The following is a 576716-nucleotide window of genomic DNA, read 5'->3' as shown; positions in this document are numbered from 1 at the left end:
CACCTGTGCAAATGTTGTGCTACAATAGAAGTTGCATTGGTATGAACACTTAGAATAGCGTGGATATGTTGGACTGGCTTCCCATTTACCCAGCCCCAATTTCTTGCCCCTGAGGAACTGAGAAGTGGAAATAAAAATGGCCTCCACATAATGAAGCTCTAGGAATTTCCCCTCTATGGTAAAGGAGGTGGGTAGGGGTGAGTAGGAACTGGTCTGCCCAGCTTACAGTATTCCAGAAGAGGTGAGACACAGAATCTCTGAACCCATGTTTCACCTCCAACTTGCCTATATATTATGGAGAGTGAGAGCAGGAGAAAATATACTGCTCCTCTATGAACTGTACTTGGCTCACCTAGCACTAGCCCTGAGCAATAAACCTATAGGACAATTCCCCTAACAAATCTGACTGCTGGATTTCATAGCTAGATAGGCAGGAAACTATTTCATTCAGCTCCAGAGATCTGCAGTCTTGGACAACAGGGAGAGAGGAAATTCTCCATCCCCTTCCTCTGCAATTCCTTGTGGATGACCAGGGCTTTTTTTCTGGGAAAAAAGGTGGTGGAACTCAGGGCCAAGCTACACATGACGAATGACACTTGAATGGCAAGTGTATTTCTCCCTGTTCACTTGCCCTCCACTCAATCCACTTGCCGTTCAAGTGTCATTCGTCATGTGTAGCTTGGCCCTCAGTGGGTTGCCCTCAGAGAAAATGGTCACATGGCTGGTCGCTCCGCCCCCTGATCTCCAGACAGAGGGGAGTTGAGATTGCCCTCTGCGCCACTCAGCGGCGCAGAGGGCAATCTGAACTCCCCTCTGTCTGGAGATCAGGGGTAGAGGCCACCAGCCATGTGACCATTTTCAAGAGGTTCCGGAACTCCATTCCCCCTGAAAAAAAGCCCTGTGGGTGACCTACTTGTAGATTCAAGCTGTGGTGCCCAAGTTATGAAGACCCACCCACTTCCCAGAAGAGCGGCAGAAGCAACACCTATCCCTGGATAGGTTCACAGTTCACAGGTGCCAAGTATGGGGAGATCCACACAGCCTCTTTATTCAAGACAAGTCCTTTGTGGAGCTGAATAGCATGGAGAGCAAAAAGGGGGGATTTTTCTTCCTTGTCCTGTTCCCCTTCTTTCCTCCACTTTGATAGTCTCAAGTGGGTAAGCCATGTTGGTCTGCCATAGAAAAGCAAGATTCAAGTTGAGTAGCACCTTAAAGATCAACAAAATCTTACGGTGTATAAGTTTTTGAGAGTCAAAGATCTCTTCATCAGATACTGGCTCATTAGATACCTGATGAAGGGAGCTTTGACTCTCAAAAGCTTAAACCTAATAAGCTCATGGCAGTAGTGGGATTAGAACCAGTACAGTGCTGATTCACAGCCGAAACACTTAGTCATTCCTGACAGCTCCTCCACTGACTGATTTTTTCCATGTTTTCTCCCAGCCTTCCTCCCTCACGGCATCACTTTACATTCACAGCTGGCATTGGGGAAAGTCTTGTTCTCTGCTTGAGACCTTGGATGGACCGATGGTTTGATACAACATGAAGCTACTTTAGATGTTTATATGAAAGCCTGGCAACAGTGCAAACGGCAAGGCCGATCGCTGGCCTATTTTTCTGCTGTTAAACAGACTAGAGGACTGTTTCCCAACAAGGGCCTATTTCACACTCAGGTTTAAAACCGATGGATTTCAGCATTCGCGCCTATGGCCATGGCAGCGGCTTTGCATCCCCCCGTTTTACACTCTCTGCTCTCAGTTCGATTCTGCATTCTTTTTTGCATTTTATACTAGATATTTGGCACCAAATTTGCCTTGGGCCTTGTGGGCTTCTCAACACGTCATGGGGTTTTTTTTTTAATCTTGAGTTTGTGCATGCATGGTAACAAAGTGCTGTTGTGAAGTAGCCTCTTTGTTAGACTAAGAAATCCTGCCCTCTCTGTTCAGCCACCCAAACTTATCACCTTTGAAAGTAGCGATGAGTGGTGTTGAGAACTGATTACAGCATGAGCCTTTTTACTTGCAAGGAGGATGGTACAAGAGCACCTACAGTGAAATTAACATCAACCCATGCTTTTCCCCCTCGACTGCCAACTTTTTATTACTATTGTCTGCAATCGGAGAAGACAATAAAAGCAGGCAGAGTTCCGCTCAGCTAAGGAGGGGGGAGGGGCGGGGGGGAACCACTCCGTTTGTGGTGGGAAAGCTCTGGTCCCAAGGAAGCCGCTGTTCTGCTTGTTCTGTGCACTTGCTCAACCAGGCATCACAATAACTGTTAAATGCTCACGCTTCCATTTTAATGTGCTTAATTTTTTTTTCACATAAATTCACCATGCTGCAACTGTTGCTGCTCTTCAGAAATACAAAAAAATGAGGAAAATCAGACAGAGAGCTGAGGAGGAAGGGGGGAATAGTCCATCCCAGCTCAGCACACCCGGGAAGGAAGTGAAGGAGGCGAGCAACGAACACAGCTGTGCTGCCGCTTACTGCTGCCCAAACCAGCTCCTCTCGTCGGGCGCCATGTGCAGTGCATAGACGGAGCCTAGGAAAGGAAGAGGGGGGTTGAGAAAGGCATGCATTTTACACTTACAAACACTGCACCAAGCCCAAGTTGGCAGCTGAGGCCAAAAAAATCGCCATATTTCCGCAGCCAGATACCGCGGGGAAAATCTAACATAGCCCGGAGCTGCATCACATGACTAGCTCGAAAGTGTAAAAGGCAGACAAACATGGAATGCGAAACAGATAATGAACACGCTGTAAAGACTGAGTGTGAAAGGGGCCAAGGAGTGCTGCTGCCTTTATTAACGCCGCCTCTACCCTGTCTAGATTTAACTCTTGTGTATTAACTTGCAAAGCACTTTGAGAGGTCTGCTATATAACCCTATTGTGCCTGGTTGCATTTGGGAGACAGGCAGGGAGAGGAATCTGGTGACATAGTCCTACAACAACCTGCAACCATCAACAAGATTTACTTGCCACTATTATCCCTTTTTTTTAAATGCTGGTTTTATTAAAACCATTGATCCAGTGCAGAGACGGCAGAATTGTGGAGGGAACTTTTGATCTTTCTGTGCTGAGCATGAGCAAGCCACAGATAACTTGTGGGCCATCCAAATGCATCAGGATGCTGGGGTTGAGGTTGAGTTCAGACAACATATACATACTACAAACCACAAGCATTTCATAGATGAAAACCAAAAATGTGTTCAGTCTATGGCTGTCAGGTCACCCGCTAGAGCAGGAGAGCAGACCCCCCCCAACCCCAAATGCAGGGGAAATTGACAGCATAATGTGACTTGCAGTGCAGACCCAGAAGTGACATCATCACATTGGGGTGGCACTCTAGGATTCCACTGAAAGTCTATGGTTTGCAATTTGCCTTGCCTAGCCGCCTGCCAGTTGCCAGTGCTCAGGTGGCAACCCCAGTTGGATCCTCCCTGTTCTTGTAGCAAGCATTATTGCCCACGTTCTCTCTCCCGATTAGATATTGCTGAAGGCAGTGTTATATTGCCTAGCTACTGTACTCATTTTCTCAGCAATAGATTATCCTCCTCTGCAAGTAAAAAAGTGTTTGAGTTTTTTTCCTCAAGGCTACTTGAATCACAACTGGATCACAGATTGCGAGCAGCACCCTGAACACACACATGAAGCTGCCTTATACTGAATCAGACCATTGGTCCATCAAGATAAGTATTGTCTACCCAAACTGGCAGCGGTTCAGGCAGAGGTCTTTCATAACACCTACTCCCGTGTTCTCTTAACTGGAGATGCTCGGAATTGAACCTGGGACCTTCTGCATGCAAAGCAGAGCCTCTTCCAGCACCCTGGACTTCCAAAAAAAGCTTGCTTTTATTGAACACTTAAAATTGTTCGAAACAATATTACAATTGGATCCCCCCCCCCAAGGGTACATTCTTGCAGTACTTTCCTACAGTTGTCCCTCTCTACCTCCTGCCCAATCCATCCATTTTCTCAGTTCTGCTGGAGTGGAAGAGAAGAAACTATGTATAGCAAAGAAATTGAAAACCTAACTTTGCACAAGAGCAAATGAAAGGGAGTCCTGAGAGTTTGTTTGTTTTACAGGTTGAAGTCTTTGGAAAAGTTTCCTATTCATCACCAGTCTCTCCAGCAGGAGGGCTGGGGAGGACTTTCTGCTTCAGAACCTGGAGAGCTTCTGCTGACAGTAAAAAGCATCAGCCCTGAGCAAGAGAGGCCAAGGGTCAGGTTCAGTCTAAGGTAGCTTCATACGGATGTCCATCAGAACTCCTTTATCCCCTTCTCGGCTGTTTACATGGAATTTCCAAAGAGGAAGATGCATTGAGGTTCGGCTCAAGCGCTTGACCAAGAATCATTGATTCTGGATGTTAGACAGGATACGTTTTTGCTTCCTTAATGGTTAGGAAGAGGTTCATCGGTGGATAGTGGCAAGTGCAACCCTCCGCTTCTCTGGCTTGTTTTTCAGCGTAATAAGGTATGGGCATAAATCACCGATCTGATACCGGGGAGCACATGGGCTTGACACATACATTTTTTATGAAGAACATTTGCTATGATTTATAATGCACGGGGCTTTGAATTAGTCTAGCTTGAAAACTGAATCAAATCTTTCCATCAAATCTCCCCCCCCCGCCCCCGCCCCAGCTTTGCCTTATGAATGGTTGAGCAGGGTCATAATGGAATGCCAATCAGCCATTGCTCTCGCCAATAGGCAATTCTACGGAGATCAGCTTGGAACATAGACTCCGTGATTAACTGAAATGAACTGTAAAACTGTATTTTGCTTAAACTGTTTTCTGCGCCTGCCGAGTCCTGGCTTGATACATGCTCGAAAGCATCCCCGCAGCCCCTACGAAGCAAGGAGGCCGGTGCAGGCAAGCCTCTCTCTCAAAAAACGTTCACTGGGACTGGGAGGAACATCTCCCATTATTTTCAGCCACACTGCTGATGATCTTACTTTCTCTGATCCAAGCAATTGTTGTGAGCAGGGCTTTTTTTCTGGGAAAAGAGGAGGTGGAATTCAGGACCACACAACGATGTCACTTTGGGTCAGCTGGAACAAGGACGGAGTTTTTTAAAGTTTAAATCGCCCTTAGCGAAAATGGTCACAAGGCCGGTGGCCCCGCCCCCTGATCTCCAGACAGAGGGGAGTTTAGATTGTCCTCCGCACCAGGCGTGGTCGTTGTGCGGTCCTGAGTTCCTCCACCTCTTTTCCCAGAAAAAAGCTCTGCTCACAACAATTGCTTGGATCAGAGAAAGTAAGATCATCAGCACTGTGGCTGAAAATAATGGGACCATTTTCAAGAGGTGCCGGAACTCCGTTCCACCGCGTTCCAGCTGAAAAAAAAGCCCTGGTTGTGAGAGTCCAAATGCTGATTTGCTGTTTGTTCAGAATAGGAGGGCCAGATCTCTCACTTTGGCAGGAGACCTCTCACTGGCAGCCTGATGCCCACTGCCACTTACGATGGCAGCAGGGGGGAAATGGGTACAAAACCTCAGAATTTCAGGTGCATTCTAGAGCATCACCTTGACACATTGACATCAATTCCAGTTCTCGCCTTTCTACAAAACTGTAACCAAGACAGCTTGCAACACATTAAAACAGCAAGAACCAATTAGTAGTGCAACCCAAGGCACTTCCTAGACCTATTGATTTCAATTCCCTTATAAGGGTTTAACTCTGCTTAGGATTTCCCTGCTAATTTTCTAAAACACTAACTCCAGTGCTCAGCCTGGTAACCCTATGTAGGAGGAAGCTGGTCAGTTTGGAAGTATATAACAGTGTGCATATATATACCACCCTTCTGGACAGATTACTGCCCCACTCAGAGCAATGAACAAAGTCAGCGTTATTATTATCCCCACAATATAGTTGGAGAGCCAAGGTGGAGAGGAGTGGCTTACCCAAGGCCACTTGCAAAGCACGTGGCCATAGTGGGAGTCAAACTAGCAGAGTGCTCATTTGCAGCCCAACCACGTAAGGGCGAAGTTGAAGCAGGGGGATCAAGCGGGGGAAGAAATGGCTCAGAGAGTGGGAGCCACCCTAGACATGCCTTCTGACTCCTTTTACGGGTAATTCCCTGAAAGGTAAATTCAAGCTAACCACAAACCCTCCCTGTTGTATATAATTTTTAAAAAATGAAGTTCTCAGCATGCATCTCAGCTATCTTGCTATGCATCTTTATGAAAGGCCGTGGACTTGACATCCTGCTACTGCCAAAGGTCGTCACATTAGGACTTAATTCTGTTGTCTAGACAGTTTGTAAGATGCTGAGAGGCATTCCAAATAGCCTTTGTTCTTGTTAATCACGTGAGTTGCATTTCTCAGGCCTGCTGAGAGATGGATGATTGCTACCATATGCTTTCTGTCCCTAAACAGTCCTCTTCTGCCATTCTGAGGGAAGGTCCCCTTTTCCGTCTGCAGATCCAGGGCCAAGACCCGAGTGGCCCACCCATCTGTTCCACCGACGGCAGTAAGTTCAGCGCATTGATGCCATACGATTCATTACATTTGTCAGTTTTGGGGGCGAGCAGCATGAACCTGATTTGTGGCGGAGTGCAGAGATTGCTTCGCGTAAGGGTGCCTCTCAAAGGAGACTACAGGAATCAGGATCCCAGCCAGCTGGAGGTGCAGTAGAGACCTCTGTTCCTATGTGCAAGAAGCATTTTACGGCAGGACTGAGCAGCAGGCCGCCAAAAGGCAGTTTCTTAAGCTTTTATCACAGCAGGGCAATATCGACAACCAATGAACTCTCCTTTTTCTCAGCAGTAAGAAATGGATTAGTATCAAAATCCTTCCTTCCACGGCCTCCCCCGCCCTTTCACTAGGCTTCCCATAAATTGCCATCCATGCCAAGCACAGCTTAGAGAGAGATCTAAATGGAAGCCCAAGAAACTGCTTAAAATGGAACAGTGTGGCAAAGAATGCCTCTCTGTTGTTAGCACGGCTCTTGTACTATCACTGAATAAACATGGAAGATTCTTTTAACTCACAGACACTTACCCAACTGTGCATGAAACCACACAGGATTAGGTCTTTTCACAGTGGATAGGTAGGGTTTCTAGTTCTGGGCTGGGAGATTCCCGAGGTCTGCATGAAGTGGGTGGAGATGGGGATGGCAGCTTTGGGGGCCAGATTTCATTTTGGGGTAGCCAGTGTGCCCTGATCTGGATAGCCCAGGCAAGACTGATCTCTTCAGATCTTGGAAGCTAAGCAGGGCCTTGGTTAGCAATTGGATGGGAGACTTCCAACAAAGACCAGCACTGCAGAGACAGACAATGGCAAACCACCTCTATTAGTCTCTTGCCAAGAAAACCACACCAGGGCCGTTTCCAGACGGCTTACCTTCTGCCGCTCCATGCCGCAACGTCGCGGCTCGTGCTGGAGAAAACGCAAAATAGCGCATTTTCTCACGCAAGTTTTGCGCAATATAGTGCAAAACTCGCGTGAGAAAACACGATATTTCGCGTTCGCCCCAGCATGAATCGTGGCGTTGCGGCATGGAGCAGCAGAAGCCGTCTGGAAACAGCTCAGGGATCGCCATAAGTCAGTTATGACTTTGACAGCACTTTCTACCAGCAGTGTGATGAGTGCTACAGCTTTTAAAAGGTCCCAGTTGCCACACTATGTAAAAGGAACTCTGTTATTATAACATTCTTCTGGCAACCCAGGTCCATCAGAGTGGGCGCTGACATTTATTTCTTTTCCACTTCTTTATGTTTGGTAAGTTCTAGTAGCTGTCTGTGTCATCACAGTTGGTTGGCAACCCACAGCAAACAAGCTGAAGTGGATTTCAAGAACTATGGGACACTGGAATTTTGTTATTTGCATTAACAACTTGGTAGAGTGTGAAGTCTATTTAAAGAGCAATTTATACTTGCTGTTCTTTGTCAGGGGAAGATTCGTATTTGTTATTTTGAAAATGTTAATTTTTTTTTCATTCTTTTTCAATCATTTGCACAAAAATCCTAATCTTGTGTGCTCTTGCAATAAAATAATTTAAGAAGACTTGCTTTTTCTTTGCAGAAGGAGAGCCAGCACATCATAGTGGTTAAAGTGTTGGATTGGGACCAGGGAGACCTAGTTCAAGTCTCCACTCTGCCACAGAAGGTCACTGGGTGAGTTCGTGCAAGTCACCGTCTCTCAGCCTAACCTACCTCTCAGGGTAGTTGTCGTGAGGATAAAATGGAGGAGGCTGAGCAATGCTGTAAGCTGCTTTTGGGGAGAGAAAAGCAAAGTATAAATGTTTAAATAACAACTGTAGGTCCAACCATGCAAGTTTTCCTCTCTTGATTTGCTCATTGCTCAGGAAATGGTGGAGAAGCTCAGAGCAATTTTGTTCTGGGCCGTTTCCAGACGGCTTACCTGCCCCCAGAACGTCGCGCCACGTTGCGGGGAAAACACGAAATATCGCGTTTTCTCGCTCGAGTTTTGCGCAATGTCGCGTCGCGATATTTCGCGTTTTCCCTGCAACGTGGCATGACGTTCTGGGGGCAGGTAAGCCGTCTGGAAACGGCCCTGGTGTGTGTTATGCAGTCAATTAAAGAAATACCACCACCACCCATCTCCCTCCTCCATCAGGCCTCTGGAAGAAAGCAAAGGGGAGAGGAGCAGGGCAGTAGCCAACCAAAAAATGTCCCAGTAATTCAATGACCCATCCATCCCTGAATGTGCAACAGGAATCACATCAGTGGGTAACACGGCATCCATTGGGGCCATAGAATCATAGAATCATACGGTTGGAAGGGACCTCCAGGGTCATCTAGTCCAACCCCCTGCACAATGTAGGAAATTCACAACTACCTCCCCTTCCCCCAAACACACCCAGTGACCCCTGCTCCATGCCCAGAAGATGGCAATCAGGATTCCTAGCTGAACTGGCCTGGGGAAAATTGCTTCCGGACCCCACAGTGGCGATTGGCATTACCCTGAGCATGTAAGAAGGGGCCACAAGAACTAAGCACTGATGTAACCCTTCCTGCCCTCCCTCTCATGCTCTGCCGAGGTTCACAGAATCAGCATTGCTGTTAAATGGCCATCTAGCCTCTGCTTCGAAATCTCCAAAGAAGGAGAGCCCACCACCTCCCGAGGAAGCATGTTTCACTGATGGACTGCTCTGTCAAGGAGTTCTTCCCAATGTTTTGCCATGTTAGGGATTACTGAACTATACAATCACCTTGTTGAAGAACAGGAATTTTGAGATGTATTGCAATTTCCCAGATCTTTGAGACCAACAGAGGGCTTATTAGATGCTCCTCAATGTCATTAAGTCAATCGGAGCCGAATTGTGGATGTTGTGGGAGGTGTTGGGAGTAGACAGGAAAGTGGCGTAGTGACCTTAGCAGAGAGTAGCGTGGAGCAGACAGAATGCTGATGAGGCTGTTAGAGAGAGAGGCACAGGGACTATGATTGCTGCAGCCTGCGGGAGTCCCAATTTTTGCAAGTTGAGTGTTAATAATTGAAAACTACTGCCTACTGTTCTGTCTAAGGAAACATTCACTGACTTGACCTTTTCCACCGCTCCAGTTTATAATATTAGTGAGACTTATAGACAGGGAAGTAATGTGTTACTTCACATGAGAGAGTGCCTTCTTCCTCTCAGGTAATTTCCAACCTAGGACTCTTCACCCTTGACATATAATCCAAAAATGGTTTGGCACTACAGAAGCTACCCCCAAAGACAAAAGAACAAGGATGGTATTAAAGAAAACAGCTGTCTGTGGAACCTTCTCCTTGAAAACCTTGTCCTGGTCCTGACTCCTGGGATTAGGAAGGTTCGTGCCAGTCTGCCTTCTGAGTAGAAATCCCTACCCAGGGCTTTTTTTCAGCTGGAACACGGCGGGACGGAGTTCTGGCACCTCTTGAAAATGGTCACATGGCTGGTGGCCCCGCCCCCTGATCTCCAGACAGAGGGGAGTTTAGATTGTGCTGAAGCGGTGTGGCGGGCAATCTAAACTCCCCTCTGTCTGGAGATCAGGGGGCGGGGCCACCAGCCATGTGACCATTTTCGCAGAGGGCAATTTAAACTTTAAAAAATTCCCCCCTTTTTCCAGCTGACCCAAAGTGACATCATTGTGCGGTCCTGAGCTCCACCATTGAATTCCACCACCTCTTTTCCCAGAAAAAAAGCCCTACCCCTACCCCAAATCTCACCCCCCCCCAGTGTTTGTAGGTCAATAGGATAATAACATTCTACACATGTTGAAAGGCACTCATTTCTTAAATGCTGACAAAACAGCACTCCAAGGCTCTTTAGAACACTCAGATTTCTGAAGTAACCACTTGCTTGTGAAAGCGCAAGCCATAATAAGCTCGTTCCCTGTTCTTTGAGCTAAGGTGCCTCTATTTTGAGGTGCAAAGCTCCTATTAAACCTTGCTGAATAGCATGGATTAAGCTGGTCACCAGTTGGGACCGAGAAGGAATTTTCACACTTTCACAGTTTTGAAAATACCAAGGACCAACCTCTAGGTTTTAAGCCTATTGATGCCAAATTGAACAGACTGGGTGATCAACTAAATATCTGATTCTCACAATCTAACACGGTTAAGTTTAGCTGTTCAACATGTTCACAGTAGAATTTGTGATGTCCCTTGATGTATCTAAAAGTGCACATCCATATTTGGAAGGTATCTTACGTTCACTATAGAGATTATTTACACTTAGTAGTAGAGCATTGCACAAGGAAAATGAAACTATCCAAAGGTACTTCAGACAGACTCTTGCACAAGGGGAAGTAGAAGAACTGCTGTAGGCTGATTACATCACCATGTAACCTCATTGGCAAGTATTTGAGGAATGAGGCTAGCAACTGTTTTTCTTCCACGGATGGTTCTCTGAATATGACCATTTATTATTAGCATTTTTTAAGGTAGCAGCAATTACCTAGGCAATTGTCTGCCCTTCCATCAACATTCTTGATGTGAGTGTTAATAATTGCTTGTACACCATCACGGTTAGAGAAAAATGAAGTGTAACACAGGCCTATCACAAACTTACAGTGAAATCCTAAGAAGAGTTACTCCAGTCTAAGTCCATTGATCTCAATAGGCTTAGAATGGAGTAACTCTTCTTAGAATTTCACAGTTCATCTCATTCACACAGCCAACAGAGAAGAAGCCAGAGCAATGGGAAGGAGAGATGCTACCAGATTTTTTTTATTACTCTGGATAGCTTCCTCAAATTAGGAAAAGTAAGTATAAATATTTTAATAAAGAAATATATATAGCAAATGTAAAAAACTGCGATAAAAATGAACTAAATGAGAAAACAGGCAAAGAAAATAGGTAGGACAAAAACATGTTGAATATGTATGAATTCTAAAAGAGAGCCAGTGCGGTGTGTCTCTTAGAATATCAGAACGAGTAGAACTGGGGAAACCCAGGTTAAAATTCCCACTCTGCCATGAAGCTCACTGGATGACCTTCCCATCACTCTTTCTCATCCTTACATACCTCACAGGGATGTTGTGGTGCATAGAAAAAGTATATGTGCCGGCCTGAATCTCTTGGAAGATGGGCAAGATAAAATAAATGTCATCGAGAAGAAATAAAATGGTATATTTGTACATCTCTCGGGAAAAGACAATGAAAACCTTTTTGTTGCTTACAACAATTGAGTACGAGGAACCATAACAGAGGTGATGGTTGTTGTGGGTTTTCCGGGCTGTATTGCCGTGGTCTTGGCATTGTAGTTCCTGACGTTTCGCCAGCAGCTGTGGCTGGCATCTTCAGAGGTGTAGCACCAAAAGACAGAGATCTCTCAGTGTCACAGTCTCTCTGTCTTTCGGTGCTACACCTCTGAAGATGCCAGCCACAGCTGCTGGCGAAACGTCAGGAACTACAATGCCAAGACCACGGCAATACAGCCCGGAAAACCCACAACAACCATCGCTCTCCGGCCATGAAAGCCTTCGACAATATATCATAACAGAGGTGCTATTTGCAGTCAAGGCTAAAGATCGCTTAAGAGAGGTCTTTCCCTTGCTGTTAGCCATGGCAGCTGAAACACACAGGGTCAATATTCCTCTGATTAGCAGAGGCACTTAAGAGCTTCCCTATGGGTTGTGTGATTGATCTCTGGAGTGGTGGAATGGTGGCCATGGGACAAATCTTTGATCTGATCAAGCATAGTAGTTCTTGAATTCTTAAGAAAATGGAAGAATAGACTACATTGCTAAGTCAAGTGCTACAGCTCTCTACCTCTCCCTGTCTGCAATATGGAGAAAACGTTTCACAAAGCCTCTTTTAAGGATAGGATAGTTTTTTCCAGTTTACGTACATGGTTTTTTAGATATTAGTTATAGCCTGGGTTGATCATGGCGCTAGTTGTTTTAATGTTTTATTGGGTTTATTTTAAGCTGCTTGGTATTGCAGTGCTCTGGCTAGGTTTTTAATTCAGATTTATCATTAATAACGGTTGATGTTCTATGTTTATGCTTTATTTTGTCAGCTGGCTTGGGCAGGTACCCTGGGGGACGGGGGCATAAAATTCTCCAAACAAATACATTTTGCTAAGACACTGAAAAGCAGTTGCCATTTCCTACTTTGCATTTTGGTTGTATTTTTTTACTGGCCTTGTTTTATGGATTTTTATGCTGATTTTGTTGCTTTGAGGGGGTTAGTTCTTTGCTTGATCTTTTTACTACTTCTGCTATTGCTTCATTTAGGCTGGTTTCAAGTTATTTTGTGATTTGGCACCATTGTTCTGGATATAGTCAAGTATATATTGATTCTTTTTGTTGTATGAAACACAATGTAAGCTGCCTCAAGCAGTCCTCTAGACAGGCAGCCAAGAAACCATTTAAGAAAATAAGTAACTTAAGTGTTGAAAATCAGAGTTTGCAAACAGTTTGCCTTACATAGGCTTCTGAAGCAGATGTATACTACTCAAAACTGTTTCCTTTTATTATTTTTTTAAGGGAACGTTTAATAGACTGTTTTAATCTCACAGTGCAGACAGTTGTTCTAACAACAGCATTGCTGTAACACATTTAACAACACAAACATCTTGATAGGCAGTTTACACAGGAGAGGAGGATGCAGCCTTTTGTGTTGAGACATCCAAAAAAGAATGAATGTAGCAGCAATTTGGATCTGTTCCATTATTTGCAATTAAAAGCAAAAAAGGGGTGTTAGAGCAGACAAACATAATGCTCCTGTAATATGGTATCCAATTTAACCATTTACCATTAACCCTGCCATCTGCAGTATATAGAAACGGCAGATTGCACACTAAGTGGTGTCATAACATTCAGGTGTGCACATTATTTTATTTATTTACAATATTATATTCCACTTTTCTGCCCTATTGAGGCCTCCATGCATGGTGCAAGAGGCATATGGCCCCAGCTCTTTGGTTTAATTTCTAAAGCTTTAGAGGAGAAAGCTCGGGCTAGGTTCAAATGTGGTGCTTGCAGGTAAGGTCATCTCACCTGTGTGGTTTTTTTAGTTCACCCAACAACTTGTTAAAATTGGACTGCCTACCATTAGCATGTGGCCTGACCTGGATAGCCCAGGTGAGCCTGACCTTATTAGATCTCAGAAGCTAAGCAGGGATGGTCTTGGTTAGTAATTGGATTGGAGACCTCCAACAAAGATCGGGGTTGCAGAGGCAGGCAATGGCAAAATTAATTGTACAAACCACCTCTGTTTGTCACTTGTCATGGAAGCCCCACCAGGGGTCACCATAAGTCAGCTATGACTTGAGGGCACTCTCCACCACCACTATTAGCATGCAAGAAATTCACAGTCCCATAGATGCTGTGCTGTATGCTAATGTTGCATGCACAGCAGTGCAAATTAAAAGAAGTGCAGTGTGTGCAAAAATCTCATGGGCTAGATCTTCCACCAGGCCTAACATCCCCCTTATGAGGGGATGCCCTTCAGAACTATTAATGGCAGTGTGCATGCCATTAATAGTTCTGAAGGGCATCCCCTCATAAGGCAGTTTACTAGGGATTAGAAAATAGGAATTTTCCAGGAAAAAAGATGGACAGTTGAATATTCACTGTTTATGGATACCCCACATTTCTCCCCAATGAGGACCCACAAAAGCTTATAACATCATTCTCTCCTCTATTTTATCCTCACAACAACCCTGTGAGGTAGGTTAGAGTGAGAATGATCGGTCCAAGGTCACCCAGCAAGCTTTCATGACAAAGTGGGAATTCAAACCTGGGTCTCCCCGATCCTAGTCTAATATTCTAACCACTACACCATGCTGATGCTCTCATATGAGACACAGGTTACAGAAATGTGTGAAGAAGCCATTTCCTAAGTCAAAATTGTAACAAGAAAAGTAAGCATCTAGCTACAGGTCAAGCATGGATATGCTCATCCATTCTCACATCTGTGCTATATCCAAGTTGGACAGTGAGTTTCTCTCTACACAAGATGCCTCAGCGAGACGCCTCAGTGTTCGTTAAGTGTAAGGAGACTCAAATGTTAGCCGGGAAGCATAGTTTAAAAAGACAGAGCCGGTGGAGATCACTCCTCAGAGGGTTTATTAATTTCATCTTTGCCTCCCTGAAGGCTCTGTCAATTTCACCTCTCCAGTCTAAAACTGGGTGGGATCCTAACCAGAGGGCAGCAAGGAATGGAAATGGGCTGGAGCTGCCTTCCAGAGCTGGACTTGGACCTGGAGAGGTTATAGGCCCTTTCCGCATGGCTTACCTCAACCCAGAATGCTGTGCAACATGCCGAAAAAAACACGGAAGATCGTGTTTTCTCGCGCGAGTTTTGCACGATGTTGCGCAACATCGTGAAAAACTCGTGTGAGAAAACGCGATCTTCCATGTTGTTTTCGGCATATTGCGCAGCGTTCTGGGTTGAGGTTAGCCATATGGAAATGGCCATAATGCCATAATGAGCCATAATGAGCTGAAGTTTCCCTTCTGGCATTTCACAGCCCCTTCACACAGTTCCAGTGTATAGCAAAGCCTTTGCCCCGTCTTTTTAAACTACCCTTTCCAGCTAACATTGCTCCTCCCAATACCTGTTCTTGACGTGTCGGATGTCTCATGTAGCGAGACTCAGTGTGCGCAGTCATAAGCAGGTCTACTCAGGAACATACTCAAGTTTGCTCAGTGCGGTTTATTCACAGGAAAACATTCTTAGGGAGGAACTACAAGTGACAAAAGGCACAGATTGGACACTTGTCAGCTTCCCTCAAGTTTTGATGGGAAATGTGACAGTTGAAAAGGCTATTGGACAGCAGTTGGAGAGCCAAGCTGCAAGACCAGGATGCCTACATTTCCCATCAAAACTTGAGGGAAGCTGACAAGTGTCCAACCTGTGCCTTTTGTCACTTGTGGTTCCGCTCTTAGGATTGCACTGAGAATTGTATGCTTCATATTCTCCATATTTCTGTGGATTTTACAAATGGCTGTGATTTGCAGGAATATACTCAGGAATGGAAATCTAGAATAGGAAGCAAAGCCTAAGAAATTCACTTTTTCTTGGAAAATTTCCGCCAAGGAATACATTTGCACATCTTGTTTTATCCCCCACCCCATGCAAGATGACATTTTGCTGTCATTTCACAGCAGATAATTAGACAGCCTTATTATTGTGTTGTCAGCACAAATTGAGACACCTTTGTGCTTTACTAGTTACTGATGATTTACAACAGCAATCTGGAAAATCCAGGGCAAAACCTGGATTGCTGCAATCAGTAACAAAGCACTTATCATATTCTGCTTAGCTCCTCCTGTGGCCCGTAGAAGGAGGGACAAAAACAGCAGCTAGTTACGCTTGAAAGTAATAGGTAGGTTGTTGGATGAGAGTGTGTAAAAACTGTGGTGAAGCTGCCATCATAACAAAACACTGTTGAGATTAATAAGAAACACTGAACTTGTGAATGGGTGCGATGGCAGCACATGCATGACAGCAATGACAGCACATGCACAGTGAACTCAGGTTTTATAGATACAGGGAAGAGGAACAACCAGCCCCATGTTGAATACATTCGTAAGACTGGGATGTCAATCACAAAGTGGCTGCCCAAAGCCACCTGGCAGGGAAATAGCTGTGATGTAATTGGGCAGTGCAATCCTAAGCCCCATCTTCCCGCCATCATGCAGGTACCTGCGGAAACCTGACGTCTCTCAGTCTCTCTCAAAGGATTTTTCAGGGCATGCAGTGCTGGTGTGGCAAAGCTGGCCAGGTATGGACAAGTGTGGCAAGGAGAGAATGTGGCAACCCCAGCCACAGCCATCGGCTGCTATGGCTGGGTGCCGTCTTTTGCCTGCCTGGAAGGAGAAGAGGCAGGTTCTCCTTCCTTGGCATCCAGGCATTGTGAGAGGGGGCATAGCCAGATACCTTATTAGGTGGCTCCGCCCCCCTCAGTACTATCAGTCTGTGCCTCGTGCTCGGCCTGAGCAGAGTTCATCTCAAGCTCTCTCAGCTGGCCCAAGCCATCCCTCATGGATGGCTCACACCCGGGGCAGTGGGTCTTGCCCAGACAGATTCAAGGAGGAGGTTCCAGTGCGACCAGTGGCTTGATCTGTATCACTAGTTAGGCACCCTTTGCTGCGTTAACTGTTTATGTTGTTGCTTTAATAAAGTGGCCCTTTAGTACCCAAGCCTTGTGTCTGCTTCTTCATTCTGACTAGGGTGGCAATGCTCTGTAATCTCTCCAACAATGCCAGCCAAATCCACCAGTTGCAGGATGGCTGCAGTTGAGTGGCAGGGAAAGACATAGCCACTTGGCAGACTGGGGCACAATTGCCGTCACCAGCTGCAAATACTATTCCTCTGCCTTACAGTGAGTGAGTGCATGGGGCAGAAAGACCCCCATAATCAGTCTCGCTGCACCCCAACAGAGGTGCCTGCCCAAGAGGAACCCTGTCCTGTAGGAGGAGGGGGCATCACACTGAAGGTGGAAACAGGGCACCCACCCACCCACTGAAGGTGCAAACAGGGCACCCGCCCACCCACTCGCCCAACTCCCATTTCCAACAAGGGACAGGTTGTCAGCTGAAGCACCACTTGTTCACAGACTCCGCCACCCCAGCCACCACTCTGAGAAACACGCACCCTTTCATAGATGCCTGTCTGCATATCTGCCATGAATGTATTCTGTGTTCTGCACTGGTCCTCTGAGGGCATGAGAAGTTTCTTATTGATGTTAAAGCAGTAGGTTATCTCACAAGTATTTACTTTCTCTTTGCCCACTCTCCAGAAGTGTCCTCGAAGACTGGCTGCGGCCAGCTCAAAATGTATCCTTCTTGAGAACTGTGATGATTTCATTCTTTGTTCTGTTTAGCCTAAATCTAGCTTCTCCCTTTCACCCCCCCCAAACTTGGCTCTTTCGTGCCCAGAACTTTAACAGTCCTTATCCTGATGGCAGGAACATTCTCTATAACTAACTTCACCAACTCCATTTACGTCATTTCTGCCAATTCACTTGTCTGAACACCTTGAACTTGATGAATCTCTAATCCCTGCGTGTTTGCTGTGGAGAACTTGGGGATTCTACCTGCCAAAGACACACCCCTTCCCAGAAAAGTAAGACCAGAAAGGCAGTGGGACTCAGCAAGTGTTGCACCCGCATCCCCTGGCACTCAGGATCAGCCCCCCACGTCTCAGAGAGGCAGCACTTTAGAGACAAGCACTTTAAAGTCCTCCTGAAAGCACTTCAGAGAGGCAGCACTTTAAAGTCCTCCTGAAACAAATGACACGAATGCCTATTCAAAACAATACCCAACAGCAGTACTTTGAATTATACCCAGAAACAGATTGGGAACCAGTATAGATGGGCCACGAGTCCAACAATATGAATTATGTATGTACATTTTAAGGGTTTTCGTTATGATTAGCCAAATCCTGCCCCGACCATATTCCAGCTTTTCATAATTCTGGCAAAATAATAATTGAAGGTTCCTAACATGGGGTCACTTGTCATGTGACTCAACACTCATGATTCTCCTCTATCGCGCCTAGATCCAGCATTGTCGAATTGTGAACTGTGTTGATTACAGAGATAGCACATGGCTGCCAATCAACCCTCTATTATGTCTGGAATTGGCTGTAGCCGCCAGCTCTCTTCCTCTTGCTTCCAGCTGCCAGATATCGCTCTATCATGCCTAGGTCCAACTTCAGCTGAAGACCAGCTTCCTCCAGCCAGTTTGCTGCTGAAACCCTCAGAGGTCTGGGAGGCAGCAGCCAGCCACCCTCGAATATCCCCGGACTCAACTCCATTCATGAAAAATACTTATATTTCCTGCTATGTGTCGTTCGCAGTCACAGACAATCTCTCGCCAGTGAAATGATTGGAACTCCACTATGTTCACGCCGGAGCTTTTCAAGCCAGAACAGATTGCTGCGTTTGAGCACCTTCCTCCTATTCCTTGACTGTTTTGTTCATTCAAACATATGCTTTGAATTTACATACAAGCATGTTTGGGGCAATAATATTTTATGGATTTTCCTGAGAGGCACTTTTAAGAAAAATAAACAAGCCAAGAATATTATACCCATAAATAACTTACCAGCTTCATAAAAGAAGAAAGGAATATCTCGGCTTTTATCTTAAAACCTCTGAGGTTTATAAAGAGCTTGTAAGATTTCAGTCTCTTAAACTATCTGATAGTGACTGCAGGAATATTGAATTAATGGTTTCTCTGGTTCTTATAACTGGTAAGAGTTTGGCATGTGTTAAGGTTAATGGGTGGCATTCCCATGTCATAATTATTCAGTCATCAAAGTTCTTAACATTCCAAGTTAGATCTCAATCGGCCTTGTGGTAGAAAACCTTCTGGGAAGCTTCTCCATTGTGTTCTGTGGGCAACAAAGTACGAGGCATGGCAGGTGAATATATATCTTCTGTCCCCTTGATGAGCCTGTGAGTATGTTTGGAATTCAGAGAACATTGAGGGGGAACCACCACAAAATGGCTGCCACGAAAGTCACAGCCAACCACAAAATGGCTGCCACAAGCTCTGGGGCCAATCATACAATGTTAGGTGGTTTGAAGCCATATGTCCTCAAGGAAGGGAAGGCAACTGTTTCTCAACAGGTTCCCCCTGCAGTCATAAAAGTAAAGCCTCCTGGACTCTTCTCCAATGAACTGAAGGAATGCCAGGATTGTCTGTTTGGTTTGAGGAAGATGCAAATGGGCACCAGGAAGAACACTGTTGGGTCCACAGCACTCACAGGCACCACGTTGGTGATCACTGATATAATAATCTAAGCAGTGGTAACTACCGTTGGCCTGTTGCCCCTCAAGGAGCTAAGGAAATTGGCAGGATATCTGAACTGGATATAGCTATGGGCGTAACATAAAGATGCCAGGTGGGAAAGGATCAGTCCCATTTTCTCTTCATTTCAAAGCAGAGGTTTCTATTTGCACGCACTGATATAGCATGCCTTCATTCTGAATATCTCATCCTGAAGCTTAAGGTTGACTGATGTGGCTCTTCTCCAAAATAAAGATATGTTTTTGCCAAACACTAAAGTTATAGATCTATTCTATGGTGCCCATGGGGACCCCCCAGTGCACTCTGGGAAGATCATTTAGTTTGAGCTAGATTTTTAAAATACACTTCTGACTCGAGAATAAAATGAATCTTTGTTGTTGTTGTTGAAATACAAGAAGCTGATTTGCGTTCCTTGTGTCACATGACACAACTATGATTTCTGAAAGCAACCACAGTTTGTCTTTGTGTTTACAATTGTCATTTTTTCCCCAATGAAACAAGGCAATCGGTAATAAATTAGTCCATTGTTACGCTTTTAGCCTCAAACTGCTCCTCACTTTCTTCTTTATTTTCTACCCATCGCTCTGAGATGAACTTCATGGGAAAATATAAATGAAACGTATTATAATGGCCAGGCATGTGTGATAGCAAGGAGAGCTGTGAGTCTGAACATTTGAATGGAATGATAAATCCTGTCACTTAAATTGTATAATGAATTTCCCCAAAGATTTGTCTCAGTCTGAAGGAGGGGGGAAGGTATGACATTTCTCTAGCGTAGTTACTGATGCTTTGAAGTGAATGCTGTATGGTATGCTCTAGACACATTACAGCAGCACAGCGAGAGTAGCTTCCCTTATGGGTTTGTCCAACTGAACTTTCACGCAGGGGTCATCCCAGGACAGGGTTGGCAGGTCCCCTTACGCTCCTGGTGGAAGATGCAGGACCTAGAACTCACTCTCTTTTTCCTCTTTGTGCACACATGCTCCTGGGGGGGGGGGGTGGCATGATGATATCACTTCCAGGAAGTGATTTGATCACAAGGGCTGTAAGTAGAGATGGGCACAAGCAGCAATACAAACTTTAAAAAGCCACAAACAGCCCAATCAGCTGTTTGCGAACAAGCTGTTCATGAGGCCCCATTCTAAATGAACAGGTGGCCGTTGCAAGCCTTGTTCATTGCTGTTCATCAAGCCAGACAATCTGGCACCTGCAATCAATTCCCTTGGCAACCGGAGGCAGGGACTGCCTGAACTCTGTCTGAACTCCTGTTGTTGCCCTGGAAACCCCAATCTAAGCCCAATTTAGCTTGATAGGCAGGTCTTCCTTTCAAGTGTGGAGCTCCAAATTTGTTACAAGGAAGCAAAGAGCAGGGGGGAGGGGGGCTCCCAGCTCTGGTTTTGCAGACAGTGGTGGAGAGACAGTTGCTGTTGGCATTTTAAGAGAGAGACAGGGAGCGTGCATTGGAGCTTGAATTTTCTTTGTGTGTGGTGGGATAGGGATCTACCTTTTCAAGTTCCAGGGCTGCTGCCAGGCTCTGAGCCAAGCTCTTATTTATTCCTGGTACCTTGCCTGCTGCCTGCTCAGGTAAGGTTTCTGGGAGTGGTGTGGAAGGATCTACCCCTTTAGGTTCCAGGGCTGCTGCCAGGCTCTGGGGCCAAGCTATTATTTCTTATTGGTACATTTCTTGCTGCCTGCTCAGGTACGATTTCTGGGAGTGGTGTGGTAGGGATCTTGATGGCTGGAAGAAAGCCTGCTGGGCCCCATGAACAATGAACAACGAACATGTCTGTGAACAGGCCATGTTCATCAATGTTCGTTGTTCGTGCATGGCAACAAACCATGAACCCCATGTTCATTTTTTTTTTCTGTTCGTGCCCATGTCTAGCTGTGAGTACTCCTATGCTTTACAGCTGGCTGATTTGGGCCCAAAATGGTCCCAGGAGTGATGTTGTTGCACCACCCTGGAGGCACACCCCAGAGGCCTATTCCCCTGCCTCCCCCTCCCCCTGCCGGCCAGGGGAGTGGTAGCAGGGAATGAGGGGTAGGAATGGGGGATTCCCCTGCCCCCACCAGGAGGCCTGGAATCCCTTTCCCAGGGGAAAAACGGGATGAGAAACTTTTCCAATTTTATTTATATTATTATCAGCTATTCTGGATTTCCTCTTTTCAGCATGAGTTGTGCCAATTAATTTATATTGCACCTTTCTCATAAGTAATGTATATGGTATTTAAACATACAATGTGCATAATTTATATATACGCTATACATAAAATGCTGACATTAATATAAAAAGAACATTGAATAATCAGTACGTCTCATAGGGAAAACTGAGTGTAAGAAAACTGAACATGGCCCCAAAGTAGAGAATCGTAGTTTAAATTAACATCATGGAGAAACAAAACAGAAACAGGGATCTGGAGGTTGAAACAATAGGAATATGAATTTTGAAATCACCATAGAGCATCAGTGGCTGACTGGCACAAAAGCTGCTTGGCGTGCAGAAGATGCCAAGTTCAATCCTTGGTATCTTCAGTTTAAAAGTATCAGGTAGTAGATGATGTGAAAGACCCTAGAGAGCTGCTGCCAGTCAGAGTAGACAATAGATTAAGATGCTAGTCTCTCTGTAGCAGTAAAAATGAGCAAGAGTCTGGTAGCATCTATAAGCCTAAGAAAATTTGTGGTAGAGTATGAGCTTTCATGAATCACAGATATCTGAAGAAGTGAGCTGTGAGTGTCTCCTGAAAGCTCACACCCTACCACAAATTTTGTTAGGTGCTCCTGGATTCTTGCTCTAGAGTAGACAATAGTGAGCTTGATGGGCTAGTGATCTGTTTCAGTATAAGGTAACTTCATGTGTCCTTCACTTTGATTTCATTTTGTGTTGTTATGACGCAGCCAATTTTGACTGGCTCCATAGCACTGTTGTGATCCCTGAATGGGTGGATTGTGTAGTCAGCAAGAAGATGGTCAGAGGTGTGGGAAAGGAAGAAGGATTGATTTTTTAAGGGTGAGATCTTTCACAGAACATTTTGGGATCCCTGCATAAAGTTCTATCCCTCACCCCCTCTTTGGAAATAATACTCTTTCACCCAAACAAATGAGACTCCGAACTGCATATTGGGAACTGCAGTGGAACTTCTCTTCTTGTCTGGGTACAACCAGACAAAACATTGGAGATACATAAGTGACAGGCATCTTAAACCAGACTTTTTTAAAAAGACCAAAAAAAACACCATGTTTAAAGCAAATGTCATAAAAGGGTCACCCAAACTTTTTGAATTTTTGGAAAGAGGGTAGTATGAAGTAAAGCCTCGAACACTGAAAAAAATCCCCAACAGGGCATAATATTTACAGATTTGTGCATCCTTAGTTTAGGCTGGAGTTCTGCATCAAGATACTCGCTAATGCAACTAGTGTACACAGGTGCTTGGGAAAATTAAATATTAGCCTTAATGAAGGATAGCTGACCTGGCCTGGCCTGCATTTTCATGTGGAAGAGGTAACCAAAAAGACCATTAGTATGCAAGCCAAAGGACTTTGAAACATTATATGGTTCACTATTTTTTGGACTCGCTAACGAAGGCAATCCATTTCCCCTGCACTCTGGAGGCATCTGACCTTTTGTTACTGGAGTTTCTTAAAATTTTATCACAAAAATCAATGAAGAAATTGGAATTCCACATCTCATTTTATGGACAAAGACAGAAAATTGCAAGGAGAAAATGATTACCATGGTGGGGAGGGGGAAAACCCAAGCGAGGCTTGTAAATTCTTTAACAATTTAATTACTGAGCATTTTGTGGTAGAGTTTGAAAGCGTCAGATGATTTTTGTTCTTTTTTATTTCTTGGGGTTTATAGAGCAGCATTCCTTCTTCAGTTGATCTTCCCAGAGAAAGAAATTATTCTCCATCCAATTAATCTAATTAGAATGTAATCAAGTTGTAGAGATCTGTGCAGCAGTGTGAGTGATTAGGAAAAATTACCTCCCCGTGAAGAGTTTAAATTTAATTTTGGTTCTATAATCTAAAGACCAAATAAAGGGGTGGGTAATTTGTGCTGCAGGTTCTCCTTGGTGCAGGACAATGTATTTCCGTGGAGAGGGTAACAATCCTAATGTTGCCAACAATGAGAAAATAGGATGATGCACCAGAATTATTTGCATATGGTATTTGCATACTCAGAATGTTATCGTTCGTGATAAAGTAATAAGAGTTCTTCTAATTCAGACTGCTCCATCTGGTCCAGTATCCTGGTTTGAATGCAGCCGGTCTTTTCTCTCACTCTCCCACAATTCCCCTTACTACAGCTTCCACCCCACCTGACTTTTGTACATGCAAGTTCCATGATCACCAGTAGACATGGGCACGAACCGCATTACAAACCCAAAAAACCCATGAACCACCTGATTGTCTGTTCGCGAACTGGCGGTTCATGAGGGTCCATGGCCAATGAACCAGTGTTCATTGGAAGCCCAGTTCGTTGCGTTCGCCCGTGGTTCGTGAAGCCAGACAGTCAGGCACTATCAATCAATTCCCTTGGTAACGGAGCTGGGGAATGCCAGAACTCTGTCTGCGCTCCTTCTGTCGCCCTGGAAACCCGAATCGAAGCCCAGCTTACCTTGATCAGCAGGTCTTCCTTCCAACCATGGAGCCACAAATTGGTTACAATTGGTTACATGGGAGAAGACATCCGGGGGGAGGGAGGGGGAAGGGGGGGTGTTCTGTAGCCATGGGAACTCCAATCTCATCCCTGCAAACCCTGATAGGCAGTTCTGACAGCCAACCCCTTGTACACTGGATCAACGTCAACTGGTGGCTCTAATTGTATCAAATGGGAGTTTCCTGGGGGCCTTGGATTGGAGAGGGTATAATTCCAAGATCCCTATTGCAATCTTGACCAAACTTGGATGCTGGCTGGAAGAGAGCCTGCTAAACACTCCCTGTGAATATGGGCTCTCTAAGTCCAATGGGGGCCATTCCATCATCCACAAACCACGAACCTCGAACTGGTTTGTCAGCGGGAAATGTTCATTGCGGTTCACTGGTTCAGGTTCATCATCAGCACCGAACCACAAACCGCTGGTTCGTTAAATTTTTTTGGTTCGTGCCCATGTCTATTCACCAGCATAACTCTTTGGAGTGGTCAATTTGGACATCTCCTACATTTGTTAGCAGTGAACCCCCGGTTGGTTCCAAGCCACTGCTTCTTCAAACTTCACCCTCCTGCCTCCCTCCCCAAGGTATCTATGAGACACTACCTCTGAACATGGAAGTTCCATTTAGCCATCATAGCTATTAGCTATTGAGCCAGTTTGGTGTAGTGGTTAAGAGCATGGGACTCTAATCTGGAGAACCGGGTTTGATTCCTCATTCCTCCACTTGAAGCCAGCTGGGTGACCTTAGGTTAATCACAGCTTCTAGGAGCTTTCTCAGCCCCACCCACCTTTATTATTGTGGGAATAATAATGACATACTTTGTAAACCACTCTGAGTGGGTGTTAAGTCATCCTGAAGGGCAGTATATAAAACGAACATTATTATTGTTGTTGTTGTTGTTATTGATTGACCTGTTCATTGTGAATATATCTCATCCTCTTTTGTCTAACTTTTTTAAAGCCCTTCCTAATCAAGGGCCAGCCTATCTGGAGAACCATCTCCCTACATGTTCCCATGTGGCAGCTTCATCCTTCTCTACAAAGTCTATTTGTTTATCTAGAGAATCCCAGCAATGTCTCCGTTCTCTAATGCATGTTCTGCAATGATCCAGATGTGTGATTTTTCAGTGGTTGGCCCATTTAGAACAGTTTCCCAGAATACTTCAGGATGGCTTCTAGTCTCCTGTTTTTTCTGGCAGGGCTGTAAAACAGAGGTATTCCTGAGAATTCTACAGGCAGTTTGAGAAAAGAGGGAATATCCTCCTAGTGGGGCTTGCCTGTTTTCCAGGGCTTTTGAAGGGGTTTGAATAGCAAGCTCCTTTTAAGAGGGAATGGGAGGGAGATTTAGGGAGTTATTTTATTTTAGTTTGAGCTGAGAATGTGTTTAACTTATTATTGTAAGCCAACTTTAACTGCAAGGAATGCGGTGGGGGAGGAGGTAAGAATGTTTTAGTAAAATAAATGAATAATTTATTCATAAAATAAGTAGTTTTAATGCATTCTGCTGTGTTTTAATCTTTATTTTTATGTAGTTGTTTTAATATTGTTACCACCGATCCTGGGTCCTGAGAAGCCTGGAAATAGGGTAGCCAACACTGGGTTGGGAATTTCCTGGAGATTTGGGGGTGGAGCCTGAGAAGAGTGGGGTTTGGGGAGGGGAGGGACCTCAATAGGGTATGATGCCACTAGTCCACCCTCCAAAGCTGCCATTTCTTCCAGGGGACTGATCTCTGTTATCTGGAGTTCAGTTGTAATTCCAAGGAGAACAGCAGGCATATAGATATTTTAAAGAAAGAAAGAAGGCTGCATTCCCAAGTCATAGATCCAGAGGAGTTAGCCATGTTAGTCTGTAGTAGCAAAATAATAAAGAATACAGTAGTAAGACCAACCAAATGTATTGTAGCATAAGCTTGCAAGAGCTGCCAAGTTGCAACTGATGAAGAGAACTGTGGCTCTCGAAAGCTTATGCTACAATAAAGTTGGTTGGTCTTCAAGGTGCACCTGGACTCTACTATTTTGCATTCCTAAGAACACTTTCCTGGGAGTAAGCCCTGTTGACGAAAATGAGACTTACTTCAGAGTAGACCTGCTTAAGATTGCTCTCTAAATAACCAAACCTTGTTTCAGGTTGTGTCCCTCGTGCTGTGCTGGTCTGAGAGCCAAGCTCCAAGTGACGCCTTACACAGGTTGGACACTTGTCAGCTTACCTCAAGTTTTGATGGGAAATGTAGGCGTCCTGGTTTTACAGCTTGGCTCTCCATTACAGCTGCAAGACCAGGATGCCTACATTTCCCATCAAAACTTGAGGGAAGCTGACAAGTGTCCAACCTGTGTCAGGTGTCACTTGTAGCTTAGCTGCCAGCAGTCCCTCATAAAGAGGCGGTTGCTAGCTCTGTCAAATTAGATGAAACACTGGGAGACTTACAGATGGATTTTGAGCCACTTTTCAATCTGTAAATAGTACCAATGGGAGGTAATATCTAGATTTCTCCCACAGGAGTGAACAGCAGCCATCTGTCTCTAGGACATGATTGGTATGAGAGTGGATATTCCCCTCTCCCTACACCAGATAACACTAGAGTTGGGGGCAGTGCCTTTTCAACAGTTGTCCCAAATTGATTCAATTGACTTTTGTCCACCAGTTCAGCCCAGTTTGTTGCTTGTTACATGCTTGGGGTTTGGTTTGGCCCAGAAAATCAGGAGTGGCCACTTTGGTAAGAACAGAAAACTTTCGTTTTGGTCACCGGCCTACCTTCTCACCGCTTCTCTCCCCAGACTTGCCTCACCCCACAAAATGCACATAGCCACCCTCGCCTCGCCCTCATTCCTTTCTTTCTAATTCGAGTGTGTACAAAGGCTCAAAGCACAGCACCTTCAGGAAACTGGAATTTTCAGATACAGTTTGGTAAGCACTGACAACACTCGAGATTCGTGATGACACTGTGTCACCAGCTCTTTTTGGATATAGCATGCAGCTACTCATCTGTGATCCATGTGTCACACTTAGACACATCAGGTCCACATTAATACTGAGAGAGAATTGACAGTCTGCAATTACTGTCTGCAGAGGTTTAAAACCTATCCGCAATGAAAAATATATATATTAATACTTGACCTTCAGTATTCCAACATGGGTCAATTAAGGGACCGCATGGGACGAGATACATTACAGCAATTTTCTGGCCAGAGTTATTCCATTCCTGGATGAGGTTATAAGGCCACTAAGGGGGAAAAATGCACCTACCCTCTACCCAGCGAAGAAGCAAATGGTGCTGATCTGGAGCTGCATTTAAGATCATCACCGCTAAATGATACACTGTCTTATGTGCTTTCTTTTGACTTTCAACCATTCATTTTGCTGGAGGGGGGAACATTGTGGCAGATTTACAGCCTGCTAGCTCAATGGCTTTGCACAGCATAGGGAGGGTTCCTTTTGAACGTTAAGTAAGTGCTGGCCTCTGAAATATGAAAAAGAAAGGATTTAGATAAAGCAAGGTATGCCACCAGGAAGACATAATCCACAGGAATAACGACAGTAGTCTAACTAATCTAAAACAAGCGCTTAATTTAATCGCTATGGAGCTATTAAAAGGATTAGCCCTCATGTTGTATGTGGTTACGGAAAAAGCAATATACTTTGCGCCCAATTTAAAATCCCAAAGGAATCAGGAATAATTTATACCTGAGAAGTTAGCGTCCTTTTTGGACTTCTGAGGATATTGGAGCAGGGGAGATATAATGGTTATGGGCATTCCATATACAAATATAAATAGATAAGGTTTGGGGCCAGTAATTCATCCCACAAATGAGTTTTTGGTGTTTTGCAGGGTTGATTCCAAGACTTTTTTCTCAATGCACTAACAGCCCAGACAGCACGCCCCCCTTCCCCCAATCCATGAATGCATTCTCACCAACAAGATAATTGCAAGTGGGTAGCTGTGTTGGTCTGCAGACGAAGAGCAAGATTCAAGTCCAGTAGCACCTTAAAGATCAACAAGATTTCTAGGGTATAAGATTTCAAGAGTTAGTGCTCTCTTCATCAGATACAAGGGAGATCCCCGGGTCCTTATATCTCATTCAGAAAGTAGGAGGGGTGTTGCAAAGAAGGGAGTTGCAAAGAAGGAAGTCAGAATCTCCATTCCTACTTTGATCTGATAAGCTTTAACTCTCAAAAGATTATACCCTGGAAATCTTTTTGGTCATTAAGGTGCAACTGGATTTCACCGACCAGTTAGGGTTGCTGAATGCAACTGTATCATCTTTGCTCCTGTTCAAGAAAGATATCAAAGCATTTTTATTAATTCCTGTAGTGAGGGGAGGGGGGCTCTGATCTGTGTTTACGGGTGTTTTAGTTTTTAGATTGCTATTTGATACTGCAATCTTGTACTTTTTTAAAAATTGGAAACTGCTTGGAGCTGACAGGTGAGATGGTCTAAAGATATGTTTAAATAAACGAATCCATCCTTATCTTTTTTTTAAATCTCTCCATTAAAAAAAACCTCTATCCCCTTATTAAATTCCATATGCCACTTTGTAAAAATTTTAAAAAATAAATAAACCCATAAGCCCAACTATGCAAGCAAGCTGAGTTCCCCGTTTCCCCCTACACACTGCCTAAAATATGTCCAGCTGCACATTAGAATAAACTCAGCTTCCATGTTGCATTTCCTCATATCGCCAGGTGCTTCTGAAAATGTTAAAAGACTGGAAAGATTATTTGTTTATGTAGCTTTCCCTGCCTGGGTACATGCACTGGATTGTGGGAAGGCTGTATCTATACGCTTTCAAAATAAATAAACAAGAGATAAAGTAAACTTTCCCCAAAGAGGAGAGCGGAGTGTGATATTGTGACCAAGGGCACTTGTAAACATGCAACAGATTAAACTGGGTCTAAGGAATCTGCTTTTTTCCAAACCCCAAACTTCTTTCTGAACTTAAAAAGGCAATGCCTGCACATTAACTACACTGTCATCACATAAAGGAGCACATCTGTGCCTTTCTTGTTTCTCCTTTCTCATTGAATGCTTACATTTGCAATATCATATTCAAGACTAGAGGAATCCATAATGGATTTACAGTAGATGCTTATATCTCTCTCTGCAACTGTTCCTATGGCTAGGAAAACTTCAGAAGATAAGTACCTATGTGCTAGGGTGGCCGCTAAGGATGATGTTGCTTACCTTCCTTGCCCATTCTTATTTGTTTTCGATGCAGCATGTGGTTTGGCTCACTCACTTGAGTCATCTGCAGGAACTCATTGAGTCCACATCTAATAACACACAACAAACATAAAGAGTGTTTTGTGCATTTTTTCCTGGATGCCTTACTTTTGGTTATCATTTCAGTCTACAATAGCCTGCAAGTCTGTGTTTCATGGGAAGCATAACCCTCTTCCATTTTAGACAGCAGTTGTCAATGCCTGAAGTCACTGACTGAGGCCTAATTCTGCATGGCCCCAGAAACCAAAGCAAAGAACTGGAGAATGATTAGGTTTGGCCAGCTAAGGGTTAACAAAATGTGATGCTGGGAGTTCCATGAACTGCGCAGAAAGAGTGCTGTAGCACTCATAGAACATGGAATACAACTTTCCTTCAAGTGATTCCGAGTTCTCTGAGAGCAAAAACAAATGAGACGTCTGATGCCACCATTCTCCCCTTGCTCCCCTAAATGCGCTCGGCAGCCAAAGGGAGCCAAGCATGCTGGGGGCAGCGAGAGGGACAAGGAGCCAATCACTGCTGCCAGCTTCCTCTGACCACCGCTGGTGCAATTGGCTCACTCGCCGCCACCAGTGTACTCAGCTGTCAGCTCCCTCTGGCTGCAGAGTGTTTTAAGGGGGCAAGGGGAGCTGGTGGCGGCAAGAGGGAGCTGAGAGGACTAGATGAGACGCCTACAGAAAGAACCTCTGCCAGGGAGAAGAGGGATTCTCTCCCTCTTCTCCCGGCAGAGATTCTTTCTCACTACACTTCCCATGGAACCTTGCAGGAAACCGATGTGTGTCCTCCACGTGTCAGGTGTCTCGTCTGTTTTGGCTCTCAGTGGAGCATGGCCAACCCTTGTGACACAAGCCATCCATCTGGCTATTTTGTAGTTTTAAAAAATCTCTATCCTGCCGCTCAGCTCAAAAGCATTCACGGAGACTCTTAACAAGTTATATACAAAAATAAAATACAAGACATACTGTGCATTACTGGATTGCCCTGTATGGATAAGACTGTGAAGTTGCAAATGATAGCTGTTTCACAACAATAATGAGATATTCAGTGATGTGAGAAAGCAACGCTAACTGCACACGTATTTTTATTATTGATTTAAACCATTTCTGATCTGCCTTCTAATAACGTTGTTCTCAATGCACGGGGCTGAGAACCCTCTTTGGGCTCTTAATAGGAACTGCAGCATAAGATTCTTTAATAGTTACATGGTACGAGATATGAAGATTAACCAAACACAGGACTTTTTTTCTGGAGAAAGAGGTGGTGGAACTCAGTGGGTTGCCCTCGGAGAAAATGGTCACATGGCTGGTGGCCCCGCCCCCTGATCTCCAGACAGAGGGGAGTTTAGGTTGCCCTACGCAATCTCAACTCCCCTCTGTCTGGAGATGAGGGGGCAGGGCCACCAGCCATGTGACCATTTTCAAGAGGTTCCGGAACTCCGTTCCACCACGTTCCTGCTGAAAAAAAGCCCTGACCAAACCAATATTTTTATCAAGGTTATGAGATTCCTTCTCTCTCTCTCTTTCTCTCTCTCATTCCCCTGCTCAGCTTTTCTTTATATTGACAGGTGTGTTATTTCTGCCAATATTAACATTATTTTTGTCACCCTCCCAGTACATGCCACAAGATAGTTGTGAGAGTGAACACAGCCAAACTGGAAAACACTGCAGACAAAAGGTGGCATATAATTTATTAGCAATAATAACTATTAATAGTGAGAGCAGACACTTTCAGCTCAAATAAATTTAACAGTTTACAATTTTAAAATGTGTGAAATCAATTTCATTTCCAAGAAACTCGAGACCCTGTAATGTTTGTATTGAAAATGAGATTTTATTACTTGCTGCAGAAATGAAAGTATTTTGGTCTTGTGCTACATTCACAGTTCCTTTGAGATGTCAAAACACAGTTCATATCACACATGTACTTATGAACTAAATGTGTATACAGAGAATACTGTGAAACAGTTTGTAGTTATAATTAACTCCTAGGTTTTTTGTGTGTCAGTTCTAACTTATTGTGTATGTTTAACACAGGCTAGAAGAGGAGGTCATATTTTCTGCCCCTTTTAAGCCTTCCTCAGAATGCATGTCTTCTTCACTGAAGTTCCTGATCCAGTTCAGTTTGTACAGCATTTGCACAGTTTTAAGATCAGGTCTGCCTCAATCATAGAATCATAGAGTCATAGTGTTGGAAGGACCTCATTATATAGTCCAACTCCCTGCACAATGCAGGAAATGCACAGTTACGCCCCCCCCCCCAACACACACAGTGACCATTGCTCCATGCCCAGAAGATGGCAAAACACCATCAGGATCCCTAGCCAAACCGGTCTGGGGAAAATTGCTTCCTGACCCCAAAGTGGTGATTGGCATTACCCTGGGCATGCAAGAAGGGGCCACAAAACCAAGCACTGATGTAACCCTTCCTGTCCTCCCTCTCGTGATCTGCCTGGTTTCACAGAATCAGCATTGCTGTCAGATGGCCCTCTAGCCTCTCTGCTTGAAAACCTCCAAAGAAGGAGAGCCCACCGCCTCCCGAGGAAGCCTGACCTTCTGGGGCAGCAGAAAACAACTCTGTGCCATCCTCTATATGACAGCCATTCAAGTACTTGATGATGGTTATCATGTCAGCTCCCAGTCATCTCCTTTCCAAGCCTTTCCAATACTCATCTTCATGGAGCAATGGAGCTTCAGAACAAATTTGTGGAAGATGAGAAAGGTCTAATTTGTTAATTAGGGAGTGGCTGGCAAGTGTGGAGTGCCTTACAAGTAGGGATCTCAGGTCCCCTGGTGGGAGCAGGGGATTCCCCACTTCCACCCTCCACCCCTCGTCACCACTTACTTGGCCGGCAGGGGTAAAGGTGTGGAAACGGGCTTCCCGCGCATGCTCCTGGGGCAGCGTGACAATGTCACTTCCCAGAAGTGCTGTTGTCATGCCACCCCCAGGAGCGCTCCCATCCCATGCTTCACAACAGGCTGATTTGGGCCCCAAACAGGCCAAATTGGGTCTGTTTGGGACCCCAATCAGCCTGCTGTGAAGCATATGTGTACCTCCACATCTGCACAACATCACTTCCTGGAAATGACATCATTGTGCAGGGGTGCACATGCACTTTATGCATGTGCAAGAAGGACTCCTAGGATGGTGCAAAGGTGAGTGCCAGATCCCCCCTCCCACCGAGAGAGTAAGGGGACCTGGAAACCCTACTTACAAGTCTTAGAATGAAGACCACCCTGTGTCTCTCTGGCTACCTGTGGATCACTGGCTAACTCCTCACAGGCTCTCTCTTTAATCAATATGCTTTTTTCTATCTCACAGGTTATCAGGAGGACAAAGGCTGATATGATCCATCTCAGCCAGTTCCAGAACTCCCAACTGCACTGCTACATTTCCAGTGCTTCTGGCAGGGGAGGAAACCTTGCTTCAGTATGTGCTTCCAATACTGGTCAAGTATCATAAAGTGCCATTTTGTTGGCCCTCACCTTTTTACCTGCTTGGGACTCCTTTTAGGTAATTCTGATCTGCAACGGCAGTCCCCACTCCACTGGGCATGTTGGTAGCATGTCAGTTCCAGCTAGGCCTCCCAATATGAGGGAAGGCCTCTCACTGCTAAACCCCATTGCCCACCACTGTGCTGAATGGCAGTGTGAAAAGAAATGAAATTTTAAAAAGTGACATCACTGACATCACTGATAGTTGGTAGCTCTAGGAATTACTGGAAATTCTGTGGTTTTGCCACATGCATATATCGTTCTCCCTGCCCCAGCCTTTCCGCCAGTTGCCAGGCTTGGCATCCCAGCTGTATCTATATCTAGCTGGGCTGAAGGAGATGAAAGACTAACACTGCCCAGCACCCTCAGGGCCCCATCCTGCCCACAAGGGTATTTGAGAGAAATATAACTCATTAGAGCAAGCATTAGAAATGAATACTCAACAGTCAAAGACAATTTGTTCATTCTACATATCTCCCACTTTCTTCCATCATGACACTCAGGCATGGGGGCAAATGACGTGTTCAGTATTGTAAGGATATGAAATTCAAAACAGAACGTAAATCCTCCTGACCTTCCACACATCCACGTGGTGGGTATAGTACCAAACCAGACACCAGGCAGCTTTTTGCAAGAAAGAGAGAGAATCCACAATTAGATTCTCCACCAGGGAGAACGGGGGGGGGGGGGGGGTGGAGGAGAGATTCTCTCTTTCTTGCAAAAAGCCACCCTGGATTTCCTGCCTCTTGTTATGCTACCCCCCAAGCTCCCAGAGGAAAACCCGAACCTAGGCATTTTGAAAGAGAGAGAGACAGAATCCCTCCCATCACTCTTCCCTTAGCGGAGAATCGCATCGAGCGGCTGTTCTTTGTAAGACTACACTACCCAGGGAACCTTGCGGGACCTGACATGTGAAGAACACGGGTCTGGCATCTCGTGTAGTTTGGTTCTTAGTAAAAACTCCCTGTTCACATCAGCACTTCCTCTCATAGACAAAGCTCAATGATGTTCCACAGTTAACAAGATGTCCTTTAATCATACTAATAACATCTTCTCTGTTCTACCACCTGGTTTGATCACCTCTTGAGCTCATAAACTCCTTTCAACTTTATTTCTTCCATCAAACTACTAATACCTCATAAACAAGATATATGCTCAGGGTTTCCCCCCCCCCCACTGCTAATTAAGCTGCAATATTTTTTTTATTCCAGATAAAATGTTTATAAAATGAACCTTTGAGGGAGGAAGTTAAATGCAGAGACCAGGAAGGAAGGAAGGGCATAAGCATAAGTGAAGAACATAGGTGCAGTTGTATTGGATCAGGCCAATGGCCTATCTAGTCCAGCATCATGTTTCAAAAGACCTACAAGCAGAGCAGTTGCCAAAGCCTCCCAACAGTGTCACCCCTGCCAGCTCTGGCATTCAGGGAGGTAACAGGAAGGTCTCATTTCACCCTTATGGCTAACAATCATTGATGAAGATATCTCCTATAAATTTATCTAATCCTCTTTTAAGAACCAACTATGTCCGCATGTGCCATCAAGTTGCAAATGACTTATGATGACCCCGGCAAAGAGCTTTTAATGCAAGTGAGAAGCAGAGGTGGTTTGCTATTGCCTTCCTCTGCAGAGTCTTCATTGGTGGTCTCCCATTTTGAATTTATATTTATTATGGTCCTAAGACCTGCATACAGATTCATCAGAAAGAAAATACAGTTTAAAAGAAGAGTTCGATTTTAACAACTTCTGAAATGCAAATCCTGTAGTTTAAGAATTAGCACACAGAATTGAGCCACTTGACAGGTAATCATAACATTTTTATCAGATAAAAACCAGTGAAGCCTTGCTTTATTGGTAGTTATATGACCAGGGATCATATCAAATAAATCTAAGACAAGCCTTCCTATAAAATGGACAGGTAAAAAACATATGCTCTACAGACCTGACCTCTCCTAGGGGGCATGAACACAACCTTTCTAGGTCCCCCATTCAAGTACTGACCCCACATAGCTTCCAAGATCTGACAAGATCATGCTATACCATATCATTCCTCATTAACAGCCAACTATGAGAACATAAAGAAGGAAGGGGGGAAGTGGGAAATGTAAATCTTGTAAAGTTGTACAAATGCTCCAGGGCACGAGATCCACGCTTAGTAATACCAGCATCCAAAACCATTAAAATGACAACATCATCTAGCCGTACAAAAGATGAGTGGAATTTCATACAGTACTGCACTACAACCAAACTAATTCATTACCATTTCTGTTATTATGGAAAAATGCCATAAGATTTATAATAATGATTAAGTGAGCACTTACTGCAAAGCCTGACCCGCATTTTTCAGTCTTTTTTGTATATAACAAAAAGCCAGTGCAATAACAAAGCTACATTCAGTTGCAAGTAAATAAAAAGGTTGCATGAAAAAGGAAATAAAATGATTTAACTGGCATATAAAAGATGCTTGAATTGTTAATGCTATTTGGTAATGAATGTGAATAAAGTGACAGAAAGTGAAAGTTATTGTGTTGATTCAATGTTAACCCTATCATCGCCATGTACGAATGGAAAAATTGCTATTTTGGGACTGATTTTTCAGTTTACAAAAAGAGAGCTTAGTCATCAACAAGAAGTAGCGATGGGTGAAATCTCCTCTGCTCAGTTTAGAATTGGCTTGGTATTGATAAGCTTTCTGGGCAAACATTCGAGGCAAGATGCTCTTTGGTTTCCAAGATTCCTTTCCATACTAGTAATATTATTGACGCACGTAAGCAGAGGGTGCCATGCAGCTGTGCCTTATCTCATTGCCCCCTGTGAGTTGTAGTTCCCTTCCCTGCTTTGACAGAGAACATCTTGGAAATCCACCTACTTCCCCTCACCATGCCAAAACAAACATACCAAGGAACAAGAAAGAGCTTTACATCTAGATGTACATGGTTGGATCCCACCAACTTTTCTTCTGGTGAAAAGGGGAGCTGCAGGTGCTCTTTGATAACCCAAAAAGACTATGTTTGGCATCATGGGATCTGCATGTATTAAAACCATGTTGGATGAGGCTCTAAGTAAGGAGGAGAATAAAATGGAGTGAAAAAGCTAGTTGGATCCAACCACAATATCAACTAGAACATACATTGGCCGAGAACTCATCTAAATGGAAAGAAGATAGAGATGGGCACGAACCGGGAAAATTTCGAGCCTGTGCAGTTCGTGGTTCATCGAAATGATCAACCCTGAACCACTGGTTCATGATGAACTTCAATTCGTATTTCGATTCGTGCCTGCCTCTAAAAGAAGATGCTCAAAAAAACCCTACTTGGTACGTGGTTTACAATGCAATCCTAAGTAGGATGACACCCTTTGTAGACCGTTCTTAGAAAGATATAACTCAGCAGCTGAAACGCTATTTCTCTGAGTGCAGTGTAAATTTATAATATGGGTTCCCCTCCCCAAGTCTCATCCCATATATATAGGGTTGCCAGTACCACCTTGGCAAATGTTGGGAGATTTTGAAGGAGGTGCCTGGGGAGGGTGGAGCTTAACAAGGATGTGACATTATGTCCAGGTGACATTCCAGGAATTCCCCTTAATCTCTATCATCTTTAAATGGGGAGATTGGACATGTAGAAATTCCTAGAGCATCATTCTGAAGACCGTTTTCCAGCCATTTTTTCTGCTGCTCCTCAGTTTCTCAAAGGCAGGGGATTGAGGATCAGGGTAGAGTTTTACCTGTCATAAGCGAGCAAATGGCAAGTCTACACCTACAGCCTGATAAGTCATGAAAAAAGTCTAACTTATTTCTGAAATGTCACAAATAGACCATACTGTGACAACAGACCCAAGGTTTAGGCCAGTACCCTCTCCACTGTAAAAGCTCATCAGGTAGCAGGAATAACAAAAATAAAAACACAATCAGCAGTGAACAAAATCAAACCAACAATTGATTCATTTACAATATTGTCAGCCCCAATAAATCTCATTGTAGCACATTCCCCTCACAATGAAACAACACTATGAAACAGAAAGTGATCCAAGTTATATTACTAAAAGAAAAGTTATATTACTTACAGTGCAATCCTAAACAAAGTTACTACTGTCTAAGCCCATTGAAATCAAAATGCAAAAATTAAATGCAAAATTAAAAAATGCAAAATTAAAAAAATGCAGACAATTAGGGGTGGATCAAACGAGCTTTTCCATTGCAGAAAAAAGGGAACACCCAAAAGGCTATGCTGGGGAACATGAGACTTTTGTGGACAAAAGGCATGTGTGATGGGGACGAGAGTAAGGTGGGGGTAAATGCCCTGATAAAAAATAGGAAATATGTGGTTATGCCATTGATCTGGGTGCTCATCTACATGCAGAATTCATTCTCCTTTCTCCTGCACTGACAGACTTTCCCTGTGTGAAATATGCAGTGTGCGAAGTAGCCCACTGTCATTCTGATTAGTCATGCCACCACAGTGCCCAATGTGTCCTTGATTGCAGGGGAGGGGGAGCTTTTAGGAATTCCAAAAAAAGAAGAAGCCGGGAGATTCCCATAAACAACTCTATTTTATTATATCTTCATGTCACCAGGAAAGTAAGCAACTATTAATTTGTAAAGAGCCTTTGAGAATTTTTATTAGCATTATTTAAAAAGCTGACTTCATTTGTTTTCCTTAGTTTGAAAGAACATTAATGGCCTCGATGCCTCTGAGCACTGGACGAGCCCCACACTGCTTTGGTGACACTCCATATTAAGTACCCAACGATAATGGAGAAACTTGCTGTATAGCATGCGCCAAGTGTGGATTCATTGGCTCATCTGGACATGACTTTTATTGGAATTCCTGTAATTTACGTACTTTTATAACTGAATTCCAGCCAGAGAACAACTGTAGGTCCATTCTTCTCTTCTGGGTAACTTATTACTAGCTGATTGGGAGAAACAGACTCAAGGGACTCACACAATACTGTGCAAATATAGTAACTTTGGTTTGGGATTGTGAGTCGCACCTATCTGCAACTTCTGTGTATTTAGGAAATGCCTGCATTAAGCTGAAAGAGAGAGGGGTTCACATGGAGGAAGATGTTCTGAGAAGAGATTGTACTTATGGGGTTTCTTGCCCCATGATTAGGTAATATTACCCAGTTCGAATTCCACAGACAATCTAAAACTTCTAAAATTTATCTCTGATGTTCTTAATATAATGAATACCATGAGCCAGTTTGGTGTAATGGTTAAGAGCAGTGGGATTCTAATCTAGAGAGCTGGGTTTGATTCTCCTCCCACCCACCCTCCCGCTTGAAGCCAGCTGGGTGACTGTGGGTCAGTCACAGCTCTCTCAGAGCTCTCTCAGCCCCACCCACCTCACACGGTGATTGTTGTGTGGATAATAATAACATACTTTGTAAACCGCTCTGAGTGGGTGTTAAGTTGTCCTGAAGGGCGGTATATAAATTAAATGTTGTTATGTGTTATGTGGGGGCAAAGAGAAATATAAAGGTATATATGTATATCTTACTTTTGGAATAGTGCCTCATGGCGCAGAGTGCTAAGCTGCAATACTGCAGCGCAAGCTCTGCTCACAACTAGACATGGGCACGAACAGCATTATGAACAGAAAAAACCCACGAACAGCCTAATCTGCTGTTCTCAAACAAGCTGTTCGTGAGGCCCCATCCTAAACGAACAGGTGGTCATTGCAAGCCTCATTCGTTGCCTTCAGCAGCCGCTCCGCAAGCCAGACAGTCTGGCACCTGCTGCAATCAATCCCCTTGGCAACCAGAGGCAGGGAGGGACCGAACTCTGTCTGAACTCCTTCTAGCTTTCCTTCTGGCTTTAACCCTTCAAAGTACTTCCAGCAGAGAGTCCCGTTTTTGCCACTGTGAAGAGAAAATGACAGCCAACAGGGAGACCTGTGGATCATGCCTCTCCCGGGGTGCAATCTCTCTGAAACTTGGGGGGTCTTCAGAGGACAGTGAGGACTATGTCCCCTGCAAATTTGGTGGGTATTGGACATTGGGAAGGTCAGTTTGTGGGGTGTTTAAAGGGCCCTGCCCTTGCAAGTGGCAAGAAAGGGCCCTTTAAACTATCAGCTGGCAGGGGGGAATCCCTCCCTGCTGCCTGCCAGCTGATAGTTTAAAGGGATATTTAAAGGGCCAGGTAAGTGAGTTTGAAGGGGGCTAAGTGGGGAGGTTGAGGTGGGAGGTTCTGCCCCCCACAAACAACGAACAACGAACATGTCCGGGGACAGTTCATGTTCATCCATGTTCATTGTTCGTTGTTCATGGATGGCACCGAACAATGAACAGGGTGTTCGGGGGGGGGGGGGTCCTTTTGTGCCCATGTCTACTCACGACCTGAGTTCAATCCTGGTCGCAGCTGGGTTCAGGTTGACTCAGCCTTCCATCATTCTGAGGTCAGTAAAATGAGTACCCAGTTTCCTGGGAGTAAAGTGTAGATGACTGAGGAAGGCAATGGCAAATGACCCTGTAACAAAAAGTCTGTCAAGAAAACGTCGTGATACAACGTCCCCCATGGGTCAGTAATGATTCAGTGCTTGCACAGGGGACTACCTTTACCTTATCTACTTTTGGAATATCAGAGATCATAAGGATTAGCACAAGCTCTGATTAGCTTGGGTGTGTTGAATGCACTGAAACAAAGCCCTGACATATGAGACAGAGACCATTTCCTAGTTATGCTAAGTTATGACATACTTCTAATGTGTGGGGTCCCAAGTTTTCATTAAAATAATTTTCACTTTTAACAAGACAAAAATCCCAAGTCCTGGTTCAAGCATTAAATCTCTTAACAACAACAACAACAACATTTGATTTATAGACTGCCCTTCAAGATGACTTAAAACCCACTCAGAACGGTGGGAGGTGTTTCCAAAGCCATTTTATGTCTCCAGGACTTCCATTCTAAATTTTGTACCATGTCAGTCTGTGCACTGCTGTGAAATCCTGCTAGGGAGGCAGGAGCGTCTAGAGCTAACCCAGGAAAGAAAAAATGAGGGGTGAGAGGCAAAAATTTGAAGCATTCATGCTTGTGTGTGTTTTGCAATCAGTTAAAGCAAATGCCAAGAAAGCAAACATCTCCACTCATTCAGGGCTCTTGAAGGGCAAAGATAAAAGAGGGAAAGTAAGCCCCCCCCCTCTAACAATCTACCAGGAATTGTCCCAGTAAGTTCAAAGGCTAATCCACCTCTGGTAGGTGGATTGCTATGCCTGCAGCTGGCAATTCTGAAAGCTTTTAGGGCAGGGCATGGGGACAGGGAGCAACATACGAAGCTTTAGACATTCCACCAATCTCTATGGTAAAGACCATAAAGACTGGGGAAATTCCTAGTGGCTCAACACATTGCTGTTGTTCCCTCCCCTACTTTTCATCTACTGCTCTACTGAGCTATGGCAATGGTGAAAAATACACATCACATTTTTTGTGATTTTGGAAAAGTGCCTCCCTTTTTAAAATATTCGATTTCTTAGCTCTTTTTGCAAACACTATCATGTACACACTGGCATACAACCCCCTCCCCCCAAATCCTGGTTGCCACAGCCAATCAGATTTAAATGAAAATGTGGACAAAAAACACCAAGAACTGTCGACAGGAATTGAAACGCAGTTAAAGGTGTCCTGCGCCACCCTTGGAGAGCTCAGAAAATCAGGGAGAATCCATCCAGGTTCGGTGAGGGGCCGTCTCTAATCAGCAGAGCATCTGCTTTGCATGCAGAAGGACTCAAATTCAATCCCCAGCATCTCCAATTGAAAGGACTAGGTAGGAGGTGATGGGAAAGACTTCTGCTGGAGACATGGGGGAGCAGCTGCCAGTCAGAGCTGACAATATCAAAGGCCTGATTCAGTATAAGGCCACTTCATGATGGGGAGAGTTCAGGGTGGGGAACTTCCAAAGGAATCTTCATTCCCATAATTCCTCTCATACCCGCAATTCTCTCGACCCTTTTTGAAATAAATATCAAAATTAGAGGGTGGGGGGTGGAATTGCAGTAGAGTCCTTCCAAAAATTGATGGACTGCTATTGCAAAATAGCTACTTGCCTTGGAAAGTATCCTGGAAACCTCCACAGGAAAGCAGCCGCTCTTACCTTTCAACTGCTGCTAGCTCCCCTGCATCAGTAACGATAACGATAATGCCACTTCTCTAAATTCACGCTTCGTTGTACAGCCCTGGTGCCACCATGGGTGTCGGAGTCCCAGCAGAATCCCCTCTGGGTGATTTTTAAACAGCAGGTGTTGAGGAAACTTGTTAAGGAAAGCAATCTCTCCCTCTATGCTAAACTTTGCTGATGCTTTGCCCATAATCCACAGAGCTCCTTCGCTTGTGTTAAATTAGCAATTCTGTATTCACCGCAGGGGGGTTGTACAGGAGGTGTCCACAAAGGACAATGAAGTCAAAATATCAGTCTAGCATGAAACTATTTGTTCCTGCTTTTTAATTAAGATTTCAAGCTTCATTTGTCCTGAGAAAACCACAAGAGGTGCGGACAGCTAGCAGGATGCAAAATGGAACCCAGGCTACTGAAAGTCATACTTGGTATATATGTTATTTATCTGGGGCCAGAGGCAGGGGGCATTTGTGAGCTTTAAAAGGTACCATATGCCCAGAAAAGGAGTTCTTTTCTTTGTAACTCAGCTGCAAGTGTGAATATGTTAGGGATATAGGAGGGAAATTAAAGCATTTAAAAGATTTGGGGACACGAACTGGAGGAATATATATATAGTTTTATGTGCAGTTTTGCTCTTGTGCGCATGTCGCCCTTCCATAGATTCTGTCTTGCATAGGTGGAGGGAATGTTCCAGCCATGCAAGCCATGGCTGGAGGAAAGTATTAGCCTGGCCTTTTCATATTCAGCTGCTTAATATGGTTGCCAACCTGAAGGTGAGGCCTGGGGTTCGCCCAGAATTACAACTATTAGGTCTAGATTACTTCTTTTTATGCTTTGGCTGATTGATTATTGCAGCTAATAAAGTGGTAGAATTACAACTGAACTCCAAGTCATAGAGATCAGTACTCCCAGAGGAAATGGCGTCTTTGGAGGGTGGAGTCATATCACCACTGAGCTCTTTCCACTCCCTGTGCTTTGCCCTTTCCAGGCACTGCACCCAAATCTCCAGAAATTTCCCAAGCTGGAGTCGATAACTCTAAGCTTGCCTTTGGAAGAGTCCTTCAGATGAACTAAGACCAACTTGATTCTGATTATTTTTTGTAAAGGCCATATGTCTGACCTTTTTCAGAGGGTCTCTGGAACCATTGCCTTGACCTGGGCGGTCCAGGCAAGCCCGATCTCATCAACTCTTGGACGCTAAGCACAGTCGGCTCTGGTTCATACTAGGATGGGAGTCCAAGGTTGCCACAGAGATGCAGCAATGGCAAACCACCCCTGTCTGTCCTTTGCCTTGAAAACCCCATGGGGGAGTCATCATATGTCAGCTGTGGCTTGATCGCACTTTCCACCACCATCTGGGATCAGTTGGTTGATTGTGTGACAATTTGCTAGAAATCTGGGAGAAAGGGTCTGTAAACGATTATGGATGATCGTACCTGCTGGCTATTTTAACTGTTCGATGTGTTTATATTCTGTTATTTTTAATGGTTTTATTTTGTTACCATCCTCGAGTCCCGTATCCTCTCTCCAGATACAAGCCCAGGTGGCAGCTGTAGGGTTGCCAACTCTCACTTGGGAAATTCCTGGAGATTTGGGGATGGTACTTGAGGAAAGCGGAACTCAGGGAGGAAAGGTAATCTGATTTCTGAAGTCTGGGAGTCAGTTATAACATCAAATGAACTCCAGTCCCCACCTGGAGGTTGGCAACCTCAGGCAGCTGTGTTCAACACAATCGCTTCTACTGGTAATTCTGACTACCACTAGAGTCATGATTTCCTGGTAGTAAGGTGGACCTATAAATATTTAAAATAACATTACCCTCAGAAAAGGAGGGGCCCAATTTACTTCTCTTCCTCTGCCTTCCCCTCAGCCTTTCAGAACTAAAAATAGCACAGGGTGAGGTAGCCTATAACCCTTTAAAAGGGGAGGGCAGACCAATGTATCTCTTTACTTTCAGCAACGGAATGTTTTGAAGGATTTCTTGCATTTCCCTATGAAGCAATTAGAGAATGATAAAACTGGTGGATAAGTTATTAAAAATCTGTCCCGGAGAAAAGAAGTAATTTGTTGCCCTATGTATGTATATAAAATATTAATTGGGGGAAGGGGTAGAAAAAGGGAGGAAAAAGCAATGAAGACATCTATAGTTAAATACGCTCATGTTCAAGCCAAGGTCTAGCCATTGCTGGCCCCTGACAAATGGCCAGTGAAACAGCAGTTTCTTTTAAGAATAATTAACTCCTAAGGCCAGTATTAATGGTTCTGGCAGGCATCCTACTCCATCTCCACTCCATTTGAAAAGCTTTAGTTAGCAGCAAGAGCAGTCTTTTGGCTTGGTGAATTCTCCTTTTGGTCTGCTGGCAATAAAGAACATGCTGGACGAGATTTTCTAATGTCCAATTCGGTGAACACGTATTAAGATTTAAGTTCCGTTCCACAGGTCTTGCTCCCAGTTTAGATCCAAAGGTGGCGGAACTTCTAGGATGAAATAGTCCCAATATTGATGGATCAGGATTTTGAGATGTTGTACTCTTATCTTAGATTATCTAGAACATCAATGTTTGTTAGCCACTTTGACTCCTACGTTTCAGGAGAAATTTGGCATGTAACTATTCTGAATAAATAAACATGTCTGCAAAGGTAAATTTCAATATAGGATGCTCCAGTTCAGACAGAGCATTGTGGTTCCTGGGAAGAGGGTGCTTCACCCATTGAACTCAGCCTTAGCTGCAGTCTGGATATCCGCTTCCAGCAGCAGAAAAACTGCAGCCTGATATGGTAGGAGGTCCCAGCTAAGACTGGCACTGCATACTGTGAAGTTGGTAACACAAGGGCCTTGCAGTATTAATGCTACCCTTATGCCACACTGTCCCTTGAGCTGCTACTAACTCTGGAAGGGTAGAAAGCCAAACAATGTCTTCTTTTCCCCCATGCCCTTGAATGTACAACTGCCCATTCTTAGTCTACCATACTAACCCGCTATAGGATTGCCAAGCAGTGCCTGGCAATCAGAGGAAGGGTTCGGGTTATAATATGGGGGGGGGGTGCAATGCCTGCTGTGGCATCATGCCACTTCTGGCAAAAATGGAAAATGGAATCTCTATGGTAAAACCATAGAGATTTCGGTGATTCCTAGAGCTACCCCCTGTCATTTACTTTTTTTTTACAAAAATGATGTGACACTGCACAAAGTGCTGTGGATTTTTTTTTAAAAAAAAAATCCCTCTTCTGGCAATGGAAGCGAGGAGCAGGGATATCCTGCCCCCACTGGCATTGTGCAGGGAACTGGACTAGATGATCCTTGCATCCATTCCTGCTCTATGTTTCTATGAATGAGACCCCTACTGCACTAGCTCTAAACCAGAACATTATATGGAGAAGCTAAACAATAACTATTAATTGATTCTGAATGGTATCATTACTTGTTGTACAACATAGATTGAACAATCAACAGGAAAATAGAAGTTTCTAAAGATACAAAAGGAGAGCACAGAACGTCTGGTGATATTCAGGAAGAGTTAATGTAATATCTCAACAGCCTAGGTTTACCAGGTCCCCTTAGCCCTTTCCCTGCGGGAAACAGGGGACTTAGCACTTACCTTTCTTCCAAGCCCATGATCCTTCTTGAGTGCGTGCAAAGTGCATGCACTTCCGCATCAGTGTGATGACATCCGGGAAGTGATGTCATTGCACAGGGTTGCACACAAGCTTTGCAACGGGCCGATTTTGGCCTCAAACGGGCCAAAACACGTCCATTGGGGGCCAAGTTCGGCCTGCTGCAAAGCGCAGAAGTCCCGTTCCCATCCCTTCCTCCGCCACCAGCCAGGTAAGTGGAGGAAGGGGGTGGAGGGTGAAAGCAGAAGATCCCTCGCCCCCCCCCACCAGGGAATGGGATCCTTAACAGCATCCGGTACCAAAGTAGTTCAGAACTTTATTGAACATAGGCAAGTCCTGGTCTTGGTCCTGCTAGGCCATAACTAGCCACAGCCAGCAACCAACTTAACAAGTGAAAAGTGAAACGAAAACAAAGTTTTTCTCCTTAGGCGATAGTGTAATAATAACTGTACAATAAAGGGGCATCACCAGATTCACAGCTCCCCACAATATAACAGTTAAAATCTAGGTTATCTTTAAACCCACACACATTCTCAGTGCTACTTCAAGTAAACTTACTATCCCTTTCCAATAAACTTTTAAAAATAAAATAAAAATAAAAAGTAACCTTATTATCCCCAAACATTTGTCTGCAATCTTCTTACTATCCTCTTGCTATGTTTGTAGAACGGGAAAAGGTATTAAGATTGATTCCCATTCCTTACCAGACCGGTGGTCGACTAACTAATGAGACCCCTTCCAAATAATGGTTTGCAGAAAAAAAGAAGTGGGGAATGTCTTTTATCTTCCCTATCCTCCCACACTTTCTTTTGAGCCGTGATCTTTAGCCTCCCACATGCATGTCACATGGTACAACCACATCACAAAACTGAGGGTGCTAAATCACTGCCAGTGTTTAAAAGTAGCCTCCTAAATCTTGCCATGATTTACTAATGTGGCAATAAACTCTTCAAAACACAATCAATGGGCGCTAACAAAGCACCAGAGAGGCCAGAACTCAGGAGGATGTGAAACATAATCCATGAATCATTCTGGAGTTGTTTTACTAGGCAAGATGCTCTGTCCTCCCTTCCTGGCCCATAAATAGAGCAGAGAAAGGTGGTGAATGTTTAATGACACCATGAATAGCTCAGACTGTGTAATTTTTAGGTCTAAGGGAATGAGACTTAACTTGCCACCAAATTTCACTAAAAATACTGTGGTTTCAGCGCTCCTTTTCTTATAGGTGGCATTCATCTTAAACGTGTTGTTAACAGGAGGAGATTACAGTCGCATTCACAGAGCAAAAGTCTATCAACAGCTGAAAGAAATCATTTGAACTCAGGTCTCCCCCATCATAAATATCACAGTGCCAAACAAAAGGATGTATAAAAGGAAAAAGGCACCTTTATCCCCCTCTATCTTGACTGGTTGAATAGCAAGGTGTAACCACACCCTTCCCCCCCCCCACCTACTTTTCTTCCTCCACCACTCTTGGCTCTTAGTTTTTCTTTTTTTAAAAAAATGTCTTCATTGTATATTACATGTTTTCAGGGCATGCTAACAATCAAGAGGCAGTAAGAAGTAAATCTTCTCCTCACTAACAAAAGCTGTTTAGGATGACATTTTGTACAAGAGCCTCTGTGTTTCCTGTACTTTTTTAGTACAGTATTTTTCCTGATTTTTAATTTTTTTAAAAACAACAACACTGCAATGTTGCGGGGGGGGGAGATGGGGGAAAGATCAATTAGAATTAACTGAATCAAAGATATTATCATTGCTTTGAAACTCTCGTTGTTCACTGTGTATTCAAAGTAGAATTTCTAGCAGAGATGGGCATGAACCACAAAAAAAACGAACTATGAGGTTCGTGGTTTGTGGGTTTTCACAAACCAGGAACCACGAACTGGCATGAACTGGGGCCAGTTTACGAACCAGTTCATGGTTCATGGTTCATGGAGTTTAAATGCCCCTTTCCAGCCGCTTAGCAGAGGCAGGGAAAGGGGCATTTGACAGTTTAAAGGGCCTTTTACTGCCTTGCAAGCGGCAGGTCCCTTTAAACTATCAGCTGGCAGGCGGCGAGGAGGGAAACCCTCCTGCTGCCTGCCAGCTGATAGTTTAAAGGGACCTGTTGCTTGCAAGTGGCAGGGCCCTTTAAACTGCCCAAACCCCAGCCCCCAGCCCCACCAACCCCACCCACCCCCAGGCCCAGCCCAGCCCCAGCCCCACACTTACCTTGCCCTGCGGGCCCACGGCATCCTCCATCTCCTCCCGCAAGGGGTGGGAGGGCCATTTTTGGCCTCTTCCGCTGCTGCATGAGCCCGCACAGTGGCGGAAGAGGCAAAAACCGGCCTTCCCGCCCCTTGGGGGAGGAGGGGGAGAATCCTGTCACCTGCCAACTGATAGTTTAAAGGGGTCTGCCACTTGCAAGCCACAGGAAAAGTTTATTTAAACTGGCCCTTTACAGCCCAAACGAACCAGTAGACCAGTTTGTGAAAGTTCGTGGAAATGAGCTTCCACGAACCACTGGTTTGCAAACCACGAACCAGCCTGGTCCGTGTGTTTTTTTGGGTCGTAATTCAATTCGTGCCCATCTCTAATCTCTAGCCTCCAAAACAACAGAACATTGCAATGGCTACTAGAAAAATTCTGCAGAGATCCCTGAATCTCACTGGATATTTTGAAGTTTCCCTCCAGAATGCCCCAGCTAATCAACGCACAGAAATTTTCTTAAACTTGGTGCTCATATAATACCATCCAATCACTGGCGGACCAATTCAGGTGGCATAGAAGTTAACCATAACCCCCAATAATGTCCAAATGTTACAACAGTGTATGTGCAAAAAAACCAAAGACAAAAAGCCATACTGACAAAACTGCTGGCATTGTCTTCATCCACCCAGAAAGCCTGGAGCAGAAATGGGGCATTTTTTTCTACATGCTGAAATAAATATCAGACACCACTTGGGTTTGACTCAGTCAAGCGCGGAATTACAGAAGCCCAAAGAGCATCCGATCCTTGTGGGCAGCATACCCAGAAAATTCACTGTAAGTTGAGCATGCAGGAAAGCACATAGCCTCCCAGAGCTGGTATTTAGAGGATTACTGCCTCTGGACATGGAGGTTCTATTTAGCCATTAATCTCAAAATCATTGATGGATCATGAACAAAAGCCACATATCATCTACTAAGGCCAATTTTTTTATTAAGCTCCATGCAGCTACCTGCAACTTCTTCAGTCCTGCATTAATTTGTCTCATCCTAATTTTACAGCTGAGGGCCAAACTAAATGATACAGTATCCCTAAGTCCATCCTGAGGACACGCTGCCATTGTGTAGGAGTGAGTTCCCATAGGGGAGCTCCTTTTAACAGTGCCACATGGGGCCTGTTGGGACCACCATGGCACATGGGGGAGGGATTTCTGCCCTTCTGCTATGCTTTTTTTTAACCCAAAATGGCCCTGGGAAGCATGTTAGCAGATGACAGCCCCCACTGCCATTTCAGGTCTGAAAAACGGCACAAGGGGGAGGGAGGGCATCGTCCTCCCCTTCTACTATGGTGGTTTTGACCAGAATTGGGCCCACACAGCACTGTTAAGAAGAACGCCTTGGTGAGAACTCACTCCTACAAAATGGAGGTGCATTCCTGGGGTGGATTTGAGGAAATTCTGTCATCTAGTTTGGTCCTAAGCTACTAGCCATCAGGATAAAGAGTTCTACAAGCTAATTATGCATTGTGTAGGAAAACGCAGCCTTTGGGAAGTATTTCCGTTCCTGTCCCTTTATCGTCACAAGGCTTATCTCTGCAGTGCATGCTATTACTTCTGAATTTTGTTTTAGCGAGACAAATTTCCAAAATAATTCCCAGAACTGGCACTTTTGCAGTTTATTGCAGCTTTCAGTGTGCATATGTATATCTGTGAACACTCATACATCTAGTTTATTTTTGTACAGTGTTTTACTGAAGCACATGTGTGCAAAAAAATTTTATGATGATAATAATAACAATCGATTTATATACCGCCATTCAGGACAACTTAACTCCCACTCAGAGCAGTTTACAAAGTATGTCATTATTATCCCCACTAAACCAAACAACAAGGGATACCTCCGAACCTGCATTTAAATAGTGTATATTGAGTCGTGATCTCTGCTACATTTTGTTTGTGTAAAGTTGTTAATACAGTTCGATTAAGGGCCGTTAAAGTGTTTTACATGATTGTTTTTCATTGTTGAAGTAATTGAGGGTACTTTAAAGACTTCAGCTACTATACGATTGCTAAATTGCCTACCGGGGTTTCCCCCTCCTTTTTACATTATTATCCCCACAACAATAATCACCCTGTGAGGTGGGTTGGCTGAGAGAGCTCTGAGAGAGCTGTGACTGACCCAAGGTCATCCAGCTGGCTTCAAGTGGAGGAGTAGGGAATCAAACCCGGCTCTCCAGATTAGAGTCGTGCTGCTCTTAACCACTACGCCAAACTGGATCTCTTGAAACAACAGTATGTACAATGCACATGAGGGGGCCCCGTTCCCAGCTGCCACTTCACAGGCTGAAGGAGAGAACATAAAGGGAGCTCACTGGCCTCACACCATTGCCAACATCACTTGTGGCACAAAACAAGAAGTGCCATCATCACATCAGGGCAATGCTCTAGGATTCTCCGAAAGTCCACCCTGATGTGATGATGTCACTTCCTTTTTTACACTGGAAATGACATTGCACATCAGAGTGATGTCAGAGAGCCTGTCCCGGCCCCCAGATTTCTCCCTCACATTAGTAATGTGCAGTCAGTGGGTAGAGGGGAGACAGGTGAATGGAAAGAGCTGGAAGTTCCAACAGAGGAGAGCTCTATACAAACATGTAGAAACAAAATCCAGAATATAATACTGGTGAGCCTAATTTCAGAAGTAGCATGAACTTAAATTTTTAAGCAATTATTTCCAAGCCATTATCTTGTTTGCTTTCTGAGCATCCAGTTCTCTGATATTTTCGATCCTCTGCCACCGCAGTATGATTTGCATCAGCTTAATCCCTAGAGGATTTGATATGTCCCTTCTGTCCTCAAATACTCCCCCCTCCCCCCGCAAATGTCCTTGTGCTATATGAGTTATCAACAATCCCACAGTTTCTAGAGTTAGAATGGAAAAGATATGCAAACTGCTAAATTAACATCTTGACTGTAGGAGCAGAGACAAGCTCCTACTCACAACCCTAAGAGACTGGATAGGTGCAAATGAGCCACACGCTAAGGACAAAGTAACCAACTGTGTTTCTATCTACAGTCCTTGTCAGCATATTTGTCGTTTCCTGCTCAAACAGCTTTGAAAAGCATCATTTGAAATTTATTTTCCGTTTGGAAGTGAATTCCTGTTTCCTTGTCCCCTGCTTGCCTGAGGCTGGACTAGAGTAATGACATTCTAGCACAGCAGAAATGTTTTCCCTCAGGAAGTTATTATTCTATATTTAACACAAGAAAATGCTCCACAGAGGTGCCAGGTACCAGTTTCTTGGCCAGGCCTCAATCACCTCAGAGCTACTCCATCTAGAAACACAGGGGCATTTAGGGTTGCCAGGCACTGCCTGGCAACCAAGCTGAGGGCTGTGGGTGAAGGGCTGCAGTGTCACATAACTTCTGGTTCAAAAAAACAAAACAGAAGTGACATAGGTAGCTCTAGGAATTGTCAGAAACCATTGAGTAAAACCATAGAGTTTCCAGGGATTCCTGGGGTTTTTTTTAGAAGAAGTGATGAGATGCCACACGCAGTGCTGCAGGGTTTTTAATTTTTTCTCCTGCCAGCACTGAGAGTGCCACACAAAGGAGGATGTTGCTGCGCAGACAGATACCGAGCAAGCGAATGCGGCAGTGGCAGCCTGAGGAGGCCTGATGGATATTCTGGCCAGAAAATAATAGTCAAAATCTTGTGAGGAGCCCTTGGAGGGAACCCGACGGTCGAGTGATTGATGTTTAAGTTGCATGTAATGAAGAAATGTGAACTACATCAGTCTAATGTCCATCTTTGATAAAGAGCCAGAAACGAGACCTTTTCAGTGAACCAGTCAGCCCATTAGATGGTCGACTCTACTCTGCATAGATGCACCTATACCATGACCTGTTGAACTTATTGGACTAAACCATATAACTGGTTCAAGTGACTCATTGTGCAATATATGTATTGGGAATTATCATCTATTATATGTATGTATCTTTAGCACTTCATGTATAGTTTCGGATATAAGGTCTGCATATAATTACATTAATTGAAGAATTATGTTGTAAAGTAATAAGAGCATTGTGATTGCAACTGTTGGCTAAACTATGAAATAATTGAGAAATTGATTGTAGTGAGTTGGTTATTATTGACTTTATTAGGATTCATCATGATAATTGTCTTTGATTGTAACACTCAAAGTGCCAACAGGCAACAGGAGCAGGGGGTGGAGATCCTGTGTTGCCACCAGGGCAGTAGATCCCCTATGGATATTAAATGAGGGGGTATTCTGAAGGGAGAGCATTCCTTCACCGTGATACGATTTAATAGGGCACCAATCCATAAACCAGCCAATTCTTTGAGCGGGGCATACATACTGCTGTACAAAGCTAGTTTCGTTCCCCAGATGTGTATGCTTTCCATGGGCAACATGGATTTAATGTGGTTTGCTTCCAACCCCTTATCTCAATGCTGTTCAGTCTCATCATAGAACTAGTTATGGGCCGTTTCCCCACATCTTAAAAACAGCGCGCCGCTCACTGAACACTGGTGGCTTCTTCGCACGATTTCTGACATCACCCTGATACAGGCAGTGATGATTCTGTTTTCACTTGCCATGACACCCACGACAGCAGGAGGCCTTGCAACCATACTTCCAACCATGATGTCACCATCTTTCGTCCACTAAAGGTCTCTGTGAATCAGGAAGACGTTTTCTTTTTTAATAAAAGCATTTCAAATGAATTCTTCTTCTGCATACAGCTCAATCGCAAGCCCTTTAAAGTTCCTCCTCTCATTGAAATGAATCATTAGAGCGCTACGAAATGATGCTCAAGCCTTTGATTAATATTACTGGGGAGTGACAGGGAATGATTAGTGGGCAATAACACAAAGGAAAAGAAAGGGGGCTTTCTGCTGCTATAAGTGCCATTCCATCTCTGGACTGAGAGCTGCATCCATCCTCTTGTCGAATGCCAACGAAGGCCTCTCTGGTTGTAAACGTGTCCGATTAGAGTGCTGCTTCCTTGCCTGGCTTTACTTTGCAAAGATTTGAGATCTTAACCAGCCTAGTCAGGGGGGAAAATACTATCAGCACACACAAACACACTTATTGTTGTTTAGGAGTGGATCGGAGAGGAACTGATAGTCTTATTGCATCAACAACATACGTGTGTATGACAGTAATATTCAAAGATGATGGGGGAAAGCTTACAGCTGGAAGGGTTTTCACAATGCATTAATGCTGGTTCGTCAGATTGATTCACACCTGCAAACAGCATAAGGACTGTGCTAATCTGGTCCAAATGGATTAGTCCAAATGGAGGATTAGGAGGGTCAACAGAAGGGAGCAATCCAAATGAAAGATTGCTAGAGAATTGTTGCATAGAAACCCTGCCCAAATATTTATTTATTTATTTATGTCACTTATAGTACACCTTTCTCACTGAGACTCAAGGCAGATTACATAGTATGAGATTAGTACAATCAGTATCAAGCACATTTCAATACAGTATCAAGGACATTTCCATAAACAATGCCACAGGGTAAATAGATACAAATTTACAAAGACAAAGCATTAGCAAGGATCCAATATGGAGTTGAAGAAATGCTGAAACAGAACATAAGCAATTCTAGGACTGACATTAGACAACATGAAGCACAGGTAGCTCATAGGAGCACATACCTAAGGCAACAGTTAGTACGTAAGGCAACATGGTGGTGAAGTCTATGGTCCCTAACTCATTAGTGAAGCATCTGAGACCCCTGCCCTACAATACTTTCCTCCTATCTGAGTAAAAAGCCTTTTTGAATAATTCGGGTTTAGATCGTTTGTGCTAAATCGATTTTTTATTGAATGGGTTAACCTATATCCATAATACATAATACAGCTACATTTACCCTTTAAATCAGTATATATGCCCCCATCCCTGCCCCCTCCCCCTTTTCCGTTTTTGACTCCCAAAAGCACTATAACCCCTTTATTTCTCATTATTATCTCTATTCAAATACTTACATCATTTGTGGAAAGCCAGTAGAGCGAGGGCTCTCCTGACCTCCTCAGGCAGGCCGTTCCACAGGATAGGGTCCACCTCAGAGAAAACCTGTGTAAGGGCTGCTGTTGATTAAAATGATTAACAGGATTACAAAACAATTAAAAAACAATTAAAACCATTAAAAACAAGCTGTTAGACATAAGCAGCATAAAAACTAAACTTAACACAGAAGCAGAGCATTAAAAAGCTGATAAGGTAACCCCTCCCCACTAATTACAAGCTTGGCTAAAAAGACATTTGTTGACAAAAGCCCACCTGGTTTTTAGGCACAGGAAAGTCTTGCTCACCTGTTGCCTGAGGCCCATCAACAGGAGATGCCAAGAACTGCACCTGGGACCTTCTGTAGGCAAAGCCTATGTTCTGCAACTGAGCCAGGTCTTTGCACATCAGATTCCCTGTAGAGGTAGCATTCTCTATCACGCCACAGTAGCTGAGAGCGGGACCACAAGTGACACCTGACACAGGTTGAACACTAGTCAGCTTCCCTCAAGTTTTGATGGGAAATGTAGGCATCCTGGTCTTGCAGCTTGACTCTCTGACTGCTGTCCAATGGACTTTTCAACTGTCACTTGTCCAACATTCCGCCAAGCTGCCTACATTTCCCATCAAAACTTGAGGGAAGCTGACAAGTGTCCAACCTGTGTCAGGCGTCACTTGTGGTCCCACTCTAAGATAGCAGCGATTCTGGTCATCACCACAGTACATGAAAGCAGCCCATACTAATCACTGCAACCCCATATGACCATTTCCAAAGGGCACCATCTCTACATGACCACAGATGGGTGGCTGAAGATGATCACAAATAAACCCAATAGGTCAACATGGAGGGAGTTCAGTACTATCATGGGAACTCAATGCAAGGAAACCTATTCCAGTTGTTGGATTCCAGCAAAATTAAATGCCACATTTCATGGATTCTACCAGGATTGCAGCTATACAGAGTCCTTGAGTCTTTGCTTATGGCGTCTGGTGCAATTTATTTCATTACGAAACTGTTGCTTAAATGCTTTCCAATGGCCCAAGCACTGAGATTTACACCAAGCTTGCTTGTATTCCCTTCCTCCTGTCCATAAAAAGAGCCTTGAACACAGAGATTTGTTTAATTATCCTTACGCCTACCCATACCCCGCCAAAAAAAAAAGCAGCAGCCGAGAAACTGTTTTAATTTACTGCAGTTCTCAGAGCACACTACGTTCAAACCTTCAACATACCAGAGTGTCCATGCTGGAGGAAGAGCATGGCCTGGTACAACGTATCAGAGATTATGGACCCCATAAATATTGGATGAAGAATCTATGATAACATCTATTACAGCTTTATGAAACATTGATAGCGGCTGAATACATATTGCTTCCTGAATAGCTCGTTCCGGAGAGCTTTAATGAAAGACATCTGTCGCTTTAACTGGAATCTACTTACAGAATATATAAGCTCATCTCATACCCCCAAACCACAACCGTAGAGTTGGGAAAAGCAGAACAGATTGGCACTGAACCATGTCCTCATTGCTTTCTAGAGGGCAGGGTGGGTTAAGAAAGAAGAATAACATCTCAGCATCTATTGAGTCTTTCAGCAAGTTTTGGAAATAGAGTTCACTTTGTGATGCACCACGATCACTCTTAGCACAAAGAGCTCGCTTCTTTGACTGGGGCCCATAAAAGCAACAATGGATTATAAATAATAACATTACGGATTGCAAACGCACCGCACAGAAAAGTAGTAGCTGGATTAAAACAGAAACATCCATCTAGGCCTACATTTTTCCATCCCTCAACTCTCCACACAACTCAACATAGAAAATGATATACAATCTAAAAATATAGCAAGGGCATATGGCAGGAAGCATATGGAGCAAGTGTCATCTGTCTCAGTGTCTATACTTAACTGGCCGAGGTGAGCAAATGTTCCCTCTTTCTTTTTATGTTTGGACTAGAAACAACGCCCGTTGTGTGAAAAAATACAATGGGCTCTAGAAAACTGATTCTGTGGGGCCCCTCCTGGTAGTGGGAGGGCACTGAGGGGAGGCATGAGGAGGAGTGCTTTGGCCGTCGATTCAGCGGGCCGCTCCCAGTGGCAAGCAGACACTTTGCAGCAGCCTCAAGGCCTGAGTCATTGGCAATGCGCCTGCACAAGGATAAAAAGTGAGTTGTTGCCAATACGGCTTGCCTTTTTATATAGTAGGATATATTTGTTATACAACCAGAGAAACTTTGTCCTTGGCTTCTCTGGATGACAATCGCCCTAAAGCGCTTGAGGCAAGAGTACTCGAAGGACTATATCCTAGTGTCTTGTCCAGTCCACCACTTGTAATCCTCTTCCCAAGCTCTGCTGTATGTGGCCTAGAGGGAGGCAACAGGGAACAGGGCTTTTTCAGTGGTGGCACCTCATGTCTGGAAGAATTTTCCCTGTGAGCCTCTCCAGGCACTGTTCTTATTTTCTTTTAGGCATCAGTCAACAAGGTTTCTTTTCACCCAGACTGAACAGCAGGATGAGTTCAGTGGCACCTTAGCGACTGTCACAGAAATATGGATTAGAGCACATTTTATTTAGTGATACACATATATTCTTGTAAACTTTATATGAACTCTGTATGAAATTTACTGTCGATTTTTTCTAGCGTGTTGTATAACTACATGGGTGTTATTTCATCTTTGACAACTAATTAAAAATAGTGGACAGTATCATAGAATTATAGAATCATAGAGTTGGAAGGAGCCTCTAGGCTCATGTAGTCCAACCCCCTGCATAATGCGGGAAATTCACAACTACCTCCCCGCCCCCACACGCACACACCCATTTCTCTTCATGAGAAATCTCTTGAAGATCTAGGTGAGAAACTTCCCTTTGTAATGTGTGCTATGGGAATCTTAACAATGACAATGACAATAATAACAATAGTATTTGATTTATATATCACCCTTCAGGACAACAAAACCCACTCAGAAAGGTTTACAAAGTATGTTATTATTACCTCCTGAACAATCAATCTGTCAGGTTGGGGGGACTGAGAGAGCTCTGGGAGAGCTGTAACTAACCCAAGGTCACCCAGCTGGTTTGAAATAGGGAATCAAACCTGGTTCTCCAGATAAGAGTCCTGCAGCTCTTAACCACTACACAAATTAATGCATTTCATAGTGAATCTGATTGATTTAAACTTAGAGTTAATTAAGAAATGTTCAGAAACTTACTTCTTGTGGCCTTTATTTGTTCCATCTTTGTAGGTTTTATTTTAAGAAGCTTTTATATTTTGATATCTTGTTTCATTAAAAAGATTAGAGTTTATTTTAATGAAATAAATCATTAAACTCTTAAGAGGAGTCTCTGTATCTTGGTGGGTAGAGGATTGCAAGAAGAACCCTATAAATTATTTTGTACTGACAAACAGCTTCTCCAAAGCAGTGAAAACTGTTTTTTAGATCTCAATTCAAGGTCTGAACACAGCTCAGGGTTTAAGATAAAATCTTTAGTCTGAGTAGGTAGGCATGGATAAACATTCCATTACAAGACTAGCAAGATTTTCAGAGTGTAAGCTTTTGAGAGTCATAGCTCCCTTCTTTAGATCTTATTGAAGGGCCCGTATCCTGCTCTTCTACTGCAGACCAACCCTACTACCCATCTAAGTTTCACCCAGACAGAAACTGGAGTTGCTGTGAGTTGAACCTAGTACCTTCTGCACACAAAGCAGATGCTCTGCCACTGACTGATGGCATCTTCCTGGAATGCCAGATGGTAATAGATATGAGCCTGAGTATGAGTGCCTGCATTTGTGTGGGATACCAGTGCCCAGTATGGTTCATAGGGCAGAAATGCCAGATCCCAATATATGGCTTTGCATAGATCTACCCAATTAATTTAATCCAGTTACAGCTAAAAATTGAGTGGGCAGCTGAAAATGAACTGTGGTTTCCATAGAAACATATTGTTTTGATCCAAGTGCAATTATAGCAGAGGGGAAGATGCCTTCTATTCGGTTCAGCCTCCTGTCTCCTTTATGAAAATCATCAAAGAACAGTATCGAGATATTTCAGAGGCTGTCTTAAACAGGGATTGCTACACAAACCATAGGGTGTCAAGATTCGGGTCCAGTAGCTCCTTAAAGAGCCAAGCTACAAGAGATGAATTACACGAGGAGGAGCACGTGAAGGGAGTCGCAATGTTAGCCAGGAAGCTGAGTTTTAAAAGAGATCTGAAGGCTCTATTAATTTCCCCTCTCTACAGATGGCTACTCAGAAGATTTGTTTATTTCCTCTTCACCTCTTAGAAGAGGAGGTGAAACTGACAAAGCCTTCAGGAGGCAAAGAGGAAATTAATAAACCCTCTGAGCAGTGATCTCCAGGGCTCTGCAGAGAGGGGAAATTGACAAAGCCTTCCGATCTCTTTTAAAACTCAGCTTCCCAGCTCACATTGTGACTCCCTTCTCATGCTCCTCCTCATGTAATTCGTCTCTTGTAGCTTGGCTCAAAGACCTATTAGATTTCCACGGTATGAGCTTTTGAGAGTCAAAGCTCTCCCTGTCAGAGCTTTGACTTTCAAAAGCTCGTAGCCTGGAAATCTAGTGGGGTTTTTAAGGTGAACCTGGAAATAAATCTTGCTCTTCTACTACAGACCAACCCAGGTACCCACCAGAAACTATCTTCACAGAATGTCAGTAAGCACTGGAGATACAGTCATTTCACTACCACATTTTTCTCCTGGGGAACTATTTTCCTAAAATCACTCACAGAAAGGACCACTGAAGATACAAAGTCTTTGCAAAGTGCTTTCTCCAGTAGTCACGTGTACAGGATGCTTTATTTCAAAGTATGTTTTTTGAAGGCCAAAGAGATAGATTTCTAGATCTTATTCTGATGTCCAGGTATAAAGTCACAGTTTACACAAAACAAGGTAGTAGAAAAAACAGCTTTTCGGATGTTATAACCACTACATACAGTGAGAGCCTGTGGTGTATAACATTAAAAAAAACAAAAACTAAAAACTTGCAAGAGCTGAAGTTACAAAAGGGTGCCTAGAGGTTTAACAGAAACTACAAAGAGAAATGAAAGAGAAATTCTTTTGAAAGAAAAAGAGGAATCAATGGTTATATCCACAAAAAGAGCATTCTGGACAAAGGAATTCCACTCCTCATAACAATGCTAGTCAAACATTCTAAGTACGTCCGTCAAACACGTTCACTGAGAAATTTGTGACATCTCTAGAGAAAATGGGCATTATGGACAGTGCAAGTTTGAATTTCAACACATTTTTTGTGAAGTTCGCAGTGTTACTACTAACAATCCATACTCTACAAGCAACTTGTTTAAATGCCTGTTGATTTCCAGAACCTAAGCCAAGTGTTTTGGAGGATGTGTTTGGAAAAGTATTGCTTTAGTGCAATACATGAAAAATAATAACGTTCTGCCTGGCACGGCAGCATCATGTTACGTTCAGTTAATAGTGGCTTTGCTTGTTTATGGCTTCCTTGGCATCATTCCTGGATTTAATGTATCTGTTTTTACCTTCTCCTGCTGCTTGGGCTATGCATTTTGGTGTAGGGCTGACCTCATTTTAGCTATGAGAATTCCATGCATGCAAGGGAGGTGGAATTTACCACTGGGGGACCCAATGCACAGCCATTACTTGAAGCAATCACATCATAAATACATTACTATAAAGCTGCAGAATCTCTTTCCTTTCCTCTGATATTTTGCCACCAACCCCATTCCATAATTTGTGTTGGAGCACACCTTTACAAGAAATGTAGTTGTTTCCATTTTCCAAAGTTCAACACCAAGCAATTTCTGAGAATGTTTCTTTGGACTCCATCATTTGTCAGTGTAACACTGTAAGGAGTACGTTTATAAAAAAAAAAAATGGCCTGCTGTTCTGATGGAATAGTAGAGGCAGCATTAGAGGAGCAGAGAAACCCTGGAATTACTTGGACCTTACCACACAAATACCCTATACTTTCTGGAAGATGCAACCTTATCCTAGATCCCCTTTATGATGTGGAACATTTTATAAGTGCATCTTCAAAGGTAAAGCATGTTTTGATGGGGTCGAATAAATTTTGATTAGCTTTCAGATCTCTGTTTATTGTCAAGAAGTAATTTCTTGTCACAAAAATACCATTAGCAGATGCTGGAGGTGAATGGTAATCAACTTCTCTGTCTTCTCCAGCAAGCCAGCAGCCCATATCCAAAAGTGGGTAAGCCTGCTATTAAATTTCATGACTGCTTTGGTTTGATTCACAAGTTCAGGTTACTTGTGTGGTTTCTTCACTAGGGATAGTTTTAGGTGGGTACTGTGCTGGTCAGCAGGAAAAGAGCAGGATTTGGGTCCAGTGGCACTTTACAGGCCAACAAGACCCTGAAGATCTTGATCTCTAAGGGCCACTGGACTCAAATCGTGGGCAGTTTCCACACAGCTTACCTGCTTGCGTTATGTCCCAGCAGATCGCACAAAAAACGTGGAAGATCACATTTTTTCGCGCGAGATTCGCACAAAAAACCGCGATCTTCCGCATTTTTTGCGCAATCTGCTGGGACATAACGCAAGCAGGTAAGCCGTGTGGAAACGGCCCTGCTGTTCCTAAAATACCTTATCGATATTTTCAGGTTTATTCCGGTATCCAAAGCGGTATTCAGGATTCTCAGGAATACTGGGATCCAGGCCCTATATATTTCCAGAAATACTCAGGAATATCTAAGTCCGGCATTTTAAGAATTCCACAGCTGTTTCTCTCTCTTTAATAGGTATCCCAGGTGACAGGAATGTGGCTCACAACTGGCACAACATGGGAAAGGTGGCTTCCAGTTGGATCAAGTCTTGCTTGGCCCCGAGGCTCTAGATCCTGACCAACATGAGTCTCATCTGGCTCAAGGATGGTGGCTCACAGCCTGAGCAAGTCTCACCTCGCCTAATGATTGTGGCTCCCAGTCAGCGTGAGCCAGGCACAGAGCCTGGTAGAATTGGAGGTCTGGCTGGCTCCTTCTCCTTCCCTCCCTCCTTTTCAGATGCAGGGCCCCTTTCCAGGGCCATTTCCACTCAGTCCATACCCCTGAAAGTAGGATGGCTTGGTTGGGGCATTTTGTTCGGAGGCCCCTAGCATGAGACCACTTGGTTTCATTCACTTGAAACTTGCAGGGGTAGGGTGTGTGTGGTCTTTAATGGACAGGCAGCGCTCTTCCCCCACAATTTTGGTGTCATTTGGTTGAAAAACAGCCATCCAGCCCCCATGAAAAATATCCCATATAGGGAATAATGGGAAAAGCCTCTTTCATGGTGCAAGTTGATCTGCCAAGGTTCTCTACAGCCTGGTTCTTACAATCTTCTCTGGTTGGCAGTGGGCTTTTGGCTAGACTCTAGTCCTTGCCAAGCCCAATCAGGCCCACCATGAGGATGGATCCAGACAATAGATTGGATCCTAAGGAAAGGATTTCCATCAGCAGGATAGGAATTTTTTGCCTCCCATATCTCTGCAGCCGAAAGAGTATCTCAATGTGTTGATCTGAAGCAACAGAACAGCATGAGGGGTGACTCTGCAATGGAAAGAAGAATTCAGCAGCAACAACAACAAAACCCCTCTGCTTTTATAGGGGAAATCCATTGCAGGATCTGACCCACTGACTGGCCCAGAGTCACCCAGAAACTTCTTGCCATAGCAAGTATTTCAACCTCCAACCTCCATATTACCCTTGGGTGAATCCAGCACTCAGCAACTGAAAATCCAGTTTGCATTAGATTGTACTTGTACTCCTGATCTTTTTTGTCCCTTGAGTAGAAGAATGCAATGCTTTGAATTCATTCTCCTGAGTGAATCCACAAGTTTACAAATTAGGCACTCGTTTTCCATTAATGGGCTTGCGGCAGACCCTTTTTTTAGAAGCCATTTCTTGCCACTGCCAGTCAAATACGTTTGCTTAAATATTCGTATAAAGTGAATATCAATTGGTGTGGTGTCAAGCCAAGAAAATACAGTTTTGTATTCAGGCAGTATCCTCCCAACTGATGCTGTTGCTCGAGATGTACATATATATATCCCTAGTTAATGCTACCCAACCTGATCTAAGTTTCAGTGAATCCATAGAGACACCCATTGACTTTCCTATGTTTGGACAAGGTCCATAAACCTGCTATTTACACTGCATATCTAGCTGCAGTTTCCATAGAGCTAAAGGCCAGGAGAATGGAGGGGAGGGGTGGATACAGAATTCAAGGCAGTCTTTCCAACTTATGACTCCTGGAACCTGAAGGGAATTGACTGGGGTGTATTTTCAGGATGCGTTTATTTTAAATGAGGCACTGGCACAGTGAGATGGTAAACAATTTCCATACCTCTTTAAATCAACCATCGGGGTTCCAGCGCTTCGACCTGCGTGATGTCATCAATTGTGCTGAAAAACTTTTTGGGGTCTGGCTGTCAGTCATTTGGAGCAAACGGGTCTGGAGAGGGGGACAAAAACAGTCACGGAGTTTTATGTCGTCACTGATGGCAGGGAAAGATTGTTTTGGGGAACCCAGGATTCAGCTGTCATGTCTCTTTCTCAAGGCTGGAGATGTATTACTGGGTGCTCACCCCTTAGGAATTGTAACAGTTGTTAACACTGGGTTAGATCCAGATGAAATTTTTGGCTTATGGAAGACACTTCTGTCAGAGAAAAAAAACCTCCCACCCCATTCCATTAGTCCATTGTTCTCCCTGAAATTTTCCTCTTGAGGCATTGGAGACCCTTATGAATGGCATGAGAGGCAAATCAGGGGTCTGCTTCATGAAGAGGGAATTAGCAGAATTACACCTTCCCTTCTGTGAGTGGAAAATTTAGTCAGGATCCAACCCATAACTTTATGTGGAGTTAGTGGCCAGTGTAACTGGCAGTCTGGGCAGGAAATTCTACAGTGGTAGGGCAGCAGGATTTGAGTCCAGTGGCACCTTAGAGACCAACAAGATCAACCATTATTTTTACCTATAGTTATACCCAGGAAAGTTTAATCAAGCCTTTTTACTGTTGTGAATGATCTACTAGTTTGAGTGTCAATCTAGAATCTGGGAGGCAGTGGTGGAGAGTGTCCTCAAGTCAGAGTTGACTTATGGCGAGCCCTGGTGGGGTTTTCATGACAAGAGGCTAACAGAGTTGGTTTGCCATTGCCTGCCTCTGCAACCCTGGTCTTCGTTGGAGGTCTCCTATCCAATTACTAACCAAGGCCAATCCTGCTTAGCTTCTGAGATCTGATGAGATCAGGCTCACCTGGGCTATTCATATCAGGGCAGAAACTGGGAGACCCAGGTTGAAATCGCTACTGCCATGAAACCTTCTGGGTAATCTGTCAGTCACTCTCTTTCACCTTAACCAACCTCACATGGCTGTTGTAAGGCTAGAACAGAGGATGGGAGAATGAAGTACACTAACCCTAAACTTCTTGAAGGAAAGGTAGGATTTAAGTACTAATATGTTACCTGGATGGGACTCCTTGCGAGTAGGAGGAATTAGCAGCAAGGAAAAAGGCTGTACGAGAGGGGTAACAATGGGATCTCCACCAGTTTTTACAAGGTCCCCTCCCCAAGGAAGTAAACAAGGCTTATGGTCTTGAATAAAACATTACTTTTTATTTAAAGGAGAGGAAAACACACACACACACAAGAGATTGTTCACAAACACACAGGATGCATAGGAAAAGCAGTGGTGAAAGTGGAATAGATCTGAGGGATTTTCAGGTGATAATTACCTATCTGGAGAGTAGAGCAGTCCCCAAAGGAAGAGGGCTTCAAATGTCTAGCATTCTCGACCAGGAGAGAGTCTTAGGGAAAGCGACCCTAAGGGTACAGTGCTCAGATCCAGGAAAGCATGCACGATTTGAATGGGGCAAGAGCCCTGGTTCTTACAGGGCAAAATGTGTCCTGAGGCTGGGGATCCCCCTCAGCCGTTGGGACAAAGACCGTAAAGGTCATCTCCTGGGAATGACAAAGGTCCGAATATCTTTGATTAGTGCTGCTGGGGTGTGATAAAAGAATTGCATATTTTCTCCTGGTACTTCACAAAGAAGCAGTTTGCTAATGAACATTCCCGGAGCTAAATTGATGAATTTGGATCTTGGTTACATGTTCCCAGAGAGAAATTAGAAACTTATCAGAGCAGATTGATAGCTCTCAATCACAGGGCGGGGATTCAATAATGGAAGGAGGGGATATCAGAATGTGCTAAATGGGGGTGACTCAGTGAGAACCTTTCTTGTCATGTCTGCACATCCGTGGCTGGAGAAGCTGTAAACCAATCATGCCTGGTCCTCGGTATTTGCATGAACATTTCATTCATGATTACTCTACTGGGCGGGACTCGGCAATACTTTGCTCAGCTGGCTGGAATTTCCCTGATGCAAATCAAACAGCATTAATTCAGGGGCTCTGTGATTTTTATATCACAGGCTGTATTAAACATGTCTGAGGCCATGGTTGACTGCTCACAAATAAGGAGGATTAAAAAATGTACCAAAATAAATAGCGGATGAAAATCTCCAGTTTAAGAGGTAGTATACCTTTGAACAGTAGTTTTCCAAAGATAACCATTAGAGGATGACTGTTCCCTTCATACCTGGCATGAGGACTCCTTGTAAGCTGTTCACTGTTAGATGCTGAACTAGATGGTTCTTTGGTCTGATCCGAATGTGGAATGTTTCTATTCTTATGTTTTCCATCTCCATCCATGTATCCCATCTTTTCTGTGTCCCGTTGGCGCCGTCTGCTCATTCTCCCTCACCCCTCTGTTTTTTCACACAACCTCCAATTTGACAATCATTCCCTATTCTCCTCCATCTGCTCTCAATCTACTTCGAATGCCAATCAGCATCACTTTCAAGAGGAGCTCTCATTTTTAAAACAGTTAATTTCTAATTTACACATTGCCCGTGTCTATTCCCCTCATTGTGATACACCAAGATGCAACAAATGGCAAATTACACTTTAATGATTTTCATCTGCCCAAATTTTCTATTTTTTAAAGGTTCCGCTTATCAGTCTTTCCCTTTCTTATCATATATAGAGAGCTATAAAAAAACATTATCTCCTCTTTGTTTTATACATTTTTTAAAAAGTCATATCTTATCATCTAGCAAGCAGCTCAGGAGAATCAGATGACAGGAAACTTTATAACACTTCTGACCTTCTTATTTCCCCCTGGATATTTACTGTTTCATACATTACAGAGCATACAGATCCCTGTCTTGTGTCAAGATATAACAGTCAGACATGAGTTGTGGGTTATCTTCAATTCGTGCATGTGTGGTACCTGATTCAGAACTGGGTCTCTTGTGGAGCCTAGCCGTCCCTCTTATATGCCATTTCCCTGCCCTGCAACTGGAAAAACCCACATGTATCTGTTGGAAAAACCCACATGTATGGGTTTCTTGTGGAGCCTAGCCAACCCTCTTATATGCCATTTCCCTGCCCTGCAACTGGAAAAACCCACATGTATCTGTTGGAAAAACCCACATGTATGGGTCTCTTGTGGAGCCTAGCCATCCCTCTTATATGCCATTTTCCTGCCCTGCAACTGTCCCAGGGGCGGATATTTTTCTCCTGTTGGAAAAACCCACATGTATCCTAGGTATCAAGTGGATTTCTCCAAATAGTCCCCCTCCCTGACACACTGTTTCAGGTTGGGCACTTGGAAAGTTTGAAACTCCTTCTCCACACACATTGTGGTTCTGATCCCCACTGGGCACTGCATATGAGGGAATTGACAAGAACCCACAACTCACATACGCCTGTTACAATTGACATAGGGTAAAGAACATACTCCCAGACTGTAATGTGTGAATCAACTGCAAGCCAATGGGTGAGAGTCAGTCTGGTGTGCTGGTTAGAAGGACAAATTAGGAGTGTGAGAATTTGGGATCATTGGTTAACCTTGGGTTAGTCACAGGGCTTTTTTTCAGCAGGAACGTGGTGGAATGGAGTTCTGGAACCTCTTGAAAATGGTCACATGTCTGGTGGCTCCGCCCTCTGATCTCCAGACAGAGGGGAGTTTAGCTCAGCGGCACAGAGGGCAATCTAAACTCCCCTCTGTCTGGAGATCAGGGGGTGGGGCCACCGGCCATGTAACCATTTTCTCCGAGGGCAACCCACTGAGTTCCACCACCTCTTTTCCCAGAAAAAAAGCCCTGGTTAGTCACCATCTCTTTGCCTAGCCTATCACATGGGGTTAAAAGGATAAAAAGTTCTAGCACATATGGATCCTTGAGGTCCTTGTGGAAGAAGTGTGGAATTGAAACAAAGCCGACAAACTGCACTTACCTCCATCTTTATTACATAGTGTCAGGTGTGCAGTACAGCCTGCTAATTTCCCACCAGTTTAGTGTTTCTTCTATGACTGTGATTGTTTTTCTTTCTGGCTAGGTCTCATACCTCCCCCCTATAATAGTCAATAGGGACTCTTGATCCCTACACTGTACAGCCAATGTAGTTGGTTTAAAATAGGCACAAAAATGCATTCCTGTCAGCTAGCCCCTGATCATTCTGGGTCAGCTGCTGTGCTCTGAACCAGTTGTCGTTCACACAGAGTTTGGAGCCAGATCTTCCACTTCCCTGCCTCGCACTCTCACCACAATACAACATTGATGCTCTGCCTTTAAACATTTAAGAGATGGTGACCAGTCAGTGCAGGTGCTCAAGTCACAGAATGCCTTCCTCAAACAGATTAGAGAGGCTCCAAATGTTATATTCTTTTAGGCTCCTGGAGAAAACTTTCAAGAAAATAAATCCCAGGGATTTTCATGATTCATTTGCTATTGCTTCTGATTTTATTGGGCTGACTTTAGCCTGATTTTATAAGAGATTTAGAGTGATCTATTGTAATTTTATCATCTACCTTTATCATAATTTCGAACTTTTTCATTCTTATTTGTAAAATGCCTGGGAACTCTTACGTGGGTGTGTAAATAAATGATATTTATGGAATTACAGTATTCTTTCCCCAGAGAGATTCATCTATCCCCCTTGATCACTGATTTCCACCAGGGGAAATAAGGAGCACATGTTTTAACATGCATGCTCCTCCACCATCACCCCACAGATCTAAAATGCACCAGCTTCCCCCATGCAATTTCTAATCAATTGTTAGGAAGCCCGTTGTGTAAATGTAAATCTTCACAGATACTCAGAAGGGGTTGTTGTTGTTGTTTTTTAAAAAAAAGTAGTATGTAAATTTAGTTGACCTAGAAACCTGAGTCTGAAATTTGTTGGCAAAAGTGCATGTTTCTGAATCTTTCTAATGCATGTTTGCCTTTAAGCGCGTCCTTTCAAGCCGCCTGTTTGAGCGTTGTTGCCTCTGCTGAACTGCTCTGTGGTTGCTGCCGGCAATTTGTAACGCATTCCCCCCTGGATGCAGACTTTTCTATTTGTGTGTACTCATATGCTTTGTTCCTAAAAGCAAATGTTCCACTTGGGGATGCTGTATCTTTAGCTTGAACTTTAACAACAGGGAAAGAGATGATGGCTGCTGCTACAGCATGAGGCAGATCCTGTGGGAATACTTGAGAATGCACAGAATATGCAGAGTGAGCCCCAAATCCCCACACTACAAGCATCAGCTTCCTTTCTACGGAAGCAGATAGGGCCAACTACATAAACTAAAAAGAGGCTTCCAATTTTCTCTGCAACAAATATCATTACAAAGTTTTCTCTTACTCTATGTTTATCCTTGCCAATTTTGTTCATGTGAGTTGTCAGAGTTAACAATAACAACAACAACAACAACAACAACAACATTTGATTTATATACCGTCCTTAAGGACAACTTAACACCCACTCAGAGCAGTTTACAATGCGTGTTATTATTATCCTCGTGACAATCATCATGTGAGGTGGGTGAGGCTGAGAGAGCTCCAAGAAATTGCTGTGACTGACCCAAGGTCACTCAGCTGGCTTCAAGTGGAGGAGTGGGGAATCTAACCTGGCTTCCCAGATTAGAGTCCTGCCGCTTTTAACCACTACACCAAACTGGCTCTCAGTTCTACTCGTTCAGGACCCATCTTCCCCACAGTCTGTAGAAATTCAATTTCTGTGTCAGGATGTGGTAGGAGCGTCAACTCCAGATATGTGCATGCAAATCCTCACACATGGACATTAATGTGCCATGTGGCTCGCAGCCCCCAATTTTTCACACTGCTGAGGCTTACTTGGAACATCTGACAGCAGCTTGAATGACAACTTGTGGAACTCACTGCCATGCCATAACAGCAATGGCCAGTAGTTTAGAAGAAGAGTTCAAAGTATTTGTTTGTTCTCAATAAAATCATCCATAAAACACAACATCTTGTTGGACTTAGGTAGGGCTCAATACAAGCATGAGCATAAAAACATGGCTCAAAATCAAAAGGTTCCCATGATCCAAAAGATTAAACTAGTAAATGTTTAACCGTTAGCTAAAATATCAATATGCCTTCTATAAGAGTTAGATCAAGGTCCTCATAACTCCATCAGTCAAGATGGTTTCAGGACATGGTCATGGTGTTTTAGTGCCCAAGAGACAATTTTTTCCACTGTTTCCGTAATCCTCCTGTTAGACCCCGAAAAAAAGATTTAACAGATGGTCATCCATAAAGTGGGCTGGAAAAGTAGCTATAAGCAAAGATAGTATGGCCATTTCCACACACGTTGAATAATGCACTTTCAATGCACTTTTGCAATCCTTTTGAAGTGGATTTTTTGTTCCACACATGGAAAATCAGTTTCAAATGTTCACTAAAGAGTATTGAAAGTGGATTATCCAACATGTGTGGAAGCAGCCTATGTTAGCTGTTTTCTTAGCATACATCTTACAGGAAAACAGAAAATGTTTATCAGACTACACTTCCAGGGATCTTTTTGTCTGCGTGTTACTAAAAGGGGAGTTGACAAATTCAGAAAGGATGGGACCATCAGCGGCTACTAGCTACGATGACTAAATGGAGCCTCCATGTTCAGAGGCAATAATCTTTGCAATATCGATGCCGGGGCTAACAACAGGATGGGGGGGGGCTTCTATGCCCTACTTGTTAAGCTTCTGAGGATATTTGGCTGGCCACTGTGTGAAACAGGACGCAGGACTCGATGGACCACTGGTCTAACCCAATAGAACTCTTCTTATGTAAGAATGTTTTTCCTAGTATATCTTTCACATAAAGAACAAAAACATCTTGCTTTTAAAACCAGGCAGACTCTTGCAGACTCAATGAACACAGCATAGATCAGATGCTGTAGCCCCTCCAGCAATGCGCAACGGTATGAGAATGTTACAAGCATGCCCCTGTTTTCAAAGCTCTGCCCAATGTCGGAAGGCACAGCATTTGTCTTAATGCCACAGGTTCTTTCTCCAGCTGCGGACTAGCCCAGTGAGGGCAATCAGCAATTACTTCTCAGGTAAATTCCCCTTTCCTTTTCATTCTGCCTGCAAGGCAAGCCTAGCTCTTGCCAGTGGGGGCCAAAACTTTTTTTTTTGAAGCATTTGCCTTCAGCCTGTTCAACAGTTAATTTGCCATTGCCAGTTGAATCTGATTAATTGCAGCTCTAAGAAGCTGGGATGCTTTTCTGTTAACAGCTCATCTTATAGATCCAAGTGGAGGCAACATCGGCGGAGGGCACAGGACACCCTGCTTGGCACTTGGCTTGTTCTGTCAGCATCAGAAACATCCACTAGCAACTACGGTTGTCAGAAGAACAGGCGCCAGGCATGGAGACAGTCCGTTTAATTAATGATACATTATAGATTTTTTTCCACCCACCCATCCTGACCTTTCCCTCCATGTGGGTTTTTTTTCAGTTTCAATGAACTTCATCCGTAGTTTGAAACACCTACAATCACGACTGTTCTAAAAGTGTTAACTTGCTGCCCATCTGCATCTTTTGCTGACCTCTGATTTCTCCTGTTGCTAATGCTGTCAGTCGTCTGTCCACCTCCACCACCACCCACACAGCTCTCCCACTTCCTCTTCTGTTCCTCATCCATTGTGCCCTGTTAATAATACACTGGTTAGAAGCCTTACAAAATTGGTGCATTTCAGGGCTTTTTTTCTGGGGAAAGAGGTGGTGGAACTCAGGACCGCAGAATGACATCACTTTGGGTCAGCTGGAACAAGGGGGAAGTTTTTTAAAGTTTAAATCGCCCTCGGCGAAAATGGTCACATGGCCGGTGGCCCCGCCCCCTGATTTCCAGACAGAGGGGAGTTTAGATTGCCCTCCTCACCACACGGTACAGAGGGCAATCTAAACTCCCCTCTGTCTAGAGATCAGGGGGCGGGGCCACCAGCCATGTGACCATTTTCAAGAGGTGCCAGAACTCCGTTCCATCACATTCCTGCTGAAAAGAAGCCCTGGTGCATTTATTGATGAAACGATGGGCTGTGAATCTGGGGATTTTCGTGGGGTGGATCTTTTTAAGAGAACTATGTTTCTAGTTCTTACCATTTCCGAGGAAAGCCTAGAAGTGGGATTTGTAGATATAATGATTTGATTTAATTTAATTTAATTGATATTTTTACCTGCTCTCCCCATGAGTGGGTCAGGGCTGGTTACAACACTATAATAACAATAAAACACTATAATGACAATAAAACAATTTAAAACACAATACATGGGAATAAAAACCATCATATTATCCAGTTAAAACCAGGTTACCCAAGATGGCTATCAGTGTTCACCATATACACCATCACTCAATGGGGTAGGGCAGGCAGATGATATATGATACCAATAATTGAGTGTACCACTGATTTTGCTGTTTCTCTTTCACACACAGCCACACACATGCATAGAAATGTACATACCAAATTTCACCTACTGTGTCACGTTATCATTTCTTTTTTTATTTCTCCCTCTCTCTCTGACTCGTTCTGACAGCATGTCAGGAAGCAATTAGAAGAATGCATGGCAAAGTTACAATGGATAAGATTTATTTATTTATGCGATTTATACCCTGCCTCCCCTTATATGTGCTCAAAATTACGTAGAAGATACAAATAAATCAGTAGGTAGCTGCCATTCCCTAAAGTGCTTCCTGACTATAAATGCTCCCTGTCTACCGATACAGTACTTCCTGACAATAGCTATCTGATTCAAAAGAACCCTAGGGGTTAAGATAGAGCAGCAGGGAGATGTGTGAATGGAAATGGGGGTGGGGGGAGGAAGTGATCCCCTGCAGGAAAAAATGGTTAAACCTGCTCTCCCTCCATGTCACATCCATGATCTGAATCCTGCCCTGCAATTCAGCTTACTTTTGAAAGCTCTTTGACAGTTCTTCCAGAGCCCTTTGAAGAAACAGAAAAAATATATACAAATTGTATTTGGGGTGTATTCACTACATATGTATATACATGCTGTCAAGTGACAACCAACTTATGGCAACACCAGCAAAGTGCTTTCAAGGCAAGTGAGAAGCCATTGCCTTCCTCTTCAGAGTCTTCCTTGAGTGTCCCCCATCCAGGTACTGGCCCTGCTTAGCTTCTGAGATCTGATGAGATTGGGCTATACCATATCTCCTTCCCTATTGTGTCTTCTCTACCCCAAGCCAAATTCCAGTGTTTCTTGAGGTGGTGAAACATCACCCCAAGATTGTTTGCAGTGGCAAAACTCAGTGCGCTTCAAAACACCGAGAGCCTTGAGACACATTTTGACATGAAATGGAATCTTTCTTTTGCTTAGATTTTGCCCCTCCTTTTGCATATTAAGGTACTTGCATCAGTTCCATTCCTTTATAAAGCTGCTATTTTCCAGCAGAGGCTGCTGAGCCATACGTAGATTTCCTGCCCTGAGCAGGTGATTAGCCTACAAGGTCCTCAGCATTCCGAGAACGCCAAAAACCCAATAACATTGATATAACCATGGCTACGATTTCTTCAAGATTTGTTTCAATTATGTGTACACACCCTCCTTCACAAGGGGAAAACCATCACTCCCAAAGAACCTTGATGTAATCATATGTACACTCACATCATATTTCTTTTACGTGAGTTTAATCAGTGCACATATGCACATTGGTAATAATGATAATAATTGTGTGCCATCAGGTTGCAACCAACTCATGGCAACCTCTCATGGGGTTTTCAAGGCAAGAGATGAGCAGAGGTGGTTTGCCATTGCCTTCACCTGCATAGCAATCTCAGTCTTCCATGGTGGTCTCCCATCCAAGTACTAGAGATGGGCATGAACAGCAATACGAACTAAAAAAAACCCATGGACAGCCCAATCTGCTGTTCGCGAACAAGCTGTTCATGAGGCCCCATTCTAAACGAACAGGTGGTCATTGCAAGCCTCATTTGTTGCTGTTCGTTGCTGTTCATCAAGCCAGACAGTCTGGCACCTGCGATCAATTCCCTTGGCATCTTAGGCAGGGATTGTCTGAACTCTGTCTGAACTCCTACTGTTGCCCTGGAAACCCCAATCTAAACCCAATTTAGCTTAATAGGCATGTCTTCCTTCCAAGTGTGGACTGGAGCTCCAAATTTGTTACAAGAGGAAAAGACCAGGGGGGAGGGGGGCTCCCAGCTCTGGCTTTCAGGGAGAGACAGCTGCTGTTAGAGAGACAGAGTGAGTGCATTGGAGCTTGAATTTTCTTTGTGTGTGGTGGGATAGGGAATGGATCTACCCCTTCAGGTTCCAGGGCTGCTGCCAGGCTCTGGGGCCAAGCTATTATTTATTATTGGTACTTTTCCTGCTGCTTGCTCAGGTAGGGTTTCTGGGAGTGGTGCAGTAGGGATCTTGATGGCTGGAGGAGAGCCTGCTGGCCCCCACGAACAACGAACATGTTCGTGAACAGGATCGTGTTCATCAATGTTTGTTGTTTGTGGATGGCAACAAACACTGAACACTATGTTCATTTTTTCCCTGTACTACCAAGTACTAAGAGTAGCCAACCCTACTTAGCTTCCAGGCTCTGCCACGATCAGTCTGGTCAGGGCTATTCAGGCTGTTACTTTGGTAATACAGAGGGAAATAAAAACTACAGAAAAGCTATGGTGAACTGAGCATGCATGAAGCTCTGTACAACATTTGGGAAAGGAACACAAAATGATGGAGGCTTTCCAAGGATGAAGTTCAACAGGCTTAGAGGCTGCAACTATAAGAGTAGCTCTCTTAAGATGTAAGAATCCATGTGTTAGGGAAAACTTTTATTACCTCTGTTTGCCAGTTACGAGATTCCCCTTCTCTCCTTGTCTGAATAATAAATCAAGACTTCAGACTTGGTGATCTTAGAAGCAGAAAAGGTTTATTATGAGAAGTTCTCAAATAAGCCTGATACACACACTACTACAGCAGGATGAATGCCAACAACAGCACCTACATTTATACCATCACACAGGCATGATGCAAGTAAACAACAATTGCTTACGGTACAGAGGATTATTACAAGAATATATAAACAATCAAGTGAATGTCTCATGATGTTCGGAACGTGATAGATTGACAGGTCGAGATTATGTTTCCTTTCAAGTCACGTATCAGAAAGTCTCTATGGTTATTTCTACATTGCTAAGGAAGAACATACCCAAGGCTGAGAACAGGGCAGAAAGGAAACGTATAATTTGTTCTCAGAGTTCAAAACTGTGTACAGCAAGAGCTTCATTTTATTACAAAATGGAATGAGGGCTGATAAGCACACAGGGAGAAGAGCTCTTTAGTTAATTTAGACCACACATATAGAAAACAATAGAGCACCCTAAAAATTCCCTAACACTATGCATAGCAGGAGGCCACATAGACCCTTCCATTATGTGCAGTCACTATATTGTCTAAAATGAGCAATGCATGGATTTTCAGCGTCAGAATGTACATACCAGAACCCTGAAAAGTCAGGGCGTTGTTTACTATGCAAAGAAGTAAACATACGTGCAAAGTGCAAACACATGAACCTGACTTAGACTGAATCAGATCATTGGTCCATCAAGGTCAGAGCTGTCTACTTAAACCAGCAGCAGCTCTCAAGGGTCTCAGGTGGAGACCCCCTGCTACCTGATCTTTTTTAATGGGAGATGTCAGGGATTGAACCTGGGACCTTCTGCATGCCGAGCAGATGTTCTACCACTGAGCCGCAGCCCTTTCCATCTCAGGGAGCATGGCAACTGCACATATTAGGAAGATCATTAGAAGTACACACTTCTGATTTGTGCAATGATAACATCTGAAAAGGGCTCAGGCCATAATGTGGGGAGAAATTATGATGAGGAGAATTTCCAAAGTATCCTTGGAAGCCAATGATGTGCTAAGTTGGCTGGCTGGGCTGCTTCAGAAGGGAAGCTTTCCAAGGGGAAATGAGCCAGGCAAGTATCACATGAAAGTTAATGCTAGTTCAAACATACCATCCTTATTTATTGCGGCTGTCTCCGCTGGTATTCGAATGACTTAGAGCCGTCAGTGCATTTAGGTAGAAAGATCGCTCGTAATGTGTAGCTACACGAAATGGAGAGATATAATGATGGGACTTTCGTTTGGCAATCAGGATGTTTACAGCCGTCAGGTAAGTGACAATTTGCATCTCTTGCCAAGAACATTTGATAAGCCAAATGATTTTTCTCCTTTCCCTGGAACGATAGGACCTATGATCCATGGTCCAAAGTACACCTGCTTTTAAAAAAGGTTCCAGTGAAATTAATTAGACTAATTACTTCCACGTCAATGTGCTTTCCAAGGGAGTTGCCAGGAACATCAGTTTCAAAGAGTTGTTTTAAAAACAGATGAAAGGCGCTTAGGTGTCCAATTCCAAGAAAAAAAGATAAGTCAAAGGGTTTCTGTTCTATCCTTTTATGAATAAAGACTACATATAAACATGCAGCACAAAAGCAGGGTGCTGCTTTCAGAAGACAATTCAAGGAGCTAATGCTGCTTATTGATTGCTCGGAGGGCACAAACAATTTCACTTGCTCTTCCCGTCACTGATAATGACATTATCAATAATAGCCCTTGCTCTGGAAAATGAATTTGAGACCTCTTTTGTCAAGACTTTCCATTCATTCACCTTTATAGCCTGTGCGTGGCACAAACCAGAAAGCTACTGGAAAGAAATGAGTTTCATTTACTCCAACCGTTTGTCTGCCCTCAGGATCCCGCCCCTTCCTGCCACAGGTATTAATGGAAAGTAAACACTAAATGTGTCTGACCACCTAACCACTCCGGTTCCCTCTTGCTGGCTCTCTGACATTTCCGTCTCCAGCCCCTTGCTGCCTAATGCATTCCGTTTTAATTTTAGCCAGTGCCTTCTTTACAAGGGGAGACGTTTGTCATTTGTTTTCATTCGCATCTGCCTCAGCATTCCAATATTTCACACAGGGATTCGGCACAGTTATCAGCTCCTCAAACTAGTAGACAGGCAGCATGAGGGTTTTTTAAATGATTTCTTCCTGCTGGGATCAGCATTTCTCGTCCCTTCCTGAGGCAACTTCCTCACCTTCCACCCCCATGTTGAGGGTTTGCACAGGACCTATATGTTTCTCGGCTTTAAGTCTTGGTAGGCCTTGTGATCACTCCAGGATTGCAGGAAGCATTCTGCATTAGAGGGGGCTGTAACCATTCAGAATGAGGCTAGACCAGTGACCCTCAAAGGGGTGATGGCCGGCACTATGGTACCCACTGATGGAGTTTCCAATGCCTATGTTATTTGCCTCCAAAGCATTTCTCCTCTCAAGAAATAGCCCATCTTCACTTTCCGCCACTTCACTGGAGAAGAAGGATGCTTCAAAAGAGCCCAGAAGGCATCATGTCAGTGCAGGTAACACCCATTCAGGGGAAAAAGCCTCCTTCATCATAGGAGGCTGCTTGGCTTCCAGCGTCCACCATTTTGTGATTGGGCTGCCATGGTAGCCATTTTGTGATGGCACTCTTTCCCCATTCTCAAACCCCACAAAGTTCTAACAGACTTAACATGATTGGAAACCCCTGGGCTGAGCAGTCTGCCAGTTGTTCAGCTCTCATGATGGCAACACACAAACACAACATGAGCTGAACTGGCAGTGGTTCAAGTGTCCAAAGTCCAACTGCAGCATCGCACTGCCTCAACATTATCTTCATGTTGCAGAGGAGTGGCTTGCTCATGGCCACTGATTGCGCATGGGCCAGGGGTAGGGATTTGCAGCTCCCAAAACGGGCCCATTCTGCCATGGATCAGGCCCATTTTGAGGTGCTGCAGAGCACAGGAATGCTCCTGCACTCCACAACACCTCAAAAACGGGCCCGATCCACAGCAGAATGGCCCATTTCAGGAGCTGTAGAGTGCAGAAGCGCTCCGCAGTGCCCGAAAATGGGCCTGCCCAGGGGCCACGCAATGACATCACTCCTGAAGTGGTCATCATTCCTGTGGGGGGGCGCATGCACACTCCGCACACGCTCACCCCCCTCTCCCTAAAGGTAAGTGCCAGGCCCCTGTCCCCCACTGGGAGGTTGAGGGGGCCTGGCAACTCTAATCAGAGGGGATGAGAGCTCTTATTTATGCACTGCTTTTCACCACAACGCAGACTCAAAGTAGCTTACAGTGTCATTCTTCCCTCACCCATTTTAATCCTCACAACAACCCTGTGAGGTAGAATAGACAGAGTGACTGGTCCAAGGTCACTCAGGGAATGCTCAATAGAAGATTCAAACTTAGTTCTCTAAGAATTTACTTCAGTTGCTACATTGCACTGGCTGTCATGCACCACAGGAGTCTGGATAGATCTCAGCTCTGCTTTCCCTCCTTCCTCTGGCCTGCCTTTCTTTCCCTCTCTTTGTGCCTCTATCTTTATCTTCTCTCTTTATCCTCTTAACAACAGATCTAAATGCATTTTGCACCCTCCTCTCTAGCTTCAGAAAAAGATGCAGCATAATGAGCAAGAAAATCCTCCTCCAAATTTGTATAAATAGAGCCTGGATTAAAGTGGCCTTAAGGGTGGCACGGCTTTGTGGGTGGCAGTGTTCTAGAAGGAAACATTCCCTCTTCTCTCCATGCTACAATCCACCAGGAATGCTCTGTTCCTGGACATTTGCTTGAGCCAAACTGCACAAGCAGAAGGAAGGATGAAAGTTGCCCAGTTGAGCTTGGCAGCAATAGTGAGTTGGGCCTGCTGCCAGAGACGATACACAAAGATCCCTACAGCTCACATTCAAGTCCACGCCACATGAATTGTTGGAGGCTGCAAATCATCAGCATGCAGGGCTTTTTTTCAGCTGGAACGTAGTGGAACAGAGTTCCGGAACCTCTTGAAAATGGTCATGTGGCTGATGGTCCTGCCCCCTTATCTCCAGACAGAGGGGAGTTTAGATTGCCCTCCATGCCACAATCTGACCTCCCCTCTGTCTGGAGTTCAGGGGGCGGAGCCACCAGCCACGTGACCATTTTCTCCGAGGGCAGCCCACTGAGTTCCACCACCTCTTTTCCCAGAAATAAAAGCCCTGTCCGCATGTGTTTAAGGCCTTCCTTATTCTTCTCAATAGAGTTAATTGCAACTGAACACCAGACAGGTCTTTCAGGCAACCACCGGGAGGTGTGGAAGTGGTACTCACCTGGACTTCTCACTCACGAATGCAAAATGTGTGCACACTCCCAGCCCCGTACATGATGACGTCACTTCCAGAAGTGGAGTGCAGGAGTGCACATAACATTTTGAGATTATTCTTAAAGAATTTGCCCTGGCATGAAGCTTGTGCACAATTCCATGCTCCAGAAGTGACATCATTGCACACAGGACCAATGGATTTAGAATTAAGAAGCTCTACTTCGACTGTCCTTGTGAGCACCTCCCCCCTACTTCTCATCCAATGCTTTAATTAAGAATTATTTTAAATTTCCACATATTTTGAAATATCTTTCAATTCTATATATCTCTTACGTGAATTGGGCCTGGTATTCTTTATTTCCACATAATTTTCCATTTCCCTCACAAAACATACACATTTCTTAATGTTAATTAGCATCCTGCATGATAATTAACACATAGACTGTACCAATAAATTCCATATCTACAATCTCAGCAGGCCAAAGCAGAGATCCAAAACTGTTACAAAAATATCACAAGAAGCCTGAGATTTGAAAACAGTTCTTATCAGGGTGGATTTGATTTAAACCGAATCAATTTAAATCACGATTTAAATCACTAGTCAGTAAGACTAGATTTAAATCATGGTTTTCTACATAAAGGCCGATTCCGCACGGCTTACCTGAAGTCGGGACGTTGCAGAACATGCCAGAAAAAATGCAGAAGATCGCGTTTTCTTGTGCGAGTTTTACGTGATATCGCGTAAAACTCGCGTGAGAAAACACAATCTTCCGCGTTTTTTCTGGCATGTTCCGCAACGTCCCGGCTTCACGTAAGCTGTGCAGAATCGGCCAAAGACTCGTTCTTTTCTGCATAAAGACTCCTCACACTTAGTTTCTTGTGCAGATCTATTCCCAACAATCTTCTATTCATTGGATTTTTTTGAAACTTAGCACTTAAGAGATAAGGGGTTGGTTCTGGGTACAAAGATTTGCAAAGGAACGATGGGATTAAGGTCTTTGTCTCAACTGTGTATGTTTATTTTATTACCATTTTGCTGTGAAGAAGAGACGTGATCTCTGCAGACACAAATTCACAGTTTTGAGAACTGTAAAACCAAACATCTGTGACAATATCTTCTAGATAGAAAAATTGCGCAATAATCTTACAGAAACCTCTGGAAGAGCATGACACTGTGAATGGATTAATAGAATCCATTTACCAAAAAATTTAAACATTGCATGAATATACAGCCTCATGCTACATAATTAAAAACTAATCCTTATTTCATGACGATAACCTTTGGACTATAATGTATCTTAAATAGAAAACTATTTGCTCAGGGAAGTGGAGCAGACTCTTCTTTACATTCTACAAGTTTAGCACTAAACATTGCCACAAGTAAAATGAAATATGTGTCCAGTTCTAAAATGGTGCCAAAGTTGTTACAAATCATATTCAAGCAAGAGACATGGCGTTTGAGTAGCCAAATTAGCACATCTGCAGGCTGTAATTCAAAATAAGATACAACTTCAGCAGATGGGGTGCCTGAAGGGTCCCATCTCCCACTTGTCTTTATTTGTATTTCAGTTTAGTTCTCTGCTTTTCACTTTTGGTTCTGTAGTCATTTGTAATGTATATACCTGTTGAACGGGACCGCCTCTCCCTTTACGTGCCTCAGAGGACACTCTGATCAGGTGACAAACAACTATTGGTGATCCCTGGCCCCAGGGAGACCCGCCTAGCCTCCACCAGAGTCAGGGCCTTTTTGGTCCTGGCTCCAACCTGGTGGAATGCTGTCCAGTGAGACAGGGCCTGGGCCGTTTCCAGATGGCTTACCTGCACCTAGAACGTTGCGCCACGTTGCAGGGAAAACGCGAAATATCACGTTTTCTCACGCGAGTTTTGCGCGACGTTGCACAAAACTCGTGCGAGAAAACATGATATTTTGCATTTTCCCCGCAACGTGGCGCAACATTCCGGGTGCAGGTAAGCCATCTGGAAATGGCCCTGGCAGGATTTGTTATCCTTCCACCGGGCCTGTAAGACAAAGCTGTTCCACCAGGCGTATGGTTGAGGCTGAGCTGGGCCCCCACTGGCCAAATAGAGGTGAATGGGTCCCTCCCTACTAGAGGCATCCACCATCCAACTTTTTAACAAATTTTGCAAGTAACTTTCAATATTGTGGATTAAGTGGCAAATTGATGGATTGACTGTGTTGCTTTCTTGTACCTTTTAAAAAATATTTATATTGTACTGTTTTATATTGTTGTTTTAAAATCGTAAAATCTAAGTTTTTAGTGTAATTTCTACAGAATGTAATCCGCCCTGAGCCTAGGGTTACCAGCCTCCAGGTAGTGACTGGAGATCTCCTGGAATTACAACTGGTCTCCAGGCCACAGAGATCAGTTCACCTGGAGAAAATGGCTACTTTTGGGGGTGGACTGTATGGAATTATGCCATGCCAAGGTCCTTTCCCTCCTCAAACTCCACTTTCTCCAGATTTCTCCAGGTTTCACACACACACACCCCAGATCTCCAGGAATTTCCCAAGTTCAAGCTGGCAACCCTACCTGAGCCTGCCCGTTCGGGGAGGGTGGAATAGAAATTGAAAGTAAATAAATAAATAAATAAAAATGCATCTACTGAGTCAGATCATGGCTCTATCAAGGTCAGTATTGCCTGCTCTGACTGGCAGCAGCTCCCCAGGATCTCAGACAGAGGCCCTTCATATCACATGCTCCATGATCTTTAACTGGAAATGCAGGGCCTTCAACCTGGATGGGACCTTCCGTATGTAGAGCACTCTATGACTAAGCCACAGTCTCTCAGCAAAAGAAGTATGGAATACATGAAGGTGCCATATCCAGAGTAAGACCAATGGTCAATCAAAGCAGGGGTGCCAGACCCCCGGTGGGGGCAGGGGTTCCCACGCTGCCCCACATCCCGCCCCCACTTACCTGGCCAGCTGGGGGCGTGCACCCTCTGTGTGTGCTCCCCTACAGAGCTGCATGCTCCCATGGATCGGGCCTGTTTTGGGACGCTGCGGCATGCAGGAGCACTCCTGCGCTCCACAGCGGCTCAAGACAGGCCCAATCCAGGCCAAAACGGGCTCGTTTTGAGGCGCTGCGGAGCGCAGGAATGCTCCTGGGCTCCGCAGCGCCTCAAAATGGGCCCGATCCACGAGCGTGTTTTGGACTGCTGTGGAGTGCAGGAGCATTCCTGCGCTCCACAGCAGCCCCCAACACGAGCGGAGCATGGGTGCTCAGGGGGGGGGGTGCTGTGTGATGATGTCACTTCCCAGAAGTGACATCATCGGGCTTTGCGGAAGCCAGGCCCCGATCCCCTGCTGGGAGATTGAGGGGGCCTGGCAACCCGAAATCAAAGTCAGTCTTGTCTACTCTGACAGGCAGTAAGTCTCTGGGATCTCAGGTAAAGAACCTTCCTATTGTCTACTGCTGTTTCTTTTTAAGTAGAGATGTTAGGGTCGGAACCTGATACCTTGGACATGCAAAGCAGATGTTCTTCTACTAAGCCACGGCTGCTTGCTTGATTATATACCCAATTTAGGTAATATATAACACACACAATTTACATAATGTCTAATATGCGAACAATGCTGATAGAATTGGACAAAAAAATGCACAGGGAAAATTCAATACAGAGAAACAGAAAATGGTGTGAAAATGAAAGTGTCGTGGTTTTAATTTGCACAAGGCAGAAGTGAAACCAAATTGGGCATTTAGGGGTCAGAACAGCAGGGATGAGCAATTCACATTCTGAGTACAGGAGAAAATGAGGAGGGGCAGAAATACCAAATCTTTAGCTACACTCTTTTTCAATCCATCCCTTTGCAATTCATTCAACATTACATTAGTCACTCCAGTTATTCACAATCTGAAACATTCCCAAGGGTTTTAGGGTCAAAAGACCTCTTTTCAAGAGAACCCTTCTTTAAAAAAGAAGAAACATGTTCTCCTTGATTTAGAGTAGATTGTTTCCTTCTGCATAAACCAGAACTAAGAGTAAAAGGATGCAGGGCTTTTTTTCTGGGAGAAGAGGTGGCGGAACTCAGTGGGTTGCCCTTGGAGAAAATGGTCACATTGGCTGGTGGCCCCACCCCCTGATCTCCAGACAGAGGGGAGTTGAGATTGCGGCGTGGAGGGCAATCTAAACTCCCCTCTGTCTGAAGATCAGGGGGCGGGGCCACCAGCCAATGTGACCATTTTCAAGAGGTTCCGGAACTCTGTTCGGCCACGTTCCAGCTGAAAAAAAGCCCTGGGAGGATGCAATCCCTTAAGAACATTTCCACTTGGGGCGGAGGGTGGATTCTCTTCATTCAAAACACTTTGGAAACATTCTTTAAAAAAAAAAAGTTGTGACTAGCTGGAATGCACCCAAATACAGAATGAAGGCAGTTTGGTAGTTTTATCACCTCTTGGTAGTTTTACCACATCTGTGACTGATTTAAACATATGCATCCTTGGCTTGCTTCATGTGGAAACACTTAGGTGTAATACCACAGGCTGTGCATTCATACAGTTTGCAGATGTCCTTTTGCAATCTCTTCTCCCACTTATCCATTGCAATTCATGTCCCAATAAATCCCTCCTTCCCAGCAAATCTTGTTTTGAAAAAAGGCTGGTACTGGTATGTAGTCTGTAATATTTTGACAGGAGTAATGTGATAGTTTGCCCCTGGTCCTTAGACTGCAGGCCACCCTTACCTCTTCCCAAGTGCCCCTGGGTGAACTCACAGAGTCCCTTTTGTGGGTAGGCCTACTGGTGGGGAATTGCCAGTCCCAATTTCCTGCCCTTGAAGAACTGAGGAGAAAAAATAGGAGAAAAAAATGGCCTCCACTGAAGGTCTCTCTAAATGTGCAATGGAGAGACCAAATGGCCTCAGAATGCCTCCACAGGGAGGGAGGGGCTCCTCCCCCCCAAGCCTTTTCCCCATGTCAAAATATCATGAAGGAGTTTTTCCCACCTGTTTTTACTGTTCCACATGCACAAAATACTCCATATGAGGCAGAAAAACAGGGGAAAATCCTCCCTCCTGTGCTATTTTGACTGGAACTTGAGGGGGGAGGGGAAGCCCGTCTTCCCCCTGTGGAGGCAGTCCATGGTTGTATAGGCTCACCTTTATGATTTAACAGCAATTCCCCAAAGCTGCTGTGGACCTGCAGGGAAACCTGCACGTCTAGAGAGACCCTTAGTGCAGAGAAATTGGAAGCAAAAATGGCCTCCGCTTAGTGACGCTTTAAGAATTTCCCCTAGTCCCTTTAGCAAAGTCTACAGAAGGCAACCTACAGCATTATCCATTACATCACATCCTCCCCAGACTCTGCACTCCCCAGGCACCATCCCCTAAATCTCCTGGCATTTGCTGATGCAGTGTTGGAAATCCTATTTGTGGGATAAAGGCGGGGCTCAAAACATCTTACTACATTATAGGGTCAGCATGTTCCAGATGACTCACCTCTATCCCAGTGCGCAGGTGCGCTCATGCACCCCTAGCAAAGATAAGAGGTGAGTTCTCGTGGCTGGTTGGCACAGGAGAGTGTCATCCTGCCTGCTCCCTTACCCCTGCTGTGCTCCCTGCACCTCCAACTGCCCCATTCAGCTGGAAAGGGGCCAAACCGGGCGGCCGGCAGACACACAGGAGACCATCAGACTGCCTGCTTCACTTACCCTGATGTGTTCCCCACACCTCCAGCCGCCCAGTTCAGCCCAAAAGGGATCAAACTGGGCAGCTGGCAGGTGCAGGAGAGCGTCAGCCTGCCTGCTCCCCTCCCCCCGCCACGCTCCCTGCGCCTCCCCAGCTACCCGGTTCAGCTCAAACAGGGCTGAACTGGGCGACTGGTGGGCAGAGGAGTGAGTCAGGCTGCCTGCTCCCTTCCCCTCCACTGCACTCCCTGCTGTGCCAGCCACCAGGTCTGGCCCAAATGGGGTCGAACTGGCCAGCTGACAAGTGCGGGAGAATGCCAGGGCACCTGCCCCCTCCATTGGGGCACTGGGGAGGGGGCAATGCCAGGCCCGGCTGCCTTGCCCTCCCCACCACCAGATTGGGGTGGCAGAGGTGGCAATGCCTGGCCCACCTGCCCTGCCCTTTCTAGAGCCCATTGTATTTTTCCCCCACAATGGGCTTTGTTACTGGTTTTAAAATAAAAATAAATCAACATGTGCGTACAAAACAATGAGTGTAAATGGAAGTGGGAATGAATGTACTGGCCTCACCTAGGGTTGCGAGACTGCCCCTGCAACATCCCCCTATGTGCATTTCCCATAAGACAGGTGCACGCAAATGGCAGCTGCTTCCTTCATGGTCCAGTCATTTCCACTTATACCAGTAAGGCTGAAAGGTGCATGAAGGGCTGGTACCTGTTCCCTCCAGCGCTCTTTCCAGCACAAAAAAAAGAGATTGCCTCAGGCAGCAACGGACAAGAAAAGATTGTTGTGCAGTATCACAGGGATGTCTGAGGCAATCTCCCATTTCCGATGGAGGCCAAAGCGCCACCAGGTCTCTCCAGCTGCTGGCCGGGTTTCTGTTTGCAGCTTTAGCAGATGCTCCGTCATCCTGACCCTTGGCTCCTCATCTGGAGAAGGAGGGTACAGCACAAACCAGGGACTGCTGAGCTGTCATTGTCCCTTTCATATATTCACAACATCTTCTCTGCCTCCCCACCTCCCTTTGCTATTAAGATTAGTCTTGCCTTCCCTGACTTGCTGATGTACCTCTCCGACAGCTGCCTCTGCGATACCAGACTCACCTGCTTTATTAATCCCTGGGATGAGCACTCTTACCCTTCCCAGGCAGCTCTTAAAAACTGATCTGCTGAAGCATCTATTGATTTGAGGCTTTATTAACACTAATCACTCTCTGTGCTCGTAGAGGTTATGGAACGGGGCGTCCTTTGATAGAGTCTCCTCCATGCAAGTGCTGCTACACGAGGTAGGTCCCTTTGGCCTTGTCCCCCACAAGCAATTTTACATGAATTATAATATCACTGGCACATCTCCTTCAATATTAGATCCTGCATGGAGCACTCCCATAGCCCAGTGCCACCAAAATCTTAACAGATGTGGTGCGCAGAAAAGAGTTACCCTGTTCAAAGGCAGACAGATTTTAAAGGAAGGCCTTCACTGGGGAGATGGGTGGAGTTGGATGCTTGCATTAGATGTAGAGGCTTAGAGGGTAAAGCTGCAGTAGGGTTGCCAAACTCCAGGTGGGCCTTGGAGTTCTCGCAAAATTTCAAATGACCTCCAGGTAATCAGTTCCCCTGAAGAAAATGGTGGCTTCAGAGGGTGGACTCTGTGCCATAAATAACCTTGTGCTTATATACCACTTTTCTGGACAAATTAGTGCCACACTCAGAGCGGTTTACAAAGTCAATATTATGGTTATCCCCACAGACACCCTGTGAGGTAGGTGGGGCTGAGGGAGCTCTAACAGAGCTGTGACTGACCCAAGATCACACAGCTGGTTTCATATGGAGAGTGGGAAATCAAATCCGGTTCTCCAGATTAGAGTCCTGCCGCTCTTAAAAACCACCAAATTGGCTTATCACATGAACTCCTTTCCCCTTTCCCTTCCCAGGCTTTGCACACAAATTTCCAGGAATTTCCCAACCTGTAGCTGGCAACCTAAGCCTCAGCCCTGGGGTAAATCCTGTGTTGCTGGTCCTCTGAAGGGGCCATGGAATCCTGCACTCCTGTTTCTTAAGAAAAGTTTAAAAATTGCTGTTGGGTCAATGGCTCTCTAGGAATCACTGAAAACTCTGTGTTAAACCAGCTGTGGCCACTGAGAGGCAGGGCAGGCAAGAGAAGCAGTTCTGCCTGCTTTCAGCTTCTCATGATGGCTGCTTTCTCTTGTATGAGTCAGGCAGTCCTAACTGGGTAAGTGTGCCTTTAAGGCCTCCCTCACAAAAGGCTCTTGCACAGACAGGAAGGAGGAGGGAAGGCTTGGCTCCCAAGTCAGAGTGTGAGTGAGTGAGTGTGAGTGAGTGAGAGTGAGTGTGAGTGAGTCTTGATGAACAGACTAATCCTCCTCACCTTTCCCTATACTTGGAGGTCCTACAAAAATGGAGTGCTGAAAAATGCACTGGCACAGGCTCCGGAAGCTGAGGCTCAAGACTAGAGGTGTGCGCTTCAGATTTCCTATTCGGATTATTAACCCGAATAGGACCTGATTTGTATAGATTCGGGGGTTCCCAAATCGGCCCCAGCATTGCTGATTAGGGAAGCCCGATTAGGGAAGCCCGAAGCAAAGCTTTCCGAAGCATTCGTAACACTTTGGAAAGCTTTGTGTAGAGAAGCAGCAGCACTTACCTTGCCCTTTGCAAATGTAAGAAAAGTGCTGCTGCTGCTTTCAAAGCTCCCCACATCGTTTTCACCTGATGGGAGAGGGGAAGAGGGAGTTCCCTCTTCCTCCCTCCCATTGGATGAACAAGCCAGCCTGAGAGTTTTAAAAGCTTGAAGCTGCCCTTTTCAGGGCTGCTTTGAGTTTCAAAACTCCAAGCAGGCTTTTTCATCCAATGGGAGGAGGGAAGAGGGAACTCACTCTTCCCCCCTCCCATCCAATGAAAAAGCCTACTTTGATCTTCGGTGTGCTCAGAATATTTACGGAGCATTCCGAAGCAGCTTAAATACCCAAACCCGAAGCAGCTTGCCGCTTCAGGTTTAGGGTTATTCCGGATTTTTTTCCTGCTTTGGGTAAACCCAAAGCAGGAAACCCGGATTTTTTCCCAGTGCACACCCTTACTCAAGACCCTCACACTTTGGCTGCTATTGCTTTTATAGAGGGGGTGATTTTCAGCAGAGAATCAGGGGAATATTGTAGTAGTGACGTGGCTGATATACCAATAGGGTTGCCAGGCAGGGCCTGGCCTGGCAACCAACAGGAGACCAGGGACAGGGACATGGGGGGGGGGATAAGCAATAGCATGACATCACTTCCAGGGTTTTACCATACAGTTTACAGCAATTCATAGAGAGGCATGACCTCACTTCTTTTTTTCCCCAGAAGTGATGTGATGCCCTTGTTGACAGCTGCTCCCGTGTCTCCCTAGTCTCCTGCGGGTATGCCAGCCATATTTATTTGTAAGTGAGGGCAGGGAATGGTGCCAGTCACTGGAGTGGGACCTGTGGTCTCTTCCCCCTCCCCCAGCCTACCAATAATTTAAGTAGCATTAAAGCAACCCCCATACACAAGACTTGAGCACATTTGCTTGCATGTCACTAGAGATGCTTGTCACACCTCCATTTGGTGGCCCCTCCCAGACTTCTGCCCATTCAGTTTGCACACTGCTTATCCATAGACACCTGAACTTGCATTAGGGGTGCTTCCCAATTTCACAGTATCCCCCACCATCCTGTTTCAACACAAAAATCCCTTTTTCGTTTTTGCTGTCTTGTTATGCAAATCAAACCTATGAGTTTTCCTTTTTCTACCATTTACCCCACACCAGTTTTTCCCTCATAAATGGATACAATTTTTAACTTTATTTTTATGTCCATTTGTGTATCAAGGTTTACAAAAAGCATTTGACTTCACTATGGTGTTAAAAAAAACCCTTTAAATAGCATCATTGTGTTAAAATGCTGTTAAAAGAAATAAATGGTTCTGGAAAGCCAGCAGTGAAGATGGGCAAAACAAAAAGGCCCAGAAAGACAATATATGAAAAGACAAAAGAACAAATTCATACATTCCTAGTTTGCATAGGTTTTTATGTCAACAACTGATACCGTTGATAAATAAAGAATCCTGCACAAAGGATCTCATGTGCACATCAGTCCCGTCACTCATTTCAGCATCAATGTATATATGTGCCTTAATCTTTAGATTCCGGAGAGTTCCCGGCCCTATACTAAGAATTTATGCTTCTGCAAATACTACTATTACATGTAGCTGAAAACTCTGCTGAGTAAAAAGTAGTCACATTGTTAAAACAGTGGCAATTTTCGGAAAGGCTTAAAATATATTTTTTTTAAAAGTAAATACGAAAAATTTTAAATCCCAATAAAGCCGACTGCTAAATCTTCTCTGTGGTTAGCTAATAGGATTAGACTAGGACTTTCTTCTTCAAATAAAACAGATTTGCACACCATCCTACAGAACTAGATAGGCTACTGTACAACTAACAGAAGAGTTCAGTGGGGTCAGTGAGATGGCAGACACTCAAATTCTTTCACAAGTTCTGTTAAGAAGCAAATGAACAACGGTTAGGGATGGGGTTAGGGTCAGAATGAATGTCTGATATGTTCAGTGATTTCCCTGCTTCATTTGCAACTGAGGTTCTTAAAAAGCACATTGCTACAAGCTGAGGGCAAGCTGAAGCGAGCTGCCTGCCACTTCATTCGCAAAGAGTGGAGCGTCTAATCCACAGCAAGAGCAATAAATGTACCCCACTGCTTTTTCCAGTGGTTGGAATGTATGCAAAGTATTATTGTGATGAATCATTGGAAAAGCACTGTCTCCCTTGTGAATAGAGATGGACATGAACCAAAATACAAACCAAAGTTCATGACGAACCAGGCCAGTTCATGGTTCGTGAACCAGCGGTTCGTCAGAGCCCATTTCTGACGAACCACCACAAACTTTAGGCTGGTTCATTTGGTTCATTTTTTGGTTCGTCACTGCAGACAGCCTGGTACCGATCAATCAGTTTCCTAAGCAACGGGATAGACTTCCTGCAGACCTATTGCTGACCTGGAATTGGCCTTCTGCTGGCCCGGAAGTGATGATTTGCTGACCTGGATGTGACTTTTTCATGAACCAAATGAACCGGTTCACAGACTGGGGCAGGTTTGTGAAAGTTTGTGGTTCGTTGTTCATGAAATGTGATGACCCATGAACCGCATGTTTCGGTTTTTTCCCGGTTCATGCCCATCTTTACTTGTGAGTGTATGTGTGTGTATAAACTTCCATCAAGCCACAGCCAACTTAGGGCAACCCCACTGGGTTTTCAAAGCAATTGATAATCAGAGATGGTTTGACATAGCCTGCTGCAGCGTGGATATGCTGGACTTCCTTGGAGGTCTCCCACTGAAATATGAACCAGGGTCAACCCTGCTTAGCTTTCGAGATCTGTTGGGATGGGACTAGCCTGGGCCATCCAGGTCAGGTATTTGTGAACCTACCCAGACATTAAGGTATGTCAAATGTACCAACAATTACAAAAGTGGGGGAAACTGACATTTGAGCTACTTCTGGTGTACCATCTTTCTCACTATTTTTTATCATTTATGGATTCGCAATTTCTTTTCAAAGCCATTTTGTGTGTGTGTGCACAAGTGCACACGTGCACACATGTGTGCATGTGTACAAACAGACAGACAGACCCAACACATTATATGCACAATTGTAAATATGCTATTGTCATTCCTAGAAATTAAAATTATGATGGATTGGTGCCTTCAGGGCCTTTCCAATTGAATGTGAACCATCTCTACCAAGCAAATATTTCTTCCCAGCTGTTCCCACAATGGAAACAATCACTCCTGAATTAAGGTGCGTTAAATCTATTTAGATTACAGGGAGGAAGTTATCAGGCCTTTAACTATCACTTGAGAATGGTTTAAACTTGTTAACTTTTATAACCTGACACAAAAGAGTGGAGAGACTTACACAGATAATTTAAGAGCTCTGTTAATTGGTAAAGGGGAAGAAATGGTTCTTCTTCCTCTTCTTTCTCACTCTTCCTTCTGTTATTTTTTGGCTGTACCAGACCGGGCCAGGGGCAGCTTTTGGGAGACCAGGGGCAAGAGTAGTATAATGTATCTGCAACAAGACTGATATGTTATTCCAACAAAAGGAAAAAGTATGATTGTTAGTGCTCTTTCCAAAACAGTCTCTATGCTCCAGGCGCTGAACAAAACATAACCTCTAAAGTTTAGGGGGTGACCTTTTGTGTACCATGTACGTGCTCATTCACTGTGCTCAGGGAAAGGGACACATACATTGTATACAAAAGATGCCATGTTCAATCCCTGACACCTCCATCTAATTGACAAGTAAGCTCTTTAAGGACAGTAATATATTTGGAAAAACTGCTGTCAGCCACTCTGAGCCTGAGGGATATACATCAGAATAAAGGATTTCGAGCAACACATGTTGGGAAAGACCCTTTTCTTCATAAATCCCTGGAAAGCTTCTGCCAATCAGAGCAAACAATTCTGAGCTAGCTTGGCCAATGGGCTAAGTCAAGAGAAAGCACCTTCTGCATAAAAAGAAGGGTCAGCAGGAAAGAAAATGCCTTTCACCAAGGTTGACCCACAAGTCTCTCCAGTTAAAGGGCCCAAGTAGCCAGATGTTAAGGAACACCTTTCTCTGCTAGGAGAGCAGCTGCTTGTCAGGGTCCTCCTGAGCTAGAGGGACCAGCAATCTGATCTGATCTTAGATCACCATGCCAAGTACATTTGGACTTGTGGGTACGGATCTATGCCATGCACAGCAGTCTTCAAATTGATGAAAGGAAGGTCACTTTGTTGACTTCTCTGAACATATAGAGTAGCCGTTTTAGAGGTGATGAGAACGAAGCTTTCTTTCTTTCTTCTTGCTTGCTTTCTTGCTTCCTCTCCCTGTCCTTTAACCATGCCAGCTGCCTGCAGGTGGCTAGGCGGGGCAGCTGCCAGGGCTCGTGGCTTCTGGTGGGTCCCACTGCTGCTGACTCCCTAGTCATGCATCTTCTCTGATGCCTGCGTTCACTCCCATCCACTTCCTGCATGTGTGCTTTGTTGCCTCTGCTCCCGCTTTCCTAGTGCTGTTGGAGAAGGGCACATGGGCGGTGCACAAAGTATCAGCCTTCCCGGTGGCCATGGCAGCGGCACTCTGAGCTGTGCTCCCTATCCAGCACCATCGGGGAAAGGTCATGCAGGCAGTGTGGGCAGCTGTGTCTGCAGGTAGTGGAGCTTGGGAGTGGGCAAAGGAAGCTGGGGGCATGTGGGTGGGAGGGCAAGATGGGGAGCCTAGTTATGGGGGGCACGGGGGGCAGGCTGAGCACTCTCCACTAGGGCCCCCCAAAACCTGGAACCAACCCTGGCTGCAGGTTTGGGCTCTGTTTTGTTTTGCTATGCAAGCTGTGCAAGAAACAGCAAGCTCTTCTCATCGCCAAGGCAATCAACTTCTTTTGCTTAATACTGGCTGGAAGGCAGGACATGCCTTAATCTATTACATTGTCCTTAGGAAAGAAAATGTTTGTCCCCACAGGGCTTCAGATGGCTCTTTTAAATGATAGTAGACATGTGGGTCTAATTACTGCCTCTCTCCCCAGGATTTCTTTTTCCTTGGTCCAAAACTGGCTTATGTTCACTGCTTGAAAAAGGTTGCAAAGGCGATTGCTCTGAAGTGAAGCCAGATTCCTGGACTTGGCACCTAGCAGTTTTCTGTTTGATCAAAGCACCAGCCCCAGCAGCCCCACCTGTGCCACCTCAGCATTGGAGAGAATAGCGGGAGCTTTGTTCATTCATTTTCTACTGCAAAGAAATGACGCTGTAACAGCTACGTTTTCCCAGTCGCTATGTATGATCCTGCCTGTTAGCTAAGGTCTCATACAACAGCCCTGTTCTGCCTGCCTCTCTGCTTTAAGGGATCAGGTAAGTGGTTACCAGTACAGGACATTTTCTGCAGTGGCACCTCTATTTCGCGACTCCCTCCACACAACAATTCACCGGTACCTAGCTTATAAATGGGTGTGTCACTTCTGATTTATGGCAGACCTATGAATGAATGCTCTCTTGTCCTATTATTGACAGCCTTGCTCAGATCTTGCAAACTGAAAGCCTTTATTGAGTCAGTCCATCTCATATTGTGTCTTCCTCTTTTCCTACTGCCTACAACTTTTCTTGCGCTGATATGGATAGATCTCAAAAGTCTGATCTTTTCAGATCTCAGGAGCTAAACAGGGCCTGCCTTGGTTAATACTTGGATCGGATACCTCCAAGAAAGACCAGGGTTGCAGAGGCAGCAAATGGCAAACCACCTCTAATAGACTCTTGCCTAAAAAAACCCACTAGGGGTTGCCATAAGTCAGCTATGGCTAGGGGTGTGCAAGCCAAAAATTTTCGGCTATAGCCGAAAGTAGAAAGCCAAAAGAAGATTCTCTATCGTTAAAGCCGAAAGCCGAAACAAGAATCTCTTTCGGCTTTCGGCTTTCGGGATTCTTTCGGCATTATTTTGGCATTCTTTCGGCTTTTTTCTAAGGGAAAATGCCTCCGTCTTCCAGGACGCCTGGAGGAGGCATTTTCCCACCGAATAAGCCCAAAATTGGTGGGGACCTTCCTCTAACCCTTCTCTAACAACCACCCAAGTTTCAGACAGATTGAACTTTGGGGGGCCATGTTACGGCCCCCCAAAGCAGGTCCCCCTATCCTCCCATAAGAAAGCGAAGGAGCAGCATATAGTTAGCATGCTGCTGCTCATCTTCCTTCATTATTTCCTATGGGGAAAAAATGAAGAGGCAGGCTTCCTTTGCCAGGGGTGGCATTTTGCATGCAAAATGCCCCCCAGCCCTCAGGGGCCCTTCTCCCACCCCTCCTCCCACCCCCACCAAGGCTCAGCCTGCTCCCACTTGGGGGGGCATTTCATGGCCTCCCCAAGTAGGTGCTCTAATCTCTACCACTGACAGCTGGGGGAGGCTTATGTTGCCAGGGGTGGCATTTTGCATGCAAAATGCCCCCCAACCGTCTGGGGCCCTTCTCCCACCCCTCCTCCCACCCCCCACCAAGGCTCAGCCTGCTCCCACTTGGGGGGGGCATTTCAGGGCCTCCCCAAGTAGGTGCTCTGCTCTCATCTCTACCACTGACAGCTGGGAGAGGCTTGTCTTGCCAGGGGTGGCATTTTGCATGCAAAATGCCCCCCAGCCCTCTGGGGCCCTTCTCCCACCCTTCCTCCCACCCCCCACCAAGGCTCAGACTGCTCCTACTTGGGGGGGCCATTTCATGGCCTCCCCAAGTAGGTCCTCTCAGCCCCTAAAGTCCACCCCTTACAGCCCCACACAAACCCAATTCCCCCCCAGCTGCCACACACAGACCCAAATCCCCACATTAGCCCCTCACAGACCCAAATCCACCCCCACCTGCCCCACACCCATAACCCCAGGAACAGGCTGGCAAAGGCCAGCCCTCTCCCTTTGTTCCCTATGCTGGGAACTTCTAAACTCTCTTTCCCTGGGCAATTCTGCACAGCCCAGGGGTGCCACAATGGTGGGCATACTTCTGAGTGCCAGCTGGTCCCTGTGAAAGAGCACCTGAACCACAGACACCCTCCCTCAAATTCCCCCACCACCTACAGAGATGGCTGGCCAGCCAGCCCCATTGTTCCCTATGATGGGAACCAACTGCACAACAAAGAATAAAACAAGAACAACACAAAATAAAGTTTTTAAAAAATTATTTTCTCCCTTCCAAAGTACAAGTAGGCAAAGCATTATGACACATTACACCAGCAGTCCCCCACACAGAAAAATTAAAACACAACTCACTTAACATCAGAGAATCACAAAAGCACAATTCCTGTCAAAAACACTATTTCTTGAACAGCTTTAGGCTACACAGCAGGGGGGGGGACACCAAAGGGCATGGAAGCAGTATCTTACACAAAAATAACACAACTCACTTCACATTAAAGAATCACCCCAAAAAATTGCTGTCAAAAGCACTTTATTTCTGTAACTGCTTTAGGTTACACAGTAGGAAGGCACCACAGAGCAGGAAAGCAGTGTACTACACAAAAATAACACAACTCACTTCACATCAGAAAATCACACAAACACAATTGCTGTCAAAAACGGTGAAGTGGGTTGTATCATTTTTTGTAGTACATTGCTATCATGCCCTGTTGTGCCCTCCTACTGTGTAACCTAAAGCTGTTCAAGAAATAAAGTGTTTTTGCCAGGAATTGTGTTTTTGTGATTCTCTGATGTTAAGTGAGTTGTGTTATTTTTGTGTAAGATAGTGCTGCCATGCCCTTTGGTGTTCCCCCCTGCTGTGTAACCTAAAGCTGTTCAAGAAATAAAGTGTTTTTGACAGGAATTGTGTTTTTGTGATTCTCTGATGTTAAGTGAGTTGTGTTATTTTTGTGTAAGATAGTGCTGCCATGCCCTTTGGTGTTCCCCCCTGCTGTGTAACCTAAAGCTGTTCAAGAAATAAAGTGTTTTTGACAGGAATCATGCTTTGTGATTCTCTGATGTTAAGTGAGTTGTGTTATTTTTCTGTATGGGGGACTGCTGGTGTAATGTGTCATAATGCTTTGCCTACTTGTACTTTGGAAGGGAGAAAATAATTTTTTTAAAAACTTTATTTTGTGTTGTTCTTGTTTTATTCTTTGTTGTGCAGTTGGTTCCCATCATAGGGAACAATGGGGCTGGCTGGCCAGCCATCTCTGTAGGTGGTGGGGGAATTTGAGGGAGGGTGTCTGTGGTTCAGGTGCTCTTTCACAGGGACCAGCTGGCACTCAGAAGTGTGCCCACCATTGTGGCACCCCTGGGCTGTGCAGAATTGCCCAGGGAAAGAGAGTTTAGAAGTTCCCAGCATAGGGAACAAAGGGAGAGGGCTGGCCTTTGCCAGCCTGTTCCGGGGGTTATGGGTGTGGGGCAGGTGGGGGTGGATTTGGGTCTGTGAGGGGCTAATGTGGGGATTTGGGTCTGTGTGTGGCAGCTGGGGGGAATTGGGTTTGTGTGGGGCTGTAAGGGGTGGACTTTAGGGGCTGAGAGGACCTACTTGGGGAGGCCATGAAATGCCCCCCCAAGTAGGAGCAGTCTGAGCCTTGGTGGGGGGTGGGAGGAAGGGTGAGAGAAGGGCCCCAGAGGGCTGGGGGGCATTTTGCATGCAAAATGCCACCCCTGGCAAGACAAGCCTTCCCCAGCTGTCAGTGGTAGAGAAAAGAGCACCTACTTGGGGAGGCCATGAAATGGCCCCCCCAAGTGGGAGCAGTCTGAGCCTGGGTGGGGGGTGGGGGGAAGGGTGGGAGAAGGGCCCCTGAGGGCTTGGGGGCATTTTGCATGCAAAATGCCACCCCTGGCAACACAAGCCTCCCCCAGCTGTCAGTGGTAGAGATTAGAGCACCTACTTGGGGAGGCCATGAAATGGCCCCCCCAAGTGGGAGCAGGCTGAGCCTTGGTGGGGGTGGGAGGAGGGGTGGGAGAAGGGCCCCTGAGGGTGAGGGGGCATTTTGCATGCAAAATGCCACCCCTGGCAAAGGAAGCCTGCTTCTTCATTTTTTCCCCATAGGAAATAATGAAGAAGATTAGCAGCAGCATGCTAACAATATGCTGCTCCTTCGCTTTCTTATGGGAGGATGGGGGGACCTGCTTTGGGGGGCCATAACATGGCCCCCCAAAGTCCAATCTGTCTGAAACCTGGGTGGTTGTTAGAGAAGGGTTAGAGGAAGGTCCCCACCAATTTTGGGCTTATTCGGTGGGAAAATGCCTCCCCCAGACGTCCGGGAAGACGGAGGCATTTTCCCATTGAAAAGCCGAAAGAAAGCCGAAAGAATCCCGAAACGTTTCGGCTTTTTTCTTTCGGCTACCCGAAACGTTTCGGCATTCCCCGAAACGTTTCGGCATTCCCCGAAAGAAGCCGAAACACTTTTGTTTCGGCATTCTTTCGGCATTCTGAATGCCGAAACGCACATCCCTAGCTATGGCTGGAAGGCACTCTCCACCACCAACACTACCACGTTTCCTAGTATTATTATCTTTTCCAGTGAGTCTTGTCTTCCTGTGATGTAACCAAAGTACAATAGCTTCAGTTTCATCATTCTAGTTTCTAGGCAGAATTCAGGCTTGATCTAGAACCCATGGTATCCATAAAACTCTCCTCCAACACCACATTTTGAATGACTCCATTTTCTTCCATCATTGTCCAACTTTCATATCCATGCATAGTCATAGGGAATACCATAGTATGGTATTATCTTCATCTTGGTCCCCCGTGACACATCCTTATCCTTAAGGCTCTCTTCTAGTTCCTTCATGGCTCTCTTCTAGTTCCTTCATGGCTGCCCTTTCAAGTCTCAGGGCCAAGCTACAAGTGACGCCTGACACAGGTTGGACACTTGTCAGCTTCCCCCAAGTTTTGATGGGAAATGTAAGCATCCTGGTCTTGTAGCTTGGCTCTCCGACTGCTGTCCAATGGACTTTTCAACTGTCACTTGTCTAACATTCCGCCAAGCTGCCTACATTTCCCATCAAAACTTGAGGGAAGCTGACAAGTGTCCAACCTGTGTCATTTGTCACTTGTAGTTTGGCCCTGAGTCTCATCCTGGGTGATTTGGGGCTGGCCCCTCTCTGACCTAACCAGGGTTGTAGTGAGGATGAAAGTGGGGAGACTATGGAAGCTGCTCTGAGCTTCTCGGAGAAAGATATAAATAAAAATACATTTGTTTACCCAGGATTTTGGTTGACGTTTGAGAATCATATGGGAATGTTTACTTTCCTCCCTTTTGGAATACTTTTATATTTATATCGACTGCTTCACTCTGTTGATTATGGCCTCTTATTGATGGTGCTTGCTGTTGTTTAAACATTGACAACTATTAATGAACCTTTTTAATGATGGTTTTTATTGGCTTGATCGAAGCCTCCGTGGAAGCCATTTTGCTGAGAGCTTTGTGCAGGATGGATTCTAAATAAATGTTTCACATATGTTGTTTCTCAGCTAGAAGTTCCAAGATGGAAAAAAGGCACACAAATTTTGATCTCACTTATACTTTTCTAGTTGTCTCTTGTATTTTAAGTTCTGGATGGGAGAAAGAAGAGCCATTGTCCAATAGCAATGGCCACCGGTGGCTCCTACCTCTCCAATGCTGCTGATCCACTCCATTCTAAAGTCTTCTGCCTTCCATTCCATCTAGTGCTTACATCCAGCATCCTTGTAGGAATTTGCCAGTCCCCAAAGAATGCTGTACCAGGGTCCTGCGATGAATGTACAGGAACAGGACTGGTGAACAGGATGTGAGATGAACTGCTATATGTTCAAACATCCCTATTAATTATTGCCTGATGCTGAGCAAGACTCGGCTTCTCGGCTTCTCTCTGGAATGGCTATTTTCCCCCATCAAGGTGAACAGGTTAGGTGCAGCTCTATTCCTTCTGCTGGGTCTCTGCATTTTGTGATGCTTAACCTCCTGTGATGCACGGAAAGGAGCCATGAGACATAAGTATGGAGGACATCAACATGGATAAGGGAAAGAAATATGAACCAAAATGAAAGCTTTTTGGCAACTATCTGTCCATCACAATCAGGACTGTCTACTCTGACCAGTAGCAATTCTTCACAGTCTCCAGCAGAGACAGAGACCTTTCTCAACATGTTTTTACTTACTTACTTATCTGTTTATTTTTATTTATTTACATTATTTATAGTCTACCTGCCTCACTGAGACTTAAGGCAGATTACACAGAGTAAATCAATACAATCAACAGGATGGGATATCCAGCAGACCATGCGATAGGATTTGGATTGCAGGAATCTGGAACCAACCAGAGATATAAACAGAACTGAAATAAGTATTAACATGACATGTCAAATGATGCAAAAATTACATGACAGGATACTACTTACAACAACAGACAGTGTGAATTATATACTGTAGGATGAGCCACAGTTTTTAATCGAAGATGCCAGGGATAAAGCCTAGGCTAATAGCCCTGATGACTATAGGAAAACCTAGTATTCTGCAAGCCTAGTATTCAGTAAGCCATACCAGTGTCAGGAGAAAGCATAAGAGGAAAGCCTTGGTTTCTATGCTCTCCCACCAGAGCAATCAGTTGTCAGCTATGTGGAACAGAACGGTGCATTTCTTAAGGCTTGCTACCCATTTGTGCAAGTTGATGTGTGGTTCTTGCTTTTAAGGCCCTAAACAGCTTAGGGCCAGGGTATCTGAAGGACTGCCTTCTCCCATACTGTCCAGCCAACCAGTTAAGGTCTGTCTCTCAAGCCCTGCTCTCTGTGCCCCCATCTTTGAAGGGGAGGTGGGTGGCAACTAGCTACAGGGCATTTTCTATGGTGGCACCTCACCTTTGGAATGTATGCTCTAGAAATGGGCATGAACTGGAAAAATGGCAGTTCATTGCGGTTCATGGTTCATCAAGTTTCATGAGCCACGAATGACGAACCGGCATGAAATTGTCAAGTTTGCGAACCAATTCATTTGGTTTGTGAATGTCACTTCTGGGGCAGCAGAAGATCTGCAGAAAGCCCATCCCCCCTGTCACCTGGAAACTGATTGATTGGTGCCAGGCTGTCTGCAGTGATGAACTGAAAAACAAACCAAATGAACCGGCCTAGAAATCATTGTGGTTCATCAGAAATGCCCTCCGATGAACCTCCAGTTCACAAACCGAAAAACAGCCCGGTTCATGATGAACTTTGGTTCGTATTTTGGTTTGTGTCCACCTGGGCTTACTTGCCAGTGACACTACTGTCTCTTAGGTGCTTATCTTTTTAACCAGGCTTTTAATTATAGGTTTTATATTTTCAGTAGTTTTATGGTATGCCTGTGATCTAAGGCCTGACTTATGGATAGCTTTATGCTGTTTTTATGTCCCAGGGCTTGTTTTAATAGCTTGTTGCTTTTATGTTGATTTTTAAAATTATTTTAATCATAAGCCACCTTGAGCAGAGCCTTCAGCATGCAAAATGCATGGTTTGTCACCAAACCTCATCCCTCACTGAGGCATGCTACGTAAGCAAGATACTTCACAGTGCAATCCTAAACTAAAGGGCTTAGACTGGAGTAACTCTGTTTAGGATTGCATTGCCAGAGTACCTGCTTGCATACCCCAATGGATGCAATCAGAAAACATAATGCAATTTTGCACCTGTAGTCTCTTGACGTTCCTTCTTTAAACGACACAGTTCAATGAAGTGCTCTACGATAATGAACTCAACGGAGGCAGCAACGTTTCGAACAAGCGTACTTCTGATTGCATTTCTTTTTCAGAAGGCGGTGAGGGCAAGTGCACTGTGAAACTCCACATGGGAAAGCCAATTAGAAATCTTTAAAAAAAAAACCTCTTGCTTATTACTGCTGACTTTTTTTTGTTCTTATTTGCGCATTTCCGTAACAGTGGCAAATGGAAGTTAATGATCTTACCTGACAGTGGCAGCTTCTCAACACACTTCACCGTGAGAGACACTTCACACTGAGCGCTCTACTAAATGCAGAAAGAATTTGAAGTCAAACAAGATTTTTGTTAGTGTTTTCCCTAGACGTTTCCTCCTGCTGTTGGTGGCCATCTTGTTGGAAGGGGAAGTCACAGCTTCTGACAAGGATGCTCAGAGGAAGTGTCATGTGTCCTGCCGTAATAGCTGTTCTGAGAGTGGGAGGACGGCTGAGCATTTAATGCTTTGAAGTTAGGTGTTTAATCTTTCTCTCTCTCTTTCTCTCTCTCGCTCAGCAAAGTAGCTTTTTTTTTATAGTTAAGACTGCAGGGAACCCAAGTAGCCATTGGCAGCCAGCTGTGAAAAGAAACCTCTGAACTAGATAGCCTCAGGCATTCTTATAAAAACACAAAAGATCTTTGGGAGGTTCACACAGATTGCGCCATGAGGGGTGAAACTGAAGCTTACATGTGTATAATCTCTTATAACTAACTCTTTCATCCAGACTGTGTGCGTGTGTGTGTGAATATACCAGCTAGAATTTCCTAGATAGGACATCATGAGAAAAAAGTGGGTATGAACATTTGAAGGTTCTTCCGAATGGGTCAGACCGTCTAGTCTGTCAAGCTCAGCACTGTCTACTTTGCCTGGCAATAGCTCCATATAAGGCAGTTTCGTGTGTTCTAATACATAGTCCTGTGGCTCAGAGCGGGACCACAAGTGATGCCTGACACAGGTTGGACACTTGCCAGCTTCCCTCAAGTTTTGATGGGAAATGTAGGCAGCTTGGCGGAATGTTGGACAAGTGACAGTTGAAAAGTTCATTGGACAGCAGTCGGAGAGCCAAGCTGCAAGACCAGGATGCCTACATTTCCCATCAAAACTTGAGAGAAGCTGACTAGTGTCCAACCTGTGTCAGGCGTCACTTGTGGTCCCGCTCTCAGTGGCAGAGCAACTGCTTTGCATGCAGAAGGTCCCAAGTTCTATTCCTGGCATCTCCAACTAAGTAGCAGGTGATGTGAAATACCTCTAGCCTGAGACCCCAGAGATCCGCAGCCTGTTTAAGCAGACACTATTGATACTTGTTGGTCCAATTCAGTATAAGGAGCTTCATATGTTTGGGGCATGCTATTAGGCACCCCTGCTTTGGCATTAGGGCACAAGATGTCAATCTTTTTCCAAACTACTGAGCTCATTAGAAACTAGCTTCCCTCTTCCTCCCATATGCATGAAAAATGTAGGTGTTCCTTTCCCCCAATGATCCCACATGGCTCTGTCTTTGAAAACTATAGTTCCCAGATAAAATTGCATCACCCATCTCATTTAACTTGTCCCTGATTAGTGACTAGTAAAAAGATTTTTAAAACCCATGAATTCACTCTCACAGTGAGCAATGAGGACTAGCAACTTAAATGGTTCTTAAAAGGGGTTATATAAATTCACAAATGGAGAGATCCGTGGTTAGCTATGAAGATTAAAAGGAATCTCCATTGCATCATGACATCAGCGTAAATGGATCCTGGGTCACAGCAGTAGACCTGCACAGTTGCAGTATCCACCTATTTTGCTCTTTCACCATTCATTGTCTGGCTTGGGCAAGATGCACTGTGTGTGGTTTTGAACACCACGATCAGAGGCAGAATGCATCTGAATACCAGTTAGTGGGTAAACGGTGGAGACCCTCTGTGCTATGCTTGCAAACCTTCCAATGGGATGAGGCTGGCCACTGAGAGTAACAGATCACTCGGTTACAAGAATCATTTGACTGATCCAATATGGCTGCTACTATGCTCACATATTTTAAAAATGCACACTGCCCAACATGACCATATTTAGCTTTACATATTTAAATCGGAATCCTGCAATCTGCTGTTAAAGGCCATCAGCAGATCTCTAAAGGACCTGCCTGTCTTGAAGAATCATCACCATTGTGTGATGCAATTCTGAGAATCTATGTTACATCACACATTTATTCCTACTGGCAGCTGCTGATTCCTAAGGGTGATCCTACAGGATATCTCTTTCCTCTCCTATTTTTGCAGGGGATTTGTCTTCCTGAACATTTCCCAAGTACTGATAATTAATTCCTGATTTCAAGGAATATATTCCCAGTTGAGTAATTAGATTTAATCAAGTCACCTTTCCACTTGGTTGTAACATGCCCTGAACCATCTTCATGCTTGTGTGAACCGCTGACAGATTATATAGCCTCAAAGCCATCAAAACCCATCATGCAGTGAAACTGCAGAAGAAAAGAAACCAAACACACACAAAAACCACCCTGAGCCTTTAGCCAAAATAATCCATTGACAATATTTGAAGGCCCAGCAGTTCAAGAGTGCTGGCAAACATTTAAGAAGGCAGATGGATTTTCTGAAAAACTTTGCCACTCAAGAACAGGAAAACAATCTTGAAAATGGAATTCTGTCTGTGGGTTTTGCACGCACTCAGCTGTGTGTACATAGGAATTGGTTTTGAAGAAATCTGGCTCTGAGAAGATTGAAACCTAATCCAAATTTTGTCTGTTGAAAACCAGAACATGTATCTTTGGTTTGTTTCTGAGGCACGATGCAAGCAAATTGAGAGGCAAGCCGAAGAATGTTCCTAATGCAACAGAAGTTTGTCTAGCACAAAAATTCATGGATGCTGGCAGCATGCTCAGCAGGCATCTTGTAGGTCGGGCTTTGTTTCACGTACTGTAGGGAGCTGGAGGGTGAGCCCTGCAATCCACTCACTCCTCCCGCTGCATTCTCATTTCTCTCCAGGATCTGAAACTTCTCAGCGGAGATCAGAGGTTTGGAGACACCAACCCAGTAGCTGAATCAAACCTGCAAATTTGCAGTCTAATCTCTGGCACTGCGGACTCATCCCAGCTGGCTCCAAAGCACATGTACACATCGGGATGAAAATGTGTCCTGATCAGAGCACAAGAGGCGGCAGCAGCAGGGACTTGGGACACCCTGCCGAGATGTCACATCTGCAGCAAAGTGCTTGCTGCTTTGATATAAACTTGGCAAGTCATTTCTTACCCTAGAATGTCAGAGTTGAACAGGAGCCCAAAACCACATGCTCAGTGCCCGTACTGGAAGGACCTTTAAGACTAACCAACTTATTTGTAGCATAAGCTTTTGAGAACCATAGCTCTCTTCATCAGATGCATGTGATGAAGAGTGCTGTGGTTCTCAAAAGTTTATGCTACAATAAAGTTGGTTAGACTTAAAAATGCTACTGGACTCTTTACTATTTTTGCAACTACAGACTAACATGGCTAACTCCTCTGGCTCTATGTACTGGAAGGAACCTTATATGTTGTTAATCAGTCTGAGCCCATATGTGAGGAGAGCAGGCTACAAATTAAATAAATAAATAAATAAATACATTTCCACCCAGCCAGCATTCAAAATCCATATTGAGCTTGCCAGCAGTATCACCCTCAGCATCAAGTTCATTCCTACAAAGCAAACTGGAGTGTGCTGGAAGATGCAATTCTTTTTTAAAAAAAAAAAATCTCTCCTGCCATTAAAGGGAACATTCAAAGGAGGCTTCCAGCCAATTTAAAAACCAATTAATGAAGAAATTCTATCCTATCCACCCATGTTAATCTTTCCCTTCCTCCCAGAAGGTCAGGGCAGTGTGTATGATTTCTCCCATTTTGTTTTCACAGCAACTGCATGAGCGAGTCTAGATTGGGAGAAAGTGAGCTTAAGTGGACAGAGTTGTGTTTTTGAACCTGAATCTCTGAGTTCCTTTGTTAGCGGTCAAACCCTCCCCTCACGCTAATAGGGAAGTTTATGAAAAAGGCAATATCATAAACCCCTTCTTCTCATGTGCCCTGAGCACAAGACAAGCTGCCTGGCCAGGCAAAATGGATCCGAACCCAGCTGGAGTTGGAACAATTACTGGAATGTGAGTCATAGGCAAGACTGACTAACTGCCCCATGCTCCAGAAAAGCGCTTAAGTAAGACAAAAGAGGTCTTCCAGGAGCTCTTATGTTAATCTTCCACACAATCTTCCATTCTTCCCCCTTCCTCTTTCCTAACTAAAGTTAATCAGAGACCTGATAACTCTTCCCTTCCGCCGATTGTAGGTCATCAATCACCTTTTTTACTTACAGCTTTGACTAGATATGCTCAATCAAGCCTTTCCTAGTTTATTGCTTCACCTCTGGAGACAGCCATTCAGTTATTGTTTTAGGGGCAGATGTAATTCTGCCCCAGGATGCATTTCACGCTATAATAGGGCTGCTCTCAGCCATAGCTGTGTGTGTTCTGGACCCTTCCACCCACCCTCAGACTATGTCTGAGCCCTCTTCGCCCCCCTCCATGAGGCACTGGCCATCCTCGCTGCTGCTTCCATGGACCTTCTTCTCTCCCAGGACTGGTAAATATCACCCTTCCCCTGAAGCTGCTTTCCCTTCTCCTCACTGCCTTCCTAGTTAGCTCTGTGTGCATGCTGTGTGTGTTCTCTGTGTCTTCCTTGTTATTTCTCTTTAATTAAAAAAAACTGTTGAACACTCACCTGTTTATTAGAGAGCTCTCTAAGGGAATGATCCTGGTATACATTGGCGGCGCTCCTGTTAGTTACCGTCTCTCACTGTGTCTCCTTGAATGCTAATTCCACCAGCTCACAAGGAGACTCTCCTATTTGGGTAACACCTAGACTGACATGCTGACCACTCTCTAATGTTAACACCACCCTGGCATGCAGGTTGGCAAGCACAGTAAATAACACAAAAGAGACCCACAAAATGCCAACTAAATGTCATCATGAAGTCGTTAATGAATACCACATAAAGTCAATGGGATAAAGATGTTGCAAGATAAGCAACAATTCATGCTAGATTAACTCCAGTTTAAGACCATTGATTTCAATGGAGTAACTCTGCTTAGGATTGCACTGTAAGAACATAAGAAAGGCTCTGCTGGATCAGACCAGTGGTAGTGGCCAACAAGCTGGGGAGGAGCCATGACTTACTGGGCGGGCATTTGCTTGGCATGCAGAAGGTCCCAGGCTCAATCCCTGGAATTTCCAGTTAAGATGATCAGGGAGTAGGCAATGTGAACAACGTGCAACTGACAACCTGGAGAGTTGCTGCCAATCAGAATAGGCAATGCTGACTTGGATAGACCAGTGGTCTGGCTCAGATCCCTGTGTCCATATGCGCAATGCAGGGCCAACAAACAGGGTGCAGAGACCAAAGATTCCCCCATGATGTTGCCTCCAAGCAGTGGTTAGTGGCCTCTAAATATGGAGGTTCTCTTTAGACACCGCCCTGACCTGGATAGCCCAGGTGAGCCTGATCTCATCAGATATCCGAAGCTAAGCAGGGTCTGTCTTGGTAAGTAATTGGATGGGAGACTTCCAGCAAAGACCAGGGTTGCAGAGGCAGGCAATGGCAAACCACCTCCATTAGTCTCTGTTAGTCCCACCAGGGGTTGCCATAAATCAGCTATCACTTGAGGGCACTCTCCACCACTTTAGACACCATAGCTAGCAACCCCTGATGGACTTCTCCTCTATGATTTTGTCCAACTGTTCATTAAAGCCATTTATGTTAAGCAGCCATTACTTTGCTCACTGGCAATGAATTCTACAATTCAATTGCTTGTTGAGTGAAATACTTCCATAACTTAGCTGCCAGGTGTAAACAAGAAATAAGGTAGAGGGAGACATGGGTTGTTACCCTATTGACATAAAACCACAACAAAGCATCAGCCAAATCTAAAGGAGGAGGTTGTGAATATTACTAGGTTAAGTGAAACATATTTTCTGTCGGTCTTTCAAAGCCACCACTACTGTCTTTCCTTTCTGTGCCCTCTTTGTTGATGTCGCTTCAAATGTCTTTTTGTGGTTGTTTTTGTTATGAGAATAAGTCTGTCTCTCCCTTCCTTTCTTCATTTTGCTTGTCTTTGCCTGTATGGGAACATTTCATCTGCCTTTTTTTTGGAATTTTTCCCAAGTAATCCTACTATAAAGATGGCATATGCTGAACTAATAAATAATTATGTGACATTTGGAGAAAAGAGAAGCCATCCAGATGTTATGAGCAACAGTTCATCAGAAAAGCAATGAACTCACTGGGAAATAAACAAACAAATAAACAAAAAAGATGAACGGAAGGAGGGAACGAAGGCAATGCCCCTTCAATATTCGCTTTTTATCATTTCCAGCCAGCCGGCAGGTGAAAAGGAAATGGTCAATAGACACAGTGACATTTCTCAAAGCCAACAGAAATAGCGTTCAGGGCTACAGGGAATAAAAGGAGAAGGTGCCAGGAGGGAAATATATTGCAGGTGCCCGATGGAATCATTTTTAATCAGAGCTTCCTCATTCTGCCAGGTTCTTAAAGGGATTTTTCCCCCTTGCTCATGCGTTTCCTCTTTTGCCATCTAAATCCAAAGGACACAGAGCTGACATTTTAATTTTCCTGACTGCACCATATGCCAAATATACCCTGACTCACCAGATACACAGGTGGGTTGTCAATGAATTTGGCTACCCCAGTGGTAAAGCAAGCACACAGCTCTGTTCACTCAAGCTGATGGGTATCCATAAGAGAATCAGCAGCAGGAAGTGTGGGCAGGAGAATCCAAGCATCTTCATTTTCTCCACCCTGCTCTGAGACATGGAATCTGGCATTGCGTACAAATCTGAAACCAGTTAAGAATCCGTTTAAGCAAAGAAGTAACATTCTAGTCCATATAGTGATGGTTTTATTTATTGATTGATTGATTTGATTTGATTTATACCCCGCCCTCCTTTAATGTTTTAACAACATTAAAAATACATTAAAATCACGAAAACATAAAATCAACAATAATTTTTAAAAAATCATTAAAATAGTCCAGGAGCACGCTATTTAGACAAATATTGGGAGTCCATATACGGGCATAGCAGATGGCCAAGGGCAGCCCCAGAAGGTGGACTTAGACGGAAGAAGGAGGACACCCGCTGGCACTCAGCCAAAGGCCCAGTGGAACATCTCTATTTTACAGGCCCTGCGAAACTGTAACACGGCCCACAGGGCCCAGATCTCCAGTGGGAGAGTGTTCCACCAGGCCGGGGCCAGGGCAGAAAAGGTCCTGGCCCTGGTTGAGGCCAGATGGATGTCCTTCAGGCTGGGGACCACCAGGAGTTGCTTGTCGGCAGAGCGCAACACCCTGCAGGGGACGTAATGGAAGAGGCGGTCCCACAGGTATGCAGGTCCCAGTCCGTGAAGGGCTTTTCGGTGGGTAGCCATGTTAGTCTGTACTAGTAGAACAAAATCTGAGTCCGGTAGCATCTTAAAGACCAACATAATTTTCCAGCGTATAAACTTTCATGAGTCAAAGCTCACTTCATCAGATAATGACAAAGTGAGCTTTGATTCATGAAAACTTATACCACGGAAAATGTTGTAAGTCTTTAAAGTGCCACTGGATTCGAATTTAGTCCATATGGTGCTTCTTTACTGAATGCAGTTATATACCACCAGCCATTAAGACATCCAAGGCAGTCTACAGTTTAAAAAAAACAAAACAGTAATGATTGTCTCAGGCCAATTGTCTTCTAAGAAGCTAATGATATGAACTCCCTAACCTAGATATCTCTGTTGCCTTTCCCTCGTGGCACATATGTGACCCCAGAGTCGTGAGGGCCAAATTCAATTTCTAGAGATATGTTAAAATTCAAAATGTAAATCTTTATTTAAATATATCAGAACACAACTGTGAAAATGTTGCCAAAGTTATCAATACTGGTTCACTAACCAGTGACCCCAGAGCAGAGTCCTACTCACAATCCACTTGGTAGAAGGCACACAGTTTTGTGTATTTGGCCACAGGCTATGCCTGGAACAGCACCCCAGATATCCAGAAGGCCTTGCAAGTTGCAACAGCAGGGCTCTTTTTATGAAGCTGTATGAATCCTGGAGCTTGCTTGTTGCCCCAGGAGCAGTTCCCCTTCCCTCCTGGCAAAACGAAGTAGGGCAGCTCTGTACTAGGGTGTTGGTCTCAGGCAGTCAATGAAGAGTTCAGCTATCAGCAATTTCTGCTCTTTGCTCTTCGTTTCTTCAGCTCTTCCCACCTACTGCTGTTCTCCCAGGGAGAAGGGCTCAGTTCTTCCCAGCTAGCAGTTTCAGCCCTATGACCTTCTTAGAACCAAAGCTTGAAAACAAGCTTTGCCTTCCAAAGAGCAGTAGCTTCAGCGCTTCTCTATCTCCCAGTCTTTTCAGCTAGCCTTGTCCTGCATTATACCACCTCTCCTAGTCATGGTGGCCTTTTCTAACACATGCCCCATGAGCCTTTGCTAAACATGCAAATTAATACAAACCTAGGAACACATCAGTTATCTGCTAATCTGGTCTACTAGTCTGGTCTATCTAAGTACCTGCAGTCTATTAATCAGACCTAAGTCCTAGGCCCCAACCCCATTTTCAGTACAGGCTTACATTTGTCTTGACATAGATCCAAAGAAGTTGGGAAAAGAACAGTTTCATAAACTGGTTTTATCAACATCTCTGGTTTCATCATCTGGTTTCTCTCAGGCCCTTAGTGGTTCGTTCAGGAGCTGATAGCATTAACTTACTGGCCTAGATATGACTGTGACCCACAAAACAAGAATCCTCAATTACACTGAGCCTGTGAGCAATTTTGGAATCTTGAGAAAGAGTAGTGTCACTGACATAAAATGGCTGGCAAGGAAGATGAGATGAATCACAAAATGGTTGCCATGGGAGATGGAACCAATCACAACATGGTGACCATTGAAGGGCAATTACATACGTAATGTTGGGAGATTTTCAGTCAAGCGTCCTCCTATGATAGGGACAGTTTTTTCCAAATGCATACTTCCTGCAGAACCAAAGGTGATGCGTCCTACACTGTTCTGTGGCACATCCTGCCCCAGTGAGGTTAGAGAAAAGCCAGGGTTGGAACTATGGTGCCCATGGGCACGACATTGGAGATCACTGCTGCAAAGATACAAATAAAATTGTATCCACATTTATCGCCAATTATAAACGAGGCAGAAAAAAACGTACCTGAGTTTCTGTTTTGAGATTGCCAGTCTCCAGTGGTGCTTGGAGTTGTCATGGAGAAAATGCAACTGAAGAGGGCGAACACTATAGTATACCATAAAATCTAAGTGAAATCCCTCCCCAAATTTCCAGGAATTTCCCAGGCCACAGTTGGCAACTCTCTGTTTATAAATTTGAAGTCCAAAGGAACTCTGTATAAACCAGACTGTTTTGTAGCTAATCTGTTATATTAAAGCACAAAATAAGCAAGATGAGGAGTTGGACGTAATGTTTGTCATTAATGGAAGAAGACAATGCACTTTTTACGAGCACCCTGGGGAATTTCTTCTTCTGAATTGCAGCCTCTTCATTGTCTGCAATCAATTTTTGTGGTCACCCACTTCCCTCCCGATTGTCATTCCACTCATGTTACTTTGTGATGCCACCGGAATGGGTTCTCTGGGGATTCCTTGTAGCTAATATAAATGATATGAGAGAATTACTGTCATTCCTTCCATAGACCCCTTCAGATCATATTCTCCCCCTCCAAAAGACTCACTAGATCCGAGCTGTTGTGGAATTGGCACTTAAATCCATAAGTGTGTTTGCACAGAGCACCATACGTTTATGAAAATGAAAAACAATCAGTTTTAATACCAGAGACATACCTTCTTTTAAAAAGTCTCCCAAGACAAACCTTGGTAGATGCAAATTAGCACCGGCAGGTCTTTTTTTCTTCCAGAACATGCCGGAATGGTGTTCCGGCAGCTCTGCAAAGTACTCACATGTTGTGGTGGCCCTGACCAGCTTGTGAAGGAAAGGAGTTCTTAACCCCCACTCTTCAGCTGGTCAGGGGAAGTTCCCCCTCCCCACTAGCTGAAGAGCGGGGGTTAAAAAAGAGCTTCTTTCTGCTTGGCAAGCTGCAGGAAAGGAGCTCTTTAATCCCTGCTCTTCAGCTGGTCAGGGGAAGTCCCAAATGGGCTTTAAACTTCAGCTGAGAGGAGAGGGATTTCCCCTACCAGCTGAAGCCTTCCTTCCTCCCTCCCTTCTTTTCTCTTTCCATGTCTTTCCATGTCTTTCTTTCCCTCCCTCCATCCCTTCCTTTCTCTTTCCTTCTTTCTATGTCTTTCTTTCTTTTTTCCCTTCCTTTCTCTTTCTTTCTCCCGGGGGGCGGGGTGGTATCGGCATGTGCAATGTAGTGACAGGGGCACCACCTCCTGCCGGAAGTTGTCCCGGGTGAGAGTTCCCCCACCTCTTTCCCCAGAAAAAAAGCCCTGAGCACTGGCAATCCAGCAGTCCCTGGGCTGATCAGACCCAGGAGCTGGGCTTCAGATTTTGTGGGTTCAAATCCAGCAGTGAACAGACAATGATTCCCAGGCAAGAATCCTTTTAAATGAAATAAAGCTTTATTGAAAACACTTAAGCATCCTAGGCTTAGCCACACACACACTCACCATATGTTCAGGTTGATCACGCCTGCTTGTGCAAGTTGACTGCTCAAGCAAGAAAGCCCCGATGAAGATAGAAGCTACACAGGCTGCTCAAGTAGAAGCACTCCGCTGATGATGCTGGAAAGAAGAACTCTGCCTGTTCCATCTCTGCCCCCCTCCCCAACCATTGTAGGGCCGGTTTTGTCACCGAGCCATAGACTCATCCCTGCTGTTTCTTCACCTCTTTCGTCCTTCCCCCTTAGCCTCTAAAATGCAGGTGAGACCAATTCTTGCACGGTTTTTGTTGACAGCTCCATGGTTCAAAGTCACAGCAGATTCAGGGACACTTCCCTTATCTTGCAGTACCAGTTGGGGAAGGGTGAAGGAAGAGGCCAACTGCATGGAGACAATCAATTAGCAGCAGGAGGAAAATAAAAATTTAAAAATGACTGTCAGCTAACAGTGTGATGTTACTTTTAGGCAGGGCTCATTTTGAGGGGGAACGCACAGGAACGCAGTTCCAGCAGTTCCCCAAAGAGGTCACATGTCAGGTGGCCCCACCCACCTGACTCTCGGCCATTTTGGGCCCATTTCAGCCTGGATTGGGGCCGAAACAGCCCGGATCAGGCCTCTGACAGGTGGTAGATCACTCTCCCACTTAGCAGCGGCCCAATCCTGACGATTTTGGGCCCCTTTTCAGCCATTTTCAGCCCCTTTTTGCCATTTTGTGCCCAATTTTGGCCCTGAATGGCCAGGATTGGGTCCAAATCAGCCAGGATAGGTGATGTCAGGGGGCGTGGCATATACAAATCAGTTATGCTAATGACACTTCTGGTGATGTCAAGGGGCATGGCATATGCCAATGAATTATGCTAATGAGTTCCTCCAGCTCTTTTTCTACGAAATGACCCCTGCTTTTAGGAAAACACAGAAGTTATGACAGTCACTTAAGATTGTGCTGTTAAGAGTTCTCTGTCTCTTCTTGCCATCATGACAAAATTTAGGATTAACAAACCACTTCGGAGTGTTGGCTTTATTATTATTTTTAATTATCTTTATATTAAGGCACTCCTATCCTTCCTCTTCCTGAAGCCCCAAACTGCCTTACAACGTTTTAAAGATTGCAGCCACAGTGCACAATAAAAATGTTAAAAAGCAAAACGTGAACAAGTCTAGGATAATTAAAATCAGATAATTAAAAACAAGAGCAATTAAAAGAGCAATTAAAATCAACAGCAATTCAAGTCGAAAAGCCAGTTGAGGATAATGAAAATCCAAGGAGCAATTGCAGTTAAACACAAAAACAAAAAACCATAAACCAAATGGTCTCAAAAATTGTATTGTCTTCAGGTATAATTTGAAGGGCAACACAAAAGAGCTCTTCCTAGGGAGAGTGCTTCCTAATTTAGAAGCCAATATCAAAGGCCCTATTTAGTGCGGTTAAAGTGTGAAACTACGGCTGGGGGGGGGGTCCCAACTCAAATTCTTTAATCTTAACCTATCTCAGAGAATAGTTGTGAGGATAAAATATAGGGGGGGGGGACCATTCATGAACTCCTTAGATGGAAAAGAAGGCGTACTCCTACTATCTATTTCCATTTATGTTATTTATTTAAAATATTTCTATGTTGCTTTTCCACCCACCTTAGAGTCCCCAAGGCCCCAATCAGAAACACTAAAGCAAGCAGTAATGTATAAACCAGCAACCAGCAGGAGGGGGGTGGGGACATGATGTCAACTACACCACTACATCACTTCTGAGTTTTCTCCAGCAGTAATGTGGCATCACAGCCAACGGAGCTCCCCCCCCCACCCCCATACCCTCTTGGAATGGCGACGGGAAACTAAGGTTGCCAGCAAGAAGTCTCCCATTCATAGAAGGAGTTCTGGCAGCCCTGGCCAAGTTGCTGTTCCTCCACCTTGCTAAGGACACAGGAGCAGCTCAGCCTGAATACCCACAGAAACCAAGAGGGGTTAGCTGTGTTAGTCTGTAATAGCAAAATAGTAAAGAGTCCAGTAGCACCTTTAAGACTAACTAACCAACTTTACTGTAACATAAGCTTTCGAGAAACACAGTTCTCTTCATCAGATGCATGGAGGGTATGGAGAAACTGGCCAGAGATATATAGGTGGTGAGGGGAGGGGGGAGTAGATGTAAATCAGTTGCAAAAGTCATAAAAGAGGTGGAGTGCACAATCCAGGCTGGGCATGACCCCTGCCATCCATAGCTGAATCCGAATAGAATGTCTGAAAGGCAGTTACTTCTGATAATGAGATAACCATTCATAGTCTCTATTCAATCCAAGTCTGACTGAGTCAAATTTACAGACAAATTCCAAAAGAAACCAAAGAAACCAATGCAGTGTTTTGTTGTGGACTGCACAATTTTGTCCCGCATCATCCAGATGTTTCTTGCAAATAAATACCTCCTTGCTATTCACAGATACGGCTCTGTTTGTATTTGTTCCCTATAATACAAATTCTAGCAATGAGGTTACTTTTACTTGCCAAATCATGAAAGAAATCTTTGACATTGGTCATGGATTAACTCAGCTTTTCATTCCATTCCGCTCTCTTCAATTGCGTCCCATTCTCCCCCCCCCACTCCCATGAAGAATACTCGCTGTCGCAAATTGCCACAGACCTTTTATGATAAGTTTAAAAACAGTCTCTTAACCTTGCAAACTCTTCTTTTTTTTTGCTACCCCCTAAAGCATCTCAGAGAGGAAGAGAAAGATGAAAAGGTCTCCTAATTCAGACATTTCTTTGGGCAATAGTTGGAGAGACATAGCGGGAGAAGGCTTAGTTTGAAACGATTTGGAATTACGCAGCCTTGCCATTTCAATAGGACCCCCCCCACACACACACACACCCCTTGTGTCAGGTTTATTTCTTCCTTATAAGAATGACACCTATGATTATTTTTCATGTTATTTTCCTTGTGCTCATTTTTTCTTACAGAATGTGCACTTTTAAATGTTGGCTCAGATCCAGTCTAAAATTTATGTGCGTGGTGGCTAGAAGATTATCACTGATTTCTCTCTTTCACATCAGATCTCTGACTTCCATCCCAAGCTATTCTTGCATGGTCACCTGGAACAATGTTCCAGGAAACATTTTGGGCTGTAGCAGGACAGGGGAAGCGGGGACATCACACCCAATGGACGGAAATCCTACCATCTGTGGAAATTATGCCCCATGCATGCTGTGGGGTAGGGCTGTGGCTCAGTGTCAGAGCATCTGCTTGGCATGCAGAAGGTCCCAGGTTCGATCCTCAGCATCTCCAGTTAAAAGCAATGGGTAGCAGATGATGTGAAAGGCCTCTAGCTGAGATTCAGAGCTGCTGCCAGTCAGAGCAGGCAATGCTGACCTTGATAGATCAAGGGTCTGACTCAGTAGAAAGCAGCTTCCTTCATGTGTTCAATACAGAATCAGGCAACAACTTTATTAAATTTAACTGTCTACAGGAAAACTTTTGTTTAACTGAGTTTAACTCCCTGGAAGATGCCAAAGATTGCACCTGGGATGTTCTTCATTTAATAATGGGAGGAGAGTATGTGATTTGTGTTTTAAAAGATTGGGATTTTGAACCTGGATCTCTGAGGTCATGGCTGGATACTCTGACCATTGCACCACACTGGCTGTCGGGTTAGATAACAATATTGCTTGACTGTTGATAGATTCTGTGTAGGCATGCTGTTTTGTAAATCATAAAATACATCAGAGGACCCATGGTGATTCCAGATTTTTGAAAAAAAGAATCACGCAAGAAGAGTTCACCCTCTGTTCTTTAATGTTTGCTTTTTTAATACGAGTTGTTCACACTCCATGAAAGCCAATCAATACAATACTGTTTACCCAGGATACCTGAGCTTGTGTACTCTTTTAGCAAGAGGTGATTCGCTCTGCTAACGGGTCTGGCACATATGCAGCCTCAAACTTACACATTAGGGTTTTCTTCTGTGATCATCTTAAAAGGCCTTTTTTGTCTCTTCCAAATGCAGCCCTGGGACAGCTTTTGCGAGGAGAGGGGAGGGGGCTTTTTAAAGAAAATCCTGCTGGTTTTCTACTGGAAAAACTATCCCTATGTAGCTTGTATCCCTGCTGGGAGGAAATGCAGGAACCTGTATATTTCATGTGGAATTATCCCAAATGGGTGTAAAAGTGGTTTAGGGGTGGCTTTTTTCAGCATGAGAACAGCAGGGGAGAAAAGAATTAGAGAGCTCCTCTCCCCCTTAAAGAGGCATCCCCAGTGGCTGATTATTCTTTTCCTTTTTTTAAAGTATTTTAAAGTGATCACAGAAGAAACTATAATGTGTACTTTAAGCCTGGGCTACATAGGACAAAGAACAGAATTTAAAGCCTTGCATTCAAGGTCTGGGAGCTTCTCATCTTGGACCAAGTTTTAAAAAACTATCTATCTATCTATCTATCTATCTATCTATCTATCTATCTATCTATCTAACTAAAGTGGCTTATTATATTGTTCTCCTCTGTTTTATCCCCCTCTGTTTTATCCTCTCAACAACTTTCCTTGGATATAAGTTAGCTGAGATTATGACAATGAACCAAGGTTATTCAGCAAGCTTCCATGGTAGAGTGGGGATTCGAACCTGGGTCTCCTGGTTTCTCATCCCAAAATCCTAACTATTACACCACTTTGGCTCTCCCGTTAGCAGGACCTTCCCTGCAACTCATCTAGTAAACGTTGTTGCTTCAGACCCAACAAGGATCTCAAATCTACTTTGCAGTATTCCTCCCCACTTTTATTACCACTAGACTAAAATGTAGGTCAATTACAGAATACTTCATTTGCAGTTTTGCATTAGCGTTTATTTGCAATTTAGGCCTTTGCTATTTGTTGAACTCCCTGACGGGCTATTGTACATTAAAAAGTAAAGAAAACGAGAGGATGTGTTGTGGTTTAAAATGATTCAGAAATGGTAGTCTTCGGTCTGCTTTAAGGTAGTCCATGAGACCAAGGACTCAACATCACCTTTACTCAAATGCTACTGTACTGAGCAAGCATCCGTCGAGGGGACTGGCACACCCATTTTGCTATCCCACAAACTGGCTGCAGTGCAGTAGGAGGAAAGCACTAAGCTCTCGCTGAAAGTCCAAGCCAAGCATCCCTTGACTGAAGCCAGCTGAGTGGTGTCAAGCCAGCAGCCTTCTGCTCTTCCCCCCCACCCCCACCCCCCGCCATCCATTAGGGGGCAGGTCCCGTAGAAGGCCAGCTGGGTGAGAATGCCCTGGCCTCTAGCATCGATATTGATCATCTTGTGCCTCTAGGTGGCAGTGTTGGGCCAGTGCCACTACCCAGGGCTACCACTTGCAATGGATGATATGGATCCAGCCAGGACTTGAACTGAGCCTCTTCTCCACCCGCCCCCACCCCGTCCTACCATCCTAGACAATCACCTAGTTCCACCAATGCCTCCACTTCTCTCATCCCTGCAACATTCAGTGGGAAGACAGAATTTGTCTTGGTGGATAACAGCTTCCGCCCCCAGTAACACACTGCAGGGGGTGACGTCTACAGCTACCTTCTCAATCCACCCCTGCAACGTTCATTAGGAAGTTAGTTGGTAGGTTTGAGGGGTAAGCATAGATAGAATCCTTCTTTTCACAGGGGACCAAAATTCAGAAAAGTCTGAATGTCCTTGCCATTGATGCCACTCCCTAGAGCTGTCAACTGTCTTGTCCCTAAATCAGAACCTTGCTGTGAGAAAGGGACAGCTGAAGCTCCTTATGGCATGGAGGCAAAGAGCATCATCTAGGAAATAACCAATAACCACCCTAGCAGTGCTCCCAGGCTCCACAGTGGCCCAATTTGGCCCAAATCAGGCCCATTTGGGACCAAATCAGGCCGCTGCAGAGCTCAGGAGCACTCCAATGCCCGTTGCACCGCCCCGGCAGCGATCCCCCACTCTGCAGCAGCCTATTTGCCACAGAGGTGGTGAAGAGGCCCGTCATGGCGGCGCAGCCCTCCCAAGGCCCCGCAACGGGTGCCTGTCAAATCTGTTTTCTAGAGCCCGTTGTATTTTCCCACACAATGGGCTCTGTTGCTAGTAATAATATAAAGGGGAGGGAGACTTCCAGGTGACAATTAAAGTATTTTAAAATGCATGTGTGAGTTCAGTCTCAAACTGTTTTTAACCATAGCAGGCCTGGCTACATAAAAACAAGAAGAACATAAGGTTCTGAACAGAAGGTGGCAAAGTTCTTTCTCATGTTAATTAACTTTAAATAGAGGAAGATGTTTAACAGAAGCAAGGTAAAAATCCACAGCTGGCAGCTGCTGTTTAAGAAAGGGAAAGGGAAAGAGTCTTAATGTTCTAAGTAATCATGCAGGGGGTTGCCAAGAAACCAAGGTCAGCTGGGATTTGGGAGACAGTTGAAAGAAAATAAGGGCATAATGACTTTATTTTTTTTTTATCCCTGCAATCAAGAGCCTGAAAACCCCCATTTTGATTTTGCTCCCCCTTCAAACAAATTGAACCCACGTTTATCAGTTTTTACATCACTTCTGTTTTTTGGAATCAGACTTTTTCTCTAAATTATGCTCATGTTTTTTAACATTACTTGGGCATGAATAAGACAGCATCACGCACAACACATATATGTATAAGTGACATCCGCTACATGTATAAATACCACACACATTGCATATGTCTGTGTTTGTGCATGCGGCCACTCAAGTGCATGCATGTGTGTGCGTGTGTACTGATTCTATAATGAAGTCTACCTTCAGGTGTTGGATTTTAGGAAGGCAGAAACATCCCCTCCCATCAGATTCCAGCCTTCTATTCTCAGCCATCTAGCTATCCACCTTCCTTCCCGGTTGCACCACTAGGGGAGGGTAGTTGGATATTACTGACCCAATAAGATGCCAAATAGAGACGGGCATGAACCGAAATACAAACCAAAGTTTGTCCCAAACTGGGCTAGTTCGTGGTTCGCAAAAGAGCGGTTCATCGGAATGCATTTCTGATGAATCGCGATGAACTGCTATGATTTTTAGGGCGGTCCGTTTGGTTTGGTATTTGGTTTTTCACTGCAGATAGCCTGGAGCTGATCAATCTATTCCCTAGGCAATGGGGGAGATGGACTTCTGCAGACCTTCTGCAGCCCTGGGAACACCAATGTCAGCCCTCCAAAGCTTGATTGGCAGCTCTGGCTGCCAACCAGAGAGCTCCCATTCTGCTCTACGAGAGCAGGAGTATAACCCCCAACTTTCAGGTGAGTGGTTTCAGTTTCCAGGAGGCAGTTAGACTGGGAGGAACTACTGTTGGATTTTCAGTCACAGATTGGGAGCTATTTGAAGCTTATGCTTGATATTCTGGTGCATCTACTTCTGTTCCACAGCCAGGCTCAGGGGCTAAGCCCAGTGGGTTACTCATCTGAGGAGTCTTTTATTATTATTTTGAGCACCTCTCTCCCGATGCCAGCCTCAGGGGCCAAGTCTAGTGGGCCTTGACATCCCATCTGCTTGCTGATGCAGCCACCCACATTATCCCTCACACACCGTCCCCTATTTACAGGGCCAGTGCACCCACTGAGGCCAGGTAAGTGGTCGCCTCAGGGCACGGGGTGCTGGAGGGGGCACCAGAGGAGGCACTGGGGGTGGGACCACGTGCCATGGAGCTGCAGCCTCCCAGCCCTCCCACCCCACTCTGCCACCGCTGCCAGCACATGCCCCCAGCTGGGAGCAGCAGCCGCAGGCAGGCGTCTGGGGCAGCACAGGGCAACCGAGTGGAAGAGCCGGGAGGCCACCGCTGTCCCAGCCGCCTGCCACAGCAATCTGGCCGCTTGCTCATGCGCCTGTGATGACATCACATGTGACATCATCATGCAGGCTGGTGCATGTGTGTGCATGCACGCGCGCCCAGCCCGCCGACCGGCCGCAAGCACCAAAAACCCTGGTGCCGCTCCTGCCTATTTAACTTCCTCCTCATGAGTCCCGTCAAGAATTCACCCACCCTGTTGCGGAGATAGATTCTGCTGGCGGAAGGCTTCCCTCTCAGCCACCTCATTGGGGAGATAGACTCTGGTCACGACAGCTCTCACTCCGGACTCTCTTTCCATCTCTTCCAAGAACTTTCTTTCCTCGCAAAGAAGATTTTGTCTTTTCTTTCTGTCCTTTCAAAGAACATTTCTCCTCAAAGATTACGTCTTTTCCCCCAGTAAGAGTTTTGTTCCCCCAAGGTCTCCTTCCCCCAGGATTGACCTTCCCTCATGGACCATCTCTGTCCTTTCCTGTACCAGAATATTCCTGTCTCGCCACAGAACATCTACTCCTTCCCCCCAAGATTAACCTCTCTCATAGATTGTCTCTGTCCTCCTGTCCTTTAAAAGAATATTCCTGTCTCCCTAAGAATATCTCCTTGACTGTCCCCTCAAAGAGTACTTCTGTCCCCGTTCCAGCCCCAAAGCAGTTTTTCTGCTCCCAGATTCAGTGGCGTTAGCCATGTTAGTCTGTAGTTGCAAAATAGTGAAGAGTCCAGTAGCACCTCCAAAACCAACCAACTTTATTGTAGCATAAGCTTTCAAGAACTACAGTTCTCTTCGTCAGATGCATGGTTCTAGGAGCATGTTCCGCTCCCAGGAACCATCATTCCACTCTGGGAGCCATCAATCCATTCTCAGAGGAAGATTCTCTAACTCCATCCCACATTTTCATTGCAACTTTTTGCTGCAGCAATATATTTCAATAGAACCAATGCAAGTCAATTGGCATTTGTGGCTCCCATTATATCTAATGGAACTTTCCTGGGGCACCCATTTGGGGGTCCATAACACCGACATCCAAAATTCAATCTTCACTAAACTTGGAGGGTGTCTGTAGGAGAGCCTGCTGAAGGATCCTTGTGAGTTTGGAACCTCTGACTTTCAAGGGGGGCATTCTATGGCCTCCAGAAGTGACATGATGAACTAAACGCAAACCGGCAAGTTCGTGTTAGGTTCATGGTTCGTGGTTCATGAAACATGAGAAACCACAAACCGCCAGGAACCACCATTTTCCTGGTTTGTGCTCATCTCTAATATCCAATATTTAGGGTATCAGGTCAGCAATATCTGACACCACTGCTGATATGACTCCCACATCTGATATTATTCCCAGTAACACAGAGAGGCAGCAAGGAACAACTCCTATCTCAGAGCTGGGCCTTGGCCATTTACATTTTAAAGGGCCTTTATTTTCCATGGGGGTTAACCTGGCCCTTCCCAGTCCCTAGGTGTGCCCTCATAGAAAAGAATGCTCCTTTAAAATTTAAAAAGGCCTAACTCTCAGCTGTAAGGCACGCATTTCCCCTTATTCTCCCTCTCTCTCACCCATTTTTATTCCATAGGGGGAAGTAAAAGAGGGCATGCTTGTCTTTTTATTAACTATCAGAGTATTGTTCCAATATTTTCCAGAATGGTTTTCTGATACAGTAACCATTTTCCCAATATTTAACAAGAACAATAAGCATGTCTTCTAGGTTACCATTCCCTTGGTGGGGGCAGGGAATCCGCCACTCCCTGCCTCCACCCCACCACTTCTCACCTTGCCAGTAGGGGGAAATGCACACTAAGGGTCCAAAAACCTCCAGGAGCACTCTCCCATATATTCCGGAATGTTTCCGCATCATGCCGGGAATGATGTCATTCCTAACAGGACATGGAAACATGGGGTCGTGCCAGGGGCTGATCTGATAAAAAATCAGCACCGAATGCTAGATTGGGGCCTGATTTTTACCAAATTGCCCCCCTGGCACAACCTGTCGCTTCCATGTCGCTCTGGGAATAACATCATTCCCATTGTGACTTGGAAGTATTCCACAGCATGCGCTCACTGTGCATGTGCACAAGGTAGGTATCCCTGTCCCACACACACACACAATCTCCCAATGCCCTGCTTTGAGCCCAAAGGGACCTGGCAAATCTAAGCCTTCCTGAATTCACACTACAAAATTATAATGATTTTTTTTTTGCCTGTGCAATCTTGCCTCCACCCAGGAGACAGAGGATATATCATCTTCCTTGCTTCCTTGTCCCCCCAGGCCTATTTGAAAACAGCATGGCAAGCCAGTTCCCAAACTCTCATGAAATTCCTTTATTTCACAAGAGTTCAGCTGCCATTTTGAGTTGCCTGTTGTCAGGACAACCCAAATGGTGGCTGGATCCTCAAAAGGAGAAGCAATGTCACCACAGTTTGGAAAGCCCTATACAGCATGTGTAGATTTTTTTGTGTGGACTTATTGAGGAAAGCTTGGGAAAGAGCGAAGTAAGGAGACTTATCTGTTCTGGTTCCTGGGTGGGGAGCAGTGGAAGGGGGTGGTTACAGATGTCATAGTCAGCAAAATATCTTGAGTTGCCCCTGCCCAAATGGACCTCACAGTATGGCTGCCAAGACCCCATGGAGGGTTGGGGATCCCCCCACCCCAAGATCTTGTTGCCTACAAGAGGCATTTTTTAAATTATTTTTTAATGGTCCTGGTGCCTGAATGATGGATGACATCTCTTCTGAGGAAAATCCAGAAAAGACAGAGGGTAGCTCTAGAACTACTCACTGCCACTTCCAGGTTTTCCTCAGAAGTGACATCACATTGACAACGATGCCCCGCACCATGTTCCGCCCCAACCCTCCCACCACTTGTCCTAGCAATCCTACCTCACAGTCAGGCTTTGCCCTACCGATCCTGCCATCTCCGGGTCTCTCAGTTTTCTCCTTGTTCTGTCAGCTTTACAGAAATTCATTGTCCTGTGCCACATCAATCTACACATCTTGATTAATTCTTTTTCAAAGTCTTGCCCTCATCAAATAAATTCACTAACTGACATATACATCCTTCCAGATGATTAAGTATGAGGCACTGGGTGAAAGAAACAGATCATGAACTGAGAAAGTGGTGTTTGACTCACTTTCAGTCATTGGCACTTTTACGCTCCAAACCACAGCAAGTGGGAAACTGGGCCTGTCTAAAAAGCTTGACCTTCAATAGAGTGGCAAACTAATTAATCTTGACCAGCTGCAATGACCTGAGGAAACTACAGAACAAATGCAACATCAGGAGTGGAGGAGAAAATGTTATTCTTAGCTTTCGATGGTGCGAGTGACAGCTGATCTAGAGTCAGAAGGTTGGAAGATACTTGTATATTACCTGGCTACACATTATGATTACTCACATGGGAAGCTGCTGGTGTGGTATGGTGTGGACTGTTCTGTATCCTGAAGGTTTCAAATGTGTCTTGGGAACAGCTAACACAATGGCTCGATTCCCACCTAACTTTTCCAATGATGGACGGGGGCAGAGGGGCACCTTTTATCATAGAGTTTCTGGCAGTTCCTAGAGAGGTCTGATGCCATGTACAAGTTTCCTCAAGAAGTGACCATTGCTCTGTTTGGGAATCCCATCAGAGGGCTGGCATCTCTGGGTTGCATGCATCATCCTGCGTTAGAGTTCCAAAGATGCCCATAGGCTCAAAAAAGTTGGGGGCCTCTGATATACACCTTCCCTGTTTTCTGTTCTTTCTTGCAGGCTTTGGTTCTGACTATGCTAATTTTAAATGACCACATTGTTCCATGTGCATGCAGGTAAACTGTGTGGCCCATTTGGTTGGATGACTATCATTCATGCTGTTCCATAGTCTGGGATGATAGCCTGGGATGATTTAGTCTGGGATATTTTATCCCTGGGATAAGATTTAGTCTGGGATATCTTATCGCTGTTATTTCAAAACAAATGTTACTGTTAGGTTTTGCCTTCCTTTTATGCAAATCAAATCCTTGTTTCTTTATTTTTATGCGAGATCTCATATCCTCAAATTAACGTGCTCCTCTAAAAGATATGTTTTTTAAAAATGTTTGTGCATCAATAAATTAGCATTGTATATCACAAACTATGAACAATATCAAAGGCTGCTTGCATTTGAGCTGCAAAAAAACATATTAGTACCAGCAGCTTCTAGCCAACTCTAGGCTTTCCACCCTGTGCAAAGGAATTTAATAATCTGTTAATAACAGAATTTTTATGATACTTTTCATATACCTGAAATCATGTTATTTATCTCTGAACAGTTCTATGCAACTTTTTAAATAATTGGTGAGATTAGCTGAGGGCAAATAAAGTACTCTGAATAATGTCTATAAATTACAGATCTCTGTGATGTAACAAAGAAGAAAGATACAAGTTTGGAAATTAACTGAATTCTATAAGGGAGACATTGATAGATCTATGTCTATCCAGTGTGGTCAAATATTTAGAGAGTTGGACTAAGCTCTGAAAGACCACCTGGTCACAAAAATCTCTTGGAGATTTTGGACCAGTCACTCTTTTAGCTTAACCTGCCTCATAGGATTGTTGTGAGTGGGGAAGGAAAAGCCTTGCATGATCCCAGGGCTGGTGCCACCATTGAGGCAGTGAGGCAGGCGCCGCGGGCACTGGGGCACCAGAGTGGGTGCCGGAGGGGGTGCTGGGGGCAGAGGGGGTGCACACCACCCTAGCCACCCACCGGCCAATGGGCCCAGCTTTGCTGCATGATGACATCACCATGTGGTGACATCATCGTGCAGTTCGGGGACATGGGAGCGCACTGTATGCGCACGCACTTGGGGGTGGCTGCAGGCGCCAGAAATCCTGGCGCTGGTGGTGCATGTTCCTCTGAGTTCCTTGGAAGAAGGGCTGGATTAAAATATATTAGATAGATTTGTGGCATCCAGTCTCCTTGTTTATAGAGTCTAAGAGAAGGGGTAGTGGGTACCCCTGCAAAATGGATGTAGGGCCAGTCTCAAAATGTCTGCCATGGGGGTGGGCAGAATCATGGGGCCAAGCTAAACATGACGAATGACACTTGAACGGCAAGTGGATTGATTGGAGGGCAAGTGAACAGGGAGAAATACACTTGCTGTTCAAGTGTCATTCGTCATGTGTAGCTTGGCCCATGATTTACTGGGATGTTCCAAGACATCCTTCTATGATGGCAACAGGAATGGAAGACACGAAAGACCCCTCCTGGGGTCTTCTGAAGCACCTTCTGCTCCGATGAGGCAGCGAGGGGACTGAGATTGGCTCTTTGCTTTGGAGAAGAAGCAAGCAAGCCCCAGGAAACAGATTGATGGGCGCCCTAGTATCCATGGGTGCCTCACTGGCGACCACTTCTCTAATGAGTCCAGATAGGACAGATCCCATAGAGAGATAAATGTACTAGTAATACCTAACGCAACCCCAGATTTACCGTAAGATTGCAAAACTAGAAAGGCATCTCCAGCAAAAAGGAATCAGGAGAAATGGCTGCCACTATTGTGATGGCAATAGCAAAACTGAAGGACAAGGGTGCAGTCCTGTATAAGAGACAGAGATAAATTAAGAAATAAATGAATACAGTATATAACTTTCCAATGTAACACACAAGCTACATAAAACAAAAGTGATACTCATGTATTTGTGGACGTTTGAGCTCCCTGGATCTACATTACCTATTTTTGTCTTATGTTCATTTTCCCAGTGTTGCAGTCAAATCTTGACATTGGCCTGTTTCATATAACTTTTATTCCTGGGAAATTTCAGAATGGAGAAGCAATATCCGCAAGGCCCAGTTAAACATGAATGAAAATCAGAAATGTCTTCCGTATGTGTGAGAAACTTCAGGCAATTCCCTGTTGCTCCAGCGATATAAAATGGACTCTCCTTAACATTCAAATAAATAAATAAATACCTTGCAGATAAATAAGGCACCTGATCGTAAAACAGATGCCATTTTGGCAAGGAAAGCCATAAAATCACACAGGATGCCTATTAACTTAAAACAATCAATCATCCCAATAAAAACTTCATATCAAAGGCATGGAAACGGTAGATAATCATCCTTTAATTCTGAGTCCCTCTAGATGTGCACTCTGTGAAAAAGTTAATTTCATAAAGATTTATATAGTTACCCATGTCACTGTATTACTTCTCTCCATAAAGAGGAAAAACGAGAAGTCTAGTGACACCGTTAAAACTAACCACATTTTATTCCAGAAAATGCTTTTGTGGTCCAGAAAACACTCCCTCCAATTTTACAGAAAGTCTCTGGCTCAGTCCCTGACATTGCTGGTTAGGAGCGGAGAAAGAACCATTGCCTCAATGCCACGAAATTTGCATTGCCATACAATTCGTGTTTCGTTCAATTTCGCATTGAACATTTTCAGCAATACAACCTATAGAGTTTGCATGTGACGATCGGATGTCCCCTGATAATCCAGGTTGTTCAACTGACCTCAGACTACTCAAATGCCAGCTCAACAGGCTTGTTTCTGTTTCTTTTTCCATCAATCAAGTTTATTCAATCAAACTGTTAGTTTTCCAAAACTGCACACATGAGAAGTGTGACCAATCCTTGCTGATCTTAGTCCTAAAGACTACTTAGATGAATAATGGATTGGTCCCACCCACCCCACAAAACCCAAAGCATTTATATAGTTGATATAGTTTAGATATAGTTTAGTACTGATGTAACTATCTATAACTGAATCCACAGAACAATCTACCTTTCTACCTGCATGTTCCCCTGTTGAGCTACCATAGGCGTTTTTTGGCATTTCACAGAATTGATCATTGGTATTTTATCCTATTGAGAACTAACATTCTCTCTGTTAACATGATCTCAGAAGTCCCAGATTTCTTTATTCCCCTCCCCGCAAGTATCAGGCTCTTTTCCTTGCTCAGATAGCAGGGGAAAGGTACAGGCCTTTTGCACAGGGATCTAGAGTTGATGATAACAGCCCCCACCCACCCCCCCACACACACACTGGATCCAGTGAAAACTACTTCTCATGAACAAACTAGAGACCATGTCCCTGACTCCACCAAGGATTTCCACCAAGGACAGAGCCTGGATTTTTACTTTTCAAGACACTATGGGGCCCTGATCCTGTGGAGACCACAGCACAGGGGAATGAAGGACCCCTTTCTCACTTCACACTGATGTCCAACAGGTCTGAGCCCCCGCAACATTTTGAAAGTCAAAATATCACCTAGGTTGGCACTCAGCAGATTCCTTAAGGAAACCAGTGCTCTGCTCAGGTCTGTCCTTGGCCCCTGTTATTCCACTGTGTTTAATGTAAAACATTTAAAAGCCTCATTTTGCAAGTAGCAGGTTGTCTTAATTTTGTACCAAAGCTCAAAATCTAAAATCAGTATTCCAGTTTTTCACACTTCATAGCATGTGGGCCCAGAGAGACCTTCTAATGCTAGTTTTCCAGTTTGACTTATGAAATTCAATTCTTTAGTGAACATTATGCTTTGCCCCCATAAAACAAATTATATTTGCATATTATCAAATCAAACACATTCCTACTAGGACAATTAGTTTTAAAAACACTTAAAATTATACTCCTTTCTTTCCGAGCATTTAAATATATTTTAGATGGAAATGCCTGTGGGCAACAAACACAATCATGATGTCTGAAATATCCACAGAAAATTGGGCAATCTGTAATATTATAGTTAACAAAAACACAAAGGAACCAACACAGCCGTAACATTTCTGATTGTACCTAAACTAAGAATTGGTCCTAGCACAGTCTGCTATGGTACCTATATACACTAATATTGTTAGGTTCCTGCAATTTTTTTTATGTAGGTCTATTTTTGAAGACTGTCAAGAAGTCATAGGAGGTGATCAACCCTCATGCTGGTACCTGGCCACTAGGTACCTAGCATGCTAAGTAATTTATCAGTACACAGGGCTCTTTTGCCCTTCTGAGTCCTTGACTGGGCAATGGATTCCATAAGAATCTATTGTCTGTCCCACCAATGCTTTTAACAATTTAGAGGGCTCCTCCAACACTGCTTTTTCATAGACAAGGGTGACCCTCTACTCACAGGCAGCACTCCCCTCCTCTCTCCCATAGCTTTAATATACATTAAAATGCTGCTCATGTGAGTCTTTGCAGGGAAGGAGTTTACTGATTCTACATAGATAAGACTAAGACCTAGTCCAGTGGTCTTCAACCCAAGGGTTGGAATGCTCAGCTGGGTCATGGAGCTCCACCTGTTGAGTCACAGCCCTAACTGGAGCAAGAAAAAACTTGTTTCTAGTGACACCAGAGGTACCATGCCTCCTGCCCCTCTTCATACACACAATGAGAGGATGTCAAGACACTTAGCAGAGGAGACATTTCCTTTTTCCATCAGCAGGTCTAGAGATTCTGGTTCCTTTTCCTGCTGCCATGTAATGGTGATGTCATATGACTTTCTGTTCAGTGGATCCCACAAGGATTAAGGTTGGATCCTGGATTCACAAAAGTTGAACACTACTGGCCTATACTAGGGTTGCCCGCACTGGCTCAGTAAATGACAGGAGATTTTGAGGGCAGTACCTGGGGAAGGTGGGTGTTTGGAGAGGATGTGACATTGCTTCTGAGTGATGCTCTAGGAATTTCCCATAATCTCTATGGTAAAGACCATAGAGACATGTGTAAATTCTTAGCCCGTAACTATAGAGACCATTTTCCAGCCATTTTTCTCCCCTTTTTGCCATTTTGGTCCCAATTTCGGCTCTGAATGGCCAGGATTGGGTCCAAAACAGCCAGAATAGGTGATGTCAGGGAATGTGGCATATGCAAATCAGTTATACTAATGACACACTTCCAGTGATGGCAAGAGGTGTGGCATATGCTAATGAGTTATGCTAATGAGTTCCTCCAGCTTTTTTTCTACGAAATGACCCGTGAGGGAGTTATTATGAACATGGAGGTGCAATTCTAAAATAGCATCATCAACTGCCTGTCTAAAATGGTGCAGTTCATTCTACTGTATCAGGACTGAAGTTTTGCCCTGGATATTCTAGATAATCTTGAAAAATAAACAGCACAGAGACATTTTAGATGGTGTCTACTATTCCCATCATTACAGCTACAATCCAAAGCAGATTCTCTTGAGAACAAACCTCATTGAAACAGCTGGGATTTCTTTCCAAACAAACATCGATAGGATTGGGCTTGTGCTCGATTTTAAGATCACTCTCTCCGAGTGAAATTTCAAACTGCTTAATCCATTTGTATGTTATATCTCAGCTAAAATCTTGCTTGATAAATGGCAGAATGCTTTATCTTCACTTTAACCACCCTAGCAACCTCAACTTAAAGCTAACTGCATAATTTGCTGTAAATTAAACATAATGGGACTTGAATAATTATGTTGACTTTTGGAAGTACTTATGGATAAATACATGATTAGATATTTTGTATACGGCAAAGGAATATTTATTTTGAAATAAAAACTTCTCCCTGTTGAGGGTTTAGACAGAACGTTCCTGATGGGGCATTAGCCATTAAAACAGGCACTTGAAGAAAATTGCTGGGTTACGCTTTGTTGGAAGAAGATTTGAAATTTTCACAGACTGTATTTTATGCACCTGCTGGAGAAGCTTAAGATTTATGAAGCTGCCGTATACTGAGAGCAGAACCACAAGTGACAAAAGGCACAGATTGGACACTTGTCAGCTTCCCTCAAGTTTTGATGGGAAATGTAGGCATCCTGGTCTCGCAGCTTGGCTCTCTGACTGCTGTCCAATGGACTTTTCAACTGTCACTTGTCCAACATTCCGCCAAGCTGCCTACATTTCCCATCAAAACTTGAGGGAAGCAGACAAGTGTCCAATCTGTGCCTTTTGTCACTTGTGGTTCTGCTCTCAGATCATTGGGTTATCAAGGTCACTCTTGTTTGCTCTGACTGGCAGCTGCTTTCCAGGGTTTGGGGCAGAGGGTGTTTCTCATCACGTGCTACCTGCGCTGTTTTCACACACACGAGTAACCTTCCAGAAAATCGCACAAAACTCACAGCATGAAGCGTCTTCCTTGCGCGATTTCCCAGCACGATCCCCTTTAATGGTGCGATGACGTCAGAAAACGCACCATTAAACGGGATCATGCTGGGAAATCAAAGGAGACACAAGGGGTTTTGTGTCTGCCAACTGGTGCCCATTAAGCTTCCTCTTTGGAACCCACAAGAGACCCAAGTTGTTTCAGAGGTTGCAGATCCTTTCCAGATCCTCATCAGCAAATTGGGATGAGCAAAACAATCTCTGTTTTGTTTCCTTCAATATTCAATGGCTTAGTTTCTTTGTGGTTGGTTTGGCAAATTCATTTGCAGTGTGTGCATATTGTGTGGTTTCAGACTCCATTTAGAAGATATTTATGTGGACAGCCTGCATCATTTATATGTATATGTAAAATGCATAATCCTGATTTATTGACAACTGATAATGCTGAAAAAGTATATATTTCACGAGAAAGATTTGCTGTAAGGAAAGAGTGGGATAGAAAAGATCACAGGTTTGATTCATGCAAGGGAGATTTGTGCAATTGAGGTTTTTATTTACTAAATATTTGTACCCTGCTTTTCTCTGACTCAGAGGGTATCTTTAGGAATCATCAGAAGCTCTATGATGAAACCATAACATTTCTGGCAATTCCTAGAGTTACCCATGTCACTTCCTTCTTTTTTACTGGAAGTGACATTACTTTATAGGCAGCATTGCTGTGCCCCCATATCCACATCCACAGCCCTGCCAACAGTTGCTACACACTGCCTAGTAACTCTGTGGTGGGGCCTCTTGAGACCATGCAACCTAAAGATCTGCCAGATACTGCTTACCTTGATTCCCATTCTGCCCTTGTGGTTCATCTCCCCATCAGGTCCACTGTTGGGTTGCAGTTCTGGCTTGGGAAATTCCTGGGGATTTGGTGGCAGTGCTTGGTAGAGAGTGCTCTGCAGGGATGTTACTGCTGGAGTATAGCAGTGTCTTGGGTACAAAGAAGAAGAGAGGAAGACCTTGGAGGAGGCAGCAAGCTCTAGTTAAACAAAATGGAGGAGTACCTGTTTTCTAATAAGGCGTTTTCTCCTTGTCTGTCTGCAGAGCGCTACTCTTAGAACTCTTTCAACTATCAAGGTAGCTAGGTTTATTTCTTCTCTTTCCTTTCTAGTTTGTTAGTTCTATTAATAAAGCTTTGCTTACACCTAATCAGTTCAGTGTTCTGAGTGCTGCAGAGGCGCTCTGCCAACAGTCCAAAGCTGCCATTTCCTCCTGAGGAACTGAATGCTCTTTGTAGTCTGAAGGTCAGTTGTAATAAGGGTTGCCAACTCCAGGTTGGGAAATTCCTGCAGATTTGGGGGTGGAGCCTGGGAGGTTGCAGAAAGGAGGGACCTCAGCAGGGTATAATGCTATAGAGTTCAACTCCAAAACAGCCATTTTCTCCATGGGAACTCATCTGGAGATCAGTTGTAGTTCCAGAAAATCTCCATGCCCCATCTAGAGGCTGGTAACCCTAGTTCATCAAGGAATTAGATGTCTGTCACTACCACAATATTCCTCTGACATCCATTGTTCCTTCAAACAATATCCATCAGGGTCAATTCCTCCCTATGTTAATCACCTTAGTTAAGTAAATAATATTTTTAGGATTAGCCAGGAAGCACTGGTCATCTCCAGGGGGAATCCAAGCTGACTGTATGTCTGTCATAGGCCTGGCTTGAATGACATGAGGGTCAGGAATGACTCTGGAAGGCTCAGCCACAGCCTAGCAGGTAAGTCAAGGTGTCATGCAAACGACCGGCCCGACAAAGCTAACAGAGAGATAATGAGCTCATGACATGATCTGCAGACAGGCTTTGGCCTAGTAGATAAATCCTCTGTATTAAATAGGGCACTTGAACTAATTGAATCGAGCTGCTTCTTTGGTAATGAATTCATCTGCCTTGTTTTATCTTTCTTTTTTCCCCGTCTCTCTTTCCCTTGCAATTTGGGACATGATTTTAAGACCCCAACGGTCCAAAATGAAATCTTTTTTTCAGCAGGATAAAATAGGACGAGAGGCCTCTGGAAGCCACTTGGTAGGACTTGTAGATAATTGGGGAGCGGAAAGGTCATTAGAATGAAGGGTTGCCCCTCAGGATCTCAGGAGGCAACGGGCAAGCGTGCTTGTGCGGAAGTGGAGGAGCAGTGGGCAGATTAGCAACATAGATATTAGTGAGTTTCCATGCCAGCAATTGCGTGGGTAGGAAAATAGGAGCGGGAATGGCTATATGGCCTCGTTCGCAATGAAATGGTAAATTAGGTCATTGCATTTCAGGTGTTCGCTCACAACACTCTTCCCATACAAAAATAAAAACCATGCACATAGCAAGCTAGCATATCAGCAAATTCTTGCCTAGGCTATGCCCTAATATCCCAGTTTTCTATATGCAGGGAGTTTACATTTAGTGATGTGACACCTCCTCCTTGCATCTGAAGTGTTACAGGCCACAAAGGTTTCCCGTCTTAGTCAGAGGCACTCTTAGCAGGTGACCTGGACACTGGCTTCAGCCACTTCCTATAGGGATGACACTTCCAAGTTTTCTCAGATGCCATGCCATTATTTTATTTTATTTTTCTCCTGCCACTGCTCTGAGCCACCTGAAGCTGAGGGGGCACTGGCAAACCTATCTGAAGGTGAAGGGCTGTGGTGGTTTGTAGGGAGAGAGAGTGTATGCATACCTGGTAAAAACAAGGGAATGGGTTTGAGCGGCAGCTGAATTCTCCCTAACCCATGCCATATGATGTACAGCTCAGGGAAACCGGCAGCCAATGGAACTGTCCATATCTGAGCCCAGCAATGCAAGCTGCCTTTGGGATGGCTGTCTTCTAAATAAAAGGGTAGGAATAACTGAGCAAGTGGGACTAAATTTCCTTTCCAACACCCACAGCAATGGTGGATTTACAATGTTGGGGTTGCTCTACTGCAGCTGGACATGGAGACATTCAACAGGAAAATCTTGCCCAGGTCTTTAGCCCTGTACCATAAAATGTGCCACCTGCTAAAGGGTCTTTCTGGCAGACTGTTGTTAAAAGTACAAGAGTGAGTGGACTATAAAAAGTTGCCATGCCTGTGCACCAGGCAGCAATTCAAGGACTGCTGGAGTTCCTGATTTGTGTACGCAACAATGGAGACAGCTGTACCTGTTGGACTGCTACCTGTCTTTATCTAAGATCTTTCCATCTCACCTTTCCGTAAGTCTAATTCAGTTTAACTGTAGATGTTAAAGGAATGGAGCCTCTGTCTCTTTATAGCAGCTTTATAGAAGGGGGTATCTACAAATCTCACCTTTTTGGAATATTTTACCTGGAATACATTCTCAGTGGAGGGATGCCAAACTTATTAGCACAATGAAATAACCAAGAGTATTATTACTTATTGAACATTATACCTCTGTTACCAAGGAATGAGCCTTCATTGGATGAATTACGCTCTGGAATTCTAGAAGCAAACTTGTGAGTGAGACAGAACTCTTCTTGAAAGGGGAAAAGCCCCTCAAACTTGCAGGATTACGCAGAATGTTTATCTGACCTACTGATTTGCTTTTCAGTACAAAATAGCAAGCAATGAGTACCATAATGTGTTCGGCTAAGTACATCGTGGCGATTATGAATAAAGGCCCTTTCCTTCGCATTGGATTAATCAGTGCTAGATGGCTTCTGGCTTCTGAACAGATGCAGAAGGCTAATTAAAAAGCTGCCTAACAATGCAATGTTGTCCTGATTTCCTTATTTGTGAATCCAACCACAGATATTGATACTTCAAAAGCTCTGCACACCAAAAGAAGCTTTGGATCACCACCTATCATACACCCCCACAGTCAGGGGACTCTGCTCTACAAGGGGACCTATGCTGTCCCCTAGTCCAATGCCTAGTTTGGGCACTAACTGCTTCAAAGTGGGATGCCACTAGGAGTAATGCAGATTAAGGAACTGGGGGAAATTGTACCCCTGAATAAGTTTAGGAATGCCTCAAATCACACATCCCCAGACTGTGAAGACCTACCCCTACAAGAAGATGTGCATTGGTGCCTAATCCAAACACTGTCTCTAGCACCAAAGGAGTCTCAGACAGCTGGCAATCAGCTGTGGGAGCTCCACTCCATCCACTGCAACCAGTGATTTTGGGGTCCCATCGTTGGTTTTTGCCCAGCCCGCAATCATTAAGACCACCCCTGATGTCAGTGAGAACAAGGCCTGTATGATGCTTCTGTGAATGTTGGAAGTTTCTGTGTGTAAATGAAAAAAGGTACATGAATATAGAGACCTAATGAAACTAGGGATGGGCACGAACCGCAAAACAAATGAATCATGAGATTCATGGTTTGTTGTGTTTCACGAACCATGAACCAAGAACCTTTACGAACCTGCCCCAGTTAGTGAACAGGTTCATTTGGTTCATGAAAACATCACTTCCAGGTCAGCAAATCGTCACTTCTGGGTGAACCAGGCTAAAGTTCATGGCAGTTCATCAGAAATGGGCTCTGACGAACCGCCAGTTCGTGGCCCAGTTCGTGCCAAACTTTGGTTCGTATTTCAATTCATGCACATCTCTAAATGAGACCAAGGTGTGGAGAGAGGGCTTGTGGTGCTGAATTTAGGCTTGCTATTCTCACAGTGAGGGCAAGAGATCCCCGCCCTCAGTCTCTTCCCCCCACCCCTCTTACCTGGCCAGCAGGGGGAGGAACAGTGCAAGAATGCTGTGCTAGGGGTGAAGCATGCTCCCATGTGCAATGAAGTAATCTTGCACATGCCCATGTCGTGCCAGGAATGATGTCATTCCTGGTGCAACACTGGGCACTCTGGAGGTAAGTTCCCCCCAGTATGACTCCCTCATGCCCCCCCCCACCCTGTGAGAAGAATTTCATGGCTGTGCACACAAGTTGTTTCCATTATGGCCGTGGAGCTCCTCATGGGGCAGGTCTTCTCAGAATCAAAGGATACAAGAAGAACTGTTTGTGATTCAAAGAGACAAAGTTGAGACAACATGTGCCTCCATCGCCACCAAAGTATCATTCTTCTTTCCACTCCATACTCTGTTCCTTATATTGCCAATGCTTGCAATTACTTGGTTCATAATATAAATTTGTATAGTTTAAGGAACTGTTTCCTGACAGTTCTCCAAGAGAGTTTGTAAAAATTGAGACAATTCTGAGCCGAGCAGTTTGTCTATTGCTATGTGCACCCCTCTCCCTCAGCCCATGCAGACTAAGAGGGATCTTTCTACGCATTTTTCCCACCTCTCTTTGGGTGAAAATAAACATTACTAAGTATCTAGGGACACTCAAGTGAACCTCATTTCACGCGTCCTCCCTCCCAGTGTATCTGGACGAGTGCAGCCCTTGTGTTTTCCTCTCTACCTTTTCTTTGCTGGAACACTGAGAGCCATGCTACAAGCGACACCTGACACAGGTTGGACACTTGTCAGCTTCCCTCAAGTCTTGATGGGAAATGTAGGCATCCTGGTCTCGCAGTTTGGCTCTCCGACTGCTGTCCAATGGACTTTTCAACTGTCACTTGTCCAACATTCCGCCAAGCTGCCTACATTTCCCATCACAGGCCGTACTGGCAACCTACTGTGCCTTCCTGCGCCCACCATTGGTTAGGCAAGAGTGTCCCTATTGGAGTTGCAGATCTATTTTCTAGGCTTAGGTGCAAAGCCCAGCTGTGTGGCTCAGCGTTAACAAATGAACCATCTGGCTTCCCCCCCCCCCCCGGACTCCTAGCAAATCTCCAGTTAAATAATTACTTACTTCAATGGCTTCTAAAAGCAAAAAGAGAGTTAGACTCATCGCACAGGTGAGTCTCTGATAAGTTGCAGCTGTTTACTGTGTCGTTACAAAGGAGAGAAACAAATACAATCTTGCCTTCCTGATATCAGCAGGAATGTCATTTTTTCCGCTCATTGTTGGTCTCTAGCACCTCTTGCTGATTAATGAGCTACAGCTGAAATATTACCTGGCAAGAATGTTGACATGTCCGTCCCTTCTGGGACAGGCCATGTGCAATGCTAAAAGAGGATCTCGCCTTCTTTGGCGGGGGGGGGGGGGGAAGCCTTCTAATTCCTCCCAGAATGCCACTTAGAGTTGCCAGCTAGAGGGGAAACACCAGTCTGACTTGCCTTCATGCCTGTAATAAATTAATGTTGTTACCCTTAGAGACAGTCTGGATAATCCAGTTGGTTCAGAATGTGGCAACCTTGCCTACCTAAGGAAAACTTATCACACCTATTTTGAAACAACTACATCGGCTCTGAGTCTGTTTCAGAGTGCAGTTCAAGGTGCCGGTTATGATCTGTAAAGGCCTTCATGGTCTGGGACCCACATAGGGTTGCCAGCCTCCAGGTAGTGGCTGGAGATCTCCCGAAATTACAACTGGTCTCCAGGCCACAGAGATCAGTTCCCCTGGAGAAAATGGCTACTTTTGGGTGTGGGCTCTATGGAATTATGCTATGCCAAGGTCCTTTCCCTCCTCAAACTCCACTTTCTCCAGGTTTCACACCCCAGATCTCCAGGAATTTCACAACTTGGAGCTGGCAACCCTAGACCCACATATCTAAAGGGCTGTCTCTTCCCATCTGTTCTTGTGTGCCCCTTGCGGTTTTCATGTTGCCACTTGCAAGTTCTGCCGTCCCCCACCCCAGTACTTAGGGTAATCTGCCTGGTGTCAGCTAAAGCTGACTGCTGAGTAGGCATAGCACGAGACTGCGAAGGTCTAAGGCTTATTATTTGTTTGTCTGTTTACTTCATTTATATCCCTCTGTTCTCCCCAGTGTGGACCCAAAGCAGCTTACATAATTCTCACCTCCTGCATTTTATCCTCACAATAAACACTCTGGTGGGTTAGGTTGGACTGAGAGCATGTGACTGGCCCAAGGTCACCCAGCAAGCTTCCATGGCTAAGCGGAGATTTGAACCTGGTTCTCCAGCATCTTGCAATGGAAGGCAGCCCAATTTTGTCAGATCTCGGAAGCTGAGCAGGGTTCAGAACTTGAATGGGCAACCACCAAGTAAGACTCTGCAGAGGAAGGCAATGGCAAACCACCTCTGCTTCTCACGTGCCTTGAAAGCCCATTGGTGGGGTCACCATAAGTTGGTTGCGACTTGACGGCACATACGTCCACGTGCTTCGGCATCCTAGTTGACACTGTAACCACTGCACACACTGTCCCTCTTATGAACTGCTCCCTACACAAACAGTGCCTTAGAACCCTCACCTGGGCAGCTCTGCTGTAACTCTCCCACCCTGCAAAATACGTTCCCTGAGGCAGTGAAAGGGGCACCCTCTAGTAATATCTAGCAGGTGCTGAAGGCTTCTATATTTTCCAGGGCTTTTAACGGGGTGCAGACTGCAGACATTTTTAGGGGGCTATCTAGGATCCACTTGTATTTTGTATTTTTTTAAATCTGAAAGCCATCTTGAGCTTTGAAAAAGGTGGTTTATAACTACTTTAATAAAATAAATAAATACATTTGATCCCTCCTTGTCTTGGTGGACATCCTATATGAATTGAGCTTTGTCATCTGCCCCTTTCTTTTGTGTGTGTGTAAATTTCCTTTTAAAGGCTGGCTCTCTTATTGTTTAATATTTTAAAAGTTTTATATAGCTCTGATATGGTTTAAACCACGGAGTGATGGATAGGCATTTTAATAATTTATTTCCACTTTTACTGGCATATAATAGCTCTTGCATTCATTCATTTGCCGGATGACAGAGAGAAAGCCCAGGCTAGCCACCACGGACATGTCCCTTGATAGTCTTTAAACGCTTTGAATGACACTCCACTTCTTGCTACAGTGCAGCAGCAAACAGAATTATTTTCTGTGGTGTAAAAGACTTGCATAAATATGATTGACATTGATCCTGTCTGACTAGAACTTCACTTTAAAGAGATGTATGCGTTGCTGGGGGGGGGGCAAAACATCCCTTTGATATATCAAAATGGATTTGATCACAGGAAGGATTCATTAGCTGTTGAACTGACACTTGTAGCCATTTCATGGCATAGCTGAAGGCAGAGTGGTGCGCTGGGGAAAATATGAAGCAGGAATCAGTATTAGTCTAAGGGTTGGATCCATTCCAAGCGAAATTGGCCATTTCCACAGATTCTCCTTTACCGATGCAGACACACACACGCATTTCATTCCTCAGGATTGCCTATCCCAAGGGTTGCCAACTGATCACCAGAATACCGAGATCAATTCCCCGGGGGGAAATGGCTGTTTTGGAGGGTGGTTTCTTTGGTGTTATACCTCGCCAAGCTCCAGCCTCTACCTAAACTCCACCGTCCTCAGACTCCATCCCTAAAATCTCCTGGTGTTTCTCAACCTGAAACTGGCAACCCTACAACAATAGCATTTCATGTAACAACAGCAGCAGCAGCAGCAACAACAACATTCAATTTATATACCACCCTTCAGGACAACTTAACGCCCACTCAGAGCGGTTTACAAAGTATGTCATTATTATCCCCACAACAAAACACCCTTTGAGGTGGGTGGGGCTGAGAGAGCTCTGAAAGAGCTGTGACTGACTCAAGGTCACCCAGCTGGCTTCAAGCGGAGGAGTGGGGAATCAAACCTGATAGAACAATGGGATGAAGCGGCGGGGGGGTGGGGGAGAAAACTTCTATTCTACTGAAGAAAATTTAGTTTGGATCTAACCCTAAAGTGTCGGTCCTGTGCACATTTTCCTCTAGAAGTAAGTGCTGTTGTGGTCAGTGGAGTTTCCTTGGGGCTGTTGGGCCTCAGGGTTTGAGCTGAAATTTCAGGGTTTTAGCCTCAGTTAGGGTGAAGGGCCAGAAGAAAGACATCTCGTTAATTTGTCTGGTTTGCAAGCATAGGCAACTGGTCGTGACAGCCACTCCCCTCCGAACCGCTGGGTGCTCCCCATTAGCTCTCATACTCTGACTCCTAAGTCTCAGGGTGTGTAATCCTCAGGAGACATGACAATTCTAAACTTACGTCTGAGTAGCCATAGCATGAGGCTGTGATCATCTGAGGCTTAAAAGCTGTTCCCCATACAAGCAGTGCCTTAGCGTCCATCAGCCCATGGCAAAGGCCTCATATTTGGTGGGGAACAACAGAAGGACATTATATCAGATGTGTGACGGGAGTATTCTGCCTGCCACACACACACACTTTTCTGTTTGCAATTGCAACCCAAGAGGTCAAGGAAAAGCAGCTTTTCCTTTCTGCTGTTTTCATGACTGTAGACTGTCCATTGCGGGGTTGGGACAGGGAAGTTGCTCTGGTGTGACATCACTTCCAGGGGAAATCCAGAAGTGTTATTGGGTAGCTCTAGGAATCACAAAAAACATAAGAGTTTCCTGCGATTCCTAGAGCTACCCACCATCATTTTCTGGCTTTCCCTGAAAATGATGTTGTTATGCTGGTGCAGGCACAGCTCCCCCCCCCCCTACTATTGCTTGGAGCAGCAGCTAGCACTGAGAGCTTGGGGTGGGGGGATTCCCTGTCCACCAGGGGCTTGGTAGTCCTAGTTATTGGCTCATTTCTGAAACTTACACATAGCAACATAAATAACATGATTTTAACAGTGGCTGCAAACAGTGGTTTACAAATGCGAAAACAGCCGAGGTAGAAACGTCTTCTCTCTGCCTGTTTCATTCACAAGCAAAAAAAGTCCCTGTAGGTGGGATGGGGGGGGGAGTAGAAAACTCCCATCTCACATCAGATGCAAAGTCCTCAATAAGGACTTTGTGACATGTCGATCGGCCCTTAGAATGCTCCCCCGGAGGCCTCTGCTGTAATGCTGTAGGCTGGGCTAGTGTTGACTAAACCAGTGAGCAAGTTCTGTTCATCTTCATGGGATCTGCGCTTGTAATCTTCATCTGTTTCATTTTGCCCGCTTAAAAGGATTCAAACTGACCTTCCCATCGGCAATTACTTCTTCCAGCTGCAGGTGAGGCTTAAAATACCTGCAGGAGTGGCTGGTGAACTACTTCTTGTGAAAAAAAAACATACAAATGAAATTGGGAATCGAAGGGAGCTGAATAAAATGAAGCGGGGGGGATCATAACTTAAAAGCAGTCTTCAAATATAGGGAAGGATATAAAAGTAAGTCTTGAAGGTGCCGAAGTTTGTAATGGTTTGTTATGTGCAATTGTCCAGCTTAGAATGCTCAGCCATAGAACGAATTAAGCATGATTTTCTCCCAGATTTTTTTCCTCCTGTTCAGAAGATTCAATAAGATTCTTTGCATACATGGTCAGCATCTTGCAGACGGCGGCATCAAATTCAATGTGGGAGTGGGGGAAGCTAACCCACATCACCCCGTGTCCAATTCAAATTGTGCACATAATTCAGCCAAATGCTGCCAGCAGTCAATCACAAAACAACATTCATATTTTCGGCCACTTCGGTATAATCAGATTACAGTTCCCAGTAGGACAACATGATAACCCCCATGCATGCAGTATCAATATTACAAGTCAGAAGAGAATTTCCAGGGGAACAAGACACTTTAAAGACTAACAGGGTTTCCAGGGTATAAACTCTCAAGATACAAGCCCTTATATCCCAGTCAGAAGGTGAGAAGGGTATTGCAAAGAAGGTAGTCGGGATGCAAAGGGACAACTGCAAAATGTAACCAGCTTGATGAGAGCAGGGGATAAATGCAGAATATTTTGCAACACCCCTCCCACCTGCTGACTGGGATATGAGAGCTCGGGGATCTCGTCTCCTGCTTGTATCTGATGAAGGGAGCGTGAAGCTTGAAAACTTATACCATGGAAATTTTGTTGGCCTTTTAAGGTGCCACTTGACTAAAATCTTACTCTTCTACTGCAGACCAGCACAGCTACCCACCTGAAGCTATCTTCAGGGGAACAAAATCAAGCTTTCCCGAAATGATTCTCCTTTCTGACCCAGTTCTGAATTGAGTTGACAAGCGCAGTCATGACTGATGAAAAACTGCCAGTCCTTTGCACTCTCTTTTCCACTGTGATTGCACTATCTCCCAAAAGATAGGTATTCCAATGGTTAAAATGCCTCTAATCCTAACACAGGCTATAGATTTAGAAGGAGAAGGAAGACTTCTGTTACTCTGAAACTGGCTTTCTACTGCCTTGACATGCCCAGGCAAACTGCTTTGCTTGCTGTCTGTATTAGGTATTACACCTTCCAGTTCCATTTTTTAAAAGAAAAAGACCCACTGGTTGGATATTTGAATAGCAAGAGTGACCAATATTCTTTCAAGTGAAAATCTCCAACATTACACAGTTCTCATAGGATGACGGCCGCTGAATCTATTGCACTGAAAAAAACCATGTGCCTGATTTGCAAGCAATAATTTTAACAGGTGAGCACCAGATCCATATCTGTGTTGCACATGGGGAACTAAAAATGGGTTACAGTTTAGCCTTGGGGTTATCCTCATGCTATTATAACAGATCTGGTCTAAAGAATGCAAGTATAATCCTGGTATCAGAAATAGAGATGGGCACAAAGTGGGAAAATTCCGAACCGTGCAGTTCTTGGTTCATCACATTTCATGAACCACCAACCACGAACTTTCATGTATTTGTCCCGGTTCGCGAACCAGTTCTTCGGTTAGTGAAAACGTCACTTCCAGGTCAGCAGAATGTCTGCAGAGAGCCCATCCCCCCAGTTGCCTAGGAAACTGATTGATTGGTGCTAGACTGTCTGCAGTGACAAACTGAAATACAAACCAAACAAACTGGGCTAAAATTCATCATGGTTCATGAGAAATGAGCTCCCACGAACCTCCAATGCACACGAACCACAAACCAGCCCAGTTCATGATGAACTTCGGTTCGTATTTTGATTGCGCCCACCTCTAACCAGGAACAAAGAAAGTTTCAAGGGAGCAAGAGAGTGGAATGGAGCTCCATGTGTTTAGGAGATTCCAGTTTTCAAGTATATTTTATCGATTCTGTACAACTTGAAATAAGGTTTATATTAGTCCTACAAGACAGAAGAGTCCCAAACTAGATAATTCCAAAAGTTGTTGCAGAGTTTCAGGACTGCACAGAAGAGGAACTTACAGAATTATACCTACTGTGTACATGTAAAGACCGTCTAAGGGTCTGGCTATTTAAATAACTGCCTCAAATTTTCTTTTATATAAGCTTCTGGGAGTACACTAAAAAGGGGGCACATTACAAGAAGTTAACAACAAAATTCTGATATAAGCCATAAAGGAGGTGGGTGAGTTGCTGGATTTTGTAGGTCTAGTAGAGAAGGACTCTGTGGACATGTAGATTGGAATCTGATCTGAGATAGGTCTGGATTTCTGATGTGTCTTGTGGCATGTTCCAGTGTTATATTAGTAAATGCATAAAGCCAGGCCTGCCAAGCCTCTGCCGATGGCACAGGATTCTTGCTGCTCAGCTGCTGGTGGTGAGGGGATGATGGGAAACAAGGAGGATGTTGGCAGTGCCCCATGCACCTGGAAGTAATATCAGCCTGTTGTCAGGGGATACCAGAGACATACTGTTATTTGGACAACACTTTAATGCACTGATGTCCCTTCTGGATTCACAGTAAATGATGACAGTCTGTCACCAGTGATGTAATGAAGTTGCCAGCAAGTCCCCCCACACTTGGTAAGCCCCTCACCACCAGCCCCTTGGTTGCCAAGGAGGACCTGGCAACCCTAAGTTAAGCACAATAATTAGAGCTAGGGCTCCCAGAAACATGTAGGCCTTGGCACCTAGTGATGATGTCATAGGCCACAGACTCCTGCCCAGACACACCTTTGTGTCCCTCTACAGTTTCATCTAGAATAGCTATTGGAGTTTGTGGCAAGTAAACTTATTTATGTTCGCTTCTTTGTCATCCTACTTACAGTAAAAGGCAGAAGTTGCTGTTTATTATCGCTATGCATATTAAAACATTTGAGTGATCTTATACTTTCTTGTTTTGGCAGCTAAAGAGAGGCACTCTGTGTATCAGGGCAACCTGCCCGTCAGAATCATGTACAATTGAAGCTTCACAGTGTGGTACCTGAGAGACTGAGGTACAAAGCAAGTCCCTGGACCTGCCTCAGGAACTCATGAGGTGACCATATGCAAGCCTCTTCTTCACATCTGCAATAGGGATTGACAGTATTGACCTGTGTTACAGGGCTTTTTGCAAAGAAGACAAACTGTGTAAAAGAGATCAGTATTACTATCTCATCTTAGGATATGAGGGTGGATGTGTGGGTGATATGAGCACATCTGTATTTTATTTTCTATTATATTTGTTTATATTTCTGCCAACAGTTTCGGTTCACAAATTTTTACTATTGGCTTTACAGATTCACTTGTATGTTGGAACTGTTTTTTAACTTACAGCCATTTGTACTTATAAGTTTATATGCAGAATATATATATTATGTACATATTTTCTGTATTTAGTTTAACTTGTTTATGAAATTCTTGATTTTATTGTGAGGCAAAATCAAAACTGAAACAGAGTCAGAACAGCAAGTATGAGAAACTCAAAATCAACCATAATGAGTAATGCTAAAAGGCAGGAATTTGCAAGATAGTGAGTGGTCTTTGACTATTCAACAGCACTGATTAAATGCTAATAATAATCATAGGGTACTAGGTTGGGGGATTCCTGGTGATTTGGGGGATGGGGCCTGGGGAGGGCAGAGTTTGCAGAGGGGAGGGACCTCAAGAGGGCATAATGCCATAGAGTCCACCTTCTAAAGCATCCATTTTTTCCGGGGGAACTGATCTCTGTTGCCTGGAAACCAGTTGTAATTCTGGAACATCTCCAGGCCCCACTTGGAGGCTGGCAACTCTACCAGAGTGTGGCTCAAAAACCTACGCAATCAGAATATGTACAGATAGAAAAGATGGTTCCACAGACCTGGGGCTACCCCAATTTCCAAAAAAATCCCTTATATTAAAAAAAAGAACAAAAAAGCAGTAAAATGCCAAGATCTCAAAAGACTACCTCATGAGATCTTAGCAGCCATTTTGGATTGTCTAAGCAACCCATATTGTCAGTGGTTGCCTAGGTAATCCAAAATGATTGCTGCAGTTTCCTTTAGAAATTTAAGGTGAACAGGGGGAGAAGAAGTGGGTAGGCAGGAAAGGCAATAAGATCCAGAAGGGAGCAAAAGTCGTGTAAGGGGACTGAGAGAAGGAAGAAATTAAAACGAGCAAAAGGTGGAAGAGATGGGAACTGGAGGAAAGGGAAGAGGCTGTGGGGCTGCCAAGGGGATGGGAACCATGGGAGATAGCAGGGAAGGAGATGAGGAAGAAAACAGGAAAGGGGAAAAATTGTGGAGGCTGCTGGCAGGAGAGAAGGATGGGAAGTGGGGAGTGTGGTGATTAGTAGAAGGAAGGTATGATCTACCCCCCCCCCAAAAATACAGATTGCTCTCCTTTAATCCTTCTAATTATTATTTTATTAACATCTAGAGTGCCCATCACAGGGAGAGATGAAAGACAGGCAGCTGTGTATTTTGGTTCTCTTTACAAATGAAGACAGAGCTCTGATTATCCATCAAATGTGAAAGGGAGCGAACAGAAAGCATTTTTCATCTGCCGATGCCAACACCTGTGGGCATCTTACTCCACAATGGATATGACTATAGGGCAGAACAATAGCACCTCTTCCAAACGCTCGCTCACACTCACTCATAAAAGGGACACTGTATAATTACATTCCACTATAAACAGAGCTCTTGAGTTTAATTTGCATTATTCCCTTTTTATTATTTATTGGCAACATTTAATTACCACATCCTTCAGAAACTATAATTAAAGATTCAAAACAGGCTTGACGACTCAATTAGGGCCTTTTAAAAGTTTTATTTTGGTGCGCGCCTCCATTAAATTAAGGCTCAACTTTTACTGGAAGTCTTTAATATCGCAAGGCATTAAACCCAAAGGCTGCTTTGCTGGAAATAAATCACTCCCAGACAAAAACTGGCAAAAGCTCTTACTTAGATGTCCGTAGTCACAATATAATTTTGTTTTCCAGTCAGGAGAAGCATTAAAGAGTCCATGTTTTCTTTGAGCTAGTATCTCAGCATCAGGTAATTTGCCCATTCTCTCTCTAGATCAAGGTTCATATACTGATATGTGAACCTTAATGAGGCCTGAGGGGAGAAGTCAGAAGTAGACATGGGCACGAACCAAAAAAATTTAACAAATCAGTGGTTCATGGTTTGGTGCCGACGACGATCCTGAAGTCGCAAACCGCAACAAACGTTTTTCGTTGCCGAACCGGTTCACGGTTCGCAGAACGGCCCCCGTGGCACTTAGAGAGTGTTTTGCAGGCTCTCCTACAGCCATCACCCAAGTTTGGACAAGATTGCAAAAGGGATCTTGGAGTTATACCCTCTCCAGTCCAAGGCCCCCAGGAAACTCCCATAAAAATCCAAGCTGAATTATACTTTCAGTCTCTGTCCCCAAAGGCTAGCAAGTGGCAAGCAAGAACTCTGTTCCACTCCACTGCTCGCTGAAAGTGAAACCCAGCCTGGAAGCCCACAGTTATTTATAAGCACAGGTCCCATTGAGCAATGCAGGAGGTCTGTGTTTGGCCGTCAGAGCTGCCTATCAGGGTTTGCAGGGATGACATTGGAGTGCCTGTGGCTACAGGACACCCCCCTTCCCTCTCCCTCCCCTGGGTGTCTTCTCCCAACTTGTAACCACTTTGCAGCTCCATGGTTGGAAGGAAGACCTGCCGATCAAGGTAAGCTGGGCTTCCATTCGGGTTTCCAGGGCAACAGAAGGAGTGCAGACAGAGTTCAGGCATTCTCCCAGCTCCGTTGCCAGGGGAATTGATTGCTGGCGCCTGAGTGTCTGGCTTCCCAAACCATGGCTGAACGCACCGAACCAGGCCTCTCCCGAACGCTGATTCATTGGCCGTGGACAATCACGAACCACCGGATCGCGATCGCACAATCGCCAATGTCGTGGGTTTTTGAAGTTCATAATGCGGTTAGTGCCCATCTCTAGTCAGAAGTCCTAACAAGCTGGGAGGGAGGAAACCACTAGAGTTGCCAGCTCCAGGTTGGGAAATTCCTGGAGATTTTGGCAAAGAACCTGAGGAGGGCAGGGTTTGGGGAGAGGGAAGGGATTTCAGCAAGGTATAATGCCATCGACTCCATCCTCCAAAGCAGCCATTTTCACCAGGGGACCTGATCTCTATGACCTGGAGTTTAGCTATCATTCCAGGAGATCTCCAGCCGCCACCTGGACATTGGCAAGCGACACTGCAAACAGAAACCCACCAGGGAAAGCTATTCTGTTTGTAATAAACAGTTATTAAAGTAAGACAAATGGTGTCAGAAGTCAGAACCACTCCCTAGAGACACTGGTGTGAAGGGTCCTTTTGAACTGTCAATCAAAGTAAAACAAAAGAAACGAAAACCGAAGCTTGGCATGGCAAAGTTTTTCACACCAGAGGCCTTTGACTTCAGGATGGCCTGACTGGAAACAGCGTTTGTCCAGATATGAGATTGCTACAAAACTGAATGCAGAAGAGGGGGACATCCAGATATGTTCCCTAATTAATGCCATGGGTCCACAAGCAGTACAGATATTCAACTCTTCTGTACTTGCTACTACTACATGGGATAAGAATAAATATCTGCCAATTCTGGGGAAATCTGATGAATATTTTGTGCCTTTGAAGAACCTTATCCACGAAAGGGCCGGCTTTCACCAATGAATCCAGACACCAGGGGATCTGCTGAGGCCTACCTAAGATGGCTACATGAGAAAGCAGATGGCTGTGAGTTTGGAGACACAAAAATGAAACTATTAGGGACAGACTTGTAGTGGGAATTTTAGACAAAGATTTATCCCAGAAATTGCAGGTGGAAAATCAGCTTACCCAGGAAGGGGCAGTACAGATTATAAGAAATTCAGAACTGATAAAAGCTCAAGTCTGTGGCGGGGTGGGGTGAGGGCTTAAAAGGTAGCATAAAAAGCCATCATTCTCTAAACCATCCCAAAGGATGAAGAGGTGGTTACAAACCGCTCAGAGACACCACATCCAACCACAAAATTAATCACTCTGTCCCCTAGGGTTGCCAGATCCTCAGGGTCCAAACTGGGGGACAAGGGGGGTTATGGGGGAGAATGGGAGGGGCACTTACTGTGCATGCACAAAATGTGGATGCGATCCAGAATTTTCATTGTTTTGCTGGTAATAACTTCGTTCCTAGCACAACAAAGAAGGCACGGTAGCACTAGGGAGCTCGCTCCAGAGCTCCCAGGCCCATTCCCTGCACCTCCTCCCCCCAGCTGGTAAGAGGTGGCAAGGGGGCAGAGGCTGTGAGCGGGGAATCCCCTGCCGCCCTGGAGAACTGGGAACTCTACAGTACCCAAAAGCAGAGCAATAGAAGTATGCACTGTGGAAAAGGGCATGCACAGAGGGCAGGATGTCCAGCAAAGTCTGCAGAGTGCCACGAATGTAAGTGGACAGGGCATTTTGTAGCAGTCTGTCACAAGCGAAGGGTGCAAGAGGTGGTAAAACAAGATGAAGTCCATGACCAATTTTTCCTGGAACCAGTTAGGCATTTCAACAATTCTGCTGACCCATGGGAAGTTCTGCTGCTGATTAATGGCCTCCCTGTGAAATTCAAAATTGACACGAGTTGGTGTCAGAAAAATCTCCAGATGCTATCCGAGGTGATTGACAGTCTACTTAACACCCGAAGTTAGGTTGTTGATTGAAATGTTAGTAAAATTTTAGCAGTAAAACTGTTCTCCACTATGAAAAACTCAAAGGAGGGGAAATGTACTGATATGTGAGCCCCAACTAGGCTAAGGAAGAGGGGAGGAGTCAGAAGTCCTAACAAGCTGGGAGGGAGGAAACAGAAATCACACTGCAGACAGGAACCCAGCAGGGAAAGATGTTCTGTATATGCGTTTGTAATAAATACTTATTAAAAGAAGACACAGAGTCTTTGGCATTAATACAACAGGTCCCTGCCTTTTGTAAACCTATGAGCCCTTTTGGAAAGCTGACACGGTGTGATGGACACAGACGCAAAATGGCTGCCGCAGGAGGTGGGACCTGTCACAAAATGGCTGCCACCCCTTTCCTTCAATCGCACAGTGACTGTGGTGGCAGCTTCTGCCAAAGCAACATTTTTTTAAAATCTACACAGCCACTCAAGATTCCAATGGCCAATCAGAAGCCTTGCTGTGCAAAACCCCTTGTGCCCGCCAAATGTTTTAGAAAGTGGGTGGGGGGGTGAGGTTTTAAAACTCACTTAGAATATCCATTGCGAGACACAAAAATCTAGAGCAGGGGTACCCAGTATGGTACCCATGGGCATCACAGTGCCTGCTGACACCTTTCCTTGTGCACGCCAAATGTTTTAGAAAGTGGGTGGCGGGCACAAGGAAAGGTGTCGGCAGGCACTGTGATGCCCATGGGTACCATACTGGGGACCCCTGCTCTAGATTTTTGTGTCTTGCAATGGATATTCTAAGTGAGTTTTAAAACCTCATCAGCACATGTGAAACCCTCAGAGGTGTAGATGGCCCCCTTGGCCATTTCAGGTCAGAAAATGATGTGGGTGGGGGAAACTTTTGTACCATCTCCCTACATGCCACAGTCCTAATCCTTATTGAGCTTCTGTGTGCCTGAAAACTGAGTTCTCCATGGAAAACTCCCAGGGTATGCCTGATTGAAGGTCCTCGTGGCCAACCCAAACATAACGCAATGACTGTATAATGCGTAGCTAGACCCTGTCAGTCTCCCAGACCTTCCATTCAAAGTACTATCACAGGATCTGGAAACTTTACAAGATGTCCAGACAATGCTGTTTTCTGGACTGGTGGGGAAAAAATCCCAGGCCACCATGAATTTCAAGCATCGATTTTTTTTTTTTTTGTAATTGATTTCTTGTAGCATAGTGGTTAAATGGTTGGGCTGCCAATCAGCATTCTGCTGGTTCGAAGCCCACTACTGCCTTGAGTTTAGCAGGTGGCTATTTACAGGGAGGTAACTTGAAAAAAAATTAACAACCACTAACAGAATTCTACAATTGACATTAGATCCCCCTTTTCTCTGGTGTAGTCATTCTGGTTCCGTGCCCAACTGGCCCTTTATGTAGCCCAAACACTCTGGCATCACAGATAGCTAAGGTCGAGACCTTGAAATATTCTTCCTGCTGTAGGAATAGACAACCCCTTCTGGCCATTTGTTTATAATTTCTGCAAAGGCTTCTGCACATGTCTGCAATTTTAAACAATTTTTAAAAAATGGCAAAGGTTTTCTCCATTTTAAAGTGTTTTATTTTATTGGTTTTTAATCTGACTTTTATTAAAAAGGGAAAAAAGCACCACTGAATTTGTAATACTGATAAACATTTTTCATATTAATAACAGCATATATACACATAGGCCTATATATACATATGTCTATAAACAGGACTTTTCTGGTTTTATGGCAGATGAATATCTCTGAGGGAGCTGAAAAGTAGTTACCTTTTATAGCACTTGGGTTTTGTTTTTTAAAATATTTGCCCTTGCTCTGAGAGAGAGAGAGAGAGAGAGAGAGAGAGTAAAAATTAAACATCTAGCAAGACTGAGCTCTCCAAAAATAACTGATATCTGGCCTCTGCATTTTCCCCCTCAAAGCTGAAAGAGCATTGTGTTTTTGTATCTTTTTAAAAAATGGTTTTTGCATATCTTTTGGGTGACAGTTTACCTGTGAGCTTCTGAATAAATCAGCAAAAAAACAACTCTGCAGATTTTCCCTTTTCCACCCAGTTAGAATGATTTGGCAGCCACTGATTTGTCCCCCCCCCCCCCAAAAGGCATAGGAGATGTACTGAGTGGGCCCTCTTTAGGAAATGCAATTTGTCTGAGAGATGAGAAGAGACATCTGGTTCATAGGAAATGCAGACATTTGATGTTAATTTCCCCAAATGAAAACCAGGTAAGAATTTTATTAATCCCAGCATCTTTCAAAATCCTTAGCTTCTCTTGTGCAAGTCCCAAGGCAATCAAACTAGACTATCAGCCAATAAATCAACTGACCCCTCCCTTCCCTCCAGCTGACCCATGATACTTCTAGCTCCATTTTCTTTGTAGCTATGGCAATCATAAATATAACCAATGCAATAACACTGTGTAATTGTGGATTAGTCACCCTATCCTTTCCAGAAGTATTGACATTTACAGAGATGCGCCAGTCAGAAGAAGGGGCAGTTCATAATTTAAGTCAGCCTTACGTTGTGGGCACTGATCTTAACCTAGGACAGTAGTAGATTATAACTTAGATCCAATGGGAAGGTTTCTGGTGGCAGAAACTTTCCACTCAGAGAGCATGATTTTCTCACTCGCTCTACTCCCACTATACCTCCAAAGAGCCCCCAAAGAGCATCTCTTTGGGGAGGGGGCATTCCAAGTTGCAGCAGGAATGGGGAAGGTGAGGAAGTTACACTGTGGGTGGAAATCTTCCCACCACTGGAAACACACATTTTGAATCCTTTGTTTTCTGGTCATAGATCCAGAGAAGTTAGGCGTGTTAAGTCTGTAGTTGCAAAATAGTAAAGAGTCCAGTAGCAGGTTTAAGACTAACCAACTTTATTGTAGCACAAGCTTTCGAGAACCACAGCTCTCAACTTATGCTACAATAAAGTTGGTTAGTCTTAAAGCTGCTTCTGGACTCTTTACTATTTTGTTTTCTGGAGGTCTGATCTCTGTGATAAATGTGTACGATCCCTCCCTGACCCCCCCCCCCGAACATTTATGGCCATGCAATACCTTCCCTGTTCACTTTCACTACAGACTTGGAAGGACTCTGATTTATCATTTGGGGAAAAGAGAGTTAAGACAGTGTTTGCTTATGCTATATGACAGTTGCTTATGATCCAGGTTTGGACTGGGAGGTATTCAACAGGATCAATAATCGGAGGCACGTGGTGGTACTGGTTGCACTGGATATGGTTGTTATCCTCGGCCAGTTGATCCTTGAAGAACTTCTGCACGGGAAGGATTCTGCTTCTTCAGCTGTGTTGGCCAGTTATGTGGCTGCCATCTTTGCTTACCTCCGCCGAATTATCTGGTACCCTAAGACTAGCAAAAGGCCAGGAATTCTAGCTGATGCAGCCTGGGAGGAAACCCTTCGATGGATGAACAAAGAGGCAGAAGAATCGCCTTGCCTATTACAGAACTTTAAAGAAGTACTGGATCCTGCTAGAGACAGTTAGGAGTAACCACTCTCCCACATCACGTCTCCTTGGGTCTGCAATCCAGGGACTCTGGGGTTGTATTTAAATACAGCTTCTCAGTTATAAAATACATGCTCAGTCTGTCCATTTTGAAAGGTGTGGAAAAGTGACATGTCACATACAAAGCCACCCTGAAAGCACTGGAATCAATGGGGCAAGAGCATCTTTATCTCTGGGTATATCTTCCCACCCCCATGTTGAAAATTAGCACCACACAGAGAAAGCCCTGTCCCACAATCATTGAACCCACAATGGTGTGTTTTGAGTGATTTATAACTCACTCCTGCCTTTCCAGAGGTCAAATCTGAGCATAAATTCCTTGGCAGGATAGCTCTTTGTAGGAACTGTCAGGCTTTATTGAAGGCATTAGCATTTTCATACAAAATTTGCATCTCCAGTGGGATGAATGAAAGCAGCCGATTATTTCACCAGCGTCCAACAAAGAGAGTTAAAGCTTCCAAGCATCAAGATCACATCCAGGTGCGGATGGGATAGAGCAGGATGGGCTGCGTATGCCCTTTCCAGCTAAGGTTCAAAGAGGCGTAAGATGGAAGGCAAGAAATATCAAAAGATGTCCCCCCCCCAATCTCATTGTATCATCTTAATTTTTCCTAACACATCAGCACAAGAGAACCAGTAGTTTCTTTTGCCAAAATGAACCACCATCACCGTCATCAACCAGGCTAGAAGAAACCAGAACTTCTAGGAATGCTTTAAAAAAACTCTATCTCCTCAATATAAATAACCTCAAGAATGGATACCTGATTCAATTCTAGTCATTATGTGTGACTACGGGCCAAGCTATAAGTGACGAATTACGCTTGCATGGCAAGTGAACAGACTCACATGTATTCCTCCCTGTTCACTTGCACTCCACTCCACTCCGGAGTGGAGTGCAATTGAACAAGGAGGAATACACGAGTCTGTTCACTTGTCATGCAAGCGTAATTCGTCACTTGTAGCTTGGCCCTACAAGGGTCAGAACCAGAATGTGCATCTCTGAGTGCACAGTGGGTGGGCAGATGTCATCTGCTTTAAGATGCAGCTTGGGGTGTGCATCTAATTTATGCCCGTTGCTTCTCATCCAGAGGACAAGATCTGTATGCCGAAGTTGTTTCTGCATGGGGGATCTCCTTGGGAGCAAGGGAGCAGATCCCTGCACAACTTAAGGTAATTTGTTTCCACGTACCGGGCATGTTTGTCAGTGATGAAATGGATGGATTTTTGCAAGCATCCTCCAAAGTCTTATGGCTTCCAGTTCTTTAGTATACTAGATGTGTGAAGGGGGTGGGAGGTGAGCCATACCTGTTACTCACTGGAAAACTCTCCTAGCATTTGAACTGCTTCACATCTTAATTTCTACCATGAAGATTAATGCTGAAAGTTGTGTGCATTCTGAATTAGAATGATGCCCCAAGAGAAGGGAAATTCAGAAATCGGTATCCATCGTGCAAATGAAACACATTTGCATAATCTCTCCTGTTTTGCATAATTTACTCTGCTAGTCATAAGGAGGTACAGGGAGCCACGCTGGATGCTGAAGCCTTGCCTCGGAAATCTTATTCATCCTGCCCCTTTGGTATCTGATACTTAATGGTCATTGCACTGTCAAGCATGCCTCTGTAGCCATAAGGGCCGGAAGAGATGTCCAAGGCCCCATCTCAAGCTCAGATGTAGCCTTCTTAATGGTTTAGTTATAAATCCCTGAACAAGTATGTCTTTGCTCTTTGTGCAAGGGAGCCAAACAATGCCATTCAGAAATACAGCATTAATCTCCACCTTAGAAAAAAGCAATGTGCGGAACTGCTCTTAATTTCATCACATTGGTCCCACCATTTTTCTCACCCCACCTCACCCCATATTCTCCTATCCTAATGCCTGCAGCCTTCACAAGTGCAGGATTGCCTCTTAGCTAGATGGAACAATTTGGTTCTTATTCTTTGCAAAAGCCATTGAGGACCTGTCTGCCTTTGAGCACTGCAGAAAGAGAAGGCCTAAATTTCCCTGGAGATCCCATTGGTTGGAAAGGTTTAAACAAACAAACAAACAAACAGGAGTTTAAATGTAAGAGGTCGCCAGGGATTGATACTTCGTAACACTTTGCTCTTATCTTTGCTACTTCAATCAACACCTTGTCTGATAAGGGCTTTCTGGCTTTACGGGAAAAACTCTGGAGGCAGCTGCTGTCCTTCAGGGGCAACTAATGGCCAAGCTGCAAAAGACACCAGAAATCCCGGATCAGATCTGCAGCGCATTTTTCCTTTGGAATGAACAGCCCCAACTTGAGTCCCCTCCCTTCCCTCACATATTTTACCTCTCCTGTCCAGATCTGCCATTTGCCCCACTGGGTCCTCTCTGGTTTGGCCATGGCAGTGTCTACTGGTTTTGGTCTGGGAGATGGCCACTGCCACGCTTTCAAATACATCTTAGGGCTTTTCAGACATGTGCTACAATAACTTAGTTATTGCCTGACTATGCTTTGCTTGCCCATGTGGCAAGAAGCACCATGCAAACACCAACTGGGAGAATTAAGTGTCTCCTCCTAAGAGAAACCAGTCCTGCCATGTGTTACTCTGCTACCTACCATAGAGTTTCCCCAGTTTGTTGGTAAGTGGACACAAAAACCATATTCTCCCATGCAAAAAACAGCCTGTGCCCCAATGCTATGGCAGCCTCCTCTGCTAATGATCTTTACAAGTCTGACGGCAAAGAGGAGGCAGTGACTGAGCAAACCAGATTGTTCAACAGATGGAGCAGAGCGACAAAGGAAAGAACTGCACGTACAGCATCCCTGAGGATCTGGGGTCCCGATCCCCAGCTGTCAAGTGCTCTTAAGGGTACAGGAGACGTGCCACTCAACCAACTCTCTTCCCTTGATGTTGACAATTCTCCATAACTAAGTCTGACTTGGGGAAGGGGAAGCTCTGTTTGATCAAAACTGATCTTCAAACAAGAACTCTGAAGTGCTAAAATCGGCCACAGGTCCCATTTCCATCCCCGAGCTATGGCCAGCCAGCTTCCCAGGACCTTTCCTTGCATTTTAAAAGAATGTTATCTACATTGGCCTTCCCAAAGAAGACTCGTTTTTACTTACCTCCGACACTCTTATAAATAGATGGGGGAAAGATTTTCTGCTTAAACCAATTTGAAAAGCAGTGAGACATGGGAGGGGCATGCTTCAAGACTTGAAAATACTTCAGAAGGACCTGACCTCTGAACACAAAGTGCCCCAACCCAACAAAAAACTTCAGCTATCTGAACTGGAAAACGCAGGCACAAAGATGGTGGTTTGGAAATCTGGTCTGGATAGCTTAGCCTCTTGAGTGAGCAGCTGATTGGTTTCTCTCCCTGATAGATACCACCAGAAATTAACTCCCTGCCTGAATTTTCCTCCAGGCAGGACTACTGCCAAGACACAGGCAAATATAAATTCAGAACCTCTCTGGAGGTAGGCATCAGTCCAGGGCCAAGAAAGGTAATGGTTATAACAGTGTATGAAAACTGTACAGATCCCTTTAGCACCTTTGGCCATTTCCTAAAGATGATCAAGGCCATCTGTCGTGCCCTGCCAGAGCTTTATGATACCAGCAACAAGGTCCCACTGCTGCAGTGACTTTCATGCAGCCCTTTTGAAAGATGCTGGGCTTTTGCTTCTCCTCTAGCTGTCTGTGGCATCAGTCCATTCCAGGCTTTGACCAGGCAGGAGCGCAAAGAGATTCGCCCGAGGCACACCAGTGTCCAAACACATACAAAGAAGAAATGCCTGTGTGCCAAACTCCTGGCTGGCATATACACCTGGGGTGATTTTGGGCAGCCTCTGCTCTGCTCTGCCCCTGGAAAAGGAGCAGGAGTGGGAGAAAAGGGGGACAGATGAAGGTAAGGGATAGACATCGTGATCCCGTAACTTTCGTGAGTTTCTTTTTTTCCCTTCTCCATTTTGTTCTTCTCATAGTCTGGGTGCAAAATGCGTGCTCGGCACAAACCCAAAACAAACTTTTGCTTGTGGGCACTGGGCATTGTGCTATCTGGTCTCCAGCGATTCCAGGTATTCCAGGGCTAAGTCGTAGCAGAAGTGGTACTGTTCCTTTAAGGAGGCGGAGAGAGGGAGAGAGAGAGAGAGAGAGAAAATGAGTCAAGATATTCTGCACAAAACAGAAAACAGGCAAAAGCTGGAATATGTGCAGCTGGCTCTATAATTGGCAAGGTAGGATAGTGGCCTGAGGTGGCAGCCTCCACCCCACTTCCCCTTAAGCCCTGGTGATGTTGTGCCACCACTGACTTGTCTTGTCCTCCTGCCCACTTCTCATCTAGGAGTTGGAGCAGTTGATGCCACTTCTCACTTGGTTCTCCAAATGTCTTTAAGGGCACCTTAGCTTGCTAAACTATCACAAGATGGACTGTTTGGGAAGTTTTATTGGACATAACGTGGGTAGCTTCCTCTGCTGCCTTTGAAGTCTCATGGGAACCAAGAAGGAAGCAGCATTAGCAGGCACTGGCTCCTGGGAGCTAGTGAAGATGATAAAAAGCAGTGGGGCAGGGATGGTGAGAAGGGGAGCCAGCAAGAGTTGCTGGCTGGAGGGGGTCGGCCTCAGTGGCATCCCTTCTTGAGATGCCAATTAGCATAAGGCATGGATCACTTTGAAAACCTCTCTCCAGATGAATTTGTGGCTCTTGAGAAGTACCAGCTTGACAGCTTAGGAGGTCCCATGCTTAAAACCACAGAGTTTCTGGCAATTCCTAGAGCTACTCTATGTCACTTCTGGGCTTTCCCCAGCTGACACCACTCTGTTTTTCTTTTTTTATTTCTTCCTGCCATTGTTCCAAGTGGCTGGCAGCCCTAACAGGTAGTTTCAATACAGGAGGAAGAAAAATGTGGAAAACCCATGCACCCTAGCCAGAAATAATGCTCCTGTGCATACTTTGAGAGGGGTTTCCAGTTTGTCTATTGTACTTATCTTCTTCATTTATACCCTGCCTTTCAGCTCTATGCCCCCCCTCAAAGGCAGCTTCCAACCTTCTCCTTTCTTCTATTTTACCCTCATAACAACACTGTGAGGTAGATTAAGCTGAGAATGTGTGACTGGCCCAAAGTTACCCAGCAAGCTTCTATGGCAGAATGAGGATTCAGACACTGGATCTCCCAGATATGACACTCTAACCCCCAAACATGCAACATGGATTTTATGGTTAGCGAGTCCTCCTCAGTGCAAACCATTCCTTTCCCCATTTTTTTGACTCAAAAAAGATGTGAGATATTATAGAGATATTTCACCCAATTAGGCTTTTCGTTCCAGCTAAGTGCTCAGAAAAGCACTCACATTCTCCCCTCCTCCCCCTCAGCATTCGATAGGAAAACTTGAAATCCCCCAATTTTCCCAGGGAAAGTTTGGTGGATGAATAAAGCGATGGATTATTTGCACTTCAACAGTATCAGTGCATTCAGCGTAATTCCTCTTCTACTGCCTCTCCCCTTGCAAAATACATGCCAAAGAGCACTTGGCTATTCATTGAAGTACATTTACACACAGTACAAAAGAGCTGCTAGCGCGGGACATAAGAAATCCAGCCGTACTGGTAAGTGCTCTCCACTGCATACTCACTTATGACAACTCTACTGGTACAGCCTTGGACAGAAAAGGGGGGGCATCGAAAACCACTAGCAGTTAAAAACGTCTGTACAGCTTTGATCTTCAATTATCCCCGAGGTAACAGCTCACCATGTTTGTATATGAGTCAAAAGCAAATTTCAGAATGAAAATCGCACTGTTCGAAGAAATAAATAATGAACCCTCATGAAAGCCAGGGAGTGAAAGGATGCTTTTACAGTTGGAATATTTGCGCAGAGAATTTAAAGGGCAGGGCGATGAGATGGGGAAAGAGTTTAAGCGCCAGCATTGTGAAAGACAAGATAGGCCGAGAATGAGATGAAAGAAACCATATTTTGAAAGAATGTTCTCTGAAATAAGGAGCTGGGTTGTTGGTGGTTTCTTTTAAAAGGTGCTCTGCAAGGTATAGTTTACTTTTATCTATAGGGCACAGTTGCCACTAGGGAGAGCAAGGAACCTCGTGGCCCCACACACCAAAATCTTGACGGCCTTCTAGAGCCAAGAGGAAAGTTGGGGGAAAAATATTTTAAGAAACAAACAAATCTAAAAGCTCTCAAGAAGTTGAACCAGGCCAAACTTTAGGACTGCCAACTTTGGGCCAGGAAATTCCCAAAGATTTGGGGTGGAGCCTGGAAAGGGTGGGGTTTGGGGAAGGGAGGAGCCTCAGTGGGGATGCATTGCCAAAGAGTCCATCCTCTTTAGCTGCCGCTTTCTCCAGGGGAACTGATCTCTGTAGTCTGGAGATCAGTTGTACTTCCAGGAGACCTCCAGAACTCACCTGGAAGATGGCAACCCTACTGATATTCCCATTTCCACCCATCTACCCCCCCCCCACACACACTTTAACTGACTCCGACCTGCTTTCACCACCTCCTGCCTCCTGATGCATGCCCATCAGTCCACTTTTTAAAACCGTTTTGATTTATTAAGTGATATTTTTCTGCCTGGCAGGGGAATTCCCCGTCTGCAGGCTTCTTGGTTTTGTGGTTTTCAAGACTGATTAATCAGCACATCCATTAACAGCAATGTTAACTTTTACATTCTCCTTATGCAAATGGGCATTCATATACTTGCTCTTTGTCGCTCTCTTGCTCTGAATTGTGATGTTATCTGAATTTTAAATCATAAAAGGTTGCATATGTGCCACTTTAAACTGTAGGTGGAGCCAAATGCTTCTCCATTTTTAAAAAAAAATCCACTCCAGATAGAAAGTAATACGTCAGGAGGGAAAAGCATTCTAGTCTAGACTTCCTGACTGGCTAGCTTTCTATATGCAGGGAATTTTGAAGGGTGGGAGATTCCATTATGGAAATCCTCAACGGAGAACCAACATAGTGTAGTAATTATGAGTTTTGGAGTCTGGGAGGTTCAAATCCCCATTCTGCCCGTGGGAACCTGCTGGGTGACCTTGGGCCAGTCACAGACACTCGGCCTAACCTACCTATAAGGAAGGTTGTTGAGAGAATATCGAGAAAAAGGTGGTGGCAGCCACTTGTGCTAAGTCAAACTTATTGTATTCCCCCTTGTGCAACCAATTTCTGGGCACTTGGAGGAAAGGGCTGGAGGTAGCACAAGATCTTGCCTAAACAGAACTGCACAAAGTCCGTTGATGTTCCCACTTGCACATCATTGACCCCAAGCCAGTATGTCATATATGCATCAGGAGCCACATTTTTCAGGTTCAGCTGAGGTTGGGGGAAGTTTAGAAAGTGCTTAGTTTGCATTTGCTCTTACCTTGTAATTTAGCCAACAAGTCATCTGACTCAATGCCGGGGACTACATTCTTTTTTTATTGCTTTCTCTTAATAATTCTTTCCTCCCATCACATCCTCTGATTGTGATTTAATTCCTAATGCAATCAAAACCTCCCAGAAAATCATTTCATTTTTTCAAGTTAGAGGTTTGATAATCCAGGCATTGCAAATGTCGTATTTTTCCCCCTCTGGTCCTGACATTTTTATATGAGTATTTTATTTATATCCTGAAGCCTTTTTATCCTGCCTTTCCATGCAGATGTTTCAGGCAATTAGAGTACTGTACCAGCAAGGCTAATAGGGAAAGTTAGAAATAAGGGACAATTCGTGTGATTGAAAATCCTCGGGGCTGCCACAAGGACTTTGTATCAGCTGGACTTCTGTGCCTCCCAGATGCACACGAGCCCAATCCTGATCACAGCCATGGCACGACTGGAGAAAAAGGTTCAGCTTCTCCCCCCGTACCTTTCCCAGAGGTACCATGGGGCCATTTTAGGAGCCAAAAACAGTGTGGGGAGGATGGCTGAAGCCTAGGGCTTGCCAACTCCAGCTTGAGAATTTCCTAGAGATTTGGGGGCGGTACTTTCAGAAGGTAGAGTTTGCAGAGGGGAGGGGAGCTTGGCGAGATATGAAGCAGTCATTTCCTCCAAGGGACCAGTCTCAAGATTCCAGGAGAACTCCAGGCCTTGCCTGGAGATTGGCAAATCTGCTGACGCCACTTCTCCTGGCATGCTGTAAATGCTGCCCCGGTATGCTGGCCTGGCATGCAACTGAGAGGCGTAGAAATCCCATCATACATCTGATGCAAACTCCTTAAAGTGACTTTCCTGGGAAAGGTCATGCTTTGTACACCAGGCATTCTGCCCCAGTGCAGTGGAATGGGTGGGGAAATGCCCTTAGGCAGCTTAACTTCACGCCAACTTCTACAACCCTTTGTAACCTGCCCCCCCCCCCGCCTTCATAGTTTAAAAGCACAGGAAGAGGGAACGGATTTGTGAGCCACTTACAAAGGTCTCAACCATATTTGGTTTGTAGTTACGGAGGGTTTTAGCTGCAAAGAAAACGTCCACTAGTTTGTGGCGCTTGATCATCTCCAAGATCATAGTGCAGGCGCAGAATGTGCCACTCCGTCCGCCCCCGTTCCTGGAAGGGAAAAAAAATTGAATAGCATGGACACAGTATAAAAAGCTATCCAGTGGAATAATGTAACAGTGAGTGAGCATCGGATAGCAAGCAGAATTCTGGACAAGGATAAATCCCCCCTGTGCCATGACACTTGCAGGGACAGTCACTCACAGCATGAACTATCTTACAGGGTTGCTGTGAAGATAAAAAGGGAAGGGAGAACCTTGTATGCCCCCCTGAACTCCTCAGAGGAACGGCTAGGTAGATATTCAATTCTCATTTACCCTATCCGGCAGTCCATCGGAAGGGCAGAGCCACAGTACAATCCCAGTTTAGAATTCTGGCTTGTTAAAGTAAGAAAAAAACCCAAAATGTGTTGAAGTGCCAGATTTGGGGTGCCACAAATAATATAGCTCCTAACAAACCCAGATGTTCTTAATCTTAGCATGGTGTCCAAAGGACGGGAGGAATTACTGGTTCGTTCTCATCAGAAACAAATCAGCATTTGTTTGTGATGTTTGAATGAGGCCAGCTTCTATGAAAAGCATACAGTCAGGGGCTCTGAAATCAAGGGGGCTTCACTGCGTGTCGTGCAGGGTGGGTCAAATCTTTAATGACTGAAATTTGCATTTCTATGTTTGATATGATGATCCATGGCTTATACTTAAAACAAACATACATTTATATAAGCAGATCAAATGGAAGCTTTCTTTACCTTCCCCACATACAGACATACTGCACAGCAATTTCTTCAGGGCGCAGATTCCCATCATAGTTAATAAATCTTTTACACCTCGATATAACCAGATTAGCTAGACACACGCAAGATTGGTGTTTGCGAGCCGGCAGCAACCCCTGTTTTCCTTTTCCAGCTCCTCGCCTCTTCGCCCACTGGGGAGCTCTGCATTTTGTGAATGACTCTGCCAAATTATCCTTAGGCTAATGAAGATGGGCAAGACTGTAATTCATTTTTCATTAAAAGCTTGCTGGGTGCCCCCTGTCAGTTTGGAAACACGACTTTTTATTTATTTGCTGCATTCTTTTTTTAAACCACGCTTTTCAGCCAAAAAAGAAAAGATCTTCCAAACTGGCTGACAGTAATTAAAAACCATGCAAATATTAATTAAAATAAAACAAAGAAGAGTGCTCACCTATGGCATCAGAAAGAGGAGCGCCCAGCTGCTTTCTCCTCCCCCCGCCCCCAGACTTGGGGATGGCAATCAGTAGCTAGGAATTGAGGAGGAGGAGTTGGGAGGAGTTGGATCAAGGCACAATGGGAGGGCAACTAGGGCTGATTTCACACACATTGGATAAAACACTTTCAATGCACTTTGGCAATCATTTGGAACTGGAATTTCATGTTTCACACCAGAAAATTCAGCTGCAAAATATTGCTAAAGAGCACTGAAAGTACATTATCCAATGTGTGTGAGAGCAGCATTCGTGATCTATCTTCTCTCCTTTCCACCCATACTCCAATGCTTTACAAGAGCCCCCATAGAAGTGCATCCTTGATCAATCACTAGCTATTGTATATACCAAGACCACGGCTATACAGCCCGGAAAATCCACAACCACCACCGTTCTCCGGCCGTGAAAGCCTTCGACAATATATTGTATATACTCTCCAGCAGATTCTAAAGCCATGCACCTTTTCAAAAGGTGGACAGTGGAATGTTTGTAGGATCCATTTTGGACGCAGTCACATGGGATACAACCTGTCGAATCACCACAAATAGGATTGTCTGAGATTTGGGCAGATTTTTTGTTTTGTTTTGTATCTCTTAGTCAGCAACCCACAGCAATCACTTTTCAAACAGTGATTGTTCATGCTGCAAATGATGTGGGAGAAGAAAGCTGGGACTTAAACCAGAATGCGACTTTCCGAAGAAGATGGATAAAGACACCAGCCCAGCTCAACTTTCTTCCTCCTCTTTTTCCACTAGTGTTGGAGAAAGCTAGAGAGGGAGGGACATTCGGCCAGCTCCTAAGCAAGGTAGTTCAGATCCCCTCCATCTCCTGCATTTTCCTCCATAGGTGATGACAGATTCTATTCACTTCACCTCCTTCCTGTGGGTTCCAACTCCCCACCCGTATATGGACAGGACTTTTGAGCGCACAAACAACATCCAGAAAATTGTAATCGAGAACCTTGGTAGAACTCTCTTTATACTTACTTGCTTCTTTGCCAAGCAGCACATTAGATGTATAGCAGTGTTGTACAAAGGGTAAGGCAAAATACTATCTCCTCCCTCCCCAAGATAATACTTACAAACAATGTACAATTGTCCTCCCATCACCGCTCTCCCCCTGCCACTTTTCCACCTGGGCCAATAAGTGCAGGAATGACTTCTTTGAATCGGGGGTGTCTCTGTAGGCTGACCATCTCAGGTACTGAAAGTGCTGCACCATTAGGTGACCTTCCTGTAACTAGAGAAGACCCATCATGCTTTCCCTTTTATAGCGTCTCATTTAGATTGCCTAAAGAAAGACCTGGTGGGGGGAATCAGCAGTGACTTAATTTTTCATGTAAGGAAGGAATATCCCTACTAACCTTTTGCCATGTTCCCTATGGCTACTTTAAAAAAAAAATACAGGGAGAAATTGGATGAGGTCAAAGACTGGAGTTCATGGATTCCATTAAGTGTCCCCTACTTTCCCCCCCAATAATCTCACCTCGCTTCTAGTTCACCCCACACACCCCAAAAGATACATTCCAAAGGCCACGGCTGAAAGCACTTTTTTATACTCTAAATGTATCGTTCCCTACAAAGTATGAGAACCTTGCAAGGTAAGAGAGGCACAGGGAGGAAAGAATGCTGTTTAATACTCCAGTGATCTAGTTAGCTTTGCAATCTAATGTGGTTTGAAAGCTCTGGAAAGAGGAGGATTATATGCACAGAGCTAAGAGAGACCAGGTTTTAGGCAGGGAGGCTGTAGAGATCATGTTCAAATCTGAGATCAAAATACGAAGGGGGTCAGGACTGGCTTATGGGTGAATTTCTGGTACTTTATTTCTGGTACTATAGTTAACACTATAGCACTGAGTCGGGATAAGAGAGATTGATCGATGGCAAATTTCTGAGAGCAAAGATACATATACCTATCTTCAAGAGGCTTCTTCAGTCAGTAAATTCCTGGCATTCCCTATCACGCATAACAGAAGAGCGCACTACCCATTATTGTCTGAATACACAGAATTACCATTTTGTCTGAATTGGGCAAAATACATATATTCCAGCTTCTGTATATGTAAACACGTGTCTTGAAAAATGAAGGTTTCTGACCATGTGTACTGAAGCCAGACAAAATGGCGACAGCACATGCCGAGATTGGACCCAACTGGGTTTTCTGCTGCAATGGGGAGGAAAAGCAGGCAAGATCAAGTGGAAACGCTGACCGAATCCAACCCGAACATGATCACACACGGTGCTTTCTCCCAATAGGTGCAGTCGGAGCAATGGAAGCACAAAGACCGAAAAGGTCTAAGATATTAAGCTATTAAGATATTTTACATTCAAAATTTGCAAGTTGAAGGGCGGGGGAATGTTTGACAGATGCCACTTTGTAGTTACAGCATCTTTATTCCTTGCAGTTCACACCATTTTGCAATTATTTTCACTCCCAGCTGCTGCTTTGTTTGTTTGTATGCCCCAACCTTCTCGTGTCCAGAGTGATCACAGCCCACTAGAGATTACACAGGGACCACAATGAAGTTGTGGCACTATGTAACCAATCATGTCTTTTGGTCTAGCAAGTTCAGTATGCAGAAGCTCTCTAGGAATATCAACCCGTGATTGATAAGCCTACTCATTAAGAACACACGAATCAGACCTCTTAACTCCATCAAGGTCAGTATTGCCTACTCTGACTGGCAGCAGCTCTCCAGGGTCTTATGCTGAGGTCTTTCACATCACCTACTATCTGAGCCCTTTCACTGGAGACGCTGGGGATTGAACCTGCGACCTTCTGCATACTCTACCACTGAGCCACAGCACCTCCCTGCTTTTAGTGGTTCCAGTGGGTCCACATATTGGGAAGCCCTGACCGTTCATTGACTTACACCCAATACAACGTGTAACTTCTTTCCAAATCCCACTATTGCCAAAATATAAGCAGCAGCATAATTGGAGAAAGGGCATGAGGTAGAGGACACAAGAAATTGAAGCAAATCAGGCTGATTATCCCAGCTGTTAGCGACTCCCTTAGTTTCGTGAGAGACCCAGGGAGGACTTGCTGTTGGATCTATGACATTTATTTCCCTGGGAGACCTGTTTCCAGAGAGGCTGCCTGCAAATTATTCATGAAGTTACCTGCACGACAAGCAGTGGCAGGCGGGGAATTCTGGTTCTTATTAAAATCAGCCCCTGCAGATTCAGACAGGAACAGACAGGAAAGGCCTGCACCATCTCCCACCCTAACCAATTATGTCAAACAATGAAAGATGAAATCAGAAAAACAAAAGAGGGAGGAAATAGTTCATAAAGCTGAAAAAAGCCCAGATGAAGAAATAAAGTTTTATTAAGAGATAGAGGAGTAGCCATGGCTTGACAAGCGGAAGATGTCCAGCTCAATCCTTGCCATCTCTCATTAAAAGGTAGCACGTGTTGGGAAAGACCTTTCTCTTCCTGGGTCTCAAAAGAGCATCTACCAGTCAAAGCTGATAGCACTGAACCTGGTTGGCCAATGGCCTGTAGGAGGCACCTTCAAACATCTGTATTACTTTCTTCAGTGGGAGTGGAGAGAAACCCCAGGTGAAACTTTCTTCAATGGTTAGAGACGTTTAGGGGAGTGAGAAACCTTCTGGTATCATCATGGGCCTAAGTGACTGTGTTAGTTGGTGGTGGGCCAACACACTTTCTCCAACACTGTAGCTCAGAAAAAGGGGGACATGTTCCTTCATGGTCTGCACTGCAAATAAGCACATCTTTAAAATATCATGTTATTAAATAGTTCTGCCATTCCTTAGGAGGAGGCGCCTGGGTCCACAATTACTAAGTCATCTGCAGCCAAAGAGAGGTTCAGGATGAAGGTTGGAAAGAGAGTATGGGGATGAGAATGGAAATAGACACAGTAGAATAACATGTCGCTCTTAGTTTCCGCTTTGATTTAGGAACTCCACCAATCTCATACGCCTGCTGGGAGGGTGTGAGCCTGCTCCCTGTAGTTTTCAATAGCAACATTTTTTAAAAGCTGCACTATATAGCAGGTACTAGCTGTACACTACTGCTGCTGTGCCTACTTCCTCTCTAGCCCATATTTCTAAAAGGACATTCCATTACTAGACAATGCAAAACCTGATGGAGAAAGAGAAACCTAGCCTTATTCCGATTTCCTCTTGCATCTGCCACAGCTGTACTGTTTTTACAGAATATACTTTAAAAGATCCTGCAAATCCTCACATTTCAAATTCAGCAGAAAGCCAAACAACTGAATATCTTTAAGTTGAAAAGAATCATGTATAGACGTGCTTATTTGTACAATGGACCATGAAGTCTGCCCTTCACCCCTATGTTACTTCACTCCTTTTGATGTGGAAAACCAACAGTGGTGGTGGGAGATTGGCCAGTTCTTCTTGACAGGCTAGCTGTGGGGGGAAGCATGGAAAAAAATCAGCCAAGTGAGGCCCCACTTGTCATCTGAAGCAATACAGCTCAGATGCTGGTTGACCATGTCAGCAAGAACTAGCACCAAATCATCATTATAGACTATAAAAACTTGGTCTTCTCAAATTCTCACAATTGTTTTCTTCAAATGCCCAAGGACCCCTCTTGTCATATAATATGTAAACACAGCAGCCTAGTTAAACTTGGGGAGGGCCATTGGCTCAGTGGCAGAGCATCTGCTTCACATGCAGAAGGTCCCAGGTTCAATCCCCAACATCTCTAGCAAGAAGGATCAAGGCAGTCATATGATGTGATGTGAAAGACCTCTGCCTGAGATATTGGAGAGCCATTGCCAGTCGGAATAGACAATAGCGGCTTTGAATGACCCCATAAGGCAACTTCACGTGTGTGCATGTGTAGACTCTTTAAAGTGGGCAATTAAAGAAAAATCAACTATCAAAAGCACACATCCAAAACCAGCATCTCCAATGTATTTTCAAAACAGTGCTGCAACCCAGAATGGTATTTTTCATGCTTCTCACCCGTGTTATATTCTGGACTCGGAAAAGGCGAGCCACAACATCTTCATCTGTGGATCTGGAAACATATTCGACTTCCATCGGTCCGTACTGCTGGAGTCCTGGCTCTGGCCAATACTGCAAACAAGGCTGAGGAAAGAGAAAGAGTGCAGAGTGTGAGCTGGTGGCACTGGAACCTAAACTGTCCTTCTTGGTACTCTGAAATGTCCAGGGAACAAAAACATCCAGATAGTCCCATAGTAAATTGCTTAGCAAAACCGCTTCGTTTAAACTCACATGACAATGGTCTTTGTGAGGTCAGGAACATTCCACAGGTGACAGCACTCTGGTGGTGCAAAGTGCCATCAAGTCACAGCTGGCTTATGGTGACACTCCCCCCCACCCCAGTAGGATTTTCAAGGCAAGAGATAAACAGAGGTGGTTTGTTATAGTCTGCCTCTGTGTAGCAACCTTGGACTTCCTGGGTGGTGGTCTTTCATCCAAGTACTAACCAGCGCTGACCCTACTTAGCTTCTGAGAGCTGACGACGAGATCAAATTAGTCTGACCCATTAGTAACAGTAACCTAAAAGCAAACCCAATAGTAAACTGGCTGGTCCCTGAGTAAGAAGTAAGCCACCTTGAGCCAAGGGGAAAGGTTGGGTATAAATAAAGCCAGTTTGGGGTAGTGGTTAAGAGCGCGGGACTCTAATATGGTGAACTGGGTTTGAGTCCTCACTCCTCCACTTGAAGCCAGCTGGGTGACCTTGGGTCAGTCTCAGCTCTCTCAAACCTCTCTCAGCCCCACCCACCTCACAGGGTGATTGCTGTTGTGGAGATAATAAAGACATACTCTGTAAACCGCTCTGAGTGGGTGTTAAGTCAGCCTGAAGGGTGGTATATAAATCTAATGTTGTTGTTGTTATTATTATTAATTAATTAATTGATTAGTTGATCGTATCAGCAAAACTAGGGTTACCCTCATCTTGCGGGCGGGGGGGGGGGGGTGCTGAAGTCTCCCAGAAATACAACTGATTACCAGGCTACAGAGATCAGTTCCCCTGAAAGAAATGCCCGTTTCAGCTGGCAGACCCTATGGCATCACTGAGTACGCTCCCCCCACTTGTGGAAGCCCCCCTCCCCCAAGATACACAAGAAATGGCTTCATGAATTAATCAAAAGAAAAGTAAAACCCCTTAAAAACAGAATATGCTCCAGGAGGCAAAGAGCATTAAGAAAAGCTGAGGGCCAATTCACACATAACAAATTCTCAGTGCCCGCCCCCCATGTATCCTGGCAACAGATGTGCACTGGGAGCTTCATGCTTGGAACTTAATTTCTCTGTACATGTGATCTTATTTCCTGTCATTATCAACACTTCTTAATGAGCCATGTCAAATATGTCCACACATGTGTGTTTATAAGCACGTGCAAAATGTGTCCATTCTCCGATTCAGAGATTTGCCTCCTAGAGATCCTGGAAAGGGTGTCGAATCCTTCAGCATGAAAATTCTAGCAACTAGCATTATTTTTGCAAGGCATTGCTTAAAGGCAAAAATAGGAACAAAATCAGGATAGTAATTTCCCAGAGGCAAGAAACAAAAACAGGGACTCTCCCTGGTAAATTGGGACAGTAGGAAGGTCTGCGTGCCTTCAGCCAAAAAAGATTTGGGTCTGTAATCTTCCTCCTGCTGAGCTGAAAGTAAATTCCAACTTGGAAATATCAACATGAACTTTAATATTCTTAGACATGGCTGGCGACAGAGCAGGAAGATCGCTGATAGCAAGGTATCTGCCCCTTGCTATCTCTCATCCGGCCACACTGCTGATGTATTGCTCAATTCAAGGGTCACAGATGTGATTGTTTGCAAGCCACGACAGCCGGGAAACCAGCGTCAATACAAAATATATGATGTTTGTCATTGCACTTTAACAGAACATTTAGCATTTTGGGCCTTTGGACAGCTCGGGCCTAACTGCATGGCAAATGTGTTTGAGAAATAATTGGTTATTAATAGGGGCTATAAATCTCTTTGATCTCGATGCCTTCCAGACTTGGAGCTATAATTTGGATATTAAAACTTCCTTCGGCAAGACATAGTTCAGGCGAGGGATATACCCTCTAAGTCACCTTTCAAAAGCCGCTCGCTGTAAAGGCTGATTTATCATCTGTTGGTGTTAAACTGGTAAACATTTAAGATCTGGCCAAACAGCATTATGTGGACATTCCCCCAAAGAATACAATATCCGGTAGGGAAGGGTGAGATCAGGATAACGAAGAAATACAATAGGAAGAACGGCACCCAAAAGACGTGGGGAAAGCGGAAAGCAGGGGAAAGGCATCCACAGCTGGGATAACGCGGTTTGGAGTGTACCAAGCTGCCTTAGAAAGAGTCAGACCATTAGTCCATCTAGCTTGGTCTCAATATCTCAGGCAGAACAATGACTTTCATGCATCGGCTACTTGAGATGCTGGTGACTGAATGGGGGTAGGACCTTTTGAATGTAAAGTATGCTTTGCCGTGACCCCTCGGCTGTTTTTATGTTGCTTTCACAGAGAAGTACTTGTTCCAATAGCGGTGCCACAGGCAAGCACCATTTGGCAAAATAGAACAAATACAATGCACTCGAATATCCATTCTGAGTTTGATTTACCATGCATGGGAAGCTGATGCAATGGAGTACAGATTCCAGAACTGCAAAAAAATGGCGCTAGACAGATAACCCTTCTTAGGGTCCGTTCTCTATGGCCATTGTCTCGTGGGAATGCAAGCAGTGTGGTCAAAGAATCTGTAAGGCGTTGTGGGATACAAAGTAGATGAGCGCCCCCACAAACCTTCCCGCTTGTCCTTTATTGCTTTAGATCAAATGCTGGTTTGCAGCTTGTTCTCTCTAGGAACCTGAAATCTATACTAAGTTCTCTCTTCCTCTTACAAACCACAAGGGATGCCATTCCCCAGCTGTGGCTGCGGGAACCCCCGCTCCTACCCTCTGCCTCCCGGCTGTACTTTCCTGGCCAGCGGGGGAGATAAGGTGGGGGAATGGGCCTCGACAGTGTGATGACGTCACCTCCGGGAATGATGTCACTGCGCATCCCTGAGAATGCTCTTGTGCTTCTCAGTGGACTGATTTTTACCCCAAACGCCCGTTTGCAGCCCAAATCGACCTGCGGAGAAGCGCACATACACTCCCATACCTGCATGATGGTGTCACTTCCTGGAACTGATGTCACTGTCTAGGCGTGGGTGTCCATGTGCACAAATCATGCATGTGAGGAGGACCAAAGAATGCCGAGAAGGTAAGCACCTGGTCCCCCCTTCCTGCCAGGAAGGTAGGGGAACCTGGCATCCCAAACTACACCAGAGAACAATTCTGGGCTTATAATATCCATCCAAAGTGTGTATGTGTGTTACGTGCCATCAAGTTGCCTCTGACCTATGGTGACCCTATGAATGAAAGACCTCCAAAACATCCTATCATTAACAGACTTGCTCATATCCTGCAAACTGGAAGACATGGCTTATTTTATTGAGTCCAGCCATCTCCTTTTAGGTCTTCGTCTTTTCCTACTGCCTTGACTTTTACTGAGAATCTTGTCTTCTCACAATAGACTTAGTCTTGTCATTTTAGCTTCTAGGGAGAATTCAGGCTTGATTTGATCCAATACCTACTTATTTGTCTTTTTGGCTGTCCATGGTATCCGCAAAACTCTCCTTCAACACCACATTTCAAAGGAATCAGTTTTCTTCCTGTCAGCTTTCTTCACTGTCCAGCTTTCACATCCATACATAGTAATGGGGAATACCATAGTTTGGATTATCTTGATCTTGGTCCCCAGAGAGACATCTTTATTTTTAAGGATTTTATCTAGCTTTCTCACAGCTGCTCTTCCAAGTCTCAATCTTCTTCTGATTTCTTCATTGCGCTCTCCCTTTTGGTTGATGATTGAGCCAAGGAATAGAAAATCTTGAACAATTTCAATTTCCTCATTGTCCACTTTAAAATGGTGTAATTCCTCAGTAGTCATCACTTTTGTTTTCTTGATGTTTAGCTGTAATCCTGCTTTGGCACTTTCTCCTTCAACCTTCATCAGTCGTTGTTTTAAGTCTTCACTTTTTTCTGCTAGTAACATGGTGTCATCTGCATACCTCAAATGGTTAATGTTCCTCCCACCAGTTTTCACTCCACCTTCTTCTAGATCTAATCCAGCTTTCCTTTGATATACTCTGCAAGAATTAAGAGCCTCCGACATTCATAAATCCAAACTGCTAGTTACAAACTTCCACAACATTTGAAGCAGGCCATTCTCTGCCGCATCTGAGGCTACAAGGTCTCTTGAGCGATTTAGCGACACTGCCCACAGCGTCTGAATCTGACGCCAGATTTTGGCAAGGTTGGAAATTAAGAGCCCAGCTACAAGTGATGCCTGACACAGGTTGGACACTTGTCAGCTTCCCTCATATTTTGATGGGAAATGTAGGCATCCTGGCCTTGCAGCTGTAATGGAGAGCCAAGCTATAAAACCAGGACGTCTACATTTCCCATCAAAACTTGAGGGAAGGTGACAAATGTCCAACCTGTGTCAGGCATCACTTATAGCTTGGCTCTAACAGGCAAGAGGAATTTAAAACCTAGGAAAACTCAAGCCACAAACCCATCACTGGAGACTGTTGAAGTGGCTGGGTTTCCACCAGACTACAGATTATGAGAGGCCTTTAAATACAAATTAATTTACTAACATTTACTAAATTACCTTGGGGAGGGGGCGCATTAATGCTATGGCACTTTTTAAACCTGACATATCTTAGGGCCCCAACAAGTCTTACTCCTGCCCCAGTGTAGCCTCGTTTTCATTTTACATACACCCCAATTTGCTTCTGCCTTGGCCTAACATAGTTAGCTGCTTCCGATTTCCTTCCATGTCAATTATTTCCAGAGTTAATTTCACTCCTGAATAAACTCCCTCTGGCCTTGCAGAATTACCAGGCCTCCTGGGTAAGGGTAGCATCAGGGATAATGTTTATTTTCCCCTGTTCTGTTATTTAAGCACACAGTAGTGCTCTTTAACTCAGCCAGCGTGCCTGACAAAAGGAAATCTCTTCTTTACCCGAGAGGAGCCTTTAATTCATTCATGTGCTTACTTCTCTGTCAGCGTAACAACTGTAGGGTTGGGTCATTTGCACTGAAGTGCCTGATCTCAACTCATAAAATAATCCAGCTAATGAAGTCTTCTCCAGACGTCCATTAAGAGTATGTAATACTAAATTTATGTTGGAGAGGAAAAAAAAATCCAATACGTTTTTCGGTCAAATTAACATTAGAGGCTTGTAATGGGCTTTTAAAAGTGCTCTGAACCTGACCAGAATGTTTTAGGAATCTGGAGCAGGGTGATCAAAGTTAGAAAGCCTCCTGACATCTTAGGAATCCATCATCTCGTCCCTGTCTGTCCAGAGAGTTTGTGATGGCCTAAGTAGGTCATGTTTAGACCTGTAAAATGTGCACGTTATCATTCAAGTCATCGTCCAAATCCACAGGAAATCTCTTATAAAGATAGCTTTCAGCTGTGTCCGCATGACCAAATATCAAAACTATGAATTTCATGCAACACTTAAGCACATTTACTCAGAAGTCATTCCTATGGTGAGAGATGTGCTTTCTAAGGACAATGTTTAGATTAAGCCTTTGGACTTAAGAGGACATAGCGATGAGAAATCTGGGACCAGTTCTCCAGCTTTTTTAAAAAGACTATTATTAGCAGTGGGGCATCAGGTGTGTGATGCAAGAAGGTTTGGGGTTGTTAACTCTTTCCCCTTGTACCATGTTGGCAAGCACCTGTTGCCCCTGGCCTGAACTGCTATTTCCCCCATGGGAAAAACTAAGTGGTATAATATGGGCAATTGTATATTTTCTTCAAGATAGAGCCCAGGGAACATTGACGCTCGGAAAATAATATGGGGGGGGGGGGAGATTAACTGCCACCCTGGACCACAGTCTAATGTGACTGTACCCTCTCCACCCCCCCCCCCCGCCCCCAGCCATGAATTCTAGAATTTACTTGCTGAGTGAATACGTACTTCCTCCTAAATCTATTAGCCATCATCTTTATAGGGTGTCTCCATATTCTAATAAAAATAACTGTGCTTATGTATGACTCTTCTAGACAGATTAGTGCCCCACTCAGAGCGGAGGACAAAGTCAGTGTTGTTATTATCCCCACAATACCGCTGGGGCTGAGAGGAGTGGCTTACCCAAGACCACCTGCTGAGCTCATGGCAGCAGGGTCCAAACCAGCAGAGTGCTGATTTGCAACCCAATCATTTAACTTCTATGCTACAAAGTTCTTTCAATCTACTTTCCACATCCCATGCATAATTGTATAAACTTCTGGTTGCCCTCTTCTTCAAGATAATACTCTGGGTGTTCTTCCATGTCTCCTCAAAAACCAGGATTTAAGATGTATGAACGTCACACTATATTTATTCGATTTTGTGTCAGTACATTCTAACAGCGAACCTGTTCATTTTGCCCAGATTCGGTGCTGGCATTTCTGATTTTGTTCAAATGATTTCTTTTCAACCCTTTTGTTATGTCGTTTACGTTATACACCACTTACACATGAAAGAACATAAAAAATAAAATTGAAAAATGCCTTAATTTAAGGAGGAAGAGAAATTAAGAAAATGCTGCAAAATCAAGAGTCAAGAGTATGATCCCCCCCAAGTTACAAAACAAATAGAAAAAGGGGATTTTCAAGTTAAACCAAATGTCAGATATGAAATTCGGTAACATCCCTAACCAGGATAAAGTTGTTACTTAATTTCATGCTCAATTGGAAATGACGCATAGAACCTATTTTGAATTTGGGCAGGTGGTTTCCTGCTCAGGTTGCCAATATCAGAGCCTCCCTGCCATCTTCTCATCTTTGACTGGCAAAAAAATATTGTCCGTCTCCTTAGGATACAGAATGCTGAATAACATGCATTAAATCTCATCAACTTCTGAAAAATGGAGAGCTGTTTTAGATGCAAAAAGCGTGCAATGATAATAAAACGGCACACACTCATGGCATAGAAACGGGGGGGGGGGGGGGGGCGTAATCTGCCGTTCTACATTATTGGAATATGAGCCTTTTGTAGAGTCTATTTCATAGACTCTTTGGCACAACATGCCTCTGCAGGCTCTTGAAATGGATTATTCACTGCAAGTCTATGAAACCTGTTGCTCACCTAAGAGAAAAATGCATTTTATTCTGTCAGGTACTGGCGCTGGGAAGAGGCACGTCTTTCCTGGCAAATCCTCATTTCCTGATGTTTATTAATATATAAACAAAAAAAGCATAGCAAAAGGATGTTGCGACTCCCTCTTGTGATTCTCATTGTTAGCTTTTGATTTAAGGAACAAACAACATGTAATGCGTGCTATCTATGACCGCCTCCCACCTGCCTTTTAGCTGGTGGAGAATATGGGTTGGGGCTACCTTGCTTCAATGGAGGGTGTCTTTCTTCTCCCTGTGCCACTTTCCTGATCGAAACTGCTCCCCGCCCCCACTGCTTCATTTTTTAAAAATGCGGAGGCACGGGTCATCACTGGAGTGCCGGGAAATGCACATATAACACCAGTATTGCGCCAGCTGCATTGGTTATCGGTGGAGTACCGAATCAGATTCCAGGTTCTGGTTTTAACCTATAAAGACCTATGCGGACTGGGACCAGCGTATCTGCGGAACTGCCTCTCCCCATATGAGCCCCGGAGGATACTTCGTTCCAGTGAAAAACAGCTATGAGTGGTCCCTGGTCCCAGGGAGGCCTGCCTAGCTTCGACCAGAGCCAGGGCCTTTTTGGTCCTGGCTCCAACCTGGTGGAACGCTCTGTCTGATGAGACCAGGGCCTGGCAGGACTTGCTATCCTTTCACCAGGCCTGTAAGACAGAGCTGTTCCATCAGGCGTATGGTTGACGCTGGGCAGGGCCCCCCACTGGTTAAATAGAGGGGATCATCCCTCCCTATCAAGAAATAGTTACCACCCAACCCTTTGTGATATTCTTTTAGGGGCGGTTAGATGATGGATTATATGAATTGTTTCTGTGCTGCTGCTTTCCGTAGTCTATATTTTAGATTTTAAATTATATATTATTGTCTATTGGTTTTAAAGTTTAAACGTTAACTTTTTTTATAATGTATATGATGTAATCCGCCCTGAGCCCACTGATATGGGGAGGGTGGAATATGCATCAAATATTTATATTTGATTTACAAATAAATAAATTTATCTTTGGCAAGGAAAACAAAAAGACAGACATCTGTATTGCCTGTCTTTTTTCTTAGGTTGTTGTAATGATAAAATGGAGGAGGGGAGAACCACATAAGCCCTCCTGAACTCCTTGGAGAAAGGGCAGGGTGAAAATTTGATAGAGAGGAAGAAGGGAACTGTGCTTAGGGAATAAGGTGACTACAACTCGTAGCAGAGGTAGGTAAAGGTAAAGGTAGTCCCCTGTGCAAGCACCGAGTCATTACTGACCCATGGGGAGACGTCGCATCACGACGTTTTCTTGGCAGACTTTTTACAGGGTGGTTTGCCATTGTAGAACAGAGCAATAATCACACATGAAAGTGCCTTCTGTTGGGGGCTGGGAACAGAGAAAGGAATGCAGGGGGCTAAAAGATACCCTGTGCTCAAGGGTCTGTAAAACATGTAGCTGACTCTAATAACAACAACCCCCGCATTGCAAGTAGTCCTTTAACATGACTGTATGCAAGTCAATCAGAATGCCCCCTTTGCTCCAGAGTCATGTATGTAACACACAGCCCCGCTCTACCTAAATTTTGCAGCAAGAAGCAGCCACCCAAAAAAATGGATATCCATCACTCACCCAGGCAGAGTTGGACTGATTGAGCTGGTTCAGCATGATAATGGAGGTGCAGCCGTAGTCATAGACCAGCCTCCAGAAGTCAGCGATGGTGTTCTGCAGCGGGTGCAAAGTCACAATGAAGGCAGCACTCTTTGTGTAGCTCTAAAGGGGGAACACACAGAAAGGGGGGTAAAGGCAGAGCCACACCAAAGGGGGTGGAGAGAGTAGCAGCTCAGGATGCACATCAAAGCCATTTTTCGTTCCCTTTTTGTTTTCAGACACATTTGTCATGAATGTTGGCGTTCCACATGTTCCCTTTGCCCGCTTCCCTGCTTCAATCATGCCCTTTTGATGCCTTTTGTATACCAGGCGGCACTTCTGACACCATTTTTTACTATCAAATTCTGTTGTTTTTCTTCCCAAGGGCCCGAACACTGTAAAGGTAGCTGCAATGGTGGAACTGAATCTCAGCTGGCATAACGTTCGCTGAAACATCCCTAGCGACAATCAGTGACTCTGAGAGGGACCAGAAGCAAGATCGCATTTTGCACTTACCATTTCAAATACCATCGGACTTCTGATCTGTGTAATATTTTTTTTTTAAAAAAACCTCAAGGAGATCCGTTAAGAGCTTTGAAGTTTCATAGCAAAAGATAAAAATGATATGTTTTCACAGGAAGTGATGTTGTACACTGATGTGAATCCAGTACACATGCACGCACACGCGCACACACACCCAATTTTGCAGCAATTTTTCTCCCATTGCCCTTTTGGGTGCTGGCAGGCAATATCAGGGTTTGCCAGGAGATATGTGGCAAGGAGATATGTGCTCTATCTGTCCCACCTTCTGCCAACAGTTACTTAGATACAAGCCCCTATCCAGGAACGATGGGAATGAAATTAGGGTTGGGGGGTGCATGCGCTGAGATAGCCCCTCGCTGACCCCAATTACCCTTTGCTATCTTTGTTCTCTCCTACCTGTAATATGGCATAGGTTGTTCAATCTACACACTCCACTAGGAATACGAGCAACTCAGGTTGCACTAATATGCTCGCAGGATCTTTCTCTTTCACCCCCAGATGCTAGAATTTGTGGCTTAAAGCTTCCCTTCAGCCCTCTAATTTTATACCTCTAACAACCTGCCTGCGGCAAGAAAACAGACAGCTTAGACGCAGGGCAGAGCCCCATGGTGGACTGAACTAAATTGAGGGGTGAGAAAGGCCAAAGATATGAGAATGCCTCGTTTTCACTGTGGGCCACATCCCCAGCGAGCAGAAAGTTAAAAAAAAATATATGCTTCAATCCATTAATACTGCCAGATGGGGGGAAAATGCACACACTTTCTGCTCTCAGATCTCTCCTTTTTAAAAAAGAGAATTCTATTCTCCTAACTGAAAACAGTCACCTTTGATCTAAGAACAAGCATGAAAAATGTCAGCCCAATGGATCTTTTTTTTCCCCCCACAGGAAGTGATACGCTCTGGATAATAAGGGCATATCGCAAAAGGCAGCTCTTAAAATGATCCTACAGCCTGGCTGGCCTGCAATATCTCTTGGGAAGGAGTGGGGGGAAAACAGCAAAGAAGTCAGACACACAAAAGCAGGGCAGGCTTTTCCAAATCTTACTTCTAACAAACATTTTCTTGGGAGGAGGGAGGGAGAGGATAGCCTGTAAAGAAGAAATGAAAAAGCAGCCCCCTTAACTTCAAGGTAAAGACTTTAGAACGCTTGTTAGCACTTCAAAAGGAACAGAAGCTTTTAGGGGCACCGGCAGAGATACAACACACAACCCAGCCTCGGATAGCCTTTATCCATCGGCTCTTCACCCTCCTCGAGTGTCCTTGAAATAACACTTATAAACTCAAGTGACAGGTCTCCTGCACTGACAAAATACCTCCCTGATTTTGGGTTTCTTTTCCGATCCTTGCGCCATCATTTCCTTCTCCCCACCCGCCCTAAGTTGGATTTTCAACCCATCTGATTTGGGTCAGCCTCTTCAAATGGGCGAAGAGCAAATTCAAGGAAGGAGATGCTCGGGCAGAATTTTTTCCCCCCTTTAAACATATTGTTTTAAAAAATTAAACAGGCAGCCGAGCGGTGTAAAAGCGAGGAAAGAATGGCAGGGTATTCCCTGGGCGGTTTCTTAATGGAGACAACAAGTTCTTTACGTGCTTCAATATGCTTTGTGTGTAAAACGGGAATTATAGCCTGATCTAGAGAGAAGGGGGTGGGAGTTGTGAGAACAGGAAACCAAGAAATTACAGAGCCTTGACATACATGGCAAGTCTCTCCTGCAGAGCCGAAAGCATCCCTTGATTAACTGGTGCATTTAAATCAATTATTGGTGCTCACTCTCTCTCAACTAACCTTCAGGCTCCGAATGGCCCTCCTGAGGAGGTTAGGGAAGCTTCCATTCTCCAGGACTTCCGTAAACAATGCAAAACCAAACTGTTCAAGAGGGCTTTTTGCTCAGGTGGGAGGGCTGTATGGTAAGGAAGTGGCCTCAAGAAATCCATCAGTAAAGGGATAGGGAACCCATTAGTAAAGGGATAAAGAGGGACCACAGACTTCACTACTATTTGCGTAAACAGTGAGGGACCATAGAGTTCACTACTATCGCTGTAAACAATGAGGGACTTCGCTACTATTGCTATGTCTGATCTTACTGGGTAGTTCCTATGTTGTTTAATATATCAGTCATGGAATTTGTCTATGCTGTTTCAATACTGTTAAATCTTTAAACCTCTCTTTTCATTCTTTTTCTTTCTCTTTAAATGTTGCAAATTGCACGTAGATACCCATCACATGTATATTGAAACGTCGTGCTATCGATTGTACTGACTCATTACGTAATCTGCCTTGAGTCTGTCAGTGTCTCTTCATGTTGCGAATACCTGGGGATGCCGAAGTGGAGGATTTTATGTGTGGTCCTCAATTCACGCGCAGGCTGTTCTTGCTCGGTGCACATGCCTGCCGCTTTCACGGGAGCTCCCTTTGTGTGATTGCTCCCTCTGTGGGATTCTATCCTCAAGTGAGTCCAGTTCTATTTTCACTGCAAGGATCCTTTACCAATTTTGCATTTCTTTAAGGTGTGACAAACTGTCAAGATCTGCATTGCAATGAATGGATGTGGGAGGTGGGGGCAACTAGGATACTCTTAGCAGTTGAGGAAGAACTGATATCAAACATGTGAATGTACTGATGTGGGCCTGTGCGAGTGCATGGGAAGTGGGAAGGGGGACATGTGAAATGAGGTTCACTTGAGCATCTCTGGGTACTTCATAATGTGTAGAGAGACAAACAGTGAGAAAGATGGACTATAAACAGGGCTCATTTCGAGGGGGAATGCACAGGAATGCAGTTCTGGCAGTTCCCCAAAGAGGTCACATGTCAGGTGGCCCCGCCCACCTGACTCTCGGCCATTTTGGGCTCGTTTCAGCCTGGATTGGGGATAAAACGGCCCAGATCAGGCCTCTGACGGGTGGTGGATCACTCTCCCACTCAGCAGCAGCCCGATCCTGACCATTTTGGGCCCCTTTTTGGCCATTTTCAGCCCTTTTTTGGCATTTTGGGCCCAATTTTGGCCCTGAATGGCCAGGATTGGGTCCAAAATAGCCAGGATAGGTGATGTCAGGGGGTGTGGCATATGCAAATCAGTTATGCTAATGAACCACTTCCGGTGATTGCAAGGGGCATGGCATATGCTGATGAGTTATGCTAATGAGTTCCTCCAGCTCTTTTTCTATGAAATGACCCCTGACTATAAACGATATAAAATAAATAAATAAATAAATAATATTCCACTGCCTGTGATTCACACATGGCCCTTTAAATATTGCATTGATGACTTTGGTATCAGTAGTTAAAATGGCCATAATATGTACAAGGCAGGCCCTGGGTATATTATGCCTCAGTTCTCTATATTAGGCACTGCTCTTACATGCACACAAAATATATACATGAATGGAAACTCTCAGTCCACAGTGGACAGACTTTAGGCTATGTACATGTGGCTTTGGATCCCACCTAGAATTTCTGTAAGCACAAGTAGAGAGTGATTCCTCAGGTACAAGGGGGGGGGGTGATTTTATTTGATTCCCCCTCCCATGGCAGCCCCAAACACTTCCTGAAATGCTGTTTCTCAGGGACTGAGGACCCCCAGGGATAGCTCACTGGAGGGATTAGAAGTCTCCTACAGGAGGGGGAGTTCAGGGCAGGATCCAAGCCATCAATAAGAACTCTTGATCTACAGTGCACACAGATCCCCATGAATGTACCAGGGGCCCATGCATAGGCTTTGTATATATGAACAGGAAACCAAAGATTCCCCAATGACTTTTACAGCAACTGCCCATTCGGGTTCCCGTAGGTCCCTATTTGCTTGGCTCTCCACCTGGTCCACAGGCCAGCATACCTGGGGAGAGCCAGCTTTGTGATCCGCCACTACTGAGGCAGCTCCAGTTGATGTTAATGAAGGGCATGCCAGAATTCCTTGGCATAGCCTTGTGGCCCATTCATCAGACAAAGCACAAGGCAAAATGAAACAAAAGTCCACTGGCACTTCAAAGATTAACAACCTGTGAGCCTTTAAACTGAGAGCCAGTTTGGTGTAGTGGTTAAGAGCGCGGGACTCTAATCTGGAGAGCCGGGTTTGATTCCCCACTCCTCCACTTGAAGCCAGCTGGGGGACCTTGGGCTAGTCACAGTTCTCTGGAGCTCTCTCAGCCCCACCCACCTCAGAATGTTTTGTTGTGGGGATAATAATAACATACTTTGTAAACCGCTCTGAGTGGGCATTAAGTTGTCCTGAAGGGCGGTATATAAATCGAATGTTATTATTATAATATTATTATTATAAACAGCTCCTGGACTTTTATTTTCCTGCAATAGTCTGATGCAGCCACCCCTTTGAACAAGGCAGTCCAATAGTTTGGTCTGGAGGGGAAGAGCTATGTATGGAAGCCTGCCACAGCTCAGATTAAAAACAACTTTGTCAAAACATACTTGTAAGCTGCTGTGAAGACCCAAGCAGCAAACAGGTAGGATAGAAATCTTGGAGATAAATAAATACTGAGCCCGAGTCTAACAAAGTCTATGCCACACTAAATTTGTTAGTTGGCATTTCAGCTGCAGTATCACAACTACCCCTCTGGAGCATGAAGAAGTGAGTGTACAGCCCTCCATATTCAAACAAGACCTTCTATCAAGTCTTTTCATGTCCTGATGGCATCTGACAAATCTGCAGCAGAAGCCCTTTACCCCTGACAATTCAGTTCCCTTTGAAGCTTTAAATCATACTCATGCTTTCTGGAATTATCTCCTCCAGCAAAAGGACGTCCCTCTGGTTAATTGAAGCAGGTCATTGATTACTTTATCCCATCTGCTTTTCTTTTCTTCTTTTAACCCAAAAACCAACATGGTGGCTTGCGCTTATTGGCAGAACGTACTGAGGCCAAACGCATTGTGTGGACAAATGGATTCTGCACAAATGCATCTGCAGTAAATGGGCCTCATTGTACGAGGAGATGTGATCTGAAAAGCAGAACGGGGATGTCCATCTCGAGAAAGGACTGCACAGTTCCAGAACCAGGACGCTACAGTGTACTTAGGTCTTTCCCTTGAAGACTGTGCTTTTCCAAAGTGAAAGGGATGACCAGAATACTTCAAAGGTGCCTGGGGGAATATGCATCTCTCTCCTCTTAAACAGCTTCTTCCCCAAAAGTGATATAATGTTTAATGTTCAATGTGATATAATGTTTAAAGTACAGAACTTGGTTCTGGGAGACCCGAGTTCAAATCCCCACTTAGCTGTGAACCTTGCTGGGTGGGTTTGGGCCAGTTGCTCTCTTGCAGTCTAACCCATCTCACAGGTGGTATCTGAAGAAGGGAGCTTTGATTCTTGGAAGCTTCTACCCGGAAAATCTTGTTGCCCTTTAAGGTGCTACTTGATTCAGATCTTGCTGTTCTACCTTGCAGGGTTGTTGTGAAGATAATGGGGAGCTCTTTGAAGATAGAGATGGATAAAAGTTTATTAGATAGGTAAAGTGCATTTGTAGCAGTGGCTTCTCTAAATGTTTGAATCGAAAAAGAGAGGGATTGGGATTGGGGATGTCCCTCTTCTTAAAGAGCCCAAGAAGGTTCAATCAGCCCCCGGCATCTCCAGTTAAAGACACTGGGAAAGACCATTTTCTTGCCTGGTCAGCCCCTTCCAGTCAATGTAGTAAGTGAGATGAGCTGATGCAAATGCAAATTGGCAAGCCAAAGGAACCCACAGTATTGTTTCTCCCAGCAAAAACAGAGCTGAATTGGTGCTCTGCACTCAGAAATGCAATCGCACAAAGGGAGCGCTCATGAAAGCGGCATTTACCTGCAAGAACAACCTGCTCATGAATTGAGGACCGCACATAAAATCCTGCACTTGAGAGTCCCCAGGTAATTCGCAACGAGTAGGGAGACTGTGGGACAGGGAATAAACAGGCAATTTGCAACCTACAAAGAAGCTGCGCTGCCCCATTCTCACATACATCCCTCTCCAATAAGTGACATATAAACACAGGCCTTGCATGACACAGGAAAAGACATCTAGCGCCTTCTGCTTCTCTCACAGTCACTTGGAAGAAGCTTCATGTCATGCAAGAAGGCCAAAAGTTGTTGAAAGACAGAAGACTGTTCATTATCAACTCCCTCTGCTCGGCTCCCCCACTGATCTCTAGATTTTGCCACATACTCTTGAGAAAGGAAACCGGTGGCAGCTTTCACCTTAGATGCTGCTGCCTTCCCCTCCTCCCTGATCTTTTGTTAGACATATTTACAATAACACAGTGCGTCATTTTAGCCTGTGCACTCGCTAGGAACTTCTATGCATAATGGATTTTATTTCTGCTGGCTTGGAAAGAAGGGGGCGGAGAGTGAACGAATCCTTCAAGAAGCTGAATTTACATCTCTGACCTGTCTTCCCCCGAAAACAAAAAAGAAAATGAAATGATGGCGTTAGAGGAAAGGGGATTTTTTTTTCCTCCTGGCACAGGTGTCAAGGCAAACCATTTGCAAAAGAAACTCAAATGCATAAAAATAGCAATTAAAATTCTTGTGTGAATTCTCCATTCAAATTGTAATTTGGTCACAGATGTCAGGCAACATCTTCAAACGTTTTTTTTAAAAAGCTTGCTGTCTACTGACCGTTCAAAATCGGATCACAAGCATCTTGTGCGAGTGTATTCTGCACTGTTAGTTGGGAACTGTGGTTCCGAAGCCAGAGGAACGACTGCATTGTCTGAGCCACCGGTAGCGTTGCCAACTCTGGCTTGGGAAATTCCTGGAGATTTAAGGGTGGTGCTTGGGGAGGGCAGAGTTGGGGAAGAAGCTCATCAGGAATGTGAACCAACCCTGCAGGGTTGTTGTGAGAATGACATGAAGGCAAGGAGTGGAAAGATGGAATAAAAATGTGACAGAGTGCAAATGGGTGTGTGCTAACCTATATAAGAATTCCCCCCACTTTGAAAAAAGGAGAAGAGTTCTGTCTTGACATTTCACACACGGTGCTGGTTCTTCTATGCTCAGGAGATCATTTTGATAAAGGGAATAGGGCAGTAGTACAATGGAATGGTTCAGGAGGACGCTTCTTTATAAAAGGAATAGGGTTGTGGTCTATCCCAATGTTTAATGAATGTTTTATCCTGCATCTACTGTACCATCTCTACTTTTGTAATTCCATTTTCCGCCTGACACTCTTTTTTTCCTTTTTGCATTTTTTCCCAAACTTTTGTAATCCTAGACCTATTTCATTGATCACTGGATGTCTTAGGCTGTCTGATTATATTGTTTTATATCGTGCCATCTGCCTTGAGTTTCAGCCAGAAAGGCAAGCTGTAAAGGAAGTAAATAAATAAATGTTTGTGGAACTGCCATATTTACTTGAAAAGACGAATAGGGTTATTTTCCTCCCAGGGATATCAAGAAAAACAGAGACTTGTCATAAATGTGCATACTACAAGTCATAGGTATGTACAGTAATTTTTTTTTAAAAAATCCTTTGGTGCATCATTGTTAAGAGGGGAGGGGGACTGGCATGGACCATTCTGGGCCTTTCTTTGGTAAATATGGATATTAAGTTTTAGATGTGTAGTCGTGTTTGTCTGCAGTAGAAGAGCAAGATTTGAGTCCAATAGCACCATTAAGGCCAAGAAGATTTCCAGGCTATAACGCGTCCCAGGTTATAGGCTTTCACGAGCTTGACTCACAAAAGTCATCCTAGAAATCTTGTTGTTCTTCAAGGTACTACTGGACTTCTTCAAGGTACTACTGCTCTTCTACGGGTTTCAACATAGGGCAAACTTGAAAAGCCATTATCCCTCCCCTGCATTCCATTCTCCACTCTGCCATCTTGTTACCACCTCATCCTTCTGCAGACGTGACACAGCCCCTAACCCTCTCGAAGTATGCTTACGTCAGTTAAGGCCGCGTTGATGTAGTTGTTGCTGTCTCCGTCCATGGAGATGAGGAAGGGGAGGCACCGGTCAGGAGGCAGGACGTCCATGCTGCGATTCTTCTCCCGATTGCGCGGCAGAAGAGCGATGCTGCACTCCTCCACGTCCAGGTGGGGTGTTACAGAATTCAGAGTCTGCTGGACACAAGGAAACCGGGTTAGGCAGCATCATGTGATTCCACTCTGTGATATTCATAGTCTGTTGGCTATCAGTGTGGTATAGCGGTTAGTGTGTCAGACTAGGATCTAGGAGATGTGGGTTGAAATCTCATCCATCCTCCCCCAGCCATGAAGGGCCAGTCACACACTCTTAGCCTAATCTACTTTGCAGGGTGGTTGGGGGAATAACATGAGGACAGGAGAGCCAAGTATGTTGCTCCAAGCTCTTTGAAGGATGAAAATGAAATCCGGCCCTCAAGTCACAGTGGACTTATGGCATAGCAACAGACTAACAGAGGTGGTTTGCCATTGCCTGCCTCTGCAACCCTGGCCTTTGTTGGAGGTCCCCCATCCAATTATTAACCAAGGCCAACTCTGCTTAGCTTCTGAGACTGGACAAGATCAGGCTCTCTTGGGCTATCCAGGTCAGGGTTCTTTGGAGGGTGAAGAGATAAAAATGGACTAGGTAGATAAATGGTGGTGGACATGTTTCTTTCCATGTATCCATTTGCATATAAAGCAGGGGTGAGAAGATCTTGCTTAGCAAGAAAGGTAGAAGGCAGGAGAAAGGCACAGAACCCTCTCCCCCCCTCTATGGGCAAGCCTGAATTTCTCAACCCTCCTGCTACCCACCCCCTGGCCAATTCCTGTTTGGATTTCACATTTCCCTTGTGTAAATTGAACCCACGTATCTTTGTACCATTCTCTCTCCCCCACCCCTCAATTCAGAGACGGCATCCTTGGTTTCATCCCCTCCTTTGCTTCCATGTACTCACCTGGAACTCCTCCCGCAACTGTGACGTGTTGCTCTGTGGATCTATCCTAACCATCTCTTTGTATGTAGGCTTAAACTCACTAACGGGGATGCTGGTCTCCCCACAGAGGCAAGCTTCCAAGATGGCATCGTGAATGAAGACATACTGCTCCTGGAATGAAGAAAATAACAAGCTTAGCCGAGAAATAGCTGGAGACACAAGGCTAAGGAAGATCGGGGAGGGGGTAACTCATTTCCTGTATCCATTCATCAGATCTGAATACCCTGTGATTGAGTTACACACAACTGAGCACACACAACGGCCAAAGAATCAGGAGAGACTCACAAGACTTGAAGAGCACAATCTTCTCACCTTGAGGGATAGCTGAGAGATGTGGGGTTGGATCCAGATTAAATTTCCCACGAATAGATGGTGCTTCTATCAGCAGAACAGACCTTTCCTGCCTCCCTCCCACTGCAGTCCGCTGATCTTCCCAAAATGCTACTCCTGGGGGACAGGGGACTCTTAAGAAGGGCATGAGGGGGAAACCAGGGGGCCTGGATCGGTAAGGAGAAATTGGTGGAAATTACACATCCGTTACAGGAAAATTTAGTATGAATCCAAGCCATGGCGCAGCATAGTGCATGGCACAAATTAGCGTTCTGGATCATTAGCGCTGAAAGGAACTTCAGGCACTCCGGGCATTGTGAAGGCATCTAATGGTGTAACCAGGCTGAAATTACACTGGTTTTGACTCACTGGGGCCTTCATTGAAGGAACCCTAGTGGCTCTTCTGAAGAAGAGAGCGTTGACTCTCGAAAGTTTATACCCTGAGAATCTTCTGGGTCTTTATGGTGCCTCAAATTCTGCTGTTCTACTACAGACCAACGCAGCTACTTATCAGAAACGAATGGCTCTTGGAGCAGGATAGAATTGTAAATAAATTAATAATGTGGGTGAAGCAGGATTCCACGAAGGACATCAAAGCAGTCAAGAGGAGCCATATTTATTAGGAGCCTTACTGGGACAGGGGAAGGGCCCTGACAAGAGATGGTGGAGATGTTCTAATTCACTGGGTGCCTCTTTGAGGGAGGTGGCGTGGCATAATGCTTAGGATGCTGGGCTAGGATCTCGAACATTCCAGGTTCAAAGCCCCACTCTGCCATGGACGTTCCCTAGGTGACCTCGGGCCAGTCACATTCTTTCAATATAACCCTTACAGAATTGCTGTCAGAATGAAATCGGGAAGGGAGACCAATGGAGGTGAGCAACTAGGAGGAATGGGATGACATGTACCAGGCAGAGATATTTGCAAGAATGCCATATGCCAGACCTGCCAATGATGTAACTATCCCAGCTGTCTTTTGTAACTATTTGTAACTATCTATTTGTAACTAACTATTTGTAACTATCTATTTGTAACTAACTTTTGTAACTATCCCAGCTTGGTCCTTTCCTTGGCACACCACAAGGAGCACCCATTATTATGACTGGCAGGGGGCTGGACTTCTCATCCCTTCCTAACCATAGTCCCTTTGCTCCCCAACACCTAGAAACAGAAGATGAATCTCTTGTCAGCTGTCTGGACATTGGTGAACAAAGTACTAACAAATGGTGAACAAAGTACTAATAAAGTACTAACAAATAGCAGTAGGCCAGTGGGTGAGAAAACCTTTGTCGCAGCTTGTTCTTAACCAAAGAAAGATATTTATTGGATTACACTAGAATATAAAAACCAGAGAGCACACAAGGAAGATATATGACTAAGGTTAATGGCTAAATATCAAAAGGAAAAGAAAATGACTACGGTCTAGCTACAGCACTTGAGAGTTACAAAGATACCTTAGCGTCTATCAGGTTGGGTACACATCTTGTGGAGACTCTAGGGATAGAGACAAGCCTCCTCTACCCCACTTTCACCATCACAGATGAACCACCCCACACAAAAGACGGCAGATCTTTTTAAACACTCTCCTCAAAGAGGAGGCATTCCCCCCTCTCTCCTTGTGAGTTAGGACCAGCCTTCCCAGACTCCAAAGCCCCTGGAGACATCACCCACAGAGTGTAGGTTTTATGACAGCACCAAAAGGCTAAAACAAAACCCATTTCTCCATCACAGGGTGACAGAGCAAATGGTTATGCCCAGGCCTCTTTATGGCTTCTCAATCCTGAGAAGAGATCAGCTTTCCCAGAGCCTGAGTCACAGATGCATTAAAGGCTACCTTGATATCTAAAGGGTGGTTTGAGATCCCCTTAGCATAACACCTGTTATGAAAAGGTGGTGGGTTTGATGCCTCCAGGCATTGGAGTATCACTCGTCTCTCCCAGTTCTTTAACCACAAGCTCAGCTTGCAGGCAATCGCCAGGCAATCTCCATGCCAGACAAAATTTCATCAGTTGACTTTTGCAACCCATGTTTTGGTTAAAGATAACAGGTCAGGTGAAGCTGTTTAGTTTTCTGTCAACACAAATTCCTGTCTGACTTCTGGCTTCTGAAGTCTAAACCAGACCTTCTGCAAGCTGCTTTCACACACATTGGATAATGCACTTGAGCGATTGTTTGCAAATTGCAAATGGTTGCTAGAGTGCACTGAAGGTGCATTATCCAAGATGTATGAAAGCTGCCACAGCAGCTTAAGCCAAAGGTCTAGACTGACACTCTGACTGCTACCCTGCATGGACACTCAGCTGCTGATCTCACTCTGCCATACAAGTTAGCAATCATCACAACCACTAAAAAGACCCACAAAAGCCAACTAAATGCAGCCATGAAATCATCAGGGATACCACACAGCTCATTAAAGATGTTGCAAGATAACCAATTCTAGTTTAAGATCATATGATGAGGACTACTGGTTCTGAACACTGATTCATCTAGTCTCACATTCTGTTTCGCACGGTGGCCAACCAGTCTGGAAAGGGTTGTGGCTGAGTGGCAGAAGGTCCCAGGTTCTGTCCCAGAGATCTTCAGTTTAAAAAAAAAATCAAGTAGTAGGAGACGCAAAAGACCTCTGCCTGAGACCCTGGAGAAGCAAGGCAGCCAAGACTGACTTGGTTAGACCATAGTTTCAGGTGGGTAGCCATGTCGGTCCGGAGTAGAACAATAGCACTTTAGAGACACCCCCCCCCTCAGGGATCTCTGGGGGCCAAGCTACACATGACGAATGACACTTGAATGGCAAGTGTATTTCTCCCTGTTCACTTGCCCTCCACTCAATCCACTTGCCGTTCAAGTGTCATTCGTCATGTGTAGCTTGGCCCTGAGTCTTGCGAGCTTACACCCTGAAAATCTGCAGGTGCCACTGGACTCAGATCCCCCTGCTTGATAGACCGACTGGTCTTCCATGGGCTCAGGCAGCTTCCTGTGTTTCTGCCAGGTGCCTTGCTCCCTCTCTTGAACACAACCCAAAACACATCTGTGTTTCGCACCCTCCTGGCCTCACCCTACCTCTGTCTGGATCATGTTGATTCTCCGCGAGCACAGAGTCTTCACACAGTTGTAAATGTCCACGACTCCCTCGCACTCGGCCATATCCAGCATCACGTCCAGGACGATGTAACAGCCGGTCCTCCCGGTGCCAGCACTGCAGGGAAGTGGGGATTGTGGGGGAGAGAGCAGCAGTCACTCAACAGTCCCTCAGACCCTCCACATCATGGCATCGTCTCCAGCCTCACACTGCTTTGCAACTCGTTTCAGAGGATCCAAAGGCTCACAGAAAGGCATCCCAGAAGATGTTCCTACATGTATAAAACTCCTGCTCTTTAGAACAAGGGTCCTCAATGTGGTGCCCGTGGGCTCCAAGGTGCCCACCACCACCTTCCCTGATGCCCACCAAGTGTTTTTAGAATGTGGGTGGGGTCAGAGGAGACTGTTGCCCAGCAGGGCTTCTGATTGGCTATTTTAAAACTGAGTGGCTGAGCAAACTTTTTTAGAAATTGCTTTTGACAGCAACTGCCATCACAGTGCAAGGATTTTTACGCAGTGGCTGAAAGTAAGCTGTGTGTATGCAAGAAAATGTTTTTAAACAATACGTTCATTTTAAACGGCATCCCGTTAAGCAGAGCTTCTGCCTGAAATGTTGGGATGTTACTATGAGAGTTATGTATAACCTCCTGTCCTGACATTCTGTGGTTGGCTCTGCCTCCTGCAGCGGCAACCATTTTATGGTTGCACCCACCACCCTGTGTCAGAAAAGGTGGCCAGGGGCTCAAAAAGGAGGGGGATCCATGACTCAGTAGATCAACAAAATGCCGATCTGAGCATCTTACAGAAGTAATTATTTGTATGGACTGGCTTGGGGAAGTAGAGCTAAGGAAGCACATAATTGGGGAGTTTATATCAGCGTGCTTAAATCTGATTCTGTTTTATTACACCTTCATGTGTGTGTTTATCTATTACCCACCGCTAAGCTTTGGGAAGAGGCGGGTACATATCTTTTCTTATACGCATGCATGTTGTGGTGATCGTTAGGCCATCTAGCCAAGCTTTTCCCTTGAATTCTTTCCATGAGTATATGAAAAATGATACAGGTCGGGTAGGTGCCATAAAATGCAGCAATACAACTAATTGGTAAGGGAACACCGTGAGGGTGGTGTGGAGATTACCTAGACCCCTAAACTTTAAAAGTTAATTTTTAAAGCTTTTTTTCCCACAAAAGGGACCAAAAAGAAGCTTACAAAAATTTCCAAAAATTTAAGATAAGCAAATGTAACAAATAACATTCAAACAAACAGTCTGGTTGGGCTAGCAGCTTACCAGTTTGCTATTTTCCCTCCCTTGGTTTGGGGGGCTGTCAATACTCTCTTTCACAATTTTCCCTGATTGGAGGGCAGAGGTCCCTCTTCCCAATCACCACACTCACATTTTACACCATTCAGAATAAAAAGCGCTACTGCAGAGTGGGCACTGTACTGTTAACATGCATGAAAGGAACACCACCTTCACCGCCACAACTAGACGGGCACAACAAGGAACCACAACGATCATTATTGTCCACTGGGCTTTTGGTTTCCAAGCCTCAAGCATCTCCTGGCATGCGACCCTGCAGCTACATGTTCCTTTTGGTCGTAGCGAAGGGCTGCCAATAGTTTCACTGGCCTCTGCTCCTCTGCCTTTAACAGCAGGCTGACTTGCAGACGCTAGAATCTCTCCAGGCCATGACAACTTCAGACTTCCAATTTCTGCAACCCAAGCTGCCGTTAAAGGTGAGGTCTAAGCACAGACAGTTATCCTTCACCCCTACCTTCTTTGCAAAGACCCACTCTAGACAAAACTGGCCTTCATTCTCTTAGACAGTAATGCATCTGTTTCTAACATCCCCTCCAGGTTACTTAATTCAGCATGCGTATCTCTCAAAAGAGGCTTGCTTCAGCATAGGTTTGAGTCCAGATTTCCCTCCCCGTCAGATGATCCACCTGTTGAAGCCATGCAAAATCCCTAACACAGCAAGAGCGGAACCATATCTCTCCGCCTTTCCATTGAAGTTTTAAACACTCAAATATACTAATTTCTGGGACTGATGAATCACTTGCCGTGATTATCAATGATTACAGGCTGGGGAAACTAATCACACTTGTTGTCCCTGATGAATGAATACTGATGAAGCCATTGACAAGAAGGGGGGAGGGAAATCCCCCGGCTTTCATTCATCAGTCCTCCCTTATTTATCTAGCATGGGAAGAATCATAAAGCAGGCTGAAAAAGCATGGCTGATGTGCAAAGAACACGGATTCAGCACGGCTGTTCTGGTGTCGCTCGCAGCCAGACGTTGCAAAGTGGGGGGAGAGGGGAGGGGTTCTTTGTAAGGCAAAAAAAAATAATAATGAAGAGGCCCAGGTGCAAGGGTGTTAGTGCAGTGTTATGATTCATGGCATCCCACTGTTTCAGCAAACAGGCTGAAACAGAGGACGGGCCACTGCAACGTGCGTGGCAGTGAATGAGGCAGAGCTAGCCAATTAGGGAGCACGGATGAGCAGGAGCTCCTCGTGTGCTAGTGCGGGGTTACAACAACTGACCTTCAAATAGGTCTGGAGGTCAAGCAGCTCTAGAGAGGGCAGCACATTTTCAAAATAACTAATAATAAATGTGAGTTGTCCCAGCTATTGGCCGGAGAGCAAGCAGCTGCCAAGAGCTTGCCTCACCTCGCTCTAGCTGGAGAGAGGTGGGTGCTGTAAAGGTGCAGAAGAGAGAGGGAAGGATATTTTTGGTATTGTCATCTTCTAGAGAACTAAGGGCCACACTGTAGGGTTACCAGTCCCCTTTTGGGGGTGCGGGTTCCCCTGCTCTCATCCCCTGCCCCCCATCACCACTTACCTGGCAGGTGGGGAGGAAAGGTGAATGCACCCCCTGGCACTCCGGAGCAGGCTGATTTCGGCCCCAAACAGGCCCAATTCGGCCCACTGCAGAGTGCAGGAGTGCCTCTGGGAAGGCCCTGAAGAGCTCCTGTACTTCACAGCAGGCCAATTTAGACCCCAAATGGGCCTGATTCAGTCCCAAACAGGCCAAAATCGGCCCGCAGAAGCACTCCCAGGGGCAGCATGATGCCCTGCGCAATGACATCACTTCCCGGAAGTGACTTCATCATGCAGCCCAGGATCGCACACACAAAGACATTAGCAAAGGTGAGTGCCAGGTCTGCCACCTCCTGCCACAAGGATAAGGGGACCTGGCAAGCCTAGGCCACAGGATGGTTGTGCCCAGGGCTTTTTTTCCAGCTGGAACACGGTGGAATGGAGTTCTGGAACCTCTTGAAAATGGTCACATGGCTGGTGGCCCCGCCCCCGATCTCCAGACAGAGGAGAATTTAGATTGCCCTCCGCGCAATCTAAACTCCCCTCTGTCTGGAGATCAGGGGGTGGGGCCACCAGCCATGTGACCATTTTCTCCGAGGGCAACCCACTGAGTTCCACCACCTCTTTCCCTAGAAAAAAAGCCCTGGTTGTACCCAAGCATGAACACCAGCACAGAAGGTTCAGCCACAGCTAGACAGAAATTCTAGCTTTATTCTGATACAATCCAGATGAGCTGTCCTTTTTGATCCACTCCTCTTCCTTTATGTATCTTGTTTCTGTAGCCTGTAAGACTGACAGCAGGGACAAGATTCTCTTCCTTAATATGAACCACTATGGCAAACAACTAACTAAACAATGACTGCTTATTTTCGTTTTTGTTTCTTTTAAATTGAGAAGTTATGTTGGTTTTGATTTTTTAAAAACAATGTAAGCACTGTCTCCAGCCGGTCTCTGGAGAGGCAGCATATCGATTCTCTAAATAAAATTAAGTAAAATAAAATTTAAAATGGGCATTTAACAGATTGCATGCACTCTGAACGTCTAAAAAAAATCCTGAACAAAGTAAGGTCACAAAGTAGAACAAAGAACTATGCGTTGCCATACAACCCTGTCCTCCGTTGCCACTACAAATCCCACAATCTCTCTGCTCCAGCTGCTGATGTTACATTTTCAAGTTTACCTTAGAAGTCCTAAGGGCTAGAGCCTTGGCCTCTGAAAAATAAGAGGAGTCCAGAGTGCTGGATTCTTTTCAACCCCAAACCAAACTTCACAGTCACATAGTGTGATGTGATCACAGAACTGGCATTTATTTTCTTGCTCTATGCAGCAAAGTGAGGTCAGATATACGGATACCGTATGCATATGTAGAAAAGCACTGCAGTGGGTATTTTGTTAAGTGATCCTGTTTGTATATGCAATATAAGGTTTTGAATGCATCATTGTTTAGTTTTCAGCCTTTCTTCAGATTTGGATTTTTTACCTATTTGTTGACAGTGGCCTGAAAAAGAGGCCAGTTTAAACAAGAAGCTGGCGCCCTGGGGCAACCTGCATACCTTATGGACCACCTACTCCCATGCAAACATACCCAACTATTGCAATCATCTTCAGGGTACCTGCTCTGGGTGCCCCTGAGGCTAGAGAGGTGGCAACCTTAGAAAGGACCTTCTTGGTATGGCACCAAAATCGTAGAATTTCCTCTCCAGGGATACATCTATTGCCCTCGATCTACTGCCAGTAGGTGAAGACTTCTCTGCTTTGCCTGGCATGTCCTTATGGACTGTTCTTGTTTGCTTTTCATCAGCAGTTTTACATGTATTATATTGCTTAACCACCAGTTTTACCTATATTGCATGGTTTTAAAAGTTTACTTGCAATCTCTTTAAATTGTTTGCTGCCTCGAGGGTCCTAAATAATCTTGAAATGTATGCTCTTTGCCCATTCTCTCCTTGTTCTCGAGCACCTGGTGCCTCTCCCTCTGTCCTGCTGCCCATCAGTCTAGGTAATAAACGTCAACAATTATGGCAAGGACATCCAGCTCCTGCACCTGAGCCATAAAGTGCCCGTTCTTTTACCTGCCTTGACTATCCTTTCTTATGGAGTCAATTTATAGATTTGATAGTTCAATGATAAATATTTCATGAATAATTCCGAGGCTGAGCTACCTGCACTCCAAACCAAATGATCCTAAAGATAAGCTGTTGTCAGCTATGGCAGAGGGGATCTCAAGGCATCTCTTAGCTGCTGGGCATCATGTCCGTATCAAGATTTGCTTGCAAATGTCCCCGTTTTTGCAGGTTTGAGCCCCTGGGTCCAACCCTCAATTTCAGAGATGGAACAAAGCAGCATATTTCACTTGATATTCTCCCCTGGTAACCGATGCAGTGATGGTGGTCAAAAACAGATGGGAGGAAGATCACAAAATCTCCCTATGTCTGTAAAAGGTAAACTGCATGTGCATACAGCTGTGATTTGGACTGAATCCATGCGGAACGGAGAGAGGGGATTTAACTGTTCAATTGCTGTTTAGCTGAAAATGGGCTACACATGCTTTTATCAGTTTTCTAATAAAATAATAATAATAGGGTAGGTTTTTAAGGGATGTGTCCCCCTCTCTCACTGTAAAGTACTAATTACAGTGTAGGGATCCCTGTTTTGATGAACAAAACTAAGTAGTGGGGGCAAAGAAGATTTTTTTAAAAAAATCTATCTTTCAGCTGCTTTTTACCAATTAAAAAATGCTCAAGATCGTATCATGGTTTGGTTTGACCTGAAGGTTAAAAGCAAAGTTCTGATGTCACCCATCTAAGGCTACTGATGGCATTTACTGTAAATTAAGTGAGAAGAAAGCTGGTGTTGTTTTTTTTAAAGGAAACTTACCCAGATCTGATAAATAAGACTGAAACCCATGATTAAGCTTAATCATACCGTAGCGTGGTGCCTTCTTGGAATTAAATAATGACTAGAAGTCACCTTGAATAGAGATATCACCCGTTTTCTTTTTAAATTTGAGTATTGGCAGCTTGAAGCTGAAGCCAAGATTCTGATTATGCTGTTTAGTTCTAGTTTTTTTAGCCTGTATTTAAAAGAACTATTTATACATTACTCATCCAGATTAAGTCCTTGATAGCCTTATCTTCTGATAGATATGAGAATTTAGTCTAGTAATGGGTCCCGATCAACTTTCATTTCAAAGTTAGGATCCTCATACCCAGGGCTTTTTTTCAGCTGGAACATGGTGGAATGGAGTTCTGGCACCTCTTGAAAATGGTCACATGGCCGCTGGAGCGGCACAGAGGGCAATCTAAACTCCCCTCTGTCTGGAGATCAGGGGGCGGGGCCACCAGCCATGTGACCATTTTCGCCAAGGGCGATTTAAACTTTTAAAAACTCCCCCTTTGTTCCAGCTGACCCAAAGTGACATCATTGTGCGATCCCGGGAATGTGCACGTACTTTGCACATGCACATGTGGTACCAGGGGCACCACCTCCCACCAGGAGTTATACCCTGTGCTGGCAACCCACTGAGTTCCACCACCTCTTTTCCCAGAAAAAACGCCCTGCTCATCCCTGATCTTAGTTCTTTTGTAATGTCATAGGTGGTACTGTTCAGAATGCCTAATATACAGATGCTATTCTGGACTTGGATATTATTTACTGGTCTTTTTTCAGAGGAGACAAATTGATATTCGAACAGCAGAGGATAAGCAGTGGGTTGCATGGTGGGATGCTGAAGAAAGATGTGGTGTCATTACCAGCGGGCACCAGGAGGAGGTGATGGAGGTGTTGGGGTCATGGCTATAGTATTGTGTAGGAATGCAGCTTCTGAGTGGCTCACAGAACTCAATATGGGTGCAGGCGATGACATCTCTGGCTAGCACCAGGTTACACCAGCTTGCACTCAGCAGCTGCTCCAGTACCTCTTTTACCACCTCCCAATGCTTGCCTGTAAGCATCCCACATACACTTTTAGCGGTGAAGCCTGGGATACTCTTTGACATCACCAGGAGAAGAGTTGCAGCTCAATGGAAGAGCACCTGCTTTGCATTCAGAAAGTTCCAGCTTCAATCCCCAGCACCTCCAGTTAAAAAGATCAGGGGGCAGGAGATGGGAAAGACCTTGACTCAAGATCCTGGTTAGCTGCTGCCATTCAAAGTAGACAATTGATAGACCAATGGTTTGACTCAGTAGCCCTGTTAACATGTTACAGTGAATGCATATGCATCATGCATGTACATGCGTACATCTGTTTGTAAGAAAGAGCCAACATGCAATCACTTTACAAATGAAACCAGGGACTTGTACCTGGATAAATGTCAGTTTTAAATCACAAGCTGTTCATGCATTGAACATAACATGGGAATGCAGGGATATGCTATACATGTGCTCAATGTAACTTGTGAACAACTATTATACTAGTAACTCTACGATAAGAGAGCTTCATGGACTAGGGCTATAGTAGTAGGCAACTGTACTATATAGGGTTACTACAAGGGAGCCTCATGTGTTTATCCTGTTGGCCATAGCTACAGAGGATGCTGCTCACAATAAAGATCACCTTTCTCCAGTCTAGTTCTTACCTGCAATGGATAACGATGGGTCCTGCATCGGGAGGCGTTGACGCCTTCACTCTGCGAATGAATGCCAGGAGCCCAGTGGCATGGTAAGGCACTCCGTGTTCTGGCCATGACGTGAAGTGGAACTGCTTTACCTCGTGCCTTGCTGAATAGCCTCTCTGCAAAAGAGATAGAGAGGGGGAAAGACAAGGAAAGAGTGAGGCCTATAGATTTAGTCGGCACTGCTTCAAGCATTTTTAATTGTTAAACAAATGGTGATGAAAAGTGGGGACAGGCTGTAGTGATGGAAAGCCAGTGTCTCCAATAACCTCTTGACTATACACTGATTAGTATCGTGATGGACAAAACTACCATACTTATCCTGACTCACGCGTCCACACTAGAGATGGGCACGAACTGAAATATGAACCAAAGTTCATCATGAACTAGGCTGGTTCATGGTTCGCAAACCAGCGGTTTGTCAGAGCCCACTTCTGACGAACCACCACAAACTTTAAGTTGGTTCTTTTGGTTTGTTTTTCGCTTTGTCACTGCAGACAGCCTGGTGCCAATCAATCCGTTTCCTAGGCAATGGGGTGATGGGCTTTCTGCAGACCTGCTGCTGCTCCGGAAGTGACGTTTTCATGAACCGTTTCATGAACCGGGGGAAGTTCATGAAAGTTCGTGGTTCATGAAACGCAACAAACCACAAACTGCATGGTTCGGGATTTTCCCGGTTTGTGCCCATCGCTAGTCCACACACATGTCGGATAATGAACTTTTATTGCACTTAAGCAATCGTTTTTGTAAAACAGGAAAATCCACTAGAAAACAATTGTTGAAGTGTATTGAAAGTGCATTATTCAATGTGAATGAAATAAAACTGATCCATCTTGCCTGGTGTTCATTGACCAGTAGGATTAGAGTCCAGTGGCATCTTAGAGACCAACAAAATTTTCAGAGTGTAAGCTTTCGAGAGTCAGACCTCCCTTCTTCAGACACTATTTTTTGACCAGTAAAAGCTCTCCAAAATTTTTCCCAACCTTGCTAACCTGAGATCCTTTCAGCTGGAGAAACCAAAGTATCTGTGGAGACAGTGGCCAATAAATATTTTAAATAAATAGATGCATGAATGTTCTTGCAATGCTTTTTAGTTTCAGGCAGCCTCCCTGAAGGGTGGTGGTAGAGTTGCCTATCTCCGCTGGAAGTTGAATTGCTGATTTCTGTGTCTGTCATGGAGCCAGTCTGATGTAGTGCCTAAGAGCGGCAGGACTCTAATCTGGAGAACCAGGTTTGATTTCCCCGCTCTTCTGCTTGAAGCCAACTGGGTGACCTTGGGTTAGTCACAGCTCTTTCAGAGCTCTCTCAGCCCCACACATCTCACCGGGTGATTGACATGAGGATAATAATAACACACTTTGTAAACTGCTCTGAGTGGGCATTAAGTTGTCCTGAAGGGCGGTTTATAAATCAAATGTTATTATTATTAATGGCAAAGCTGCACTCAGCCTGCTGCTGAAGGATTTATTTATTTATTAACTTATACCCCACCTTGCTCCCCAATGGGGGACCCAAAGCGGCTCACGTCATTCTCCTCTCCACCATTTTGTCCTCATAACCGTCCTGTGAGGTAGGTCAGGCTGACAGTGTATGTGACTGGGCCAATCATCTATGGCAGAGTGGGGAATCGAACCTTGGCCTCCGACTCTAACCAGTGTACCACACTGGCTCTTAAGCAATCGTTTGCAACTGGGTTTTCCTGTGTCAAAGAGGGAAATCTATTTGAAAATGATTGCTAAAGTGCAATGGATGCCCATGAACTCCCCTTTTCTACTCCGTTTCTGGTGAGGGGCTGTGGCTCAGTGGCAGAGCATTTTCTTGGCATCCAGAAGGTCCCAGGTTCAACCCCTAGCATCTCCAGTGAAAAAGATCAGACAGCAGGTGATGTGAAAGGCCTCCATCTGAGTCTCTGGAGCGTTGCTGTCAGTCAGAGTAGACAACACTGACCTTAATAGACCAAGTGTCTGACTTATAAGGCAGCTTGATGTGTTTCACCTGATGCGTTTCACCTTAAATTGCTCCTTATTAAAAGAATGCATTTTAGCAGAGCTGAAAATAATGCAGGTTTGAAACAAGAATACTGGCGTTTAGATTTCCTTATTAATAGATTCGGTGTTTCTTGGTGCTGAACTCCCAGATCCCTGATTAGGGGGCCCTTCCATCGAAGCCTAGAGAGCTGTAGCAAACGCCTTGAAATGATTACGAGGTAACTAGATCCCCAAGGCTCGTGGGTACTTCACTTGTAACAAGGCTGTGATTTAACGTTTCTCGAGATTAGGGGGGTGAATTACAGTTGTGATGTCCCAAGATACAGTACTGTTCAATAATTGCCATGAAGCTTTCAACTCCCGTCTCGAAGATGGAAATAATTGTCCATTCCCTGTGCAATTACATGGCGCTTAGCCTGAAATTAAACGATCGAGAACGACCACATAAATAAAGGCCTGCTCTGCAGTATTTACTAAGAGAATGCCTTCGGTGAAGTATTTGAAGTCTCAGACAGTAGGAGAACCAGTTTAGCAAAGGAGAACCTTGGGATGAAAGCTGAAGGCCAATTAAGGGGTGGTTTTGATTACACAAAAGGCTGAAAGAGATAAAAGTGAATGCTTCCAGCTTCCAAAAGAGAAAAGGTGTCAAGAAGACAACCCTATGTTTGTGGCAGGAATGAACACAGCTAGTTTTCTATGCTCGCATTTTGCCTCCTTCCACCTCCTTTGTTGGATCTCATCTCAAGTTTTCACTAATTCCACCATCCCGGGGCAGAGCTCTGACTCCTCAAGCTATTCCTGGGGGTCGCCCATTCGCCAACAGTAGCATTTCAGGAGGCATTTCCAGCTACAGCTGGAAGACAGTGAAGTCAAACTTCCACAGATGAAATCCTTTCTGTTCTATGAATTTTCAGGCAGGATCCATAGCTTTGTGTATAGAGCACTGTTAAAGCTTTTTGGAAATCTCTGAGAGCTTTAACTTGTCAGTCGTCACAAAAAAACTTTCATGCTGATTGTATTCGCATATAGGAACCCCGAGGATTACTGCCTTTACAAGTTACTGAGTGTTCTGTGAAGCTTTCCATTTGAAGATGTATTCTGTCTCTATACAAGGCAGTATGTCCATTGATCTATATACTGTATAATACGAAACCAAAGTACATCCAGATTCTGGTATTTGTATGTGAGATTTTCTGTAGTTTGAATTTTCTAGGTAGTTTTTGGCTTGTTATATAGCACGTATTGTAATGCTTATGGGGAGGCTTATAAGCAAATTGTCACACTTTCTCATTCAGAGTGTGCTTTAGAGAGGTTTTTTTGTTTTGATTATATGGTACACCACCTCTGTTTTGATGTATATGATATATATACATATACATGTATATGTATATGTATATGTATATGTATATGTATATGTATATGTATGTGTATGTGTATGTGTATGTGTATGTGTATGTGTATGTGTATGTGTATATGTATATATATAAATAGGGCCAGCGCGTCCATGGAGGCGAGTCCGGCAGCCGCCTCGAACGCTGAGGTGCTGGAGGGGGCGCCGGGGGTGGGGGCGCATGCCACGGAGCTGGTGGCAGCAGTGCTGGCAGCTGAGCAGAAGGGCTGCAAAGCCGCCCGTGCACTGCCCCGGCCACTTGCCACGCCTGGCCCGCAGCTGCTGTGCTCAGCTGGGAGCGTGAGCTGGCAGCAGCAGCACAGGGCAGTCTGAGCGGGCACCCTCCCAGCCCTTCTGCTCAGTTGCCCCATGCTGCCGCTGCCACCTGCACGCAGCTATGGGCCAAGCACAGCAGGCGCCCAGGAAAGCATGGGGCAACTGAGTGGGAGGGCTGGGAGGCCACCCGCATGCTGTCCTAGCTGCCTGCCATGCCAATGGGGCTGGCTCGCAGTGGCATGTTGCGTGATGACATCACACACAGTGATGTCATCATGCAGTCCGGGTACAAGTGCACGTGCACCCTGAAGCTGCCCCCGGCCTCAGGCACCAGAAACTCTGGTACCTGCCCTGTATATAAAGCTGATATACTGACATGCAACAAACACTGAAAAAGAGCCATTAGAGCAAGGAATCAGAGCAGTCAAAGGCAGATGACAGAAACAAACAAAATATCAACTAAAATTCTGAATACAAAGGAAAGCCTTGTCCTCGTACCTAAAGCATGGTCAGCTTGGAACTGCTGTGAAGGAGTTCCAGATCCAAAGGTCTATCACTGAGTAGGCCCTGTCCTTACTGTCGGTGGGAGCACATGAAATATGGCCCATTCTACAACTCTCTATTGACAGGTAGAGCAAGTGGCCCTTAAATGCTAGTTCTAGAGATCAATGTTTGCTTCTAATATCCCCCCAAAAGTTGGGGAAAGATTTGCACATAAGCATTCAATATAGGGCTATACATAGGACCAGTGATGGTTGGGAATCCCCTGCCCCAAGCTCTCATTACCCACCACTGCTTAGAGCAGCAGCAAACCTCGAGGTGATGACAGGTAACTCTAGGAATCACCAGAAACTCTATCATTTTACCACAGAGTTTCTGGTGTTTTCTAAAGCTACCTGCTGTCACTTTGAGCTTTTCTACAGAAGTTACGTTGTCACACTGGCAATGCCACTTCTCTCCAATGGTTGCCACACTAGTCCTGGCAATACTAATTGCACACACTTCCAGGGAGGAGGTTACTTTAGCTCAAGTGCTGTAGTAATGTCTTTCTCTGTATCCTTGAGAACAGCTCCATCAGGCATCAATGAGGTAGAACTCATGCACCAACTATCTCTTATCATGAAAAAAGCATGGCCAACTTAGTATATCCCATTATGAGTTAGCAACAACTAATGGGCAGACAGGACTGGGCTGAAATTCAGAGGAACTTACCCTTTCCAGAGTGAATGTTCTCACGACATATTCTGCCAGCGTCTCTGATTTCACCTGGGTAATTTTAATGTCTCCGTACATCTCGGAGTCATCAGGCCAATACTTGGAACACTTAACCTAAAGTGGCAAAAAGAGATCAAGGTCTGCATCTGGACAGCAAAACACATTCTGCTAGAGCCGCTGGAGGAAGAGAATCAGCCTCTTACCCTTCCCACCTCCACCAGTTTCGTTATCATCACTATACTGGAACAGTGTTCCTGCCACACCATCCGCCAGAAATCATAGATCATCTCCTGTTTGGGGCCTGGAATATAAAAAGGAATAAAAGTGAGACAACAGAGAATGCAATAGGAAGAAACACGAGGATAAAGCAGCATTTTGATCATTGGATTTTATATGCCTGCCCTGCTCTCTTTTAGGCCAAAACATTACTTTTTAATCAGCTTTTTAACTATGGGGTTTGGTCTTTTAAAATGGTTTTTACAGTTTGCTGTAACCTGAAGTCTGACTTTTATATTTTATGTTGTTTTTATGTTGTGACTTGTTTTTAATGCCTTGTTTTTATTCTCTGGCTTGTCTTTAATGGCTGTGTGGCTTTATTGTACTGTTGTAGCTTCTCCAAGCAGGTTTCCAGAGAGGTTGCATATACATTTCCTAAATGAATAAATAAAAATCCCACTGAACTTCATTCTTTTTAGACAGACAGACAGACAGACAGACAGACAGACAGATTTTTATTTATTTTATTTATTTATGTCAACTTATAGTCTGCCTTTCTCACTGAGACTCAAGGCGGATTACATAATGTGAGATTAGTACAATCAGTAGCAAGGACATTTCCATATAGTGTCAAGGACAGACAGACACCTTGTCCAATTCCCTTCCTCACTACAACTCTGAGAGCCAAACGACAAGTGATGCCTGACACAGGTTGGACACTTGTCAGCTTCCCTCAAGTTTTAATGGGAAATGTAGGCAGCTTGGCGGAATGTTGGACAAGGGACAGTTGAAAAGTCCATTGGACAGCAGTTGGAGAGCCAAGCTGCAAGACCAGGATGCCTACATTTCCCATCAAAATGTGAGGGATGCTGACAAGTGTCCAACCTGTGTCAGGCGTCACTTGTAGCTTGGCTCTGAATCCACGTGGTTTTTGTTCACATGGGTCCCACCGTCTCCAGCATGGCATTCTTAGTGGCCTTCTCCCTTTCTCCAGCAGAAAAGCTGGTAGGGAACACTCCAATAACCACCAATCTATGAAGCCTGATAAAGAGTTTTAAAATGATGCTAAAAGCCAGAGAAGCATGCAGTTTGGTGGGTGCTCCTGGAAAAAGCTGTGGTGGTACCATTCAGAACACTCTACTCCAAATTTCAGCAGTCCTAAGTTAATGAACAGGATGAGGAATGGTGTGTCCGATCTCAGAAGCTAAGCAGGGTTGGTACTTGGATGGGCGACCACCAAGGAAGACTGCAGAGGAAGGCAATGGCAAACCACTTCTGCTTCTCACTCACCTTGAAAGCTAGGGTCACCATAAGTTAGTTGTGACTTGATGGCACGTACGTTCATATGTAAATCAATGAACATTTGTTCCCAGAGCAAGGATTCACCTGTCAGTCTTATAGGTCTAGCCAGTTCCGATGGTAGGCTCGTGGCAGAAACAGAGGTCCCTAGAGCAGCTTCGGTTGAGTGATGTGCGTGTCAGGCTAGGGGAGAGGAAATGCGAGCACCACTACCAAAGCAAACCTAGGTCCCCTACATCTGGAGCCTCCCTTTGCATATCCTGCACTCTTCCTCTCCCACTTTACTATGCCATCTCCAAAGCCAGCCTAAGGCTGCAGTCACTAGGCAGGGCTGGTTCTCACATGCAAGGAGATGAAGTGGCAGATCTCTGACATGTGCATCATTATGAAGCATGGAGGCGATAGATGACATTTCAGAATGCTTCCGGGCAACATTGCAAACTCCCTGCAAATAGACAACAAGGTACAGCAAGCAAAGTATCCTGCTGTGCTTGCTTTCTATCTGTAGAGAAAGTAGGTTTGGCATTTTTTTATATGAAGGAATATTCAAAGCAAGAATCCCCCCCTACATCCCCAGCCCATTCTACCAGCTCCTTACCACCTTATTCCCTGGCATATATCTACCAGGTCTTACTGGATAGCCAACTGAATTAAACTCAGCGCAACTTACTTCTGAGTAAAAGGGTATAGGATCTGCCTGCACAAGTCTCAAGCACCCCAGAATGCTTGCATGGTGGCTACCAGGTCTTGTTCAGCTGCAGCCCAAGCCCGATATAAGCTGCCCACCGACATTTTCTCCTCCTTTGTTTACAGTGTTCTATGTACAATGCAACAGCTGCTCCCAGAAGTGGCTGTGCAGTAGTGTAAAGATATTAGGACATGATGGACATTACCTTGGGTGGCTATGAAGTGGTTGGATCTGTGGTAGCCCTGCGAAGGAATAAAAACATGTTATGTTCCTGGGGAAGAATATCTGGGCAAGACCCAGTTTGAGCACACTTGAACATCTGCCATCTTCACTCATCCTTAGGCATTCTGCTCCGAAAACCAACATAAGCAATTGGCTGCATCACACCTGCTCCCTTCCAAAAAGATTTTTCAAGCACATCTCTGAAGAAACTTTAACTTTGCACTTGCATGGGAAGCCCCTCGAGCTCAAACAACTTGAAAAGTCTGTCCATGTTGTTGCCATCCAACAGTGCCATCCTAGGCTGAGTTACACCCTTCTAAGTCCACGGAATCCAGTGGTCTTAGACGGGTGTAACTGATTAAGACTGCTTGGTATCTGAAGAAGTGAGCTGTGTCTCACCAAAGCTCATACCCTTCCACAAATTTTGTCTGTCTTATAGATGCTACTGGACTCTTGCTCTTTTCTACTGCTTAAGACTGGCACTGCTAAACTCTTGGAAGCCATCCACTGTCTTTTACCAGAGAACTGTGTTAGTTTTTTACCCATGAAATGATCTGTAGTAAAAAGGGGCTTCAGATCAATTAATTCACTGCCCTTAATTTACTGGAAATGCTGGTCTCTGGCTCAAATAAGAGCTAATCTGTAAGGAAGTCACGTGCTACGATCAATCAGCTATGGTACAGTGGTTTCATGGACAAGGGCTGGCGAGACTCAGGTTCCACCCTACCTTACAGGGATGTTGTGATTATTAAAATGCAGAGAATCGTGGATACGGCCCAGATGCTCATTGGAGGAAGGACAGGACAAAACGGTATTGATTCATGTTCACTTCTGGCTGCTGCTTAAAAGAATACTCAGCTAATAGATGACCCAAAGGTTAAAAGGTAAACTGAGCAGGATCACAGCATGGAAAGGGGAATCAGGCCAGGACGGTTCCCTTGGGCACATATTAGGGTGAACCACTGTCAGCTGGTTACAGATCTGTTGACCAACCAGAAGGGTGTTCCTGAGTAATCAACCAACATATTTATTTTTCTTCCGAGGAATTATTTTTAATATGTTCTTCAACAAATTGTAGGTGGCAAGTGCTATCTTTGAAGAGCTAGTCCCCTGTCCTGCTTGCCCAGGAGAGGACAGGTCTACTCAGATGCCTCCTGGGGGAACATGCAATCCTATCAAGGATGCTTGTTGACTGTCATTGCAGCTTTATGCAAACATAGGTTGATTTTAAGAGGTTTGAAGTCATGAACTGGACTGATGAGCAATTTCTTCCAGTTGGGCAGCTGCCTTGTACGAAGAGGTTTCTGAAACAAAATGGCATCTAAACAAGTAAACCCACACGGTCTCTGTGCGTGATAAAAGCCTGAAACCAGAGGGGCCAGTTCTGTCAGAGCCTGAATACCCCTTCTTGTCTCCCTCCACAGGGAAAGACGGATTGTGGATCAGGGTCCATCTTTACAGTGGGGTGAATCCTGCTCCTATCCTACCACTCCGCTGAGCAAATCCTGAAGCCTTCCTCCGCCCTAAGGAACATTCCTCGAACTGATGGAAGAGCCATTTAAGTTGAAGGAAGGTTCATTAGGTTCGAAGGCTCCTGGGAGAATGGCTGTGCTGCAGGGCCAGAATGTAGACGACATCTGTATTTTCTCCCACCTGCTTATAAAAAGACAAGATCCGGAGCAGGAACCAAAATGGGATGGGAGCTCCACTTTCTCTGGCCAGACACAATACAAGCCAAAAATGGCATCCAGGGCAATCTTGCCCTTGAGTTCAATGCCAAACAGGGCCCAACAAACTTGGGTTGCTTCTAAACTCTTCCATTATAAGTATTCTCCCTGGAATAGACCTTTCCAATATGAGATCCGTGCTGTGGAAGGGAACCACAGGAGGAGCCTCTTTGCTCTTTTCCATTGTGTGGTCTGGATATTTTGCAGTGAGGAGGTATCAGATACTCTTTTGTTACATATTATTGTTAGGCAAATACAGAGATATATACTGAATACGGGAGGGAAGGTGCATTTCCACCCCTTCCCCCTTCCCCGCTACAGACCCTTGATTTGCTCCTTGTGTCATTCTTGAAGGTCCCCTGTTCCCCAGGAGCAGAATTTGGGAGGGGGGGTCAAGGGGCTACAGCGGGGGTGGGAAGGCAGGACAGTTCTGTTCCATGGATGGAAATGCCTTCTGTAAATGGGGGAAAAAGTATCGTGGCTCCAAACGATAGAACACATTTAAAAAAAAATACACACGGTGCACCTTTCGGCACAAACTAACTTCATAAAAAATTCACAGCACATCATCAGAAGGACATGGAGTAGAATGCTCAATGCAGCAAAGCCGGAGAACAAGCAGAGACTGGAATGAGGAATATTCAGCCACAATGGGGGTGTTTGTCTGCCCCATCCTTACGTAAAGTGTGCTCTCTCTCTCTCTCTCTCTCTCTCCCTCTCTCTCTCTCCCTCTCTGCATATGTGTGCACAGAATCTGTTTCTTACATTTTAAAAAAAGTGCACAGATGAAGGAAAGGAAAGTTTCCCCCTTAAATTCACGGTTACTTCAAGCATTTTTCTCCCCCAGCCTCACCTAGTTCCAGTCAGGGTCAAAACATAATTTCTTTCAGGCTGTTATGAACTTGTCACATAATTGCACCCTTCCCCGCATCCCATCCCGATGAGTATGAAAAATGGCCGTTTCATTTGTGAAATGACGTAAGTATACCATTCCATGGTAATGATCTTGAAGACCAGGGTTAGTCCCTCGGGAACTTCCGTGGACCTTGGTAAAGTGTCCCTCCTCTCATGCTTGGGCCCAGTTTCCAGGATTGGAGGTGGGTTAAAAAATGCTTCACGGTGAGGCAATGTGGGCAAAGGGAGTGTGGTTGCTCTTACTTGGGTATTTCTTTTTGTCTAAAAATAATTCAACACCCACACACGGACAGACACTTCATAATTGAACAAGGTAAGTATGAAAAAGAAATAAGCTCCAGTTTCATGCCCATAAAGGCAATGCCAAGATCACATATACGCAGGGCTTTTTTTCTGGGAAAAGAGGTGGTGGAACTCAGTGGGTTGCCCTCGGAGAAAATGGTCAAATGGCTGGTGGCCCCGCCCCCTGATCTCCAGACCGCTGTAGTGGCGCAGAGAGCAATCTAAACTCCCCTCTGTCTGGAGATCAGGGGGCGCGGCCACCAGCCATGTGACCATTTTCAAGAGGTTCCGGAACTCCGTTCCCCTGTGTTCCCCCTGAAAAAAAGCCCTGCATATACGTAAAAGTAAGTCCTGGAAAAGAACACTTTGTGGAAAGTGCATCTGTTTACCACAGAGACTGCTGAAGGACTCCAGTTTGAGACTCTATTTGTCTATCACATTTTTATCCTGGCCTTTCTCCAAGGAACTTGGGGCGATGCATGGTTTTCCCTTCTTCCATTTTGTCTCCATAACAACCTGTGAGGTAGGATAGGCTGAGAGAGCATGATAGGCCCAAGGTCACCTAGCAAGCTTTTGGATGAGTATGGATTTGAACTTGGCCTCCTCACTCCTAGGACAACACTTTAACTACTATACAACACCTTTCAATGCAAATCCATTTTCCATCATGGACAGAGAAACGGACCAAGGGAGTGTCTTGGTGAACAACTCCATGAGTGAACGGTAGAGTCATCTCGTATTCAGTTCCCATCTTGTATTCACAAACATAATCGCAGACACATTGATAAAATAAGAACACCGCCCCCCCCCCCCCCGGGCCAGCAATTAAAATCTAGGGAAGCATAAATTGGGAGAAACACAAAAGAAGAAAGGGAAAAAAGAGAGCGAAAGACATAACACGTACAACACATACTTACTTCTCGGTTTATCCGAATCTTAGCAAGCCCAATCGGACACAGGTTGAAGAGAAAAAGAGATCAGAGACAGACAGATTAGTGAGACACAATCTGAGAAACTGATGCGAACATTTAGTAGCAGAGAGTGTACATTGGACAGCAACGTACAGCAACTGAGAGGGAGCAAAAGTGGCAGGAAAAGGGATTTGGGGTAGGGGCGCCTTTATCCTTTTGCCTCAAGCTATTTGAACAACAACACACATTCCTGAACTGACAGCAACATTACCCAATACCAGAAAATGACCCCAATTTCCAGTTTGGCTACTCAGAATCTTCAAAAGTGGAGTTTTCTTCTGACATGTTTGAAATTCAAGTGCTTTCAAAACATTGGTGTCTTTTGATGCATTTAAATTCAGTAGGTGTTCCAGAGGAGTAGCTGTGTTTGTCAGTTGTAGCAAAAATAAACAGGAGTCTGGTGACACTTCAAAGACTTTTTATTTTAGCATAAGATTTCATGGACTAGAGCTCAAATGCTTGTAGTGGTTGGTCACTGAGCTAGGGAGGATCTAGTCGATGCATCTGATGAAGCGGTCTCTAGTCTACAAAATACTCGAATTAAAATGTGCTAGTCTTAAGTTGCCACAAGATACCAGTTGATTTCGGCAGGCAATGTGGATGAAACAAGGCACCTATCATCAAATCACACGTGGGATGTTCAAACTTGATAAGACCAACCCCAGTTTTACATGATCCACTAGTCACCAACGGAAGTCCCTGCCCAATGATATGATGGTAGCCGCTATCTTAGGTAGCTTTAGAAGGAGACTGGACAAATCCATGGAGAAGCAGAGATCTATCCATGGCATGGAGGGTACCAGGAGAAAACAACCCCTAGTTTGTGAAAGTGAAGGAGAGGCAAAGATCTGTTTCAAGAGAGCAAGAATTTTGTTATACTTATTACATTATATTGGTTTAAATTACCGATTATAAAATTTCAATACCACTTTAATCCATCTTGGTCTACTTTGACTGAAAGCTGAGTGAGAAGAAGAGGGCAGTGGGGCATATTTTACAGAAAGTGCCTACTACTCATCCCTGATGAGTGGCTATTAGCCACTTGCTAATTGGCACTTTCACCCATTGACCTGGATAGCCCAGGCTAGCATGAACTTGTCAGATCTCAGAAGCCAAGCAGGGTCAACCTTGGTTAGTACTGGGATGGGAGACCACCAAGGAGGTCCATGGTTGCTACACAGAAGCAGACAATGGCAAATCACCCGTTTGCTTCTTGCCTTGAAAACCTTGTGGGGCTGCCATAAATTGCCTGCAACTTGATGACACTTTACCCACACAATCGATAAGAACCACCCCCAGGAAACATCTTGCTTGGTGGATTGAACTGGGGATCTTCTATATGCTGTGCAAGTGCTCTACCACTAAGCTACAGCCTCTCCCATGGACGGAAATGCATCTGATCCTGTCTTGAACTGATGTTCCACCATAACTGCCCATTCTTGGAGGTTAACTCCTCATACTGGGAAAGGTGAAGGAAGCATTTGTTTGTGGAAATGACAGTGGTTCAGGAAGAGAACAGAAAGAGATGTCAAGTCAGGTGGTACAAGGAGTAGGATCTTGAAGGTTTGGAAGGAGGAAAGAAACAAGGAGAACAAGGAAGACTAAGGTAAGTTATGGGTCACAACCAACAAAGCTTCTAAGAGACGAAAAAGGAGAAAACAATGACGTTGGGATTTTGCCGTAAATGGCTAGTGAAGAAGCCCAGGAAATAGGCCAAAGCACTGGTGTACTTACATCAATGTAGTTGGCATTGATATAGTCTGAGTTGGGATCACCAAGAAGGGGATGGAGCTTAACTCGATGCCGATCATCTGGAAACAAACAGAGAGTAGAGGCAGAAAGGCAGTGAGAGACCTTTGGTTCAGGCGCTTCTCGGAGAGAATGAAAGTGAACATCCTTAAGAAATAAAAGACCAATCATGGTGCTTCTCTGTCTAGGGCTTCTGGCCCTCCTGAGATGGCCACTCTCGCAATACAATGAAACCTCAATACACAATTCCAACCTGATTCTCTCTGCAAAGCCCATGCACTTCACAGCTAGATGGACGCCAAGATAATCAACTTGCTGTTATAATTATTTTGCATATCTAATAATAAAGTGGGCAGTTATTGCCAGTCACCAATGCAGTGGCATTTAAATACTTAAGAGGACACCCCAGCCATGCAGAAGAATTTGCCTTTATAAATAAACCAGTAGAAAATGCACACACTAAATAATGAACTGAGCAGGCTCGAGGACAGTGGTTGTACCACCGGGTGGGATACAGAGTTTTTATAACTATCAGTTGCTAAGAATTCACTCTTCCTCAATTCCTATGTCCACTTGTAAAGGTGAAACGTCATCTCCTTCAGAGCCTAACCTGCCACAGATTATCCACTTGTGACCTTTTGGCATGCTAGTAACCTTGGGCACTTGACCTTTCTCCTAACCCCACCGTTCTCCCTGTCCAGCAGCAAGCATCTTTGATATACTGCCTCCTGCTTACCCAACTTGCCAGGGATTCTCCATTGTCTTCTAAAATTTTTATGTCCTTAAAACTTACTATAAACGATAAGTATAATAACAGAATGCCTGCAAACATATAAATGGTCTTCTTGGGGAAGGTGAGCTTTTTGTTTTTATCCTGGTTGGACCCAGGTTCTTTGACAGAGTGACTGGTGGGATGTGAGATATGAAAAGTTGAGAGAACCAATACTCTGGGAAGTAACAAACATAAAGAGCAGTTGAGAATCAATTAAATGGGGATGGGAAGCTCAAGAAGATTGGAAAATTTGGCTGCAATTCCTTGATTGATTTATATCAGGAAGGAAGAAAAAATAGACAACGTTGGGGATTCCACAAAAACAATGAGAATTCTGTAAATTAAAAAGATTTCCCTGCTCTCCTCAACTTAGCCTGATGAGAATGGAGCATGCTCCCTGCCCTCTCGGAGGCAATGGCATGGCGAGGGCAATCAGTTAAAGAGAGGAAAATTGGCTTGCTCAAGCCCCTGAGAGTTTTTGGTACCATGGAGATTTGGATCAGCAGAAGGGAATGGCCCAATAATTTAACCCTGTCCTCAATTTCTCGTGGCCCCACATTTGTTCTGTTTGTATCCCAGCTTTCTTCCAGAGAACTCAAGGCAGCAGGAGTTGAGATCTACGGGATGCTGATCGGATTCGCAACTGCTTAACTTCAGTAAGGCTTCCGTGTTGGAGCAGATGTTCATCAAGAGATATGCCACAACCCAATGTGACATCTGGTGCAGCTTAACTGGCATGGGAACTTTGGCAGAACAGAGGAAAACAGCAGCGTTACAATGAGACCTGCACCTGTGTTTGATCCAGGGAGCTGCCCCCATGGCATAAATCAATGGGCATCTGGCCTCTCAGCCCCTCCACCCACCACAGCTGGTTGAAAAGTGGGGTGGAAACAGCCTTGGGCTGCCGCTGAGCTGTTTTGAACAATTTGCTCTCATTTTTGTCATTATGTTAACAAGGATTTTCAATTTGCAAAAATACAGAGAGGAGACAGCTATAATTAGAAGCAACAAAAATAGCCAGGGAGGATGCTGTTGAGAATCCCCAATGTGGCAAAAGCAGCTTTGGGCTGAAATATTTTGTATCAAACAGAATTGTGGGGTCTTTGTCTCTTTCTAGTGTGGATGGCAGTGAGGAGGAGGCTCTCCTTGGCCAGTTACTCATTCCTAATGTCTCTCAACTACTGATAAACCGTCATACACTGCTCTGCGTTGACCTATGAATGGAACTCTCTGAATGCTGTCAGATATCGCAAAGATCCCTTGATGTGTGTGCAGGAGAATGTTACTTCTTCACAGAAGATAAGTATGCATGCCTGTCCATTAGAAAAACAGAAGTCCCAAACAAATGGTAAGGTGGCAAGCAAACTTTTGAGAGCCCCAGCATTCTTCTTCTGTTTTGATGTTAAACTCAAAAAAAGATGGGGGCAGAGTGGGCAACAGGAGGTCGGAACGGCTGGGCAAAATTCAAGGCCCACAGCCCAGGAGAGAGCCCACTGCCAGTTGGAGATACTTGGCCCATATGTGTCCACCAGAAAATAGAAGGTCTCTGCAACCTCTAGGTCAATCTGCCATTGGAAGAAATGTGGGTGAAGCGCAATTCTTTTGTACTCCTTTCAGACTCTCTGGTGTGGTGTGTGTAAAGTGCTGTCAAGTCACAACCAGCTTACAATGCCCTCATCGGGTTTTGAAGGCAAAGAGATGGACAGAAGTGGTTTGCCATGGCCAGCCTCAGTACAGCAACCCTGGACTTCCTTGGTGGTCTCCCATCCAAGTGCTAACTATAGCCATCTGTAGGCAATGCTGATTCTATGACTCAGTGTGAACTTAGGCAAAATGTGAGAGGGAGGGCAGAAGGGGATGAGCCAGTGCTCGGCTCTTGTCGCCATTTCTTATGTGAGCTGGGAAATGCTAATCACCACTTTGCAGTCCAGAAGGCATTTTCCTCCAGACCAGATTGGCTGGGGATCCCGGAAGTTTTTTTCCCTTTCCTCTGGGCATCAAGCAGGGGCTGCTGGGGGAGAATGGGGGGTATCTGTGAATTTCCTGCATTGTGCAGGGGGTTGGACTAGATGACCCTTATGGTCTCTTCCAGCTCTATGTTTGTTTTTCTAGGGCTGACCCCTTGGTGCTAGAAGGGTTCAAAAGAACATGGAAAAAACAGCACACCCTACCTCCAGCAGGAAATGGGAAATTGTGTCAGCCCCCCCCCCATTTTTTAGTCAGAGTTATGTTGAAGGGAACCACCATGATGTAGTGGTTGGACCAGGATTTGAGAGACCCAGATTCGAATCTCCACTCTGCCATAGCTTGCTGGGTAACCTTGGACCAGTCACTCTCTCTTAGCCTAAGCTACTTCACAGGCTGGTTGATGATGGTGTGAGCTGCTCTGAGGGCCAAGCTACACATGACGAATGACACTTGAACGGCAAGTGGATTGAGTGGAGGGCAAGTGAACAGGGAGAAATACACTTGCTGTTCAAGTGTCATTCGTCATGTGTAGCTTGGCCCTGAGTCCCCATTGGGGGAGGGGAGGAAGCAGGGTGTAAATATCTAGATCAATAAAACAAGCAAAGAATCAGCCCTGTCTTTTCTCCAGTTCTGGGGTAGGAGGTGTTTCAGAATAGTTCATGCATCACAAGGGGGCACCATTCAGAAATATTCTCTTCTACTGTAAGGGGATGCCCTAACCTGGATTGCCCAGGTGAGCCTGATCTCATCAGATCTCAGAAGCTAAGCAGGGTCAGCCTTGGTTAGTAATTGGATGGGAGACCTCCAGTGAAGATGAGGGTTGCAGAGGCAGGCAATGGCAAATCCACCTCTGTTAGTTTCTTGCCATGAAAACCCCACCAGAGGCCACTATAAGTCAGTTATGACTTGAGGGCACTCTCCAACAACAACAAACTGTAGGAAGATGCTTGCCCTAGAATATCCAAAATTTTGGGGATTGGCCCCAGCAACTCATAGTAGTTGATTCCAACTCCCATAACAGCCATTTATTGGTGATATCTACTTCTCGTCAGGATTTCAAAATGGCTCATAAGTTCAACAATATTGGGGACCCCTCACATAGCTCTCTTTAATAGGGAGAGACCACGGTTCATGTAGGTTGCCTCAAAGCCTACTGGGAGAAAAGGAGCAGCAGTTCTTCTTCAATGGCTCTTCTTTGTTCATAACAGCTGAAGCAAAACGTAACCAGGTCATCCTTAAAAGGGCTGGGTTACTGGTCACAGAATTGTGAATGCCTCCTTTTAAATAGAGCTGCTGCTTAAACAAACACAGATTTTATTGGAAAGTGGGAAGAACCTGGGGTATAGAGCTAGGAATTTTTGAACAAAACACAGTCCATAATATATATATATTAATATCAGTATCAATATATATTGAGTAGTCTTAAATCCTGGATGAGGGAATGAGTGAGCCTTGGTGTCTCAGGACACTACCTCACATATTCCAGGAAGCTCTAAGAAGCATCTTTTCTTCACAGCAGCAGAAAACACCTGGAACAAAAAGGCCCTCACTCTGGAACAAAGAGGCCTTCACCGGAAGATGGCGACTTTTCTGCCAACTGCCCTTCTCATTGCTTCCTTCTACCGAAAATCCTCCACTCCCTCAGGAAGAACACCTCAGCTTTCTCTTCAACTGAATCGAGCTCTCAGGCTCTCCAAGGCACAGCAGCTGCCAACAAAATAGCACCAGGGGTCCGCTGTGAAAAGGCAGATGGCGGGCTTTGACTGACACCTTTCCCTGCTCTTTCACCTTCCTTACACAGAGCAGCAGGAGGCAAGGAGACCTCTTTAGAGTCGGAAAGAACAGTTGCGATCTCAAGTCCTTACAGTGCTGTTCGCTGAGTCATAGTTTATATTAAATATGTGTTCATGAATGGGTTATAAGGGCACTCATAAATCGTGCGCAAATGTTACAAGCATGTTACCAATATCAGGAGCATGTGTTACAGACTTTTTAAAAATTCATATGAAGAAACCATGTAATAGACAGCTACTGTATTCTAGGATTCCTCCCCATCAAAGGATGATGATTACAGGCTTCTAAAAATGCATCTAATGCTTAAAAGCATTTAGGCACATGGGTCTCAAATTGATTCAATTACGGATTAGAACTGTTAATAAAATAATGGAAGAGGAGCCTAAAGCCACAGAGCTCTTACTGCAGATATCCAATGACTGGCAATGAAAATCCAACCAAAGAATCCACCTTGACTGGATCAGGGCTCTGAGATCAAAAGGAATTTTTAGACAATACTGAACTTGATGGACCAATGGTCTGATTTCGAAAAAGGCAGCTTCATATGCACATATGGTTGCAGGATCTTCTTTTAGCCACTGACACCCCCTTTCTATTCTTCTTGATGGTGGAGAGTGTCATAGCTGACTTATGGTGACCCCTGGCAGGGTTTGCATGGCAAAAGACTAACAGGTGGCTTGCCATTGCTTGCCTCTGCAGCCCTCATCTTGTATCCCATCCAATTATTAACCAAGACTGACCCTGCTTAGCTTCTGAGATCTGATGAGATCAGGCTCACCTGGGCTATCCAGGTCAAGGCTCTATTCTTCTTACCCCTCTTTAAATGCTACAAGTCTCACTTTGAACCTTCTGCATGTATAGCTATCTTTCTCCCCCAATTCCCTCTCTCAGAACTGACTTAATATAAGAGCTCAAATTCTGTGATGTGTAAAAACTGAAAGTGGAGTGATGGAGTGTTGTTGACTTTCTGCATTGCTCCCTTCATATTTTCTCTGTGTGGGTCAAGTTCTCCATACCTTCATGCAGATAAGGAGAATGTCCTGAGGTAACCCATTCAACTTTGCTAATGGTATCGACACTAGAATGAAATTCTACTCTAGGCAAAGGGTGAAGAAAACTAACTCTGGAATTCCCCGGCAGCGAGGTGGGGCCATAATAAAACCATCGCTTTTGCAAAGAGAATGAAAGCTGGTCAAATCCAGCATCCCTGGATCCACAGCCCAAATTGTTAGCAAAAGACTACTCAAGCGTATTATTTTTTCAGACACAGCAGAGTTTCAAGGCATTCAGATATCCAGAAATGAAAGAAAGGGATTGATTTTTCTTTGTTTTTCCGAAAGCTTTCCTCTCAGTCACTTACAGGTTGGCATGTGATCCTGTCTCCCTTTGGTCTTGTCTTTCTTCTTTGAAGCATCCCAGCCTTCAAAGAAACTCTAGGAGAAACAGAAGTCTATTATCTACACAAAGAACACTTTGGGGACTGAACAAACGCTGAATCCCCTTTTGAAAGCGCAGATACCCAACACTTCTTTAGGGGCTGGTACTTTCTCAAGGCTCTTGTGTAGGACTAGGTACGGTGTTTCCACTGAATTATCCATTATAGGAAGGACAATTGTCCTTTGGGAAGATGGGAAGGCTGGTATGTAAAAAGAGGTAACACACAGAAGAATTCACAGACAGCCAAGAATGAAACATTTATACTGCGGTCTGCAGATTAGCTTTTATCTAGCATCTACAGGGCCTGTTATTAAGTGGACACACTGTGATTTTTATGATTAAAAGTATATTCTAGCACATGTGATCATGGAGGAAAAATTGGGGCAAATCTCCCCCCTCTGCCTCTGCTCACCTGGCCAATGGGGCAGGGGGAGAAGGAGTGAGGAGGCAGGCCAGGAGCCACCAGAGCAAGCAGCAGAATGGAGCATGCATACATTCTGGAGGCCCAGATGAGGTCACTTCTTGTTGAAAACTGGAAGCTATGGAGTCTCGGCGGGGCCAAAATCAGACCCAAATATGGTTTGGGCTGATTTTGACCCCAATGACATCCTGTAGCTTCCAGTTTTTGACCAGAAGTGATGTCATTGGGGCCTCCAGAGTACGTATGGATGGTAGGGACACAATTGGGGGCCCCTGCCTGCCTGCCTAGTGGCCACTCTTCCCCTTCTTTAGAGGTAATAGGGGCTGGCAACCCTAGTTTGTATGAGGATTGCAAGTAAACCACTGACATCCAATCTGCTTCTTTAAGGGAGCAACTCTATTTTCTATACTGCTGAAACTACTTTGGCAAAACACAATAAAGTACTTTGAGCAATCTCTGACATTGTTAAAAAGGGACGTACCAACTTGCCCAGACCTTGAGATCAGTGGGTCACAGCCTTCCTATAAGAAACTGCATTGTCCACAGTGAAATTGATGCGTATCTGTGGTGGTGAATGGATTTAGGTGCTACTCCAGGCTGGGACCTCCCTTTCTCAAGAGGTGCCTTTGTAGCTACAGATTTTCCAGAAAAAAACACATACACAATCCAGAAGGCCTTAGATATGATGGACTGAGTACCGAAGAGCAACTTGTTCTCTTACCTTACATGCTATGGATGATCTTAGGTGTTGTTTGAATGTTTGAGGATTTAATGTTTTTAAACCTTCTGGTTAGTCCCTGGCAGGTGGGAATGCACATGGCCGAAAGAGGGTGTACAAACCACCAAAATGAACAAAACAAACCCATAAATACAGTTCACAAAAGGCCCCATTCCTCCACATCGATATTCCAGAGGCTTCCAAGAATGTCTTATTTTTCATTGGATTATGAACTCTTTTCTCCTCCCTTTCTACAATGCATTCTTTCCCTTTACATTCCACAGAGCAGAGCTGGTGTGAAATAACAGCAACACCCGCTGCTAAGAGTGCACGCAAGAGGGAAAGTGGAAGAAAATGATACGTTTTCCTCCCTTGTTCCTAATATCCAAGTGCCTTTCAAATGCCTGTTTTTGGAACATGTACAACAGCTTTTCAAGGTGCCCTAATTATTGTAACTAACCCAGGTTTGTCAAATTCATAATATTGGAGAAGAGAAGCTCAGAAATCAGAAACAATGGAAGATGAGACAGTAATTTGGGGGTGGGGAGAGCGGGTGATTTCAATAGGCAGTCTTATGGGACACCAAGCCGGAGTGTTATGACAGCCACACAAAGCAAAGGCGCTGCGCGACTGGTCCGTTTTGATACGGGAGAAGAGCTGATGCAATGGCTCAGGAACACAATGTCCTTCCGGCACAACAAGCAGCAGCATCGCCCAGCAAATTCTCAGGCGGAGCCCCCATGCTGGGCACCACACCACACCGCAAGAATGCAGGATGTGGCTTTGCTTGCAGCCCCTTGCAAGACACAGAGCGTCACAGAAAAGTGATCCTGGTAGAACATCTCAGCCACTGGACAGGAGTTCTATTAAGCAAGGTTGCCAAAAGCTGCCTAGAAACTGCCTTGAGTGGGTAATTTGCTAGAACTGGGGCTTTGCGAATGAACGAACCTGCATAATATCAAGTCAGACCATTGGCTGTCCTAGCTCCATATTGTCTACTGTGGCTGCACTGGCTGAACCATGATTTCTGAAATTCCCAGGGTGCTGGACTGATCTAACAGCCCCAGAATGTATCCTGGAGGAGGAGACACAGCTCAGTGGTAGAGGTCTCACCATCTTCGCATGCAGATCACATATGAAGCTGCTTTATGATGAATCAAACCATTGGTCCATCAAGGTCAATATTGTTTATTCAGATTGACAGTGGCTTTCCGGGGTCTCTGGAAGAAGTCTTTCACATCACCTACTGTCTTGTCCTTTTAAATAGAGATGTTGAGGATTGAACCTGCGACCATCTGAATGCAAAGCAAAAGTTCTTGCACTGAGCCACAGCCCCTCCCAGCTAAGGTCTCTGGTTCAACCCCTTGCATCTTCATTTAAAAGATTTGCAGTACCAAGTATTGAGAAAGGACCAGTCTTTACTAATGATCCCCAAGAACTGCCAGCAATGAGAGGAGAACTCGATTGAGCCGTGGCTCAGCTGTAGAACATGTTTGCCTGCACAATATCTCAGGTTCATTTCCTGGCATCTCCAGTTAAGGGAGCTACAGGTAGCATCCCTCTCTGCTGGAGGCCTTGGAGAGCCACTAACAGGAGTAGGCAATATTGAGCACAAAGGTCCAAATGGTTTGACAGCTTCATAAGGTAGCTTCATATGTTCATAAATCGGATACCTCTCCTCTGCTCTCTATTGCTGCTTTGGGTAAACACGTAGGATGGAGTAATATGGTTCCAAAGCTGACTTGCTGCAGTCTCAATGGCCAATGCTCGTGGCAACTGAGCAACTTCGGAGCTACATCTCACCCCATTCCTCAGTATAGTCTGCAGGAAGCAAATCATGTGCTCAACCTGTATCTTCCACCAATGCTGCACTGTGGAGAAACCGCCATCCACCCAGGAGCAAACCACACGAGACTGGGGATTCTATGCTCAGAGCTCCCAAGCATTTTTTTCTTCTTTCTGAGTTAACAGCTAGCTATCTTTTGGATTGGAGCCATGGCACCACTGCAGTGGACTGATCCTTTCCCTCATGCTCTTTTCTTGACCTGCAGGTCAGGGAATAGGCTACTGGAGGAAGAGTACATTCCCCACCACCACCACACACCAAGGTTCCAATCCAGACTGGGCCCCTACAGAGCTTCTACAAAGAAAGAACGGCACGGGCTGCCTATCTGTTTCAAGACACAATTCAAAGAGCTGGTTCTTAGCTTTAAGCAGCTTGCAGCTAGGACACCTGAAGGAACAGCTCCTTCAGTACTGTCCAGCCCATTGCTAAAAATCTTCCTTGCACGCCCTGCTTCCTGTGTCCACATCTGCAGATTTGACACAAGGGGTGACCAGAGACAGGGCTTTTTGAGTGGTGGCACCTTACCTTTGGAATGCCTTTCTTCCTTGATGCTCACCTGGAGCCAACCTTGTTCTCCTTTAAGCACCTTGCCAAAACATTTCTTTTTTAACTACTTTTTTAGTTGAGAGGTTCCATCTTTTAAAGCTGTTTTAATGGTCTGCTTCCAAGAGATATTTTGTTAATATTATTTTAAGCAGCTGAAAACACTATTTTACACTGTTTTTATCTCTCTGTCTTGTTTTTATGCTGTGGCTTTTTTATTATTTGTTGTCATGCTATGGATTTATTATACTATTTTACTTTGTAAGCTGCCTTGAGCTGGAGAAGTTGAAGAAGAGATTATTCGTGGCCAGAAACCATGTCTTGCTTGCAATGACAGACGCCAGCTTTGACCTCACCACATGACATTATAAGGGATATAAGCATTAGTTCCAGTCATATCCCAAGTTCTCACCTCGTACTCCTGCTTGAATCCGTAGCCTTCTGCGGTCTTCATCTGGTTGATATGCTGAAGGAGATCGGCTACTCGGACTGCAGGGTGGAGTTGCCCGGTGTGATAGGGGGAGCCTTTGCGCCCACACTGTCGTCGAGGTGAGCCCCCTAACAAGCTGCTCGATTCATTGACTACATTGCTACGCTGATCTGCTGGAAATGACATGATAGAAAGGCAGGAAAGTGATTAAAATAAACAGAGGAAATAAAAAACTAGAAGGAGTCATGGTCTGAATTTCTGGTAAATGGCTGGAAGCTGTGGTTAAACGTGACTTTCTAAGATGCAAAGTGGGATTGAACAAAGAAAAGGAAAAATGTGGATAGCTCACTCCTGAGGCCTTGAGAGGTGACAGTAGTTGCCTGTTGCCTGAAAAGGAGCGTGTCTCTACCTGAATCACAGTGCTGCAAAACTGCGGTCAAGCTACCATGAAGCATAACTTGGAAGGAAGGCTTAAGTAATGCAAAGTACAATCCTAAACAGAATTACAGCCATCTAAGTCCATTTAAGTCAATGGATCCTATCTAAATTCCATTCATGGAAGTACAACTTCCACACCTCTGCCTCTCCCAAAGCAGCCCCAAATGCCCCCTGAAATTCTGCTCTTGGAGGATGGAGGTATTGAGGGGGAACAAGGATCAACACAAGGGGGAAGTCGGAGAACTGCTGCAGGAGGGGAAATCCCCGCCCTCCCCATCTTGCTTGTGCAAATCTTTTTGATGGGATCCAACCCATGGAAAGGAAAACTGAAATAATGTCTCACCACTTTGGGAAGAGTATGGAATATATCCCTGCCAGGCTGTCTTTCTCCAGTGCTAACACCAAAAGATTAGCTAAATAACATTTTAATGGAGTATTTTTAGAAAACTAATGGCCTTGTTTACGAATGTAATTTCCTCTATGAGTTCAAGTGCTGTTTTCTATGTTAATGGCAGTCATGTGGTATTACTTGCATCAACAAGGCCCACTCATCTTCAGCGACACTGTCTAAACCTCTCTCTCTATGAGCTCCAGCTTTTACGGCAATCGCACAGAGAAAGGACAACCCCGGCATCAAGGGAGGTTCCTGCATCTTGGCTGGGGACTGTTCTTTGGTCCCACAAGACCCCCGGAGTAGCCTCTTACAGTGCCCCCACTAAAGGGGTAGTAAAGAGATTACTGGTTGCAGTTCAGCTATTAAAATGAATAAACCTTAGTTTAATCCAAGTTTGGTCTCTCTCTATTCCTTTGGGGGAGGGGGATCAGGTTCTCACATGGTCATGAGGTCACAATTACTCATTTGTTGTGATTTTAACCTGGAAAAATGTTCACCCTCTTCCCCTATATTCTTATAGAATGTAGAATCTCTGCTTGACCCAGAACTTTGCACTCAAAGTATGGGGGGAGAGAAAGAGAAGTATACTTTGAGAGATGAGACCAAATCTCAGAAAGCTGCCTGCTCTGATGTAGTTATCCCTGTTTTGATTCTGTTTCTCCCTGGTGAGATACAAATCCACGAGTCTTTATTTTTGCACTAGCTTCTTTTTCATCGTACCAAATTATTCCTATTAAAACAGACACATGTTAATGTTATCTTGATGCCAACCGAGTAGAAATGGCGCGTAACATATGAACACCATCAAAATAATATGAAAGTGGCAAAAGAATCAGCAGTGAAAATGAGCAGAACAGAAACCGATGATAACATGGTACAAAATCAGAAGGAAATGGAAATAGTCTATCTGCTGTTCCCTAGTTGTAAGTAAGCATGGTAGTTGAGCTGAGCGATTGCATCACATGACCCTGAGCATGCATCTCAATTTCCTAAAATCTCACCATTACTCCCTTGTATTCAACAACTCTTTCCAATGATGGAACGGCACTTCTATCATCGGAATGGGAGGTTTCTGTCAATTCCTCCCTCTGATTGCAAATCTCACTTTGTCCAATACACAGTTCATGAGGATACACTAACCCCTGCCGGGGAAAAAAAATTGGTAGGCACTCAGTAGTATGCAGCAGGACAGAGAAGTAGGAAAGTCCCACTCTGTGAGTCCCACTCCACTAGCGGAACTCATTGAGTACAAGCCACTGTGCTCATTCTACCACTGTACTCTGAAATATTCCATTTATTTTATTTTCTATTTCTTCTCTCTCTCTCTCTCTCTCTCTCTCTCTCTCTCTCTCTCTCTCTCTCAGCATCTTTTGGCAAAGGGTATCTGCTTAACTAGTGCAGACCTGTAACTAATTATACAACTGCAAGTGATAGCCTGACAACACATCACAATCATTTGAGTGCTGAGCATCTATTTATCTGTTTAGAAAGACCACCATATCCTCTTGCTGCCTGACCCACCCTTGCTTGTGGTTTCCAGAAAGCAACATATGTACCGAGTAATTGGAAACCCGCAGAGACATGCCAAGCTAATGTGCTAACCCAAATGCACAAGCGTGTGATGATGAGCATAAAAGAACCTGGATCACATGTGGGAAACAGCAACAACAGAAGCCATGGCAAATTAGCTGGGTCCCTTGGTAATTTCCCCTTTCCTTATCTCAGAGGGAGGAGGAATGTTGACCTACTAGAAGGGCAATGAAGTGCCACAGAGTTATTTTAGCTTATACATGCTATTCAATAGAGGCTAAGGTGGCTTTCCCTCCCTTAATTTGTGAGCCATTGGCTGGAGATTGAATAGCCATGGGGACTTTGCTCCCCTGCCTCATTAAGTTGGAAAGAGCTGCTCTGTCAACATACTCTGAAACTGCAGAAATGACAAGGACATTTGGGCCTCCATCACCAAACATCTCGAAATACTTGCACCACTTCTAAGCATGAACACCAGCTAAAGAAGATCCACCTGGACTCAGTTGGACAGGAATTCAAACTTTGCCACAAGGCTAAATGGCTGATCTCCTTTCTCTTTTTTTCCTCCATTCCTTTTTCCTATGTCTCCCTTGCTTTTAGTTTGGATGTCCAAGTCTCCTGACTGACCATGAGCTACTTTGGTCCCAAAAGTAGGAGATAAAATAAAAGTATTTAGTTAAAAACATGGGGGGGGGGCAAGGTTAACAAGATAATGGAGAGAGTGAGCAAGATCTTCTGACTTTCACATGGATAAAACTGACCTAGGATCCTTGGAGATACTTGTTCTTTTTCTGTTATCACAAACTGCTATGTTGGACAATACAAGAAGGAAAACAACGTACTAGATAGGTAGGACCATGGAGACCTGGGTTCACGCCTCCACTCGGCTATGTATTTGGAGAACTTTTATAGAAGCTCACATATAGATTTGCCAACATTGAGGGGTTTTGTTTGTTTGTTATTTTTTTGTTTCTTCTTTTTTTGTTTTGCACGAATAAATGTTTTTAACCTGCACATTTTAAATTTGTGCATCATTTTAACTTTCTTCTTATTATTTAACCTTGTTTTGTTCAGGGCTGGTTTCAGGTTGGGGGGGGGGTGCACCCAGGTTTGTGCTCCCCACCTGCTCATAGTCCCCACCACCACATGTTCTCTCAGCCATCTGCCTCACCCACAGCCCTTCCCTGATGGCATGGGGCGGTGCATACAGCTGGGAGTGCTACCTCTGGGGTTACCAAAACTGCTGCCACCAACCGCACCCCCTTCCCAGGCAGTGTAGGGAGCATATTCAGCTGGAATTCAGGTGGCACTGAAGGAGTGACCGTGAGTGGAAGGGGGAAGTGTGCACAGGTGGGTGGCAGGATATCACAGACTAGCACCAGAGCCCGTTGTATCTTCCTGCAGCTGTGTGGTGAGAAGGCAAACGTTTTGCCCCACTCATTTCTATTCTCCACATTCTGCACATGCGCAGGGATAAGAAGTGAGTTGTCAGCAACATGGTTTGCCTTTTATACCGTAGGATGTGTTGGACCCTAGCAGCTGCTCTACCTCAGATTATTCTGATGCTGGCCCTGGTGTTGTTAGTCACCTTGAGTCTAACAAAATAAGGCAGGACATAAATATCTAATGTAGCTTCCTTAAACAAGTCCCTGTAATTCAGCCTTAATTCCTTGACAGGGTTGTTGTGGGTTTAAACAAGGGAGGAGACGATATCAGCTCCCCCAAGCACCTTGAGGGAGGGTTGGCATAAACCACCTTTTTAAATTTCATCCTTTCTCCAACGAACAGAGAGACGAACATCGAGAAAGAAGGGACTGGCTCAACATGAATCTGGGAGTCCTCAAGCTAAGTTCAAAATGCTACCCACTCCACCACTGTGGCTCTCACAGTTTCAAGATATCAGATGCCAAGTTTGTTGCATTCAGACATGGATTTCCCTTCTCACATACACTGGTTAAGATTGGAACAGGCCTCTGTGTGTTTTTATCGGCACGCACTGGAAGAGATCGCAGCCCCTCTGGTGAGCACTTCAGAAAACTCCTTTTCTACACGCCTCAGAGGAACGGAGTGAAAGGCACTGCCGGCAAAAAGGAGGTGCCGTTGCGTCAACTTCAATAGATGCGAAGCAATCGCAGCAAATTTGGGCTGAAAGCTCTCAGCTGCGCGTGGAAGACAATGTTCGTACAAACTGGTCTCGTTAAGAGCGCTCAGAGAACCCGCAATAGTGCAGTAACTAAAATAAAATAATACTCCTGCGAAGATATATAAAAGCGACATATCTTTGCCCTCTGGGCTTCTATTATCTGCGAGACAATGGTAGGAACCATATTAATCTTGTAGTCTGTAGAGGGAAGAGGAGAGCGAGGCAGCATCTTGAAGTTCCACTAACAGATGTTATTAGCATATGGCTGAAACTGGGGCACGGCAAGAATTACTTTACAACTAAATCAGCATAGTAGTGCATTCGCCAGTGGGAAATGATCAGTCTAGGGCCTAATATGAAGGGCTTTGCCTCTTTAGCTTTTCAAGGTTCACAATTAGAGATGCCAGTGAAACTTGCATTCCCTGCTTATCAGCGGCTTGTCATGCTTGCCTTGGCAAGAATTCGTTTCCATATTTTTTTTTCCCAGCGCAGATTATACATCCAAGACAAGGAAGAATTCTTCTACTTCTCCCAAATTAAACCTATCTCCTGCTGCTGCTGGAGTGGTGGGCAAAATCTTGATGCCAGGCGGCAAGTCCTGCTAGGGCTCTTTATTCTAGCAGGATTAAAAATGAAGGTCAGGAAGCAATGTTGTGTGACATCACTTCAAGTTGTACCCAGAACTAATGTAGTGACACTCTAGAAATTCCCCAAATCTCTATGATAAAAACTATCAGAGAATTCTTAGAGAGTTTGCCATGTCACTTCTAGGTACAATTGGAAATATCATTGTAATGTTGTTCTGCACTCTGCTGCCCATATTTGCTCCTCTTGGAGCAAAGATGGCACTTGGCAACCCTAGCTGCTGCAGAGGAAGAAGATGACAGACAGCAACCTGGCTTATTTTATTTATTTGGCTAATTAATTAATAATAATAATAACATTCAATTTACATACCGCCCTTCAGGGCAACTTAACGCCCACTCAGAGCGGTTTACAAAGTATGTTATTATTATCCCCACAACAAAACACCCTGTGAGGTGGGTGGGGCTGAGAGGGCTCCGAGAAGCTGTGACTGACCCAAGGTCACCCAGCTGGCCTCAAGTGGAGGAGTGGGGAATCAAACCCGGTTCTCCAGATCAGAGTCCCGTGCTCTTAACCACTACACCAAGCTGGCTCTCTTAATTTACTTAATTTATATCCCGCCTATCTCCTCAATGGAGTCCCAAAGTGGCTTACTTCACTCTCCTATTCTCCATTTTATCCTGCTGACAGGCAGGAAGAGGGATGAATTTCCCTCCCCTTTTCCCTCCCTTCTGACACCCCAGATGCTACTGAAACAGAATGTTCTTGCAAGGCCTGAAGCTGACCATCAGCGAGACTACAGGAGACTGTTCCATAGCAGACGGACAGACACTGAAAAAGCCCACATGGTAAGGGGGAGGGAAGTGAGAACAGGAACTACAGGGAAGGTTGTTCTTCAGATAATATAATAACAACAGCAACAACAACAACTTTCAATTTATATACTGCCCTTCGGGACAATTTAATGCCCACTCAGAGTGGTTTACAAAGTATGTCATTATTATCCCCACAACAAAACACCCTGTGAGGTGGGTGGGACTGAGAGAGCTCCAGAGAGCCGTGACTAGCCCAAGGTCACCCCCAGCTGGCTTCAAGTGGAGGAGTGGGGAATCAAACCCGGCTCTCCAGATTAGACTCTGGTGCTCTTAACCACTACACCAAACTGGCTCTCTCATCAATCCCAGACTGTGAAGGCCTTTACAAGTTAAACCCAGCAACTTGAATTGAACCCAGAAGCTCAAATATCTAGTGCAACTGTTTTAAAATTAACCTTACATCATTAGTGGGTTAGAACATTTATAAAATGCATAAAGCAGCTGCGTAAAGGCATGGAGCAGCATTCTGTGCTAGTCAGAATTTCTGAGATGTCTTCAAGGGCTGCCCCAACATAGTGTACATTGCAGAAGTGTCAATCACCATGACACTTCAAAAGTGTCAATCACCATGGCCACGTCAAAAGAGTCTAAAAGGGAGCACAATTAACAAAGAAGAAGACAGGCTCAGTCCTGAAAAGATCCACCGAGCCCAGCATCCCAAGAGATCAGGATATACGACTGCAATAAGTTGTAGTCAATTGTCAAATCAAAATATGGTGCCACAGTGACTGAGTGGAACTAACTGGAAATGATGCTAAATGTGTCTAAAGGGCAGACACGTATTAATTCCAGTATGAACTGCAAGGAAAGCTTCAGAAGAAAAGGAAATTACCTGAACCCTTTTTGATCTATCAAATATTTCAATCAGAGCTTATAAAGCAAGAGCTTACAATTGTGTCTCAACAATGTTGCACTTCAAGCTGCCTTTCTTATACAACTTTGGACAATAATAATTCATTTGCTTTGGGTTTATGCTGGTGGGGGGGGGACAACAGTAAATAATACAATATACTTAAATATAAATTATACAACTTATCAGTCTTAGGGATCTACTTACCCACATGCATAAACATGAAGCAAACTAATGAGGACTAGGGCCGTTTCCTCACGTCCTTAAAATAGCGGCACGCTCCCGGAACGCTGTCGGCTTCTTCACGTGATTTTTTTGTTTAAAACAGATGCAAGGTGTTTTTTTTGGCACGTATCACGCGAAGAATTCGCCAGCGTTCTGGGAGTGTGCTGCTATTTTAAGGACGTGTGGAAACAGCCTATGTCTCCATGGATATTTGTCTCTACGACTTTCTGTACATGGAGGAAAGGTCTATCAGTGGCTACCAGCCATGGTGACTAAAGGGAACCTCCACATTCAGAGGCAGTAAACATCTGAATGCTCAAGGCCAGGAGGCAACCTCAGGGGAAAGCCTCGGCCTCCGTGTCCTGCTGTTGACCCTCCAGAGTAACTGGTTGGCCACTATGTGAGCTACCACAAAGAGAATACCCCTGTAGTATACAGTAAATAACACTAACGAGCAGGGGTCATTTCGTAGAAAAAGAGCTGGAGGAACAAATTAGCACAATTCATTAGCATATGCCACACCCCTTGACATCACCAGAAGTGTGTCATTAGCATAAATGATTTGCATATGCCACACCCCAAGACATCATCTATCCAGGCTGTTTTGGACCCAGTCCTAGCCATTCAGGGCCGAAATTGGGCCCAACATGGCAAAAAGGGGCTGAAAATGGCCGAAAAGGGGCCCAAAATGGTCAGGATCGGGCCGCTGCTGAGTGATCCACCACCCGTCAGAGGCCCGATCTGGACCATTTCGGTCCCAATCCAGGCTGAAACAGGCCCCAAATGGCCGAGAGTCAGGTGGGTGGGGCCACCTGACATGTGACCTCTTTGGGGAACTGCCGGAACTGCGTCCCTGCGCATTCCCCCTCGAAATGAGCCCTGCTAACAAGTATATAAATGAAATTTATAAAGTGTAAAAGTGCAAGGTGCTATGATACAATAAATAAATAACCATTTTATAAATAGTTATTAAATATATCAATAAATAACATTATCATAAATGATGACCAAGATAATACAATTCACAATCAATAACCATATATAATGCATATAGGAGAAAATTCTCATCCTGCAGTCATTAGAAGCTGTACCCTGGGTCTGAGGTAAGTAATTAATTCATAAAGATAGTCTTTGTAATAACTCTGTTGTTGTTTTTTCTCAGGTCACCCCAGGTCCAGAGAAGAAGTTGGAAAGTACAAGGTGGCCCCAACAGGCTGCTAGCAAGTAGCCAGTTTCACAGAGCTTCCTCAGGGGTTCCTATAGCTGCAGTCTACATACAATCAAAGCAATCAAAAAGTAACTGACATGGACCTCATCTCTCTCACGCGTCGACGGATAGTTCCCACTATGCGATTACATGGACCCTGGTCTGATCCAGTAGGGCTCATCTTTCATACGGCACTCCATAAACCCCAGTGACATTCTAGGAGCTAAAAGAAGCTCTATTTCCCTAGAGTCCCAGTCTATTTTTGTGGTCTGGCTTGGAACAGCCAACTCTGAACATATTTAGGGTGTCTTGGGACAATATCTAGAGCATGAAGCCACACTGCTCAAACACTAAAGAATCTGCTAGAGCTTGAAACTACTGGGGATGTGTCTTACATGCAGGATGGTTGGAAAAGAACAGCTGACAACTGGCTTCTTGGCTCAACATGAGTTTAGTCCCATTTTGGGCAGAAAGATATTTGCTGAACATTGCTCACCTAGATTACTGCAACCACTTCTTGTCGGCTCTATTTGTCACCTGCCATCTGTCTCCTGTTTAATAAACAGAGAATGCTTCTCCCCCCCCCCAAAGCTACAGAAGGCCACCTTTGGGGGAGACAACATTTGAAGAAAAGAGAGTTTTTGTGTGAAAGGGAAGCTCTACCCAATGAGGGACTTGGGGGCCAAACATTGGAGTTCCATGGTCAGATTCTAGATGTATAATTTAAATGGAATAAAGCAGCATCTGGGGAGTGGAGGGATATGGATACAGCCAAGGTGCTGGAGAAATGAGCATTAACAAACCCCACCCCACCCCCCGCCGCCACCTCCTGGTGCTGTTCCGTTGCAATATGGTACCTTTCTTTTTTCTCCATCAAGTCTAAAGCGATTAAAACAGGCAATTTCAATAAGGGAAAGGGTAGCAAAGGGGGGGAAGAATTAACCCCCCGCCAGCTCCATAGCTGATCCATATGACCCAACCCCCATTTTGGAGCTATTTTGCATGTTGCAGGGACATCTGATCACAGACTGGTAACATGACATACAGTTTGATCTTGAGAGAGATTTTAGTACAGAACTGTCTGCTTTTTGTTTCTCCGTGCAGTATGAATTTGTACCCTGAAATGATGTAGCCAGAATGAGACGAGAGAGAGACAAAGGAGATTGAGAAGATCCAAGAGGAAAGCAGCCAGCGCTACGGTTAAGGCGGGCCCCTCTAGACCCTAGCAAGAGAAGAGAGAGGAGGAGGCGGAGATTAAATGAATCACAGGATCGAATGGAAGCACTGGTGAAGGACATAAGAGAGTAGGATCAAGTAGGAGGAAGAAATGGCCACTGCACAAGTAGGTAGAAGAAGGGTGAAAATAGGAACAAGAAGGAAGCCTAAAATTGGAGCACCACAGGCAAGACAAGGTTTCCAGCATCAGCTATAAAGGTTTTATGTTAAACAGTTTTAACCATATGGTTTTCCCCAAATGGTAGAATGTCCCCAGCATTCTCCAGCAATATGCTGACATCACTTGGGCACACAGGAAGTGACATCAGTGAATTGGAATGCACATTGGATCCCCAGAGTTTCCCATCCAGTTTTCTGCCACCGGCCCACTGAGCAGCTGCAGGAAGTACCCACTGATGGAGAGGGATACCCTACTCCATGGAGAGGGCGGGGGGGATGGCAGCCTTGCCCTCTAAATACATCCAGCCAATGGATATGCATTCATGTCATTTATATACATTGCGCAACCATCCTTGGAGAAAACCAAGATTTACCAGAGAAGCAGAAAATTACACCACCTTCTCAGCTTGCCCTCTCTCTGCACAAGCTCATGGGATATTAGCGCCCCCTTTGCTCCCTCTTTTCCCCATTCATCCAGATGACCTGCTCTAATGCATCGTAACTTCACCAGTTCTGTTGCCATCTCCTCTTCCTCTACTTTTGGTTTGTGTCTTCACTCCTCTGCATGCAACACGCTTTGCACAAAGCCTGCACAAAAGACCATCTTGGTCTCAAAACAAACAATAATAAACCAGAGCGTGGGGGTGGGGGTGGGGGTGGGGGTGGCTGGCTCTAAGCAGCAGGATGCAATGGCAGATTAGCAGGTGGGCTGTTGCCCTGCCAAGAATTGGCTCACTCACATTTGTGAGCCACCATATAGTGACATCTTACCAGCCAAAATAGAAACTAAAGCCATTCTGTTCTTTGTTATCATTCCCAGGACTGTACATAGGCAGAGATTGTGAAACTCCAGTCCAACGCACTTGCTCTACCAGCTTGCTTAGCACTTACCTCTGTTGGTGTAGTTGTGTGTATCCATAAAGGACAAGCCCAGCCTTTCATCTTCCTGCAAGGTGCTCTGGTCAGTAAAGCTCCGATCGATAGCGCTCATCATGTGTGTCTTCTCATTGCGGTAGTTGATGGTAGCTTTGGTCATGTTGACAGGTTTCCTGAATGCAAATTTAAAAAATAAGGAGAGCTGACACATGTTATGTTAACAGATCACTTAGACTCTTCTTTGCAAGTAGATTTCTGAAGGGGAAAGAAATGAAAGGGCGGAAGTGCCTTGTAGGCATATTTTGCAGATACAACTTCCTATCGTGCCATAGACAATCTTTTTTATAGAAGCATTCAGCTGCCTAACTGGTCACAATTACATCGACAAGGTAAATTGACTCAAAAGTGGATAGGCTTCTATACATCTTCCATCATGCAACCAAGCTGAGCTTCATTTGCAAGTCAATTTTATCCCCCAGTCACTCCATGTTTATCTTCTTGAGGCTTCCGCAATGGAAGGATCTAAAATACTGTACATCAGTCCATGGACAGGGACCCTCAGGTGGGGTGCAAGCCTGTACGGAGCTGCCATTTTTGGTTCCTTTTGGAAGGAAACAGAGAGAGCTAGCATTCCATGCCTCCTGTCTCTCTTTGCATGCATGCCAAGAAGAAGAACAGGACAACAACGTGAGATCACTCAGCAGTAGCTGGGATTTCTCCATGATTCTGTGCCGTAGCTTCTTCCTCAGGAAGGCACGTATCCCTAGTTCTTTTGTCTGCTGTCCACAATCCTTATCTGAATGGTATTGACCTAACTACCTCTCCTCTATTTCCTGTGCCAAACTGATATCCCCTGACTTCCTGTCAACAGCTCAATAGGTCCCAGGTCTAGAAATGTTGAAGGTCATTGGTCTAAAATTTCCACCTGCTGCTGAAAACGGTCTTAAGTAGGGGCAGTTTCCAACTGGCTAAGCTATACATACGTGGTTTTCTCTTATAAGCAGTAATGCTCCTGAAATTCAGGGGATGGGGCAGTCCATAAATGTGAGCTTTTAATACTTTGTACTTTGTGCAAAGCTGATCTGAGAGAACATTGCGTGTACATTGTCATTTTCCCATTTGATATTTTAAAGTCTCTGTCCCACTTGGAGCATGAAGCAGGAGACACATGGGTTTTTTTTTTAAAAGAAGGGTTACAATTGGCACTGCTGGGAATTACACTTCGTTTCTTTTCAAAAGAGGGATCAAAACTTTACATTGAAATAGGCACAGACAAAATGGCAGTTTCCAACTCTATCTGAACACATGAAGCTGCCTCTTATCTTGTCAACCCGTTGGATCTATCAAGATCAGTACTGTCTATTCTGACTGGCAGTGGCTCCCCAAAATCTCTTTCACATTGCCTACAACTTGATCCTTTTTAAAAAAAAATTGAGGATACTGTGGATCAAACCTGGCACCTTCTGCATGCAACAGCCACAGCTCCTGTGTTGTAGAGCCAAGATTTTGAAACTTCCTCCCCACAGACATTTGGTGTCTGCTGCCTTTCAAGCACCAGGTTAAAAAAAATATTGTTTTTAATTCCCCATCCCCCCAGCTGTTGCTGATTTTGCTTCTCCCTGCTTCATTTCTTCTGGGTTATTATGACTGAACTATTGTTTTCTCTCTGCAGGCCTTCACTGTAATTGGTTGGTAGGTTTAAAAATGAACATTGCTGCTTTGACTTTTTTTAATTATCTGCATTTTATTGCTGCTTTTAATGATTTTTATGGCCGATTGATTTTATGCTAGTTGGCTTTATTGTTCCATTTTATTTGTTTTATCATTTTAATGGATGTTGTAAGTTGCCTCAGAAATATTTTATTGAGGATGCCAGGTCAAAATAAGTAAAGACGTAAAATGGCAATTGAGCTTCGACTACAAAGCCAGTATGCAGATCTGCTCAGAAACGCTTCTACGTTGCAAAAAGCAATGCCTCTCTTTGGGGGGATTATAATACTGTTTTTTTTTAAAAAAATGCAACTTGTTTCTTTTTCCTTGTTTTATTTTCCCTCTGGGTTTATCAAAAATTATTCTCCTTCCCTTAGCTCAGCTGGAAATGAACGTTCCTTAATGGAAAATTACAGCAACAGTGACCTTTCTTTAATAGGAAACTTAATTTCCAACCAAAAATCATTCCTCACTCGCTCTGAATTGGCATTTGGGCAGACTTGCAGTGGGTAAGTGTACAGCTTAGAGCTCCTATCTGAACATTTGAAGCAGCTGCCCCAGCCCACATGGGACAATCCCCTGTCCCCTTTCTTCCTTCAGGTCTACTCAGTTGACAGACAAGGTTTCTGAGATCATACTGTAATATGCAGCCCTGGATATCCTTGTAACGCTGCACTTACATCTGTTCGATGTTATTGATTAGCCTCCCAAATGTGATTTTAAGCGCTGGACTCTTAACATCAAACAAGTCCTTCAGTTGTGTACCATCACAGAGACAATTCTACATAATTCACTGCCCATTTCCCCTGCCAACAAGGACCAAAATAGCTTTGTGTTACTATTCCTAGGACCCAGTGGTTCAGATCGAAGGTGTCAAATAGGGATGGATGAACCATCTGTATTTCAGTTCTTTCTTATATTTGTTTATATTTTTGTTAACTGTTTCAAATTCCATTTGGGTAGGTTTATTTCCATACAAAGAGGGGGAATGGTGGTTCAGCTTATTAGGACAGTGCCCATGAACAGCTGCCCTGGAAGGCTGAGTGGAGTGCCCATTACACTAGCAGTGCTGGAGAGTCCACTGATATGGCAACAGGCACAGGATATTGGATGAGACAATACCCATTTTCATAGTTGTAGGAGATCTGTCCTGCTGAAGGCTAAGGTCTGGATCTAGGGTTAAGGGTCCTCCTAGCCTCCCAGTGGGAGGCAGGGGACCCGGTGCTTACCTTACTCCTTCTCCCATGATGCTCCTTGCACATGTGCCCTCTGCCAGTACAATGACATCACTTCCGGGAAGTGATGTCATCATGCTGGTGTGGGGTTGCACATGTGCTTTGCTGCAGGCCAATTTTGGCCTCAAACGGGCCTGTTTGGTGCCAAAATCGGCCTGCAGTGAAGTGCAGGGAGCACTCTCGTGGTGGTGCAATGACGTTATTCCTGAGAGTGATGGCCTTGTGCCACCCTGGGAGTGTGCCCAGGAGGCCTGTTCCCACACCTTTCCTCCCTGCCAGCCAGGTGAGTGGTGGCGGGGAGTGGAGGGTGAAGGCAGGGGATCCCTTGCTCCCACTGGGGGAATGGGATCCCTATCTGTGTCAAAGCAAGAGTCAAGGCTGGAACTGGAGCCAACAGTATTGCATAGATGTGGTTCTGGCAAAGGCTGCAGATGAACTGAGGCCTTAAATACCACTGTAAGGAGGTGGAGCTTCGAGCCCTGCCCCACCAGGAGCAGGCTTCTGGTATTTAAAGGTGCCATGTCTAATTATGGTGGCAAGTGCTGCTACAAAGCTAAGGTGGTTCAGGGTCATCCAAGTCTGAGTCCAACAACAGGGCTGTTTCCCAGGTGAGACTCTTGGGACTCCTCTTGCATATCCAAGAGGGCTCCTAGAGGTGTCCCAACTGCCTGATTCTGTGGTAGTGTTAGATATCCAGCTTCCTCCACCACTAAGTCTTCGGCCTCCTCATCTGAGGAGTCTGCAGGCTGGTCCATGACATGTCCAGGTCCAAACTGAGAGGACCTGGAGGCGGGATCAGTTGACAGCATGCTCCAGAGACGTGTTGAAATCCCAACCCATCCTTGCCATTGTGTGCACATGCCTTGGGCAGACAAATCTCCGTGGAAAGGATATTGGTTTCCTTCTCTCTGTTTCCATCAACCCATGGCTCGGTCTCCAAGCCAGAGGCATGGAGTGGTAAATACAGGACCAGCAAAAGTGTTGACCATTATTTAAGGTGAAGTGCCGACTGCCCAACAGATTCACAGCTAGTGACAAAAAGATAGCCCTTGCTGAGCTGGGTTGCCAGGGCAACCATCTCAGGACCTGAGCTCTGGCAAGAGGCACAGGGGAATTCAAGGCTGTGCACCAGGCACACATATGGTGTGCCATGCATATTTTTAAAGGTCTTGGGATGCAGAGGCTGAGCATGATATGCTCTACATCAGGGCTATGGGCAGATGGGAGACAGAGAACACTTTCCTCTCTGAGTCAGAGGCCAAAGGTGGGGGTGCCAAGAAGTGCATCATCAAACCACCAAGTGAGACATTCTCCTGTCCTCCACTTATGCACAGAAACATCCATCTTTACCCTCAGGTTGCTAGCAGCATAAACTGTATAGTTTTATAAACAATGTATACAGTATTTAGGTACCATGTCATTTAAGTTACAATATATAATATAATGTATTATTTTGCTAGGAATGCTAGGAAAAGCTGAAGTCAATAAGACGGCAGTAGGAAAAGAGGAAGACCCAGCATGAGATGGATTGACAGAGTACAGGAAGCCACGATCATCAGTCTGCTAGACCTTAGCAAGGCCGTCAATGATAAGACATTTCAGAGGCTGTTAATTCATAGGACTGCCATAAGTCAGAAGCAACTCAACGGCACATAATAACACATACGACACAGATTTATTGAGGCTCAGCTATGCTGAAACATGTGTTCATTACTATGAGGACACAATGGAAACAGACATGGACATAAAAATTGAAACGGGGTTTTGGAGTGAAGATGGTGGGGACAAGAAATTCAAATTCAAAGCCTTTCCTAATGTAAAACTAAAAGCCTAAATACCATTATCTTTAAGATGAGCGAGGGCGAATTCATGCATTACAAAGTCCTCATATACTGTCAACGGGATGTGCTCTAGAAAATATGTGCTTTGCATGGGTGGACTCAGTTCAATCAGGACAGTCACGTGTGGGAGGGTGAGAGAGAAGCTTCCACACATCCCAACCTGTGCTATTTTCTTGATTTGAAAGAGACCCAGCAAGGTGCTCTTTGCCCCACCTGGAGAGACATGTACTGATGAGCTAAAGGTAAGCTTTGCCAAAGGGGCAAATAGCAACTTCCTAGGGCCATTTCAGGTCAGGAAAAAGCCTCCCCTCAGGGGAAGGCTTCAGCGCCCTCTCTTTTCAGACCGCATCCAAATTGGACTTGCACAGCCCTGGCAATTAAGGTCCAAGCAGGGGATTCCCAGGGCACATCGGGTCAACAGGACCCATGTGGTAAATGGGGACTTTTAAAAACGAATCCACTATTCTAGTGCAATCCATGCTGAGAGATTCCAGTCTATTGAATGGAGTCAGGATTACAGTGTTAAGAGATATACAGTGCAACTAGGATGGAGAGAGGAAATACTCTGAGTATGTTTGTGTTGTATACCTGAAAACTATATTTTAAGTGTTATACGGTTTTTGCATTTTGGTAGTCCTTGTAATGCATATCTTTAATTTTCTTTAAAATCTAAACTTTTGTTCCCTTTTCCTTCTATATCCCTATTTGTTTTGGAAAAAAGTTACCAAAAAAAAGAGGGCGATTTATAGTGCAATCCTAAAAAGAGTCGCACTCTTCTAAGTGCACTGACTCCAGTGGATCTCCAACGGTGTAATTCTCCTTAGGATTGCACTGAGATGTTGTGATGCATCCCAAAGAGGCGCTGCTCTCACTGACGCTACACTTTTGATGTGGTTTTTGTATGCTAATTTTATTGGCTTGGATCCAAAGAAATGCGCATTCTCCTCATACAACAAGGTTTTGTACACCCTCCTTCCAGCTGTAGCCTCTGGAGCTTGCCAGCAACCCTCTGGAACAGCGTACAAAGTAGAACCAGACTTTTTATTTATCTGCTTAAAATATTTATGTCCCATAACTCTCGACACACAGGCCCCTGAGGCTGCTTTCCATCTTGACAATCAAACAAGCTGTCAATAAAACAGGAAAACCAGCACTCAAACACTGAAACGGCAGCCTTAAAAATCATCTCTGGGAAACTCACAGCAGTAAAATCAATTACAAAAACAATGCAGAAACATTTCTAGCAGCTGGAACATTTGCAAGAACATTTCCAGCAGTTACAACAGCAAAAGGAGGGAAGATCCAAACCAAGCAAGCTGACGCTTCCCTGCAAATGCCCAACCCTAAGCCTCAGGGGTGGGTGGAGAAAAAATTTAACCTGTCAATGATGTTAGAAGGGTTTGTATTTAGGGTTGCACTGTTAAATCTTGTTTCAGCCAGTACTAGATCTCACTGAGCTGAACTGGCCAAAAAAGGGGTACAGTCACGATCAGATCTTTCACATTTTTTTCTTTAAAAAGTAGTTTCAGGGACTGGGTTGTAGGGTTGCCAGCCTCCAGGTGGTATCTGGAGATCTCCAGGAATTACAGTTGATCTCCAGCTGACAGAGATCAGTTTCCCTGGAGAAAATGGCAGCTTTTAAGAGAGGACTCTATGGCATTATACCCTGCGGAGGCCCCTCCCCTCCCAAACCACACCCTCTCCAAGCTCCACCCCCAAAATCTCTAGGAATTTCCCTACTTGGATCTGGCAACCCTACTGGGTTGGGGTAATTCAACCAAGGCGAGATGTTTGGGGAAAGGGTGTTTAACCTGTCCTCCGTTCCATTTTTTTCCCAATCTAAATCCCCCTTCCTAAACTGCTTGAAGAAATGCAGAAAAATTGGATATTTTATTTTATTTTAAAACTAAGCAAATCAGATCTGGGAAATGACATGGGGGTGTTGTAGTTTTTCAAACCCAAGGACCAAAATTGAACTTGGATCTTCTGCAGGCAAAACACATGCTCCACCAATGAGCCATGAGTATCTGCCAAGGGTTCTGGTGAACTCTCTTGTGAATGCTTCAACATGCGTCAAAAAGAGGAGCTCACATTTTCATTTCACTCAGTTTTAGGAGATTTTCAAGCATGTGGTGAGGGTAATTTTAGAAGCATTCCCCAAACTGGAATTGTAGCAAGGAACAAATGCCCAAGAAAGTTGCTTTGGGGTTGCTTCAATGTATTCTAAGGGTTTCTTGCTGAGAAGCCCGAAGCATCTTATCATGCACTGTTCTCGTAATCCTGTGCCAAGACTGCCACAGTCAACTGATATGCTATGACCTGCTGTCATGGGAATCACTTATATAGATGCTCAAGAAAAGGGTCATGAGATCTCGGCACTGAACACAAGCAGCTGTTTTGAACATCCATCCACCTCTTCAGCAGCCAGTCCACTCAGCAGTCTAGACAGCCCAGATCCACATAAGAAAACAGGATTCAATTCTCCAGCAGCTGTTCACAGAGCATATGCATTGAGAGCATAAGGGCCCAGAGTCAGTTCCTATTATCTCCAGTTCAGAGATTTCAGGCAGCAAAGCTGGAAAAATAATCACTGCCTAAATCTTGTAGGTTCTGACCTTGATGACCCAGGCTAACCTGATCTTGTCAGATCTTGGAAGCCAATCAAGGTAAGCCCTGATTAGTACTTGGAGGGGAGACTTCCAAGAAAATCCAGAGTTGCTACGCAGAGGCAGGCAATGACAAAGTGCCTCTGAACGTCTCTTGCCTTGAAAACCTTACGGGTCACCAGAGGTTGCCTATAATTTGACATCACTTCCCACCACCAAATCTTGGAGGGTCGCTGGCCATCCAAGTAGACAACAGTGGGCTAGATTCAGCAAGACTGATTGTCTGATTCGGTACTGAGCAGGTTCATAGGATGTCGCTGACCTACTCTAACCTCAATTTGCATGCATTCTCATTGCCAAATCCCATATCCAGTCAATTCAGTAATACAGCATAGTTTTTGCATGTCTAAGGTCCCCAGTTCCATCTCTGGCATCTCCAGTTAAAGGATTTCAAGTAGAAACGCTGGGAAAGAACATGACCCCCCACCTCCCAGACACACATTACGAAGCAAGCATTTCTCATGCTTTCATGCACCATGCAACTGGTCCCAGAGTGATCCAGTACAGTGAGATGGAAGGCCCAATTTAGGGATAAATGGGTTTTCCTGGTTCTCTTCCTTTATTGATCTAGAAATCCTCTCCGTGTGGAGAGTTTCATTCTTCCTTCATTCCAATTTAATTAGGAAGACATCTATAATTAATTCTGGAAATGGAAGACGTGCAGTTGGCAGACTGCATCAGCTTGTAATACCTTCAGCTCATCAGCATTTTTCCCTCTTTACTTTACATTACCAATACAGAAGTAATTTTAGGTAGATAACCGTGCTGGCCTGCAGTAGAACAGCAGGGTTTGTGTCCAGTAGCACGTCAGACCAACAAGATTACAGTATGTATTGATAAAACACTGCAGAAAAACAAGTTAGACTGCTTTGTTTCTAGTGTTTCATTAAAACACACAAATAAATGCCCAATCTACACATTAGTTTTTATTAAGTCAGATCTAGGTTGCTTTGGGGTTATAGAGAAAGCAAGTTGTTCCAGGGAACTAAGATCCCACTTGTTAAAAAAAATGTGTTGTTTGGTCCAAAGATTTTCAAAGTAGGGACTGTAGCTCAGAGACAGGAGATTCTAGGTTCAACTCCTGGCAGTTACATTTAGGATCTATGGTTGAAGGTGTTGGGAAGGACTTTTCTCTCCCTAAAATCTTGACAAGCTATTGCCAGTCAGTATAGACTGTCAATATAAGGCAGATGTGTTCATACTACAATATAGTAAAGAGTTCAATAGCACCTTTAAGACTAACCAACTTTATTATAGCATAAGCTTTCAAGAACTACAGCTCTCTTCGTCAGATGCATCTGATGAAGAGAGCTGTAGTTCTCGAAAGCTTATGCTACAATATAGGTCATTAGTCTTAAAGGTGCTACTGGACTCTTTACTATTTTGCAACTACAGACTAACACGGCTAACTGCTCTCGATCTATGACCATGGAAAGCATCACACTACAATAGAATTTTTTGTAAAATCATTTTGTTTTAGTATTTTTTTCAATGTGTACATGCACATTGTTAAACCGCCCGCACCACCACAGAATCATATCTATGACTAAGACTGCTGTTTTACAGAATGTGCATACAAAAACACAGTGATAATGTACAGTAAGAACAAAACCTGCAAACTGTACGCACACATAGCTCTACAAAAAATTCAGGAAAAAAACTATCAATGGAGATTCTATAATGCATTGATGTTATCTTGTATGTCTAAAATCTGGGGAGAAATGTGTACTTTAGACATATACCCTGTCTTATTTCAGTCAATGAAATGTGGTGGCTATGTTCACTTTGGACATTTCTAGTTTCATTAAGTACAGTCTTGGGTCCCAATTCCTTCTGGTTGCAAACTCCTGTTCTGGGAGAAGTATATATGTATGATTTAAGAAGTACTTTTTCCACGAGCCCCCCCAAAAGTACTTTGATGGTTAATGGGACAAAGAACAGAACTCGTTGGAGCAGCAAACGGCCGAGCAAGCACGAGTGAATCAGAATTACTTACGGGTAATAGGAATAAGAATAGTAGTTCCTCCTGGCAAGCGTGCAAACAAAGAGAAACAGCATATATTGCATAAGCAGCTTTTTCTCAGCAATAATGAAGGGGAAGATGGGATATTTGGAGTCACTCCAGGACATCGTCCATGCAAGGGAAGATGAGGGGCAGGGTGGAGATAGAGGGAAGGAAGGGGAAAGGGACCGAGGGAGCAAGTGGCTGGAGATGCGAAATAGCTTTCTGGCATGCTTGCTGCTGGCCTGAGGACAAGCAAGGTTACCTGCTGAACTAAAGCTTCAAGGTAAGGTTGTCAAAGAGATCTCTCTCCTACCCATACCACTTCACACTTCAGGATCATTTTAGACAAATCCAGAAAGAAGCCAATGAAAAACACAGACCAGCTGTTCTGGACTGCTGCAGAGAGTGGAACAAAGAGGCTCCAGTTGATGAGGGAAACAGGCAGCCTCTGCAAATGTGCAACCAAGTTTGCTCTTACCTTTCAAACAAAGAACTGGTTGAAAGTATAAAACTGAGGTGGCAGAACAATGGCGAGTGGAGCTCATGGCTTTTCCATGCTCGAGTTCTGAGATCTTTCTTCTAGGGTTGGAATTTCATCTGGGAGTCCCAAAACCAAACTCAACCTACCAGCCCTCTAACACAGAGGCAAAAGGGGACAAGCCAGTATGTACTTATACCTCCTCTTCAGATAGATAGATAGATAGATAGATAGATAGATAGATAGATAGATAGATAGATAGATAGATAGATAGATAGATAGATAGATAGATAGATAGATAGATAGATAGATAGATAGATAGATAGATAGATAGATAGATAGATAGATAGATAGATAGATAGATAGATAGATAGATAGATAGATAGATAGATAGATAGATAGATAGATAGATAGATAGATAGATACCTTTTGGCTTCAATGGTAATACAGCAATTCCCCTTCCCAAGCTATTTCTGGGTATCCCTTATCCCCAAGAGCAGCATTTGGGGGGGGGGCATATCTAGCTGCAGCTGGAAGGGAGAAGTTGCTGTTTCACAGATGGAAATCCTTCTGTCAGTAGAAATCATAAACAGGATCCAAGCAGTAAGGAATGTGTGCTCAGATATTTCTAATTCAAATAAATATCCAAAAACCCCTTATCAGTATTTTTCAGGTATATTTGGGTATCTAAATGACATTCAGGATTATCTGGAATACCAAAACTTGGATCCTGAAAAATTCCAGAAATATTAATAAATATCTAAGAATATACACGGCCAGCATCTTAAGGCTCCCTGACATGTTTTTCTTCAATTTTACAGTGTCTGTAAAGACTCTACATTGCTGTATTTATTCTGCAGCAGCCTGTCCTCCATTGATTTGAAATCCAAGAAGAGTGTTTCTACTGGTTAAACCTCTATTACCAAGCAAAACCCGTAACTGACTGATAATACACTTGTCGCTGTAAAATATACTGCAGCATCAGCCCAGTGTGCAATGGCAGGCTGGATTCTACATGGCATCTTAGCATTCATGCGCATGCATTTCCATCCATGTGCACTAGAGACAGGACACATCAGCCCGTACAGAGATTTCAGTGCCAAAGATCCTGCAGAGGAAGCCAAAGCCTAAAGAATAGCAAATGAAACACACTAAGAAATTCTTAACATGGCAAAAGGGAAAAAAGAGGCCCAAATTAGAAACAGTGAACTTACCAGGGCAGTTGAGGGGGGGAAACAGGACTATCCCAAGAAAACAGGACCAACTGAGCTAGGAATTGTGCATGCACAAGTAACATTTTAACAAATAAACAGAAACAATGTCAGAAGCGGAGCTTGCCATAGCAATGTTGCCTGCCCTGTACACAGGGCTTTTTTTCAGCAGGAACGCAGTGGAAGAGTTCCAGAACCTCTTGAAAATGGTCACATGGCTGGTGGCCCCGCCCCCGATCTCCAGACAGAGGGGAGTTTAGATTGCCCTCTGTGCCAAGGGCAATCTAAACTCCCCTCTGCCTGGAGATCGGGGGGGGGGGGGACCAGCCATGTGACCATTTTCTCCAAGGGCATCCCACTGAGTTCCACCACCTCTTTTCCCAGAAAAAAGCCTTGCCCGTACATGTTCAGTCTTCACAGACATGCCCCATTTCTGTCTATATAGTCATCCTGCCCTTCCTCCAAGGGACCACCCTTGGTTCACCCCTCCTCTATTTTTCCTCAAAACCCTAATCCTAGGAGCAAAAAAAGTATGGGTGTGCATCTGAGAGGCACAAAATTGTCTTTGCATGTCTGATCCGAAACCCTCCTGTCATCCTCCAACAAACACAAGTATATTGTAACATGGGGTGGGACCCTTAAGTGTTGGGAAAAAATGCAATATCCCTATTATGGGAGAATTTCCAAGCAGGAGGGCAGCTAGGAGAACTAAGTAATAGCTGTGAAGTTGTTGCACTAGAAATCTGATCATCTAAAGGTGAGTCCTAAAAATATGGCAAAGGGCTGTGAATCCTCTTTTCGAATAAATCAGAACAGCCACACCAAGACCTTAATGGTTTGACCTATTTTGGTTTTGTCCATCCAGGAGTTAAAAAGCTCTTGGAATCAATCGAAGCATCGAGTCAATGAAGCTCCAGTGATATATCATTTGGGATTCAGTACCCCGTTCTTTCATTGCCAGGCAAATAATCTCCTCGGCTTACACGGATATGAGATATCTGAGGATGGAACCAATCGTTCTCATTCCTTTATTCTTTGTTGCAACAGGCCTGTTTTTAAAATGGTAACCCATCCCTAACCCAAGCATTACTATGCCTTAGGGGTCCTTCACTAATATAGTATCTTTTGGAGAACAATAAACTGTGTTTCTTTCTTTTTTTTAAGTCAGTGGTTGGATCCTATGCACCACTAGCCATGTTGGTTTGCAGCAGAACAGAGGGATTTTGGGTATAGTTGTATTTTGAAAGCCCTGACCTGGATAGCCCAGGTGAGGCTTATCTCATCAGATCTCAGAAGCTAAGCAGGATCAGCCTTGGTTAGTAATTGGATGGGAGACCTTGAATGAAGACCAGGGTTGCAGAGGCAGGCAATGGCAAACTACCTCTGATAGTTTCTTGCCATGAAAACCCCACCAGGGGTCGCCATAAGTCAACTTTGACTTGAGGGCACCACACATACACACACACAAGTACCTTGAAAATCTAGTTGGTCTGTGAGGTGCCTCTGGACTCAAACCCTGCTGTACCCCTAGTATAGCTGCATTTGTGCAATGGAACTTTCCTACCTCAACCTTGCCGCAGCCTGCTATAATCCTGGATATCCTGCTCCTGGATTTGGGGGAGGGGGTCTAGAGGACCTCCAAGGACAAAGGGGGGCATGTCATGGGAGAGTGGAATTCACAAAAATCTCATTACGGGGAGGGGTTGCAGCCGAACATCTGCTTTGCATAGAGTCGGTCCCAGGTTCAACTCCCAGCGAAAAAGATCAGGTTGTAAAGGAGATGAAAGCTCTCAGTCTGAGACCCTGGAGAGCTTCTGCCAGTCGGAACAAACCCCTCTGTCCGCAACAGTCCAATGATTCAGCTCAGCACAAAGCAGCTTCACACAGTCATGTGTGATCCGACCCAGTTCATGAGCACGTTCCCTGGAAAGAATGGACCTGAGACCTTCGGTGTGCAGAACAGGTATTCAACCTGGGTGCTTTCGCATGCTCTTTCCGGACAGGGAATGCTGCAAACCCAAGAGCAGGGAAGTTATTCTGAATGGCTTCCTTCCTCTGACAGTGCTGTAGGTGGAAACATAAATAAAGACAGCAGATTTTTCTGGCCTAGGTACCAGAAGTGTCTCTGCAAGCAGGTAGTACAGATCAGCATGCAAGTGAGAGATGCTGATGGATCTACAATATCTTGTAAGGAAAGAGTGTCAAACAATGGCAGATTGGAAGCACAGACACAGGCCTGCAAGCTTGACCCTGTAGGGAATATATACTGTAAAGTGAACCCTGAGCATCCTCAGAATAGCCTGACGTTCTGCAGACTTCTTCTTGACCTCCTTTGCTACGTGAAGAGCCATGACGGAGAATATGAACCTTTAGGTCTGATCAAATAAGAATTCAGAGTATGAATTCTCCGGTGCTTTGTACAAGCAAAAAGAATGAGTTTTAACCATCCCTTCTCAGCAGGAACGTTAGCTCAACCTCAAGGCCACTGAATGCACCAGAGGGCAAATTCTGCCAGCCAGAGTGGAAAACTTCCAGTGCCTAGTCCTGTTCACATGTTATTGCGAACGCATGTACATCCTGCATGCATCCGTGTATATCTGTTTTTAAGAAAGAGCCACGTGTTCAGTTTACAAATGAACACAGAGACCAGTTCTTGGATGAATACGAGATCTGAATCGCACATTGAACTGCACGTGCATTGAACATAACAAGGGAATTACACAACATACTGTTAAAGAAACCTCAAGTATAGACTGGATACTGATTGTAAGTGCATTCACAGTCACTTGTGAACAGGGCGGCTGTGTTGCTAATTTGTGGGTTCTGGATTCTTTCACATGCCATCCTTTGAAACTCATACACTAGAGCAGGATATGATTCCAAGGGTTCATGGGTGCAACACATAAGAACATCATAGTGGCCATGCTGAATTCAGCCACTGGTGTTCTCCAGCAGGGGTCCTGTAGTCTAAGAAATACACAAATACTATTTTTTTAAAAAATAGTTAAACTTCAACAGAAACTTTAAACAAATGCTCAAGCCTCAGTCCTCTTGATAGATTTTGAAAGGCAACTGGCCACCTTAATGAACTTCCCATCTTTTCCAAAGTTCAGTTTCAGAAGAGATAAAAACAGGAACCTGGGGTTTTCTTGCCTGCTCTGTCCTCAGTAACAACCTTCCCAACCTTCTACATCAATCACACACCAAATACAGAATTGCTAGATAGAAGAGGGAGGCCGCTTGGGGTGTCAGACAATCGCTTTCGCACAAAGAGCAACCACCTGCTCCTTGTTTACGCTTTGGGTTCCGGGAGGGCGGTGGAAACAATCTTACCACGAAACACAATTGGCAGATGAATCAACAGTGACATTTAAAATGAGATCAGCCAAACACTTTGATTCATGCACAGAGAGTAGCTGCCAGATGACTTAAACAGTTGAGGGAAGTCTGGGAACCAGGGGCAGTGGGTCTCCTACACAGAGACTCTCCCAATATTGTATTGTCGAAGGCTTTCACGGCCGGAGAACGATGGCTGTTGTGGGTTTTCCGGGCTGTATAGCCGTGGTCTTGGCATTGTAGTTCCTGACGTTTCTCCAGCAGCTGTGGCTGGCATCTTCAGAGGTGCAGCACCGAAAGACAGAGAGACTGTGACACTGAGAGATCTCTGTCTTTTGGTGCTACACCTCTGAAGATGCCAGCCACAGCTGCTGGAGAAACGTCAGGAACTACAATGCCAAGACCACGGCTATACAGCCCGGAAAACCCACAACAGCCATCTCCCAATATTGATCGCTTTTTTGTCCCAGCAAGGAGTTCAGGGTGGCAAACATGGTTTCCTTCTCTGCCATTTTATCTCCACCACCCTATGAGCTAGGGTAAGTTAGTAGAAAGAGCACAACCTCTAACGTTCAAGGATGAAAACATGAAGGGTCATGAAGCCCTGTGGGAAATGCAAACTGAGAGTGTTCCAGACAGAAGGCCTTCTGGCCTTCCAGTGAGGGAGATCCCACCCACATCCCCAGGCCACTGGCTCCAGCATCAAACTGGTCTCAAGGGCAGGAAGTTTCTCGTAAGTTCATCTGGTGATGGTGGGAAGTGCTGTCAAGACATAGCTGACTTATGGCAACCCCTGCTGGAGTTTGCAAAGCAAGAGATTAACAGAGGTGGTTTGCCGTCGCCTGCCTTTATAACCCTGGTCTTCTTTGGAGGTCTCCCATCCATCTACCTTCCTGCAATTTAAGTCCATTGGAGCCAAACCTTTGCCTTCTTCCATGTAGCAGCCCTCCAAATATTTAATGTGTAATTACATCCCCACTACTCAGTTTGGTGTACTGGTTGAGAGTGGTAGGATTCTAATCTGGATAGCCAGGTTTGATTCCCCATTCCTCTGCTTGAAGCCAGCTGGGTGACCTTGAGTCAGCCACAGCTTCTCAAAGCTCTCTCAGCCCCACCCACCTCACAGGGTGATTGTTATGGGGATAATAATAACATATTTTGTAAACCGCTCTGAGTGGGCATTACGTTGTCCTGAAGGGCGGTATATAAATCCAATGTTGTTGTTATTGTTGTTGTTGTTATATCTTCTCCAGGTTAAACACATCCAACAATGCAATCTTAAGGAGAGTTAAACCTTTCTATCCCCATTGTCCTCAATGAGGGCTGCCAACTCTGGCTTGGAAAATTCCTGGTGATGTCTAGGGAAGGTGGAGTTACAGGAAAGGAGAGAACAAACTAAGGATGTGATGCCATAGGCTCCACCCTCCAATATGATTGCCAGCTGAGGAGTGTTTGGTCATTGAGTTTATACAGGATACAGTGAAGCCTCCCTCCATTAGCATTCCACACCCTGGGAAACTCTTACAGGATGACTCAGCCCAAACCCACCTTCCTGAGTAGATATAAATTACCTGCCAACATCTTCTCCACACTGTGACACTGAGAGATCTCTGTCTTTTGGTGCTATACCTCTGAAGATGCCAGTCACAGCTGCTGGCGAAATGTCAGGAACTACAATGCCAAGATCACGGCAATACAGCCCGGAAAATCCACAACAACCATCATTGAGTTTTTGTTCGACAATGCTATTTCCGGTCAAGTTACCAGAAAGAATATCATGCATTCCCAATTTTGGGAGCAACAGTAACATTGTGGCAATGTGTGGTGTGATCAGAAGTGACACTGTGACATTGTGTAACGCAAAGTTTCGCTACCCAAAAGCTCCAGAGTGACTTATCCTGGTAGGACTTGTTTTCCAGATCCCCAGCCATTTTTATTTTCCTCCTCTAAACCCATTCCAATTTGACTACTTAAAGAAACATTTTATCGACATCATTTTAGGCTGATCAATGTATATCCTATGAGGATGGTATATCCTGGCTTGGTTTAATGGCACAGACGTAGTTTTTTAATAGCTGAGTTTCAATGACTTTGTTTTTAATGCATGTGATTTAATGGCTTTGCTTTATTATCTTGGTTGTAAGCCACCTCATGCAGGTCTCTGGAGAGGCAGCATAGAAATTTTCTGAAGAAAATGCATTTCATATTGCTGAAGTCTGCTCTGGATTACACGGGCTAGTCTGATCTTGTCAGATCTCAGAAGGTAAGCAGGGTTGGACCTGGTTCATACTTGTATGGGAGAACACCGAGCAAGTCCAGGATTGCTAAGCAGAGGCAGGCAATGGAAAACCACCTCTACGGGGTCGCCATAAGTCAGTTGCAACTTGATGGTGCTTTCCACCACTAAAGGCTGTTCTCTGCCTGCAACAGGACACTATTACAGAAGTAGCGTCTCCCCACAGAAATCTGTCTTCTGTTGATTTAAATGCCTAGAGGGTAGCAGTTCCGTAGATTCGACTTATACAAGAAACACTTCACTGCCCTGTGACAGAGGGACTCTCTCCTCCCCATCTGTATCTTCACAACACACCTGTGCGGTTGTTCAGTGGCTGACCCACAGTCGCAGAATTGTGGGTAAGTGAGGATCCAAACCCTCATCAGAGTCTAACAGACTAACTGCTACAAAATATTAACTAGATCTCTTCAATTACACAGCCATACAACTCATTCCCCTGCAGCAATCCACAGCAAAGGTATTCCTGACATGACAGAGCTTCCAGGGGCTGTATACCAAAGTGTTTTTGCTAAGTCCTATCCTTTTCCTTTGTTGACTTCTACTAAACAGATCGGTAACAAGTTCTCAAATCCATATATATACACCATACGTTCTCCAAGGGTCTGTATTTGCCAGCAACGGTCTAATGAGTTTTCCAACACAAAGCCTTGCAAAATCAGTGTCCACGTCTGCCCCGTATTTCTCCTTTGGGGATACCTTGTTAAACTTTTGTGACAGTGTTATTATTCAGGGCTCGGTTCCCACCCACGCTGATCCAAAGCAGTTAGATCTCTGGGATGGGTGCGAGTTGCATCCTGATTCTACAGCACGTGCATTTACATGCATGGAACAGTCTCCTGTTTCATCCTCTGCAGCTGGAGAGGTTGATTGTGATCGGTCGATAATGTAATGCAGGGCGATTATGTTTCCCTAACATAACTTTAACTCAAAGAACAAACACCCTTGTGGCTTCTAAATCAGTGCAGCACAGGCTATTGCAGAGTAAATGAACACAGCCAGGTGGTGAAAAGCATTTGACAGTGTGAAACGAGAGAACGGATAATCATGGATATGAAAACGGGCACACCCACAGCATGGCCTACTTGCATCTGTAAGAAGGAGGAAGGCATGCGATTCTTAAAGCCCTGTTTGGAACACTGGTCCACATCCATGGCTTTTGTAGGCAGACCGGGCAAGATAATGTGGCATGGGGACTGGTTACTTGCTATGCGTTAGAGGATTTTTAATAAAGACCCCTACCATTTTAGTTTTGTGAGCAAGAAACTTTGCCTTGCATGTAAAAGTTATGGAGAACACCTCCATGTCTCTTGTTTGTGATTGTCGCTATGCTGTGGGTCAGTATGACATTACACAACTTTGTAAATACACAATGATAAGCAATTTTTATCTAGCATAAGGATTCCATATTCAGCCTTGGACACGTCATACTGCAGAATCATTTATGTTCCAGCCTACCACAAGGAGCCCGAAAGGATTTTTATTTGTATTAAGTATTTTGATTGTATCTTGTCACTCAAAGTAATAGTGCCATCATTCTTTGTAAGAGGAAGTCTAAGTGAACCGTTTGTAAAAAACTTTTTGATCTTTTGATTCATTTCGTTCTGTGAACAATTTTGCATTCAATTATTTAGGCGTAAGGAAAAAGTAGCTCAGTACGCATCAGGCCCCGGGAACCGCATGCGTCTTGAGTTTTCTGTAGCAATAAAACTCACATGTCTTCGTATCACTGTGATTGGTGTCTTGGGTTATATTTGGGTAAGTGGTAGAAGGGAAATTTATAATTGGCAGCAGAGTACTATTAAAAAAAAACCCTATCCCTGTGCATGCAGAAAGTTCCAAACCTACCAGTGAGGACCCTGAAAAACTGCTGCCAGTCACAGTAGTCCAGTGGTCCCTAACGGGGTGCCCCATGGGCACCATAATAGTGACTGGATGTGTTTCCTGGTGCCCCCTTGCTTCTCCCCCAAAGCAAAGAGATCAGTCTTGGCTGTTCTCTACTTGATTGGAGTAGGAAAATGGAGTAATAGATGCTAACGAGCTGATTTGGAATACCGCAGCCTCACGGACTCTGCAGGTGACACCCATTGGGAAACAGCTGCCTCTGTCATAGGAGAATGATGGACTTGGACCTTCCCAACATTTTCAGGAATTTCCCAACATTTTGTAGCTAAATCCCAGCTTCCCATGGCAGCCATTTTTTGTGGTGCCTACTACCTGTTCTGAAAAGTGTCCACTGATTCAACAAGTTTGGTGACCCCTGAAGAAGCCAATGGCTGATTCCGCACATGTTGGATAATGCACTTCCAATCCTCTTTATAGATCATTTGGAATGGATTTTTTCATGAGCGGAACAAAAAATCCACCTCAAACGATTGATAAAGTGCATTGAAAGTGCATTATCCAACATGTGCGGAATCAGCCAATGACATGTATTCAGTCTTAGACTGTCAGAAAGTTCTACCAACTGAAGAAGCTTGCCCCAAATTTGAGTGGCTCTTATATTGTAAGAACAGCCACTTAAGTTTGAAGGCTCTGTAGGCTCCACTCTGCTCAGTGGAGTGGTAGGATACATGCCAACATTAAACTAGATGAATTAACTGTCTGATTTACTATAAGGCTGTCTCATACATCCAATGGAAAATTGTTAGCATTCACTGCCTCCCTAGCTGAACTATATTAGAATACCTGGTAGTACTTTTTTAAAATGACCAAAACCAAAGAAAGAACAGAAGTCCTTTGCAATTTATATGAGCGCTCTTGCTTCTGGCTGTGCCTGCCAAGACACACCATGAATTAGAGCAAGCACAAAGTCTATGTGGAAAAAGCCACACCTCCTCTCCCTTTTCTCTCCTTTCATACAAGGCTAAATGATTCACTTCAGAGTCTGCTTTGTTAGGGACTGAATGCTGCTTCACAGGTTATTCTTTTCTAAACTGTTTATGTAATGTTTGAATAGCAGGACAATTTGGGAAGCTCACATCAGGTGCCCAGAAAATGTACTGACAATCTGGCAGAAGATCCCAATGCATTTCAAACATTTAATTGCTTTTTTTATCAGGGGGAAATTAAACCCAAACACAAATTTACTCTGCAAGATTATCTAAATTTGGATCCTTCTGTATATTCGGCATCACCATAATATGGCCTCTAGATAGTCTTTCTGTGGATAATGCTCTTTTCCTTTTTCTTGTGGCTTGGGTATGTCACTATATCTTTTTTTCCACAGAAACATGCTGCTGAATGGAAGCTTTACAGCAATTTTGCAGCACTGGGTGTCAACAAGAAAAAGATTGCTTCTGGCTGTAGCCAGTTTGACGTTTCTGGAGAAAGGATACAGGCAGAGCTAGGGCCTTGAGTGGGAACGGGGCTGGAAGCAGGCCATCTTTCATGATATTTCTTTGCAGTCTGAAGTTTTTCCCTGGATTATTTGCATCAATAAATGCTTCTGAGTCAATGACAGGAATAACTTATTTTTGAGCTGCTCTCTCAGTCTAGTAGGAGTTGCCCTCTACAGGTACGTGGACTGAGAAGTGATTTGTTCAACAACTTCCAGATCTGTATATTTTATGACAAAGAAAAGGCACTCAAGCCATGCAAGATTCACCCAACACAGAAACATAATATGTCCCCATCTCCAGCAGACTGTTTTTTTAATCCATATTGCTATAACAATACTCCTACTACCAATTTTTTTTAAAAATGGTACAAGGCCAGCTAGGGACAGGATGGGGAGGGAAATAGGCATGAGGGAGGCTCTAGTCCCACTGCAAATGCTTTTAACAACAACTACTACTACAACAGCAGCAACTGCACTTATATACCATTCTTCTAGACAGATTAGTGCCTCACTCAGAGTGGTGAACAAGTTAGTGTTATTATTATCCCATAATGCAGCTGGGGAGCTGGGGCTGAGGCGAGTGGCTTACCCAAGCCACCTACTAAGCTCATGGCAGTAGTGGGATTTGAACCAATAAAGTGCTGATTCGCAGCAGAACCACTTAACCACTGTGCTACAGTAGCAAATGACAGCAGCACAGAGAATCATTCCCACGTGGAAGCATCCTATATGCAGGCTGTAACAATCGACATTACCATTAATCTGGACAGAGCACTGACATCATTCTCTGGAGCAGATCTCCAATCCGTATTTCTAATCCCTGCCATGGAGACTCGCTAGTTTGGCTTCTAAAAGAAAAGTCTCACCGCAGCCACAACCTGCCCTAGTCTTAAACTGTGAGGTTGCAAGACAGCAAACAACAAGCAATGCAAATGTATCAAGATGCACCAGTGGGTGGTAGCATGTAAACCACAAGAAACTTGCGTGCGTGCAACTCTGCCCACTTCTGCTGCCTGCTCTACTACCCTGCCAGTATGAGTTGCCCTGCCTGGCTGCCTCTAATCATTTCTCAACAGACTGCTTGGGGGGGAGGGGGGGAGGACAGTTCCTTTGCCTGGGACTTAATGTTCCTGAAAGGGCAGTGGGATCGTGCCTGTCCAGGCAGAATGCTAAGTAATGAAATATAGATGCAACACAAAGCAGCCAGTGTCCGACCCGTTTCTTTGCCCCCTACCAGCCTTTGATCCGCAGCGCGGAAGCGTCTGCAGGAGGCATGCTGAGTAGCTGTCCAGTCCACGAGCAAGCTAGGCAGTAGCAGTGACAGCATCTTTGCACGCTAGAAACCATGCTGAGACCTGCTCCGTGCCAGAAAGGCACAGAAGATGCTCTCTGCTCTACTGAGCTGCCTGGATCAGCCAAAAGGAAAGAGAAAAAGGGTTACATCCTCCAAGAGAGATGGTATATGGGTCAAACGGAACATCAGTATTCTACGAATAGTCACCGTCGGACGTGCTTGGCAGAAGCAAAATAGCAGAGACCTGCCCTTCCATCTCATATCATTAATGTCCAGCTTTCTGGCCACCAAAGCATTATGAGCCTATAGATCTTTATCTTTATTTATTTTACTTTATTTACATCCCACATTTCTCCCCAAGCAGCTTACTTCGCTCTCCTCTTCTCCATTTTTCCTTACAACAACCCTGAAAGTAGATTAGCTTGAGAGTAGGTGGATGGCCCAAGGTCACCCAGCAAGATTTCATGGCAGAGTAAGGATTCGACCCTGGGTCATACGGATGGACCCTGGGTCCATCACTCTAGCCATTACACCACGTTGGCTCTCTGCCCACACTGGCTCTCTGCATCCATTTGTCACTGGGAAGAGGCAACATGTAGGGACTCGACCTTTGGCTGTACTGAGACGTGCAGCCCAAGCAAAATGAACTTGGAAACTATGAGTACTCGAGCGGCCGCATCCTCACCAGTGCTGACCCAAAGCACCTTCTGGATCTCCCTTGCACCTTCCAAGCAACTTCCACCTCTTGCCTGCAGCATCCTGAGCCACTTCCAGCTCTCACCTGAGGTGCCCAAGCAACTTCTGATTCTCATCTGCACCGCCCTGAGAAACTTCAGGTTTTTGCCTTCCCTGCCCCAAGCAACTTCTGGCTGTTGCTGGCCCTGGCAAAGTTCTGATTCTAAAGGACTAGGGCGAGGTGGCAACTGGCAGCATCATTCCACAGCACTGGCTCTGAGAAACAAAGGGATGCAGAGGAGGGATTTAACTTCGTGAAGCATCACAGAAGAAAGCAGCATGCAAAGAAGGAGCCAAGGGGCAGAAACAAGGGACTACCAGACCACAGCGCTGGCAAGCGGAAGTCCAGAGATCCATACCATAGTCAACAAAATCGGAGTGAGATGTTCCTTTGGAATATGAAACTCTGCCTTCCAAGCCCTGTTATTAACTGTATTTTTTATAACCATCAGTGCTCTCAGCCAGATCTTATGAGGTGGCTTGCAATCAAATGTCCCAATGGACTTGAACGAGAAATGCAACGGAAATCACAATAAAGAGAACCATCTTTGAACTGCATATGAACATTATTACGAGGCTACAGAGGAAGTCTGGCATAGAGGTGAGGGGAGCACAACCGTATCAGGCAGGGTTGGGGTATATGACTAGGAACTGGGAAATAAACCAGTTGCCAAAAAAGAAAGATGATGCGGAGTCAAAGGTCCCAGAGGGACTGAGTTCCCAGTATGGCCATCACAGCCGTTGGATCCAAGACTAGGCTGAAGTGATGCAGGGCAGAATTTGTAAATGTGGATTCAAATGGGAAGAGATCAGCTCGGGGATCTAGAAATTTGTGGTTCTCTCCCACACAGGCCAAATTGCATCCTTTCCCCAAGATGGTTTCAAGGCAGGAAAATGGTACTGGAGGGGGGACAGGGACTGAAGCTACAACAATCTTAGTTGGCCCTCGTGTCCCTACCTCAATTGGTACCTTTATCTTCTTAATCGGCTCTCTGTGCTCCCACCTTCAGAAGTAAGACGGGTGGTGACCAAAGACATGGGCTGAATCCACACTTACCGGCACAGCGCTAAACAGAGGGAGTGAGACCGTCTTTCTGGCGCGTTTTATGATGTCATTGCCCCATGATGCCACTCTCGTGGCACGATGATGTCATAAAACGCACCAGAAAGACGCTCTCACGCCACCTTTTTAGCGCTGTGCTGGTGAGTGTGGATTCAGTCATGGCCTTTTCTGTGGTGGCACCTTGCCTTTGGAACCCTCTTCCCCTTGAGGTTTGCCTGGCATCTCCACTACTTCCTTTTAGGCACCAAACCAAAACACACTTTTTTACCAGGCTTTTAATTAGGCGTTTTATCTTATCTACTTTTTAACAGTTTGCGGCTGTTGTGTGGATAAGTTTTTACTGCTGCTTATGTACGAGGGCTTGTTCTTTTAATGGCTCATTCTATTATACTGTGGTTTTTAATTGTAAGCTGCCTCGAGCAGAACTCTGAAGAGACGGCACAGAACAATTCTAAATAAATTGGGGACCACATGCATGAGAATTATGGATTACACATGCGACTGTTACCCTGGGACAGAAGGCCGAGACCCTGGACCCAACCTGTGCACTCCATAGAGTGGGAATTTTGCTACAACTGTGAATGACTTTGGCTGCCCATGTCAGGTCACAGCCTAGATTGTCATTCACAACACATTTCTCTTCAAAGCTGCAGGACTCCAAATGAGGTGAAATGGCCCTGGAGACAGGAGAAGGGGAAGGGGAGGGGAGGGAGCTGCCCACTGCAGAGCCTGCAGAAGCGGCCGAGACAAGAGACAAACATCTGCTTACCCTTTTCGAATGACAACAATGATGGCCCCCAACAGGATGATCAGCACAACCAGCCCTCCAGCGCAAATGCCCAGGATGAGGCCCATCTCTTCCGAGTGTTGGGACACTTCCAGGGGACGTTTGCTCTCTTTGCAAGCAGCTGTAAAAGATAAACACGAGCAGGTTTTGTGTTTTGAAAAATAAGTTCCAATTGTTGTAGTGGTTTAAGCAGAACGGTCTCCTTCCTCCCCAAGTTGCTTCCTCTGTACCAGTCATGTATACATTCCAGAGACGAGGGCTGCGCCATCTGTGGGATAAGGACAATACCCATGAGCTGCACTGAGGCTGCATGTGCCTTCTCTCTGCCTTTCAAGTTCCATTCAGATATTAAAGACTTCCCAGTTACCAACAAACCACAGTTTGTCGCGCTATCCAAACCTGGATGAAACCGCAAATCCTGGTTTGAAGGCAAGAGAATAAACCTAAATTTGTCACTTGGTCACATCTGGATGCCGCAACAAAGTGCAGTTCACTGGAAACAAGGAAGTCTTCAATGCACTGTGGGATAGAGTGCTGGACTAGGACCTGGGAGACAAAAGGCCCTAATGTGCCATGAAAGCCTGTTATTCTCTCTTAGCCTAACAGACCTTTCAAAGTTGCTGGTGGGAAGATTATTTTAGAGGTGAATAGCCGAGTTGGCCTGCAGTAGAACAGCAGGATTTGAGTCCAGTGGCACCTTAGAGACCAACAAGATTTTCGGAGTGTAAGCTTTTGAGAATCCAAGCTTCCTTCTTCAGTCAACTTCTTTAGCTCTGACTCTTGAAAGCTGACACCCTAAAATTCTTGTTGGTCTCTAAAGTGCCACTGAACTCAAATCCGGCTGCTGGGAAGATAAAATAGAGGTGGGGAAAGCAATGTCGTAAGTCACTGTGGATTCCATTTTGGCACAGAGCAGAGTTTAGTTTCAGCACGGTTGCTGCATTACACATTTTCAGACCACCTGAAGCTGCCTGTCTTATCTAACAAGACCTGTAAAGGTCTTGGGCCTGCTTAGCTTAGAAGAGTGATACTCAGTTCATGGCCTGTGGAAAGCCATATTCACAAGTACCATCGACCAAAAGGGCTGCATTTACTTCCATCGCTGGCATCAGGGCTGTACCTCAGGCTGGCAGACCTACTGGGTAAGGGCTTTGCCCACTTTTCTGAAACATGTGGGCAGGTGCCACATTGGGAGAAAGGCTTAGAAGTGCCACAAGTGGCATGCCAAAGAGCTATAGATGGCTCCCAAGCCACTAAATATCACTGGCTTAGGAAATCTTTCTCAACCCCTTTTTATCTAATGCCCAATAAAGCCCCCCAAAGTGACTCTGGTACTTTCTGCATACCAAACTTGTAACGATCCTTAGATCCCAACCCAAAATATTCTAATCTCAGATCTGTACATTTGTAAGTCATACTGTTCTTAAACTTGAAACCCTTTTGCATTGCTTTTAGCTACTGAGCGTCTGACATCACCGCTCAATAGTTGGAAACGAATCCCTTACACCTTCTACTGTCCTTGTGGAAATCTGGCAAGTTCAGTCTATGAGGCCTTGGCAATTAGGAGTGTCAGAAAAATCCGTCACCACCCCTGGGCATCGGTAGGGCAAGCCGTGCCCTGCCGTATGCTCCTTACCCAACAGAGTGGAACAGGAGCCAGTCTGATCCACAAAGAGGCGCGTGTCATTCCCATAGCTCAATGTGGCGAAGGCATGATGGAGTTTAGTGCCAGCAAAAGACCCATCCTCAGCCAAGCACGCACAATGCCTATTTAATGTTCTAGCAAACAATCCAATCTAATCCCACATTAAAAACAAGCATGCTTAATGTCCTGATCCAAAGAAACAATCGGCCAATCTAACGCATAAAAGAGACAAATTACATTTTTTCCTCCCTCCTCCTGGCTTCTTTCTTTTCCATCTCTGTTCGCCAAAGAATGGGCCAGGCTGCGACCACAATATTAACTCTATTAACCCAACACGAATTACCCTCTCCACAGCAGAGGATATGGTTTGACTGGGAATCTAGATGCTGAAGAATGTGTTCATCTGGGACAGTGGCCAAGGACCACAACTCAGCAGTCGAGCATCTGCTTTGCATGCCAAAGGTATCCCATCCAATCTCCAACATCTCCAAAGAATCATATAGCGGGTGATGTGAAAGACCTCCACCTAAGACCCTAGAGAGCTGCTGCCCATCAGAATAGACAATGTTGACTTTGATAAACCAAGGGTCTGATTTAGGATTAGGGCAGCTGCATTTATGGTGTGGGGTGGATCATCTGCTTTGCATGCAAAATGTCAATCTCCACCTAAAAGATCAGCTGGAGATTGGAAGACCCCTACAAGAGACTCTGCTGAATTTCTGCCAGTCAGTATACAGTTTTGATGAAACAAGGGTCCGGTTCAGAATAAGGCAACTTTGTGTGTTCATGCAGGTTCCTCAGGAGCTGGTAACCAATGCACAGAAGTAGCATCAATCTCCAAGGAGTCTGAGTTTTGGATGAAAAATTTAGAGGGGTAAACATATCGCTCTATTGCAGCAAAAACAAACGGGCATCTTGTGGCACCTAAAAGACTAATAGATTTGTTGTGGCAGAATCTTTCATGGACTAAGGCCCACTTCCGAAGACGCAGGAAATGTATGCTCAGCCAGTAGATACGTTTGCACCAATTACTGCTGCTGTGACTATTCACTGTGCTTGCATTGTGCAAATCGCTTATATACACCGGGGTTTTATATGGAAATAACAAAGACTATACATCTTGCCTTTCATTACTATTTGACCCCCCACTGTTTATAATATTCATCTCTATGTCCATGTATGCCAACGGAGGACATACTTTCTGCATCTGATGAGCAGCTAGTCCAGGAAAGCTTAAGACACAACGTATCTGTTAGCATTCACAGTGACGCAAGGCTGCGTTTTGATTTTTACTGGCGATGCTGAATGGCTTGACGCACAGAACTTAACTGCAGGAGCTTCACACACACAGCTCAACTGGAAGCAAGGCGCAAAATTCTCATGGTTGAGTCTCCTAAGTAGGAATGCTGCGAATTTCTCAGTGGGCACATCCCACAGTCTGTCCGACCTTGTTCAGCACTCCTGATCACTCTACAAGCCAATCAGGGGTATGTTCAGATTGCATCGAGCAACTTATACCATTTCTGATCCGTGGTCAGCACTCCATCTTGAATCTGTTATACCTGTTATACCTGGCTTAAGGAGATTTATGGGTAAAGGAAAAACTCTTATCTGGATGTATTGCCCTGATTGCATCTTATGCTGTTGTGTGGGAGAGTTTCAATGAATTTACTCCACGCTGTTTTATATTACATATTAGTATCTATTTTGGTGTAGTGGTTAAAAACAGTAGGATTCTAATCTGGAGAACCAGGTTTGATTCCTCACTCCTCTGTGAGGTGGAAGTGTACCTGGTGGTGGGGCAAAAGTACACCAAAGGAACTGTGCAAACTTCAGGGAGTACTGTGCACCCACATATGGGAGGAGAACCAAGTCACAAATGCCTGACTAACAACTCTCTCCCAAGTTCCCATACAGGTTACTCATCCCCGGAGTCCTGGCTTGGAGGGGCTATCAACAGATAAGAAGCAGCAGAAGTCAGGTTGTCCATTCACACCCGCCACGCCTCTCCACTCACACATAGGCTGGTGCCTCCTCCCAAATGCTGGCCACTGAGGTTGAGGCTGGCTGGTGGCCATGGAGGGTGGACCATGCCCACGAAGCAAAGTGGCAGTTGCTCTGGGAGTAATGCTCAACACAGCTGTCTCAGAAGGGGGGATTGCTAGCAGCTCATGTGAGGGCTCTGTCCAGACTCCCTCAGCCGCACTCCTCCATCAGTCAGAGGAGAGATCACGGCCGCAGATCAGGGTGACCAGGCACTTGCTCTCATAAGCCCCCTGCAATGGCAGCCGTGCAGCCCTCGTTTATTTCCCTCATAGGGTCAGAGCTCCACGCAGCCATGGCAGCAGCAGAACATCCAAATGCACTTTTCCACTGGAGGGGTGCCCATCATCTGGTTGCTGGCAGCACCTGCAATGATGGAGCCATTCCTCCCTGGGCCATGGACACTCCCCTGGGGTACGGCAGAGCTGGCCGTGGCTTGTGTGAGGCCAAGCCCCTCGCCCTTGCCACACATGTCTCTTTCCCCCTTACAGGCAGTTCGTAACCTATCCGGGATGCTCAGAAGCATTGCTGTCGCATTCCCCAGCAATCCTTCATGACTGCCTTTCCAGCCCAGCCTCAGGAGCGGCTTCCCAGCCAACCAGCAACTTAAGCTCCCTTCAAAGATAGCAGCATGAGGAATAGCTGCCCTATGTCTGACCGCTGCATGCGCGGGCACAGTTTCTGTACAGGGCAAGTTGTCCAGACATCCTCTGTATATTCGGCAGTCCAATAAAGTCTGCGTCAAACAACTATACTCTCCCTGTGTTTCTTGCCTGTGGAGGGCAGTGCCCCCCATCTGTCACATCCCCATAGGGCTGCCCCTTTTGCACATCCCAAGGATGGTCTCTTGCCTCATCCTGGTAAGGGGGGTGGCCCCAAAATTGCTCCAGGCACCCCAGCACCTTGGGATGTCTCTGTTGCCAAATGAAGCAGGGGTGCAGTGGCACCTTTGAGGCTTCAGTCCCACTCAGCTTCTCCTTCCTCCCCACCCAAATATACTGTTGAGAGCAGGGTGGGACCTAGAGTGTTGCCTGCACATCGGGGGTGGGAGGGGGAAGCAGAGGACTCTTATCCTCCTGCTGCACTGCTGGCATCTAATAAGCCAGACAGAAGGCTGGTGTGGGCAGGGGGAGAGGATGATGCCGGGATATGGGGGGATGTGGGCAACGGCCCTCCCAAACCGATGGATCCCTGGGTCTCCAACCCCACAGGAGAGCCAATAAACAGGGCACAGAGACTAAGAATGCTGGAGGAGCTGTGGCTCACTGGGAGAGTCTATGCTTTGCATAGAGAAGGTCCCAGGTTCAATCCTTGGCATCTCCCAGATTCAGTCCACAGCATCTCCAGTTTAAAAGGACCAGGCATGAGATGGTGTGAAAGACCTCTGCCTGAGACCCTGGAGAGCTGCTGCCAATCTGAGAAGACAATACTGACCTTGATGGACTGACAGTCTGGTTCAGTGTAAAGCAGCTTCATGTATGACTCTAGATGGACTACCTTTATGGTCCAGTAGAGTTCTTCTTACGTGCTTAGGTTCTAAATCCCCACTGCCCCCTTTAATATTCTGTACTAGCTACCCACGTATACCCATTTTTCATTTCTCACTGAGCCACAAATTTAACATGCTTTCGTTTCTTTTCTCTGCCCTTCCCCGAATCCAAAAGGGAGCAAAATATATTAGTCAAGCACGAGGAATTTTATTAAACACGCAAGGCCCTGAAGTTCAATCCCCCTGAAAGATGAAGCATTTAGTTATTTGACAAAATTCCAACAGCCAGAGAGAGAAAGTGAAACTGAAATAGACCTCCCCCCCCCCACACACACACACCTTGATCAATTTCACTTACAGGAATGGCTCCTGGTGACCATCAGCAACACAATTACCCTGGCTAATACTGCCAGCCGCCTGTATAAAATGCCAAACATGTCCAGGCAAGTAAAATCAATTGCTCGTGTTACCAGCTTTGAATGTATGTTGGCAAGGTCAGTAGGACCCGAAATTGGACACGAATGTACAAAAAAGGGAAAGAAAAGTCTTTATTCTTCTCTAAGATCCACATTATTCTTCGATCAGCTTTTCACCCAAAATAAATGTTTCAGAGCTGCGGCGGTTTGGGAATCTGGATTATGCTGGGAGGAATTTGTTTCCTGTTTAAGCCCTGTGTGTGTTTTGCTATAGCTACACAAAAGAAGTGATTTGTACAGAACCTGTTTATGTGAGAGCAGGGATGTTCTAGTTCTAGATTAGAAATGTATTATCAATTCCCCAAGAGGAAATCTATGATGCAGTCTGCTAACTCTGGGATAAGCTACAGACTTCTAAAGAAGATCTATACTCGAAACTAACTAAAAGACTACAGCGCCCATGATGCACTGTTACAGTGACAACATTTTACATGCATAAAAATATCCAGGGTTTACACTGACTCAAATCACATTTAAAACACTGAAGAGATTTTGGATCTTGTCATAGTGCTCACACCCAGTTCCCAGTCATTTATGAACAAAGCACCAGACAGCTCTCACTCTTGTTGGAACTCCCTTCCTGACTTATTCCCCTCCATTCTGAGAATTGTCCATTTCCTCTAAACTTTTTACTTCCAGTGTCTTAAGCAGCTTCTAATTCACAAGAGTGCCCATCCTCTTATCCCACATGCTTTGTTTACTGTAGATTCTGCCTCTCAGCCTAGCCCAGGGTTCTCCCCTATTGTGCTTGTGGATGCCGTGGTGCCCACCAGTACTTCTCTTGGTGCCTGCAGAGCTTTGCAGAAAGTGGGCAGAGCCATTGTAGGGCAGGGCTTGTTACTGGCTGCCCTCATTCAAATGAAAGGTTTTTCCACTGGAAGATCAGGAGGACTGGTAAGCACCTGGGCTTTCCTTAGTCAGTGTGTGGTTCCATTCCTTCAAGATTCCCTTCTTCCCAGGAGGTGTGAGGAGGGAATTACTGTGTTTGGGTCTGCCACCTGTAGCAGCCATTTTGGGTTTGGCTCCACCTCCTGTGGTAGCCATTTTGCAGTGGTGCTCACCACTCTCTCAAAATTCCAAAGGTGCCTGCTGGTTCAAAAATCTTGGGGACTCCTGGTCCAACTTACCTCAAAAGGTTATTGTGTGTACAAACTGGAGAAGTGGACAAACCTTTTATGCCACTCTGAGCTTCATGGAGAGAGGATGGGATAAAAAACGTAATAAGTAAATCACATGAGATACAACTTCGCTGCACCTAGAACTGTTCTGTGACAGAATGGAAACTTGGGAACTCATGCACACCACTTGGACTTCTTCAGAGAAGAAAGGCTGGATATAAATGTAATGATAAATATTTGTGTGAGAGTTCACAATAGCTCAGGAGTCAAATATCCAAGAAACTCATTTGATGAAGAAAGGACGCTGCTTCACGGCTCAACTGTAGCGTGGCTCACTGGCAGCCATCTTGTTTGTAACCACCACTCTGTGGTAATCAACCAATGTGCATAACAGAACAATTAAAGTAAACTCAGTCCACAAAAGAGAAATAACACCAAGAAGAAAGTTTACCTTTCCGGGCAATTCGGATGCAGTTCAGTCTTGTTTCCTGAGGAGAGAATTAAAGAAAAAAAGGCCAGTGTTTATTTAAGAGCAATGAACAGAATCAGCATATTTTATATTTGCAGCCCCCTCGAGCAGATCTCCAGAGAAGCAGCACATATATTTATTTTGGACAGGGACATTTTTTTTCTCAGTACCTATTATCTGAGATGGAGGTGCTAGGGACTGAAACTGGAACCTTCCCTGCATAAAGCATGTGTTATACCACTGAGCTCTAAAAACCAAGTGGAAGAGGTGCTAATTTGTGTGATGTTGCTGTGTGGCGGCCAATCTTGTAATTACCTGCATTGAGACTTGCTGAAATCTGCATTAGGATTGCTGAAGTCCCCATATGGTTTGTGAGTATTGTACATCTACTAAAGGCTGTGTTGACTGCTTTAAAAGCTGGGTGCTTAAACTACAACTCTGTCATTTGTAATCACAAACGCATTTGCCGACTGTGCTGCTTGGCACTGAATCCCTACCGGCGAAGGCCTAGAGATGGAGAATATCACTCTCTAGGCTGCAAGAGAGCCCCCTGAAGCAGAGAGGCGATAGTCTCAGCACAGCCTCCAGCCCCAGCGTCTGGAGACTCGGTTGCCCAGAACAGAAACCATTCATCACTCACTTCCTTTCTCTTTCCCGCTATCCAGCTCCTCCCTTTCAATCCCGTCTGCCCAAGGGATTCCCAAAGGCATCCCTTCGCATGGCCCAGTCCCTGCTTGCCTGCCAGCCAAATGACATTTTAATGCAACTGCCGCAGATGGAAGAATGGAAATTAAACAAATGGGCACCGTTTTTCATCATGAGCCTCATAACTAGTCATTACACAAGGGCTCCTAGTTGCGCAGTTGGGGATATTTTCGAGCAGAATTCACAGAAGCAGGGCTGTAACCAAGGAGGATGCTGGAAAACCAGCTACGCTTTCCAGGACGCCCTCCCTCGCAGCTGGGCCAGGAAATCCACCAGCTGGCAACAACTGACACTTGAGCTCGAGAGTGAACAGATGAGTCAGAGACGAGAAGCTACCAGCTTTGTTTGCAAGCCCAGCAAAATGAGACTAACTGGTAAAGGGCAGTCCAGGCACTGCCCTCTGTATACGAAAATGCCTGATACCAACTCAAGCCATCAGATCCATCTACATCAGGATTGCCTTCTCTAATGAGCAGCGTGTCTCCAGGACGCCGGGCGGAGAACGGGTCTTTCATAGCACCGGCTGCCTGAAATCCATTCACTGGAGGTTGAACTTTGGACTTCCAGCTTGCAAAGCACTGCTCTAGCTTTATTCATTCGTAACAAAGCCACCCCATCCCCATCATCATCTGCTTCTGGACAGCCTTTAACTAGAGGTGCCTGGGATTGAACCTGGGACCTTCTAAAGGAAAAGCAGATGCCCTACCACGGAGCCACTGGCCCCTCCCCTAACTCAGCAGCCATCAACCCATGTGAAGCCTTCCTCCAATTTAAGTGGCCTGAGGAACGCATGAAGCTGCCTTCTATATAGTCAGACTCCTGATCTATCAAGGTCAGTCTTGGCTACTCTGGCAGCAGCTCTCCAGGGTCTTGGGCCAAAGTCTTTCACATCACTCTTTCAATGGAGATGCCTGGGATTGTACCCGAGGCCTTCTGCATGCAAAGCACACGCTTTAGCACTGAGCCACAGCCCTGCTGACGAAGCAATCAGACATCTTTTACTCTCTGGCAGCCCAGCCTGCCCTTTTCAGCATGCTGCCTATGAAAAACCTATGCATGAACTTTCAGGGGCTTCTGCCTCTCAGGGCATGACGGTTTACAGCTCTCTACTCTCCTCCCCCTCTTCCAATCCAGTTGGGGAGTTGGGAGCTGCTGGAAAATGTCAGCTCCAGACATCAAGGATTCACTTGAGGGCACCCCAAATGCTCCAGCAGTCTCCTTGAAAGAAATGCACCATGACAAGGAATAGGACCTCGGGGTAGTCAGATTGGATTTATGTCTGCAGCAAAGCCCAGGTGGCTGAAGCAAGGCCGAAGTTGTTGGTGTGTGTTACATTCTTACTGATCAGCACAGTACAGCCTGCTGGGAAGGCTGTAGGGGACAGGCTAGCTGAGGGCTGGAGTCCTTGGAGGCCATTCTCCTTATGCTAGCAGATGTAAGGAGTCATGAGAAGAAAAGGTGTCAAAGCAGAATGTCTCCGACCAAGAGGCTTGCTGGCTATTGGCCCCCCTTCCTTTCCAGATAACCTGAAGAAAACAGAAACAGATCTTCCTCCCTGCTGCAGAAATAGATGTGAAATGTTTTCTTTTTAATTCTATGCATTTTTAAGTTTGCAGAGTTTTTTAAATTTGGTGTGGTTTTAATTCAGAGTTGTTGTTTTTTTAATTTAGTGCACCATCTAAATTAAAGCCATTTGCGCTTTAAAAATTGTGTGTGTTTTAATCTCTGTGTTGGACTGTTAACGGTTTGTATCCTCGCAGCCCTGGTTTTGTCCTGTTAGCTGCCTCGAGTCTGAGGAAGTTAACTGGGATATAAGTGTTTTGAATAAATATATAAGCTTCTTTGCACCAAGAAGTGGGTTGGATCCAGCTACCTGTCCAGCCCATCTCACCTAATCTCCTGCCATACTGCAGCCCCTTTCCCCCACGACTTTTGTCTATACAGGCCTCCTGTTTCCCTCCATAGCCTTTTTGGTGGTCAAAAAGACTCTTTTCTTCCCTTTTCCACCAGCAGGAAAGCTGGCTAGATCCAGCCCATTGCCAGCTGCAGTTCAACATTCCAGAAGGAAGAGACTGACATTAATTGACAAAACGTTTGCTTTCCCCATAGAAAGTCCAAGGGTCCATTCCTGGGAATTCTCAGTTCCAAATAATTCCAAAAGGCAGAGCTGGTCCTGGAAACTGGATGTCTATTACAGCTTGGCCAAAACACACCATCAGCCAGACTCGGGGTAAGAAAGCTTTCTTGTATTATGTAGGACAGGGGCTGTGGCTCAGAGGAAGAGCACTTGCTTTACATGTAGAGGGTTCCTAGTTCAATTCCCAGCACTGTCCCATAGCACAAATACAGCAGCAGCCACGTAACATAATCATGTTTATTATTTATATAATAAAGTGTAATAAGAGTAGAATACTACATGTGAAGGATACAAGTTAACTAACTGTGAAAAAGGTGTAATTTACTGGCTATAGAGCTAAACAGTCATACAACTTCTGGCAATGTCAATTTCAATCAAACGTACATAAATATAATCAGCAAACATGTCAACAAATTCAAGCTGCTGCAAAGAACAACAGTATATGATATATACTATATGTAGTCCTTATGGTCTTGTCATTCAACAGGTGCAGAATCCGGAAAACATCCCACAGGTAAGTTCCTATAAGGTAAGTACTATTCAAGTCCAATCAAATTAATAAGTTCCATTCATTCGTTTCTCTTACAAGTGGTAATGAAAAAGTTGGGACACCCAGAAGGACGTTACCCATCGGCCCAACAATCAGGGCCAGCAGAGGTACCTGATGTTTCGTCGCAAGACCTCCTTAGGGAGGATACAAGTTCCACCATAAAAAAGCCAGAAGTTGTATGACTGTTTAGCTCTATAGCTAGTAAATTACACCTTTATCATATCTAATTAACTTGTATCCTTCACATGTAGTATTCTACTCTATTTCAGTTTAGCTTTCAATGTGGAGGAGCCTCTCTTTTGTTTTGTTTATTATTTATATAATGCCCAAAGAATTAAGCACAACAGGAAAAGGTGAGAGCTTTCTAGAGTCCTCCTAAATGGTGGTCACAAAATGGTGGCATCAATGAAAAAAAAGGAAGGCGAAATAGCACTTGCAATATAACACAAATTAATAACAGCTGTCTTAGGCTGATCTGTAGGGAGCAGGGAGGTTTATCAATGGGGCAGTGCTGAGTAGTAGTTAGAGTGTTGGACTAGGATCTAGGAGACCCAGGTTTGAATCCCTCTCTCTGCCATGGAAGCTCTCTGGGTGACCTTGGACCTGTTATACTCAGCCTAACCTACCTCACAGTGTTGATTATAAGGGGGGGGGAGAGGGAGGAGAGGAGAATGATGTAAGCCACTGTCCCCATTGGAGAATAAAGATGGAGTGTGAATGATGTAAATAAATAAATAAATGGTCCTTGGCCAGAGGGGTTATAGTCAATATAAATTTAAGAAACTTTGTGTGTGTGTTTGTGCATATGCACGCATGCTCAGGGATGTGTGTGTTCCTGACAGCACAACCCAATTATAGGATCTCTAGTAGCTCGTGTTGAGTAAGAATGTTCCCTGTCACTGCAGAACCTCTGCCAGTCAAAGTAAGCAATATCGGACTAAATGGACTGAGGAGCCGACCCTGTACACTTCATATTTATTTACTTTTATTTATTTTACTTTTACCCTGCCTTTCTCCTCAATGGGGATGTAAAGCAGCTTAAATCATTATCCTCTCCTTCATTTTATCCTCACAACAACCCTATGAGGTAGGTTAGGCTGAGAGTATGTGACTGGGCCAAGCTCACCCAGCAAACTTCTATGGATTTGAACCCAGGTCTCCCAGATCTTCCTGACATTCTAACAACTACACCATGCAGCTTCCGTATGTAGTTCATCCTTCTGAAATGCAGATGAAGGACATCCTGGAAGTTGTCAGGAGAAGAAGACTGTGCTCTTTCAGAAGGGGATGAAACGAATCCTAGTTTACAGTCATAAGCTGTTACTCACCCCTTTGAGATTGCTCATGGCCTGGAAGTAGATGAGATATGCCTTCTTAGGCTCCAGGGGTGGATTCCAGTAGCCGCTATAAGTTTGATTGTCTCCGACAGTGAAAGGCTTCGCTTCTGTGAGGCTACTGGGAGGCAGTTCAGCTCCAAAGTAGTGAACTGAACCACGGGACATGGCATCATCGAAGGTAAGGGGCACTGGAAAGCATTCCTGGCCACCGAGCTCCCGCTTGATCTTCTTGGGCCTATCTTCTTCCACAATGACTTGGTATGTGCTGGGAACAGAGTCAGAGAAGCAGGATGGAGAAAGAGAAAAGGTAAAAATCAGGTGCAGGCTGGCCGAATGTACAAATATGCCCATAAGCCTGGTTTTTCAACCTAAAGTAATTTATAGAATTATTGGTAAAACAGAAGCAGAGATAACAAAATTTGAGCACCTTGGAGAAAGGGTGAAATAAAGATGGGACAGCTCTCTGTCATTTCCCCTTGTCAGGGATTAAAAGCCCATAAGAAGCTATCTCTAGCTGGAGAAACAGAAGGGGTGAAGAGTAACCTCTACAGATGCACACAAACCGGGAAAATGGAGGTTCGTGGCGGTTCATGGTTCATGAAAAGTGATGAAGCACGAACCACCATGAATTTGCCCAGTTTGCAAACCAGTTCGTTAGGTTCATGGTCTGTCACTTCCAGGCACCGGCAAAGTGGCTGCAGCCACAGCAATTTTCTAGCTGTTTGCATTTGGAAACAGCAAGAAAAGTTTCAAACTTCCCACCCCACTGCTTTTTTTACTCCCATTGAGAGAGAAAAACTGGGCGGGAAGTTTGAAAACAACACTTTTCTTGCCTCTTGCTGTCAGAACCACAAACCGTCTTGGTTTGTGATAAACTTTGGTTCGTATTTCAGTTCGTGCTCATCTCTAGTAACCTCACTTAATCCAAGAGCACCAGTGCTGCAGAGTGGTTAGAGTGTTGGACTAGGATCTGGAAGACAAAGGTCTGCATCTCCACTGCACACTCTGAAACCTCTCTGAATGACTTTGGGCCAGTCACAGCTTAATCTACCTCACAAGATTGTTGCTGTGAGGCTAAAATGGAGGAGAGGATTATGGTATTGCCTCAGGTCCCCATTGGGCAGAAAAACAGAGTATAAATATCTAAAATAAATAGAGAAAAAAACCTCAAACTGCTTTTGGAGGACATATTATATATAGGAATTTCCAGTCATTGAATTACTCATGTGTGGCCCACCTTGGGATATCATTTTGGTACAAAAGAGACAGACACTAGCCCACAAAACAGGCCTCAGAGAGGTTTACAAAGTATGTTATTATTATCCCCACAACAATCACCCTGTGAGGTGGGTGGGGCTGAGAGAGGTCCTAGAAGCTGTGACTGACTCAAGGTCACCCAGCTGGCCTCAAGTGGAGGAGTGGGGAATCAAACCCAGTTCTCTAGATTAGAGTCCCACACTCTTAACCAGTACACCAAACTGGCTCTCACACTCTGAGGGAAGGCTTTTTTTAAGGGGAATTTCCATCTGACTTCATCTAACAGGTAAAGCGTGAAAGGTGACACACAAATCTGACCAAGACTAAACCAGGAGCATGAGCAAGAAACAGGGCAGTTAAAATATCATTCAGGAGGAGTCGTTCAGCGAGTGCCCACTGCAAAAGAATGAGAGCACGCGCTACTCTCTTGATAGGGAACAAAAGCCGCTGTGTTCAGAAACAGAAACTCAAAATGAAGCAAGATCTCAATTTATTGGTAAGAATTTATGGTGAAATAATAGTCACAGATTAATAATTGCTGTAATAACCCACCCACCTGTCAATTCATTTCCATTCAGGAAAGGAATCAATTTATGTCCAAAATCAACTATAGTACATGATTCTCTTGATTCTGTGTACCTGATAGGTGCCCCTCTCCCCTGTGCTGGCCTCAGCAAAACTGTGATGGTGCTCTCCGACTCTCCCAGGGGAGAAGGCATGTCTCCATAATCAAAACTAGGAGCTAAAAAAAAGAAGAAGCAAAAAGACAATTATCAAATGTAATAAATTTCAAGGGCAGGCAGTGGACTGCAAGTTGGTAGCCTGTCTTTTGGCACCTTAAAGCCTAATACGTTTATTGTGGCCTGGGCTTTTGTAAGCCGGAGCCCATTTTCCCAGATGTAAGAAATGCCATATTCAGCTGGCAGAGGAATTTATACCCAGAGTTGCCAACAGCAGAAGAGTGGAAGAGAGCTATTAAAAAAGGGAAGGATGAATCACAGTCATGTACATAAACCTGTAAGGAGGAACAAATCCTTTTCTAATGAGCTAACTACCCCAAGTCCCGACTGAGTCCAAGGCTGATAGTATTATCATATTCTCTGTCATCCATTGGTCCAGCTGAATTGGCGATCATGGCCAAACGCTTGGGAGCTGTCCAGCAGGCCAGCCATCTTGGCAAAGCTCAACAATATCAAGGAGTCGGATGCTAAGAGCAAGGGAGCTGTCCAGAAAATCCAGGTGCTGAAAAAGCAGGCTCTGGTGTATAGGAATGTTGCACCAGCAACTTATAGGCAGCATACAAGATTTTTAAAAAATCTCCCTGGCTATTTAACCATTCTAAGTGAAGTAGTAGGGCCCTGATCCTGATGGCACTTAAAGTTTCTTCCTTCAGAGAAGCATCTGTAATGGGATGTCTTGTGCTGCCAAGGTTTGGGCTTTTAGTTTGGGCTTTGTTTCAGATTTATTGATGTGTTCCAGAGATAATCTTAGGAGGTGGGGGGTGGTGTCAACATGTCCAATTGGGATGTATCTAGTTTTCCTGATTTTGCTTGTTCCTTGGGTGGGGCTTGCTTTTATATAGTGGACTCAAGACTTTCCTCTAGGTGAGATGAGAGCTCCTCTCCTCACAGGCTAAAACATATTCTGGGAGAGACAGAGCATGTGTTTTAGCCTGTGAGGAATGGAGCTCTCATCTCATTCTGGTTCAGGGCTTGTTCAGTTCCTAGTAACTAGTAACAAGTAAGCTGCTGACTATGTATACCTGAGGCATTATTAGTCCTAGCAAGGTATATTCATCTTTATCTATATACATATGAAGGGATGAGGAACGGTATGGTATAGCCCAATCTCATCAGATCTGGGAAGGTAAAAAAGGTTGGTTTTTGAATGGGGGACCACTAAGGAAGACTGCAGAGGAAGGTGCTGGCGAACCACTTCTGTTTCTCACTTGCTTTGAAAGCCATTGCTTACAAGGCTGAGACTTGATGGCACATACATACATATGAATCTGTATAACACCGTTGGTCTATTGAGCTCCGCTTTGACTGGCTTGCTAGAATCCTGTCCAGAATGAGCTATGTGAGACCTCTCAGATGTATGAAAAGCATAAAATCCACCACTGAACCATGACCCCGTAAGCACTTAAGCTTTGGTGGGTACAGAGAAGATGCAGCCTTAATAATGAACTGACAGGAATGTGGAAACGTACTAATGCAGGCCTTCAAAGTGCCCATGCCCTCCTTCAAATGATACAGCAAAAGAGCTGCTTGCAAAAATTCCTGTCTTCCCTCTTTCTTTGCAGCAGCCCAGAGGCCCTGGTTAATTAGCAGTCACACAGGTCCACCACCTGCTGGCTTGTAATTCCTGGGCCCCTATTAAACAACATGGCAACCCATTCAGCACGGTTAATAGCTACACCACAGACATTAGCAAACAGCCCTAAGTACTGTATGGCTTGTTAATGAAGCCCAATTAATCCCTTGTTTGTGCCTTTGCAAGGCAGGGTATTTTGTCTCTCCTCTGTAATCTCCCCCCTGGCGTGTGTGTATGTGTGTTAGAGGGAGGCTGTTCTCACTATGAAAACGGCAGCTTTTTTCCCCTCCTCTTGGGAGCTAGCTTGGCATCTCTTGTCTTTGATGGTTGGCTGAATAGTTCAAAACAAACACTTGGAATATTTTGGCACGTATAGGCTGGGCCTTCGGAGTGTTCCATCCAGCAATGCCAGCCTTGGCACACATCGATCTCCCTATGTTATCTACATGCTCCTATTGTAAATTCTGGGCATTGGATTGAAGGCACCAGCTCCACTGCCAAAAAAGGGCAAAAAGGACAGTGGATGGGATAACATAGTACACATTTGGCAACAATATGCGATTTAGAAATCTGATGCTAGTTTAATTTCTAGGGTCCCATGGCTCTTCCTGACACCTTCCACAGTAAGGCAGGACTAGGATGGCTTTTACCTGGTAGCGATTCTCCACTGTGCACTCATTGCTGCTGCTAATACAGAGGTATTCACAGAAGCAACAAAGCATCCAAACAGGGAAGTATTCCATGCCTTCCCTACATTTGAGACCCAGAGCACTGTACTCTCAGGTTCAAATCTTCACTTTGCCACAGAAGTTCCTTGGACTGGTTACAAACACTCAGCCTAACCAACCTCACGGAGTTGTTGTGAGGACAAAACAGAGGAGAGGAGAACAACGTAAGATGTTTATGGTCCCCACTGTAGTGAAAGTTGGATAAATGAATAAATACATTTTCTCCCATGCCTGCCGTTTCACATACACACTCCCCACACGGCTGGAAGACTTTCTGACCATTTTCTTAAACAAAAAAAAATAGTAAAAGCCATATCACTATAATGTGATAACGCTATAGCAATATAGCTACTATATTTTTTTAAAAAATGTTACGGAAAAAGTCGGACAATAGGGTAGAAGGGGAAAATGCAGGCAGAAAGGTTAAAAAATCCTCACTCTTCTTGTCCACACAGTTGGAAAACCTGGTTTGATGATGATCTTTCCAGAACAATTGTACTAAAGCAGGCTTCAGAAAGAAGAGATGGGGGAAGTATGAAAGCAAACAAATGCAGCATGATTAAGGCACGATGACACAAAAACCATGTGTATTTCTACATTCATTCCATATTCTGTATCCAAACTTCACCCGGAACCTCAAAGCACTACGTGATCGAGTGGAGTGCAAGTGGAGCACAAATGAACAGGGAGGAATACATGTGAGTCTGTTCACTTGCCATTCAAGTGTAATTCGTCACTTCTAACTTGGCCCTCAGTGAGTGTGAACACTGGCACTGCCTCCAAAGGAATTACACACATCTGACTCTTTATTATGTTTGTTTTCCAGCCACAATGCAACAGAAAGCTTTTTTCAGTGTGCCACCAACTTAAACCCATCTCCCGAGCAATCATGAATCCCTGATGTACCATTGATCTTGGCCATAACGAAACAGATCTATATCCCTAAATAAAAAATCCTCTTCAGAGCAGGAAAAGCACACTCGAGATTCTGTGAAATCTAATGTAAAAAACACGAACTCTCTCTGCTCAGATATAACCACGTTATCTATTCCACCTCAAACAACATTTCCCACTCATGCAGATAATATCATTTCTCTAAGACCAGTTCTAGAGAGACACGGGGCCGACAGCGTTCAATTTCTCCTGTCCCAGACCACCCCTTCTAATAGATACCATCAAAGCCGCTCCAGTGAGTTAGGAAATGTGTTCCATCACCGGAGCCACCATAATGTAAACAAGCCGGCTTTTGGACCACCAGGCAAGTAAATTATCCAGCAGGGTTGTAAAATGTAATGCATACTGTTTCCATTTGAATTCTGACTGCAGGGTAGCTGGAAAAGGGGAGGGGATCTCTGGAGCATGAAGAATCCATTTGCAAGGGGAAGCGTATTTAAAGCCGTCTGCTCAGTGGGATGTATGGTTACTCTGTCAGTTTGATACTGTGGCATTGCCACCCATCCTGATTGCCACAGGACCGCTGTGGCTGAGCTATCTTTGCCTGGCAAAGAGCATGAGAGCCTCCTCTCGTAATACATACACAATAGCTGGGAAGTTCTGAAGCATCATCCATAAAGAATAATGACCTTTCCAGTCATTGGACATTTGGGGAAATAACCGTATAGCTGAAACTCCAATTCTCCAGGGAAGCCAGCTGCTTTCCCCTTAAGACTCAGTTCTGGTGCATGGCCAGTGCAGTTTTGCGCTTCTCAAATAACAGTCTTTTGTTGCTAGAGACCAAGCGACTGCATCAGTCCTACAGTTCCTCCAAGCTAATGCATCAGTCAAAGCAGCATGGCACCTATTGTGCAGCGCCTGCAACATAACCAGCAATGAAGAACACCATTGCTCTGTCAACCACTTCAAAGTTGTTTTAGTACTTTTTCTAAAAAATCCACAGAGCTTCAGTGATTCCCTGTTGTAGCAATAGTATGAGACTAGTCATGGAATCTTAAAAGCAGAGACTTTGCCATAACTGCCCCCACAATCAGGGCGGGATGGGTATCTGCCAGTGAGAAGGTATTCTTTGTGGCAGTGCTCCATCCACTGAAGGCCCATTCCTTATCTATTTGCTAGATACCACCATGTTGGCCATGTAAAAGCTTTGGGGTGGGGTACAGAAGCCATGGCTTCTAATGTATTTGGAGGTGTTCTTACATTTAGCTTTTCTTGAGCTTTCTAGGCACTCTAATTTTTTTCCAGTGATTTGTATTGTCTTGGTTATTGTTATGAGCCTGGGCCTACATAGTGAGGCCCAGTGGCTCCAGAGAAGCCTGTACTAGAGTGACTACAGAACCAACATTTCCCAGGTCCCCTTCGAACCCTGTGATTGGTTAAAAGAGGATCTGGAAGGGAAAAAATGCACCAATACAAAGTAGGGGGATGGTGCCTGAGAAGAAGGGGGAAAAGGCCTTGCCACAGTGGGAGGAGGTTCACTCCTAGGGAACAGAGCTGAGGAGAGGCTGCTGCAGACGGAGGGATCCCTCATTCAGAAGGGTTGAGTCAGCTTGAAGCCAGTCAGCATGAGGCAGCTAGGAACAGTCTAGTTAGACACGTTAGGGTGTTTTATTTGGTTGTCACCTACCTTTACTGTTCTCTTTATTCTACAAAGTTTTGAAAACCAGTTGTTACTAGACCTTTTAAAATTGTTTATTATTCTGCCTGGGTCCTCACGCTTCATTCGGTCACATATAATATAAAACCCACTGGGAAAGATTAAACAAAAGGGGCCGGGTGGGTGCTCTCAGCCCTCCCGAGGAGACCTGTACCAGAGTGGTGGCAGCCTACAGAGAGCTTCCCTGGGCCCCTGCCTGCGACAGTTATCATATATAGATTCGGTTTTAAGCTAATGTGCTGTAAGCTGCCTCAAAAAACACGTGACTGAAATTTCAGGGTCGGGAGTCGGATTGGAGCATCAGTTCTCTTGCTGGAGCTCTAGAACTGTGGTGGGGATGCGGTTCAATGGTAAAGTGCCTGCTTTGCAAGGTCACCGTTAACACAACCAAGGAGCAGGTGATGGGAAAGACCTCCACCTGAGGCCCTACCGAAGTGCTGCCAGATAAGAGTAGACAATATTGGCTTGATAGACTAAGGATCTGACTCTGTAGACGGCAGCTTGATGTATTCATAGGTTCAGTGCTCCAGACCTGCTTTTGCAAATCTGTGCATGGGGCTGTACGGGAACCACAAGAAAGAAGTAGCAAGCACCAGCAAGGGTATCCCCTTCCTGCAGCAAGGTTCTGGCCCTTCCCCTTATATGCCTCTTTCAGGGTTGTGTGTTCCTCTTTGCTAGTGTTGGAAAGTGGAACCAGCAAAGCAAGACGATCACTCCTGCAGCCAATCTCCAGTGTTCAGGGATGGGAGACATTTGGGTGATGGTTCTCGACCAGAGCAAGAGTGAAAATACAGGTCATGTGTTTAAATTGCATGAGTCAGTGGGTATGCATTTGCAACAACATGTGCATACTTTTCAGTGCTGAACATGTTATGGATAAGGCAAAAAATGCTTTAATCAGGGACATGCCATCTCGACAGACACATTGCTCCCTCATGTGAAGGAACAGAGAGGCTGAAAATCAATGTGTGTCATGGCTGCAGTAAAAGTAGCCTTTGATCCTCACTCCTGTACACCTTTTAGGAACCCTCCACATGGCTGCTGGAAACACGTCTGACTTGCAGAAGAATTGAAATGGAAACCTGGAGTGATTTCCTTCCTCGCCTCTTGCCAAACAGAACTGGACACATTTCACATAAACCTGGAGCATGCAGAAGCATCAGTCCTAACCCTTTCTTACATTTTCCCAGGACTGTTGCAGAAGCAGTGTTCCATCGGGGATCATGTTCCTCCAGCTTAGCAAGACCAACAAAGAAAGAAAGGCGAAGAGGACAGAAGCAAAAATGAAAGACAAAGGAAAGTGAGAGACACACAGTTGGAAAGAGATGGAAAGAAAAGAAACAAGAAAAAGAGGGGGGAAGAGGGGAAATAAAGTAAGTGAGAGAACAGGAGAGGAAGGAAGGAAGGAAGGAAGGAAGGGTGAGAGAACAGAAGACAAAGAAAGAGACAGCGACAGAAAGAAAAGGGTGAGAATCTGAAGGCAAAAGGGAAAAGTGTATTGAAGTGGAACTAGAGGGGGAAAGCCTGGCATAGTTAATGAAATTTCCCTGCATCAGCAGCTGGCAAAGAGCCTTACAACCGAGTGCCACAATCACATATGGGTGTGTTTGTCAGCAGAAAACCAGCTCATCACACTCATCAATTTGTTTTCCTCAGGAAAAAAGGCACAACTTCTACGTGCTTGCCAGATGTCACTGTATCCAAGGCATGGCAGTAATTCCCTGGCCCATAAACTTGGAACGGGAGACACGGGCTCCAAGTATCGAAGTCAAGTCCTGGCTTCTGGCAAAGCCTTACATTTCCCACCAAAGGAAGAACCTTTCCACCTCACCCTCCACCTCCCGCATCCCCTACCTGAGATGTTGGTGGTGATCTCCGTCAGTGCCGTCTGGCCAAAGCCCTTGCCGGTCCGTGCCCGCACTGAGAAAAGATAGGTGGTTCCAGGATGCAGGTTGGAGAAGACATGGTAGGTTTCATTTCGGAGCTTGGAGACGGTGCGCCGAGGACCAGGTACGTTGACTGCGGGGTCGGAGGATTCAATACTCTGGTAGCTGATCTACGATAAGGGGACATACTTTAAGAACGCTGAAGCTGCCTTTTGCTGAATCAGATCGCTGGTGCGTCCAAGTCACAACCATCATCTCAGACCGGCAGCAGCTCTCCAGGGTCTCAGGCAAAGGCCTTTCACATCATCTACTACCCTATCCTTTTAAAAATGGAGATGCTGAGGACTGAACCTGGGAGTTTCTGCATGCAAAGCAGATGCCTTAACACCAAGCCACACACACCTTCCCCTATACAGAATCCACTCTTGTGAATTTTAGATAGAACAGGATTTTTTTTGCTCACTCCAGTGTTCCTGGATATTTCTGCCAAAGCCAAAGCTAGAGCATCCCTGAAAGACGGCTGTCTATACTATGCTATGGAAACCTCTAGCGAAGTAGAGTTCACCTATCCCTGATGTAACTGGTTTCATTATCAAACTGCTCACCCCATTTAGGAAATTTCAGCTAAAGTTCAGTTCTACTCTCGTTACTCAATTCCAACAGGTCTAATTTTGCCATCTGGGGCACAAGAGAACAACTCTTTGCCGCAGACTATATGACAGCCCAAGTATTTGACTGGTGCAGTCAAGATCTCCATCACTCTTTATTTTTTGCAGGCTAAATATATCCAACCTTCAATACATAGCATTTGTGTTCCAACCAATTCACTGTCCTCCTATAGATCCCTTCCAACTTGTCTACATATTTTTTCAGATGCCCAAAGTACTACTCATGCCTCAGACACTAAGTTTCTATTGTGGTGGTGGCGAGTGCCGTCAAGTCATAGATGAATTATAGCAACCCCTGGTGAGGTTTTCACGGCAAGAGACTAACAGAGGTGGTTTGCCATTGCCTGTCTCTGCAACCCTTGTCTTCCTTGGAGGTCTCCCATCCAATTACTAATCAAGGATGACCCTGCTTAGCTTCTGAGATCTGACGAAATCAGGCTTGCCTGGGCTATGCAGGTCAGGGCAAAGCTTCTATTAATACCTTCTAAAATCTCATTCACCTTTTTTACAGCTGCTTCACATGGCTGACTTATGTTCAGCTTCTGATTGACTGAAATCCCAAGATCTTTTTCACAGTTCCTGCAGCCAAGCCTGGTATCCCTCACCGTACACCTGCACATTTTGCTTTTTGCTTAAATGCCAAACTTTTTCTTTGTTTCTGATGAATTTTGATTTTATTAGTTTCAGAGCAGCTTTCCAACTTATTTTAATTAATATGCTTGCTGCTACTCAGTTAACACACACATCTACTGTCTGTACACAATCTGAATCTGGTTTTTATTCAATATTGTAAGTAACCCCTCCCCAGTTGTTTCTAAGCAGAAAGGCAGGGTAGAAATTTTTGAGAAAGAAAGGAAGGAAGGAAGGAAGGAAGGAAAGAAGGAAAGAAGGAAAGAAGGAAAGAAGGAAAGAAGGAAAGAAAGATATGGCCCCCAATCTGGAATCTGAAATACTGCGTTTCAATTGTCCTTATTTACCAGAGATAGCTCCTTATTTCCTTGCTCTTCGGTAAATCCCTATCCTGATTTTGTCTTTGGGGGAGGTTTTTCCTTAGTGTGATTTGCTTAAAGTTGTCAGTGTGGTGTGTAGTGGTTAGAGTGTCGGACTAGTATCTGGGAGCCCCAGGTTCAAATCCCCACTCTGCCATGGAAGTTGGCTGGGTGACCTTGGGATAGCCATACACTCTCAGCCTAACCTACCTCACAGGGTTGTTCTGAGGATAAAATGGAGAGGTGGAGGAGGGCAATGTAAGCCACTCTGCATTTAATGTGCATGCTCACATAAAAATTAAGGCTTCACAGAGTACACCAGTCCACCATATCACACTGGCGGTTGCTGGAGTCTGTTTTGAAGAGTTTATAACTTAAATATAACTTTAACCAAGAGAACGAATATCCCCTAGGTTGCAGATCAGTGGACGGCAAAATAAATAAATGCAGCAGGTGGAAGAGAGCCTTAAGCTAGATACGTAATTGTGGGAGGCTGAAGAAAACTTGGGTGTGATACTTACATGGCAATCCCAAACAGAGTCACAGCCGTCTTAGCTAATGGTTTTAGAAGACTGTAACTCTGTTTAGGATTGCAATGTTAAGCTGCTAGAAGCGCTTCCTTATTTTCATCCCTGAAATATTGGAGGGCGCGGCCTAGACCTCCTCAGCAAGAAGCAGACCCCAGGCACTTACAAAGGGGATGAAAAGCCACTTGAATTCTGCAGTCTAAACAATGGGCTCAGAGGGGGAACTATCAAGTTGTCCTTAATCTCAAAGATTGTAAAACTGTGTATCTAGAATTACAATAGAGCCTACGTCACTCTCCAAAAGCCCCCGTTCAGCCGCCGGCACAGCAAGAAAAGCAGGGTTGATAGGGATCTGCTTTTCTCTTTGCTGTTTTCTGTGCTCCAATAATTTTTGTTGATGCCAGAGAGGGCAGAGGCACAAGCTGAAAAGCAGAACGAGATAAGAGGGGGTCTTGCCTGGCTGCATTTGGGAGAGAACGTGGCAGAAACCAAACACAGAGATACGCCTATTCAAGGAGCTCTGCCGCCGGGTGATGACAGAGACAATCGGACCTTTTTCTCTATACCCTGAACTTAGCAGAATTCAGCTAACAAAGGGAATCTGTCCCCTCGGTGTTTTGCTGAGAAGACAACAAATACCAGCTGTTATTTCAGTACTTCCTGACATGATAGGCCTCTGCTAGATCTACCAAGCAGTGGTCTGCCTCAACATTACAGCCTAAGGAGTTTCTACTGCTCAACATTCGTGAGGTATTCGTGAGGTAACAGATCCCCAACTGATTCCCCAGACCAAAAGATATGATATTATGTTCACGAAGAGCTAACTGACCTCTGTACTGGGGAACAACTCGAGGACTTTGCATCAAATATTCAATGCGAGTTTTGTGCCTCCCAGACTTTTGTGCCTCCATTTTCTCCTCATGACCACAACTGTGCTTATATAGTGCTCTTCTGGACAGATTAATGCCCCATTCAGAGCAGTGAACAAAATCAGCATTATTATTATTCCTCACAATACAGCTGGGGGGCTGGGACTGAGAGGAGTGGCTTACCCAAGGCCACCGCCTGAGCTCATGACAGAGGCACAAGGGTAGAAGTGTCTTCAGCCTTCCCTCTCCCCAAGCCATTTTGCTTTTCTCAAACAGTCTGTGGAGTTACTGTTGGCTCCACTTGTGAAATAATGTTATATACATAAGTTTACCATTTTCTTGGTGGTAGCAGGCAAACTCTTACCCCCACTCTCAGTCCCCCACCCTCAATAATGTGAGGAACAGCAGAGAATGGGGGGAGAAATGGCATTGCTGGTGATGCTCTAGTCATTTCCCCCAATACCTATGGTAACAACTAGGGGAGGGGGGGGTCCCTAGAGCATCACCCTCAAGTGACATCATTTCTAATGACCCTCCACCCGCAAGTGACGTTACTTTCTCCATGCCACTCTGGAAATTTCCCCAATCTCTATTGTAAAGAATATAGAGATTTGGGAAATTCCTAGAGCATCACCCAGAAGTGATGTCATACTTTCCCCAAAACTCCATCCTCTCCAAACACTGGCCCAAAACTCTCCCAGCGTTTGCCAGTGCAGGCCTAGCAACCCTTTATTTAGATGTCTACTTGTAAGCTTTGCAACAGAGCCGATAATAGCTCCTATGGAGCAATCTGAGGAAGCAAAAATAGTGCAGGAAGTGGAAAATTGAGGCAACTTCAAGCCACATGCTATTCACAATGAGATGGATGAGATGGGTCATCAAGAACAAGAAAAGAGAAGCCACCTTACACTGAATCTGACAATTGGCCTGACCAGGTCAGCGTTGTCTCTTCTGACTGGCAATGGCTTCCCAGTATCTTACGTAGATGTACTTCACCTTTTAACTGAAGATGCCAGGGCCTGGACCCAAAACCTTCTACATGAAAAGTAGATACTTTACCACTGAGCCAAGGACCCTCCCCCCAAATGAAAATAAAGTCTCTTAAGGATCAGTCATAAATCGGTGCACACCAGCGTTGAAGAAAGGTCATGTGGTCGACATACCTCATACTGCGTGATGAGGCCATTAGGCTCCACTGGCTCCTCCCACTTCAGAAAAATCATGTCCTCCAAGGGAGTGAATGTTAGAGAATCCGAAGCAATGCCTCCGGGGACTTGAATAGGAAGGAGGGAAAGAATTGGAAAAGAATGAGTAGACGAGCTAGTTACTCAGCTTCTTTCCTTATTGTTAGCCAACAAGGAACATCATAGTCATTTATTACAATACTTTTATCTGCCCAGGGCAACTAACCATATCATTCCAAACAAATCAACATGTAGAAATATGTAGCTGCCCTGTACCGATTCAAGAACATTGACCACGTGAAGCCATCTTTGACGGAGTCAGGCCTTTGGTCAATCAATACTGTCTACTCTGATGGACAGTAGCTCCGCAGGGTCTCGAGAGGAGGTCTTTCCCATCACTTGTTACTTAATCCTCTGAACTGGTGATGCTGGGGCTTGAATCCCAGACCTTCTGCATGCCAAGCAGAAGTTCTTCAGCTGAGCATCTATTCCATTAAATGGTCCACCTAGTTCGGTATTATTTAGCATGACTGGCAGGTATTCTCCAGCATCTTAGGGTGAGAAAGGTCTTTCCAGGGCTTTTTTTCTGGCAAAAGAGGTGGCGGAACTCAGTGGGTTGCCCTCAGAGAAAATGGTCACATGGCTGGTGGCCCCACCCCCTGATCTCCAGACAGAGGGGAGTTGAGATTGCCCTCCGCACCACTCGGCGGTGCGGAGGGCAATCTAAACTCCCCTCTGTCTGGAGATCAGGGGGTGGGGCCACCAGCCATGTGACCATTTTCAAGAGGTTCCGGAACTCCGTTCCACTATGTTACAGCTGAAAAAAAAAACCTGGGTCTTTCCCAACCAGAAATTCTAAACAGAATGGCCAATGGACTAGTGAACATGGGGTCTTCTGCATGTAATACAGCTGCTATACCCATTAGGAAACAGCCCCTCTCCAAGGATGTGCGTCTGAAGCTGCTTTCTGCTGAACCAGACAGGGTGGGTTTGATTTAAAACAGATCAATTTAAATCAACTAGTCAGTAAGACTAGATTTAAATCACGGTTTGCTACATAAAGACTCGTTCTTTTCTATATAAAGACTCCTCACACTTAGCTTCTTGTGCAGATCTATTCTATTCCCAGCAATCTTATGTTCATTGGATTTTTTGAAACTTAGCACTTAAGAGGTAAGGGGTTGGTTCTGCATATAAAGATTTGCCAAGGAACAATGGGATTAAGGTCTTTTTCTCAACTATGTGTTTATTTTATAACCTTTTTGCTGTAGACACAAATTCAGTTTTGAGAACCGTAAAACCAAGCATCTGTGATAATACCTTCTAGATAGAAAAACTGCCCAATAAGAACCCCGTGGCGCAGAGCGGTAAGCGGCAGTACTGAAGCCCAAGCTCTGCTCAGGACCTGAGTTCGATCCCGGCAGAAGCCGGGTTCAGATAGTCAGCTCAAGGTTGACTCAGCCTTCCATCCTTCTGAGGTCAGTAAAATGAGTACCCAGTTTCCTGGAGGTAAAGTGTAGATGACTGGGGAAGGCAATGGCAAACCACCCCATAACAAAATTCTGGCAAGAAAACGTCGTGATGCGACGTCCCCCCATGGGTCAGTAATGACTCGGTGCTTGCTTGCATTGCATAGGGGACTATCTTTACCTACCTTCAATCTTACAAAAACCTCTGGAAGAACATGACATTGTGAATGGATTAATGGAATCCATTTACCAAAAAAATTAAACTTTGCACGAATATACAGCCTCATGCTACATAATTAAAAACTAATCCTTATTTCATGATGATAACCTTTGGACTATAACATATCTTAAATAGAAAACTATCTTTAGATAGATTTTTCCTCTAAAAGCATTTTATTAACAAAATCCGATTTAAATTAAAAAAATCTGATTTAAATTTTAAAAATCCGATTTTTTGATTTTTTTTTTAATCATTGATTTTTATCCACCCTGGAACCAGAATGTTGGACCCTTTTGATCAGCGCTGTGCGCTCTGACTGGCAGCAGCTCTCCAGAGTGTCAGGCCAGGAAGTATCTCTCCCAGAATCTGTTATGCGAAATCCCTTAACTAGAGAAGTCAAGGACTGAATCTGAGACATCCCATGGCATTGAGGATTGTATGCATGTATTTATGAATGAACACATCTCTCTTAAAGCATAACCTGCTTTTCAGCAACTTGTTCTCTTAGCAGCAGTATTTTTTTAAAAACTCAACAGTAAAAGAGAATGCAAGTACAATGAAAATACACATGCACATCACAAACAAATCCAAACAACAAGAAGAAAAAGCTGGACTGTGTCAACATCAGAATACCAGCAGCATCCACAGCAACAGTCAAACAATAATTGTAAGAACAACAACAACATTAGATTTATCTACCACCCTTTAGGACAACTTAACACCCACTCAGAGCAGTTTACAAAGTATGTTATTATTAAAATTATTAAAAAATCGTAACAGGAAGGGCCGTAAAGCAAAAATAGTTATTCCTACAATGTCTAATAGAATATTTATATCATTTGTGTTTTGCCCTGGGAGGGTAGCCAGCATGGTATAGCCTAATCTCATCAGATCTCAGAAGCTAAACAGAGTCAGTACTTGGATGGGTGACCACCAAGGAAGACTCTGCATCGGAATAACAACAACATTTGATTTATATACCACCCTTCAGGATGACTTAACACCCACTCAGAGTGGTTTACAAAGTATGTTATTATTATCTCCACGACAATGATCACCCTGTAAGGTGGGTGGGGCTGAGAGAACTCTGAGAGAACTGTGACTGACTGAAGGTCACCCAGCTAGCTTCAAGTGGAGGAGTAGGAAATCAAACCTGGTTCTCCAGATTAGAGTCCCATGCTCTTAACCACTACACCAAACCATGGCAAACCACCTCTGCTTCACACTTGCCTTGAAAGCCCCTGGATTCACCTTACGTTGGTTGCAATTTGCTGGCGCGCACACACACACACATTCTGCCCTATTTCCAAGGTGCTCAGGTCACATAAACACACATGTCATTACGGTAGCTGTGTTCGACTGCAGTTAAACAGTGGGATTTTAGTCCAGTGGCACCTTAGAGACCAACAAGATTTTCAGATTGTAAGATTCAGAGCTCTGTGGACTCTTGAAAACTTACACTCTTAACATCTTGTTGGTCTCTTTAAGGTGCCTGTGGACTAAAATCGTACTACACAAGTCATTGAATAGCTGCAACAGCTTTACAATGTAGAGTGGGCTGAAAGATAGTGACTGGCCCAAAGACACCCAGCGAGCTTCCTGTCAAAGCAGTCATTGATTGATTGATTTCATTTATTTCATGTGTACCCTGCCTTTCTCCCCAGTGAGGCCCTGAAGTGGCTGATATCATTTTCCCCTCCTCTGTTTTATCCTCCCAGCACCATTCCAAGAACATTGCTGGCTCTGTTTAAGATTGCACTGTAAGTATTACACCCAAGTTTTCTTCCTTAGCCTCCCACATTTACATACATTGCTTAAGGCGCTCTTCCACCTGCTGCATTTATTTATCTTGCCATCCACTGATCTACAGCGGAGGAAAAATTTGTTCTCTTGGTTAAATATTTATATATATATATATTTAAAAAGATAAAAAAGATAGTTTGCCCTGCAATACAACCGTTATCAAAAGTTCAAAATCAAACTATTCAAAACAGACTTCAGCAACCACCAGGGTGTGATATGGCTGGCTGTAAACTGTGCGAAGCCTTAGTTTTCATGGGTGCACATACATTAAATGCAAAGTGGCGTACACTGCTCTCTTTTCTATTTGATCCTCAGAACAACCCTGCAAGGTAGATTGAGCTGAGAATGTGTGACTGGCCCAAGGTCACCCAGAAAGCCTGCATGTCAGAGTGGGATTTTGAACTTGGGTTTCCCAGAACCTAGACCTACACTCCAACCATGCTCATCGAGAGGAGTTAGCCGTGTTAGTCTGTAGTTGCAAAATAGTAAAGAGTCCAGTAGCACCTTTAAGACTAACCAACTTTATTGTAGCATAAGCTTTCGAGAGCCACAGCTCTTTTCATCAGATGCACGGTCCAACCGTGCTGGCTCAGATCTCCGCAGTCCAAGACCCTAATCTCTATACACTGCTGGGCTGGATCCAGCAATCCATGGATGCAATGAGTGTGATTCTTTCCCTTTCCCCCCTATTCCCAGAAATTCCTTTCTAACTCCAGGGAACATTGATTCTCAGGAGTGATGTGGACTAGGGTTACCAGTCCCCTAGCCTTCACCCTCCACCACTACTCACCTTGTTGGCAGGAGGGGGAAGTGCAGGGAATGGACCCAGGAGCCTAAGAGCTTTGGGATCTTCCTTGTCGCACAAGAAATGACAAGGAAGAACTTCAGAATGCGCACACACTTTGCATGTGACATAAGTCCCCCCACACACACACACATACCCCCATGATCCTCCTGTCCCTTGGATTGGGCTCCTGGAGACTTGGAAACCCTACTAGGGATTAGTAGCCATGCAAGTCAAGAAGTCATGCTGAGGAGCGGGAAAGGACTGAAATCACCCTTCCTTCCTATCAGTATAGCTCCCCTGCCAAAAGAGGCAGGAAGGGTATCTCCATTCCTTTCCTCTTCCTCCAGACTCCAGCCCCCAACCTGCATGGCTGCTAATCAACATAGGCCGTCAGAAAGGGCTGCTGGTGGAAGCAGAATAAGGGAAAGATCGACTGGGTCCAATCTGCTATGTTGTAGATTCTTAGGGGTAGGACGGTTCATAGATGAGAGGCTCCTTCGTTAGGTTTGTCACCTTTTTATAATCCACTTTTGCTCCCAAAGCAGCTCGTAACATCATGCTCCCGTTTTCCATTTTATCCTAACAACAACAACCCTATGAGTTAGATTAGGATGAGAGAATAGCTGGCCCAAGGTCACTCAGTGAGCTTCACAGGCTGTGCAGAGATTTGAACCCAAGTCTCCCACGTCTTAGTCCAACATACTAACTGCTATGCCACTTTGGCAGCCCCTTGAACCACGTAACTGCTCCTCCACACTCCCCATCTCTCATGGAGTGGCCCTTTGGCCATCGTGGCTAACAATGCGATCCTTTACAAAATCCTTATTGTAAGACTGTGGCTACTGCGACACTCGTGGAAAAGATCCAGCAGCCAAAGAACATAAGCAAAGTGACTTTGCATCATTCAACTGAACACAACAAGAGAGGATTCCAGAGGCCCTTTTTACCCATCCACCCAACCCTCTGCATGTGTTTTGCTTTTGGGAAACTAGTTCTGTGCCAAGAGATGCAGCTTGCATGTCAGCTGAGGAAGAACAAATTGGGAACAGAGATTTTCACAGTCCAGTGATGGGGGGGAATGGACCATTACCTGCCTGTGTTTGCATAATCCAAAAGCTCTCTGAGCTGATTACAGGCTGCCTGAGCCCTCAATCCTCCACAAATTAGCACTTGGGCGAATGCATGGCTGCTGTATCTGCTGGCGATTCTTCCTCATGTATATTTTATAGGGACCGCTTAATTGCGTTTTGCTGAGCCAAGGCAGGCAGCCTGCTAAACAAAACAGGAGATATGGAGAGAAGGAAGGGGGTGGCTGGGGATAAAGGAGCAGAAGCCAGGCAGCAGTTAAAGGTAGAGAGCTGAGACCTTGCTCTGCCATACAGGAGCACCACTGCCTAGTGTAATCTCCACCACTCCCTTAAATCATTGTCAAAATTGCTAATCAAACTGTCCCCCCCCCCAGTGTACAAAATTAACAGAGCAGTCCAGCAAACGACACTGAAAACAACAGCGCAAAGATAAAAATAATGGCTGGAGTATGCATGAGAGAGGAAGAGACCATTGTATCCTTTCCCCCTTCCTCGTGGCAGCCCTCGGACCCACGTGGCTACTGAACACATGAACCTGTCGTGCCCTTGGTGTTATCAAGGAAAGTATTGTCTACACTGGCTGGCATAGGGTTGCCAGGCCCCCTCGATCTCCCAGCGGGGGATTGGGGGCTGGCTCTTACCTCGGTTGTGATGGGGGGGGCATGTCCGGGAAGTAACGTCATCCTGCAGCACGCACCCCCGCCAGCATGCCCACGCTCTGCGGGGGCTCGTGTTGGGGGCTTCTGTGGAGCGCAGGAACGCTCCTGCACAGCAGCCCAAAATGCGTCTGCAGATCGGACCCGTTTTGAGGCACTGTGGAGCACAGGAGCGCTCCTGCGCTCTGCAGCGCCTCAAAACGGGTCCGTTTTGGCCCGGAGTGGGCCCGTTTTGGGGTGCTGCGGTGCACAGGAGTGGACCTGATCCGTGCCAAAACAGGCCCGATCCACGCCAAAATGGGCCCAATCCGCGGGTGCACGCTGCTACGCAGGGGAGCACGCACAGAGGGTGTGCGCCCCCCCCCCGCTGGCCAGGGGGTGGGGGTGAGGGCAGGGGATCCCCCGCCCCCACCCGGGGTCTGGCACTCCTAGGCTGGCAGCACCTTTCCTAGGTCTCAAGGTTCAGGTCTTTCAAATGACCTCCTATGTGGGGATGCTGGGGATTGAACCTGGTACCTTCTGCATGCAAAACAGTTGCTCTGTCACTGAGCCACACCCACCAGTAGGGATATCAAGAAACGTTATGAGGTTTCAAGTCAAGCATCCACCAGTGAGGAAGGGCAGCTATATCTGAATTAACACCCCTGCAGACCCAAAGTGATGCCTCCATAGATCTTCTGCTGCCTCTCTTGCTCCAGTGAAGTGAGATAAAGCCAGGGTTGGCTCTTACCCTTGGAGGTAGAGGTGCTTTAGGGAGAGTTGGAGCCATACTAATTTTTCGACTCACATAAAGCACTATCATCACTGGAGCAGAAACATCCCCTCCCACAAACAAATCTTTGCAGCAGTTCATTGATCCATCCACAACACTGCTCCCGAGGGACTGGAGATAAATAGTAGTCTGCAGCACGAAGAGGGAATCGGTGGAAATTACCCCACTTACAGTGCAATCCTAAGCAGAGTTACTCCAGTCTAAGCCCATTGATTTCAATGGGCTTAGACTGGAATAACTCTTCTTAGGATTGCATTGTAATTCTACTAGAGGCAATTTTAGTCTGGATCCAACCCAGGAGGATGAAATGAGGGCCAGGAAGCCCATTGCTGGGCACCACATCAGCCACAGGCACCATGCTCGGCAGGGCACCACAAGTGTCCATCAAGTCTCCAGCGCTAAAGAACACCTGATTGGACAAAGCTGATTAGTACACCGACAATTTCCAGCTCTATTCCCTGTGCTTCTTGTAATACAGGTGTAATGGTGGATGTTTTTAATCACAACTTGGAGTCTGTAACGGACAAGATGAGGGCTCATAAAACAAAGCTTAATTCCAATAAGATGGGAGGGTCGATGGTGAGTAAGTCAGCAGCTCTTGGATCTTTAAGTCTGGATGGGGATGTGTTCTCCTTATTCCCCGCCAAAGGTTAATCATTTGAGAGTGCTACAGGAGCAGATTTTGTAAAGAATGAGACCAACAGTACAATGGAAGCAAGACAGAAGTATGTGGGTATGGACTGGCCATCTAGTTTACTGAGACATCTCTCTGGGGGCTGGTGCTGTAAAGGACTGCTGCTTCCATCTGGACCGCCAGCCTACTGGCCACCACTGAGGAGACGAACATCTCTGAAGCACATCTGGAAGCTCAAACCATGGTTGGTGCAAAGCATGGTTTTGGTATAATGTCTGTATGTTATTAATTTATAACAGGTAAAAAATTGTTTATTTCATTCCCTCCCCCTCCATGCAGTACAGTTCTATCCACATTTATTTGGATTTAAATTTCAAAGGAACTTACTCTGAAGTAAGCATTCACAACTGGCACAACAGCCAGGTACTATAAAACCTTATCGCTGAGCCTCTGTCCCACCTCTTTCTTGCAAGTAAACTTTTTAATCCCAAACTGGTCCAAAGCTACAAGCCTGTGGCAATAGCTATAGAGCTCTTGGCCTTCTGCTTTTAGCCTGGAAGGAAGATTGGACAGTAGAGACAGACAGAGAGAAAAAAACCTGCCAGGCATTCAGAAGCTTTTTTCCTCTTCTCGTCCTCTTGGCATGCTTACAATTCATTTTTGTATTGCAAGCCTTTTTGGGGAGAAAAGTGACACGTAAATGCTTAAATAAATAAATGCAAGTGCAGCTTATGTTTTAGTAAGACTATTCCATTCCTGACTGGTGTGTCTATAATCATTGGAAAACTCTCCAGGTTGGAGGAAGGTTTCCAGTTTTGCTAAGCACAAGCAGTAGGATGTAAACCAGTACTTCCTGTTTGGCTAACAAGCCCATACCCAGAACTAGGGCTTTTAAGCAGGATGCTCCTTTCACAATAATCTATTTGCTGTCCTTTCTTTTGAACGTAACCCTTATGCTCTATACCAGCATCCGGCACAAGGATTATACTAACATCCCAAAACCCTGGCAGGAAAGGAACGGCTGGCCAGGCCAGGAGCTTTTACAACCAGCTGCTCCAACTTCCACTGACAGGGCCTTGTGTAAATATCTAATCTGCAAGCAATTTGGCTGGATTAGCGTAGCTGTGCCGTTCTCTCTAATTATCAACAACTTGCAATAATAACAATGACAAAATCAACCACCAACATTGGCAACATAACTAGGATCAATATTCACTGATTTAGTACAGACTCCCCCCTTATTCCCTAATCTCAAGGTTGTCATTAGGGAGGAACGGAGCAGGCAATTGCTTTGCAAAGATCGCTATTCATGAACAGTATCATCCGCCACAGGCTTTAAAACACCCTCTAATTTTAGGCAGAATTGAGCAATTATGCACTCTTTTGTGGGGGGGAAACAGCACCACCATCCGAACTCAGAGACAGAGCTGAATAAAGTAGGAGAGAGAGGAAGACCAAAGACATTATTTGCACCCATTAGGTACACCTCTCTGAAATTTCCTTAGTTGAAATGGGCTTTTTGGTTACAGGAATGATAATGTTTGCATTAAAACCATTATTCACTTTATCACTACCATTAGAGCACTGTCCTATTCTGAGGTCAAATTGCTAAGGCTGGAGGTTTCCCATCTTTCTTCCAAAACCAGGATGAACATTCCCTGAACATTCCGTTCCATGTTCCTCCTCCAGACTGTTTCCGTGCTCCTTAACTCTGGTTCAAATAGAAATTTTTATAAAATTAATTCTGGAAGTGGAGTATATATAATTTGCTGCCACTTTAATGCAAACATTAACATCCATATAACCCCCTAACCTTCCATTTTACATGCACATAGGTTAAAAACATTGCAAAAAAGCAACCTGGGTGTGACCGTAATTAGAATCGCATCTTCTTTTTTTTGCATAGTATGTTCTTGGTAGGCACATCTGTTCCTATGTACCAGTAAAACACCACACAGAATGAATCTTGGTAAAAATGTGTATACGGTAAAATCAAGATTCCTTTTTTGTAGTGTTTTTTTTCAATTAATACTCATGAATCATTTAACAAAAGTGGGGGAGAAAGATGCAACAAAGGATTTGAAAATGGTTGGAAACCATAAATGCACAGTGCTCTGAACAAAATTTGGAAATGAAACATTAGAAGTTTCCCAATGCATCAGTTCCACATTGGAACTGATGCATTAGGAATTCAGAACTCCAAAATCTGAGAAGATTCAGACAGAGGAATTCCTGCTTCTTTGCCAATCTTTCAATTCTTGTCTGGCAGGAAGGTTGAACCACACAAGCTAGTGGAATTCTCTTACTGGATTTCCCCATGCACTTTTGGCCTTCAAAGAAAGGGACACAATGTGACCAGGGTTGCAATACAGTAGAAGGGGGGAGTTAATTAATCCTCTTTGCCGTACCACTTCTCCAATCTAAAATGTCCTCCTTTAGGTTGCCTTTAGTTTTGGCAGGCCAAAAAGACTAACATGATATGGATACGTTTTTTCCTCTACCTACATTAAAATCAGATGGTGAAGAAGGAAACAGCATTGGGGTGACTGAGCCACTCTGTTAATTGAAGACATGGTTCCGGCATAGATGAGTCCCCTCTGCCAGCTTAAAAAAAAAATAATCACAGACCCACAGCAAATATATTTGCTCTGAGAATAGTAGGCTTTGCACAGGTAAAATGGTTTGAATTATTAGGTTGGTCAACTATACCGACCAGGGGTAATTTCGTAGAAAAAGAGCTGGAGGAACTCATTAGCATAACTCATTAGCATATGCCACGGCCCTTGACATCACCAAAACTATGTCATTAGCATGACTGATTTGCATATGCCACACCCCCTGACATCACCTATCCTGGCTGTTTTGGACCCAATCCTGGCCATTCAGGGCCGAAATTGGGCACAAAATGGCAAAAAAGGGGCTGAAAATGGCCCCAAAGGGGCCCAAAATGGTCAGGATTGGGCTGCTGCTGAGTGGGAGAGTGATCCACCACCTGTCAGAAGCCCGATCCGGGCCATTTCAGCCCCAGTCCAGGCTAAAATGGGCCCAAAATGGCCAAGAGTCAGGTGGGTGGGGCCACCTGACATGTGACCTCTTTGGGGAACTGCCAGAACTGCGTTCCTGCATATTCCCCCTCAAAATGAGCCATGATACCGACATTTTTATTCAAATGAAACTGTAGATATACTAGCAAGAACAAGAGAAGAGCAAACAGAGAATCTAGTTTTTGCAATTCTCATTCAGATTCTATCATTCCACAAGGAACAATGGGGCAACTTAGTCCACTTTTAAAAAAAAAAAACCACATGAAAATAAAGCATTTCAGCTTGATTTACAGGCTACTTTAATTAGATATGAGGTGTTCTACGCAAAACACTTATTAAATTATGAAAACCTTTGGGGCAGAGATATGCATTTGCACTTGCAAACAGATGCACAGCCATCCTGTCCTCAGCACTATGCAAATGTTTAATTTCATTACAAGCATTTGTGACATACCTGACGTATCAAAACAGAGGGCCCGAAGGAATCAATTTTTTTTCTGGCTGTTTTGCTTTGTTTGCATTACCCATCTCAGACTACATAAAACAATTCATGCACTATGGCAACTTTTCAGAGATTTTTGCATGAAGCTTCACAGCTCTACTGTGAGATCACCTCCTGCAAAGGAACACTAGGAGTACAGTTGCAAAAACCACCCAGACGTTTGTGATAGGTACAAACTAGGATTGCCGGCTCAAGGATAGGGAACTTCCTGGGGATTTGGGGGGTGGAGCCTAGGGAGGGCAGGGCTTCAGGAAAGGAGGGGTGTCCGCTGGGTATAGTGCCATAGCATCAACCTTCCAAGGCAGTCATTTTCTCCAGAGGAAGCGATCTCTGTCAGCAGGAGATTAGTGTAATTCTGGAGGTTGGCTACCCGAGTACAAACACAGCTTGTTCCTCCACTCCCTCCTGTGAATATGAGCCTCAACTCATTCCTATATTCCTGCACTACTGCCTTCCATCTTCCTTTCTGCATTGAGCACAATCAAAAGTTTCCTAGTTTGTGAAACCTTCAGTCTTAAAATTATTAATTTATACCTTACTTTTCTCCCCAGTGGAAATCCAAAGCGGCTTACAATATTGATCTCCCTTCCTCCATTTTATCCTCACCAGTGAAGTATGGGCAAGAGAGAGAATGACCGGCTCAATTTGCTAAGTGAGTTTCCAAATCTAGTGAGTATACAAATCTAGTTCTTCCAAATTCTAGTTGAACATTGATGCTTTGCCCTCCGGAGTCACTTGCAGATGCAAGCACACAAAGGGAGTGCCTGTGAAAGAGGCGTTCACGTGTACTGAGCAAGAACAGCCTGCACGTGAATTGAGGACCACACATATAATCCTGCACTTAAGCATTCCCAGGTACTTAGTAACTTGTATTTCCACCCTCAGTAAGTTTCCCCAGTGGGGCAAACTGGGGTTCACTGGGGTCATGTCAGGTCAGAATAATTGTGCAGAGGGGAAGGCTTAAGCCTCTCCTGCCATGAGCCACAGTCCTCATCTGCATCATCTCTACGCATGTCTAAGGATTAACTTCTGAGCACAGAACACCAAGCATACATCTAATCGTGAGTAGACATGGGCATGAATAAAAAAACCCTGAACCACATGATTCGTGGTTCGTCGCGTTCCATGAACCACGAACTTCCATGAACTTTCCCTCATTCACGAATCGGTTCATGGTTTGTGGTTCGTGGAATTTCAAACACCCAGTGCCGGCTGCTGAAGCCGGTGCAGGGTGTTTGAAACTGACAGCCCCCTTCTCCTGGCGGAAGCGGCAGGAGAAGCACCCCTCCCCAGCTGAAAGTTCAAAGCAAAGAAGATGTTCCCTTTTATAACGCCTGCTGAAGGTGAGGGCTAGTGAAGCCAATTCTTTTATTCCTATACGCACACATCCTCTGAACCTGCCTCCTTGTGTGGCTGTCTTTTTAATCATCAAACTGGCTGCAAGCTGAGGAAAACCGGGTAAAGTTTTTTCCAGCACTGGTAGAGAGGCTCAAAAGCTTGGGTTGTTCTGAGACCAATCCTTCCCCTAGTTCATTCGCTTCCTACGGAGATCAATGATATGGAGAAAAAAAGGCAGCATTGCTGTCATTTGATCCCTCAAAGGTTGTTCCAAAACATTAAATAATGAAGCTTTTCCATTAGGGGATGGAACGGCTCATTAACAGGCAGGCCTTGGCTGGCTGAGCTGCTCCTCCCAAACAGATGGGAGCTTTCCAGTGGCAACTGGTATTCTTCTGATGGAGTTTAGCAGTCTGCCACTGCCCGTGGTCCCAGCCAAGATTGCTTCGGAACTCCTGCATGTTCCTTGTCATCCAGAACCACAGTGCCTGCCAGGTTGATATCTAAGGGCCGAATCACATGTTACAAAGTTCTTGTATCCCTCACGATTAGAGGTGGCCACGAATCCTAATACGAACCCAAAAAATGCATGAACCGGGTTGGTACGTGGTTCGTGAAAACACGATTAGTGGGGCCGCGTTTTCCATGAACTCCACGATTTTTTTTGCCCAGTTTGTGAGAGTCGTGAGCAGGGGCCTGTCAGTTTCACACACACCACAAACCACGAAAGTGTGAAAGTGACAGCCTCATTCTCCTGCCGCCTGTGAGCGGAGGAGAAGGGGGCCGTCTGTTTCACACACCCCGCGCCGACTTCATCCGATCAGATGAAGCCTGTGCAGGGTGTTTTGAAACTGACAGCCTTCCCCTGCTGGTTGCAAGCAATAGGGGAAGGCTGCGACTTTCAAACGCCCTGCACTGGCGTCACCCGATCGGATGAAGCCAGCATGGGGTGTTTTGAAACTGACAGCCTTCTTTGCCATCATGCAGAAACACTGTGCCAGAAGGAAGCATCCTGAATTTTAGAGGCACTCGCAGAATCTCCACTTTCTGACATCCCAAAATGGATCTCCAATTTGGAGTCATATTTTTGTATTAGCTTCCTATAATTTGCCTCATCTGATATTTCTAAACCACAGCATTTTGAATGTTTCGTATGCTCACAGGGAACTAGGCTTTTAGTATCTTCCACCACAGAGTTTTAATTCCAAAACGTTGGAGAGAATCGAAACTATCTAGCCATCTGTGCCTATGGTTCTTCTTCTAAAATACCACCTTCAACAACTTCTTTTCAGAACTCTTCATTGACATATGGAATAGGAAGCCCATGGAGTTCTAAGAAAGAGGAAGGGGAAACATCCTGACGGAATTTTATTTTTTTTAAAAAACCATTTAAACCACACAGTGCTGATTAACATATGCAACAATGAAAACACACGACATGTACTCACCTCAGATCTTGCCTCACATCCAGGAACTTGGTAAGCGGTATCATTTAGACAGTGTAAGTGTACAGTAGTTCCATATAGGGTGGCCAGCACTGCCTCGATGAATTACAGGATATTTTGAGGTGGTGCCTGGGGAGAATATGATTACTTCCGGGTGATGCTCTAGGAATTTCCTCTAATTGCTATGGTAAAGACCATAGAGACTTGGGGAAATTCCTAGAGTGTGACTATGGAGTGGCCTCCATAGTCTCTGGCCATTTTTCTCCCATTCCTCAGGGGGACTTGGGCTGAAGGCAGCAGTTTACCCGTCACAGGAAAGTAAATGGTAAATTTAGTTGCATACGTACTTTTAAAGGGGCGGTTCAAAGGTAAATCACCTGCTTTCTCTGTCAAAGATCCTAAGGTTTAATCCTTCGCCTCACATTTTTGTAGTTGGTACAAAGGGTGTTGAGAAAGACCCCTCTGGAGAGAGACTGCCAGTCATAATAGATAACAGTGGGCCGGAGGAAGAAACAACCACTTAGCATAGGATCATATATACAAACTTATATCTTTGCTAATAAGGTAGAGTCCAGGAGAAAAGAGACTATGCTCTGTACTCCCCACTACCCAACTCATATGTATACAACATGTAATTATTTCACTATCCAGAAATACACCTTTTCTAGTATTTGAAGGCCATTCCTGTCTCAAACAGGACAGTGTAAAAACGCTCCTGGGACCTGTGATTGGCCATATCTCCTAGGCGCCGTTTTGTTTTAACTATGCAAATGTCCTTTGACAGTCACTGCAAAGACGAGGTCAATCTATGTTGGAAAACAGCAGAATTTCATTTCCTGTAGCACTTCAAGTGGTCTTTATTCCCCCAGAATTGTACAGAAACAAGAGAGACGACAAGACACCACAGAGCTAATTTGATTGCTGAAGTCTCAACACAAAACCATTACAGAATTTTAAGGCTGATAGTTTTTTTGAAAGAAAAAAAATGAGAGGCATCTCTGCTTACCCATTAAGAATCCTAATTATACTTAAAATCACAAGAATTTTAACAGGCTTTTTCCTCCTTTTCACATCAAAGCTATTTTTCTGTCTGATTGTTTTTAACATGAAAAAGGTTTAACAAACCCACAAAAAAACACCACGAAGTTCTAATGAACACTCCAGGACAATAGTAGTATATCAGAAAAGGAGCTTCATAAAGCAGTCCCAGGCAAGCTCCAGATAGCCACATTAAATAAATTGGATAGGCAGATAATTGAAACAGACATGTACAATTTACAGTATCACCCTGCTCAGACAAAGATGTATCGATCCCCCGAGAAGCATAGACAGCACACTATATTAGACATCATATTCAACTCAAAGGGTACGAAGAGAGCCTTGTTAATCAGAAAAACAGCTGGAGAGCTTACAGTGCAGGCAATGCACAGCTGGAACTACTGTATGAGGGTAGAAGCAGAAAACAGCTGGAGCAATTATACTGTGGTTAAAAACAGCAGGAGAAATTATAGGTTGAGGGGGAAATAGGTTAGGTAAGCAAGGCCGAATACACAGAAAGCAGACAGAGCCAAACTTCAAACTTGAAGAAAGAAGAACCTTTTTATACTTTAGAGTAGGTAAAGGTAAAGGTAGTCCCCTGTGCAAGCACCGAGTCATTACTGACCCATAGGGGGATGCTGCATCATGACATTTTCTTGGCAGACTTTTTACGGGGTGGTTTGCCATTTCCTTCCCCAGATACTTTAGAGTATGCAGACCAAAATGACTGATCCCTTACGCATACTTTGATATTAGGCTTGGTCAGTTCCACTTTATCTTTGCAGCCCTCTATGCTAGTCTCTTTCCACAATATATCAAAGCAGTATGCTGGCACCAAACCATATAGGGCTTTATAGGTCAACCCAGCCCTGTATTGAGCCCAGAGCCCTGACCTAGAGATCAGACACAAGCCTGATCTCGTCAGATCCTGGAAGCTAAGCAGAGTTGACCTTGGTTAGAAATTGGATGGGAGACCTCCAACGAAGACAAGAGTTGCAAAGGCAGCCAATGGCAAACCACCTCTGTTAGTGTCTCACCTTGACAACCCCACCAAGAGTCGCCATAAGTCAGCTATGACGTGACGGCACTCTCCACCACCACTTAGTCCCAAAGCAAATTGGGAGCCAGTGTAGATGGAACAAAACTGGAGTGATATGGTCCCTATGACCCCATCCAGTGAACATTCTGGGCACAGCATTCTGTACCAACCGTAGCTTCCAGACAGTACATAGAGTACATTACAGTAATCTAATCTAGATGTTACTAGCATATGCCCCACAGGGGCAAGATCCTTCCTGCCCGGGAAGGACCAAAGCTGGCTCACAAGCACTGCCAACTGTTTTATCAAACACACACTGTACAAATAACTTACAGTGCAATCCTCAGCAGAGTTACACCCTTCTGAGTCCACTGGGCTTAGAAGGGCAAAATTCTGCTTGGGATATTCCCATGAATATCCATGTAGACACAACTTGCTCTTTCTGCTGCAAAAGAAATGAAGCCACATTCTCCATAGCTGAGTTGTTCCCACTTGAAAGTAATAAAAACTCAATTTTCTGTAAATTACACCAGAAATCAAAACGAGGAGGAAGCTGGGGAGAGGGAATTGACTCTTGCCACATTTACAGATAGAAACATTGGAATGAATAATGAGGGAAATCCTCAACAACACCCACATCACAGATACAGCATGTTGAACTGTATGAGCTATTCCTATAACGGATGTCCGAGTTACTTACTGAAACTGAACACAGGCTCCCCTCATCAGAACTTTGAGATCTGAGAAAGGACTCCCGTATTTATGATTGAATTTTTAATCATGCAGTGCCAAGAAACAACTTTTAAATTTGCCGGAAAGGACACATCTTGCTGGAGGAATACATCTCTCAATCTGTTTTAAAAGTCTGCTTTAGCAGCTGCTGCCTTTTATTTATTTATCGTTTTTTGGAGCTACGTCCTTACTACTTTGCTATTCATGAGAATTTGCGGTGCTACATCGGTGCTACTGGACACAATATTCTGGTCGCCAGGCAAGACTCAGCCAGGTGGTAGTCCTAAGGAAAGGGCTGTAATTCAGTGGTTGAGCATCTTGTTTTGTAAGCAGAAGGTCCCAGGTTCAGTCCCTGACATCTCCAGCTAGTAAGTGATGGGAAAGACCTACGACCTTGGAAAGCAGCTGCTAGTCAGAGCAGAAAATTCCAACCTTGATAGACCAGGGGTCAGGCTCAGCATACGGGAACTTGAAGTGTTCAAGGACAAAAGGAGTCAATGGCTGGCTTGGTATAGATGGTGACACCATTTATACCACTTAGGAAACTTTCATTTGCAGCTGCAGTGGTTCACCATACAGGACAGCAGCTCACAGATCCATGACTTTTAGCCTTAGACATCCCTGACAATCAGACACTAAGCTTCCCAGCTTTCAGTTTTTTATTGGGTTAACTTCATGTCATTTGTCTGAACCATTTTTGGATCATCAGCTGCTTTGAGCTTACTAAGAAAAAGAAGGAACGCAAATCTTATAAGCAATTCTGATATATAATTTGGACAGATAGTTATGAATAGGCGCAATTCCAAGGCCTACTTGGGCACTACCCAACCTAGGGGTACTGACCAAAACATGAATATATCACAGTTTGCATTCCTGCTGTTGCAGAAGAGCTCATCACCCCTTTTGGTTTACCTCCATTTGCAAAGTGACCTGCTTTCTCTGATGGGAACCATCCACAGGGGTGGTGGAACAATATGGTATAGCCCCATCTCATCAGATCTTGGAAGCTAAGGAAGTTCAGCAGTTGGGTGAGAGATCACTAAGGAAAACAGGGGTTGCCCTGCAGAAGAAGGCAATAGCAAACTGCCTCTGCTCCTCCTTAGCCTTGAAAACCCCTTGCTGGGGTCACCGTAAGTTGGTTGCGACTTGAGGGCACACACATACATTCATAAGCAGCCACTGAGCCAGTGTCATTAAACAGAGATTTGGTGGCACTGAAATTAAGCCCACTAATATCCACTACCCAATTGAATCTTTAGCAGCCACAATCTCCTCCAGGTTAATTGCTAATACTTGAAGCTTTAAAAAAAAAAAAGGAAACATGGAGATTAATTACAATATAACCTGGAGCTGTAAAGTCTTATGATAAGGCTGTGGATGAGAAACCAAACAATTCCCCAGTGATTAATGTAGGTATTTACTCTGAACTTGTAAAGGGGAGTTAATTGCAAATTAGGAGGGGGAACACACAAGATCCATGCTCACGCTTTGCCCTAGAGCCAACGGGCAATTCTACCAGAGGATTAGTTCACTGTGTATACAAGGTCTTTGTCTAAAGAGAGCTGCATGCTTTCAATGCCAGCAAAATTTTCCCCACTGGAAGAAGGGAAGAGAGAAGGATCCCTTATATATGCAGAGCTCATTTTGAGGGCGAACGTGCAGGAACGCAGTTCCGGCAGTTCTCCAAAGAGGTCACATGTCAGGTGGCCCCGCCCACCTGACTTGGCCATTTTGGGCCTGTTTTGGCCTGGATTGGGGCTGAAACAGCCCGGATCAGGCCTCTGATGGGTGGTGGATCGCTCTCCCGCTCAGCAGCAGCGTGATCCTGACCATTTTGGGCCCCTTTTTGGCCATTTTCAGCCCCTTTTTACCATTTTGGGCCCAATTTCAGCTCTAAATGGCCAGGATTGGGTCCAAAACAGCCAGGATAGGTGATGTCAGGGTGCGTGGCATATGCAAATCAGTTATGCTAATGACACATTTCTGGTAATGTCAAGGGGCATGCCATATGCTAATGAGTTATGCTAATGAGCTATGCTAATAAGTTCCTCCAGCTCTTTTTCTACGAAATGACCCCTGTATATATGTGTAAACCAAACCATCTGCTCTTAGTAGGGAAAAATGGGAAGTGCTTCTTTAGAAAAGACATGAGGCTCTTACCGTCAAGCAACACCCTGCTTGGCTCCCCACGATGACCCAGTGGGGTCTGGAATTAGGTATCCCTAATCCCCTCCCCTTAGAAGCCCTGAAAAACCCTAACAGGGCTTGAGTAACTTTGCTAGCTCTTTGCTTTGTTTTTTCTCTCCCTGTTGTGACTGTTGTGGTTTTCTATCCCCGTCAACTTTTCCTTTGTAAGCAAGCTTCCCATTTACATGCCCAGGGTGCGGAATTATCAGTCCCCAGCCCAAATTTCTCCTTGTAGGGATGGCAGAGATTAGGCAGCAGCCATGAGCATCACCCAGAAATGATACCACATACTTCCAAAACTCTGCCCTTCGCAGGTACTGCCTCCCCTCCCCAAATCTCCTGGCAATTGCCAAGTCAGTGTCAGGAAGCCTATTTGCGAGGAATTCTTTGGGGTGAACTGGGAACCTGATGGCCTGCAGACTGGGCCAAAACTACCAAGGACCCACACATCGTTGGCTATTGCACTACTGCATGCATCCCCCAACCAGATTTTAGAGGAGCTGCAAGATCATGATTGTTCGATATCCAACGCCGTGTGTATCTCCTGCTACTGAGCTACCCAGCCTGTGCTCTACTCCCTCGTGCCCCTTTAGACACAAAAGGCAGTTATGTAACAAGGACGTAGCATGTGCACTCCTGTGATACAGGTAATATGAGGCTGTCAGAATGGCCAGCCTGAAACAGAAGCTTTGGAAGAGTTTCCACCTTTTCATAAAAAGGTACTGAGCTACTTTCCACAGTGAGCTACTCCCAGCAACACTGGTTATCATCCGTCCTTAGTCTTCCCCATTTTTCCAGATTTCTGCAACATGCCTGATCTACATGCCAGTCCAAGATGCACCAGAGACAGAATCATTTTTAGTTAATCACCCAGAGAACTCGCTCATCGCTGTGTCCATCCTTTGTTCTTGCTGTTCCCTCTCCGACAGGAAAAAAAAATGAACTTTGGTGTTTCAACATTAAATTTAGACAACCTCCAATTGACTTTCCCTGTCAGGCTTTGGTAGATGCATCTCCCATCTCTCTTTCTCCTTGTTTGAAAGGAGAGAGGCAGAATGTAGTCAGTTCTATCAAGTATACTGCTGGGTTTATTGCGTGCATTCTTCTTGTTGGTGGCACTTCAAACCCTCCAGGGTTGGTTTGTTGACTTCCTTGCTACGTGGTCAGCTCACAGTCCAGAAATGGCTCTTAAGAAAAACAATGGCTTGGGCAAGCAGTGTAAGCTACAGGAAGGCAACTTCCCCTCTCCATTTGCTGCAGCCTTCTGTACTTCCCTACCACCACCATTGTGATCCTGCAAGTTAGAAACAACGCGGGGGGTGCTCTGGGAGTTTGCAGCAGGAGCGGGGAAATCAGCAAAAATCTCTCTCCTCTCCTCCGCAGATGGAAAAGCCTTTCCACCAGAGGAGCTGCTAACTGTGATGAGAGTAAGCTCTTTAGGAACCAAGCCAATAGACCTTCTGCAAAAACAACACAACTCCTTTGATCATAGACGACATATAGTGGAAGGCACAGAAGAGGCATTCCTGCTTTTGTGGCACATGGGAAGGAATGCCTGAGATGTTGTGTGCTATATCTGCTATTCAGAAATGTCTCTCTATATAAATTTTCGACCCGGTCATTCAAGGCACCATGTTAGTTGATCAATCAATTTTTCTCTAATCAGCTATCCCCAACTGATTAAATCCTACAAGCCCAATTTACAGAAAGATATATAATACCCCAAAAGGTCTGAAACAATAACATGCTATTCAATGTGAGCCAATGTTTACCCAGAAGTAAGTCCCGTTGTGTTCAAGAAAAAGAAGTCCTGTGGCACCTTGAAGACTACCCAATTTATTCTACCATAAGCTTTCACGGGCTAGATTCCATTTCAACTACTTCACAAAAGCTTATTCTGTCATCCATCTGTTAACCTTTAAAGTGTCACAAGAATCCTTTCTGTTTCTGCCGCAACAGACTAACTCAGCTACCACACTGGAATTTGTAACTGTACTCAATGGGAGTGAGTCCCAGATAAGTATGCATAGAATGTGAAGGTTGATTTCCAGAGGACAGGGTTCATAATATACAAGGGGGGGGAATCCTGGACCCAGCATGTGCTGTTCCCACTCCCGATCAGGACATACAGGCCAAAGGAGCTTCAACCTCCCACCCCAGTGCTGCTACCCTAAACAGAAATGGTCCAAAGGGAGTTATTTGGCCTACTGAAGATCACATGATATTCTGCAACGTGCAAAGTAGTTCCTCGTCAGGAAATCACCCTCCGCCTCTAAGTGGATTCATATAATGACTAGCCCACAGGAGTTGCATTCAGATGTCACAAACTTTGTTTTGTTCATGATGAGAATAAACCTGGTTTATTTTCATATTCGTGTGCTGCACGCACATACACATACACACACACTTGCAAAGCCAAGATTGAAAGAAACCTGTGACAAATACATTGGGGGTGCTTTAACAGACTAGTGGCTTCTTCCATAACCACTAGGATTCTAAGCTAACCCTGGTTTAGAATCTCCGTTTATAGGCTAAAAAACCTGTAACTTGTTCAAGTCTTACCCTCCAGTGTCTTTCAAGCCAGAAAAAAATGTTCAGTCTTAGCTCTGTGTCTGAGGATAGGAGGGAGAATGCAAATCTCAGAATTTCCTGGCTAATTACAATACCTGCAGCAAAGATATCACACATGATGTTTTTCCCCCCAAATGCGCCAGGAACGTTGAGAGAAACGCACCGTGGAGACCTAATTCATTCCCCGTTTAATTACAGAGATTGTGGTGTGATGGTCGGTTAGTATTGAAGACGTTTCTGTTTGAGGTTATAGAAATGTGCATTACAAAAAGATCCAAATTTTGCTACCAGATGATAAAAAGGCATGGCATCAATGCAGTGAATTTCTTTGCTCGTTGTACCCAGGATGGAGATTTCAAACAACAAGGCTTTTCAATCATGACGCAAAAACTACAGTGTTCCATCTACCCTTAGCTAACCTCATATTTCAACATCATGCTCAGCCGGAGAGTGGGGCATCCGCACCGCAGGGTGCTGGGGAATGCTCTCCCTCTCTTCTCTGGCATAGCTGGTTGCTACGGGGTCTTCACATCTGCAAGCTCTGAGGGAACTGGCTGTCATTGACGCAGGCCATTTTCAGAACTAGAAATCTTTCTGGCGTATGTGCGGAGAGATAATTGGATGGTGGAAAGGGAGTTGGTAGATTACAAGCATAATGAGTCGTTAGCAAAAGATAGTTCCCCAAAGCTCCCCTGGGAACTCGATACATCTCCTATGGCTGCCACTTTTCAAACTCTACCAGTTCCAGCTCATTAGAATATCTCCAGTTTCTTCATATTACCAAGAGCTCTTGTTCCTTCACGAGGTTAGTCCTCCACACGGCCAGAAACATCAGGACGTCCCTCACAAAACATTAGCCAAAAGAGAGAAAGGAAGGAAGCATGTGAGGAAAACTGATTTCATAGTTTGGCAACTTCTTAATCTTGTTTTCCCATTCCCATATGTCAGCGTACCAGGGCTCGGCCTAGGAGCGCAAAGGGCCCCCAAAAATGTGTTTGGGGAGGTGGTCAGATTTTGGTCAAAAGCAGTGTGATAATTGGCTTTTTTGAGGAGGTAGATAACAGTCCCAGGTCCAGAGGCAATGGGCATCATCTCAGGCAGGCAAGTTCTGATACCCCAGGTGACATGGAAGGGGCCATTTTAAGTTCTGTCTGGGAGCAGTTTGTTGACAACTTGTCTAGACTGAAGACTGAGTCATAAAGCCTGAGTGATCCTGATTGGTGCCAGAAGTCATGTGCTGTGGCCCAGTCAGGTGATGCCTGAGCCTGGAGGAGTAGAGACTGCAACCCAGATGGCGCAGTTGGGCATTGCGGGTGCCAGATCCTCTGTCTTTTCTACACTGAAGTTGGCTCCATGGTACACGCTGTGGGGCTCAGTATGAATTCCACCTAAACGCCCTATGCTATATCAGCAAGAGATGCCGCCTCCCAGGTTAAACCCCAACTCAAGTGCAGCCGCAAAATTATCCCATTCTATTCATGTCGAGTCAACCCTTTGGTCCATCTACTGTAAACGTTATTGGCTTCCTGAGGACGTCAGATCAAAAACATTTCCAGCCTCTGATACTCAATAGTTCTTTAATTGCTGAGGAACAAACCAGGGACCTTCTTTGCATGCAAAGCATGGGCCCTATACAAGCCACCCTTCTCTTCCAGAGCCAGTAGATTTGCTTACAAAGCTGACTTACTCCCTTGGGGGCGCTAGTGTTTCACACACAGGAAGTCCTAGGTTTGAACCTCTAAGGTCTCCAGCGGCAGGAGGAAAAGTTGGCCATCTAAACCTATGCATTGCCTTATTTCACCTAGCCTACTCTCGCTCTCAGTTCCCCTTCTGGAGTCCACTAAGTGTTTTTGGACAATATATTGTTTTCGTTTCCTTTAAATAGTTGGCCATCCAGCCCCACAGATTGCTGTTTGGGTTGTGCAATATGTGTGCTGCTGTCTTTTAGAAATCACTTTATATATTTGTTGATGTTTTCATCGGGTTTTAAAGTAATATTTTATGTATTTTATATATGTTGTATTCTGCTCTGAGCCCATTCACGGGTAGAGCAGATTATAAATTAATAATAATAATAACAATAATGAGGATGACAACAATGACAATAACAACAACAACAATACCGACAACAACAACAACAATTAAGCACTAATAACAGTGCGGGTAGCAAAAGTGATAAGGGATGAAAGGATAAACTTCACTGAGAATCCGTTTTACTCTTTCCATGCAAACCCTTATCTGTGCATGTACAATGTACCTTTTACAGACTGACAGAGATCTGTAATCTTTGCCACATCTGTGCCTTGTTGACAAGGCCTGCCACATTTCTGCACTTTCAGCTAGAGTACTGGTCCCAGAATGCCAGTGTGGTACAGTGGTTAGGGTGCTGGGCTAGGACCAGGGAGTCCTGGATTCAAATCTCCACTTGCCAGGAAATGGCTGACCATTTTCACATCCAAACCTGCCTCGCAGGGTTGTTGTAAAGATATTATGGAGGAAGGGACAAACATGAATTCTGTCTTGAGCTCCTTGGAGAAAGGGCATACTAAGAAATGTACTAAATAAATTATAAATAGCTGCAGCAAACAACAATAACCAAAAAAAAATCCCCTCAACAGAAGCAGTTTCCTCCAGTCTCTCCCCATTATTCATTATCCCCATTATTCAGGGCTTCACATCCCAACAAGGATTCTTGCACCCGAGCCCAGGAGGTCAGCCACTGAATAACCTATTTTTGTAACAACAAAATTCAACTCGGTAGCTGTGTTCGCCTCTAGCAACGAAAGGAGTCCAGTGGCACCTTTGACACGAACAGAATGTGCTTGTTTATTTCACCACTGACTTCTCCCTTCAAAGTCCTAGGTTGCATCCACACATTTTTGGAAACTGTGCTATAACAGTCACAACTGCATTTTCCAGGTGTGGACAAGGCAAGCCAAGAGGTGACTGATCGCTATAGTGCAACGATAGCCCAATACCCAATGATGTGTGATGGCAGCCCAACATTCTAGCAGCCACCCATCCGGTGGCTCTCCTTCAGAGTTATGAGGCAGGCCTGTGAAGAGCCTTTGCACAAAACTGTAGGAGGGGATCACCTACGCAGGTGCGTAGAGAGAACTTTACTTATCAGACAACCACTAATCAAGCGCCGTGCCCCAAACATCATTGGAAGAATCAGGGAAACGATCCTTAACGATATGAAACAGCACTTGTTCGTGTCAGACGTGAGCAAACATTCCTAACAGAGCAGAAATCAGAGGCGGTCTGACCTTGGATCTCTTTATCACCATTAATATCTACCTCACTGAGGTGTTGTGAGTCTTAATTAATTGGTGTTTGAGATCCACCGATGAAAGGTGCTGGCTGAGAACAAAGTGGTAATTATCATAATTGTTGTTATTGTTATAAGGCTTTGATATGCTTAACAAAAAACATGAAAAGAAAATGTTCTGCTCCAGTGGAGAAGGGTGTATAATAGAATACAATTCTCTCCTGAAGTGGAAGAGCTGAGGGGGAACTTAGCCGCCATGGTTCAGAGGCAACGACCAAACCCAGGTCTGGCTGTTGTGGAACTTGTGAGGACAAAAAGCCATGTAGGTCAAGGTTGCAGTGAGGAGGGGGATGGGGCAATATTGCTCTGCTTCTCACTTGCATCAACTGAAAAGACATTTGGAACTAACCCACTAGTCTGCCACTGGAGTCAGCCTTGGACCCCAGGTTGCCCAGTGGGGGTGGGGGAGCCTCTGGTCCAACCCTCTGCTCCCCCCCCCACTACTCACTTGGCTGGTCGGGTGGGGGGAAGGCACTCCAGCACTTCGCAGTGGGCTGATTTGGGGCCCAAACTGATCCACTGCGAAGCACAGTAGCACTCCGGGGCCCATTGCAATGACGTCACTTCCGGGAGTGATGTCATCTCGCTGCCTCAGGAGCATGCACCTGCTTTGTATGTGCGCAAAGACACAAAATAAGGTGAGTACTGAGTCCCCTCCCCCCACTAGGAGGGTAAGGGGCCCTGGCAACCTTACATTTGCCCCAGCAATGTCTCATTCTGGTTTGGAAAGCAAGCTGAAACTAGATGCAACACAACCACAATCACAATATTCCACTTGTTTAAAAAAGCTAAATTAGCATCCAGAGACAGCTCTTATGAAAATTGGAGGAGGGCTGCTGGAGGCGGAGAGCGGACCGAGAAGGGCTGCCTTTTCCATGATTGAAGTAATCTCTTCCAAGCTGCATTTATCTCTGTGTACAGGGAAGGACAGATCCGAGTGTTTGCATTTGTCTTTTCTCCACCACTTAGCTAGCTACAGTTTCAGAGGGGGATATTCAAATCCTTGGAGAGGAAGGGGAGCAAAGAGTTAACCACTCTCTGCTCTTCCCTGATTTTCGAAGCAGCCGTTTGGGGCTGCTAATTAGCTTCTTAACAGAACATGTGTCTCTTCTCCTTGGATTGAGTCAAACGTAATTTGAATTTGCTGATTCAAATTTTAAAAGAAAATGAGCTTTGTTCCAAATAGGAAATCCAAACAAGGAAATGTAGAGCAGGAAGTCAAGAAGTCCAACCAGGAAGTCAGGGAAACTGACTGGAAGGATCAACAACGTTTCCTCTGAGAGCTAAGCTACAAGTGACGCCTGACACAGGTTGGACACTTGTCAGCTTCCCTCAAATTTTGATGGGAAATGTAGGCATCCTGGTCTTGCAGCTGTAATGGAGAGCCAAGCTGTAAAACCAGGACGCCTACATTTCCCATCAAAACTTGAGGTTAGTTGACAAGTGTCCAACCTGTGTCAGGTGTCACTTGTAGCTTGGCTCTGAGACAAGCCACAATGATGCTTAGCCTGGAACAGATGACTACCTTAGCTTATACCCTCCCCATTCAAACCCTTCTCTTGTAGTCCCCCGTGCCCAGCCCTTTCACCTCCCTCATCTTCATTTGTGTGTCCGGGACGTTGCGGATCATGCCGTAAAAAACGCGGAAGATCGTGTTTTCTCGCGCAAGTTTTGTGCGACATCGTGCAAGAAAACGCGATCTTCCATGTTTTTTCTGGCATGATCCACAATGTTCCACAACGTCCCGGCTTCAGGTAAGCCGTGTGGAATCGCCCACTGCCTGCCCCAGTCAAGCCAGATTCTCAGTTCTGAAGAAGAACCAAGAAGATGCAGATGCTTCCATCCTTGTCTCCTCCGTTCATGTCCTCTCCATCCCCCAGGTTCCTGTCTCCATAAAGATTCCTGCATCCCAGGCCAACCTTTGACTTCAGGTGTCCAGCTGATGATAAAGTCTGAGATAAGAGGAAGGAGATGAAGCAGGACGGGGAGGAGAAAAAACACTAATTGGCTGGTCTCATGCGTGTATAAATAAGCCCCATTCTGTAACCATAGTAACAACATTGAATGGCTGTCTTGCGCCGCAACATCAGCCTATATTCCTCCCGTTTCCTGGCAATGAAGTCAGCACTCCATGAATGCACAGATGTACTAAACAGACAGCACAATCTTAAAACAAAGTTACACCTTTCTAAGTCAATTGAGGCTTGGAAGCATCCACTGTGTAGGAGTCATAGAATCATAAGCTTGGAAGGGATCTCTAGGATCATCTAGTCCAACTCCCTGCACAATGCAGGAAATGCACAATTACCTCCCCCCACAAACACACACACACCCAGTGACCCTTAGTGCATGCCCAGAAGATGTCAAAACACTGTCAAGATCCGTAGCCAAGCAGGCCAGGGGAAAATTGTTTCCTGACTCCACAGTGGTGATTGGCATGATCCTGGCCATCCAAGAAGGGGCCCCTGAGAATTAAGCACTGATGTAACCCTTCCTGCCCAGGGCTGGATGAAGGGGGACAGGGGGAGTAGCCTGCCCCCAGTTGCGCCAAAGAGGGGGCGCCGGGCGCAGCTGCCAGCTGCCCAGGAGCGCGCGCAGTTTGCCGCTCGGGAGGCTGAGCGCAGGGTTGGGAGGCCGTCACCAGCCCCGCCAATGGGGCGGCTGGCTTGCCATGTGCACAGGACCTCCCAGCCCTGCACTCAGCCACCCGCGCAACAAGCCAGCTGCCCCAATGCACACCCTCGCTGCTGCCGCCACCACCACTGCCAGCTCTACTGCACACCGTGCGCTGGGACGGCCGGCTTGCTGCGCGGGGCACAGAGGGCCTCCTAGCCCTGCGCTCAGCCACCTGCGCAGCAAGCCGGCCACCCCAGCGCACAGTGTGCCGCGGAGCCGGCAGTGGTGGTGGCGGCGGCAAGGGCATGCACTGGGGCAGATGGCTTGCTGCGCAGGTGGCTGAGCGCAGGGCTGGGAGGTCCTGCACACGCAGCAAGCCAGCCGGTTGCCCCAGCACACGCCTGCACTGCTGCCGCCGCCGCCAGCTCCATGGTTCACCGGGTGCTGGGGCGGCCGGCTTGCCGCGCGGGCGGGCACACCTCCTGCCCTGCATGATGACGTCACGAAAATGACATCATCATGCAGCAACAGGAGAGCACGCACACTGTGTGTGCGCAAAGAGACCTGAGCAAGGGTTGCACCGGGAGCCTGCACCTCTAGGTCCAGCTGTGTTCTTGCCATAAGATATCGAATAGAAGATTTAAACCTGAAACCACGACAAAACCACCCATCCCTGAAAGTGATCGCACAAGCACACTTCCTCCCCCCCCCCAAAGGGTAACAGGATAGGCAGTGTGGTATAATTGTTAGAGTTTGCGAGAGCCTGGTTCAAAGTCTCACTTTGCTGGGCGACATTGAGCGAGTCACTCTCTCAGCACGTACCTCCGAAAGCTTGTGTGAGGATAAAACGGAGGAGAGGAGAATGATGCATAGCCCTCTGAGGAGAAAGAGGAAAGAAGTACAGAACTACTTTACAAATGGGTCACCCCAACTACAAGTTTAGAAGTGGTTCTCGTTTTTTTAAAGTAATGCCTACCCCCCCAAGTACACCCTTTATTTTTTACATAGAGGGAATGTCATGATTCTTTCTAATAGAGAAATGCCAAAGACTGATCTTGGGAAACCGTTTCAGTAAGAGAAACCCCATCCTGGTCCAGTTCCCATTGTATGTATGCGTATGTTTGCGTAACAGGCAGAGACAACGAAGAAGCACTGCACTCCCATAGTGGTCTTCCCAAGCCTCATAACAACATGCACCATCTGGCACCATTTCCATACAATCCAATCTATTTTACTTGAAAATGCAGACACTCCCGCTTATCACAACACCCTGTGCTGTTTTGAGCCTAACAGACTACATCTGCAGGATGGCTTTTGCGTGCAAATGTCATGAGCAGCTGGGTGATACCTGTCACTTCAAAGGGCACAATGGTCCTATCCAGAAATCCAGCTTCAAAGGGCACAAAGGGCACAATGGTCCTATCCAGAAATCCAGCTTCAGCTCCTAGGTCATATTTTCTGTCTTAAGGACAAATCCAGTACAATGGAATGGGTCCCCATAAAAATGCTGCAAATACCAGATCATCAGTGTAAAAAGTACCGCCATTAAGAGACACATGTCCATGGCAAGGGGCCAGTGGCTCAGGAGTAGAGCATCTGCTTGGCATGCACAAGGTCCCAGGTTCAATCCCTGGCATCTCCAGTTAAAAGCATGAGGTAGGAGGTGCTGGGAAAGACCTTCACCTGAGACCCTGGGGAACCGCTGCCAGCCTGAGCAGACAATACTAACCAATGCTCTGATCCAGTATAAGGCAGCTTTGTGTGTTCATATGTTTATCTCCTATGCCAGCCTTTCCAATTATTGCCCTAGCTAAGGCTGATATTTCTTTCTTGGGGTGCGCATTATCCTTGCCCATTCGAGGGTCCCACCTTTTTATCACTTTCTATAAACACCAACACCCTATCCTGGATAGACCAGGCAAATCTGATCTCATCAGATCTCAGAAGTTAGCAGGGTCGGCCTTGGTTAACAATTGGATGGGAGATCTCCATCAAATTTCAGGATTGCAGAGGCAGGCAATGGCAAACCACCTCTGTTAGTCTCTTGCCATGAAAACCCCACCAGGGGTTGCCATCAGTCAGCTATCACTTGATGGCACTCTCCACCACAATAAATGCCAACTGAAAGAAGCGGGCAATCAGATAATGTAATTAAGTCATATGCTACCAGGGGGAAGGAGCTAGGGCAAACTCCACAATACTGTAAAGGAATGATCACCAGACCTCCACTGTGTCCTCTCCTCCATACTTATGCAACGATCCCAAATGTGACGCTCTCTTTCCTGGTGCCTGATTGCTTTCTTCTGCAAAGCAACTTTCTCCAAATCAAAGAACAAATCAGGGCTTTTGTCTACCTCAATGGAGCTTCAGAATACCCCAGCAGGCATCAATCCACTTTGGGTCTGTAGGTGGCACCCATTCAGAAAGAGCTGCTCACATTTTAGGAGAATTCTTAAGTTGGGACCTCCCAATGTTTTGTAATTGCCATCCTTGGCAGCCATTTTGTGACTGGTCCTGATACCCTTGGCAGCCATTTTGTGATTGGTCCCAACATCCATGGCAGCCATTTTGTGATTGGTGCCAATATCCATGGCTGCCATTTTGTGATTGGTCCTGACACCCATGACAGCCATTTTGTGGTAGCACCCACTGCAGTTTCTCAAAATTCCAAAATGGCCCACAAGCTCAACAAGGCTGAGTACTCCTGGACTACAGTGAGACCTCTGTCCAAGCGCTCTGCCAGAGTTTACACTGACAGACTGGTTGTATGCTTGAAAGGGCTTTGCACAAGCATTCATTCATTCTGTGGCCATCGTGTTAGCCAACTACATTTGCATCATACACAAGATTCTAAATTAGAACAAACTGATGCCCCCCCACACACACACACAAACACCCCTACCAAGTCGCAACACTCACCATCTTCATCAGTCTGAAATATCATCTCTTTGCCTTCCTTCCGCCCTTCAGGGTTGGAGAGGATGAGTTTGACATGGATGTTTTTATAAGGCTGCAGATTCTTGATGGTGTAGTGGTTGACACTGCGCTCCATCTTCACACATTCCCGGAAGGTCTGGTTGTGGCCCGTGCCCACAGCGTAACGATAGCAGAGGGTGACGGTGTACGTGTGACATCGCGTCAGGTTGTAGCCCAGAGGCTCCCACTGAAGTGTTAGTTGCCGAGACTGGATCTCAGCGAAGGCAAGGCCTTTCGGGGCCCTCATTGGCTCTGCCAAATGAAGGGAAGGAACCAGTGAATGAAACAAGGAATGTACTGCTTATTTACTTCAATACCTTATTTATACTCCACCTTTCTCACTGAGAGTCTCTCATGTACCATGCATCTGACGAAGAGAACTTGATTCTCGAAAGCTTATGCTACAATAAAATTGGTTAGTCTTAAAGGTGTTACTGGACTCTTTTTGATTCAACATGAAACATCACTCCATTGGCAGGCATTTTCTTGAGGAGAGGGTTTAATGGGATTTTATTATTTATTGTATGTTTTTAATCTTGGAATTAATTATAAGACATCACCCCCATTCTGAAGTCACTCCACTGGCTACCTATCAGTTACTGTGCTCAGTTCAAGGTATTGGTTCTCACATACAAAACTCTTCATGGCCTTGGTCTGGCATACCTACAGGACTGCCTCCCTCCCTATGTTCCTCTATGGCAGCTTCGCTCATCTGAACAGGGTCTCCTGCAGGTGCCACCCTGCACATAGGGAAAATCAACAGCAGCCCGTACACGGGCTTTCTCTGTGGTGGCCCCTACCCTGTGGAACAGCCTGCCTGAGGAGATCAGGAAAGCCCCCATTCTCCTAGCTTTCCACAAACAACGCAAAACCGAATTATTCAAAAAGGCTTTTGTATTGTAGGAAGGAGTCGCAGATGCGCCGTTAATGAGTTAGGGACCCTAGACTTCACCCATAGACTTTACCACTATGTTGCCTTGCGTACTATCTGTTGCTTTAAATACGTGCTCCTATGTCATCCCTAGAATTGTTTATGTTCTGTTTCAGCATTTATTCAACTCTGTATTGGATTCTTGCTACTGTTATGTCTTTGTAAACTTGCGTTTATTTACCCTACAGCATTGTTTATGAAATTGTCCTTGATACTGACTGTACTACTCTCACAGTGTGTAATCCGCCTTGAGTCTCAGTGAGAAAGGTGGACCATAAATGACATAAATTAAATAAAATCTTACATGGGGACGCTCAAGTGTAGTGCAATGTTAGCTTGGAAGCGTAGTTTAAAAAGACAGAGCCGCAGAGATTGCTCCTCAAAGAGTTTGTTATTTTCATCCTCGCCCCCCTAAAGGGAGGGGAGGCAAAGATGAAATTAACAAATGCTAAAGGGAGGGGAGGCAAAGATGAAATTAACAAACCCTCTGAGAAGCGATCTCTGCCAGCTCTTTTTAAACTATGCTTATGTAGAAAGGTGAAATTGAGCCTTCCCAGAGGCAAAGATGAAATTAACAAACCCCCTGAGGAGCGATCTCTACTAGCTCTGTCTTTTTAAACTACGCTTCCCAGCTGCGTCTCCCTACACTTGAGCATCCCTGTGTAAGATGTCTCATGTAGAGAGACTCTGAGTCTCAAGGTAGATTACAGAATTAGAAAAAAAATGTAGTAGAATACATATAGTGCAACAAAACTGGATTACAGAATTAGAAAACAACAGAAACAGTATATTTATTTATTCAATATTTTTACCCTGCCTTTCCTTGTGGTTCAATGGCAGCTTATAATAGTAGATTAAAAATATTTACTGTTAAAACCAAAATAAAATAACAACCCCAACGTAATCCACTCAGTAAACAATAAAAAGTGGGGAAATGTCTAAATGTTTCAGACATTAAAATGATAATCCTGTTCAGTTACGGCTGCCAACAGTGACCTGGGAAATTGCTGGGAAATTTGGGAGTGATACCTGGGGCGGGGGGGGGGGGAATGGGGGAGGAATTTCACCTAGATTCTCTGGTATACCATAGAGTTTGCCCTCTAAAGCTGCCATTTTCTCCAAGGGAACTGATCTCCGTAGTCTGCAGATCAGTTGTACTTCAGGGAGAACTCCAGGCCCCACCTGGTGGTTGGCAACACTGTTCAACTTCAAGCTAAGGAAATTATCCCTAGCCTCCTTCCAACCTGCAAGGGGGAGGGGGGAGCGTACAGGAAAATATTTTCCATTCAGGTCTGTTCAAAAAGCAGCCGATTTGTCCATCCACGGTCATTGACTAACAATAACAACACTCAATCATTTTTGACACTGCTACAGAAAAGAGGCACCAGCTCCAGACTGTGGAAGTTTCGGAAGTGAAGCACATGTCATTTTCCCCTCATGGCTCGCCTTTAAAGAGAACATTTTAACTGGCTATAGTTTCAGTGGAAACGTAATCAGGACACTGCTTTCTGTGCATCCAGCCACAACCTGGGAAATGTTGGTGGTCATTCTCGTAATCACTAGCAATTTCAAACAGCTAGACTGCAGCATCAAAGGCAGAATGAGAAACCACAGCGCCATGAAACTCACTCCATATTGCAGGCAATGACAGCTCCCCTGTGTCTGCCCAGCACTTCCTTCTTGTTAAATATTAGGAATTTTTCATAAACTTCATAGGGAAAAAAAACAGCTCTAAGAGGAAAAAATCTAGGCAATGCAAACTTCAGCATTTGCTGTCCCACAGGTTTTTGGCAATGTACTCAGACCAATCAATCTAATCGCTCTGTCTCTTCCTCTCCAATAATGATAAAATCTATCACTTTTATGAGAGTTGTTTTTCTGTGGCTGTTATTTTAAAGGGGGGGGGGGTCGCAACATCCCACTGGATTTTATCTTGTTCTTCCAAAGCTGCTATGTAGAAATCGTTGTATGAATATACTCAGAAAACCAGAGCAGCACCAGAAATTGTTTCCCAAGGTCTTCAGAGTAGAGATGGGCATGGTTTCACAAACCATGAACTTTCACGAACCGGTTCATTTTGGTTCGTGAAAATGGCACTTCTGGGTCAGCAAATCACCACTTCCGGGTTACCAGAAGATCACTTCTGGGTCAGCATAAGGTCTGCAGAAAGTCCAACCACCATTGCCTAGGAAACTGATTGGCACCAGGTTGTCTGTAGTGACGAACCAAAAAACGAACCAAACGAACCGCCCTAAAGTTCGTGATGGTTCATCAGTAATGGGCTCTGACGAACCTCTGGTTCACGAACCACAAACTGGCCTGGTTAGTGACAAACTTTGGTTCGTATTTCGGTTCGTGCCCATCTCTACTTCAGAGTGCAGTCTTAAAGGCCTTTCCTTTGGATTCAAATGTTTCTTGAAAAACAATCCTAAGCACATAAATTCCGAAATAAATCCCGCTGACTGCAATGAGACTTACTCCAGGTGTTTAGGTTTGCAGCCTTATTCCAAGATGTGAAGGGGGCAGCAGGGTAATTCCAGATGGTTGGGGCAAATGAACAAGTTGGATCAGAAACAGGAACTAAGATCTGTGGGTTCTGAGGAAGCAGTGGCCATTTTGTTTGCTGACATAAAATTTTGATTTATAAAATGAAGGGCCAGAGACTAATTTAAAATCAAACAGAAGTGCGAGAGAAGCTAAATTCAGCCCTCTACTAACTTTCTGATCTTGGTTCTTTGCTCCAAACACACTTCTCCCATCCCAGTTCACTCCCAGGTTACATACTGTGCCTTTTTGCTGGCAGGTAGGGAAGCCCCGGCTTGCATCCTATATTCTCTCTGTTGCTGCACCAACAATATGAAAGGGCCTTTTTGACAAAGCCTGAAAGGTGTCCACTTTTTGAATATCCAGGCAATTACACAAGTCTGTATGGCTTAAGAGGGCTTTAAAACAATGGTTCATTCTACTTGGAAGGTGTCAACAGATTATATGGCTCTACAATGTCTGTGTTCTGTGTTTTGCCTGTTAATTTGCCATGATTTTAAATTTGTATAAGCCTCCTGGAGTCAGCTTGGGAAGGAAGATGAGGTAAAGAAGGAAGATGAGGTAAATAAATTAATAAATAAAATTCCCGTATCAGAGCTGGGCTGGGAGAAAAATATATCTCACACCAACAGATGGTAGGGATCTGCTTTTAATCATAGAGAGTGGAAGGGGGCTGCAGCTCCCCTTCACTCACTTCATATTAGATCTCCACACACAATGTTATGAAGGACGGTGGCACGGTACAGCCCGATCTTGGAAGCTAAGGAGAGTTGGTCCTTGGATGAGGGACCACCAAGGAGGACTCTGCAGGGAAAGGCAACAGCAAGCCACCTCTACTCCTCACTTGCCTTGAAAGCCCCTTGTTGGGATCCCCATAAATTGGTTGTGACTTGACAGCATGTAGGTATACACAATGTTGTTCTTAATTATTGATTTATTTAGTACTATTTATCCTGCTCTGTTTCTAGGCAATGTGCCTTGTTCTGTGTGCCTCCATTTTATTCTCACAACAACCCTGTGAGGTAGGTTCAGCTGAGCAAGAGTGACTGGTCCAACGTCACCCTAGCAAGTTTCATGGGAAAGTAGGGATCTGAACCTGGGTCTGCCCAATCCTAGTCCAACCCATTAATTACTACACCATAGAATGTCACCCTTCATGTGGAACAGGCAATCTATGTTCCACTTATGTCTAGGAAAGCCAAGATCTAGAAGCAGCAGGAGAACCTAGTCACTTGGCTTAGATAAGGATGGGGTAATAGTTTCTTACTAACCTATGAGGCAGGAAGCAACTGAAAAACAAGAAGTTGGTTATTGTTACCCTGGCTGCGGACACCAAGATCACAGCTTTGTGGAGCTCAGCAGAGTAATAAATTTCAGAAGGCACCGTACAAGTCATAAGCCGAGTGAGTGTGTGTGTAGGAGTGGGGGGTTATCCATGGACAGAGAGATTCAATTTTCAATGATGTCAGAAGAGTGCATTAAATGATTACTCTGCCCTCTCTCACTTAAATTCTAGCCCAATTTTCCAGTCCACAGAAATACAGACAGATACGGTCGCGCTTTAATTTCTCATCCAAGGCAGAACCCAAAACTTCGGTGGCGCACACAAATCAATTTGAATTTGCCCGACAGTCGAGCCACACAAGGAGCCGGGGGAAGGAGCATGCCCTAGGGGAGCAAGCTACTGATCAGCTCACCTTCCTGCTTTATATCATGACGGACCTTACCATGCAGATGACTTACCTTGGAACGTGACCATCACATTTCCAGGACTAAGATGACGGAAAGACAAGGGAAGAAGAAACATAGGGGCTAGACTGTCTGGGTGTATGTGTGTTTGTGTGTGTCAAGCTCCGGTTCTTCCTAGTCTGAAACTCTAACCATTACACTCATTCATATTCTCAATTTTCTGCCAGGTTCTAAAGTGGGTGGGACAGTGGCATGGAATATAGCCCAATCTCATCAGATCTTGGAAGCTAAGCAGGGTCAGTACTTAGATGGGAGACCACCAACGAAGACTCTGCAGAGGAAGGCAATGGCAAACCACCTCTGCTCCTCACTTGACTTGGCAACCCCTTGGATGGGGCCACTATAAGTCACTTGCAACTTGACGGCACACAGGTACACAAAGGCAGACAGTAACTTTCTAGGCACAATCTAAAGTTTGTGGTCTAAAACATTTTAAATCTGTATGACCCTGCCTAGAGGACTTCTCCATCACAATGAATGCATGAAGCTGCCTTCAATGGAGTCAGAACATTGATCTATCTACATCTACTCAGATTGGCAGCAGCCCTCTATGGTCTCAGGCAGAGGCCTTTCACATCATCTACTGCCAAGCATCTGCTTGGCACGCAGAGTGAGGAATCAAACCCGGTTCTCCAGATTAGAGTCCTGCGCTCTTAACCATTACACCAAACTGGCTGGACCATAGTACCATATCCACAGCGTACAGGTGCAGCCTTTCATTTATTTGTCAAGTCTTGTAACAGCTTTGGAGAAGTATGGAATTGCTGTTGAAGGGTAGAGGGGAATGTGGGACTCTGGGGTTTGTTAACTGAGACCAGGAAAAGGAGCAACGCGTGATACGTGCTTATGTCGTGCGACAAAAACAGGTGCATAAAACCCCCTGAGAAGATACAGGAAGGGGGATGAGTCAACTCTCTGCATTGTTATTAATGAGAATCATTAAGGCAAATATTAATGAGAATCATTAATACTATCCATTTGGGAAAAGGCTCAGCACCAAGAGAGCTTTCAACCCCTGTGATTCATGCACATTTTGAATGCACTGCACTGCAAACACTTGGAAATGCAGAAGCCGGCTAAGTGGGAATTACTCACAGCCCAACAAGCACTAATGAAATGGAGTGACATAGAGGGCGGCCACCATTTGCAGAAGTGAACTAGAACCGTCCAGAGGTAAAAGAAAAAATGAGTTCGAACCACTGGGCTTAAAGGAGGAAGCTTTGAATGGGATTTTGTATCCCTTTGGGCAGGATCCAACAGATGAGAGAGAGTAGGATCCAGCAGGCTGAGCCAATGCGGTGTAGTGGTTAAAATGTTGGACTAATATTTGGTAGACCTCCCTTTTGCCACAAAGCTCACTGGGAGTCACTTACCTCACATGGTTTATTGCAAGTCTAAAATGAATAAAGGGAGAACCATATACATTATCCTCAGTGCCTTGGAGGAGAAGGATGACAAATTAAAATCTCACATCAGGGACTCCAAAACTTGTTCAACCCATGGGCACAGGTATGGGTGCCACAACAAAATGGTTGCCATGGGAGCTGGGTCTAATCACAGAATGTTATGAAAAGTCTTCAAAAATTGAGGAGGCTCCAGGCAAAGCTTTCTTCAATGATGAAGGCAGCTGTTACCAAACTGAGTGGCCCCCGTAAACACAAGTGATGGTTCCTGGGATTTTCTGAAGTACCTCCTACATAAATTATGTGGAGGAAACCAGGACTGGCTCTTTCCTTTGGATAAGATGCCTGAGGATGGCAGGCAACACATTGGTGTTGAGATTGACTATATTAGATAGATCTGTGGTTGAGTGTGAAATCTAATGGTGAGCGTGGGGTTCTATTCCAGCATCAAGAAGCTCCTAATATTTGACTGAAGTCAAGCTCATTGCAGGGGAGTTGAGCAATGGCCCAAGGAAGACAACATAAAAGGAAATCTATGCTCCTTCCATGTTGTAAGAAACTAGAGAGACACTGCGCCAAGGTCTTTCTTTTTAAAAACTGAAGCAAGAAAGATCCAAGGTGAAACATGGTATTATAGCAGAGAAGGAGCATAGCAGACCTGAGGCTTTTTACCCCATCAGTACTAGTTGCTGAGGATTTCCTCTCATCCTTACAGCTTCTGTGTAGTCCCAGCCAGCCTAGAGAGATTCAGAGTAACAATATGCTCATTCTTCCAGCTTGCTTGCTGAGTTTCCATATGGGATCCCTTATCTTACGACTACTCAATGTCCTGAAAAGCCCTCCTTTTAGGAGAAGGGCTTTCCTTGGGATGGGAGAGGCTGGAGGGGGAAAGAAGGACAAGCTTCTAAGCTTCATCAGGGCCGTATTAACCCATGGCCAGGCCCCTAGGCTTTCAGGTATTTCCGGCCCCCTCCAGCACTTCAATCTTTCACCCCACTACAGCGGACAGCCTGACCCTGGTATGGTAGACCACAGTACATAGCCCTGTATCCATTTTGAGGGTCTCCTAAAGAATTCTATTCACCATTATTAAAATATTTTTATTCCGCGAGTAGAACTCTTCAGGAAAGCACATGGGGGGGTATGATTGTTCAATACTTAATGATTTTGAAATGAATACAATTGTTATTATTTATTAAAATACATCCTCTCAAGGGTGTTGCGCTCCTGGTGGTCCCCGGCCCAAAGGACATCCATCTGGCCTCAACCAGGGCCAGGGTGGAATGCTCTCCTGCTGGAGATCCAGGCCCTGCGGGACCTGTTACAGTTCCGCAGGGCCTGTAAAATGGAGATGTTCCGCCGGGCCTTTGGCTGAGTGCCAGCGGGTGTCCCCCTTCTTCCACCTAAGACCACCACTTTTTTTCTGGGACTGCCCTCGGCCATCTGCTATGCTCATATACAAACTCCAAATATTTATTTAAATAGCCTGTACCTGGACTATTTTAATGACTCTTTTAAGATTATTATTGATTTTATGGTTTTGTGATTGATTTGCTGTGTTTTATGAATGTTGTTAGCTGCCCTGAGCCCATTTGTGGGAAGGGCGGGGTATAAATCAAATAAATAAATAAATAAATAAAATATATATAATTTATGGATGATTGTTTTAATATAAGAGACAATTTGTTTCACTTCAATAAGGAAGCAGCTAATTATCTTATTAATAGAGGTTATAGAAGAGAATCAACTCAGTGGCCCCTTCTTACTTATCATAGCTGCAGACTAGAACAGTGTATCGTTCTGCACTAAGGGAAGAAGCAACGCAGTGCACCCTTACTTATCCAGGGTAAGGCCGATTGCCACTTTGGGGTCAGGAAGCAATTTTCCCCAGGCCAGTTTGGCTAGGGATCCTGACGGTATTTTACCATCTTCTGAGCATGGAGCAGGCGTCACTGGGGGTGTCTGTGCAGGAGGGGGGTAGTTGTGAATTTCCAGCATTGTGCCGGGGGTTGGACTAGATGACCCTGGAGTTCCCTTCCAACCCTTGATGCTATGATTCTATGAACTGTAATTTATGTGGGGGTGGGCCTCAGCAAAAAAAATTGACGGGCCCCTACTCCCTGCAGGGCCCCTAGGCTTCGGCCTAGTCAGCCTGGAGCCTGCTTCATAATTTGAGAACCAAGAAAGTGATCATTGTAATGAACGACTACTGCCAGAGACGATGCATTTTGGCCCTGGTAAGAGTGGAATTCCTAGAGCCCTCAGAAACCCGAACAGGAACTGACCTGGCTGCTTAGTTTGAGAGACAGAACTAAATAACTATCTTTGGATCATTGTTTTAGGCCTCATCTATGGTATATGATGGGATCATAGAATCATAGAATCATAAGAGTTGGAAGGGGCCATACAGACCATCTAGTCCAACCCCCCGCCCAGTGCAGGATCAGCCTAAAGCATCTCTGACAATTATTCATCCAGCCTCTTCTTGAAAACTACCAGTGAGGGGGAGCTCACCACCTCCCTAGGCAGCTGATTCCACTTTTGAACTACTCTGACGGTGAAAAAGTTTTTCCTAATATCCAGCCGGTACCTTTGTGCATGTAGTTTTAGCCCATTGCTTCACGTCCTACCCTCTGCTGCCAACTGGAACAGCTCCCTGCCCTCCTCCAAATGACAGCCTTTCAAATATTTAAAGATCAATATTTAAGGATCAATATCTACTCGCTCTCCTATGGCAGCGATTCCCAACATGGTGTCCTTGGATGACATGGATCCCACTAACAGGTTTCCTGGTGCCCATTTGCTTCTTCAACAAAGCATCTCTTCCCCCAAACGAAGAGCTATGTCTGGTTTTCCTTCCTCTCAATGAAGTAGAACCACGAAGCATCATCCCCTTTGTGTCTACAGTGAGGTACCATTTGGAAACAGCTGTCTCCATTGTAAGAGGATGCTTCAACCACAATACTAAATGAAGTTTTGAGATAACGTGCTGGCTCGAGCAATCACTTTACAACCATGGAAGACACAGAGTCTCTCTACACGAGACATATGGCATGTGAGGAACATATGTCAGGAGATGCAATGTTAGCCCTGAAGGGTAGTTTAAAAAGACAGAGCTGGTGGCAGGGCAGAGACTTTGTTATACACTGGAGCTGTGTGAAAAGGGCTGTGAAATGCCAGAAGGGAAACTTCAGCCCATTATAACCTCTCCAGGGGCAAGCCTGGCTCTGGAAGGCAGCTCCAGCCCATTTCCATTCCTCACTGCCCTCTGGTTGAGATCCCACACAGTTTTAGACTGGAGAGGTGAAATTCACAGAGCCTTCGGAGAGGCGAAGATAAAATTAACAAAGCCTCTGAGGAGCAATTTCCAGCGGCTCTATCTTTTGAAACTATGCTTCCCAGCTAACATTGCATCCCCTACACTTGGTGAACACGTGCCGAGGTGTCTCGTGTAGAGACTCATGTTCTCCAGAGTGAACTGAGGGCCAAACTACACATTTGTGTTTTTAATGAGTTGGGTCTGGGTTTCAGAATGACACCATAGCTGGGAGGGAGAACTCCCGGGCCCAATTCATTAAAAACACGAATGTGTAGCTTGGCCCTGTGAGAAAGAGGTCAATTCACAACATTCCACAGGCTAAAAAGAAATCAGCGTGTTACATCTGACAGTGTAAAGCTGCTCCCATCCTTCATCTGCAGCCCTTCAAATCAAGCCGCTCGGAGGCCTCTCGGGAGCACAGCAAGACAGAGCAGGGAAAGCGTCAGACGTTAAGCTTCAATTTCCCTTTAATTTCAGTGTTATTTAAATGATCAGTGGCAAACAGACAGGCTTGGCACCCTTGGGCCAATGTAAGCAGACCCACGAGTGCTTCAGTCAGAGATCAGCTAACTAGGATGTCTGAAAGCATTAACATTGCTGAATATATCCACACAATTAGTGCCAGTACAAAGCTGACTATGCTTACAGTTGCTAATACAGCTGTAATACACCCAGGTACAGCAGCTCTTTCGGTGTCAATCAAAGCCAGAAAAAGAACTCAGCACTGAGAATCTTCTTGTCTCCGAGTAAAAAAAACACCAGGCGCACACATATGAGAAAAGGCTGAGAAAATACAAGACACCACCCTCGTACACCATCAACTAGTTGGTAATTTAGGTAGGTATGACCCCTCTGTAGGGAGGAATTACAGGGAGAGGCTGTGATTCACTGCTGCGCCGAAGGTCCCAAGTTCAATCCCAGATATCGCCCATTTTGTTAAAAAAGGATCAAGCAGAAGGTGATGTAAAAGCCCTCTGCCCGATACACCGGAAAGAGGCAGCAAGTCACAATAGACTTGGTTGGACAACCCATTTGCACATTGATTGACGACATGGGATGGGAAAGCAAACATTAGGGTGCTGGCCTCCCCTCTCACTTCTATGTGATTGCCAAATTGTCTTTGTGGGGCAAACATGTGGAAGAAGTGTTTGTGTATATATTACTGCCCTATGATCAGTGATGCTGCTTTTCAAATGCTGCTGCTCATAGGGAGGGAGCGTAACCATGGGGGGGGGCGGGGGGGGGACAGATGCCCGTGGCCACTCTCCCTCCCAGCATGTTCAGTCCTTGCATGGATGGTCTATTCTGTATAGGGCTCATATAACGGACCATCATGCGTTTGTTACGAATACTACAAAAGCACTGGCTCTACCCCTGTACTTGCTCTCTTGGTGTGCTTCAGGACCGCTAGCAATTATAAATGGCAAACTTCAAAAAATTACACGCTTTCCCCCTCTACCCAAACGCCAGCAGAACTTCTTGCAGTGGGTCAGTAGGGAAAGGGGATAGCAGAATTCCCATCTTGCTGGCCGCAAGGATTGTCACAACCAATGATGGCAAAAAATTACCGAGTGATATTACAATGGACCTTCAGTACGTTCCTTAAAGCAACAAAGTGCAAATATAAATGAATATACAATCAAAGTATCATCAATACATCAATTGTGCATTTATTTATATTTGCACTGTACAGGACTTACTGGAGGTCCATTGTAATATCACTCTGTAATTTTCGCCATTGTTGGTTGTGATGTTTAATAGTGCAATTTGTCTTAGAATCTTGGATTATATATAATTTTCATTTGCATATATTATAGTGCCTTGACTTATTGTAGTTAGTAAGCTACAGTGGGATGCCTCCTTATTGGTCTAGCTATTTACTGTAACCAGGGCTTTTTTTCAGGGGGAACGTGGGGGAATGGAGTTCCGGAACCTCTTGAAAATGGTCACATGGCTGGTGGCCCTGCCCCCTGATCTCCAGACAGAGGGGAGTTTAGATTGCCCTCCATGCTGCCAGGTGGCGTGGAGAGCAATCTAAACTCCCCTCTGTCTGGAGATCAGGGGGTGGGGCCACCAGCCACGTGACCATTTTCTCTGAGGGCAACCCACTGAGTTCCACCACCTCTTTTCCCAGAAAAAAAGCCCTGACTGTAACTCTCTTTTGTAGTTGTTGTTGGCCGCAAGAATTGGCCTGACTAAGAGAGTCATGAAGTGCAAGTCCTGTAGCACCTTAGAGACCAACAAGATTTCCAGGGTGTAAGTTTTTGAGAGTCAAGCCTCCTTCATCAGATAAAGTAGGAAGGGAGATCTCTGAGCCCATATATCCCCAGGGATCTCCATTCCTACTTGTATCTGATGAAAGGAGTTTGATTCTTGAAAGCTGATACCTGGGAAATCTTCTTGGTCTTTAAGGTGCTACGGGACTCAGATCTTGCTCTTCTATTGCACATCAGCACGGCTGCCCACCTGAAACTAGGGTAATGAAATACAACCTATTGCTCAGTAATGCTGTAGATTTATAAATTACTAACCATGAAAAATAAAAAATATATAACTTGTTCCGTGACAACAGATGTGACATTGCTGCATTTTGTATGAGGGAAGGGGAACAAACCGTGGAGCTACTCTGCATGGGCGTCCTCCGAAGTACACGAAGCTTAGTCATTGGGTCCCACTGCAGAAAGTTTGAAAACGACTGTGCTGGAAAATGAGCCCTTTGGGAACAGAAGTATTTGCATTGTGGGGAGGGACTCTCCTGTAAGCTGCTCTGAGAGAATGGCCCTGTGTGGGATATAAATTCGATAAATCAGTAACTGCTTGAGTGTGGAATGAACTGTGTTATGTTTTAAGAGCTATAATTAAGAGCTGCTTACGGGGAAGGCAAAGAGAGAAAGAGAAGGCCCCTGGCCTTGCGTGTCATAGCCAGCATGGAGTAGTGATTAGAGTGTCAGATTTGGATCTGGGAGAGCCAGGTTCGAATCTTCACTCTGCCATGGAAGCTTGCTGGGTAACCTTGGATAGTCATTGACTGTCAAACATTATGGTGTACTATTTAGATTAGAATCTGGGAGACCCCGGTTTGATTCCCCCACTCTGCCACTGGGTGACCTTGGCCAGTTATACACTCTCAGCCTAACCTACCTCACAAGGATGTTGTGAGTATAAAATGGAGAAATGGAGAATGTTGTAAGCCACCCCCCCACACACCAGGGGTAAAAGTGGGGCTTAAACAAAATAAATTAAATAAAAATAAGGGCATGTTATCATGCCACCCTGCCAAGAAGCCATCTCCACAGAAAACTGAGAAGGGTGGCTTGACCACGCCATGCATCACCCTTCAATGACTCACAAGGACCTCACAAGGATGTTGTGAGTATAAAATGGAGAAATGGAGAATGTTGTAAGCCACCCCCCCCCACACACACTAGGGGGGAAAGTGGGGCTTAAACAAAATAAATTAAATAAAAATAAGGGCATGTTATCATGCCACCCTGCCAAGAAGCCATCTCCACAGAAAACTGAGAAGGGTCGCTTGACCACGCCATGCATCACCCTTCAATGACTGCTGAACAACAGTTGCGCCATGATGCTGAAATGTGGAGAGGCTTGGGACAGAAGAACTTCAGTTAGGTCTTAATTCCTCCTCCCATGGCTTACCAGGCTGAAGGGAAAGTATTCTTTTGCCTCCTCAGACAACTCCTCGCAGCTCGACAAAAGAATGTTAGCATGCACAGAGAAACATAGGCGCACTTTTCAACATGCAGAATCCTCAACCTCCAAAGAGCCCATGAGGGTGACCTCGGGGACACAGCGGAGCCCCCATCCTTCCTGCAGTGCTGGTGCTAGGAGGCAACTTATGTCAAACCATGCCCTTTGCTTAAAGATCAGGCAGTCCAAGCATCAAAAGGGCACCTCACGCACCCACGGCCACACACTCTCCCCCAAGAGAAGGCGAGGGCAAGCAGACTCTGTTCCGACCACTAGTCCATGTGCCGTTATGGATCCCCGGTTCAGCATCCCCTTCTACAGCTAGGAACTGCCACTCTTTGCTCTCGGCTGCTTCAAGGAGCCAGGGACGAGTCACCTCCACAGAGTGATTCCCTAACTGTGCCTCTAACTCCCCTGCCTGTCCATTAGTTTTCTCCCCTTTGGCATGCGGGGCAATGCCCCCACATTGCCCCGCATGCCAAAGGGGAGAAAACTGATGGACAGGCAGGGGAGTTAGAGGGGGGGGGGAAGCATCCCAAGCACAGAGGGGGGGAAAGGTCCCAGCAGTATCCTCACCTTTCAGCACTGGAGGTGGTCACAGCCTTCCATCAGAAGGCAGCCCGTGAACTACGCAGGGGGTCAGTGAATATGTGACAAGGAGCTGCCTGCTAGAACGAAAGAGACAGACAAGGAGAGCAAAGGGGGAGAGAGCACAGAGAGGGGCGAGGAGGCTGCAGTAATAAGAGAATGAAAAATGGAGGACAGCTTGAGAAGGAAGAGCTGTTTGGAGCTGAGCTACTTGGAACACCCAGGCAGGAGGTAGGAGCTGACTCGGTTTCCCTTCCTTCCTCAATTCACTGGTATCATGTTGCGGATAGACTGTCGAACCAGGTCAGAGGAGACCTAGGCTCGAGTCCCTCTTCCCACTCACCCATGAAACACACTCACCTTTCTGTCTCACACTTACTTACCCCGCATGGTTGTTGTGAGGATAAAATAGGGGGAGAAATGCCGCCCTGAAATCCTTGGATGAAGGAAGAAAAACAATAGATTTTGCCTGCTAGTGCAGCAAAGTAGGGAAGCCTCCTAGTGCTTGTGGCAACAGCTGGAAGAGTGCTCGTAAAGAGCAGGGCCAGAGGAAGGAACAGAACAGGAAATATTTAATGCTGTGCCAAGAAGCCAGTGGTTAGCAAGAGCAAGAGAGTGCATGAGCAGCAGTGTTGTGTAACTGCTAGTGTTTGGACTAGGATCTGGGAGGCTGTTGAGGCTTGCCCTAGCCCCACCTGCACATGGGGAGAAGGCTCCTCAGAAGAAGAGTTTCTCATGATTTCCATCCCGGGGAAGGTCCTACGCTTCCTCTAAGTGGTTGGGTTGTAAATCAGCACTCCGCTGGTTCGAATCCCACTACAGCCATGAACTCAGGAGGTGGCCTTGAGTCAGCCACTCCTCTCAGCCCCAGCTCCCCATCTGTATTGTGGGGATAATAATAACACTCGTTCTGAGTGGGGTACAAATATGTCTAGAAGAGTGGTATATAACCACAGTTATTGTTTTTTGTTATTTTTATTAAGTTCCTGTGGCACCAGCAAACCAGAAAACCCCCCAAGTGGACCTTTCTACCTCCTGCACCCCCAGAGTCTCCCCCACCCCAGGACCCTGGGAACAGAGCAGACAGAGGGCCAGAGGCAAAGCATGGACCAGGCAGAGGAGTACACGCTTGGCAGCTCAGGGCCTCCCACGCTCTAGCCTCTCTCAGGAGGAAGAGGCAACTCTATAGATCTTTGCAGGGTGAGGGACTAACCCTGGCTACAGGACAGGGTGGGATTCTCAGTTTTCTATATAATCCTGTCATTGAGTCCCAGTCTTTACTGGTTCAACATCTAACCAGCTTTTGCATTAGCCTAGAAGGTAGTGATTGCCAAATTTCAGATGTCAAGGGCCCACTTGACCCTTGGTTTCTGCCCTGCTTGTTTCTTGCCTACCTGCTTACCCGAAATCCTTGAACCTTGCTGCCAACTTGCCAGAATGAGATAGAATGGTGGTGGAGAGTGTCCAAAAGTCAGAGCTGACTTATGGCGACCCCTTGTGGGGGTTTCATAGCAAGAGACAGTCAGAGGTGGTTTGCCATTGGCTGCCTCTACAACCCTGGTCTTCGCTGGAGGTCTCCCATCCAATTACTAACCAAGGCTGGCCATGCTTAGTTTCTGAGAGCCAAACTACACGAGACGCCCATCACGTGTTCTACATGTGTTGGGTTCACGCAAGTATCCCTGGGAAGTGCCATTAAGACCCCACCCCATACTCCTGGAGAAAACCCCAAGGAGGCTTTAAGCAACATTCCTCTTTAAGTAAAATTGCTTACCATCAAGGAAAACCCGAGTGGAGCAGATTTTTGCAAGAGAGCTCTTGAAACAATCTGCTGTGCTTGGGTTTTCCTTGATGGCAAGCAATTTTACTTAAAGAGGAACGTTGCTTAAAGCCTGTTCGAGTTTTCCTCCTGGAGCATGGGGGTGGGGGTGGACCAGAGCCGATGGCTTTCTCCCATACTGGAAAGCAGGTCTCCCCCTCCCCACTTTCATATCTACAGTCCAACTTAACGCTGCAGCCGTATGCTTGACTCCATGACGGCAAGCAATTTTACTTAAAGAGGGACGTAGTTTAAAGCCATTCGGGTTTTCCTCCTGGAATGCGACACTTCCCAGGGAAACTTGCGGGAACTCAACACATGTAGAACACATGCCGGGTGTCTCGTGTAGTTTGGATTTGAGATCTGATGAGATCAGGCTCACCTGGGCTATCCAGGTCAAGGTATGAGATAAGGACCCAGGTTCAAATACGCACTCTGCCATGGATGCTTACTGGGTGACCTTGGGCTTCTCTCTCTCTCTCTCTGAACTACCACACAGGGTTGTTGTTGTTGTAAGGATAAAATGGCAGAGGGGAGAACGGTGTAAGCTGTTTTAGGTCCCCAGAGGGGAGAAAAACAGAGCATAAATCCCTACATAAATAAGTGTGGGTGGGTCTTCAGGAAGAAGGTCAGATTGGACTGGCCTTGTAATCCTTCCCACTCTATGATTTTCAGTTTTGTATTTTGCAACACATGTCCAAAGAAATGCAAAGCCAAGATCCTCCCAGTTCACAGAAGTAACAACGTGTCTCTCTCCAATCATTTAGAATGCATATACCATTACAGATTTGCCAGGGCTGCAAAAAAAGATGTTGAAGATGCAAATCCATCTTTTTAAGAAATCTACTTTTTTAAATAAAGATTTTGACAACTGTATTGTGATTTATGCTTCAGGACAAAGCAGCGTGCAACCCTCTTCACTGTTAGCTAATAAAGTTTGCTGAGTGGGGGAGATCTGCTGAGAATGACATGTGTTTATTAACGAGGGGCCATCAAATAGGCTGGACTATCCCAGGGTCTGCATTTAGAACAAGACGGAAGACAGGTGAAGTACAGAGATGGCTTTCGAACAAAGCCGGCAGCTCCATGCAGGAAACCCCAACCAAGATGCCTGGAACGGTCCAAGTTGCACTTAGGTTGCAGAGTTAATTATGCCCCGTGTTGCCTGAAGAGGGGCTGAGTTGGTGTCAGAACTCCTGAAAGGTTCAGGAAACCATATAATAGAGTAAACTGCTGCAGGAAGTGGCTTCTGGGAAAATTCAATTAGAAGCAGAGCAGTGCACTTATCCTGACACAGTTTGAGGCGGTTAACGTTCCGAAGCCCTTTGCAGTTTCCCTGGCGCGTGCGGCAAAAGGTTTCCTAACTCCCACTGACAGGGCTTCGCACACTAAGGGCGCTTTTCACTTAAAAGCCGTCGTAATGCGTGGCTCGAGGAAAGAAGGGAGCATGCCTATCATACTCAAGTCAAAAGACTCTATTATTAACCACCGGAGCAAATGCTTCCTACCGCTGAAAAAACCGGAACAGCTCCAAGTCGCAGATGGAGTGCCTCTAGTAGGAAAGTCTTGATGTAAAAAAGGATGGGGAGAAGCAATATTAAGCATATTCTTCACCGCTCTATTTTACCTTCTCAGCAACCCTGTGAGGTAGAGGGGCTGTGGCTGACACAATAGTTGCTCTCATGGCCCACACAAATCTTAGTCTGTCTTGAACACTTTTATAGTCCTAAACTATGGGGCTGAGAGGCAAAGCATCCGCTTGGCATGCAGAAGATCTCAGGTTCTATCCCTGGCATCTTCATTAAAAGATCAGGTAACAGGTGATGGGAAAGACCTAAAACCTTAAGAGTACTGCCAGTAAGAGTGGACAACTTTTCAATGGCCTGATAGCATGAGGCAGCTTCATGTGTCCTCAGAGATAGAAATTGACCCAGCATCACCCAACTTTGTGGCTGAGGAGAGATTTGAACCCAACTCTACTTACCAGGGTCAGTTTTGTAGTTTTACATTTTATGTATTAAGCATTTATACCCTCCCTTTCCCTTTTGATTCAAGGCATCTTTCAATGCTTTCTGCATCCTCACTCTAGCCTGGAAGATGGCTTCTTATCTCAACACGGCCGACCTGGCCACTAGGATCTGTGATAACATCAAGGCTTGACTATTGTAATGCTCTATACATAGGTCTCACATAGGAGGCTCCAATTAGTGCAAAACGCTGCAGCTCGATTGTTATCAGGAGCGAGCAGGAGCATGAACATCACTCCCATCCTACAGTCGCTCCACTGGCTACCCATCAGTTACCGTGCTCAGTTCAAGGTATTAGTTATTACATACAAAGTTCTTCATGGCTTTGGTCCGGCATACCTACAGGACTGCCTCCCTCCCTATGTTCCTCCATGGCAGCTTCGCTCATCTGAATATGGTTTCCTGCAGGTGCCAGGCTGCACCCGGGTGAAATCAACAGCAGCCCATACATGGACTTTCTCTGTGGTGGCCCCTATCCTGTGGAATGACCTGCTTGAGGAGATCAGGACAGCCTCCACTCTCCAGGCTTTCTGCAAACAATGCAAAACCGAACTATTCAAAAAGGTTTTTTACTCAAATGGGAGGGCTGTATTGTAGGGATAAAGTCTCAGATGCTTCACTAATGAGTTAGGGACTGTAGACTTCATCACTAAATTGCCTTACATATTATTGTTGCCTTAAATATGTACTCCTATGTACCACCTGTTCTCCATGTCTAATGTCAGTCCTAGAATTGATTATGTTCCATTTTCTACTCTGTACTGGATTCTTGCGAATACTATGTCTTTTAAACTTGTATCTATTTACCCTATCGCATTGTTTATGGAAATGTCCTTGATAATGTATGGAAATGTACTTGATACTGATCGTCCTAATCAGACATTGTGTAATCCGCCTTGAGCCTCAGTAAGAAAGGCGGACTGTAAATGACATAAATAAATAAAATAAATAAATAAATGCCAAGATTAAAAACATACAACACATAATAAAACCCCATTAAACCCCCTCCCCAAGAAAATGCCTGCCTTTTAAGCCCCACAAAAGGCCTTGTCTCCAAAAAAGCCTTACAGTGCTTCCTAAAGAGAAGATAGTGCCTAGTCCAGAGGGTACAAATTTATATAGAGAAGGAATGGGATGTGGTAGATACCAAGCTGGCCATCACAAAGCAAGCACATGATGTACAGCTTTTAAAAACAGGTTATATTCTATTTATACCTACAATGTGTGCATACAATACATGTGTAACATTGATTTTCTGATGCCTAGATGTCACAGAAAACAGCAGACATTCTAACCGAGCATTAATTCACAGCAAGGAAACAGAAAAAAAGGTGCAAAAATCAAAGATTGCAGTTTTGATTTGTGCCAACGGGAAGTGAAGTTGAAGCAGGGCCAAATCTGAGATTGTTCCTGGGTGGTGTTCTCCATGGCTGATTCCGCACACGTTGGATAATGCACTTTCAATGCACTTTATCAATCGTTTGAGGTGGATTTTTTGTTCCGCACAAAAAAAAATCTGATCCAAATGATATATAAAGAGGATTGGAAGTGCATTATCCAATGTGTGCGGAATCACTCCACACCACGTGACAAACCTTCTTCCCTCTCTTGAGCTCATGCAGTACCAAGGACCCACTCTGGGCTAGGCTGGGACAATAAGGAATATTGGTTCTCAAGATCCCTCCTCTGCTCTTTCAGTCTGGTGTACCAAGGCAGCCTCTACCATCTTCCCAATCCCCCTCTCGAATTTAAACTCAAGCGCTCCCAACAGTGAATTATACATCATGGGCAGCAGCGGCTGCTAAACCACATTGTCCCTGGCCTTTTATTAATCCACCTGCTGCCACGATGCTTTGACTGTTCCTTTACTCAGTTGCTGAAGCAATGATCATTTATCAGTTTAACGTGGCCCCTGTTGGTGGGGAAAAAAACCGTAAATCTGAATCACAGGCGCTGGCTTCCGTCTGCAAAAACAAGGCATTTCTCTGGAATGGAATCTCTCTTTCCCCTTTTCTGTCTCAAGCTGGTCATTAGCACTTGTCTAATTGCAAGCCTCGTTGACAGTAAACACGTCTGCCTCAGAGACAGCCAAGGACTTTAGGACCTTCATAATGCCATCTCAAATGAGACAGCCGTAAGAGTACTTCACTTGCTCTCCCGTGTCTCTAGCACAGGTAAAAACACTCAAAACGTTTCAGCCATTGGCAGGCAGAGCCGTTTTACAGAGACCCAACTTTTGCGAACATCCAAGTCTTTGAACAGCTGATCCTCGGAACATTAAGCCAGCAGGACACCCTGGGATACACGCTGCTCCTTGTTTCCAGAACAGGCTTTGGTCAGGCCAGCAAAACGGACATCCTAACCTCTTATTCAGAAGGGACATGGGAACCAAATGACACGCTGGGTGCGCCGTGCATGGAAATCCCCTACTTTTTAAGCTAGGGACGCACATGACCTGCCCTGCCCTGAACAGCCCAGGCTAGCCTGATCTCTTCATATCTCGGAAGCTAAGCAATATTGGCCCTGGTTAGTATCACAGAATCATAGATTTGGAAGGGGACTTACACACCGTCTGACTTGCTGCCTAATGCAGGAACAACCTGAAGTACTTGGATGGGAAACACCTAGGAAGTCCAGGGTTGTTACGCAGAGGCAAGCAATGGCAAACCATCTCTGAATGTTTCTTGCCTTGAAAATCCTACAAGGCTGCCGTAGGTCAGCTGCAACTTAATGGCAGTTTCCACCACCACACCAGACTTGTACTCACACTGGCTTCGTGGCGCAAGGGGGTGAGGGATGCTGAGACCAGACAGGGTGCTGTGATTTCCGTAGACTTAACTCCTGGTGGGTTTTGTTTTAGGGTGATAGTGCCTAGAATCATAATTCAGATGGGGACTGTACTGCAGGTGGTGTGTGAGTGGATCCTGGGATCATAAACAACCAGATGAGACTCCTACATGGGACTTCCATCTACAGAGCTCCCAGTGGGTTCTGACTGTTTAAAAAAGAGATGTACAGGATCCTGATTTGGATTGGGACCACAGCACAGCAGGAAAGGGAGTTTAAGTCTCCCCTCTCCCTTTGTTGTTTCCCTGACTCAAAACAACCCCACTGACCTCCAGGCTTCCAGATTTCCCATACCGTTGCAGAAAATTGCAGCCCGACAGGGCTGCTTCATATTTACAAAAATCACACAGGCTTAACTCTGTCCTGCATTATGGTCCCAATCCAAATAATCATTCCATGCAATATCTATTTAAGGGGGGTGGGTCCTGCTGGTAACTCCATACATGGAACTCCATGAGTCCCACCTAAATCACTCCTCAGTGTAACTTAAAAGACTCTTTGTCCCATCATTCATTCGTTCACAGTGAATTAGCAAAAAAGCCATTGATGCAACCAACCAGCAGAAGACTTGTCAATACGATGGGCTATGTTTTCTCAGTTACAGCTGGACTTCGGCACTGCTGCCCTGTGTGGCTCAGTGAGAGAATGTTTGTTTTTTCTGCAGAAGGTATCAGCTTCAGTCTCTCATATCTCCAGTGAAAAGAATCTCCGATAGCAAGGCTGGGAACTACCTCTGTCTGAAAGCCTGGAGGGCTACTGCAAATTCAGATGATAAAATCAGGGGTCCCCAACATGGTGCTTGTGAGCACCATGGTTCCAGCTGACACTTTTCCTGGTGTCTTCAGAAAGTGGATGGGGTTTTTACCCAGCAAGGCTTCTGATTGGAGTTTCGGGATCTGACAGGCTGTGCAGATTTTTTAATAAGTTGCTTTGGGGGGAAATTGCCACCACAGCACAAAGATCTTCACTACGTGACTGAAGGTAAGCTGTGTGTACGCAAGAAAATAACAAAATGTTCATTTTTAAAAGGCATCCTGTTAAGCACAGTTTCTGACTGAAATGTCAAAGAGTTTCTATTAGAGTTACGCATGATCTCACTCCCTTATATTGTATGTTTGGCTCGGCTTCTTGTGGCAGCCATCTTCTGCTTGGCTCTGCCTTCTGTGGCAGCCATTTTGTACTTGTGGCCACAGAATTCCAAAAGTGCCCACAGACTTAAAAAGATTGGGGACCCTTGAGCTAGATGGTCTGGTTTGGGGGTAAGGATGCTCTGTATCCTGTCCTTGACCTCTGATCTGACGTCACAGAGGATATTTTCAAGGAGAGCAGCACCAGACACTTTGACAGCCTACTGGTACAGAGTAAAAAGACCTGGAGTTCCGTCTCCATAAGCTTCTTATTTCTCAAGTTAAATGGTATTAAGTATTGCCTAGAGGCCCAGGGCTTTCAATTGACCCCTAGTTGGTGCAAATCAGTGAAGCGGTTATCGAATCTTACTATGGAAACAGGCTTACAAGCTGGCCAGGGCAGCTGTTTGTGCAAGCCGCCGCTGAGCCAGATCAATGCGCAAACTGCTCTTTGCTTCGAGCTCCTTGCTTCCCAGAGGTCTCCGCCACAGGCACTGTAAATAAAGCTGCGGTTCTGCTCTTCCTTTTAAGCTGCATCTCTCATTGGCAGCTTCCAGCGTTACTATTTACACAAAGTTCAGAAAGCAGCAGCACCAAAAAGTCAAAACACAGGTCTGCGTGGGTTTTTTTGCACAGCTGAAACACAAAACATGAACATGTGATAGCTGCCTTATATGGACTATGGGTCCATTAAGGTCAGTATTGCTAACTCTGACTGGCAGCAGCTCTCTAAGGTCTCAGGTAGAAGACTTTCACATCACCTACTGCCTGGTCCTTTTAACTGGAGATGCCGGGGATTGAACCTGGAACCTTCTGCATGCTAAGCAGACACTCTACCGCTGAGCCACTGTCCCCTCCGTGGTCAGTGGTCATCAACCCATATGAATCCTTCCTTCAACTTAAGTGGCTCCTTTGCTAGAGGAACAGATGAAGCTGACTTCCCCTGAGTCAGACCCTGGATCTATCAGAAACAGGCTTGTCTACTCTGCCTGGCAGTGGCTCTCCATGGACTCAGGTCAAGGTCTTTCACATCACCTACTACCTTTTAATTAGAGATGTTGGGGACTGAACCTAGGACCTTCCGCAGGGCAAGCAGATGCTCTACTGCTGAGCCACAGGCCCTTCCTGCCATTAACACCCTTACGCCAGGGAAAAGAATGTATGCTGCCTTTCAGGGTTCAGCACAGACCACCGGTTTTCTTGACAGAAGGAAGATAATTGTTCTAAAGAGTGATGCCAGACATAAGGTTTTCCACATGCTAGTTTGGCTAGGGATCCTGGAGGTGTTTCGCCATCTTCTGGGCATGGAACAGGAGTCCCTGGGGCAGTCGGGGGGAGGGGTATTTGTGAATTTCCTGCATTATGCAGGGGGTTGGACTAGATGACCCTAGAGGTACCATTCCAACCCTATGATTCTATAAGAGTTCCTACCTGCACATTTAGTCCTACTGATGAGTGGCGGCCCGGGTTTGCCAGTTCCCCCATCCCCTGGACGGGTGAGCAGGACGCTGATCTCGTACTCCGTGTCAGGATCCAGGTGCCACAGCTTGTAGGTCTGCATGTTCACCGCATGCACTTCCGACCAGGGGCCTGAGGTCATGCGGTACTCGATTTCCTTCCTTACGATGGGACCGTCCCCGATGATGGAATTAGTGTTGAGCTGGATAATGAGGTAGGTGGAGCCAGCTCTTAGCAGCTGTGGGGGAGCGATGGGGGTGGGGGGCTCTGTTAAGAAAGATAGACAGAAGGTTAGTGGACCATATCTGGCTCTCTGTCTAGACCAGGGTTTCCCAGCCTTTCCTTTCACATAGGAAACCCTAAATCAATTATTCAAATCCCAAGGAACCCGACTTATGAAAACGTTTACAGGCCAGAAAAAGTTGATGGCTGGGAAGTTCAATTCAAATATTGGTAAATTATTGTCAGGAAAATTTATTTGTAAAGAGCTGCTATATAAATCAGCTTACGTTGCAAAAGAGACCTGACCAGCATAACCTAAGTGAGCCTGATCTTGTCAGATCTCAAAAGCTAAGCAGAGTTGGCCTTGGTTAGTAATGGGATGGGAGACCTCCAATAAAGACTGGGGTTGCAGAGGCAGGTCATGGCAAACCGCCTCTGTTCGTCTCTTGCCATGAAAACCCAAGCAGGGTTCACCATAAGTCAACTATCACTTGAGGACATTCTCCAACAGCGCACTGTAAAGGGGGGAAACAATGAAGCATTTTTCCTGTGGGTTTTTTTTTGGTATTATCTAATCTATCTTTTTCACATGTGAAAATATCAAATCAAAATAAAGTCTATTTAAACATCAAAATAAAGTTCATATCCAAAGTCAATATAAGGTTGACTTTTAGTGTGATATTTGGGCATGTTTATTTTTGCACAAACGTTGGAGCCTTGGCTGAATGTGGATATTTGGAATTTTTCATGGCATTTCGAAATTTTTATTTATTTATTCCACGATTTCTTGTGGGACCATTGACAATATTCTGCAGAACCCTAGGGTTCCATACCATCCAGGTTGGGAAACACTGGTCTAGACTCTTAGGGTCAAAGCACAGTAGATACCAGGACAGCCAACAACCTTTCCAGTGTGCTTAAAAGCTAAATCTCAGGACTGCAGGAACCCAGCTTCACAGGGAGAGGTGAAAGGGCTTAATGGTTCCACCTACCAAAACTGGCCTCCTTATATCCTGATTACAATGCAATCCTAAACAGAGTTATACCCTTCTAAGTCAATTGAAGCCAATAGGTTTAGAAGCGTGAAGCTTTGTTTAGAATTGCACTGTCAGCGTTTGGAAGAACAAAAAGATAGGGGCTCACTTTTGTTTTCTTCACAGCTAGCAGGAGTGCAAGCAGGCCAGTTTCAGTGGGCAAAATTGTATGGCGACAGAAGGATTAAAATAGAAAAGAGTCCAGTAGCACCTTTAAGACTAACCAACTTTACTGTAGCATAAGCTTTTGAGAGCCACAGCTCTCTTTGTCAGATGCATCTGACGAAGAGAACTGTGATTCTCGAAAGCTTATGCGACAGTAAAGTTGGTTAGTCTTAAAGGTGCTACTGGACTCTTTTCTATTTTGCTACTACAAACTAACATGGCTAAATCCTCTGGCTCTATGACCATAAAAGGATTAAACTCTCCCTTCTCCTTGGAGATTCTCTACCATATTGGAACCCCTGTGCACCAGATATTTAGCTTTTTAAGATTCTAGACTCATGAGAGCAGACCCTGAATGAAGACAAGTTGCAATCAGGAGATTTGCAACTGGAAGATTCAGATTCGATCGCCCAAGAAATCCTATCATAGCATCAGATTCTCCTAAAAAGTATGGCCAGCCTCACACATACTTGTTCTTTACCAGCACAAGAAAGACAAGGCAGAACTCTCATCGGGCAAAAACCTTTCAATCTTTTCATGGTGCAGACGCTACGCAAAGGTGCTGCAGTGTTTCGTCATAAATAATTAACACTCCAGTGACATCTGTCACAATAAATGAACAAAGTACTAGGCGGGAAGCATTATCCTTGCTATTCTCCCCCCTCCTCTAATTGAGTGTGTTCGTTGACTTGCAAAATCTGCTCATCACTGAGAATTAACAAGCGTTCTGGCACTCTGGGAAAACAACGAAAACCACATGCCTGTCTGTTCCCAGTCTCCAGACACCTTTCTCCATGCTTTTCTTCTGTTACACAGGTAATACATTGCAGAACTTGGTTGCTCACTACGTGTGATGTAAGACTTTACCGATCAAACCTCTATTAACCACAGGTAGCTTGACTCTTGGAAAACAAGCCTGCTAGAAAACCAGCTAGCTACTGAATTCCTTCAGCCCTCTCCCATAATGGTGGCCCTCCAGTCAACCACAGACAATGACTTGTACCTTTCACAATCAACTCGGCAAAGTTGGAGACGCCGGAGCCCCTGCCGGACTGGGTAACACAGCGGTAAAAGTCCTGCTCCTCCTTGGACACTTTATCCAACTGGAAGGTCGCCAAGAACCTCCTGTGGCTGATGTGTTTCACGGAGGCAGCTGGCACGATCGCTCCATTCTGCCGCTGCCATTTGGAAAGCAAAAGGAGAAAAAGATATAGAAAGGTGGTTAAGTATCCCCTTTTCCTGTCTTCCCCCTTTGCCTCTTCCTGCTTTTCCAATTTGGGCCCCAGCACTGCATCTCTGGAAGAACAAATTTGGTACAACTGGTCCGTCATTCCTGGTTTGGTCCCACTTATACATAAAACAAGATGCGAATCATTGCTGTAACAGTAAAGGGAGAAAAATTAAACCCCAACAGCAGCACCCCATGAAGGCACCAGGCCTAGGGGTGTTGCAGCAATATTTACACAGGTGCCCCACAGGGTGTCAGGAAGTGCAAACAAGTGGGGACAAGGATGCTGGGGGTGGCTGATAGTTTCCAGGAGAGTCCCACTGAAAACTCCTCCTCTTTCCCAAATCTGTACAGCTCCATCCCTCTGCACAGAACACTAGACAGAGTGATTCTGCACACATTGGATAATGCACTTCCAATCCTCTTTATAGATCATTTGGAATGGATTTTTTTGTGTGCGGAACAAAAACCCCACCTCAAACGACTGATAAAGTGCATTGAAAATGTATTATCCAACGTGTGCGGAATCAGCCACCGTCACTCTCTTTAGGCAGGGTTCTAACAGGAGAAGCCAGACCCTCTTGAGCCAATTTGCACAGGGGAGGAGAAAAATCATGTCAAAGCTGGAAGGATCTTGCCCTTAAGCTAAAAAAGTTGGCCATTCCTTTGTTTATCCCCTGATCCCCTGGATGGCCCAGGCAAGCCCGACCTCATCAGATCTTGGAAGCTAAACAGAGTTGGCCCTAATTAGTACTTGGATAGGAGATCACTAACAAAGTCCAGGGTCACTATGCAGATGAAGGCAATGGCAAACCATGTCTGATTGTCTCTTGCCTTGAAAAACCTACAGAGTCGCCATAAGTCGGCTACGATTTGACAGCACTTCACAAACACTCATCTCCTTTAAATACCTTGCCATACTCACGGTCATATTAGCTAAAATGAAATCTTTTTTTAAAAAAAAACCAAGAACAGGGATCATCTTATTCTAAAACTAAGTTCCCATCATGCCATGCCACTCTATCATAAACCCCAATTTCATTAGTACTTAACACCTTTAAGGTTGAAATGTAGCTACGGTTTTGATACAACAAACTGCTGCCATGGTCAGTCCAAAACAGAAGGTATATTACACGTATTTGGAATCACTCAATAACTTGACCCCCTTTAGGAACACATCTTAATGGCAATTAAGAGGATGATAGGTTATGAAATGCCAATGAATCCTAAGGCGGTGTTACACTTTTAAAATAATTGTATCGGGGTTAACAATATAGAATTGGTTATGGCTCTCATAACGACAGAGAGGATGTGCATGGCTGTAAAGTGGAAATCTGTTAATCCACCACTGAGGATGGATTAATATAGGAGATTCTGGAATGTAGCACTGATAATTAAATTGGCTTAGAATAAGGAGCCTCTTAGAATGAGGAGCCTTTAAAAAATCTTAGGTAGGGTACAGGGATGTGTTCTAAGAGGAACAGTAAACTTACTGGCTCCATCTTGGCTATAGCTGGAGTAGCTGACATTTGGAGCTGGGTGGGGGGAGTTCACCAGCTGCCACCGATTTATTTGTTCAGCCACAATGTTTCCTCATCTAAAAGACAAGCCTTTGTTGTTTGAATGGAAACTGTCATTACAAAGTTAATTAATTTATAAAGATAAAAGGTTGAATCAACGCTCTAGGTGAGGCAGTAACCCTATCGATCCCATCCTGACTACTGCTCCTTAGGCCTTTCAGGAAATGGCGTGTCACAAGGAACACGCTGAGGGCATGATGTGTATCGTAGGAGCTTACATTACAGACACATAGCCAGTGGACCCTGGTTAATAACCACAGTAACCTTCAACCTACCTGCATGAGGAACCTCTCTGCTTCAGAGGCCTTCCCAGCCGCCACACACTGAAAGGTGGCATTCTGACCCGCGTTCACTTCCACATCACCCAGGCGGGAAAAATGAGGAGCTTTGGCTGTCAGAATATGGAGGGGGGGAGGGAATAAATCCTTAGTCATCTCTGAGCCAGCAGTTCTTTATGCCTTCTCATAACCAAACACAACAGAGTGTAGTTTTATGGTACTTTAATAGTAAATTGGCCCTGACCTGGATAACCCAGGTAAGCCTGATCTCATCAGATCTCAGAAGCTAAGCAGAGTTGGCCTTGGTTAGTAATTGGATGGGAGACCTTCAATGAAGACCAGAGTTGCAGAGGCAGGCAATGGCAAACCACCTCTGTTAGTCTCTTGCCATGAAAACCCCACCAGGAGTAGCCATAAGTCAACTATGACTTGAGTGCACTCTCCACCACCAATAGTAAATTGAGGACTTTTTTACCCCACCATTCTTCCAAGGAGCTCAGGGCAATATATATGGCTCTGTCTTCTCCATGTTGTCCAAATGTATAGTTTATATGCTCACATGCTCTGTTCAGACAATTTAATGTGCAGGGAATGGGGGCCATCAAGCATGATTCCCAAAACCACCACCCCACCACCACGTACATACACACTCTCCATGTGTTGACTGCACCCTGAAGTATTGTCCAAGCAGAGTTGACTTTGCACCTTTGGAAGAGTCAGAAATGGTCGCCAATGCAATTTGACTTCTTTGAATATTATCAAGTATAAAAGGGCTACCAAGGGCAATTTGACTCAATTTAAGATCTTCTCGACCTGGTCTCTGTACATCCATAAACTAATCATTCTCTTGTCTATAATTAAGACACTATTCCACATTATAAATCACTAGGACTGCACACTTAATTAAAGGTGGTTTATTTTAGTTGGTCAGTCACCTGGCTTTTAACGGATGAAATTGAAATAAATCTGCATGTTACCAAACCCTTTTTGTGGATATGTGGAGGACGTTGGAAAGTAACTAGCAAATTAAGAAAAGCCAGCATTTACTGTAACATGGACAGATCATCTTTAATATTGTTTAGCAAGCCTGTGGGCAGAGGCTCGTGTATTTTTATTTACCGGCATTGCTTGAGAGGGTTCAGGTACTTTTATAAATAATAAATGGCAGGGGCGAAAGCAACTTATTTTTCATTCCTTATTAAAGTAATTGGACAAACCCAAAATGCCTACAAAAATCAGCAACTAGGGAAACAACAGTTGGAGAAAATCCTTCTGTTGGCTTGAATCCTGGCCTAGCTTTTCTGCCTGGGAAAAACGTTGAGCTTTGCCAATCCCCCCTCCAACGGCAGTCTAATTCCCACACCACCCCTAAAATGTTGCTCCCAGAGGACAGGACTTCCAGGAGTAGTCTGTGGGGGGAAACAAGAGGTCTCCTACAGGAAGGTTGATTGGGCAAATGCCAGTCTTCATTACACCTATGAAAATTCTAAGTTATTCCAAGCTAATACATGCAAAAGTCATTCTGTAGCCAGGAAGCTAGCCCAGAAGTAGCACTCAGCAACACCCCAGGCAGAAAGAAACCTAGAATTTCCAGAAGCTCAAAGATAAAACACCTGTCCCAAATTGTCTGGGAGCCCCACTATGTCAGGAGATGAACCGATATTTGGCCTGCTTATAACTGCAGTGTTAAGATGCAGAATCTCGTACCTGGTGCAGAATTTGGAGCCTAGAGGTTCCCTCACTAGGGAAAGGCCAAGTCCATTTGGCTCAGTTTAGAACCGGCTCAGTATTCAAGAGCTTGCTTGTCACTGATTAAGTCTATGGATACAGAATTGTATCTGCGAAGGCCCAAAAACGAATAGCGTGAGATCCTTCTCCTGCGATTACTTCTCTTTGACCTCCCCCCAATCCCACCCCTTCTGACTAACTAAAATGTCCCGGCTCCTTTCATACCGCTTCTGCTTCCCTGTCTATTGATAAAGATAGCTATACTGCCCTTCCTCCATGGAGGCATAGACAGTTCTCTCCTCCATGTTAACCTCACAACTACCTAGTGCTGGAGGGAGTATGGCATATGTTGGGCTAGGAGCTGGGAGACCTCAGTTCGAATCCACACTCTGCTATAGAAGCTGTGCTGACTCTGAGCTGGTCACAGACACGCAACTGAATCCGCCCCACAGGATTGTTGTGAGGCTAAAATGGAGGAAAGGAGAATGACGTAAACCACTTTAGGTCCCCACTGGGAAGGGAAGCAGGGTATACATGAAGCAAACCAACAAAGAAATCAAATAAAGTAGGTGACATAGATTAGGCTTGAGAGAGAGAGAGACTGACTCAGCCTCGTGACTAGATGGGGATTCTGAATGCTGGCCTATCCCAGTTCTAGACTGACCGTGTAACACTCCTAGCTCTCCCGTTCCTTGCCAAATAATTCCATGTTGTTTGGAAACTTGTACCTCTGAGGTTTAACTGTGCCAAACAGGCAGGTTTCTGAAAATGTGGTTTATTCACAGGATCAAGGCTTGCTTGAGTTTTGTTTTGCTTTGTTATTTGGTGGGATGCAGAAGACCGGTATTGATGTGTATGGGCACCCTCAACCTGCTTTACTCTGCTCGAGACAGACTCAAAGTAGCTTATAATGTCAAAAGACAACTGCAGAAAATGATCACGTACCACAGATATACCACAAATCCAGGTTACTTAACAAAAAAAATTGTCAAGCCTTTCTTTGGATGAAATCTGTTATAATCAACGATGTGTTTCTGTATTAAATTTAAAAAAGATTTCAGCAATAGACTAATCCAGAGGGTGGGGAAGGGGGGAAGAGGGTAGCAAGGGCTCTCCTTCTAATGGCAACAAACTCTGCTCAGGCACTTCTTTCCTTCCCAGGGCCAGCTTAGTTTCCAGGGGCTGGTACGAAGGGTTGCCAACTCCTGGTTGTGAAATTACTGGAGATCTGGGGGCAGAGCCTGGGGAGGGCAAAGTCTGAGGACGAGAGGGAGCTCAGCAGGAGTGTGATGCCATAGAGTCCACCCTCCAAAATTGCCACTTCCTTCAGGGGAACTGATCTCAGCAGCCTGGAGATCAGTCCAGTCGCACCTTAAAGACCAACTAGATTTCCAGGGTATGGGCTTTCGAGAATCAAAGCTCTCTTTTGTCAGAATGTTGTGCACAGTCTTCTGTTTTCGGACTAAAACCGTTAACCTAAAGTTGAAGGATGAAGGACAAGAAGTTAAAACGAAGCCAAAGCAAGGCTTCCCAGTCAGCAGACAGTGCTTCCACGTAGAACACTGATCTAGAAAAACTTGGATATGCGTATGCAACTGTGCACAGCAATAAGTCATCATTCTGGGCAAACTCCTTCTGTTGGCTTGAATCCTGGCCTAGCTTTTCTGCCCACCTGTAGTGGGCCTAGCAGGTAAAAAAAATCCCTTTTTCCCCTAGCCATTTTGTTCTTGGCTGAAGCTTGTAACCCGTTACTCCTTGGTAGTTTATAGTGTCCAGCAGATATGAAATCCCCCCTCCAATGATCTCTTGAATATCAATTGTGATTTCCTGTCTTCCCAAGGCACCAGGGGAGGCATCTTCTCCTCCTCCTCCTTTTCCTAACGTGATGTCGCTAATGCTGCCAATGACCCAACTAACACAGCCCTGTCAAGTAGCTCATTCAAGGAACTGGCAGCCGGCAGTGCAAGGGATCTGTGACAAGCTGGTAGTCTCTGTGAGGAAGGAGGCAGAGATTGGGGATCTCGTAATACTTACAGCAGGGATAATTTAGGAGCAGAATGTCGTCCAATCCTAGGTAGCCTCTACGTTCGGTGGAGATCACAGCCTCAAACAGAACCTGCAGAGGAATCAAATGTGGTCTTTCTCAGAGAATTCTAACACAACGGAATTCTGAGGGCCAAGCTACAAGTGACGAATGACACAGGTTGGACACTTGTCAGCTTCCCTCAGGTTTTGATGGGAAATGTAGGCATCCTGGTCTTGCAGCCTGGCTCTCCGACTGCTGTCCAATGGACTTTCAACTGTCACTTGTCCAACATTCCGCCAAGCTGCCTACATTTCCCGCCAAAACTTGGGGGAAGCTGACAAGTGTCCAACCTGTGTCATTCGTTACTTGTAGTTTGGCCCAGAGGGCGTCTAGTGAAGTAACTTAATCTATCTGCAAATGCAAATGGGCTCCTGTAATGTAAACATACGAAACAATGGCATATTGAAAACAAGTCAAACAGAGCAAAATTATGAGGCTGCAGGAGTTTCCTCCTTATCACACGTATCAATTATTTGATCCCACCCTCCCTTCATGAACACATGGAGCTGACTTAGACTGAACCAGACCATCAGTCCATCAAACTCGGTGTTCTTGCCTCAGACTGACTCCCCAGGGTCTCATGTAAGTCTGTCACATCACCTACTGCCTGGTCTTTTTAACTGGAGATGCTGGAGATTGAAACTGGGACCTTCTGCATGCAAAGCAGATGCTGTCCTACTGAGCCACAGCCCCTCCTTAAAGAAGTAGTGCACTTTTCCTAATGAAGAAGTGCACTTTTCTTCCTTCTGGTTTTATCTTCACAACAGCTGTTAAGGGAGTCAGGCCTAGAATGCAAACTCACCCAATAAACGTGACAGGTTTCCTTTGTACTGTGAATTAGACATGAGATCCCATCTTTGATTCCCCTTGGACATTCAGTAGTGAAATCCCTTCAGGTAGTAGGAATAAGATTTAGAAAGGTATGAAATCAGGCCTAATTACTGACCACCTAAACGCATTATTCAGTTGCAGTTGCAAAAAAGAAGCTTGTGGGAGGTGATTTGATATGAATTGGGGTCATGAAGCCAAGGAAGGGAGGTAACCTTTTTTGGGAGTCTACCCAGAAGGGTGGATCTGTCCCAAAGACGCTGTTGGACAGTGAAGCCTTACTCACACAAGAGCCTTATCCACCTGTGAAGCAGGGACAGGAACAAGGTGCAAGAAGCCCATAGAGGCCAACCAATTTCAGATGTCAATGGCCCAGGGAGCCAATGACAGATCTTACAGGGGCCTAGCAGCTCAGGCAGTGGCAGCAGGATGGTCGCTAGGGCAACCAGAGGTGATGAAAATGAGATCCTGTGAGGCAGGGGAAGGAGGATGGAGTTTGTAGTTGCTGGCAGGGGGAGGAGTCAGGTGGAAAGTGAACCTCCTTCGCCTCCTGGGCCACAAGGAAGTTCTGGGTGGCAGGACTTCCCAGACCATCACAACTTTCCCCCCACTGCCATTTATTCAATCAGAAATTGCTGTCCCAAGTCGCATTTAGATCTAGTCATGGGGGAAAGACAGATATCTCCACAGTGTGCCTGTCTTTTCCCCCACGTACTAAGATATAGAGTCTTCTAGAGGAGCGGGGGCATTTCTGAGCAGGAAAATGGCAGGAGGGGTGAGTTAACTCCCCCTTCCAAAGAGCAGCCGCATAGCCACCCTCCTATATCACAGCTTTTTTAAAAACTAAATTGGATATTTGGAAATCTCATATCAGTTCTCCATAATCACATGTAATCCAGCTGTAAGGTACTGGATCTTCCAGAAAAGGACGGATTTTCATTGGTTAAGAGGAAAATTGGGGGAATTTGATTGATTTATTACCTCTTGCTTTTAGGCACCCCCCCTGCCCCCCCCTGGCCTGCAGCAATTTAAAGCCTAATTCTTCTTCGCCTGCCAGAAGATCCACTATATATTGCCATGGCGAGGTCTTAAAATCTTTCTCCATCTTTTTTATTTTATAACATCTGGTCAGAAGAAGAGTCGGCATGAACTTGAAAGCTTGCACACTGTTAGGTGTCATTGAGTTGGTCCTAATAAAAGGTATTACAAGGACTGTGTTCTTGGCTTCTAAAAGATTGGAAGCAGCATTTCATATTACAAGTTGAAAAGAGGCAAACCATAATTCACAGCACAGTTCTGAAGTCAATTATGAACAAAACCCTTTTTGTGCAAGGAAGAGCCACACAACGGACTCATCTGTTCGCTTCTTAAATTGGTGCTGTCCTGCCATTATCTGCCTCTTCTCCAGAATACCCATCTGTCTTTTTTTTCGCATTCTTCCTTATCTCTCTGACTGCCTTCCACACACATTCTTCTTTCTCCTCCCACTTTGGTACTTCCCTACCACCACCACCTCTATCTACCACACGCCTGTTTTCAGAACCTTAATTTCACCAGCACCAAGGATCCAACTGTAAGCTTCTACTTGCTTTCCTCTGGGTGCTCACCTGATACTCATTGGGCCAAAACATGCTGACAGCCAGTTCCACTTGGTGCCACTGTCGCCCATGGGAGCCAGAGACGTTCCACACGACACTTCCCAAAGGACCACCATTCACCTTCACATAGACATTCAGGGTCCCAGGGCTGTGTCCGTCACGGCTGTACATGAAGTAGCTGAACTGGAGGCAATGGGTGTCATTCTCACTTAGCGTCTGGAAGAGAATGTGAGCTTTCTGCCCTGGAGTGTGCTGGGAGGAGTTGACCATCAGGTAGGAACCTACAATAGAGAGAGGAAAGAAAAGGGTCAGAAGCTCAGGGCTGGCTCCAGTGACCCACGAATGGAAAAGAAAAAAATATATATAGCGCGTAGGGGTAATGCAATAGTTGCAGCAATACACAGCATTTCAAAGTAATTTTTAATGAAGTAACAATGTGCATATGGAGTCATTTTTACACTTCCACTTGTGCAATAACAACAACAACAACAACAACAACAACATTCGATTTATATACCGCCCTTCAGGACAACTTCATGCCCACTCAGAGCTGTTTACAAAGTATGTTATTATTATCCCCACAACAAACACCCTGTGAGGTGGGTGGGGCTGAGAGAGCTCTTGGAAGAGCTGTGACTGACCCAAGGCCACCCAGCTGGCTTCAAGTGGAGGAGTGGGGAATCAAACCCGGCTCTCCAGATTAGAGTCCCACGCTCTTAACCACTACACCAAACTGGCAAGGACTACTGAGCATGCGGAAATCTTCCATTGGCCCCAAACCTTGGCTCAGATGTCACATGAAAACATGATTTCATGAAACTGTTGTTAGAACATTTGTCCAAAAGCAGGCCATCCCACCATTTATGGTTCGTTACAGTCATGACTATCACATTCAAAGCCTCGGCTCCTCATATCTGTGAGATTGTCTCTCCCCCTATGTTCTGTCATGTTAGCTTTATTCATCTGGGCAGGGCATTCTGTTGTAAAATCAACAACTGCCTACAAACGTGCTTTCTCTGTGGTGGCCCCCCTCCTTATGGAATGGTTTGCCTGAGGAAGTCAGGAAAGCCCCCCCCCCCCCGTCTCTTGGCTTTCTGCAAACTATGGAAGACTGAATTATTCAGGAGGGCTTTCTACTCAAATTATAGGGCTGTAACATAAGAAGTTATTCCGAGAGATGCAATGGTAGGGGCAGGAATTATATGCTACTCTGTTGGGTACAGTCTGCTGATGTAGATGGGTGCCTACTAGGGAGTTTCCATGTCTCTAAACATGCCATGTAAATTAGTTATGCTTGGTTTAGAAATATTTCATCTTGTCTTGACTTTATGCTTGTTTTCAAACTTTCTGCTACTATACTCTATTGTCTCTCTTTCACTGAACGCCCTAATTGTTGTTCATTTTTGTACTTTGCTCAGTGAATAGCCTAACTGTTGATTATATTGCAATTTCATTTATACTGTGTCATCTGACTTGGATTTCAGTGAGAAGGGAGGACTATGAATGAATGAATGAATGAATGAATGAATATTTATAGCTTCTGCACTGATGTGTAATACTCAGTCTGAAACATACAACAAACATACATAGGGTCTATAAGCAAGCCTTCCTACTCTTGTGCACAAATCCTCTGTACAACTTTTCTTCTAAAGGAGAATTCTGACTGTCTCATTTTCATACATGCAATTCCTTACCCACCATACAATGACGTGTGATTTACAACATAGAATCAGTATCTCTATCAACACAAAAATGAAGAAAAAACAGACACCTCCATTTCCCCAATAACTAGCAGCTAATTAATGGGTTGGGGTAGTGAGTTCAGACACTCAATTCTATCAAACGAACATCCCATCTTTCCGCCAAGGAGTATATGGTTCTCCCTTCCTCCATTTTACCTCCACAACGATAGTGTGAAGTAGGTTATGAGGACAGAGAAAGGACATGGTCACCAAATGAGTTTCATGGCTGAGTGGGGAGTTGAACCAGGGTCAAATCAGGCCAAAGGAGATCTAATACAAACACCCAACTTGAGAATCCAGCAGTCAAAAGAGACCGATCCAAGACATCCAATATGAGTCTTCATAGCTCCTCCACTTCAGAAAAAGGAAGAAACAGTGAGGACTTGGGTCAAGTGCTTAAACAGGGCCCTGATCCACTCCAGAGAACAGATTATTTTCCAAACACTTGTACAGCATTTGATGAAATAATATAGGTTCCCTGAATTATTCCCAAAACTGCCTGTGCTGGGAGAGAGTAGGGTTTGCACCTGCTATCACTGATAACCACAAAAATATGAGGGGCTAGGATAAGAACCTTTTAGAGAGGTGGGGAAGAATGTCAAATCAGGACTTATCCCCACATGTCATGAATCTCCCGAAGTACTGAGCAATGAAAACCTTGGCCACTGTAGCAGATAGCCCAGCTGGCAGCTATTTTTTCCTCCTGACTGATGAGCTGATCGTGCTCCTCCCAGCAAATCATTGTTATCGAGTATTCTGTCATCCCCCAGGTTTAACAAGCAGCCGCATCACCCAAAACAGACAAGGCCTGATATTGCAGCCAGCTATTCTGAAATATAAGTGCCTTCCTCCAGCTATTGGATTAGAATTAACATCCTTTCCAACACCAAGGAGATAACGGGTGGGCTGATGCAAACACGGCCCTTGCAGGATGACTTTCTGCTTTCATGCAGTGGTCCCCCACATCTCTGGTACGAACCACCACAACATAACCACTGCAGTAACAAGATCACAGGGTATTGCTCAAACGAGCATCAATAGTCCCAGCAAGGACTGGAAAGCCAGTTTGGTGTAGTGGTTAAGAGCGGCAGGACTCTAATCTGGAGAACCGGGTTTGATTCCTCACTCCTCCACTTGAAGCCAGCTGGGTGACCTTGGGCTAGTCACGGCTCTCTGGAACTCTCTCAACCCCACCCACCTCACAGGGTGATTGTTGTGGGGATAATAATGACATACTTTGTAAACCACTCTGAGTGGGTGTTAAGTCATCCTGAAGTGAGGTATATAAATCGAATGTTGTTGTTGTTGTTGTTGTTATTTTACCCATTGTGTGCATTTTGTATCCCACCCTTCCTACAAGAAGCTATGTTTCTGCCATTCCTTCATTATATCCTCACTACAACCCTTTGAGGTAGATTAGGCTGAGAGAGGATACCTGGCCCAAGGTCACCGAAGCAGGTTTCATGGCAAGTGGGGATTTGAACCGAGATCTCATTATATCCCCCTTGGATATATTGAACATTGAGCTCAATGAATTGGACTTTATTCGCATATATACGATGTTTTGGAAATGTATGTGTTTGTAACTTACAACGAGGCATTGTCACTTTAAATGAATAAGCACTGGTCACTTTTACTATTCCTGAAATGCTAAATATGGAGACGATTCTGTAATGTAATTTAGCACTTTACTGTGGTTGGATTACTTGGAGTATGTTATATAGTTTGTGACTTTCGGCTGCTGTTCTTTAATAATTGAATGTATTGTAATTGCCTCGGGGTTACCAACAAGAGAGTACTGGTATTGGCACATATTGCGTCTTTAAGGTGTGACCCTACAACGTCTTTCAATACAAGTAAGAACTAACAGGATTGTTTTCAATGGATGTTTTCACTCTTGCTTTATTTGCGTATAAGTCTTCTTAGCACTGGTTGCTTTCTTCTCTTTGGGCTTATTACAGTGACTCTCTCTTCCTGCTTCAGTTCTTCTCATTAGATCTCGGGCAATGAGCTAACTGTTACATGATGCTGGCTGTCTGAGTGTTTCAGCAAATGAAGTGATCATAGAATCATAGAGTTGGAAGGGACCGTACAGACCATCTAGTCCAATCCCCTGCCCAGTGCAGGATCAGCCTAAAGCATCTCTGACAAATATTCAACAGAACTTCAGGCATACATGAAGCAACATGTGGGTCATTCATGGGGAAACGGTGATCACACTGCAAAGATAACATTGGAATCAGGCCTTTCATTAGTCATATTCACACACATATCAAGATTAAAAATTCTGCACACAATGGGAAAGATGCCACCTACAGGTTCATATCAGTCTTTCTCCAAACTATACGACCAGTAACTCAACTATGGTTAACAAAAAAAGTTCTCCCCCCCCCCAAGATCTTTACAAAGATGAAGAGCACTGACTTGAAAAAGAAAAGGTCAAAGGACATCTCTGATTTGCATTACTTTGATCTTACTTCCAAATCATGAAGCTGATCAAATAGGATCAGCTACATCCAACATGGTTGCCTGCAGGCAAGCTTATCCTTGTCATGGTTCTCCATCAAACACCTATGGTGTCTTGGCTGCTTCTGCTCCACTTAGCAGAGTTCTCATCAGAAGAGAGAATATTCTTGACAAATAGAAAGAACTCAGTTGGGTTGCCAGCCACCAGGTGCTGGCTGGAGATCTTCCAGAATTACAACTGGCCTCCAGGCCACAGAGACCAGTTCCCCTGGACAAAATGATTGCTTTGGAGAGCAGACTCTATGGCATTATACCCTACTGAGGTCCTTCCCCTCCCCAAACCCCACCTTCTCCAGGTTTCACCCTCCAAATCTCCAGGAATTTCCCAACTTGGAGCTGGCAACCTCATCAGTTCCCTATCAGTTAACTCCCCCACTATGCAGGACTGGTGGGGGGAGGTAAAGACCTTCTCATATCCATCCCAGCCACTAGACCAACACTGGACTTTGTCTCCACAACACCCTGCAAGATCAGCTTTCACCATGCACATATGCTGGAGGAGTCCCTGGCCTGTATCCTATCACATCATGAAGCAAAGTTTAAAGCCTTCCTCTAGCCTAATTGGCTCTTGGAGGAAAAGAAAATCAGAGCAATATCTTTTATTAGGACCAACCAAGCTGACATAAAAGACTGTGCACGCTTTTTTGTTCACCAAAACTCTTTATCAGCCTGGGTCAGGAGTCACTTAAGTTGGAGAAAGGATCTAGAGTCTGAAGGAACTTCCACCAGCTTAAGGTAGAATATCTCCACCAGCTTCTTTCCTCGGTCTGTTGTTTATAAGGTCAAAAATGCTCTAAATAAAATCTCAAACAAAGTGCTCTAAATGAATAATAATAATGGATAAATACATAAATAAAATGGATAAATAAATCATCTTGGAGACTGATTTTTCCCTACAAGTTGGGAGGGGGAGGAGTAAGGAAAATTAGCTACTGAGAGATAAGGCTCGATAAATAGTAGATGGAGAAAGGGAACCGTCAGCTCCTCTTTTCACTGTGTGGATGTGGCCCTCTTTGCCTTTCTCTGTCTAATGATTTGGCAAAATGATAAGATAGACAGACAAACGCCAAAGGATAAATGAATGCAGACAGATGCAGATAGATGGTTACAGAGTGGATGGATAGTTGCAAGTAGATAGATGGACCAATGGATGCAGACAAACGTTTCTTTGTTCCAACAATACATCACCACAAAATACAATAAATGGCAGAAGCAGATCAAGAAGAGCCAAGTACAAAATGGAACGGTTCATCATTGTAACAGCCGAGCACACAAACAAATTCTCCACAGGCAGCGTTCGCATCTGGAAGGGGATGTTCTTGCATGGCGAACATACCATGTAGCCATCTTCTGATGATGCAGTATTCACATATAATTTCAATGAAAAGTAATTTTTAAAAGGACCAGTCACAGTTCCTTATTTTAAATAACACTTTAGAGGTAAGCTGCTTTATCTATCTATCTATCTATCTATCTATCTATCTATCTATCTATCTATCTATCTATCTATCTATCTATCTATCTATCTATCTATCTATCTATCTATCTATCTATCTATCTATCTATCTATCTATCTATCTATCGTTGCTGTTGCGGTTGCTGTTGCTGTTGCTGTTATTATTATAGATGGGCACAACCGTGTGGTTCATGGTTCATTGCATTTCATGAACCATAAATTTTCATGAACCTGATCCGGTTCACGAACCGGTTCATTTGGTTCGTGAAAACATCACATCCAGGTTAGCAAATCATCACTTCCGGCTCAGTAGAAGGTCACTTCCAGGACAGCAGAAGGTCTGCAGGAAGTCCATCCTCTGTTGCCTAGGAATGAACCAAAAAACAAACCAAATGAACCAGCCTAAGCTCAGGGTGGTTCATCAGAAACGGGCTCTGACGAACCGCTGATTTGCGAACCACGGACCAGCCTGGTTTGTCATGAACTTTGGTTTGTATTTTGGTTCGTGCCCATCTCTAATTATTATTATTATTACATTTATAGCATGCCCTCCCCACAAGCAGGCTCAGGGCGGGTTACAACAAAAATAAAAAAAACAGGCATAACAATAAAATCACAGATCTTACAATACAGCACTTCAACTATTCACCTGCTCAAAGAGTGAAGGTATGGGTTGATATTAACACATGTGGGCTCATCTTGAATCCCAAAATGAAGACTGGAGGTGGGAAAGAGCATTCTCCCTGGAAAGCATCTGCCAGCTAGTTGCGGAAGGTACTTAAGGATACTTGAAGGTGAAAGGAAACTATTAATTATTGGGAACGGGACTTAATCTAGGCTAAGGTTGCTAAGCATGAAACTCAGGGCTTTATCAAGTACTTTGGGATCTTCCGTGCAGTCCATGGTGTCCCCTAAACACTGCAAATTATCAGAACATCTTCAGGACTAAGATGTGACCCTTCTAATAGTGCAAAGGGGATTATCCTGCAGGCGTTTGCTACGTGTTTCCCAACATCAGCTTCTGTCCTACTTCATTCACATCAGCACAGTAGGTGTGTAAGAGGGTGTCAAATCTGCCATTTGTCAAAATCTGCATCTTGAAGTGGGGGACAGTTGTAGATTAGGTATACATTGTGGGGGGAGATTTGGGCAGCGGGGATGTTTAAGCTGAAATACTGGGGAGAACTGAGCTTTTTAGGTACACGGGAGAATTTTGGTGGGGGAAGAATAGCATGTGAGGATGTTGTTAAGGTGGTGGAGGTCGGGAGCTGCAAGGGAGGAGCTCAGGAACTATAGATCGGGGTGGGGAATAGGGGTGCAAGGATTTTGGCAGGCAAGTTGTGGAAAGATGGCACATGGAGGTTTGGTGATCATGGGAAACACGGGCCATCGTTCAAATGAAGCACATGCCGAAGGACTCAGATTCATTCTCCAGAATCTCCAACTTAAAGGATCGTACATAGCAGGCCTGGTAAAAACTCTTTACTTATTCCACTGCTGGGCAAATAGAGTATCTGAGCTTAATGTCACCGACTAATAATACAATCCTATGAAGATTTACCCCACTCTGTGAACTTGGCAGAGAATTACACAGGTATCCAATTTAGGAGAGTTGGATCTTCATAAATTTTGGAATGCTGCTTACAGCAAGAGAAGACCAAAGGAACTGAAGGGGGGGACTTTTAAACCTGTCAAGATGACTTTGCCTGTATCTAACTGCACCATTATTAACAACATCATAACCCCTTTATCTGTCACATGGGGATGCAAGACAGACTGGCAACGTCCTGATAAAATGGTTTACAAAGCAATCAAAATTTGTAAAAACGCCCCCTGCCCCAAAAAGAGCTGATAAAACAGACTATCAATTGAAACTAACGGCTGCTTTCATTTGATCTCCTTTCTTTGTAGTGTGGCTCTGAGTATAAATTACTGATTGCTCTTCTCCTACAGCACAAATCATAATATTACATCAATTAAAAACCAGATGACAGCTAGAATTACCCAGCATCTATTAAGCAACGAATAACTGCCCTAATAGCCCAAACTAGACCGATATGAGAGCTAGGAAGCTAAGCAGGATTAGTACTTGGACGGGAGACCACCAAAGAAGAGTAGAGCTGCTACACAGAGGAAGGCAATGGCAAACTGCCTCTGCTCATCTCTTGCCTTGAAACTTCACAAGCTGGAATTTCATGGCGCTGCCAACAGTCGGTTGTAGGACTGCCAGCCTCCCGGTGGTGGCTGGAGATCTTCTGGAATTACAACTGGTCTCCAGACCATAGAGATCAGCTCCCTAGAGAAAATGTCTGCTTTGGAGGGTGGCTTCCATGGCATTATATCCTGCTGAGGTGCCTCCCTTCCTCAAACCCTGCCCTCCGCAGGCTCTACCCCAAAATCTCCAGGCATTTCCCAACTTGGAGCTGGCAACACTAGCCAATTGTGACTCGATGGCAGTTTTATATATTATTAAGCCAAGGGCTGGAAGCACATGCTCTATCTGGAGTTTGGAGATCGCCAAGTGGGTCTTGGTAGCACATCACCTTCCACCACCCACCCACTGCCAAACAGACCCTGACAGCTGTCAACAACTTGCCAGAAAACGGGATAGCTGTTTTCCCCTTCAATCTTTATTGCCTTGACACTCCTCGCTCCACCTGGATTTAAACCATTTAATTTCCAAGTTCCACTTCCTCGTATCATTTAACACAGAGTTACTTCTGATTTTAAACTGTGCTCAGCAGGCTGCTAGGCTGTTGAGAGGCCATTAGCAGAAGCAACTCCATTTGCATCTCAGCATCTTGGCTTGGAGAGAGCAGGAGCATGATGCGCCCTCCCATATTGCAACACCTTCCCCAAGCAGTGGTGTTTCTATGTTGCTTGATAACTTTGCACTGCCATAGCTAGGGATCCCAGGTCCCCTTGCTCCCACCTTCTGCTGCACACTACCACTCACCTGGCTGGTGGGGTGGAAAGGGGGTGGAAAGGCAGGAGAAAAGGCCTTCCGGGCATGCTCACAGGGTGGTGCAATGATGTCACTCCTGGGAGTGACATCATCAAACTGCCCCAGGAGCACTCCCACGCTTCACAGTGGGCTAATTTGGACCCCAAATCAGCATGCTGCAAAGTGTGGGAGTGCTCCTCCACGACTTCATTTCCCGTAAGTGAAGTCATTGTACCGCCCTCGGGAAGATGCACACACAAACAGACCAAGGAAGGTGATTTCCAGGTTCCCCTCTCTTCCATCAGAAACGTAAGGGGACCTGGCAACCTTATCCACAACTTTATGGAAGTTCGGCTGTCACCAGAACACATAAAGTATTGTCTACCCAGATTGACAGCCGCTCTCCAGGGCCTCAGGTCTTCCACATCACTTACCATCTGATCCTTTTAACTGGAAATGCCAGGGAAGTGAATGTACCATAGTCAGGTAACAGGTTGGGAAATGGGACAAGAGCCTCAGAAGAAAATGTAGCCAGAGGAGTACTTAGAGAAGCCAAGGTTTGCAAACTTGGGGAGGTGGGTCAGATATCCATTTTTAGCATGCTTGGATTAAATTATTTGATATGCAGCCACAGGGATTTTTCTCTTGTTTTTACGGGATCTTTCCCCCCCCCACACACACACACACACATTTGTATGCATGTGTGTTTGTAGTATGCAAGATGAACGACCTTAGACAGAGTCTCTCTACACAAGACATCTTACACGGGGAAACTCAAGTGAGTTACTTTCTGCATGGTTTTATATTCAAGTGTACTCTGTCTCCCTAGGAGTGCATGTGTATCCATAATGGGAGCTTTCTTGTGCAGACAGACTCCTAGAGACTTTGCAAACAGACATCATAGTTCCTGGAAATGGTTTACTTCATAATAGTAAAGGGGCTGGAAGGGGATTGGTAGATATCCAAGACTATGCTTCTTGCTCATTTGGACAGACTGTGCATATTCTTTAAAAGCAAAACTCAAATAATTGAGAAAGAAGAACCTCAGAAGAACTGTACCATGTCTACATTAGGGAGTTCCTGCAGTTCAAACATGCACCTGATCTGTAAGATCTACACTATGATTAAAAAGTACTGATCTATGAGAGATCTAGATTCAAATCCCTGCTCTGCCAAAAGCTCCTTGAGTGGCGTGGGGCGAACTGCTGTCTCTCTAAGCCCAGAATTCCTCAAAGGCTTGTTGTTGTGAGGATAAAACGGAGAGTGAGAATTGGCCCCTCACATCACACTGATGCAAATACTTACCCCAGACATCACATCAACAACCAGGAACAAGGTAAATGCATTGTTTAGACGAGCACTAAGTTAACTTCACAACTTAAGGGATTGTTGCTCAGAATGTCTGATTTGCAGGCAGAAGGTTCAGTCCTCAGCCTCTTCAGTTAAAAGATCTCCGGTAATAAATGGTCAAAACGGGGCTGCCAATTCCAGGCTGGGAAATTCCTGGAGATTTGGGGGTGGAGCCTGGGGAGGGAAGGGAGCTCAGCAGGGATATGCAGTCACAGAGTCCAACTGAAGCTGCCTTTTTCTTCAGGGGAACTGATCTCTGTCATCTGGAGATCAGATCTAATTCCAGACCCCATCTGGATGACGGCGACCCTGGGTGGGAAAGATCTTTCTTTGCTTGACCCCCCTGGGTTGCACTAAAGTAAAGCACTGAATTGCACCAACCAATAATCGCCCTCACATGTTCACAAGCATATTTTGATAGCTACAGTCTTTCCCTTTGTCCGCAGAAGCAGCACTTGCCAAAATGCCTTCTTCTATGCAGATATTACCAACAAGGGAGCCTTAGAGAGGGAGAAAAATGGATGCATACTTTTTTAAAAAAAGTGAAGGGAGTCCCGTGATGCAGGTTGGGATTAAAGTATGTAAAAAGACTGAAGACAAAGGGAGCAATCCTAAACCTGTCTACTCAGAAGTAAGTTCCATATTATTCAGTGGGGCTTACTCCCAGGAAAGCATCCCTAGGACTGCAGCCACTGGATGAGGAATAAAGCCAAGAAGTCTTTGCACTCAATAAAAACATAGGCACCCCCAGCAGAACACGGGGCTCTCAATTGTCTCTTTTATTGCCATGTGACTATGGCAATATTCTAACAGGCACCTCGGTTGCCCTCCTGACCAGGAAAATCAGGGGATGCAGCGGCGAAAGCAAAACAGGATTTTTAATATCCCATCTATCTTAATAAGCCCAGATCCTGTAAGTAACAAAACTGATCCATTTATTTAAATCTAGAATTGTTTTCCTGACAGCCCTCCTTTAATTATTAATTGCATTGACTCATTTAATTTACACAGTGGGCCCACGAGATTGTCTTTCCGAAGATTCCTCATCGAGTCGTTCAGGGCTTCTGCAGGATGAAAGCACAGCAATTAACCGGTGTCGTCAAGTACATGTAAATAAACCCATGCATCATTTCTGCCTTCTGCTGGATGACGGGTGAATTGCTCGTCGTCCTGTCGCAAATGCTACAGGGGATCTAGAAGGCCCGGTTCTCATGCAGCAAAACTTAGTTTCGCTTAGAGAATGGGAAGCAATAACGTTTATCCTTCAGAGGGCTCCCAATCTAAAGCCCAAAGACGTTCGTAAAACAGAAGTGCAGCCAGGAAGAATGTCCCATCGTTCCCGAATGGCATCTGCTTTCCTGTTTATTTGCTTCATGGTTGGGTTCATGCAGCGCCACTTTCCCTAGTGATTTCATCAGCTGTTCAGAGATGTGCTGGGGGGGGGGGGGAGAGAAAGCCCTAAACGAGAAGGAAACAGTGGAGACAGAGATGAGAGAAAGAAGACAGAGGTGTTATTTTGCTAAACACAACATGTTAAATCAAAAGCTGATCGGTGCTGTGACTCAGCAGAAAAAGTTGGCACAGCCAAGCTACCAGCTGCTATACTACAGCAAGTTCTTCATTGCTGTGACCCCTGAAAAAACAATACGGCGGTGGTACACAGACAACAAAGGCCTGGATTCAAATCCCCTGGCATGCAGTGTACCTAACCAGCCTCAGCTCTTTCGCTTGATTGTTATGGGAAAGAACGCGATAGAATTATAGATGAAACTGTACATAGTGGAGGAATAGGCAAAGCAAAAATATAAGCCTCTAGGAAATACACCATTTGGTCATAACTTGAGAAGGGAGCTTCACTGCTCTCCCATTCGAAAGCGAGGACATAAAGCACTGCCCTTACTCAGATCTGACTTCGTGATGTCATCCGTTGGCACATTTGATCGGCTATCTGATGTTGCAATGTTCTGCTGGCTATATGAGTTCTGACTGACTGATTGACTGCAAGAAGAGTGAAAAAGTGCTAATGCAGATGCCAAGGAGGGCACTGAACAAGAACGAAACCGTGCAGAAAAGGCACGGTTTGGAAAAATCTTTCTGTAACTCAGCTCTTTTGCACCCCGAAACTGCCGGCTCACCCAAAGTTTGACTCAGCTGTTCCGCAAAGTAATTTGCACATTAGCAGTTATGTTCAGTAAAGCTCAGGGAAAGTTTAAAGCCAACAAGCTATGCGAAGGTCGACATGGAAGAGGGCTTTTAGCTTACCACCAAGTAGCCAGCCTAAAGGTGCAGGGAAAGATGGAACGGCATATTCATCCTTGATCATGAGAAATAATTACTAAACATTAACAGTGCCAGACAACAGTGACCAAGAACCACGGAAGTTGTACTAATTTGTTCCCAGACATCTGTGAGTCAGAACAAGGAGGACAGAGTAGACCGCCCTGGGCAGAGAACTGCCCATTCCAGCCCCAATTCCCCCCACCCCAGAGGAACTGAAGAGCAAGAGAACACCTAGTAATGTTCTAGGATTTCCCCCTAGTTCTCTGTGATAAAGACCACAAGACTAGGGGCATTAGCATAGAGCATCGCCCAGAAGTAACACCACATCCTCCTGAACTGCTATAATACCCTTCTGCTAAGTAGGATACTTTGTTCCAGAAAAAAAGAAAAGACTCCTTCTTCCAGAAGACTCCTCACTTGGAAGAAGTGATGACACACGTGTACTTGCTCCCAACGCTCTTTAAGTTGCCAGGTCCGGTCTGGCAAGCCTAGCCAAAACCAAGCATGTCACCTTTAAGAGCTAGTTACCTGCTACTAAAGGAGCAAAGGCCATTTCCACACAGCCTGACGTTCCTGCCCTTTGCCCGCTGTTTGTGTGTGTTTTGCTGAGTCACTCCAACAACTCAGGGCCAAGCTACAAGTGACGAATGACACAGGTTGGACACTTGTCAGCTTCCCTCAAGTTTTGATGGGAAATGTAGGTGTCCTGGTCTTCTAGCTTGGCTCTCCAACTGCTGTCCAATGGACTTTTCAACTGTTACTTGTCCAACATTCCACCAAACTGCCTACATTTCCCATCAAAACTTGAGGGAAGCCGACCTGTGTCAGGCGTCACTTGTAGTTTGGCCCTCAGCCTCCACACACATTCCCCAAAAGCACTTACCTTGCAATCTGAGGTCACAGGACTGCCTCCATAGTTCTTATAAAAAGTGGTTTGGGAGGGGAGGTCAGGCACCTTCAGCATCATCGCCAGCCTCCTTTTCGATTTTTTTTTCACCCTGAACATGCACGAAGGCATGCTGAGAGCTTTGGGAGAGGAGCTGGGCTGTGATTGGATGATTCCTCAGAGCCCTTTAACCATGCCCAAGAACTCAGAAGAAGCACTCCGTCAACCGGCAGCAAAAGAAAAGACCAGGGAAAGTGCAGTCCCAGAAAAGGCGCAAACACAAACACAGAACTCAAGACCAGATTTGAGAGTCGAACCTCAGGGTCTTCCCATCCCATTAAGTTGTCCTCGCTACTGGCACTAAATGGGGGAATGTACAAAACTAGAAAAACTGGCTCTTTTGTCTGTTAACTCAGGCTGAACATTATCTTTTCTTCTGCTGACCCAACTCTGTCAGGACCTTAGCCGGAATGCATCAGCTTCATTTTATCGAAAACAACCTATCTTCTATTAATACTTAAAACCTTCCTCAAGTGCCCACACATATATATTATGCATCACATATGGGGAACAAGGTTAGCCACCAAAAGCGGACATTGTGCCTTTGATCACGAACAACCATTTAGTCTGTTACAGCTGAACTACCCCCTCCGCTTATTATTGCATCCCAGTCACCATCCAACAATGGGCTCAACATTATAACATATTTTTTTTCATTGCAAATGTGCCTGCCAGAATCCTTTATTAAGGAACAGAATTGGGTAGGGAGAAGAAAGCAGGAAACGAGTCCTTTCCTCCTCCAGCATTTTCTCATTGGAAAAAGCCACACTGAAATGCTTTTGCCAAAGTGGAGAGGGGGGAAAAATGGGTAGCTGTAAGTTTTCCCAAGCAATGGCAAAAGCAAGTTGATTTTCCAGGAAATGGAAGAGGGGGAAAGGGAGGTGTCCCCATTCTCTTCTCTTCCTTGATAAAACAATCCTGTTAGCTACATTTACAAAAGAAAGTAAGCAACATTAGCCTGGAAGAAATGATAATGTGTAGTAGAGTCGAAAACAATGGATGCTTTCAGAAACGGTTATTTTCAAACCTACAGACAGGGCTCATTTAGAGGGGGAACGTGCAGGAACACAGTTCCAGCAGTTCCCAAAAGAGGTCACGTGTCAGGCAGCCCCGCCCACCTGACTCTCAGCCATTTTGGGCCCGTTTCAGCCTGGATTGGGGCTGAAATGGCCTGGATCGGGCCTCTGACAGGTGGTGGATCACTCTCCCGGTCACCAGTGGCCCTATCTTGACCATTTTGGGCCCCTTTCTGGGCATTTGCAGCCCCTTTTTGCCATATTGTGCCCAATTTCGGCCCTGAATGGCCAGGATTGGGTCCAAAACAGCCAGGATAGGTGATGCCAGGGGGTATGGCATGTGCAAATCAGTTATGCTAATGACACACTTCCAGTGATGTCAAGGGGTGTGGTTAGGGTTGCCAGCCTCCAGGTAATGGCTGGAGATCTCCTGGAATTACAACTGGTCGCCAGGCCACAGAGATCAGTTCACCTGGAGAAAATGGCTACTTTTGGGGGTGGACTCTATGGAATTATGCCATGCCAAGGTCCTTGCCCTCCCCAAACCCCACTTTCTTCAGGTTTCTCCAGGTTTCACCCCCCCCCCCCCAGATCTCCAGGAATTTCCCAACTTGGAGCTGGCAACCCTAGGTGTGGCATATGCTAATGAGTTATACTAACGAACTATGCTAATGAGTTCCTCCAGCTCTTTTTCTACAAAATGACCCCTGGCAGAAGACACTGATGGTTTGCAATCTTTGCCACCTTCTCCTCCTTCCCAGAGCCCTTTCCAACCCCTTGAAGTTTATTTCCAGGGTGGAATAACTTGCATGTACTAACAGCATCCCAGGTTGATCAGCTACAGTAGGGAGGGGAAGAGCACCCTTCCGCCTCTTGCATGAATGGAGCACTGCGCACTGAAGAGAAAAAAAGGAGGAATTTCACCTCCTTCCCATTCTCCAATGTAGCCACCCAACCAACTCTGCTATTAGCATACACAAGGCTCTCCACCCGAGGAATAAACTTTCCCAAGGCTAGAAATAACTCTGGGGGGAGAGAGGAGGCAGGGAAAATCCTGCTATCCTTACACCCATGAAAAGGATTTCAGCCTGGGGAACTAATCTTTTTTCTCAAGAACATCTTTTCATTCTCCATCGTCTTCTATATTCGGGTTAGGGCAAGATTAAAGCCCAGCAGCACCTTAAAGACCACTAAGATCTCCAGGGTATAAGCTTCTGGGAGTCAAAGCTCCCTGCGTCGGATGCAAGAAGGTAGATCCCTGAGCTTTAACTCTCAAAAGCTTATACCTTGGAAATCTGGACACAAATCTTGCTCTTCCGCTGCAGACCAACACCTGAAGCCATATTGTCTTTAACATCACTGCCTCAGAGCTGACATCCTTCTACCACATTTGAGAGAAAAGTAATCCTTTAACATGGAACCCAGCCATACACAGGCTAAATCTGCAGATTACCTTTTCTTCTCCAAGTCTTCCCTCCTCCTGTGAAATTATTAATGTGCTAATGAGACAGGGTCTGTTTGGCCCAGGAAACACCAGCGCTAACAGCCTAGCTTTGAGCTTGCTCCTTCATTTGAACTGCAGCCAAGAGACATCTTTAGAAAACCATCCTTTGCGCCGTCCAATCTGCCAGGGTCTCATTTATTAATGATGGATATTTCCTTCTCGCAGTATCCACCAAGGATGAGACTAAAATTAAACTGCTGCAAGGGACGTCAGAGAGAAGATGACACGCCTCAGTGGAAAGAAAGGCAGAACACAGACACCTCAGGTGGTGGCTGCTTGTTGGTTCCCCAGGGAAACATTTTGTTCTCTTGAACCCCCAGGGTTTCCTTCAGGAAATACCTTAAGGCAGTGGTTTTCAAATTATGGACCGTGACTCTCTTGCAGGTGGGTTCACAAAACTTAAAGACCTGATGGCTCTAAGCCCATCTTCTCCCAGTAATAGGAAAAGAAGAAGGCAGAGCTGACACTTTCTTCCTTCTTTGTCCTCCACCACCATCCATCTCCAGGAGCTTGGCTCACTCCCAGCTACGAGGGGTGCAACGGACATACCTGATCCATTGCCTTCTGGACCCATATGGGCAGTGCAGGGGCTCTATTTGCTCCCAGCCAGTAGTGGTTGGGGCACAGGAGGCAACAGAGATAGTTTACATGTTGCCTCTTAGACATGCCCAACAGCAACTGTGTCCAAGCTGATTTCAGGACTGCAGCACGAGTTTCTGCAAAGTTTGAATAAGTTCAAAACTGAGTCTTTCTTCAACACATTTAAACATAACTTCTTATATGCACGACAGACCAACCCAGAAATTCCAGGATTTTTTAAAATATGTAGCTGGAAATTAAGAAAATCAAAAAATAGTTAACATGGAGATCAATTATAAAACTAAGATCTTAAAAATTTCAACAGCACAAGAAACTGGGGGGAAGCACTTTTTGCCAGTAGTTTACCAATAGTTTACCTACTGTTCCAACAGAAGGACAATATCGAGCAGAACTCCCAAGCTCATAACTGCTAATGATCAAGCCATACCAGCAGAGCACTTATCCATCGCACTTGCATCCACCTCAGAGCATTCGTCACTTTAGCTTCCAATAGCCCTTCATTGGGGCCATTAGAAGAAAATAAGAAGTAACAAGGAGTCCTTCCATCTTGAAAAGACCAAGCTCCGCTGAGAATCTCCTCCCCAAATAATATTTTGTATTTATTGACTTTTTAAAAAAAATCCTGAGTACTGCTTTGGGTGCCCATTTTGGCTAAAAAGTACAATTATGGAAGCAAATCTATCTATATCTATATATATAAAGACAAGTGACCTGACTGATTCATCAACGCCCAGCCCAAACCCCTGGACCTAGAAACATGAAATTTGGACAGGACGTTACTTTTGTGATGTAGGGGCTCACTAAAAAGGGATTTTAAGAAATTTGCCCCCTTGGGGGGGGAGGGGTAAAATGTGTTTTCCCATAGGGATACAGCTTCCCTGTGTGGCTGGGAGGCTGTTCATCCCCCGCCCCCCACCAACTGCCAACTCAGTCACTCTGCCCTGAGGTCATTTGCATATGTGGCCTTGATTGGTCATCATCCCAACATTCTAAACAGTACTCAGGACACATGCAGTACTCAGGACACATGCAGTACTCAGGATACATTCAATGATTCCCAGTCACTGAATGTGTCCTGAGGTAAAAATACACCTCCCCTCTAGGGCTGCCAATCTCCCTGTGGGGCCTGGCTTTCCTGTGTGGCTGGCAGGTTGATAGGTCAGCTGTGGAACTGTGTTCTGAGGTAAAAATTGGGTCAAGGAAACTGCAGACAGTTGAAGAAAGAGTACAAGTCTCCTGAAAAGGGATTTTATATAAAAGTCAGTATGGCAGCTGAGTTTTTAAATGTTCATGGGGAGATAGTGCACAACCTTTCTAGGGGCCATTTCAATGTGAACCTCTCACATGAACCTGCCAAAGTGCCCACCACACCCACCCTTCCCTCAATCCAACTCCACCTCACACCTCTTGCAGCCATCACCTCTTACTGCCCCCGAGAAGCCTCCTGGAAGACATTGTGCAAGCTATACAAATGCTAAAAGGAGGAAGCAACTTAAGAGATGCGGCAAAGAAATATGCACATCGTACTCCTGTGGTGCATTGAGCAGCAGTGGCCAAGTACCAGCAAGTCTCACATCTAAGGGAAAGGTGACCATTCCTGAAGGCCTGGGCACAGTAGCGATGACCCTAGCAGACCTAACAGCCATGATACACGCTGATATCATCACTATCACGGAGAAGTCTATGGACGGGCTGCGCAAGCATGCCATTCTGACCCCCAAGAATGACAAAGCTGCCATCATTAATGAAACACAACTTAACTCCCTCAAAGGGGCAGAAATGGAGTACAGATTGTGGACTCAGTGGTAAAAATGGATGATGTGGTCCACTACCCTGTGGAGTTCCTCAACATGCTCAACCCTCCTGGCTTCCCAGCCCACAAGCTTCTCCTCAAAATGGGGGCTCCAAAGTGTAGACCACCAATGAGGTCTACAAAGAGGTCCTTCACTAGAAAAAAAGGTTGTACGTAATTTTCACTTTATTTATTGCACTACACTCTTTTCCTTTTAAAATTCTCTTCAATAAATGTTACATTTCGAAATTCAGTTCATCAGTTTTAGGCATCAACATGCTCCGTTTTATTCAAACGCCTTTGTGAAGTGCAGTTACTATGCTATTATACTACAAAACTAACTCAAAAAACCCTCACAAACCAAAAAATGTTACATACCCATAAGGACTCAAAGTGCCTTCTGTCAATCTCCTGTCCGCCATTTTATCCTCACAACTCTGTGAGGTAGGATGGGCTGAGAGTGTGCGACTGGCCTAAGGTCACACAGCAAACCTCCATGGCAGAGTGGAGATCTCAACCTACATCTCCCATATCCTAATCTGACACTCTAACCATTACACATCACTGGTTCTCAGAGATCTGGCTGAGTTTGTTCTCTTCCGGTCAGAGGTACTTGAGATCTGGGCATGCCTAGCGATGCAAGCCAAGAGTTCTTTCTTCTGCACAGTGGGGAGAAAAGCAGGATATAAATGATTAAATAAATAAAATCAAGCAAAAGAGAGAGCCAATGTAGTGGAATGCTTTTGAGTTTAATCCTATAGACCTCCCCCTTACCCCCGAAAATATCCTCAGGTCACACTTAGCCTCAAGGAGCGTACAGAGGAGTGTCCAGAACATTGCCTATGTTGTGATAATCCATCCCATACGATGCACCAAATCTCTGCGTGCCCAGATATCTTTTGTATGGGATATTCTTTGTAGAGAGTCTTTCCCCCCCTAACTTCCACTCTTCCGGCTCCATCAAAAACCTTCCCCAAACTTATGATTTTTCTTCTCACATTCCCATCATGATCATCATCCTTTGCTGCTTTCTTTTTTAATTTGCTTCTTTTTTCTTTAGCTTCCTTGCAGACACAGCAAATGGTAATTTGTATTCCCAGCTCTCCCCCACTCGACTGGCTGGTGGGGGGGGGGGGCATGGGAATGGGCCTCCTGGGGCGTGCTCCAGGTGCAGCATGATGACATCACTTCCAGGAGTGATGTCATCACACTGGCCATGGGAGTGCACCTACGCTTCACACTGGGCTGATTGGGGCCTCAAACGAAGACTTGCTAAATGTGACTGCTGGATCGTCCCGCCTCCCCCGCCAGGAGGGGTATGGGGACCTGGCAACCCTACTTTGGAGAGGAAGTGATATCACTTCCAGGAGACTCTCTAGGCTGCCTCCTAGAGCATCATTATGTGGAGGCTATTTTTCCCCACTCTTCGATTCTTTAGGGATGGGAAATTCTGACTGGAGGTGATAATTCTCTTCCTTGGGTAGGTAAATTCATCTTTCTCCCTCTGTTGGTGTATTCCACCAGCAGGTGAAATTGTTTTTGTTACATTTGGCATACCCCTAATAACTGTTAACTGGGTCTCTTTCACAGTTCTGGTGTTGTTGTTGTTATACGCGTTATATGTTTTAACTGAATTAATTTATATATTTCAAATGTTTGAATGTTTGTAGCCTTGGGGACCCAACTTGGGTGAAAAGGTGACAAACTTTTAAAAAAAAATAAATAGATAAATGAGAGCAATGACTCCCCTCCGCCCTGACCTGGATAGCCCTGGTAAGCCTGATCTCATTAGATCTCAGAAGCTAAATAGGGTCGGCCTTGGTTAGTAATTGGATGGGAGACCTCCAGTGAAGACCAGGGTAGCAGAGGCAAGCAATGGCAGACCACTTCTCTTGGTCTCCTGCCATGCAAACCCCACCAGGGGTCAGAATAAGTCAGCTATGACTTGAGGGCACTCTCTACCTAACTACCGGACTCCCCTCCACACACCCCTAAAATGGCACAACATGTTAGTTGAAGCTAGCTGTCACTGATGGTACACAGTATAACCTTTGTAGTGCTGGGGCAATGCTGAGCAATACTGCTGCTCCCCCAGCAGGCTAACAGCCAAGGAGCGCTATTGCTCTCATGCCTCGATGGTGGGCTTCGCAGAAGCATCTGGCTGGCAAGTGCCGAAAACAAGATGCTAGACTAGATGGGCTTTTGGTCTGAACCAGCGGGGCTCTACTGATTTCATCCACGAGAGCAATCAATCCGACCGGAGAGAGAACATAATCGAAACGCAGGAGGGTGATGCAACCGGCTAAAACGCAGTGAATGTTTTAACCGACATTAGAAGCTCAAGGGTGGGAGCCAGTAACCCACAAACAAGCCCCCCCCTCTAAAGCCATTGCTATTATACTTCGCATCCCTTGATGGGAAAAGCTAGAAAAAGCTTCTAGTTTGGCTGCGATGCAACATGGGGAGATGGCAGTACTTGTTAGGGAAAGTCCAGTCCAGGCGAGAGAGAAAAAACATCCTGGGTAGAGCCATCTTTGAGGCCGTTTCCAATCAAGCAGGCCCATCATCCTGCTGGGTGAAATTGGAGCACATTTAAAGGCTAGCAGCACAAAAAGCATAACATTCAGTAGCAAAGAGTTTGCCTTTCTCACTCCTTCAAGACTTCTGATGTGGAAGGTGACCACACTGCAATCCCTTGCAGGGGAGGCCCCTGCTGTGCTCGCCCAAACTTCAGCCTTGGCTTCTAAGCACTCTGATTTTTTAGCAAAGCTCTTCAACAGGAAGCATCTCAACATTTTTCCTCTCCAAGATCCGAAAATAAGAAGCATGGTGGCCAAGAGAATCAGAAAAACTCATTTGGGGATTTCAACTCTCCCAACAACTCTTTTTTTTAATTAAGTTATTGGAAGCCACCTTCTCGCACACTGTGGTTTGGAAATCTGGAATGATCTCATACATACTATGCAAAGACCTAGCTTTATGGAAAAGTCTTAAAATATCATTCTGTTGAGCGATCAAAAGACCCACGATTCTATTTTCCCTTTTTTGTACACTATGACTCTATACAATCACTTGTAACAGTTTAAAATATGTGGTTAGGTTTTCAACTGGAGAATGACCCTAGGCCACAAGATATAATAATAATATATAATAACATTCAATTTATATACCACCCTTCAGGACAACTTAATGCCCACTCGGAGCGGTTTACAAAGTATGTTATTATTATCCCCACAACAAACACCCTGTGAGGTGAAAGGGGCTGAGAGAGCTCTGAGAGAGCTGTGACTGACCCAAGGTCATCCAGCTGGCTTCAAGTGGAGGAGTGGGGAATCAAACCCGTCTCTCCAGATTAGAGGCCCATGCTCTTAACCACTACACCAAACTGGCTCTCATAATGCCATAATACTCCATGACATATCTAGCAACAATTAAACCCAGCTAAACTAGCAAAACAGGGAAAGGAATAGTCATTATCTGCTCATTCAAGACTGTTAAGTAAAGAGGCCATGCCATCATCCCATGGTCTTGTCTTGTATGTTATTATTATCCCCACAACAAACACCCTGTGAGGTGGGTGGGGCTGAGAGAGCTCCAGAGAGCTGTGACTAGCCCAAGGTCACCCAGCTGGCTTCAAGCGGAGGAGTGGGGAATCAAACCCAGCTCTCCAGATTAGAGTCCTGTGCTCTTAACCACTACACCAAACTGGCTCTCATGTATCCTTCCACAGATTCGGGCCCTGTAGTGGCCACCTCTACCCACTGAACTAAGAAACATGTTCAAAACATGTTCAAAAATGGAGAGCTGCTTCTAGCCATCAGGAGAACCAGAAATTTACTAAGAAGCAAGGTTAGCACTGGGGTCAGAGTGGTCAGGTGGCTGCTGAGCTTCAAGGCCCTGCTAAAGTTCACCACTGACCAGTGATCTGTAGTTCATTTGTTCTCACCCTGCAATGGAGGACTGCCACTTCTGTCCATCAGAATCATCTTTGAATGACAAAATTATTCTTGAAACAAAGGAAATAAAAAAGATACCCCTCTCCAGCAGATAAATGCCTTACAATGTTGACAGTTTCCCACTACGGTCAACTAGATGCCTCTAAAAAGCCTCAGTGCAAGGCTGTTAGGAGCAGTTGTCCCCCCCTTGCTGTTGCCTTTTCACCACCAACAATGCAAAGGTATACTGCTTCTGAATATGGAGGCTTAATTCAACTACCATGGCCCACACCCACATCTTGAACATACGTACACATGAAGCTGCCTTATACTAAACTGAGCCATTGGTTCCTCCAGTCAGTAGGGGTGGTTCCTATCCCTATCCTACCACTGCTTGGGGCAAGATTTATTTATCAGTTGAAATATTTACACCCACCTTTCTTTTTCGGCTCACTTTTGAAACCTGCCTCTAAATTAATTGGCTCCTCTAGAGAGCCAGTTTGGCCAGTTTAGAGCAGCAGGACTCTAATCTGGAGAGCCAGGTTTGATTTCCCCACTCCTCCAGTTGAAGCCAGCTGGGTGACCTTGGGCTAGTCACGGCTCTCTGGAGTTCTCTCAGCCCCTCCTACCTCACAGGGTGATTGTTATGAAGATAATAATAACATACTTTGTAGACTGCTTTGAGTGGGTGTTAAGTTGTCCTGAAGGACGGTATAGAAATCAAATGTTGTTGTTGTTGTTGTTGTTAGAAGGCTACCTGTAGAATGGTTGGATCCACCACAGAATTTTCTTCTCCGAAGTGACAGTGGCTCTCCTGCATCCCAACAGAGGCAGCTTCATGTATTCATGTGATCCTTTGGAGATGCCATGGATTGAGCCTGGGACCTTCTGTGTGCCAAGCAGATGTTCTAAACCAAATAGGTTTAGTCTAATCCCCTTTTCACCCAGACCTTAATAGTCCAGGCAAGCCTGATCTCGTCAGATCTCAGAAGCTAAGCAGGCTTGGCCTTGGTTAGTAATTGGATAGAAGACCTCCAATGAAGACCAGGTCAGGAGAAAGAAATGGCAAACCACCTCTGTTAGTCTTTTGCTATGAAAATCCCACCAGGGGTCTCCATAAGTCAGCTATAACTTGACTGTACTCTCCACCACAGTCCCCTTTTCAAGCTACCTAAACCATTATTATATCTAATAGCAGCCCTTCTATAAACTGTGCTGCATAAAGCTGTTCTTCCTTTGGCTCCATGCCCGAAGAATGGCATTGGTAGGAGGTGATGGCACTACTGCCACCTCTGGCTGAGAGAAGAGTCCATTAAGAGATGGATCAATACACTGCTTCATTTGTTGCAGACTCTTCACCCAGCTTGATACAAAGTGAGGGCAGTTTTAATTGACACTCAAGAAGAGGGACATCACTCTCCGTTTCCTGAATTCTGTCTTCCCAAGTAAGGTACTAAGGAGGAAGGGAGGGGGCTTTCCCCCCTGCTTTCACTCACGCAATACCCACGAGTCCCTTCCCTTCTCATACTTAAAATATGCAGTAAAGAAATTTCAACAGCAAGATTTAGGCCGTTTCCACACGTCCTTAAAGGGACGGCCCACTCACCGAATGCTGATAGCTTTCCCCCTTGACTCCAGACGTCTCCCTTTTTAAAATAGTTGCAGTCTGTTTGGCCAAAAAAACAGAAGCCAAACAGCCTGCAAACATTTTGAAAATGGAGACATCGGGAGTCAAGGGGGGAAAACACCAGATTTCAGTGAGTGGGCTGTCCTTTTAAGGATGTGTGGAAATGGCTTTAAGTTTAATTCAGATGCACCATGTATATAAAGCAGTGTTCCCCAACACTGATGGGTGCACCATGGCACCCATTAGTATTTTTCCAGGCACCCACTCTAATATCCATGTAATATCCTAACCTTCTGAACTCACAGAGGAGGGAGGGGTCAGGCAAAGCTCATCCAAGATGTCACAGGCAGAACAGTCCACTCATCCATTGAGGCAGAGTTCAATATGAGAAAAAACACTAAAGAACAACCATGAAATGGCAGCGCAGACTACATGGTTTACAGCACCAAGGACAGTTCCCAGGGAGCAGATACTTTGCTACCCCAAATTCCTGACCGAGACAGAGAGCAGAACCACAAGTGACAAAAGGCACAGATTGGACACTTGTCTGCTTCCCTCAAGTTTTGATGGGAAATGTAGGCATCCTGGTCTTGCAGCTTCGCTCTCTGACTGCTGTCCAATGGACTTTTCAACTGTCACTTGTCCAACATTCCGCCAAGTTGCCTACATTTCCCATCAAAACTTGAGGGAAGCAGACAAGTGTCCAATCTGTGCCTTTTGTCACTTGTGGTTCTGCTCAGAGAGTCTCTCCACAGGAGACACCTCAACGTGTGTTCATCAAGTGTAGGGAGATGCAATGTTATCCAGGAAGCATAGTTTTAAAAGACAAAGCCAGTGGAGATCGCTCCTCAGAGAGTTTGTTAACTGCATCTTTGCCTCCCCCAAGGCCCTGTCAATTTCATCTCTCCAGTCAAAAACTGTGTGGGATTGTAACCAGAGGGCAGCAAGGAATGGAAATGGGCTGAAGCTGTGCTCCAGAGCTGGGCTTGGACATGGAGAAGTTATAATGGGCTAAAGTTTCCCTTCTGGCATTTCACAGCCCCTTCACACAGCTCCAGTGTATAACAAAGCCTTTGCCCTGCCACTGCCTCTGTCTTTTTAAAGTACCCTGCCCAGCTAACATTGCATCTCCCAACACGTTCTTCACGTGTCTCATGTAGAGAGACTCTGAGCCCTCCACTCCAAATCCCATCAGTGCTGCTACTTGTCCTGGGCTCTGCCCCTATCTTGGAAGAGTGGAAATGGTTAAAGAGACAGCCTTCTTGTCTAGCACTCTGTGCTCTGTCAATATTATGTTATTTCCAGACAAGTTTGTTGATGTGTCAGGCAGGAGGAGGAAAGAGCTCGGGAGCAAAAACATCTATTACTCCTTTGGACGTTGGGGAGTTACAGGTCACATCCATGAAAAGAAATTTAATATCAGAAGTGCCACTCATATCGGAGTGGAAGTGTGTAGAGAATCTTGTCTTGTTTACTGGCAGAGGCAAGAGAAAGCAGCTCAGAAGGCAAAGGCACTTACTCGCACTTTCCACCAAAAACCAAACCTACTTAAAAGAAAAACAGAAGGAGTAAGGGAAGCCCTGTCTTTCATCAAATTGTATTCCAGTGAGGTACTTGCCCAGTGTAAAGGGTGGAGGGGGAGAGGAGACAGCCTCTCCCAATGCAGATTGCCAGGAAGCTGCTGTGTAGCAAATCTCCTTTGATTTCTCTAAGAGCTGCCGAGAAAATCCTCCGCTGAGCCCATTAACAAGCCTTTGCATCCCACATCAGCTTGAAGGGAGCCAGTAAAACCAAACAGCTCTTGGCAGTAGAACTTCACAAATATGCTGGATTTGTCAGGGGAGATGGGTTGGGGGAGGCAGCAGGTTCCTCTGACAAGACCCCACAGACAACGGGGGATACCTGTGCGACTCAAGCCGAGAACAAAGGTTGGGAACAACTGGAAAGCTTTTGTGGAAGGGGGAAGCAAGCCAAGGCCAGTGAGTCTGCCAAGGCCGCTCTGTCATTCTCACAGGCAAAAACAGCCCCACTGGAACTACAAAAGGGAAAAACAGCCATTCCCCTCCTACCTACCAGGCAGCTTCAATGTTTGTTTAGGCTGCATTCAGGAAGGTAAATGAGGCTGGAAAGGAGGGACCCAAGACCAACTCAGCACTTAGCTCACAAAGATATGGTGCAGGAATCCACAGCGTCACGGAAAGACACTTCAGAATATGGCTCTGAAGGATCCAACGAAGGATACGTGAATCTTACCTACTGTGCTCATTTTTAAATAATTTTTGTATTTGTCTATATTTTTGTCAACAGTTTTGGTTCTCTGCTCTTTGCTCTTGGCTTTGTAGATTCATTTGAACTGGGCCTGTCTGCTGTACAGTGCTTGCCCACAGTTCCTACAGTACATATATGTACAAGACACAGAACACACTTATAATGTATAATTACATAATGTCAAATGAGCTGAGGTGCGAGCTCAGCTGATCCCCTTCCTACAAAAAATATATATCTGTCCTCCATACTGAAAAATAGGTATCAGCAGGGCTTTTTTTCTGGGAAAAGAGGTGGCAGAACTCAGTGGGTTGCCCTCAGAGAAAATGGTCACATGGCTGGTGGCCCCACCCCCTGATCACCAGACAGAGGGGAGTTTAGCGGCGAGGAGGGCAATCTAAACTCCCCTTTGTCTGGAGATCAGGGGGCGGGGCCACCAGCCATGTGACCATTTTCAAGAGGTTCCGGAACTCCGTTCCCCTGCGTTCCCCCTGAAAAAAAGCCCTGGGTATCAGAGAGAATGGTTCCAAGTTTCTCCCCAACTTGCTAGCTTTCTCCACGTAGCGACCTAGGGGCCGGAAGAGTCACTGTGGGCTCCCTGGCCAAACACACTTTGCCCTCCACACCACATATGGGCCCCTCTCACATACAAGAGGCTGGAACCAAAAAGATTTGCTGCTGTTACATCCAGTGACACCGTGCCTGGTTCCAGGAACCATCAGGGCATCCTGAGACATTGATTTTGTACCTTACACTGCCTATCCCTACCCCATCCAACAGCTTGGGGAGTTCAGTACTATGCGGGCTAAAGAATTCAAGAACTCAAATTCTTGATTCAATCAAGAATCAAGAATTTGGCCCACCCATTAAGAATTTCAACACAGATTTATGCTAAGATGCTGCTACTAACCAAAACGTCCTCCCCAATGCACCTGAAGCCCTCTTCTCATTTTCTAACAGCTTAAATATACCTGTACAGCAAAATCAATGGAATAGAAGCACTAAGATGTAGCACGATCGGAAAGGATCAGCCAGATAGTTTTTTATCTGTAACAAGGGCTTTTCGTTAGCATGTCCATCTGGCTCAGGGGTAAAGCATCTCCTTTGTATGCAAACGGATCCAGGTTCCATGTCAGAGATCTCCCCCGTTAGGATCCATGTAATACTTTGGGTCTATAGATATCAGAAAGAGGAATGGCTTAAAGCAACTTGAATGTGATGAAAGAGAAATGGCTTAAAACAACCTGTACAAGAACTAAGGTTGTGTGATTTCAGGGCAAGTCCTCAAACTTCCCTGCATACTATCAGGGAACGCAGACTCTGGTCTAAACCCACTAAAAGTAATGGGCTTAGACTAGAATAACTCTGTACAGGGTTGCACTAACATGCTATCTTTCCATCATTCCTCTTAGCTATTCCACAATACCAAAGTCAAATAATATAGAAAATCTAAGTCAGTTTCACGTATTCGCCTGGAGTGATACAGCCTAGACAGAGGTTTAGGACTTCGATGAGAACTAGTTAAGGATCAGGTTCTCCCAGCAGTCTCATTATCTCCCTTTCCTTACTTTCCCTCGACCTCAAGCTTTAAGGAAGAGGCCAAACATCGTGTTATGGAGGTGAGAGGGATGGAACGGTGACATCACCGCGTTAGGCCTCACCGATAATGGAATGTGCCTGACGGGTGAGCGGTATAACACGGAGATCTCCATGTTCAGGCATCTCTCACTGCTGCGGGGAGAAGCTTCGAGTGTCTCACCGGCGAACACCTGCACCTTGTCACTCAATTAGCTAATGCCTTTCTCTGGAGAGACAGTCACTCCCCCCCCCGCCTCCCCCGCGGAGCCATTTATCTATCTAGGAATAAAGTCTTTGGAGCTGCCAGAAGAAGGAGATAATTCACACACGAAGGAACAAGCTCCAGCTCAGCTCCTGCCGGCTCTATGAACCTGCGATTACGAAACGTTTGCACATTACCGAATGTCAACTTAGCACAAATCTTCTTTAAGGCCTTCCAAAGAATCACAAGCATGTTGTAATGGCATCCCAGTACTTCTTGGGTGTGTGGCTGTCGCCTCACTTCGACTGTCCCACTGTATGACTGTGATGGTTATATAAGTACCCCCTACCAACGGGTAGTGCTGATGTACGTCTGAGCATTTGGGTTCGTTCTGCATTCTTTCTAGTTGTTCTGCATTCTCAGGGGAGCTGACTGCTTATCTGTCTTTAAGAACTGTGCCAGAGGCTGTGCAGTGGACCACTTGAAAAGCTTTCTTTCGTTGGTTTCCCTGAGCAAGCTGTTACATAATCTCCAGTTAAAAAGATCTCAGACAGCAAGGCTGGGAAAGACCTCTGCTAGGAAACGCTGGAGAGCGTACACAACACGGGCTGAACGAGCCGACGGTCTGATTCAGGGTAAGATTGCTTCTTATATACGTAGCCACGTTTTTATCCTGCCTTTCTATTTTTTCCTTCTTCTCAGAAGACCAACCTAACACCCACTCTACATGGCACCAGCTACACAGGATGCAGGCAGGAAGCCTGAAGATCACGCCCTGGAACGACCCCACTTCCCTCTACATCTAGCTTGACGAAGAAATCTGGAGAACTCAAAAAGTTTGCATTCTGTGCTGCATCATTCTGGTTGGTTTTCATCAAAGGTATGACTTGTCTTTCGGCTTTGGATTTTGCTCTGGACCAGCTCAGCTGCCTGCTGCCACCTCCATCCATCTCAGAGTGAGAAGCTCTGTTGCCTTAGCAACCAAGTTGCCATTGTCACAGGCCACCACTGCCCACTTGCTCCTGTCAGGACCTGTCAAGTGGCCCATTGCCGACGTGATCCATCTCTCTTTTCTTCACTCCACTTCTACTGCTACCTGAGCATCCAAGACACATGGAGCAAAGGGGATTCCAGGTAACAAGTACAACTGAACACACACAGTTTTTGTAGGAGAGGTGGGCTAGGAAATTAAATGGCCCCAGAAAAAAGCATCCTAGAAGCTCCTCTCTTTTATACACCTGGAGAGTTTGATGCCCTTAGCAATCTCATTGGTACATCAATCTCCTTCAGCCCTCTGCATCCCAAGTGGTTGCCAAGGTGACAGCTCTGACCTGTTGCCGGCTAAAAAATGAGCATCCTTCCCCTCCAGCTTGCTCTTTAGCTGCATGGGGGCAATAGGTCTCCTTTGGCCAGTCAGGAGGTACCTAATCAGGCACTCTACCAGCCTTGACTTTGGTGGCTGTGGCAGAAGGAGGAGGAGCAGCAACAGTATATGAGCCTGAAGGTTTTTCGGTTTCGTTTTCTCAGCCATGCCGGACGCTCCTCTCGGCTGGTCTGGGAGGAAACGACCGGGCACCCTGACCGGGCGGCTGACCCGCAAGGATTAGCCCCCAGGACTCCCAGGGAGGGAGCCAGGGTCCGGGACGCGGCGGGAAGAACTCCCCGAAATCAATGCGGGGGGGGAATTGCCCGTTTGTCCCTATGGAGGCCGGCAGATGTGCGCGGCGCCTCGAGTGCCGCCGGGCAACGAGAAACGGCAAGTAAAAGAAACAGGCGGAAGCCTGTAAACAAGCGAATCCCTTCTGTTCTACAAGTGTTTGTGAAGGAGAGGTTGATCTGAAGAAGACTCGCTCTTCCCCTTCGTTGAGTTCCAGAATTTTGTTGGCGCCCCCCCCCCCAAATGGCAGCAAAGAGGCAAAGTCCCGCTCTCGGTAAGTCAATCTCGGCTACCTTGCAGAAGGGGGAGTCGCTCGAAGAGTTGGTACGCAGGGCGGTGGTGGAAGCTATAAAACCCTTTGTTGACAAGCTGAACGAAACTGATCAAAGGGTGGGCTTAATTGAAAGCGAGGTGAAAACCATTAAGGCAGCAGCGGGGGGGGGCAGAAAAGTCTGCTCTGGAAAGTGCGTCACTTGTGAAGGCTACAAAAAAGGACCTGAAGTTGGTGGAGAACCAGCTGATCGGGCTACAGGTGGAACGAACGCAGACAATTTTGCGTCTCCAAAACGTGAAAGAGGAGGAAAATGAGGATCTGTGGGATTTGGTCTCGGAATTACTGGCGACACCCGCGAGGACGACTAAAGAAGAGGTTAAAAGCGCCATTTTGGAGGTCCGTCGGGCTTCTTCAAAATATGCAACAAAGCGACAGTTGCCTCGTGAGATCATTATTGACTTTTCATCTAAAAAGATTCGGGACACCATCCTATATAACTCATACAATGCGGATTTGGACTTTATGGGTTTGAAAGTCAAGATTTTGAAGGACGTTCCATTTCTAGTCCGGAAACGGCGTTTTAAATATAAAAAGTTTGTAGCACTTCTGAGGGACCATGGAATAAAGTACAAATGGTTATTCCCGGAAGGAATATGGTTCAGATATAAAGATCAGGCCTATAAGATATTATCAGAAGATCAACTAAAGGATTTTGAGAATAAAAACCCAGAACTCTGCTGCACCAAGAACGAAGAAAAGGAGGAGCCGGAGGGGGGGGGGGGGAGGAGAGCATCGCAACAGCAGTTGCACAGAGAGAATTGCGTCCGGGACCTAGAAGGGGGAGGAAAGTTTAACCAGAATTTGAAATGTTTATTCTCTGTATGATTAACCACTCCATCATTATTTTATGGAGCTATTTTTGTATTGACAGTATGAAGGGAAACATTGAAGTGTAGTGTTTAGTGTTTGTAGTTCATTCCCCCCCTTTTCTTTTTCCATCCCCCCTTTGTCCCTTCCCTCTCCCCTTTCCTTGTGATAGTTTTGTGTAGTGTTTTGTAGCTATGAAAAATAAAAAATTTATTAAAAAAAAAGTATATGAGCCTGAAGGCCAGACTCCAGAGCTGGCCAGTCATGCAGTGGAAGGTGTCCTCTGCCCCTATCATCCACAGAGCAGCAGCCCACCAGGAAATTTCCCAGTGGGCTCAATGGCCAGTCTGCCCTGCTTTGTCCAGAAGGTCATATGAATATGTGGAGGTTAAGGGTGGGGAGAGCAGCTGAGATCCTGATTGTCCTGGGATGGCTTAGGCTGACTGTTCTAAGGTCCTTGGTAGGTTGCAGTGGTGCAACAGTCTCTTCAAAGGAAAGCAGAGACAGAGGAGAAGACTTGCAGGCAACAGGGGGGCTGTAGAGCTTGCAGAGGCATGGCAAGGGTGAAGCGGGTTCCTCAAGGTGATGCAGGAGCTGGGAGCAGGAATCTACCACCACACACAGCTCAAGAGGCTGGAGTCAAAGGATCGTCTCTTTCCTGGCTAGGCATTGAACCAGCAAGGCACCTATCCATCTGCAGGCTTATATAGGAGGCTGAAATCCCTGCCCTTCCTGGTAGCCTGGTTAAGGGTCCAACTCCTGCCAAGCCTTACAACTACCCTTCTTCCCCCTGAGAAAGGCTGGAACGAGGAAGGCCCCAGGCTGCCCATACATGCTCCTTTGCTGGGTCCATGCCTCTGCCCCAATCTTCCTCTGTCTCCTCCCAGTGGTCTGAGGAGGCTCTGGGGGCCCTGGCTGGACTTCTGTAGCAGCTCCAGGTCAGCCAGAGGTGCTGGCAGGGGGCAGATCTCCTTAGGAGGTTCCTGGCCAGTGGAATCCATGGGGACGTGGGCTGGGCTTGGTTTCTGGGAAAGGACTACCTACACAGCGTTTGGAAGGGCCTGAGCTATGGGCATCTTGGGGCCTGCAAGGGACTCTTCTTCATTAGAGGTGTCAGCATCCAGGGAGCTGGCCCAAGTCGTGAGACCAATCCTAAGCTCACCTGTTCAAGTCAGATATGTCATCTGGTTATTACTGGGCTGGCTCGGGTGTCCTGGAATTCATACCATCCTTGAGAACTCTCTGAGCATCAGCATCAGTCCCTCCACAGTGTTCTTACCTCAGCGAAAGGGGTGTCCATATGGGGCGGGGGAGAACAGACACAACACAGCATTCCATGTGCATTCTGGTGAAATGAAAGAAAAAGGCATGTTTCTTTGTCTTTGCAACTGCATGTCGCCACGAGAGAACAGAGAGATTCTTGTGAGATCTTGTAAAAAGAGAGATGTAGCCCCCAGGTCCGAGTCACTTCAGAAAATTAAAAATATTAAATCAATAACGGTCCGACATCTCTGCCTGGGATCAGTCGAATTGTGTCATTGATTCTGCTACATAATGCAGAAGGGTCAGGCAGCATAAGGTCTGCCGCTCGTCTTCCATCCATCACACTCCAAGTAATTCCGCACGTAGCTCCGAATCCAGATTGCACTGCCCTTACCTAATGAGCTTGGACCCAGATTTCCCACCATCTTGGCAAGGAAAAAGGCAGACCATTTTGCTAATCAGCTCCAAAGCATCCAAGGGAAGGGGTGTTTTTTTTGCCAACTGGGAGTTGAATACGCGTCTTTTGAAGCATGTGGAGATTAGATGCTATGCTTTGGTGCAAACACACATTTTTTAAAAAGTGCTGCAAGAATACAGTTCTCACAAGAATAAAGAACTAGCATTGCAGTGGCAGTAGGGGAGGGGGGATACTTCTATGATGGATATGCATGTTTGCTGAAAGCACTGCAGATTATTGAAGTGCCAGAGCTCTTAAATTCAACTGCAACCCTGGTATAAGAGTATTTTGATCCAACATTAACCAGCTGCAATTTTGATGTAGCACATTATTAATATCCATGTTATTTATTTTGCAGGTTTGGGGAGGGGGCATGAAGTGTCCACCTCTTCAAAGACTTTTGACTGAGGAAGAAAATTTACAGATGCCCACATTCAAGGGTACCCAGTGATACAATTCCTAGCAGCATGTGGAAGGACAAAATTTTGCGCTGCAATTCAGTGAGATTTCAACAGTCCCCACCCCATGACATCATCAGGCCCTGCCCTGTGGGTTTCAGGGTTTGGGACGCTGAGGACCTAGCAACCCTAACTTGATTGACAACCAGGGCTACCAGAGCCAAGAGCAAATGCAGGATCCACCACATGGATGCTTGATACCACACAGGATTCCACACAGATCTGCCAGTTCCTCGATGGGGGCGGGGGGATCCCCCACTTCCAGCCTCTGCAATCCTCCACAGCTCATCTGGCCCACAAAGGAAGGCCCCGGGGAATGGGCCTGGGAGGCAAGAAGATTCCTAGGTCAATGCACAGTGGGCACGCTCCTACCAGGCACAGTAACATCACTTCCAGACGTGACATCATTTTCGGCCTCTGTGAAGGACGGGAGTATGCCCACTGCTGGGTGCAATGACATCACTTCCGGAAGTGATATCATTGTGCCAGATAGGAACACGCCCACTGTGCATTGGCCCAGGATTCTTCTTGCCTCCTAGGCCCATTCCCCAGATATCACTTCCAGAAGTGACATCATTTTGGCCCTGTGAAGGGCTGAAGCATGCCCACTGCTGGGTGCAATGACATCACTTCTGGAAGTGATATCACTGGCCTCTGTGAAGGGTGATAAAACTGTGATAAAACTGGCCTCTGAAGGGCGGGAGCATGCCCGCCACCAGATGCAATAACAACACTTTTGGAAATGATGTCATTATGCCTGCTGGGAGCTGATCGCAGAGTTAACTGCCAGGTTCACCCCCCACACACACACTAAAGGTTAAGAGGACTTTACAACCCTAATTCCATATGGTCTGGCATCATCAAGTGTGTCCTTCACCCAAGCACTACCCAAGTAATGTAGTATTTGCACAATAACACTGTTTCCATTCAAGCCCTACATTGATGCCAGGGTAATGCAGAAGCCAGCCAATCAGGAACTCCTTAATTGTCTTGTTAAAAACATAAAGTCAGCTGTGCGGGATCAGCAGGGCCGACGCACCCACTGAGGCCAGGTAGGAGGTTGCCTCAGGGCGCGGGGCACCGGAGGGGGCGCCGGAGGAGGCACTGGGGGCGGGAGCGCATGCCACAGAGCTGCAGCCTCCCAGCCCTCCCGCGCCATGCTGCCGCCACTGCCAGCACACGCCCCCGGCCAGGCGTAGCAGCCACGAGCAGGCATCTGGGGTGGCGCAGGGCAACCGAGCAGGAGAGCTCGGAGGCCGCTCGCGTGCCATCCCAGTTGCCCGCTGCAGCAATCGGGCCAGCTCATGCACAAGCCCGTGATGATGTCACATGTGACATCATCACTCAGGCTGGTGTGTGTGTGTGTGTGTGTGTGTGCGTGCGTGCGTGCGTGCGCTCACGCGCGACCAGCCGGCCACAGGTGCCGAAAACCCTGGCGCCGCTCCTGGGGATCAGACCAGTGATCCATCTAGTCCAGCATCCTGTTTCACACAGCTTGGAGGGCCATGGACTTCTCCTGATGTTGCCTCTGAGCACTGGGTTTCAGAGGTTTCTTTCCTCCGAATATGGTTCCCTTTACTCATCACAGCAAGTAGCCATTGATGAATCCCTCCTCCATCAATCTGTCTAATCCCCTTCTAAAGCCTTCTACAATCCAGACCATCACTACCTAACTCCACTGGCAGTGAAGTCCACAATCTAATTACTCGTTCAGTAAAGAACTATTTCCTTTTGTGCATCCCATATCTGTTGCCCATTGACTTCACTGGGCGCCCTCAAGTTCTAGTATTACAAGAGAAGGAGAAAAAGCTCCCTCCATCCACCAACTACAACCTATGGAGTGGTGGAGAGTGCCTTCAAGTCATAGCTGACTTATGGCGACCCCTGGTGGAGTTTTCAAGGCAAGAGACTAACCGAAGTGGTTTGACATTGCCTGCCTCTACAACCCTGATCTTTGTTGGCGGTCTCTCATCCAATTACTAACCAAGGCCAACCCTGCTTAGCTTCTGAGATCTGATGAGATCAGGCTCACCTGGGCTATCCAGGGCAGGGCCAACAGCCCATACATAATTTTATAAACTTCTACCATGCCCCCCCTTAGCTGTCTTTTTTCTAAATGAAAGATTCACATACAAGAAACTCTGTACAGGTAAGTCCTTGAGGCACTCCCGTTGTCTCATTTAAGTCAGGCCTCAATTCTTCCATCAGCGCTGCAATAAGAGACTTCGCAGGGTCTGGTTTTTTTTTCCCACATATGAAAATGCAACCGCTTATAAATCAATTCTTTAAATTAAATGGGGAGAGGGGGGCTAAGCAAGAGTTAAAGTAAGAAAGACAAATTATCTTCTTATCGAATGAAGGGAGGGGGAGAAACACAAACTAAAGAACAAAAAGGAAAAACAAGATGAGAAAAGAAGACGGAGAAATGATGGCCAGCAGCCAACATCTGTTCAAATAAATCCAGGGCTCCTTGGAATTGGCCGATATCCAATAAAAGCTCATTTTAATCTAAGACCACGAGTCTCCTATGCAAAGCGCTCCCTAGAGAGGCCACTGTGATGTGAAATATTATTCATCTACCTAGCGGCTGGAATAGACTGGCGAGGAGTGATAAGACTGCAGCACTGGCCTGCAACCTTCCTTGCCCACTCCACATTAGCAAACCAACAAGCTAAAAATGAGAATTATCCCCCAAACCTTAACACAACCCCCACCCGAGGATCTCTGACTACTCTGCTGATATAAAATCTAGTTGCATCATTCATAACGAGCAGAGCATTTCAATCAAGAACCTAAATTTTACATATTCACCCCTCTTTTCTTCCACCCCAAGTGGCTTACAACATTTTCACAACAACCCTGAAGGTTAGGCTGAGAGACAGTGATGGGCCCCAGGTTACCCAGTAGGTTTCCACGGCAAAGTGAGAATTTGAATCTGGGTCTCTCAGATCGTAGTTTGACACTCTAACCACTACACCACACTGAGATGAGACTCCCAAGGATCTTCAGTGACATGTTTGGAGTTTTACATTTGCCCTGTGCATGAGCAAAATTAATGCATGGAGGAAGGGGAACAAGGCCATACCCTTGATTTCCACATGCTCAAGGGATCTCTGCGCACACAGCCGAAGCATATCTGAAATGTTCATATGGTGCATGATCTGTACCATGTGTAAGATCTGTTCAATCTGAAAAAATGGGTGGTATGGTTCACACCCTCAGAAGCCTGTGGAGGCTCTGAGGTTATGGATCTCTTGAAAATGCACCATGCACACATTGATTTCTACACAGTTCAGTGGAAAGCTTACAATGACTTGTGTGACCTAAAAAAGAATATTCTTCAAATGGAGCCATCACACCCACAGGGTCATGTCTGAGTAGGTGTTCCCTGGATGGATGACGTGAACTCTGTTTTTGGCACATGAGGCTTAGATCCATTTTGGAAGACACCATCCTCAATCCATCCTGGGGACACAGCTCCATTTTGCAAAGTCCTAAAATTCCTTTTAAGAACGCCGTGGGCCAAATCTGGTTGGAACTACCATGGTGTGGGGGAAGGGCTTCTGCCTCCCTGGCCCATTCTTCTACCCCAAAACAGTGCCGGAGGGGGGCCAATACTGCCCTGCCAGATTTGCTTCGGGTTGGAAAAACAGCACGGTGAGGGAGCCCTCCTGGGCCCAGCCTGCAGTGGTCTCTACCAGACTCATGCTTCTTCAGCACTCGTAAAAGGTGTTCCAGGACTCTACAAAATGGAGGCACACCTGGGGACAGCATCTCGTCTAGTTTGTCCCCAAGTTGCAGGAAGCCACAGAAACAGGAGAGGGGGAAAGAAGTGGTGGAGAAGATACCAAAGGGCATCTAGAAGAAAAGTATGTCAAGGTGAACAATGAGAGAGAAAAATGGAAAAATTGGAAATGAGACCCAGCAAGGACTTCTAGGCATACGAATTCTGATACACACATGAGACTCCCTGCCCTCAAAGTTCTGCCTTCAGTCATAAAAATCCCCCTTTTGCTTTCACCTGCGGGGAGCCCCACAACTATGAAATTTAGGTATATGTCTCATCAAACACAGATCAATCTTCATTCTGCAGATGGTTCCAGAGGAAACCACTGAAAAACAGATGGACTCTCTGATGGACATTATTTAACACCGGGTTTCCGGACTGGCCGCCAATTCTCCTCCTCTCTCCACCACAGCCCTTATCCCAACTGAAGGATAGATAATTCACCATGATAAACTGTGATCTAATGTTTCCTAGAAACTGAGAATGAACTCCAGCTACAGAAATTCTTATATCAATACTTGATGTTGATAGGCTGAGACAAGAATTTGGATTCTGGTTTCAATTTGTAAGGTTCTTTTTATAACATAAGGGTTTTTTTAATTGCCATTGAGTATTGCCTGGTGTTTGAGATTCTATCTCATTCAGTATTTGTAGTCAACACAGACTTTTTTTTAAAGTAACAGGTTTTTGAGCCAAAATCCATCATTCCACCAACTCAGTGTTATTAACACCATTCTGCATAGGAAATATGAACATGTATTTTGTGTAAGGATAAACAATTGTGCGATTCATCTCTCTCTCTCTCTCTCTCTCTCTCTCTCTCTCTCTCTCTCTCTCTCTCTCTCTCTCTCTCTGTGTGTTGTGTGCATGTGCATATAATTCTCAAAGTGGCCAAATCTGTGGATAATTAAATCCAGAGATTGGAGGTATGAAAAAGGCAGATCTTTCTACAAACTTGAAAAACATCTCAAGTTGGCAGAAAAATCTGAAATCTAAAAAAAAATTACATTGGTTTCTAGATTTGAATCACCACTCCATGCAAGTTCACTTGAGCATCACACATTCTCACTCTAACGTACCTCAACGGGTTGTTGTGAGGATGGAGAAGAGGAAAATAACCTAAGTCACTTTGGGTCGCCATTGTGGAGAAAAGCATGGTATAAATGTAGTAAATAATAAATGTGGCTGAAGATGAGGGGCAGGTGAAAAGTAGGTTGGCTGGGAGGCAGGAAGAAAAGATGGAAGCAGAGAAAGGCAAGGATACGAGGACTGCCAGTTCTTGCATGTTCTCCTTCACACAACTGAGCACAGCGCAGTGCCTGGCACCATGCAGAATTTTCCCAGAGATAGGCTGCCAGGGGCAGGGATGGAGAAAAAGGTGAAAACCCGGAGGTACATAAAAGTTGGTTGGCTGGTAGGTGGAAAGGAGAGAAGGAAGAAAAGGGGAGAGGCTATGGGGGCTGTCAAGGAAGAGGAAAAGGTGGGAATGGAAAATAAGATCCTCCCAAAGTCCTTGCTTGTGTGTGTGTGTGTGTGTGTGTGTGTGTACAAATATAATGTTGTATTTTTATATAAAATACACATATAGCATGAAACTATATACATACACATACACATATACATATAGTTTCATGCTATATGTGTATTTTTTCATGCTGTATATATAGTTTTTTCATGTGCCATCAGGTTTTTATCCCACCTGTTTTCTTTGGCAAATTTCCCATTTTTATTTGTGCTGTGCCATTTTCGTATGACATTTATAGGCAACTGCCAAAAAAGGATCCACTTTAACAGCAATATTTCTACTGAATTTCATTGCCAGGATCAAGAGAAGGACAAATATAGTTTCATCTTGAATGTGACGAAACCAGAAAAGAAACCTGAACTTTAAAATTGAACCAGAATTATCCTGAAATTTGGTGACATCTCTAATTTGGGGGCAATGACATAGTTTCAGTACTCAAGCTTTACATTGTAAGCAGTTCTAAGCATAAGCCAGGAGCTGATAACTAGATTTTGTCATCTTCTCATTAGGAAAGATCTACCATATTGAATATTAAACTCAAACTCCTGGGGTACTCTGTAATTGCCTCAAAAGCCAATGTGGAAGGCAGAAAAAAAGAACCTAAAACAATTATCTTGTCAAGAATTCAGCCGGGTTAAACAGTTGATTCTCGAAGGTCAATTAATATGTATTCTCTTTACATGCAAAAAAAAAGAGTGAAAGATCTCTTTGATATTCCTAATGACAGAGGAATAGGGTTCCCATTCCCCCTCTGGGGATGGGGGATCCCCTGCTCCCACCTCTCTGCCCCCACCCCTATTTATCTGGCCAGCAGGGGTGCACGCCCCCTGGTGGGGACCCTATTTAAGCCTTGGGCAAGCGCAGGAGTGCTCCCGGCCGCCCTTTCACCCACGTGATGACATCACCTCCCGGAAGTGATGTCCTCGTGCCAGCTGGGAGTGCATGCACAGCATGCACACACAGGAAAAGAAGACAAGGTAGGTGCCAGAGTCCCGGTCTGGCAAACCCTGGCAAACCTACAGAGGAAAGGGATTTCAAATTTTTGACTAGGTACTTTTTTTAAAAAAAATCAACCAATCAGCAGGCCTGGCACTGAGCGCCAGCCTAGTTAGGAAGCTGCCTGGGCCAAAGGCCAAGAAAGGTCCCACCGAGGGTGGCCAACCTCCAGGTGAGGACTGGAGAGCTTTTGAAATTACACTACATAGGTCAGCTCCCCTAGAGAAAATAGCTGCTTTGAAGGGTGGACTTTAAGGCACTATACCCCACTGAGGCCCCTCCCATCCCCAAACCCCACCCTCTCCAGGCTCCTCCCCTCAAAATCCAGGAATTTCAGAACTCCAAGATGGCAATCCTACCACCAGCAACAACTGACTAGCTTATCCACTAATAGCAGGAAATGCAGCGATCTCCCATTTGCTGGTGCAAATGCAACACAGCTCATGTCCTTTCCTCTAAACTCTTTTATTGCCAGCAGGTCTACAAGGAGAGCAGAAGAGGAACTCAGCTCTTTGTAGCCCTGCCAGCAGCCCTGGATCTTGAGAAACCTATCTTTCACTGCTGCCTGTACTAGCTTACAGATGCAATTCTTTTGCTTCACTCCATCGGCCAAAAGAGAAAGGTCTTAATGTGCTGCTAGTGGCCACAAAGCAATTGTCATCTCACTGAAACTCAAACTGCAGTTTTGACAACTTTCATTTATATCTGGGGAAAGGGGTGGTCTGCAATACAGAATGCAGGACTAGATGAACCATTGGCAGAATCCAGTAGAGCACTTCTTAGACACTGCGCTGAAAGGTCTTACAGTGAGAGGCATTTAGCTGATAATGTATATTTCAAATGAGAAACTTCAGCCTGGTCTTCTGTCCCAAAGTCCAGCCCTGATGGCACCACTGGATTGGTTTCTATGACTCGTTTTCACTAAGTTAGATCCTCTCAACAAGTTTCCCTCCAATTTTTCCTCATCAAAGGAAGCTTTTCCCCATTGGAGGAAGTCTTTTTCTGTTGAAACGGGATTTAGGGGAAGACAGCCCTGGAATCCAGTCTAGCTGAAGGGACTAATAATAACATAACATTCGATTTATATACTGCGCTTCAGGACAACTTAATGCCCACTCAGAGCGGTTTACAAAGTGTTATTATTACCCCACAACAATCACCCTGTGAGGTGGGTGGGGCTGAGAGAGCTCCAGAGAACTGTGACTCACCCAAGGTCACCCAGCTGGCTTCGTGGAGGCGTAGGGAATCAAACCCGGCTCTCCAGATTAGAGTCCCGTGCTCTTAACCACTACACCAAACTGGCTCTCTACTTGGGAATTCAACCTGAATCCCTTGGGGATTCGGCCCTTCTCAAGTATTTGGGCCCTTTTCATAACTGGCCTAAGGGGGTCTCTCCTTATCCACAGGCCATCTTATCAACAGCTTATACAACTCATCTTCTCAAGACAACTGTACTTCTCCTTGGATACCACCTAAGCTCTCTCTTAGGACACTCCTTGTCATTTCCCTCAGATGGTCTCTCTTCACCTGTCCCCAAAAGGAAGCCAGCCAGGCCTCTTGATCTCCAGCCATTAGGCTATGCTTCAGAAAGGATCCCCAGAAACCTCTTTTTTTTCTTCTGCTATGTGGCTCTGTTCCTAAATCTGGCCTTTCTTGAAGGCTTATATTTTATATATAGAATTAAAATTTTAATATCTTACTTTTAAATATGGATACATGACCTGAACCCCAAGTTAAAGCCTCCTTATACCAATAAATGTATAATCACAATAGTTATGATTTATCACCCTGGGCTGCTCTTCAGTCAGATGTTTTACCTCACAAAGATAACACAGGGCTATGAGAAACATCATCTGTACAGAGACCGTTTCGATAAAAAACAATTTTATTTGCCAACTTCAGACTGCGCTCTCCACTTTTTTTGGTAGATCCATTCCCACGGTACCTTCTGTTCGCCAAGCCCACAGAACAGTAACCATGGAGACTGTAAGACATCCATTATGTCTGCTCCACCATATGAGGATCTCAAAGGTCCTTACTGTTAGCCCCTCACCTGAAATTTCACATTAACATTTGGCAGTTTAAAACACAATATATATGCACTGATTATTTATTTAAGCAAACGTTAAAATATACTCCACTATAAACAGGTGAACACGGAACTTTGACTGTATTACCAGTGAATCAGTGTGATACTGTGTCAGGCCAGAGCAGGGTAGACGCAGATTTACATGGATACATAAAACTGTCTCATTTTGAGACAAACCACTGGCTTCTCTCCACTGAGGATAAAAGTATAAACATCTAAACAAAGAAATATACAATACCTAAATAAAAAATAAACATACTAATTGATCCCTTTAACTGGCAACTTTTTTCGTACAAAGCAGGTGCTCTGCCATTGAGCCATGGTCTGTACATAAATATCCAGCTTGGCCATATAAAGCCCCCGGGGAGACTTTGGGTCAGTCGCTCTCTCTGAGGGATGCAAAAGAAATCCTCAGGTTCATCTGTTATACAGTGGCTGATTCCGCACACGTTGGATAATGCACTTTCAATGCACTTTATCAATTGTTTGAGGTGGATTTTTTTTCCACACACAAAAAAATCCATTCCAAATGATCTATAAAGAGGATTGGAAGTGCATTATCCAACATGTGCGGAATCACTCAGTGACTGAAATAATTTCTTTTGTGCTATAGCACAGAGAAGCACAAACTAAACTTGTTCGCCTGAAAGAGTTCAAGCAGAAGTATATTTCTATCAACTGCATTCCAGTTTTAAATAAAATATTTCTTCACTGCCTTCGTTCCTTTTGTTATCTGGGATCTTTCTTTGATCTCCTACTCGGGCATATTCTCTCAGAGGCTGATACCAAGTGAGATCCCAAATGAGATACAATGTGATCCATAGTAGTGTTGCCACAAATATTAGCTGACCATGCAAGTGTTGGGTTAATGGCTCACAACAGTTGGCTCATGTTTTCTCGATGGGTGCCAATTATTTAGAGAAAGTCCCCTAATAGTCTTGTTTCATATCTCTGGGAGCTTAGAGGAGAACTTTCCCAGCTGAAGGGAGGTAGAAGGCCTGAGACAGCATGAGAAGAAAGAACAAAGAGCAGACCATATTTTAAAACTTCAGTGCCCAAAATGGAACGGAGTTGATTCTTTTTAAAAAGAGAGAAAGAGAAGAATGACATGCAAATTCAGGCTTAGAAGGGGAAAACTCAATTTACAAGAATATTCACTGACCCCTGGGCTGTTTCCACACGTCCTTAAAGGAATGGCCCACTCACCAATGCTGGTAGCTTTTCCCCTTGATTCCAAAAGTCTCTGTTTTCAAAACAGTTGCAGGCTGTTTGACTTCCGGTTTTGGGTACATTTTCTAGGACCGCACTTTCCTTGGTCTTTTCTTTTGCCATGGGCTGACAGAGCACTTCTTCTGTGTTCTTGGGCATGTGAATAGTTAAAGTGCTCTGAGGAATTGTCCATTCAAAGCCCAGCTCCTCTCCTGAAGTTCTCAGCATGCAATCACGCATGTGTGCAGAGCAAAAAAAAAAAATTGAAAGGGAGGTGGGTGATACAAAAGTGTCCAACCTCCCCTCCCAAACCACAAGGTGTTTTTGGGGAGTGTGTGTGGAGGCTGCATTTTTGGAGCAACTTAGCAAAACACACACACAAATCGGGCAAAGGTTAGGAATAACCTGCTGTGCAGAAATGGCCACAAAAGGAGTTGAGAGGAAGGATACTTCTAAGCCCCATTTCTTTTTTACCAAACCATGAGGAACAGTCCTGCTTTGAAGTTTTGAAAATCGTTTCTATACTATCTGCCAAATTCCATTTCAAAATTTTCATAAATTTCTGTTTTAATTTAATTTTTTAATTTCAGAAAGGGCATGATTATAATTTCCACAAAATGCTGGGAGTGTGAGTATTGATTCAAGAATTCATTTCAGAAACATTGTTCCAGTGTCACAAACATCAGGTATCACAAGGGTAGGCTAGGCACCAGGTCTACTACCCACTGAAATTGACCACTTGGTCTCCAAATGCCAAATCTACTGCCTTTTGAAAACAGAAGATGCTGAAACAACCCCAATATTCCTGACATATGGGGGAAGCTGAATTTTAGAAATATCAAAATATCACAAGCACATTTTTTCATTTAGGATATTCCCAATTCAAAATTAAACAAGGAATTTTGAGCACTGTTTTGGATCAGACATATCCAAATGCACACCTCTAGTGACAAGAGAAATGAATTGCATAGATGAGATTTGGGGAAGATGATGAAAAACAAAACTATAACCTCTCCAAAACTTCTTTAGCCTGCAAAGCTGAACGTTCACATCTAGGCCAACACAGCTTAAAGGAGAAGAGGCAAAAGGGAGACAGAGCCGACACTAACGTTGAGCATAGGTCTGACCGGTTGCTACACTTTAATATGTTCTTCGAACATTGACAGATGGAGGCTAAAGACTCGTTGCATTCTGATACTGGGGTAGCAGCTTCCTGAACACATAGCTGGACTTGATAACAAGGACTGGGGACAGGCAGAATTTGTCAGATGTGTACAAGATTCTATGGATTCTGTAGCACCATAATTAGTTATTTCTAGAAAAGAGCAAGAGTCCAGTAGCACCTATAAGACTACCAAAATTTGTGGTAGGGTATGAGCTTTTGTGAGCCACAGCTCACTTCTTCAGATTTCTTGTTCAGTTATTTCTAGTAATATCGACCTCGTACATTTTTTATTCCTTCTTCCAAAAAGCTCAGGGCACACACACAGTTCTCCCTCTCTTATTACATACTGCCATCCACCCCTGTGACACATCCAAGTCCATGAAGTGAAGAGCTGAACCCAGACAATGTGTGGATTTCAACCCATGACAGAGTAAGGATTGAACCCAGGTCTCCTGCCATCCCTCCATGCATCAGGCCTTAGAGATCCTTTGATGCCGTACAGATACTGACATGGTTGATCATCCCAGAACTTTCATTACATCATCCAGTCTCCAGCATCACACAGAATGATTTGTGCTGTTCTAGTTAGCATGAATGACCAATCACAGCCTCTTGCTAATGCAGGGGTGCATAACTAAGAGAGTTATCTGAGCCATAACAAATGCTGTCTGGGCTGCCCCTGATGTCACCTAGCTCTATTATGGTCCATAACAATTGAGGTGGGCCTCTCAGATGTTCAGTTGGTATTCCTCACTTACACACACCGGAAACTGCTCACTGTATCCCTGCTCTTAGATGTGCAAGGAGTTTGGAGAGGGTCATAATGCCTTTGGGCCAATGTCTCCCTCCTCCAGCCTCAGAGGTCCACACAAAATGGTCCCGTTGGGCCATATGCAGCCAGACCTTTGGCTGAGGACCAACGGGTGTTCCCCCTCACTCCATCTAGGAGCGGAACTACAAGTGACAAAAGGCACAGGTTGGACACTTGTCAGCTTCCCTCAAGTTTTGATGGGAAATGTAGGCATCCTGGTCTTGCAGCTTGGCTCTCCGACTGCTGTCCAATGGACTTTTCAACTGTCACTTGTCCAACATTCCACCAAGCTGCCTACATTTCCCATCAAAACTTGAGGGAAGCTGACAAGTGTCCAACCTGTGCCTTTCGTCACTTGTGGTTCCGCTCTAAGACCACCACCTCTTCTGTGACTGCCCTAGGCCATGTGTTCTGCCCATATGCTAGGGCCTATATGCAGGTTTCTGATTGTTTATCTTAAGTAGCCCATAAGGCACCTGGACGATTTTAATGACTGTTTTAAGATTGCTATTGATTTTATAGATGATTATTAATTTATTGTATTTTATGGATGATGTGAGACGCCCTGAGCCCATTTGTGAGGAGGGCAGGGTATAAACCAAATAAATAAATAAAATATGCCATATGTTGTGCACCTGTATAAGGGATGACAAATGCAGACTACAAAGGTTGCTCTGGAAATGTGGTAAGTGAATAAGGAGTTGGATCCAAACAGCTTTGCTGATAGTGAAAAGGGGAAGAGGGATTTCCTTTTGACCCCCAAAGGTGCTAAGCTGGAGGTCACGAAGCCTGCATAAACAAAAGCAATGTGGGATGGGGGCTGTAGAAACAAGGGCAATTGGATTACATTGAGACAAAAGGCTGGCTGGATCCAACCCAAGGTATCCTATGTAAAAAGAAAACTAACTGCTGCCTAGTAAGAATAATTGCTTGGTGAGATTTAAAAAAAAACTCTGTAAAGGCCAAATTCCAATGACCATTAAGCCCCTTTCAGAGTGTCACTGCTTTTTAAGATACAGTCACCCAGAAAATTGCTTACACTGTCATTCTAGATGTATGACCTTGTATTTGGCTACCTTAATGTGTGTATTGTCAGAACAAGCCAAGCTTACCCAGCAATCTAGATAGTTTTATGTATGACTGCCAAGTCCTCATCATTATTCACCACCAATCTCCCCTATCTTTACGTCATTTGCAAACTTCCATTCAGTTGTAAACTGTTCCAGATGCTTGTCAAAAAAAAAAAAAGAAGAATCAGAATTCCACTTAAGACCAATCCCTTTTAGCCAGGATGTAATGAATCCCGCTGACAGTTCAGGAAGAGATCACAACATGAACTTAAATGCCAAAAGAAAATTAAGTTTAATATATTGTTCTGTCCACAGTTCCATAATTGAGGAATGAAAATAACCTCTACCCCTTGGATTAGGACCAACATGGTCATCCCAAAGTCAAAAAAATATTAATAGCACAATTGTATATCCCTCTCAATCACACTTGCTGCAGAAGCTTTGACCCCCTTTGGTCAGCCTTCTGTCATTTCTATAGTCTAAATCTATCCTATATGACATTCTTCACACCAACTAGCCTTCAGCAATGCACAGGGTGACTTGAACTTTACTCCTTAGGTTGAGCGATCATTCCTGGCCTCCAGTTAATGGTTAGCAGGGAAAACTGAAGCCCAAAAGTGGTTAGTCCTCCAATGTGCTAGGAAGGTCAATGTACAACACACTTGGGTTAAACGGGGAAGAGATTCCAAGAACAAAATGGCTGCTGTGCTGTTTCTTCAAACGTCACACAAAAAGAGCCAGACTAGATGCAATAAGGTAGCAACATATTTATCCACATCTCTCCCGTTCACAAATAAAAGCAGGAGTGTGTGGGAGAGCACTGCTAAAGTCTCCTCTCTGGACCCTGGCTTACATTGTGCTCGGTTGTCTGAAATACTTCTTGCCTACAATACTAATTCTGTTGTCGAGAAAAGTGCTGATATGGTGAGTTAAATTCAGGGAGAGAGGAGGTTCTAGCTTTTCGCACCCGCACACTCATTTTCTTGTAAAAAAAAAAACAGAGGCACACAAACCAATATAAGTGGAAGAAATATTCTTGCCTTTGTGGAAGGAATATTCCCCTGTGTGCATCCATAGCGCCTTCATCTCAAGAAACAGCCTGAACCTGCCCACATTGTGCACATGGATCTGCACAGAGGATTCTCTGGGGATCGAAGGAATATTTTGCTATGTGACATTCTAATATTCCCCCCACACACACACACACACACAATGGATGATGCACAGGGACAACAGCAAAGCTAGTGCAGACTGAATCCTCGGTGCGACCCACCCAAAGCACAATGGAAATTCTAAAGCCAAAACAAACATTTGCACAAAATATGGCAACATTCAGAGATTTTGAATGTCAGGATTCCAATTTCTGAATTTCAGACATTTTCAGATTTAGTTTTAAACGCAACTTGGGGTGACCCTCTCACATACGTAAACTGTACATACTGTAATTTGGGGGAAATATTTTTTTAAACTAACCTAAGCTCAACAGTGTCCGTCATTGATATTTGAGGGCAGGGTTACTGAGAAGGGGGGCTAAGGAACAATGTGCAGGAGTCCACGGGGCCTGCAGATTTAAGCAAGCCTTGCAAATTGTTTTCATATAGTGTCAGGTTGGTCTGAATGGTGTCTTGTAGGGACAGGCAGGGATGAAAATATAAGATGGGATAGAGTACCAGTTATAGGGTTGCCAGCTCCAGGGTGGGAAATTGCTGTGGGGGGGTGCAGCTTGGAAAGGGTGACATTTGGGGAGAGGAGGGACCTCAACACAGTATAATGCCATAGAGCCCACCTTCCAAAACACCCATTTTCTCCCAGGGAACTGATCTCTGTGGCCTGGAGATCAGTTGTAATTCCGGGAGATCTCTATCTACCACCTGGAAGCTGGCAACCCTAACCAGCTGGGAAGTGGCCGACGTGGTTCCTCTTATCCTCTGCATAGAGAGACAACACCAGTAAGAAATGTAAATTACTTTCCCTTGCAGTGACAGGGGCCATCTTTGTCTGGGGCCTGTGACGGCTCTTGGCAGCTGTACCCAGAGAAGGGAGCAGAATGCTATCCTCCTCCACCCCGCTTCTTCTACCACCGCCAGGCTTTTCCCCCATCAGAAAACAGGCCTTCTTCAGCACAGTGTCTCCAGCCAGGCTGCGGGCCCAGCTGTGTGGGTTTCTGACGCCAGCCCAGCCCCAAAAGCGTAACCCCCCCAAATTTTCTACCCCTGGTTAGGCCGCACCTGGAGTACTGTGTGCAGTTCTGGAGGCCTCACTTCAAAAAGGATGTAGACATAATCGAGAAGGTGCAGAAGAAAGCGACGAGGATGATCAGGGGCCTGGAGACTGAGCCCTACGAGGAAAGGCTGAGGGCCTTGGGAATGTTTAGTTTGGAGAAGAGGAGACTGAGGGGGGACATGAGTGCTCTCTTTAAATATCTGAAAGGCTGTCATTTGGAGGAGGGCAAAGAGCTGCTCCAGTTGGCAGCAGAGCATAGGACCTGAAGCAACGGGCTTAAATTACATGCAGAAAGCTATTGGCTGGATATTAGGGAAAACTTTTTCATGGTCAGAGTAGTTCAAAGGTGGAATCAGCTGCCTAGGGAGGTGGTGAGCTCTCCTTCACCGGCAGTTTTCAAGAAGAGGCTGGATGAATATTTGTCAAGGATGCTTTAGGCTCATCCTGCATTGGGCAGGAGGTTGGACTAGGAGGTCTGTATGGCCCCTTTCGATTCTGTGATTCTCTGAAACTTACCGTGAGGAAGATCAGAGGTCAGATGGGGCACGGCGTAGCTGTGGATGAGCTCCCATTCAAAGTCATCCTCTACCCCTTGGCTATATTCACACTGGTTTAGGTCTCCATCTTCCTCAAAGGTACAGCCAGCTGTGAAGACAAACAAAGAGAAACAGTGTTATAAAACAAAACAAAAAGTACAGCATGCTCATCTATGGAACAAAGACAGAAAAAATAACCCTACTGGGATACCTTTACAAAGCACATAATCTAGGCAGAATTCTGCAGTATAGTCCCCACACTCCCAATGGATCGTGCAGTTTGAAATATCCTGTGGAAATTAGGAAACTGTGCTGTCAAATGGATTAGCATCCATTTGAGACATGAAAGGTGGAACAGAAAGGTCCTTCTCACGCTGAACTAATCCATAGTTAGTCTATTAGTAAGAAAAAGATGTTACAAAATCCAGCGCTGGGAAAGAAATTGAGTCATTGCATGGTATTAAAAGTTTCTTTTGAATTATGAGCTAAACTGGAATGCAGGAAGTACAAGACAGACACTGGAAGACCCAAATGAACTGTATCGAACCTTAGCAAAATGTCTTTTATTACAATCAGGACTTGATCGGGCACACCCATTTGACTGCAAAACAGAGGCTAGATGGGTGCAGCGCATCACCAACTGGAGAGGGAAAGGAGCGCACATGCAGGCCCGAAGGTTTTTGAAATTGCAACGGTGTGTGCCTCGGTGATGACATGGGTGTTGGCCTATCAGTGCAATTCACAGCCAGCTTTTCCTACAGTCATGGTGGAGTGTCTTGGTGATGTCACAGGCGCTAACCAATCAGGAAAATTCACAGTCAGTTTTTGCTACAAATATACAGATGCATTTTTCCCCAAATCCCACCCTGGAAAGGACAAGATATGTTTGTACTGACTGTGGCAAGAAAAGTTCCAAACTGACCTATTGTTCTACAAACGTCATAGCTGTCTTCAACTTTTCACTATTCTCAGGCTAGGGTATAGACAACGGGGGAGGGGGATCTTTAGAGATAGCCAGGATCATATCTTTGGTTGTGGGACAAAAGGTTTACTTATTGTAAACCTGCATCAAACAGCAGGTTTTAAGCACCTCCATTTCAGAGACAGGAGTAATTTAAACAAAATAAGTAGTCCCATTTTCTGTCTAAAAGCCACATAAAAACGGCAGGTGGGTGAATATAAAATGATAGTTTGCAATATGAAACATGTTAAGGCAGGAGATGCTAAGGAAAGAGGAAACAAAACACAGCAAAAGGAGATTATCACAGCCCCAGGGAAGACAAAACATTTTCCTCCCCATCATGCATTTCTTCATGGACAATTAGTCTTCATCAGAAACAATGGAAGTCTTTCTCCCATGTTCATAGTCTTTAACGGGAGACTTGCAAATTGGCTACTCTTTTGATATTGCACCAAGAAGGGATGCTTTCCGATTTCTCATCCCCACAGCAGAAACCCCCCCAAACCTCAATCCAAGTGTACTTCTCCCACAAGCAAACCAAATCCACCGTTCATTATTTTTGCACTATTTTCCATTTCCTCGCACCCACTTTGCCCCATAGAATGTACCCATATTTCAACGTAAGTTGTGCATCAATAAATCAGTACTATGCAATACATAAATGACATATATCATACGTGTAAACAACATATACCAAGAGAAGGCAACCTCTTGGCCTAACTGCTAAAAGGCCTGCAACATCTGCCCCTGAAGGCGATGCTGTGATGCCAGGAATTGACCCTGAGACTGCCTTCTCTCCTTGCGGGGAGAGAGGATTATAAATTGGATAAGGATGAGAATTATTAGATTCAAGGCAGCTAACAATGTGGCAATAATTGGCAAGGACACAGCACAAATCCTTGCAAACATGCAAGGTAAAAACAAAAATTACAGACCAATACAAAATGAAAACAAAGATTGAAACAGAGCAAGATTAAACACAACTGCTCAGATTTTTTAAAAACATCATAGCCTAATCTGCCCAAAGCAAGGAAGCTTATGCTAAAATAAAGTTGGTTGGTCTTAAAGGTGCTCCTGGACTCTTGACTATTTTGCCCAAAGTAGGTTACCCTCCGTCCAATGCCCTTGTCTTGCAGGCCTTCCTAAATATAGCCAAAGAGGGCATCCTTCGATATGCCAAGCAGGTGCTCACCTGCTGGTCCATGCTTCCTCCTCTCGTATGCCCTGGACCAATTTTGCTTCTATTAGGGTTTGTATAAAGAGGATGGGAAAATATATTGCTGCGTTCCACTCATTACTCCACACTGCATCCTTCAAAAAGTTTTTTTTTAAAAAAAGGTTCCTATGAGCATCGTCAACAAGGAAACACCTGCAAAATATGTCGGAGGAGGGTCTGTGGTTCAGTGGAAGAGCATCTGCTTTGTATGCAGAAGGTCCCAAGTTACATCATTCTCCTCTCCTCCATTTTTCCCCCACAACAAACCCTGTGAAGTAGAGATAGATCAAGATGGGTGGCCGTGTTTGTCTGTAAGCAGAGTCCAGTAGCACCTATGAGACTAACAAAATTTGTGGCAGGGTATGAGCTTTCATGAGTCACAGCTCACTTCTTCAGATATGAGGTAGGTTAGACTTACAGTATGTGAGTGGCCCAAGGTCTCCCAAACAGCTTCCTCGGCAGAGCAGGGATTTGAACCTGGCTCTCCCAGATCCTACTCTAGCCCCTATTCCACTACTCCATACTGGCTGACACTGATGCACCAAGAGTCTGACTCACTGAAAGACAGTTTCATGTGATTGTTAGAGGAAGGGGGAAATTGCTCATAGCAAAAGGCAAGGCACACAGCACTGTTTCCCCATTTCATGGGCAATAAGTGAGACTGTTACCGGATAGCTAAGGGCTGGAGATCTCCCAGAATTACAAGTGATCTCCAGACTCCAGAGATCAGTTCCCCTGGAGAAAATGTCTGCTTTGGAGGATGGACTCCATGGCCGTGTAGCCCGCTGAGGTCCCTCCCCAGGCTCCACCTGAAAATCTCCATAAATTTCCCAACCTGGAGTTGGCAACCCTATTCCCAGCTCCATCAGCCCCTCTTCCCACATGCAGCCAGAGCTTTGCCCAAGAGCTGTGCTGCTGTGTGCAGTGAGTTACACAAACTGTCCCCTTGCGGCTGAGACCACAGGGCACCTTTGTGCTCCGCTGTGTCTCTGTACTCTGGCCAAGCCCAAAAGGTACTCGGGTTTGTCTCTCTTTGACTCTTATTATTATTATCGTACAGCACGTTAACTGATGCAGCCCAGCTTGTTATGCGCTGACCTATTGTTCCATTAAAACCGCAAATTACACGCAGGGCAGGGCTTCAGTAATAATTAATGCCGGCCCCCTGGGCTGATGAGAGCCAGCACATTAAGAAAGCTCTGAGGCAGCAGAATGCAGAAAAGCAAATATCCCCCCCTGAACAGTCCAGCCAACTCGCGGAACCTATTTATTATTTTGTTGGCTTGTTAATTTTTTTAACACGCCTTCCCCCCCCGGATTAAACCGCAGTGGTCAGTTTGTTCCTCTAGGCATTCTGCTCAGATTCGTAAAAGATGCACGGGGCCAGCTAAAGATCCTTGCAAGGCAACTGGAAGGGAGCACCCAAAGCTAGCAGGACGGTATAGCACAGTGGCTACAAAACTCAAGGCACAAATCACAAAAAGCCTGACTTGAAGCCAGTGGATGGTCCAAGACAAAAGTAGTTGACGTTAAACACATGAAACGGCCTTAACAGGGAGTCATGCCCTTAGTCGATTGAGCTCAGTCTTGTCTAGTGGCAGCAGCTCTCCGGGGTAGAGGTCTTTCCTATCATCTACTATCGGATCCTTTTGACAAGTCATTCCAGAGATGGAAGGCGGAATGGTACAGCCCAATCTTGTCAGATCTCAGGAGCTAACAAGGAACAGGGGGGAAAACGGCGGAAACAATAATGTCTTTAAAGTGCACCGTGCCTAATTATTACAACTGTTTAATATCACTATTTAATGTCAGTAACTTCACAATCCTAGAGTCTAAAGTGCACAGTGCATAAAAATGAACTCATACAGTCACAAATCACAAATACAATATGTTCACATCCGAGAATCTAAGCAGTTAATTACAAGGTATTCACATCCGAGAATCCACATAATATTAAAGACACATCAAAGAATCTTTGAAGCTCAATTGCACAATTTTCTCTTTCTCAGTTATTCAATAGAGACTTGCAGTCCAACAAAATTCTTACAACAGTGTCCTCATGTGATTTCTAGGTGGACTCCTGCAACCAGAAGCAAGGCGGTTGTCGTCTCCCAGACCAGAGACCCCTTAGGGACTCACAAGTCTCGATGTGAAGGAGATTAAACAGCTATTCAGAACCACTCAACAGGAAGCCAGCACTTCTCCTGTTTCGCACTTGCTTTTACAAGAGTGTTCCACTAGCGATTATCTAGTGGGCCTCTTTGTTTAGTTAAGATCTCAGAAGCTAAGCAGGGCCAGTACTTGGATGGGCAACCACCAAGCAAGGCCCTGCAGAGGAAAACAATGGCAAACCACTTCTGCTTCTCACTTGCCTTGAAAACCCCTTGCTGGAGTCGCTGTATGTCAGTTGCAACTTGTCAGCGCATATGCATGCACCAGGGGTGGAAGCTGGGACCCACAGCATGCAAGAGAGATGCTCTACCTCCACCACAGTCACTCTATATCAAGTTGCTACTGAGAGCTCATGGGGACCCATTAGCCCCTTCTCTTCTATATGCATGCAGCATCACTTGTCATCAGAAGTCTATGTCCATACAAGGATACATGCACCTGAAATCAGGACCATGAACTACACAGACAGATCCTACATGTACACATAAGGCTCTTGTCTACAAGTAATGGATGCCCACAAGAGCAGCCCTGCTTCCCCCCACTGACATATACATTCACCCAGCCAAGATGGTAACTTGTGAACAGTCCTTCTCTCAGCCTCCTGCTCCAGCAATGAGGGCATGATAACACTGGCCTACCTACTTTCCAAGGTGGTTGTGATGATTATGTTATAATAAAGCATTCTGAAAAAATAGTTCCACCTGCTCAGCCCCTCTAAGAACATAACAACAACAACAACAACAACAACAATAACAATAACAACATACGATTTATGTACTGATCTTCAGGCCAACTTAAGGCCACACTGAGAACAGTTTACAAAGTGTGCTATTATTATTCTCACGACAATCACCCTGTAAGGTGGGTGGGGCTGAGAGAACTCAGAGATGGCCCAAGGTCACCCAGCTGGCTTCAAGTGGAGGAGTGGGGACTCAAACCTGGTTCTCCAGATTAGAGTCCTGCTGCTCTTAACCATTACACTAAATGGGCACCCTGTTGGACCAGATCAGAAGTCCATATAGCCCAGCATCTTATCTCACACAATGGCCAACCACTTGCTCTGGAGGGCCAATGAACAGGGTATAGAGACCAAGATCTTCCCCTGATGATGCCTCCTAGCATCGGTATTCAGAGACTGAATGTGGCTTCTGAATGAGGAGATTCCCTTTAGCCAATGATGGACCTTTTCCATGAATCTGTTTGATTCCTTTTCAAAGCTGCCCATGCTAGTGGCTATCACTACATCCTCTGGCAGTGAATCTAATTATTTGAGCAGTATGGAAGTACCTCCTTTGGCCCATCCTGCATCTATCCCCCCTCCCTTGCCAACGTGCCTCTCCTCTATGTGACAAGAAGCTGTTTGATGTGCAATTTAGTATTATAATTTTTGAATTACTTTTTTTAAAAGAAAGCCTTTGATCAAGAAAAGTGAGATAAAAATAAGACATAATAAGAGTGGTGAATGGGCAGGCACAACTTGGGTGATAAATAGGCCAAGGAACAGCATGTTTGAGCCAGTCTGAGCCAGTTTGGTGTAGTGGTTAAGAGCAGCAGGACTCTAATCTAGAGAACTTGGTTTGATTTGAAGCTAGCTGGGTGACCTTGGGTCAGTCACAGCTCTCTCAGAGCTCTCTCAGCCCCACCTACCTCACAGGGTGATTGTCATGATAATAATAACACACTTTGTAAACTGCTCTGAGAGGGCGTTAAGTTGTCCTGAAGGGAAGTATATGAACCAAATGCTGTTGTTAATGTGTTTTTGCACATTTCAGGGACAGGACATTACACCTTGCCCCTAGCCTCAGAGACTATTACCAGCTCTCCAGTTTCGAGCTAAATCATGAGTTAGCAGCCAAGGAGCATATAAACTGTCATGCGTGGCAGTCATTTCATCCATTTCCAGAAACGGTCGCTGAAAACAGCACATACAATTCCAAAAAGTCCGGAGTTCACCCTCATGGTTTCATGCAACACACTGCTCGGTCTAAATGACTGTGCCAGAAAGTCGCAGGCACAGAACCTGTCCTGAAAGTGCAACTTCCGTGAGAAAAGGAAACAGAGGCCAGTTGGTGCTGACCTTCTTTCGAAGCCCCCATTCCCAGAGCAGCTGACCCAGCAATGAGTTTGACATTCTGCTCTGTCCACCTGCCAAGCCTGCAGAGGCAAGAACGATGACTTTGCTCTGGACTTGATCAAAGCAACTCAGTCCTGCGGAGAGGCCGATGTAGGAAACCGGGTATGTTCTTGCCCCTAGTCTCTCAATGGCTTTGAGGTTGTTCTGCATGCCAAGCTGCTATTTTTGAAAGCCCCTACAAAGTCATCGTATGCACTTCCACAAATATACCCTGCATGAAGAAGCAGGGCAACAAACATTTAGCATGTGTTGGCTGATAATGGGAAGAAGGCCAGAAACAATGAGAAAGCAACCATTTTGACATTAAAAGATGCAACTGTCCAAAAAATAAACCCCAGCAGAACCAAGGACAACAAGACAGAACACTGGTGGATGCATAAATGACATGAACTGTTTCTGTATGACGTTTTTGGCCTAATTTTGTAAACAAATAAAGCCAGGGTTTTTTTTGATAGTCCACACATATGGTTGCCAGTCCCCCACTGGGGACAGGGGATCTCCCGCTCCCCCCTTCCCCCCCTCACTCCGCTTACCTGGCCAGCTCCCGGATGGTGCAGTGTGCTCCCACAGGCCCGATTCGACCAGGATTGGGCCCGAATCGGCCTGGATCAGGCCCAAATCAGCCTGGAACAGGCCACTGTCAAGCATGCGAGTGCTCCTGCATGCCGTAGCAGCCTGTTTCAGGCTAATTTGGGCCTGGATTGGGCCGCTGAAACATCTGGGAGCCTCCCACGCTCCACAGTGTCCTGTTCCAGGCCAATTTGGGCCCAATCCAGGCCAATTTGGGCCCAATCTGGGCCAAAATCAATCCACTGCAGAGCGCAGGAGCGCTCCTGCACTTCACAACAGCCCAATCCGGGCTGGATCAGCCCGAATCGAGCCTGACTCGGTCCCTCGCGGAGTGCAGGACCGCTCCCAGGGGTGGCCACGCCCCGTGTGATGACATCACCTCTCAGAAGTGACATCATTGCCCGGGAGCAAACGCACAAGAAAAGTACATAAGGTAGGTGCCAGGTCCCCTGCCTCCCACCGGGAGGACAGGAGGACCTGGCAACCCTAACCAGATGGTATCATTCTCCAGTCTTGTAAACACATGAAATTGCAGTATACCGAATCAGATCATTATTCCATCAAAGCAGTAATTCCTTAGATGGACAGGGGCTTTCCAGGGTGTTGGGTCAGAGGCCTCCCATATCCTGATCCTTTTTTAACTGGAGATGCTGGGAATTAACTTGAGACCTTCAGCATGCTACTGAGCTCCGGCCTCTCCTCATTTCACTCTGACTATCCCTTTCCCATTCTTGGCACACTCTTCTCCAAACCAGTTTGCTACGATCTTTCCAGGAAGATCAGAGTGAAAGTGGGTTTCCCCACCTTGTGGACCAGAAGATGTGGATTTCCAAACCTCTCTACCCACGGCGGCACCATTTTCTATCTGTATTTACCACTGTGCCCACCAACCTCCCACCATCACCAGTCAGCCTCTTGCTATCTTTTTATTCCACGTGCCCTTAAAGGGACGGCCCACTCACTGAACACCGGCAGCTTTTCCTCATGAATACAGATGTCTGTTTGCAAAATGGTTTCAGGCTGTTTGGCTTCCATTTTTTCAGCAACTTTTTTGGGAACTCACTTTCCGCAGTCCCAGAAAAGGTGCCAAAAAAAGGAAGCCAAATGGCCCACATCCGTTTTGCAAACTAAGATGTCGCCAGCATTCCATTTATGTGCCATCCCTTTAAGGGCATGTGGCACTAGCCATGGAAATACTGAGAAAACCATGGAATATTCCCGTCTGGATGGCCTGTCGCCACTCCAAATGCTTTCACATTCTCAGCAGCAGAGAGTGCCCAAAGGGATGAAATAACCCCATGTGGAAGTTCAAAATAAAAAAAATCCAAAGTTTGCCTTCTAAAAGATGTGACCACCATCATTCCAGCTAGGCTGGCAGTCTGCAAAAGAAGGAATGGAAATCCAGATCCGGACGTTGATAAATCCTGAGCTAAAATATCCTCTCCAACTGTGCTTATTTTAGAAGATAAACCAGCTCTTACTTTCTCACTTCTGAGCATCTGTATCTCCCCCAGTATTCCTATCTGACTGTTGACATTTATTTAAGTGTACAGCCCTCCCTAATCCAAGTTCTTAATTTACACTGGTATTTATAACCCTGGAGATAGAGGAGGAAAGATCTCAGGATTAGGAATGGGAGTTTGAGCAAATAAAAGAGAAAAAAATCTTGATCTTTAAAATCTAAATAATTCTATATATAATATAGATGCTCTGGGGAATGGACTAGAAGCACACAATACACTAACAATGTGAAAACTGAACGGATCTGGCTCCTATCAGTGCACAGATAGGAGAGTGGGTTACCAGTCAAGAGTATTGATGGGATGGGGACATGGGGGGCAGAGACTAATGAAACACTGACCCCGTATCATCACGTCAGGATACCTGGAAGTGACATCACAGCATTGCAAGACGCTCTACGAATTTTTTCAATTTCTATGGTAAACAGAGCATCACACAATTCCGCAATGTTACTTCCAAGTACCCATCTGTAAGTAGGGCTTTTTTTCAGTGGGATCTCCCCGGATCTGAGATCTGGCACCTCTGAAAAAAGATCACGTGACTGGTGGCCCCGCCTCCAGCACCTAAAGGCCCGTGGGCCGTCTCCCTGGGTGGGGCTTCTCCCAGGCTGCCTGCTTCGCCAGCCTCTTCCCCGGGCTTTCCCTCCATCCCTCCTTTTCTCTTTCTTTCCTTCTTTCCTTGCTTCCTTCTTTCTTTCCCTCCCTACCTTTCTCTTTCCATGTCTTTTCTTCTTCCCTTTCTTTACCTTCCTTCCTGAGGCACTGCTACCTTGCTGACTGAGAGGCAGGCCAGGAAGGAGAAGAAAGGAAGAGAAAGCTGCCCTCCTGTTGCTCTTCCCACTGCCTCCACTGTGCCAAGCAAGGTGCGAGAGAAAGAAGGAGGCGCGTGGCTGGCTGGAGGTGGAGGCGAAGGAGCAGCTCGGCAGCACCCCTCAGCCGCCCTGCAGGGAAAGGGCCCCTGTCCTACCCATCAACTTCACGCTGGTGCTGGTGGAGGTGCCCACCGAGGGGGATAAGGGAGGACAACCACCGCTGCCACCCCTGGTGGAGCCAGGTTAAGAGCCCAGCAGCAGGAGCCACAGCAGGTGAGGTAGCCACGCCCGGCGGTGGCAAGCCAACGGTGTCTGTGTGGAGCAAGGTGGGGGCAAAGATGAGTCTTGGGGCTTCTTCGTTACCTGCGCTGGGCAGGTGAAGCAGCCACCTGGGCCGGCCCATGTTGGGATTAACAGGTCAGGCAGCCACTTCTCTCCCCCTCCCCGCCCCAGTCTTTGGGAGCAAAGGAGCCTCTCAGAAGGCTCCCCCGTGGAGGCCAGTGGCGAGCCACGGTGCTGCAGTTCGCGGCCAGCTCTTTTGTTTGTCCGGCCAGCCGGTCCCACAGAGGAAAGAAGGGGTTGTTCTATGAGCCCCCCTCTTCCAAAGAGATCTATGAGCCCCTGGTAGAGAAATAGGACTGGTACTGACATATGTTCCAGGTGTATGTGGAGGAGCATATACCTTTAATTTGGGAGAGTATGGTCAGTGGACGATAATTGGCAGGGAGGGTCTCAGTGGCTCACGGAGATTCCATCCCTCAGGAGAGAAAGAGGCACATCCGCTTTGTGAATCAGAATAACGACTGAATAAGTGAGTATTCTACTGCACATATTATTTTATTGAACAGGTGTATAACAATGTCAGTGCCAGTCCTATTTATGTCTGGCTTACAGGTTGTCTGCCCTTGAGAAAGCCTTTGGTGCAAAACAATCATGGCTAGCAGGTTGTTGGGCAGAGCCAGTCCCATTGGCGGTTCTCTTCCACACCTGAGACTTCTACACAGACTGAAGTGCAGATTTATTGCAACTGTTCCTTTCCACATGTACGATACCGAGTGTGGTCGTCGTGGGAGCCTCGGGAGTTCTCCAGACGCGGAATACAATGTTTCTGGATGTGGACTGAGTGTTTTTCCTACCTGTTACTGTTTACATTGATCAGAGAATTATCTGTGGATGTGTATATGTGTATTGCTGCTATGTTTATACGGATGTGATTTATGAATTGGATGCATACTTTATTAATTACTGACTGTTACTTTTTATGAGCTATTGACTGTTCATTATACTTTGCACTTTGGCATTGTATTAACACATTGACTTCTGTTTCTCATTGTTAATTATTGATTGGGAGACCTTTTTGCTTTTCGTTACCTCGTATCTCCCTAGTGGGCTTCCTTGTTGTTGTTACCATGAAGGGAAGGACAAGACAGAGGTTTTTAGCACCCAATGAAGTTGACGGACAGTGGATTCAGGACAGACAAAAGGTCTTTTATACTCAGCGAGTAATTAAATTTGCTGCCATTTGGTGTAGTGATTGCCACTAGAAAAGATGGTTTTAAAATAGGGTAAGTCATGGAGGATCAGTCCATCGATGGCTCTAATCACGGTAACTAAAGGGAGCTAACCAAAGCTAAAATGGGATAGGGTTATCAACCTCCTGGTGGGGGCAGGAATTCTCCTGGAATTACAACCAATCTCCAGACTACCCAGATCAGTTCCCCTGCAGAAATGGCAGCTTTGGAGGGCTGACTCTATGGCATCACAATGCTGTTGAGCTTCTTCCCCTCCCCCAAGCTCTGCCCTCCCCAGGCGCCACCCTGAAATCTCTCAGGATTTCCCAAGCCAGAGTTGGCTACCTTAGGAAGGGGCAGGAGAAAGAATACTGCCAGGACTGGAGATAAAACTTCTGTACCAGGTAGGGTTCCAGCTCCAAGTAGGGAAATTCCTGGAGATTTGGGGGGGGGTGGAGCTTGAGGAGGGTGGGGTTTAAGAAGGGGAGGGACCCCAGCAGGGTATAATGCCATAGAGTCCACTCTCCAAAGCAGCCATTTTCTCCAGGGGAACTGATCTCTGTCAGCTGAAGATCCGTTGTAATTCCGGGAGATCTCCAGCCACCACCTGGAGGCTGGCAACCCTAGTATCAGGAACGGTCTCTCCTGCCTAACCTTTGCTGCCGTCCATTTACACAGATCCACAGCCATTCCCAGCTACGCTACCAACACCCTCCCTCACCTGCAACGCACAAAGGAATGCAAGCTTCCCCTCTGGCTCGCCGAGTCAGTTCTGTGCCAAAGCAGAGGTGACTTTTTTTGTTTCCTTTCCAGATTTCCCTTCTGCAGGAAGGGCTAATCTTCCATTCCCCAAACAAGCAGCTCCCTTCACTTCCTGTGCTCATTCCTACATCAACATATGACATATGCTCACTTTATGCAAACCAGAAATATTTATTTTCATCTCTCAAATGATTGGGGGGGGGGGGTTAGGAGGGACAAGCTCAGACAAGCAGTAAAATGTCAGCATGCTTGTCTTTCCACAGCCTGTTCAAGTTCTGCAGTGCTATCCAAGTGTTGGCTTGGGCGGGGAGGAAAGGGGGGGGGAGGAAGAGCCCTGACTTCTTTTGAAGTCTGTACAAAGGCTGGGGGGGGAGGGATAAAGGGATTGTCCTTGGAGCATCCAAGGAGGCAAGGAGCGTGGATTCCTTCTCCCCAAAATAATCATGAACTTTAATGTAAAAAAAAAAATTATTACCCAGATGAACATACATCTGCCTAGCACTTCAGCATGGAGACACGTTGTTTATGAAAAATAAACAAGAAATAAAGATTTTAAAATGCAGAAAATAATTAAATTTTGCATGCTTTTTTCTTAATATAAATTACACCATGCCTTGTTCCTCAGTGGGGACCCAAAGTCTCCGCTTCTCCATTTTATTCTCACAACTACAACCCTGTAAGAGCGATTAGACTGAGAGCAAGGTCACCCAATCAGCTTCCATGGCAGAGTGGGGATTTGAACCCAGGACTCTCAAGGTCCTAGGCCTATACTTGGACCACCCCAACTTGCTGTCTTCTTTCCTCCTCCCCTCTTCTCTCCTTCCTTTTGTCCTGTTCTTTTCCTTCCTTCCTCCGTTTTCCTTTCTTGATCTTGATTTTTCCAGTTCTTTCACTTTTTGCTTTCCTTCCTAACATTTTTAATTCTTCTCCCTTCTCATTCCATCGTTCTTCTCCCTCGGATTTTCCTTCTCTCTCCCCCCCCCACCCCCATTCTCTGATATTTTTTCACTTTTTTTGTTACAAAAAAATTCCAGCATATGTGCTGGAGGACTGTAGGCAGGGGGTGTTAGACCAACAGCTTAGAGTAGAAAGGTTAGAATAGGGTTGCCAGCTCCAAGTTGGGAAATTCCTGGAGATCTGGGGGGTGAAACCTGGAGAAACCTGGAGAAAGTAGGGTTTGGGGAGGGAAGGGACCTTGGCATGGCATAATTCCATAGAGTCCACCCCCCAAAGTAGCCATTTTCTCCAGGTGAACTGTTCTCTGTGGCTTGGAGACCAGTTGTAATTCCGGGAGATCTCCAGCTACTACCTGGAGGCTGGCCACCCTAGGTTAGAATCCAATGTGGGAATGTCCCAAGCAGTTCCACACATCCTCTTAAATGATTTAGACAAATGAAGGCCCACATGTGGTCACTGTGGTAATCCAAGACCGCCAGAAAGATTTTTCTCCCCCTTATACAAGAGATGCTCCTACAACATTAAACATCTCTGCTGTGGTCTCGCTTGTGCTTGGAAGAAGCACCTTTGCCCATAAACACCACCAAGCCTGTGACAGAATTAAAATGAAATCACGGTTGCTAAATGAGGCAGCACTGCAACACAATGCTAATGGAAGCATTCAGAAGAGTCCCTCGTAGCCACGCATAATTTCTCCCTCCTCCCCCTTTGAGTATTTTCAATGGGATTAGAAGTGGAAATGTCTGTCAGGAATATTAACATGAGTAACAGCCACATGCTGAGAAAACCTATTCAAGCCTAAATCTTCCCTCAGCAAGACCCCCTGCCAGCTGGACACCACCTTCAGAACAATTTGTGGAGGCAGGCAAGATTTTCATTACTAAGTACGCGTTTTATGTTTAATGGCCAGGAATTAAAATGGATAACCTAAACTGTAGAGCAAAAGCCAATGCTAATTGAGGTCATGTTAACACAAGCATGTCGCCCAAGATGGAGGAAGCAGCAGTGCCATTTTAAGGGCATTCATGGCATGGCTTGCTTTCCAGTGACCCCAGTGTGCAGGCACCTGGGGGGACGTCGCATCATGATGTTTTCTTGGCAGGATTTTTTATGGGGTGGCTTGCCATTGCTTTCCCCAGTCATCTATACTTTACCCCCAGGAAACTGGGTACTCATTTTACCGACCTCGGAAGGATGGAAGGCTGAGTCAACCTTGAGCTAGCTACCTGAACCCAGCTTCCGCTGGGATCGAACTCAGGTCGTGAGCAAAGCTTGGACTGCAGTACTGCAGCTTACCACTCTGCACCACGGGGCTCTCTCTTGGTTTGCTTTCCAGTGATCCCATACAGTAGATCTTTACCTGAAACCCATCTCTGACTGAGACCCAGAAGAGTGGCTGCCCGAAAGAGAAGAAAACATGGAGCAAAATAGACCAATTTGCTGACTTGGATTTGGGAGACCCAGGTTCAAATCACCACTCTGCTGTGGAAACTCACTGGGTGACCTTCAGCCAGTCACACACTCTCAGCCAAACCTACCACACGCGGTGGTTGTGAGGATAAGATGGAGGAGCAGAGAATAATGGAAGCTGCTTTGAGTCCCCATTGCAGAGGAAGGTGAGGTATAAATGAAGTGAAATAACAATAATCAGACCCAAGGCGTTAGAATAGCTGACCTTGAAAAAATAAAGTTACCCGTCCTCATCCATCTATCACAAGAAGGGAAAGAGATTGTTTTTCAGCATTCTTTTCTTTGGCTTTTGTGGCCTGCCCCTCAGAGTCTTTATTTGTTGTTCTGATTTTAACTCTGGTTTATGGGACTCAGAGGAATTTCAGCAGGCTCCTTGTTCCAACTCTAACAGGATATTCCCCTCAAGCTGGCTAATACCATTTTACTGAACTCTCTCTCTGCCACACACACACACACACCACAATACCCCGGCTACTTAAAAGGGCTCTCTTGCTTGCCTTGAAGAAAAGCCCACATTTAAACAAAAAAACCTCTCCCTAGTTTAAACAATGCACGTTGTTCAGTTCTGCCTGTAGCTACCGGACAAGACTATCAAGGGATACAACCCCATTCTGTCAAAGCTGAAGACCATTATTATTATTATTTAAAAGTTATGGCCACTGTGGGAAGTGGAATGCTTTCAGGTGGTGCCACACAAGACTTTAATCCAATCAAAAGGCAGATTTCAATAGTTAATAGCTATCCTGGAAAATCGCACCAATATTCACACAGCTAAAAGGCCATGCGTAATTTCATTGGAAGCCAATAGGACTTTCCATTCATTCACTTCCAAGCTGAGCATACAAATGTAAGATCCATCTAGCTAACAGAGAAGCAGCCTGGGGAGGAAACCTACAGTTCAATCTTGCAAGCCAGATATGAATGCGCCAAACCACTTCCAGATTCTCATCATACTCATGCCCAAAAGTTGGATCACACATCAATACAAGAGGCTACAGAAAGAGCATGCATGAGCTAAGATCTTCAATAGAAGTCCTGCATTTTATGCCCCCACCCTGGGTTCTCATTTTCCTCCCTACCCTATTACATGCAATCAGCAATGCTGATTCTGTTAACCTTGGCAGTTCATGAGAGGGAGGGCAGGAAGGGTTACATCAGTGCTTAGTTCTCCTGGCCCCTTTTTATGTGCTCAGGGTAACACCGATCGCCACTTTGGGGTCAGCAAGCAATTTTCTCCAGGCCAGTTTGGCTGGAGGTGTTTTGCCATCTTCTGGGCATGGGGCATGAGTCACTGTGGGCATGGCGGGGAGGTAGTTGTGCAAGGGGGGGAAGAGTAAGAAAGAAATCTTAAAGTTGGCAAGGAAAATAATTACCCTTCCCCTCTGCTTCCTAAGGCCATCCTCCCTGGAATTTAAAAAACACAGAACCAGTTCCCCCACCCTGTGCAAAATTTGGCACTGAAAAATTGTCATTTCTCCTAATATCCTGCCATAATAAAACCATTTTTACCAGTGACCAGCAGAAGCTTAAAATGCAATTATGTGGAATGGGATATTTTGCCGACAAACACACAGCTGTCTGAGCCAATCCATCACTTCTCTTTGGACAGGTTTACTGTTATTGCTTTTTACGTGCAAGGCCTTCGGTCTTTTCCCCCCCTGCTCTGCCATCTATCGCCAAAAGAGAATCCAGCCCCGGACAGGAGGCTTCAGGGGGATGACAAATTTGTCTCCCATTTGTATATCCCACAAAACAAAACAAAAAGCCACTTTGAAAATAGCTTCCTTGTCAGATGGGCATGAAGTATAATGAATATACAGTGGGCTGGCTATACACACAGCTCCTAGTGGGCTTGCCAGAAATTTGAGCTGATCAGCTTCTACTGCACAGACATTGCTAAGAACTTGGAGGGAAAATGCAAGAATGGGAAGGGGGTAGAATCTTCAGGCCTGAAAGAATCCCCTGAAGTAGATGCATAAATCAACTATTAATTGAAGACCAGCAAGGGGGAAGGGGAAGAACTATTTTAAATGTAGTCGCTGGAATAGATGAGATAGAGATCATAGTATGGGGATGCCAGGCCTAAATTATGAACCTCAACACAGTTGTTCATTTCTTGCATGTTCTCTCTTCCCACGTACATATAGGAGAGCTGAGTGATGCAGAAGCAGCTTCAGTTTTCACTCATTCACACACACAAAAACACGTCACCATGAACTAGGGTTGCCAGTCTCCAGGTGGCAGCTGAAGATCCAGCTCCACCACCACCCCAAATCTCCAGGAATTTCTCAACCTGGAGCCAGCAACCATATCATGAATTATTATTACTTTTTACATGCAAGGCCTTCAGCCTCTCCCACCCCCAACTCTGCCATCTACTGCCAAAAGAGAATCCAGGCCCTGGACAGGGGGGCCTATTCGACCTGCTGCAGAAAACCTTCTGCAAGGGGCCAAAAAGTTCTTTCCCCAGACCATATCCTGTTTGTAGTAACAATATGGTGGGGAGAGGCTGCAGTTCTTTCTGCACCATGCAACAGTTCCAATGCAGAGCAGGAACGGCGTTCAGGGGAAGAAAGGATTACATGCAAGTAATAGGTGATTACGAGCCTCGACACAAGACACCTACATGAAAAATCTCTATAGGGCTGTAAGTACAGTTTCAAAAAGGTGGTCGTCTTCCCACCCCTTCACCGAATTTTACAAAGAGCCATGGATCTATTTCCTTGTAATAAGGTGGTGCTGGCAATGTATGGAGAATCAGTCTATCAATTTATATTATCAGTGATGGTTAAGTGGAGTCCCCATAATCAAAGGCAGTGTACCTTTAAATAACAGCTGCTCATGCCCACCATGTGATCACTGGGGAGGGGAAAGGATGCTGAATTAGATGAGCTTTTGGTCTGATCCTTCAGTACTCTTTTAGCATAATAATATCCATTTATTTACAAATATACAAAAGCACAATACTGGATACAAGCGTACTCCCTAGACAGAGAGCACAACTGCCAGTCCAGCATCACCGTACCAAAAGCGTGGGCCTACCACAATGCCCACCCCTAGCAGGGCTGGCATCATCACACTCCAGGATGGGCCAACTGCTCGGCCCCAGGGCTTTTGGTGGGGCCCACTGCCACTGACTGCCCACCACCCACGCTTCTTCTGTCTGCTCTCATGTGTGTGCTCTGCTAGTCAAACAAATTGCCCAGAGCAGCTGGAGAAAGGGTATGTAGGCAGGTTCGAGGATGGGAACTGGGAGGGCTTGCAAGCATGTGAGGAATGAATGCAGAGGCAGCAGCACACAAGGTGAGTGGCAAGAAAAGCACAAGGGGTGGACAGGCTGCTCCTATTCCAGCTATGCAGAAAATTATGACCATATGAATTTACTGGCCACCATCCCTAATCACATTCACCTGAAGAGGAATGGATATACTCAACAGGGGGTGGGAGAGATGTTGAGAGACTAAAATGTGGTGAGAGGGGCAGTATTGTGTAATGGGTAGAGTGTTGGACTAGGATCTGGGAGAGACCCAGTTTCAAATCCCCACTCTGCCATAGAAGCTTGCTGGGTGACCTAAAGTGGGCCAGTTCCTAGGGCTGTCAGGTCCCATGACCGTCCTGGTAGGAGGGGTGGGGAACCTGGCACTCACCTATAGAAGGTCTTCACAAGCGTGCAAAGCACTCATGCCCCCCCAGCATGGCTCGATGGCATCACTTCAGGGAGTGATATCATGCAGGCTGTGGGAGTCCTCCCATGCTTTGCACCGGGCTGATTCTGTAAGATCAGCCCGGTGCCAAATGGCACGAAATGCAGGAGCACTCCTGCAACCTGTGCAATGACATCACTTCTGGAAGTGACGCTGTTGCACCACACCAGGAGCACACCCCAGGGAATTCCCCCACTGGGAGACCAGCAACCCTACCAGCCACACATAATCAGTACAGTTGCCAGGTCCCTCTGTTCTCCCAGTGGGAGGTGGGGGCCCCAGCACCTATCTGGTTTGAAGTTTGTTGCGCACGCACAAAGCGCATGCATGCTCCCAGGCCTGCATGATGACATCACTTCTGGGAAGTGACATCATCGTGCAGGCCACGGCCGCCCCCGGGAGCACTCCTGCACTCCGTGGGGGGCTGAATCGGGCCCGAATCAGGCCAGATTTGGACCAAATTGGTCCCCATGGAACACAGGAGCATTCCTCCACACCGCAGCAGCCCGATCTTGCCCAAATTGGCCTGGAACGGGCCACTGCGGAGTGCACAACCATTCCCGGTCCACGCCAATTCGGGCTTGATTTGGGCCCAGATCGGGTTGCTGCAGAGCGCGGGAGCACTCCTGTGCTCCGCAGTGGCCTGTTCCAGGCCAGTTCAGGCCCAATTTGGGCCTAGATTGGGCCTGCGGGAGCACGCTGAGCTGCCTGGGAGCACACGGCGCTGCCCGGAGCATGCCCCTGGGAGGCCCGTGCCTCCTCCGCCAGTCAGATATGCAGTGGCAGGGAGATGGATAGTGGGAGCAGGGGATCTCCTGCCCCCAGCAGGGGAATGGAAACCCTAACAATCAGCCTAACATACCTCATAGCAGAGTTGTTAGCTCCAGGACGCAAAATTCCTGGAGGTTTGTGGATGGAGCCTGGATGCGGTGAGGTGTGAGGAGGGAGGGACTTCAGTGGGGTACAAAGCCACAGAGTTCACCCTCCAACGCAGCCATTTTCTCCAGGCAAATTGATCTCTGCAGTCTGGAGATAAGCTATAATTCCAGGAGATCTCCAGGCCCCACCTGAAAGTTGGCAACCCTACATCAGAGTTATTGTGAGGATAAAATGGAGGAGGGGAGAACAGCAGAAGCCGTTTTGGGTCCCCGTTGGAGAGAAAGGTGAGGAATAAATAAAGTAAATACATATAAATAAAGTGGCATGATAAAGGTCATACACGGAGGAGGTAGCAGAGCTGGAAGTGAATCTGGCTCTTTCTCTCACTCTCCCAACTCCATCCATTCCCCCCCTCCTTTCCCCAAACTGGGAATGGTCTGTTTCAGAAACAGGCGCACCGAACATCAGCGAGATCATTATTTTAGCTGCAAGGACTAATGGCCCATCTCCCTAGGGCTCCCCGGCCCAGCAGGCTGCTAATGGAATCTCGGCACGGTGTGCAGTTCTGCATGGCGCTGTGGCTGCTCCACATTTCGTTAGCAACCGTTAATCCCCTCGAGGACGCTCCAAGGACTAAACCGTTACTTTACAAGAAAGGGGAAAGGACAAAAAGCACGAAACTGCCAACTGACACCCAGCCATGGCCAGCAGAGACAAAAGCAGAGGAGCTAATAATGGCTTCTGTGCGCCCAGAGAGGAGGAGGGTGACTCAGAAATGGATGGCAGTAAATAGTGGTGGGGAACTCACAGTGCAATTCTACGCAGTGTTAACTCCAGTCTAAGTCCACTGAAGTCAACAGACTGCTTCAGATTCCACTGTCAGTCACCCATCCAGAGCAGGACCAGAAGATGCATTACCCCACACAAGGCAGAGGTGCTTCCCACCTAAGAGTTATTTTTTTAAATAAGGTTTTTAAATTTTGGACATGAATTCTTCTGTTCAGTAATGACAGCTTGTTATCTCCTTAGACAGAGAAACAGTGATAGGATCCAGCCAGCTTTTTCACTCACTCTCATGCAGTTGCCCTCATTCCTCTGGGCCCATCCTGCACGGTTTTTATTCATTTATGTCACTTTTATCTCACTTTTCTCCCTAATGGGGATCCCAGAGCAGCTTACTTTGTTCTCAGTTTTATCCTCGCTTCAACCGAGAGTGTGTAACTGGTCCAAGGTCATTCAGCGAATGCTTCCATGACACAGTGGGGATTCGAACCTGGGTCTCCCAGATCCTAGTTTGACATTTTAACCACTACAACAGAGATTCCCAACATGGTGGCCGTGAGCACCATGGCATCCACTAACACATTTCCTGAAATTCAGTAAGTGTTTTTAGTAAGAGGGTGGGGCCAAGTGAGGCTTTTACCCAGCAGGGCTTATGAGCGGCTATGGGAAATGATGATGACAATGAAGATGACGACGACGACACCATTTGATTTATATACCACCCTTCAGGATGACTTAACGCCCACTCAGAGTGGTTTACAAAGTATGTCATTATTATCCCCACAACAACAATCACCCTGTGAGGTGGGTGGGGCTGAGAGAGCTCCGAGAAGCTGTGACTGACCAAGGTCACCCAGCTGGCTTTAAGCGGAGGAGTGGGGAATCAAACCTGGCTCTCCAGATTAGAGTCCTGCTGCTCTTAACCACTACACCAAACTGGGTCTCTGGATCTGATTAGCCGTGCAAATTCAAAAACACTTGGCCGTGGGGCGGGGCATTTGTCCCATTCTCATAGAGGCAGAGTCTGCATCAACTTTCACGAGGCAGTTTAACACAGGACTGGGAAAATGCAACTTACTCTGGGACCGGGAGAAATATTAATACTTTGGGTATTGTAGGTCTTCTGGGGTCACTTAGTTGGTCCCTTTGGGAAACAGCATGCTGGACTAGACAGACCTTGTCTGGCCCAGCAAGAATATTCTTACAACTGCTTGCCAAAACATGCCTTTTTGGCAACACTTTGCAGATGTCACTCCTGCTCTGGATTTCAGACTCCAACTGTTCTTTCTATATTTATTTGCGGAAAACACAGTTTTAGCTCATTCCAGGTATTTATATTGCGTCTCTCTCTCAGCAAGGAAGAACAGGAAGAATAAGGTCATTATATAATCGGTAGTGTGGTCACATTTAGCATACTTATGTATCTTTCTGAGCTCATCTTATCTTTTTTTAAAAAAACCCAAAGGATATCAAAGAACTAAAAAGGGCAGAAAGGCAACTAACATGATCAAGGGCTTGTAGCATCCTTTGTACACCAAATATAATACAATCTCATCAGGTACCCCTCTTAATAGTGGCAAATACATCGGTGCATCTTGCTTTAACCTAAGGGTCTCCTCCTCCTTAGAAAAACAATTGAAGCTCATTGTTTAAGCTAGCTGGATTTTGAGATTATTTTCCTTGCCTGATTTGTCATGAAGTATATAATTTCTTACCAATTCCAAATTTGCTTCGAATGTAGTTAGACTTTCTCTTTGTTCTTATTAGAGAGATGCAGTAGGTACTTGGATGACAAGGTAAACACATGAATGCCAATCACACCGTTTTGTCTCCCTCCCTTCCAATGACCTCCTAAGAAATAAACCGTGAAATCCTAAACAGAGTTACACATTTCTAAACCCACTAACTTCAATGCATTTAGAAGGCTGTAACGCTGTTTAGGATTGCACTGAAATCTCCTTCTGCTGTATCACACTGCATTTTGAAGCCGGCTGTCTTGTGAAAGAATTTTTCATTCTAGCGCTACTGACATCAATTGGTTTAACAGCACTGATTCAGCAAGATGCCGACTGTTTCCAGGCGGTAGCCACTTGCTGATTTTTTTCCTCTCTCTCTAAAGGGCGCAGGAGGAGTTAGGCTCAAAGGAGAAGCTGGAATAAAAAGTGTTTCGTTAATTGATTGCACCAGTCTAAGTTTCCCCCCTGGATCTTCTAGATAACTCCAGTAAATAAATCATTCCTAATTAAGCACAGCTTGTTGTATGCGCTATTCCAAAACACACTGTATTTGGCCTGATTCTTGAAGAGAGAGAGCCTCCCTCGCTACCCCAAAAAGAACCATCTGAACTTCTGATTGCTGAATCGTTTACTTCGAACTGGTTATTAGGTTTGACATTTTGGGGTTCGATGGTTGTTGTGGGTTTTCCGGGCTGTATTGCCGTGGTCTTGGCATTGTAGTTCCTGACGTTTCGCCAGCAGCTGTGGCTGGCATCTTCAGAGGTGTAGTACCAAAAGACAAGAGATCTCTCAGTGTCACCATGGATGATTTTGGGGTTCGTTTTCTAATTTGGTTCAGAACAGACATTTTTAAGAGCATAATATAAACTTCTCTGACTAGGTTTCTGGGTTCACAGTCAGTTTAATTTCTTGTTCAGTGGCGGTATCTCTAGCATCCCAACCTTGGAGATTCATGGACAGAGCTTGGTATCATCACAGCGTTACAGTTGCCAGTTCAATAGTGGTACTTGGTGGGATATTAGAGGTAGAAGGACGTACTATATTGGGGTCATGGTATCAGTATTACAGAGTTCTGGGTGAACCCTAGATTGTCACACTGACTTGATATCTCTTCCAGTTCACACTGGAAGTGATTTGCAGGGTTAGCACAGTGCCAATCGCCACCGCTCCACCAATACCCACAATCCCGTTTTATGCATTCCGACTCATGAGTTATGAAAGAAGCTTTCTATTTTATTTCCAAAATGTCACCAAAAGACCAGGGGCTGGCAGTTCAGGGTGGTCTTGAGCTAGGGTTGCCAACTCTGGGTCAGGAAATTCCTGGAGATTTGAGGGTAGAGCCTGGAGGGGTGGAGTTTGGAGAGGGGAGGGACCTCTGCATGCCATCGCATCCACCCTCCAAAGCAGCCATTTTCCTCAGGCATAATCATCTCTGTTACCCGTGGCACAGAGTGGTAAGCTGCAGTACTGCAGCCCAAGCTCTGCTCATGACCTGAGTTCGATCCTGGAGGAAGCTGGGTTCAAGTAGCTGGCTCAAGGTTGACTCAGCCTTCCATCCTTCTGAGGTCGGTAAAATGAGTACCCAGTTTCCTGGGGGCAAAGTGTAGATGACTGGGGAAGGCAATGGCAAACCACCCCATAAAAAGTCTGCCAAGAAAACGTCGTGATGTGACATCCCCCCATGGGTCAGTAATGACTTGGTGCTTGCACAGGGGACTACCTTTACCTTTTTTAATCATCTCTGTAATCTGGAGATCAGTTGTAATTCCAGGAGAACTCCAGGATGCTACTGGAGGTTAGCAAACCCAACTTGAACACTGCTACAGCCTCAGAGCTAATCTAGATATGGCCAGCACAGGGACCTGCAGGCACACACGAGCTGCAAAATCCTTATGGGTACACTGAGTACTCAATCCCAACTCACCATAGTGTGCCAGTTCAGTCCAAGACCATGCCCAGAGGGCAGAGCTTCAGCCTTTACCCCTGTGCCATTTTTCTGATCCGAAATGGCCCTAGGAGGGCATTATTTGCCCAGCCAGGGGTCAAAAACTGCAGTGAATATTGCACATGCAGACCCCCAATAGGACAAATAGCCTCCTGGGGCCATTTAAGGTTGGGAAAATGGTGCAAGGGGGAAGTCACACCTCTTCTCTCCCCGTGCCACTGTCCTAATCCAAAAGGCCACCCTGAGGCATGTTGTGATTGAATACCCACAGGGAAGATCCAGAGGGGTCAGCTGTGTTAGTCTGTAGTTGCAAAATAGTAAAGAGTCCATTAGCGCCTTTAAAACTAACCAACTTTATTGTAGCATAAGCTTTCGAGAACCGCAGCTCTCTCCGTCAGATGGATGGGGGTACTGGATTCTTTACTACTTTGCTCAGAGAAGATGTAAACATCTAGTTTGGCCCTCCAACTACCCCCAGGATGGTATGAAAAGCATGATGCTTGTGTTCACCATCCTACGCTGCACAGAAGTACATGTGAACGAAGCAACTAAAAGAGGTCAAATCTCATGGGCTTTACCACCTGACCAGGAGAGGGGGCAACAACTGTGCAGGAAAATCAAGCGATTCGCCCCATCTACAAAATTAGCCTCATATGGCATCACTGCAAAAAGGGCTTCTACAAGGCCACAAAGGTAATGAATGGAGTAAACCTTCTGGAATTGACAAAGAAAGAGGTTCACAAGAAGGTGAAGGTTTGGAAGAGTTTTTAAAGAAGAGGTTCTGGATGCTTGCCACGGAAGAAACGGGTGCCATTTCCAAACACGACACGAAAGCATGAGAAGGCGGAGCAACGCTGAAAAGGAGAGATGAAAAGATGAGTGGGGGAGAGAAAGAACAAAAATGACCCGTGCTACCAAAGAGACCTAATTAAATACTCCACAGTAACCAAGGAATATGGATAGCTGCCCAGGAGTCCGCCTGGTGCTTTTTGATCTGTTTAGTCTGTGGGCCTCTTGCTTCAGAGTTAATTATGCACTTAAACCATTTCTGTTTAAGCTAATGCACCAAGGGACATGTTCCACAGGCATCCTCCTCCCTTTTCTTTTGTATTGAGCATCCTTTAAAGTGCTCCAGTGCTCAAGGGAAGCACGATGCCCTCGTTAATTGGGCCACGTGAACCTCTTTATCTTGAAAGGGCTTTATTTTGCTGGATGCAGCCAGACGTTTGCTAGGAGAAAGTATCTTTCCAAGAGCCCCACGAGCCGGGCAAAGCTTTTGCCTAGGGTTGCCATTCTCCAGGCTGGGCCTGGAGCTCTCCCAGAATGACAACTGATCTCCAAACTACAGCAATCAGTTCTCCTGGAGGAAACGGCAGATTTGGAGGGTGGAATCTGTGGAAACAAATCCCCGCCGAGCTCCCTCTGCCCTCCCCAGGCAGCATCGCCAAATCTCCAGGGATTTCCCAATCCGGAGTTGGCAACACAGCCTTCACCACACAAAATGTCATGTAAACTCTTTTTAAAAGAATTTTTTTTATTGGATGGGTTTACAAATATAAACATACAAATCATTATCATTTTCTACCCCATTGCATTTTCCCCATCCTTCCCCCCCCTTTTCTAGTGATTCCCAACAGTTTTCCATCCCCAACTTAATCTAAAGAATGTATCATATAAATTCTTAAAATCTATAATAATATATGTAATATATATCTAATCTATTTACTTGTAATTAGCTATCTTAATATAATACTTATCTAGATTAAGAGTATAAAAATTATATATATATATATATATATATATATATATATATATATATGTACTTACTATAAAATGTCATGTAAACTCTTGAAAAGCATCATATTCACAAATGCCATGCACAATGATACAAATGATTTTTATTTGAGCAGGGATATTTATTTAGTAATTTAAATATTTATACCCCTCCTTTCCCCATGGCATAAGGCAATTTAAAATATAAAACATCATCACCATCATCATCATCATCATCATTCCTTTCTCACTGAGATCCAAGGTAGAACACAGTGTAGTTGGATCATTTAAGTGTTGCTGGGGAGGGGGGGGCCAGGAAATCTCTCACCCAGGGTTCCCAGGTGCCCGCTGGTGGCAAGCAAACTCCACGGGTTTGTCCCCTTGCTCACTGATCCACCAGCAATCGGCAGAACGTGACCTCAAAGGTTGCCCACCACTGGCAGGCACCCCAGGAACACACAGCGCATGCATGTTCCCAGGGGGTGCAACAATGTCACTCCCAGAAGTGACATCATGAGGCCAGCTGCAGGAGCGCTCCCGTGATTCATCCGGGGCCAAGAGAGACCATGCCACCAGCACAAGGTAAATGCCAGGTCCCTCCCTTCCTCCCACCAGGAGGGTCTAGAGACCTGGCAACCCTACACTCAACCCCCACGGATACCAGACAATCCTAGCCATAATCCGGATTCCAAGATGGCTGCCAGTTTCCCAATCGTCCCACCATTCCCTGTTGTCGTCTGCCGTTCCCTTTACTGCATTTTCAGCCGAAGAGGATAGACTCAACAGCTTCCCGCAGAGGTGGCAACCCTCAAACCAAATACACATAACCTTTTCGAGCTGTTATTAAGTTTTTACTCCCGGCCTCTCAGCAAAAGCTCCAGTGATCATCCTGTACCAATAAAAGTCTTCACTCAAGCTAAGCCTGCATTTTTAGTCAGACCCTCAGTCAAGTCTCAGCAGCCATCAATTTGCTACAGGACCACGAAGGGCCAAGCAGGGCCAGCCCGCACATTGAGGCTGGTGCGGCTGCTGCCTCAGGGCACTAAGGCACCGGAGGGGCACCGGGCCGGGGGCAGGGGCGCGCGCCACGGAGCTGCCGCTACCGCCACCAGCCAGTAGCGTGTACTGGTGGCAGCAGTGTGAGGCAGCTAAGCAGGCAGCCTCCCATTCAGTTGCTCTGCGGGGCAGGCGCAGCCAGTGGCCAGGGTGGCCGGCTGCGCCTGGCCCGCAGAGCAACTGAACAGGAGGGCTGGAAGGCCCCCCGTGCACGCACCAGCCCCTGTGTGATGACATCACACACAGTGACATCATCATGCAGTCCAGTGCAGGCGCATGTGCCGGCCCTGGGGCCAAGACTGAACAACACGCAAAACAGAAAGCTGTCCCCTAGAGGCTGCTTGTACACATTACAACACCTCTTGACTTATCTCCTAATTTCCACCCAGGAAATTTTGAATGGCACTAACAAACGCTTCTTAAGAGGTTCAATAGAACAGAACGTGAACCCATATCACTATAAGCCAATCTACATCTTCTAAAGCCTCATGTGACATAGCACTTCCAAAAACTGGTATAAGATTCACACGTACAACTTAGCATGGTGTAGAGCAATTTGTGTGCTTGAGTAGACTTGGGGAGTTCCAGATTCAAATCCTACTTAGCCATCAAACTCACTTGGTGACCCTGGACCTATCTTTCACTGTTCTTCTCAGCCTAACCTAGTCCATGGGATTGCTAAAATGGAGAACCTGTGGCTTTCATGTTTCTAATCAACACACACACACTTGATCTTAGTCAAAAGGCCAAGAATGAGTAAGGATTAGTGGACAAAAAAACCCCACCATCCTTTTCCCAGAGTTCTTAAAAACATTTGAAAATAGCAATTACCTTATTAGGAGACATTCCAGCGGGGATTTATTCTTCATTAGCTAAAAGATCCTGAGTACCTAAATACACAGATAATTTCCTCCTAGCATTTTTAACTTCTTTTCCCATTGCGGCATCAATCACTACTCAACATACTCTTGTCATCTTTGTGACAGATACTATGAAGAGCCTTCTTGAACAGAGAATTAAAGTTGGAGATGCCATAGATTCTATAAAGCTGGCAACAGTATGATAGAGCCAACATTATTTGTGATATACAGACTTAATTCCTTTGCTCCTTTCTAGTGAAATCATATACCTAGACATGGTTGGCCACCCCAGTAGGGATCAAGATACCCACGAAACAGAATCACAAAGGGCTATGCTGTGTGTGTTCTTGCAAATCTGACGGGAAAGCCAAGGGGAAAGACCATGAGTGGGAGAGATATCAGACAAGAGGACTGGGAGAGGGAGCAAGTGGGAAGAGGGAAGTGGGCAGTAGGGAGGGAAAGTAAAAGTGGAACAAGAGGCAAGACCAGCAGAGATGCCAACATGCCTGGTGAAAAACAGCCAACAGAAGCTTAAGGGCATGTCATTTGCCTATATGCCACGAAAATCTTCAGTTGCCTAATTCCACATTTTATGTACATACACACAGGCCTTCGAGTTGCAAGCAACTTATGGTGACCCCGGTTAGAGGCTTTCAAGGTAAGTGAGAAACAGAGGTGGTTTGTTGTTGCTTTCCTCTGCAGAATCTTCCTTGGTGGTTCCCCATCCAAGTACCAACCCTGCTTAGCTTCTGAGATCTGCCAAGAGCAGGATATACCAGGCCTTCTCTCCCATTTCCGCATATTCTCTATAAAAGTTGTTGCTTCTATAAAAGGGGCACAACAGTTTTCTTTAGTCCTGCTGGCAACCCCAGGAGTGACATCATCACACAGGCCCTGGGAGCACTCCTGCAGTTTGTGCCGGGCTGATTTGAGCCCCAAACAGGTCAATTGGAGCCCCAAATGTGCCTGCTCGATGATGTCACTCCCAGAAGTGATGTCATTGCACTGCGTTGGGAGCACGCGCATATGAGGATCATAAGAAGGTGAGTGCCAAGTCCCTCCCTCCCACTGGGAGAGTAAGCAGACCTAGGAAGATCATGGATAGCCTGCAGTCCCATTTTGCGTGACTGGTAGACTCCCAGGATTAATTTTGTAATGTCTGAAATGGACTTTGGACAGCCATGACAGCAGGGGAGCTGCGAAGAAACTCCTGATTCACCTATGGATAGAAAACCGAGAGATATGCAAGACAGGTATATTTTGCCCTCCCCCAAATCATCTTATTTCATTACTTTCCAGGAGTTTTTATACTTGCATTTTTGTCGATGTTTCCTCAAATACAAACATTTGAAACTCTGAGAAGTAGTCACGTATTTATTCTGCAAACCTATGATTATAAGATTGGGCTCTTTTTTTCCCCTGCGCAGATCACTGCATCGAAGAGGTATTAATAACAAAACAAATAACCTCCGGTGCCAACAAATTACAATGCTTTGCCACCAAAACTTCTCCCCATCTTCATTATGGCATCCCACGCCTCTCTGTGCTTCCAGAGCCTCCTACGCAGCCCCCTCCTCCATCTTCCACGTTCTCCTTAATTATGAGCAGGATAACTGAGGCTAAGAGTAATCCTGGTACTTAGCAGGATTTATGATACTTCACATGAGCTCCTGAGTACCAGATACATACACACAGGCACTCGTGTAATTAGAGATGAATAATGGCCATTCTGGGCCACCATCCATCCCGAACTCAACACGATGGAGGAAGCCGGCAAGGGTTTATTTGACCTGCTTGGCTTCTTCATCATCTCCAAATGATAGATAAATGCAATAAAGTCCCAATCATTACACATAAGCATGGCAGGTGTGCGCAATGCCTGAATGCTCCCCTAGAGGAGAAAATAAAATATTAAGGAACCGCATTAAGCCACAGTTCTCATAAGTGTCATATGAGGGTCCCCTACGGGCTGGAGGTCGAGGTGGTGAGAAAGGAAATGAGCGAAGGGGTTAGCAACTAGAAGCCCAAAGGACACGTCAGGCCCAGCAAGGTTCTGTGCCAGTGGCCAACACTCTTTTACTAACCCTGAAATGACTTACGCAATGCAGGAGGAGAATACACAAGCAAGAAAAGAGGGAACCCTCTATTTAATTCCATATTCCTTTCAGAAATACCACAGTGAGAAAAAGATGGGACAAATAGTAACTGAATCTATCTTCAGGCTCTGCATGCATTCAGACATCACATATAACCATGTTTAAGGGGAAATGGGGGGTGGAAACCCTCGGATTAGTGCTAGTCGCACACATGCTTCTTGCGCCTCCTCCCTCCATTCTCATTCCAAGAATCCCTATTAAACACCAACACTATTTATCCATAATATACAAATGCTGCCCCATAAATTAACCAGGATTAGTTCTTCCCCACACCAACCAGGATTCTAAGCATAATTTAAACCCTGGTTTACGATCTGGTTAACTGGAAAGGAGAGATAAACATCAGTTAACCTGAGTGGTCCATGCATCATGGATGAGTGAAGAGAGCATCAACAGTTAATATTAAACTACAGTCCTATAAGATATTAACAAGATGGTATTTTACGCCCAAAAAATTAGCAGCTATTTACTCTCACAGTTCATCTTTATGTTGGAAAGGATGTGGGGATACAGGATCATATATACATTGTTGGTGGAAATGTCATTATATAGAAGAATTCTGGAATACAATCTTACACCAAACAAATCTTTGGTGTAACAAATCTTTTTGTTAACTGGCTACAAAATACCAAAGAAACCTGAGCTGATATTTCTGAATCAATGGGATGATATAGAGATCCCACCAATTCGACAAGACCTCATCAATATCTTCTTAATGGCAGCAAAAAATTTAATTGCTCTAAAATGGAAATCACATACTGTACCGACAATTACCAGTTGGTATTCTAAAATATGGGACCATTTTTTATTTGAAAAAATCAGTGATGGAATCTATCAAGCTGAAAATTTCCCCAAAACAACAAATTTTATGGAAAAATGGTTCCCCTTTTTTGAATACGTTTCTAAAGAAAATCTATATCCTCCCAATAAAATATACCAAACAATCCTGAATCTATAATCCAAAATATATCAGATCATTCAACTTGAATTTGTCTTTCCATGTTTTACCTTTCTCTGTTATGTAGTTTTTAACAATTTACCCCTGTTGTATTTCATACGGATGAGTGAAGAGAGGAACAAGGCAATATTCATGTGCAAGAATGTGGTCAGAAGACTCAGACTCGTTTCTGACGTCTTTGCGGTGCAGCACTTCAAGTGTTAGTCTTGGTCTCCCAAGAGACAGGTCTGAATCCCAGCTAAGCCAACCAAGCCATATGAGGAAACTGCAATGACCGTCACAGCCTAACCTGAGCATAACGAAAGAAAAGCATAAACACCGCCCTGGTCTATTGGAGTAGAAAGGGGAGGAGATAATATTATAACCCTAAATCAGAAAATCTTTGATGACACGCCTTAGCCCATCTCCTCCCAATCAAAGTGGCCCTCCAAGCAAAAACCTCAGGCTTCCAGTTATCGAAGGCTTAGAGCTATTATAAAGATGTGTCCTTGAACTCCATGCTTCCCTGGAATAAGTAGGCCAATACAGATCACTGCATGGAGAGAGGGTATTTAAGACCCCAGCCCCTTCATGACGTGAAACGGCCCTCGGGGGTTGCTATTTGCCCCTTCGTAGAAACCTATATGCAGTTAGGACAGGGTAACCAAACTCCTGGGGCATGGATGACAACTGATCTCCAGGTGACAGATACCAGTTTCCCCAAAGGAGAACACAGTTTCCAAAGGCAGACTCCATGGCATCACATCCTTACCGAGATCCTTCCCGAACTCTGACTTCTTCAAGAACTCCCCCTGCAAATCTCCAGGAATTTCCCAATCCAGAGTTGTCAACCATATCTACAGACACCAGTTTGGGGAAATGGTGCCACGGGAAGACCTCACCAATATATGCCACATTCCTGATTAGAGGTGATTAGAGGTGCCAGCTCCAAGTTGGGACATTCCTGGAGATTTGGGGGGGGGGTGGAGCCTAGAGAAAGCAGGGTTTGGGGAGGGGAAGAACCTCAGCAAGGTATAATTCCATAGGGTCTACTCTAAGCAGCCATTTTCCCCAGGTGAACTGGAGAAACCTTTCTGGCCTAGAGGGCAGTTGTAATTCCAGGAGATCTCCAGCCACCACCTGAAGAGGGTAAGCAAGTAGAGAGTATCACGGTACTATACAGAAAAAAACAAACAAGCCGTGAAATCTAACTAATAAATGTTTCTATTGTAAATCAATCAAATTTAAAGCAATATTATAGTCAGCTTAAACAAGAGAGAGGGGGGGTGATTACAGAGGGCAAAGCATCATATAAAAGTAATTCAAATATAATTCAACAAGAATTCCTGTGCAATATTAAAGTGCTATGTGCCTAGAATTGACCAGTGACAGTAATCACCAAAGTCCCAATAAATTTATGGTATAACAATGCAAGAAGGTCTTCAGTGCAATAAATTTCTTTTGGAGAAACCACCTGAAGAGGGGCAACCCTATTCCTGATCCAAATCAGGCCCACACAGACTTGGGAGGCACAGAACTTGAGTCCTGAAAGCAGGCGGTAGTTCAGATCTTTTAAGGAACTGGCTACTTGATTGTATGATGCAAGATACGCAAAACTAGTAGGGGGAGCAAATGAATGCAAGAGTTTGTCATAACCAGAATGAACAAGAAACGCAGGATAGTCTGGTACTAGGGCTGCCAGGGCTGCCAATCGGGATGGGGGAACCTCCGCTTCCACCTTCTGCCCCCCACCACAACTCACTTGGTCAGTGCGAGGGAAAGGCCTGGGGAATGTGCTCAGGAGACAAAAAACCTCCTGGTGCAGTATGCAATGGGCGTGCTCCCGCCAGGCGAGACGCCACTTCCTTAACTGGTCGCCGTAAAGCACGGGAGCATGACCACCACTGGGCACGGTGACATCACTCCAGAAGTAATATCATCACACCCAGTGACGAAGACCCCCCTGGTAAGTGCAGATCCCCCCCCCCACCTTTCGCCAGGAGGGTATGGGGACCTGGCAACCCTATCTGGCACATCTAAGGAAAAAATATTGTTTTTTTAATTGCCCCATCAGAGACTTCCACGAGACAAAATCAACCTCTTTCTCCTCTCATGCTGGAGAGTTGGCTTTGTATGTTTGTTTCCCCTGATGACTGAGGACATTCCGCATTCCATCCCGTCCCCATCAGAGACGTTGATTTTGAACCAAGGGCTCCAACTTCTTCAACTTCTTTTAGCTCACATCAGCAGCCTCGATTCCAAGCCTGGCTCCATTCACTTGCATGGATCTGAATATTATTGAAGGAGACATTTGGAAGGAGACGTTGCAGCAGCATACATGACAGCCCGCCATTCTCCCCATGTTCCCTAGGGAGCAGAACCGTATCCCGTGCATGCACACGATCATTTAGGGTACTCAGAGAAGGTGAGATAACCACTTGACTGCCTGCAGTCTACAAAGACTGGGAATTGATGGTGGACGTATACTGCTAGATTTTTAAAAAGGAAAGCATTAATGTGACCGAGTTGCTACTGAATGGGTGGAAATCTAGCATAATTGCAATAGTAGCAGTTCATCCTTTCTGTTTAAATTCTTTTTACAGATCGGCAATGCCAACTCTCTAGCAAATAACTATATTTTTAAAAAATGGAACCAGAGAGGCTTACGCACAAAAACCATCAAAGGAAAAGGCAATCCCACCTGCCAAAGCTGGCCTCAGATCAACTGGCACCCCCCGGCCAGAAGCATCTTTGGCACCCCAGCCATTGATTCCATTATTGAATGTTGTGTTTTGGATGCAGCTGTAACCTATTTCACAACTTTGATGCATAATCTGCATGCATGATTTTCCCTTGTCATGTAAAATGATAAGTTTGTATGCTAGGATCCAAAAGTGTGCATGTATCAGCGCTATATATATAATCAAACAGAAACAAGATTGTTCACCAATACAAGGACATTATTTCGATTGCTTCTAGAGTAGGTAAACGTAGTCCCCTGTGCAAGCACTGAGTCATTACTGATCCATGGGAGGATGTTGCATCACAACGTTTTCTTGGCAGATTTTTTACATGGTGGTTTGCCATTGCCTTCCCCAGTCATCTACACTTTACCCCCTGGATACTCATTTTACCAACCTCGGAAGGATGGAAGGCTGAGTCAACCTAGAGCTGGCTACCTAAACCCGGCTTCCACCAGGCTCAAACTCAGGTCATGTGAGCAGAGCTTGGAATGCTTCTAGGGTATACCGATGATATAACAGTCAGTCATATGCACAGGGTCAATGGAGTGTTGTAAATTTCCCCACATTTTTTTTTAAAAGACAACACAATGCTGGCCAAGAGAAGCGCAGAATTGCCAATTGAACATGGGCTGTTTTCACACAGCCAAATCCTCCAGAAAATTTCACAAAACTCACGGCACGAAGCATCTTCCTAGCGCAATTTCCTGGCACGATCCCATTTAATGGCACGATTTCTGACATCATCACGCCATTAAAGGGGATCGTGCCGTGAGTTTTGCGTGATCTTCTAGATGCTTACAGGTGCGTGTGAAAACGGCCATGAACTGCTTTTATAATCTTTGTTTCAGCTGCTTAGTAGATCATTGAACAGGTAGCCAATGACAGTTCCCCCACAGCACCCCAGGCAGCCACTATGATCGTCTGCTCCTAGATTCCACCCTGCATCATCCAAACCAGCGACCAAGAAATGGAAATCTTTGTAAGATGCTCTGAATCCCCAGTGGAGTGAGACATGGGATAGAAATAATTAAAACTAACAAAATAATAGCTAAAGGAGAATCAGTAACCCAGTACACAAATAACATATATTGCAGCATTGCAAGTCAAACTGTGTGCATGTGTACGTTTTATAGACAGAGTCATTACAAAATTTCAGGACAAGCTCCCTTTTAAAATAAAGTTGAGCCTTTCACAGACTTATTCTTTCAGATCTCCCATATCTATTTTGCACCTGATCTGTTTTCATGGCTGTGATTTATGTCAGATGCGTACTTCCTTATTGATTCTGGTTTTGATTCCTTGCCGTTTATCATTATTTTCCCCCTATTGTTATTCTGAGCAGTTATACATTCATGACTTTTCTTCCTCAATTGCCGATCAGCGAGCTTCATGCCTTCTACTTCCCAAAGTTACCACCCTGTTGAAGAAAAATGACTCCAAGGGAAACTTATTTTTCTTACAGATAAGCAAAGCACCTGTAGCTAACTCCTGCTATGTCCTTGATACTGTTCCTGATTGTCTGCTGACCCCCATGAACAAAGTTGGGGGGGGGGGCTGAGGGGACTACAGTAAAAAAGGGAAGAAAGTCCCATGCTGCAAAGGTAGTGCAAATCTATTATGCGTCTACACCCAAGCACATGCCCTTCTCTCCGGAACCTGAGTGCTTTATTCTTTAAACTTCAACCTTCACTTTGACCACTTTTGCATTGTGACACACTTTGATCTAACGTCTACAGCCTTCTGACATAGCTCAGAATTCTCAACTGACACTTCATGCTACAGACCTCTGGGCTCAAACCATTGGGTGCACACACGGCAAAAGAATTAATTGCCTCCCCACACCGGTTGTTCACTAAGAATAGGGCACTGAGCGTCTCGGTCTTGTCACCGCCTCAGGCAGCTAAGCTAGCAGCACTGATAACCAATTTCCAGCTTGTTTAACCTCACAACTATTCATTATGTAGCAGGTAGCTCCGGGTGGGGATGGGGGAGGAGAGAGAGACATACAAAATCAGGGATTCTCTTCCGAGGACACGAGTCCCGGTGCCAGCAGCTCTTCCATGCTCCCCACGGATGTTTCCAACTTAATAAGAGACAAGTCTTCCTGCATGCAAGGGAAGTCAACTGCAGCCAGCACGGGCTCCCTAATTGTCTCAGTGCAGAGACAAGACAAGTTCATCGCATCTGTAATTAGGAAAGCTGGTGCTGGCAACTCCAAGGCCTGAAAAAAACCTCTCCTGGACCGCTGACTCGCACAATCCCCCCTCCTGTTTGCTCACGCATCATCTCTCCAGCCTTAGCTGTTATGTGCCTGTCTCTCACATGTGCATTTTTCTTCCCCCATCATACAAGAACTCAGGGCCGCTTCCAACAAAGCTGATGGGCCTGTCACTTCGGGATGGACAAGAGGAAGTTTTTCTTTATGCCATGCAGAATTCCCTTGCGGAGCTCACTGCTATCAGACGTAGCAATGATCAATGGACGAGGGGCTGCAGAAGTAGCCTGAACAGATTCATGGAAGGCAGACCTATCACTCTTATTTAATAGCGAAGGACCGACCCCCACATGCGGCTAGCCAAATGTGTGAAGCAGGGCTACTCACTCTGACAACCACGTAAGGTTCCACAAACCAAGAGGAATACGGATCTTTGCAACAACAGCAAACATCTGACTTCTAAAAAAAAATTGGGAAGATTTTGCCCTTAGCTCGTTAGGAGGAGGACAGAACAGAAAAGTATAATAAATAAATAAAACATCACACACAGAGACAGACAGACATGGTCTCTTATTGTCTGGCATTGCCTCCAGAATTCTATTGACCCAGCCAGAATTTCATTTGCTCGGCCCACTGCCCGGACCGTAGGATTCAAAGCCAGGGGGTGAAATTCTATATTTGAAGTTGTTTTCACCTCAGCTTTCCACAAGACATGTTTAGGTGAGGGGTGATCTTCAGGAGGAAACTCGACAAGTTCTGAGTCCTTATCTTGCTGCCTGTTGTGGTGCAAAGACACTTGACACATCCCTTCTCTAGGTAAAAAAGGTAAAGGTAGTCCCCTGGGCAAGCACCAAGTCATTACTGACCCATAGGGGGACGTCACACCACAACGTTTTCTTGGCAGACTTTTTATGGGGTGGTTTGCCATTGCCTTCCCCGGTCATCTACACTTTACCCCCAGGAAACTGGGTACTCATTTTACCGACCTCAGAAGGATGGAAGGCTGAGTCAACCTTGAGCCGGCTACCTGAACTCGGCTTCTGCCAGGATCGAACTCAGGTTGCGAGCAGAACTTGGACTGCAGTACTGTAGCTTACCACTCTGCGTCATGGGGCTCTTTTCCTTCTCTAGGTAGCTTTCTGCATTATATAAATAGTGATGCCACCAAAGTTCTATTGCTGAGTCTCAAAATAAGAATCTTAGCAACACCATGCTCCTCCTCAATAGGAAGGTGAGCATCACAGCCTTACATTCTTCTCTAGTCCAGGGTATCTATTCAGAATGTGCCTACATACTCTTTCCTCCCCTCCTTGTGTCTACGCGGGAAGCGAGATTAGACACTGGAGGAGGAAACTGTCTCTCCCCCTCCTCACCCTGCCATGGAGTCTCAAGTACAGTTCTGATGGGTGTGCCTTAGGAGATATAATCCTCATGGTGCCAGACATAGAGATGTCAGGTGCCCCAGTGACTCTATTTCTTAAGATACACCTTCCACCTCAAACGCTCCTGAAGTACTGGGCAAAGGAAGAGAGACATTTTCCCCTTCTCCTGTATGCTTCTTGTTGCCATCACATGCTACTGCTGTAGTATGGTACGGTTGAGAGTTGGGAATGCACTAGGGATGAACAGAGTTGGGGAATTTTGGAAAGCTCCACAAACTTCCAGAGTCTTTCTAAGACTAAGAAATAAGTTTGGGGGGGGGAGAGTCTGAGGGGGAGGGCAGCCCCTCTCCATCCAAGATTGAGGGTGAGCTTAGCATTTCAGTCTGGGGCCTTCAATGAGCATGCATGACTTGTTGCACACTGTAAAAAGGCTGGCTGGGTGGAAAGCCAAGAATCCAGAGACTGCCTACCCACTTCCAATAGCAAAGGACAAACAGCTGGCAGAAGAAGGGGGTCATAAGTGTGTAACACCTCCCTTCCGACTGTGGCTACAAGAGGAACTGTTGTGATGGAGAACCTCCAGGAGACTGCCGGCGGGGGGGGGGGGGCAGAGACTCACCAACATGGCATCCCAAGATGTCATGACATCATTTTGGCCACGTAACCGCAAGTAACATCACTGCTTTGTGGGACACTCTGGGATTCACTCAAAACTCTAGGGTAACTCTCTGGTTACATGACCCGAAATGATGTCTATGGTGAAGCTATAGAGTTTCCAGTGAATCCTAGAACATTCTGCAACTTGGTGATAACCCTTACAGTTACATTGCCGGAAATTATGTTATGACATATCCAGCCCCTGAATTTTCCTCAGCTGCTTGCAGGCCAGGGTGGGCAACGTGGGATGGGAGAAGGAGTTCCCCTGCCTCTACCAGGTAAATGGCAATGGCAACTTTAGCCAAGCAGCAGACAGAAGTGAGGTCCATCAAGACCACACATGCCTTACAAGCTATTTTCAAGTCTTCCAGCAAAATAGCTAATTTAAACAAAGCCCAATTCTGAACAGAACTATGATGGGCAAGGGGCCATCCTCAGTCCATGTTTGTACAAGCTGTACGTAAATACCTTTCTCCATGGGATTTGCAGGATACTGCTCATGTAGAGCCTGGGCTCTGATTGTGCAGAGGTCAAGGTGGGTACAATCTTGTCCCTTCCCAGGCACTCAATAGCCCTGTTTGCACGCTCCAGTGAAAGCAGGTACATTTGGCATGTCCATGCTTACCTCTGTTTGTAAGAAAGAGCCAATGTGCGTTCACTTTACAAATAAAACTTGGAACCATTACCTGAATAAATGCATGGTTTCAATCACACATTCAGTGCTACGTGCATTGAAAGTAACATGAGAATAACTCAACACATGTTTTTAAAAAATCAAGTGTACATTGTATACCGATTGTATGTGTGTTCTCTACATGAGAACAGGGCTAGCGATCACTGATCTTAACAATATATCAAGGATATCACCAGTTCATTATGGACATCACAAAGAACATTGTCCAGCAGTCCTTTCTTAGCATCCGATGAGATCTGGAATCAAAATCTTCTCTCCCTTTTTTTTTCTAAAGTCGATAGCAACTGTGCAGATGGAGAACCGGATCATATACCTGCAATATGTTTTCTTTGGAGAGTAAATACAAGGTTGGGGGTGTTTCAATCAGACCCCTTGCAATTGTTCTTAACTTTAAATAAAACCCAGGGGACCCTGATCCCAGCTCTCTCTTGTCTCATCCAATTCTACCCTCATGTCCAGGTGACAGAACTCCAATCAAGCCGGGGCATCTGTTGATCTTGCGCTGAGCATTATTGCCTGGGGATGTTTTCAGTCTATGAAAAGGTCAAGACCACAAAATGAACATCTCCGGCAAACCTTCAGGCAGACAACACAAACTACTGGCTCCAGATTCTACACCTGTTTTTGATCTTTGGCGGGGGGGGGGGGGAGACTGAGACTTGTCAAATTTTCTGGCTGTAAGCCGGGCAGTGCAGCTGAGGCACCTTTATTTTCCCTGCCGATCTGGACTGGGTGCAGGGAGGTCATGCGACCAGAATAGGGTTCGACAACACAGCCCGGTACCAAGAATGGCCACTGGGAAGTGGAAGACTGATGGCAGTGGCACAATTCAGCTTTGTATTTTTTTTTTATATCCCCCTGCCTCTCAACCAGATGGTTTGTGGGGCATCTGACCATTAAAATGAAATGCAAATCACAATGAAACCTCAAAAAGTAAACACCATCCACAAGATTCAAGGTTCTGGTATTGACCTATAAGGCCCTGTGCAGACTGGGACCAGCATATCTACGGGACAGTCTCTCCCCATATATTCCCCAGAGGACACTCCAATCAGGGGACAAACAGCTGTTGGTGGTCCCTGGCCCCAAGGAGGCCTGCCTAGCCTCGACTAGAGCCAGGGCCTTTTTGGTCCTGGCTTCCACCTGGTGGAATGTTCTGTCTGCAGAAATCAGGGCCCAGCAGGACCTACTATCTTTTCGCCGGGCCTGCAAGACAAGAGTTTTCCCGCCAGGCATATGGCTGAGGCTGGGCCTCTGCTGGCCTGGAAAAAGGGGTGTATAAATCTTAACCCTCCCTGTGAAGGCTGTCCACCATCCTGTTTTAAATGTGTTGTTTTTAATGTACATGCATTTTTAATTGTATTTTTAATATGTTGTTATCTGCCCTGAGCCCACTTGCGGGGAGGGAGGAATACAAATTTGAAATAAATAAAATAAATAAATAAATAAAAATAACAGAAAAAATCACCAGCCTCATTTAAAAAAACCTACAAAAGCAGCAAAAACTACTAAAAATTAGAAAACTGATAACTCAAATGAAACAGAAAATGTTTAAGTTTTGATTCCTTACTCCTCCGCTTGAAGCCAGCTGGGTGACCTTGGGTCAGTCACAGCTCTCCCAGAGCTCTCTCAGCCCCACTCACCTCACAGGGTAATTGTTGTGGGGATAATAATAACATACTTTGTAAACCGCTCTAACTCATGAGTCAAATATGGAATGCCAATATTCTGCTTCAAGACATCCACACATGAACTCTGTTGTGCATCACCGTCCCCTTTCCTGATCTTGCAATGGCAAAGTATTGCAATTTGCTCATCTAAAAGCTTTGATCAAGTCTTCTGTGCTAATAACGATGTGTTATTCGGAGAGCTTGGGAAACAGCACGTCCTTTTTGAACCATATGGGAGCTAATTAGGCAAACTGCAGCAACGGGCTGACACAACTCATCAGAAAAGTTTGACTTATTGAGCAGACAATCTGCTTTGATTGGTTGTAGATATTCATTCATTGTCAACACTGATATCCCCCCACCTCTCAACTGGATGGTTCGTGGGACAGCTGACCATTAAAATCAAATGCAAATCACAATGAAACCTCATACACTTAACATCATCCACTAGTTCAAAAATTAGTAGCATCAGGAAAAAAAAACTACAAAAACTACTAAAAATTAGAAAACTGGTAACTCAAAAGAAACACAGCAAATATTTCATGTTATACATATACACTCACACACACACACACACACACACACACACACACACACAAAGAGAAATGGACCAAAAATACAGGGCAGCAGGGCTTTTTTTCAGCTGGAATGTGGTGGAATGGAGTTCCAGAACCTCTTGAAAATGGTCACATGGCTGGTGGCCCCGCTCAGGGGGCGGGGCCACCAGCCATGTGACCATTTTCGCAGAGGGAGATTTAAATGTTTAAAAACTCCCCCCTTGTTCCAGCTGACCCAAAGTAACGTCATTGGCCCTGGGAGCATGCGTGCACTTTGCACGTGAACCTGTGGTACCAGGGGCACCACCTCCCATCAAGAGTTGCCCCCTGTGCTGGCAACCCACTGAGTTCCACCACCTCTTTTCCCAGAAAAAAAGCTTTGCACGGCAGCATTAAAAACATAAAATCAGTGGGTCAACATTCTACAGAATACATATAAGAAGAAGGAGGGTGGAAGAGATACGCAAAACAATCAACCCAAGACCTGGGCAAATAATATGTTTCCACCTGGTGCCAAAAATTCAAAATACTTGATGGAATGTACATACAGGCGCAGACAGTTTTTCAGATATCCTACTTCCAAACCATTTAAGCATTCATTAGATTTGTCCACATTTCAAAATTGCCAGATAGGTAGCCAGAAGCACTGGAGGTATAATAGGCATAAAGGTGGGCAAGGAGGTAAGGGCCACTCTCGTTGTCTCCACTTCTCCCTAATGTACAAAACACTAACACCAGTGTGAGGCTGCGATTATAGTATACGACTAGGAGCTGGTAAAACCGGGTTCAAGTCCCCACTCAACCAGGTAGCTAACAGGATAACTTTGGACCAGTCACTTTCCCCCAGCCTACTAATCTCAAAGGGCTGATGTGGAGAAGGAAAGTCCCATGTACTCCATCCACCCTCAAGCTCCTTGGTAGAAGAGCAATATAAACATGGGTAGATACATCAATACTGTCCAAACCACCCGCTATGAAAATGGGTCTGCATTGCCTTATGATTAGGTTCTAGAATGCAGGTGGGAAAAATAAGGTGCTGACGGACTGATTCAGCTAAGCACTTACTAAAGCCAAAGGGTTCTTTTTCTTGATCAACTCAGAAGTTAAAACCAATGGACTGAGCTCAGTAAATATTACAGTATCCCAATGTATGTGTTATTTGGACAGTGTTTAATGGAGAGAAGAGCTCTCCTTGAATAATGAGCACAAATTGTTTATTGTGTTATTGCACAATGGTCATTTCAGAAGAGACAACACCTATTATAATCCAATTAAAAGCCCACCATTTAATTTGTGATGGATTAAACAGAACCCTCCATTGACTTACTGTCTGACTGCTTATAGCTCTTCTAAGTTTTTTTTTTCTCCCCATGTCCCATTTCTAAATCTGAAAAAAAAAATTGAACTCCTAACCTCTCGTGGGTTAGTGTGGGCTCCATTTATACTGATCAATCTGATCAGTATAAATCTGATCAATCAGCTGCCCGACCTGGAAGTGCTTCCACATGGGCATTTATCACATGACATGGTCCACAAGCCACTCTACCTAAGCAGAACCAACTTGCCCTCCCATTTACTTTCTAAACTTTAAATGGCACTTCCACAAGAAACCAATTCAGACTGATGCCTTGGTGCAGGGAAAGGGTAATAGGCCAAGCTACAAGTGATGAATGACACCTGCCTGGCAAGTGAACAGACTCACGTGTATTCCTCCCTGTTCACTTGCCATTCACTTGCGCTCCACTTGATCAAGTGGAGAGCAAGTGAATGCCAAGTGAACAGGGAGGAATACACGTGACGTGAGTCTGTTCACTTGCCAGGCAGGTGTCATTCATCACTTGTCACTTGGCCCAATTTAACCTCTTCCCATGCACAGCAGTTATAAAGCCCTTCTGGCTGTTCTTTGTCCCACAGAGGAATTCAGAGGATGCCCGTGTGGTACCTATACCCACCATGGGGCAAATGCTCCCAGGGGAAGATAGAGATTAAAAAAACAGCACAGAGGGAAATCTCCCCTCCATCCGCACAATAGAATCTAACTCAAATAAGGGCCAAGCTACAAGTGACGAATGACACTTGAACGGCAAGTGGATCGAGTGGCGCACAAGTGGAGGGCAAGTGAATAGGGAGGAATACACTTGCCGTTCAAGTGTCATTCGTCACTTGTAGTTTGGCCCTGAGCGTCCTGCATACTTACTCCGTAAACTTTTTTAAAAATCATGCCTGTTTGTTGGCCTGCCGAACAACTAACAGATGACTGTGCAAAAGAGGACGTTGGACTAGATGAACCAGTGGGCTCATCCTGCGGGTGCTCTTATGCCTCTTTTGCCCCTCAGCCATAGATTAATCCTGAGACTTTGGGCCAAGCTACAAGTGACTTGAACGGCAAGTGGATTGAGTGGAGGGCAAGTGAACAGAGAGAAATACACTTGCCGTTCAAGTGTCGTTCGTCACTTGTAGCTTGGCCCTCAGATTGGTTTAAATATCAGAAGAGAATCACCTAATCACATATCAATAGGAACTGAACAAGGACCAATAAGAGAAAAGGCTCATACACATGAAACGAAAATTATGTCTAATACACGATGTGCCAAAATCATAACTGAGAAAAAGACCGGATCATGAACATGGATGCATTTAAAAGAAAATAATATTTAACAGAATGGGGAGCTGAGAAAGCAACCAGTGCAAAGAAAGCACGTAACAGGTGTGTGCAGAAAACAATAAGACGGGCATATAGCTACTTGGAATCGTCACAGCAACTAAGAGCCAAGCTACAAGTGACGCCTCACACAGGCTGGACACTTGTCAGCTTCCCTCAAGTTTTGATGGGAAATGTAGGCATCCTGGTTTTACAGCTTGGCTCTCCATTACAGCTGCAAGACCAGGATGCCTACATTTCCCATCAAAACTTGAGGGAAGCTGACAAGTGTCCAACCTGTGTCAGGCGTCACTTGTAGCTTGGCTCTTAGTTTGTCCCAAGCTCAGAAGCTTGTAATAGCAGGCACCAGAGAACAACATCTCCCAAGTGCACCAAGGCATAGCTCGTCATCAGATTCTTGCCAGACAGCTACCTAAACACTGGGGGAAGGTATCCGCCTGCCTGGCTTTCTGGAAGCCACCACTAACCTAACAATTAAGTAGCATCAGAAGCCAATGCTACAAATGCCACCGGACAGGGCAGAGGAAGAAGAAATGTACAGAACGCCTTTGCATGGCATTTCAAGCCGGGAATAGGCCTTGGAATGGTCTGAGTTGTGTGCTGGTGTTAAAGAGAGTTTTTCCAAGCCCACTTCTGAGCCAGCTTGGGGCAGGGGAAGACTTGCAACACCTCTAGCCTGCAGCCGTTCCATCTTCATAGCCCCGTGGCTACTGAAGTCCATGCCCTTGCATTTGAGTACAGGTAAGTTTCAGAAGGCTTCTTCTGGAGTAGCTAGCTTTCTACCAGGGGGTGACTGGAGATCTCCTGGAATTACAACTGATCTACAGGTAACAGAGATCGGTTCTCCTGGAGGAAACGTCTGCTTTGGAGGGTGGTCTCCCATAGCATTAGACCCTGTTGAGGCCCCTCCCCTATGCAAACCCTGCCCTCTCCAGGCTCCACCCCCCACATCTCCAGGAATTTCACAACTTGGAACTGGCAACCCTACTTTCTACAGTCACTCTTGTTCAACCTGCTCTCCTCTGTGTTCTCAATAAAACATGGAAGGGAAGAACAAACAACAGACAGTGGCAATGAGAAATCTGACTGAGCCAATTTTGGAGTAGCCAACCCTTCAAAAACTGAGATCAAGTCCATCAGATTCATTGATTACGGCTGCCAGTTCCCATAAGGCACGCTTGAGAATGAATGAAAAAGCAGCAAAGGCGACAAGTATGATGCACACAGGACGAAAGCGGTAAGTGTAGATTGTCAGGGCGTGACAGCACCTACCTGAGTAATCCCCAGCTCTAAGGATTGCTTGCTTATTGAATTGTCTGCCTCAGCCTTGTTCATTTGTTCTTATTCATTTAGAATATTTTGTATCCCATCATTTTTGCAAGGATCCCAGAAAGGCCTGATCTGTGGTGTTTTTATTCTAGACATTACAGTCTGTTTCCCCCCAGATATTTGAGAGAGTTGGTTTCGTCCAATGGGATAGAGTCTCTGCTTAGTTAGCTCTGTTTGTAAGCTAGAAGTACAGGTTACATTTGCTCCATTCTTCTGAAACCATGTCCCTGTATCGCCTTGTTAGCAAATGGATACTGTTTTGAGCACACCTGTCTCTAGGGTATGATCCTAAGTACAGGAACCTGAGGAGTATCCTAATCCTAACCGACAAGTAAAAAGGGAACGCTGCACTTCCTGGTATCCATCATATTGTTGTTCATAACTTTGAAATAGGGGTGCCGGTAGGGGTGCCAGACCCCCAATGGGGGCGGGGTATCCCCCACCCTCGCCCTCCACACCTCGCCCCCACTTACCTGGCCAGCAGGGGGGGGCACAGATCCACAGGCGCGTTTTGGACCGCTGTGGAGTGCTGGAGCATTCCTGCGCTCCACAGCAGCCCCCAACACGAGCCCCTGTGGAGTGTGGGCGCGCTGTGGGGATGTGCACAGCGTGATGACGCGCACCCCCTGGCAGGACAGAGGTAAGAGCCAGGCCCCGATCCCCCACTGGGAGCTTGAGGGGGCCTGACAACCCCAGTTGCCAGCCTCCAGGTGGGGCCAGGAGATCTCCTGGAATTACAGCTGATCTCCAGACTACAGAGATCAGTTCCCCTGGAGAAAATGGCTGCTTCAGAGGGTGGATTGTAAGGCTACCCTGCTGAGATCCCTCCCCTCCCATACATCTCTCTCCCCAGGCTTCAACCCCAAAATCTGTAGCTATTTCCCAACCCAGAGTTGGCAACCCTACTTAAAAAACGTGGACTGGACCCAACTTGCTTTTCCATTGGTGTAAAAGGGAGGAGATGATTCATTCTGACTACCAAAAAGTCTATGCTGGGCCTCATTGGAACTGCATCGACGAAAAGCGTGTACAGTAGGAGCTGTAGGAAGGAGGGGAATTAAACAAGATTGAGTGAAAAACTGCCTGGATCCGATCCAACATGTTTTGAACCTGCCTGCAGCGTGGGAGTGACACAGTTTCTCTCTTTATTGTAGCTACGCCCATGTTGCCTGCATAGCTCTATGTTTTGTGCACGAGAGCGATTGGGTCTAGATTACAAACGCTTTGCACATGTGCATTTTTGCGCTGCTTTGCCCAGGTTGTCCCCCTCCTAACTAATAAATAAATTTTGGCTTGCCGGCCTTTTACAAGTTTAATCAACTTGGTATATATAACACACAGTGAGGGATGAAAAGGTGCAAGGTTAATGAAAATTATTTCAAACACGAAGCCTGACATTTATACACAGCACCGTTTACAATAAGTACCCTTTTTTCCTGTAAAATAGAAATGTTTTAAAACCCATTACCGGTTTTCAACAGCTGATATAAGCTGATTAGGGGGTCGTGGGAAGTGGCTGTATGAAAATTCTTGCCAGTCATTTGTTTTCCTTTTCTAAGCCATTTTAAATATTGCATTTAATAGAAAAATAATTTGCTCAGCTCGAAGAAACATCAATTTGCAACTTGAAGCCTCGTCTATTAAACCAAAGAAGCTAATGTGTAAACATTAGCAGTTCCAGTAAAAGCACGGGGCCTATGCCAATTTGATTCCAGTTGGGAGAACAGCCAGATATTAAAGACAAAAGATTTACATAATCAGTCTCTTAGCCTTGATAACCTTGCAGATTTACAAGGCAAAAGGACAACAGCAGTCGAGATTGAAGCAAAGATGTAAGTAATTGTGCGGTCTTTCCTCTTGTACAAGTGGTGCAATGTTAGAGTGCTGGACAGGACATGGGAGACCCAGGTTCGAATTCTGACTGAGGGCCAAACTACAAGTGATGAATGACACAGGTTGGACACTTGTCAGCTTCCCTCAAGTTTTGGCAGGAAATGTAGGCAGCTTGGCGGAATGTTGGACAAGTGACAGTTGAAAAGTCCATTGGACAGTAGTTGGAGAGCCAAGCTGTAAGACCAAGACGCCTACATTTCCCATAAAAACTTGAGGGAAGCTGACAAGTGTCCAACCTGTGTCATTCGTCCCTTATAGCTTGACCCTGAGTCATGATGAAGCTGAGTGGGTGGCCTTAGACCAATCGCCTCCTTTACAGGGTCGTTGTGGCGGCAAAACGGAGGAAGGGCCTGTCTAAGTCCATTGAAGTCATTAGGCTTAGAAGAGCATAACTCTGCTTAGGATGAACCTTGTAAGTCTCTCTGCTGGAGAACAGCCGTAATCTGCTCAAGAGAGACTTAAGTTTCATGATGGTTCCATTTGAACTCAAGCATCCTGTGTTAGTATCATTACAGATCATGGTAACTTCAGATTCCCTTACAGTCCCTTTCTTGGGACTGTTACAGTCCCTTTCTTGGGACTGTAACCTTTCCTAGAGTGTAAAATGGTGGGAAGATATAGGAGGTTAAAGGTTAAGAAGGAAACTAAATGTCACATTGAGACAATCACAGACCCATGAGAAGTTCAGTTTTTTCCATCATTCTTCAACATTACAGGATTTTTGAGATTTTTCCTTCGAGATTTACCTGCATTATAGTTTTTTGGAGATCTTATCCTTTGAGATTTGTCTCCATTACAGGATGGATGTGTGCATCAGTTTAGGGAGACGGGAATGAGTTCTCCACTGCAGTTATTTCAGGATGCAATATCATTCAATTAATTAATTATATTTCTACCTTTCCCGCGGTCAGCTTACGGCAAACCTGGTCAATCTCTTGCTCTCTCGGTCCCCAAAGAGCTCAGAATATTCAGTTTAAATGGCTTGAGGAAATACAGACATGACTAATTATGTGGTTCCTTCTAACCGGAATGTTGTCATCCTTCTCTCTTCACTGGATAACGTCCAGGTGGTGAAAAACCAAGAGATGGCCTCCTGGCGCCATCTTGGTGCTCTTTTAGAGTCTAGGCAAATTCCCGTCGACCTAATATTTGGGTGGTTAAGTTGATGGAGTGCTTATTTTTTTCCCCTTTATATTGATTTTCCTGGGCCATCATATTCATCTGCTAGAATTATGTTTTGGTACTTACAGAATGGTTGCTGCTGCAGCTGGAATCTGCTAGGAATGTCGGACTATTTCCTTGCCTCCCCGCTCCCCTGCCCTTTGTTTTCATTTTTTTTTTAATTGTGACTTTGTCTTTACAAAACTTGCATGCCATATTGAATTCCACATCCTTACCAAAAGATGGCATAGATTTTTAAAAATAAATGTATAAACAGAGAAGACACAGTCCCTGTGTCTCATTTAGGCTCCATAACAAAGAGTCCAATCGCCTTACTTGTACCTACGAAAACTTTGCGCGAGAAGAACCATTCCATCACAAGCACTTGCTAACATAAATAAAATGTGGAGCCAAGGTAGGCATGTTTAAATTATTTAACGATGAGCACACATATACAAGAGGAAAAGTTATACTGAGCTTCAAAAGAGCTCAGCCAAAATCCTTCTCTCAAAACCGCAGGGACTTCTAGATCTCCAAATAGACAGTGTGGGGTTTTTTGCTCCAGAAATTTTGTCTTGAAATCTGGATGGTGATGACAACCAAACAAACCTGAGCATTCTTGATCTTGAAAGTCACCATACAAGGCTTCCTCTCTGAACAGCTACAGGTAAGAACATCAGAAGAGTCCTGCCGGATCGGACCAGTGGTAAATCTAATCCAACGTCGTGTCTCACACAGTGGCCAAACGGTTGCCCTGAAGGACCCGTGTACAAGGCATGGAGGCCAGGGTAAGCCCCCGTCATTCTCTCCTAGCACGAGCATCCAGAGGTTTAGTGAATCTGGATATGGAGGCTGCCCTTAAGTAGCCTTCAGGGGATCTCTCCTCCATGAACTCATTTAAAATACCCCCCCCTTTAAAGTCATCTAAGGGCCAAGCTACAAGTGACGAATGACACTTGCCTGGCAAGTGGATTGAGTGGAGGGCAACTGAACAGGGAGAAATACACTTGTCATTCAAGTGTCATTTGTCACTTGTAGCTTGGCCCTAAGTAGTTCAGATGTCCTTCATCTTGTACTCATATCCTGCAAGGCAAGGGAGGATCTACGGCAGTGGTCTTCAACCTTTCCAGACCCAGGACCCACTCCTTTGCAAGCCCATGACAGTAAGTGACATGATAACTATCACATGGGATCACTCACATGATCATAGATCCAGAGGAGTTAGCCGTGTTAGTCTGTAGTAGCAAAATCAAAAAGATTCCAGTAGCACCTTTAAGACTAACCAATTTTATTGTAGCATAAGCTTTCGAGAATCAAGTTCTCTTTGTCAGATGCATGGTACAGAAACTGGTCAAATATAGAAGAGGAGGGGGAGGAGGGGAGGGGAGAGAAGATGCAGTTAGGGGGGGGAGAGGGAGGGTGCAACCAAAACATTCCTTTGAATGATCGGTAGCGAAGGAACCCTCTCCTGTACTAAAAGGGAATCTTTCCCAGCAACTTGTTATCTTGCTGTTTCTTCCACCGTCCAAATAGAGGCAGGGGTTATGACACCTTTGCCTTCTACACGTGTAAGCTAGCTCTAGGCACAACCCTGAAGAACTAAAAAAAATGAGGTTGCCAGCCATCAGACGGAGATCCACAAACCACCAGAGGATTGCAGCCCATGGGTTCAAGACCCCTGCTCTACAGAGGCTGTGTTGGCATCTCCACTAAGGCTTGCAGTCTTCCCAACCTCACAGCCAAAGTTTACACTGGACTTCCCTTCCTCTTCCAAGTACATCCCACTCAGTGTGCCAGCTGGCAAGTACTGGCACATGCGCACTAGCCCTGGAACAAAATCACAAAGGTGTTCTTTCCTCTAGACGCTCGTCGGTGTTTTGTCGTAAGGGGGAAGCGTGCTGTTTGCTCAGATCTCATGGGCCATGCTCCTGCGTGCTCTGAGCTATTATCCAGCTACTAACTGGCAATAAAGCTGCATTAATAATTAACTTCCACTTCATTAGCATGCAGTAACTGCCTCTCTCCCACAGTTCCTTAGCACCTCAGGCGCACGCAGGCTCTATTTACTGTGGCTATGCTAAAATACTTATTGTGACTTTGGAGAGTGGGTGGGTGTGCATTTCAAACGAGGCTCCAGCTCCGCAATGCTAATGGTAAATGTTCCGCGTAGAACTCCACAACTATAAGATTATAGCTGTTCTAACTGGATGGTCACGATAAAAAGATCTTCTGTCTATCTATAGCCTTGTTACCCCTCCCATCCTTCAAGGACCTCAGAGCAACTTACACAGTTCTCGCTTTTATCCTCACAACAACCCTATGAGGTAGGTTAGGCTGAGAAAGAGGCTTTACAATGTAACCTTGGCTGATTCCGCACACGTTGGATAATGCACTTTCAATGCACTTTATCAATTGTCTGAGGTGGATTTTTTGTTCCTCACACACAAAAATCCGTTCCAAATGATCTATAAAGAGGATCAGAAGTGCATTATCCAACGTGTGCGGAATCACTCCTTGTCCGCTTCACAGAAGAGTGGAGATTTGAACCTGGGTCTCTCCAGTCCTAGGCCTTTTTCGCACAGACGATTTTTGCTAGTTTTAGCCCCACACCTCTTTGGGTTTTCTTCCGAATTTCGGACGCTTAACTCCCCTTCAGATTTCAATGCAGCGTTTCAAGGGTTCTCTTCCAATTTAGAATATTCGGAAGAGAACCCTTGAAACGCCTCATTGAAATCTGAAGGGGGAATTAAGCGTCCACAATTTGGAATAAAATCCAAAGAGGTATGGGGCTAAAACCAGGAAAAGTTGCCCGTGAAAAAAAGACCCTGGTCCTACACCCTAACCACTATCCACACTGGCTCTCTCCTTCTTGCTTCCCAAAGATATTGCAGAATGTGTGAAACCAGCCTCAGGAAACACAAGACCCAATGAAGAGAAAGTTGCATGCGGTTAAACGCAAGATTCAAGTCCAGCAGCACCTTCAAGATCAACAAGATTTCCAGGGTATGAGCTTTTGAAAGTCAATGTTCTAGTATCTGACCAAGGCAGCTTTGACTCTTAAAAACTTATACCCTGGAAATCACATTGGTCTTCATGGTGCTCCTGGATTCAAATCTTTCTCACAAGACCCGACCTATTTATCATCTGCTGAAAGGGATGACCAAATGTTTCCTATTTCTTTTCTTCTTCCTCTTGTCTTGTATTTGCTGACATTATTATCAAAGGTTTCAGTTTTCCAACTTTCACTGCCAGTTCTATATATTCACTGGCAGTGCTGAAAAACATGTATATTTTATATTTTATGGAGAAAAGTTAAAGCAAGGAAGCAGAAAAGGAAGCAAAAATAAAGATCAATGATTTCCAATTGCACAAACAAAATGAAACAAGAGTTGGGGAAGGGCAAAAGATGAGAAATTTGAAATCAGCCCCCTATCTTTTGATCTTGCTGTACCTCCAAGAGTCTCAAGGTGCGTATTCAGAGAGCATCACCTTTTACAATATAAGCACTGAATTCCTACACATTTCACTTAATTTGTAAACAGGGCAGGCAATAACGACAGCCACGGCCACACTTATTTTTTTTTCTTCCCAGTGAGAGCCAGGAACGAACCATCACATCTTTCTCCCTTTCCCACTTTATCCTCACAGCAACAAACCTGTGAAGCAGGTTAGGCCAAGAGAGTGTGACAGGCCCAAGGTCACCTGGCAAGCGTCAGTCCTCATGGGCCTTCCTAACTTCTATGTCATGGCAGCTTTCATCATGGTTGCCTTGATGAAGAGTTTGGTCCTCATTACTTGGATAAATACACAGGGGGAAAAGCAGGCAGAAAGACATCAAGAGACTGAAATCACCAGCCAAACCACTCGCTTAGAACTTTAGCTTCCTGCCCAGTGCTGTGCCCACTAGGCTACATTCTCTTACCCCGAAGCAAAACATTTTAATAAATCCTTGCCATGAGTTTTGCTAAAGCATCTATGATGGAAGAAAGGCAGTGGGAAAACGTTTCAACCATTCAGCATGTAAAAAGAGACTCCCTTTTAGATCTCATAAAATCCCTCCCAATTTGCCCTACATTCAGCGGAGAGAATAGCTTATAGAATTAAAAACCTGAACTTAATTGGAGTGTGATGAAGACCAAGAGTGGAGCTTTTCAGAATAATTGAGGCCGGTGCCTGGCTTGCGGCAGCAACGAAAGCACCCAAGGAGGAAGCGGCTCAGCTAATTTGGGACCCATGGCGCATGAGCGATGGGACATGCTCGAAGAAGCCATAAAAAGCCCAAATGGCAGGTCTAAATTCCCCCTGATGGAACACGTGCCAGAGCCGCCAGGGCCCTTGCAGAGCGATGAAGCAACCAGGCAGCGCTTATTTATGTCCCTCTAATATGTAAAGCAGCCCTGTTTGCATTTCCAAACGATAGCCGTTTATCTTCTTCTGGCTCCCCTCAAGTCTCCTGCTATGCAAATTCCCCAAGACCATCTGAACACACCTGCAGCTGTTGAAATGCAGTCCGAAAATCCAGCCAAGAGGGGGAGACTGCTTCCAAGATTCTCCAAAAGAATCAGTGTCCACAGAGAGCAAAAACTTCTGGCAAGCTGAGGCCAGGATGCCACGATGGGGCTCAACAGTAGAGCATCTGCTTCACATGTGGAAGGCTCCAGATTCAATCTCTGGCATCTCCAATTTCAAAAGGAAACAGGTGGTGGTGAAAGATCTCTGCCTGAGTCCCTGGAGAGCTGCTACTGGTCAGAGTAGACAATACTGACCTTGTTAGACTGAAGGTTGGACTCAGTAGAAAGCAGCTTCACACGTTCAGGGTTCAGAAGTGGGCTCAGCAAACACCTAGCCAAGCAAATGTTCATTACCTACCCTGAGCCTTGATGCAAAAGTCTCGGTATAACAGAAGGGCAGAGTCTTCTGAGGCCAGCCATGCCCAATGCTCCAAGGAACTTGCTAGGATAAGGCCAGAGGACGGTTGCAGGGACAGCAATCCTGTAAGAAGAACTGGCATGTGCCCAAGTCAACCTTTCATTCATTCCCCAGAGCTTGAAGCTTTGGATGGCCATTGTAGGGGAGAAAGAGAACACAGCAGGGCGTTTGGGACTGCTGCCAAACACCGACTCTTTCTGGGTTGTCCGTCTTCCCCTTCCCACACTGTATCTGATCCAGCTCCAGGAAGAACTTCACAGCTCTCTCAGCAAATGCTAGAAATCTGCAAAAAGGAATCCTCAACTCAGAAGTTTCCCAAGGGCTATGTATTGTCGAAGGCTTTCACGGCCGGAGAACGATGGTTGTTGGGGGTTTTCCGGGCTGTATTGCCGTGGTCTCCAAGACCACGGCAATACAGCCCGGAAAACCCCCAACAACCAACCTTCCCAAGGGCTGTGTTTATAAAATAAGTCTCAGGATTGACTTAACACCTTTAGACCCAAGACCTCCACGCCCAAAGTCGATGCAACTGTGATGAATTCCAGTCTCTCCACTGAAATTCCAAGCCATGTTCCTGACCTCGAATCCACTGCTTTGGAAGGAGTTCCAGGGCAATTCTGATTTTTAGGATGGAAGCCACTACCAAGACCTACCAACTCCATCCACCAGAGAGCAGCACTGCCCTTGTTCATGAAATGATAGAATCTCCCTCACGTACCTCTGAAAGGTTGGGCATTTTGAACTCGAAGACTCAGACCTGCTGTGTTAATACCAGAGAAACGCTACAGCTGAGATTCAAGAGAAAGTGGAAAGCATCAAATTCGTTCTTGTCCCTCCTATTCCCATCTCTGAATACATCAATAAGTTCTTTTATAGTTCTAGCGGAGTTAGCCATGTTAGTCTGTAGTAGCAAAATAGTAAAGAGTCCAGTAGCACCTTTAAGACTAACCAACTTTATTGTAGCATAAAGCTTCCGAGAACCACAGCTCTCTTCATCAGATGTATCTGTGAGCTGGATTCTTTACTAAGTTCTGTTTATGTCATCCTATCGGGAAATATCCAAGAATAGGGCAGCCAACTGTCAACCTAGCAGGATAGGATACCTGCCCCCCACCCCAGCTGTTTCCCTGATTCTTTTCTCCCCACCAATAGGACTTCTTTGACTTTGCAGAAGAATTTTCTTTCGAGACTTTCACTAACTGTGGGCTGACAGCCCAAAACCCGGTTCCTGAAAAGCACCAGAAATGCTGACCCCTTGCCCACGACCACTGCAGTCACTTTTGGAGGCCCAGCTTCAGGTTCTCCCACCTTCTGAGATTAGGCAGGTGGCAACCTAGGAGAGGGCCTTCTCAGTAAAGGCATCAAGACTCGAACTCACTCCCCAGGGAGATTCACCTGTTCCCTTCGGTTCCCATCTTCGCCCAGCAAGTGAAGATTTTTTTGTTTTGCATGACATTCCCTCGGTGATCCTTCCTCTCTCCCCAGTGTTTTAACTGTTGTTTTTATCATTTGTATTCATTTTAACCTCTGGTTTTAAATTGTTTTAATGGTGTATTGGAGCACTGATTGTAATGGCTTTTAAGATGAGTCTTTGATTTGTTAGCTGCTCGGGTGATCCTGTGAGGGCAGAAAGGTGGGGGTTAAAATCTTATAAATAAATAAGACACCTAGAGCCTTCGTCATTCTGAAATACCAAATGGTTGCAAATATAAAATCAAGGATAAATCCAAATACTTGGCAAGATCCAGGTGGCTGGAAAAGTGACCAGGTGGGAATCCTATTCCACAGTCAATCCCTTGTGCCCACCGATGGCACGAATCCAGCCCACCAAGCAGATGAATGGCTAATCTTTAGAGCTCCATTTGAGATGAGCATCTTGCCGTTATTGCTTTGGGATTTCCCTACGGCATCTGGCTGGCCTCAATCAGAAAACACACACAGAGCTGAGTTAGATCGACCATTGGGCTGTCCCAACATGGCAATTCCCGTGTCCTTATTGTCTCCTGTAAAGCCTGTTGGCCCAAATGGCAGCACATCATAAAGGGCTGGCGTTCCCCGACAGCATTCCCTGTCCACCGGCAACACGGCAATCGTATTCTTCCAACCTTCTGCGGATGCCAGAAAATTAAGATGAAAACAGATGTAATATTCTAAGCAGGGTAAAAGTCGTTTGAAAACCACATCATTGCTCTGAAACACATGTGTACTGTAAGGCCCTGCAGTGAATATTTGTGTGGGGGGGGGAGTTGCAAATTTCCCTTATAAGGAAAGACTGGCAATCGCAGAAACTGACTGGTTAGCGGCTGAGGCGTCAACAACAAACTCTTCCTCCCTTCCCACAAACCCTGAATACATCTGCACTTTTTGGATAAGGCAAAAGGCAAACATACCCATCTAGAGTGCAGAGCTGACACAAAGTTCAATTTGAATACAACGACTGATGTGGGGTATCTGTGGTCAGGATCTTCCATCTTCTGTTTTGTTTTACTAGTCAGCACCCTGAAGCAGGCATTTTGAAGATGTGGTGCAAGAGCAAGCGTGTTTAACCTATCTATACCATCTCCCTGATGTACATCCCACCTCTATATCTACAAAGAGATCCATGGGAAGAGATGCAAATGCTACCCTACACCACCACACCCATGATCTTCTACCACAGGTAATGAAGATGTTACGACTACGGGCACGCCCGTCTGATCCTTATACTCTCATAAAGAATACGAACTTCTGTTTACAATTAGTTTTTCTTTCCAAGACCAATCCCATCTGTGACGCCACCTCTTCTCACAGTTTTGGCTACAATTCAGAGGCAGGATTATCATTTCTTGGCAATCGTCACGGCAGTGGCTACTGTTTTCTGGACTGCCAGGAAATCTGCCGACAGTCTCACAAGGCCTTCTAAGGACGAACCAGGAGAACAAATTCTTAGCGGCCACAGCGTGGTGGTTGAGCTGCAGATTAGGAGGGCCTCCGGTCAGATCTCACCTCTGCTATGAACTTAATTTCTGATATGCAGGTATCAGCCTCCAGGTGGGCCTGGAGATATCCCATATTTACAACTGATCTCCAGGCTACAGACATCATTTCCCTGGAGAAAACAGGCTTTGGAAGGTAAACTGTAAGGCATTGCACTTTTATTTATTTGATTTCACTTATACCCCATCTTTCTCCACAACGGAGACCCAAAGCATCTCTTGCATCGTGTTCTTCTCCTCTGTTTTTTCCTCACAACAACCCTGTGAGGTACGTTAGGCTGAGAGTATGCGACTGGCCCAAGGTCACCCACCAAGCTTCCATGGCAGAGTGGGGAATTGAACCTGGGTCTCCCAGATCCTACTTTATCACTCTAACTACTATACCACACTACAGCACTCTAGCCGTTATATCTCACTGAGATTCCTCCCCTCCCTAAACCTCACCCTTCCCTAGGCTCCACCCACAAAATCTCCAGGAATTTCCCAGCCTGGAGTCATAAACACACACACACACACACACACACACACACACACACACACACATGATCCGTTCCACAATATAGTTGTAAATTACACAACTACTGTAAAGGGTTGGTGAAAACTTACTGACAAGATAATGGGTTGTGTCCTAACACTGCTAAGTCACATAAGGCATAAGGAAAACTCTTTTGGCAGAAGAGGCTCTTCTGGGGTCAGCATGCTCGTTCCTGCTCTCCAGCCACAATAGACATCTGCAGGGGTCATTTCGTAGAAAAAGAGCTGGAGAGAACTCATTAGCATAACTCATTAGCATATGCCACGCCCCTTGCCATCACCAGAAGTGTGTCATTAGCATAACTGATTTGTATATGCCACACCCCCTGACATCACCTATCCTGACTGTTTTGGACCCAATCCTGGCCATTCAGGGCCAAAATTAGGCCCAAAATGGCAAAAAGGGGCAGAAAATGGCTGAAAAGGGGCCCAAAATGGTCAGGACCGGGCCGTTGCTGAGTGGGAGAGTGATCCACCACCCGTCACAGGCCTGATCTGGGCCGTTTCGGCCCCAATCCAGGCTGAAACGGGCCCAAAATGGGCAAGTCAGGTGGGCAGGGCCACCTGACATATGACCACTTTGGAGAACTGCCAGAACTGCGTTCCTGTGCGTCCCCCCCTCGAAATGAGCCCTGGAGATCTGACATGTGAAGATCATGGGTTGGGAGATGCAATGGGAGCCAGGAAGAGTAGTTCAAAAAGACACAGCTGGCAGCATGGCAAAGGCTTTGCTATACACTGGAGCTGTGTGAAGGGGCTGTGAAATGCCAGAAGGGAAGCTTCAGCCCATTATAGCCTCTCCAGGTCCAAGCCCTGCTCTGGAAAGCAGGTCCAGCCCATTTCCATTCCTCGCTGCTCTCTGGTTGCCATCCCACACAGTTTTAGACTGGAGAGGTGAAAGTGACAGAGCCTTCAGGAAGGCGAAGATGAAATTAACAAACCCTCTGAGGAGAGATCTCTGCCGGCTCTGTCTTTTTAAACAGCCCTTCCTGGCTAACATTGCATCTCCCTACACTTGACGAACACGTGCTGAGGCATCTCGTGTAGAGAGACTTTCAGCATGTGGACAGGTCCTCCTTACAGGGCTTCCGTGTAGAGTGGTAGCCTAGTGTCTGCAACACACTTTGAAAACCCTATACAAATGCTTGACGATAATTACTAGAAATATTTTACACAAAAAGTTTGTTACTGTACATATTTGTAACTCATATGGGAATGTTTGAAGACCTCCTCTTTTTATTGATAGCACTCCTAGGAAAATAAAAGCCTTCCTTTTGGATAAATACAATACACACTAGGAAATAACAAAGGGGGAGAAAGACCGGTGGGTGCTTTTCAATTTTTAAAAATTTTCCACAACATGCATGCCTTTTTAAAAAACTGTGCCCTACTCCATGCTGAGTAGCTACCAGCATTCAGCTGCTACAAGCTCCATTTATTAATTCCACTATTCCTTCCTTCTCCCCTCCTTTTCTTAAAGACCTGTTCCCAGTTAAAACAGTGGGCGCTCAGAACCATGTCTGATCCTGTTGAGATCAGTATACCTACTCTCTCATTATGCCTGATGAACAATAGAAATCATAATATTCTTAACAGCTTTAAAATAAATAGGGGAAACGGGAAGGCCAGCTAGTAAGGGACACTGTGTAATTGTAGCACGCACTAAAATTAAACATCTTCATTTTGGGAAAGGGTCGATAAAGTCGAGGGGAGGTAGGGGGAAGACTTGTACAAACAAACAAACAAAAAACCCCCGCCAAGATTGACAAGGAGGTACAAGGTGGCAATTTAGCTGAAGCAAGCAAATCAATCACTCCAGCACACCAGCTGCCGGGCGGGGAGTAAACTATCGATCCCCTAATAACTAGATACAGAAAGTCCTGAAGCAAAGCACAGCCAAATATAAACAGTTCTACATCTTCTGATGCCTTGTCAGCCCCCACCCCATTGGAAGAGGACAAGACAGGGCACAAGAAGAGGCCAAAGCCCAACATCAGAACCTTAAAGATTTGGCCTACCTGTGTTTGCTCCAAGGCCAGACTTACTAGGTAGCCTCTTGCTCTGAGTATCGTGCCAAGTAGGGTTGCCAGCCAAGCACTGGCAGCCAGCAGGAGCTGCAGTAGATAAGGTCATGCAAAATAGGTGCTACGGTGTTCACTTTCGGTGCACATTCCAGAAATGACACCTGCATGTCACATAGAATCCTAGAGTGTCACACCAATGTGCTGATGTCACGTCTGTGTTTATGCTGCAAGTAATGTCATCATCATCATCATCATTATCACAACAACAACCTTTGGACTATAATGCATCTTAAATAGAAAACGATCTTTAGATAGATTTTCCTCAAAAAACATTTTATTAAAAAATCCGATTTAAATTTAAAAATCCAATTTAAATTTTTTAAAATCTGATTTTTTAATTTTTTAAAAAAAATCATTAATTTTTATCCATCTAATTTCCACGTAAACTTGGTAAACAGTTCTTGAAACAATCTTGGTTTTTGAATGCAAGATCCAGGTTAAGATCCAACCTGTCCTTGCTGAAGGATATGGCCCGATAAGTCACTGCCACCACATTTCAAGGTGTGTTGGGGTGAAAACGCATCACTCTTAAGGCACAACCAAATTTTCGCAGAATTCGTTTTCAGCAGTGAAAATATTTCGGGGAGCCTGAAGGGTTTTTTTCCCCCCAAATGAACAATACTCTTCTTTAAAAAAAAAAAAGCTATTTTCACCACAAAACAGAGATACCATCTTTTCTCTCATGGAAAAGGACTTGAAGAAAGAAGAAGAAAGATGCTGTGAGCTTTCATACATCCCACTATGGTTTGCCTCTATGGCGGGTTTGCCTCTATGGCAATAACTACAGCAGCCAGTTTTATGGAGGCAATTCCTAAGACACGACTTTGTGCATTGGTTTTGTTTTTGTACACTGTCCTTGTGAACTTGTCAGGGTCCCAATTCGTTTATTCCGTCTGTGAAAAACTGGGTGTCAGATTTTAAAAGAATTTTATCCTATTTCATTAGTGCGGCTAGGAAGAAAGACAACGGCAATTTCGTCCCAATCAAGCAGAATCCTTGTCAGAAAGAGAGATGTTCTAAATGAAACGGTATGATCATGAAATTCAGTAACATCTCTAGCAATCCCTTTCCATGATATGATAGACAGAAGCTGGCCTTCTCCTATTTTTGCCACTAGTCAACTGTCATCCCAAAGGGTAACCAAAACAGGGCAACAATTCGCAAGAGGGCTCCACTTCCACACACCACCTCCAGATGGTGGCTGAAGATCTCCCAGAACTATAACTGACTGCAGACTACAAAGTTTAGTTCCCCTGGAGAAAATGGCTGTTTTTGAGGGTGGACTCTGTGGCATTATACCCTGCTGAGGTCCCTCCGCTCCTCAAAGCCTACCCTCTCCAGGCTCCAACCCCAAAATCTCCAGGAATTTTCCAACCTGGAGCTGGCTCCCCTACACCAATCACATGTTGGCATCCGGGTTCCCAGGTACCTACCAGTGATGGACAAACTTCCAGTGGTTTGCTCCACTGCCCGCCAATCAGCGATCAGCAGGAGGTTGCAAGCCACCCGGCCATTGCCTGCCACTGGCAGGCAACCCAGGCAAGTGTGCAGAGGGCACACTTCCAGCGGAGAAAGGCAAGATCACTTCCTGAAGTGACAGCATCATTCTTCAAGCAGGAGTGCTCCGGCTCTTCACGGGGGCCAATTTTGGCCCAAGTTGGGCAGATTCTAAAAGAAGTGCAATGATGTCACTTCTAGAAGTATTAGGGCTGGGAGTGCGCGTGTCCCACCATTGAGTACTGGGTCATCCTTCCTTCTCGCTGGGAAGATATGGGTACCTGGCAACCCTAGTTGGCATGCTCTCCCTTTCATTAAAAAAAAACTCCTCGCAAGCAGAAAACTACAACAACATGAGATGAGTTAGAACCTCCTGTCAGTTTTCAACTTGCAGGGAGATTTTTCCCCCCATGTCTGCCTCCTGGATCAGGATTCTACCACCTCATCCTGCTGTTTTCCTAGACAAGGCCCCTCACAGCACCAGCCTCTCACAGTAAGACTAGTCAGACCTTCGTCACAGTAAATCAGCCAGAGCTACAAATGCCAAATGCAGATTCCTAGGAAGTTTTCTGACTCCTTCCCAAATACAGAGGCAGACATAATCTCATACCCTCCTTCAGCATTAAATTCTCCTGCTTGGTTACCCTGGAATTTGGAAGGGGTGGGAGAGAAAGAGAATGTTCCTCTTTCTGGCTTCACATTTTAACCTGGAAAATCTGCTTTTTCCTCCAACCTTGATGCTTTGCGGAAAGCAGTATGGACAAGACCCTAAAAGTTTTTCCCTGCTTGACCTTTGCTCCTCAAAAGGCCAGGGACCCTGAGTCTTAGATTTGGGTCTTAGGGGGGAAACACACACACACACACAAGAAAAAAAACAGAGCCTGCTCAGCTAAAAGAGCCTGGCCCTGCGACTCCACACTGCGTTTGTGTCAATAAATTACAAGACAAAACCACAGCAGAGACAAGTGACATTGTATTGATGTCTTTGTGTTTTCCACAAGGCCCAAGAACAGAGGGCGCTTTATTGGCTTGCAGGCTGTCAAGGCAATTAAAGGAAAGGAACTTGTTTGATACAGTCGCTTCAGCCCACACGGTGAGAACGGCGCCTCTGTCACTCTGCAGGGGAGGAGGGAGAAGTAACGTGTTCCTGAGACGAAGAGGATGGGGGGGGGGTAGAAAAGCGCCAGAAAGACAGATACAGAACTGAATTTCTACGTTCATCAGCAGAAAGTTTTACGAACAGAAGAAGAGGACCCAGCAAAGAAATTGCTTTCCCGTAAGTCCACAGTGAGATCGTATTTGGAATATTTTGCCCAGTTCTGGCTGTCCTTCTCAAAAAGAACATCACGGCACTAGGAAAAATGCAAAAAAGAGCAACCGAAAGGAACCAGGAGGCAGCACATTTCTTTCTGAGGACAGGCAGAGAGCAGTTCAGGGTTTTTCAGTTTCAAAGAACAACAGCTCATACAATTATGCATCGTGTGGATTGCAAGGCAGTAGATGCAGGCAAGACAAAAGCACTTTTTCACACAATGCAGAATTAACTCATGGAACTCAGGAGGCGGCAATGGCTGGCTAAATGGGAATTAGAGAAGTTTGTGGTGAACAGGTTTATCAGTGCCAGTTTGCCAGAACAACCAAGTGGAACCTCCATGTTCAGAGGTGATGTATCTCCATATTGCTGTGGGAGGCAACAGAGAGAGAGGCTACTGCCTTCATTCCCTCCCAATAGAGAAAGGCTTTGGTTTCATTGCCCGTATTGTAAGATTTCTAGGATATCTGGGGGGTCAATGAGAAACAAGATGGACATTTAGTGTCTGATTTAGCAGGCTGTTCCATTTGCTCCTTCATTAAGCCTTCTCTGACAATATTTCCTGCAGGGAGGGAGGCCTTGGTTAAGTGCAAGAGCCTCTGCTTTGCACACACAAGGTCCCGGGTTCAATCCCCGGCATCTCCATTTAAAAGGACCAGGCAGCAGGCGATGAGAAAGACTTCCACCTGAGACCTTGGAGAGCTGCTGCCAGTCTGAGTAGACAATACTAACCTCGATGGACCAAGAGTCTGATTCAGTATAAAGAAGTTTCATGTGATTTTATAGTTAACAAGCTCTGTGGCCCTGTACGTCTTTGGAAGGCCTTGTTTGCCTAGCCCTTGCCCAGGGGGGAAGTCTCTCAGACCAGCCAACCTCATAGGGTTGTTGTGAAAATAAAAGAGGAAGAGGGGGAACCATTGCTTTCAGTTCCCAAATGGAAAGAAAAATGGGATATAAATATCTAAATGAATATATTAAATAAACCCATTTGCTCTTCACCCTAACAAACAGTCCGCCCTTCTCCTAATCCTGTGTTTCAGACCCTCTCGCCCTGAGGCTTTCCTCTCTGAATTGGAAGTAATTATCTTTATCACCTAGACCTGGATATTGTAAGACTTTAATTAACACTTGTGATTTTTTTTTTGCGCGTTCTTGGGATAAGAAGTGCTAAGTAAATGGTAGGCATTCTGGCAGTTACTAATTATATTGGGGAAAGGCGCCGTGCCTTTAACGTGATGACTGCTGAGGTCTGGTAGAAGGTGCGGCAATTATTAACGATGAGAAAAATAATACTGGCAGACTTAAAAGATTTTTTTATTCAAATTATTTCCCTCTCTTTCTCTCTCAGAGAGAAAGTAATCAAAAGGGTACGATACAGACGGCAGGCAGTGCTTGGATTCTGCTTTTGGAATTGCAATCATGTAATTGGACCTAAAAAGGAGTTGCAACAGAAGAGGTTATACAGACCAGAGCTGTAGCGTTAGGGGAAATGCCCCATCTGTCCTTAACACACAAAGTTGCCTTATATTGAATCAGATCATCGGTTCATCAAGGTCAGTATTGTCAACAGTATTGTGAGCCGGTTTGATATAGAGGTTAAGAGTGCGGGACTCTAATCTGGAGAACCAGGTTTGATTCCCCACTCCTCCACTTGAAGCCAGCTAGGTGACCTTCGGTCAGTCACAGCTCTCTCAGAGCTCTCTCAGAGCTCTCTCAGCCCCACCCAACTCACAGGGTGATTGTTGTTGTGGGGATAATAATGGCATACTTTGTAAACGGCTCTGAGTGGGCATTAAGTTGTCCTGAAGGGCGGTATATAAATCGAATGTTGTTGTTGTTATTGTCAACTCAAACAGCATCCGCACTCCAAGGTCTCACATCAGGGTCTTTCACATCACCTGCTGCCTAGTCCTTTTAATGAGAGATGCCAGGGATTGAACTTGGGACCTTCTGCATGCAAAGCAGATACTCTACCACTCAGCCACAGCCACAGCCCCGCCCCCCTTGGGCATGGAAGTACTCATACATTATCTGTTTTGCCCACAAGTGCTGAAGAGGTACTGGAGAGTGGTCAATTCCAGTCTGGGAAACTGTGCAAGTGGGGTAAGAGTTCACACCCGGCTAAAACCACATTGGGATCCAATCACGGTACTGAGTTGGATCCAGCGATCTCTGATCAGTAAGACTGCAGCTTTTTCCCACATCCCCCCCCCCCACCAACAACAATTTATTTTATTTATTTATTTTATTCAATTTATATCCCACCCTTCTCACAAATGGGCTCAGGGCAGCTAACAATATCAATGGCAACAATAAATACAAATTTAAAAGCAAAAAACTCCTATAAACGCAAGTCACATATCACAATAATTCAATCTGAGTTTCAGGTGTGAACATATTCCATAGGCCACTATCAAAAGTATAAAAAGCTAAAGATTCAGCCGTGGCATAGCACTCAGGATAGGACAGAACGGGGTGTGGTGGTGAAGAGGAGGAACAGGACGTCGGGTCTCAACCAAAGGCCCAGTGGAGCATCTCCATCTTGCAGGCCCTGCAGAACTGCAATAAGTCTGTTCCAGCAAAGCTAACTCCTGGAGTTGCAGGATCCAAAAGGATTAATAGCCAGAGTTTGGGGAGGGGGGCTGCACAGAAGAGGAGGAGGGTGAAGTCACTCTCTCCTCCCTCTTCCATCAGCACAGATCTGCGGACAGAAGAGGGAAAGGCAATTCCATCCCCTTCCCACCCCCCCAACACAGCCTCTCCCCTCCATCCAACTCACATGATCTTGAATTTACAACCCCAGGAATCAACTTCTTTGAGGCCTGATTGGACCGATCAGCAACTGTCAGAGCCTTCTGTTGATAGATCCAACCTACAAATTCTCCCCCCAAAAGTTGAGGTGGAAAATATACTTTAGCCTCTATCACATCAATCACTAGTCTTTGTTTGCCCTATCCCTTCACTGGAGGCAGGATAAAAGGCTACCAGCAGGGGAAGCCCTGGCTCAGTGCTAGTGGATCTGCTTTCCCATGCGGAAAGCCCCAGGTTCAATCCACAGCATCTCCAGTTCAAAAGCTCATGTAGGATGTGGTGTGAGAAACCTCTGCCTGAGATGCTGGAGAGCGGCTGCCAGTCAGAGCGGACAACACTGACAGTCCATGGACTCTCTATAAGCCATCTCCTTTGAGTCACCCACAGCGACAGTTCATTCCCATTCCTTCATTCATTATGATTGTCACTACAGTCTGCCTAGAGGGACACGCAGAGCCAGTGTGGTGTAGTGGTTAGACCTGGATGAAGCAACCTCCTGATCCAAAACCCTTCTTAGCCATGAAGCTCAACCCACGGCCTTGGACCAGTCACTCACAGACTAGCTATAGCTTCTCACAGCTCAAAATAAATCACTTATCTTAAAACCAGCATAAAAGCAAGATGTCTGCTCAGGACGCCATCTTCTCGATCTCCCGTGTCACCACAACGGAGCCCACCCTATGGTATCTGTTTGCCAAGAGGCCTGTGGCAAGCAGCTGTGCCACGAGGCCAAAAACATGGGAATGGACTTGTGAGGGATGCGTTTGCTTCCTCTGTCGCATCACCGCTCCATCACTGCAAGGAAATTTGATTGATGAAGCTTGGCTCCGTTAGTTCTCCGGACCAGTCACGCCCTCTCAGCCTAACTTACCTCACGAGGTTGTCGTAAGTATCGGATGGAGAACAGGAGATCCACATTCACTGTCCTGAGCTCCTTTGAGGAATGGAGAGTTATCAAGGCTGGTAGATTGTGCAGAGTTGCAGCAAAAAAAAAAAAGCTCTTTAGCTGGACTCTCTGCCTCTTACAGGGCGAACTTTAAAATCTAACCTATTGTAAACTTTTCAACCTGGACAAACCAGTCGGTATGAAAGAAGAAACCACAATCGGAAGCCTGGCCCGGACCCAAGGCTCTGCTTTCTGGTGAGGTTCAAAGAGATTTTAAAGATACTTTTCAGAGGGAAGGGAAGAAAAGGAACGCTTGTCATCTTCACTGCCATTTGACAGGTCCCTGCACTGAATGCCTGCTGAAAGGAGAATGTACCAGTTTAGAGAATTCCTGGACATTTTTGAAAGCTGTTTCATACATCCTGGGATATTTTACAGAGGTTCAATCCTACCGACATACAGGTGAACAAGGAAGGCCCAATTCCTCCCTGAATGCCACTTCGTATGTGTTTTACAGATGTGCGTCCCATTCCTTGGTACCATTTTGCACACATAACTGGATTTCAGTTCCTCAAGGGATGGGGGAGAGATAATGGGCACCGTAGGATACCACAGGCATCCATCGAAATACGTAATTAGCAGTCAACGCATAAGACTCTCTACTTAAGATAAAGGCCAATTTTTATAGTCTGTGTGGATTATTAGGACGGGGGCAGCTTGAGCACTAGATCACATCTCTAAAGAAATTTTGGACATGGTACTATCTATCACATTTTAAATTCTTGAAGGAGCTCAGAGTTGCATGCATGGTTCTCCTCCCCTTATCTTACCCAAACAACGATCCAATGAGAAAGGTTAGGCTGAACTGCTAAGCAGGCTTCGTGGCAGAGTTTACAGGCAGGCTTTTCTGCTATGCTTTATGGGCCTGCCCTAGGGGGTTCCTGAAGACTTGCACTGGGAGTTCTGTGTTAAAACTTTCCATGCCTGCAGGGATGCAATCTGGAGCACAGCCATGGTACGGGGAGAGGGAGCGTACGCTCGCCGATTGGGGTTTCTAACTTCCAGGTGGGGCCTAGAGATCTTCAGGAAGAACCACTCATCTCCAGACTACAGAGAGAAGTTTCCCTAGAGAAAATGGCAGCTTTGGAGGGAGGGCTCTGTGGCATTTATCCTCCATTGAGGTCCCTCCCCTCCTCAAACTCCACCCTTTCCAGGCTCCACCTATCAAATCTCCAGGAATTTCCTAACTTGGAGCCCGCAGCTCTACACTCCGCAAGGACCATTTTCCTGACAACAGGGAGCCACTATTTGACCCATTGGGGAAACATTTGTGTACTGATCCGCTGCGTGCAAGTTTCCCCACTGGGTCAAATACCAGCCCCCTGGGGTCATTGGGGTTCTGACTGACCTTCCACTCCCTCTGAATTAAGTTTCAGCGCTGACTCCCAGCACTCTGACAAGAACCAGGGGCAAACAGCGTAAGGCGCAGTGAGGCTACAAGAGAAACCCAAGGCCAGTTTTGTCCATGACGCGTTACTCGGCTCTGCATTTTCTGTCTCTAATTTGAGTGGCATACCTATTTTTAGTTGAACAGACATAAAGGCTTCAACAGGTCACATAAATAATGTAAAGGATACACAAGCAGCTCTGCAAAAAAAAAAATTCCCTTTCACAAAAATCTTGAGCACTTTCACCACCGTTTAGAAGGACTCCCTGCTTGGCCCATGAAGGTAGGCTGTCAGTGCCTTTCCTTCTGTTAGCTCGATTTAATATCCGGGTGAGAAAAAAACCCATCAGTATTTTCATATTCTGCATGTACATGTGTTATGTATACACACAAACACACATCCTAAAGCTTGAAAGCATGATCCCACGAGTTAAACACTGAACTTTCACATAATAACTGCAGCCGGCCATTTATTAACTGTCTGGGGGAGGCAGGAAAAAGCTGTGGGAGTAGACAGAAGGGAGGAGAGAATCCACATAAAATACACGCTCCCCCCCCCCCCAGCTTTTAAAGGGCCTCTGTCAACGTCTTGATCAAATGCCTGGAAATGAAGGCGCCCTGCACTGACACCTGACAGGATGGGCCCAGCCTCAATCACGTCAAAAGTCAAGGAAGTAACCCAGTCTGTGAAGGGAGGAGGGGAGAAGAGGGAACGGCCGCACAGCTTGAACCTTCACTCTGAAAATCTGCCAGGCAGCTCAGCCATTCAGGCTTAAAGAAATTGCATAGCCAGGGGGAAGGAACACATTTTGTCAGATTCTTCCTCAAAAAGATTCCTTTCTTGGGGATAATCATCAGAATTTTGCATGCAATGAAAAAAAAAATCTTTGAACAGCTTGAGTATATGTTTTGCCAAAGTGGTACATGCAGGGCCAAGGGGTTGGATCCAGATTAATTTTTCCAATGGCAGAATGGAACTTTCCTGCCTCCCCCCCCCTCCCACTGCAGCCTGCCAATCTCCATGAACAACTGCGCCTGGGGGATAGGGGACCATAAAGACGTGAGCAGGGTCTGCAATAGAATCTGTAGAAATTGCCAATTTAGTCTTGATCCAGCGCAAGCATTGGAAAGATCAGGAACTCTGAACAATGGAACAATCCCGTTTATACCCAGATCTCAAAGATCCTAGTCTGACGCTTGACTTTTTCTAAGCTCCCACGCAGAAAGAGGAGACAACACTGAGCTCAACTGGCAAACTGTATAAGACAGTTGAATGAGCACCTGCCCATTTGACCTCTGCTCGCCTGTCTTTAGGTAAGCAGTTTGGTTTGCTCACAAGCAGTTCGAGCCTGTTTGCCAGATTACTTTCATACATAGTGCAAATCAACCCCCACCCCCACCCCCTGTGGCTTCCCCACACTCCACTGTAGTTGTCAAAAACAGTATAATCACCAGCCAAACAGCTTTGCTGTAAATTCTCAGCAAGCATACCTAGAGAACTACAGTTAGATAGCAACTGCTTTTTTGATAACTGAGAAGAAATGACATTCTACTCGGTCTTGCACCAAGCAAGAGAGCAGAGCAATGGTTGCTCTCTTTTTCTGGGCACGTTTTCTTTAAAACAGGCAGATCTTTGCTCAGGGCCCCCCTGGGCACCAAATCGCCCATCCAGATGTCATCCATAAAAAGAGAGTCATTTGAGGAGTGAATTTTGCTAATCCCCGAAAATTCGAGGAAATGTACCGGCTGCTGTTTCCAACAGCTCCTTTATTGTTTTTAATATTTCACTCCATTGCTCCCAGCAATAACAGAGAAGTTGGGTTTTGTTTGCATATGTTTTGATTGCTTTTGCCATTTGTCAACAATTGATTTTCCTTCCCCCTTTGCATATTAACAAGGGCCCGTTTCTGAGCGTCGACCACTTCGAATCCAACCCTCCTAGCGTTTGGAAGAGGTGAAATTTAACTGAACGAGTGCAACCACCAGAGGGACCTCACTGCCTAACATTGACTAGAACCAGTAAGTGACAGGGGCAATTTTCTATGATTTCTTTCCCTTCTATATGCCTTGCATTTCTGCCATAGGGGAAAAAAAACAGAACAGAGGGGAAAAATAAAGAAGTCTTTAATGGCAATCTGCATGCATTCACACACCCTTATTACCATCCCTATAATAACGAGCATCTGACGTGCAATATAAAAAACAGCAATGAGCTGGGGAAGAATTCTGAGTTTGGAGCCCTTTTTTTCTATATGAGAATGTCAAATTTTGTTAGACTAGCAATATATTGTCATAATCTACTATTACAAAGGCAGATGGAACCCCATCGCTGGTACTTCACTGGCCGCACTGGGAGATCAGAACGGAATTCCTTCTTCAAAGAACTTGTAGTGAAGAAGACGTTTTTTAAAAGCCAAGATAATAATTAGGATAATTGGCCAGAGCAATCTAGCAAGTAGGCTCTGTGAAGCATGTTATCTTTGAGGCATCCTGATTGCACATTGACTAGAAGATTATCTACCTAAACTGGTTTAGTATGTTCTCCATCTTTGCAGAAGGCATTTGGGGTGAGGGAGAGGAGCAAGATGGGGGCAGCAGGACTCATATTTGATTGATGTGTATTTTATGGAAAGTATGGCTGAGTCCAGACAAGTGCACACCCCCACACTTCTACCCTGGCTATTGAGAACTCTGATTTTTCAAGGCTCCCAAACAGAACAGCACCTATGTACAAAAAATGCACACTCTCCAGTGAATGCACATAAATTCAGGGCAATGTTTGCCGTCACATTCTCCACCCTCCCCCGCCAGCATTCAGGGTCTCCTGAGTGTGCTGCTGTGGTCCCACTCCCCCCACCATGCCTACATTCTCCACAGAATATAGTGCTGTAATCCTATTTTCTCTCCCCATACATTCATTTTCTGTGCAATGTGCCACTGCAGCGCACCCACCCCTTCCATATTCATTTTCTCCAGAAATGCCTCTGAAAATTGCTCCCCTCCACCCAGAGGACACTGTCAGGTAAGGCCAGAGGCCTACAGCAGCACCACATCCAACGACAATTCTCAGGATTCTTTGGGGGCAGCGATGTTCATAGGATAGAGGCACCCCCTGTTTGCTTCCTGATTTTGTCAGTGTGACTAGAGTGACAGATGTTGATCTGGATGACAATTCTGCCATGGACGTTGAATGGGTGACTTTGGGCCAGTCACATACACTCAGCCTAACCTACCTCACAGGGCTGTTGTGAGGGAAACCATGGAGGAAAGGAGAATGATGCAAGCCACTTTGGACCCCCAATGGAGAGAAAGGCCAGGTATAAATCAAGTGAAAATTAAAAAATTATAAATTGTCTCCTTGATGCCTAGACGTGACAAAGAAACGACTCTTAATTTTTTGCTTCCCAGCTCTACCCCAGACATTTTCAGGGATCGCTTTAACCCCAACCCTCTCCTGCACTGTGACTTGATTCCTTTCTCCATTCCTACTTGGATCTGAAGAAGAGGAGCTTAGACGCTCAAAAACTCGTACGCCGAAAATCTTGTTGGTCTACAAGATGCCACCAGACTCAAATCCTGCTGTTCTACTACAGACCAACATGGCTATTTACCTGAAACATGACTGATTTCTGTCTGTGATTGCATCCTGACCCTTGTAATGTCTTGCTGTTTTTTCCAACATCTCCAAGATCAGTTTTCACGCTCCAGTCTTGAAATCATCCACCTGAGCTCTCCCTGGTTTCTGTTGCATATGTCCCATTTTTTTTCCTAGTGTTAAAAGGAGGACATGGCACAAGGAACTGACAGTACAATCATAAACAGAGTCACTCCCCTCCAAGTCCATTACAGTCAAAGAGCTCGGAAGGGTGCAACTTTGCTAAGAAATACACCCTGAGGCTAGGAAAGCACCAAGCAAAATCTCAGCTGGGGCTGATTCTCCAACTTAATGGTCATGAATCCAGAGGAGTCAGCCGTGCTGGTCTGTAGTAGCAACATAGTAAAGAGTCCAGCAGCTCCTTTAAGACTAACCAACTTTGTTGTAACATAAGCTTTCAAGAGCCACAGCTCTCTTCATCAGATGCATCTGACGAAGAAAGCTGTGGTTCTCGAAAGCTTATGCTATATTAAAGTTGGTTACTCTTAAAGGTGCTACTGGACTCTTTACTATTTTCCAACTTAATGGGACTCCAGAAAATTCAGCTGAACTGCTACATACTCTAGAGAACCTCTTTTTGATAGCCATAGTAACGGATAAGTAGAACATTATCAATGTCCTTCCCATTGGTGTGAGGCTCAAAATTTGGTTCATCTTCCAGCCTCTCTCCTCCCATCTCTTGGAAAGCCTCCATACAGATCTTCATAATGATCCTCTCTTGAGAGGGCCTCAAGGACACCAAGGCCCCTCCTTCTCAAGAGCTGACAGACTAGCATTTTCCATTGGTTTGATGACATTTCCTAAACTGGGGATACCTTGCTAGCTCTTGCCAACTCACTATTCCTCCAACCACTTGGCCTACCTTCTTTTTATTTACTCCTTTTCTTCCCTAAAGCAATTTACACCATTCTTTTCTACTCCATTTTATCCTCACAACAATAACAATAACCAGAAAGCTTCCATGACAGCATGGGAATTCGAACCTAAGCCTCCTATAATCCTAGTCCAACACTTGAATGAATATGCTATACTGGCTCATTTTTGAGGACGGGCCTGAGTTATCACCTTGCCCGCCAAGCTCTTCCAACTCTCCACCTTGCCCCATCCCACTTCCAGGTTGGGAGACAGCCCACTGGCACCTCCGACGATCACTGGGTCAGCGCTACCAACACTGCCTGTATAAATACCAGGAGACTGAGTGAGAAGAACATGAAGAGGTTGGATCTTGAGGATTATGTGACATTTTCAAGTGACACTAGGAGTTTCCCTGATCTCCATTGTAAAGACCATAAAGACTAGAGAAAATTCCTAGAGCATCACAGTGGAGGCCATTTTTTCCTCTCACTCCTCAGTTTCTCAAGGGCAAAAGATTAGGGTTGGGTGGGATTCTCAGCAGCACCTTGACCCATTAGCTTCTGTTTCCAGATTGGGAGACGGCCCATTGGCACTTAGTGATGACATCACTTCTGAGTAGCATGGGCCACAGCCAAGTTCAGTGGGATCCTCGTTGGCACCATGGCCTTTGGGCTTCTCCTCCTGTTTCCAGATTGGGAGATGGCCCGTTGGCATTTGATGATGACATCACTTCTGAGTAGCATGGGCCTCAGCCCAGTTGGGTGGGATTCTCATTGGCACCATGGCCTTTGGGCTTCTCCTGCCAGTTCCAGCTTGGGAGATGGCTCACAGGCTAGGAGCCCCAACTGAGATGGGTAGGATGCTCAGCAACATTAGGGCATGGGATGGTATGTTTGAAGCTCCCAGCCATAGTTATATACCATCCAATGGAAACTATTTGGCAGCAATAGTATCTGCTTTCCCCATTAAGCATAAAGGATGCCAATCTGTTGATTTTCTTTCTGAACACTGTGGCTTCCTTGCCAACCGCACTCGTTTTTTCCAAGCAAATTAGAGTCAGACTAGCTGGGGAACTGGACCTGGCAAATCCACTGGCGTGTGCTGAATTTTGAAATCTTGGACATCTTCGTAATTGGGGAGCGAGATGATGCCATGACAATAAAACGTTCACACTTGTCTCAGGTGCAAAAAAAACCCAGAACACAAAACTATGCTGTCTAGGCTGGAGGAAATGAATTTTGGAAATTCAGCCTGCAAAATAAACTTTGGTGAAGCATGCCTTGCGCTCTCACTAGTCAAAACATGCATACTTATTTTCCTCTGTCAACTGTTGGAGGGGATGTGGTATGTTGAACCAGGATGGGTCACGGCCACAGAGACCGCTGAAGGAAAAACAGTACAAAAAATGGAATATGAGCCTCGGTCTCATGACACAACTGGTGATATATTCTCTCTGTGCTTTCCTTTTTCCATCCTCCACCTCTCCAGATCCTCACTTCTCAGTTTTAACATTCACTCTTCCTAACCAGACCTGCTCCCTCTTGTTCTGCGGTTCTCTGACAGAAGTTGAACTTTAAAAAAAAACAGACCCTCTTAAAACTGTCCTAGACAGAAAAATAACCCCTTGTGATTTTCTCTGAACACCTGCAAGATTAGGGATGAAGTAAATCTCTCCACACAGAGAACTAATTCACACAAACCACACAGAATCGGTGTGGTACAGTGGCGAGAAAGCTGGATTTTTGATGGGAAACAAAGCTGGGTTGAAATTCCTGTCAAGCCACAAACGCACTTGGTGACTTTGGATCAGCTGGCCTAACCTACTTCAGAGTACTACTGTACTCTTTCAGGCAGAAGAAGGTTTCTGACTCCTGTGAATGCAATGAACAGAAGATCTTCTGCAAGCCATGCACATGCTGTATCTCTGAACCACAGTCCCTTCTGAACTGAACACATGAAGAAGCCTTGAATCAGACCACTGGCCTATCCAGGTCTACTCAGTCAGGTAGGGTCGCTAGGTCCTCTTACCCTCCCAGTAGGAGGGGGGAACCAGTTTAGCAGCCCCGTGCCAACCCAATGGCTGATTCTGCACACATTGGATACTGTGCTTTCAATGCACTTTATCAATCATTTGAGGTGGATTTTGTTGTTCCGCACACGAAAAAATCCATTCCAAATGATCTATAAAGAGGATTGGAAGTGCATTATCCAACGTGTGTGGAATCACTCAATGACATCACTCCCAGGAAGTGACATCATCGTGCGTGGCTGAAGAGTGCACATCTGCTTTGCAGTGGGCCAATTTGGGCCCCAAACTGGCCCAATTGGGCCCGTTTGGTGCCCAAATCGGCCCGCTGTGAAGCATGCACACTCTTGGGGCAGCGCAATGACATCAATTACATCATCGCACCAGCCCTGGGAGTGTGCCCAGGAGGCCCGTTCCCCGCCTTTCCCCCCAGTGGCCAGGTAAGCAGTGGCAAGGGGTGAAAGGTGGGAGCAGGGGGAATGGGATCCCTACTCCAGCATCTAAGGCTAAAGTCTTACACATCGCTTCCTACCTGATTGTTTTAAATGGAGATTCTGGGGTTTGATCCAGGGACCTTTTGTATGCAAAGGAGATGTTCTCCTGCTGAGCTATGGCTCCTTCCTGAGGGACATGAATGTCAGATATCCTAGCACCTCTAATCATGAGCACACGGAGCTGCCTTATATTCAGACCATTGGTTCATCTAGTTTACCTTTATCTGTCATGAGCAGCAGCTCTCCGGAGGGCTCTAAAAGAGTCCAGTCTTTCTGTATGATACCACTCAACCAGAAATGCCAGAGAATGACCCAGAGACCTGCTGCACACAAAGCAGGTGCCACACCACTGAATCACATCTTCCTTCCAGCTCTCTGTTTAGCACATAACTATCTGTTCCAAGAGTCCCCAAACTTTCTGAGCCTGTGGGGCACCTCTGGAATTCTGGCAGAAGGTAAAATGGCTGCCGCAGGAGATGGATCCAACCACAAAATGGCTGCCACAGGCACCACATTAGGGACCCCAGGTCTAGTCTAACAGGCAGAGCCTCTTCAGGGTCTTTCCCAGTTAGGACTGACAGCTTTGGGTTGAGAAATTCCTGGATATTTGGGGGGTGGAGTCTGGGAACAGTGGAGTTTGGGTAGGGAGGGACTTTGGTGGGATATAATGCCATACATAATGCCATCCTCCAGTGTAGTCTCCGGAGAAACTGATCTCTATAGCCTGGAGATCTCCAGCTTCCACCTGAAGTTTGGCAACCCTATAGACCAGTAACAGCTTCCAGGGATTGAATCAGGGATATTCTGCCTGCCACTGAACCACAGGCCCCTCCCTAGCTCACCCGCAGCAATCTTGAGTATTCTTCTTAACAGCCACTTTGTGCTGCAAATGTCCACATTAGATTGAAAGGAGAAACTGTACCCAGTAAACTTTCAGCCGGAAGCCTTCTGAAAAACAGTTTGCGGGAACAATAGCTGTTTGTCTCCCACCAGTTCCTCTTGATGTTTTAGCTACCTGAAGTAGCCAGGAAGAACTGTCAGTTAAATATATTACAGCGGGGGAAAGGGCAGGTACAACCTCATCCCTCTGGCTAGCATAAAAAAGTAACAACCAAGAAAACAGCGAGACGGTGGCTTCACAGCGGAACTGGAAGAGCTAAACATTGCAGCTGCGACAGCTGCAAATTGGCGGGCGGGAGACAGAAAGGAGGGCTGTCGCCAGATCTGGAGGAAACTTTTGGAGACCTTCCTGAACCTGCTGCCTCTGAATCAGCAGATCTCACAGCCAAGCAGACAAATTAACATCAACCACACATCACATGATAACTTCATCTGGAGAAGGAAAGCAACAAAACGGGGAGGGGAGAGAATCAATCTCAGCCTTGGACTTTTCACTCTGAGGCACCTCTTCTCTTCTGCTGAGATCCCATTTCAGAGGTAATTAGACTAAAAGCTGTCAATGAAGAGGGCGCTTTTTTCAAAGGATAGTGCAGGCTCTTAATTTAAGTTACAAATGAGCATGGACGTTGCCCCTTGCACCACCTCCCAGGCTCAGTCTCCTAACCCGCAAACAGGTAACCAGAAAACGGTTGCCACGCTTTTGCAAGGAAGAAGAACCTTGTGAGAATTGGGGAAGTGGCACCGGCAGCTTGGCTTTCTTCCAAAGCTTGGAGGACAGCGACAGACAGAAGGGCAAGATTCGGGTCAAGTAGCACCTTAAAAACCAACTAGATTTCCAGGTTATGAGCCTTCAAGAGTCAAAGCTCCCTTGGTTATCTCTCAGCTCCCAGGCACTGGCGACAGGTAGACAGCTGGTAAGCCAGCACAGGGCACAAGAAGTGGTAACTAGCCCCAAAAACTGATGCCAGGTCACCTCATTACAGAGGTGCAATTGCTTACCCATTGCATGGGCAAGCAGCACTTTGAATGAACACCCACAGTATGGGTGGCTCATGCCGCAATACGATGACAGCTTTGACGGTCACCTATTGAATACTTGGCTGTTCTAACTAGCTTCTCCTAAGCCTTATTAAGGCCTCAAGATCACCTGCATGCAATGCTTGGGGTTCCTTTTAGCTCCTTTTCCAAATGTTTTTTTTTTAACTGACCATGTCAGAAACTGTGGGGAGGGATATAGATGGAAACAGGGCATCAGTGGAAATTCAAAAACATCTGTAGTCAGATCTGATCTATTTCTTCGCAAACATCATTCCCTTTGGATACATGAACACATAAAGCTGCCTTATCCCGAATCAGGACACTGGTCCATTAAGCTCAGTATTGTCTCCTCAGATTGACAGCAGCTCTCCAGAGAGTCAGGTCAAGGTGTTTCACATCCCCTACCACCTGATGCTTTTAACTGGAGATGCTGGTGATTGAACCTGAGACCTTCTGCATGCCAAGCAGATGCTCTACCACTGAGCTACAGCCCCTCCCCAAGCCCTTCTAGATCCAGGACTCACCTTCTCCTCACGGAACCCAATAAGCTTCATGCATTACAGACATGTGACAGGAAGAGAGGGACCCAGAGCCAAAACACACGTTAAGAAAAACCTAGGTTCAGCACGTGTTCTCTTACCTCAAGGTTTGCTGGGATCTGTAGGCGTCCTGGAAGCTTAAAGTTTAGCATTTACAGAGCAGCAAAAAGGGAAAGGGAAATACAGGCGCCTGTATTTTAAGCTTTAAGCTTCCAGGACGCCTTTAAGCTTCCAGGACGCTTACAGATCCTTTAAGCTTCCAGGACTTTAAGCTTCCAGGACCCCTACAGATCTTTAAGCTTCCAGGACGCCTACTTTAAGCTTCCAGGACTCCTACAGATCCCGGCAAACCTTGAGGTAAGAGAACACGTGCTGAACCTAGGTTTTTCTTAACGTGTGTTTTGGCTCCCAGTTATGGCTTTACCAGTGTCAAGGTGAGGCGAGGGGGAAGCAGACCATGAAAGCCAAGAACAAGAAGTTGAGCACTAGGAAGTGTACCATAGTGAGGACCGAGCAGAGGGGCAGAGCCTCTCACTTTCCTCGCCTCACTTTCCTTCTGCTCTTCTCAGGATTGTATGCAAAGAGGAGAAAGAGACGTGGCATGCTTGGTCCTGACACATGCAAACTAGCAGCAAATCCTTTCAAAAAGGTGCAAAAAAACTACAGCGGCTCTAGAGAGGCTTGCAGACCAGCATGTGGGGTTCTGTTTGGGTTGCCAAATCTGTGTCAGGAAATTCCTGGAGATTTGGAGCTGGACCCTGGGCAGGGTGAGGAGAGAAGGAACCTCAATGGAGTATAATTCCGTAGAATCAATCCTCCAAAGCAGCCAGGAACTGATCTTTGTAATCTGGTGATGAGTTGTCATTCCAGCAGATCTCCAGGTGCAACCTGGAAGTTGGGAACCCTAGGCTCTGTGAGGGTCCCGATCCCTGGGTTGAAAACCACCACTCTACCCTTTCAGTTGCTGCTTTGACCAGCTCATTACATGCACCGCTATTAACTCTCCAACACAGATATCCCACAAGAGAATGCGTACAAATCTCCAACACCTTCACTCACCCACTAAATTGTACCTCCTACCAAGGGGCATCAGGTGAATCTCAAAAAGCTATTAAAAGTTATCTCTTTTTGTTGCAAGCTTTCACTTGTTTCTTTGATCAGCCCTTGTTGCTGGCAGGGAAAAAAGGCCACCATCAGCAGGGTGAGAGCTTTTGTTCCCACATCGTGTTATTAAACTTTTCTTAAATTTACTGTAATAATAATAAAAGATTTCCTGACACATCAGGGCAAGTCCCAACTCAGGCCACCCTTGCTAGATATTGTCATAACAAAAAGTAAGCTAGGATTATCATCGGCCGTGAAAATCAATAGGATATTATTGCTGAGGCAGAAAACCGCCTGCTACAAAGGGCGTGGAAATACAGGGAGAAGCAAATCAGAGGGAGAGACCCTCGGAGGGAGCAGAAAATAAAGCAAACATTCACTTTAGGTCTCCAAAAGGACTAGCCACTGTTATTTTTATTCCAAAGTTAGGAGGAGGCTGTGAGATCCTTTCACACCTTCCAACAAGAAATTAGCACTGTCTATTTTTCTCCACTCGTATCGGCAGATCACACTGCGAAAATATGTATAATTAATATCACAATATGCTCAGATATATACAGTCGCCTTCAAGGAACACTGGCATATATAGAAATAGAATATTCCTCCACCTGTCACATGGGGTCCACACACAAAAATGGAGACATAACATTTTTGCTCAGGTCACAGCAGGCTGTTCGCCTCCAGTGAGAGTGTTGCTTCTGTAGGTTTTCACACCCAAACCACGCAAGTAAAATGCTGATTCAGTCCTCCAACCTTATCCCAGCCCACCGTTTCTTTGAGTGGCATATGTAAATTCACCCATCTTTCTTAAAAAATAAACCTGCCCCGTTGGCTCCAGGTTTGATACCTTGTGATCAAAACACTTGAAATGTTTGAAATTGGTCATCAGATCTGTCCGATGGTTTTTAAAAGACTAATAATATAGCTTTTCAGGTGGGATGGCAGCATAGCATAGCCCAATCTCGTCAGATCTCGGAAGTTAAGCAGGGTTGTGGGGGTGGGGGAACACTAAGGAAGACTCTGCAGAGGAAGGCAACGGCAAACCACCTCTGCTTCTCATTTGCTTTGAAAGCCAACTTCTCTGTACGTATATTATATGGCTTTTCAGACACTGGCCAATTGGGGCTGACAACAGCTAAATTGTCCCTATTCAACATGACAGAGTCCCAAAACCTGAAGAAGAAAAGGTACTTTTGGGTCACATGAAGCAAGGGCACTCCCAAATTACTCCTGCTGCTCTAATAATGTTATGTCTCACTTCATCCAAGCCAAAAACTTTCCTGCTGACTCAGGTCTGTATATCCTACCATCTCACCATAAGGCAGCAGCTTTTTGAAACAGGAGCAGAATTCAGCATCCTGAGCATTTTTCCTTCTAGCTTTGTTGGATGGTCCAAAAGACCCTTAGAGGCTGCCACAACAGACTTCAAAGTGCATAAGAAGAATTCAATGAAATCTCGGAAGAAAGTGATAGTCAAGGACGCTTTCCAGCAGATCATGTCAACGGGCCTGGGTTTAAAGGGGACCCATGGGCTCCGCAAGCAGAAGGTATCAGAGTCAATCCACACAACCTCCAATTAAAGGGACCAGGCAGGAGGTGATATGAAAGACCTCTGCCTGAGACCCTGGAAAGCCACTGCCAGCCAAATCATACTGACCTTGATAGATCAAGAATCTGGCCGAATATAAGGTATCGTCATTTAGGTTTGAGCAGGTTAGCGTCCACTTGGCATACAGAACGTCCCAAGTTCAAATCACTGGCATCTCCAGTTAAAGGGATCTCAGACAACAGGAGAACGGCTGCCAATTAGAGTAAACAATATTGAGCTACAGCCAACAGCTGAAAAACCTCTTGTCTAGGGACAGCAGGCCCAGACATACCTGGACATCCACTGGAGGCTGGTGCTATTCCTTGCTGGTGCCAACCCTGCCACTCCCTGAAAGATTGGAGGGGCCAGCAAAGGAAGTGTGGGTACACAGGCTATTACAGCCAGAAGCACCACCAAAGAGGCTAGAGCCACAGGCTGGCTCACCTCAGCTGAGGCAGGCCCGATGCTGTCCAATTCTCCAGTGGATGTTCCAGGGGGAACACACCCAGCCAAGAAAAAGGGTACTGAAGCCACTCCAAAGGCCAGGCATGAAGGAAGGAAGGTAGCTCAGTTCTCCAAGGAGGCCAAGCAGAAGCTGCCTTGAATATGTAGAGGGCGACGTGAGAGGAAGGCCCACCCTTCATTTGCCCAACACTTCCAGGCTGGGGGCATCAGAGGGAAGGAAGAGATTGATGAAGGGGTGGTCTCCATCTGTTGCGGAAGGGGATATAAGGAGAGGCCAGAAAGCAGACCAGGAGGAAGGAGGCTAGCTCACAGAGGAGAGAATAGGAGCTACATTAACAGGGAGGAGGAGGAACCAGGTGAAGCAACCCCTCTTTCCTCTGTACTGAGGCCTTGGGGCCCTTGAGGGAAGGGTACCGACACAGCCGAAGGTCAGACCTCCTCCAAGATGGAGCATCAGGGGCTCCACATCTCCACTGACTCCTCTTTGGAAGATTCTTCCATCTTCTCCCTTGAACCCAGGGGCACATGAGCATTCCATGTAAATGCTGAATAGGCATCTAGCCGCCGTAGGAACTAGCAGCACAAGGTTGGGTCTGCCCAGCAGAAGTAAACCTGCCAGTCTGAGCCCTCCAGAAAAGCAACAAAGCATGCTTCACTCGCTGGCATATCACATGCCGCCCAATGGAAGCATCACAGAGGAAGTGATTGTGCCACTCCAACCAGGCTGCCAGGAATGCTAATCAGCATCCATTAATGCCGGTATTGTTTAAAGACGCCTCAAATCAAAATTTCGCTGATGCTAATCCCGCATGTTTCCAACCCCCGGATCTTTCAGCTGGAATCAATAATGCTCCGTGCAGTTCAAACCACAGGCAAAGTACCTCCAAAACATTATTATTTCCATTTCCCCTCTCCAGTGCTTTGAGTAAATATAGAGAGGGCAGAAAACTGGCAACTGTGCTCCGCCCCAACCCCACACGAAGAATAAATCACATCAGAGGATCAGACATACTTAAGGAGAGCTTTCAGGATCACAGTCGGAGAACGTCAGGTAGGGCTTCTATGAATCTCCATAGTTTTTCCAAATGCAACAGCCATTTAGTTTAGAAGTAAGTACCCATTACAGCTATAGAGGCAAGAGGATTGGTCACTGCTTCAAATACTGAGTTAGTCTTCACTCTGCTTACAGCTGCTAACTGGAGGGAAAAGCAGAACCCCCTTCTATAAAAGACTGGTTTAATCATATCTAGAATCTAGCCTTAATAATTAAGTTAACCGACAACTAAAAGATGCAAAAGCATAATTCACAGTGGCTGCTTCCACACACGTTAGATAATCCACTTTCAATACTCTTTAGTGAACATTTGAAACTGATTTTCCACGTGTGGAACAAAAAATCCACTTCAAAAGGACTGCGAAAGTGCATTGAAAGTGCATTATTCAACGTGTGTGGAAATGGCCAATGTACAAATAAGTTTTGTAACCGCTGGGCAATTTTTTATTATGTATTGGAATGAAAGAAGATCAAGAGAGGTAGCCATGTTAGTTTGTCTGTAGCAGTGGAAAAGAGCAAGAGTCCAGTATAAGACTAACAAAATTAGTGGTAGGGTATGAGTTTTTGTGAGCCACAGATGAGACGTATCCTTTTGCTTTTTAATGAATTGCTGTAAACACCCTTCTTCCCTCCCCCTTTCCACCCCCTTTCTTTCTATCAGGTTGTTATGTAGTGGAATGTGTGCAAGAATTGCAATAAACAAACTGACCTTACAACAAAAAGGAAGGAAAAGGGTTAAGATAGAGAAGCGTGAGGCAGGATCTACTAGCCAGTGGGCTCTCAGGGGAAGGCCTAAGAGCCAGGAAGCTGTGGGAGACCCACCACCTTTAATAGATGGGCCCAGGGCTTTTTTTCTGGGAAAAGAGGTGGTGGAACTCAGTGGGTTGCCCTCGGAGAAAATGGTCACATGGCTGGTAGCCCCGTCCCCTGATCTCCAGACAGAGGGGAGTTTAGATTGCCCTCTGCGCCGCTTGGCGGCACGGAGGGCAATCTCAACTCCCCTCTGTCTGGAGATCAGGGGGCGGGGCCACCAGCCATGCGGCCATTTTCAAGAGGTTCCGGAATTCCGTTCCCCCGTGTTCCCCCTGAAAAAAAGCCCTGTATGGGCCTTTAAAAGTGAGACCAAGGAGGTCCTGAGATTATATAAGTAGCAAACCGGTGACTTGCATGTGTCCCTTCCAGTGGGGCAAAGAGCAGCTAGGAAGAGGCTATCTGAGGTCAAGAAAACCATGCAAGGGAAAGAAATAATGCAAACCTATGGCTGCTCCGTGGCCCCCATCTGAAATGCGTTGTGTTCCATTCTCCTCCCACCCTTTCCGCTCCCACTTCGTATGTCCCATTCCCCGGAAGGATCTTTTTTTACAGGAAATGAATGGTGGCCACCAGCTTTCTCCAAGATTATGACCAGCCACCATGTTCAGGTTTTGATTCCTACCTAGAGCAGCCAGCTCCAAGTTGGGAAATTCCTGGAGATCTGGGGGGTGAAACCTGGAGGAAGTGGGGTTTAGGGAGGAAAAGGACCTTGGCATGGCATAATTCCATAGAGTCCACCCGCCAAAGTAGCCATTTTCTCCAGGTGAACTGATCTCTGTGGCCTGGAGACCAGTTGTAATTCCGGGACATCTCCAGCTACTACCTGGTGGCTGGCAATGCTATTCCTGCCCAAGCCGTCTGCAGACTGACTGCAGTCATCACCAAACTTTTGCAATTTATGGGTCAGCAATTTTGAGTTTGAAGCTGTAAAGACTGGCAGTTATTGTTTGCCTGGTGGAAGGAACATGCTTTGCACTTGGGAAAGAGCCACGCCAAGGATCTGAATGTCCTACCACACCTTGAACATTCCAAGAACAGGGTGATGCTTCTCTTTCAATTTATGCTTGGTGTAAGCAGTTCCTGGGATGGGAGGAACAAGGTAGCAATCTAACATTTTATATAACCAAGGGGTATACATATTGGGAGACTTGTGCTTGGCATCTGTCCTCATAAATTTCAAGAATCACAGCATGTCACATATTTGTCCCTTCCTCTAAGGAGCTCAAGACTGTATACATGGTCCCACTTTATGCCTGCAAGAATCTTATAACATAGCAGAGGCAAAGAATGACCAGCCCAAAGTCACCCGGTGAGGTTTTTGGCTAAGTGGGGATTTGAACTTGGGCCTCTTCTACCCCAGCTGATACTCTAAGCATTAACCACACTGGAACCACATTCAGAGAGGCTATCATCCACCCTCTGTAGACTTACTACCTGGAAGGCTCCATGCACCAGTATTATTTAGATATTTGTTTCATGCTTTTCACCCCAACAAGGGCCGTTTCCATACAGCTTACCTTATTCTGCAAAATAACGAAATCCCGCGAGAAGGTGATAACAGCATCTTCTCGCAAGATTTCATGCGAGATTTCGCTATTTTGCAGAATAAGGTAAGCTGTGTGGAAACGGCCAAGGACCCAAAGCAGTTTTGCAATGTCATTCTCCCCTTCTCCATTTCATTCTCATAACAACCACCCTTCAAGGTAGGTTAGGTAGTGAGTGCGATTGGTCCATGGACACCCAGCGAGTTTCCATGGCACAGCAGGAATACAAACCTGAGGTCTCCTAGTACCCAGCCTGATGCCTTAACCACTATTCCACGCTGGCGACTAGAAGCTCTGGCAAGCCCATTCAGTAAAACAAGCTTCAGAGCTTAACTTCCTATACAAAAATCCAGGCATTAGGAAAGGGCCTTCTGACCTAGCAAGGAAGCCTCTTGAGCCACTCTGCAAAAAGCTGCCTGCTTAGATGGGGCAGTTTCCATTTCTAATTGCTTTAGTATGTTGGAATTCCCCTTGGATTGCTTCACTTTCGTTTCTGTTGCTGTTGTTGATTCTTATGCAATTTACGGTGCAAATTTACCGTTATTATTTTAGGCTGCTGAATGTTGTTTTGTACTGACTTTAAGGCATATTTTTTATGTTTGGGTTATTACTGATCATTTTTATACTTTTTATGATTATACTGTATAGCTTTTACTTCCGTGAGCTGCCTCAAGCTAGTCTCTGGATAGGCAGAATAGAAATGCTCTAAACCAATTCAATATGCCATTTTTGTACATCCACTATTCATATGCTCTTTTTGTGCAAATGCCATTTTAATGCCCATTCTACAGAACTGATGCAAAAACAAAGCTGAAAACATATTTATTTTAACAGGAAAAAAAACAGTGCAAGGAAAGAGATAGTGGGTACAAAAGCTCAAGATGGGCAGGTTTGTTTCTCATCAGGGAGAAACAAAACCAAAATAAGGATTTTCAAATTGCCTCAGGCAGCTTTTGAAATACACCTCGGTTGGACAAAGAAGAAGCAAAAAAAACATGTAGGGCTGTGTGAGTTATATGCTGGACGTAAACATTACAGGGTTCAAATCCCACCACCTCCACCAGCCCAACAGGTGGCCTGGGGCAAGCCACTCCTCTCAGCCCCAGCTCCCCAGCTCTATAATAACAACACTGACTTTGTTCACCAATCTGGGTGGGGCACTAATCTGTCTACAAGAGCTGTATATAAGCACAATTGTTATTAATTGCAATTTATCTATTCACAGTTTTCCCTGGGGAGAGCCCATAGCATGAGATCATGTGCTCTCAAGATGCAGAAGACATTTGTGAGTCTTGGTTTGGGGAGGGACCCCGGTTTGCTTTTGCCTTCTCCCAATGTTTAAAAAATCGGCAAGAAAATGCCACATAATCCAAGATGCTGCTAGGCTCATTAGGCTTGGCTTGACACTAGAACAATAACAGTAGCCAGCAACTGGAGTACCTAAATGACATGCAGTTATTTGCTCTTCAGTAAAAGCAGAGTGTCTAAGGATAGAGTCATACATGCAGCGAGAGTGAAGCAGTATTTTCTTAGACGGGAAAGCGGACGCTACCAAGTCAGACTGCAGGTGGTGGTTTTCATTTCCGAATATTCCTTTGCGTTAAAAATACATGCAAAGAGAAAGCTAGCACAGCAGGCAGAAAGATACTATGCCCTCCTCTTTGCTTGCTGAATTGGCTTTCTACTTGCAATGAGATTTGAACATACAAGAGGGACTGCAATATTTGTTTGAGCTCAAGACGGGGAGCCAAATGTTTCACGCTCTGGGTTTTGATGTTGCTTTTACGCTTCTGGGTTTTATTGGCTGGTCTTAATTATTTTCTTTCCTGAGTTTGATAAGGTGAGTTGCCCTGAGCTGATCTCTGAAAAAGCTGCATATAAGTGTTTAAAATAAAGCACTTAGATGTTTAAAATAAATAATATACATTGTACAACAACAGGATCCCTGGCTCAGCAGCCTGCCCTTGTGGACAAAGATCCTCCGAGGGAAGAGATGCAACAACGGTCTGCACTCAGTGCATGCACAGACACCCTGCACTCCCCCACGGATCCCTGACATAAGCAAATCCTCCCTCTGTACATACTTTGCCTGTACTAATGATGGGCATTTTGCTAGCTGCATAGTAATAAGATAATCTTCACTGCTCCTGCCAAGAAGTTGCCACACCTGGGAAATTATTCCTGCATCGCCTGAGGTCATAAAATACACCATCCAGGCCACAAGATCTGGAAGTGGCATCTTGAATAATCTCATCGACAAATTCTCCAGCCAAAACTCCAAGCTCTTGAGTGTGAAGCCTTTATTTTTTTTTCCTCCCCCTCTGCCCTCCCGCAAAGTAACTCTTTCCCTCTCCGCGTTGGACCACGAGGTGGAATTTTGCTTTGAACGCTAATCCACTGATCAGCTATGCGGGCCCCGTTTGCTAAAGACTGCTGATGATCCAGAGCCAGGAAATTACAGGGGAAGTTAAAAGGCAGTCAGAGAAGGGGGTGGTAAAGCAGAGGCCTTGCTGGGACCTGTTTCAGGCAAATAGTAGGATCTTTTGAACGGAGCCTGGGGATGAAGATTGTGCCAAGAGAGTTCTTGGATCACTCCTGTCCATTTTCTTCATTCAGACTTTTCCTGTATCACACACAGGAACAGGATTTTATTTTTTGAAAAAAGATTGCAAAGGCTGTAGGGCATCTGAAGGCTATCTAATTCAGTGCTCCGCACCAGAATCTCTGTACTGAAATACCTTCGCTAACTCTCCATTAACCCATAGAACAGAAGCCTATGTCAAAGCAGTCGGGCAGCGGAGTTTGTTTTCTCCAACCCGACCAGGATTCTAAACCCGGAGTTAGAACCCTGGCTTGTGTGGAACAAGCAAACTCCAATTAAGGACATAAGAAGAGCCCTGCCGGATCAGACCAGCGGTCCATCTCATCCGGGATCTTGTTTTACACCGTAGTCAACTGCATGCTCGGGAAAACCAACAAACTGAGAATCTCTCTACACAAGACATCTTATATGGGGGCACTTTGAAACAGCTCTCTGTCAACCTGTCACATGAACTATCAATCCATCACCAAGCTGACCAAAGTTAAGATGAAAGATAAGAAGTTCCTCGTAAGCGGGGAAGACAGAAACAGAAGGATGGGTTCCCTTTTCAAAGACGGGCCTTGGGGAGCTACAGCTCAGTGTCGCATCACCGGCGTTTTTGCCGAACAGAACGTGCTAAGATCAAACCTGGTCCTCAAAAGGGTGATTTTGCTTGATATGCAAACTATCTGAGATGTAGTTGCCAGGCCACTCTAAGGACAGGCCACCCCAAGAAGACACTGCAGCATGAAAAATCTTTCAGACTCCTCCTTGACAAGTGGTTCAAGGGATGAAGATAGTTCCTACAGCAAGCAAACCCGTCCCTTTTGACTACTGGGATTGATTAGTGACATGAGCGAGAAGGAGCACAGAAAGAGGCGGCCAAATTGTTCGAGAGGTTGGAGCATCTTTCCTTATGAGGAAAGGTTAAAGGGGTTGGGGGGTTTTAGAAGAGAATAAAGACAATTAAAAGGAGGTGCAAGGAGGGTTTATAGAATTCTACATGGTGCAGAGAAAGTGGAGATTTTTTGCCCCTCTCTCGATGCGGCTCCCAATGAAACTGACGGCAACAGGTTTGGAACAGGTGAACGGAAACACACCTTCACACAAGGCATTTGCTGCCACAAGAGATGGTTAAAGGGCACTGATTAAGATTTACTTTAGAACGGGATCAGACAAGTTCCTGGAGGAGAGATCTACCAATGGTTATTATCGATGGCTATCCTGTCGACTTGAGAGCTAAGACAATAAACAAAACTTCTCCAGTATCTTTACTGAACTCTTTGGTGCTCTGGCAAGCAACTTAGGAAATGTGGCTTCCTCAAGCCAAAAGGCAAATAGATTTTTTTTTAAAGTTTGTAAGGCCCAATAGCACTCTGCCTCTTTTCAGAAGTAGCACACCACTGAATACCAGTTGTTGGGGAGCAACAGTGGGAGAAGACCAACCAATGCCTATGGGTCCGGCATATAGGCTTCCAATGGGGGATCTAGACAGCCACTGTAGGAAACAGGATGCCATATCAATGGAGATCTGGTATGATCCAGCAAGTCTTATGTTCCTTAGGTCCTACAAGTGGGGGTCCACACTGAATCATTCGCTCCCCCCTTTTGTATAGCTGGTTCCAGCTCCTTCGCAGCTTCATCTTCTCATCTCCAGCACTGCACAATTTTCACATGATAGGGTTTTTTGGGGGGGGGGGGGGGGTTGGTCCAATGATCCAAAATGGTGCCCGGATGCTGGAAATCATGAAACAGAACATCCCTTGCAAAAAATCAATCCAGGCCTCCACAAAAGCTGGGCTTTGCTTGACATACAAAGTGTTTGAGAAGCGACTACTGGAGCCAGGCCAGCTTGTCACTCTATCACAGCCCCCCCACTACACACAAACACATTTGGTACCCATTCAATATAGAACATCACTGCTGCAGCCAAATGCTCAAATCCTCAAGTGAGGCAGCCAAGGAAGAAGCATATGCGCAGCTCCTGGACTGCTCCCGCTCCTGAGGCATCGTGCAGCTGTTGTTAATCTCTTCGCTTCCCGTGCCCTTTGGAAATGGAATTCCCATCTTCCCAGAACAGCATGGCATTCTATCCCACCCCACACACATTTGGGCCCATCCCTTCTCCACAATTGCCACCACGTTTGCAACGCAGAGGAGGAACAGCCTGGGGCAACATTTCTTTCCCATCTCTTAAACAACACCAACAGATGTTGCTGTCGTTCTGAGCATCGATCTCTTCGGCTGTTCGCTGCACCTGTTTAAACCCCGGGGCTAAGCTGTGGGCATGAAATGCAAGACAAGGCAGGGGGTTGTATTCTGTCGCAGGAACACCAGGCAATGCCAGTGCGTGTTGGGGAAGCAACCTGAAGCAAGCCAGAAGCAAAAACAGTGCTGGTAATCTTGCTCGTCTAACACAGGTCAAACCTGCAGATTTCTCAAGAGCTTATTCTTTTTTTTTTTTTAAGCCTGCTGGAGCACAGGAGCCAGCAAGATGAAGAAACAATCAGTCTCATGAGCAGAACAGATTTTGGTAAGCAAAGAATAAGGCCTTTCCTGTAAAAGTAATGCAACACTGTTCTTTTGTTGCGCAAAGAGAGATTGAGACACTAGCAGGAATCCAGAGACGCACAACCAGAAAAGACGTTCGTTTTTCAAGAGCCAGCATGGTTAGAGTATCGGACTAGGTCCTGGGACAATTAGATTCAGATCCCCGTTCTGCCATAGAGGTTGGTGGGATGACTTTGAGCCAGCCAAAATCTCACAGCTTAACCTACCTCACAGGGTTGTTGTTGTGGGGCTAAATGCAAGAAGGGAGAACAGTGCGACAGGCCACTTTGGGTCCCAATTGGGGGGAAGCCATATATAAATTAATCATCATCAACAACAATATAGCACAGTTCTGCTTGCACAAGGATTGCAGCAACACGGAGCACTCTTCAATATAATGTTTAATGAAATACTGTGCATATGGAGCAAAGGAATGTAACAATAGACAGCTTGCCTGATTTAATTTCATTCGGTTTTGAAAGAGTATCAGAAGACATACCTTGTGCTATGTCTTGCGCACATGGAAAAGACAATGGGGATACAATTGCTTACAGTTAACGCAAGAAGGCACAGAGTAGCAATTTTAGCATTTCTGCTAGTGCAAAGAATGTTGCACATGCGGAAACCTTCCACAAAATCCAACCCATTGCCTGTTATTACAGGCCAAACAGTCTCTCTGCCTCCCTCTTTTGCATGCACTGGAATGTGCATCACTGACTTTTTTTTTTAAAGAGGGGCCTCTCTCCCCCACCCCTGTAAATCCCTCATTGCACACCAAGCCCTTGCCTCCTCTCATGTGCCAAAGTGCATCACTTGGCATTTTTAAAAAAGAGGGGGATGAGCAGACACATGGCCTCAGAAAACCCTCTCGGTGCTGGCTGAGCACTTCCTCCCTTCTCATGTGCCACAGAGCACATCCTTCAACTTTGGCGGGGGGCAGGGGAGGATAGCAGCTCCTTTCTCCTCCCTGCAACAACCCCTATTCCTATTACATGCAGATTTTCAGTGAAGACTCCTAAGAATATTCTGCAAATGACTAATAAGGAGTGGGCAAAGACTATAAACAGCCTGGACAAGCCTTTCCAATGTCCACCACCTCATGGGCCTGTAAGCCCCACCTCTGCAAGGGTGTAAGCTCCTAGACCCCATCAGGCGCAAGCCCAGCTTTTCCTTTAGAGCTCCTGGGAAGGAGACGCCACAACTTTTTGGAGCGACTTGCACAGCAGTCCAACTGCTCTTCTGCTTATGATGCACGTCTTGGGCTCCAGCCAAACTTTGTTCTGCAGCAGTACAAACACTCTGCTTCGTGTCTGCCTCTCCCGGGGGCTTCATAAACAGATGTCTTCCCCTCACCTCATTCATTTTAGCAGCTTTTGCAGAAAGGTGTTTTCGAACTTCCCACAGCCTTTTTGCCGAGAGGCAACAATTCAGAGCCACCTTTCAAGCGCTGACTCATCTGTGGAACTGGTCCTTTTTAGATGGCAAAGCAAGACGCACTGGCTCTTTACCTTACCAAGATAGTTCCTGGTGGCCTATTGCCCTGGAGAGCCACTTGTGCCAAAAAATGGGCTGAGCTAAACCCCATTGGTCCTGGCAGCCACTCCGCGGAGACCCTTGTCTAACATTGATGGGTCAAATTCATCCATCGTCACCGTGATCAGCTGGGGAAATGGTTCAAGGCGGACAGTTAGCCTCCCTTTTTCTGCATCACAGCCTGGATCCTAGCATACATGCCCTAGACTTACCATTCTGAAGGCCCTACCTACCTTTCTAGTAATCTACAGGTGTGACAGGATGAGGCAGCAAAGTGGATAGCACCTCTTCGGAGAGAGGCGAAGAATCACATTTTGGAATGCTCCCTTAAGGCGAAAACTCCCCACAGCAGAAAACCACTGCAACAAAGAGCAGAACCTTTCCCCCCCTGGTGTGCTAGATTTCTACTTGCATGGGCTTTGTTAATGTGAAGAAATATGCAATGTGGAATCCACCACGTGCACCCCAAAATCGGGCAAGCCCATTTGACCACCACAGGGCTCTGCCCCCTCATTATCATCTAAATCTACTGCATGTGAAGGCCATGTCAGAGTGTTCAGCAGTCAGAGAGGGGGGAAAATGCATCTCGCCTCTGCTGAACATGTCGTCAGTGCACATGCATGAGGACTACAGCACCACCTAGCACACAACCTGCCACTTCACACGCAGCAGCCGAAGAGATTCATCCTGGCCCCATTAAGTGTGTTACCATATTACAAGACCGTTCTGTTTGCCTCGTGCAACACCCTCTCTTTTTTTTGTTTTTTAAATCATGCGACAAATTCCAAGCCATACCTCCATTAATTCTTCCTCGGTTGTCTAAGCACAAGACGCTGGAGCTTTGCTTTCCCCTCCCGCAAAACTGCCTATAGAGATACTTAAATGATACTTAATGTGTCGGAGTTACGGCAATTCTATAGTAAATACAACCAGACCCACTGTGAGATTAAAACAGTCTATTAAACATTCACTATAAAAGGGGGGGGAAGGGGAATGGTTACGATCAGTTTACATCTGCTTTAGAACCCTGAGTAGAGCAAACTAATTGTGACACCCTTATTTGCAACAGCAGCCCCCCACCACCACTGCCAGGGGCTGCAATCTGCCAGCCGCACACAGTACTGGTATTCATTTACTTTGCAAACGGTTGTTTCTACAGAGTTAAAGGAGTGCAATGTACTCTTGTGGAGAAAGTCCTTTCCCCATGTGTAATAACAAGGTGATAGGGAAATGGGGGGTTATGAGCAGTGGCCCAAGATCACTCACACCACCCCCCTGATCACTACCCGCTGTGATCCATCCCTAGAGGAGACAATCCTTCTTACCTCTTTGCCACACTAGCCTTCGTCCAAAACAGCACTGCGAGCCAAACATGTGCCATAGGGTTACCCTGAACTAGCCCAAGATTCCTTCTTCTCACAGGAGTTCAGCCACTGCTTTGGTTGAAACCAGGAGCATTGGCCAATATCCCATGAGAAGAAGGGTTGGGAAGTGGCATTTAGAGACTGCAATGCTATTTCCTAGTGATCCTCTGGGAATTTCCCCATATCTCTATGGTTTTTGCCAAAGAGATTAGGAGAAATTCCTGGACCATCACCAGAAGTGGTGTCACATCCATCCCAAACTCCACCCTCCCCAAGCTCCGCCCTCAAAATCTACTTGCATTTGCCAACACAAGTGCTGGCAACCCTAAGTCAGAACCAAGTGGTTTCTAGAGTGTTAAGTCGCAATACTACTTGGCTTAAGTGTCCTACATTATAAAGGGAGAGCCATATTGGCGATGACTCAGCGCTTATACCCTCGTAGGTGCACTCGCATGCCTCTCCATGGGGATGAAAGGTGAGTCCTTGGCAACACGGCTTGCCGAGGAGGCCCAAGCAGGCCACTGCAGGAGCGGGAAGGCCCAGCACAGTGGAGCAGCCAAGGCCACGTTGGGCCTCCCAGCTGCCTCAGGTAGGGTTGCCAGTCCCCACTCCCACCTCCATCCCCGCTCCCGCTTACCTGGATGACGGAAAAAGGAAGGGGACCGTGCCTCCAGGTGCGCTCCCTGGTGGCACGACATGCTCCTGCGTGTTGCAGAAGGCCACTCCAGGGTCCTTTCCGCCCCCACCCTCGTGCTCCCGGTCCTGCAGTCATCCAATCCAACCTGAATAAGGGCTGGATCAGGCAGCTATGGAGCACAGGAGTGCTCCACCACCTTTTCTACTCCCCCCCCCCACTCCCAGCCCACAACTGCCTGGATTGGGGCCGGATCTGGTGGCTGCAAAGCACAGGAGCACTCCACCACCCTTTCCACCCCCCCATTCACACTCCCAGCCCACAGCGGAGAAGCACTCCAGGGCCTGTTGTCCCCCACCCCACCCCTGGTAGTACTCCCAAGCTCTGATTCGGAGGTGATTCAGCCTGCTGTGGAGCGCAGCCAAATCAGCTTTCTAGAGCCCACAACAGGCTTTGTTGCTAGTTTAATTATAATAATAATAACATTCAATTTATATACTGCCCTTCAGGACAACTTAATGCCACACTCCGAGAGGTTTACAAAGTATGTTACAAAGTATGTCATTATTATCCCAACAACAATCACCCTGTGAGGTGGGTGGAGCTGAGAGAGCTCCAAGAAGCCGCAAGGTCACCCAGCTGGCTTCAAGCAGAGGATTGGAGAGTCAAACCCAGTTCTCCAGATTAGAGTCCTGCCGCTCTTAACCACTATACCAAAGTAGCTCTGTTCAGATTCTGCCTTCTGGCCCTGCCTGAACATGTGCACATTCAGGCACATTAAACCCAGTGTACACAGATGGGTTCTTTTTACTTCCCACAATCAGGGATGCTGCTTTTTGCAGATTTCCCCAACCACACAGAAGCACTAAGGAATATATACTAGTATGCATAGAGAGATTGCCAAGGACATTCAAGCTGATGGGCGTATAAACTGGGAATGGCGGGCCTGAACTACTCTCCAAGTATACAGTGCGTGCGATTTATCGTCATCAGAGGACTTGTGATTTACCAGGGACAAGTAACAAAAAATAGAAACTTGGCTCAGGTAAATAAAACATTTGGAATGCTCACAATAAACTGCTGCTTTAGGTCTTGTCGGATCTATCATGCAGCTGCATCTGGCACAGTGCTACGATTCTGAGTGTTGTACTTCAAAAAGGGTATTGTAGCACTGGAAAGGGTACAGGAAAGAGCCACCAAAATTAGCGAGGAGTTCAAGCACCTTTCCCTGATTGGGGGGCGGTGGACTTACATGCTAGAGAATTCTTAGATTATACATTTGATGGAAAAAATGGATAGAGAGCTTTTTTTTCTCTCTCCCATATTACTAGAACAGGCGGTCACCCAACAAAGCTGATGGGCAATGGATTCAAGACAGACAAAAGGAAGTCCTTCTTCACTCACAAGTATCATTTTTGCTGCCATGGGATTCAGCAATGGCCTCCGGTTTGGAAGGGGATTAGACATATTCATGGAAGATCGGCCCCATCGATGGCTGTTCACAATGAGGACTAAATGGAAGCTCTATGTTCAGAGGCAGGGTACCTCTGCACAGTCAGTAATTGTTCAAGAATAACAAGAAGGGAGGATCTGACCTGCCTGTAGATTCGGAGGGGGGCGCATCTGGCCACAGTGTGAAGAGAATTCTTTGGTCCAGCAAAGCAACTGCTATGTTCTTAAGTTATATGGTGCAGCCATAAAGGACAGACCCAACTGCAGATGCTGGCTAATACTCAGGAGGGTCGAATTTCAGTGTAAGCAACTCAACTAGGTCTTTTCACATGCTTGTTAATGCCTCCAGAAAATAACGCAGAACTCGCAGCAGAACGGTGTCTTCATAGCGCAATTTCCCATTTCATGGTGTGATGGATGTCAGAAATTGCGTCATTAAATGGGAAATCGCGCTATAAAGACGCCGTTGTGCCATGAGTTTTGCGCAATTTTCCGGAGGTTTTAGCCGTGTGAAAACGGCCCTTTTCAACAGCAAGCACGGGCTTTCTCACTCTTGCCTGCCCAACATTCTTAGGGTGTGTTTTTCCCCCTCTTGTTCTCATAAAAATTAAAAAACAAAGTTGCCGAAACAGAAGCATTCCGAGCTTCTCCTGGATAATTTTGTGTCACTCAAAGAGAGACAACGTCTTCGCTTTCCTGGATTTCAAGGAGTTTAATTGTTTGTTATTGCTCGCTTTCCGTGGCAATTGTCAAAGATAATGGGAAATGTCAATAAATGAGTGATTTTTGCTTTTAATGGACAGCAGAGCAGATAGGTTTGCCGTAAAGTAATTGCCTCTTCCACCAAGACAGAGTCCAGAGCCCGTAGGTTGGGAAATTCAAGGGTTGCAGACTACCTGGGCCAGTTTCAGGGCACATAATAAGAAACAGAGAGATACATGTTCTCTGTCTGCACACTTGAGAATCTTTGCAGCGCCACCCACATAGACTAATTCAATTATCCCCACAGCTTTGCAAGCAGCACCTAGTTATTATGTCAAGAGCATTTATTCAGCTAATTACACAGGAAGTTGCTACTTCTTCAGGAACAAAGATCCAGTTGAATCCTCCCCCATCCCATCTCTCCCACCACCAATAATGCTGAAGGAAGGCTTTTCCTCCCTTAGTGATCACATGACTACTACGCAGGATAAACTCCAGTCCACGGGCTTGCTCCGGCAACCAGGCACTGCCTTGTGCGCATCCCCAGCGCCGCTGCAGCGGGTTGCTAGGAGGGCTGCAAATTAGAAGGGTGAGCTTTCAATAGGGTTTCCAACTCTTGGTTGGGAAGTTCCTGAAGATTTGGAATCAATCCCAAGGAGTAAAGTATTTGAGAAGGGCGGGGGGACCTCAGCTGGGTATAATGCCATAGACTCCACCCTCCAAAGCAGCCATTTTTTCCAGGGGAACTGATATCTATAATCTTGAGATCAGGTGTAATTCCAAGAGCTCTCCAGGCCCCATTTGGAGGTTGACAGCCCTGGCTTTCAATTGGGTAGAGTAATGAACTGAAGCTTTATTCATTTAGATATTTACACCCAGGGCTTTTTTTCTGGGAAAAGAGGTGGTGGAACTCAGTGGGTTGCCAGCACAGGGGGCAACTCTTGGCAGGAGGTAGTGCCCCGGTACCACATGTACATGCGCAAAGTGCACGCACACTCCCAGGATCACACAATGACATCACTTTGAGTCAGCTGGAACAAGGGGGGAGTTTTTAAAAGTTTAAATCGCCCTCAGCGAAAATGGTCACATGGCTGGTGGTCCCGCCCCCTGATCTCCAGGAGCTGGAGTGGCACGGAGGGCAATCGAAACTCCCCTCTGTCTGGAGATCAGGGGGAGGGGCCACCAGCCATGTGACCATTTTCAAGAAGTGCCAGAACTCCGTTCCACCACGTTCCAGCTGAAAAAAAGCCCTGGTTGGAGCTCATTTTTCTCCCCAACATAGCTTACAATGCCATTTCCTCCATTTTATCTTAACAACAATCCCTGTGAAGTATGCTAGGCTAAGAGGTGCAAGTTCACAGGTTGTCAGGTGGCAGATGGAGATCTCCCAGAATTACAGCTGATTTCCAAGCGACAAAAATCAGTTCTCCTATAGAAAAGGGTTGACTTAGAAGGTGGATTATATGGCATTATACCCTCTCCTCCCCAAACCCTGCCCTCCCCAGGCTCCACCCACCCCCAATCTCCAGGAATTTCCCAACATGGACCTGGCAACATGGTCCCCCAGTGAGCTTCCACAGCAGAGTGGAATTTTGAACCAATCAGAGTAGCCGAGACTGACTTTGAGAGACCAATAGTAGAAGATGGTTTCATGCATCCATATGCTTATTAAAGAGCGAGCAAGAAGAAAAGCAAAAATGAATTTTGGATCTATTTCTAAAATGACAGGTCCAAGAGGAAGACAGACAAATATCTAAAGGGGAAAGAGTGCCACGCAGAAGAAGGTGCAAGAGAGAAAGTACAGCGAGGGGACGTGGCACAAGCAACAGGGAGGTTTAGAAAGAAAGAAAAAAGAGCATTGAATACCAATTGTTGCAACTGCATGTTCACAGAAGATGTAATGCCCTGCCAACAGCTGGATTAGGCCCAGAGCTGGAGCTCCTCTATTCCCCACCCCCCTCTCCAAACCAGGAAGAGTTTACACTGCCCAAAGCCCACCTCTATAAGCCTTAACCCTCCTGTCACTGAGGTCAGCATAATGTGTTTCTGTCTCCCACACAGAGCTTTAGGCTGACATCCAAAGAAAGCATGCAAAACACACAACATGTAAATGTCTGCATCACTGCCTCCCTTCCCCCCCACTCCCCATTCCACAGTACAATCTTGCACCACAACAGTCACACCATGCTTCACACATTATACCATTTGCAAGTCTATCCGTAACCTCTCTGGGGTGGATAAAGCAAAAAGTTAAAGTACAGGTTATCCATGCTTTCCCGAAGCATCAACAGCCTCCAGTACATAGACATCAAATTTTGTAAGACAGGACAGACTCCGTTTTACTCTCAGATCTGACATAAAGATTTCAGAACAACTGCAACTCTGACGATGGTTCAGACTCCACCAGTGTAGCACCCCTGCTGACAATCCATAGAGTGATTCTTTTCAACCTTTGATACAATCCCCCACTAAACACACACACCATCAGCCATAGAAATTAAATCCCTAAGCGCAGAATGGATCCACCTTGTCTTCAGCACATATGCACAGGCAGACAGGTGTGTAGACATTAAGGCACAACGCGTGCATGAGTGTGAGTGAGTGAGTGAGTGAGTGAGTGAGTGAGTGAGTGAGTGAGTGAGTGAGTGAGTGAGTGAGTGAGTGTGTGTGTGTGTGTGAGAGAGAGAGAGAGAGAGAGAGAGAGAGAGAGAGAGAGGTGCCATCAAGTTGCAGCCCCGTATTGTTTCCAAGGCAAGAAACATATAGAGGTGGCTTGCCATTGCCTCCCTCTGTGTAGCAACCCTGAACACTTACCTTAGTGGTCCCCCCCATCCAAGTACTACCCAGGGCCAACCCTGCTTTGCTTAGATCGGGCCAACTTGGACCATCAAGGTCAGGGCAAGGCACTGGGCAATACACAACTGCAACTTGCAAGGAGGTCAGGAAGAAAGGGAAAGGGGGATTTAGCTTTTCAAGCACTTGATATTGTTTAAAAACGGGGAAAGACAGGTCCTTTCAAAGACCATCTTTTCCTTTAAAAATGTTACCATTGCCATAGCAAGGCTGGTTATGATCGTGAAAACTAAGGGTCCCAAACTGCATGCATGCACGCCCTTTTCTTTTTGTACAGATAGTGATTCATGACATTTCCTAGGTCTGTTTCTGTCCCCAAGAGAACAAGCTGCTTTCTCGGAGAGGGGCCGTGGCTCAGTGGAAGGGGCCTCTACTTTGCATGCAAAAGGTCCTGGGTTCACTCCCCACCATCTCCAGTTAAAAGGATCAGTAGGAGGTGATATGAAATACCTTGACCTGGGACCCTGGAGAGCCACTACCCGTCAAAGTAGACAATAATTATGTTGACAGATCAAGGGTCTGTCTCAGTAGAAGGCAGATTCATGTGTTTTGGTTAAGAGGAGAACCAATGGCTCAGTGGTAGATCATCTGCTTGGCATGCTGAAGGTCCCAGGTTCAGTCTCCCACATCTCCAATTAAAAGGAAAGCAGTGATGTGACAGTCCTTGAGACCGTGGAGAGCTGTGTGTGTTATGTGCCTGTCAAGTTGCCTCCGACCTATGGCAACCCTATGAACGGAAGTCTGAGCAAGTCTCTTAATGATAGGACATTTTGGAGGTCTTTCATTCGTGGGGTCACCATACATCGGAGGTGACTTCTGGGCGCATAACACACACACATGAATGAAAGACCTCCAAACATCCTAACAGTAAGAGACTTGCTCAGATATGACAAACCGGAGGACAGGCTCCCTTTATTGAGTCAAACGATCTTCCTTTATTGAGACAATACATTGGGTCTTCCTCTTTTCCTACTGCCATCCACTTTTCCTAGCATTATTGACTTTTCCAGAGAATCTTGTCTTCTCATAATGTGACCAAAGTACGATAGCCTCAGTTTTGTCATTTTAGCTTCTAGGGAGAATTCAGGCTTGATTTGATCTAGAACACACTTATTTGTCTCTTTGGCAGTCCGTGGTATCCGCAAAACTCTCCTCCAGCACCACATTTCAAATGAATTAATTTTCTTCCCATCAGCTTTCTTCATTGTCCAACTTTCACAGACAAAGTAGACAACACCAGTCTAGATAGACAAAAAGTCTGACTCATCGTAAGGCAGTTTCATGTAACTTTCATGTTTGGTTTAAACTCTCATCTCAGCCACATACTCACTAGGCAGCCTTAGCTATTCTTCCCTATTGCAGTTTCCCCCACCCGCCTCCAATCTGCAAGGCAGGGGTAATAATGTTAGCCTGCCTCAGAGGGCTGTTTTAAGGATTACAAGATTATTTATGTGAAGTGTTTTGAAAGTGCTGCACCACTGTTGAAGTACTGGTGACATTTTTATTTATTTTTCTTTTTGTTATTTATGGTCAACCTTTCTCACTGAGACTCAAGGCAAGTCAAAGCAATCAATAGGATCAGACACCTAATAAGCAATGTAACAGGACTAAAACTGCAGAAATCAAACAAACAGAAATCTGGAACAAAACCTATGTATTGAACATGACATATTCAACAATGCAGAAAAGTAGAAATAAAATGCAGTGTGACAGCAAGACAATACATACAGCAACATATAATCCATACTGTACAGAGTAGTATAGTCTACAGTCCCATTCCCTTTATCGAAGCATCTTTCTGAACCATCTTACTATATAAAAGGCTGTGTTCCAGACAATTCACTTCCTACCCTGGTGTGCCTCCAGAAGGCACTGCTATGAAGCCCAGAAGCCCAGAAGAGGCAGCCCATTCCTCCAACAGTGCACCGCGGCAGGAAGCCCAGTCCAGGATAAGGTGCTGAACAAGTGGCAATGCCTGCCCATGCCTTCACCCTGCTGAAATCAGGAGTTGAGCAGGTTGCAATGTCTGTCTCCCTTCACCCGGCGGGATCAGGTGTGGACCAGGCGCCGATGACCCCCCCCCCTTCACCTGGGTGGAATCAGGTGCGGAGCAGGCTGCAGTGCCCACCCCCCTTCAGCCTGTTGGGATCAGTAGTGGAGCAGGTAGCAATTTCTACCCCCTGCCTTTACCTGGCCGGGATCAGTCATGGAGAAGGAGGCGATGCCCGCCTGCCCGTCCTCCCCTTTCTAGAGCCCGTTGTATTTTTCCCCCCACAATGGGCTTTGTTACTAGTTACTTCATAATAATACAGCCCTATACTTTTATTAAAATGCCCTCTTGAACAATTCTGTTTGACATAGTTTGTGGGATGTCAGGAGCCTGGGAATCTTTCCCCAGTAGGAAGGGAAAAGGGCATCAACACCAAGCCAAGACTTGGGACATTTGCTGTGTTTTCCAGCTTCCTGGGAACACCGTTCCTTCACACATCTTCCAGGCCAAACTAAGTTGAAAAAAGAGTGGCTGCATTAACTTGTTTCTCCAGCAGTAACTCTTGATCCAGTATAGTCCCTAGACTCTTAAGTGCTCCAGCACAACATCATACAAGAGAAAAAGACATCAGACTAAAGCGAGAGATTCCCAGGTGCCTCGGTTTATTGAAATCCATCCAGATTTGGGGGCGGGGGGAGAAACAGAGAACTATTACAAGGGAAATGGGGGAGCGAGAGTAAACAAGTTTAAGTACAAGCATCGTATGAAACCTGCTGGGAATGTAAAACTGAAAATTGCCAGTACTTGCAACAAATCCTTTGGGGTGGCCAGCCGTGCCATTTGCCACTCACCTGACCCAAGCAGCAACTGCCACCACGCAAGCCCACCAAATGGCATGCTGCAACTGAACTTTGGACAGCTGTCTCCACCATCTGCCACCACTACCTTACCCACTCACAGCACTGCAAGGATCTCAGGTGCTTGTCCCGGCTGTTCAAAGTCCAGGACTGGTCGTGCAAATTCCAGTCTGGCATGTGACACAATCACTAGGTACAAAATGCGCACGGCCGACAGGAAAATGTTAACACACAACATTAAAAGAATCCCACAGCAGATGCTAGACCGCAACGACTGGGACGAGCTCCCAGAATTACAGGGCAATGTAATTAGCAGACAGGCAATGGTGAGGAGCTTGGTGGAAACTCCCAAATTTCCAACTTAAGATATGGGAGCTGCCTGGATAAGGTGAAAGGAGAGCTCATTGAAAGCCAAGGAAACCAGGGAGCCACATCTTGTAGGGCTGCCTGAGAGCGATCCCACCACAGACTGCCATTGTGTTTTGTTGCTGATCCCTTGAGGGCCCAGGGCTCAGTGGCAGGGCACCTGTTTGGTATGCAGCAGGTCCCAGGTTCAATCCCCAGCATCTCCAGTTAGAAGGACCAGGCAGTAGGTGATGTGAAAGATCTCTGATGGTTGTTGTGGATTTTCTGGGCTGTATAGCCGTGGTCTTGGCATTGTCGTTCCTGACGTTTCGCCAGCAGCTGTGACTGGCATCTTCAGAGGTGTTGCACTGAAAGACAGAGATCTCTCAGTGTCGAACTGTGGAGAAGATGTTAGCAGGTAATTTATATCTACTCAGGAAGGTGGGTTTGGGCTGTGTCATCCTGTAAGAGTTTCCCAGGGTGTGGAATGCTAGTGGAATGCTAATGCTTCACTGTATGCTGAGGAGGTTCTTTTGCATATAGATTGGTGCTTGATATGCTAATCTTATCTGCAGAGCTATTGTAAGATGTAGAGTATTTTGTTAGCCTGGTGTTTTTCAGGACTGGAAACCATGCTCTATTCATTCTTAAAGTCTCTTCTTTCCTGTTGAAGTTGTGCTTGTGCCTATGAATTTCCTGTGCAATCTGACAAAGTAGTTGGAAGTGTTGTCCAGTATTTTGGTGTCCTGGAATAAGATACTGTGTCCTGTTTGAGTTAGGCTATGTTCAGCCACTGCTGATTTTTCAGGTGAAAGACCTCTGCCTGAGACCCTAGAGAGCTGCTGCCAGTCAAAGCTGACATACTGACTTAGACCAACTACCTGACTCACTCTGAGGCAGCTTCATGATAAGGGTTGAAGGAGGAACCAAAAGAAACCCGACAAATCATCTTTTTGTCACTTTCTCTGTTGTTTACTTTCAAAGAAGGGGTGGAGGCTGGTGCCATCCAAAAACAACAGCCTTCCAGATTCCACCCACCATCCAGTACCCTGCAGCTTTACATTTATCATTCATGATCCTGTGAGAACGCCCTTTAGCTACGGGCCAGGTGCTGAAAGGGGAGAAAGGCAGCATCTTAAGGAAGAGATTTGTTTAAGCGAGGCATCCAACATAAAGTTTTGGAAGCTAAACTCTTTATTTGGCTCGCAGTTCATAGACAGTTCACAGAGAGCCAATGGGAGATAGAGGATGGCATGCCTGAACAGAAAACACAGGATCAAACCCCCCCTCGGCCACAAAGACCCCTGGGCGAGCTTAGGGCAGTCCCAGGTTCTCAACTTTGCCTACCTCACCAAGCTGTTGTGAGGATAAACAGGGGGAGAGGAGAAACATATGTGCTTCCCTAAAATATGGTGGAGGACAAGCCGGAGAAAAATTGTGCATAGCTCCATGTGCTTGACAACTGGTTTATATTAATTGGGGGGGGGGCGGGTTGCAGGATATCACAATTTTCCCATTCATTTCTTGATACCCCTACTTGAAACTAAAGAGCCGACTGCTTAGAAGCCCGCCCACCACACGCTAGAATAAGGCCCTGCCCACAGCTGACGCAACTCTAGAGCCAATCTACCAGACACTGGGTTGGAACCAGCACAAAAGTCTCACTTGTGTTACAGCTCCTGCACAGGCAGAAAAATGCTAGAAAAAGACTGTAGCAGCCGCTTGTGCTAAGTCCAAATTATTGCATCCCTCCCTTGTGTTCCTGCTTGCGCAACATCTTGTGCGACCAATTTCTGAGTGCTATAATATATAACAATACATTGAGTGTTGTTGTTGCTGCTGCTGCTATAATATCTAATGAGGGAAGCGCTAGTTCAGGGGTCTCCGGCCTTTCTGAGCCTGTGGGCACCTCTGTAATTCTGACTCAGGGCGGTGGGTGTAACCACAAAACAGCTGCCATAGGTGGCGGAGCCAACCACAAAACAGCTGCCACAGGAGGTGGAGCCACAAACCGAGGAAACTAAAGTGCTAAGGAGAAGGGGGCAGTTTTAAAAATACACTAGAAAAGAGGAGCAAGAGAGAATCAAACCTATACTGGGGTGGCGGCTGCCTCTGAAACAATGTTATTTTAATCTGCTCAGCCAATCATATCTCCAGTGGCCAATCAGAAGCTCTGCTGGTCAAGTGCCATACTTGGACTCGCCCTTTTTCTAAAAACACTTGGTGGGCACCAGGAAAGGTGTCAGCAGGCACAATGGCACACACCGGCACCATGATGGGGTCCCCTGTGCTAGGTGCTGCATAAGATCTTGCCCTAGTGGAGTTCGCTAAGTGTGTCAACGTTTCTATATTTCTAGATATAAGCCATTGTTTCTCCATAAGCTCTGGAGCCTGAAGACTGTTGGCACTAACCCTTTCTGCCTGCAAAGAAAAAACAAAGCGTGAATATAATTGACTGATTTTGGGATGAACTTTGATACTTACCTGATGGCCTGTGATATGTACTTATTGACAAGAATTGGTTTGGATTGAATTGGACATTTATGGCATTGACCTGTCTGTGATTGTTTGGGGTACCTTGATATGATATGCAAGACAGGTTTATAAACTTTGTTTACACACAGAGCGGAACCACAAGTGACAAAAGGCACAGGTTGGACACTTGTCAGCTTCCCTCAAGTTTTGATGGGAAATGTAGGCATCCTGGTCTCGCAGCTTCGCTCTCTGACTGCTGTCCAATGGACTTTTCAACTGTCACTTGTGCAACATTCCACCAAGCTGCCTACATTTCCCATCAAAACTTGAGGGAAGCTGGCAAGTGTCCAACCTGTCCCTTTTGTCACTTGTGATTCCACTCACACTTTGCACTCCCACTTTCTAAGAACTAAAAGTTTAAAAAACATTATAATAGTTATAAGTATATATTTCATGCGGGTCTCTTAGGACTTGTTATCCTCTTGGTTTTCTGTTTGTATGAGACCTTCCCTAGCCAGTTTTTTAGCTAACCCTGGCTGGACAATCCCACCGCAGAATATCTCTATAACTAAAACCAAATAAGTTGCCGAGTGCCAATCATGAAAACAACATAACCAGGTCAACCACTAAGTGAGGGTTTCTGCACAACCGGAGGACTTCCAGGAAAGAGCCATCTTCCAAAATAATCAAAAGAGGGGAGATACAAAAACCATCCTACTGAGAACTGAGTATGCTTTGGGAGGCATGAAATACTGAGAACAGTTGAGAGTCAAGGGGAAGGGAAAAGTGGAAAATGGCAGAATTACCCTATTCAATTCCAAAGAACTTAGAGAAATCGGCTGAGGGAGATTTAGATGTGGGGAGAACATTTTGAAATTCTCATGGGCTCCCAGCCAGTAACTATTTAAAGAGGAACAGAGCCAATAACGGCGCTTGCGACTACATGCCCTCCCCAACAAGCTCATGCACTGCAACAAGCCAGAATCAGCCCTGGAACCTACACAGTGATTGTGCAAACAAGTTGTGAGTCTGACAAATTGCAGCCCTGGGCTGAACGCACAAACCAGCTGCTTGCTCAGCTTACAAGCAAACTGTGTGATGGCAACAGTTCGGCACAGACTGCTACTATTGTGCACCTGGGGAAAGAAGCAGTGATGGATCTCAGACTGGTCTGCCCACCCTGTACCCAGTTGGAAGAGCAGAAATCACATTTTACAGGTTTCTTGAATTAATGCACACACCCAGACGGCCAGGCCACAAACCATATTTAATGCAGCAACAGCAGGGATTGATTCCTGCCAGATGTGTCCTGCTGCAGAGAGTGATCCATGCTTCCCACATCTGGACACCCTCAAGGCAACCTAAGGGAACCCAAATGCATATTATGTAACTATGTATATGCGATGACAGAGAAGAAGAAGATGGTAATGAAGCAGGCCATGTTTTAGATTGGCAGAGGGACCTATGTGACTGTTTTCAGAAGGCATTTCCATTCAGGAAGAGAGAACTCCTTCTCACCACACCATTACGCACACAAGCCTCTTTTGTGAAGAAACTGATTAAAAACTGTGAGACAGCAACAAGGAAAGGCCTCCTTCCCAGCATGTATGCCAGGCCACAAACTGCTCAGGTCTAATTTCCCAGATCTTGGTTTGGATTCAATGCGCCTGGTGGCGGCGCATTGCAGAATGCTGCTGGCTATGCCCAGATAAGCCACACAAACCACATTTCACAGACAAAACACACCAGGCTTGTACGGAGCCCAGACCTCACCCCGTCAAGAAAGAATCAGTTGGAGGAGAATGTGGGAAGCTCCGCCAACTCTTATAAACACAGAAACAAAAAAAAGGGGGGGGAGGCATATTTTCATTTCAGAGTTCAAAGACAGGACTAGTGCTGTGCGGCAGTGAGAGCATTTCAGGGAGTCCCAGACTCAAAGCCTGGCTTGCCACGAGTCTCATTGGGCCAGTCATTTCCTCTCCACCTAGCCTACCTCAGAGGGCTGGTGCAAGGAAAAATAAGGATGGCAGAACCACGTAGACTGACTTAAGTTTCTGAAGGAAGAGCAAGATAAAACAACACATTCAAAAATATGTTGGGCAAAACAGATGCAATATTTGAGCTCCTTCTTGCAGTGACATTTCCAGTGACTCTGCCACACATGCCAGGAAAGAATGTCACACCTGATTATCTCAATACAGGTAAGGTAACCCTCATTTTGCATAAAAAGGACAGCAAGCGAATACTCCGAATTTAATACGTGCATCAGGGAAGTGTGGTTTTTCAGTACAGTCTTGCTCATACTGAAGCTGGAATACCCATCCGTCGCCCATTTCAGAGAAAATGGAGATGGTATGTATCAAGGCAATTGCACATAATGTAGTGAGCTCTCCCTTATGCACAGGAAAAGTGCTGGAAACATTGCAACGAAACGCAAAGGAATCTACGATTGGCTCTTCCCAGGCTCTTTAAAGATCAATTTCATTGACGCAGATTCCTAGGGCCACACGGGTGGGGAGCATATTAACTGCCGACCACCACCACCACCACCCCCTCGCCGCCACTGCCACTAAGATTAGCCCTGAAAGAAGAAAACACTTTTTTCCTTCTAAAGACAGTAAACACGGGAGTTGGGGATTAGCAGGCAAAACAGTGCAGGAGTGGAAGACTTAACTCGCTCTCCCCTCCCCATATGGTTGCTTTACACAACACTGGGATGGTCCAATCAAATGTCTCCCAGCATCTGGTCTGCTTTGATCCATGTAAACAGGCAAGATCCTTTAGGTAGCAAAGCTCCAATTCTGGCCACACACCCCAGCCTGTTTTTGTGTTAGGCTCACAACAAAACTAAATACAAATTTTGCTCTTCTTCTGCAGGCCAACATGGCTACCCACCTGAAACTTACTATATGGTTATCTATGCCAAATCAATATTTTTTTACTCCTTGGATATGTGAATGGTATTATCTGAATATTTCACTGCAGATGGTATTTCTCAAATACCCTTTGGACTGTATGACCGCTACGGTCCATTTCATTCCTTGGAGATTTTATTGACTTACCATTTAGATGAGATATATCGCATCACTACGATATGTTATAATATGTCCTTACTGTGTGGGTCAATGTGTTCTAACACTGGACCTCCATAATGCACGTGTTTTGTAACTTTAAAAAACCCCTAGTACTTTTGTACTTGGTGTTTAGATTGCCCTTTTCCGCCCAGTTTTTGTCAGGCTCAGCAAACGGAAACCTCTTTCCACCCCTCCAGCCGGCAGCTGCTTCCATCAGGTGAGTTCTGTGAGGGAGGGTGCTTCGGCCATGCATTTTCATGGAATGCATTTTTATCTGGAGCCCGCAGGGGTGAACACAGCAATTCCCTCCTCTATTTTATCATCACATCAACACTATGAGGTAGAGCAGACAACACTGAACATGACAGTCCCGTGGTACGGCCTGAAATAAGTCACCTTGTGGAACAGCAGTAGTCTGATAGCCGGGCCCACGGAGACCACTCTGAGGTAAGGCCTGGTGATCTCTCGGAACTGCAACTGCTCTCTAGATTACAAAGATCACTTCCCTCAGAGAAAACAGCTGCTTTGGAGGGTGAACTCTGTGGCATTATGCTCCACTGAGGCCCCTCCCCTCCCCAAACCCTGTCCTCCGCAGGTCCCGCTCCCAAATCCCCAAGAGTTTCCCAATTTAGAATTGGTAACCCTAAGTCCAACAAGCATCTCCCAACTGAAGGAGCAAAGGGAGCAGAATTTGGAAATGGTCCCAAAGGACCACAACCGGTCAGAGTAGACAGTGCTGAGATAAGACAAATCACTGGTCTGACTCCTACAGAGCAGCTTCATATAGATTCATAGATCAAGGAAACTTTGCAGCCTTTCTGCTCCCCCCCCCTCCACTGCCTACAAACAATGTTTCTCCTCCACTTGCTTGTCGCTGATTGGAATTATTAGTCTCTGAACTCACAAAGATCAAAAGCCTTCCTGCCCGCTGCAAGCAGAAGTAGATCACAGTCTCTCAGGGGGAGAAAAGGCAAGAAAACCAACTTCACACATAAGCATTCCCCCATGACAGCTGTTCCCCCACCCCACAGAGAATCTAATAAGGACAAAATCCCACTGGTTGTTTGCATGGCAGGTGGGCTGCCCCGGTTCCCTATCAAGGCCAGGGACACCTGCCAGTCAATGCAGGCAGATGCATCAGGTGAGGCCGCTGGGGTGCAGCTCCGTCACTCGCCCGCCTCTCCCCTAATTGGATCCGTCAGTCACCACAAGAGCTGTGTTTGTTTTCTCATTCTGAATGTGCTCGGAAAGGTCGCCAAACATGGTTTTCCTGCGTGCTGGGGACTTTGAAAAGGAAGGCACCCGTCAGAAATTGACTGCAAACTGGATGGGGAGGGGAAGGATCCATGGAATAATGCAAAAACTTCAATGCACTAGCAAGGAGATTGCAAAGCATGGCTTTTTACTGCATTAAGTGTAGAGGAAAAGAAATAATCTTTGGGTTAAAAAAATCTCTCTGTATTGTGCGGGTTAAGTAAATAAGTGGCCTCTTGTCATCGGAAGCCATAATTAACGCAAGTCGGCAGATCTGAATTACAGACGGGGGTCAGGAGGATGCACAAGAAACAAAGAATTCGGTGTTCTGCCTTCATCTCACTTTTAACTCTGTAAGGATGCGAGCATGAAATAAACGCACTAGGACCTAGGCTCAGCCCAATTCATGAGTTACAGGGCCAGGGATCTCCACCCTCTGTCCTATTTAACAGCCACAGATGCGTTCACTTCATTACCCCGCACGGAGTGCCTTATTCAGATCATGACCTGTGTTCCCTGTGAATTTGGATGCAGTTGCAGTAAGGTGCACATACACCACTTCTTCCAACAGGAATTTCAAGTTAATAATGGTTCGAGAACAGCTCTTCATGCTAGAGAATGTTCCTCTCTTCACCGCTGCTCCCGCTTCACCTATTGCACTGAAAGGTCATCTTTTTGCAGAAAACAGATCGTTATGATAATGGAATCATTTTTATAAGTATGTCCCTCCAGGAACTGGTACTTAGTTTTGAAAAATAAACATACCAACAGAAAAGACATTCCTAAACAAAACCAAATGTTAAACTCTGCCAGAAGAGCATGGGTTTGGCCTTGAAATCCCGTCTTGCTAACCCCACGCACAGAAGGCCTGGTTCAGGCAGGGAAGAAAAGACATTCTTCATATGCTCAGAGATACTCTGTTACAACTTCCAGGGGCACACACAAACAAAAACTTTCTTGTGATCCCAAAACCCTTAGCTCTGTCTGAGGTACTACAACCGTATCTGGGCTGTAGCACTTCAATCTCTGGGTGGTGTTCCTTTAAAAATTTCCATGTTCACAGAAAGCTAGCATGTCAGGGAGACAAGCTTTACAGTTTAGCCTTCTCTCAGTCAGATCTCAAGCTCTGAGCTTTTTTCCATTCAGTTCCTTCCTAGACCTTTAGCAATTTCATTCCACTCTCCTTCCTCTCCCCCACCCCATTCACAAATGCTCCAGCTCCAATCCGCTCAGCTTCCGGAAATTCTATTCGCCAACAAAAACATTCAGGAAAACCTAAATATTAGGAGATTATCTGTAATCACATCACCAAAAGGAAAGCTGAAGCAGCACTGCTCGTAGAAAATCTCCGAAAAAGTGCTGTTCAGAAGTCGTATCAAATTCTTACCGGTACAGATCAAAAAACGGGAGCGTGGTAGTATGAAGTGTGGTTAGAATGCTAGGTTTCACTTCTTGTAAATCACTGGGTTGGAGACCTTATAAACTTGAACATATCGTATATAGAAAGCAATTGCATACAGACTTATTTTTAGATATTTAGAAATCTTTTATAGATACCTATGTATAGATTTGCCAATAGCGTTTTTGTAGCCAGCCCAGTTTCCTTTTTCCCCTCTCCTGTACACTTTTTCAATTTTCCCCCCTGCTTTTCACTAATTAAAAAATAAAATAAAATGAGATTCTACCAGCTATAGGCCATTTAAAAGGTTCCTACTTCTGAGATTAAATTTATTATTAAAATCAATATTCAGAAAGAAATAAAAAATATTTTTTTAAAAAAAGAAAGCTGGGCTTGCACTAAGGGGATCAAGATTCAAATCCTAACTCAAGATCAAGCGACCTCTCTGCAAGACCCCAGATCAGGTCAGGGTTAAACAGGGAATATTAGAGGAGGTTCAGCCCTAATATCTCTGTATGGTTTCACTAACAGAAATCAGTCCTACCCCGTACTGTTAGCAACATGGAGGAGGTGGATCTCCAACTTCTGCTTGCTTTGCTTGTTCAAAAAGCCCTAAGACAGCAAGAAACCTAAGTTTCAATTTGCAAAACTGTACCAAGTTAAAAGAGGTTAAATCCCTTCTCCCATTCCAATAAGGGCCTGACCCAAACGAGGGCTCAAACGCCTGATGCTGGGTTCATCAAGTCATGGTTATCCCAGTGTCTTATGTTTATCCTCACAACAACTCTATGAGGTAGGAGAAGCTAAGGGACCCCTAGGTCACCCCATATTCTTGATGGCAGAGTGGAGATTTGAACCTGGTTCTCCCAGACCCTAGTCTAACAGTAAACACTTCATCATGCTGACTCTCTGGAGGAAAACAATGCATGGCTGTTTTGGAGAAAATTCACCCAGAGAGAGGCAACCAAAGAAGGAGAAAAGGTTGGACATTATGTAGTGACAGGCAGTAGGCTTAGGTAGTCTTAAAAAGGGTGAGACAAATATACGGAGGAGATGTCTTTCAACAGTTCTCAACCATGATGGCTACGCAGAGCCTCCATGACCAGAGGCAGTGTACCTCCAAACACCAATTGTTGGGAGGCCTATGCACTGCCTTCTAGACCTTATGGTTGACCATCACAGGGAAACAAGATGCTGCATTGAATTGACTTTTAATCTGATCCAGCAGGGCTCTTCTTATATCCTGCGTAGGAGCACAAGCAACAACTGAGAAAGAGCTGTTAAGGAGCCAGAGGAGAGGCCGGAGTGGGGGACAGGACCACAGACCGGGATGGACCACTGGATGCACTGACCCTCCCTGGGCCACCGATTAACCCCAGCTAAAGCACTCTCTGTTTTTTTAAGCAGGGTTTTTCTGATTGGAGACAACACAGTGGCTTCCATTTAAAGAATCTGAACCTGTCTTCAGCTTAGACAGGAAGAAAAACAAGCCCCCCCCCAACTGTAGCACTCCTAACTGTATGCATTCATCCCACCCAACTCTGCCAGTCCCAGATTCATCCTGACTCCAGGAAGGACTTCTTAAAATCACCATTATCCTTATGTTTCACTGATGCTCGAAAAGAATACCCTTTAGCTCTTAGGGCAGTGAGAATTGCAGGGTGGTTAGAAGGGGTGATTTAATCATGTTCTTATTGATTTAAGGGGAAAGTGTTCGTTATAAGTCTGTAACAGCTTCTAAACTTTAAAAAAAATTGCCAGCCTTATTTAATTTGTGTGTTTCTGGTGCTAACACTTCATAGACACAAAAATACATGGTCTTCGCAGCAGGATAAGGGAAGGTTCTTTCGGTTAGAGGAAATTATTGGTTCTGCATTGGGGTTTCTGAGGACTTATCTGAGAATGCAGGGATTCTCTCCTTGCAAGGTAGTGTGTCTTGAGCACTGGTCCCCCCAATATAGTCTCCGTGGGGGCCACCACAACTGCTAAGGTGTTTCCTGGTGCCTGTTTGCTTCTTCTCAAAAGCAAAGAGTCAGTCCTGGCTTTTGATCCAGAGGAGTTAGCCATGTTAGTCTGTAGTAGCAAAATCAAAAAGAGTCCAGTAGCACCTTTAAGACTAACCAATTTTATTGTAGCATAAGCTTTCGAGAATCAAGTTCTCTTCTTCAGATGCATGATCCGAACCGGTTCGGATCATGCATCTGAAGAAGAGAACTTGATTCTCGAAAGCTTATGCTACAATAAAATTGGTTAGTCCTGGCTTTTGTCCAACTTACTGGAAGATGAAGAGCTCAGGAAACTTCCTCTGCATGCAGAAGGCCGTTTTGTATAACCTTGTTTGGAGGAGGGATTGTGGCTCAGCGGTAAAGAAGATACCCTGCGTTCAGAAGGTCCTAAGTTCCATCCCCAGTATCTCCAGATCAGATAACAGGAAAAACTTCCGGAGACCCTGGAGACCCACTGTCAAACAACCTTGAGAGACACGCAGTATAAGGCAGCTTCATTTAGGCAGGGGTTCTGGCTCGGTGATGGATAGTGCAAACATTTTGCATGCCAAAGGTCCCATGTTCAGTCCTCAGCATTGCCCAGCACCTCAACTTATTGGAAATACGGCTGCCGGATCCCTCAGTGGGGATGAGGGAACCCGCACTCCCACTCTTTGCCCCCCGCTACCACTCACTTGGCTGGTGGGGGGAAAGGTGAGGGAACAGGCCTCTTGGGCATGCTCAAGGAGTGGCGCAACGACATTGATGTCATCGTGCTGCCTCGGGAGCGCATGTGTGCTGGGTCCCTCCCTTCTGCCAGGATCATGAGTAGACCTGGAAAACCTACCTGGAAAACCTCCGCCAACTAGGGTTGCCAGGTCCAGGTTGGGAAATTCCTGGAGATTTTGGGAGTGGAGCCTGGAGAGGGTGGGGTCTGGAGAGGGGAGGGGCCTCAGCAAGGTATAATGCCATGGAGTCCACACTCCAAAGCAACCATTTTCTCCAGGGGAACTGATCTCTATCACCTGGAGATCAGTTGTAATTCCAGATCTCCAGCCACCACCTGGAGGCTGGCACTGGGCCAGAAGGGCCAGCAGTCCAAATTCCATTCAAAACCACTTGTTCCCCAGCCACCTGTGCCAAAACTCACCCCCTCCTTTTTTTAATGTAATCAAATCTGGGCATCATTTGGCTTCCTGCACAGTAGGCCTCCTGTCTCCCAGGATCAATTTTACTTTCCCCCACAACAGCTGTGGTAGTGGCAGGAATGCAGCTCTCCCTTTCTCTCCTTTCAGCCCTGCCTAGAGAGACCTGAAACGACTGCAAAGGCTCAAATCAGACAGCAGCCCCCTCTCGAGTTCTTCAGGCCACTCCAGCGCAAACCAGGCTGAAAGCTCCAAACACAGCCACACCTGTGGATCTCAAGGTCCCAGGAGAACAAAGCGCCACAGTAAATACCAGGAGAAGGATCAGACGTTTAGCCGACAAAGAACATCTGTAGTTATAACAAAGATAAAAATTACGGAGGCCATCAATCTGTCTCCCCTCCCCCAGTGCCTGCGGGTGAAAGCCAGTCACCAGCTGTTAAGGGAGAGGTTTCCCTCATTGCTGCACAGTTGCAGAGCCACCAAAAGGACAGCAGTCAAGCAGATGCCGCATTTCCTCCATCTCAGGAACGTAAGCAATGGCATGGCCAGACCGGCAGTGGGCAAGTGGCCATTTCGCGGCTCTGCTCTCCGAGATCCCTCTGGGTTAATATAAAAGGATTTCCTTGTTTTTCTCGCATTCTCTGCCTTACAAGAGATCTGTGCATGTTGAGAAGACACTCAATTAACTGCTGGTTTGTGTATTCTCAGAGAGGGCTAGTTCTTTTCTTTCTTTTCCTTCTCTTTCCCATCATAAAACTTGCCTTGCAACCAACGCCATCTAATCCAATTATTTACGCAATCCATCTTGTCTTCCATTTTAAGACTCTACACTGCAGACTAGGAACTTCTCCATCTGGCCTGAAACGCCTTCTCTCTCTCCCCTACCAACATTTTATGTCTGAATGAAGAGTCCTGCAGAACTCAAAAGCTTGCTATTTTTATAATATTTTGGTCGATACTAATAACAGCTATTATACGACAGTTGTTTTTCAGAATTCCCTTATGGACCAATACAACTAGCTACAGTCTTTGCCTGGTTCCAACGATGTTCTTTTGAAACTTGCCTTTGGGAAATAAAGCATTTTCAAGCTAGGTCACTCCAGTATAGATCTGCAGTGCTACAATGTCCCAGCCAAAAAACATCAATACTTCAAAGCACCTTCTGCAACGGAGCCTCCAAGAAGCACATTTTTACCATCAAGCAAAAGCAGCCATTTTTATAAACATTCAAACATCCTTTAAATATTAAACAGGAAAGTTCTTCTGTCAATTCTTAATTCTGCATGGAAGTCAGGCCTGCTGCATCTCTTTAAATGTCCTTAATTACCAGGGCCGGCCCTCCCTTGAGACACAAATCTCACTTCACACACAGGCTACACGTCGATCAGCCTTGTTTATGACATCACATCGCGGCGGCACTAGAGGAAAATGCCGCAAGAAAATCAATGGCTCGGCTTTAAGGTTTCGGCAACGGCACTTTCCTTTTCATCCCCAGGTTGGGATTTCAGAAGCCACGACCCCTTTAAAGAAATAATTGGGAGCAAAGATTCAGGAATGAGCATCGCAAATCCCAGCAACCAGGTTGTGAGAACTGTGTTGACTTCCTAGGAACAGGAGGAAACATACATCCCAGAGGATTGTTTAGAATCTGCAATAATCCCCAGATCTCAAAAAGAAATCACAGAGATTAGGCTTGCCATTTGCCCTCCTACAGTGTGTAAAACCCCGTCTTCAGCTGCAATACCCCACCCTTGAGAAACTGAGAAGCAGGAATAAAAAATGGCTTGAAAATGGCCTCCAGAGAGATGCTCTAGGAAGTACCCATGTCTCTATGATCTTTACCACAGAGGCTAAGGGAAATTTCTAGAGCGTTGCCCAGAAGTGATGTCACATCCTCCCCAAACTCCACCCTCTCTAAGTACTATCCTCGAAATAGTTCAGCATTTGCCAAGACAGTGCAGGCAACTCTAACAGACAGATATTGTGAGCAGTACACAGCCTGAAGTTCTGGCAAAAGGTGAAACCATCAATGGCCATAAGTGGCACTGCTCTAGGCCTTGGTGTCTCTAAGGCAAAAACTTTACATTGGAAGTTAGGAGTGGGAAACCAGTTCAGATTTATGCTGGAAAGATAAATAAGGATCACAACTGTGTGTGCCTTTTTTCCCTTCCCAATGCACAGAGCACAGAAAGGCAACAGAAGACTGAGAAACACGAACAGCTGTTCTGTCAAAGCAGTTTCCTGTGTTGCATTTGTAATGCTTATCGGTAGTGGACATGTTAAAAATGTTCATGCGTTACTTGCAAACGTGCCCTGGATTCACACAAACATATGAACCAGCCAATACTGAGTCCAACCATTGGACCAACTTGCTCAATATTTTCTACTCTGCAGCTCTCTGGGACCGTTGCCAATACCTGCAAACTAACTCAGTCTCTTTAACCAAGATGCTGGGGACTGAACCTGGAGCCTTCTATATGCAAAGCATGTGCTCTACCCTCTTGAGCCACAGCTTCTTGGCAGGAATGCTGCTCTTCATGCACTGTTTATAGCCCTCAATTGACTGTGGTTCTTTGCAACCTTAACCCACTTGGAGAGATCATCTTTGAACCAGGTAATGAAAACACATGGCGCTACCTCATATTTAGTCAGCCCCTTGGTATGTCAAGGTCAACACGGTCTACTCTGATTGGCAGTTGCTCTCCGGGGACTCAAATCAAGGCCTGTCACATCACTTGCTACCTGATCCTTTTAACTGAAGATGTGAGGGCTCGAACTCGGGACCTTCTAGATGCAGATGCTCAACCACTGGGTCACAGCCACATCTCAAACAGCCCTGTGTCTATATAGCTCACAGATATATAGTACCAGATGTAAGCGTTTCATATGGAATCGTCCACTTCTCTCAAGCCATTCATCTCTCACCAGCATATGTCCAAGGGAGACACTTGAGATTAGCCCTCATATTACGTCTCCTCCTCAAGATACTATAGAGTAAGTAACAACGGTGTGTGGAAACACTCTGTTCCCTTTTCTTCACACAACAGCAGCAGTGTGCTGCCAGGTTGACAAAATAGGGTTGTTGTTGTTGTTTTTTTGGAAAGTGGATAATACTTTGTAAATGAGTCAGCGCACAGGTGTCAAACCGGGCCTCTCCTAGAACATCCCAAGTACTCCCTCGTTATATACGCCTGTGAGGAGAATGAGGGCTGAAATCCAGTCCCCCACCCCCTTCACCCAAGCAGCTCAGAGCAGCATGTATTTCTCTAGCCAACTCACCCACATTTTGGTCTTACAGCCACCCATGACCTTGGTTAGGCCAAGATCAAGATGGGCAGCCGTGTTAAATCTGTCTGTAGCAGTAGAAAAAAAGCAAGAGTCCAGCTGCACCTATAAGGCTAACAAAATTGGTGGTAGGGTTTGAGCTTTCGTGAGTCACAAGTATCTGAACAAGAGAGCTGTGACTCACAGAAGCTCATAACTTACCACAGATTTTGTTCGTCCTATAGGTGATACTGGACTCTTGCTCATTTCTATTGGTTAGGCCAAGGCAGAGTGACTAACCTGAGGTCACTCAATTCGAGATTTACAGCTGAGTGAGGATTCGAACCCAAGACTCCCACGTTCTGGTCCAGCACTTTAACCCCTACACGATACAGGCTCTGCTCCCATGCTATCTCAAAATGCATGACAGTAATATTGCCAATTATGGCAGGAAAAGCAAGGCCAAATGTGATCATCTGATCCATGCCTTTTTTATCACCCAAGATCACTCTGAAGCCCAAGTTCATTTTCAGAACCAGGCAGACACAACTAAGTCGGTGCATGCACAAAAGCACTGGACACACTGCCGATCGACCCACGTTCCCACTAGAGTACAGCCACAGGCAATATTGAAAAGAGCAAGTTGCTTTATACCAGTGTGATTGTTAGCTCATCTAGTTCAGTACTGTTTACTTACACATGCGGCAGCTCTCTGGGGTCTCAGGCAGGGGAGAATGCTTCCCACACCCCTGCGATCCTTTGAAACTGGGGGTTGAATCTGGGACCTTCTTCAAGCAAAGTATATGCTCTACCCACTGAGTCATGATCCCTCCCCGATATGAGTTCCTACTCTTGCCGCAATCACATAGCACAACAAAATAGAGCAACACGGTAATGTAATTGTCACAACAGAGAATCTCCCGTGTGGTATTATGTCTTCACAATTGTTTTAATAAAGGATATATTAATTGAGTACTGTTTCACAAATTTGTTTATACAGAGTAAGGGATGTAATAAACAATTTGTATATTCTTTTGTTTCTCTTGACACAACCATATACTACACCATATATTGCAACCTCCCTAGACCTCAATTATACAGGCATCTTATGCGTTCTAAAAACAATTCATTAAAGTGTCCCGTGCTCAAAGTGCTATCATAGATGTTATTAAAGTGCAATTGCTTTTGGCATCTTATGACACTATTTCTCATATAGAACTCGATTTGCCTTGCATACAGGTACAATACAGGTACAGTATAAGGGTAATTCCAGACACTGTGAATGTCACAGATCAAAAGGACCTATAATCATAGGTTCACGTAGTTGGTTCTGTGACTGCATTCTCTAACGGACGGTCCAGATCCTTGTAAGGTCCGTTTCCAAGCTTCTTTCTCAAAGAGCACAGATGTCAAAGATTCATCATAGTTAACCTTCCATATCCCTCTTTGATTTGTCAATTTGGAAGTAATTGACAAATCAAAGAGGGATATGGAAGGTTAACTATGATGAATCTTTGACATCTGTGCTCTTTGAGAAAGAAGCTTGGAAACGGACCTTACAAGGATCTGGACCGTCCGTTAGAGAATGCAGTCACAGAACCAACTACGTGAACCTATGATTATAGGTCCTTTTGATCTGTGACATTCACAGTGTCTGGAATTACCCTTATACTGTACCTGTATTGTACCTGTATGCAAGGCAAATCGAGTTCTATATGAGAAATAGTGTCATAAGATGCCAAAAGCAATTGCACTTTAATAACATCTATGATAGCACTTTGAGCACGGGACACTTTAATGAATTGTTTTTAGAACGCATAAGATGCCTGTATAATTGAGGTCTAGGGAGGTTGCAATATATGGTGTAGTATATGGTTGTGTCAAGAGAAACAAAAGAATATACAAATTGTTTATTACATCCCTTACTCTGTATAAACAAATTTGTGAAACAGTACTCAATTAATATATCCTTTATTAAAACAATTGTGAAGACATAATACCACACGGGAGATTCTCTGTTGTGGCAATCACATAGCAAGCAACAGGCACCATGTCACAGCCATGCACACTAATCCTCGGTTTCTACTAAACTGAGGTTTAAGAGCAGCGCACAGATGAGCCCTTGGAGCCATTTATTGCTAGGCTGTTCCTAAGACTTTGGAGAAGAAGAACAAGATGAGAAGGATTCTCGTACCCTCTTCAGTACATGAGTCAGGGAAGTATCAGAGTTAGAGTGCCAGGACAAGCATTAGGAAGACGTGGGTGCAAATTCCCCTGCTGCCATGCAACATGTGACCTGGCAACTTGTTTTCTGGCAACCTAGCCTATCTTCATGGGGTTGCTGTGAGAATAAAATTGAGGAAGGAGGAAGCATATAGTTTGATAGCAGGATAAAAAAAATCTCTTGCAATAACCTACCTCACAGGGTTGTTGTGAGGATAAAAATGAAGCTAACGGAAATAATATAAGCTTCCGTTTGAAATCAGGTTTAGGACAAAGGCAAAGTATAAATGAAGTTAATTAATAAATGAGAGAGGTATCAGACAATTTCTGGATAGGTACCCATTCCCAGTTTACAGTTTACAGTTTACAGTTTACAGTTTACAGTTTACTAAGCCCCCCCCCAAAAGCATACCATCCGACAAATATACGGCTTAGCTAGGATTCGAACCCTTTCCAGCCCACACTCTCTGTTGGACCACATAGCACCAGCTTTCTTGTGCCATAAGTCTTTATTTTTAATTGTTTGAATTTATAAATGACTACCCAAATAACACAGAGAAACTTGCTGTTGCTGAATCAATGCCAGGGTTACTGAAAAGGAGGAAATAATTGCCCAACACAACCGGCAAGATAAGATTATCGATTAAATCCCATGCTGTTCCTACTAGCTGCACGCTCCTGACCAAAATTACTCGGACAACCTGTTCGCCCACATCACGGTCGGGGAGGTTATGCAAGATACAAGGATGCCAATGAGATGCTCAGATCTAACGAAGACCCAGAGAACAAGAGGGATCCCTTCACACCCAAACCAGCAGCATGAGAAACCGAGAGGAAATTAAAAAGCAGCGGCCAGGTGAAAATACAAAGCAAACAGCATAGCTTGCTTTGAAAAGGAAGGCCGAGAAGCTGGCATTTAATCACCTGAGAGCTAAAGGTTGCCAGCCGCATCTAACAAGACAATTATGTTGTGTGTGTGTTAATAAAGGATTTATTTCTAAGTGTGTTTATGGGGCTGGACAGCCGAGGCTATAGCAAGCCAGCCTCTGCACTGGGCTGGTATTAATGGTGTTTAACTCACTACATATTTAAAACTGCCTGCCTTCTGCTCACCTTATGAGCATCTAATATGCAGCAGCAGCAAAGGTGCTGTTGGATCTGAAAGCTAGTTAGTCACGTCAGAGCGAATTCATGAGAACCACCACCTGAGGTCCACACAGGCTCAAGCGCTCTGGATTCATCCCCCTTCCCATGCCTTGATTGAGACTGTGGATCAGATCCAGCAGGCACAGAAGCCAGGCATACACAGGCTTTGTCCATGCAACCATTATCTGGCATCTCTGCACAGAAGCCTTACCTGTGCAATCAATACCCAGCATTTTTACAGACCTCAGACCATGAAAAGTCCCCATTCACGCAATCAGTACGTTGCATTTTTATATAGCCTACACCTGCCATAAGCAGGGTTGCCAGCTCTGGGTTGGAAAATTCCTGGAGATTTGTGGGTGGAGCCTGAGGAGGGTGGAAAGGGAGCTGTGACACCATACAGTCCGCCCTCTGGAGCTGTCATTTTCTCTGGGAAAACTGATTTCTGTAGTCTGGAGATCAGCTGTAATTCCAGGAGAACTCCAAGCCCCTGGAGGTTGGCAGCCTTCAGTACCCTGCATTTTTGCACAGCCTAGATGGCACATAAGCTCGTTTCAGAACCAGCAAGCACAACCCAACTTCCCAGTTCATGGAGTATGCACAGATTTGTCAGGTGAAAAGTAGGGATGTTGTCGAATTACTGGCTTAGTTCAAAAGTTGATGGTTCCGTGACGTTTTTTCCATCATCAGAACAAAGTCATCTTTTTTTTTCCCCCAACCACATATTTGACAGATATATCACCATTAAATTTAATGCTTTTTTCTCATCAATTGTATGGGTGGGGGGAGAAACCAAAAGAACTGGGAAATTTGCCAAAGAAAATAGGCAGGTTGAAAATGATCTTCCCAGCATTCCTAGTTAAAAGGATTTGTGTTGCCTTGGGAAACTATGAACTCCACCCGCCAAAGGTAATAATCCTGCCATTGTTTACACAGATCACTTACCCCAGGAGAAAGGGAAGTGAACCAGGTAGCTCTGATCTCACCAGCAACAGGGGCTCAGTACCACTTCTGACTGACCCCTTGGAACATATAAGCCCCCCCAAAAGGCCAGCGCCAGTTCAGCGGTGATTATCCAAAATCAACAGCCCATGTAAACATCCTCCAAATCACCAGCCAGGTTTCTGGCTTTACTGTGCTTTCGTCATTCTCCCACTAGCCGTCTCAAACAGAACAGCTTCTTCCCCAAGCTCCTTTGATGTAATTTTTTTAAAAATCCCCATTCTCCATGTTCTGAGATCTCATTACTTTTATTTTTCTACATCCACATCTTAGCTCTCATTAGACTAGCCCCAGAAATCTTTGAGTGTCCCTTATAGATAGGACTGTGTATAAGAAAACATTTGGAGCTGGGGACTGAACACCAACTCCTGACAAGTTAAATCTCCCTTTTTAAAAAGTTTCTAGTCCTTATGGCTGAAATGACAGGTTTTACCGAAAAAAATTGCCTCAGGATCCAGCTCCCTGGGCATGCCTCTTCCCCTCTTCACGGCTTCCTTTTCCTATTAAATTGATGCCATTTTAAAACTTTATTCGGGCAAATAAAATAGCGCAGAGCTACTCAAATTTCTCTCACAGGTGGATCTTGAGGCTCAAATTCCACAGGCTCTGGGCCCATTTCTCTCAGTTATGAGAAAAGGAGTTGAGAATTTCCCTCCTGTTCCCCTCCTTCATCCTATATCCCCATTTATTGCTAAGGACTCTGCTTGTTTTCAGCCTCCAGTTGTGAAAGAAGTGATGGCCATACCCAGCACCTGTTGTCTCCCGAACCTGCACTACTTATGGTCTGCAGTGCCGTGGTAGTGGGTTTGAACTAGAGTTTCCAGTCTCCAAGTGGGGCCTAGAGATTCAGGTGACAGAGATCAGTTCCCCTGGAGAAAATGGCTGCCTTGGAAAGTAGACTATATGGCATTATCCGCTGCGGAGGTCCCTCCTCAAACCCCACCCTTCATGGGCTCAACTTTCCCAGGAATTTCCCAAGCTGGAGTTGGCAATCCTTGATCCAACAGGTAGTTTAGAAGTGGGTCCTATTTCCAAAAGTCTGAACCATTTAAAGAGCATAAAAGAAAATGGTATAAATGAGACAAGCAAATACGGACCATGGACAGCCAGTTTGGTGTAGTGGTTAAGAGCAGCAGGACTCTAATCTGGAGCACTGGGTTTGATTCCTCCACTTGAAGCCAGCTGGGTGACCTTAGGTCAGTCACAGCTCTCTCAGAGCACTCTCAGCCTCACCCACCTCACAGCGTGATTGTTGTGGAGATAACAGCCACATACTTTGTAAACTGCTCTGAGTGGGTGTTAAGTTGTCCCGAAGGGCGGCATATAAATCAAATGTTGTTGTTGTTGTTACCATAAAATTAAAACTCAGAATGACAACATATGAATACTGAGGGGTGGGAATCAAAGTTCTTTTTGTTTCAGATTTCAGTTTCCACGTCCCTCATCTGCTTTTGTAGAAAGGGTACAAATTCCAATCCACCCTCCCAAAAGGCAACAACATTAAAATGGACGGTGTGAACAGACTTTTTACAGATCACGGTAGCACAGCGGCAGCCAGGTGCCCAAGAAACTGCAAAATCCCTTAAAATGACATAAATAAATAAATGTTTTGTCAATAGGCGCTCCCCCTCCCTGACCAGGCCTTCCATTCTATGTCATCCTAGATTTTAAGGGCTGGGGACGAGGCCTCTGGGGAGTACGCATCTGAAGTCTCTCCTGTGACCCAAGAGGCGGTCGAGGGGAAAACACGGCGTGACCCCCAATCAATGGACATTAGTGACGCTTAAGCAGCCTGGAAAGAAGCTGGGGTTGTGTTTTCTGTGGTAACTTCCAAAAGGAAGCTGTGCCCCTTCCCTCTGTGTGCCTCATCCACCCCATACATACCCCTCAAGGCCCATGAATGTAAGGGTCAAACCCGCATAGAGAGGGGAAAATGCTAACAGGACACGGCCCTATTAACCAATCACATTCTTAACCCCACCAATCCTTCAAGGGGTAACTGGGCAGCGTACACATTTCCTTCCTCCCATGTTTTATTCTCACAATGACCTAGCAAAGTAGTTTGGGCTGAAAGAGTGACTGGCCAAGGTCAACCAATGATCCTCAGGGCTGAACAGGAAGTTTAACCCTCAATCTGGCTAGTCTCTTTTGCTTTCAGCGGATAAGGCTTACTTTGGCAGACTCGTTCCCCAGTTCCACCTTCTTTGGGGACTGTAGAACTATGAAGCAGTAAACTGGGTTAGATCCAGAAAGCACTGACGGCTGCGCACATTCCATGCTATACCCTCCTTGCTTAAAGATCCCAGGTCCTCCAGTGGGGGCGGGGGATCCCCTCCTCCCACCCCTCCACCCCCAGTCACCACTCACCTGACCAGCAGGGGGGGGGAGCAGGGGAACTGGCTTCCTGGGTGCATTCCCAGAGCAACGCAATGACGTCACTCCCAGGAATGACTTCATCGTGCCACCTCAAGAGAGCTGATTTCAGCCCCAAATGCACAAGGAGTAAGAAAAGGTGAGTGCCGGGTCTCCCCCCTCTCACCAGGAGGATAAGGGGACCTGGCAACCCTATTCCCTCTAGCAGACCCTTCTGACTCCAGGGAAGTTGATTTCTGGGGTCAGAGGACCCACTCAGAATAATAGCTACCTAGATCAACAGGTGGCAGCTAGGAAGGGAGAAAAATGCCCTACCTGCCTCTTTCATTAAAGAGCTGCATTAATGGAAGAAGGAGAACAGAGCAATTTTATCCCCTTCCTCCCTCCCTCACTGCAGCCCTCCAATCCATTACTGCACACTGCTCCCTCAACACAAACCCAGGAATCAACTTTCCTGCGGTCAGAAGAACTGGGGAGGGGGGGGGGGCAAAGCAGGAAAGATCCAGCTATGATCCTTGTGCAAGCAGACTGTATAATCCGCCTTGAGTCTTAGAGCAGAACCACAAGTGACAAAAGGCACAGATTGGACACTTGTCAGCTTCCCGCAAGTTTTGATGGGAAATGTAGGCATCCTGGTCTTGCAGCTTGGCTCTCCGACTGCTGTCCAATGGACTTTTCAACTGTCATTTGTGCAACATTCCACCAAGCTGCCTACATTTCCCATCAAAACTTGAGGGAAGCTGACAAGTGTCCAACCTGTGCCTTTTGTCACTTGTGGTTCTGCTCCCAGTGAGAAAGGTAGACTGTAAATAACGTAAATAAATATAAATAATGTGCATAAATAAATTAGCCATGTGCAATTTAACTGCTCTGGCTTAGTGATGGGGCCCAAATGCCAGCCTCAGGACAAGTTCCCCAAATAGTCAACTTCCATATTATGATGGTTAATGGCACATTCAGAGAGCAGTGACATGTTTCCCCCAGAGTCACCCCCAGGAAAGCCAGTTATCACTCCCACACACACACACACACACAACACGTATTTGAAAAGCACACACACATCGTGCTTATTACAGAAAGTCAGCTTTCTTACACGATACACACCTGACAGGTAGAGACTGAAGCAATCGGCACATTTGAAATGTGGGTTAGATGAGACAAGACACTTGGAGATTCCCCTGCTATTTAAAAGAATGGATAAAAGCAGCAGATAGGGACATCAAGTCAGATCACGGGCATAACTTTCCCTCCAAACTTTCTTCCCTGTTGAAATCCCCGCCTCCTGAGCTCTTGGCCCCATTGGAGATAATGTACAGGTTCCCCCTCCGTCACTGTTACAACAGCCCCATTCTAATTCGGGCCTCCCCCAGCAAAAGTGGGGAGAGCTAATCGTAGGTCTCCCTGTCTCCCATGTAGTTTGCCTCCACGGCAACTAGGAACAACTGAGGTGAACCCATTCCTGAGGACCGTTGATGTCAAGGTTCAACTCTGAGGGAGAAGTCTGGGGCCACGGCTCCCCGGTTCAGAACGAGGGATCTACACGCAGGCTGGAGGCCTATGGAGCACAGTGAGAGACTAAGACTTACTTGTGAGGAAATCTGCATAGAATCTGGTTACACCATCTGTGTTTATCTACAGAAACAGTGGGATGAGACGAGGTTGTTAAATGTTTATGCTACTCTTCCTGTTGGAAGTATACATTATTTCCTAAAGGGAGCCACCACTAGGCTAAAACCTAACATTACAGAACAATCCCAGCCAGAGTTACACCTTTCTAAGACCACTTTCTGTGGGCGTAAAAGTGTGTAACTCTGCTTAGGAATGCCCTGTAAAGACACTTTGCCAATGGTCAGGGGAAGGGTTGAATGCCTGGCCTCAGCTGGAAAATATGGGGCTGCTATTAGGGATCCCAGGTGCCTGCCGGTGCCAGGCAATCTCCCGAAAGTTTGCCTAATTGCCTGGCAACCAGTGGGAGGTTTCAAGCCGCCCGACAATTGCCCACCACTGGCAAGGATCTGCGGAACAAGTGTGGCATGCAAGTTCCCAGCAGATGTGACAATGTCACTTCCAGAAGTGTTGTCATCACATCGGTGCTGGGAGCACATGCACATGAGGCAGATCATCTCAGTGAGAGCCGGGTCCCCCTCTCCTCACTGAGAGGGTATAAGAACCTGGGAACTGGCTGAATTGCACTCAAGACATGCCATGCCTGAGCTATGCACTCACAATGCCTGGTGAGGACAAGGAGCAATCCTGCTAAGATGGTATCAGTGCTATGTTCTTCTATCACAACAGGAGGTAATATTCTTTTGAATAACTCTGAGTCAGTAAAGTTGACAACTTCCAAGTAGGGCCTAGAGATCTCCAGGAATTACAGCTGATCCCCAGACTACAGCGATCTGTTCCCCTGAAGAAAAATGACAGCTTTGCAGGGTGGTCTATATGGCATTATACTTCTCAGAGGTCCCTCTCTGAATGCCACCTCCCCAGGTTCCACCCCCAAATCTCCAGGAATTTCCTACCACAGAAGGACCTGCATATCAATTTTGTGGAATTTTATGGAGAGAGAGAGAGAGAGAGAGAGAAAGATGTGCATGTTATGTGCCATCAAGTCACCTCCGACCTAGGGTGACCCTATGAATGAAAGACCTCCAAAACGTCCTATCATTAACAGACTTGCTCAGATCCTGCAAACTGGAGGACATGGCTTCCTTTATTGAGTCAAGCCATCTCATTTTAGGTCTTCCTCTTTTGCTACTGCCTTCCACTTTTCCTAGCATTATTGATTTTTTCAGAGAATCTTGTCTTCTCATTATGTGACCAAAGTACAATAGCCTCAGTTTTGTCATTTTAGTTTCTAGGGAGAATCCAGGCTTGATTTGATCTAGTATCCACTTATTATTTGTCTTTTTAGCTGACCATGGTATCCACAAAACTCTCCTCCAGCACTACATTTCAAATGAATCAATTTTTTCCCTTTCAGCTTTCTTCATTGTCCAGCTTTCACATCCATACATAGTAATGGAGAATATAGATATAGATATAGATATAGATATAGATATAGATATAGATATAGATATAGATATAGATATAGATATATAGATATATGCGTACACCACCTCAAAAGAATGCATCGTCACAAATGCGGAGCAGGATCCGGATCATTTTACCCTCCTGGTCAACTATGTCTTAACAAAAGTAAAGATTTCCACCTCTTCCCCACCAACCACCAGCACCCCAGACAATGCCTTCATGCTCCACTGCCCTGATGGAGACGCAAATAATGGAACAGTTGGACAAGACGGCCAGACGGAGGGAAGCCACGCAGCCAGTTTGCTCCAAGCCTTGACCCCAATTCCCAAGCAGACATCCAAAAGGTAAGAATGAGCTTGTTCAATATTCCAGACAATAGAGCAATCAGCGGGAGTTGGGCACAGAGGAGGCCAGGACAGTGGATGAATTAACGACAAAACACCAGACTACACTGCCACAAAGTGGCTAGAACTCTTCAAAGGGATGCAAGCTCTGCTAGCAGACTAGACCTTCCTCTCTATGGTGGTTTTATTTATCTAGTTCATTCATATCCCACTTCCCTTTCCAAGAGGGACTCAAAACTGGTTATGTCATTCTCCCCTCCTTCAATTTATCTTCACAAAAACCCTGAGAGGTAGGCTGGGCTGAGGGTGTGTGACTGACCCCCAAGTCACCCAGTGAGCTTCAATGGCACAGTGGAGGTTCGAACCTGGAGAATTTCAGATCCTAGTCCAACACTAACTGTTACACCACAGTGACTTTCACATTCGGCCTACTGCCAAGTGGCTTTGACTGTCAAGGCTATGCAGGAGTGTCACTCGATGACAGAGCCACAGCAGATGAGATTCAGAAACTGGGCGCCAAGCAGAGGACAGCTGATGCAGATTCTTGAAGCACCGGTGAAAAGGTTGAAAAGAAGCCAGAGAGACACTCTCTTCTCCCGTCTATCTTGTACATTTGTAAATGTATCTTGTACGTTTTCTTTTATCCTGAGCTCAGGATACATCATTCCCCCCCCCTCCTCCACTTTATCCTCAACATGACCAACCTGTGAGGTAGATTAAGCTACAAGAAAGTGGCAGGTCCAAACAGTCACTCCACGATCTGCATCGTAGAGATTTGAACCACGTCTCCCAGACCCTAATTCTAAGCCCTTCACAACACCAGTTCTAAGTTGACCGTCACCTACACAGTCAGAGAGCGGAACCACAAGTGACAAAAGGCACAGGTTGGACACTTGTCAGCTTCCCTCAAGTTCTGATGGGAAATGTAGGCATCCTGGTCTTGCAGCTTGGCTCTCTGACTGCTGTCCAATGGACTTTTCAACTGTCACTTGTCTAACATTCCGCCAAGCTGCCTACATTTCCCATCAAAACTTGAGGGAAGCTGACAAGTGTCCAATCTGTGCCTTTTGTCACTTGTGGTTCTGCTCTAAGGCACAAGCTTTTGATTGCCACCTCAGAAGTTATGTGAGAAGACCTCCAGACATGCACTTAGAGACTTCCAGAACACAGGAAAGACTTCGTCAAAGAACTACCTGTTGCTGGAAATCTTTGAAAATTTACAGAAATACTTTAAATTCTACTCGGCCATGGACCAAGAAGCAGGCCCAATAGCATCTTAAAGATCCCCTAGATTTCCAAGGTGTGAGCTTTCAAGAGTCAAAGGGAGGTTTGACTGCAGACCAACACAGCTACCCACCTGAAACTAATCCGCCATGGAAGCGCGCTGGGTGAACTTGAGTCAGTCACACTTTCTCCGCCTCATCTACCTCATAGGGTTGTTGAGAGAATAAAATGGAGGAAAGAGGAATGATGTAAGCCACTTTGGGTTCCCATCAGGGAGAAAGGGGGGGTATAAATGAAGTAAATAGTCAATCTTTTATGAAGCTAGCCACAGACTGAATTGCTGGCCCGGGGCTCCCCCCACTGCAAGCAGCTCATTATTTGCATAACCCCATTTGCCACACTCATTTTACAGAACAGAAGCAACATGACCAGAGCCTGAAAGCAAGGCTGTGGCAGAGGAAGGAAAAGACATGAATAAAAAGAAGGGCTTTGTTCTCTGTTCACTTCATGAAACGCACACAGTCCTAAGAACTCAACAACCTACAGCTCTTCTATCAAGGTCTTCTGGTAACAGATTCCAGATGTGCTCTGAATACAGATATAAAATACATTTAATAAAGCAACCATTTAAACTATTAAAAATGCTCTAGTTTAAATATTAACAAGCTTGCAATCTCTCTAGACCACACGCAAAACTCTTACCTATTAGCAATTCTACTACTGATTTTTGTTAATTTTTCTTAACACGTTAACACACCCATGTCAATCTTATAAGCAAATGATTAACAGCAAGGCCAGCATTGGAAAACACATATCCCCCAGGCACAGATGATCCTGTAATGCGCAAGTAACCTCTTTGCCAGTTTTCCAAGCCCTGAGAAACATTTACAGCAATATATAATCATTAAACACATCTTTATTGTTTATTCCTTTCAATGTTTTACATCCTAACTTCTGCAACTGCAACACACTCAACCCCACCGACAGCACTAGAAAGCCAGGGTCGGATTTGGGGGGGCGGGGGGGGGGGTCGCTTGCCTCAGGCGCCACCAAAGAAAGGGTGGCGGACACGGCTGCTGGCAGGGAGCGCGCAGAGCTGGTGGTGGCAGCACAGGTGGCTGTGCACACGGGAGGGCTGGGAGGCCACCAGCGCTGCCCTCCTGGCTGCCTGCCACATCGACGGGGCGGCCAGCTCACTGGGCAAGCTGGCCCTCCGGCTCCTGCCAGGTAATAGGTAGGGAGGTAAGCAGCCCAAATCGTGGGAGTGCTCCCGGTGGGCAGGCGCGCCCTGCGTGATAACATCACTTTCAGAAAGTGACATCATCGCATGGTCCTGGGAGTGCGCACATGCTTTGCATGAGCACACTTGTGGTAACAGGGGCACCACCAGCCAGGAGTTGAGCCAGGTGCCTAGAACCCATGCAACACCACTGTAGAAAGCAATCCAGGGTGTTACCTCTAACCATTGCCTGGGACTTCCCACACACTGCATAAGAGAGATTCTTCCTAAGCAGGTACACCTCCTACCTGCACGCAGCTAACGAGCGTTAATCAGCCAGCACAATACAGCAACCCAACAGGAGGAGAGGCAGAACGATCCATTTACAAATAAAAGCTACAGACCGAAATATTCTTATTGCCTTAATTGCCGCTAAAGCTGCCAAACCCAAAAGTACCTGGGTGGAGATGCCAAAGCATGTATTTTGCACAAGGCTGGGGACAAATCTCTCTGTAGTTTTAGCTGCTGCTGCTGTGAATACAGAGAGACAGCATGAAATAAGGGTTAGAGTGTCAGACTAAGATCTAGGAGAGCCCAGTTCAAATCCTGTCTCTCACTCAGTGATCATGGCCCAGTCACACACTCTCAGTCTAACCTACCTCATAGGGTTGTTGTAAGGAGAAAGTAGAAGAGAACTATGTAAGCTGCTTGGAGCTTCAGAACTGCAGTTCCCCCCCCCATACTTTCCTTGCCTTAAGCCCCCTACAGCCATCATTTCTCCCCTCTGCCCTAGAGGGTTTTTTTAATCAAATCAGCAGTTGCTAAATTGCGAATCAGGTTTTACTAGTTCCTCCGAATTACTAGCTTTTACTTTAAACAATAATAAATTTAACCCCCCAGTGAATGTTTTGGTTACATTCACTGATGCATGTAAATCCTACCTGAAGAAGGTACAGATTCTAATCCTGCCTCCTCTAGGCAAAATCTGGACTGGCCTAAGGAAAACATAAAAACTCTCAGTTTTTCATTGGCCAAAGGGATGGCAAGATGCGGGGTGGGAGAGACAGAAGGATTTGCTATGGCTTTTACTCAGGATAGCTCAATGGAACCTCCATGTACTAAGGCAGTATATATGAATGTCAGTGGCTTGGGAAAGGTGGCAACCGCCTCCATGCACCTAATGTCCCCATTTTCTAGCCAAGAGGTCCCTTTGTAACCCACTTAACAAGGGCCCTGCCGAATGAGGCTAAAGATCCATCTAAGTTCAGCCCACTCTTTCCCACTATTACCAACTCAATACCACAAAAAGCCTACAAGTAGGGTTGCCACCTCCAGGTTGTGAAATTCCTGGAGATGGAGCCTGAAGAAGGTAGGGGAGGGAAGGGACTGTAGCAGGGTATAATGCCATAGAGATCACATCCCAAATCAGCCATTTTTCTCCAGGGGAACGAATCTCTGTTGCCTGGAGATCGGTTATAATTCTTGCAGAGGAGTTAGCCGTGTTAGTCTGTGGTAGCAAAATCAAAAAGAGTCCAGTAGCACCTTTAAGACTAACCAATTTTATTGTAGCATAAGCTTTCGAGAATCAAGTTCTCTTCGTCAGATGCATGATACAGAGACTGGTCAAATACAGAAGAGGAGGGAGGAGAAGAGGAGGAGAGAGAAGAGGCAATTGGGGGGGAGGGTGCAACCAAAACATTCCTTTGCTAGTATATGTAAACATCTCCTTTTGGTGTGTGGATCAGTTGGCTTCAAAGGAGTTTGCCCTGTTAGTTTGTAGCAGCCAAACAGCTAGACCATCCAATTCCAATGCAGTATGAGCCTTCGATAACCACAGCTCTCCCTGCCAGATGCATCTGACAAAGAGATCTGTGGTCCCCGAAAGCCCACGCCAGGTGCCACTGAGCTCCTCCAGACCCCGCCTCTGTAAAGGAAATCTGTTACCTGTGATAATGTGATAACCATTCATAGTCCCTATTCAGTCCCAGCTTGACAGAGTCACTTCCTGATTCCCCTTCTCCCTTGGCATACCTCCAGCTTCCCTCTCGTACTGTTCCCTCCAGCTCAGAGCAGCATTTCGAGCAACAGCAGGAGGAGAAGGAGGTGGGGAAGTCATGCTCCCCATAAAAAAATCCTTTCTGTCAGTGGAGATTTGCAGCAGGATCCGAGTCACTCTCTGCCTCTAAACACAGAGGCTCAGTTTAGCTCCCTCTTCAAGGTTAAATCTCCAAAAGGGCGGAATGGATGCATCTCCTCTCTAGCGTGCATGCATAAAAACACCCGCACATTTACACAAAGGCACCATGCAATGCACAGCTTGCCGTTCCATAACACTGCAGCTGTGGAGGTATGCTCTGAACCACTAATAATGTATTGAAAGGCAATTATGTTTGAAAGTATATCTTTAAACACGAGAACAAACACCCGCTTGGCTTTTCAATCAGCCAAGGAGAGACAGTGGCAAAGCAAACAAATGCCACAGAGGGAGCATATCCTCTGGGGTGGGCTCAGACAGCGACCCTCGGACTGAGACGAGTACATCATGATTCAGATGTGACAAGTCCATCTCGATTTGTCGGTGGTGGGTACACAGTGTGAAAGCAGCTCAGGTAGCCCTCTGCCTTCAGATCAAGCTCTCTGAATCAAGGAACATATCCCGTCATGCCTCCTCAAACTAGAAGCCACTTCCATGAAACAAAGATCTTTACTAGCATAGAGGAGTTTGAAGTCGAGCATTGGCCACTGTCCTAAAGAGCTTTAGAAAGGAATTAGACATGGAGGAGAGGCCCATAAATAGGTATTAGCTAAACAGAACTTCGATGTTCAGAGGCAGTCTATCTTTGAATACCAGTTGCTAGAGTGCAACAACAGGGAAACACTTCCGTTTTGTGCTTCTAGATATAGGCCTCTCTCTGACCATTCTGAGAAAAGATGCTGGCTTCCATGGACCACTGCTCTGAACCAGAAAGGGGTTTCTTATTGTTGCTGTTATTATTTATTATTATTTGTATCATTTATAATCCGCCTTTCTCACTGAGACTCAAGGCAGATTACACAGTGTGAGATTAGTACAGTCAATACCAAGGACATTTCCATAAACAATGCCACAGGGTAAATAAATGCAAGTTTACAAAGACATAGTATTAGCAAGGACCCAATACTAAGTTGAAGAAATGCTGAAACAAGAGCATGAGCAGTTCTAGGGCTGACATTAGACAACATAAAGCACAGGTAGCATATAGGAGTACATATTTAAAGTAACAGATAGTATGTAATGCAACACAAACAGTTGTGAAGGCTATGGTCCTGAACAATCTTACAATCTTTATCATTTGCCACAACAATCCTTTTAGGAACCTCAAAAGAAAAGTTTGAAGGAGTAGACATGGAGAACAGCTCCACTAGCGGCTATTAGTCAGGATGGCCAAAATGGAACCTCCACATTCAGAGGCAGGCTGTCTTTGGATAGTAGCCGTTCCTACCGTTGGCTGCGGCAAAACTTTTCAACATCTTAAAAGAGATATCCCCATATTCCTCAGGTCTCCAAGGGCTTCCATATTATAAACAGGGTATTGATATCTGTCAACCGCTCAGTCACTGCAAATTTTTAATGAACAACAACACCCTGCTAATTGCCAAGTGTTCTGTTGGGAGAATGGTTTAAGGGCTTGAGTAAAACAACTGATATGAAGCAGCCTGGATTCTACTTCTGATATGAGCCCCAAGGATACCAGAACCCTGACTTTCGGGAATATTTCACAGACGTGTCCAAGGGCCCTTCAAAGATAGATCTCGAGGATGGTGTCAGACAGGTATGACTAGTGCAAAGCAACTGATATGACTAGTGCAAAGCACAGATATCACTAGCACAAAGCAACATCAGTAACTGCAACCTGACAGGAAAGCCATCGGGCCCCAGGAAGGATTGGGTCTGCCCACTACTTCCACATGAAGCTCCCTTATACTGAATCAAACCATCGGTCCATCAAGGTCAGTATTCCCTACTCTGACTGGCAGCAGCTCTCCAGGGTCCCAGGTAGAGGTCTTTCACATCACCTACTGCCTGGTCCTTTCAACTAGAGATGCTGGGGATTGAACTTGGGGCCTTCTGCATGCCAAGCAGCTGCTCTGCCTCTGAACTACAGCCCTCCCTCAGCATGCGTGCCACTGCCTCTACTTCTGATGGATACTAAAAGGGCAAACAGCTCTGACTGCCGCAAGTCACCATCCAGCCCTCATTCATTGAGTGTGCAGTGACGGCTGCATGTTGTAGTAGCCACTGCTCGGAAGGCGGAAGAGCCAGTGAAGAAGAAATAGCAGCTGCTTTGGGGGATGGGGGATGGATATATAAATGGAAAATAACAGGGACTAGCAATAACCTCTGTCATTCACTTGTTTGCCCTCTGTGTGCTCAGATGACCACACATCTGTCAGTTCACAAAACACAACCTGCAAGCTCATGCAGCCTCAATTTGCATCAGGACTGTGCAGGGAAATGGGGGTTTAACCCTTCAGACCCCTGCTCAATTTTTTAAAAAACTTTTCCTTCTCCTGTTCAAATGTTAACAGCAAAGCAAAGAACCCAGTTGTGATTCACCAAAATACATGGCTCTGGAATTATATGACTGCTCCCTGTACCTGCAAGAAGGGGAGGGATTAACTCTTTCCCCTACACCATTCCCCCAGTCAGAAATCCCACTCCCAGACTAAGCCCCAAAAGGGAACAAAGATAATCACAGTACAGGGAAATGAAATGAGGAAGTTGGGAGGGAGAGGAACTCAACTAACTCCTATAAATTGTCCTGAGTCTCCTGAGAAAGGAGGGCATGTTGGTTTTTAGCAGAAGCAACATTTTTACAAGCAGCCATTCCCTGCTCAAGGCAAGCCACTTCAACAAGTTCCTTTCACAGCCTGAAGACATTCTGATCTCCTTGGAGAGGTGGGAGGAAATCTGGCCCAGCCACATTAGGAACCCCAGACTAAAGAGGCCCATAGGCTAAAGGCTTTGCCCGGCAGCTTCAACAGTAATTGCAAGACTGCTTCTTCCTAGCCTGTACAGAAAGGACTTTGCATGTGAAGCTTTCGAGGCCTTTCTAAATGACATTCTGACCTTTCTGGACTATTTTTTTTTCAAATGAGATTGCCCACCATTGTTTGATTCTTCTTCCCAGAATGCAAGTGCTATAACCTAACACCTATAGCAATTAACTGAGGCCAAATTCACACGTCCTGGGTAAACGTTTAAACTTCCGAAAGTACTGCGTCTTTCTAGCATGATTTCTGACTCATCGCGTGATGAGTCAGAAATCGCGCTAGAAAGATGCTATACTTCCGGAAGTTTAGCGAATGTTTACCGCGATGCCAGGACATGCCAGGACGTGTGGATTTGCCCCTAGAGTCCGTGAGCCTGTCATCATCTGAAACTAAAGACAGGGCCTGAAGATCCTGACCTGGAAAATCGGCCCTTTTCCTCCGTTTTTAATTTTTTTTTTTTAACATCTAGTCTAATGAAGAGTTCTGATCAGCTCAAAAGCTTGCACAACGTCTTTCATCCTTGCAGCTGGCCCCAATAAAAAGGTGTTATGTGGTTTTTGTTTCTTTCACACTCAACCAAGCAAGCCTCACCCTTCTCTTCGGCAAAGTCAAAAAGTCAACAATGAAACAGGCTGCATTCTCAGCCAAGGTTACACAGCTAGGGAGAACAGAACCCCAGGAGTTCTGTGGCATGAGCCCATGCTCTATTTTGGGAGGTCATGCTGCCAGTGCACGTGCATGCATACACACACACATGTTGCCCCTCCTCAATCAACATGCAACCCACAGGAGGCATTTGCACAAATCTCCTCCATTAAGAGCAAAGTCAGGCAAAGAGGGAACAGTTTCAGTTCCATTACCGGAAAAGTACCCAGTTTAAAAACCAAAAACTCCAGCTTGCATGCATCACTGACGGCTCAGCCGCACACCAAACAATAGCAAGGATGCAAATCCTTCCATTACCATCTCTTTACAAACCCATTACAGGCAATAGTGGATTATAGATGTGATTATTGGAGTTTAGTAATCCAGGATGGTGTGGGGGGGGGAGCACATAAATATCTATTCAGAGACAAACTCGAAGGAGGCACGCCAGGAAAGAGACAACACACCCAGTGGAGGGGAAAGCATTAGATGTGAGTGACAGCCACAGCCCAATCCATGGGCCTGTGTGGGTGACAGAACAGCCCGTCTTAGCAATTAACGCACCGAACATGAAGAATTTTCAGTTCCACACTCTGCCATTGACTTTGGGACACTTATACGCCCGGAGGCTCTTGTTCATGTCATACTTTATAGGAGCCAGTGGAATTGTACTGTGAAGAATCCAGCACATAATGGCGCACACGCGCACCATTTGTCATGAACACATGTGCCTTTCAGACATCTACAGTCTAATATGGACATATTGCTGCCAGTTTAAGATAAGCCTCACAATGGAATTTCCCTTTACCCCCCTTTCAACAGAAGATTCTGCTAAAAAGCACAGCCCAGCCAGAATTTTCCACTTTTCTCCAGTATGCTCCTCCCAATGCTATACCTCAGTCTGCACAACAAGTAACCCACAGAGTCAAATGCAGCCACCTCTTTTGTGACTCTCCTGGAATTATGCAGATTTCACTTCTCAGCTCTCCAAAAGTTAAACTGACTTGCCTTGTTATTATTAACTACATTTATAGCCCGCCTTTCTCACTGAGACTCAAGGCAAATTACAAAATCTGAAAAGCAATTCAATCAAACAGCAAAAACCTCCAACAAACAATACAGTACAAAGTGGGATTACAGAGACTGGAAAACAACGCAAATGAAAACCTGTCTAAGGCATAATGAAGAAAGCGGGTGGAAAAGGTAAAGAATGCTGGACTGCAGCTCAAAAAGATCAATGAACCTTTTTTTTTAAAGCATGCAGACACACACAAATATACAGAAAGGATGTGGAACGGAGAAGGACAACTTGTGAATTGGACAAAAGAAATACCATTAGAAAGCAATTAGCTTTTCCCCCCAGCAACAAAATACTGTAGTTTCTTGCTGGGGAAATGCAACTGCCCAGCAACAGAAATACTTCCCCTTAAGGAGAGGCACCTGGATGTCCCTGCAACAGCTAGACTGCCTTGAGGAGAGATGCCGTGAGACTCCTAGCATCACCAGTTCTTAGGTTATTTCTGCACAAAAAGGACAACCCTCTGATTAACAGTAGGACCAGCATTACAGTGTGCCAGGGACAGGTATTACCCCCAGACTGTCACCCTAGGTGGAGCTACCACGACACACAATGCAAAAATCCCTGCAAGACACAGCAACTCCAGCCTCTGAAAACCACCACTGCTACTTTATTTTCTTATTTACATAAACATTTTAATCTTGATTTTCAGTCCGGGCTGGTCCACAACGCAGTTTGCAGCCAATTAAAACCGCAACATAAAGAAGGTACCATGAGACTACCATGAGAAACTAACGATCCTCGCACCAATGAACAAACACAACAAAAGAGCCGCAGGCTTTGCATGCAGCTGTAAGCGCTGCAACTCAATATGACACTCCCTTCCATGCAACATGGGTCATGCCAGGGGCCCACTGAGTAAAAATTGCCCCCCAATTTAGTGTTTGGGGCCAATTTTCACTCAGTGGCACAATTCCTGGTGTGACACAAGGCTCTCTGGAGCACAAGAGAGAGAGTTAAGTACCCCCCTGTATGGCCCTACCCCCATACTCCCCTATTCCCCAGTTTTGCCCCCCAGGGACCCGGCAAAACTATTGCGGGGTGGCGGGCAGCATGATCCAGGGTCCTCTCCAGAGGCCCCAATGAAATCACTTCGTGTTGGAAACCAGGAGTGCAGGATGTCAGCAGGGGGAAAATCAATTTGGTCTAGCAGTTAAGAGTGGCCGGACTGTAATCTGGAGAACCGAGTTTGATTCCCCAGTCCTCCACTTAAGCCAGCTGGGTGACCTTGGGTCAGTCACAGCTCTCCCAGAGCTCTCTCAGCCCCACCCACCTCACAGAGTGATTGTCGTGAGAATAACACACTTTGTAAACCACTCTGAGTGGACATTAAGTTGTCCTAAAAGGCGGTATATAAATCAAATGTTGATGATGATGATGATGCTAAACCTCCAGCATGTGTTGACTATGGGTACCTTTGGGGTTACCTTTCACCTTTTTATCCCAGCCTTCCCAAGGAGCTCAGTGAAGGTTGCCCTTCTTTTTTTATCCTCACAGCAACGCTATGAGGTAGGTTGGGCTGAAAGTGAGTGAGATCACTTGAGATCACCTAGCAAGCTTCTGTGGCAGTGTGAGAATGTGAACCTGTGTCTCCCAGATTCTAGTCTGACACTCTAACCACTACACTGACAGTGTTGCATTCACCTACTCTTTTTCCAACCCAGATCGATGGCAGCTGAACAGCAAAGAACCTTTCCTAGCAAAGCCTGGTGACTTCATTTTCCAGCAATCCATCATTCCCTAGCAGTGCTCTTCAATATTACGGCACCATTTATTTATTATTTTGCTGCTAGGCCTCCATTCATAAATTTTACAGGCAGGAGCCATTGCTGAAATCAATTAAATGGGATGCAGAGCAGGTGCGTGAAGATGGCTTTGGATGGGGGTGGGGAATGCTTTGCCTAAAGGCAAAACAAAAATCTACACAACCTCACACACGCACATCCACCAAGGCAGGCTTTATTCAGGAACTAAGCCAGGCTTCTTGTGGCTTCACCCATCTGCCCCGTCTCAGCAACTAATAGAAGCTCGGTCCACTCAGGTTGCACACTGAGGGTGCATCAAGAGAACCTGTGGCTACTTGGGTCTTCACCATGGTGCCCATAGGCGCCATGGTACCCACCGACACATTTCCTGGCACCTGCAAAGTGTTTTTAGAAAGTGGGCAGGGCTTGCCCAGCAAGACTTCTGATTGGCCATTGGAATTTTGATTGGCTGTCCAGATTTTCTTAAATGTTGCCTCTGTAGAAGCTACCACCACAGCACAAGGAGCTTCACTGCATGACTGAAGGAAAGCTGTGGCAGCCATTTTGTGGCTGGCTCCACCTCCTGCAGCAGCCATTTTGTGGCCGCGCCCACCACATTGTGTCAAAATTCCAATGGTGCTCACAGGCTCAAAAAGTTTGGAGGCCCCTGAGCAATTGTGTTTGACAGGAACTGGGGGACTAATCCCTATTCCAGCCATGTAGCTCAGTAGGTGATCTGGGGCAAGTCATTATCTCTCAGCCTGATTTACCTTGCAGGTTTGTTGTGAGGATAAAATGGGGGCCAAAAAAATCATATATACTCTGCTCTGAGTTCCTTGGAGGAAGGGGTGGGATAACAATGTAACCAATAAATGGGAGAGAAGAGTGCCAAGATGGTAGAATGGACCCTTCAGACTGCAGGTTCTTGGGAACAGGGGAGGAGATTGTGCTGCTGCAATTAATCTATCAAACAGAAAAGAAAATCTAGGATGTGAAGGATTACAACAATATCCAATGGGGAATAGATCCCACCTTTGCTAGCTTACATACCCACGCCTTAGATTTCTTCAGGTTCTAACTCAGGAGGAGTCAACAACCTCTGTTAATTAAACAGCCAAAGTACATCAAAATTCAGAGCAAGAGATCAACAGAGAGTCAGTATAAGAAAGAGTATTTGCATAACCAAAAATATACAGTACAATTCGACACACCCATAAAGTTTCTGCAGCCCAAACACAGGTTGTTGAGGGTTCTTTTTTATGATGTGGCGCACACGAAGTTTCATGACAACACACCCTGTGTGATTGTTTTAGTGCACTGGGATTGTTTCAGTGCACAGTTCGTACTAGGATTACTTGCAACTGACTATAATTTCTTTCTGAAAGCATCTCTAAAAAACTCATCCCACAGAAATCCTTGCTTGTTTGTTTTTCATGATGGCGAGTCTAGCATCCCATCTACCTCTCTAATAGATTTTAACTTACATATTTCATCTGCTTTTTAAAAAAAAAGATGAACCACATTTGGTTCTACACGGACCCTCGTTTGCCTCTCGATGTATAGGTTGCTCTAGTCTTTCCTGCTGGTCTCCAGAAGTCAGCGCTCTGAGCAGAGGAAAATGCGTCTCGATTCGAAAAGCACGTGGACGTAAACACATCCTCATCAAACACCAGCACGCCGCTTCCCTCCCATATCCTTCTTAGCCACCTATCCAGAAAATAAAAGCTACTGAACAGCTTGAGTGCGATTATTCTATTTAAAGTACAATCAGATTCATTGTAAGATTAAGCACTCTATTCAACGTTCTGAAACAACAAAAAGATCTTAAGAAAAATGTTCTGATCCATTTACCGACACGCCCTGCTTCAGAAGTCAGTAAGGATACTATTGCAAAGTAAACGCAAATAGCTCACAGCAGGCAGATCAGCGCTTTGGCATTTTGCAGTCGAAGCAGGGAAGTGGAGCAGTGGTCCGTGGTATGCAGGAGAGGCTGTGGCTCACTGGAGGGGCCTCTGCTTGGCACGCAGAAGCTCCCAGGTTCTATCCCCGGAATCTCCCATTAAAGGGACCAGGCAGAAGGTAACAGGAAAGACTTCTGCCTGAGACCCCTGCCTGAAACTGGAAGGTGCCATGGTGGTTAAGTGGTTGGGCTGCTGCCAGCCTGAGTAGACAATACCGATCTTGATAGACCAACGGTCTGATTCAGCATAAGGCAGCTTCATGTCTGTTCATGCAGTTAGGGATGTCAGAAATACACAAGAGCATCCCTGTTTTCCCCTTGTGAAATCTTGGAGATTATGAGAAGATCAGATCCAGCAAAATAAAATGTTTTGTACATCCTTGGAAGTGGCCTGGTGCACTGATTTGGCCCTATCAAGGCTTTCAAGCCACATAGGATCCAGGCAAGAGCCTCTGCCAATCCTTTCTAATCTAGCAGGAAACTGGAAGGTAGCATGGTGGTTAAGTGGTTGGGTTGTGAATGAGCACTCTGCTGGTTTGAATGTCACTACTGCCATGAGCTCTGCAGGTGGCCTTGGATCAGCCACTCCTCTCAGCCGCAGTTCCCCGGCTGTATTTTGGGGATAATAATAACATTGACTTTGTTCACCTCTCCAATCTGGGGTTATCATCTGTCTAGGAGGGTGGTATATAAGCACAGTTGTTATTATATTATTGCATGAGCCCTGTGGCGCAGAGTGGTAAGCTGCAGTACTGCAGTCCAAGCTCTGCTCACGACCTGAGTTCAATCCCGGTGGAAGCCGGGTTCAGGTAGCCGGCTCAAGGTTGACTCAGCCTTCCATCCTTCTGAGGTCGGTAAAATGAGTACTCAGTTTCCTGGGGGTAAAATGTAAATGACTGGGGAAGGCAATGGCAAACCACCCTGTAATAAAAGTCTGCCAAGAAAATGTTGTGATGTGATGTCCCCCCATGGGTCAGTAATGACTTGGTGTTTACACAGCCTTTTTTAAATTATATTATTATTATCATCATCTACATAGGTTTGCTAGCCTCCAAAAGATGGCTGGAGAGCTCCCAGAATTACAACTGACAACCAGACAACAGAGATCAGTTCCCCTGGAGAAAATAGCTTCTTTGGAAGGTGGACTGTAGGGCATTAAAACCTGCTGAGGCCCCTCTCCTCCCCAAACTCCACCCTCTCCAGGCTCTACCCCCTGAATCTCCAGGAATTTCCCAAGCCAGAGTTGGCAGCCCTACTTCTGCACAATGCACTGCTATGCAAAAATCCATACAACTTTGTAACCAGAGCTTTGTTCGAGTCCTGTGGTCTCAAGGGCACTTGGATGAGTTGAGCAGACACTCAGAAGCAGAAGGTCTGAGAACTGCAGTGGCGGTTGATATTAGGACCTAGGAAGTAGGAAAAGTTTACTGCCCAAAATGCCAGTTAAGGCAGCAATCCAAAGATATACAACTAACACATTGCTGAGGCATGTCCACTCGAAGCCAATTACAGTCTCCTTGGCCTGCACCCATCACCCAGGTCCATGACAAGTTGGAGAGATGCCACCAGTAGAGTGCAGGCAAAGACAGATCCAAGGCCAGTCCCTGAAGAGATACTAGTCCCACTGGGATTTGGCGGCACACCCTGTTTGAGGCAGAAAATTATCCTGAGCCATCTCTGTGAGCAGAAACCAACAGTCTTAAACAGAGGACCAGAGATGGAATTGCAGAAGACAGCATTCCTAGGACTGACTTAGGCAGAAGTTGTGGCTGCAAGTGCTCTTGCCTTCACTCACACACAAACACACACACTAGCAAAATGATTTTTCTCAGCCTTCTTGGAAAAGTTCAAGAAGGAGTTGTCAAAATTCAGGGACCAGCTGTGGCTCTTTGATTGCTTCCTTCTGCAGATGTGGAAGGGCCCAAAGAACCTACAACTGCAAGAACCCACAACTGCCACCAAACACAAGGGGTGTAGTTCACTTAAAGGTAAAGAAAGAATCCTGACTGAGGTAAGGAAGCTAAGCTGAAGAGAACATTATCAGAGAGCTGCTAAGATGGCAATCAATAGAGAACGGAGGGAGGAAAGCTACCAGAATCTCGCGTTGAGGTATATGTGGCTCACTACAGCTCCTCTCTCAGGGGAGTGGATATGAGTGCCAGTTCGCTGCCTTGAGCTCTAGAATGTTCCACATCTGCTTCTCCGTAGGTGCTGAACCCATTTGCAAAACGGAAAGGGATCAAAAACAAGAACCCATAGGCCACACTTGTATGTGTGGCTCCATTGTTCGAGCTTTTTTGTTTGTTTGCTACAAGACAGAGCTGAATTCACTATTATACTACCTAACAGCCATTTCTTCTTTGGCTGATGCATATATACTCTGGTGGGTCCGGTTTAGAGGTGGGGAGAGAGAAATGGCTCCAGATCATTAGGGCTGGGCAAAAATGGGTAACTCATTTTGGCCTGTCTTCCCCAAAGACTCTCTACGGCCTTCATTTACATCCCCCAGACCCTAAAGAAGAGATTTCAGGCATTTTCAGCCCACTTTTCAAAATGTGTTTTAAAAGCACAAGGCAAAATTTTTTAAAAGACGGAGTCATTATTCACGCAGACAATCCTCATTAATACATGAATGAAATCTCAGCAGGTCTTCTAATTACAGCACCCACCGTTCCGGCTACATCTGGAAAGGTGGCTGACCCTATTAATATTCAAGCCAACCCCAGTGCTTAGAATGCCCGAGGAAGCTGGAGCACAGAGCCACCAAAACCTCTCTCCCGCCATTCCTTTCCTTTTCCCTTCCACCTCCCCAGCGAGGTCATTTGCTTCTTTGCATGGGGCCGTCATTTTGGAATCCTTCCCGACCAATCTTCCTAGCGGGCAGCCAGCCCTTCTGCTCTTGCTAATTTTATTTAAGGAAACTTCGGGGGGGGGGGGTGGCTTTTCAAATGATATTCCAATTAAGACCAAACTATCCTAGAAAGTTCCTAAAGATGGCAACGCATTAGAAGCTAAGTTGTGCCAAGATGGGGAAAGTCACAATGGAAGGGGGAGGGGCTGCAGCAGCTGTGAAGGTTTAGAGAAATGTCATGGAAAAATCATTTTCCTGTCATGTTTATACTTTTTTTAAAAAATCTGTAACGTGTTTTTGCGATAACTAACCTGTTGGTCCCTTGCAACAACTACTAGACAGGTTCATCATTCCCATTTTACAGACTGGCATAAAACTGGCATAGCATTCACTGCCAAAGCCTTATATGAAGCAAGATTGGCTACTTTTAGAATATTTATTTATGTTACTTATAGTCCACCTTTCTCACTAAGACTTAAGGTGGATTACACAGTGTATGAACAGGGGATTTCAAGGACATTTCAAGATATGATGTTATAGGGTCTATGGGCGGAACTACTAGTGACGAATGACCCAGGTTGGACTCTTGTCAGCTTCCCTCAAGTTTTGATGGGAAATGTAGGCAGCTTGGCAGAATGCTGGACAAGTGACAGTTGAAAAGTCCATTGGACAGCAGTCGGAGAGCCAAGCTGCGAGACCAGGATGCCTACATTTCCCATCAAAACTTGAGGGAAGCTGACAAGTGTCCAACCTGTGTCATTCGTCACTTGTAGCTTGGCCCTATTAACAGCAAATTTGCAAAGATTTAAAACCAACAGAAGCCAATACATAGTTGAAGAAATGCTGAAATGGAGTATAAGCAGTTTTAAGACTGATACACTGAACAACATTTAGCAACACAGAACTGCCCAGGAGGATCACAGATTTATTTGGTCGTTCATACCCCACTTTTCTCTCCAAAGGATACCCAAAGCAGCTTACATCTTTCTCCCCTGCTCTATTTTATCCTCATGACAATAATCCTGGAATATAGATTAGGCAGAGAGAGTGTAACAGGCTCAACATCACCCAGCGAGCCTCCTTGGTAAAGTGGAGATTCGAACTTGATCTTGCTGGATCCTAGTCCAAACACTGTACCATGGAGAGTTTGTGACCGGCACAGATAAATTTCTATTTAAATCTCAATGTGCCCAGATATCTGAAAGAAGCCACTGTCTTCATCTTCAGCCCCAAAATAGAAGATTCAGTGATCATATTCCTCTGTACCCTTATTCTGAATATTATTCCCAAGCAGGGTTTTTTTTCTGGGAAAAGAGGTGGCGGAACTCTCAAGAGGGAAACGAGGAAGAAACACACAGGATTCTTTGAAATCATATTATTTTCAAGCACTATTGCCGAGTATTTTCAAGAGGTGCCGGAACTCCGTTCCCCCGCGTTCCCCCTGAAAAAAAGCCCTGCTCCCAAGTATAAACGTAACCATATTCAATTTTGCAAAAAAAAGGGGTGGGGGTGGGAGACCTGAGCTTAAATATCTATCCTGACATGAATGCTCATTTACGTGACCTTTGACCACTCTCCTTCAACCTAGATCACTCCACAGAGTTAACATTGTGAGATTAAAACAGAGGAGGGGAAAACAACCTTGTAAGCTGCTTTGGGTCCTCAATGGTAACAAAAACAGGGTCTAATTACCTAAGTATGTAAAATATCACCTGTTTTTGAAAAACTGACTGTCAATCTGCTATCTTTTTAACTATTCAAATTCTCAGCACATTGAGCACCATGACATTTGTCGTGTCCAGCCAACCCCAGATGGTGAGAAAGGCAGACGAGAAATTTTGCAATGAATCAGCCAATAAATTCTGTAGCTTTAGTTTGCCACCCTGAGGACTAGAAGCAAACTTTGCCTGCAGTTTAAAACAAGTAAACATTTGCAGGATTTTATTAAAGAGCTAAAAAGTCACACAAGTGAAAACAATGCAAACTTGTATCTTGTCCTGCAACAAAAGAGTTTAATTTGAAGCGGCAACAAGGAACACTAACCAAGTGTCAGTATAGTGTAGATAGCGGTTAGTGACGGACTAAGATCTGTGACCCAGGTTCGAATTCCCACTCTGTCATGGAAGCTTGCTGGGTGACCTTGGGCCAGTCACCCAGTCTTGGCTTAACCTACATCACAGGGCTGTTGTGAGGATAAAAACGGAGGAGAAGAGAACAATGTAAGTTGCTTTGGGTCCGCACTGGGAAGAATGGCAGGGCATAAAATGAATCAATAAATAAAATCACACATGCTTCGGTCTCTGTGCATAGATACAGAAAAGCATTTGGGGATAAATCAGTAATTCCATCTCTCATTATCTCCAGAATACACATTCTTTTCGATCCTGACACCGTGCCAAAGTGACCCCCCACTGATATCCCAACCAAATCTCTCACCTATATCCTAGTAATATTTGCTCAGGAAACCTTCTGTTAAAATCTCCGCCAGCCCCAGGAACATCACAGCAGAAACACGGGGTTGTTTATTTTAGCCAATCCGTCATCTCCGGGAGCATTTAGAACTTGGCTGGTTTCCCCCACTGCGCCCTCGGAAGCATGAAACACGTCCCATGGAAACAGCATTTCATTTCCTGTTTGGGTTTGTGGGAACTGTCCACGAGAACAGAGACGCTTGGAGCAACAATTACACATCTGTAACATTCAGGTTGCCCAAGGAAGAGCCTGCTGCGCTGGTACTGCATGAGATGGGTGGAGGATGCACAGCTGGGATTTTTAATGGTTTACGTTTTCAATCTGCCCTTCCTCTGAAGGGTTCAAACTAAAGAACGTGCATTGTTGCATCACAAACTAGGGTGTGTTTTAGGAGAGGAGAGTGCTTACAGCCCTGGAGAGAGCCATGTTCAGGTTTCCACTCTGCCATAAAATTCACTGCCAGGGCAATTCTGAGCAAAACTATACCCTATTGACTTTGATGACTTTCAAAGGGTGTAGCTGTACTTAGGAGGAGGTAGTGGGTGGGCCATGGGCCATCAGTCATCCTCCCTCTGGCCTACCTCATAGGGGTGTTTTGAAGATAAAAGGAGTATGGGAGGTAAAAGGTAAAGCAAGCACCAATGCAAGCACCGAGTCATTACTGACCCATGGGGGGGACGTCGCATCATGACGTTTTATTGGCAGGCTTTTAACGGGTGGTTTGCCATTGCCTTCCTCAGTCATCTACACTTTACCCCCAGGAAACCGGATGCTCATTTTACTGACCTCGGAAGGATGGAAGGCTGAGTCAACCTTGAGCTGGCTACCTAAACCCGGCTTCCGCCAGGATCGAACTCAGGTCGTGAGCAGAGCTTGGACTGCAGTACTGCGGCTTACCACTCTGCGCCATGGGGCTCATGTTAGTACGGGAGAACCACTTACAACCGTCTGAACTCTTTGCAAGAAGAGCAAGGTTGAAAAAATACTTGACAGAGTTTTACCCTTCTAAGACCATTGACTTCAGTAGACTTAAGAGGATTTAAGTCTGCTTAGGGTGCGCTCGACAGCCAATGTGGTATAGTGGCTAGAGTGTCGGGCCAGGATCTGTGAGACCTGGGTTTGAATCCCCACTCTGCCATAGAAGCTTGCTGGGTGACTTTGGACCAGCAACATACTCTCAGCCGAAACTACCTCACTGGGTTGTTGTGAGGATAAAATACAGGAAAGGAGAATGATGTAAACTGCTTGGGGTCCCAGACTCCTCACTGGGGAGAAAGACAGAGTATAAATTAACTTTAATTAAAATAAATTATAGTCCCCTTCTATCCTTACAACAACCCTGTAAGGAAGGTAAGGCAAAGAAATAACAGTTGGCCCAGGATGCTTCAATGGTTGAGCAGAAAAGGATGCATTTACCCATAAGATTATGATGACGGAGTGAGCAGCGACAGGAAGCATGCTGGAAGAAACAGATGCTCCCTATAAGATCCTTAGAACAGGCACTGTGTGCTCTCAAACATGAATCAAAAAAGGCTGCGCTTCATGAAAGGACCTGAGCATGAAGACACCAAAAGGAGGAAAAACACGCTTATCACAGCCCACTCTTGAAAAAGGTTAATGCAGCCTTATCATTCGGCCCGTTTTGAACAGATGGAAACTGGAAGATATGGTATAAATTAGAAAAGCATGCCCCCCTAAATCAAAATCAGCCAAAGCCACTTGCAAAAAAGGCCTGCCGAACCACAGCAAGAATAAGAAGCATCTAAAGTTGCCAAGAAGACCCAAGAATCCTCAGACCATACCTTCACTGTGCACTTCATCAAAGGTGTGTGGCCCTCCCTTCTACATAGCATGATGGCAGGAGGAAATTTGGGTCTAGGCAGCTTTCCTCCGTCCTGTTTCTTAATGGCACACCTCAGAGATGGCCAGGGTGGGGGAAATGGGATCATCTCTTCATGCAAAGGGGAAAGCAGTAGTCCCATACACTGGCCTCCACTTAAACTGGAGAGAGGCAACTGAATTTGCACAGAACTGAGGGCAATTTGAAAGGCAGGTTGTTGCTTGTGATGCAGACATTTGGTTCCATTGCAAGCAAGCGTTGGGACCATTTCAAAGCTCTTTGACCAGAAGATGGCTTTAAAAGGGGACTTGATGGATTCAGGACGGAGAGGTACATCAGTGGCTACTTGCCACGAAAACGAAAGGGATCCCTGGTGTCTAGAGGCAGCCAATCTCTGAATGCCAGGGCTTGCAAGCAACATCGGGAGAAGGCCTCTGTCCCGTGCCCTGTTGATTGGCCCTCCAGGGCAAACTGGTTGGCCGCTATGTGAAACAGGATGCCGAACTAGAAGGACCGCTCATCTGATCCAGCAGGCTTCTTCTTACATAAGCCACAGAAGGACAAAAAGGAGTTACGTGTCTCCAGTCGAAGGGGAAAAAGCATTTCTCAAACTACTTTTGACCCTCTTAAAAACTAGAGTCCGGCTCCAGCGCTAATGAACATTGTTTTAAAAAAAAACAGAAAATGAATACAATGGAGAGAAACCAAAACAAAACTTTCCGTCTTCAACTAGCAAGGGGAATATAGCAAAAAAAAAAACCAACAACAGGAGGATCGTTCGTTTTTCTTTGGACCTCATCCCACCTCGATTGCGAAATCTCCCTGCTCTTCCAACAAGATGCCACAGCCAGGAAAATGCTCAGCACATCTAAGCCTGCCCGTCCCCGAAAGCACGCCAGAGTCACGCGCTCCATCTGGCTCAACTCTCCCTGCCATGGCCAGTAATGAGAAGCAGAAAGGACCCCAATCCCCCAGCCCGGGATGCCCTAAGGAATGAGCGGACATGCAGGCAGATTTAACCACTCGCTCGCACCAAGGCACTCAGCGGCTGGTCCCAGCCCCCATGGTAGCTTCGGTCACCAGACGCAACATTTTGTTTCCGATCTCTCAACAGCAGCGGAGAGTAAAGGACAAGCATCAGATGTTTACACGAGGGGAGCTGCCAAAGACAACCCTTTTCAGAACACAGTGATAAGGAGGGTGAAGCAAGGAGGCTTCCCCCGCAAGAGAAAGACCATTTGGGGGGTCAAGCGGCACTCCTCCCTCCAGCCACCTTTCACAAATGCAATAGTTTGTCAGCCAGAAAGCAAAGAAAACTACTCTTTAGCGAATTCTTGCCAGGAAACGCTGCAAAGTAAACTGCATCTTTAAAAATCCAAGAATGCAGGAGATGCCCATTTCACCACCACCACCCCATTTGTCTCATAAATGTTTGCCAGCTATATATTAAGACCTCACACAAGCCATATTGGTTTTGGACTCTTGCATGTGCAATGGGAAACCAGAATGCCATTCAAAATATTATCTTTTTAACATTTTTTTAAAACTCCTTTGCGGCCTCGTTTGGGTGATATTTTTGTTTGCAAAGGAGGACATTCACCGAACCTAGGAAAAGACTGAGTGGGATTTCACTGCTCCACAACAACACAGCACAGTTGTAGTGAATACAGCTCTGGCCCCCAGGGAAAGGATGCAGCATAAATCTGATGTTTGAAAGACCTGGGCAAGACCCCCCCCCTCAAAGGCCAGCAGGGAAATAAAACCCAGTTTCTGTTTCTGAGAGCATCCAGCTGCCCCCACTGCCACTTTCTCAGCGGCTGCCTTCCTCCCTTTGGGTTGCGGAAGGCAAAAAGTTGGTAGCATTAAGGCTGGGGAGGGAATTATTCTGGGGGGATTTAACCAGCAGATCTAGCCCCCCCCCAACACCCCAATTCTGATAGTTCCCCATCTTCCAAGAGCAAAGTGCAGATGGGAATCCAGTGGTATGCCCAGAAGGCACCCAAAGGCATGAGCCTGGCTCAGTGGTCAGGCAGCCCGGGAGAACCCTTAGGGCGAGAGGAGGGCATGGAGGCGCCAGTGAAAACAACGCACCACCCGAGAAACGCGTGCGGGATCTCTTGCAATGTCACTCTGGGTGCCCCCTCTGGGTCGTGTGGTGCACAGTAACAGGCTTTGGGGGTCACCGAGAAGTACATCCCTGGACTGGGACACATGGAGAGAATGCCCGGCTCGGCTGGTGGTGGGGATATCCGGGCCAAAACATCTGCTAGGCACGCTCGGCTCCTGTCCTGCCAGCCTTCTTGGGAAACTGTTTGGAAACACGGACTCCCCCAGCACCGCCGCTTTTCCCCCCGAGCCAAAAAGGATCGACGAAGCACAGCAAGCCGAGAGGGGGGAAAGCCACACTCGAGGCTGCCTGGGAGATCTCTGCAGCCTCGTAAGAAGCCAGGAGAGTCGGGCAAGAATCAGGGCCCTTCTACTGCCTCGGGGCCATTTCCCACCAGCGGCGGAGCGGGGAGCAAAGCGCCGTCCCTTTCCCCGACGCCCCAAACGACGCCAGCCAAGCCCGGCGCCCGCAATGCCCAGAGGGCGACCTGCGCCTCCGAAAGGGGCTCTTCCCCCCCGAGAAGTTGCACAGGAGGAAGCGGAGAGGAGAGGCAGGCGAGTTGCGCGAAAAGAAAAGCGAGAGGGAGTATCAGGCACCTCCGCCCCCCCCAAACGAGACTCCCCATGCAACCGCCAGCCTTTGGAGAGGGCTGGCGAGGGGCGCGCGGCTGCTGACCTGTCGGCGTTTCGCTTTCCAGCGAGCAGATCTGGAAGGTGAGCATGAAGATCAGCGCCCGGGCGTTGCGCATGTTGCACGGGGCGGCTGGAAAAAGCCAAGCCGGAAAAGAAAGTTCTCTCGCCGGGTCGTTTCCCCCTCCTCCGTCCCCGCTCGCGATCCTGGCCGAGGGAAGCTCCCCGGCGCGGTGGAAAGTTGCCCGGCGAAGCCCTGCCGTGCGTCCCCCCCGCTCCGGCGGAAAGCGCAGCAGCCCGATCGGGACTGAAACCCTCGGCGAAAAAGCAGCGCCGAACTGACGTCAGGCTGCCGGCGAAGGGAAGGCGAGAGGGAACGGGGGAAAGCGCCGCGGCTCCGGCCGAGCGGGAGGCGGAGGCAGGGATTGGGAAGGTGGAGGCTGCCTCCTGCCGGTGGAAAGGCGGAAGGACGGGACGGAGCGCCCGAGGGACGGAGGAAATGCGGAGCGGAGGGACTCGCATCTAAAGTAAGGGGGACAGAACTGGCGTGAATCCGGAGTGACTTTGCTGAGAATGGTCGTGCAAACTCAGTTGCAGAGCGAGAAAGAGGTTGACAGCAGCAGGCCTGAGGAAATGCCCTGCCCCTAGGGTTGCCAAGCCCAACCTGAGAAATTCCTGGAGATTTGGGGGGTGGAGCCTGTAAAGGGGGGGACCTGAGGAGGGAGTTCACCGCGAATCTATGGTATATAACAGAGTTTTCCTTTGCAAGAAGCCATTTCTGCAGGGAATCTCATCCCTGTAGTCTGGAAATCTTCCAGGAGTTCTCCCGGTACCACCTGGAGGTTGGCAAGCCTACTTTCCCCTTTAAAAATATTTTATTAATGTCATTTATAGTCTGCCTTTCTCACTGAGACTCAAAGTGGATTACACAGTGTGAGATTCGTACAGTCCGTATCAAGGACATTTCCATAAACAATGCCATAGGGTAAATACATAGACGTTTCCAAGACACAGCATTAAAAGGGCGTGGATGTTATCCGTCAGATGATCAATAGGATTTTAGTCCGGTGGCACCTTAAAGACCAATGAGATTTTCAGGATATGAGCTTTCAAGAGTCAAAGCTCCCTCCTTTAGATACCATATGGCCGCCTTTCCTTGCACATATGGTATCTGAAGAAGGGAGCTTTGACTCTTAAAAGCACATACCCTGAAAATCTCATTAGTCTTTAAGGTGCCACTGGACTAAAATCCTGCTGTTCCATTACAGATCAACACAGCTACCTACCTGAAATTACCAGGTGATGTTATTGGTCTGGGTGCCCATTTCCACACATTAGCCTCTGTTAAAGGGACAGGACATTTTTCTCCAGCCCCGTTGATAAACCTAAATCCAAGTGTAATCCTAGGTAGAGTAAATTCTGTTTAAAAACATGGAAGGTCAATGGAGTTTAACTCAGCACCGTGATGCACTGTGCAATCCTGGGTGATTACGGCAGTCTCCGTTCCAGTGCAAATGCAGTCCCCAGGCACACTGTTGACTCCAATCTAGATCCATTGCTTTCAGTGGCCTCAGACCAGAGTCACTCTGCCTAGGGTTGCAGGCGCACTGAGAAGCTGGAGTCGCTTTCTGGCCTCATTTCCTTGCATATGTGGACCAGTCTTACAAATACAACTTCACTTAGCTACATGTTTACACCAGACCCAAAGACCTTGTCCGTGCATGCAGGAAAATGTGGTGGAAATGAGGGAGTAGGATGGACTGCACCATTTCAGACATCAGGGGTGGATGCCATTTTGGAAAGTTCCTGTTTTTAAAAAAGACCTTCCTACAATAGAAAACTAGCACAGTGGGGGGGGGTGGAATTCTATCCCCCTCCCTTGTTTTCTGTGCTGGTTTCTGTTTGCAGGGAATTTGTGCAGGGAGGACTCCAAACTGTGATCCTCCACCTGCAAAGAAAATTATTCAGGAGAGCATTTTTTTTAAATTTTAAGAATATTTATTTCAGTTGTCTATTAAATGCAGAAGGGGTTAATAAAGTAACAACTGGACAGAGGAAAAATCCTGTCCTTTTAATTTTAATTTAATAGAAATATACTTCATTTATACCTCTTCTCCCCAATGGGAACCCAAAGTGGCTTACATCACTCTCCTCTTCCAATTATCCTTACAACAACCCTGTGAGGTAGGTTATGCTAAGAGTGTGTGACTGGCCAAAGGTCTCCAAGCAAGTTTCTTTTTTTTTTAAAGAATTTTTATTGGATTAGAAACATATAATAACAATTATAATCACATTCTTTAATTTTTTCTAATTCTAACCCCCTCCCTTTCCCCCCCTTTTTATTGATTTCCAACAGTTTTCCAACCCCCTATCCACTTTCGCTCTACTCCTTCATATTTATTTTATTTGTTTATTATAATATACTTTCAGATTCTTCTAAGCACTATTTCCACTTCCTTTCACATATAAATTGTCATATAAATTGTCATATAAATAAAATCCTCTTAATCTATCTTCTTCATTAAAACTACTAATAATATTCATTTTGATAACCTGTGTTTTATCTTACTCCTTCTATTCTCTTCAATATGGGACAAACAATTTGTCCCCCTTTATACATCTATTCCAATACTTCTATACACATACTTATTATACACACTTATTGTCATTTGCTTAGGCTTCTGTTCTATATGTTGTTCTTTATCTATACATATACCATAAGTCTAACAATTAGACCTATCTTTGAATTTACGTATGTATGTATATATTCACTCTATGTTATACGGTTATCTTTCCAAAAAATATAGATTAGTTAATTTCTATCCCATTAATTCACATAGTATCAACGCTATTGCTACTTAATATAATACTTAAAAATCATATAAAGTTGCTTAGAATTTTTCCATTAACTCTCCACCCCCTCGGTATAGTCACTTCTCTCCTCCTGTGTACCTCAATAATTTTCAAACTGCCACAGTTCTCCAAGCAAGTTTCCACAGTAGAATGGGGATTCGAACTTGGGACTCTCAGAACCTAGTCCAGCACTCTAACCATTACCTCCCACTGGCTTTTCATGACATGAAGCTCAACAACATTACCTGAGAATTTCTTGCAGAGCAAATTGATATTAAGGGGACAGCTCAGAGGGACTGATTTAAATGTTAGCAGCCTTGAAAGGGGTTGTAATTTTGGTGACTCTGAAAAATTCTTAGGCAGTTTTATTGCATTATATACTCTTCTTATTGCATTGTTTTCTATTACATGGCATCCTAATTTTGTAATCTAGTTTTACTGCAGTGTGTATTGTATGCTTTTTACTGTTTTATTGCATTGTTTTCTAATTTTGCAATCCCGTTGTATTGCATTGTTTACTTTATGTGCTCTGCTGTTTTATCATGCGTTTAAGCTTGTAATCCACCTTGAGCCTCAGCGAGAAAGGCAGAGTATAAATAAAGAAGGCTATAGATTTATGAAAGAGGATCTACAGGGAGGCTGAGCACAGCCAATCACCTCCTTTTTGCCACCTCAGCCTGGGCCTCCTGTCGCCACCATTCCGGCAGAGTGGGAGATGGTCCTGGAGGGTACAAGCATAGGTTTGAGTCCTGCCTGAAGGCCTAGCAGCTAACTCCTGGGCAGGTGGCATGGTTACTCTTGCAGGCTCTGGCCTCTGGTGCTGCTGGTTCATCCTCAGCAGGGGCCTCAGCCACCAACCTGGGCCCCTCGGGCTCCTCCCCTGAGGACTCTTAAGTCTGAGTCACTGAGATCATCAGAGGTGGTCATGACAAATCTAGAGGAAGAAGCCTAGAGGGTCTCCTGGAAGTGACATCACATCCTCCCACAAACTCCGCCCTTCTCAAGCACCACCTCCGATATCTCACAGCATTTGCCAAGGCATTGTTGGCGGGGAGAAAAGCAAGGTAGAGTGTCGGACTATGACACAGGAGACCTGGATCCAAATCTCTACACTGACATGAAGCTCACTGGATGATCTTTAGCCATCTAAACTCTTTCAGCCTATCCTACCCTCTTAATGTTGTGGTGAGTATAAAATGTGAAGGGAGAACTGAGTACACAGCTCTGTGCTCCTTAGAGGAAAGGTGTGATAAAAATACGCTACACAGGTAAATTTACTTACCCAGCCATGGAATTGGTAGCGTTGGGTCCTTCTGATTGAATGTCTCACTCTCTCTCTCTCCCTCATATCTCTTTTCCTCTTGGCTAATGGGTGTGTAGTTTTAACTATTTTTACTGGTTTTGTAGGGTTTCATGGTTTGCTATGGTTGATTAATAAGGCTCCATCCATATGGCAAGGATTCTCCATTTTGCATTCATTGCGAGTGCAAAAGCAGAAGCATTTACGTTGGCAGCAAAGCATCCACACAGGAGGGTTTGTGTTACTTTTTTTTTTGCACACTTTCACTTTTTTCTGCACTATAGCAATTGGTAATTTTTTAAAAAAAAAATAGCAGGATTCGTGTAGCATGTACAGGAGCATAGAAAATCCATGCGTTGCCCTCTTCACACCAACTAATGACTATGCACTTTGGAAGCATAACAGGTAGTCGAAAATGTATAAATTGTTGTTGAAATTTGATACAGAGGAAGAATCTGTCAGAGAATGTATGACAAAAGGATCAAAGAATTTGGGTCATAGATCCAGAGGAGTTAGCTGTGTTAGTCTGTAGTTGCAAAATAGTTAAGAGTCCAGTAGCATCTGATGAAGAGAGCTGTGGTTCTCGAAAACTTATGCTACTGTAAAGGTGGTTATTCTTAAAGGTGGCCATTTCCACATGACTTACCTTCCTCCAGAACGTCGCGAAAAACATGCAGAAGATAGCGTCTTCTCGTGCAAAATCACACCAGGAAGACACGATCATCCGGGAGTTTTGTGCGACATCGCATCTTCCTGTCGCAATTTCACGTGAGAGGATGCTATCTTCCGTGTGTTTTTCGCAACATTCTGCGACGTTCCGGAGGAAGGTAAGTCACGTGGAAATGGCCGGTGCTACTGGACTCTAAAGAATTTTGGCATAACCAATGTTCCCTCTATGCTGTGCAGTGCTGTGAGCGAAAAATCTACTTCATGTGCTGAAACAATAACATGCATTAAAGTTGTGAGCACCCCCCCTTTTTTAATGTATTTCAGTCAATAAATATACAAACAACCCTGAGGTTACTTCCGTCTCACGCCTTGTTCTTTCTCTAGGTGCCCCTTTCTCACGATTTCATTGCCTTCTCATATCGGCATTTTCCCTTTCTTGGAAGTCTTTAAAAAGCTCCTGAAAAATATATCTCCTGTTCTGGGAAGTTGAGGCCTAACCTTTCCCTTTTCTTTGCACTCTTGTATTTTTTTTTAGGATATAAGCCTGAATGTAAAGGCCATGCTTCATTATTGCTCTTCCTGGATCTATCTGCACATTTGACATAGTAGACCATGCCATCATACTGAGGCATGTGGAGGTAGAAGTGGGTATCAAGACTAGTTTAAATTGTTTCTCATGGAACGGACTTAAGTCAGTGTCAGAGACCAGCTATGTGTAGAGTGGAAATTATCCATAGCCTCCTCCAACACCCAGCACCAGGATGGGGAGATCACACGGTTGCCCGCCCCACTTGCCATTATGGCCTCCTCCTACACCCGGTGCTGGGACAGGGAGATCTCATGGTTGCCTGCCCTGCTCACCGCCGCGGCCTCCTCCTGCACCCGGCACCAGGACAGGGAGACTGCGCAGGCACCCACCCGCCAACCCACCTACTGCTGTGGCCTCTGCGATCACCTCTGCCTCTTCCAGCTCCCAGCACCGGAGAGGCTGTTGGGTGGGCCTGGAGGAGGGGCAGCTCGGCCGGCTGCCCACCATTACCTCCTTCTCTGGCTTCCAGCACCAGGACTGAGAGGCTGTTCAGTGGGCATGAAGGAGAGGGAATTCCTTGGAACCAGGGCTGGAGCTACACCAGGCCCTCCAGGTGGGCCTGCTGTGCACTGCGCTTCTCAGCTGTACGTGGAGTGGTGAAAATTCATGCATGATTGCGCATGAGCGCACATTAGCGGGGACACTGGGCATAACATACAAATGGATCAATAGGAAAATATGTGGGTTAAGGGCGTGAAATTTACTTTGTGTTCCACTCTCGAGGAGAATTTTTATAAAATGATGTATTAGTGGTATATGTCTCTAGACAAAATTGCAAAAATGGCTAAAGATGTCTCAAGTAAATGTTGGAAATGTGAACAACATGAAGGAACATTTTATCATCTTTAGTGGACTTGCAATAAAGCAAAAAAAATGGTTACAATTACATATGTTCATGCAGAGAAACTTAAAGGTTAATCTTCAGCTTAAACCAGAGTTCTATTTATTGGGAATTGTGGATAAAAAATTGGGGAAAGAGTATGGTATTTTAATTCTATATATAGTAACAGTGAAACGGCTTCTATATGCTCAAAAATGGAAGTGCAAGAATCTACCTTCATTGGAAGATTGGATTGAAAAGATGATGGACTTAGCTGAGATGGCTGAACTTACAGCGTAAATCAGAGACAAAACACTCTATATTCACGGCAAATTGGAAACCCTTTATGGACTATCTGCGACAGATGAAGAAAAATGCATTAATGATTTGTGGTTTTGATTTTTAAGAATAAGGATCTGGGATATCAAGAAGATGAGCTATAGAAAAAAGATATTAATGAGACCACAAGCTGACTGATACTAAAGGAGGAAGTGTTGTAGGCAAAAAACTGTAATGGATTAATAATATGCTTATTATGCTTTTTACTGTTTTTTTACTTTGTATGTAAGCCATTGTTGGCTCTTTGTAGTTGTGTTTTCATTATGTTTAACTTTCCTTCTTTGGTCTATCTTTTAGCTTTTCTACAATAAAAATAAAAAATAATCACAAAAAAAAGGAAGCATGACAGGTAGTGTGAGCTCCTAGAATGCATGGATATATCATCTGAAAAGGGCTAGGATTGAGAAGGAAACACAGAGCCAAGCCACAAGTGACGCCTGACACAGGTTGGACACTTGTCAGCTTCCCTCAAGTTTTGATGGGAAATGTAGGCATCCTGGTCTTGCAGCTGTAATGGAGAGCCAAGCTGTAAAACCAGGACGCCTACATTTCCCATCAAAACTTGAGGGAAGCTGACAAGTGTCCAACCTGTGTCAGGCGTCACTTGTAGCTTGGCTCACAGAATCCAAATGTTCCACCCAATGATGCTTATTCAGGTTTTCACTAGTGTAAAGGAAGGTAGAGGATGCATTCCATTTACACGCTGAAGAAAGAAATATCTGCAAGAGGCGAAGACGGGAGCCAACTGGAAACAGGAGGGAAGCCTTTGAGAAACAAACCCAGAAATTGAAACCCACCAACCATGACAAGCTAGCACATGAAATCGCACATGTGGTGACATAGATGTGTCTGGTGGTTCATTAGATACAGAAGCAGGGTAGGAAGTAGCAAGGGGAGGGAAGGAGCCACAGAGCAGGGAAATCTCCATCCCCTCAAAATGAAAGGAGAGGGAGAAGGAAGCAGCAGCCAGGCAGCCGGTACAAGGCAGGCACTCCACAAACCAGGACTGTGGGTAGCATCTCATCAGCTCAGCACAAAGATACAGATGCAGAGAGCCACCTTCAAAGTCAGAACGGGTTCACTGATGGGCAGAAATGTCTGTCAGAGGAGATTCTTTAACAATGACGTTCCATTTCCTCCACACGCACGCACACACCCCACCCACAATGCTATTTCCTTCTTACAATTATTTTTTTCTCTCCCTGTTTTCAGTTTGATCTGCACATCAATGGCTCTGGTGAGTAATGGGATGGAAAATTGTCTAATTAAACAGATTAAAACATGAAGGCAGGTAGAAAGATCGCTTATTACGGGAGGAGGCACAGCGGGAACCTTGTGCATACGGACTTTTGATCCATTATTTTTTATTTCGTTTAGATCCCACCTTTCCAGTGGGGACTCCAAGCAGCTTACATCATTCTCCTCTCCTCCCTTTTATCCTCACAACAACCCTGTGAGGTAGATTAAGCTGAGTGTGTGTGACTGGCCCAAGATCACTTAGCACAGGGTTTTGCAACCATACACAGGCCAAGCAGGTCTTAACCATAGGATGGGGGAATCACGTTGTTTGGAAAGATCTTCACAGTACATTTCACTCTTTCCGCCTTCTCCTTTCTTGCCATCAGTGTGTCTTTCTAGAAAAGTGATCCCTCAACCCATAGTGACTGCAAAACCAATGCGTACGATCCACACTCCTCTGTGTTGTGGGAAGGAAATATAACATATGAAGCTGCCTTATTGGGGAGAAAAATAGTAAAGAGTCCAGCGGCACCTTTAAGACTAACCAACTTTATTGTAGCGTAAGCTTTCGAGAACCACAGCTCTCTCCGTCAGATGCATGGAAGGTATGAAGAAACTGGCCAGAGGAATATAGGTGGTGAGGGGAGGGGGGAGAGGGTGCAGGGAGTGAAGGCCATGTAAATGCCAATCAGTTACACTCCGCCTCTTTCATGACTTTTGCAACTGATTTGGACGCTGGTGATTCTGAAAGGAATACAAATGTAATCTGCAGTGAGATGTTATGCAGGACAGGAGATTGTCCTTGAGGCCTCCATGATGCTGAAGGCGTCTCTGGGGCAATCTCCCATTTTCCGGTGCTTGGAGGACACAGCAAAACGTGAGATTCTCATGTGCTCTGCTGTTCCCACTTCTCTATGGGGGAAATGGGAGCCTGACCCAGCACCTCCAACCACGGGTGGGCTTTCTACAGGACTATGAACCATGGCAAATGCCCAGTCCTGCTGATGCCCCAATGGCCTCCATGTGTTACCAGACTGCTAATCACCTCTCCTCATGATTTCTGAATTGCCACGGTCGGACAACCACTTAGTAATGTGACCCCTAGTAATGCCTGTGGTCACTCACAGACAGGTAGCCTAGTTTGCCCTACTTGTGTTACTACAGTGTAATTTGCCATAATTTGCCCTCTAGGATATATCTAAATTTCTATGCAAATAAAAGCTTGAGTATTTTCAGAAGCAGGGTTCCCTATGTGCACAGTGGAGGCACATTGGCATTGCCCATCAATCCTAGAGCAACAAGAAACATTTAACTGTTGCAAGTATAATACAAAACGAATCACTTTTATTTCTATAGCAAAATACAGGAATTCTTTTGAAGCCATTGCCCACTACCAGGACAAGACTGTCCATGTCAAAACCAAGAGCAAAGGTCATCATTGAGTGGAAATACATGTTGTGAATATCCTGGGGATGCTTGAGTGCAGGATTTTGTGTGTGGTCCTCAATTCACATGCAGGCTGTTCTTGCTCGGCACATGTGCATGCTGCTTTCATAGGAGCTCCCTTTGTGCGATTGCACCTGCAAGTGGGTCCGCATTGCAGAGCACCAATTCAGCTCTGTTTTCAGTGCGAGAACAAGTATGGTAGGCTTCTTTGACTTGCCCATTTGCATTTCTTTAAAGTATGAGAAAGTGTCAAGATCTGCATTTCAATGAATGAAGGTGGAAGGTGGGGAAAACTGGGATACTTTTAGCAGTTGAGGAGGAACTGATATTGAATGCATTAATGTATTCACATGGAGCAAACAAGTGTGACACTGCGAGTGAATGCATGGGAAGTTGGAGGGGGGACATACGAAATGAGGTTCACTTGAGCATCCCTAGGTGCTTAGTAACACGTATTTCCACCCTTTGTTTATCACAAATCTTTGTGCACAAAGTCTCTAGAGTCCAGAATCCTTGCATCAAGCATCTGCTTTTGCATACCAAAAGGCCCACGTTCTATTCTATTTCTGGTTTAGTACCTGACCAGGGCTGAACTACACGTTACATTTGACACGTGACCTCCACGGGGACTTACAGTCATTCAAGAGGTTTCCATGGGAACAGTTCTCGAGAGCATCTGGCCTGATTTGGATCAGGGCTGTGGTGCCCAGGAAGAAGGGACAATGTAAGATGCACATTGCAGTAAATCCAAAAAAAAATCAGTCATATGAATGGTTGAAAAAGAAATGGGTCTTCAAAAATCCTGCTTAGCAGCCTTCACAGGGAAGTGACAAGATCAGGTAAGGAAATACCATACTTGTGTTCCTATCAGACTGCCTTCCCAGACGCCTGTGATGGATTCAGGTGTCAAGCAGCTAATGCAGGCGTGTAATTCCAATCAGAGACATTGCCATGCTGTGGATCCTTCTGCATTGTGCTGAACTCAATCAGCATATGCATAAAAGGAGGGGTTGTGTGTGTTTTCCTCCTTTAATTTCTGTTTTTGTTGTTTCCCAAAATTGAGTTCAGCTGGCAGAGAGATAAGACCTCCGGCACCATCTCTTTTGCAAACTAGAGTCATTGAGCTGGGCGGTCCTTGGCAGAGTGAAGATGTTAATGCTCCCCTTCAGCAGGGCTGCCAACCTCCAGGTGGGACCTGGAAAAAAAGACAAGATTATCATGTTTGCAAGGACGATAACCCAAGATTCTAGAACCAAAGCCATGCCACCTCCTAGGCAATTCTGCCATCTGCGGCAAGCATGCAAGCCTTTTTGAAGGCTATTCCTTCTCGAGTAGAACAGTCTTCTTCTCTGTCCCTTCTCAGCATTTATGAATAATGCCTGTACAATTCAGGCACTTGCTTCCCCCTGTGGGGCATATAATGCCCCTGAGGTTGTTTCAATTCAGGAAAATGGCACGTGGGGGGGGGAGCTAAAGAACCTTCTCCAAGGCACCATGGTCCCAATCCAAAATGGCCTATGACACTTGGGCAATGTTCCCCACACCTGCTCTGTCCAGAGGTATCATGTACTTTGGATTTCACTTGCTGAAAAGTCAGATAGCCGCTCTCCAAAATCAGAGGATTTTCCAGCCATTGATACACGTTGACATTATTTTGTTAACTCTCAAGAACAAGTCATTGAGGAAATATCAGCCCATCACTTCCCAACTATACTTTTATTTATTTATTTTGAATGTTGATACGCTGCTTTTCTTTCCAAAGCGGCTTTCAGCAACCAAAGACAAATACAATATCAATACATCAAATAAACAAACAAAACGACAACGTGCATTGGGTTGACTAAGAGTCAACAGATGGTTCATCTAAGGCACTGGCTGTGAGCCACAGGCTAAGAGCCAGAGAGAGAGAGCCCTCAGCTTTGCACCCAAAGGTTTATGTCTCTAGTCACACCCAAGCTTTAAAGATCATTAGCTAGCAATCAGCTTAACGAAGGATGATCTCCCAGCACGTAAGTAACTGGTTCAGAATGCTGATTTGTCCACCTCAATAAAGATCAACACTATTACAAACGGAGCACCATCTCAGAATGAGCGAAAGGAACATAATTTTCCCCAAGAAATGTTCTTTTCCGGTTCATAACATGTATATGAGATTCTGTTTCTGCTCAGAAAAATTCTGCAGACCAGTTGCTGTGTTGTAAACACTTTAGCAAGTCTGTTCATTTTAACTCTCCTTATTCTCAATAGTACTATCATTGATTGTGGTGAACAATATGACCAGAGTGACTGATAAAGCACCCTTTTGTTTGTAGAGGAGCTGTCTCTCGCTGCTAGAACGTTTGTTCTGTATGCAAAAAGTCCCGGCTTCAATCCCTGGCGCATCCAGTTGAAAGAATCATCTGGTAGGTAATGGGACAGACCTCTGCCCGAAGCTCTGGAGAGCTGTATCGTCGAAGGCTTTCACGGCCAGAGAACAATGGTTGTTGTGGGTTTTCCGGGCTGTATTGCCGTGGTCTTGGCATTGTAGTTCCTGACTGGAGAGCTGTTGCCCGTCAGAGAAGACAATCCTGACCTTGATGGACCCATAATCTGATTTGGTTGACGGTAACTTCGTGTGTTCATGAAGGTTTGAGTCCTTTCTCTATTAGGGTCAATTCTCTTTCAATCATTTCTTACAAAACCTTTGATCTGCTGTCCCCTTGCCAGATCTAAAACCAATGCATGTTCTCAAGTGTATTTGTTTGGAGAAGGATGATGGTAATAGAGTATCCAAATGTTCTCAGCCATAGCGGATACTGGGAAGTACAATTCACAGGAACAATGCACGAGCAGCGGCATGCATGTGTCAACATTACAAGCTGGGAGAGAACTCTGAAAAACCAGATTTGGCGGGGGGGGGAGTCCCCCAATGTTTTCTGAGGAAGGTCATAGGGACCAAGCCAATTGCACATTGTACCAAAGGGAAACATTGAAACATAGAGCTGGAAGAGTGAGTCCAGTAGCACCTTTAAGACTAACCAACTTTATTGTAGCATAAACTTTCAAGAACTACAGCTCTCTTCATCAGATGCAAAATAATAAAGAGTCCAGTAGCACTTTTAAGACTAACCAACTTTTTTGTAGCATAAGCTTTCGAGAACCACAGCTCTCTTTGTCAGATGCAAAATAGTAAAGAGTTCAGTAGCACCTTTATTGTAGCAAAAGTTTTCAAGAACCACAGTTCTCTTCATCAGATGCTTGAACTGTGGTTCTCGAAAGCTTATGCTACGATAAACTTGGTTAGTCTTAAAGGTGCTACTGGACTCTACTATTTTGCTACTACAGACTAATATGGCTAACTCCTCTGGATTTATAGAGCGGGAAGGGATCCCCAACGGTCATCTAGTCCAACCCCCTGCAGGAAATTCCTAGCTATCTTCCCTCCTCCAGTGACTCCTACTCTGTGCCCAGAGGAAGGCAAGAAACCTCCAGGATACCTGGCCTCGAGCACTGAGACATCAACAAAGATCAAGTTGCAGGAAACATCACAGGTCCAAACCATGGAGTGAACTCAAATCAGTTCGGCCTGATGGAACACCCAAAAGAATCTTGAAGGAGCTGAACACTTCTCACGAGCTGTAGATCTAAAAACTTATTACAAATTAGCCTTGAGCTACTGTTATGGATTGGGCTAGCTTCAAGGGAAACAGGGCTCCTCAGGTAGCCAATCCTATTAGGAATTGGAATATCAACAACCAATAGTTTCCCCTGGATGTGGGCCAATTGCAATCGTGTAAATATGTTGCCTTTTGTTTAGGGCATGCAAATGAAGGATCCTAGTGTCTGCGTTCTTATTGGGGAGTTACGGAAATGGGGTGGAGTTGGAGATGTATATATGTGGCTCCCTCGGGGGCCACGTTGTTCTCCTTGTTACCAATAAAGGTATACTATGAGCTGAAGTCACTGCCTGGCTGAATTCACTTGAGCGCCAAGCTCAATATTTAATAGCTACCCAGTTGGGGCAAGCATACAGCTACCCTAATGTTTCTCCTGCAGGACAAAGAGCAGTTCCTCACAGCTAATTTAGATCAGGGAAACGACACGGGAAATAGGCTCAAATCTCCAAATGCATTCCCATCCTCACCTCGGGGTTTGGATTTAAAAACAACGGGAGCTCCGAACACAGAATTCTCAATGTCTTGTTTAGTTTGGCCGTAAGAATTTCACGTTGCGTGTGCTGTCTGCTTAGGGATAGCTTCCTACAAACCATTTCTGTGCCTTCTCTCAAGAAGGGAAGGTAATTAACAAACAGAGAATGTTCAGCCACAGAATCGGCAAGTACAGCAATGCCGCATGTGCTAGCTTAAATTTTCAGTCATTCTCCACTTTTTGAAAGAACAAGAAAACTAAATTCATTTCTTAACTCCCCACAAGACTGGTTCCTTGCTGGGCAATTGAGAAGTAATTTATTCTGGCTTCTAGGAGTCATGAGACCCTCCTTTCCTTTTACCTCCCGCAGCGTTTTATTAACTCTTGTTCACTTCAAAATCAATAGAGTTGGTTGGATGAAGGGCATATTTAACAATGTGTAATAGAAACTAGATGTATGTGTTGGTGCCAGAGTCTGTTAGGGGCATTTGCCATCGCCATGCATGCCAAACAGGAATGCCCATTTTAATTACAGCAAGTAAGGAATTCTTGGGAAACTGCAGTCATCCACCCACTCGGACTTAGCTATATTGCCATTCCTCCCGAGCTTTCCTTTCAGTATGCACACCACTTAGATACGAAGCTCGCCTATACCAAGTCTGAGTATTGGTCCAGCCTAGTTTTGTCTGTTCTAACTAGCAGGAGCCCTCCGGGGTCTCGGTCAGTCTTTTTCCTGGGATCCTGGGATTAAACCTGAGACCTTAAGGGGTCCCCAATCTCGTTGGTCCTGTGAACGCTTCTGGAATTTTGAGGACAGAAAGTGGGTGCCACCACAAAATGGCTGCCATGTGGGCTGGAGCCATTCTAGGTTGCCAGCTCCAAGTTGGGAAGCTCTTGGAGATTTGAGGGCGTGAAACCTGGAGAAGTCAGGGTAAGAAAAGAACCTCAGCATGGTATAATTCCATAGAGTCCACCCTCCAAAGCAGCCATTTTCTCCAGGTGAAATGATCTCTGTGGCCTGGAGATCAGTTGTAATTCAGGGAGATCTCCAGCCACCACCTCGAGGATGGCAACCCTAAGTCATTCACAAATGGTGGGCAGCAACTAGCCAAGTATCTTCCTATGATGGAGGCAACTGTTTCCAAACAGGATGCTTCCTGCAGATGCAACAGTGATGTCTGCTGGGTTCTTTCGAAGCGCTTCCTATTCCAATTAAGGTTGCTAGGCCGACCGTGGGAACCAGAAGAAGAGTTTGGATATGGTGGGGCAGAGTGTTGTGAGCACAATGGCATCACTTCCGGGGGAAACCTGGAGGCAATGGTGGTAGCACTAGAAATCACCAGAATCTCTATAGTAAAACTATAGAGTTTCTAGCGATTCCTAGAGCCACCCCCATCACTATAATATCATTGTGCTCACAATGTCAACGTGATTTTTAAAAATTTTCTCTCACCGCCATCTAGAGTGGCAGCAGGCAGCAGCCACTCAGGGCAGGGGATTCCCCCACCCATGCCCAGGGGGATTGGTAGGCCTAGCTTTATTGAGGTGGGCACAAACCAGGAATAGCAGCAACTCATCGTTGCCGTCAGAGCATTTAGAAAAATGCTGTTTGCTTGCCACTGGCTGAACTGCATGCAGCCGCAAATTCACCACTGCATAAAAACAAAAGACATTGAAACAGGCCCACAGCAAGTTCATGGCTGAAGGGGATTTAAATGAGGTTGAGACAAAGGTCAATTGACCACAGAAGCATTGTTAATCGTCAGCCTATTATTAGCCGGTAGCTAAAGATTGGCAAATGTTCCATGAAGTCAAAGCTGCCCTTACGTAAGTGACAGACAATCCTTTTATTGGTGTCCTATCCTAACAGAGGCCGCAGTGAATGTCCCTTGTTTCCTAAACCTGGAAGACTCATAATACATACATACAGGCTTTTTTTTCTGGGAAAAGAGGTGGTGGAAATCAGTGGGTTGCCCTCGGAGAAAATGGTCACATGGCTGGTGGCCCCACCCCCTGATCTCCAGGTAGAGGGAAGTTTAGATTGCCCTCTGCGCCACTCGGCGGCGCAGAGGGCAATTTAAACTCCCCTCTGTCTGGAGATCAGGGGGCGGGGCCACCAGCCATATGACTATTTTCAAGAGGTTCCGGAACTCCGTTCCACCGCATTCCTGCTGAAAAAAAGCCCTGCATACATACACAAATAATGTGGTGGTAACTAGCATCCCCTGCTTTGGCCTAGCAGTCTGGATAGGGATCCCAGAGATCCACCAGTGGTGGGCAACCTCCTGGTGGTTTAACTGCTTGGGCCACCCAGAGATCCTCGCCGCCAACAGGCACCCTGGGAACACGCACAGCACAGCTTCCAGCGGACATAATGACGTCACTTCTGGAAGTGATGCTGTGCCGGCCATGGGATTGCTTCCATGCTTCATTTGGGGATTGTCAAAGAATCAGCCCCTTGCAGAACACAAGAGCACTCTCACAGCTGGCATGATGATGTCACTTCCGGAAGTGACATCATGACACAAGCACCGGGGGCGCCAAGCACACAAAAGGCAAGAGGTAAGTGCCAGGTCTCTCCCCTGCCCCCCTTCCACCAGGAGGGTAAGAGGACCTGGTAACTCCTAGTCTGAGCCAGCAGCTCAATTGCCATTTGAGCAAGATTTATGAGAAGTCCAGAATTTCATCAGGGCACAGCAGAGTTTAGGATCTGGTTTGTGGAGCAACTATTCCAGGAACGTTGTATATTGGATAGAGTATTAAACTAGGATCTGGGAGATCCAGACTGAAGCCTTTACTCAGGCAAGAAGCTCATGATGTGACTTTGGGCCAGTCCCTCTCTCTCATCCTAGCCTTCCACAGAGGGTTGTTGTGAGGATGAAATGAGGGGGGGGGGGCATGTACACCACTCTGAGTCCCTTGGGGGAAGGTTAGGCTGATAGATGAAGGCAAGCAGGGCCCCTATTGGCTCCACAGATCATCTGATCTGGCTGGGCTAACAAGCGGCAGTATTTCTTACCAAGAAGTGAAATAAAAAGATTTTGCAACGACACAACAGGTCACAAATGCACACAGGGAAAATGTGCACTTACTGTAACCAATCTGAGCCAGTCATGGGGTACTGTATGTTTCAGCCCTTGAAAAAGTAGCGGAGGGACAAGATCACCTAATACTGCCACATTGCAGACCCCGTCAAGACCAGGCCCTCATGGCAATTTTTAAACAGTTAAATTTTCCTCTTAGATGGCGTTGGTGTCCACGGATTAGACCTATGGCTGCCGTAACATCTAGCTGGGCTGGCTGAAACCCTGGAGTGCCGCTGCTGCTAGACCAGACAATACTAACCTTCATAGGCTAAAGATATGATTCAGTACAAGGGAGCTTCATATATTCACTCTCCATGGCAGCAATAATAATAATAATATATATATAATAATAGCATTCAGTTCATATACTGCCCTGCAGGACAACTTAATGCCCATTCAGAGCTGTTTACAAAGTGTGTTGTTGTTCTCACGACAATCACCCTGTTTGGTGGGTGGGGATGAGAGAGCCTGAGAGAGCTGTGACTGATCCAAGGTCACGCAGCTGGCTTGAAGCAGGGGAGTGGGGAATCAAATCCAATTCTCCAGATTAGAGTCCTGCTGCTGTCAACCTCCACACCAAACTGGCTCTCGCTGTTGGCTCTCGCTGTTGCAGGAAACCCTGTGGAAAGAAAGATCTATGAGGAACATTCTTTTTTGCTGCATAGTTTGTTTTATTCTGCTGATTGGAAATATTCCCTGTCAGTTTCATTATTTTTGAGTCTCTCCCTTCATCCTCTGCCTGAGCTCACTAAATCAGAACAGCACACCAGAATCATCAATATGCTGTCATTTTCCTTTGGGCTTTAATTAATGAAAATAAATCATGCAGTTATATTTTGTTTTGGGATGAGTTTATAAATGAATTCGCTTCTCTATCACCAATATGAGACCAGCAGAACACAGTGGTATATTTATGATTTCCATCTTAACTAATTTTCCCTACTGCTATTCATTCGTTCTCTACAACATATCCTTTCCGTTCTCTCTTTTTAAACCTTTCAAAATATGCCTCTTTCCATGAAAGAAAGCAAAAAACCAAATACATCCAATCCATAGATCAGAAGGAAATATTTCGAGTTGGAAATCAAAAACTAACTTTTTCCTTTCTCTTTTCAAGCAGCAGACATCTCAGGGAATTAAAGCGCCGGTGTCTGGTTTTATAGCTATGGTATATTTAGCACTTTTGTCATGCTCTGTGTGCGTTTTAATTATTTACTGACTCTTCTTGTATTCCTTTTGAAATGACAAAAAAGGAATCGTCAGCTGTCTTAAGAGGGCCTCAAGCAGGATGCGAAGGGAAAGTATTCCTAAGCTTTTTGACAGCTCGGAGAAAGGGGGAGCAGAAGACAGACTGGTGTGGTGTCCACCACTGGACCAATGGCAAGCCATCTTCTTCTCCCTGGTGAATGGCGTTCTTGCAAAGAATGCTGATTTAGATTAAGCCTGTCTGGTTCAGAGAACTAGTGATGTCCTTAAGCCAGAAAACAGCTCAAAGAGGATGGCACAGAGCTTAAAATGGTGCAGAGGAAAGTAAAGTGGCCTATACCACTTTACAAGGCGGGTGGGGGATCATTTTTTTCAATGATTCCTTATCAGGCAGTAGTGAGGTGGTAGAATGTACTTTATCACTTTGATCTGCAGATGTAGGACATATATTTGTACGGGCCCCTATCAGGAAGTAATGAAGTGACAGAATGGAATATACCACTTTTAACTGCAGGCTGGGGACATATTTTTCAATGATGGTTTTTTAAAAAAACGCTCCCCACAGGTAGAAAACACGCACTACAGGGAAGAGGCCAAGCTGCACTTTTTCTCCCTAATATCCTTATTTTTTTAATTTGCAGGGATTTTTTTTTTCTACTGGGGGTAACGTCCTTCCAATACATCCACTCTTAAATGGTACAGTACACTGCATCTCAACAGCATTCTGCCCCCAATTACTGCAAGCGAAGACTAAGCCTGTCTGTCTGCCAGAGACTTCTGTCTAGCCATGCATTGCCCATAGCACAAAAACTTCTTGTAACGGAAGAAAAAGATAGTAATGTAACATTTGTTTGGGCTGTCTTACGGGGTGCTCTCCTGCCTCCATCTCTCTCTCTCTAACCAGATGCAATCACATTTTCGTTAGAGGTATTAATAAAATGGACTGTTACAGAGGAGTTTGGGGGGAGAGGCGGTTGATTTTCCCAGGGCCAGATTGGATTTTTCGATTCTTACCCCTGTGCAGTATTTTCTGACACATTCCATAAGTTTCATGCTTTTCCCTCCCCAAGGCCGTCTAGAAGCCAGGACTATTAATAGAGAGATGTGATCCGTAAGAGTATATTTCCAGGCAGGCTTGACAAAATCTGAAGGATGATCCAGGCGACTGCAATTTCGTTCCTACTTTGAGTTATTCCCTTTACGGAAGAAGGAGTTGCAGGGCGGGAGGGAGAAAGCGGGGTTGCTGCTGCCGATAGGAAGCCACCAAGGTGCATCAAAGAGAGCGAAAGCCCTGCCATTAAGACAGGTTATTATATCACACAGCAGAAAGAGCGCCTTGATTCCAGCTCTTGCTAATTGCCGTTTGAAAAGCACTTTTGCTGGCGTTGAGAGGAGAGAAACGCTGGCCTTGTACTGCAAAGAACCAAGGAGGGAAATGAGGTATGTACACACTCCAGAAGGAAAGAAAGGAACAGGCACCTGCAACCAACCAGTTCTGGCACCTGCTTCTTGTCCTGGGGCCAGGAAGCGTTTTCAACTGGTGACATGAAGTATGCTAGTGGGAGACAAGTTTCGTTTTCAGATATTCTGGCACCTCCGTCCATTTGCCTTCGAGATGCTGCAGGAGGCCTGGAGATCTGCTGGAACCACAACTGATCTCCAGGCGACAGAGATCAATTCCACTGATGAAGAACTGTGATTTAATGGCTTGCTTGCTGTCACCCGGACCTGCTGATATACATCTCGCAGTTAAATGTAAAAATTCCCAAGGGAAGCTCTATTTTCAGCAAAATAAATAAATAAATAAAAATTAACAGGAGTCTTGCAAGCTCAGTCCATCCTCCATGGCAAAAGGGAATGATTCTGCTTCTTAATTATCATGGACATCCCCTCAACAGGCCCAGGAGATGGCTATGGCCAAGTGTCCACAACGGCTGGAAGATGAGTGTTTCTTGTCTACCTGGAGGGAGTGGGCAGGTGGATGTGTGTGTGACAAAGAAGCACAATGTTAGATCTTGTGGCACTTAAAAAACCGGCAAGGTTTCATTCTGCTATCATTTTTTGATTCCGTAATTTGATTCTGTAGTCTTATGCAGACTACAGCCTTCTTCACAGAAGTACAAATTATTTCTCTTTTAAATGCAAGAGTTTACGGTCTGTTGTTTGTGCTTTGCGTAGAAATATCACATATCGTGTAAATACAGTCTTATGCTGAGTTGCTTGAATCGAAGCCTCTTCTATGAAGTGAAGTTCTAGTCCAGGGAGGTTTATGCTGGAATAAAACTTTGCCGGTCTGTAGGATGCAACAAAACTCCCGTCAATCTTTCCAGTGGAAGGACCTTTGTAGCGGCTGTTGAAAGAGACCTTTCTCTGCCTAAGAACCCAGAGACCTGCTGTCAGTCAGAGCAGATAAGATGGAGCTAGATGGACCGGTGGTCCGACTGAGCATAAGGCAACGGCTTATGTGCACAATGTAATGAATTTGGATTCCGATCAGGGGTAGTTTGGGAAGCTCTAGTTCTTAATAAAAAGGAATTAGACCCTCAGTGGCTATTAACCACGATAAACAAATGGAGCCTCCATGTTCAGAGACAGTAAACCTCTATGAACCAGTGGGGAGGGGCATCAACAACTGGGGCGGGGGCTTGGCTTCTGTGTCCTGCATCTGATTGGCCACTGTGCGAAACAGGATGCTGGACTTTAAGGTCTGATCCAACAAAGCTCTTCTTGTGTAAATCTGCCTTCCTACACAACCATCCATTGATTTAAAGTCCTGATGCAAAGGCGCAGTTTGGGTTTCTTCTTTTCCCAAGCGCAACAACAGGAGAAAAGCTTTAGAGGCCTTTAAAAAAAAAAAGTGGTGTGTGTGTAGGTAATTGGTCTTCAAACAACCGCCCGAGTCCCACAGTCAAATGGCTTTGGCAAAGTGTTTCTTCGTTAACTCCCCCAAACTGGAGCCTGTGTTGATTCAGAAGTAAATCCCAACTACTTCAGCCAGGCTTAATCCCAACAAAATTCTCTCACAATGCAAGCCTAAGTAAAAATTGTTTCAGGCACATGCCCTGGGTATTGTCTAGAATGTAGCCCCCTGAGCAGATCAGAAGGAATGAAAGACACACAGGCCTTAAGACGGATACACATTTTATTGGATCAGCTCTGCTTGGCAAAAGAGAGAGCCTGGAAGCCCTTAAATGTAAACTCTCGTCAGGCAGAAGTAATAAAGTTAGAGCTTGAATTCAAAGCAGGGAAGTGATGGCTGGCAAATTGGCAGCACATAGCATTCAGTGTGAAGAATATGTGCAGGGGGAAGGACCCTCTGTGTGTAAGTGTATGTTAAAGAAGCCTCCATGGGCCATGTTTTTAAAGTGAAGGACGCCTTCAAGAATGGAAAGACTGATTAACCCTTTCCCTGCTGACCTTTCCCCACTCTGTCATAGGGTTGCCAGCTCCAGGTTGGTAAATTCCTGGAGATTTGGGGGGGGGGGGTTAGAGCCTGAGAGCCAAGCTACAAGTGACGCCTTGCACAGGTTGGACACTTGTCAGCTTCCCTCAAGTTTTGATGGGAAATGTAGGCGTCCTGGTTTTACAGCTTGGCTCTCCATTACAGCTGCAAGACCAGTTTGCCTACATTTCCCATCAAAATTCAGATCATTGATAACTCTACCCCAACACACAGCATCAGCCACCAGGGAAACAACAGAGAGCCATGCGGTGCAGTGGGTAGAGTGTCAGACTCAAGTTCAGGAGATCCATGTTCAAATCCTCAGGAAAACCCTGAGAGGCAGGCTATGGGGGAATGAGTGTCCTGAAGCCTAATGGCAGACAGAGGATTTCATTCCAGGTTTCCCCTAATCTGAAACTCCAGGATCTCATCCAATAGCCTGCTATCCTCCTGTGTCAGAAATCTGTGCATATTTATATTTGAACAAAACAGCTGTTCAGCCAACAAAAGGTATACTTCCTTTGTTTTTAGATGAGGTGTGCACATAACACAGCACTAGAAGAGGCATTCCCTCTTGTGGGAGGAAGATGGAGGGATGCCTCTTTCAAGAAAGCATCCCCCACCCAGGGATTCACAAGCACTGAATTTAAAAATAAATTAAAATCTTCTACCCAGTTAGTTGTGGGGCTCACTGATGAGAGAGAGAGAAAGAGAGAGAGAGAGATGGGGGGATCACCAATAGATAGAACATTTTTCATCCATTAACCCAATGGCTTAATTGACTAAACTCTGCAGACCTTAAAAAAAACACCCAGTTTTTAAGGGCTCTCAGTTCCTTGCGCAATCCAGCTAAATATCTTCAAAGTGCTGGTCAAACGGATGCGCTTAAAGGCTACAAGGCTGCCTCCTTGTATGGAAAAGGGGATCCCATCAGGCAAGGCAGTGAGAAATGCCACCAAAGAATCAGAGCATGAATGACAATGGAAGGAGGGACTGACTTCCTTTGCAATGTGTCAAGGAAATCGTTCACATCAGCGAATGCTGCAATTTCAGTCTCCACGTGTTGCAAGGGAGTTTTCTGCTGGCACAGTAGGAGAGCTCAGCAGCGGGGATAAGTGGAGGAGTCATCATGAGCCAGATGTGAGCATGAGCATGAGCAAAAGGAATTGTCCTTGGTCCCAATGGACAGGGGCTGATCCGTGCACTGCATAAGCACATGATGCGACTGAGGACTGAACAGCCATGACGAGGACAGGCATCCATCAACAGATTCCCTGCTTCTTCAGAAAAAACATTAACAGCGGCGGTGGAGAGCACAATTTGCATTGGGGCTACAGTGCGAATCCTACCTTCCTTTCCTTTTCAGAGCTCCTACAATCCAATTATCTGGAGCAATGACTCATAGAATAAATTAAATTCAAAAGGAAAGTATGATAGGCAAAAATTTAGCAACCAGCGAGGTTATATTTGGATCACTATCTAGCCTCAGAGAGCCAGATTGGTGTAGTGGTTGAGCGGCAGGACTCTAATCTGGAGAATCAGGTTTGATTCCCCACTCCTCCGCTTGAAACCAGCTGGGTGACCTTGGGCCAGTCACAGATTCTCAGAGTTCTCTCAGCCTCACCCACCTCACAGTGTGATTGTCATGAGGATAATAACAACACACTTTATAAACCATTCTGAGTGGGCGTTAAGTTGACATGAAGTATATAAATTGAATGTTATTACTATTATTATTAGATAGGGAAGAATCTCTGCCTGAAAATTGTTAACCAGAGCGTAAGTTAAAAGAGGTAAAATCCAACAATTCCTAAAAACACTTCATTGTACTGTGTTGGCCTTCCAAGGCAAATCACCCTTCTGCCCTTCCCAGATGGGGTGGGGGGGGGGAGGTTACAAGCAGTCAGTGGACATGGGCTCCAGAAGAGTAGCTGTGCAAAAAGCACTTTCACACATGTTGAATAATCCACTTTCAATGCATCTCAGCAACTGTTTGCGAGTGGATTTTGCCCTTTCACACAGTAAAAATCCAGTTTGGAAGTGGGTTGAAAGTGGCTTTTTCAGCTTGTAACAGTAAAATAAGTCCAGGGCACCTTAAAGACTAACATTTATCCATGCAGTTCCCTGGTCTGCCTGCCAATGAGGGCGATCTTCAGACAGCCTGCCTCCTCCTGGGAATCGCCAGTGGTTGGAAGGCAGAGAGGCAAATAGTTGGAGTTTGCCCTCTACCAGTGGTTACCTGGAAAGCCTAATTGAGACGGGGGGGGGCAGTTACCTGCGGCAGGCAGGCAGTCTTGATGGAATCTGACTTTGCACTAGATGATAGCCAGGGCTTTTTTTCAGCTGGAACGGAGTTCCGGCACCTCTTGAAAATGGTCACATGGCTGGTGGCCCCGCCCCCTGATCTCCAGACAGAGGGGAGTTGAGATTGCCCTCCGCGCTGCCACCAGCCATGTGACCATTTTCTCCACGGGCAACCCACTGAGTTCCACCACCTCTTTCCCCAGAAAAAAAGCCCTGATGATCGCTTTGGAAGGCAATATCGCAAAGGAGATGTGGTGCAACTCTGCCTCTCGGTGTGCCACTGAAGCCTCCTGAGCTGTCTTGGGCTTCACATTGAGCCAAGAAGAACAGCCACCCTTAGGAAGTCCTGACAGTCGTGCCTCTTGGCATCTTGCCTTCGCGCTGGCTGTGCTGCAGCTCACAGATTATGCTCTTGGAGGAGGGGAAGGGCTTTGTATCTCTGGCCCATTTATAAAGACGCTGAAGACAGAGGCAGTAAGGCTGCCTGGCACGTGTCATATTTCTCCTGCAATCCCTGCCGGGATGCAATTTAATGAAGTGCTGGGTTTTTTTTAATTGTGTTTTCTCCCCTCAGTGGGCTTGCCGAGATGAACATTTTAATTAACCTGAACTGTAATGAAGGAGGTTGGGAAGCCGAGGGCCTGTTGAGCCCCTGTGTGATTACTTACAAATTTGAGGAAGGGGCTCCATGGTCCGTGGATGAGGTCATGCATGCCAAGCAGCCTCCCATGGAACAGCCTCGCGACAGACCTATAACCACATTCCTATTTTCATCCATGAAACGTCGGAGGGCACAATGTCGCACCGAAAAGTTTAAGAGGCACAAACCTCACAGTCCTTGATACTAGGTCACGCTTTAGATACTGGGACCACAGTTGTTGTTCCTTGTTAATCTATTTTTCTATCACATTTTGACTCACTTTTCCTTCAGGAAGCTCGGATATCATACATGGATCTACCCTTCCTTATTTTATCACACCAACAATCCTACGAGGTAGCTGAAGCGGAGAAAAAATCGGATTGTATGGTTATCGACCCAATAGTCAATGAACTCAGAAGGGTGTAATTCTGTTTAGGGTTGAGCACCTTGTTTGAACACGGAGTTGAGCTTGGGTCATCTCATGCTGGCACACTAACCACTATACAATATTGCTTCTATGAGAACCAGCATGGTGTAGTGTTTTCAGTGTTAGAACAGGATCTGGGAGACCCAGGCTTGAATCCTCACTCCACTATGGAAGTTCACTGGGTGACTTTGAGAAAAGCCTAGCCTACCTCAAAGGGTTGTTGTTATGTGGATATGATGGAGGCGAGGAGAACCGTGTGCATACACATATACACCCTGAACTCCATGGAAGAAGGGCAGGGTAAAAATGTACTAAATAAATATATGAGAGAGCTACTGTAGGGGGACATCCAAGAAGTATTGCCTCCCCACTTCCCCAAATCTGGGAGCTGATTTTGAGCAGGGGGGGGGGATGCAATCAATGGGAACAACAGAGGGAGGGCAGAAAGCAGCCAGCCACTCTTCCATCTCACCTTGATCCGGCTAAGCTGAGACTTCCTTCTTCAAGGGTAGTTTAGGTGGGTAGCTGTGATGGTCTGCAGTAGAACATCAGGATTTGGGGGCAGTGGAGATTTTCAAAGTGTAGGCTTTCGAGAATCTAAAGCTTTCAAGAATCTAAAGAAGGGAGCTCTGACTCCCGAAAGCTTACACTCTGAAAATCTTGTTGGTCTCTAAGGGGCCACTGGACCCAAATCCTACTCTTCCCGTGGGATATTTATTCTGCACTGAACTTTAATTGTCATTTGAATTAGGTTTTGGAATCCAGTGAGTAGTTTAGGAATATAACAGATTGCAAGGCACCAATGAAGCCCCCCTCTGCCCCATTTTCTCAGAGTTAATTTGCTTTTATTGAATGCAGTGTAACTTTAGATTTGTGGCATGTTGTACTACAAAGGCTTTCGGGCACTATTATAAGATGACCTGCTTTTCAGTGAGAAATATTGTACATTTTTTTGTAAATAACACTGACCACATTATCCCACTAGTACAAGTAGGGTCCAATTCTGCCATGAACCTCGCTGAGTGATCTTGGGACAATCACTTTGTCTTAGCCTAACCTACTTCACATGGTTGTTGTGAGGATAATATGGGGAAGGGAGAATCATGAACTCCACAGGGAACTCTTGGATGGATGGATGGATGGATGGATGGATGGATGGATGGATGGATGGATGGATGGATGGATGGATGGATGGATGGATGGATGGATGGATGGATGGATACCTTATGTACCCCACATAAGGTATTCACTGCACACCTACATTCTTGGAGTAAGCCCCATTGGGTATCCCTGAGAAGGATTCTGAGTAGGCCTGCTTAGGATCGCACTGTTTATCTCTTAGTACCAGTCTGGAAATAGCTTTATTAGATAAAATAAAGCAGAATTCCAGGGGCAGAATTCCAGAGTTCATTACATCAGATGCATGGGGCATACATCCACAGCAGTCATTTACAACTTTATTAGGTAATGCCTTTCGTTGGTCCTACACTATTGTACTTTTTCGGGACTGTTTTTCCATGGACCGAGACAGCTCCTTGCAAACGGTGTCAACCTTCTCTACTGTGTCCCCATTTTAACTGAGCATGTTTGGTTCCATTTGATCACTCAGAAAAATCAGCTGCTCTCAGGAACCTTCATTAGATATGGTGGCTCAGGATCAAGAAAGGTATCTTTTTGTCCTGAGATCTCATGCCTCACTCGCCTTTATCACGATCAGTAATCTAGGCTTCGGCCACGCAAAAAGAATTCATGTTAAAATGATCTCTCTCCAAGTATAGTCATTTGGAGGAAAAATATCAGCCTCTCGGTGATTGCAAATACTCTGAACTCCAACACTATCACTTCTGTTCCGAAGATAAATGTTTTCAGAGGCAACGTGTGTGTTTATAAACCACCTGAAACAGGACAATTACTTCTTCATGGTTGAGCCTGCTGTGATAACAGTAACGCCGCTGGCTTGAAACTGCCCCAGTTTGGACTGGCCCACAGAAGCTCCATCATTCTGCAACCACCGAATCATACAGTCCAGCTGTCTCTATTTACTGCGGGCAATGCCATATTTGCTGGTCTACAGCTCTGGTAAATCGCTTGTCCTTGTTTTGTCCCGTTTTTTTGCCCTTGAGGAATGCCTTGTTAACATTTTGTTAATTGCTAGAAAACAGTCAGTCTTCAGGCTTCAACTCCCTCCCCAGAATCTCTGGAGAATGCATTTCTTGTGCTATCCTCAACATACATACTCAGAAGAAAATCCCTGCGAGTTCAATGGAATATACTCCCAGTAAGCATGCTTAGGATTGCATTTGCAACCTCATCTAGGAGCCAAAACACACGTTAAGAAAAACCTAGGTTCAGCACGTGTTCTCTTACCTCAAGGTTTGCTGGGATCTGTAGGCGTCCTGGAAGCTTAAAGTTTAGCATTTACAGAGCAGCAAAAAGGGAAAGGGAAATACAGGTGCCTGTATTTTAAGCTTTAAGCTTCCAGGACGCCTTTAAGCTTCCAGGACGCTTACAGATCCTTTAAGCTTCCAGGACTTTAAGCTTCCAGGACCCCTACAGATCTTTAAGCTTCCAGGACGCCTACTTTAAGCTTCCAGGACTCCTACAGATCCCGGCAAACCTTGAGGTAAGAGAACACGTGCTGAACCTAGGTTTTTCTTAACGTGTGTTTTGGCTCTAGGCGGGGCCATCTATTTCTTGGTTTGCTTAGGTCACCGATCCTGAAGAAGAATTCTGTACGACCCGAAAGCTTCCTTTCTGCATTTTAACCTTGAGCAGGCTTGGTGCATAGTTGTGTCCCTTCCTCTCTGCGGAAAGGAACTCTGCATAGGGTTTGCGTTGATTTACACCCAGTGCTGTCCCCGTCCCCTTTAAACACGTCCGGAAAATATACGGCTTGCCTTAGCCACATCTGAGAATGTGAAGTTACATTGCTCTTTAATTTGAAATATTAGGCTGCTGCCTGGGAGAATTTTCTTGTCAATTTTGGAGCCATGACGGCTATTGGGATTGATGAGTCACAAGCTGTGCATCGTGGAATTGCCATTCCGATCTCTGACGGCATCCTGGCTAAAGGCTTCCTATGCATCTTGTCGCAGCGTCTGAGGATGAGCTACCCTTTCGCTTGCTCTCTGCCTTCATCTTTTCTTATTACTATTATTTGCTTCAATGTTTTTTTTTAAAGACCTTTTATTGTATGAGGAATGGCATAACAGGAATGCATGCATTCTCATATTCCGTTAAGAAACTCTCTCCAGCTCGTCTTGGGCATTAGCTTTATGTATACAATGATTGAGTAGAAATTTGGAATCTTGAATAAAATAACATACACCCCCTCCCCGTTTTCCTCCCCCTAGGCCTCAGCAACCAGCTCCCCGACTCTCCCCAAGATGATGCCTGAGTCCCTGCCAATTCCCTCTTCCGTTGCCGAAAGTGCTGCAAGGAGCCTGAAAAGCTTGCAGTCCTAGTAAACTTACTCACCTACTAGCAATCTCAGTAAGCCTGCAAACAGAGCCTATTAGCCACAGATTGTAGCCTCTCAGGAGGTAGAACTTGGTAAACCTTTTTGTTTGTTTGTTTCCCCTGTATGTGAGACTGCAGAATCAATGAGAAGATTTAACAGCAGATTCAAGGAAGAAAAAGGGAAGTACATCTTTGGACTCTGCATAATTAACTTATGGAACTCACGGCTACAGGATTCAGTGATGGCCATTCGCTTGGATAGATTTAAGAGGCGATCAGACAAATTCATGGAAAATAGGTCTAACAATGGTCTGTCTACCTCTGACAACCAGATGCCGAGCAGCAACAGCATTCATACTATACTTGCAGGCTCCCCAGATGCCAGAGGCTGTGGATCAGTGGAAGTACATCTGCTTGGCATGCAGATGGTCCCAGGTTCAAGCCCCATCATCTCCATTTGAAAGGACCAGGTGATGTGAAAAAACTCTACCTGGGACCCTGGAGAGCAGCTGCCAGTCTAAGTAGACAATACTGGTCTTGATAGATTGGTGGTCTGACTCGGGATAAGACAGCTTCATGTGTGGATGACAGAGAAGACGATCAGACCAAATATCCATCTAGTAAGTCCATCTAATCCAGCTTCTTGTGTTCTTATGGAGAACTCAATACAGTCATGAGTCCTGAAATCCTTGCTTGTCATATTTGCCCTCTTATCACCTGCACTGCACTGTGTATATTGAAGATCCTGAATCTTCGGGGTTGGGGTATAGCAGTTAAATAAGCACCCCCATGAAAAATTGCCATGCAGAGCCAGCCTCGAATTTTATTTGCTTATACGGAACATTTTTTTATCCCACCTCTCTGTTCCTTTGAATCAGCCTGCAAAAGCACCAAAACAATGCCAATGTGTCACATTTTAAACAGATCAAAATCTATTAAAAATAACATGACAGCTCATGACAAAACCATTACAGCAGAATAATCAACTGAGAGCTGATGTAGCATAGCGATTCGGGACCAGAACAGATGAGATGCTAGAAGATTTGTGAGCAGATCCTCCCAGTCATTTTTGATGGCAAACTGCTGCCATGGGGTAGCATGATTTAACCTTTCCTCCCCCACACGGTTTTCTAATTGTGTTCCCAATCTGTGATGTGGGGGTATGAAGAAAATGCTGCCATGAAATGATAGGACCTACCTATCTATCACATTTTAATCTCACTCCTTCTCAAAGGGGTTCAGAGGAGCAGATATGAGTCTCCCCTCTATTATTTTACTCTCACAGCATCCCTGTAAGGTAGGCTAAATTGAAAGGGACTGTCCCAAGGTCACCCATTTAGCCACATGGCTAAGAGTCTCTCTGCACGAGATATCTGACACATGAAGAACACATGTCAGGAGAGGTAATGGTAGCCAGGAAAGATAGTTTAAAAAGACAGAGCTAGAGGTAGGGCAAAGGAGCTTCACTGGAGCTGTGAAGGGGCTGTGAAATGCCAGAAGGGAAACTTCAGCCTAGGTCCAAGCCTGGCTCTGGAAGGCAGTTCCATCCTATTTCCGTTCCTCCCTGCCCTCTGGTTGTGATCCCAAACAGTTTTAGACTGGGAAGGTGAAATTGACAGAGTCTTCTGGGAGGGAAAGATGAAATTGACAAACCCTCTGAGGAGCGCGCTCTGCAGCTCTGTCTTTTGAAACGACACTTCCTGGCTAACATTGCATCTCCCTACACTTGACAAACACGTACTAAGGCGTCTCGAGTAGAGAGACTGAGAAGGGCTTTGAACCCAGAGCTCTTTGGGCGCACTAACCATTACACCACACTGTCCACCCAACTTAAACATACAAAGAAGATTCCAGTTATTTCCTTGAGGTACTTTCTGGCCTCCCACTTTCATTGCCTTTCTGGGTGACGCAATGGGGCTTGGAAAGGATTTTATTCTGATGAAGACATGTAAGTAATTCCATCCTTCGAGGTTACAATGCCTCACATAATAGCCTTAATTGGTGTGGCGGTGTCAGACTGGAAATCGGCGCCAGGTGACATATCTGCAGACAGCCGGGGAAAGTGTGAGGCCAGATATGGGAGCTCCATCCCGTCACTTAGGAAGAAAGGGGCTTTGGGCACGATCGAGAGGCAGGTGATTGGAAGAAGAAAGCCAAGTCCGATTTGAGATAACCATCTGGATGGCACCATAATAGAGTATAAAAATATAGAGAGAGAAAAGATAAAGAACCTGGAATAAAAAGGAAGGAAAAATCCCTGCACGAGATAAAGATTATGGGTCTAAAATTGCTTAAATTCCTCTAAAGCAATGGAAGCTACAATGCGATACTCAGCGGGGTAATTTTCACACAGCTTTGTAAAGATCTTATTGTGATTGGAGAAAGTTACCATAAAGCTCAGGGAAGACAGGCGATGTATCGGTTCCAGGAAAGGAGACAAAGAGAAGTAGGATTTGTGGCTTCATTTCCCAGCCTGCGTTCAGACACCACGGTAAACTATTGTATGTAAACTCTGGTTTGATCAAACCCAAATAAGCTGTCATGTCCAAGTGAACACTCTTATAGCGCCATACTAAGCAGAACAAAATCAGAGTCCAGCAATACCGTCAAGATCAACAAAATTTCCACGGTATAAGTTTTCGAGAGTCAAAGCTCCCTTTGCCAGATACCCGACAAAAGGACCTTTGACTCACAAAAACTTATACCCTGGAAATTTGTGTTGTATTTTAAGGAGCTGCTGAACTCAAATTCTGTTCTTCTACTACACACTAACATGGCTACTCCTCTGAAACTATCCTAAGCAGAGATATACTCTTCTAAGCCCATTGATTTCAGTTCCCATGGATAACTCTGTTTGAAAGAGTGCAGAGCTGAGCAGAGGAACTTAAAGTGACATTGACCAAGGCTTTCTTATCTAGAGAGGCGAGAACCTTTGGAATACAAACATTTCACCCTAAACTCCCCAGGAAGTGCTCCGTACAGCAGATAAACAGACCTGGCCCCAAGGAGGTCTGCCTTGTCTTGGCCATGGCCCAGGCCTTTTCAGCCCTGGCCTCAGTCTGGTGGAACACTCTTGTCTGTGACAACTTGGGCCCAGTGGGACTTGCTGTCATGCTGCTGAGCCTGTAAGAGGAAGATATTCCACCAAGCCTTTGGGGGTTGAGGCAAGCGGGTTTCCTATTCGGCCTCCTACCCGGGGTCCGGGGGAGCATGTCCCCTACCTGTTCTTTGCTTTTTTCATCTGTTGACTGTCACTGGCCCCCCATGGGCCCAAAATGGCCATATATGGGATTGTGTAATATGCACTGCTGAAGGTGGGTTTGTGAAATTGTATTTGCTCCTTCTATGCTTCTGTTTTTTATGTCTTTTAAAATGATATGATTCGCTCTGAGCCTGCTTGGCAGGGTGAGTGGACTAGACGTCCAATAATAAATAAAATAATAAAATAATGTTTAGAAAAAGCAACCCATATATTTCTGCAGCTAATATTTTTTATGAATATCCTGCCAACCTGACTTTTAAGTATATTGTACTTTTAAAGTACTTGATTTCTATTATGACATTTCTGATTTGCTCGTTTTAGATTATCATGTATTATTACAGTTGCCTTCTAGTTCTTTGCTAGTTTGGCAACTTAGTACATTGAGAATATCGGGGTGTGAAATATTTTTAAAAAATATATGCGTGCATACACTCAGGGCAGGGTTTGTGGCTCAATGATAGAGCTCAAGGGAGGAGCCGTGGCTCAGTGGAACAGCATCTGCTTGGAAAGCAGAAGGTCCCAGGTTCAATTTCTGGCATCTCTAGTTTAAAAGATTAGGCAGTAGGTGATGTGAAAGACCTCTGCCTGAGACCCTGGAAGCCACTGCCCGTCTGAGTAGACAATACTGAATTTGATGTCTCCATGGTCTGTGTAAGGCAGCTTCATCTGACCATTTGTCCCATAGCTGGAGTGCTGGCGGAGGGTACCGTCCACGGCCATATTATTCATAAGGCTGACTAGCCCTATGGGCCTGCAGGGATTAGGGGCCCGTCCGTTTTTTTTTTTGCTGAGGTACTGTTACCTGCGCCCTAGGGCTCCAATGGTTAAAGGTTTACACTCTGCACCTTAGCAATACATGTCCATATATATGTATCCATATCTATACTCTCATAATTATAGAAGAATAGAATTCTTCAGGAGACCCTCGAAATGGATATAGGCAGGTGTCATTTCGTAGAAAAAGAGCTGGAGGAACTCATTAGCATAACTCATCAGCATATGCCACGCCCTGTGACATCACCAGAAGTGTGTCATTAGCATAACTGATTTGCATACGCCACACACCCCTGACATCACCTATCCTGGCTGTTTTGGACCCAATCCTGACCGTTCAAGGCTGAAATTGGACTCAAAATGGCAAAAAGGGGCCCTAAATGACCGAAAGTGGCCATTTGGGGCCTGGTTTGGGGCTGAAACGGCCCAGATTGGATCAGTGCTGGGCAGGGGACGGTTCCCCTGCCTGGCACCGATCTAATCCAGGCTGTTTCGGCCCCAATCCAGGCCAAAACGGGCTCAAAATGGCTGAAAATCAGGTGGGTGTGGCCACCTGATATGTGACCTCTTTGGAGAACTGCTGGAACTGCATTCCTGTGCGTTCCCCCTTGAAATGAGCCCTGGATACAGGGCTATGTATTGCGGTCTACCGTACCAGGGTCAGGCTGTCAACTGTAGTGGGGTGAAAGATTGAAGTGCTGGAGAGGGCTCAAAATACCTGAAAGCCTACGGGCCTGGCCATGGGTGAATACGGCTCTGGTGCAGTCAAGTCATAGCTGACTTATGGTGACCCCTGATGGGATGTTCAAGGCAAGAGACTAACTGAGGTGGTTTGCCATTGCCTACATCTACAACCCTGTTCCTCGTTGGAGGTCTCCCATCCAATTATTAACCAAGGTGGACCCTGCTTAGCTTCTGAGATCTGATGAGATCAGGCTTGCCTGAGCTATCCAAGTCAGGGCCCATAGCGGGTGTGCCACCACTGAAAAGGCTCTGCCTCAGCTGACCACCTGCCTAACTCCCTACATACCCAGAGCAAGGGTTTTGCTAAAGAACTTCACAAACAGGTGAGTTCTTAGGACAGCAGGGTGTCCAAATCACAGACTATCCAAATCTTCTCAGGAGCAACCTGCTAAGAGACGGGATAAAAATTTTTTAAAAAAATAAAAATAAACATGGCTTTATTAGCTACTAAACCCCAATACAAGCTAGTACTTCTTTCCAAAAGTGTGTGTCTCTTCCTATTCAAAGGAAGCAACTGCACTGTCTTATGAAACAGAAACGACCTAGACTGAACGTTTCAATTTCTCCCCCAGGTTGAAAGTTTGCTGCACCTCACCTGCTTTAATGAAGCTTGTGTGGGCTGGGAAAGAAAAGCTATTACTTTTGACAACTGAGATGCTGGAGATGATTATATTCGATTTTGAGCTTTTTGCAGTAAGATTCCCCCCCGCCTCCGGTCCCATCCACACCTTAATGCTCTTCTTAAAGTGAGGAAACCTAATTGGCACAACTCCGTAAATTAAGAACAGATAAAAATGGGAAATATTGCCACTTTTAATAAAATGAGATTTTTTTAAAAAGTATTTCAAAGTATTTCTTGGATCCCAGGCAGAATTTTCATCACCCCCAAACACACTCACATAAACGAGCCTTGTTATGAGGGCAAAACGGGGGGGGGGGGGCTGTACGCTGCCCGAAACTTCTTGAAGAAATGATGGGATGCAAAAGCCCTTCTTCAGGAGGTGAATCCTAGACAATAACCGTTCAGGATGGGTGAAAGAAAGTAATTATAGATTCGATGAAGTAATTAACTTATGGATCTCACTATAATCATGGCCATTAATTTATATGGCATTAAAAGGGGATTCGGTAGCTATTCACCCAGATGAACAACTGGAACTTCCATGTTCAGAGGCTGCCATTTTGTGAATACCAAAGGTGGAGCCGCAGATTGCGTCAAACATGATGCTGGACTAGATGAATCGTTGGTTGTCACCCTGCGCATGAGCGAAATCAACAGCGGCCCGTACGCGGGCTTTCTCTGTGGTGGCCCCTACCCTGTGGAACGAGCTGCCTGAGGAGGTCAGGAGAGCCCCCACTCTCCTAGCTTTCCACAAACAATGCAAAACCAAATTATTCAAAAAGGCTTTTGTATTGTAGGGAGGGGGTCTCAGATGCTTCGCTAATGAGTTAAAGGGCATAGACTTCATCACTACATTGCCTTACGTACTATCTGCTGTTTTAAATATGTGCTCCTATGCGCTAGCTGTGCTTCATGTTGTCTAATGTCAGCCCTAGAATTGCTTATGTTCTGTTTCAGCATTTCTTCCACTCTGTATTGGATTCTTACTAATGCTGTGTCTTTGTAAACTTGTGTTTATTTACCCTACGGCATTGCTTATGGAAATGACCTTGAAATTAACTGTACTAATCTCACACTGTGTAATCCGCCTTGAGTCTCAGTGAGAAAGGTAGACTATAAACAAACAAACAAACAAACAAACAAACAATGCTCCTTGTGATGCTTTAAGATGGCATTGTCTAAACTTCTAAACTGGGACAAAGTAATTTACCAAGGCATGGAACCACAAAATAAAGACTCTGATACAAACACAGGAAAGGGCTAAAGGCATTGGGTTTTACAGTTGCAAGTTGTAGAGAGAGGCTCGCCAGTTTGATTGTATTTCATAAAGTCCTAGAACACTTCAGGCAGGGCTCATTTTGAGGGGGAACGTGCAGGAACGCAATTCCGGTAGTTCTCCAAAGAGGTCACATGTCCGGTGCCCCCGCCCACCTGATTTTTGGCCATTCTGGGCCCATTTCGGCCTGGATTTGGCCCAAAATGTTCAGGATCAGGCCCAAAACAGCCAGGATTGGTACCAAAACGGCCAGGATTGGACCTCTGTCAGGTGGTGGATCACTTTCCCGTTCAGCAGCGGCCCAATTCTGACCATTTTGGGGCCCGTTTCAGCCATTTTCAGCCCCTTTTTGCCATTTTGGGCCCAATTTCAGCCCTGAATGGCCAGGATTGGGTCCAAAACAGCCAGGATAGGTGATGTCAGGGGGTGTGGCATATGGAAATCAGCTATGCTAATGACACACTTCCGGCGATGGCAAGGGGTGTGGCATAAGCTAATGAGTTGTGCTAATGAGTTATGCTAATGAGTTCCTGCAGTTCTTTTTCTACGAAATGACCCCTGACTTCAGGTAATTATAAGCTGCAGGCTCTATCACTTACAGTGCAATGCTAAGAAGAGTTACTCTAGTTTAAACCCATTAGACTGGAGTAACTCTTCTTAGGAGTGCACTGTTAATCCTGACGTAGGTCTGGCTGTGTGTTGGCAAGGATCTCTGAGCCTCAACTTCTTTTTTGTAGCATTTCTAATCCACATGATTCTGGTAGTGCAACCCAGCCATATCTGGAAAGCATAGCTGGGGTTTGCTGCCTTGCAGCCCTCCTGGATTTTCCTCTTATTTTTTTTTAAAGGCTGTACTGAATTCTCATAGCATCTAGTTTGGTTTCTGTAGACTCCAGTGGCACATCACCGAAAATTTGTCTCAAGCTTTGTATTAAACAAAGGGCAACTACATTTTGCTTCTGTGCCCTGTGTCTTCTGATTAGCGCTGGGGGAGGATCTGATTAACAAATGGGCTTAATATTCTCAAAGGGAGCATGGCCATTTTTTCCTTCTTCCCAGTCCTAGAAGCTTTGATTCTGCCTGTGACCTATTGTGCACAAAGCCAAGTCTTCCAATCAAGTATGACACAGCCTCTGAAACTACAGGGCTTTTTTTCTGGGAAAAGAGGCGGTGGAACTCTCCAAGAGGGAAACGAGGGAGAAACACACGGAAGAAAAGTGTTGTTGCTTTCAAATGCCCCGCTGCTTTTTTCAGCTGAGGGGAGGGGGAGGAGGGGGCGCTTGAAAGCAGTGTTGCTGCTTTCCACGCCCGCAGCTTTTTTTCAGCTGATAAGGTATCCCCCTCCCATCAGCTGAAAAGCGGCTGGCTTTGAAAGCAACACTTTTCTTGCACATGGGAGGAAACAGGATCAGGGGGTGGGGCCATTGGACATGTGATTACTTTCAAGAGGTGCTGGAACTCCATTACACAGCGTTCCAGCTGAAAAAAAGCCCTGGTCTTTAATATGCCACAAAATCCCTGCTTATTTTTGCCGCAGACTTTGGGGTTATTTCACTATGCTTCCAGACCACATGAGGCTGTTTTCTCCTGAGTTAAACTCTTGGTCTACTGAGTCAGGTATTGTCTACTCTGGTGGGCAGCAACTCTCCAGGGTCTCAGGCAGAGATCTATCACATCACCTCCTACCTGATCCTTTTTTAACTAGAGATGGTAGAAATTGAACCTGGAACCTTCTGCATGCAAAGCAGATGCTCTACTGCTGAGCTACAGCCCCTCCCAACCTTCCCGTGCTTTTGCAATGCCTATATCATTTGGGGAGATCCAGACAAATTCTTCCGAGTATTTTCCAACCAATAAGTAAAGATCTTAATGTTTTAGCACGGCCTTGATTCCAACAACGCTCAATGACTAATTTGAACTGTAAACTGGTACAAGGAGCAACAAATTTGTCTCCCCCATTTTTCAGTACAAATTCCTTAACAATTAGGAACAGAACATACTACATCTGTACATCGGGAAAGGCAAGCGAGAACATTAGTTGAGTGTTTTTGGCTTACTCCTGAGAGCCATGATGGATTTCTCTTCAGGCACATTTTTTTAAAAAAATCTCTATTAACTTTTTAATTCATTTCTCAACTTGCAATTTACAATTATCATCCATCCACATTCTACAGCAGCATATTCATGAGAGAATAGTGGATGACGCAAATTGCCAAACATTTATTATTTTTTATTTTAATTATCTGTATCCCACACTCTTGGCCATATTGGATGGGATGCTACCAGCTTTGCCATTCAGTCTCAACTAATAACTCTCTTCACTGCAGACCCCATCTACAAGCCCCAGCATACTCTTTTCAGGGTTCAAAAGTGACCCCTTCTCCAGAATTCATCAACCAAAAAAGGAGAGTGCAATGAAGAAATCAGAAGAAGAGGGAGACTCGGAAAAGCAGTGGTGAGGGAGCTAGAAAAGATCCTTAAAGGTAAAGACGTCTCTCTGGGAACCATGATCAGGGCTTTTTTTCAGGGGGAACGCAGGGGAACAGAGTTCTGGCACCTATTGAAAATACTCTGCAATCGTGCTTGAAAATAATATAATTTCAAAGAATCCCATGTGTTTCTTCCTCATTTCCCTCATGAGAGTTCCGCCACCTCTTTTCCCAGAAAAAAAGCCCCTGACCAAGATCAAGATAATCCAAACTATGGTATTCCCCATTACTATGTATGGATGTGAAAGTTGGACAGTGATGAAAGCTGACAGGAAGAAAACTGATTCATTTGAAATGTAGTGCTGGAAGAGAGTTTTGCGGATACCATGGACAGCCAAAAAGACAAATAAGTGGGTACTAGATCAAATCAGGCCTGAATTCTCCCTAGAAGCTAAGATGGCTATCGTACTTTGGTCACAACATGAGAAGACAAGATTCTCTGGAAAAGTCAATAATGCTAGGAAAAGTGGAAGGCAGTAGGAAAAGAGGAAGACCTAAAACGAGATGGCTTGACTCAATAAAAGAAGCCATCTCCTCCAGTTTGCAGGATCTGAGCAAGTCTGTTAATGATAGGATGTTTTGGAGGTCTCTCCTTCATAGGGTTGCCATAGGTCGGAGGTGACTTGATGGCACATTACACACACTTCCAGAGTTGGATTTTTATCCAAACTCAATAAGCTACAGTTTAGGGGCTCCAATTATGAGAGGCTTCTAAATATAAAAATATGCCTAAAATTACTAAATTACTTTCTTTTGGTGATTCCATAGCTGAGAGTATCGTCGTATCTTGCCCTGCTTTCCTCCCTCTTTAATCAGCAAAAAAACCTACAAGGATTCAACCCATTTGGTCTCTTATGGCAGCTTACATTAAAACTAAGGAAAAGTCCAATAGCAACTTTAAGACCAACCAACTTTATTGTAGCATAAGCTTCCAAGAACTACAGCGCTCTGGACTCTTTACTGGACTCTTTACTATTTTGCAACTACAGACTAACACAGCTAACTCCTCTGGATTAAAACTAGGGTTACTAAAATCAAGTTAAGGCCCCAAATTCCAAATGGCCTCCAGATGACAGTTCCCCTGAAAGAAATGGCAATTTCACAGGTCAGATTGTAATATATAAAAGTCTAGGAGAAATAGGCCCTGACCTGGATAGCCCAGGCAAGCCCGATCCCATCAGATCTCAGAAGCTAAGCAGGGAAGACCAGGGTTTGCCAGGAGGGAAGGGGAACTGCTCCTGGGGCAACAAGCAAGCTCCAGGATTCATACAGCATCTTCACAAAAAGAGCCCTGCTGTTTCAAGGCCTTCTGGAGATTTGGGATGCTGTTCCAGGCATAGCCTCTGGCCAAACCCCCAGAACTGTCTGCGCCCTCTACCAAGTGGATTGTGAGTAGGATTCTGCTCTGGGGTCACTGGTTCCTGACCCAGTATTGATAACTTTGGGAGTGTTTTCATAGTTGTGTTCTGTTATATTTAAATTAATTGGATTTACATTTTGAATTTGTAAACACGTCTCTAGACATTGAACCTGGTCCTCGGGACTCTGCGGGTTCCACAAGGATCCTAGGACTTAAAGGCTGGTTTCCCTGCCTTTCTGGTTCTTGAGGCTGATACTTCCTTTACCTCTCAGAATTGTGCAGAGATAAATTCATTAATGTCTCACAAGTTCTTTGACACCGTGGTGATTAACGGGGTTGCCCAGAATAGATAACAGTTCGCTTGGCATTGCTGCCAATCAATCCAATGCCTTCTTATATAACAACAGGTGCTTCTATTAACTGCTCAACGATGTTTCTGTTCTTTTGCTCATCGACGGGCCATCCGTCATCTTCATCCATCCATGGCTCACTGTCAAAATCACTTTATGCTGGCCAGGAAAGGCTTAGAAGCAGCCAAAATGGGCAGTCAAGAGAGGGCTTAGGAAAGATTCATCTGGGTATTAAAACTGTAGCATTGGAAAAGATTAATCTGAGTATTTTAAAAAGATTGCCAAGAGCCTGTCGACTAAAAATGCAGCTAGGGTTTAGTGTTATCATTATAGGCAGGGCTTTTTTTCAGCAGGAACATGGTGGAACAGAGTTCCGGGACCTCTTGAAAATGGTCACATGGTTGGTGGCCCCGCCCCCTGATCTTCAGACAGTTTAGATTGCCAAGCGGCACGAAAGGCAATCTAAACTCCCCTCTGTCTGAAGATCAGGGGGCGGGGCCACCAGCCATGTGACCATTTTCTCCGAGGGCAACCCACTGAGTTCCACCATCTCTTTTCCTGGAAAAAAAGCCCTGATTATAGGGATAGGATTGCTAGGTCCTCAGCACCCCAGACCCTGTAAGTCATGGGCCACAACCTAGTGGTGTCAGATGAGGGGGCCTGATAGGATTGCCAGGTGTCTGGTTTCCCCCCATACAGTCCATTTTTTTCTTGGAATGTCTGGGGAAAACAGAGTTAAAATACCAGACAACCCAGCCTCCTGAGTGCCGGTGAAATGGCTGGTCTGCTTGCCCACCTAGCCTCCAGTGCACCAGTGATGACATCACCTTCTGGAACTGATGTCATCACACTGGGCCCAGGAGCGTACACACACTTCCTAGGCACACAAGGGAGTACTCAACGGTGAGTTCTGGGGGACCCATCCAGTATTTTTAAGGCTATCTGGCAACCCTAGAGCCTGATATTATGGGGTAGGATCTGGTGATGTTGTGAGGGTTGGAGAGGATGTGACATCACTTCTGAGTGATGCTCTAAGAATATGGTAAAGAAGACCATAGAACAAGGGGAAATTCTTACAGCGTCACCCTGAAGGCCTTTTTTGGCCATTTTTTAAAAATCCTACTCAATTTCTCAAGGGCAAGATATTGGGGCTGATGGCGAGGGGTTATCCACAGCAGGTGGGCAAATGACAGGCCTATAAGGGGGAGAAAGGGAAATTCTGCATGCCATCTTTGGGATAAAAATATAATAACTAAAGGGGAGGGGGTGAGTCCTGGGTGAAGTGTCTTGACTCAAATGTGAACGATACTAGTCAGTAGCTTGGAAGTTACAAAAATAGAGCAAAGCACTTCCAGTCCCTGCAGCAACAAACCTATCATTCATGCGCAAATTATAGGGCCCCCTACCTTTTGTGACAGCCCTGTTAGTTGCTGTTTTTAGAAAGTCGCCAGGTGAGGGGCCAAGATTCAGTCTCTCAAGCTCTATTCAAGGGTCGGGTGCAGGCTGGTGGATTTCATTAAAGGCCCCTCCCCATAATATGAATGCTGCCTGGCATGTTTGCGAGTAGCACACTAGAGTCCAGGCATGCCATGCGTGGGTGGGAGGGCTTTACCTAAATATGCTTGAAGACACAAGAAATGTTGTGATTGTCCAACACCTTAAGAGGCATTAAATGAGGATTCAGGGATAAACCATGGATTAGTGGAAGCGCTTCTTTAAGCACAATGTGCTTTTTTATTAGAAAAATTCATGCATGCCTAATAAAAAAGGAAATCAATTGATCTCGAAACCTTATTTCATTTTCTGAATGGTGGCATTTTTCCAGCTCCATTGTTTGCCTCTGAATGCGGCTCTGGAAGCCGTAATAACAGCATTTCAAATCAGACCTGAGAAGCAAAACGGCTGATCTTGCCTTCTGCAAAACAGTAGGCGGCCCGCGGCAGCTGCCTTTAACTAATCGAGAAATAGGAAAAGCCTTTTTAAAAAAAATTATATACTCAAGAGCTGAACAGGATAAGTGAACAGCATCTGTAGAAAATAGCAGAAAGGAGAACAACAGCTCTTTTTCTTTTCACCCCCAGCCTTTCTAAACAGCATAAGCAGATGAGGGTGTCACAGGCACCGTCCAATAGGTGCTCACGATTATAGAAAAGCTGCCATCTTCTCTTTTTTTTACTACCAAAACATTAGCACATTATTCATATCCAAAAACACCAATAAATTCTTCATAACTCCACCATCAATTAATCAACCACCAATTAAATACAATATACATAAATACTTTAACAACTTAATCTTCGCTCAGCTCAAACTGATCTAGCCAATCAAAATAGAGTCCATTTTCATAATTAAAGGTTTCCAAATACAGTTTATCTTTTTGACATCTCTGGATCATTGACATGGCATCAAGCTGATTAATTTGTACAGAGCTTTAACCAGTCCTCCTACTTGGGAAGAGAATTTGACTTCCAGCCTCTACTGGAATGCCCATCTAGCAACCACAACAGTATTTAAAATCAGCACCTATAATCACATAAGCACCATGATTACCAGGTTCAGCAACACAGAGCCAAGCTACAAGTGATGAATAACACTTGCCTGGCAAGAGTCTGTTCACTTCCCAGGCAAGTGTAATTCATCACTTGTAGCTTGGCTCTGAGTCTATGGAATATGTGGAAGTTCAACAGCCAGTCTTATAGAAGAGCAACTCTTTTTTTAACCTGTAGTCATTCTAAATGGCATAAATAAGTAGGAATGTCACAGATGCTATCTGGTGCACATGATTATAGCACAGCTGACACCTTCATACAAAAAGACAATCAGGCAAAAGAGAAAGGCCATGCTACTTGGCCTGGAGAGCAGGAACCATTGTTTACCCGCAACTGTGGCTGTGGTGGAAATTGCCATCAAGTCACAACCAACGTGACTTGTACAGAGCTTTAACCAGTCTTGGTTAAAGACTGGTTAAAGACTTGGTTAACCCTTCAACCAACCTTGAAGGGTTTTCAAGGGAAGATACGAACAGGCATGGTTTGCCATTAGTTACCTCTGCATAGAGGTTCTGGACTTACTTAGAGGTCTCCCATCTAAGTATGAACCAGAATCAGCCCTGCTTAGCTTTTGAGATCTGATGAGATCAGGCTAGCCTGGGTATCCAGATCAGAGCTAGACGTGTGTTAAACAATTATTTCCTTATATAAACCAAAGAAGTGCTCGCTGGGGCAATGTGATTTGGTGCTTTCAGTAACTGCAGTGCAACTGTTAAAGGGGCCTTTGATTGTTTTAAAAAGCAAGCCATCAAACATGGAGGAAAAACCCCCATTTTGACAACTTACTATCAGGATGGGCTTCTAAAGAATCACAGGAGGAGTCAGCCAGCTGGCAGTGGCCCCCGGAGAATACATGATCACCGAAGGAAAGTAAGCCTGTCCCTTTTGTAGCGTCTTAATGAGAAAGACCCCTTCACAAAAAAGTGCAGACCTGCTTTATAATGCAGCTCCAGGGCTTCTTTCCACCTTGAAGCTGCCAAGCAGATGAGTGTATATCACTCCATGCGATGGCAGCTACAACAATGTGGTTGAACGCAGACGTTCACTATACAAATGCAGCAATATTTCAAATGGCTACACCAAACCTTTGTTTTTGAGCATTTTAAATGCATGGCTACACATCGTCAGGACAGACAATCACCTAGAATGGTTTCAAATGGGCACTAGGTACACTTGTAGAAAGATCAGTGGGATGTCTAAAAACTGCATGAGCAGAAACAGTGTACCTCTGAACACACGTGAAGCTGCCTTATACTGAATCGAACCACTGGTCCATCAAGGTCAAGACGTTGACTGGCAGCAGCTCTCCAGGGTCTCAGGCAGAGGTCTTTCTCATCATCTCCTATCTGATCCTTTCCACTGGAGATGCTGGGGATTGAACCTGGGACCTCCTGCATGCTTAGGAGATGCTCTGCCACTGAGCCACAGTCTCTCCCCTGAATGCCAGTTGCTGGGGGGCGGGATACTTTCATGTCCTGCTTGTGGGATTCTTGGAGATATCTGGCTGACAGCCATGGGAAACAGGATGTTGGATTTGGGTCACATCCTGCAGGACTGCTCTAAAATAAGCCTGAGCATTTCTCATTTAAATACGCATACATAATAACAGAACGAATAATTTAAACGGAAATACTACTCACCCTGTGAGCTATCCAGATGCTAGCTAACTGTAAGTCTGTAGAAGAGAAGACCTCTAGAGACGGCTGCTCAGGAACTAGGGTCATTATGAGTGAGGAATTTCTTTTTCCAAAATTCACTTTTTTAAATATAGCCATTGATTTCTCTTATTTTCTCCTTTTTTAAGAACAGTGTTTCTCTTTCATTTCTTTTCAAAGACCCAAGGTCACCCAGCTGGCTTCAGTTGGAGGAGTGGGGAATCAAACTCGGTTCTCCAGATTAGAGTCCCGCGCTCTTAACCACTACACCAAACTGGCTCTCAGCATGCATATAGAAATTAAGATAAGATTTCTATATCCCTATCAGGAACCAAGCATTTATGGCCACTTTGGCCAGACAGAAGCAAACCCCAGACATTCTGTGACAGGGGGCATTTCTGGAGGAATCTCCCAGACTGCATCTGACACTGTAACCACTACACTACACTACACTGTGTCTCAGATTTGTCATTTCTGTGCACAGTATTGTGTTAAGGTGCTTTGGTGGGCAATTCAGAATCACCAGATTAAAATATAGATCTGAGACAGGATAGTCTTTCTTTGAGAAATTCTAACACAGCAGATTCTTTATGAGAGGCCTTGATTAATGATCTGATGGCCAGGTACTGGGCAAGGGAGTCTTCGTCCCAAGGCAGCCTACTCTGTTCCAGTTAATGTGATCGAGTTAGCTTTTTCCTGCTCCACTAAGTTTTGTTGTGAGAATGGATAAGAATCCTCTTCACTGTCCTGATGTGATGTGCAGAAATGAGCTGATCTCAGCATGCAGAAGTTGGGAGAGAAAACAGGAACTAAAAAAAGAGGCTTGTTGGCACAATACGAGCCCTTCTGCTTGTATAGAGTGAGAGCGGTCCTCTGGCCAATGAGCCAGCAATGTGATGGAGAAAAATGCTGTGCACCGAAATCATAATCAGGAATGATGTTGAATGGTGTGAACATGAGCTAAGCGTTGTGGTTGGGCAACGTGCCTGTCAAGCACACAATTGCTGAGCCACTCCCTCCTTTCACTGCTTCTCCTCTACCGTCTAAGAAATTTACAGACTGCCTAAGGGAACTGAAAAACAGAGTGCAACCACAGGCATTTGAGTCCCACGAGAAAAAGACAAATCCTGCCAGATCTGGTGTAGCCAATTTGGATGTGAAAGTCGGAGACCATTTCATTTGGCATAGTTTCTCTTCTGGGGTTAATGACTGGTTGGATTTTGATTAGTTATGTTCCAAATGTATACCCACCATAATTAGGGGCAGTTTGAGCATATTGTGTAATGTATACCTGCTCCTTTTTACTGAGATCTGGCAATTGAAAACTAACACTGGATTCAGATCTATTACTAAACAGCATCTCATCTTTACACTCCCGCAGGCACAAGCTAGAAAACCAGCATGAATGAAGAAAATAAACTGAAAGTCCCTGGCATCAGCTCTTCTCTTTGCCTGGTGATTGACGCTGAATGCGCCTCATTCAAATGGCACGTTATATTTATCACTACAGCGTTAAGTATAGTGCTACTTTTATTTTTGCCATTTTGAAAAACTGCATGCCTTCCAACTTCAGAGCTTTGTCAGCACAAAGCTCCTTGGTACACTGAAATGCTAATCAAAAAGAGAGAAAAGAAGGACCCTGAGATGAGAAATCCAGAAAGTGGGCTAACTTTAGCTGAATAACACTTAATTTTGAGGTTTGGGCAAGCCTCTTCCTGTCCCCCGAGGCACAATACTTATGGGATTTTAAATATAGTCACTTCCACAGTAAGGACTTTTTCAGATGGGATGGTGGTGATTAAACAAGGGCCTGATTCTCCAGAGGAAAGCACCAGGACAAGAACTATATATTTTGCCTCACAAAAGAGTCCACCATTTGTAAATGTTTCTCTTTTTTATGATGATAAGTTTGCAGTTTTTACTGTTTTATGCTATTTTATTTACTTGTAAGCCATCTTGAGCAGGGACTCTAGAGAGGGCAGTATATAGCTTTCCTAAATTAATAATAAACACACACACAGCCATCGGATAGACAGGGCGGGGTGCTTTCTTTCAGAGAGCAATTAAACAGTGGCCAAAAAAAGATGTTCACCTCATCTGAGGCGCTAGCCTATGAGGAGTACAAACCACACTATTTATTGGCAAAGGAGGCTAAAAGGAGTAGGGCCTGTAGATCTCCCAGAATTACATCTCATCTAGATGACAGAGAGCAGTTCCCCTGGAGAAAATGGCTGCTTTGGAGGGTAGATCTATGGCATTATAGCCCAACAAGGCCCTTCCTCTTCTCCAACCCCACCCTCCCTTGGCTCCACCCCCAAATCTGTAGGCATTTCCCAACCCAGCACTGGCAAACCAACATAGCAGAATGAATGGCCGTTGCACCTTGATCAGATTCATGATTCTGAAACTGAGAGCCAAACCACGCAATATGAATTACACATGAATGACACGAAAACGCACTTACACGTGTTCCAACGTTGTTTTCAACTACACACGCCAGGAATGCAGGACTTCCATCGAACCCATGTTTGTGGTGGCACGGGTTTTCTCCGCATTC

General features: G+C 45.3%; 1 protein-coding gene across 1 annotated transcript; it reads right to left on the bottom strand.

The window, feature by feature from the left end:
• Positions 1-144572: 144572 nt before the first annotated feature.
• PTPRU (protein tyrosine phosphatase receptor type U) lies at positions 144573-531297 on the bottom strand. The gene is made up of 30 exons (XM_054999127.1): positions 531178-531297; positions 385299-385427; positions 337178-337449; positions 334691-334772; positions 330926-331041; positions 328846-329020; positions 326395-326688; positions 302845-303153; positions 272633-272742; positions 268385-268586; positions 261518-261620; positions 259613-259886; positions 254875-254911; positions 247635-247773; positions 223674-223831; positions 213123-213313; positions 209106-209178; positions 203197-203273; positions 197551-197587; positions 195346-195443; positions 195140-195256; positions 190238-190392; positions 182818-182953; positions 179391-179540; positions 178417-178593; positions 169991-170131; positions 161148-161273; positions 157272-157429; positions 154882-155017; positions 144573-150598 (listed from the first exon to the last, which is right to left on the bottom strand). The coding sequence occupies exons 1-30, from the start codon at positions 531248-531250 to the stop codon at positions 150536-150538; spliced, it is 4308 nt and encodes a 1435-aa protein (XP_054855102.1). The 5' UTR covers positions 531251-531297; the 3' UTR covers positions 144573-150535.
• Positions 531298-576716: the final 45419 nt, after the last annotated feature.

This window comes from Eublepharis macularius, chromosome 15, assembly GCF_028583425.1.
Source record: "Eublepharis macularius isolate TG4126 chromosome 15, MPM_Emac_v1.0, whole genome shotgun sequence".
NCBI classification, from domain to species: Eukaryota; Metazoa; Chordata; class Lepidosauria; order Squamata; family Eublepharidae; genus Eublepharis; species Eublepharis macularius.
The sequence above is the reverse complement of the archived record's forward strand: the minus strand, read 5'-3'. Positions and strand labels throughout refer to the sequence as shown.

Excerpts from the sequence above, each read along its gene's own strand:
- PTPRU (XM_054999127.1), bottom strand. The coding sequence starts at position 531,250 with ATGCGCAACGCCCGGGCGCTGATCTTCATGCTCACCTTCCAGATCTGC. Across the intron at positions 268,587-272,632 it reads GCCTCATCACGCAGTATGAG|ATCAGCTACCAGAGTATTGA; the intron begins GTATGTCGACCA and ends CCCTTATCGTAG. Across the intron at positions 195,257-195,345 it reads AACTGGTGGAGGTGGGAAGG|GTTAAGTGTTCCAAGTATTG; the intron begins GTAAGAGGCTGA and ends TTGCCACTTTAG.